The 576,716-nt window shown below is 41.9% G+C and overlaps 3 protein-coding genes and 1 long non-coding RNA gene across 17 annotated transcripts; 2 read left to right on the top strand and 2 right to left on the bottom strand.

Moving 5' to 3' along the window:
- The first annotated feature begins 17,559 nt into the window (after positions 1-17,559).
- Positions 17,560-90,190, top strand: FRMD1 (FERM domain containing 1). 2 transcript variants are annotated; one of them, XM_084622994.1, is made up of 14 exons: positions 17,560-17,579; positions 42,848-43,037; positions 51,196-51,286; positions 63,000-63,079; positions 65,227-65,303; positions 68,492-68,678; positions 71,231-71,386; positions 74,200-74,265; positions 74,456-74,524; positions 74,711-74,885; positions 82,432-82,767; positions 82,909-83,037; positions 83,827-83,906; positions 86,079-90,190. In XM_084622994.1, the coding sequence occupies exons 2-14, from the start codon at positions 42,942-42,944 to the stop codon at positions 86,364-86,366; spliced, it is 1,830 nt and encodes a 609-aa protein (XP_084479120.1). In that variant the 5' UTR covers positions 17,560-17,579; positions 42,848-42,941; the 3' UTR covers positions 86,367-90,190. The 2 variants fall into 2 exon arrangements, with proteins under 2 accessions (XP_084479120.1, XP_084479119.1); XM_084622993.1 differs by lacking the exon at positions 17,560-17,579 and adding an exon at positions 18,050-18,430.
- A 29,115-nt stretch (positions 90,191-119,305) lies between these two features.
- KIF25 (kinesin family member 25) lies at positions 119,306-191,334 on the bottom strand. Its single transcript, XM_084624840.1, has 15 exons — positions 190,407-191,334; positions 184,586-184,651; positions 175,110-175,232; positions 172,999-173,137; positions 167,373-167,476; positions 166,893-166,981; positions 165,031-165,073; positions 151,144-151,211; positions 144,083-144,157; positions 136,185-136,334; positions 134,837-135,013; positions 129,737-129,891; positions 127,411-127,608; positions 123,720-123,875; positions 119,306-120,912 (listed from the first exon to the last, which is right to left on the bottom strand). The coding sequence occupies exons 1-15, from the start codon at positions 190,479-190,481 to the stop codon at positions 120,755-120,757; spliced, it is 1,776 nt and encodes a 591-aa protein (XP_084480966.1). The 5' UTR covers positions 190,482-191,334; the 3' UTR covers positions 119,306-120,754.
- A 7,506-nt stretch (positions 191,335-198,840) lies between these two features.
- LOC311518782 lies at positions 198,841-223,421 on the top strand. Of its 2 annotated transcripts, XR_014711112.1 has the most exons (7): positions 198,841-201,227; positions 205,241-205,523; positions 205,651-205,733; positions 206,735-206,855; positions 207,593-207,663; positions 217,086-221,253; positions 222,423-223,421. It is a non-coding gene; the product is annotated as an uncharacterized lncRNA (long non-coding RNA). The 2 variants fall into 2 exon arrangements; XR_014711113.1 differs by lacking the exon at positions 222,423-223,421 and having other exon boundaries at positions 221,135-221,886.
- Positions 208,300-424,568, bottom strand: AFDN (afadin, adherens junction formation factor). 12 transcript variants are annotated; one of them, XM_084624826.1, is made up of 35 exons: positions 424,064-424,568; positions 356,385-356,580; positions 345,179-345,294; positions 341,747-341,910; positions 337,410-337,570; positions 336,421-336,578; positions 331,847-331,958; positions 330,934-331,101; positions 323,691-323,735; positions 314,615-314,709; positions 311,568-311,830; positions 306,061-306,130; positions 304,850-304,968; positions 290,131-290,192; positions 288,383-288,588; positions 284,891-284,911; positions 283,995-284,140; positions 280,676-280,770; positions 278,218-278,483; positions 277,555-277,698; positions 268,826-269,024; positions 267,812-267,915; positions 263,895-263,981; positions 239,538-239,603; positions 239,282-239,355; positions 238,562-238,680; positions 237,153-237,347; positions 236,763-236,854; positions 236,098-236,286; positions 232,564-233,595; positions 230,824-230,859; positions 225,039-225,173; positions 221,906-222,416; positions 212,575-212,659; positions 208,300-210,537 (listed from the first exon to the last, which is right to left on the bottom strand). In XM_084624826.1, exons 1-35 carry the CDS (start codon positions 424,169-424,171, stop codon positions 210,393-210,395), a joined length of 5,784 nt encoding a protein of 1,927 aa, XP_084480952.1. In that variant the 5' UTR covers positions 424,172-424,568; the 3' UTR covers positions 208,300-210,392. The 12 variants fall into 12 exon arrangements, with proteins under 12 accessions (XP_084480952.1, XP_084480957.1, XP_084480962.1 ...); XM_084624831.1 differs by having other exon boundaries at positions 222,131-222,416; positions 424,064-424,567; XM_084624836.1 differs by having other exon boundaries at positions 222,320-222,416; positions 424,064-424,567.
- Between the last annotated feature and the right edge of the window lie 152,148 nt (positions 424,569-576,716).

Here is a 576,716-nt window from a genome sequence, read left to right as displayed (position 1 = left end):
TGCTGCAGTAGCTGCCAGGTCACCTGCACTCTGACTAACTGGAAGATCAGGCATCTCCTCACCACTCACATGCTCACTGGGGCCAGAAGGCTCACAGTGAACATTTGTGTCCATGTATCTCAGGAGAGCTCCTTGCTGTTTAGATAGAAAAGCTTCCTTTGCTTTCTTTCTTCTTTGGAATGCTGCCCCAGAGGGGTGTTTTCTTCTTTCACTCATGACTGCTGTTCTGTGCTGGCTATAGTGGCTCTCAACACTCAATTGAAGGGGACAAATAAGCAGGCTGGTGGCAGGGCCTGGGTGAGGGAAGATATCAGCGTCTTAAGGGCCTAACTGGCTCCTACTACTTCAATTGGCTGCCTGTTCTCCTCAAGTGGGTTCAGGGAAGCAGCAGGAAATAGGAAGCTCCTTGAGAAGCTGGTGTTAATCAGTCCAGGCTCCTATGGGTGCTAGAGAGGTACATAAGAGACTCCTCCTACTCTCTCTCCCTGCAGCTCCTGCTGCTTTCTGTTATTCCCTCTCACCTTTTCTCCTGCCTGCCTGTTATGTCTCTTGTGCCCTCCTTTCTCCAGCACAGCACTCCACCATCTCTGTGCATCTCAAGCAGAGAGAATACATATGCACCAGCAGCAGACACAATTTCTACACTCTGGGTCCTAGTGGCTCCACCCCCCCGCCCAAAGTCTGGCACCTGCGGCAGCCGCCTCAGTTCGCCTCATGGTAAGGCCAGCCCTGGTCATTCCTGTGCCACTGAGTCATGCAGCTGACAAGTCCTGAAATCTCCTTTCATTGTGTAAGCAGAGTCAGGATGAGCTCCGCCCTGACATCTGGTGGTGAGGTGTGGCAAGTTGTGGAAAAGAACTTTAGGGGCTGATCTCATTTGCATAGGCACACCCACCCCGCCTAGAATGAGGCCATAACTGCCCAAATGGTCATTTTGGCTGTTGTGGGATCCCCAGTGTCTCTGTTATTGGGGTGGGAAGAATAAATTGTTATTACCCTGATTATGGGAACTGTGCTTGGAACTGTACTTGGCCTTTTGTTATGATGGAGGGACTCACCATCAACTAAGTAGCACTCGCTAGGCAAGGGACATGGGTTCCAAAACTCTGTGAATTGAGAGAGGCTTGAGACAGGTATTTGTACCTGGTGGTGTGGGTGCCTTTGTGAGGGCCTGAAACACCAATTGCACCTCTGTCTCTCTCCACTGTGGAATGTCAGAGCTAATTTTGGATCTATTAAGAGTCTTGCTACAGGTACTGTGCTGAATTCACTTTGGCCTTATGGTGCACCAGCACTAAGGCTCCCACTACTGAGAGCTGGAATCACTGAGCACTGTGTCAAGTAGTGGGGAGCCGGAAGAACTAGAGTGCAGTGGTGCTGTTCGTGGATAGGCTGGTGGAGTGTTCGTGAGACAGCGAGGCGAGCTGTGCAGAGCAGAGCTGTTCGTGAGATGGTGAGCTGTGCAGAGCGGAGCCGGTCGTGAGACAGCTGAGCAGAGCAGAGCCCTGTGGGGCAGTCAGCTTCAGGACATGTAAGGTGCCCCTTATCTCTTTCCCCACACACACAGGCACATTTTAGCCAGACTGGGGAGCAACACTCTGCAGATGAACTTTTGAACTCTGGGGCTGGACTTTTTGAACTTTGGGTGATTTGTGGATTGCTGGATTCAAGAGACGTTTGGGTTCTGGGACTCAAGAACCCGAGGGAAAGGATGTGGCCCAATTTGCTGGGGTGGGTCTTTGCTCATGGTTTAGTTAATGAACACTAGTTGTGGTGTTTCCCCAATTTAATGCTGATGTCGTTTACCTCATGTTATTAAAGATTCTCTGCTACACCGAGACTCTGTGCTTGCGAGAGGGGAAGTATTGCCTCTTTGAGGCGCCCGGGGGTGTATAAGATTTTCCCAGGTCACTGGGTGGGGGCTCGAGCCAGTTTTGCATTTGCTTTGATGAGAGGGAACCCCTGTGTACTGAACCCGGCCCTTGCTGCTATCAACTTGGCCTGGCAGAAGGGTTACAATTGCTTCACTGTGCTTTCAGCTCCACTCATTAGGTGGTCTGTTCTTATCCTTGAGGTAGTTTGATACAGTGCAAACTATGCTGTATATCTTGAGTCCTGACAAAGAAAGAATATGTATCAATTTGCCTGAGTGCACACAATAACAATACAATATCAATGTTGCCTTTTGTAAATTAATACTGATAAGTGTTGCTGACACAGGAGTTCAGCTAAGTGATCCTCCTGTCCATATGAGGATTTGTCCCATATTAATGGGAGCTCTTTAAATCCAAGGCATTTGGACTTGCTAGTGAGGTCCTTAAACCATGAGTTTTATTGATCATGATCATTCGCATGCTTTGACTAAACCCCCAAAGTTCTGTCCCAACATGCACTTGGCTCAATGTATATCCTGGGATGCATTCCCTAGGTGCAGTCTGCTCTTTAGTTGTCCCATACCTAATCAAAAATCTGGAAGGGTTATTCCCAGGACATCACATCAGTAACCCTTGTTCCCATCCAAAACACTGAACTCAATTTTTTTATTACAAGAACTCGTATAGGCCATGACCAATTACCTAAGTGTCCTGTGGTGACCCTGCAGCTAATGGCAGTGCTTGGGGCAGTAGTGAGCAGTGCTGTGTGATTACATTAGTGTGCCTTCATGATGCAGCCTCCAGATGATGCATGTGCCTCTGTGGAGAGCAGGGGTGCCTGGGGGGTGGGGGGGACCAGGGGGGCCATGGCACCATCACTTTTTACCAGCTGTAAGGGCGAGCCACGGGGAGAGAGGGTGGAGAGGAGCGAGTGGGGGTGGGACCTCAGGAGAAGGGGCGGGGTGGGGGGCAGAGCCATGGTTTGGGCACCGGTGGTCCCCCCACTTTTAGGAAGCTTCCGTCGCCCCTGTTGGAGAGTGATCTACACTAGAAGATCAACAGCATGTTGACATCAGCGAAGTGGAGTTTCCCTTCTCTGAGATCTAGTGCTGAATTTAAAATCCATGGGTTCAAGCTGCAGATTACTTCAGGAAACCTGTCACATAGGAGTTAGTTTGGAGGGGTAAATAGCAAACCATGGTCCTTCTTGCGGACTGGTCTTTATATACTGAAAACAGAAATTCAAATAATAATACAAATATTGTCCATATCTAAAAGTATCTTATGACTGTGAATCTCTGGTCTGGCTGTTCTATGGCTGGCACAAGGGCTGGCGGGTGGCAAAGGTGGCTTTAAATAAAAAAAAACAAAAACTTTTTTTTATCCTTCTAGCTTCATAATACAGAAAATCAGACAGCTGAAGCTTTGCACATTTATAGATGTTTACAACCTCTCATGCATATGCTAATTTGGAAATTAATCCAAAAAAGAATAACATATTTATTCTTGCATTCCTCATAAATGTTTCTATTTACAACACAAAAACTAATGGAGAAAATATTATTTGTGAAGACAAAACAATGAAATGTTCCATGCCAGAGTTCTGGTGTTTAAAGTGTTATGTATTATATCTCGTGGTCAACCCCTCTTCTCCGACATGATCATTTTGCCAGTGCCTGCAGCATATGGGGCCTGGCCAGTTGAGCACCAAGATTTGACAGGCTCTTTCAGCAGCTGGCCTACTTGCTAATATCAGCATGGGAGGAGCCCCTGCCCCAGGGCCTTCAAAAGCCCCTTGAAGTGGAGAGGCATGAGATCAGTCCCCTAGTGAAGTCCACTACTGCAGGGCTCCCCTTCTGTAGACCCCAGGTTGGTCCCAGGAGGTTGGAGGAGTTGACACTGAAAACTGTTCATTGTCTTCTGACGATATCTTCCCCATCATCTTTGTTGACATAAATAGAAAGTACTTACTTCTTTAGTGGATCAATTCCTAATCATGGGAAGTTCTGAACATCTGTAAATATCCAATGTTTCAACCTTCTGACTTTGAATCTGGAAGGATAAAAAAAAAATTAAACAGCATTTATTCAGTTGTTTAAAGGGGTCCTTTTAAATACACTTTTTAAGCAACTTTAACTGAACCAGACTGAGTAATGGATGTCAGGTCAACTTGATATATGATGACAAAAGGAGGATAAGCTTTCCATTCATGTTGATAGTGTGATTTATTTATTCCACACTGAAGAAAGTGAGAAACATTCTCAGCCGCTGCAGATTAGTTAGCCATGTGTGTTCCATTTTTATTGCCTAAAGTCTTTCCTCCCACCCACTTGAAGGGGTGATGTCCCTTCTCTGCTGAAAGGATAGAAATTGATCCTATGTAGAGTTTAGATTTCATAGCCATACATCTTATTTACAAGGTTTTGATCTCCAGTCCTTTTGCATTTATAAGACACCTCATCTGTTTCTTTTTACAACCATGCATAGATGTTTATAACTTGATGAAATGGACCTAAGATCAGAAATGCTTCAAGGAGGAACGTAACAATAGCAAAAATTAGCCAAGATGGTCAGGGCTGTAACCCCATGCTCTGGGTGTTCCTAGGCCTCTGATTGCCAGATGCTGGGACTAGATGACAGGGAGTGGATCACTTGATGATTATCCTGTTCTGTTTATTCCCTTTGAAACATCTGATATTGGCCACTGTTGGAAAACATTATACTGGGCTAGATGGACCATTGGTCTGATCCAGTATGGCCATTCTTATATTGTTATGTAGAAATCTCAACACACCCAGGCAGGCTCAACACATCCACTGCAGTTTTGGAGAAGTGTGGCCATATGTCTTGATATAAGTTCCCAATTCAGCTCTGATTGCCTTTACAAATAGGGCAGTTTCTCCTCTTTCAGAGTGATTGGCTGAAATATTCAATTCCAAGTAAACTGCTTGATTAAGGGTCCAAGGGTACATTTATACTGCAATAGACCCACAGCAGGCCACAGCTGGCCTGGATCAGCTGACTCAGGCTTGTAGGGCTTGGGCTGCAGGGCTAACAATTGCAGTGTAGATGTTCAGGCTCAGGCTAGTGCCTAGGCTCTGAAACCCCACAAGAAGGGTGGGCCTCAGGGTATGTCTACACAGCAAGTAAACACCCACAGCTGGCCCAAGACAGCTGACTCTGGCTCATGGAGCTCAGGCTGTGGGGGATGTAAAATTGCAGTGTAGACATTCCAAGCTCTGGAATCCTGCAAGGAGGGGAGGGTCCAGGAGCCCAGGCTCCAGCCCAAGCCCAAATGTCTACACTGCAATTTTTAGCCTCGCAACCCAAGCACCACGAGCCTGAGTCAGCTGATTTGGGCCAGCTGCGGCCATGTAGTTGGTATATTATTCCAGTATAGACATACTCTCAGATCCCAAGCTCCAACCCAAGCCTGAATGTCTACACTGCAATTTTTAGACCCGCAGCTCAAGCCCCACAAGCCCAAGTCAATTGACCTTAGCTCTGAGACTTGATGATGCAGTTTTTTATTACAGGGTAGCTGTACCCTAAAGGGCCAATAGACCCACAGAGCCAAAGCAAAAAACACACATTTGGAGGAGGAGCAGTCAATACAGGCAAAATAGGCTCTGACCTGAAAGGTGATGTTAGTTGATGGTTATGGGTGTGAGGAAGCAAGATAAAATAGAATTCTCTCCTGTGAAATCTGGAATCTGTACAATGAAAACTGCTGAAGGAGTGGGTGAGACCTGCCTTCCATACTTAGAGTGCTAGTCACCTTTGAACAGGGATTCTTCAGAAATGGGGGCTGTGCTTAATGGCCTCCTTTTCTCAGTTATTTCAAAATATGCTCTGTGGATGAAACTCAACCCCACCTACATACACACACAAAGCCAGAATAGTCAGACTTTATATGGGGGCTTGGAGATTGGTTTCACTCCTCCCAACCTGAGAGCAGGCTGCAAGGCTGCCAATGCACCCATAGTGTGGGGATTTTACGTCACTGGATCTATGTAATTTCAGATCCAGTAGCCCTTACCTGTGCCCCATGATCTCCTCTGCATTGAACAGGAGCTGCAGAGTCACAATTTCCCCCTGTGCCCTTTGTGCGTAACACAATGGTTTATGTGGTGCAGAGAGCCTTGCATGGGTCCTCCACACCTGGGTGGAAGAGGACCTCTATATACAGTTGAGAGTCAAAACATTTAGTGATGGAATATGTCTGTGCACTAAAGATACATTGTGCCACAGAGAGTGGATCTCTGTGAAACTCCTTTTTACTTCACACCGGTCCATACAAAACCTTTCCTTTGCTTTTGAGTAAAGTGCGTTTGAATTAGAAGCTCAAAACAAAGTTCAAAGCTGCCATATTTCACCCTCTTTTGCATTGAAACTGTGAAGCTGTAAGTTCAATTTGAGTTCAGTATGAAACTATAACCCGGCCCACAATCACTCAAAATTAGAGATAAGATCAAACTGCAAACTTGCATCAAGATCAAACTGCAAACTTCCATCAAGATCTGAATTTCCCCAAAGTTTGAGGGGATTTGGGTCTCGTACTCTTGCTTCAGGCTCATTTACTCAAAACTGAGACCAAATTTGTGCCAAATCAAGCTAGTCTTAGTGATTTTTCCAACCAATGTGTGTTGTTTCAAATTTGTAACAGAATCCCAGCTAGGTGAGTTTCACTTTTTGTACTGAAAGTTTTGTACTACTCAAACAGGGAGTACCTTGAGACTGTTTACACACCAACCACTTCAAACTCTTTGTCTGTCCCATAGTCTGCAAAAAATTGTCTACATTCTGATCTTAATAAGCCAGAACTTTATTTTATATATACAATTCTTCTTTACAAAATTCTGTTATTTATTGTAATGTTCTGTTCCCAGTTCATTTCCAAAAACATTATTGTTCTAATACGGTGTATGAGTGTTGCCAAAGTTAATTCACCAATCATGCACCCAAAGCAATCAAGGGAATAACATGGGTCCAGGACTGAGCCATCAGTATCTATGTATAAGCACAGGTTTAACATTTGTAATGGGGTAAGTGAGTTTCATACAATGAGCTAAAGTAATCACTTGCGTAATTCCATTTATTGTAATGGAGTTAGTCCAGGGATGAATTAGTTAGTCCAGGCCAACTAAATGTGCTCTTTTTTTAATCACATGCCCCTTTCTGATTTGGTGGGCAGGATGCCACATCTTGCAGGGCTGTTTGTTTAGTCTCTTCCCTCTCTCCCAACATTGCACAGTTTGTCCTCCTCACTTTTTCCCAAAAGTCTTTTCCTATTCCTGGTAGTTTTAAGAATGCTTTCTCCTCGAGGGCAACATTCTCAAAGGTGGGGACCTGAAGGTCTGATTCTACCTCTCCCTGGTAACCAAAGGAGACAGGGAAATGAAGGGGCATTTGTAAATGATGGCTTCTGTTGAGACAATTGTTTCCTGTCAGTTGCTTTTGTATCAGGGCTTTGGAGCTTGTGGAGCTGCTCTCAGTCACGTTTACCTCCTGATATACTCTGATTCCACTCCCCACCCCCACCCCAAACACCAGTTCTCCTCCTTTGTGTTAACATGCAAGGTTTTTCTCTAGGCAAGAGACCGTAGGCAAGGCTGCATCAGCCAAGATTGTATTCTCCCTCCCCCCACATTCCCTGGGGTGTAAATCAGAGAGAACACTTTGAAGAATCAAGGACAAGAGATAAAAATAAATGTTTTCTAAAGGGGAGGAATACAAATGCTGCACTTTTAACATTTAAAATATTGTAAAAGAATGTTTACAGGTTCTAATGCCTTGTTAATAAAACTCTTAGGCTTTTTAACTTCTGGAATCCTAGTCATTAGAAACTAACAGACTGAAATGTAGATGAATAATCAGTCTTGTGCTTGACACCAAAAACAGGTGAAACTTCAGAAGTAAGGACATGATCACTGAAGATCATTCCAAATACTTCACAACTGGTCAGATTTCAGCAGTCAAAAGCTGCCCCGTCACCATCGCCTGTTGTGTTTTTTCATAAAAGTTATTGAACTATATACGATAGTGTAGTGTACTGTATACTTTTGGTGTAAAAATACTCTGGTAAAGCAGAGAAAATTTTGATTTAACTAATTAGGAAAACAAGCCGACAGATAAGACTCCTACTCACAACAAAAAAACAACTAATTTGTACTAAACAAGGCAAAGCTAAGACTCACACCCCAACCATGATTTCTGTAGGCACTGATAGACTGTTGGCCATGTTGCTCTTTTAGCTGGCATTGCCTTGATAGGTTATTTTTTGTTTTGAAGGAGGGGCTGAGAGGGAAAGGAGGGACAGGAATCATACGGGGGAAGAGTTCTATTGGATAGTGTGGGGTAACGTAAAGTATATGTCCCCTATTCAGGGGAAAAATAATATTTTAATTATGTGAATGGATAGAACCCTGATACTGTACTATAATAATGGGCACCTTTTAACTCTGTGTAACCAGTTAATCGCTGTAGCATGGTTTCAAAATTGTGTTCTGAGGATGCAACCTGTGCTGCACAATTAAAACTACAGTGGTAGAGTAGACAGGGCTATTCATATGTTGGCTGTGTCTTTATTGCATTGGTCACGCACGAGTCATGACCTCAGTGCTATAATAGATATTTTAGAACCATTAAGTTATGCAATATAAATATAGATATTAGGTCAGTAGGGGGTAATGTCATTGCTGTTCCAAGAGAGAATGTTATCAAAGGCTTCTGTATCTAGAAAATGTTTAGTTAATGGATGTTTATGTGCCAGCCCACCTTTGTAAGCAAATATATATTGTATGCATACTAGTAGAGACAGTATAATGAAAATCCTTGTGGCCTGTAGCCATACCACCTTCAGCTGTGATCTTATCAGGTTGCATAAGGAAGACAGGTTTGGTCTTGGTTAGTGCTTAGTTAGGAAATCTCAAAAGGACAACGCAGGATTCAGCAAAAAATGGTGCTGAAATTCAGTAGGAGCCATTATTGAGCCACTGCCCCAGAAAGGGGTTAGGTTAGGAGACATTGGCACTGCTACTGAACGATTTTTTTGGTTTAGATGGAAACCTGAAGTCTATGATCACTTGTCAAGATTAAGGGTGTTAGCTCTCATGTCTTGACTAAATTGTATTTTTAGTAACCTTTTAATCTTCCCACATACATTCTCCGTTTATTTTCAAGCGTATGTGTCATTTTTCTTCACTGTTGTGTGGCGTTGCTACTTATTGGTAAACAGTTGTTGTGTTGCCGCCCAGAGGTGACTGCATTTCAGTGAGGAGTAAAATGGTTCCCACTTGTGAAGCACTTTTGGAGCCTTTGGGATTAAAGGCATTTTTATAAATACAAGATATTGTGTCAGTGAAAAACGATGGTCAGATGGCAAAATCCAAATACCAACATCGTTCTCTGTTTTTCATATCTGAAAATAGGGCAGAGCCTTGACATACTGTGAATTTTTACTATCTGAAGAACAGCAGCTTTTTACCTGTATCTGCTTCCCTACTCCAGCCCAAAAGACATCATAACCACATGTAGTTTGTGTGTCAAGTTTCTGCCTAGAACATATTTTTAAAAATTAGAGAAAAGATAAGGAACCAGTCTTCAATGCAGAATTAGGTTAAGATAGTGGCTATTGGTTCATGGCCAAGGCAGGACTGGGATATGGGTTTGGTTGCAGATACGAAGGGGCTGAAATCTGTTTGAGACAAGCTGTTCTCAGGAGACTTCAACCCAAAATGAAAATTTTATCTAGTGCAGAACTCAAGTATATTACCCACACACATACAAATTCAAAGAGGTTTAGATTTAAAGTTCTAATAAATGTAGATGGGCCAAATAAACTCAGTCTATCCAGTAATATTTAATTTACAGATTCGGGGCCCAATACAATTAAAAGCTGATGGACGAGGAGAATACATTATTTCTAGGAGTTGGTCTGCAATCCACTAAAAACAAAAATCACTCGTAATACACCATTTCAGATGTGCTCACGGACTGATTTCTCTAGGTGCATGTATAATCAGAATAAGAATGTAATTATAAAGTAAGAGATTATAACATGGCATGATCAAAACAGAAGTATTTGCTTTTTATGTAATGTAAGCCAACAGTGTTTGGAATAGCTCCAACACATTAAAGAACTGTGAGATTTTATATACATTACATATATGTAATGGGCAACCTTTATCATAAGCTATTGTTAGCTCACATCATACTCAGATTTTGTTAGTTTTGTTTATTAGGTATATGGTACTGTAGGAGAATATGAGACTTCACAGGTGAACAAAACACATTCTCTATCCCAAGAAGCTTAAAATCTACAAGACTAATTCTGTAAACCCTAAATCATCTGAATAGTTATTATTTATTATTTGTATTATTAAAGCATCTAGGAGCCCCTGTCATGGACCAGGACCCTATTGTACAACCATGAGAAGGCCCGCTGAAGCCAGGGGCTATTTTACATGAATAAGGGTTTGCAGGATCAAGACCTAACTTACACTGAGACCACTGCAAAACAATAAGACTTTGTCTAAGTCTATGGTAGGATTTGTGCAAAGAGCAGATCATTTGTGCAAAGAGCAGATCATGTAATATATTTCACATATAATACATACAATACGTATATATACACAAATACATATAAATAATGTACAATCATTACTGCTGTCATAGTTAACTTATGGTTGAAAGACCTCAATAATGATCTTTTTAGCATCAGATCACTCTGTGTTGCTCAGTCTAAATGATTTGCATACAGAATGCCTAATAACGCTGTACATAATCTTTCACGTTAGAAAGTCAGGTTTTTTAGAAAAAGTCCAGAAGTCTCAGCTCACTATACCAGCAGCCAATTCAACACTTTATTTAAGATTCATTCCATGCCCTCTTCTCTGTTAGTCTGTTAATATCCCAGAGATCAGCCCTTTCTTGAATGAATGGCTGACCTATTCTTCTTTGATTTGCCATTGATTCCCTTTCCTTACCTCCCAATGCTCTGCCTGTTGACTAAATGCTAGAAGTAAGAATGCCTCAGATTTCTGACTTCTGAGTCATCCTCTAATGACTTGAACAGCTTGAAGCCAGCTTCAGCTCTTGGAGATCCTTAGTGAAAACTCCCTTTGTTTCTAGACACAACAAATGGACCTTTTCTTCCCTACAATAGGCACTATTAATAAAATACATAATAAATAAATAATAGTAATAACAAATATTTCACATTCATACAGTGGGTGCCAGCCACTATGTTTTTCAAATTACCTCCACTGTAGGATGGGGCAAACCTCAACTCTCCCTTCAATGTTGTGGAATCTTTTTATATATAAACAGTACAAAAAATAGGACCTTGAGGCTCGTATGCACATGCAAACCTTTACTCTCACACAAAGTCCCACTGACTTCAGTGAAATTTTGCATGAGAGTTAAAGTTACAAGAGTAATGATCTATTTGCTGGATCGGGCCACAGGCTTTTAACAACTCCTCCAGAAATTCCCCCTTCCAGCCCCAGGAGAAACAGTTTAATTGAGCTTAATCTACTTTAATAACATGAAGGGCTGAGTCAACCCTTTCAAGATTTGAAGCTGTGGTTCCTCAAAGCTTAGGTATCTGAAGTATTTCAGTGTCTCCTTCAATAAAAACTAAGCTGAGTTGATCTCAGTTTTTACCCAGTTTGATATTTCTCAAGGTATTGTTGTTGTCTTTTCCAGGATTGACAAACACAATTTCTGTATAATAGAAGACATAAGTGCTGTAACCCAGAAACATTGCCATTATATTTCTAATGACAAAAAGATATTGGTCACAATGCACATGAGTCACTCTTTATATGCCACCACAATGCTTGTTTTCCATTTTGCAAAAGTGCACAGTAACACCGGATGCTGGTCTGTAATCTTGTAAACGGAGGTAATATGTATTTCCAAACAATCAAAAATGTAATAGTGCTAGAACTATCCTGAGCCGTTTGCTTATATTTCAAATGTCTAAACTAGCTGCCATGTAACAAGAACAAAGGGTGCTCTTGTGATTAAGGCACTGAACTGGGACTCAAGAGATCCATGACTCTTTCCACAGATTTCATGTGTGAACTTGGGTGAATCTCTTAATCTGCCTACACCTCAGTTTTCCATCTATAAAATGGAGATAATATTTCCTTTCTCCCTCATTTTGTCTGGCTTGTCAATTTAGATTGTAAGCTCTTCAGGGCAGGTACTGTCTCTCATTATGTTTGTATAGTGTCTAGCACAATGGGGGCCTCAAACTCAGTTGGGTCCTCTAGGTGTTATTTTAATAATCATTATTAATTATTATTAATTATAAAGCAATTCTAGAGTTGAGAACACCCTGCCAGCAGCCCCCTCTTTTATGCCAAGGAGTCTCCAGCTGCAGGATTATGTAAGAAATAAGGTGGTCTCTCAGGTAGCCAGAGCTCAAATCATTTATGAAATTATAAATCAAAAACAATGCCATACATTTTGCTTGAAAACTAACAGTAATCAATTAAGATGTTGGAGCACAAATAGACTGCTGCATTCTGCCCTAGCCAAAATTTCCCAAAATGGCCTGGTTGTATAGTGAATTGCAATATGTTAATATTCAAGGTTACAAAGATACAGAAAATGGTCAAGAAGTCCACATCCAAAACAAATGGTTTCACCTTTCTTGCTAAGTACAGATAATGAAAAATGGCTTTAGCAACAACTGCTACATGAGCATCTAGGACAGGGGTGGGCCACATTGGGGTGGGGAAATTGCTTGCAGGGCCATGAATGTAGGGCTTGGCCAGGGGGTTAGGGTGCAGGAGGGAGTGTGGGAGGAGGTGTGGTGTGCAGGAACGGGCTCAGGGGAAGGGGTTGGGGCAGAGGAGGGGTGTATGAGGGGGTTCAGGGAAGGGGGCTGGGATGCAGGAGGGGGTGCACAATGCAGCAGGGGGCTCAGGGCAGTGGTGCAGGGAGGGGTGCGGAGTGTGGGGGGGGCTCAGGGCAGGGGGTTGGGTTGCGAGGTGCGGCAGGGTGTAGGGGTGCAGGCAGGGGGCTCAGGGCAGGGAGGTGGGGTGTGGGGTGCAGGAGGGGTTCGGGGTGTGGGCTCTGGCCCGGCGCCACTAACCTGGAGTGGCTCTGGGGTGGTAGTGGCTCGCAGTGGGGCCATGGCAGGCTCCCTGCCAGCCCCGCACTGCTCTGGGAAATGGCCGGCACCACGTCTCTGCGGCCCTTGGGGGAGGGGGCTCAGAGGGCTCCGTGCACCTGTGAGTACCTCCCCCGAAGCTCTCATTGGCCGCAGTTCCCCGTTCCCAGCCAATGGGAGCTTCGGGGGAGGTACCCACAGGCAAGGGCAGTGCGCGGAGCCCTCTGCCCCCTCCCAGCCCCCAGGGTCCGCAGGGACGTGGTCCTGGGCGGTTTTGGGAGCAGCGCAGGGCCCGCGGTGCCACGGGGGTGGCAATCCCGCAGGCCAGATCCAAAGCCCTGAGTAACCGGATCCGGCCCACAGGCCGTAGTTTGCCCACCCCTGATCTAGGACCCTATGGCTCCTCCAAAACCCCTAGGTTACAAATCTGAGTCTTAAGAGGCAGGCATATCTGTAAAGAGGCTTGTAAAGTCACTGCCAATTCTTCCAGTTCTTTCCACTGACTTATGAATATTATTTGTTTTCTCCTGGCTGATGTTCGTTCAGCTGGATTTCAGCCAGAACCCAGTCTCATTCAGGCACCAGGTAAGGCACTCTACTGTACCAGCTGGATTGGATAAGATGGGGACATAAAGCTGGGTATCATCTACGTACTGAGGATACCACGGCTCATACTTCTTCAGTGACTCTCCTAACAGCCTCATAGATGTGTTGAACAGAAGGGGTTCTGTGTTGAACAGATGGAATTGCTGCATAAGAAAGCTCTCAGGATACCTGAACCACCGTCCATCACACCCCTTTGGGATATTTTAGACAAAAAGGTCTGAACCAGCACATCAAGGCAGCTCCACAAACCTCTTTTATCCAAGTCATATGATTAACAAGTTCAATGAAAACTGACAAACCTAAAAGAATCAGCATGGGGCTGGGGCATCTAACTTCCATCCACCACCAGGAGCAGATTTTCAGTTAATGCAAGCAGTGAAGTTTCCAATCATACCTGGGCACGAAACAAGATTGGCTAGAGTGAAGGAAATCTGAGGATTGCAGAATTGTCTCACCACAACCTACTTGGCCTTTTTCCCCAAAAAGGGGACATCCCAGACCAGTTGATACTTAGGGAGACCAAGCATGTCAAAAAATATCTTTTTTGAGCAGAAGTCTGTGTTTCCATCAAGGAAAGCGTCAGCCTGCCTTCCTGAATAGAGAGGCTGACCTTCTCCACCAAGATCTAATGCTTAGCACTTATAAAACACTGTATATATATTAAGTATGGTAATTATGTCTCACAATACCCTTCAGAGGTACTGTCATCCCCAGTTTCTCAGAGGAATAAAGTGAGGCAGAATAAAGATTAAGGAATTTGCCCAAAGAGAGTCTGTATCAGAACCAGAGGTTAGAATTCTGGAGGCTCTGCCTACTCCATTCTGTGCTCAACCCACTAGACTACACTCCTTTTTCAAGGTGTATGGGTATCTGATATGATTAACCAGTGATTTACTCATGAAATTCCAAGGCCGAGAGAGAGGAAGTCACACGAAATATCAAAATTTGAAATAATGTAAATAGTATATTGTAATTATTTACCAAATTAAAATGCAAACCACAGCAAAATATACAAAAAAGAGGGAAGGGGAACTATAAAATGGCTCAAAAAATAGCATCCTTCTTTTTCAACAGTGTTTTGTGGATAAACTGCTTCCTAAGTTGTAAGATCTTCATGGCAGCAACCATATCTTCTAGTGTCAATAAAGGGCCACACATATTTGGCACTGTATAAATAATATCTACTTATTTTACAGACTAAAATATTTTTTATTCCTATCAGTATTGCAGGACCAACCTTGCTACAGGAGTGTGACCTAGATTCCATTCTGTGTTACGTATCATCTACATAAACTTTCGTACTAGCAATAAAGAAAGAACACACAGAATGACTCTCAGAGGTCAGGCTTAGTTTGTTGGGCTGATAGTTTAAAAAAGAAATCTATTACTTGTAAACTGAAAATCTGGAGTGATTACTTTGGTCCGCAGTAGAAAAAAGGACCCCTTGTTGATCCTGGGTATAGCTGACCTGCTGCAGTACATGGTTTAGCTGCAAAAGTACAGAAAGGCCTTGTCCACATTGGGATTTGCCTTGATTGCAGCCAGCAGTGTAGCTGTGATAGTGCATACCTCAAGTATAAACAAGAAAAGATGTAATTTTGGCTGGAATTGGGGAAAATCCCCAGCGCAGACCATAGGTGCTGGAACTAGGGATGATGGCGGTGCTGCCGCACCCCCTGATTTGAAGTGGATTCTATTATATCCAGGGTTTACAGTTTGGTTCAATGGCTCTCAGCACCTTCACTATACAAATTGTTCCAGCACCCCTGGCGCAGACAAGACCAAAGACAAGCTGTATTCAACACCATTTTGGAACCCATGGTTAAAACCTGGACACACGCACACCTCCTCCTTCATGGTTCGTGCCCCCTCTGTTTATTTATTTATTTTATTACATCCTTCCTATGCCAGTGGTGGCACACAGGATGGAAACTGGTCTCTTCCATTCTTCTCTGTCATTTGCTACTGCTTCCATCTGCTCTACGGTGTTGAGATCCATTGTTCTATCCTCCCTGCTACGAAATCTTCTTAAGGTTTCTATTGGGCACCCTCATTTCCTCACACCAGTTGATTGCCACTAGACAGCTTCATGCAGGAGTCTGTGTGCTGGCATCCAGAATACATGCCCCAAACATGTCTAGTGCTTCCTTCTGATTCTGGTGGAAATGAGCTGTTGGTTGGTGATTTCTCAGATCTCTTCACTGGTGACTAAGTCTTTCCAACCAATGCTCAGAATGTTTCATAGGCATTTATTTCTGAAGCTGTGTAGTTTTCTAACTTTTTGGTAGATTTCCTTAGCTCACAGCTGTATATTAGCACCAAGATTACATTTGAAGTGAAAATTCTCAGTTTTGTTCTGGTGCTGTATATCTTTGATTTCTGTATGTTGTTTAGTAAATGCTGTGGATGCCTTTCCTGTTCTTGATGTCACATTCTTCTTGAGGTGTCCATTGGTCAGTATGGTGCTGCCCAGGTAGATGAACTCTTCTATTTTCTTGATATTTTTGCCTTTAAAGTTATGTTACTGCTTTATGTCTGGGTTTCATGGATGTATGTTTTAGAATAACTAATTCTGAGTCCTGCTTGGCCTGCTGTTTTCACTAGGTTGTCTGTCTGCTATTTTTTGGGGTGTTAGTAACACAATATCATCAGCAAAGTCTAGGTCTTCTAGGCATTTGCCACCTACCCTTGCTACACCACTATTTTTGTTGCTAATACACTTTTTTATTATCCAGTCTATGGCAATGCCAAACAACAATAGAAATAAAATGCAGCCTTGTTTCATGCCGGTGTTCACATAGAAGCACTCTGGTTGTTTCCCTTACAGAGTGCTTCATTCACATCTTTGTCATGGCTTTAATGATGTTAACAACTTTACCTGAGATTCTGTAGGACTGAAGAATATGCCACTATGTATGTCTGTGCAGGCTGTCAAATCCATTCAGAAAATCAATGTATTTGAAGATGAGAGGAGCTTGCCATCATGGGCACACGTGAACTGCTGGCTGGGGGAGACTAGCCCTCAGCCTCACCCCTTCCACCCCCCTACTAGAGCCCAGAGGCCCCCCCCCAGCTGCGGCCACTGGCCCAGTCCGGCCCCAGGATAACCCCCAAGCCCCAAAGGAGCGCCGGTAGGGCGGGCAGCATGCTGCCGCAACCCCCCCATGTACAACCCCAGCCTCCCTAGCTCCGGAGTGCAGGTGGCCCCAGCCCCGGAGCGCTAGGATGGTGAGGCCCCAGCCCCAGCCAGAGCACTGGTGGCTGGAGGCCTGGAGCTGCAGGCAGGGAGCAGTGGTAAGCAGGAGGCGGGGCCACGCCTGGCTGTTTGGGGAGGCACAGCCTCCCCCAGCCTATGCAACATGCTGCCCATGCTTGCTATTCCATACATTATGACGGTCCTTAGTGTGAATACCTGATCTACACAGGATTTCTCAGGTTTGAATCCATCCTGCTCTTCTGAGCTTTGCATCCTCTCCACCCACTGCTAAAATGCTGGAGATTTTTGAGACAAGCTTGAGAAATTCTCCAAAACCTAGAAGTTAGACAAATATTCCCCATCCCTCCACAACTGTCTCTTATCTTTGGCTCACACAGACTCACGCCTCTATTCTCACTGGGCCTTCTCTACACCACCCTGATCTGTACCCCCATTCCAGTTTGCACTCAGGGCTGAAAGTCAACCCCTGTCCCATAGACAGTCCATCTGGCTGTTTGTCCCACATAGGGTGATCAGATAGCAAGTGTGAAAAATCAGGACACTTTTTTTTTCCGAGGTGGGGGAGGAGGAAGGGGAGTGGTATAGTTGCATATGTAAGACAAATCCTCTAATATCAGAGGGTCCCAATAACATCAGGATGCCTTGTCACCCTAATGCCACACACGCTGAAGGAAGAGGGAGCTGCTGAGGCTGGGAAGAGGAGCCAGGTTTAATGGGCAGCGAGGAGGTGCTAATCGTGTGTGTGTGTGGAAGAGGGGTGAGTGGTTTAACTCGGGGCAGGGAGGCGGTTACTCTGCTAAGGGCTTGGCAGGAGGACAGAGGCTCGGTGCTGCTGGGGCAGAGACGGCGAAGACGGGCTGCTGCGGGCGATGCGGGGGTGCTGGGCACGGCACAGGTGGGCCCGGGGGGGTTACAGCGTGGCCACACTTCGCACGTGCAGCGCCCCCGGGCGCCCCGCCTCAGCGAGCGCAGCGGGACAGAATCCCCGCAGCTGCCCGGACCCACTCTCAGCGCCGCTAACCCCCCCCCAGCTCGCCTGCACCGCCCGGCGTTCCACGACGAGCCGCACCGGACAGACACCCCCGGCCGCCAACCGGGAGCGGGCACCGCCCACTCCCCACCCGCGCTGGCCATTCCTAGGGCAGCGGCCGGGGTGGGCGCGGCTGCAGCGTTCTCCCCGGGGCGGTGCGCGCTGCGGGCGCCGCCTCTCCACGTGCGCTGCCTTGAGAAGGCAACAAAGCGGCTCCCGCGGCGTGTTTACAGCCGCCAGCCGGGTCCGAGGGGGTAGCGCCTGGGGCTGCCTGGCCCCTCACTGTGCAGCCTGGGCAAGTAGCAGCAGCCGCCGCCGCCCGTGCCCCCGTCCTGGCTCCGCTGGGGCGTGTCTGTGGGAAGCCAGTGAATGTATCCGCGTTTCAGTCCCTCTCCCTGCTCTCGGGGGTGGTGAAGGGTACCTGGCCGCAGGGTGTGAGCGGGGAGTTGCGCTGAGGCAGAGCCTTGGGTGCTGCGTCCGAGAGAAGGAGCTCAGGTTCCTCCTGCGCTTGGCAAAATCCAACCCCTCTCGCCCTCCTAAAAAGAGGGAGGGGTATCGGTTGGCTGTTGGCTCCTGCGGTAAGTACTGAGGTGTACTGAGATCTATCGCAGAGCTACTGTTCTATCTAAAATGAAATATCAGGGTAGCCCTGTTAGTCTGTATCCACAAAAACGACAGGGAGTCCCGTGGCACCTTAAAGACTAACAGATTTATTTAGGCATAAGCTTTTATGGGTAAAACACTCACTCATGCCCCCAAAAATCTGTTAGTCTTTAAGGTACCAGCGGACTCCCTGTTGGCTTTTATCTAAAGCGAAGTTTCCAAAGCCGCTGTTTTTTGTTTTTTTTTTGCAACAGGTTTGTATAGACTTAAGCTCCGTTATGCTATTATTAGGGATGAAATTTACTAAACCCGGTTGTGGCACATCTATCCACTCTATTGTCTTTTGCTTTACCTACTTAAACGTTTAAGGTATTGCTAGTTTCCAGAGTCTTTAACAACAGAATTCTCCTATTGCAACAGGTGCTTAAATACAGAAATGAGGATCACTGATCAAAGCAACTCCATTTCTCCTGGTCTGCTTTTGGTTCTAAATTCAGGCTACTATGTTATTAACATAATGGGGGTTGACGTTTCCAAAGCTCGTTGGAACAGGTCCCCCTTCTTCCCCACCCCCTCCAGAACATGAATCTTTAATCACTTGAATATACTTAGATGTAGACTACTTTGTTATGGGAGTGGGGTAGTTCATTACTGTTATCGTTGTTTGTGTAAGTGCAATATTGCATCTTGTCTTAAATGTCAGGATTAAGATATTTAGTGATGTTTTCCATTATCTTCATTTAGGGTTTTTAAATCATTCTTTTGGGAATTTCACTTTGGTGAGTTGTCTTTTATAGGTTTGCTTTAAGGAGTAAAATCTTGGTTCAGCACTTTTCAATGTTGAGACTAGAATCTTTCATCTGTCTTTGTTCAGTACCCTAAATAGTCAGGTGCCTGACTCCTGTCTGCACTACAGCTTCTACCATTTTTACCATTGATGAAGCTGGACCACAGGCGAATCCAACTATGAAGTTTCCTAGTGAAGGCAAGGTCTAAGAGAATTAGATGTTGATACTTCTGTAGTGGTGGGAACATTTCTATGCCAATTCCTCCAACAGTTTTGCTAACTGGTCTGTTTCTAGAAAAAGAGAATCACCTCTGATTAAAACAAAGCCCAGCTGAAGTAAGGGTTTGAATCAATTATTGACTCCTGGTAAACTTAGGGTTTGTTACTGTTACACCTGTCTCCTACTAAAAACCAAGAAAATTTACACACACACCCCTTTCCTTTTCCTCTGTTCGGGAGCCTGTGATTTAGTACCGTATAATATAAGACAGGAGTCCAGACTACTTCAGTGTTCTTAGCTGATGCACTCCATTGCTTTTCTCCCTGAAAATGCTTCAGAGAGAGAGTGTGGTAAACAAAAAGAGCTTGGGAATTTTAGAAGGGGCAGTTAGTAGCTAATGTGAAAGTTGTTTTCACATAATTTTCTTAAAGAAATCTTAGGCAGTAAAGGAATATTGGGGGTTGGAAGTTGATCAGGTGGGAGTTTGTAACAAAGCAGAATTTCAAAGTAAATGATACTGCAAAATTTTTGTTGTGTCTCTGGCTACAAGTCAGATGTAAGGCAAACAGATGCAAATCTAAGATACGTTTGTGTATATAAATGTATTAAGTATTTCTTCTGAGGAGCTATAATTTTGCACAAATACAGATTAATAATGACACATTGTCATTGCTAAGATACCTTGGAGTACTACTTGCCTCTCTGATTTAAGGTTATATTTTCTGTGGAAATGATGTGGATTGCAAACCAGCAATGCTGACAGTGTTCAGTCCTGTCATGAGAAGGAGTTTTCACTTTGTGTGGTGTTGAAATTTTATTCTTAGTCTCTTGAAAAATCTTCAGTGCTGCCTACTGTGCTGGTATTTTCCCATCACTTATACACATTTTTTTCATCAAGTTCTTAACATCGGTATAATTCATAGATTCTCATTGTAGTTCCTCCGTAGCAGATCTCTCTGCATTTTGGTTATTAATCCTCTAGTTAAAATTATTAGTCTCTAGACTTTCAGAACATCTAATTGTTCTGGTACATGACTGAAATTAAAATGATTTTATTGCCACAAAAATGGCAAGACTTGGAAATAAATCTGTTGGAAGTAGTACAAGATGAGATTCTTGCATATTGATGCTAGTCTGCATGTTTTCACTATGTAAGCCTCTTTATGAGCATGAGGTATATTTTTGTGTTAATCCACACACATTTTGCAATAATTAATTCTTATGAATGGTTTACATTCATAACTAAAATCATCTTGGATATGGACTTTATATGACCAATAAAAACCAACTGATATCTTTCAGTTGTAAGCAGAGTATAGTCAGCAAAACTGTAGATCAATTAAATTCCACTGCCAAAAAGACTTAATTAATGCAAAGTTAAGGTTGCTTCTGGGGTTGCCTTGCGCCCTTCCAGAGTGCGAAGGGCACTAAACTCTGAAAGCCAGGAAATACAAAGGTAAGGTAATGCTTCACAGGCAACCTCGACTCTGGTTCCTTTGAACAATGTCTGGGAGTCTCTATGAAAGATCCCGGGCCAGTACCTTTATCAAGTTTCAGAGTAACAGCCGTGTTAGTCTGTATTCGCAAAAAGAAAAGGAGGACTTGTGGCACCTTAGAGACTAACCAATTTATTAGAGCATAAGCTTTCGTGAGCTACAGCTCACTTCCTCAGATGCATATCGTGGAAACTGCAGCAGGCTTTATATATACACAGAGAATATGAAACAATACCTCCTCCCACCCCACTGTCCTGCTGGTAATAGCTTATCTAAAGTGATCATCAGGTGGGCCATTTCCAGCACAAATCCAGGTTTTCTCACCCTCCCCCCCCCACACAAATTTGTGGGGGGGGGGAGGGTGAGAAAACCTGGATTTGTGCTGGAAATGGCCCACCTGATGATCACTTTAGATAAGCTATTACCAGCAGGACAGTGGGGTGGGAGGAGGTATTGTTTCATATTCTCTGTGTATATATAAAGCCTGCTGCAGTTTCCACGATATGCATCTGAGGAAGTGAGCTGTAGCTCACGAAAGCTTATGCTCTAATAAATTGGTTAGTCTCTAAGGTGCCACAAGTACTCCTTTTCTTTTTACCTTTATCAAGGGATCGATGGGAAAAACTCTTTAGAGTGCATAAATTGTTAAAACTCATTCATCTTTGCCTTAAGGAATGCTTCAGGGCCATCCTCTTAGCTCAGTAAACTTTGTGGTGCAGGGTGGTGTGTGCCAACATCCCTAGTATTCCTAGGAGCAATGGGGGAGCTCAGAAGATAGGGAGGATGTATGGCAGTATGTGAATGCCAGTACAGATAAGGCATTCTAGTGGGCACAGAGACTGTGCAAGGGATTGTTAGAATAGTTCGCCCCATCATTATGTTGCTTGTTCCTTTTGACATTGCTAGTGGATGTTGTGACCTGTGCAGGTGAGAGTAAGTGCCAATCCCTGGCATGGCAATCTTTGGCACACGGCCCGCCAGGGTAATCCCTGGTGGGCCGGGCTGGTTTGTTTACCTGCTGCGTCCACAGGTTCGGCTGATCGTGGCTCCCACTGGCCGCGGTTTGCCGCTCTAAGCCCTCAGCCTGCGCCACTTCCCGCAGCCCCCATTGGCCTGGAGCGGTGAACCGCGGCCAGTGGGATCGGTCGAATCCTCAGATGTGGTAGGTAAACAAACCAGCAGGCTTGCCATGGGACTTACCCTGGTGGGCTGCGTTCCAAAGGTTGCTGATCCCTGTGCTAAGCTAACCAGCTGCAAGTACTCCCTGAATCAATACTGTAAGACCTAGTTTCCTGAGAAGTGTGTGTGTGGGGGGTCTAATTAAGAGTAATGAAGTGGAGTTGTGGTGAGCACGAAAATTCATCTATGTTAAGTGTCCTTTGTCATCCCCTCAGGGCAGAGTTAAGGTAGTACCATGGGAGTGTAGTGTAGCAGGCATTACCTTAACTCTGTATTTCAGAGGTTTAAGTGTAGCCGCTCTGCACATTCTGGAACGGTACAGGGCAGTGGAAGATAACCTAACTCTGTGCTAACAACGTTTTTGGCGGTCAGTATCTTTTTTGTTCTTAAAGAAAGCAGGGTTAGTGAGGTGTGCTGGAATGAGGGGCATTGAAAGGGAGATGATTGTGAGGGCCATTTGGAGGGTTTGTGGCATCTGCCAGCATTTTTGTACCTACCAACTGAGGACTGGAGAATTATGGTAGCCCCAGAGAACTGCTGCCTTTGCTGGGGGAAGTAGATCTATGTCCCTCTTTCCTCAGAAAGGAGGGAGGATGGAGAAGGGGAATGCCATGAGTCTGTGTAGTGAAGTGACTCTTCTGAGTGTTTTTTTTTTTTTTTTCTTTTTCCCCTTCTTTGTATACCCCCTAAGGTATCAGACTTCACAGAAAAAAGAAAAGGAGTACTTGTACCACAAGTACTCCTTCTCTTTTTACGGATACAGACTAAAACGGCTGCTACTCTGAGACTTCTCAGAGAGTCAGACTTCCCCCCACAGATAGCCAGACTTCCCCGCTATCTTTTTGGGAAGTGTTTGCATCAGCATTCGTAGCCACTTCTCCTGCCCCTCAGCCATGCTGTTCTCTTCCTTCTCTGAACTTTGGGCTCCCCTAATGAGAGGTAACTACCTCTCTGCAGGGGTCCTCAGGCCGTGTGCTACATCACCTGTGCGCTTTTCTCTCCTCCAGTGGCCTCTGGTGGTGCAAGAGTCTCTACAGAATACGTTTCAAAAGGGCGAGGGTGCTTTAGCATGTAAGACTTTTACCAAAACAAATTGTGTATTTCCAACATCGATTGCATAGAATTTTAAAGAGCCACTTAGCTCCTGGAAAACTTTATACTGTCCAACCAAAATGTTTTTCAATGTCCTGTTTTTATTAGTAGAAATCTGGAATGACAACATGACAGCTCATCCGCACCTTGTAGTATATTGCTTTAAGTTATAATTTTCTGACACCTCCATTGGTTACTATAGAAATGTTCATAATGTCACAATACCATTATGACTTCAGGTGAGAACTAACAAATGGATTCCTAAAGAGCAAATAACTTGCCAACATCTCAGCTTAAAAAATTCAGAAAGAAACAGAAAATACATATGTATGCATAAGCACATATAGAAAAGTTTTATAGAACTCAATTTGTGGTAGCCTTTCTGGTCTATTATTGCGGAATAGTGTCTGCATCCTTTTGATAGCCTAGTTTGGAGAATTTTGTGGCAAATGAGTCTTTTATAAAAGTGGTAAGCTGAGTTTAAAAACTCATTAATAAATCTTAAAAGTGAAAGGATCAGCCATTTTTGCATGTGTGTGTTCCTCTGATTAATTTGAGTCTGTTCAGATACGATAGGAAGCTTGGTGGTGAGGTAGGGATGCTGTCTGTTGTTTTAGATCTATATTCCTGGCATGCATACGTTATCCCCAACAAAAAGAGTTAGTAAACAGTCTTTTTAGAGGATTCTGAACATCTTAAGAAACAAAGATGTATTGGATACTGCTCTCCATTTACTGTTACTAATTTGATCCACTAGCACCTCAGGTATAAGGGACATGAACTGGTGGCAAACTTTATATCTGTTCAGTGCACAACAAAGTAGTATTCCCACTGTTAGACTGATTCAAAATAATGTAAATGACTTGCATGCCTGATCTACTCCAAGGTTACGATTCTTCTGTTCCTACAGAAATTCCTTTTTAACTACACTGCTCCTTGATTATCTTAGCACTGTTTAGCTGCAGTCCCTTAATTCTTTCTGTGGTGGTGGTCAGCCTGCTATTTTAACCGGGACAGATTGAGGGGCACAGCCTATCCAAATAATCCTCTTCTAAGTGTGAGTCGCTCTTTAGCATTTTATTTTGCCATTCTTTTTCCTTGGAAAACAACATTGTTTTTCATATTTGTTTAAAATTCTTGGCTTCCTCTTTCCTTTCCCTGCAAGGTTTAACTTCATCATAGCCAGGAATTGTTTTCTGTACCGTAGTTTGGGTTCCTTGTTGTTTTTGTTTTTTAAATTTCCCTATTCCTTTAAAATTTGATTCCTAGCAGTACCTTGTGTGGCCCATGAAGCTGTATTTAATCTTAAAAGCACTGCTGTTTGTGTTAATTTTGTTGGGGTTTTGGCAGACTGGAGTTTTCGCTCTTCTATTGTACTAAACAGCAAGCTGTGTTCCAGAAATAATGGACACAAGATATCTGAAAGTCAACACATTTTACACAGATGAGGTGATGTTACTCTCTGCACTCACTGAAACTGACTGACTACATTTTAAAGTAAGCACTGCAGAAATTGCTTTCTTTAAAAAGGTTTCAGAGTAGCAGCCGTGTTAGTCTGTATTCGCAAAAAGAAAAGGAGGACTTGTGGCACCTTAGAGACTAACCAATTTATTAGAGCAGAAGCTCTAATAAATTTTTTTCTTTAAAAAGCAAATCTGTATCCAATATGGTGTAGACTCTGAATATTTGGATTTTGTGATTAAATTAACTATTGGGTAACATTTGAATTGGAGGGAAAGAGTGTGGATTTTCCTTCTGGTGGAGTTCATTCCATTTTTTGAGATGGTATTAGCATAACTATTCTTGTCTGGGATGGGTTATGAGGAGCAGGGTTTTTATTTATATATTTTTGTTTTTAGAAGTGCATCAGATTACACCAATTAGCATGTAATTATAAGAAACCTTCCTTAGGGAGGAGATTCTTAGATCTCTTACAAAGGGTTTATTTATTAACCACCTAACTCTCCAATATTTTGTGCACCATTCAGTGCAATCAGACTGACGCTCTTTGGCCATGTCTGCATTTCTTTCTGAAATTCTCCTGCTGTTACTGTAACATTTTGGGAGCACTAGAGCAGGCTGGCTGCTGATGTTCATGCCTTCTTACCACTGTGTTGTCTAGACCTGCTTTGAGGTCTAGACAATATAGTAATAGAAATGCATATGGATAGTCTACATGGTTCTATCACTATGTCTTCTAATCCTGCTCCGAGCAGATCTAGAGGTCATGGTGGTAAAAACATGTCTGTCTACATTAGCACTCCCATTGGTGGTAGCGCAGGTGAAGCAAAAGCAGAGTTAGATTTGCAGAGAGATGCAGATGCTGCTTTTGGGACCACTTTAAGACTGTGTCTTCACTAGGGAAAAGTGTTTAGAAAAGCGTTAGAAATATTTTGATTTGGTTTTACAAATGTTTCAATTCAGGTTGACAGAACATGAATCAAAATATTTCATCTGGGTCCTCTCCCCCCCCCCCCCCCAACCCCCTGCCACTAATCATCAAAACATTTCAGCAAAATCAAAATTTTCCCATGTTAATTGAAAATTTTCAGAAACTGCATTTTCTATAAAAACAAATTAACAAAACTACATTGGCAAAATATTCCTGACCAGCTGTGGCGCAAGGGTATAATTATAAATGTTACATTACCCTTCGGAAAAACCTCAGTATAATCCCAGCAGGCTTGACAAATGTAACAAGTACTTGGAGAACTTGCCCTGGAGTGATACCAATAGTAGATCCCATTCTTTACTTCTCTGAACCACTTGGAAAAAGTCTCCTAGCCCTAAGATGCTGGGAAGGAGGAGAGCCACATTTTCAGTCTTTCTGCCTTGTCATGGTGCCTTGGATGGGAAGAATTCCATTCTCAGCTTGCTATCTCATTTCTAGTAGCAAGGGGCAGTGCCACTAACTCTTTTCCTTCTGTCTTATTATGAAGATCAAGGGGTGTGTGTGTATAAAATAACTTTTTTCTCTGCCCCACTTTGCACTGCCAAAACACTCGCTCATTTCTCTCTGGGACTGAAACACATGAGCAGAGGAAGGGAGCACCAAACCTAGGAGTGTTCTCTGCTCTGCTTCATATTCGTGTATCAGGCAGTGTGTGCCGCTCTCTACTCCAAGGGGAATTCTGTGACAAAAAAATGTAAAATTCTGCACACAATATTTTAAAATTCTGCATATTTTGTCAAAATAACACAATATAATCACACCAGTTTCAATTATTATGGTAATTTATTTCAAAATACTGGTCAGCAAGTATGCCTGTAAAAATTACCCCCCCCCCAAAAATTTAGGTAATTGTTTTTTTTGACCAATAGATTTCTTACTAGTCATATTAATACAGAACTTTAAGTAATTCATTTAAAGTACAGTACAGAAATGTATTTGCCACACTTCAGAAGCAGTGCAAAGGCTTGTGGGGATAGGGAAGGAGCCTGGGAGTGAACATGGAGGGTTGTTGGGTGTGAAGTACGGAACAGGCTTTGTTTGGGGGAATGAGGGAAGGGATTGTTTGGGAGTTGAGGAGCCTCCCCCATGCAGACCCTGGCTGATCCCAAGCCTCTCCCATACAGTCAGCACATCTACCCCCATCCCCTTGTGGCCTTGCAGCACCCCTTTCATACAGCCACTGACTCAGCGCTGTCACCCCACTAGTTCCCAGTCTGTACCCCTCCCCCCCAGCAGCCAGTGTGCCCCATGGCTCCATCGGCAGGTTGTTGTGAGGAATGGCTGCTGGCTGTTCTGGTGCCACAGCGGCCCCAGGTGGGTGAAGGGCATAATTGCAGCACTTCTCAGGCAGAATGTATTTTCTGCAGGGGGAAAAAAAATTGTCAGACATGAATTCTGCACGTGTGCAGTAGCTCAGAATTCCCCCAGGAGTAACTCTTCTGTGATCAGTACTGGATTGCTGGTTCTGCTTATGCATTGCCATAGATGTGCTTACTCTGATGAATGAGGGCCAGTGATGGAAGGGCAATGCACATGCATTTCTGGGTAGAGCTGAACTCTCTATTAGTGAATATCTTTCCAAGCCCTGCACCTTAAACCACGAAGAATAAGAAAAGTCCTACTAAAAATTACACTGGTGGTACGATTGACAATAGGAGCATGGTGTTTGGATGAACTTTGTTCTGTTGTATGTTTGTGTAGTGCAGTTGTGATACAGAAGAGCCCAGATTCTGTTCTCTACCGCATGACCTGCTCTATCCCATATTTCCACAGTCCCATACTGTGCTCTGTACACATCTAAGCTAATCAATAATTCTAATGGCTACTAAATCTTAGACTCATATTCATGTGCTTGATTTATGCAGCCTGTACACATCCTATAAATCACGCAAGTTTTGTTAATCGATATTTACCGCAGAAACTGGAGGGACGAGCCTTGTAGAAATAAACAAATTAATTATAACGAAGAACTTCTTGTCAGTAGTTCAATTTCATTTGCAGAAGGAGCACTTACAGCTACTGTGTCAATGGGGAAGGTGAGATGGGTGATCCATTGCTCCTTAAGGGATTTGCATAGACAAGGCATTCTGGTGAGAATGGTGTGCTGAGGAAGAAATACATGCTGTTTCTGTAGGCTTCACTCTTTCAGGGGCTCTTACATTTATATATTACATATATCTAAGATTTATAGACAATTATGTTAAAAAAACCAAATTGCTTTGCAAAAGTATGTTAAGGTCTCAAAGTCAAGCCCTCAAAAGTGAGGAGGTGCTATAGTTAAGGATCCCTGTGCGATGTTAATTCAATCTCTTGTGCAACTGCATTATGATAAGCCTCTAATACAGAGGTGGGCAAACTATGGCCCACAGGCCACATCTGGCCCACCAGACCCTCTTGCCTGGCCCCTGAGCTGGCCCAGGAGGCTCGCCCCTGGCCCCTTCCCTGCTGTTCCCCCTCCCCCGCAGCCTCAGTGAGCCGCGCTGCCGGTGCAATGCTCTAGGCGGCTGGGCAGAGCCACCGGCGCTCTAGGCGGCTGGGCAGAGCCACCGGCGCTCTAGGCGGCTGGGCAGAGCCACCGGCGCTCTAGGCGGCGGGGTTGGATAGAGGGCAGGGGAGTTGGGGGTGGTGGGCGGGGGTGTGGATAGGAGTCGGGGCAGTCAGAGGGCAGGGAAAAGGAGGGGTTGGATGGGGCAGGAGTCCCGGGGGGCAGTCAGGAAGGAGCAGGACGGGAGGGTTGGATGGGGGGCGATCAAGGGACAGGGAAAAGGGGTGGTTGGATGGGGCAGGGGTCCTGGGGTGCAAGTCAGGAATGAGGTGGGGGGTTGGATGGGGAAGCAGGGGGCAGTCAAGGAGTGGGGCGGGGTGGTGGATGGGTCGGCAGGAGTCCCGTGGGGGCCATTAGGGGACGGGGGTGTTGGAGGGGTAGGAGTCCCGGGAGAGCCATTGGGGTAAGAAGTGGGGGGGGGGGAGCAGGGGATGTCGGATGGGAGGCAGGGGCCAGGCCAAGCCTGGCTCTTAGGGGAGGCTGTCTCCCCCCAAACTGGCCCTCCATATAACTTTGGAAATCCAATGTGGCCCTCAGGCCAAAAAGTTTGTCCACCCCGGTCTAATAACACTATCACCATCTAGTCTTTGCATAGGACCCCTCTCTCAGAGGGTGTCTTCACTGCAGACCTTAACTCTGGTGCCGATCACGAGGCTATCTTGCTTGGGTGTGTGCCGCCATGTTGCAAAGCACTATATGAGTTAGTCTCTTCACTGGTGCTGCACTCCCCGTGTGTGTCACTAGGATTTCTGAAGGCATATCCCATCATTCTTAGTGCTGCAGCAAGCTAAGCCATTCTAATTCTTTCCCAGTGAATTGTGGGAGAGCTTGTCTGTCCTTCTGGGCACCCATGCAGGGGGGAATTGTGGAAAGGCACTGGAGGACTATTGACATTCTATTGATTTAGGCTGCGTCCCCACTGAAAAGTGGGTAGGTTACCAGCCCAAGTGAAAACGTAACCTGGGTTCTAACCCTTACGCTCAGCTGTGCCAACTAACTTGGGTTGAAAGCACCACTTAACTTGGGTAAAAGGGACAAGAGGAGGGTTATTGGTCACACCTGAGTAAGAGCATGGGCTAGCTCTGCATATCAGTGTTTTCCTTTCTTCTCTCCAGCATTACCTTTGTCTCACCCAGGTTCAGGTTCAACCTGGGGCTTAGAGTTGGTAGATAGTGCTACTTGCACTAGAGGAGGAGGAGCTGGATATCATTTGAGTACTGTTCAGCAGTTGAGACCAGTGGCTCTCAATTTTCACACACTTCTTCCACCTCCCAGCACTGTAATATAGATGCTAAAAAGGATGAGGACTCCACCAGTCCCTTCCCCCCCATCTCATTGCATCTCATCTGAGAACTGTGGTGATCAGTGGAAACAATGAAGGGAGAGAGTATGTAGATGCTGTCATGTTGATGGTAGTGGCCAGCATGTCACCATAACATCTCACCAGATCTTACATTCCTTAAAGCTGCTATTTCTTCTTCTAATTACAGGGAATAACTGTGGTAAGTGTTGATTCTTCAGATGAAGGAGGTTCCTGTTTGCGTGGAGAAGGTAGAGTTTAAAAATCAAACTGGTCCCAATTTATCCAGAAATGTTTAGGTTCTTTAAATGTAAAGTGATCATTCCCTGTTCTTTTCCTCCACAAAGAAAATCATGCCATCTCACTCTGTTTCGGGGTTAAATGAAGTGTATCATTTTTGGGATTGATTACAATACTTCAGGGCATGATGTTTGCTGAAATGTATCCTGAGAGCCCATTTGAGGGTCAGCTGTGAAATTCTGAATAGGGCATGGGAAGAGCTTTTTGAATGGCTGCTGATCTTGTGTGCTTTTCCTCTGTAATGTGCTGAACAATCCCTTTCTGTCACCTTCTGTCATCCTAAAAGATGTGTTCCCAAAAATAATCTGTAGTGATAGATAATAAAACACCCTTCCTGGATAGGGATAATAGGCAATTCTGTGCTTCTATCCTGAAATGCATATGCCACTTCCTCAATTTGAGTGTTTTTTGTATTCTTTTTGGCCAGTGAAGTGTTACTCTCTGTCTCTCTCTCTGTTATTGTGGTAGTATGCAGAGACTCCAATCAGGATCAGGGCCATATTGTGTGGCACATTGTGCAAATATAAAATACTAAGAACTGTTCATTCCCTTTAACATACCTGTAACAAGCCTTGCGGCCCAGTCTACGCTTAACTTTTAAGTTGACATAGCCACATAGGTCGGGGTGTGACTTTCCCCTCTGGTGTTATCTGGGCCAGGGATCTGCTAGGTCACTCCAATCCTTGACTCTGGAAGCCAGCCTTGCTCTGCTGTGAGAATCCCCACTGCTGGGCTGTTCACGAACAGCCTCTGGCATGTAAGCCGCTCCTTGGACTGTGCGACCGAATAACACTATCCAGTATCTCCGGTCCCAGACACAACTCTAGGAACCTCCGTCTTGTAGTGTCCAGTTATGCCTGCTGGATGCTGCAAGCTTATATGAGTTTGTCAATTTAATAAAGAAATTGATATGTACCAGGTTTGTTATCCCAAAGGGAGCCTCTGACACACTTCAAACACACTGCTTCAGATAGAAAGAATAAACAAACCAATTTATTAACTATAAAGATAGTTTTTAAGTGATTATAAGTCAAAACGTAAGTCAGATTTGGTCAAATGAAATAAAAGTAAAATGCACTCTAAGCTGATCTTAACACTTTCAGTGCCCTTACAAACTTAGATGCTTCTCACCACAGGCTGCAAAAGTCTTTACCTTTTATCATGTTCTTTCTTCCCTCTTGGCTTTGCACCCCTCACTTCAGAGTCAGGTGAGCATTACCTCATCGCAGTCCCTAACTGACCGAACGAAGGGGGATGACTCACTGGAGAGTCCAACAGATCGTTTTGTTGCTGCCTAGGCCAGCGTCCTTTGTTCCTGTGAGGCTGGGCTGGGTTTGTCCCATACGCGCCCTGCTGAAGCGTGAACTGCCCCTCTGCTTCTGGAGAGTTTTTGCCTGGGCTTATTTTAAGTTACGAGGATACATTTTTGGCCTCATAATTATATACATGAAATTATAACCTATAACATTACTGCAACAACAATTACTATAACAACACTCAGTGCATCATGAGCCTTCTGAAGACCCCTGACATGACAAAGTTTGCATTGGCTATCACAGAGTCCTTTTTATAAGGATGAACATGGGGGTGTAGGGTGTTCCCACAAGGTGTAGAACAACACAGGGGATGAGAAAAATTCACTCTTCTGGCCAACGAACCGATACTGACCTAACCCCCAGTGTAGACACAACTGTGTTGATGGAAGAATGCTTCTGTCGACATAGCTATCATTGTCCAGTGAGGTGGTGGTCCTACAGCGATGCAGAAACCCCGTGTCAGCAAATGCTGTGTCTACACCTCAGGGCTATGCCAGCACACCTATGGTGATGTATCTGTGCCGGCATAGTCTCCTTAGTCTAGAGTAGACATACCCTTGCATGCACAATATGTGCTCTAAATTGTGCACATGCTTGCCAAAAACTGTTGGATTAGACTTACTTTCAGCAAGGCTAATTGCTGTGTGGTCCTAAAGTCTGTCATTCTGAACAGTTTTATTGCCAGTGTGGATGTAGGCTGTCTGAAATGGTTCAACAGTCCTCCCACTACTGTTCCACAGTTGGCTGAAGCCCTTTCAGAACTGTCCAAGTCCACTACTGCTGGGAACTGTGTAATAGGTATTTTGGAGGGAGTTGCTCCTGAACAGGTTTAGAACCAAGCTTCGCATGGAAGCAGAGGTGGACCGGTAACAGTTCTTGCCACAAATCAGCATTCCTAGTGCGGCTGTTGAGACCGCTGAGGCATCGGTACCAGAACCAGGTTAGTGTAGATACATCTGTGATTTGGTCCCTCTAGGCCAGGGTTGAAGCATATGAAGGGGCTATTGCCACCATTGTTCCCTCTAAACTGTGTGCGTGTGCCCCCACACACACATCCTTAACCTCGCGCACACAGCAAAACACTGTGCGCACAAAAATTTACACAGAAGCACAACAGTTTGCACAGAAGGAATTTTTTGCGCACATGGCCTGTCAAAAATTAGAGGGAACGTTGATTGCCACTGTTTGTACCTGTTCAGTAGACTAACAGAAGGCTGGCCTTCAGGCACTGAATTCATCTGGGGGAAAAATTAATATTGTAGACTTTTTTTCTGTGGAACTGAGGTGGCCTAATCTATACTGGGGCTTGTCTACAGGGCAAGTTAATGTGCAGCAAGCCAGGGTATGACTCTATAGTGCACCAGCTCACTTCACACTAACTCACCATTTGGACACTGCTACAGTGCACTGAAAGTCTCAGAGCACCGAAAGTCTGTGCTAAGCTCTACTTCGGGACTTTGAGTGAGCTGTTAGTGTCCACGTAGGACATAGCTGCACTGCAAACTAGCATGCTGTAGATTCATACCCTGGCTTGCCACATGGTAACTTACTGTGTAGACAAGCCCTTTGAAAATTATCAGCTAACTGCTCCCCAGTGTGCAGACAGTCTGACCAGTAAATCATTTATGACGGAGGTCTTGTGAATGAAGAAATGGCAAATAACTCTAAGGCCCCTGAATTGGGGGGTGATGAAAAACGGTCAAAGCTGTTTAGTAGCAGCTACTCATGATGAATCTAATCACTTCTGAGAGGAGACGGTTGCTCTAGCTTCAGTTGCTGTGCTGAACCTTGGTAATTGTTGCAGTCACCAACATGAATTTTGTTACTCAGTTCAGCTCCAGTGCTGGCTGTTGGAGCATAAAGTACAATCTGAGAACAGTTTTATGATGCTGCTCAAGATATTTAATCAAAGCAACCTGGAAAATTCAAAGGCCCAAAAAATGTATGTTTGTTTTTTTTTTCCAAAGTTTTGAGATGTGGGAGTTTGTATTTTTTTTTTTTTAAATGTGCCAAATAAAACCTATTCTGCCACTCTAAGCACTAAGATTCCTGGCTGAAACAGGGAGCCTACAAATTAGTGGTTTCTTTGTTTGTTATAGTTTAAATTGGACTTTGACAAAGCAATTACATCTTGAAATTCACTTCTCTGGAAGCTAAAACCTTAAGTCATTTTAAAAAAGCAAAGTACCCAAGAGACAGATGATTGACTTAAGCTATATTAATTCTTCTTCAATTCCTTTGCTGGGCTTTTAGGGTTTAATTGAGGTTAAGAGGTTGGAATCTGTGGTAAACAAAAGAATGGCATATGGACAGGCTGAAATTCTGTGTATTTAAGCAAGAGCATTCCTTTTGGCCATTTGTTTTCATTGGCGGCTCCAGGTTCACAGTATAAATGTGTAAACTTGCTACACTGGTAGGTTAATAATTGCTTGGGCTTTTATCACCTTCTGATATACTTCTTGAGAATAAAAGACTCACCCAGGAATGTGTTATCCGTTTCACCTGAAGGTAGTGGTTTGGAGTTTTTTAACCTCTTCACTGCTGCTGTAATTTGTGTTTATTTTAAAATCCACCTCTGCCCCCCCTCCACCACCATAAAAAAACCAAACTCCTAACCATTCTCTTAAATTCAGGTAGATCAGGGTTTCTCAGACTTCACTGCACCATGAGTGACCCCCTTCAAACAACAAAAATTACTACATGACCCCAGGAAGGGGGACTGAAGCCCAAGCCCCTCCGCCGCCAGCAGGGGAGCCAAAGCTCAAACCCTCCTGTGGGGAGAAGCTGAAGTTTGAGGGCTTCAGCCCTGGGGGGATAGGGGACTGTAGCCTGAGCCCTGCCTCCCAGGGCTGAAGCCTGAGCCCTCAGCTTCAGCCCTGGGTGGGGGGCCTTGGACTTTGGCTTCAGCCTGGGGCCCCAGCAAGTCTAAGGCCAGCCCTGGCGACCCCATTAAAATGCGGTCGCGACCCACAGTTTGAGAACTGCTGAGGTAGATAAAGCAAACGAGCATCTTGTTCCTAGTTTTGCCGACTAATATTTTACAGAAATTACAGTGTTAGAATGAGTGAGGTGGTGATATCTTTTATTGGACCAGCTTCTCTTAATGAGAAAGACAGGCTTACACACAAGTCTCTCTCTCTCGCTAACAGAAGTTAGTCCAATAGAAGAGACTACCTCATCCACCTTGTGTGTCCTATCCTAGGATTAACACAACTACAAGAACGCTGCAAACAACAAGAAGTTTTAAAAAGTTCAGTTTCTCTAGCTATTGTTGGTAGGTGAGCATAATGTGAATTTTCACAGGTATGTTTTACAGTAATCTCTTGCTCCCCTCTCTTGAGCTGCCTTGTAATTGTCTGAACCTATTCATTAAATTGGGCAGACTACAACTCTAATTTTAGATTAAGACTGTATAGTATCCTATGCAATGAATTTGATAGTTTAAACTAACGGCAACCCTATGTTACGAATCCTGAGTGTACTCTGAGTTCCTCATGCTATTTACAAACTTCCTGGAGCATATGATGTCAGCAGGTCGTGACACGTGACCTATAGGTCTGGAGTCACTTTGCAGACATCTGTTATCTTATGTGCAGTTGTTTACAGTTATTGCTTGGAAGCAAAGAGAAGACTATATTAAAAAGAAAGAAGTCATATACACACACACAAGAGAAGATAAATGAGGAATTGCTTACAAGAAAATGTATTCTAGGTGACTTTTACTTGACACCTTTCATAGAATCAAATCTGTTCTGTTTGTTGTATTCTAGATTTTTCTTTTTATCCTGAAAGTTTTACACAGCTGAAATTCTGATCTTAAAAAAACTGTCCCCTTCTACTTTATTAACCTAAACGCATTAAATTAGTTGTTGCTCTTTCTGAGGAGTTTACATTAAGGGGGAAGTGTACTATTTGAAAGGGGGTGACAGTTACTGAATTTTCCAAATGAAGTTAATGAATCCAGTTTGTGCAACCTGAATATGGAAAATGGAGCACCTGAATGCAGAATTGAAGGGCAGGGCAAAGGGAAGAATCTAGTTTTGAATTAAATTTTTCTTTTGGGGCTTCTTTTGCCCTTTTAGTTGTGAAATTAAAAATATCCATTTGATGAGACATGCAGTTCTTTTAAACTATTGTATTAAAGATATCCTTGTGCTTTCTGCAAGAGGAGTTAGTTTCTACCATGTCACTACTCCTTTTTTTACCCAATATTTGGATGGATTGATTTAAAGTACCAAAGCAACCTCAAATCATTCTTTTTTTTTTTTTTTTTTTTTTTTAAATCAAAGAAATGGTCCTTTCAGAATCACTAGTTTTAATGTTAATCTTTTATTTACTACGAGCAAGAATAACTTTTTTTAAAGGGAAACACAGCAATAACTTCAAGCAATAAGGTGATAAGTAGCTTAAATGTCACCTGTTCTGATGCTTAACTTCTACATTTCAGTAAAAATAGGGAAGTGTTGCATTTGTGATTCACAAGGTACAAACTTAATACTCAACAAAAACGGGTTAGCAGTGATTTTTAGGGTATTTAGTTCAATCACATTAGAACTATCTGTCTTAAACTTCTAGTAGAACCTCGCAGTGGATTAAATTGCTTACTGTAATTCTTTATCTTTGAGGCTATTCTCTTGCAGGAGTTTCGCTTTTGGGTCTTGCACTCAAGAGAACTTTGGAGCAAAATTCCCACTCTTATTTTTAAAGAATATACAATGTGTTTTCCCCATGGTGTGAATCTGTATTTCTAAAAGTATCCTGGGTTTTCTCTTTTTGGGATGCCAGGAATCACTAATCTGAGGCTCATCGTACTTCTAAACAAGCTCATGAAAGCACTGATAAGACCCTTGAGAGTGGAAGTCACTGTATTTCTTTAACTCTTTTTCAAATGCTTCATTCTAGATCACTTTTTCCCAGGACTTTGGGGGATTATTTCTGGCACACTGGGGGAGATAGCATGTGGCCCACTGTAGGTTTGGGTCATGATGAGTTAGAGGTTCTTTTCATGGCTCCTTTTCAGGGTCAGAAAAAGCAATGTCTGTGTTTTCAGCCAAAGAGTGGTGAGCTGGAGGTCTGCCACTACCCTGCTCCCAGATGTTGCTCATTGGTTTTTCCCCTTTCTTAGTTCCATTGTTCCCATCTCGGATGTTACCTTGAAGTCACTGTGGTCACACTCATAAAGGTAGCCTTCAGGGCCAAAATGAAGAGTCCACGGGAGCCCTCTGGGTGGGGCTTCCCTGTCTATTTTAGGATTTTCTATAGTGCAGACTGCTTTAGTATCTAAATACTTCCTAGGTAAATTAAGCTCCTTGGTGGACTTTTTCGTTCTTTTCCATGCCCTGGTAAAAAAAAGCTCTGCTTTTGGATAACTTCTTTCTTTCCTGTCCCTCTGCCATTGTTCCACTGATGGTAGGAAAGCGTTGTCCACATAGGAGGACTTACATCGTGCTCTGGATGAGTCTGACCTCCTCTGGAAGCTTATTCACCAACATTAAGCCCTCCTAAATGAGAAGCATTTATCTCTGGCTTCTGCATGGACTGACCCGGGCTCTGTGAGCAGCATTGTCACTGAGGAGCATAATTGTCTTGCTGGGTCATCAATAGAGACGTGGTTATTGCATCTTGCCTCTTGAGGGCTAGTGCCTTAGACTGGAAGCTGGTGGAGTGATCAGAGCACAGGGGTGATGTGCCATTGGCAGCCCGTTCTACTGAAGGCCATGGCTACCCACGTACTGGAGCCCTTGGCATTGCTTCCACCTTCAACCAACGTACAGTGAATTGCATAATCCAGTTTGGTGGTTGTAACGTTGACTGACCAGATACCAGGTCATGTCAGAGTGTATTCAGGCCAATTCACTTGTGTACTAGTACTGTATAGATCAAAGCGATTTTTGTTAAAGGTATAAGTGTATTTGGTGTTTAAACTTTATTAAAATGAATGGAACGTTTCTTGCATTGATTTCACTTGTATGTATCCTGTTATAAAGCAATAACAAACGTTTACATTGGAAATACCCCTGTGCCTAAATAACCATCAAAGAAGTCTATGGAATGCTAAGGAAGGTCTTTAACAGAAAGTGCTAATTTCAAAGCAAGTGGCCATTGTGTGTGATTACCGGAGGTCAATGACTCAAAATGCATTCCTCACTCACTGGACATCAAAGGAAAAGCCCACATGGGTAGAGACGCTGTCAGCCTGCTTTGTCAGCAGTGACTATAAATATATGGATTCTAGGAAAGATCCTTCATCTCTGGACTGTTTAGACTCTTACAGGGAAGTATACCAGATACAAAGTGAAGATCGCCAGAGACAAAGTGGGTACTCAGAAAGACTTTTGGGCAACTGGCAGTTTATTACATCACTGCCACCATTTGGAATTACAAAGCGTGACTCACCTGTTTAAAATACTTTACCAGCTTTAACCTCTCAGTAACTCTCATTTCCTTTTCTTAGGGCTTATCTACACTGGCACTTTAAAACGCTGCAGCTTTCTCGCTTAGGGGTGTGAAAAAAACACCCCTCTGAGCACTGCAAGTTTCAGCGCTTCTAGGTGCCAGTCTAGACAGCGCTGCTGGCTATTCCCGTCGTGGAGGTGGGTTGTGTGTGTGTTTGGTTTGTTTTTATTAGCGAGAGCCCTCCTGGCGCTATGCCACGACTACACAAGCCACGTTAAAGTCCTGCTGCGGCAACACTTTAACATTGACGGTGAAGATGTGCCCTTAGCTAATAATCCTGTAGTTAGTTTTACTATAGAATTGGCTGCCAGCATTGTCTTTGGAATAAGATCTGGAGTACCAATTGATCTGGGATAAGTGACAAGTCTCTTGTGACTGAGAGCAACCTGATGTGGTGTGACTTTTAGCTGAAGTGACCATTATCACTAAAAGAGAAGGAGGACTTCTCTCACCTTAGAGACTAACCAATTTATTTGAGCATGAGCTTTCGTGAGCTACAGCTCACTTCATCGGAATGCATCTAAGGTGAGACAAGTCCTTCTTTTCGTTTTGTAGATACAGACTAACACGGCTGCTACTCTAAAACCTGTCATTATCACAAGTTCTTTTTGTCTGGGTGGCAAGATAGACTGGAGAGCCCAAGGGACAGTCTCTGACTCCATGGTAAGACTGGTAATTCCGGAGTTCACATTTGTTACTGGCTTGGTGAAATCTGGTTATGGAACACACCATCAGCTTGGAGTGTCTGCCCTGTTTTATGACACTCTGCCCTTGTTATGAATTATAACATTCATAAACCAGTCGGAGAACACTTCAGTCTCTCTGGTCACGCAATCACAGACATGAAGGTCGCTATCTTAAAACAAAAAAACTACAAATCCAGACTCCAGCGAGAAACTGCTGAATTGGAATTCATTTGCAAATTGGATACTATTAATTTAGGCTTAAATAGAGACTTGGAGTGGCTAAGTCATTATGCAAGGTAGCCTGTTTCCTCTTGTTTTTTCCTACCCCCCCCCCCCCAGATGTTCTGGTTTAACTTGGATTTTAACTTGAAGAGTGGTCAGTTTGGATGAGCTATTACCAGCAGGAGAGTGAGTTTGTGTGTGTATGGGGGTGGGGGGGATGTGAGAACCTGGATTTATGCAGGAAATAGCCCAGCTTGATTGTCATGCACATTGTGTAAAGAGTTGTCACTTTGGATGGGCTATCACCAGCAGGAGAGTGAATTTGTGTGGGGGGGTGGAGGGTGAGAAAACCTGGATTTGTGCTGGAAATCACTTTAGATAAGCTATTACCAGCAGGACAGTGGGGTGGGAATAGGTATTGTTTCATATTCTCTGTGTATATATAAAGCCTGCTGCAGTTTCCACGATATGCATCTGAGGAAGTGAGCTGTAGCTCACGAAAGCTTATGCTCTAATAAATTGGTTAGTCTCTAAGGTGCCACAAGTCCTCCTTTTCTTTTTGCGAATACAGACTAACACGGCTGTTACTCTGAAACCTGCCCTGAGGTAGACACTCTCTCAGGCCTGAGCCACTCCAGACAGTGTGACAGAAGTGACAATGCATGGGTCGTTCTGACAAGTCCTCATCTTTCTGGGGGAAAAGGGACAAAGTTTCTGAACAAGTTGATGGGGAAATAAAGCTGGTTGGTTGCTTGGTTTTGTTTTCATCTGTGTGGCCTTCTAGGTTAATTGATGAGTTAAACAGGACTGAGGCTTCCCATTATTCATTCACAAACGGGGAAGGGAGCAGTTGCTTTCAATTTAAAAGCAGAAGACAGTGATCCAATTATTTCTCAATTATTTTTCTTATGACCAGCATCTCTTCAGTGTTGCGTGGCTTCAGTTTGGGCCCAGGTACTCTTCATCCAGGAGCTAATCTCCTTTAGGCACGTTGACAGGTTTCAGAGTAACAGCCTTGTTAGTCTGTATTCGCAAAAAGAAAAGGAGTACTTGTGGCACCTTAGAGACTAACCAATTTATTTGAGCATGAGCTTTTGTGAGCTACAGCTCACTTCATCGGATGCATACCGTGGAAACTGCAGCAGACTTTATATATATACAGAGAATATGAAACAATACCTCCTCCCACCCCACTGTCCTGCTGGTAATAGCTTATCTAAAGTGATCATCAGGTGGGCCATTTCCAGCACAAATCCAGGTTTTCTCACCCTCCACCCCACCACACAAATTCACTCTCCTGCTGGTGATAGCCCATCCAAAGTGACAACTCTTTACACAATGTGCATGATAATCAAGTTGGGCTATTTCCTGCACAAATCCAGGTTTTCTCACATCCCCCCACCCCCGTACACACACAAACTCACTCTCCTGCTGGTAATAGCTCATCCAAACTGACCACTCTCCAAGTTTAAATCCAAGTTAAACCAGAACATCGGGGGGGGGGTAGGAAAAAACAAGAGGAAACAGGCTACCTTGCATAATGACTTAGCCACTCCCAGTCTCTATTTAAGCCTAAATTAATAGTATCCAATTTGCAAATGAATTCCAATTCAGCAGTTTCTCGCTGGAGTCTGGATTTGAAGGTTTTTTTGTTTTAAGATAGCGACCTTCATGTCTGTGATTGCGTGACCAGAGAGATTGAAGTGTTCTCCGACTGGTTTATGAATGTTATAATTCTTGACATCTGATTTGTGTCCATTTATTCTTTTATGTAGAGACTGTCCAGTTTGACCAATGTACATGGCAGAGGGGCATTGCTGGCACATGATGGCATATATCACATTGGTGGATGTGCAGGTGAACGAGCCTCTGATAGTGTGGCTGATATTAGGCCCTGTGATGGTGTCCCCTGAATAGATATGTGGACACAGTTGGCAACGGGCTTTGTTGCAAGGATAAGTTCCTGGGTTAGTGGTTCTGTTGTGTGGTATGTGGTTGTTGGTGAGTATTTGCTTCAGGTTGCGGGGCTGTCTGTAGGCAAGGACTGGCCTGTCTCCCAAGATTTGTGAGAGTGCTGGGTCATCCTTTAGGATAGGTTGTAGATCCTTAATAATGCGTTGGAGGGGTTTTAGTTGGGGGCTGAAGGTGACGGCTAGTGGCGTTCTGTTATTTTCTTTGTTAGGCCTGTCCTGTAGTAGGTAACTTCTGGGAACTCTTCTGGCTCTATCAATCTGTTTCTTTACTTCTGCAGGTGGGTATTGTAGTTGTAAGAGAGCTTGACAGAGATCTTGTAGGTGTTTGTCTCTGTCTGAGGGGTTGGAGCAAATGCGGTTGTATCGCAGAGCTTGGCTGTAGACGATGGATCGTGTGGTGTGGTCAGGGTGAAAGCTGGAGGCATGCAGGTAGGAATAGCGGTCAGTAGGTTTCCGGTATAGGGTGGTGTTTATGTGACCATTGTTTATTAGCACTGTAGTGTCCAGGAAGTGGATCTCTTGTGTGGACTGGACCAGGCTGAGGTTGGTGGTGGGATGGAAATTGTTGAAATCATGGTGGAATTCCTCAAGGGCTTCTTTTCCATGGGTCCAGATGATGAAGATGTCATCAATATAGCGCAAGTAGAGTAGGGGCTTTAGGGGACGAGAGCTGAGGAAGCGTTGTTCTAAATCAGCCATAAAAATGTTGGCATACTGTGGGGCCATGCGGGTATCCATGGCAGTGCCGCTGATCTGAAGGTATACATTGTCCCCAAATGTGAAATAGTTATGGGTAAGGACAAAGTCACAAAGTTCAGCCACCAGGTTAGCCGTGACATTATCGGGGATAGTGTTCTTGACGGTGAGAGAACCTGGATTTGTGCTGGAAATGGCCCACCTGATGATCACTTTAGATAAGCTATTACCAGCAGGACAGTGGGGTGGGAGGGGGTATTGTTTCATATTCTCTGTGTATATATAAAGTCTGCTGCAGTTTCCACGGTATGCATCTGATGAAGTAAGCTGTAGCTCACGAAAGCTCATGCTCAAATAAATTGGTTAGTCTCTAAGGTGCCACAAGTACTCCTTTTCTTTAGGCACATTGACAGCCTTGTAATGGCGATGGTTGCATCTGTGGCAAAAGATCTAGAGCTGGGTGTCATCTGCATATTGTTGGTCTGCAGTTTGCCGGTGTAGGAGGCAGCAGTCCTAGTTTACTCTACTATTGTATGTGCTCCTGTAAGGGAGTTTAACTGGTGCTGTACAAAGTGGTAGGGCATTTGCCTTCCATCAACAGCTGCCATTTGCCCTGTGAGATGCTTCCTTGCACTGAAGAGAAATCCAGCCAGGAGCATAAATAAACAATAGCTAGCTGTTGGAGAGAATCTTTAGACTAAACAAAATCAAGTTGCAAGGAATGAAAATAGAGAGTGAACTCCTCCTGTACTGTCACCAAACTTGGGTGCCTGAATTGAGTATCTGTTTGCTTTTTATACATCCATGTGCCTGTAGTGAGTGACTGGCTCTGAAGCTCTGTGTGATATCTATATGTGAGACTCTGGACTGTTGCACTCTTTTTGTCTCATTTCTGTTGTTTACACCTACGCTATAAATCTGAGAGTGCTTAATTAAGGCACTTATGCTCAGCCATTAAACAGAAAGTTGTCTCAGTAGAACTGTCGTAAAGCAGCAGAGCTTGGCCTGTGTGGCTCCTTACTGGCCTCTAGATGCTTTTCTCCTTTAGGGCTTAAGTAAGGTCTTGTAAAAGTGTTCCAAGGAAAAAATGAAAATACAGACTAACTCCAGGCTCTTCTACACTGACAGACTAATGCTGAGAAGTTGGGTTAAATCTTTACTTGCACCGATGGTCATAAAGTTGCCTGTGGCATAGGTATTTGTTGCTAACTATTGCTTCATAATCTTGTCCCTGGCACTTTGGTATTCTAAGTATGTTTAATTGTTTTGTGGCTCTCTATAAATCTCTGATTCAAGTGATTTTGGCTGCTTAAAGGCTGAGTGCCCCTGTTGTATGCTATGCTGGTGCTAGAATTGTAGTTTATCTCTTAATGGGCAATGTGAAAATGAGTCAGGAAAAAGGAATGTGTGCCACCTGCCAGTCCCATATAAATTTCCTGAGATTAGTATTCCCAGAGTAGTGTGACCACACTGCTAATCAATAAGTGGGCTGACTAATGTCAGAATAACGTATGACTATCACTCTGTCAGTGCTGCCTTTTGATATATTTCTGTTTACCTTGCATGTTAGAAGGAAGCAAAAAACATTCTGTTTAAATACAGGCTGCCTGTTGCTCAGTGCTCCCAGCCTTGTTCCCATGAGCATGACACTAAAGCCTTATGTTTTTGGCAGGTGTGAGGAATGAAGGGAGCCTGGTTTCAGTCCTGAGAAGAGTGCCCGTATAGCCAGCTGGAACGGGTCTGGGAAGCTTGCCACAGGCTCGGCAATGAGCAGACCGCTATTGCAAAGCAGGATGCAGCAGGAATATCGGAATGTTTCTGTCCTTCTGCCCAACAGAGAGCAGCTCAGTGTGACCATCGGGGTGAGTTGTTTAAAAGTTTCATTCTGAGCGTTTAGTGCAAGTTTCATAGATGTTTGTGTTGTCTGCTCTGGCAGTTACAGTGATAAGACTGAGCTTAACTTTCATTGCACTTGTGAGAGTACCATATTAGTCCATTGATCAAAAAACTATTAGCTGATTTAACATAATTGGTGTGTTGCTTCGTAATTGGCTAGCCTAGCAAAAATTTACAGGATGGTCTGATTAATCTCCCCTATTGCATTTGATAATGAGGACCTAATTTTTAATTCCCTTTCACTCTCTCAAATTGTTTTGTAACAAACTGAAATGAAAATCCAGCTTCTCGGAAACCTGAAATGCCTGTACCTTTGGACTTCAGCGGGCAGTGCTAATGGACACCAGCTCACCCTGCAGTTTAGCTCTGATCTTTCTTTTGGAAGCCGTTCTGTAAATGGGAGTCTTGCAGATTTTTTTTTCTTTTCTTTTTATAGTTCTTTCTTTACTCCATTAAATAAGAGAATTGCATGTGTAGATGTCCAAGTACTCTGCAAAGTATTGTCATTTCCGTTTTTAGTGTAGGGAAATCTGAAGCACAAAGAGAAGTGAAGTGACTTAAGCAAAGTCTCGCTCACTGGAGCGATTCCCAAGTTGGAATGCTATCCATGATTAGATCACACAGCTGCCTTTGTAATATAGTTTATCAGGAATATGTGAGAAACTAAACCAGTGCCTGAAGCTTCTTAGTCTAGCTTGCCATCTAAATTATGAACTCCCCATTTTGGAGATGGGGGTCTGTCTGTGTAGAGTTTTTTTATTTTTTCCTAGACTTTTTTTGCAGGGGGAGGGGTGGAATGGAGACAAAATTAAAATCTTATTTTTAAATTCAAAATGCAGCTATAGAAAACAGGCACATCAATACAGAAATATGCAAAGATCTTTAAAGTCCATACAGGAATTTTCCTACTTGCCATACTTAAATCTAGTATCCCCTAAGAAGTCAGCCCCAGGGCCTAGGTAGATCAGGGGATTGGTAACAGACTCTGGAGCTTGTCACTTTCAATAGTTCAAAACCAGGCCAGATAAGGTGATTTTATTTAAGCTCTGGGTGGCTGGGTGGCCATACCAGTATAAATCTCTATCACCACTGACCCTAAATATCCCACTTGTTGGTAGCTTTTAGCAGAGTGGGCAGAGATCCAACAGGATTGGAGGCTGAACTACCCTCCCGCCTTTGAACATTGACTATACTAGAGGCGCTTCTCAGAAATTTGCTATTGTTCCCCCTCCAGCATTATCAATACCAGCAGCCTTAATATAGATGATCTGCTGGTGTTTTAAGCATCCTGTCATGTAACCCTGCCTAGAGCAGGAGTAACCGACAATGGGTATCTCCACATTCTAATTGCGGGGTGTGATTACGGTTTGTGTAGACATGCCTGAACTAGCTTTAATCTAGCTATCTTGAATACCAGAGCAGTGAAGCTGTGGCAGCTGTGACTTCAGTATGGGCTGTACAAGTCCACCTGGAACCCTGGATAATTTCTCAGGTGGGTAGCCTGCAGTGAAGCCCCTGCTAGATAGATTGGAGGTGACTTGGGTATGTGTATACAAGCTGCAATCACACCTCAAGATTGCAGGTTAGACATAACCAGTGGTGCTTAAATTGGTTGTGGTGTCTGGCTCCCATGTGTAAAACTATATAGCGTGAAGCGCTTCAGGCTCATACAATTTTAATAAGCGTAGATGAGGCCTTTAGAGTTGAGCTTTTTAGTGTAGGCAAGAATGGAAAGAATGTCAGACGTATCCTTCCGGCCATTTGTCTCATTTCCTGAAGCCTCTTTGAAGGCCCATGTTGTTGGGATAACTGTGTGCAGCCCCTTTGATACTTTATCTTGAAAGTGTCTAGCTCTACATATTTACCTTTAGAGATGTGCAGGGGTTCTGTAACTTTATATCCTCTGTCAATAGCCTTTTAATAAGTCTCTTGTTTATACCTGTTTTATTGGCTCCTTAATGGAAACTGTTTCCTTAAGGTAGTTGAATGTGTCTGCGTATGAAAGAATAGCTGGCTGAAGCAAAACATGAACTTTGAAAATACAAAGTTGGTAGTGAACACATACCTTTAAGAGTTCAGATTTAATTAGCACTACAACAGATAACATCTTCTACCTTCATTGCTATAATAAGGCTACAGCTCAGGACTTGCATAGCACGTCACATTTTTGATACACTGTGCAAACACTAAATCTTCACGAAAGCCCAGTGAGGTAGGTGCATGTCATTAGCTTTTCAATAGATTGAAGTGCAGATTCTCCACTTCATAAGCAAGGGATTTATGCATATAATTCCCATTACTTCTGTTAAGAGATGCCAATATATCCTGTCCATCAAGATGAGGATATACCTGTACATTTTATATGCTCATATTTTAAATCCATGGGGTAGGGTTTGTACTCATGCAAAAATAGTTGTCAATGTTTTTTAAAAAAAACAAAAAACAAACCCCATCACAGTGCTAAGGGAAAAAAGAATGTGGCTTTAAAAAAGAAAATCCCTTCCCTCTCTCAATCAAGTGTCTCCAAGTTCACATTGTTAGAATCTTCCTCTTCCTTCATTATATAAAAGATTTGACATTTGAGAGGATAGGTTGCAGGGATGCAGTATTTCCAAAATGCTAACTCCCGAAAGGCTGCTGAGAAATCTTTAAGGAACAAAACCATAGGGGAACTTGCTAAGCACTCTGTGTAAATTGAAGCAAAGTGGGAGTGATCTTTCCTGAGAGGGAGGAATGTTGTTTGGGCACAGAGGCAGAGAAGGAGCCTAGATGGGAAGACTTAGTCTGTGCCTTGAGGAGCTTGCTTAAACCGTAGACAAAACGGTACAACTTAAAATGCACTAGGTGACAGAAGAAGGTTTTAACACTGTCACTGGCTTTATTAAAAGCTCATATCTGTTGTCTTAGCTCAGCAGACTCAAGTTAACATGCTTCAGGGAAGCTTCGGGGCTTAACTTCTCCATTGCCTTCCCCCTTGTGAAGATACTGACCTCTGTAAAGTGCATATAAAACACCACCATTCTCATTTGGCAACATTTTACACCAACTTTTGATGAGCTGTAAAGGACTAACAAGGGGCAAAGCAGTGGAGAATTGAATCCTGCGCTTTCTGAGGCAAGGGAGAATGCATGCTACTCTAGGTGCTTGGATACCACAGCAAGCTAGGATAGTGAGCTCCAGGCATAAAGAATGGCTTGGAAGAACAATGCAAAGTGAGTTGTCGGGAAGAAGACATGTCAAGGGAGGGAGTATAGGAGATGAGAACAAAAACTTAAGCATTACCAAAACTAAGTGCATGGCCTTGAAGATGAGAAATATGAACTTGATACAGAAAGCGAGAGTCAATTGAGGGATTTGAAGAGATGAGTGATGTGGATGGGACAGCCTATGTTCATTTAAGTAAGTAATTTGATCAAGTTCCCTCTTCAAGTGTTCTAACACTTACCTTCACATGTTCAGTTTTCAAGAACTCAGTACGTTAACAGGTTTCAGAGTAGCAGCCGTGTTAGTCTGTATCCGGAAAAAGAAAAGGAGGACTTGTGGCACCTTAGAGACTAACCAATTTATTTGAGCATGAGCTTTCGTGAGCTACGGCTCCAATGAAATGAGCTGTAGCTCACGAAAGCTCATGCTCAAATAAATTGGTTAGTCTCTAAGGTGCCACAAGTCCTCCTTTTCTTTCAGTACGTTAACAGGCTTCTGTTTCTCTCTGTAGTGTTTTGAATATGAAAGTATGTAAATACGCTAATTATTTAAAATGTGTCTGTTATATTGATATAATGCATGCTGGTATGTGTATGTCTGTGAAATGTATTCTTCGTTACCAGTATGCCAGCAGCCTTCATTAGAACAGCCCTTCCCCAATGACTGGTCACAAGTAGTATGTGTGCGTGCTCTGTTTTGCAGGGGGTGGAGAGGATGCAGACCTCAGTACACTAGCTCTTTTCTCTTGATTGCACATGATAATGAGCTAAGCAAATACCATACCTAGGAGCGTTCTCTCAACTTCAGGCCTCAGTCACTAGTCCTAATAGGAATTGTACAGTTAACACCCCCACGCCCCTACCTGCCTGTCTGACATCAGAAGGCACCCCTCTAATGCAATTTTCATACCTCCTGGTAATGTGATAATGACTGACACCGTATCACTAGCCAGCCAGTGTTCTTTAGATAGAACTGGCTTCTGGAATGACCCCTGACCTCCTGCTGCCCAGGCTGGAAGACACTTCATATGCCCTAGAGCAGGGGTAGTCTTTTTTTTTTTTTTTTTTGGGTGTGGGGGAGAGTTCCAAATTCCTTGGTCAAGTTCTAGTCTAGTTCCAGACTCCAGAAAAACATTTTTTCACACTGCAAGTGCCCCTGTTCAACAAACATACAATGCTGTGTAATATATCCAGGGGATATTGCTTATATTTTTAGTGCATTAAATGAAAAATAATATCAAACCAGTTGAGGTTTGGGGTATTGTGAGGAATTTTTGTGTGTGTCAATCTTGAATGAATAAATTCAACCCAGCAGGTCATTGAATCTGCACATGGGGGACATACAGTTCTTTCTTGATAACATTAACACTGCTGGTCCCAACTGTTAATCCGTGCAATTCTATGCTATGCTCACAGGACAGGGTTTCAAAAGGAAGGAAGAAGGGGAGTGGGAAGAAATGCAGTTGAGGCAACAGTGAAGCTGGGCTTTCTGAAAGAAGGGGTGTTAGAGTAGACAATGGCCCTTACGCTACAAAGATGCACATGCATGATTAACTTTATGCACTCTGAGTAGCTTCACTGAAGGCAATGGGACTAGTCAGAGTGTATAAATTAAACATGTGCTTATGTCTTTGCAGGATTATGGCCAAAATTAAGTTAGCACCCAATTCTACAAACACTTACGTGCTTGACTTTACTACCATGAAGTCCCCTTGATTTCATGATTCTAAAATTAAGCATGTGCATAAGTATTTTCAGGATTGGGGCCCAAGGTACTAAGTGCTATATCTGGTAATAAGTGTATTCAGGATCAGGCCTTTATTTATTATACTTTGTGTTATATTATTATTTAATTATACTCATCAGTTCTTATTGTAATTTTATTCTATTACCACATTATCTTATTTGGATTTTTTTACTACTTGATAAAATAAAGAGTTGGTTCACAAAGATCAGTTGTCACCATTTCACTAGCTTTGAAATTGAACAATTTCTTGCTGTGTGTTTGATTTAACATCAAAACACAATATAGAAATGTTTTCATTTTATGAAAATCTGAGTTTTTCAGTAACCAAATGTGTGTCATAACCATTTCATTAATGATTATGATAATACAGAATTTTGGAAAAAAAAAAATTGCAAACAAAGTTGAGGAAAAATCAACTTTTTTTACTTCATCTTTCAGAGAAGCCAACTTTTCAATTAAAACCTTTGTTCAAAAATGTTTCTACGAGTTCAACGGTTTTCCGTTATTTGTTTTACTTTGTTCCCTGTTATATTTATATTTATCTGCTAGGCATCTATTAAACTGCATGCTGATCCCACCTGCAGGATCAAGAGCCAAATAATCTGAGTTTACTGCATCAAATCTGATATGCCACAGTTTATTCAGATGTGGTCACACTCCTGTCAAAACAGAAAGTTTCACAGCCCCCTAATCTGATCCTTCTCCCTTTAAAGTCAGTGAAAAAAACTCTCATGGACTTCACTGATGAAAGATGAAGCTCTCAGGGAGGGCAGATTTCTGTGCTACCAGTAATTGAATAGCTTTCAGTTTTAACTGTTGAGCCTCTGACTCATATCTCAGCTGGGAAAGGCAGTAGACTGGAGCTTCAGTTCTTTCTCTCTCTCATAGGGCTGGGTGGTAAAACAGACAGTGTGACTCTGATACTGAAAGAAAGTGAAAGTGACAAGACACTGAAACTCTCACTCTGTCCCCACAGGAACAGAACAGAATGTGGGACAGTGATCTCAGGTGAGGGGTAGGGAATAGGCCAATGATCAGAAGGAATGGGAGGGTGACTGAAATGACCAGGAAACGCAGCTGCTCGTTCCTGAGTCAGAGCAAGCCTCAGACATTCCCCATTGCAGGACTGAATCCAGTGGCGTAGCCAGGTGGAGAAAACGGGGAGCAAAGATGAAAGGCACCACCCACTTGTACTCACCCCGCAGCACTCCAGGTCTTCAGCGGCACTTTGGCGTTGGGTCCTTCACTCCGGTCTTCGGTGGCACTGAAGGACCCCATTCCGCTGCCGAAGACCGGAGCAAGTGAAAGACCCAACACTGAAGACCCGGAGTGCCGCCTGACCCGAGGCCAAAGACCGCCGGGTGAGTAAAAAATTAAAAAGGCGCCAAAAAATTAAAAAGGTGCCACTTGTGCTCGGTGGGGGAGCGGCCGCTGCCCCGCTCTCCCCCCAGCTGCGCTACTGACTGAATCATCTAGGCATATAACTCCCCAGTCTCCTGCCAGCTCCTTGCCTGCTCCACCCACAGAGACTCCTGCTGCCCCACTCACTGAGCCCAGACTTCAGCGTCTGATCATTCACCCTGCACTGCTGCCAGCTGGTGGAGTACAGAGCTGGTGGGGCTGCAGCTGCACAAGCAGCCACCTGGGGATGCACTGTGCCCCGCAGCTTGGCCCTGCGCTGGGGAGCAGGCACAGCTCCAGACGTGCAGCCCTGGCTCTACTTCCGCCCATTTGACCTTTACGGTCCATTCAGAAGCATTTAGCAGTCTGGATTTGGCCTGCACTCTGCCTATTGACTACCACTGTCCTACAGGGATATCTGGCTCTGAGGAACAGTGATAAATACGTTTGCAATAACAGGTTTTGAAAAAAATCTACTTGGAGTGCTAATTAGATGGCTGACCTTAGCTATTAACTTCTGCCAAATTTTTGTTTCTTGCCTTTATGAATGTGAAGATAACCTTCCACATGTGAACTGTACTATTTGCAGACAGGCAGCTCCAGTGTCTCTGCTGCTGCTCATAGGTTTGCCCAGCCACTGTACAGTGAAATTTAAAAAGATTCTTGATAACTTTACTGTTGCTGTTCAGATCTCCATGGGTGATAAAATGTGATTCTTGTCAGTTTCATGTCATGCAGTTACTGACTGGGAAATCTCTGACCAACAGCACATGCAGATGGGTGCTGGAGCTATTTGAGGAAGAGTACCCCAAGAAAAGCTGCAGGAGTAGTAAGAGTATGGGAATACCAGCTGTGAGTCCCCATGCATGGTGTGGGGTATTACCCTTGCCTTCACACTAATTGACCATGAAACTTTTTGTTGCCACTCTTCTTCCTTGCTCATATCTCCCTTTTATATCAACCTCTGGCTAGTAGGTGTCTGGTAAACTTTAAAGCTCTTTTTTTAAAAAAAAAAAGAAAAAGAAAATGAAGTCTGATCCCTGGTGGTTTATCTATAGAGCAACATTTCTGGAGGTGGCATTGTGTGTGGTGGGGAAGGGACATTAATTCTGCTCTTGATCAGAAGTAAGATGTGGTAAAGGGAACTAGCAAAGTAGCTTGATGGCATGGCATGGGATGAAGAAGTGGGCAAGAACCCCATGGTCAGTCCACATGAGACCACCTTGAAAATGAAGTGTTCGGTCTTTGTGATCAAAACCATCTTCTCTGCCTCTCGGAGTGTGCAGTGTGGGGGTTCTGGGTTTTTTGTTCTCCCCCCCCCCCCCTTCCTAGGTAAAGGTTAAATCTAATTCCTCAAACCCTCCAAAAGTTAATTTCTTTCTCCTTCTAAACAATGTCTTTGTTTTGTTGGCAATAAGTAAAATACCGCGAGAGTTTCAGTACATGGTCACATTTGCACAGCATAAATACTCTAGATGACAGAGTTCCAGTTTCCTTTTTTTAAAAAAGGATACCAATAGCCTGGCACCTAAGTTCCATCTTACTGGGATAAGAGCATATACAAAGGGGGTTGGGGAAGGAAGACAAGAATACACTACAAGAATACCTTACAGCAACCCGAAAACCCCAACAACCCTGGCCAGAGAACTGAATTATGTTCTGTGATTCTGATCTGGCTGCCCTTGTGCCTGTTGATCACCTATGACCATAAAGAATTGTTCAGTGCCAGTATGTGTGGGCTGCCTGTAATGCTGGGTTGATTGTTTCTTTCAGGTAAAAGCCACCGGACAGGAGCTCTTCCAGCAAGTTTGTGACTTAGTGAAGATTAAAGACCCTCACTTCTTTGGCCTCAGTATTGTTAAAAGTAAGTGAGCTCCATGCATGGAGACAAATGACTTGGCAAACATCCACAGACACATTTGTGTATCTACAGTGTGTGTGCATATACACACACTGGCCACGCCTGAGTGGGAATTTCATTGTAATAAGATCAGAAACTATGTAAATTATCCAAAGCCTTGTCAGAGTCCTTTGATCTTCAGTCCCTGAGCAGACATATTTGAGGGGGGCAGGGCAGGTATATTTAACCTTGTTCTACTGTTTTTCTATAGCTATGTTTGCTGACATTTTTCTCACTGATTGAATTTAAAGTGTCAGTTGTTGCACAGAAGATGAAATTTTAAATGACTTTGGGGCTAGAAGTATTGCATACCTTCCTAAGTAATAAATTTTTAAAGAATGTGGTTCTTGTTAAACTCAGTGATTTGGGGTTGGGGGCAGGGGTGAAATATGAGTTTAGTGAGCACTAATTGCACTTGGATGAAGTGATTTATCTGCAGAGACCTTTTGACTTATTGGCTGTTTTTTGCAGGAGATTGCAGACCTGAATCTGCCAGGTGCTCAGTGCTCTCAACTCAGGGCTTGTTTACACAAATAGTCTTTCTATGAGTGATGGTCTTGATTGTATTCCACAGTAGGTGGGTTTGGCATGTGCCCGGAGCCAGAGAATTTGGAAGTAGCTCTGTTGGCTCACCTCATGACTCTATCCAAGGTCATAAGAGGTGGAGTGGACCAACCCCCTCTTTGGTTCCTTCTCACAGCTGCATGGTCTGGATCAGAACCTCCAGTGTTCATAACTTCATCTTCGTCCTACAAAATAAGAATTGGATTTAGTTTTGTAAATAGTTTTAACAGTTTTTATGGGGTTTTTTTAAATAGTCTTAAGTGTGGTGTCTTGTAGATTTAGTCTCTTGGGAGAATCGCCTGTTTTCTGCCTGCGATCCTTCTGAGTCAGCATTGGCCACCAGCACTGCCTTGGGGAAGCCCACATCATGGCGAGGTGTGGTATCTGCTGATTGTTCCCCAGCTGTACCTGAGAAAGCCAGGAGGCCCCCATTGGACACAGGCCAGGGACCCCCCCCAACTCCACCCCTTGTACATCAGCCTGATTCAACAAGGAGGATGCTTCTTGCAGCGAATTCCAACTCTAGTGCAGGAAACTCTCTCTGAATCACTTCCCTCCACTGCCCTCCAGCAGGATCTTGTTGGGAATCTAGGAAGCACTCTAATAAGCATGAGACTAATTCTTCCTCTAAATTCACTTCAGAGAAGCCAGATTCAGCTCTAAGCAAGCCCATCAGCTCAGCCCACGAGGAGCTAGGACCTATTAAGTCCCAGAGGCACAATAAGAGAGCCCATAAGCATTGGGCTATATTGGTACCGGACCATGATCCATTGCTGTTGTCATCCTCTGTGCCTCCCAAACCCTGTGATCCATTGGCACTGATGAAGTCCAATCACTGTCAGTTTCAGGCACAGTCGTCTTCGCCGGCTCCAGCAGTTTAAAGAAGTACAACCGTTCTCTCACTGGGGAGATTTGAATCCCTTGCTGCTCCATAGAACACTTTCAGTCATCTGCATCTAGAATCCCCTCCTCCATCTTCAGAGAGATACCACCACCAAAGGAGTTGACCACTGAAAGGGAGTTTGTTGCCTGTCCCATTTGCAGAATATAGCTCCACTGCAAAAACATCAACAGTACCACCATTGCAATCCGAATTTGCCCTTTTTCACCTATCCTATGTATCCTCCACCACCCGAAAGACCAGCACTCATTTAGGATCAACCTCCACCTCATCTAAGTTGGAGCTGTGGTACCCCAGGCCATGGGGTCCCTGTGACCATCTGTGACCCCTCCTACTGGGGTACTTGGGACCAGTACCCCCCTGCAGAGTTGATTCGATCAGCTAAGGGGGTCATCCCTTGCCTCCCCTTTAAGGAGATGCTCAGATCTGCCCCCCAGATCCTACAGTGGAGGAGGATCATTACACACTGGATCCAGTGGTTCTGCCAGAACCAGTAAGACTGCCGTCTTCATCTCTGAACAAAGTGGGTGATTCCTATGTCTCCTTCCCCCCCCCAATGATTTCAGACTGTTCCAGGATCATCTTCGCAGAGTTGCTGGAGAACTTCGGATTCCTCTTGAAGAGGTCCGGGATTCCCATTCCAATTCCTAGACATCCTCCACTCATCCAGATCCAGCAGAATAGCTGTCCCCATTAATGAAGCCATACTGGAGTCAGCTAGGACAGTTTGGCACATCCCAGCCGCCTGCACTCTGACCCCCAAAAGGGCAGAGAAGCTTTATTATGTGCTGGCCAAAAGAGTAGGATTTTTGTTTTCTCACCCTGCTCCCAACTCACTGGTGGTCGAGGCTATTTCTGAAAGGGCTAAACAGTAACATCCCAGGTCTGCGCTTACCGATAGAGGTCAAATGCCTGTATCTGTTGGGGAGAGAGGTCGTTGTCTTATCATCTAGCCTCTAGTTTGGGATAGCCAATTACCAGGCACTAATGGCTAAATAAAATTTCTTGAATGACTCCATGTTTGCAGAGTTTACTGACCGCCTTTCCCAACAGGACAGAACCTGTTTCCAAGCTCTGAAAGACACAGGCAAAGTGATAGCTAAGACCACTCTCCAATCCACCGTCGATGCCACTGATACCTTCTCTAGAGCTATGGCTACCGCCATCGTCCTGTGCAGGGAGTCATGGCTCCGTGTGTCAAAGTTCCCTGGGGAGGTCCAGAATACCATCCAGGACCTCCCCTTTGATGAATTGCAGCTCTTCAGCCAGAAGACAAACCGGTTTCTCCATACCCTGGAGGATTCTAGGGCTACCCTCCACTCACTGGGCATATCACGAACAAGTCTGCCCCAAGAGGAAGTTTTGCTGCCCATCATTCAGACCTAGGCGTAGGGTCTCTGTTGGAAAAACTGCAGAGCCATATGAACTACCATGAAAGAGACAGTGTTCAAAAGACCCGCTTCCTCACACCCTCTGCAACAGGCTGTGCATCTCAGTCTCAGCCCCTGGCTCGACATTATTTTTGATGGGAACTAGAGTTGCAAAATACTAAGCCCAACACTTCCCGACTCCCACCCACCATTTGAGGGTTGTTTAGCACTTCTCCCCCAACCGCCCCACCCCAACACCGGAAGTGCAGTAACAATGGACAAGTGGGTGCTGAACATCCTCTATTCTGACTATAAGAGTTTGCAGCCTTACCTCCTCCCTCCTCTTTGAGGACCACTCTCAGGAGAATATACTCAAACCAGCAGTGGACTCCCTGTTGCAGCAAGGAGTGATCAAACATGTCCCTCCTCAATACCAAGGGAACAGGTTTTACTCAACTTACTTCCTGGTACTCAAAAAGAAGGATGTATGGGGACCAATCCTTGACCTCTGCCATCTCAACTGCTTCATTCCCAAACTCGGATTTTGCATGGTTATGTTGGCATTTATAATCTCATCTTTAGAAAAGGGCATGTGGTTTACAGCTCTTGACAGGAAAGATTCATCCCGCTCTCAGACACTTCCTCAGATTCATGGTGGACTCACTGTTTTCTCTACTTAGCATTCCCTCTCAGAATAGTGACCACCCCCAGAGTCTTTACCAAGATATTCTTGATAGTAGCAGCTCATGTCAGATGTTGTTGTCTCATTGTCTTCCCCTACCTCTATAAATGGCTCCTTGTTGCCAGGTTCCACCAAGTAGCTTATGCATCAGCTTCTGTGCTGCTGCACTGGGAGTCAGCATAAACGCTGCGGGGGGGGAAACTGTTCTCACCTCAACGCAGTCTCTGGACTTCATCGGGTCCACCTTGAACTCTGTCGTTGCAAAAGCATACCAGTTCCATTGTGCCTTCCCTCTGCGACCTCTCCTGCCACAAGTTCTGCACAAAATCTGGCAAGACAGAGTATGGGTCATCCTGATCGTGCCCTTCTGGCCCAGGCAGCTTTGGTTTCCCAGCCTCCTATGCCTGTCCTCCAGATTACCACTCATCCTCCCAAGGTTTCCCGAGCTCCTGACCCAGTGGAATGGTATGATCAAGCACCTTGATCCACTCCACCTCAGGGCTTGGTATTTGGGTGAGCAACATCCTTAGAATGATCATGCTCCATGGCCGTGCGAGACATCCTTTCTCGTAGTAGAAAGGACTCTATTAGAAGATATCTATCTAAATGGAGACGCTTTTCTTCTTGGGCACATCAAAAAGACGAAAGGAAACCAAGGGATTTCTATAGAAGCATGAACGATGCACACTACACAGATTACTTGGATTACAAATGCCCTTGACATATATGCTTTTTGTGAATACATGAACACACACTACTTCTTATAGTAAAGGGGGTGTGTCAGTCAGCAGCTCCATAAGGAGTTCTGAAATCTTTTTGAAAAGATTTCAGGTTAAAACCAGAAGCTTCATATCCCAGCGTGGGGAGAGTTAAAATAACAAGTTTAACATTTATGGCTTTCAGCTTTGTTGTGTACTAAACGTTGGGGTTTCTCTTTCTGGGTTTAACTGTCTCACTATCTAACAGACTGTAAGAAATGCAGCTCCTTGCACCAATTTCAGCCTTACTGCGGTCTTCAACTGCTGGAAGAGAAACTCCTCATCCTGAGTTCAGGTTTTGGAAGATTTTCATAATGTGGATAGGATTGTTCACCTCTTTTTGGTTTTGTGTGGTCTATATTTTTATTAGGTTCTCTTCTATTTAAAATAGAAAGCGACTCAATTCTCTTTGAAGAAATGAGCTTTGCAACAATTAGACTAATCTCTTTCCCTCCCACCCTTCGAAACAAAGCCCAGCAACGATGCAGACCACTAGGATGGCGCCTTAGAAAAAAAATGCGGCTAGGACACACTGTTCTGCCACGGATCATACAGTGTGTTGGGCCTTATTCCCTCTGGGGTCTCTTGAGTGCATCCTTCCTAAGTGACAGGCACTGAGCCTGCACTTCACTCCCGGGGCAGTCCTGTGACACTCTCAGATAGGGTCCCTGGACTTCAGCACCCTCGTGTCATGCTGCAACTCCTTCAGCAGGGCCAGTTTTGGCTTGGCACCTTGCAGGATCCTTCTCCTCGTAGGAGCTTGGTAACCAGAAAACATATTCAGTGACACAGTGCAGTCTTTTAAAAACTAAAGTATTATTTAACTGTCAACGGGAAAACAATACTCGGATATGGGCTCAAATAACTGAGGGCCTATACGAATGAATTTTACTTATCCTTTTTGCTTTGCCTTGCTTAGTTAAGCAGGCCTTCCTAATCCCAGGCTGCCTTTAGCCTTGGCAGAGAGAGCCTGTAGCTCCTACCTTTCACTCCCTGCCAGTGTCTCTCTGAGTCCCTTCTCCAGTTTGTCAGGGCTGCTTTTTTAACGGAATCAAGTCCTCTTTGTTTCAGCTTTCTTCCCTCAAGAATCCCTGCTTCCCTATCCCTGTTGGGGGTTGGTGGGGGGAGGATGTCTGCCTATGAGAGTACTTTTCACCTGTATGGTGAAGTATTGGGCAATTGAGTCAATTCACATCATTGTCTTCTGGTTGGAGAGCTTTGGGTAAGAGTTAACCATTTGAGTCCATGTAGCTCACAATACAAAGTAGGTAGGTAAGCTGAGTCACAAAGAATATTAATAAAAATACTGTAGAAATCCCCCAAGTTCTCCACATCGCCCTCCTTTGAAAAGGAGTCGCTCATCTGATGATTCGGGAAAGCTCCTTCACAGAACAATACATCTGCTATATTTCCATGAACTATTTCCATACCATCATGTTGGAGGGCTAGACTCCATTTTAGGAACTTAGTCTTGAGCCTTTTCACTTGGATGTAGCAGAGTTAGGTGTCAGTTTACGCAGTAAAGTGCTGCCCACAGAGATGGTTGCAACTTCCTGAACACCCACACGTTTGCAAGACATTCCTTTTCAATAGTCACATAGCTCTTTTCATGGGAAGCAGTGTTTTGCTCAGATATACAGTTCAGTGTGCGCCTCCCTTAGCATTGATCTGCACCAACACAGGCCCTGTCCTGTGTCTGAGGAATCTGTGAAGGATTTGTTAAAATTGGGCTTACCAGAACTGGATACCGGTTCAGGGCCTCCTTCAGTGCACAGAGAGCCTTTTTAAAATGCTGTTCAGTCCAGCTGATTCTGTCTGCTTTGCCCTTCTTATACAATGCAGGAATAGGAGCCATTAGGGAGCTAAAAGTGAGGTACAAATCTCTTGTAATACCCACCATCCCTATGAATGAGGGAGCCTGTATCTTGGTTTTTAGAATGCTCCAGTCCTTAAGAGCCACCACCTTTGCAGATTCTGGCTTTGTGTGACTGCTACCCATCTTGTGTCCTAGATAAACCACCTCAGCCACCCCACTTTATGCTTCTCCACCTTTACAGTCAGTCTCACCTGTCGAATGCAATTGAGCATCATCCTGACTTGGGGTATCTGTTCTGCCAGATCTGACTTTAAAAAGTACAAATGTCATCAATATATACCAGGGCAAAATCCTGCCATTTCCCTCCTTAATTGATCTGCCAGATGCTGAAAGGTGGCTGGGGCACCCTTTAGGCCCAAAGGTAAAATCTAGCCCTGTTGGGATGGTGAAAGCAGACTTAATTTTAGCCTTAATCCTAGTCCAAAGACACTTGCCAGTAACTGAGGTCCATCATTTTAAAGGTAATATGTGCCTCCCATCCCAGTTTGTCTAGAATCTTATCGGCCGTAAGCATGGAGCACATCAGACACTCTGTCATTCAGCTTTCTATAATCTACACAGAATCTGATCCACCTGTCCTTGGGTACCAGCACCATGGGTGAGGTCCATGGACCATTTGAACTGCTTAATCACCCCCAGTTCCAACATGTCTGACTTTCTTTTTCCATGTTCTGGGCTATTTTCCCAGCAACTCCAAAAGGGTACATCAAGTAGGAGCTTTTTCTCCAGCCAATTATCTGGCTAGCAAGACAGAGAGTACAGCAGTTAAAAAGTGATGTGGGAGAGGACTGGACCCTGCTTAAATTGCTTGCTGTGCATGGAACTTCGTGCTCCCATCAGTTCACATTTATCTCCATCTTAATCTCCGAATTGTCTGGCTGTGTGTCGTCCAAATATTAAAATACACTTAATGCAACCAGATTAATTAACAAGCCATTTATGGTTGCCAGTTCAGTCAAAGTTCTCACTTTTAGTACCGCTCTGATATTTTGCTCTCCTGACATGTTTGGAATTCTCCGGTGGCATCAGTACAAGAATTGCCCCTATAGGGACAGCAGAATATGAACACGGAGCACTTTATTACCATGCTGCTCTGTGAGGAGACCGTAGTAATAAAAGCAAAATTAAAATACACAGTCAGGAAATGTAGGAGTCTTGACTTTTACAATAACATTAACTCCATCGCATTTGAATACATGCAGTATTTTATATTCCAGTTTGCCTTGATAAATGTCTAATTGAATACATATTGGGTCATATGTGTAGCTGGTGTAAATTTGGCATAGCTCCTTTGACTTCTGTGGCGCTATACCAATTGATACAATCTGAGGATCTGGCCCATTTTTATGGTGATAAATCTTTAAATACACAGGATGTGCAATATGCCAAGTTAATGTTGTTGTAGAGCAACAACTTAAATGTTTGCATTTCCTGTTTCCCTTTTTTAAAAAAAATGACGTGAAATCTTTACATTCCAATTCATTTTTTCCTCACTTAATTTCATAGACTTTTTTTTAAAAGTTGGGGTTGGGAGAGGAAAGCTTAAACTGCACTGCTGCCAACTATCTGGGGCAACAGACGGTTTTCTTGGAAGTACTGCTCTGGTAAAGTGCAAACTACTAACTAGTGATTCTTCGCTTGTGCTTCATGCTACACTGCAAGCTAGAGATTAGATTCCCCTGTTGGGGCGGGTGGGGGCGTGGGCACGCACACACGCTCTGTGGGAACTCTCCACTTCAAGGTCGGTTTGTTCAGCCATGCCAGAGCACATGCTACTGTGGCTACGCTGCTCTTTATACTCACGCAAACTCATCAAGCTACCGCAAGTACGTTCACTTGAGCAGAGGAATCCTGCCTGTATCCTGCCTATCCCAAGAGGAGCTGGCGCATATGTGCATGCACATGCATCCTTGTGGGGGGCCAAATCCTGACTTGTGTGAATTGTCATTGCTCAGCGGAAGTCAGTGGCGCTATGACCGCTTTCTCAGTTGGTGCATCTAACCTGTGTGTGTAGTGAATTATATTAGATTTCACCTGAAATGGCGAGACTCTGAATTTCTAAGCAATTCTTTCCAGTTCTGCTCTTAAATGGGTAGAGTTCAGTGCCCACATCTCTAATGAACAGAGACTGCATCCAAACCAGAGGCGATTTAAACATCTGACAAAGATCTGAAAACTTCAACTAATCCAGTTTAAAAAAAAAAAAAAAGTATGGCTGGGGGGAACCTTTTTGTTTTTGTAGATTGAGGATTACGCTGCAGGTTGGCATTCCTACAGTATTAACTTAATTAAGCAGGAATGTGATGCTGCATTCCTGGACTGAGGGGAGGACTGCCACGATTCCAGGCTACACTGAGACAAGTGGGGGAGAAATAAGAAGGGGAAGGGGCGGGGAGGGGGAGGTCACTTGTTCAGGCTCTTTATGAAATTTTGAAGTTGGGCACATGTACTTAAAATATCACACATGCTGTTCAGAAAAACCTATTAATTATCATTTGAACATAGTTGTCTGTATTGCCCTAACCTGACCAATAAGATTAAATTGTGACCCAAGTTATAGGTACTCTGAAATTATGGCTTCTTGTGGGGTTTATCTCTGCTGCTGTTTTATGCCCTGTCCAGGCTACAAGTCTTAACAATGTCTGTAACGCTTTTCCATTATAGTTGACTCCAAACATGGTTGGTGTATAGATGTGATGTGGCTAAAACTCTTAGGAGCCATGGCCATCTAACAGTGTTTCAACCTTGCCGGAGGCCTAGGTCTTTCATGGTTGTGTTCCTGTAATCTGTTCAGCACACTTGGGGACAGGAAGGGGACACTAAATGTGGATGGGACAGTTCTAATCATCTTTGTGTAACTTAACTGCTTTGGCTGCTTCTCCTCTTCCCCAGCTCTGTGACAGATATAAAGCCCCACGTGCTCCTGGTGTTAAGCTGAATGCATGTCCTCCAGGCACTTCCCCCTCCCCTGCTGAGGCAGTGTGGGATACTTGCTCAGATTTTTCCCAGAATGCACTGATAAAAACATGATTGGGCAGCATGTCAGATGCACCCAACACAAGTGTGATGTCAAAAAAGCTGCCACATGGGCACAAACTGACCTATGGAACGTGTGAAGATGAATGTGTCCTACCCGGTTCCAAACCATGGTTAAAACCTGTAGTGTGGACAGGGCCTTTACCCACCCCTGAAATAGTTCTAGACACTGCTTAGGTCCACATCTAATGCAATGTGATATACTGTGATCAGAAATGTTTCTAACAACAGCAGTCTAAAATGAGGAGGGGTAGCCTGTAACAGAGGAGTCATCTGTAATTGCAGGCCCCATGTAGGATAGGATTGCATAGCCACACACATTGCTGCATCATTGTTGCTGCTTGAATTGGCCACATAATTGTGCTCGAGAATACAAATTTTTTGTCAAGTCTCTTGCCCAAGGGTTGCACAGAGACTCTTCAGAGTGAACTATTGGTACTTATGTGATGACAGCCTGAAACAGCCCCTAATAGGGGTGGACTGCCTCATGCATTTCCAAGGGCTGTTGACACTGAAGCCTGATTGGGAATACTTTTAAATGTCATTGTAAACTATTTCACTCCTGTCCTGGTCATCTTAGCACAAGCATCAGCTAAGGTGCTTCTTACATTGCTGTTAAACGCAGGGGTAGATATTGTGGTGGGAGTGCCAGCCATTTGTGTGGGAAAGAGGAATTAAACCACTTTTCCTTCATAAATTTAAAATCAATTTTGTGGCTGCTCTCGCCCAAAAAAGGGATGGAAAGATAAGATACAGCCTCCTAGTGTCAAAATAACAAAACTTCCGTATCTTGTGGCGTGCCAAACCCCCTAATTCTGTCTTCCCAAAACCTCTGGTCCCCCCACCACTGGCAACACCTGCAATGCTACTAAATGCATTTCTGCACAAAAAGCTGTGGCATGCTAAAAGTTTGGGGGCAGCATATAATGAATAGAATTTAATATGAACGTAAATAACGAACAGAAGTTTACTGACTGGGCTAGTTTGCTGGAGGTGAGGGTAAAAGGCAAGGAAACAGGACTCGTGGGGCAGGGGAGTGTTGCTAATTCAGAGGTTTCTGTGACATAATTTAGGGGTCACGTTCTCATAATTAGGGTCTCATGTGCCATCTACAGTCAAGACTCCCTGTCATAGTAATGTATGGAACAATGCTGGCCCAGCATGGAGGTTACTTTTTGCATTTAAAAATAAAACACCAAAAACTTGCTACGTCTGTGTTCTTAGCTTGAACTTGTTTGGAAAATAGCTGTGATGTAATCCAGAGCAACACTGAATAACTTTTGAACCCTCTTGTGATTTAGAATGCTTCAGTCCATAGGGTAGACAAGGAAAGGACTGTCAGTGTAATCTACTATTCTTTCCACACAGTCGCTGGTTATGCCAATTTGCATTTCCTGTTTTTCCCCTTCTTCAGTTCAGCTTTGAACATCATAAGTGAAAGCTTCAGAGTCTCTTCCACCCTCCATTTCAGGTCTTTCAGGAACAAGCTCTTTTGCTTGGTACTTATGTCATTTGTCAAAACGCTCCCCCACCCCGGAGCGAGACCAGGGAATAGTGACTAGTCACATGTGCTCAGCTGAAATTACCACTGTAGCTTGAACTACTCAAAGTCTTCTCTTGAAGACTTGAGAAGGGTCTAAAATGTTTTCACTAGCTGAATTTGTTTTTGATACTTTCGTACACAGTGTCACTTACAAAATAACCAGATTTTTGAAAGGCCCACAAAGTTATTTCAAGACAGTAGTTGTCCAGATGGCCTCCCTTCATCCCCCGCCACCTACTCTCTTAGCTGGAGAACATTCCAACAATTCATGGCAGGCCAAGTTCCTCCATTTCCAATCCAGTTGCTCTAACTGTGTAAGAAAATTTGGGCAAGAGGGGGAGATGAACCAAGCTTTCAGCAGAGTTTGGGCGTGTTGATACGTTATAGTGGGGAGGAGTCATCTCTTGTTTTTGTGTGAGGGGGCACAATCAGGTCAGAAATACCTGGAGGGAGGAGACTCTTTGTATCCATTTCATGGGTAGGGGATGGTATGTAACATACCAGCTCTGGTAAGAAGGGAGATTACTGAAGGTTTCCTTTAAAGCCAGTGTTGATCTGTTAATTTGATGGTAAGGTTAGCTCAGCAAGCTGGCATTTCTCCCTTCCATAGTGGGTTCACCTCAAGGAGCAAGTATTGGGCCTGATTGTGCAAGATGCTGAGAAACCTCCGCTACTACTCAGCACCTATAGGGGTCAGGCCTGTTTATGAGCTTCCTTCCAAGCCCATGTCCCCAGCAGCATACAGTTGGAGAGCAAAGCCCTGTTTCCCATCACCACCTCCCTCACTGGTGCCTATCTAGTCCTGCTCTGGGGTTACATTTACTATTATTCATGTGCACTGTTGGAAAACTATGAAAACTGTCTCCAAGTATTTGTCAGATGGGAATTTCCATTTCTGAAATAGCCACCATTTCCTACCAGTACCACCTTCTCTCTTTCTCTTTCAGACAATGAATATGTATTTATGGACCTGGAGCAGAAGCTTAGCAAATACTTCTCAAAGGAATGGAAGAAAGAGACTAGCAAAGTAGGTCAAACATGGTTTGCATTTCAGACCTTATTAACTTTGTGATGCTATGATTACACCATGAAAGAGAGGCCTCCAACTGATGACTGTGGAGCACTTGCTGGTGGTCTCTGGCGAGCTCGTTGGTCACATGGAACTGAGTCTCATAATTTCCAGATGCTAAGTTGGATTAAAAGAGGCTAAAACTAAATTAAGTACTTTACACTGCTATATAAGCAATTGCTGTAGTTGCCACAGGGGGGGTGTTCAGGTGCCCATAAAGGGGATGGGAGTCAATAAACCACTCTTTTGAGAGGTTTCAGAGTAGCCGCCATGTTAGTCTGTATCCATAAAAAGAAAAGGAGGACTTGTGGCACCTTAGAGACTAACCAATTCATTTGAGCATAAGCTTTCGTGAGCTACAGCTCACTTCATCAGATGCATCCAGTAATTGCTCCGTGGAAAGGTTTGAGAACCCCTGCTGTATAAAGCAGAGCAGCTTTTGGGTAAAATGGTTTTGCACGGCCACTTGTAATAACCTGTGTACCATAGTGCATTTGACTATGAAACACAATGGGAGCTGGAGTTGCGATTCAACAGAGGTGTGTGGAAGAACAGCAGTTGTAGGGAGGAAGCGTATTTGTATTAAGAGGAGTCTTGATTTCTTTACACTAGCTGAAATGTCAAGAAAAATCATGTGAAATGAATAAGGCATGTGTCTAGTTGTTTAGTACAAGCCATTCTAAAATAACACTGTCTTTTTTTTATTAGTAGTTGTCATCTTTTTACATCAAAACAAAATCTTAAGAGTTGAAAGTAACACAAATGTTTTCATTAAACGGCGTTGTTAGGTTCCAGACATGTTTGTACATAAGTATTGTCTGTTACCGCTCTCTAGGAAGATATTTTGTTCAACAGGTGATTTGCGGTTTCTTCCACCTTAAGAGAGAGCACTGATTCCAGCAGTATTCCCCATTTTAACACAGTATAGCATCTTCTAAAAGAGAATAAGCTTTTAAAATGCAACTAATGGAATTTGGTGCTGTGGAACCAGTCAGGGCAGCATGCCTGTGCAGGCATTCATGTGGCCCGCAGCACTGTTGTAACTGAGCGCCTTGCAGTTGTTGCACTCACAACACCTCTTCTGAGGTCGGAGAGTATTTAGATTCTCATCTGTCAAATGGGGATTAGGCCCAGAGAGGCTAAGTGACTTGCCCAAGGTCACACAGGAAATCTGTGGCTGATTATGGAATAGAATCCCGGTCTCCTGAGCCTCCCAGTCCAGTGCTGTGTTGGCTAGCTCCCTTCTCCTTATCCCTTCTTTGACAACAAAATGGCATCATTGTGCACTCTGCAAAATGATTGTGTTGTGACTGGATTTTTTTTTTAAATGAATTCTTTGGCAATGTAGTTGTTACTGTTTGGTACCATAGGTGTGCTTGACACATTATGTATATTAGGAGATGGATCTGTGACCCAGCACATGCTTGGACCTGCTTATGTAAGTGAAGTTGCATACTGACCAGACCTCAAAATAGACAAAGCAGAGAAGGGAAGGAATGCGAGACTTTAACTGTGTCTTAATTTTTATTGAAAAATAGATATTTGGTGCTCAGGGGACCTCCCCTGTAAGGGAGGTCACAGTTTAAACAAAAAATCTTGACAGTGTTCTTTTAAACATCTGTAGTTGTAGTCTGTGAAATTGACACAGTGTCTTGGTCTTCCTCGAGTTCATGGCTACATGAAGGTGTGAATAACCAAAGCAAAGGGTTCACCCTGCTAGCCCCAAGAAAAATGATCAGTAGCAGCCTGGAATGGCTCAGCCTTGGTCAGGAAGGGCTGAGCATATTGCAGAGGTAAAAGGTTGTCTTTTCCTGAGAGTGGGGCTGAGGGCTGGCGGCATAGGGTATAAGAAGGCAGGAGAGCTTGGATGCTTCATTTGTGTCTTGCCTTGGCCGAATGTTTCATAGTGTCTCATTGATAAGAGCTTCCAAGACAACTGCTGTACGGCTAAGTGTAGTGAATTAAAAAAAAAAGAAAATGCGGGGAGAGGGTCTGGAGTGGGGACCAATGGGCAAAACACAGAATAATGAGGAAGATCATGAGCCTCTGGGCTCACAGGAAAATTGTCTAATGCTTCCTTTTTTTCCCCTCCCTTTACCCTAAAGGGGACAGAGAAGTTTACCCCTCCTTTTGTTGCCTTCTTCAGAGTGCAGTACTACGTAGAAAATGGAAGAGTCATAAGGTAAATCTGTCTAGGGTAACAAGTTTATTTTTTAATAAAACTGCGTTAGATGGAAAAACAAAAATATATGTCCTTTGAAGAGCTCTTTCCTTCTCTCTGTGGGTGCTGTAGTCCTACAGGCATTCTCTGGAGATCAGTACTGATGTCTGTCAGTACATCCTTTTTATCCAAAGGAGTCGACTTCCATCCTGGTAGGATTCAAACTGAGATGCTTTTCAGCTATCTTTTTAAAGCACCATGCTCCAATAATTTAATGTTGTTGTTTTTTTTAATTGTTTTGCATCTAAACAACTCTAAGGCTGAAGTTAGAGAAGTTATTACGAAATTAACAGTGAGCACCCTCAAGTTTGTTGTTCTGCTGATATGTAATCTCCATTCTCACTCCCATGCTTTGATTTAACTGTTGCTCTTCTTCAAACTCCCCATCCGTTTGCCCACAACAACTATGGCAGCCTTGTTTTCATATCCTTTCCACACCCTGAACTTCAGTCTACAATATTTTGCCCCTTCCTCCTCCTTGTTCGGAAGGCTTAACTCTTTTATTTCTCTCTCTAGCTATGGATGTAGGTAATATTTATTAAAATGCAGCCAACAAACCTCTGATTGCACGTACAAGATTAAAAAGAAAATTTAGACCAACATTGGCAAAATGATGATAGAAATTGTTACTCTAGGATACAGTCTATTATTTTTCCTTCGATAATTTATTTTTGGTATTTATTGTATCTGAGCCATGCGCATGCTAGCTAATTTGGATGTGGTCACGGAATGACTTACGAGTTATAGAATTTTACATTTGAGTGGGTTCCATTCATGTGGAATATAGGATGCACGCAACTACCCTTCCCTCCCCATGAAGAACAAAGGATGATTCAGTTAAAAATGAACAACTGACAGTGTTTTTGCATCAGCACTGCTGGTGTGGTTCTGGCCTCAGGGCAAGCCAAGAGCTGGAAGCATTCAGGTTGATTAGTGTCAGCATAATCTGTGCTCTATTTAGGCATTTTGCTGTCCTCATCTGAGTAAGACTGTTTTATTTTCCTCTTTGGACTGAGGGGAGAAAGTTTCCCTCTGAGAGGAGGAAGTTTTTCTTACTGCTAAATGGAAACTTCCCAGTATTGTTCATCTTCCTCTGGGTATGTCTACGCTGCAATTAAAAACCTACAACTAGGCCATGCCAGCTGACTGTGGCTCGCAGGCTTTGGGCTAACGGACTATTTAATTGTGGTAAAGACAGTCGGGCTCGGGCTGGAGCCCAGGCTTTGGAACCCTGAAGGTGGGAGGGTCCCAGAATTCAGGCTGCAGCCTGAGCCCAAGAACATCTACGCTGCAAGTCAGCTGGAACAGGCTAGCTGCAGATTTTTAATTGCATTGTCGATGTACCCTTTGTATCTCTCCATTGGCATCCAAGCTTCTTTCCTCTGCAGTAGTAGTAAAGCAGAGAGAGGTGCACAGAGGCATATCCATGCAATCATGGGGTTTCTTTAAACACACACACTGAATCAGAGTCCTAGAAGGGAGGTCTTGGTTCTGTGACCGGCTATCCATCTATTTATCATATGCCCAATTTCCCTAAGAATAGCCCCATTTAGTACTTCTACAAGATAACAAAAGCAAATCCAAGGTTCCTGCCACTATTATCTACCTCCCAGGCAATTCACTGATACAGTAACTTTTCTCGCTTAACGTTGTATTATTTTCCTGAAAAATGCTACCTCAAACGAAATTATGTTAAGCAAATCCAATTTCCCCATAAGAATTAATGTAAATAGGGGGGTTAGGTTCCAAGGAAATTTTTTTCACCAGACAAAAGACTGTATTTTATTTTATATATATATATATATATATATATATATATATATATATACACACACACACATATATACACTGTATAAGTTTTTTAAACAATTTAATACTGTACACATCAAAGATGATTGTGCAGCTTGGTTGAGGTGGTGAAGTCAGAGGGTGGGATATTTAGCAGTAAGGCATTCCCTGGGAAATGATGAACTAGCATTCGACTGAGCCCTTAAGGGTTAACATGTTAATGTAGCCTCACATTCTACAAGGCAGCATGGAATAGAGGGAGGGGAGACAGCATGGCAGAGAGAGACTGTGTGTGTGTGTGTGTGTGAGAGACACACACGCATTGACCCCACTCTAAGTACATTGCCTTTAAGTAGATCAGCAAGTTGAGACAGTAGCTGCTGCCAGCAAGCTCCCTCCTTCCTGAGCCCTGTTGTGCCCACCCTCCCCTGCTCTGTGGGAATGGGTAAAAGAGCAGGGGGCAGGAGCGGGGGACCCGCTGACATTAGCAACCCTCTTCCCCACCACTCTCCCTTGCACAGCAAGCAGGAGGCTCCTGGGAGCAGCTCCAAGGCAGAGGGCAGGAGCAGCACATGGCAGTGGGGGAAGGGACAGTTGAGCTGCCCAGCAATGGCAATTGGTAGCCTGCTGGGCTGCTGCCACAGAGGGAACTTAGGGGAGCGGGGGGCTGCTGGCCCACCCTGGTTCCAAGCCCCCACCACTAGTTCCAACTCTGTTCCTTCTGCAAGCAGTGGACAAAGCAGGCAGCTGCCAAACAACGTTCTAAGGGAGCATGGTGCAACTTTGAATGAGCACGTTCTCTAATTGATCAGCAACGAAACGATGTTAACCGGGACAACTTTAAGTGAGAGTTACTGTATTGTAAAGCACTTTGAGAGCCTCAGCTGGAAGGTGCAATACAAAAGCAGTGCCAGTTCTAGAGAGGAAGGATGGACTTTTGGTTGAGACGCTGGACTGGGACTCAGAAGATCTGGGATCCTTTCCTGGCTCTGCCACAACTTCCTGTGTGACTGTTGGCACTTAATCGCTCTGTGCCCTAGTTCCACCTCTCCCAGAAAAAGTGATCATATGAGTTCCTTTCTTCAACCTTTGTCTATTTGGATTGTTTAGACTGTAAACTTTTGAGGACAGAGACTCTTATCTACTGTGTACAGTGCCTAGTGCAGTGGGGCCCTCATCTTGACTGGGCCTGTGATGCTACTATAATTCAGAGAGTAAATGGCTATGAAAAAAATGCAGTTTATACACATCAGTGATTCCGTGCGTGTCAGTTCTCGACAGCAAAGCAGCAAGCAACTGGCCTTACCTGAATGTGATCTCTTTGCTCTGGCTTAAATGCGGCTTTTTTCTGTCTCCTGCAGTGACCAGGCAGCCCGGCACCTGTACTACTGCCATCTCAAGGAGCAGTTGTTGAGGTCTCGGTGCCTCCACAAAGAAGAAATCTACTTCCTGCTGGCTGCGTACGGTTTACAGGCGGACTTCGGCAACTATATGGAGAATGTCCATGTTGGGAAATATTTTGAACCTCAAGCCTATTTCCCACAGTGGGTAAGTTTTCACCATGAGAATGAAGCAGAATCGTCTGCAGGGGCTCCCCAGGCTCTGTTGCTGTACGTGGAATGAATCCAACAGGGCTTTTTCTCCACTGAGGCTTCTGTTCTTCCCAGTCTGAATCCAACAGTTAAAGGGCAAATATTTTCAGAAATAAAATGCATTGAAATGCATTTGCTTTTGCATCCTAAGATTCTCTGGAAAAGCTCAAGGGGCTGAAGACGAGTAAAACTTATCTTCAGTACCTTGGCCCTATCACATTTACCTCTGGGGTGGACTGAGCTCAGTGCAGGGTGGCAGTACATGAGGGTCAACACCAGTTGGTCAAAACGGAGAGAAAAGGATACCTTGGTGACTTCTCATTCTGACTTGACTCAGCTGAGAATTTCATTATAATCCCTCTGGGTATGGTTTTTTGGCCACTAATTGGTCTTGAGTCACTTGTGTCTCATTGTCCAGTGCTTCTAGTATGTACTTTAAAGATTTCAGTTTCCACACTCCATTTTTACAGATTTTTGGGGATGGTTTGGTGTCCTTTTTTTAACCCTTTATGGTGACTAACTTTGCCTGAGGGCAATGACTGAACCAGTCACGTGTCTTCTGGCCATTCAGTATCTTTGGAAAGAGCGCACAAACATGCAATGTGCAGACTGCTTCCTGCACCATTTCCTACTATGCTGTTACGCATGCATGCAAAGTCAACCACCACAGTCAGTGAGAATGCAAGTAAATGACCGAGGTAGAGGATGATGCTCTGGACTAGGAGTCAGGAAGCCAGGGTTCTACTGGCTCTGCCTCCAACCCACTGTGTGTATCCTTGGGCAAGTCTCCTCACCTCTCTGCTTCAGTTTCCCCTCCAACCCAGCTGTTTCCAAGCATCGGGGAGAGGAAGGGTTCAATGGAGAAGAAACGAATGGCATCAGGAGGCAGGTGTGGCAGAGGCAGGGCAAGTCTGGACTTTTATACTCATGAGCCCCAAGCTACTTCTCCTCCCACTGTGCACAAATACTCCCTGATTCCTGGCAGAATTCTTCCCACTGGACTCTCCTCCACACCCTGGAAACTGCAGCTCCCAGATGATATACACCTGGAATTACGTAGTTTCCAAAGGGTTTAAAAAGGTGGGTCTGACAGAGACTGTTATAGGGCGGCTATCAATCTTTTTTTAATCTTGCAAACATTGCAAAGGCCAAGGCTGAGCACAGCCCTGCTACACTGAGCCACAGCCCCAAGCATCTAGATGATTTATTATTACAGATAGCAAAATCTGGCATCCAGGAGGATGCTTCTCCCCCTGTCCCCAGGGTACAGCAGGGAGACACTGCATGATCTACTTCTTTAGCAGCATCTGGTTCAGATCGGTGGCCGAGGGCTACTGTAACCCACATAATAATAAATACAAAGGGTGGAGCTGCAGGCTAGCAAGTGGGAAATCTGGCTTTGAACTCTGGACTTGGCTCCCAACTATAGCCTCGTGATGCTGTACAGCTGCTGGCTGATAAGATCAAGAGTGACATTGACAGAGCTCAGCCTTCTTGGTAGGATGATTATAGTCACATGAGGCCTGTGCACAGGGAGAAGCAGGGAGTTTGTATAAGAAGGCAAAAGAAGAGCTTAATATAACTATGGAAAAGACTGTGTTTTGGTCACTGTCCATATCCTTGCTTGGGCAGTTTGCTCCCTATTGAATATTCTCAGGTGCTTTGCACAGTCTAGTTTTAAATGTCCTGCATAATAGGACTTTGTGAAGAAGCAAGTTTAGCATAAATTTCCTTCTACCTCTGTTGCAACTGTTCCCAACCCAGCCTCTCCTATGTGGGGGAAGGCTTTAACATTACCCTAGAATACTGTATTATTCTACAGTAACACATGGCTGAGTGGTCTGAGCACAAGACCAGGAGCCAGAAACTCCTGAGCTGTAAACTTTGGCACTCATTGGCCCTGGGCAAATCACTTAACTTTGATGCGAATTTTCCTGTCTGTAAAATGGAAGGATAGTAATACTTGCCTACCTCCACAGAGGCAATGGGAGGTGTATTTAGTTGTTATTGATAAAGCATGTGAAGGTGAACACTGCTAAATAAGCACCATGTGTAATTATTATTGATGCATACATTAGCATTTCTGCAGTGTTTTGGGCCCTGGCTGCAGAATACAGCAGTATTTTAGGTAGTATTAGATAGCTGCCTGTAAGTGTTTAGCAAAACTGAAACCTGGAGAAGAATTGCCAGGACTAGAGAATACAGATATTAAATACCAAAAACGATGGTCTTCTTGCACTCAGGTGTTGCATGTTATGATTTTGCCACATACTTAAGGGGGACCTATTCAGAGACATTATTCTCTAGTATCTTTTGGGCAAATTTAAATGCTGACTCTTCAAGGAGAGCGAGAGAGAGAGTTCTGTGAACTTACGTTCCTGGTGGTGGTCAGGTTAACTGGGAAAGAGCTTTCGTTTCCACTCTTGTTTGGTCCTTGCTGTTGACCCAGCTGCCTTCTGTTGGGATCATTGGAAAAAGTGCTGACTGTCTCTCTTTCCTTTGTGGCAGATAATTGCAAAGAGGGGGAGTGACTATATCTTGAAGCATGCTCCAGAGATGCACCAAGAACAGCATGGTCTGACTGCTAAAGATGCAATCCTGAAGTTCATTAAGGAGTCCTGTTTACTGGAAGATGTGCCTGTCCATTATTACAGATTACAGAAGGTTAAACAAACAGCTGCTTATTTCATCCTTTTGTCAAAGATAAATGCGTTGTTGGGTTTCTTTTCACTTTATAAACATTGTGCCTCTAATGTTAAAAGCAGAGGCTTTGCCACATGTGGGAGAGAATTCATTTGTATCTGAGGCGGTTCCACTGATATGCTCAAATACAGTTACATGGCAGACTCATTTGGTGGAGAGGAGGGAATACCTTTTAAGTTCCCAGAATTTGATTCACAGCCCCCCAAGTAGGTTAGCCTCCCTTCTCTAGGAGTAGTTTGGAGTCTGCTCCCATTCCATTGCACCCTGTTCTGTGTAGAGCCATGGCAATTACTGCAGAGTATTTTTGGGTGCATCTGAGGGCTGGCTGAATGTGGGGTTGTGAGAGGGGAAAACCTTGAGAAGCCATATGTTATCAGATGAGGGAGATGGATTTTTGGGGGTTGTTGAAAGGATAATCTAAGGGTCTGTCCCATGGCATTCAAGTGCTGTGAAACAGTGAAAGAAACTTATTTGTATTATCGTAGCACCCAGTCATAGCCTGGGACCCCTTTGTGCTAGGGGCTTTACAAACACAGGACAAAGACAGTCCCTGCCCCCAAAGAGCTTACAGTCTAGCTCTGAGTGTGCCCAAATGACAGTTTTTGTACCTTTGTTCTTGGTGTGCATATTTTTCAGATTGGTTTGGTTTGATTTTTTTTTTTTAAATCTAATTATTTTATTTCCTTTTTGCCACCTACTCCCTCCCCTCCAGTCTCCCCAGTTGTTGTTTGCTCCCAGGCAGATGTTGTTACACAGTGGGGAGGTGAAGAGGTGCCTCTTGCATTTTGACTTGATAAGTGACCTAGTGTAGGCAGTGGAAGGGCAATATCCAGAGTCAGAGCGCACATTTACCCCTGGGTGAGTTTCCTTTCCCACTTAGGCAAGCCAGGTCCTAGGAGATGCACAGGGCTTTTCCTGAATGCACGTGGTCCACTTTGCCAGAGCTTACTGAATAATTTGAAGGCTTCCTGATCCAGTCTGTCTTTCTGTGCTGGTCACATTCAAGCAAGGTTCTGTCTAGGAGGCACCAAAAGCTTAAGAGGCCTGTTTCATTCCATTAAATCTCTGAGATGCTCCACTTACTGGGAAAACATCAAGAAGAAAGTTTCAAGTTCTCTAGAAGAAATAAGTTCAAATTTGGGATCAGTTTCTAATGGTGTTGATTTAACCTCTCATGAGCCACATCCACTCCTTCATCTTTTCCCTGCTTTGACTCAAATGCCATTAATGATTGTCATAAGACAGTCTGGCTTGCACTTGAAGGCTATAAGAAACGCACTGGCAGGACGTGATACCATTTATGTCCAGAGGCATGACAGGTGTGAAATCTGTTGTCTTTAATGCCTGAATTCCTGTCTATCTTGAATTGTAGCATAGTTAACTGTTTTACATACATTGCTATGGCCACAACGCATTGTCCTTCCCACTGCCACCTCCGCCACAGAGGCAAGAATACTGGCATGAGCAAGTTCCCTTCCCCTCCCCTCCCCATCCGGATGATGAAGCACCAGCCCATTTGGACAGTGTGTCAGAGGAGCCAGCTGCTGGTGGCTTGTGTGACAGTGCATTGTGTCAACTCATGGGAGACGTGCGCTTAAGAGCAGTCTCACATCTCCTGGTGTCTAAGCTGGCGAGGCTCACATCTGCATCCCCTCTCCAGGCCAATTTATGGATTAGATAAAGCTGACACCTTTCAAACCATTTTAAATTAGACTTCCACCTTCTGCCTCCCTCTTTTCCCACCCCATCCCCAGTAGAAGGGAAGTTAAGTATAGTTGCATGAGGCCTGTATCTTAACCAGTGCAGGATGGGAATAGTGGAAGTTTTAATGTTAAGGTCTGAGCTTTATTACTGTGGTTTGGAGTTATTCTGTTTTAGTTCCCAAGAAATTCCAACCCCTCCTCTGATAGGGGAGGTGTGTGCGACTCTCTCTCTATCTCTGGCATGTCTTAGGAGGTATATGTTGCTTAAGGAAATAAAAAGAATCCAGAACATGTTTACACGAACTAATCTCAAATAGAATAGAACTGCCAATGGTACAGCACATGTGTCCATCAAGTTGCAGCACCAGTACAACAGGATAAGGATCCTAATAATTCTTTAAAAGCCTTAAGTATAAAACTGTGCTACAGCATATACTGAGGTCAGAGAGAAAATGCTAAAAAGTTAGACCCAAAGCTGCGTTAACCAACAGCCAAGTCATTCCACCTATGAGGCTTTATTAACCCCCTGCTGCTGAACTGCACCTCCAGGTTGCAGCAGGGCCACTAGTGGGAACATTTCTGCCCTGGCAAGGAGGACCTGGGACAAGCGAACCTAATAAGTTTGTTTCAGTCTCTACTGTGCTGTGCAGATAAGGGAAGAGTGGGCGTGTTCCTGGGGATAGCAGTGGAAGCAGATTGAAGTAAGGGGCAATCGGCTACAAATAACCACTTTGTTAAATAAAGGACTGTGCTCTAAATTCAGTAAAGCCATTGGATTCCACTTCAGTGACTGCATGTTGTCTTAGGTGTTCAGTATATGGTGAAACTCTCAAGACCCCAGCATGAAAAGAACTACACAAGTGTGATGTTTAATTCAGTGCAAGTGTTTTTCAATGTGAAAATGGACACACAAAACCCAGCCAAACGGGAAGGGGGACATATGAAATTCTAATAACTTGTGCTGAATTGGGATAACCTTGCTGCGGCTCTGTTACAGTACCTACCAAAGTCAGGGAAGGTCTCTGTGTGTATGGGTTACCTTTTTGACCTCAGACCTTTATGTCCTTGTAGGATAAGAAGGAAGATCGCCCGACAGTTGTCCTGGGCCTCACCCTTAAAGGAATTCACATCTATCAGGTAACAGAATGAAATGAAAGCTATTGATGTACCATTAACTCCATCTAGCCCTCAGCACCCCCTTCTCCCTGTCTCCTTTATGTTCACCAGACTCCGTATTTCACATTCTTGATTGCGTGTGAATTCCTTGCAACCCCTCCCCCCTTATATATGCTAGCCCTTGTGTCATTGTGTGCTTGATATGTTGCAGGAGATGAACCATGTCAGCCAGCTGCTCTACGACTTCCCCTGGTCACATATTGGGAAACTTGCATTTCTGGTGAGTGTAGCGGAATACGGACCATCTGTCTGGAAGGCAGGCAGCCTGGAACCTGGCAAAGCTGTTGGCTTGCCTGCATTTCCGTGCCAAGCTTTACTAGTAAAAATAAAAATGTGTTGATCTTTGCCACTGACTGAAAACATGCCTCTCCTCATTGTTCTGGGATCACTCCTTCTGTTTGTTCAGGGGAAAAAATTTGAGATCCAGCCGGACGGTTTGCCCTCTGCCCGGAAGCTGGTGTACTATACAGGTTGCCCTTTCCGGTCACGGCACTTGCTGCAGCTCCTGAGCAACAGCCACCGACTCTTTCTGAACATCCAGCCAGTGCTGAAGCAGATCCAAAAGCTGGAGGAGGCTGAAGGTACGTGATGGGGAGCAGACCCCTTTGGGGAGGGGAAAAGAGCCAGGAAGGAAGGTAGGTAGGTTTGTTACTGTTACTTCATAGTGGCTTCTTATTTGATAGCCTTCCTGTCATGAAAGTGAAGATGGTGAGAGGAAGGAGACGGGATCAGGTTTGTTCCCATTGGATAGCATGAAATGGTTATGACTCCCACTGCAGGACTTGGGTTTTCTCTTACTAGAGACTGTGTTCAGGAAACAAAGGGAGATTTCCTCCTTTTCTGAAGTGAGTGGTGATTCTCGCTCGTTGGCTGCTCAACTCACATAAACTTGTCACCTTGAGATATTTTTGATATTTAGTAAGTTCTGAAAAAGATTTGAATTGTAGGATCTCCAGTTACTCAAGGTATGCTACAAATCATGGTCACGCTTCTGTATTAAAGGTACCATTTATGAAGGGTTGCTAAATGGTTAATCAATTGCTATAGATTGATAGAGTCCAGCCGTTCAGGAGGTTACTTCATAACCATCTGGAGCATGTTTGTAAAATGAGCAACAACATCTAATATATTTTTAAACATACCCTTAATATATAAATTGTGATTAAAATGGTACGAGCTGTCAATCCTGTGGCTTCCGGGTTTAAGATGATTCCAAGAAGGGTCCAGGAAGCAACTTCTTCCTGTGGTATAGTATTGCTCACTTGGGTTAATTATGGGGAATTTATATCTGTCTCTGAACCAGTGAGCATTGGCTATCCTGAGTCAGGATACAGGGCAAGATGACCCATTGGTCACTTCTCGTATGGTCCTTTTCAGTGTTCCGTTTTTTGTGTTAACTGTTAATCGCAATTACCGTGTGTAAAGGAGGTCACTGAGGAATATGGGTTCCAATCAATGGCATGTGACCGTCATCCGCTAAAGAATGCTGTTAGAACACTAACACAATGCATGTGGGCAGGGTAATGTACGACTGCCATTATGGAGGTTTTGCACCTTCCTCTGTGGTATCTGGTGCTGACCACTGTACCAGACAGGATATTGGGCATGATGGACCATTGGTCTCAACCCAGTCTGGCAAATCTTTTAATATTTGTGAAAACAAAATGCAGCAGGTTTGGAAATATATAAATGTCAGGAGTCAAAGTGGGCTCTATTTGACTCACTCACTCCCCCTCCGATTGTTCTTTCCCATTCGCTTCTGGCTTATTTAGGACTCGATTCTGTGAGGTGCTGAGCACCAACTCCCATTGACTTTAATGGGAGTTCAGTGCATACATAATTCCGTTTCTTGTACAGATTTCAAGTCCTATCCACACAAGAAAATTGACCCATTGCTGATAATGACTGTGAGCAGTAAGTTCCCCCAGGACTAGTGTTTTGGAAATAGCTTTATCCCCTCTCCTATTCTAGCATTTAAACACCTTTGAACACCAATAAAGGAGGACCCCTGCGGACAACTGTTTTCAGTGATGGGTCAGTTTCCTAGTGCAGATGGGCTCAATCTTGCCACCGCTGAATTAATTGGGAGTTTTGCTTTTAAAAAGCAAGGGAGCAGGATCGGTCCCTAAACTACTAAGTGCTTGGACATACAGAACCTACTTTCTCGGCCTGCCACACAAGCTACCTTGCTCATCAAAATACTTCACACATTGTCTTAATTTTAGTGAGACATTTTCAGCTCCACAGAACTTATAACTGGTTATTGTTTTTCATTTTAAGAATGATCATTGCAGGTTGCCTAGCTAACATAGCTCTCAACCAAAATGTGTCTGTTTTACTCCACACCTGGGGTGAATCTCTCCCTATCTGGCTGCTCTAATTCACCAGATCTTAGCTAAGATGTAAATTATGCATCTCAGAAATAGTGTTAATAGCCAGCTGGGTGTCCCCTAATCCATCAGAATACACAGTATATAAAAATGTGGTGGTACTGTTTTTGCTTCTGTTGGTTTTTAATACCTAATGTATGATTCTTCTTCCCTGCCTCATGTTCTTGGTGCTCTGCTGATTTACAATCATTTGGATTAATATTTGCTGTCTGTAAATAAGTTCAAATGTCCATTAAATGGGGACAATGATACTAACACACCCTTACAAGCCTAGGGGCTATGTAAGTGCTAAGTATTATGAATTTAAAACTATTAATTCTGAATGACTGAACACATGGTTAACTGGAGGGGATGACACTTCAGAATGTTAAATATGCAGTCACTGTTATACAACTTTACTTTTTTTAATAAAAAAAAAAACAGTCCTCAACTTAACTTTGCAAGCCCTCTCTCAGTGGAGCCACAAAATCTAAATCAAAGTTAATAGTCAGGACTTTCAAAAGGGACAAGTGGTGTGGTTTATATATATATATTTTTTTTTTGGATTCCCAGCTTGACACATTTACAGGGCCTGATTTTCAGAGTGGGGAATACTTTTCACTCTCTGAAAATCAGTTACCTTCAAGACTGCTTAAGTTGGGCACCCAAAATTCCTGTTCACTGAAGAAGAAGAAGAAGAAGAAAAATTAGCCAGAGTTTGTGCAGCTTCATTAGTTCCTTTTCCCAACAAAACCTGATAGACCCTTTAAGTTCCCAGCTGTTCCTGATGTCATGAGCAGCTCCTCTCTCCATGTTCAAAAAAAGCTATAGTGGCTCAAAGTCCAATATCTCTGCTTCAGTGGACTTAACCACTGAAATTCCTCTCAAATGTGGAAACCAGGATTGTTTGAAGGAGTGGGAGGTCTGTTACACCTCACTGTTGAGAAGCAGACTGAATGGCATTGGAGTAGGATGACAAGACTTTCTAAGGAGACAGTTGGGATCTGGGGTGGGAGAGGGACTTTTCTTCAAGTTCTTCCTTTTTTTTATGTTGGCTTGAGAAGGAAAGGTGAGGAGTGTATGGAAGAATGGCCGGGAACAGCTTGCATGGAAAAGAAGAACACCCCTTCCTGGTTTCCCTGTCTCTTTCAGTTTGGTATCTAAAGCAGTAGCCCTGGCAATAATTTCAGTTGCCTAAGGTTAACAGTATGTACAGCCACAGCATAATGACTCATTCAGCCAGCTAGGCTTGTATTTTAAAGTATTGCTGATCTCCTCCTCCTCCTCACGTAAATCCAGTATTGAAAAGTGATTCTGGGAAAAAATCCAAAGAATCCATTTGTCTTGGGATGGGGAGCACTTTGTGGATGCTCATGATCGCCCTTATTTATCTTGGCAGTTGAACTGCTTAACGCAAACTAGTGAGCATGAGGGTATAAAAATGGGGGAGAGGGGAAGGGTACAGTTGCCTGCTTTTAGTCCTTAGGAAAGCTGTGTGATATCCAGAGCTCTAGGCATTAGACAGAGCTCAACATAATGTGGAGAAGACTGAGGTCATGTCACTTAATGATAGGTGGAGCAGGGACATTGTGCATTGCTTGCAAGGAAAAGGCTGAAGTCCTTAAGAATCTGGATGTTAAAGCAATTCATTGTATAGGGTAGCTCCCTTCTCTTCCCACCTCCTAAAGGTTGTTAAAAAGGACTTCAGTAGGTTGAGTTCACTTCTGTTGCCCACCAGTAGAAGATGGGATGTAACCCAGGCATCCACCTGGTGATCTGGTTCAGTTTCACTTTTTTCCTCCTTGTTCCTTTTTCTGCCACAGCCTTGCCCTCTTACTGTTGAGTTTGCTTTCCTCTTTCTTCCACCACAGTTACACAATGGATGCAATTAAACACAGCACTAAGCACTAGTGACAAGTTTGAGGTGACCGGTATGCCTGAAGGGAGTGGGGGGTGCAGAAGAATGAGAGATGGGGGGGGGGGGCGGATAAACCAGCAAAAGGAATGTGATGGTAGCTTACATATGTGTGAGTGCATAAAGGGCTCAGCAGTGACTCACTAAAGAGACTGTCTAAAAAAAAAAAAAAACCTAAAGCTCTGTGGTATGTGGTTCCCAACCCCGCCAGACTTCACAAGTCCTCAGAGGAAGGTGGATTAGAGCTGGCTTTAGCATTCGCTGAGCCCCAAACAGGGGTTGGTGAAAATGGGCCACATGCTGCCTCCCTTTCCCATCCCACTGCCAGGTAGGTAAGTTGTTTCGCTGTCTGATCTTGCTTGCAGAAGTGGGGAGAGGGGGAAGAGAAAGTGATTATGCTGGCTCAGGGAGTGAAATCTGCATGGGGACTCCAAAAGCCAGTAAGTCGAGCAGTCATCATCAGTGCTTGGCCCAGGTTCCAAGCTGCACCCAATATCTACTGTTACTTAATCTCTCTGTGCCCCCATTCCCCACCTGTAAAATGCAGGGGATTGCACTTAAACATCCTCACAACACGCTGAGACGTATGATCTGAAGTGTGTGGATACTAGGGTTATGGGGGCTATATAAGTACAATAGGTAGAGGAATGGGAGGCACAGAGGAGATGGTTGAGACTCCCCGGCTTGGGACTGATTGCATATTTGCTCTGCCATAGTTTACAGCAGCCCTGAGGCTGCACTAAAATGTGCCTGCTGACCGTTGCCTTCAGAATAGGTGGAGCACAGTGTGAGTTCCTTGCCTCCTGCATGAGGGAGTCTTGCCTAGGCCTAGCTGGGTGTCCACTTCCAAACATGACCACCCTTTCAGGCACTGTGACAGTCTGGTCAGGCAGCAGTCCAGACCAGTTGGGTTGTCAGCATTTGCTCTGCAACTCTGTGCCTTTCAATGCCTTGCTACTGTAGCACCCAGCCTGGGATACTCAGTCAACAAGTAGTATACATGTCTCACACAGCCCTGGTCTGGCAGCTCTGACCCCAGCCTTGGTTACAGCCAACAAGGTGACCCCAACTCACTCCCAGCCCCAAACCCTGTGCTCTGCAATGTCCAGCCTTCTCCTGGACAGTTCAGAGAAATAATAAAAATTTGTTCTTGTAGAGACACAAAAATACATCACAGTTCATTGACTTAACTGGAGTAAATGCACCCTTTCATTTAAACACTGCACTGAGTTGGTTTATAGTAAATATAAAAGAAATTTATTAACAAGAGGATATAGGTTAAGAGATGCCAAGTAAAAGCAATAACGTTAAAAAGGGTCACAAGCAGATAAAATTGTAAAATATGCATCTAAAAGTCTAGAACTTAATTTCGCAAGGTACAAGCTTTGTTCAAGATCTTTTTTCTCACCTGTATTTATTTCCCAGAGACTTCAAGCACCCTTAGCTGAAGGACCCATCTTTCTCAGCTCACAAGAGTTCTGTTCCCTTGTCTGTCTTGTGATGTATGCCAAAGATTACTTACTTACATCTTCCAAAGTTCAATGAACTTTTTTCAAGAGGCAGGGTGACCTAATGCTGGTTTCCCCCCATCGCCCTGCTGACTTCTGTGTAAATGGAGCTCCCATTGTTTCTGGTCACACCATGCTTAATTTATGAAGGAGACAGGTAAATAGCTGCCTTCTCTCCTGTCTGGAAGGGAACCTGTTTCTCCCTATTAGTTTTAAAATCTGGGCCCACAATATCATTAAGAATCCACATTTACCCATATAGTATTGTTACATATATTGCACAATATTACTGTCACCAGTATGTCCTTAGCTTTCAGAAAAGACCTCACTCAATAATATTGTATACAGTCTGTTGATTCAACTGCTTATCGCTTGAGGTTCAGCCTCCTGTGTTCACAAATAGTAAACCTTTGAAATGGACTCTTTGAAAAGTAAAACCAAAACCTAGCTTCTCTCTCCTGCTGGGTGTAGATGCCATGCTCCCTTCCCCCCCATTTGTTAGAGAGAGGTTTGCCTCCCCCCTCCTTGTGAGCTTAACGGGTCTGTTTACACAATATGTGAGCATATTCTCCTTCTCTTTCACAGTACTTTGAAAGCAACCCCCAGGTGGGGAAAACACAGTTCCTTTGTCTAAGACAGACCTGTTTACCAACTGCCTGGCATACCTCGTTTAAACACTCTTTAGTAATCATTCCAGCGTATGTCCTAACTCTTCATAAACATTGCAGACATGCATCATGGAAGAATATTAATGATCAGTGAGTTATTAGTTCTCAAATGATACCTCACCCAGCATATTTTGCACAAAGCTTATTATGATAGCGTGTAGGATGTGACAGGATGCTTGGTGTCACAGCTACTCAAGCCCTCTCCTCTGGGCTGTGCCAGCTCTCTTTGCCTTGCAAGTTAATAATAGATGCACCCCAGTCCCCAAGCCCCTTTGAAGCATTCCCGTGTGAAACCCAGCCCCTGACACTGGTGAAAGGATTGAGATTTTACTAGAAACAAGAGTGTGATGAAAACAAATGGTAACTTACAATACAAAACACAATCATAAAATGTGAATGTGGATCTGCACTTAATAGTTACCTTTCTTATCTAATAAAGTACGTTTTCCTCCCCTAAAGTTTGTCTGTTGCAGAGTTGGCTGGCTTCACAGGAATCAGGATCCAGTATTTAATGAGAACACCCCTGTTCCTCAAGATGTCTCTTCAGTGCATGGATCCACAGTGTCTTTCCAAATTCTCTCTTATAAAGAAACAGGTTTTTGTCTTTACTCATAGGAAGGGTGGTCTCCTGTCTGTTTCAGTTGTTCGCAGTTGTCTCCATTGGCTTTCCACTGAAAGTCTTGGAGCAAGGCCAGTCAGTTCAACCTTGCATTGCATCACTGGGTAAACAGGGTGGGGTGACACCTCCCTCCTGCCTGAATGGGCCATCATGAGACATATCCCCTGGTGACTAACTTTTTACTCCCAGCCCATAAACTAGTCATGCAGTATAAATACATGATTCCTTCAATATTACCCATACAGATACCTTGCAATGAATATGAACCTTGATAGGTTACAAGTTTCTGTAGATACCTTAGATGTTACTCCTTATGGATAACTATCCTGCAAGTCGTGTTTGGTGTCCATGAGCTTGTCAGGTCTGAGGTGAGAGTTGTTTGTGAAGATCAGGGGACTCTTTGCCAAGGAGCCTCTGTGTCACATGCAATAGTGTTGCAGACCCACCATCTAATCTGTAGATTGATGTAGGAGCTGATGCACATGGGAGGATCTTTGGCTGAGGAGGATCTGTTTAACTTTTAGGCCTTCTGTTCTGCCAGAGTAGTGGAAAGGGGCTGAAGCAAAGAAGAAAATTTGGTCCTTGTTTGTGCTTAATACTGGCCCTGGGGATGGTCTGTTTGGTGTAGAGAGCCAAGCATCTCGCTATCGCTTGTTTGAATGACCCCAGGACCTGCTATAGAAATTTGTGGGGAGGGACCCAATTAAGATATGTTCCCAGTGGTGGCATAGCCTCATGTTCCCTTTCTTCCACTGCCTACCACTTATACACAATTCCCTTGTGCCCCTACAGTTGCGCCGAACCCACCCATTTCTTTCAGATTATGGGCCCTTCACTGATCAGCGTGCTGAGACGGCAACAGACCACAGTCCCACATTAAATTCAGGACAGTCTCCCTTCTTGAGGGTCCTACTCCTTACAATGGTTTTCTCTAGAGCAGGAATCATGGTGAAGAGAATCAATTAATTTTAGGACCTCGGTTTGGATTTAATTTCTTTTATCTCCAATTGGTTCCTTTTCCCCTCTGCGCCCCCCCCCCCCCCCGTAGAGAAGAAGCGTTATCGGGAATCCTACATCAGTGACACTCTGGAGATGGACCTTGACCCCTCGGATAAACACTCCCACAGCAGTGGAAGCAGTGGGGGCAGCCGGAGGAACAATAGACTATCTCGTCAATCAACTGGGAGCCACGGCAGCTCGCACACGTCTGGCATCGAGGCTGATTCGAGGCACAGGATGTCAGTGGAAATGTCAGTGGATGAGCCCTTTGGTATCGAACGGGTTCATCGGAAGGAGAAATCATGCAGCTCGACTGTTAGCTATGGCAGCTCTGGCATTGGCAGTGGTAGCAAAGGGAGAGCTGAAGATGACTCTCAGGATGACGGTAAGGAAGTTGGGGTGGGGGGGGCATGTGGTGTTTAACAACCTTGGTCCCATGCTGTTGTGCTAGAAAGGAGGAGGTAATGAAACTTCAAATGACTTGGTAGAGCAGAGACCTGACATTAACCGCTCTTCTCTCTTCCAGAGGTTGAGCTGGCAGTGGATGAGCCAGAGGAGGTGCCTGTGGATGAACCTGTAGAGAGAAACCAGTTGGAGGAGGCAGCTAAAGGAGAGTCTGTCAGTTCTCTTGCTTTAGATGCACTTTGCTGTCAAGGTGAGTTGGCTTTCTGTAGTCATTCCGTGTGCCTCTCGAGGTTGTGTGTAGTTTCATGGAGATGTGCGTGGCAAGCACAGAATTATCCAGAAGAGATTCCAAGGCAGGCATACTGGGAATTGACTTTCAGTGCTACAGTTCAGTTATCTCTTTGTGGCTTAAGACCAGACTGGAAGCCAGGTCCTATAGAGGTGAAATGCAGGTGTGCTATATTATACGGCAACATAGTCCCTGTCTTCCAGAATGGCCTCTGTTTTTCCCTTGCCCATCTCAGATTTTTTTTTTCAATTGATTCATGAACATCTCTTCTGTGTGACTTGAAAATGTATGTAAGCCTTTCCAGCAAAGGAATTAACTGATGTACATTATGAAAGGCAGACGTGTTCAATCACAAATTGTTGAGCTTGGTGAGGTTCTGTGGCCTGTTATGTTAGGCCTCCAGTGATCATAGTGGTCCCTTCTGACCCATGAATCTGTCACATTCCAAGCGTTAAAGCCGGGTGAGAATGATGTGAATATGAAACTAGGGAGTTGAAATAGCCCTGATAATGCTGTTTTTCTAATTCAGCCTTTTGGCCTCAGCCCTGAGATTGAAGGACCCATGAGTATTAGTGACTGAAACAACATCTGTGAGTGTCTTTCAAATGAGCTTGGGAGGTGCGTGGTATGGGACTAGCTGAACGTTGTAACTGTCTGAGGAGATATATTGTAAATTGCCTTTTCACATGAACTGCTGTAAATGTTTCAGTGCAAATCTATAATCTGAATTCCAATCTCTTCCTCTGGCAGCCCTTAAGCAGAAGCCTCTCCCTGTGGTACAAGTCACACTGCTAAAAATGAGAGGCCAAAGTGTGGATTCCCTTCATCAGGTGAGAGGAAACAGCAGGCTAGTGGATCTGACTGTGGATATTGGGCCAAATTCTGCTCTCCTTTACACAACTTCAAATCAAGTCGGAGGGGCTACTCTGGATTTACTCTGGCATAAGTGAGACCAGAAGTTGACCAGTAATTACTACTAGAGATGGGATGAGGAGGCAACATTTGGATCCAAATTTATAATGAGAAGGTTTGGAGTGAGCAAGACTGAAATCTTGCAAACTGTCCTTTAGATTTAGGCTTCCAAAAAGGAAACAGAAAATAAACCACTTTGACTTTTGAGTCCAAACCAGAGCCAAGACCGTTTGGGTGATTTTGGATTTGAGAGGCAAACTCAATTTCCTCTCTGCTCCTAAAGTTGGAAGAGGTTCAAAGCTGAGGGACTGGTTTTGCTCCATCTGTAATTATTACTGTTTGTTTCATTGTGCTGCTTGTTTGCTGAAGTTTTCTGTGTACGTTTCTTTTCCCTAAGTCTCTAAGAAAAAGAAACTATGTATGGCAAAAGAATGTACTGTGTCTTAAGCAATACTGGCTTGCCCTCTGAAAAACCTCTTACATTTAAAAACTTCTGTAAACCTTTTTATATTTCAAAGTGTGGCTATAGTAATAGAAAAAACTTTAATATGACTCTATCATGGGGATCCCCAGTTATTCCCTCCAAGTCCAAACCAAACTTGCTCAGCTAAGAAAATCTAACTCTTTTTCCCCCCCCCCTCCCTCCGCCCCCCCAAAATGCGAACACACACACGCTAATGCTCTCGCTCTCTAAAAAATCAATCTGGGTCTTTCTGCCTCTTTGGTCAACAGTGATAAATAATCTCCAATTGGAGTTTACCTGTTTTTTATTGATCCATTAGGCTAGACTAAAATCCATCTTATTCTTCCAAAACTGTTGGTTCTTCAGGGCAAACCATAGTAAAAACTTATTTCTGCTGTCGAGTTGAATAGAGGTGACTCGGACACACAGGGAGCAGACGAGTTCAGTAAGATGTGCTGTTTTTACATTAGTCTGTTTCTGACCACACACTTGCAGTGCTTTCCACTGGTGATATTCAGTCTATTTTGGCCCCAGATTCAGACACCTTAAGAGTTTTTTATAAGAATAGTTCTGATTTAAATATAGGTTTGATAACACATTTCAAGGGATCTTTTCTTTCTGATGGCTGCCTCTTTTGCCAGCATATATATGGAATAGTCAATTTGTGACTTTGGGTCTTTTTTCTTATATACAAGGCTGTGTAACTGAATAACTGTATTATCGGTAGGATTTTCGAAAGCACTCTGTGTTTGAATTCTTTTCTCTCTCAAGGCAGAGCTGGGGTGGTCAGCCTGGCATAGCAGAAGAGTTGAGCCAATGCTGAGTGCTTTTGAAATTGTGTGTGTGTGTGTGTGTGTGAGAGAGAGAGAGAAATTAAATAGAAATGTTTGTGTATATATATATTTATCGATACATGTGGACAAAGTTTTATGTCTGCATTGATAAGGTAAGTATATTTTGTTTGAATGCTATATTTCTAGAATTTAATCTTAAAACCAATTTAAGGAATAACTATCAAGAGCCAGGGCTGGTCAGTAATTCCTCAGTAAAGGCCAGGTCACTATTGCTCATGCTAAATGAATTTAGCCTTTTTAAATGCTCCTGCTGGTACACTGCTCCGATTTTTCCATTTCTGTGTAATGTGTGGATTAATTGTACTTGGCATTTGTGTTGGCATTAGGCACAAAGCTCATCAGTTTTCACAGTTGCTTTCTGAACCTTCCTTTTAGCTCATAAAATCTTAGTGGACCCAATCCCAATGTTTTCTAGTGCTTGTTTTTCATATGTAGCCAGAAGCTGACCTCCCCAGCTCTGCCAGGAAGTGTCACTTCAGCCACACTTAACTCCTGTCAGATGCTCCATTCGTTGTACTTGACACTGGGGACACAGTGTACAGAGATCAGAATCTGAATGAAATAGAAGGGCAGTTTAGTGAATTCACAATTTCATCATGGTTCACAGCTTCTGCATGTAGACAGTGCCCTTTAGAAAGCTGATGGGGAGGGGTGTGGTTTGAGGGAACAGGAACAGTTTAAGGATGAGCATTAGGAGCCAGCATCCTTAGGCTATGTAATGCTGTGTTTCAGCTCATAGTCATTTCCTCGTTTGTGTCTTACTGAACCGTCAGGTGAGACAGCCTAAAGACCGGAGCTGCTCAGACCAGCACAGCCAGAGTTTGGATGACATCCGTCTTTACAAGCATCGGCATCCACCACTAAGCTCCACGTTATCTTCGGACACCTCCCACAGCTACACGTTTGGTTGTGCACTGGAGGATAAGCTGGCCAACTACGGCTGCGTTTATTCAACAGCAGACTGCAAAACCAAGTCCGCCCTCTATGGAAAGAGATCCATGAACTGCCTGTCTCTGGATCTCTTGGGAGAAGACCAGCTGCCGGAGGAGTTTGTAGTGTAGCCAGGTCGGCAAGGTCCTAACCAAGGAGACGGCTCATTAGGGAAATAAAAGCTACTATATATACCTCATCAATGCACGATACATTGCTTTTGTTCTCGCAGGTGATTGGTAAATGACTTTTGTACCCTATTAAGGGATATATAAGTAGTGCCACAACCCAACAAACCTGACAAAAGTGCAAGTTTATTACAGGGGAGCACTTTAATTAAAAAGAAAAATACTGGCATTGGAATATCTGTCCTCCACCCAGCGCACTGTTAAAATGGACTGCCCCAATAGAACAGACAACTTTTTTGTTTAAAATACCAGTGGACAGTTGGCCCAAAACGTCTAATAAGCTAATAGCACAGAGAGCACATTGAATTGACTTCCCTGAAAAAAACTACGGATTCCACATAGTTTGTTTTTTTTTTAAGCCACCTACTTCCTGACCTTTTGTGCCCATAATGTTGCACTAATCAAGTGTGTTGGTCCCCTTAAATTCACTGTACTGAGGCACCGCTGTCAACTGTCTGTTTTCTCCTAGAACATATCTCAGCCCATCAACACCTGGGATGGACCTTCTGTAGCTCTGTAATATCTAGAACCCTGTCCTGCTCCCTTTGAAATCAGTGGAAGCTTCACTGTTGACTTCACTAGGAGCAGGATCTGCCCTATTGTGGGTTTGTTTCTAGATTCCCTCCCCAACCAAGACAAAAACATACCAGCAATTGTACCACTGTTTTTTTTAAACTGCATTTTAGAGCAGCGAAGCCACTGGCCACTAACTATTGCTACAAACCTCCAGTATTGATCCCTAGATACAGTCTTCCTCCTTGTTATTGTTGGAAAACAGGATGACTCCGCTGCTTCCGGCAGTTTGGATTTTGAGGAAGTCATGACGAAAGTGCTAATTGATTGGCTTTTCAGGAAAGAAGTGTGGCTGGAGAAGTTGTCCAGGTATGATCGCATCTACTTGAATCAGGGCACTTTTAAAAAAAAACTCCATTCCGTATAAATTCACCCTCTGAGTTTTGGAGGCCGAACATGGAGAAATAGATTTCAGAGGATGGCTAAAGTAGTTAATAGTGATTATGCCCACTTTTGATTTTGATTGGGGCATTCAACTGGTGAAGGGTGACTGTAAGGCACCTGATGATAGATGTTTGTGGTGATTTCTGTGTCCAGAGGTTATGATTTGGGGTTTTTTGAGTGCTATGGAGCTGTACCAGTGTTGTGTGAAAGGATACGTGCACTGGTACTATATGATAAAAAGGGCTCATATTAGGTCTGGAGATGAAATGCTTTCTGCCTTCATTCACAAAAGTGATGCTATGTTATTTTGCCCCCTTTTTTTCCCACCTGCAGTACTTAGGGGAAAAGGGAGTGACACAACCACCTATAACCCCATGGCCAGGCTGCAACCTGGCGAAATGGAGAAGAATGATGTAACGAATCAATGTTCCATACATCCCCTCAGCAAAGAATAATTATTTTAGAAAATAAAGCAAAATGTCATCTTGTTGACTTAAAAAATTTGAGTACAGTATCGATCTTGCTGCACTAAAGAGTTGAAAATAGTTGAATCCATGTAAGCTGCAGTCAAACAACAGTTAAAATTCACTGCAGTTTTGAAAGTCCGTTTGCTGGGCCTTTTAAGAGGAAAATACTCACTGTGATCCCAGCACAAATGGAAAACTGCATTATATTACCATCTTAGGCAGCAGTCAGTTGGATAGTTGCATTGCAAGTGAACTATTAAAATAACCAAGCCAGAAACTTCCTGATCTCAGTTATGGTACAAGATTTTCATGCAGATAGGTATATCTCACAACAGCAGATGCATCAAACATTGCTCTGTTGAAAATGCCAGTTGTCCTATTGCTTTAGATGACATTTAACTTACTATACATGAGGCAAGGGTTCTTGGTGTTGTCTTCATTTTTCAGTCATCCTTTGTTATCTTGAGAAGGAAGTGATCTTAAACTTAAGATGCACAAAACCAGCCATGTAGCATGCTCTCAATATGTCATTCTCTCTGACTCAACATATTTTGCTGTATTTATGGTCAGAAAATGTTTAGAAGGTATTTGAGCTGATGGCTGCTTGAGTGCATGAGTAAAAGTATATTGTACTTGCTGTGTGTATGAGAATCTTCACGGTTGACTGGTAACTCTGGAACTCCATATCTTGGGTCAGTCCGTGATGGAGCAAAACTCCCTGTGAAGTCATTGGGAGTCTTGTTGAATTCGATTCCCCCATTCTCAGCACTGTGTCCGTGGGCCAGATCCTGCATCCACTAATGTAATGTCATTGAATACATTCTCTTAGTCGAATAGATGCAATACTGACCCCAATATGTATTTTTTGATAGGCTAAGACACACTGTCGGTCACCTGTAACCATGTTTTATTCCACTGGTATTGCTATTATTACTTCACAATGCTTGAGAATGATTTGTATGATGCTGAATTCATCAGTTTACTTTGACTATCCCAGCAAAGCGCAAAACCCTTCTATATCATACTTCATTATTTTTACTTTGAGTCTAGACAGTGATAGAGCTTTTAACTCTTATTTATCAGCCAAATTCAGCCCCAGTCTGTTAGAGACCAAAAGTTGCAACCGTTAGAGGCCTATTGAACAGCATGTAAAATGAGTTGGGGAAAGTGGGTTCAGTCCAGGATCATGCAGACAAGTGACCTCATTCCATGGAGACTGAACTTACCTTTTCATTCGTCAATCTGGAGAGACCACCTCAGAGTTGAGAAATGCTGGTGGGGGTCTGGGGCTGCTTTTGCTGGCCATGCTGTGGGTCTGTTCTATCTACAGAGAGGACTTCAGCCTACAGTGCTGTCACTCTAATGCTAAATTCACTCACCCGTTCTAATGCAATTCCTCAAGGAATCCTTCTATTGTTAAGACTCTCACTTTCAATTATTTTCAATTCTGGGGAGGTGGAGGGTATAAATCCAGCAAGGTATTTTTCTCTGGAAGTTCTCTGTGGGGGAAAAATTGTATGTGCTGCACGCTCGCTCACTCTTTTTTCCATAATAAATTACCTTTAATGTTTGAATATTTGCTATATTCTAATCTAGTGGACTGTCTGAAGTGTTAGGCACTTTTTTTAAAGTGCCAGTCTGATCATTGTCACCAAACAGTGAAATTACATTTTTATCCCTGATTTTTGTGCACGTTAGAAACAAACAAAAAGACCCACAATTCCAGCAAGATTGTGTGAAAACGCTCTCTCCAATTTTTAAATTATTGCTGCCACTATTTTAAAGTGCTAAGTTTGTGTGTGTCTGATTTACAAATGAGGTGGAACACCAATGTCTAAAAGTTAAAGTAGTTCTTCCATGTGTATCCATTGAATACAATTGCTGGTTGTGTGTAAATATATGTATATATTAATTTATTTGGTGTGGAGAGAAAACTCTCCAAACTTTGGGCAGTCTTATCCTGTTGGTACTTGCGGCTCATATTGATACTAATGTATGCGTATGAAAGGCAGAATGAGAGTGACTCACTCTATATCTTACAAACACTGTGAATATATATTATGCAATCTCTTCTGTATTCATGTGACACTACTGTTTTGACTAGTAATGTACTTTGTTGTCTTTAAATCCAGAAGTTCTACTTTATTATTTGTTTTTGGATTAGTTGTGGTAGGGGGTAAAAATAAGCATTTTATCTATGATGTTATGAAACCAGCTGCCGATGTTTGTACAGCTGTAATATACTCATGGTATAAGTCACTCTATATTTTATGGCACAAGTTTCTCCTTTCCATGAAAGGAATCTTTGTTTTTAAAAATTTAAATATATATAAAAAATATATGTACACTTGTAATAAAGGATGGATAGAAAAACACTTGAATGGATTCACGGTGTAGGTGTAAATAACATTCTTTCCAGAGGCATTTGGGTTGAGGAAATGTTTTTTGACTTGCTGATGAGGATTTCCACACTGTATGTATTAAACCAGAGCCCACACAAGTTAAAACTCATTAACCAAATCATTAAAGCAACATTTTTTATCAGTGGGACTGGCAGGAAGAGAGTAAGTGTGGTTGGTGTGTGTGTGTGTGTGTGTGTGGTTTTTGTTTTGGTTTTTTTTGGTGTTTACAGTGGCAGTGTTTCCAGATCCATCCATGTCTTGTTTTCAGGACCCAGTCTAACTCTGATTAAAATCAGATGAGAATTGAATCAGAGCCTAAATGTACAAATTAGACTCTGCAAGAGTGAGGTGTTGGTTCTAGATGATTGTGGATAGGATAGTTGCTGCTCCAGGAATCAGAGCTTCTGGAAGATTCCCAGTGGTGTGAAGACTATCTCCCCATATTGATCACCTTTGGGTAAATCAGCTACCACCCACCAGAATCTAACTGAAGGTATTTCTAAAGAACCCTCTTTCCCATAGCATCTGGGTGCTGATGTAGTATCTGCCATGTGTAAGGAACCTGTCTCTTTCCACAGAGCATGAATTGCATTTAATTTTTTTATTACAAAATTTGCATGATCTCGGATGACAAAAATAAGTCATTTGAAGAGGTGCCAGTAGCTTAGTGGCTGCTCAAATTTCCTCCTCTTTGAGTGGTTTGCTGTATTAGGTTCTGTCAAGGTTCCTTCCCCACTCTGAACTCTAGGGTACAGATGTGGGGACCTGCATGAAAAACCCCCAAGCTTATTTTTACCAGCTTAGGTTAAAACTTCCCCAAGGTACAAACTATTTTACCTTTTGTCCCTGGACCTTATTGCTGCCACCACCAAGCATCTAACAAAAATAACCGGGAAAGAGCCCACTTGGAAACGTCTCATCCCCCCAAGCCCTACATCCCCTTTCCTGGGGAAGGCTTGATAAAAATCCTCACCAATTTGCATAGGTGAACACAGACCCAAACCCTTGGATCTAAGAACCTGATTGCTTTTTCATTGTTCTTAAAAAGAAGAATTTTAATTAAAGAAAAAGTAAAAGAATCACCTCTGTAAAATTAGGATGGTAAATACTTTACAGGGTAATCAGATTCAAAACATAGAGAATCCCTCTAGGAAAAACCTTAAGTTACAAAAAGACACAAACAGGAATATACATTCCATTCAGCACGGCTTATTTTATCAGCCATTTAAACAAAACAGAATCTAACGCATATCTAACTAGATTGCTTACTAACCCTTTACAGGAGTTCTGACCTGCATTCCTGCTCTGGTCCCAGCAAAAGACACACAGACAGAGAGAACCCTTTGTCCCCTCCCCACTCAGCCCCCCAGCTTTGACAGTATCTTGTCTCCTCATTGGTCATTTTGTCAGGTGCCAGTGAGGTTATCTTAGCTTCTTAACCCTTTACAGCTGAAAGGGTTTTTCCTCTGGCCAGGAGGGATTTAAAGGTGTTTACCCTTCCCTTTATATTTTATGACAGGTTCTCTGGCAAATTCATTTCCTGCTAACTTCAGCACACCCCATGGGTTATTAAGCTGCCATGTTTCTTTATATTTTTGGTTTCCCTCTGACCATTTCTTGTCATAGAGTAACATCCCTAATCTCATGACTGAGACTTTTTTAAAAGTCTCATCTTTCTGTAATATCTACTGTACTTATATCATTTCCTCCCCAGGTTTTTTCTTTTTTAACCCCCAGAAATATTTTATTTCCTTTCTTATTTTGGAAAAACTCAGTTTGGAACTGATTTTTTCCATATTGGTATTCTCTAATTCCACATTAAACTTCTCAAAAGGACTCTGCCATTCCAGTTTTCATCCATCTGCCAGACCATGGTGTTGTGTTTTGTCTGCTGTGGTGCATTGGCCAATAAAATGTTGTTGACCTTCCGCGCAGTGAACTTGTCAGTATTAGTTTGTTTGTCCACTTCTTTGAAGAGGTAGACTTTTCTGTGGGATTCATCACTGTAGGATCTGAGCATCTTGCAAACATTTAATAAATGTGTCCTCACAACATGTACAGTACTTCCCTGTGAAGTAGGGAAGTGCTGTAGTTACTAGTTGCTGAAAGCCTGTGATGTTGCATGGACAGAATTCATAGCTGTGGTTTTAGTGGTGTGGTTTTTCTTTTTGTATTGTTTTTTTTTTAAAGCCAAAAATGGCTGAGAAGCTGCATTATAACAGACTCTGAATCCCTGTGGTGATTGAACTCAGTGATACTCTCAACTAAAAAAAGCTTTCAACTATGCTTGTATCTGTTTCTATAGCTTCACAGTGACTCAACAGATATTCTAGGCTTCAGATGTTTGGGGTTCTTGTTGATTTGTGTGTGGCTTCTTGTGCTGGGAGAGCGGTGTGTGCTATGGGGAGGGGCTATGTGCGTTGGGGATTATGAGTATTATGATTACGTTGTGGGTGGTTTTGAAAAGCTCTGGTAGTTCAGCCAAGTAATCCACCATCTGTGCAGCCTCATTCATACAAACATCCCATGCAAATTAGCTGTAGAGGTAAGGGCGGTGATTGGTTGAGTTACTTCTGATATCACAGTGATCTAAGACTTTCTGCATGACATAGCTACGTACCTCATTGTCGCATAGGTGTAGGCTGAGAATTTATTGGGTGGTAACAGACTGTGAATCCCAGTGATGATTGAACCCGATGATATTCTGAACAAAGAGCTCTCTGCTATGCCTGGAGCAGTTTCCTCTGCTTCACACGGACTCAACAGGCATTCTAGACTTCAGAGTGACAATCCTGGAATCCTCCTTTTACACAGATACACCAAACCTCGCTCCAAGGTACTAAGAGCGCACAAAGTGTACCGTGACTTTGAGGCAAACACAGGAAGTACTTCAGAGGCTAGGCCCTAGCCTTAGTGCGTTTCACTCAGACCTGTGGGTAAGTGAAGGTGTATTTTAATAGGGCTGGCAGAAAAGGGAATGTTGCAAATATCTGAGGGTACAGTGGCAATTTAAGGTAAAACAATAGTCGTTCCTATGTCCTATCCTGGAGGAGGACAGCCCAATAGAGGGTAGGGACTCCTTATGTGTAGTTCTAATAGCAAATAGGAGCTTGCAGGTTTCCAGGCTAGGATCAGTAAGTTGTGTCTCCTTGGGGCCCCTCTGTGACAGCACTCTGCCCAGTCTCTTCTGCTTCCTCACACATCCTGCATAGATCTGAACCTGGTTGTGACATCCACCAGTCACAGTCTGTTCACATGCAGTTCCATGGCTCCTGCTTCAGACAGCTCGGTATGCAGTTCCCCAGCATTCGGCTTCCTTCCTAATCCCAGTTTGCCATGCACGGGGAGAGGGTGAGTGAACCAGGAGCACCCACCTCCTGCAGACACCCCATACCCTCTATCCCCCTAGATACACAGCACCGAGTCACTTCCATCCCCCGCCTCATGCAGGCTGCCACAATCCAGCCCCCTGCATCTCCTTGGACACCCAGCATCTACCAGTCCCTTGCCTCCCTCTAGACACCCAGCCCCCAGAGCTCCCTTCATCCCCCAGCTCCCTGCTTCTCCCAGACACCCAGCACCACTTTTCTGGCATTTACGGAGCTCTTGGCACCCATAATCCTGTCTTCTACATAGAACCTCTTGCCCAACCCTCAGCCATGCAGTACCCATAAACCTTCCACAAGCTCTCACCACCACTCCCAACACTTAACCTCCAACACTTAAACCCTGACTATATTTAAAAGGGGAAACATACAGCAAGGCATGTATTTCTGCTCCCTCAAGAGTCCTAGACCATTGTGATATCAGAGGTAATTCAACCAATCGTTACCCTTACTATACAGCTAATTTGCCTGCAACTTTTTCATTGTTGCAGAGGAGAGAAGAATGATTTAGAGCAGTGTCTCTCAACCTTCCCAGACTACTGTACCCCTTTCAGGAGTCCGATTAGTCTTGCATACCCCCAAGTTTTACCTCAGTTAAAAATTACTTGCTTACAAAACCAAACCGAAAAATACAAAGGTGTCACAGCAAGGTATTAACTGAAAAATTGCTGACTTTCTCATTTTTACCATGTAATAATATAAATCAATTTGAATATAAATATTGTGCTTACATTTCAGTGTCGAATATATAGAGAGCAGTATGAACAAGTCATTGTCTGTATGAAATTTTAGTTTGTACTGACTTCGCTAGTGCTTTTTGTGTAGCCTGTTGTAAAACTAGGCAAATATCTAAAGGAGTTGATGTACCCCCTGGAAGACCTCTGCGTACCCCCAACGGTAAGCCTATCCCTGGTTGAGAACCACTGATTTATAAAAATCCTACCTATGAGGGGAAATAACTGGTCGTGTTCAGCCTTGAGTAAAGACGACTTGAGGCGGGGGTTAACCTTATATGTCTTTAAATATGTTAAGGGCTGTTATAAAGAGGACTGTGATCAGTTGCACTCAATGTCCACTGGAGGTAGGACCGGAAGTAATGGGCTTAATCTGCAGCAAGGGAGATTTAGCGTAGATACTTGAAAGAACTTTCTAACTGCAAGGGTAGGTCAGCACTGGAATAGGCTTCCAAGGAAGGCTTTGGAATACTCATCACTGGAGGTTTGTAAGAACAGGTTGGACAAACCCCTGCCAGGGATGGTCAAGGTTTACTTGGTCCTGCCTCAGTCCAGGAAGCTGGGCTTTTGATGACTTCTCGAGGTCCCTTCCACTCCTACATTTCTGTGATTCTATCTGCAGTAGAACATTCACAATTGTCCTTGTCCACAAAAGGATCTATCTTTGCATCCATGAGGAGGAAAGGTAATTGGTAGTCTTGAAGCCTGTATTCACTTTAGTTAAAATCTTTAACATTAAATTTTAAAACTCCAATTAACTGCTTCTGTAGCTGTCCTAATGTTTATCATGTCTGTCAAATAGGAATCTTTTTAGATTTTATATTTTGGGATTTTATTTCAAATGGCATGCTACGATAACATTCCAAAGTCAGGCATTTAGAATGGACTCCACCTCCGTTTGAATAAACCCATTCTGAATAATTCAAGGTCACGCTAATGTAGTTCATGTTAACCATCTTTTAAAAATAGAATAAAAAGAAACAAGGAGAGGGGAAATCTTGTGTCCCTGTAAACAATTCTATAAAGCTTCATCAAATAACTAAACATTGCAATCAAATGCACTCTTGTTTTGTTCTGGGCTGCTTCCATTGAAGTCAGTGACTTCAGTAGCAGTGGAGTCAATAAAATCTAGAAAGTAGTGTGGAGTTGGGGCACTGTTGTGCCATGTGACTATGGTGACCAATAGAAAATGCTCTCCCAGTTGGCCACACTCTGATACAGTTCTCTGGAGTTTAGACCTTTTTTTGCACCATCTAGACATTTTTCAAGGTGAGTGGCGCTTGGCAGCATTGCACAAGAGGCCTTTGAGTGCAGAAGAAATTCCTTCACACCTCCAATTCCAAGGAAGCAACAGGTGAAGAAATATCCACCTCCATGAGGTAAGTCACATTCAGGGGAACATGAGACTTCTGGTATAAGGGTCTTGGTGCTCTGGTGTGATAAGCAGTACAGTTGAAAACAACATGGCAGTTTTCCCAGAGATATAACTGCAGACCCACACATCACTGAAGCTCCAGCTGGTCAATTTTTAATATGTATGTGTCAAAAAAAACATGGTTTTCATGAAAAAAATCTGTCATTGAAAATGTTTTTTTTCCATAAAACTGGGAACTGCAAACTTTTGAGTAAACACGTTCAGTTTTTGAAAACTGAATTGTTTAGTTACATTTTTCATCAAACAAGCAAACCCAAAATTCAGCTGGGAAACTGACACAGGTGAACTTAAAAATAACCCCCCCCCCCCCCCCCCGGCATTTTTTGACCAGCTTCAATGACAGCAGCAAGATTTTAATGCTCTGCAGGAACAAGGGGAGATCCTGAGGCTATAGCCCGGACTGATCTGTTGCCTCCTCACTGTGCTATCAAGAGTGTCCTGCAGGCCCACCCATCTACCATGCTGATCTTTGAAATGCAAATTAAGTCTGTAGTCAAGCTGTGTTTCCTCCTAGAATCCTGTAAACATAGTTAGGAACGCACATTGCCCATTTGAAGCACAAGAGGGCACTAGTGTACTACAGTGTGTCTAACCGAAATGAAAACAGCTCATGGCAAGAGCGTGCGGTTTAGTCACTTCGGTGAGACTTTTATTGCCATGACAAGTTTTTTATGCAGGTATTGCCAAAGTGTGAGAAAGACACGCCCTTCAGGTAGCTATTGAAGGTGGCTACAACCCACCCAGTATGGGGTTACACACTGTCACGGGTTTGAGCTCTGTGCTGGTTTAACATCACTGGCTGTTCCTTAATCTGGAGGCAGGTTGCTACAGAGCATGATGCTATCTTTGCCATCTCTCCCCTTACTTCCAAGGTCAGGCAGTTTTTCCTCTTTCTCTTTTTGATGAGATGCCTTTTTATGATTCCTGATGATTTGAGGAAATCTCTCTCGCTCAGTCGTCCTCTGTCACGGCTGCACGCTCCCTCCTCTCTGGGTTTAGACTGTTTTGTGTAACAAGTCTTGTTATTGCCATTAGAACAAAAGGGCATGGTCCACTATTGTTGTGACACTTCCGCAAAGTTACTTCACTGAAATGGACAGAGCTCCGACTAGCAAGGATTTTGCAGCCAGTGTTACTGGCTTGGATGGTTTTCCGGTTTTTTAGTTCATAAAGGCAGGTACGTTAACCCTTTCAGTGCCCTGACCTCTTCTCATTGCACTGTCATTAGAATTGTATCTGTTCTTGTTGCTGCACTTCTCTGTGTGGTATAAATACATGGTCAGGATGCATCAGGTCACAGTAATATAAGTTCTAAGTGGTGTTCACTTTTGCTGGATGACATTTGTAACTCAAATAGACATTTTCAGGAATAACCTAAAAGCTTTTAAATGTAGCCATCAGGAAAAGTCAGTGGGATTTTGTGCTAAAAGGATTTGATTTACATTCTGGACACAGGCTTAGAGTAGGGAGCATGAGGAAGTCGTCTGAATTTTTCTACAACCTAGTTTCCTCATCCCTCATTGGAAACGTTGTGGCTCTCTCTCTTTATCCTTGCCTAGGACATGAGCCAGTGGAACAGATTCTAGCACTATTGCTTCAGATACTCAAGGGTATTTGGTAACACTTGCTTTGCAGTATCTGTTTCACCTCCTATTCCTTGCTCCCTGAAACGTCCCTTCATGTTCAGTCTCAGGTTCTCAGGTGAAATCAGTTCAGTGGTGTCCACTGTGTGCTCTGAACAGTAGTTCACAGTATCACACCACACACACAGCCTTGGACAGAGTGTGTCTGTCTAGAGAAGCCAGACCGAAGCTGGAAGAAAGTCTGAATCATCCGTTTTGGAATGAGCGGTTCGCTCCAGGTCAGTGATTACTGTCAACTTAGTCCTTCTGCCTTCACTAAATATAAGCACTAGACTTTAGTTCCAACCACATCCACACCACTTGGCTGCTGGCCTGCCACAAGCAGGAATGGTTCACATTAAAGACAAGTTTACTTTGTGTTGTTTTCCTTGTCCGAATCCGTAGCAGCAACAATACGTGGCAGTTTGCCCCAGTGGAGGAGGAGGGTGTAATGAGTTTGTGGCCATGATATCCCTTCTTTAGTAATCTGATAAATACAGTGGATTCCATTCATTCATGGATCTACTTATATATTGGAACTCCACATTTACCCTCTGCAAAGACACTGATACCATAATATCTCAAACTGCAAGTACAGCAGTTATCCAGGGCAGTGAATACTGCCTCTTCAATTTATGTCTAATGGAGGAGTGGTTTTCAAGACAGAAAAACTTTTTAACATTTTGCCCTGGGTATGTGCAGTGCTCAGAGCTCTGTGAACCTTGCGTTGTACCCACTGCATTTGCGAGTAAAATAAACCAACAAAAAGGCAAACAAGATAATGATTAGTCATCATTAGAGAACTGGCACCCGCTCTCATGTTGTCTATCATCTCAGCCTTCCAAACTCTCAGCTCTCAAGCTATCATGAAAGTGACACATGTTTGGCTTTGTAGTTTAATAGCTGCGTCAATAGCAAAACCCTGGATCTGAACATACTTGCACCTTGAGGAGGGTACTCTTGGTAAACTTGATCCAGGTACAAATTCCACAGCTTGGGCTTCTCTTTGTTTACAGGGGGGTTCTTTAATTTTTTGTCTAACTCAAAAAGAACTGAATCTTTTCTTGTAACTTTGAAAGAAAATACAATTTTGGCCTGAAATTTTCTGGGCCAGCTTCTTAAAAACAGAGAGTAAAGGCTGACCTGCCAAAAATAAATAAATAAAAAGTCCTTGTACTTGTTCATCCATGTTGCCATGTGAAGGTTGGGTAAATGCATGTATAAGAGATAAGTTACAACAGTTGATCAGCTGTGCAGTTGTGCTAATGCAGCACACACATGAGTGTCTTTTCATATGCATTTTTGGCATGCTCAGCCAAACCTTTCCCCTCTGAAAATGTGGCCCACTGTGTCAACGGTCAGCCTTGAAGAAATTATCATCATGCTATTATAAATCCCTGAAAATGAGGATTTATAATAGAGCCATTATCAGGCACAACTATAGCGAACCTATCGACTTCTCAATCCAAATATATTCAAGCCAAGCCATTTTCTGGCCACTCCTACTTTACTAGAATTGCTGAAGTCCTGGTTTTGCAATTAGCTCTGCAGGCATGGATCAGTATGCTGGATCTCTGCGTGGGGGTTGGGGCTTTGCCCGAGCATATCTGATTGCAAGATCAGAGACAATACACTGGTTTCCTTTACCTGTGCAGATGAAGCACCTGTTGATTTCATTGGCAGTGGCTCCCATGTGTTTGGGGGCAGAATTTGACCCATAGTTTTCTGGACACCTTACAGAACAATTTTGTATATGTTTATTTCCAGGATGCCCGTTTATAATTAGACCTGTAATGGGCAGTAGAGCAAAGCACCTCATGCTTCTATTGTAAAGATAATAGGATTTTCATCCTAATGCTGCAATGTTCCCTAAATACTCTGCAACACCTGTTTATATATAATCTAACTATACCTTTTCATAGAGTCTTACAAGCATTATCCCCCATGCTGCACTCTGACCTCGAAAGCCTGTTTCTAGTTCTGGTTTAATCAGGGGCTTAGTCACAAAATTCCTCCCCCAACCCCCTTGTACACAGACAGGAAAGAATGAAAATTATCCTTGCTAGAACCTGGCTCCCAGCAGTGCTCCTGACCTGGAGTGCGTCTCTCTCCCATTGCATCTAGCAATGTATACTGCGATAGTAACATAGGCAGGCAGGGAGGGAGCTAGAGTACTTCTTAAATTACCAATCTCACTTGAGTCTGCCTCAAAATATATGGAAAAGCAGGAAATTTGTAGGATGGGAGGAGAATAGGAAGCTCATACAAGCTCACTCACTTCTTCCTCTGTCTCCTCCTTTAAGGCACCAGCTGTTTGTATTCTTGATCTTGATTTTTTGTGGCATAGTGGAAGGATTGTGCAGGGGTTAGGACACTGGCTTAAGAGATGGGAGACGGAGCTTCAGTTCCCATCCCTGTGTGACTTTGAGCAAGACACGATGTAGAATGGGACTAATAAGGCTTGCCTATATCACAGGGGTATTATGAGGGTAAATATATTAAAAGATTGTGAAGCACTTTGATATCTATTGTTGAAAAGTGCTATATAATAAACAGGCATTATTATTATTATTATTATTTATTATTAGCAAAATCAGGCCTTGCTCACTCATCAAGTGATCTCATGTCATCCCCAAGTCACTTCCACTCATAACAAGTACTTTCCAGATTTGATATCTACATAAGTTCATTATCATTTAAGTGGTTTCCTCTCCTCTATTATAACCACTATATACATATAAAGGGGTGGTAACATACACTAAAATATTCAGATCTGTTATGTCGATATCTTGTTTAATAATTTGCTTTTACTCTATCTGAAAAGAGGCCTAAGAGATCTGCGTGACGCAAGATTTTTCGGTTGTAAATTAATGTGGACTCCTCAACCTTTAACCCCTATAACAGCTTTCTAGATATTCCCCTATTTTGCCGAAACCACCTATTCCTGGAGGTCAGAGTAGATGATCACAGTGGTGGTCCCTTCAGACCTTGGAATCTATGGTATCTTGCTTTCTGCTTAAGTTTAGATGAAAAATCTCTAGATCCCACAAAAGAAAAGGAGTACTTGTGGCACCTTAGAGACTAACCAATTTATTTGAGCATGAGCTTTCGTGAGCTACGGCATCCGATGAAGTGAGCTGTAGCTCACGAAAGCTTATGCTCAAATAAATTGGTTAGTCTCTAAGGTGCCACAAGTACTCCTTTTTCTGTTTGCAAATACAGACTAACACGGCTGTTACTCTAGATCCCACAAGCGTTCCTCATTCCCTGCTTTCTGATACTGGCTTTGCCACAGTACCATGTAATCAATCAGAAGCAGTTTCAAATTTTAACTAAAAGGTTCTCTCCCTCTTGCCACTTACGAATTATCAGCTGGTCCTGAAGTTTTGTCAGTCTTCAGCCATTCTAACTTCTCTGGAGTAATTTTGACTGACTTTAGTATTTCTCTTCCCTTGGAAAATCTGTATCCCTTTCTAGGCCCTGCCCCCTGCTCCTCCTCATCCACTAAGAACGCACCCCCTAGCCTGGCAGGAAGCCAGAGCTGGGCTATGGTAAGAGCCGCCCAGGAAGCTTGGGTCACTGTGGGGAGCCTGGGACCTTCCACCTGCCCTGGGTGGTGCACCTTGGGGGGCAGGGACAATGGCCGGGGGCTCCTCTTGGGCATGCCAACCCCCTCCCTGGGCAAGTGGAGTGTCCAGGGCTCTGCACAGCAGCCATGGCTCTTACTTCTGTCCTGGCCAGGGGTGGGGCCACAGGGCCCCAATAAATTTTAATTCTCCCCCACTTCTACACAGGTTCCAGAGCTCCTGCAGGGGCCCCCAAATTGGCTGGGGCCCGTAACTGCATCTAGGGTTGCTGAATCTGCTTGTAAGCCACTGCATGGCACTACACATAACCCAAACTTTGTGGTGCAGGGTTCCCCTAGTCTGGAGGTGCTCCAGAATGCAGCATGCACCAAGATGTAGCTCAGAATCTCTATGACCATATGCTAACCTTCCTGGTAGAGATTAGCTGTGGAATGGGGGAAATCAGGGCACATGTATGGGAGCTTTTCTTCAGCAAGGCTAGGGAAAGGTGACTGGGTAGGGATAAAAGTAAATGAATGGATTGGGAAGGAGGAAGGAATGACTTTGCTTCCTCTCCTTTCCTGCCCCATTTCCCCCTGCCCCTCACAACATCCAGTTGTTTAAGCTGCCATGTCTAAATGATTTTAAAGTAAACCCACCTCAAATAATTTGTATCTGTCTGTGCTTTGGGGATTGAAAAGGGATGCACTCCAGAATGCTTTGCCCATAAGGCGATGATACTGTTTTACTATGAAAGCTTAAAGACTCTATATCCCATTGTGGGATGAGTGCTAGAAAGTTCTAGGGCATGTTTGGCTTAGCCACAGACTATCTTCCTCCTCACCCACACAGCTGGCAAGTGCAAAGTCCTGTTCAATTCTCAACTGGGGAAATCAGTCAGGAGCAGGAATTGGCTCTGGGAGGAGCTGACTATCAAAGATTGTGGATTAAAGGTTGAAGAGCTGAATCTGTGGATGGAAGAGTCTGTTGTCTTAACTCAGAGGTATAAGAGACAAAAGCCACAGCTGTTCGTTCGGGTAGACACAGGAGTAAAAGAGTATAAAGTGCAGGCTTCCAAAAGTACCACAGCTGCTCCTGGCAGCCTTATTTTTACACCAAAAATATTTAGTCCTCAATTTTATTTTTACTTTGCTAGCAATCTTTATTTTTCCTTCAGCTTGTAGCTGCTGTGTTTAATCTCCCGTGATGTGATAAGGTGCACGTAAGAAATCTAAGTCTAAAATAACTGCATTCAGAATATCACTAAACATCTTAGTGGTAACACCAGCAGAAACCCATGAGGGGGTTGTTACGTTACATCCTTCCTGGGCTAATACTGGCGCACAGGGTGGAAAAGCAGTCTCTCCCACTCCATGCCAGTCTCTTTCTCCACCCCCTTTCCCCCGGCAGCATCCAATCTCACCTACCTCGGATTTTGTGGCTGGCCTTCTAGAGCATCTGTCTTTCCCCAGTCATTGTATAAGGATCCTAGGTGCCTAACCCAGGCTTTGTGAATCAGTGATTTTCCAGGTATCTAAAAGTTAGTCATTGCAATGCTCTGCAGTGTAATGACTAAGGCCTGATGTCCCCTGGTGGGGCTGGGTCACTGTGGTAGAACAACTGGCTTTTCCATCTAGTTTATATGGGCAAAAAAAGTGCCCTACCCCTCCTCTTTGGCATAAAAGTCTTTCAGTAAAGCTGAGCAACGTGCTGCTGAAGTTCTGTAGCTGGACTACATCCACCATTGCTTGCCCGCCTTCCCCCATGTTCCCTGCAGCATTTTATTTTATTGCTGTAACGTAAGCCAGTTTTGTGCGGAGGCAACACTGGGCTCAAGGCTCATGTCATGAAGAACAACAGGCTCCGTGGCACTGCAGCTGGATGTGATTTTATTTAATGCATTTGCAGGACAACTCAGCCACAGGGGGTAAAACAGTTGTCTAATTTGCGTCAAAGCAAACCACTTCCAAACAAAATTACTGCTCAAAAATAAAGTGCTGGTCCTGGCCTATGAAGAGAGGATGCCAGGTTCCTTAGCCGCTAATTGCCCTGTTTCCTGCAGCTTAGAGCTCCTCTATACAGCTGCATGATGCTGGTATGGGCAGGATTAAACTTCAGGGCCTGATTGTCATAGCTACTGTGCACACCTAGTTCCCATTGACTCCTGGCTGCATTGTGGATATTCAGCGCTTTTCAAACTCACGAGCAGCTCCCTGACATTTCTCACCTTTGTGCCACCTTCCTCATTGATGCTGCCCGAGTCTTATGGAGCTGCAAAGCTTTTAGTGTAATTATTGTCATTATGATGGCATTGTTTACTGGGCGAACAGCCATAGTTCCTCCAGCTGTTGTGAATAAAGGAGGGGTTGACACAATCCCCCTTGAAGGTGGGTTCTATTGTAACGTAGCACAAATGGACATGCTGAACAGCCCAGAAATGCAAGACCTATGGGGGTAAAGGGGGGTGCAACTTCTAGGGGCCTGGGTTGCTGTCAGCTCATCTCTGCAGCTCCCCCTACCCCAAACCTGCCCCTGCCTCACCAACAGCTTTGTCCTTTCTTCTGCCCCCACCCTTGCACCCTATGACATCAGCTTTACATATCTAGGCCTGTAGACTAAGCAACAAAGTACAAAGCTGTTGGGTTGTGTGAGTATAGTGATAAAAGCCAGGACTACTTGAGATACTTGCCAACAACCAGCTCCTCAAACCCCTTCCCAGCAGGATAATCATATTTCAAGCTCCCAGAGGGGAGCATGTTGTGGCCTCTCTCAAGGGGTGGGGGGCAGTGTCACACACCCTGTCATGGTGGCAAGTGCAGGCCAAGGATGCAGCACCAGCACCTCCCTGGAGGGCTCTCCCCCTCCCCAGGGTGGGGAGCAGGGGGCCTGGCCCTGTCACTGCTCCCAGCAGGGCTCTGACACAGAGCAGCTGAGAGGTGCTTGGCAGTTCTGCTTAACAGCCAGACCAGGTGGGTGGGATCTAGCAGCTGCAGATGCAGGGAAGGGACCAATGGGGGTGTGCAAACAGCTTTTTATGGGCAGCAACATCAACGCTGCAGAAATCCTGGGCATTTCCTCTTATTTGTATGTAAGTGGCAACTATTTCAGTGTTTAAACTTTAAACTTCTAGAACCTGGCTGTTTGCAGAGGTTGCTGTCCCTTTGAGGTAGAGCAGATGTGGAACATTACAGAGGCAAGGCACACTGTGCCCTCTTACAAGTTCGCTTTTGGGCTTGTTGCCCCTTAGCTAAATTAATAAGCCATTCAGCCTGCAAGTGCATGGCTGCCAAGTGATGGACGTGATAGGACTAGTTGGGGGAAGGGAGAACTAAAGAATTATTCCAAAGAAGGGGTTAGCAGTGAACCAGGCCGGAGGGCTAGCAGCTGGGAATTTTGGGCTGCAGAGGAAACATTTGCTGGCAGCAGAGGAGGAAGGGAGCTGTGGCATGTTACCTGCCAGAGGTGTGCTGGGGGGGCTGAGAGAAGACACATATGCATTGCTCCTTTCACACAGTGTGGTCTCTTTCCTGGAGTTAAACAAAAGGGGTTATAGTTAGTTTTGAGAGAAATGGGGATGACTGATTAAAAAAAAAGGTGAATTTTTCTTTTAAAAATTCCACTTCCTAAATCCGTCTCATGTTCATGCAAGAATTAGTCTGGGTAGGACATATGTTCAGCATCAACTCTTCTCCACTAACACTTGCTTTAATCTCAGCTAGGCCTATACAATTCTCAAAAGCATCTAAGGGCCAGATTTTTAATGGTATTTAAGTGCCTAACTCCCATCAAAACCAGTGGGTGTTAGGGACAAATTTTTAAAGGTATTTAGGTGTCTAAGTGACAGAAGTGCCTAAGTCCCATGCACTTTCAATGGGACTTTGTCACTTAAGATAACATTTTCAAAAGCTTCTGTCTAATTAAGTTCTTTGGGGCAGGGACTGTCTTTTGGTCTTCTGTGACAGGTTGAGTACACTGTCAGAGCTATAAGCGAATCATTACCAGCTCTGTACAGGGCAAAGCACTCTGTCTGAGCATAAAACAGTTTTTTTTCTGCATGTGTTCTGCAGTTCCCTAAGGCTTCACCTCAGTGAGGCAGGCCCATGCAAAGCTGTATGTGCTATTTAAGCTCCATGTTAAGGATTTAGGAAGCACACAGATGCTTACATAGACCCCTGCACTGGGGTGATTTTACGCTACATGAGACTTGAGTAAGAAAAATGTTGAAAATAACTGGATCTCAAACCCAGATGAAACTTATCAGAGCACATGTGATGTACATCAAAAACAGCTAGCATATGCCAGCAAGCCATGTCCAAATAGTTAGGGCTAAGCAGTATCCAAGGTCCATCACTAAATCTGCAAAGGAGAAAAAAATTGTGAGCATCACAACTGCCATGCTACATGCTTGCATTTCTGGAGCAGGCTGTTTTCTTGAACCCTGAGTCTGGTTGCATAATCCCAAATGTCAACCCAAATGCATGTGGAGGGAGGCATGAAGAGGGATAAGATTTGCAATGTTGAATAGAAATATAAACCAAAGATCTTAGACAGAGAACTTTTTCAACTTCTTGTCTGGCACTGTTTCCCAGGGCTTTTTGTACTAGCAGTTATTTTAAACAAAAACAGGGAGAGAGAAGCAGGATCTGTGAAGATGAGAGAAGCTATCAGGTATTTTCACAATGTTTGCCTTTAAGTGAACTGTTTAGCAGTGACCTACCTCCCCCACCCCGGATAACAATTTTATGTACTTAGAGGGGAAGGGTGCAAATTATGGAAGATAATACCTGCTGCAAGTAGTAATGTTGAGAGAAGAAAGCCAACCCCTCTTAACTCACGTCTTTCCTGTGTTTGTAATGCCCAGGGTGAAAGGGAAAAGGATGAAAATGTAATTGCTAGCCTCAACTCTTTGGACAAAATATTCAATTTTGTGTACCTAAATAGTTGGTCTGATTTTCAAAGATGGTGAGCTCCTACAACTCTCACTGAAGTCATGAGGAACTACTGCTTCTCAGCATGTCTCAAATAGCCAGACTCTTATTTCGGCACCTCAGTTTGAACATGTTGGTCTTTTATACTGAGCTGTTATTTGTGAAGTACTCATTTGGTGGGCGTGGCTTTGTATGGCCTTCCAAAGAATGCTTAAAACACTAGTCACCAGTGACAAATGAATAATTTAATCTGATGTGTCAAAGCGACAATGCAGACGTTTAAAAAAGCTGATCAGTACTCAATTTGTGGACTCTCATATCCTCCAAATGCCTTGCCTGCTTAATCTCAAACATTGTGAGGGGGGAATATCTGTGCTCTCTAGCCTCAGGCAATAAGAGATGTCAGGCAGAGAGGAATTCTTTTGATTAAGTGTAGTAAAAACTCGGCTTTCAATTGAAACAAATTACCTTACCTGTAGAGATATTACTGCAACATCATCATTCTTGTTAGATCACACTGAGGGTATAGGGTTCTTTATGTTACCTATGTGGTTCTTTAAATAAGCCACAGCAGTAGGTGAATCGGTAGGCTATTAGTACACAAGCTGGGCCTAGGGTGAAACACAAGCTAAAGCTTTCAAATAACGATTAGCACCTCCATGGTTTACTGTACTAATGTAGACATGTGCATGAAAAAGGAGGCCTTACTTCTAAATTTCGTTGCTAATAACGAGTCTTGAGGTTTATTTTCTCTTAGATCTAGCTCAGGTACAAGGACCTTTGGCACCTTTGCCATATATTAAATATAGAACACAAAACTAAAGACAATAGCTTCCTCAACACCAAGACTGCTGGTGGAGGAATGGGACAGCAGCTTTGGATCCCAGCCTGAAATCGCCTCTCCCTCCCCGAGGCCCAGGATAGAGATGAACTTCGCAGCAAGTCCTGGCACAACATGGAGGGAATGAATTCCAAAGATCAGAACCTCTCACTAAAAACACTGCCAGCAGGTCCCTCTCCTTGGAAACCACCAGGGAGTTCTAGCTCATGTGCCTTCTTTGAGTGCTGCTGCAGCACAATCACCTAGGGAGAAAGGTGGTCGCTCCAACAGGCAGATTACTGGCCCTATAGTGTATATCTATGGTGCAACTGAAAGTGTGCCTCCCACTCAGGGTCGTCCCTAGCAATTCTGGGGCTCTACGTAGCGGGGGAGGGCTGGCTGGGGGGCCGGGGAGCACCACCCCCCCCAGCACTCACCAGCGGCGCAGCTCGGACCCGGTGGCTGCATTTCCCACCGCCAGTGAGTGCAGGCCCAGGGGAGTGGGGGTGGGGCTGGGGCAGAGCAGGGGCGGGAGCAGCTGGTGCCCCAAATTGCCTGGTGCCCTATGCAGCTGTGTACTTTGCGTATGGGTAAGGACGGCCCTGCCAGCTATCATAGAAATGCAGGACTGGAAGGGACCTAACAGACATGCACTAGCTCTGCTAATGCTACCATGCTGAAAAGAACAGTGTGGATGTTGCTACCGTGACGAAAATGGTATGGCTGTGGCTCAGGCTAGTTGCCTGAGTGGCAAGCCTGCCTGCTCCCCTACAGCTGAGCTTGGGTAGCTACCCTGAGCCCTTGCCCATGCCACAACATCCACACTGCTATTTTTAGTGTGCTAGCTCAAGTGACATTAACAAAAATCTGTCTACCAGAGCTAGGAGGCCCTCCCAGCTGCAACAGACATGCAACAGAGATTTCTAGGTCAAATCCAGCATGTTCACCACCACCCACTATGTGGCTGTTGCTGATCCCACCCCTCAGACATCACATATTCACAGCAAGAAACTCCACTTAACAAGTGAATTGCTGCGTTTTGCACTAGCTTCATTTTCTGAGTTGGTGTAATGCGTAGCCCCCTCGTGCACAGCCAATCTAATCTCAAAATGACAGCAGCTTGGACCATAGTAGCCTGCATTAGAGAGAAATGGTCACATGCTCTTGGTCAGAAATAAATGAATAAAAGCTGTTCAGGGTCTTTGCTTTTATATATCCGCTTAACAGCACTGCAGATCCGAAAGTCCCTTGAGATTGCCAATTCACATAACCCATGGCGGGCACACAGCCTCAATTAAAAGGTAGATACAGGCCTTGCCCTATCTTCCTGTTGTTTTCCCTATCCTAACAAGCATCACATCTGTCTTATCTGAATTGATCTTCAGCCATCTAGGCATCTTCCATGCCCTAATCTTTACTAAACACTGAGTGAGGCACCTGTCGGCACTGGTTGGCTCAGATGAAATGGAGATGAGGCCTGCATGTCATTATTATACTGAAAGTGGCATAGTCCCAGTCTCCACAGTAACCCTTTTAATGATCCTGTATACGTACTGAGTTGGAGGAAGGATGAAAGAGATGCATGCAGAACTACACATGCGAGAGATTTTGGATAGAAGATCAATTGCTCAAACTATCCCATAGGCCCTTCCAAGGAGAAGAACAAAGCCTTTGAGGGATGGCCCTATCTACTCCTGTTAACGTTCACAGGTAAACAGCTCCTCATAGTCAGTGGTACTGAGGCAGCTGCCAGATTGGTATCAGCAAGGATATGGTCTCTTCATCCAGCATATGAAGCAGATCATCTACCAAAGCAACCATATGCAATCTCTGCTGTACCTTGTGTTCTACCTGGAGTAACAAGGCTTAAGGAAATCTAAGTGAGCCTGGTACTCAGAGGTAACTTACCAAAACTTCCTCAATAATCTTAACCAAAAACAGAAGATTAGGTTCTGGATGATAGCTAAGCAGGTTGTCAGCAATAAGTGATGGATTTTTGAGGGGATGTTTACGTTGCAGCTGAGAGTAAGCCTCCCAGTACATGTAGACGGGCTCATGATAGTTTCACTTGAGCTAGCATGCTGAAAATAGCAGTGAGGATGTTGTGGCATCACTGTGAACACAGTGTAAAATCATTTGTGTGTCTGCTTCTTCCTGGGGAGCACACAGCTGATGCTGTCTTGCACCATACTTCAGACTCATCGTGAAAGCCATAATCAGAATGATGATTTTATCATGGGGTACTTATGTCATTAGTTGGTCAGATAAAAATATTGCAAGGTCCTTATTTTTCGGAAGCACAGTGAAATTCATCCAGTTACTTAGAAGCACATATCTGCTTTCTATCACTCTTTGGATGGTTCTTGTACCCTCCTGAGCATTTTTGCCTTGTACACCCTAAATAGGTTCCTTGTAGTTCCTGTCAAAACACACATCTAATCTGTGGAAGTCTGCTTCAGTCCTAAATTCTGTTTTTACAAATGTGTCTGCAAGGTCTCCAAATGTTTGGCTCCAAACATGTAAAAACAGAACTTAGGACTGAAGCAGACTATGTCTTGTACCAAAGCCTGTGCATCTATCAGTCAGCTTCTCCCACATGGAGAACTGTTGATGGGCAGTAGATATCAGCTGTCAATACATCACACAGTATTGCCTTTGTGCCAGTTCTTAGACTGCCATTTGTCTGTACTGATGCCAAAGGGACAGAAATTAACTCAAGTTTCAAAATCTGTTGCAAATTCACAGTCCTGCACAGGCTGAGATTAGTCACTAAAGAATACTTCTGTCTGCCTTCAAGGCTGAGGCCTTTCCTTTGACTTCTTTCTCACCTCAGATAGCGTGGAAAAAGTTGGAGCATTATTTTTTGGCAGTGGATCATGAACGTGTACACTTCCAGGATTCCCCTCTTGTGTCATCAGCCATTTCTCAACAACGCTGACCAATTGTACTTGTTTTAGTATTTTTGCGTTCAACAGTGCATCCTGTATGGCTTTAGTAGCCAGGTCTCTTGGTGCAATAGTTTGCAATGAAGTGGGTGGTTTCTGCCCAAGTAAAACCCTGAATCTTTGAAGTGTTCATAAGAGTGCATCCTCATCTTCATTGCCATGTTGCTTCCTTGCCTGTCTTGATTAATTGTGAACAAGTTGGTTATCCAAGCCAACATGGAACATGGCTCTGGTATCTGCTGTGATAAGAGCTCTCAGGCTATAAAACAAGGTCCTCTGAGGGCTGAGTGAGCCTTGATGATACCTACAATTCCACCTCCTTTCTTTCCTATGGAATTAAGCCACGCTTGGCTCTGATCAGGGTCTATTTGGTTGAACTTCTGACACGATATCTTGACGAAAAAGTTCCTTTGCTGGAACTGCTTAAGCACTTCATTTGGTAATTAATGCATTTCTGCAGTCTAGATGGCAGAACCCTACCTTGAATAGTCTGTGTGGTCAGATCTCATGAAGAATGGCAGCATACATTTGAAAATGAAGAGATGCAGGTCCCAATTTTCTTTTCTCTGGGAATGGTTGAATAAGAGCCGCTGGAGCACCATGTATTGCCACCAACACCTGAAGTTCACACGAACTTCTATTTTGCTGGTCACAAATGCGGAGGTGAGATTTGGCAATCTTTGTGAAGTACAAACTGACATGCTCTCACTATAAGGATGTGACTGATAGGCTCTGCTGATATGTTCTTTGCGCTCTTGATCATGTGCTTTCCTAAAGTCCAAGAGTTGTGGAAGAAGAAAGCCCCACAGTGCTTGAAATGTCAGTTTGTGGGCCTGCATCACCCTGGCATCTGATTTGCCGTTCGTAGCTTGTTCTGTTGAGTTTGGTCATAGAACTCCACTTTCAATCCAGGCAGCTGCTAGCCCTGAAGCCAGTGTGTGCTGGTCTATACATTTCTGAAAGTTCATTGAGATATGGAGGCCTTCTAATAATGGAATAAGCCACTCTCTGTATTTTTGTGTGGCCCATTTTAGTTCCATCAGTTTGAAGTACAGAGCTTTGTCAACAGTTAGAACCACATACTGCTGCCCAAGCACTAATGACACGTTTGCATCTCTGACAAAAAAGTACTTGGGGTGTCTAGCTCATGGGCAAGGGCTTGAATGATTGCAAATATCCAGTGGTAGTTATTACTTGGTTTGGCTGCCATGTGCAATTGGTTGAAATGTGTCCACTGATATCCCGGATTCTCATTTTGACAGTTAGTGATAAAGGCCGTATCAAGAGCTCCTGCCTGCACAGCAGCTTTGCAGTTTTCTTCAGAGTACCCCCTCTTTGCAGATCCTTGAATACTATTTTAGCTTTATTGGCTGGTATGATTGTGGCGATTGCATCCGGAACACTCAATGTGCTCCTGTTTGATTACTTTAAATCAGTCAACGTCAGATCAGGTTCTCTTTGCCAAACAGTGACTTGGGTTGCGTGGAATGTGTTTTTTCCATCCAGCGAATAATAATGTATGTCAATATTGTCAGCTGTATAGTGAACAAACTTCCTGGAAACAAGGTTGGGAAGAATAACAGCACTGTTTTCAGCATCCATAGTTTGTAGGGTTTTCTCTGCTAGGGCTGAATCCACATTTAGGATTCCTTCATAACAAATGCAGCGGCCAGCCTTATGGAAAAGTTGAATAAGTGTTTTTTGACCTTGTTTCCTAATGGAGGGCGCTCCAGAGACCAATATGCTTTGGTGTTCCTTTCTTCCCACCATTCACACCCATATATGTCTTGAATTACACTAAGCACCTTGAATTTCAAGCATTCACTCAAGAGATTGGCCTTCATACAGCACATGGAGGAACATGTACAGACTATCTGGAATGCAAGAAGCTGCATAATCCACACTGACATTGAAACCTTTGTGGTCATGGTGTGACAAAGTATATTCCTGGATTTTCAATGCAACATGTGCCAGAAATATGTCTTCCTGGGAATGGCAAATGAGGATGGCCATCTTGGCAAGAATCCATCATTTGTGAGACAGCTACATATATATACTTAGCTGGGACTAAGAGTATTTGTCTCTCAGCAGGAGACTGGTCAGGCAATTAAATGAACTGAAATAAATCCCCAGTATGATCTTGGAGTTTTTCCTTGAATGATGATCTACATCTGATGTAGGAATATGGAATTTCAATGCAACTTTCCTTTGCAAGATTGGAGTAGCAATGCCAAACCTCAAGATAGCTTCAAAACATGGTCTTGATTGGCTGCATACTGTCAGTAATTTTGGTGACTTCACTTTTTTTCAATCACAGACCTCATAAACAGGATGTAACAAGTCAGTTGGTACTTGACTTGAGCAGCTATGAGATCATTTACTCCAGCTAAATGAACACTCATTTTGTGATCAAATACAGCTGCCTTTTTAATCTGTCCACTCATCTTGAAATGTAGTTACAGAGATGAGTCTGGGTTTAGGGTGCATTTCTTGACAAAACATGCAGCATTTCCAGACACAAAGGTTTCACAGAGCTGGACTGTCTTGTATTATGGACACTGGTGTCTTTATTGGGATCACTACAGTTTGCCACCTATGAGACATCAGTTACAGATGCTCTTGCTTTCTGTAACATCTTGATTTTGCCTTTGTCAGTATATGGGGCATAGCAATTTCTGTGGATACTGTCTGTTCTGAATGAAAGATGGACTCAATTCTGCCAACGGGCGCCTGGTATTTATCATCTTGCTGTTTCTTTCTAATGGCTGTTGCATTCCTTATTCTGTGCAATCCTAGATCACCTGCTTCACGCACATCATCTTTACTTGATTCTTAGGAGTGGCTCTCTTGAGACTTACTACCAGTTCCATGATTTACCTACAGTAACCAATATGAGTGTCATAAACCACCCCCTCACAGAATTATAGGAGTGTAGAATGGGAATGGATCTCAGTAAGTCATCCAATCCAGTCCTCCACACTCAAGGCAGGACTAAGTAATAACAAGACCATTCCTCACAGGGGTTTATCTAACCTGTTCTTAAAAACCTTCACTGACGGAGATTCCACAACCTCCCTAGGCAATTTGTTCTAGTGCTTAACAGTCTTGAGAGTTAGGAAGTTTTCCCTAATGTCCAGCCTAAACCTAAACCTTGTTGCAATTTAAGCCCATTGCTTCTTGTCCGACCTTGAAGTTAATGAGAACAATTTTTCACCCTCCTCCTTGTAATAACCTTTGATGTACTTGAAAACCATTATCATGTCCTCCCTCAGACTTCTCTTCTCCAGACGAAACAAACCCAATTTTTTCAATCTTCCCTCATAGGTCATTTTCTAGACCTTTAATAATTTTTGTTGCTCTTCTCTAGACTTTCTCTAATTTGTCCACATCTTTCCTGAAATGTGGTGCCCAGAACTGGACACAATACTCCAGTGGAGGCCTTATTGTTGCTCTCACTATCTGTAAAAAAAATATACTACTGCCATCACCTTTATGTTAATTCTAGTCGAACTACAAAGCACTATGTACTATAAAACAAATACCAAGCATGCACGAAAATGACTTCACAGATTACAGGAAAAATAACTTGCATTATGATTAACTTATTTCTAATATTCTGATATATGGATGACTAAATGCTGTGAAAATGTTAATATTAAGATGGAATAGGTGTTAAAACCATGATGTCTTCTCATTTCTGTTCTTAATAAACTAAACAGGAATTATGCCAAACAGTTTGATATTGCTGGTAAGTTCATGCACATGCTGTTAGTATATCAAACATTTCTGGTGAATTTTGGTAGCCATATTAATTTGCAAGTTTGAGAGTCTAAACATCAAAATTCAGCTTGGTAAGAACCATTTTCAAAATCAGCAGGTTCAAATTATGTTAGAAAAAGTTGTTACCTACTTTTAACAAAAATACTTCTCGACCACTTATAAAGGATTGACTCTCAGATTTCCGTCTCGTCTATATAAGAAAATGATATCTAAGGCGGAGTATCCCAAAGTGTGGGCCACATGAAGGACTTGCCTCAAGAAAAAGTGGGGCAGAGCCAGACCATCTGATTGCTTAGAAACTGATTTACTTGTGTTAGTGCAAAATCCTTGTGCAGATACTTACTTGAGCTTAAGAAGGCCTTGTTTTGATTTAGTGTGTCATGTTTTTACTGACAAGCAAAACCAAAATAGGCCACTTTTTATCCAAAGTAAGAGTATTCACACAAAGGGTTTGCTCAAACTGCATATTTACCAGCCCTTAGTCTCTATTTGTTATGATTGCAAATAAAACCTTCAAACTATGACCAGAGCGTGATCAATACAGACATCCATGTCTAGTTGGCAGCCGGTATCAAGTGGAGTGCCCCAAGGGTCGGTCCTGGGGCCGGTTTTATTCAATATCTTCATAAATGATCTGGAGGATGGTGTGGATTGCACTCTCAGCAAATTTGCGGATGATACTAAACTGGGAGGAGTGGTAGATACGCTGGAGGGGAGGGATAGGATACAGAAGGACCTAGACCAATTGGAAGATTGGGCCAAAAGGAATCTGATGAGGTTCAATAAGGATAAGTGCAGGGTCCTGCACTTAGGACGGAAGAACCCAATGCACAGCTACAGACTAGGGACCGAATGGCTAGGCAGCAGTTCTGCAGAAAAGGACCTAGGGGTGACAGTGGACGAGAAGCTGGATATGAGTCAGCAGTGTGCCCTTGTTGCCAAGAAGGCCAATGGCATTTTGGGATGTATAAGTAGGGGCATAGCGAGCAGATCGAGGGACGTGATCGTTCCCCTCTATTCGACATTGGTGAGGCCTCATCTGGAGTACTGTGTCCAGTTTTGGGCCCCACACTTCAAGAAGGATGTGGATAAATTGGAGAGAGTCCAGCGAAGGGCAACAAAAATGATTAGGGGACTGGAACACATGACTTATGAGGAGAGGCTGAGGGAGCTGGGATTGTTTAGCCTGCAGAAGAGAAGAATGAGGGGGGATTTGATAGCTGCTTTCAACTACCTGAAAGGGGGTTCCAAAGAGGATGGCTCTAGACTGTTCTCAATGGTAGCAGATGACAGAACGAGGAGTAATGGTCTAAAGTTGCAGTGGGGGAGGTTTAGATTGGATATTAGGAAAAACTTTTTCACTAAGAGGGTGGTGAAACACTGGAATGCGTTACCTAGGGAGGTGGTAGAATCTCCTTCCTTAGAGGTTTTTAAGGTCAGGCTTGACAAAGCCCTGGCTGGGATGATTTAACTGGGAATTGGTCCTGCTTTGAGCAGGGGGTTGGACTAGATGACCTTCTGGGGTCCCTTCCAACCCTGATATTCTATGATTCTATGATCTCCTTGAATTTGCAGCAAGTCTGAATAAATAACTCGGAGCTGTGACCTACCCCATTCATCTCAAGAGAGTGCTAATTCAGATGCCAACGATGTTACTTTAACTGACAACTTTAACTATTTCATTGTTGATCAAAGCATGTAAGAAGGGAAAAAAAGTGTCATATCATGAAATGTGCACAATGGACCCTGAGTAACTTGGATGGCAGGGGGAGCATGATTGGTTGCATTTCCAGAAAAGGGGCTCAGATTTCAAAAGTCTGGGAAATACTGATATCAGGAATTTAAAATATTAGTGATTTGGTTATAGTCTAAACATCCTTCCCTAGCAGTTTAAATGTAATCATTACTGAAGTAATTTTTTCTTATTTTTATTTTCAGGTATTTTGGACTCTCTCACCTTCTCTCCCATTCCCTATGAGACCTACTGACTTATCCTTAATACTTCGCAGAGAATGACCGTCAAGGCCGATTCCCCACTCTGGCACTTTGAGTACAGAAGAGAGGGGCTTGCAAGGATTCTAAAAATTAATACTGGCCACTCCAGGCTTGTATTAAACTCCCACGGTTATAGCTTTTCTCTGACCTTGCATGGGTAGATGCTGCTACCACCCAAGTGCAAAAACCCCTTTGAGAGCCCAGAAAGGTGCACTTGGGAAATCCTTCCCATAGAGTACCCTCAAGCCCTTTCATATACACCCCCCCCTCCACCCCGGGAAGAGCTGAGAAAGAAAACAAAGAAAATCAGCTGTTGCTACCAGCTTATTAAACAACATATGCACACACCTCTTAGGACTCAAAATCCAATCCTGTTCTTAAAAAAGGTAAATTTTATTAAAAACAAAAAGAAAGAAAATACATTGAAAACTCAGGCGATTGCTAGACTAAAAAAAACCCATTTACAAAAATTCAGCATAAAGAATAACCTTCTTGAGGTCCAGCTTAAACGTTATAAGCAAAACAAAAGCATTTGGAGTTAGCACAGAGGAGTCCACAAGCCATAAAGAAATAAAAATAAATAAACCTAATCGTGCCTTCCTAAAGATTTCCTGATCTACTTACATATCTGGGGGTTTCAAATGAGTAGTTTCTAGGTATGACAAAGCCTTGGCTGGGATGATTTAGTTGGTGTTGGTCCTGCTTTGAGCAGGATGTTGGACTAGATGACCTCCTGAGGTCTCTTCTAATTTTATAGCTAAGTGGTTGGGTGGGTGTCCATAAAAGGGAGCTACCTTCCCTCCCCCCTTCATTTATCACAATGACCACTTTCCACTTCTAGTGTAAAGGCTAATTTTTTCTTGGTGGTGAATTCCCAACTGTGCACTACTTTGAGATATAATGGCCATAATCTTATCAAAAAGACCCTGCTAGACCACAAGGATGTGGCTTTGAAAAAAATCTGTGTGTATACACACACACACACCCATGAGGCAAAATACAAAATGGGCTACATGCAGAGCCGGGGCACAGGTCAGAGGCTATGCTACACGCACAGACTGCATTGGATATGCTTCTTCCTCATGCCTCTTCTCCCTCCCCATCTATCCTTGACTATCCTCTTCCTGCATTGAGCTCACCCACTGGTCTCATTTGTCTAGTAAATGGCCTGTATTTTTGACTGCCTGGGACTGTTATTACTTATACTCAACTGGGAAAAACGAAGCCATAGGGGATGCTTTCAGCATTCCAAGTGGCTTGGGCCAGGCCCAGTCTATCCCTCCATGAACAAAAGCTGCATTCTTTTCCGTTGGCTGAAAAGAGTTGCAAACTCGTTGCCCACTGGGGGAACAAAAAGCCTTTTCCAGTAACCAGCCCACGCCTCACAATCTGTAGCGGTTTGGAAAAGCACTTCAGTAAAATAGCTTCATTGATGAATATTTTCAAACAAATTAAACATTATTGTGAGCATTCCAGGACTAATTATGGGTTTCTAAGCCCTGGCTAAGATGAAGAACAGCCTTTCTTTGTGGTGTAGCTGCAGCCAAGGCATGAAGCTATGTGTGGACAATAAAATAAGTAAATATATACATATATACACATAAAACCAAATTTCAACAAAGGCTGAGGTTTAGTTTAAGAGTTGGCCAAAGAGGCATGATAGTTAAGTGTTCCTTTTTTTAAAATTCCAAGCTGATTTGCATAAGTGTAAACAATTACAGTTCCATTTAAGTCCCCAGGAGCTCAGAACCTCTGCAAAAAAATCAAACCACTTACTTAGGGGTAATATTTTCAGAAGCACATACCTGACCTAAATCCCATTTTCAAAAGTGATTTAGAGTCAATTTCCAAAGGTATTTAGGAACCCTAAGATGCAAGCAGGCACCTAGTGAGATTTCAAAAGCACCAAATCAGGTTAGATGTCTAATACACATTGATTAATTGAATTCTGGAATTTAGGTCCAGATCCGGGGAGTAGAGCATCTAAATACCTTTGAGGATCTGGGCGTGGGGCCAGATTTACAAAGGCATTTAAGCACCTAAAGAAGTAGACAGGTGCCTAGTACTACAACAACTTGAGATTTAGGTGTCTAACTCCCACTGTCTTTCTGCATCTTTCTGCACCTAAATACCATGATAAATCTGGCCCTTAGTGACTTGTCCACATTCATATAGCAAAATAAATTGCATTGCTGGGAAAGATGTAATGTATACTCCTTGTTATGGACTGCATTTTCTGATGCCTATGGTGCTGCGCATTTTAATGGCAATAAAATGACTGTCTCTAGAGCTGTGGTCTTCATGGCATGAACTATAGAACAAGGAGCACTTTAATCACAGAGCGAGTGAAGCAGCAATGCTAGAGCGTGCCCAAAAGGAACCGCTGAACTCTAAGCTGTATACATATTTTGGCTTTATTAAGGGTTTTACCTTATTTTAGGAGTCTCTTATCCAGACTGTACACTGGTTATGATTTTATAATTGTTACCCTTAATTTGCTTGGATTTTCATAATAAAACATCACTTCCTCTATGACACATTAGCCCTTAGGTTATTATTAGTGCTACCCTGACAGAGCATAGTTCCATCTAGATACTTCTGTGGTTCCATTACTGTATTATCTGGAAAAAGAAAAGGAGTACTTGTGGCACCTTAGAGACTAACAAATTTGTTAGTCTCTAAGGTGCCACAAGTACTCCTTTTCTTTTTGCGAATACAGGCTGCGAATACACGGCTGCTACTCTGAAACCTGTATTATCTGAACATCCAAGAAACACTAATAAACTTATTCTCGCCACACTCCTATGAGGGGTTTTCCATGGGTCCCATAACACAGTTTGAACACAAACTGATCTGGTCTACACAGGTACAACTAAACCATGTTACACCATAGTTAGGACACAACCATGTTATTACTCCACTGAGCCACACACCCAGTACATTAACCACGCAGCCATCTATCATCTCTGTGGTAACTGGGGGCTCTAGCACAGTGGTGATTTTAGAGTAGACAAGGCCTTATGGCTAGAAAAGAGGAATAAAAAGAAAAGCAGCTACCAGAAGAGTGAGAGAACTTAACTATTAAACGTAATAAGGGCACCTCTTTTAACTTACACCTTTTCCTGGTCCTCGGCATACACGTTACACCAATTTAGATCTCCCTGTTTCCTTAAGAGGATGTGAGGGAATCGTACAGTGTTACAGAGTCTAACTTACATTGCAGTATTAAAGCCATTTCAGTTCATGCTACAATTTAGAAGCAGTCTGTCTCCCCCACTCACATCCCTCTGTAAAAATAAAGGGACATCAAATACAACACTAAGATTGAGGAATCAAACCCTTATAAGCAGGAAATTCCAAAACCAAAGGTTTCTAGAGTAATGTTAACTTTGCTGCACTGCATATCCTGTACATGTTATGATATAGATCAAACAGAGTAATGCACTAAGGTAACAAGGAAAACAGGAATAGAAAATGCTACATATGTGCAATCTGGCAGAGTTAATGTTAATGTAGAAACTTAAACTTTTGATATTTGCTGACACTTGAAGACTTGACTTCTCAACCTTAACAATACATTATTGCTAGTTTTTGTATCATGTAGATTTTGTAAATAAATACCTAGCTTTGAAGAAAAGCCTCAGCAAGGAAATAATAGTTTAGGAGGTAAGGTTTCAGAGTAGCAGCTGTGTTAGTCTGTATTCGCAAAAAGAAAGGGAGTACTTGTGGCACCTTAGAGACTAACCAATTTATTTGACCATAAGCTTTTGTGAGCTACAGTGAATGCATCTGATGAAGTGAGCTGTAGCTCACGAAAGCTTATGCTCAAATAAATTGGTTAGTCTCTAAGGTGCCACAAGTACTCCTTTTCTTTTTGTCTGAAGGTAAAAGTACCTTAAGGCCAGATGTTCAAAGGTATTTAGGTATCTAAAGGTGCAGATAGGTGCCTAGTGGAATTTCAAAAGCACCTTGGTGCCTAACTCCCACATAATTTTATACTGTGCATTTCATTTTATATGCTAACATTACTCAGTCCAACCCTTTCTCCTCTGATTATTTTAGCAACCCTTGGACTTCATTATGTTCTCTATCCTGTCCACATGAAAATAAATTCCCACCCAGAAGATGACTAGCTTTTTCCTGTGTTATGGCTAAAATCAGGTAAAGTCAATCCAGGAATTTTAATCTGGCCGCATTATTAGGAAAATGAGTTTTCTCACATCACACAATTACAATGCTAATGTACTGAAGGTCAGAGGTAATACCAGAGCACCACGTGTAATGGAGCAGCAGGTATACATTCAAGAGTGAAATTCCAATAGTAGTATGCTATATAATCTCTCGATAAATATTTATGCTTGTGAAAGTTAAGAGACTCAGAGCACTATAAACTAAAGTCTTTCAGATAGGCAAATGCAATTTAAGCCTCCTCACAGAGACCCACCAATGACCTCTATCCCAGGCTAGAGGTAGTACGATCCCTAGAGACAAAAAGTCATAGTGAATCACTGGCCTCTGCTGAGCAGTCAAACAGCACATAACACACATTAATAAAACCCAACTACATACCTCACGATCTGTTTTGATCTGTAATGTTATTTGAAATTGCTTAAGACTCCTCCCTCAATGTCATTTCATTCACAAACCTCAACCCACCATCCTACACATTCAGCACAGGAAAGATGGCAAAAGCAGCTAGAAGAAGCCTGGTCTAGTAGTTAAAGCATGGTACTTTAAGTTAGGTTGTGTGGGTCCTGTTTTTTTCTTGAGGGAATAGGAATGGGTTAGGAATAACCCAATACTAGGGAGAGGAGACCAAGTCAGCAAGATACGTGCCTAATTTTAACCCAAACATCAAACCAAATATTCCCACCAAATTTCAGATATTGAAATGAAACAGAGTAATTAAAGACTTGTGTTTTTTACTGAACTAATAGGACAGAGATTCAGCCCTTCCAGTGCGAACTGTCCAGGATCCGTGCACTGTTGATTTCATTTACTTATTTCCCAATGCTAAACATTTGCTCTAAAACTCTGTCTTGCTGTTGCTCCCCTAAAAAGCATAATATATTTCTATGCCATGCCATCCATCATGCTTGGTAGCTGTTTTCAATACCTGTTATCGTCTCTGGAACAAGAACATTATCAGCAAGTTTATGGCTTTGCTAATACCATATTGAGGAGTGTTTATTTTAACTGGCAGTTTACATCTTAAAGCATGGCTTTATGACAACAAGATACATTTCATCTGAGGAACTCATTAATAATACTTTAATCCACAGGAGCCTTAGCTTTTATTTTGATTTGCTTGACACTGGCAGATTTCTTTTCTTGACTTGTCCTCTCTGAACTTGCCGAGCACGAGTTCCGAATCCCAAGGATTGCAGTGATTCCGCTAAGTACTTCTGGCAGGGGGAGATGCACAGCATCACCAGCAATTTAGCGTTGCCCCCTAAAAACAGTAAAAACACACACACACACAAACACACTTATTTTCAATAAGTTTTTAAATACTGACCTGCTGAACTGCACAGAAGCCAGAGTAGGCTGCTATCAATTCTATGAATCAGAGCACTATACAAACAGAGCTGTTGAAAGCATATGGGCACTATAGTAAAGCCATATGGGACTGTCTCATTTAGCTAGCTGATCATTTGCTGTTATTTTTCACCATTTGTAATATAGAACTTTCTGCCCCTTTCACTAACAAGTCTACGAATACATTTTGGGTATCAGTGCTCTGTTGTAGTTGTAATATCAGCATATCTAAAAGCTGAAGAGATCACTTGTATCTAAGTACTGCAAAAAAGGAAGCTTTAACTGTCAAGAGCTCATGGTGGAAGTTTAAGGACATTCCCAAAATTATGCATGGGAATAACTGACATGACTGGTTGTGTCACAGGATGGAAACTGTAGCTCAGAGTTTAGGTAACATGTCCAAAGTCCTACAACATGTCAGTATTACAACTTGCATTTTAACCCAGATCGCCTGACTCACCGGCCAATGCAAATCCCTTCACCACTCACTGTCTCACTTTCCAGAATTTGAAAACAGGCAAATTTTATCCCTCTCAAAAAAAAAAAAAAAAAAAAAAAAGTTACTGCAGATATATTGCTAAGCTTCAATATTTTGCCTTCAATATTTTCCCAAGGTTGTAATGCAGGAAGAGGTGAATTTAGAATTCTGTGGCAAAAAATCCTCTTGGAAAATCTGTGCTCGTTATTCTAGTCACCACACCTGAGATTCAATCGGGCAGCTCAAGAGCTAAAAGCATAAATTGGAACAGCTTGAGCTGAATCTCACTATCTAGGGGCCGTAAGAGAATCATATGCTCCGTGGATAGGACACAGAACGGGACCTGTAACACACACTCACCAGTGGCTTACACTGATTTTTTCTATCACTACCGTACACATGGATGAAATGTTAGAGTAGAGCAGCCCATCCGAATACCAAAAGAAGCTGCAACGCTTAAGTGGATGCTGAAGTGTCTCCATTTATTGTTTTGGTATTGTGCATTCTGGGCAACAAGAACAGCCATGAAATCTGCAAATTTCTGACACACATTATATCAACTAAACCCTGGAAGAGTTAAACTTAACTTTTACAACTTACTTGATATTAAACCTTAAATTAATGAATTAAACTTCACGACATCTTATGGAGGTAGGTCACCGTTATCAGTGTAAGCAGTGTCAGGATGAGCTCCACCCTGACATCTGGTGGTGAGGTGTGGCAAATTGTGGAAAAGAACTTCTGGGGCCGATCTCATTTGCATAGGCACACCCACCCCACCTAGAATGAGGCCATAGCTGCCCAAATGGTCACTCTGGCTGCTGTGGGATCCCCAGTGTCTCTGTTATTGGGGCAGGAAGAATAAATTGTTATTACCCTGATTATGGGAACTGTGCTTGGAACTGTACTTGGCCTTTTGTTATGATGGAGGGACTCACCATCAACTAAGTAGCACTCGCTAGGCAAGGGTCATGGGTTTTAAAACTCTGTGACTGGAGAGAGGCTGGGGACAAGTATTAATACTTAGTGGCAGGGGCCCCTTGGTGAGGGCCTTACATGCTAATTGCACTTCCGCCTCTCTCCACTGTGGAATATCAGAGCTAATTTTGATTTCATTAGGAGTCTAGTTACAGGCTGCTGAGCTCACTTTGGGCTAATGGTGCACCAGCACTGAGGCTCTCCTACTGCAAGCTGAATTCACCAAAGAGCTGAACTGACTAAGAGCTGAAATCACTGAGTGTTGTGTTAAGTACTGGGGGAGCCTGAAGATATATTGTGGAGCAGTTTGTGGGACGGCTGGAATGCCTTGTGGACATGCCGGTGGAGCAGTTCGTGGGACGGCGGGAGCTGCTTGTGGGACGCGGAGCGGAGCTGAGCGAAGGAGTTTGTGGGGCGGCTGGCGGAGCGAAGGCCTATGGAGCTGTGGGGCGGTCAGCTTCAGATCATGTAAGGTGCCTCTTACCCCTGTCCCATCTCTACCCAGGTTGGGAGGTAAAGCTCCGCAGATGAACTTTCGAACTCTGGGGCTGCCCTGACCAGGGACAGAGACTTTTGGGTCATTGGACTTTTGGGACTTTGGGTGATTTGGGGTTGCTGGACTCAAGAACCAAAGGGAAAGGGGCATGCCCCAGTTTGCTTGGGGTGGGTTTTTTGCTCATGGGTTGTGTTATGAATCCTGTTGGTGGTGTTTCCCCAACATAATGCCACATTGTTTCTCTCTGTTATTAAAAGGCTTTTTGCTACACTCAGACTATGTGCTTGCAAGAGGGGAAGTATTGCCTCTTGGAGGCGCCCAGCAGGGGTGGTATATATTTGTCCCAGGTCACTGGGTGGGGCCTCGAGCCGGTTTGCATTGTGTTATTGGAATGGATCCCCTAGATACTGAACCCGGCCCTTGTTGCTGCCAACTCTGACGGGCAGAAGGGTTACATCAGTTACCAATTTACTAATGAGAAAACCAAGACTCAGGAAAGTTAAATGTCTTAAGCAAATCAGTGAGATGAGACTCCAGAACAGAACCCCAGAGTTCTGATTCCTTGTGCTATAGCCTCCCACACAACATTGCTCCACACCATACCCTTACAACCTTTGTTCTACCACACTACACAACATCAATGGGAAAAGATCAACACACACACACAAAACAACAAAAATTAATTACTTTCCTAACAAAATGTGAAAAAAAGTTTGGAAGAAGAAATGTAACTCAATATTGTTACATAAAAGGCAAAAGAAATAATCACCTATGGAGTCCTGTAGTAGGTGGGTAAGTTTGCTGTTTCTATACGGAATGTGAGAGCGCTGCTCTGCTATTGCTCCAAGTACATCTGACAGAGCAGATAAGCTACGGTTAATGAACGAGGTCTCTCTCAGGGCTACTCCTGTCACTCCAGACATACCTAATGCAATACAAGGAAACAACAGTCAGAATAATCAAAGCTTCCTTGTCACCTTCAGGCATGTGCTAAGCTCGATGTACAAAAGCTCTATGCCTTGTATATCACTTGGACCTGAAGTGTAACTTTTTTGTTTTAATAACACATTTAAAGACAAGTGATAAACATGTTTTACTATCTCTCTTAGGTACTTACATGGCCCCCACTATTGTCGTATCTGAGCACCTCATAATCTTTGATGTATTTAACTAAACTGTCTTTTGCAAAAAATATCCAATATCCATGTTCACATATATATATTGTGACAGGGTCAGGCCAGACGGCTACCAGAGAGTGATAGAAGGCAGATATATTAGCCCCAGGTTAGGTAGGTCCCCTTTCCCTGGGTAAGGTAAGAGGGAAGGTTCCAGAACAATCAGGAACCTTCTGGAGACAATTAAGACTGACAGGGTAATTAGAACACCTACAGCCAATCAAGAAGCTGCTAGAATCAATTAAGGCAGGCTAATCAGGGCACCTGGGTTTAAAAAGGAGCTCACTTCAGCTTGTGATGTGTGTGAGAGGAGCTGGGAACAAGAGGCACTAGGAGCTGAGAGTGAGAACGCATACTGTTGGAGGACTGAGGAGTACAAGCATCATCAGACACCAGAAGGGAGGTTCTATGGTGAGGATAAAGAAGGTGTTGGGAGGAGGCCATGGGGAAGTAGCCCAGGGAGTTGTAGCTGTTGCACAGCTATTCCAGGAGGCACTCTAAACAGCTGCATACCACAGGACCCTGAGCTGGAACCCGGAGTAGAGGGCGGGCCCGGATTCCCCCTAAACCTCCCAACTCCTGGTCAGACACAGGAGGAGTTGACCTGGACTGTGGGTTCATGAAAATGGCCAAACTGAGGGCAGCTGTGAAGGTCCAAGGAGAGCAAATCCGCCAATAAGCGCAAGACCCACCAAGGTAGAGGAGGAACTTTGTCACACTATATATATATATTAAAAAGTCAGAATACATTATACTGTATATTTTTTCCTGACTTCACTCGCTCACATAAAATGTGAAAATACAAGTGAAAGCCACTCTTCCTGTTATGAATACCACATATCCCAAATACAGGAAGAAAAAGTACTGCTAATACCATTGACAGAATTATTATTAAGTCAAATCAATATAAATGGGGAAAAATACATTAATATATGAAGAAGTTACATAGTTTTAGCCATACAGGATTTGTTAGCGAGAATATTGCCTTATAAAGCACATTTTGCCTTGAAAAATTCAAAAATATTTTATTAATTTAAATAGATAAACAAACCACACACAGGACTCACATCACCCTCCACTGAAAGGCAGCCACCTCTGAGGTGAAATCCAGCAGCTGTTTAAGAATGCACAGTAGCATCGCATTGTTCAATAACACATAGCAATACTCTATTTTTATGAAAAGTACTACAGAATCTTGGATGATCACAGGTGGTCTGAGACCTTGCTTTTATTTCTCATCTATACTTCTCCAGTTGTACAATATCTTCTGTATCCACACTTGTCAGTACCAGGGCACTGAATCAAGTGCTAATTCAGAGAGAAGATTGGAAGACAATTCAGCAGGACAGTATCCCTTAAGTCATTGGGTATTGGTTCACAGTGATTCAGAAGGAAAAGTGCTATCTCTTATCATTTCCTACAGTAGGTAGCTGTCTAATGAACATTTCTCATGGGAGAACTGAACTGGCATTAAACTGATAGGATCACAGCTCAAGATGGTATACCAACAAGCAAAAAGACTGTATACTGGACATGAAGGTAGCTATTAATGTGCTTCTACAAGTATTTACAGTATGATCTTAGATAGTAGTTTTGCATAAGGGGCGAGGGTGTCCTTTTATCTCTAGCCCAATGTAAGAGTTGGAGCATAGTTGCACTGCCTCAATAGTAACCCAGGAAAGGTTGCCTCTAAAGCCTGGTCTACACACAAAGTTGCACCAGTTTAACTAAATCAATGTAACATCACAGCTTAGTTTAACCTGTTACTGTTGTGTGTAAACAAGTCCTAGGAGGGAGAATTCCTTCCCTACTTTTCCGTTGCTCCCCGTGGGTAATAATCTGCTACCAGCACTTACCAATAGCAGATTAGTACCCTCCCCAACCTTTTCCATGCCTGCAGCTGAGATATGGGGAAGTCATGTAGTGACATTGGGGATGGGGGAGAAGAGGATCTTATTCCCCTTATGCCTTTGTGCGTAGGCCAAGCCCAAGATCTGACTCAAAACGTTTACCTATGTTTTTACAGCAAAGGCCACTCCAGACAGATTTATAAGGAAATTTGACAAGAGTTTGCTAAGAACTAACAATCTGGCTCATAGACAACAATGTGAAAACAAACTACAATCACTCTAGATGTCCCTTAGGAGACTTATCAAGCTAAGGAGAAAAGGTGCATGTCTGCATCAGACTCATGTACAATAAACACTTTAAAAACTATTTCTCACTTAAACTTGTCCCAAACCTCAACTTTCAAAAGATAATGTGCTAAAATCTGCTCTGAATTATACCTACGTAAATCCAGAGTAATTTTGCTGTCTTCAGATTTTCACCAGCATAGTTAAGAATAGAATCTAGCCCACTGCATACTTTGGGCCAGATCCCCAGCTGGTGCAAATCAGCATTGCTCCATTAACTTCGGTGCTGAAGTACATCATTTTACACCTGTTGAGGATCTGGTGTGTTGACTACACAGAGCAGCAAATGCTTGCCCTTGTCAAACTGAGGGAACAGACACAAGGTTTCTAACACCCCAGCAAATTAAAAAAATATATATATTCCATTATGTTTTTTATAGAATGAAAGTTAACAGTCACCAGCAGAAAGAACTCTTGGCAGTAACCTAAAGAATTCTTTCATAACACTGATTCAGTTTTCAAAACATTATTTCTGGAATGGTACATTTAGTGGTGTGGCTTTTCTTGGTAAGAAAGCTTGTCCTTTAGGAAATAATCAAGTTTTTTAAATTATTATGTGCATGGAGGAGGAGGAAAGTGCTTTGAAGAAACAATGAAAACAATATTATCTTTTCAATACACCAACTTCCTTCCAGATTTTTTCCACAAGCAGAAAGAAAAACCCACACACAGTGGTATGCTCATGACAAAGATTTAGTATATTTAAATAATTTATGCACTTTGATCATTTCTATAAAAAAATAAGAACATGCTAATTTTTATACATATTTTTGGACTGTAAAAAACACAGCTTTTAAAAACAGTCTGAACAAATAGTGCATGCACACCCTGCATGTCACCATGGGCCTGACTGTCCACTGAGTTGCTTCAGCTTGATGCCACCTGATCTTAATGAAGCCCCAGTGACATTAACACAGTGGTGAATTAGGCCCAATAACTTCATTTAAGTTTGGATGCATGTGTCTAAATCATCTCTTATGAAGAAACACAAATACTCAGTTAATAAGTTAAATGCAATTATTATCTCCATGGGATGGAAGGTTCTATGCTCTCAATTCAAAATAGCCTTGTCATAAAAAGGTCTGCGTACCAACACATTCACTGCCCGCCAAATCCACCAGCTGTAGTTTAGTTTTGATGTGCTTCAGTTTCTCAACAGATTCAAACTGTGCTGGAGAAGAGGCTCTGGAAGGAAAGATGAGTTTATCATCTTTCATTTGTTGAGGAAAGGTGCAGAAAAGCTCTTTACTTAGTTTTTGACTAGGCTGTTCATCTGTCCATAGAGGAGCTGGATGATGGAAACAAACAAATGAGGAAAGTTTATTTTTAACATCACAAAATAGGAAGCAAAAAAATGCAACAGTGATGGGTTAACCCAGTATCTTCTTTTCTCCATCTCTGCCTAATGAGCCACAAGCTACTTTAACAGTACCCCTACTTGTTCAGGTAGGTCACCTATTAATTATTATTATTTGTATTATCATAGTGCCTAGCAGCCCTAGTCAAAAGAGTCCTATTGTGTCAGATGCTGTATAAACACAGAAAAAAAGATACTCCCTGCCCCAAAGAGGTTAGTAGTCCTGGCCTTGGTTCTGCAGCCACAGTGGAAGAACCCAGACCTTGCAAGTCATCCTGCTCCTTAGCTGTAGCATTCTGGGACCTGATCTGTGTTTGGGGGACAGACAGATTCTTTGGTACAGGTCCTCCAGTGCTAGTTTCACTTCTGACATCTTGGCTAAGTGAGCATCTCTCCCACAGGCAGTAGGAATCTGTACAAAAGTCTTTTCACTGGGCAGTTTAGCTTTGACTTTCTTCTCCAGTGTCTTGCTTTATTCTTTCCTCTCCTTCTAGTCTGGAGTGGAGTAGCAACCTACTCATGACAGCATATGTCAGACAGAGCAGCTGTGTTGGCTTACATAGAAAAGAATGCTTCAGATGAGAAAGCATGAAAGTAAAATTTCTCTCTCATCCTTACTATAGGGCAAGGAACCAAAACAACCCTCTCCACACACACACAACAGAAGTTATTGACACAAAATCCTAAAGCTCTGGCTTTAAGTCCCATTTCCAAAGCTTAACTACCACTCCTAAGCTTTCTGATTTTATCTACTACTTATTTCTTCAGTGCCTACCATTTGGCAATTTGTCACACCTAGGTCTTAAGCAAGGTGTGTCTCTTATTACAGAGGCAGACAACACTGTCACAATTCCACTTTGAGGTTCCATTTTGTAGTGCTTCTTTACCTACCGTAATGCTCATTCAGCTATCATAACTCTTATTCTGTGATCCTGAAACTTGAGAGTCCTCCATCCATCCAACATATGGCAGAAATTCCTATTTGGCCTTGCTGTGAGGCTTAAAGAAGGGTAGTGCAGTAATTGGCATAGCATATCAGCTAATGAATGACTGAAAGAAGCCTGGACTAAACAAGATGGCTGGTGAGTTAAAATGGCTGCATTTTGTAATGTCTGCCTGATTGACAAAGATCTGGAGCTGGATAGATCTAACATCTGGACTGGTAGAGCTGCAGCATCCTAAGTAGCTGTGTCTTTTGGCAGGGGCTGCAGGTAAACGAGGGCACCGTTTGTTCTGTTTTGCTAATATCCTCTGTTTAATTTCCGATAGAGATCTGGAGAAAAAAGTTTTAAATATTTTCCACTTCCTAAAACCATATTGTTGTTGCAGGGTATGAAGGAGACAGACCACATGCTACAAATGGAGAGTCTAATTACAACATGAGTAAAAGGAAGAAAAGGAAACAAAGTTAACCCCACAAGTTCCAAAACTGCTCCTAATGCAACAGACTGGCAAACCTATATGTGACACTGAAAAGCAAGAAGGGACAACTACAATATAAGAATACAGGTTTTGCCATACTTGATAAGATCATTGGTTTGTTTGCTCTGGCAGGGACCAACTGAAAACCTCCTTAACACACCTAGCTAGTTGTGTAATGTAGCATGTAAAGAGAAAATCCTTTCTGTCCCAGTAGTGATCATCACATGCCCTGAAGCATACACTTTGTTTTAATCCTGATTTTAGCATATATAACTAAATAATAATTCCTTGTAAAATTATCCAGCTACACTATTTGATTCTGTTAGCTAGTAAGAGAAAATTGTACTAATAATACACCATTGACTGTTTCACACTGCATGCCCATTAAGTACGACAGCAGTGTGTAAAAATCATCACACAATGTTAGAAGTGTTAAGAAAACATCTCAAACACAGCAACATTAAGAGGCGTTCAGTCAATGCAGCCTAAAAGGTTAAATAGAAAAGAACAGGGGGTTTAAAGATTGTAGCAAGAGACAGTCAGAAGAGAGAAAAGAGCAAAAAGAAAATCCCTCAACCCAGATACTGCATTTCTGACACAAATGGATCTAGATATATTTTAGCACTATCCTACTTACCAAAGCTGTCTGCAGAGACAGCCTTCATGGTTATGGTCAATGTCACTACCAGATGAGAGCGAGAGGAATGAGCATGCACCAGTGTTGGATGTTTGACCCTTAGCTGCAGACCTTTATCAACTAGCTGTAAGAATTCTAGAGCATTTTCAACAGTCCTGGCAAAACAAAATAGTGGTAGTTGATAGTAAAGGTGACATTAAAAATGTGGCAACTTGAACATGAATCTGATAATTTCCTCTTATGCCCCTCCCAGTTCCCAATCCTGTCTCCAAAATGCTCCCTTTGTTTCCTTTGCTACCTCTTAACTCCACAAGTTGCTGCCCTGCAGAATCTTTCAACTAGGGAATGTTCCATTTTAGCCCAAGATGAAGCTGTGCCTCATACTGAATATGCTGGCACGATGCACAGTTAACCCATGGAACTCATTGCCAGGGGACATTGTGAAGGCCAAAAGTATAAAACTGGGTTCAAAAAAAGAATTAGATAAGTTCAGGGAGGATCGGTCCATCAATAGCTATTAGTCAAGATGGTCAGGGATATAACCCCATGCACTACGTGTCCCTAAGCCTCTGACTGCCAGGAGCTGTTCACTCAAAATCTGCCCTGTTCTGTTCATTCTTTTCTGTAGCATCTGGTACCAGTCACGGTTGGAAGGCAGGACAGAGGGCTAGATGGACTATTGATCTGACCCAGTATGGCCATTCTTATGCTCTTAAGTAGCCTGGACACCTTATATCTAAAGTATACAGCCCCCACCAACATAGCACCTGAGCACCTCACAATATTTAATGCATGTGTGCTTACAACACCCCTGAGAGATAGGGAAATATTATCACCCCCATTTTACAGATAGGGAACTGAGACACAGAGAGGCAAAGTGACTTGCCCAGTCACACAGGAAGTCTGGGTCAGAGCAGGGAATTGCAGCTAATTCTTGGGAAAAGTTCAGTACTGTTGTTCATTGAACATGTCTCCTAGCTCAGGTATCCTCTTAACAGAAGGAAAAAGTCTAGGGATCACTAAGATTGACATAAAGAATGGAGACATGGATTTGAGAAACTCAGAAGGAGGATTCACCAGAGTGGGGGACACAAATGAGTTTCCATGTGGGCAATTTTTTAACTGGTGGTAGGTTTGCCAACTTGATTGACATGTGGAACCTGAAAAGAAGGAATAGAAAAAGATTTTCTCTAAGAGAAGTTTAAGTAAATGAACTATATCATATTGTAGATATGACACTTGCACATGGACAGGTTTTCAGGGACCAGTTGCTACGTAACGAAGCCATGTGGTAGTTAGGCTGAAAATTCAGCCCTGGATATTGTCTAATACCAACTTACACATTCAAGAAGGAAGAACATGAGGTTTGCCTGATTCAGTTGGATGTACATGTTAACAGGAAAACTTCCACTGTATTCTATTTAATGTATGGAGAAGCCAATGAGACCCAGTGGGCCAGTATATTTTAGATGAAATGTTATCACAAATGAGGATGTGTTTTTATTCAAAATGCCATGTGTTTACTTAGATTCCTGACAGCAGGGGTGGCCCTCCTCAACGGTTTCCTTGAGTTGTTTGGATTTGTTTTTCATTGTTAACCTTTTTTTGCATAATTATTAATATAGTCTGTTTACGAATTTGACTTTTTTGATGCTTTTATTGTAATCAAGATATAAATACTGAATACTTATTGATTGATTTAGATAAACATTTTCCAAAGGTGCTTATTCAAACCTCTACGCACCTTTGCCATGTATTGGAAATTAAAGAAATAAATATAGCAGTCACCCCAAGAACAAAGGAAACCCATTCCAGCCACAATTTCCAACCCTCATGGCACAAATCCCAGCCTGCAGTGCACCTTCCCCTCCCCAAAAGCCGGGGAAAAGAGATTGGTCAACAACTAGCCAGACAGAACTCCCTAGATCAAGTAGGCATAATGGCTATTTTTCAAGCATAAATTAAAGCAAGATTTTTGAGTCATTGGGACCCACAGTCAGAAGGTACCTGGACAGTGCAGTGAATTAGAGGCAGATAGATGGGCAATGGCAGAGGGCGCAACTGATAGTCCAATGTGCTGGGATGAGCTGTGTGGGCTGCCTCACTTGGGAGGAGGAAGTCTAAGAACTCAGAAGTGAGGAAGAAAGAGCCCATACAGTACTGGACTGGGAGCAAGAGTGTTTCCAGAGTGCTCCTAAAAGCACAGATGAATCTGAGCCCCAATTAGCCTTAATCCACTCCCTGCTTCTCTTTGCAGGAGTATAGAGTGCAGCTGAGGGTGCATTAATATGGGTAGAAATCAAATTTAACCCAAAGACTTTTGTATTCAGTTATCTGAAATTGAATTTTACTAGAATGAACCCTAAAAGTTTTGTGTTTAGCTGTAAATAAGTAAAAAGAAAAATAATAATTCCTAGATTACTATAGTGACTGTAATTCCATGGAGAGGAAAATCATAAATCCTAGATTCTGGAAAAAGCAATTTTACAGTTTCTCCGTGGGTTCCAATTTTGTATGAACAGTTCAATGGACAGAAAACATGTCAGTAGATACAAATAACTGCAGAGAAAGAATGATGTCTTTTCAACCCTCTCTCCAGAATACTGGCTGTATTTTATCAAGGTTTTCTGGCAATAATATAAAACCACATAAACAAATATCAAGTGGTTGCTTATGTTACTAAAACCCACAAGATAAAAATACTGCTGTCAATTATTTCCACTGAGAGTGCAGTTTGTTTTATTCCATGAAGGAAAAAGATACTTCTTGCTCTGACTTCCGATTCCTACTGAAGTAGCATAGAACAGCCTTTGACAGGCATTATGATTACAGATGTGTGAAAAAAAATCATGTTTCCACCAGCAACAGAACATTTTATAGTTTTGTCCTGAATTGTTCAGTATGCGGGACAGTTTTCAGAGAAGAAAATTAGTGTTTGCTCTCACAAACCTCTTATTGTTCTTGTCCTCAAAAAGACAACTACAGAATGATTTGCCCAAAGAACTTTTTCCTCAGTGTGTCACACTAGGTCCTTTGGGAATCCTCTAACACAGCGGTTCTCAAACTGTGCGTCATGACCCCATTTTAATGGTGTTTAATGCCAGGGCTGGCATTAGACTTGCTAGGACCTGAGGCCGAAGCTGAAGCCCAAACCGCATTGCCTGGGGCTGCAGCCAAAGCCCGAGGGCTTCAGCCCGCGGTGACGGGGCTCAGGTTACAGGCCTCTCGCCTAGGGCTGAATCCCTTTGGTTTTGGCCCCCCACGCCTAGGGCGGCAGAGCTTGGGCAGGCTCAGGCCCCACTCCTGAGATTGTGTAGTAATTTTTGTTGTCAGAAGGGGGTTGTGGTGCAATTAAGTTTGAGAACCCCTGCTTCTAACATTTTGTTGGGGTAGGAATGAAATGGCCAACACCTTCCTTCTACCTGCTATTGTCATCTTGCAGGTGCCACCATTGCAGCCTGTCCCCTCTAACTCTCCCCTATTTTTAATTGTGCTGTTTCAGCAGTCTGTGCAATAAGTTTGTTTAAGACAGGATAGTGGTCTTCACTTGTTAGGACATGATTTTTATCATCTACATTGTGTAGATAGGAGCCTTATGAAAAAAAAAGAAGGAAATATTATACATTGGCTGTGTGTACTGGGCATGTATATATAGTGGGCCTGATTCTCATTTACATCACTCTGGTAGTGTAGCTGCAGGTTATGCCCACTTTAAAGCCCTCCTGCACAGTCAGAACAGCTGTAAAGGAGACTCAAACCCACTATAAATATATGCTATAGAAAAAGGTTTATCTAAAAATATAAAGAACAGAAACTAGAAAGGATGGCTTAACAATCTACACCTTTGGTTTGAATGATATAGCCTCTCTGGGACCACAGGTTTAAATTCCAGCAGCGTCAACACTGCCTTAATCTTTCTAATGAGATAAGCAGAGTGCTAAAATATGTACTATGGGTAGGTATTTTGGGTGACCACATATAAAATGAAATCCTCTCTCTTCTGTGTGGATATTAAGGACTTATGACAGGGGTGCCAACCTGAACCTGAGAAGAAGCCAGAATTTACCAATGTACATTGCCAAAGAGCCACAGTAATACGTCAGCAGCTCCCCCCCAGCTCCCAGCACCTCCCACCTACCAGCAGTCCCACCAATCAGCACTTCCCCTTCCTCCCAATCAGCTGTTTTGTAGCATGCAGGAGGCTCTGGGTGGGAGGGGGAGGAGCGTGTGGGGGGGAGGGCACGGCAGACTCAGGGGAGGGTGCGGGAAGGGGTGCAGAGCCAGGGGTTGAGCAGTGAGCACCCCCTGGCACATTGGAAAGTTGGTGCCTGTAGCTCCAGCCCCGGAGTCGCTGTACTCCCTGTACAAGGAGCCGCATATTAACTTCTGAAGAGCTGCATGACTTTTATGACATTTTTCTTAAGAGTAGGGTTTGCTCTGGTGTATTTGAACGTAATTCCCTTCCTTGCCCTTATGGAAAAGTCTCACAGACTTTAACAGGAATTAAACCAACAGGGTTCTATAGAAGTTACTCCAAAATCCCACAGAATTTAATACAGAGTGCTATTCTTTCTATAAGTTTTTTCAATTATCCTATTTCATAAAATTCTAAACAATGGTCTAAAAAATCTACAAAAAGGTTATCATTTTCTATAAAGTTCTATCGGACTTTTTCACGGTGTTCCCATTTTTTGCAATGTGCTAAGAACTGCTTTGCCACTTGACTGCCATCCCTGCCTTACAGCTGACTGCATTTCAAACCTGCTGTACGTAGGGTACATACAATTGTTATAACACATCTTGGGAGGGAAGGTGGTATATAAATATAAAACAATATTTAACTGTTTTATTATTATTACTGCAGAATATTCAAATTGACACTGACGCCAACTGTGATCTAATTAACTGAATTCTTAGTGAAATATTAACAGTAAATGGAATCATCCAGTGCTTTTTTATGTTCTAGGGGAAGGAATGTATGCTTTGAAATACTCATCAGTGCCCACGATTATGTCTCCATGCCTTGTAGCTGACACATATTGTAACAACACGGTATCATGATCTTGCAATAATGGTTTACTTATTGTGCTGTGTACTCACTCATAGGTAAGTAATGGCACATCGCTCTTGCCTTCCTTGGTTGTGATAACGTCACGTTTAACACCGAATACTCTTCCACAGCTGTCTTTGGCCAGAAGATCAAAAATTTCATTATTATACACTTCTACAACAGAAACCTCAACCCAATGACTTCCTGGTGGCTTTTCTGAAATAAGCCTGAAAAGAATTACAGAAAAGAAAATGAAACACAGCTAAACTGGCTGAAATCAAATCCTAAGTAAACTATCCTTAAGAAACAGTTGCATCTCAGAACTAATTATAGTCTGATGAAAGTACTTATCAAACATCCAAAACCATGAGAGTATGTTGCCTTTTACGTTAATGTAAAGGTTGAAGAACAAGAGTGCATACACTTAAATTATAGAGTAAATATGTCACAAAGAGAAAATTACCTTATTTTGGCTGCATATACTATCTGTTCCTGGACTGTGGGCCTGATTCGAATGTCTTGTTACTATTGTGACCCCAATAACTCCTGGGATATGCCAAAGGATTTAAAACTCCAATTCCTAAGACCTAAAGAGCAGCATGTGTGTGTGAAGTATAGGGTTGTGAAAGCCCACTATTGTTGAGAGGATGGGGAAAAATGCACAAGACATTGGGGCTAAAATAAACCCAGAGAATTTATAAATTAAGCCCTTGTCTACACAGGACAATTTTCCCAGTTAAACACTCTAATATGAAAGTGGCCTTTTTTTGATGTAGTTTAGTTTAAACCCCTTCCCAAGCAACATAAGCTAAGCCAAGAAAAAAACACTCATGTATGAGAATATGAGTGTCCACACAGGGAATTATATCAGTATAACTATATTGGGTTTAATTCACCCCTTAGGTTATACTGAAGTAAGTTATCCCATATAGATAAGGCCTAAGTAGAAAAATATATATCCATGACCAAATGTTTTTCAAGTTCCAGAAAAAAACCTCACTCTCCTCCCTTATTTTAATGACTCCAATATGCAAACCAATAACTTATCCTCGTAAAATGTTAGAGGAGGTTTAAGAGTGTAGAATTAAAATTTAGACTCAAACTTAACTATGGATTTGCTACCAAAGCCACTATAATTAACTATCATCTTGAAAAGTTAAATCTGACTAGCAAGAATATCATGTGCTGAAGAACAGCTCTGTGTAAGATCAAAAGCTTGTCTTTTTTACCAACCGAAGTTGGCCCAATAAAAGATATTATCTCACCCACCTTGTCTCTCTAATATCCTGGGACAAACACAGCTACAACAATACTGCAAACATTTTTTCACCTTTGCATACAACTGTAATGTAAAAACTGGCACTCAAACTTTATTCTCATTCCCATGGTCAGCAATACCTGAACACTTCTTCTGTGGCTCTTGGAATAATTCCTAGCTCTGGTTCATCTTCTGTTGAAAGAGTGACATCATCCTCAGACTGTGGTCCCAACATTGTGTATGTCTTCCCACTCCCTGTTTGCCCATAAGCCATAATACACACATTGTATCTGAAAATCGAAAGGGCATTATTTTCTTATGCCATTTTTTTAACAAATGCATTTGGTATTTAAATGGTTAAACCAAAAAGTATTTGGAAAAATATGACTGATTACTTTAAAATATAATATAATAATAATAATACATATTTCCATGTGGCCTTTTTGTAGATCTCAAAACTTTTTGCTAACCTAACTTAAGTAACCCTCACAACATCCCTGAGGTGGATTTTTTTTTAAACAGATGGGAAAACTAAGGCATAAAAGAAATATAATTAATGTATGGTATACATACAAATTTGCAACAAAATAACGAAGGTGTAAATTAATACTAAATGCAATTCTGTTTGTGGACCTTTATTTCAGAATAAAAGTGGCTAAAATTGATTTAGTTAGAATAGTCCATTTGTTACATGCCCTGCCTAATGCCACTTTTTTTTTCTTCAAAACAAGAGTGCCCACATACAGATTTGGACTGAAATAACAAAACTGATTTTAATTCCCACCTTTTGTATTTATGTGTAGACCAGCCCTAAGTGAGTAGGCCATAAAATCATAGCACTAGAAAAGACCTCAATTGGTCATCTAGTCCGGTCCCCTGCACCCAAGGCGGGACTAAGTAATAACTAGGTAAAAAGAAAAGGAGTACTTGTGGCACCTTAGAGACTAACAAATTTATCTGAGCATAAGTTTTCGTGAGCTACAGCTCACTTAATAACTAGGTAGTAACTTAGTATTACCTTGTCAACAGAGCAAGTCAGTGGAAGAGCCAGGAATGGAAAGCCAGGGGTCCCAACTCCTAATGCTTCACTTCAGCCCACAGATAAAAGATAAGGAGCTTACTACCTGCTGTCTTGCACCATGGGTAGTCATTTATATCCTCACAAAGTGAGTGCAAAATGGCAGTTAACACGCTTCGTTAGTTTTAGTTTTGTTAGTAGTAAAAGCTAGGGCCTTGTCTCACTGCTAATAAAGGTGTGTTTTTCCTCAGAGTAACTAACGTTCATGAGCTATCCAGAGGTGAAAACACAATGGAGACAAGGTACTTGGTTTTACTGGGAGGTAAACTAGGTAACATGAACCACAGGCTGGGTATTGGGCTGACCTTGCCCAATTTACCTCATAGTAAAACTAAAGTGCCTTGTCTCCACTGTGCCTGGGGATAGCTCATTAGTTGCATAGAGATAAAAACAATGAAGACAAGGCCTAGGTCTGATAGGCAGAGTGTGAGGAAGCTTGTATTCCAACTAGGTGATAACTGAATCGTGAAGAGGATTAAAAAACATAGCTCTGTTAACCTGACATCTTTGTCTTGTATTAAACATGCTATTTCAGGCATGTGCCGGCAACAGAAAAGATGTGCTTTGGTGAGCTCCACTGACTCAGCTGTTATTTTTTAAAATTTGTTTATCTTTTCAGATCACAAAACTTGACATACTGATACTGACAGACACTGTAGAGAGCTATGTTCTCAGCTTACAAGTGACCTTGCTGTACCTAACAAAGTTTTTTAGAGTGGGGTTGGGAGGGTGAACACTGATAATAGAGCAGCTGACATGGGTAGGGAGCAGATCCTCAGCAGCAGTAAACAGTCATAGATCTGAGTCAATGGAACTATGACAGTTTACCCTGCTGAGGATCAGCCGCAGATGGGGAGCAAGTCTGCAAGATCGGAAAACAGTAATATCTAGAAATCTGGACTTTAGACTTGATGGACTAAAGGACTCAGACTACAATGGAAAACAAGGTAGAGAACATAACAAAAGTGGAAGGACTGGAAACTCAGGCTGCAAATCTTGAGGATGGGATTTCAAAAAACATTCATCGTTGGCCTAACTCTGTCTCTGAAGTCAATGGCAAAACTCCCACTAATTCGAGACAGGCCAATATGTTTTTGAAAATTCCACCCTGCACTGTCCGATCAAGACATAGGTTCTACAGGCCTGGTGACTGAACACAGAGTCTTAAAAATAAAATGGACATGCTTGGAAACAAAATTAGAGTCTTCAGTTTGTAGTTAACTGGGTTTCCTCAGGAAACAGAGGATGGAAGTCTGAAAGGTTTTGTTTGTTTGTTTGGTTTGGTTTTTTGAAGTATGGATATATAAAAGTTGCTAATTCCACATATTCCTGCTACCTCAGCTTCCCTCTTAGTCACTAGCCATTTACCCTTAAGAATTTCAGCATCATTGGCTAATGCCAGAACAATTCTAATACTTGTACAGATAATGGGATTAAATATAAGAGTTTGAAGACAAGTAGACTTGCATAACTTTGAGTATCAAGGATCTTGATTTGGGGTATAATTCAGTTATATGCCCTCTCTGCTAAAGCCAAAAAGAGCTTCACTGAGGTTTTTGCGACTAGTCACGGTGGTATTAAATCCAGATAGGCTAGATCTAGAACAAATTGTTGGTGTCTCAACAGAAGAACTAGAAGCAACTGACAGAATTAACACAGACTGAGTTTTATCTAGTTTACTTTGCTTATTTTTTGGTTATACCAGAGTGGCTATAAATGAACTATGATACCATTTTTATCCCCAAATTACTAATCTGCTAAAAATGTTGCTAAATCCTAATTTCTGTGCTTGAAGTTTTTCGCCCACATTTACTCACAAATCCGCACAGACACACCCCTGGAACCCTGACCTGGGGTATTTTATCTGCTACCCAAGATCCATAAACCTGGAAATCCTGGACGCCCCATCATCTCAGGCATTGGCACCCTGACAGCAGGATTGTCTGGCTACGTAGACTCCCTCCTCAGGCCCTACGCTACCAGCACTCCCAGCTATCTCCGAGACACCACTGACTTCCTGAGGAAACTACAATCCATCGGTGATCTTCCTGAAAACACCATCCTGGCCATTATGGATGTAGAAGCCCTCCACACCAACATTCCACACAAAGATGGACTACAAGCTGTCAGGAACAGTATACCGGATAATGTCACGGCAAATCTGGTGGCTGAACTTTGTGACTTTGTCCTCACCCATAACTATTTCACATTTGGGGACAATGTATACCTTCAAATCAGCGGCACTGCTATGGGTACCCGCATTGCCCCACAGTATGCCAACATTTTTATGGCTGACTTAGAACAATGCTTCCTCAGCTCTCATCTCCTAATGCCCCTACTCTACTTGTGCTATATTGATGACATCTTCATCATCTGGACTCATGGAAAAGAAGCCCTTGAGGAATTCCACCATGATTTCAACAATTTCCATCCCACCATCAACCTCAGCCTGGACCAGTCCACACAAGAGATCCACTTCCTGGACACTATGGTGCTAATAAGCGATGGTCACATAAACACCACCCTATATCGGAAACCTACTGACTGCTATTCCTACCTACATGCCTCCAGCTTTCATCCAGATCACACTACACCAGATCACACCATTGTCTACAGCCAAGCTCTACGATACAACCGCATTTGCTCCAACCCCTCAGAAAGAGACAAACACCTACAAGATCTCTATCAAGCATTCTTAAAACTACAGTACCCACCTGCTGAAGTGAAGAAACAGATTGACAGAGCCAGAAGAGTACCCAGAAGTCACCTACTACAGGACAGGCCCAACAAAGAAAATAACAGAACGCCACTAGCCATCACCTTCAGCCCCTAACTAAACCTCTCCAACGCATCATCAAGGATCTACAACCTATCCTGAAGGACAACCCAGCCCTCTCACAGATCTTGGGAGACAGGCCAGTCCTTGCTTACAGACAGCCCCCCAACCTGAAGCAAATACTCACCAGCAACCACACACCACACAACAGAACCACTAACCCAGGAACCTATCCTTGCAACAAAGCCCGTTGCCAACTGTGTCCACATATCTATTCAGGGGACACCATCACAGGGCCTAATCACATCAGCCACACTATCGGAGGCTCGTTCACCTGCACATCTACCAATGTGATATGTGCCAGCAATGCCCCGCTGCCATGTACATTGGTCAAACTGGACAGTCTCTGCATAAAAGAATAAATGGACACAAATCAGATGTCAAGAATTATAACATTCAAAAACCAGTTGGAGAACACTTCAATCTCTTTGGTCACTCGATTACAGACCTAAAAGTTGCAATTCTTCAACAAAAAAACTTCAAAAACAGACTCCAACGAGAGACTACTGAATTGGAATTAATTTGCAAACTGGATACAATTAACTTAGGCTTGAATAGAGACTGGGAGTGGATGGGTCATTACACAAGGTAAAACTATTTCCCCATGTTTATTTCACCCCCCCACCCCAGTTCCTCAGACATTCTTGTCAACTGCTGGAAATGGCCCACCTTGATTATCACTACAAAAGGTTTTTTCCCCCCGCTGTCCCGCTGGTAATAGCTCACCTTAAGTGATCACTCTCCTTACAGTGTGTATAGTAACACCCATTGTTTCATGTTCTCTATGTATATAAATCTCCCCACTGTATTTTCCACTGAATGCATCCGATGAAGTGAGCTGTAGCTCATGAAAGCTTATGCTCAAATAAATTGGTTAGTCTCTAAGGTGCCACAAGTACTCCTTTTCTTTTTGCGAATACAGACTAACACGGCTGCTACTCTGAAACCATTTACTCACATAGTTCTATTGTTCTTAAAAAGACTTTACTATTAAACTAAAATACCAATTATTAAGCTTAATAGCACTCAGCATCCAAAAAACCTCAAATGCTCACTCTGAGCTAGGACCGGAGGGGAACACAATCAAGGAAATCAAAGTAAGAGGAATTTCCTTTTTCTTTAAAAAATGAGCATAATTTACTCTTAAATCTTGTGAGAGAAGGTGATGTTATTTTAATCCCCTGCTGAGCTTGTATTGAGCACTCTAAACTTTGAAGTCTGTTTTTTTTTTTTCTGTTTTGTAAAGGAACAATCTTTTCTTCCTGTATGCTTAAACTGAAAAATAATACAATGTAATTTAAAAAATATGTTTAAACCCCACCACAAACTCCATTTTTTGTAAGTGGATATTTTGGAGCTCAGACTAGAAGCAGCCAGAAGGAGCAGATAACTTCAAGGATCAAAATAATTCTGTCTGTTTCACATTTATAATAGGAAGGCTGTTCAGAAACATGACTGATACAGGCAGCCTTTCCTTTTCTGATAGTCTGCTTCTGTTTAAATGGTGCATGCTGAAAGAAAGACAGACCTTTAAGTTTTCAATAACAGAACATTTCCTAAATGAATATGAAGCTCCTGGGTTTCAGGAGAGAGACTTTAGACAGGAGCATACTAAAAGGTGGATGCTCCTCTCAATATACATATGTAACCTGCATTGGGGTTAATTGGAAGTACTGCACATAGGTAGATAAGTAGGTAGGGACCTAAGGCACAATCCTGAGCTGAGACAAGCTCATGCTCTCTGCGGCTGGAAGGGTGGGGAGGGACAACAGTAACTCTAAGCTATCTCTAGGTCTTCCCCTGATCATAGAATCATAGAATATCAGGGTTGGAAGGGACCCCAGAAGGTCATCTAGTCCAACCCCCTGCTCAAAGCAGGACCAATTCCCAGTTAAATCATCCCAGCCAGGGCTTTGTCAAGCCTGACCTTAAAAACCTCTAAGGAAGGAGATTCTACCACCTCCCTAGGTAACACATTCCAGTGTTTCACCACCCTCTTAGTGAAAAAGTTTTTCCTAATATCCAATCTAAACCTCCCCCACTGCAACTTGAGACCATTACTCCTCGTTCTGTCATCTGCTACCATTGAGAACAGTCTAGAGCCATCCTCTTTGGAACCCCCTTTCAGGTAGTTGAAAGCAGCTATCAAATCCCCCCTCATTCTTCTCTTCTGCAGGCTAAACAATCCCAGCTCCCTCAGCCTCTCCTCATAACTCATGTGTTCCAGTCCCCTAATCATTTTTGTTGCCCTTCGCTGGACTCTCTCCAATTTATCCACAATCATGTGGTGTTCCTAGGTGAAAGTTATGGTTACTTTACTTCATAGTGGCTAGAACAATCCCTTACGGGCCATTTGGATCAGCAGAAATAATCACATTCAAGCTCTGTCCCCTCAGGCACTCTCTCTTGTCACCATCTGGACCTTCCATTCCCCCTGCACTGAGAGTGTGGGGGGGGCCCAAGAACTCCCACACACTTGGGGAATCCTCAGCAGCCTCTTCAGAGCAGCCTTAAGGGCACTTTGAGCTGCTAGGGCAGTTTAAGGGGCAGGGTACTTGGAGCCTTGGTCTGTGGAATGCCATGCTCAAGGGATAAGCATGCATTTCCTAAGGGTTGTCACTATTCAAAAAAAAAAAAAAAAAAAGGTTCCATGCACAGGTGCTGACCTTTACTTTTCCTCAGGGTGCTCCACCACCACTCCGCCCCAAGGCCCTGACCCTTCCCCCAAGGCCCCACCTTCGCTCTGCCTCTTCTCACCCCCGCTCTGCACCTCTCCCGAGACTCAACCCTCCCTCCACCCCTTTCCCCCAAAGCCCTGCCTTTGCTCCACTTCTTCCTGCCCCATCTCCACCTGCTCCCCGAGGCCCCCGCTTGCCCGCCACTCGCTGATCTCCACCCTCCCCCATACCCCTCCCCGAGCCACTAAACAGCTGTTTGGCAGCGCCACCTATCAGCTGTTTTGGTGGCACTGCCCAACAGCTGTGGCTGGTGGGTGCTGAGCACCCACTATTTTTTTTCCATGAGTGCTCCACCCCCAGAGCACACATGGAGTCGGTGCCTATGATTCCATGGTCATGTGGCTAGCCACATCACTCATATGACATCGTGGAAACAATGTCATAAAAGAAATCTGAATCAGATGTACAAAGAACATCCACAATTGAGTTGGATTAGGCAAGGAAGAAGAGAAAGAAAAAGAGAGGAAAGGAACTAATTAATGGATTTCTGTTTCAGTCCCACTGTTTACCGTTACAACCACTTCAAGGCCCCTTTTCTAGTGTACTGTTAATTAGCCTTAGTGGTTTTACTGCCCAGAAGTAATTAAAAATGTATATCAGTATTTATTTCTGGTAGTGTAATTTCCAAAACTGTTTTTAACTCCAGGGTCTCTATTTGATGCTGTCTCAACATCTACGACTGAGGATCATTAATTCTTAAGATGCTATTGAAGAAAGGTAGGTCACACTGCCTATTATTTTAAAAAATGTTTCAAAATTTAGCATTGCATAAATTTGTATCATGCAGAAAAAATAAAAACAAATGTACAATTAACTTAAAAAAGAAATTACACTTGTTTGAATTTGTTTTACCTCTGTTATAAGTAACACCTATATTTGCTATAACTGAAAGAGGCCAGAGAAAAATGTTACCCCTTTTTTTTTTTCAAATTTGTCCACGGTGTCTGATAAAATGTTCTAAATAGTCACTTCCATTATTTCCTGTCTGAGTGGGAGAATACCCTAATACTGAGTGACTGTCAGATTACAACATTGAAAATGACAGGTTTCAGAGTAGCAGCCGTGTTAGTCTGTATTCGCAAAAAGAAAAGGAGGACTTGTGGCACCTTAGAGACTAACCAATTTATTAGAGCATAAGCTTTCGTGAGCTTATGCATCTGAGGAAGTGAGCTGTAGCTCACGAAAGCTTATGCTCTAATAAATTGGTTAGTCTCTAAGGTGCCACAAGTCCTCCTTTTCTTTTTGCGAACATTGAAAATGTGATTGTAAACCCATAAAAACTGGCAAGAGAACTTGGGAAATAATTCAAAGTCATTTTTGAAAAACGGAATGGATTTCAAGTTGGTAGTGTCACTTTGCATTGTTTCCACCTACTTTTCAACTTACCCATCCAGCAGAGATGTAAGCAAAGGGGCCACATCTGCAAACACTGCGTCTTGAGACTCAGCAGCACTGTAAACTCTGAGGGGGAGGGAAAAGGAATGATTCATTGAACAAAAATGATCACTGTATTTCCAGTGTAATAACACAGACCAGAAAAATACACATCAGTTGCTGTGTGCCACTAACGCACAACTCAGGGTTTGCTGATGTGTTTCTATGACAACAATTACAGATTGTGTTTCAGAATACTTATTTACCTTTGAGACCGAAAGATCAGTAGAGGGAAACTACGCACTACTGTTCGGAAACTGCCTTTCCGAGCCAGGAAATGAAGAGGCAAGGAAAAAGAACTGAGCTACTACTTTGTTCAGGTAGCTGAGGCGGAGAATTTGGAGAGCACCTACAGATTATGTACAGAAGTCTCAGCTGCCTTTGATATACACTAGAAGAGAGATGCACACACTAAATGTCTTGGAGCAGGAGAGATGAAAGATCTAAAAAAGTAGTTTGCTTGTTCAGCGTGGTCCAGTGGTTAGAATAGGGGACTGGAAATCAGAATTCCTAGGTTCTACTTCTGTCTTTTGGAGGGGCTGTGGTCTTTATTACGATGTGATGGGGGGGGGGAATTCCTTGGGGATATGAATTCCTTGCACCCACATAGCTGCTTCAGGGAGACAGGAAGACTGGGAACAGAGTACCTAAAAGGAATTAATCTTGCCCAATCACCAGGCCCCTGAAGGGCCCCAGCATTCTCCTTGGACCACTCCTGTCTCCCAGCTGTATTGACCCACACTTTGTTTTCTTCCAATTGTCACTTGGCTGCTGGCGACCCTGATTCCTATGTTATGACATTAAGGAAGCATAGTACTCCCTTCTGTGATCCCCTAGGGCACCAGCTGTTCTCCCAGGGAATGGGGTTACTCAGCATGTGCTCCCCCTCATAGTGTCATAGAGTTTACGGCCAGAAGTGGGCCACTTTAGGTCAGCTAATCTGACTTCATGTATAGCATAGGCCACCAACGCCAAGCACCCACACACTAAAGCCAACAACCAAAATGACACCAAAGTATTACAGCCCACAGGGGAATACTAGACTATTATGTGCCACAGGAAGAGAATAAAAGGGACCGAGATGCACCAGTGCTTGAGGGCCCCACAATGGCAGGAAATGGTTAAGTAAGATATACCCAGATAATCCTGGCTAGTGATCCACACCCATATGTTGCAGAGGAAGGCCAAAACCCCCAAAGTCACTGCCCAAGCTGATCTAGGGAAAAATTCCTTCCCAACTCCACATATGGCAATCAGATAGACTCTGAGCATATGAGCAAGTACCAGCCAGCTATGCACTTGAAGAGAGAAAACGCTCCATGTTCCATCTCCAGCCATGGCCATCTCTGATGCTTCAGAGGAAGGAGATCAAAGAGCCTTCCAGAATACCCTTCCTGACCCCTGCGGCTGGCTGGCTGAAACCCTGAAGTATGAGTTTAAGGAGGCATGGCACATATGTGAAGGGTTTCACAGCTGCAGAGTCAGCACCACCAACATTTCGCCTTTTCATTATTAAGTATCTATTGACATAGCTCCTTGCACCACAGCATATTATCATCTCGCAAACATCATTGAATTTATCCTCATAACACCCGTGTGAGGCAGGGAAGTGCTAACAACTCCATTTTCCAGTTGGGGAACTGAGGCACAGAGAGACAATGTGATTTGCTCAAGCAGAGGTGATGTGTAGCGGGGGCATGTGGGATCAAGTGCCCTTCCCCAGACTGGCCTGCCAGAATCAGGGAGGGAGAGGGGCTCTGTCCTTCTCTCCCTGCACCTCACATACCCCCAGCACATTTGGCTACTCTCCCTGGCAGCCGGGAGGGGAGCGGGATGGAGCTGCTTGCTTTTGCTTGAGAGAGCCTGGCTGGGAGGCAGCAGTGGCCTGCTTACTGCCCAGGGTTGGCTGCAGGCGAGAGGGACCGAGCAAGCCAGAAACATGCTGGAGGGGAGAGGGGGCTTTGGCTTGCTCGGCCACTGTCCCTGGCAGCTGGGGCAACAGCAGACCGCCCCCAGCCCGGGCCCTGCTGTCAGGGACAGGTGCCAAATGACCGGAGCCCCACTTCCCCCTCTTCATACTTAGCCCCTGTCCCCGGCAGCCGAGCCTGGGCAGGTAACATGGGGTGGGGAGACCACGGTGGTCCCGGGCTGGGTGCAGGGTGGGGGGTTTACTGGGGAGAGAAGACATGTGAGGTGGTCATATGTCCTCTCCTTTAGATTGTGCCTCCCCCTTCTCCTCCAGTATGGAGAGGCACAAGTCGCCTATGTGCCCAAGGTCACACAGGAAGACTGTGGAAGAACAGGGAATGAAGCCAATATTCCTAAGTTTCAGTTCAGTGCCTCAACCACAAGACCACCCTTCTGATAAGCATTTTTCACTGCACAGAAACAAATGTTTTTCTTTTATGTTTAGAGTTGTGTGTTGCTTTTAAAAATAAGTTTTTGTGGAATGTAATAATTAAATTGAATTAGTTCTTCCACTCCTTAGCAAGTAGCAATGATAACATAACTCTTGGACAGAAATGATGATAATACCTTAACCAACTGTACACACTTTTCAAACTCAAGTAAAGACCCCAGCTAGTTTATATAGGTTACTTCTTAATCTACCCCCTACCACCTACAGCTTCAAAAACAAAGTACTAAATGCTCAGAATCCACACCTGAAAATAACAAATCAGAACCTCCTCCATTTCTTTCTTTTCTCTTAGCATCATGACTAAGTAACTCCCTAGAGATTACAACTTGAAACAAGTACAGTCTTGTTTATACAAGATGTACAAAGATAATATGAAAATCATTATCCACACTTAAGAATTTGACATATAAATGTAGGTAGATGTCTCTTTGAACAAACTTTATTTTCTGATGCCTCCCTACTTTTCCTTCCCTTCCTGCTCAACCTTATTCTGCAATGAATGATGTATCTTTTCAAGATGTTTTAACCCATTTGCTGATTAGAAGCAGGAATTTGGGTAGCAGCAAACAACATAAAATAGTCAATTTGCATGTGATCAAATATTCTGCTGTTTGTATATGCTACATTAAAAATGTAAATTAATGAATGTCACATTCTGCTCTTTACCATTTACCTATAAGGTTCTTCAGGTGTCTATTTGACCAAGATCCCGCCACTCTGATTCATTAAATGTACAAACACAGACTAAAGTGTTTGTGTTCACTGCAGATACACCTGTGTCTGGGGACCCAGTGACACAGGAACATAAAAACCGCCATGCTCAGTGAGACCCAAGTTCCATCTAGCCAAGTATCCAGCACCAGATATTTCCAAGAAAGGTGCAAGAAATACTGCAGTAGGCAGATGTGGGATAATATGTCTTCCATGAAGGTCTCATCGTAACCCTTAACAGTCAGAGATTGGTTTAGCCCCTGAAATACAAGGGTTAATAAATATCCTTTCCAAATTGTTCGTTAGCATTAACTAGTATAACTCTTGCTGTTCTTGCTACCCATAAAAACATCCAGTCTTCCTTTGAATCTCGATGAATTCTTGACCCAGATGGCATCCTGTGGCAATGAGTTCTACAGTCTAATTACATGTATGAAAAAGTATTTCCTGTTTAATAAGCAAATAGGCACTTGTCAAGCTTGATGGACAAATTCTGATTGTCTTGCTATTCCATTGACATGCTTTCAAAAAACAGAGACACCTACAAATATGCAGATATGGTAAAGCACTTATATTGAGAAAACAGTTACTGAATAACAAAACTACCTCCTGGTTATGTATGCATGCACATGCATACATTGCTGCATACTTTTCACGTCAGATCTTCAAGGTCAATCTGGTTGAACAAAAACATCCCCGAACTGTTTTTTCTCTGCTTCATTTATCACCCACACCATTTGAAATATTCATTAGCACTAAATCCCCGATCTTAAGGCAACGAGGCTCCATCTCAATTTGTCTTGAACTGATTTGATATTTCTCCCTAAAACATGTCAAAGCATCTCTCAGGAGATCCTCTGAGGACTGTTACGAAGGATTAACTGGGAAGGTGTTTATATGGGATGTGAATACTCAAATTGCCCTACATTGGTGCTGATGATATATAAAGCAGATAGAACAGAACTTAACTGACTCTTTGGTCAAGGCTAGAAACAGACGTGTTTTAATTAGTTATCTGGGACAATGGAATGTACAGCAAACCCAGGAAATCTGTTTGTACAAAATTACTTATTCTACTCGAAAGATGACAGATTCTTCCCAAAATGGATATTAATGCTAATTTCACCCTGAAAATTATTAGCTTCTTTTTTATTTTGCTAACTGATTCACTGATTAAATTATTAAAAGCATAAAATGCTGAAAGATGGAATTTTCTTCCTGAACTGAAATAAAATATTTTGACATTTATTAGTTCCATAAAAAGTTGCTAAAAAAATAAGCATTTTGAGTTCATAAGAACCATATGTTCTACTGTTTATAAAAATGAGCTGTGCTGGGACACTGAAAAAACATTCCCCCAAAACAGCATTCTTTGGGGGATTTACATTTTTTTTAAAATCCTTTTCCTGATTATCTGGGTGGTCACCACATGTCCAGAATCACAGCACCTCCAGAGTGTTTTGTAAAAGTACTACATACACGTTAATATATTGTGGCATATCTTTAACACCAAGACCTGATACTTATATTAAATGCCCAAAAACTTCATTAATAGAGTTCAGGTTGCCCAGTGATGCCTTGTGAGCTTCTACAATGTGGAGAGTGGCTAACTCAAACCTCTGAAAGCCAGGAAATGAAGAGTTACAGTACATGCCACCCCTGCAACGCAACCTTAACTCTGCCCCCTGAAGTTGGCAATAGCCAGGGAGAATGGTTCAGTAAGGTGTGGCGGTGCCATAAGAAGAAGACATGAGGATGTTCTAAGAGAATGTGTCATTATCTGTGTTGTGCACCACAGATTTGAATTCCAGCAGTGATCAGTAGGTTTCCAACTGCTATTCACTGTGTTAGGTACAGCTGTATTGAATGATGGAGGGAATAGTTGAAGCAGCCTAGCAGAACTATGCCTGTGATATGAGGAGAGTTGCATGTACACTTTGAAGGATCAAGCATACCATATTTCAGGACCAGTTCTGTAGGCTGTGTCAGTAGAGATGGCATAAGGATAGTCAAAAAAAAAGCATGCATGACAGTGGTCTCCAGGATTTAATAAGGGGTAAATGAAGGCAATGGGTCAGAAGGAATCCTTAGGGCAAGGGTGAAGGGCTGGTAACATTTCGCCAGTCAGAGGTGGTTTGTGTGGAGTAAGTTCAGTGTTCGAGTGCAGGCAAATCCTGTTTGCTACACCTGACCTAAACCCACGTTTCACCTTAGCAAAGAGATGGTGTTAGACTTTGTCCTATAGCGCTCAAGTGCTCTGCTCCCAGAGCGTTCAGCAGCATCTGTAAGGGCAGAGTGCTAATTTGTGTATTATTGGGGTGTTGGGGCATCACTCCAAGAGGGCAGAGATAAGGTTGTGTTGTGTGTGCAGTGAATACCTTAATTTTGTATTTCCTGGGTTTCACAGATTTAAGTTTGCATTACCTTAACTCCTCATTTCAGGGTTTCCAGAGGTTCAAGTTTAGCCATTCTCCACATTCTGGAGGGGCATGAGGCACCACTGCATAACCTTAACTCTGCATTAAGCATGTCATCTTGACCTACGCAACGACTGAGACATCATACTGCCTGGAAACACTCTTGCTTCAACAGAGGCCTAGTTTTGCGGCAGATGTACATTTTACTCTTTTAGGAACATCAGTTTGGCACACGCAGACCTGGAGTTCTAAACTATCTTTAAAATCTTTTTCACTATTGCTTCCCTAAAAGGGCAATGAGATAAATCCTACGCAACTGGGATCAATGCAGGGTGCATCAGAGCCATAGTTTGAGCCCCATGTGTGCACAAAATAATGTTACAAGAATAAGGTGATTTTATAAAATGCTGTTTTTTTAGGAGTGCGGGCACTATATCTGAGGAACACCTTACTCAAAAGACCTCAAATTTGGACTACCACCACCACCACCACCTAGCACTTCCATGAGAAATGGCAAGTTCCAAGACAATCCAAGTCAGCATGTGGATTTTTTGAGAGCTCGAAACAGTCCACCTTTAAAAAGAAAGTGATGCTTAATCTTAACTATAGCAGAGCTGGGGCTTCACTACAATTCCAAATTGTGGGTAGCAAGGATAGACTAATGGACTGAACACTGGACTAAGATTCAAAACACGCAGGGTTTTTTTTTCCATAGATACTAAGGTCAGAAGGGACCATTATGATCATCTAGTCTGACCTCCTGCACAACGCTGGCCACAGAATCTCACCCACCCACTCCTGCGAAAAACCTCACCTATGCCTGAGCTATTGAAGTCCTCAAATCGTGGTTCAAAGACTTCAAGGAGCAGAGAATCCTCCAGCAAGTGACCCGTGCCGCATGCTATAGAGGAAGGCGAAAAACCTCCAGGGCCTCTTCCAATCTGCCCTGGAGGAAAATTCCTTCCCGACCCCAAATATGGCGATCAGCTAAACCCTGAGCATATGGGCAAGATTCACCAGCCAGATACTACAGAAAATTCTTTCCTGGGTAAGTCACAGATGCTTGGCTCAGTCACAGATGTCCTCTGTGACCTTGGGCAAGTTACTTAATCTATCCTGTGGCTCAGTTCCTCATCTGTAAAATGGGGATTATAGTACTTTCCTATTTCAGAGTGATGTTGTGAAGATTAACAATTGCAGTGTGCTCAGATACCACTATGATGAGGGTCATATCAGTACCTAAGATAGATATTAAATTTGGAATATTAGCTCTCTTCTTCATTTGGAATTGTAGGATGAAAACACTATCTAATCTAATTTCTGCAGTGCTTTGTGTCATGGGAAGCACCTCATCACCAAATAAATGAGAAAAATGAGCATGTTATACTATCAACTCCTGCTAAGAAATCAATTTTTATATTTACAGAATCTCACAACAATCCAGAAAGCGTTTCAAGATCACCCACCTGTCAAACTGAAATGTCTTGTTGATCAAAGTATGACCAGGACGATTGCATTTTACAAGGACAGTTTCCTAACAGAAAAACAAAGTGGTTACAATTAGAACATATAGCATAAGTGAACATACAACAAGAAGCCCCTCTTCTGGCCAAGTTCGTCATCAGAAGCAAGCTCCCCACAGACCTGGATCCACCAACAGAAAATGGCACCAGACCTGCCAAAACAATGATGCAAAACCTGCAAACATATCTCCACTGCTACAATGATCAATACCCCTGACAATACACATTTCAAGACCCATGGGTCCTACGCATGTTTATCACAATGTGTGATAAGACAGGAGACATTCCAGAAGACTGGAAAAGGTCAAATATAGTGCCCATCTATAAAAAGGGAAATAAGGACAACCTGGGGAATTATAGACCAGACAGCTTAACTTCTGTACCTGGAAAGATAATGGAGCAAATAATTAAGCAATCAATTTGCAAACAGCTAGAAGATAATAAGGTGATAAGTAACAGTCAGCATGGATTTGTCAAGAACAAATCATGTCAAACCAACCTGATAACTTTCTATGACAGGGTAACAAGCCTTGTGGATGGGGGGAAGCGGTAGATGCGGGTACATCTTGACTTTAGTAAGGCTTTTGATACTGTCTCTATGACCTTCTCATAAACAAACTAGGGAAATACAACCTAGATGGAGCTACTATAAGGTGGGTGCATAACTCCTAGAAAATCGTTCCCAGAGAATAGTTATCAGTGATTCATAGTCAAAGCTGGAAGGGCGTAACGAGTGGGGTCCCGCAGGGATCGGTTCTGGATCCGGTTCTGTTCAATATCTTCATCAATGATTTAGATAATGGCATAGAGAGTACACTTATAAAGTTTGCAGATGATACCAAGCTGGGAGGGGTTGAAAGTGCTTTGGAGGATAGGATTAAAATTCAAAATGATCTGGACAAACTGGAGAAAGGATCTGAAGTAAATAGGATGAAATTCAGTAAGAACAAATGCAAAGTACTCCACTTAGGAAGAACAATAAGTTGCACACATATAAAATGGGAAATGACTGCCTAGGAAGGAGTACTGCGGAAAGGGATCTGGGGGTCATAGTGGATCACAAGCTAAATATGAGTCAACAGTGTCACGCTGTTGCAAAAAAAGCAAACATCATTCTGGGATGTATTAGCAGGAGTACTGTAAGCAAGAAACGAGAAGTAATTCTTTCGCTCTACTCCGCGCTGATTAGGCCTCAACTGGAGTATTGTGTCCAGTTCTGGGTGCCACATTTCAGGAAAGATGTAGACAAATTGGAGAAAGTCCAGAGAAGAGGAACAAAAATGGTTAAAGGTTTAGAAAACATGACATATGAGGGAAGATTGAAAACATTGGGTTTGTTTAGTCTGGAGAAGAGAAGACTGAGGGGGGACATGATAATTTTCAAGTACATAAAAGATTGTTACAAGGAGGAGGGAGAAAAACTGTTCTTCTTAACCTCTGAGGACAAGAAGCAGTGGGCTTAAGTTGCAGCAAGAAAGGTTTAGGCTGGACATTAGGAAAAACTTCCTAACTATCAGAGTGGTTAAGCACCAGAATAAATTGCCTAAGGAGGTGGTGGAATCTCCATCATTGGGGATTTTTAAGAGCAGGTTGGACAAACACCTGTCAGGGATGACCTAGATAATACTTAGTCCTGCCTTGAGTGCAGGGGACTGGACTAGATGACCTCTCGAGGTCCCTTCCAGTTCTATGATTCTATGTGATGTACCTCATCCAGTGCACCAAATGCCCCAACACCTACTATTTGGTGAAACCAGACAATCACTACACTCTTGAATGAACTCACACAGAAAGATGATAAAAAACAAAAACACCGCATCACCCATGGACAACACTCTTCACAAAATGATCATTCCATATCTGACCTCTCAGACTCTGTCCTCAAAGGAAATCTGCACAGCACCTTCAAAAGATGAGTGTGGGAGCTTAAATTCATACCTTTTCTAGACACTAAAAATCATATTTTTAAAGATACTGGATTTATGGCTCATTACAACAATCTGTAACCCCCAACCCCCCTTTTTTGTCCTGTTACTGCAAAGGTGACACTCTGAGTACCTTTCCCAGACCTGAAGAAGAGCTCTGTGTAAGCTCAAAAGCTTGTCTCTCTCACCAACAGAAGTTGGTCCAATAAAAGATAGCACCTCACCCACCTTGTCTCAAGAAATGTCTACTGTGTTTAAAGTTTCAACATACAGCATGAATTTAGGAATTATCATACTAGAAAAGACCACCTGGTCTCAGGCTTTGTTTTCATTAGGAACGTGTGTCGGTACTACGCCACTCAGGGTGTGGAAAATCCACACCCTGAACGATGTAGTTATACCAACCTAACCCCTGGTGTAGACAGTGCTATATTGATGGGAGGACTTCTCCTGTTGACATAGCTACCGCCTCACGGGAAGGTAAAGTACCTATGCCAACGAGAGAAGCTCTTGTCGGCATATGCTGTGTTTTCACTGAAGCACTGCAGCAGCGCAACTGCGCCACAGCATTGTAATTGGAGACCTGCCCTTATATCCTGTTTCCAGCATTCACCAATTCTTGATGTGTCAGAGAAAAATCACAAAATTTCCATAATGCAGCTAATTGCTTAGATTGTAAACTCTTACTTAGATTGTATACTCTCTTGGGCAAGAGCAATCTTTTTGTTCTGTGTTGAAAGTACAGCGCCTTGTACAATGGGGTACTGGTCCATGAGTGGGGTTCCTAGAGACTACCACCATACAAATAATAATAATAAAGAGCAATAATGTTCTTCATGACTGTTGCCAGCGATCAGTTTATATCCAGGGGTTGAGGCAGTCAGAAGATTTTAACTGTTCAAAAACTTACATAGGAAAATGTTTTCAGAACTTTTTTCCCCCTACAGTTCAACCAGCTCTATCTTAAATAATAAGAATCAATACCTTTTGTAGTTGCCCTCTTAACTATTTTAACTGCAGGTGGTACTGTCATTCATATAGAAGACCATATATGAAAAATGCCACTTCTGGGCCTGATTATTTACTCATATTTTTGTGCCCACAATTGAACTGCAGATGAAATTACATAGAAATATCATGGTAATCCACAGTGGAGAAACGGGACATAGTAAAATTGCTGGCGTTCAATGAGACTTGAGTAAAATACAATTTCTAAATGTATTATGTAGTAGTTTTTGCAAGTGTCAGTGGCTCTTTAAAGCCTAGGCAGAGTGCAAACACAGCACCTTGGCATAACTCAAATCCTGGAGTGCTTTTCTGCTCTCCTCAAATGTGTTTTTAACTGCAGACAAAAATAAAGTACAATCACAAAGATTTACAGTATTTCCCCCAACAGCTCAAGGGGTGGCACATAAAATATTTTTAATGACAACTCATCCGATGCCAAGGAGTTTCATAGCTACCTCAGATTTTATTATATTTTACTGGAGTGCAGAAGAAAAATCTATTATGTTTCCAATAACACAGAATCAGAAAACTAACTTGGAGGGGTAACATTAATACCTTTCAAATAACAACTCAAACCAGTGGCTGAGTGTGCTCCCAATACTCTGAATGATGGGCTATATCGTTGAACCAATGTCTCTACATAATAATATGCCCAGCACACAGGTGGCTAATAAATCAGGGAGAACAACACCGCAGATGCCTGAATTTCTTATGTTGAATTTACAAGTCCTGCTTCCTCAAGGAAGACAAGTATTGGTGTACCATTGCTGATTTACCTACACCAAACTCACCCTGTAGATTCAACTAACCTAGGATGGACAATATATTGGGCAAATTTAGAGGAGATATAAACGGTGGTGGAGATATAAATCAGTGGGAGCTGGTGTACCTGACAAATGTAGAGAGAAGAAAGGTGGAGTTGTTACAGAAAAATAAACCAACAAGTTGTGGAGCGAAAGTCAGGGGTGTGAGGTGGGGCAGTGGATTTATGAAAATATTTTCTGATTCAGAAATGGAAATCTATTTTCAGAACAGTTTCCTTCCAAAATAAGTAATGAAAGAGAAAAAAATCCCACTTGTTTAGCACAGGAAGGAAAAATGTGTTTGTGGGCAGAGGTTTTGATAGGGGAATGTATGGTAAGCTTCCTTCTTTAGGGGCTTAGTATGGCTTAAGACAGCTTCCATTACTGCTGGCCAACAGCAGCTCTGCAGGTTTCTCTAGATACACAACTATGGAGGTTACTCCCTATCCAGACGGAGCAATTTCCCTGTTAGTAGTGGCCACGAAATACCTACAGTTGTATTATACAGCCATCCAAGAGTGCTTCCTCTTCTAGTGGCAGTCACAGACTCCTCCCAGTCCAAATGCCATTATGGCAATTAGGCTCATGGAAATGATGTCAGGTTACACCCTAAATAAGGCTAAGATTTTGTCACGGTTATTTTTAGTAAAAGTCACGGACAGGTCACAGGCAACAAACAAAATTCACAAAGACCGTGACTTTTACTAAAAATAACTGTACAAGCCTCGGCAGAGGCGCACAGCCACAGCCCCCACCATGGGGCAGGGGCGCACGGCCCTGGCGGCAGACCCCACTGCGGGGCTATGTGGGGAGCATAGCCCCAGCTCCAGCTTCAGCTGCTGACAGCTGAAACAGTCACGGAGGTCCGGTAAAGTCACGGAATCCGTGACTGTCGTGAGCTCCATGACTAAATCGTAGCCTTAATCATAAATATTCTCAGTCTGCCCCTGACACACCAATGTGAGGAGCTCTGGCTAAGTGAAATTCAGAGAACCAAGGAAAGAAATTTAAATGACTTGTGAGGACCAAAGATGAAGTCTCTGGGTCTGACAGACCCATAACAGAGTTGTCACCTAGGAAGAGAAGGTTCCTATTGGGCTGAAAATTTACATTCACTCAGTACTATTCCCAAAAAACAATAGGAGTCCCTCTGCATCATCTTTGTTACTGGAAGAAAGGCTCTCTCTCACCAACCATCTCCTCTTGAACACCTCAAAAAAGAAGAAGTTTTAAAAGTGATTTAACAGAGAAAAATAGGCACCCAGTTCACTCCTGGGGGAATTCTGTGCCAAAAAAATTAAATTCTGCACCCAATACTTTAAAATTCTGCATATTTTATTTGCCAAAATAACACAATATAATGATGCCAGTTTCAATTATTTTGGTAATTTATTTCAAAAAAACTGTCAGCATGTATGTCTTTTCGAATTTTTTTTTTGACAAATAGATTCCTTACTAGGCATATTAATACAGAACTTTGAGTAATAATTCATTTAAACAACAATACAGAAGCACATTTCCCATAGCCCTAAGAATCAGTGCAAAGGCTTGGGGGAGTCAGGGGTAATGGAGGAGCTTCTTTTTCTTCAGTGCTTAGCCAGATAGTTGGCTGTAGCAAGTGTTCGCCATTTGGTCCGTTCCTCACAACCGCAAAGGCTTGATGGCCTCAGAGTCCAACATCGAAACAGACTTGATGAACCCATAATAGGGGGTCTACCTCTGGGCTGCCTCCACTCCTCGGTTGGTGGAATTTCATCCCAGATGTTACAAGCCACCTGGAGAAAGGCGTTCACTGGAACATCTTGTGGCATCCTTGTGACATGTCTGAAAAGTGTAAGGCGCCGCCTGCGGACAATGGCCCCAGTAGTCTGTAGACCCAAATGACCATAAACATTTGCATTACGGATGAAGTCATTCCACTTTATGGCCATTATACGACATTCACATTTTGTGTGGAAAGCCTCCAGCTTTGTCCAGTCTGTGCGGCGTAGTGTCCATGTTTTGCAGCCGTACAACAGCATGGGAAGGATACAGCCCCCCCCACCCCGTCTGACCTGTACCTATTCGTGGTGGGGGGGTGTAACATCTGAAGTAGGGGATTGTTCGTTGGAGCTATGCTATCAGCGATGAAAGCTTGTGCAAAATATTACCTTAGGCATTATGCGAGGTGGACAGATCCAATGTGAACCCTGAAAATGATGGCTAACACAGGCAGCGAAGATGCAGGGCAGCAGCTGCACCTAGCTACCCGAGGTGAGTCAGAAAGACTCAACAGCTTGGGTCACACAGCGTGGAGCTAGTACTGGTAGACCAGGAAAAGGGTCCCACGACTGCACTTCTGTCTCATCCTAATGGGACAAGGTATTTCCTGGGATAATCATTCACTCTTGTTTTTTTGACCATGAATAACCTAGTATTCAGCACCAGGGTTAAAGCCCCTGCCTTACTTTCAGCTGTAGATGCCTTGTTGATGTCATCTCCCCTTGGTGCAAACATGACGGGTTTGTGCCAAAGCCTTCTGGGGACACGCATCCTCTGACGTCAGCTGGCAAGTCTGCAGTACATTATGACAATGCATCCAAGTGTATCTCGGATCTCCAACAGTCCACCAAAATTGCAACTCAGAATGTTGCAACTCTTCACAGGCATGATCATCAGGTCGCTGTCTCATGCAAAATGGACCGTCTTGGTACATCAATCACAGGACTAACCGAAGCAAGGCCAATAGATCACGGACGTCATGAGGTGGAAGATTCTTTACTTCTGTATTCTGGCAGCCCCAACCATTTATATGGGGTAGCAAGGCCAAGTCTTTCCTGACAACCTAGATGCTTGGGTCTCCTTGTTTACTTACTGCATGTCTTAAACATCGGCACAGTTACCTCACTCATAGTAGTCTATGCGCCGACAGAGGAATCTGTTGACTCAGTTAAAGATCATTTCTACGATCAATTGGAACATCCAGTATGCACAGTCCCTCCACATGATAATCTCACGATCCTGGGAGACCTAAATGCAGTTACTGGCTCCCTGAGAACTGGGTTTAAGCAGGTCATTGGTTATTATGGTTCAGGAACACCCAGTGATAAGTCTCGCCACTAGCTTACATTTCTGTATCTCCCAGAATCTTTCCATTCTTGGGCCATGGTTCAAGCAGCGACGCATATGCCAGATGTCATGGATCTCTCATGATGGCGTCACTCAGAAGGAGTTGGACCACATCATTACATTAAATAGGCATCTCTTCGCCTCCTGTAGAGTATATCATGGGGCAAAATGCGCAGCGAACACAAATCACCATCTAATGGTCGTCCATATGGTGTTGATACTCCAACGAGCAGGTAAGCCCTCTGTGATGATGAAGAACTTTGACATCGACTCACTCCGTGTGCCAGGTTTAGCCAACAGTTTTTGTATCCACGTCAGCAACAGATTCTCTGCTCTAGCTAATCTGCCAGACAACATGGAGGTTGACTGGTCCCTGTTCACTTCTACCCTCAACCAATCTGCTGAGCAGACGATTGGCTATAGACATCCAGCATGCCGACCACGGTTATCAGAGGAGGCTTTCCAGATAATTAAATTGAAGGCCGTAGCCCACCAGCATGGTCATAAGCGCACTCATAATCAGCTGAAGCAAAAATTTAACACCCTGGCACTCTGCGATCGCAAGGCATATTATAACCAAGTGGCGGATGATGTCAAATTTGGCTTAGCCAGGGGCGACTTGAAGCCAGCATTCTGCGCCATTCGCAACCTCAGTGGTCAAGAGATAGTCACTACAAACGGCATCCTGAATGACAGCCAAGGCCATCCATGTAAATCGGATGATGACATTCTCTCGCGCTGGGTGGAACATTATCACAGTGTCCTGAACCATCCTCCAGCTGCTGCTTGTTCAGAGCTAGATGATCTGGCAGTCATTGCGGTTCCGGATCCAGATATTTGTATTGATGCACCAACACTGGATGAAGTGAAGTGTGCCACCTCTAAACTGAAAAACAGATGTGCAGCTGGTGCTAATGGCATTCCCTCAGAGCTGCTAAAATGTGCTATTGATCCTGTAGCAGAATCACTTCTGGCCATCTTTCGTCTGGTGTGGAGAACTGGAACCCTGCCAACTGCATGGAAGGACGGTATTGTGATCTCACTCTATAAGGGCAAGGGACCGCGCAGCGAATGTAAGAGCTATAGGCTGATCACCTTGCTCTCCGTTTCAGGGAAGGTGTTTGCGTATGTTTTGCTGGCATGCCTGGAGCCTTTGCTAAATCGGAAGCGTCGTCCCCAACAGTCAGGCTTTACGAGGAACAGGTCCGCATTAGACACCATTTTGGCCCTTCGCTTGTTGTCAGAGATACATTGCGAGTCCAGGAAGCCCCTGCACGTAGCGTATGTTGATCTTTAGGCTGCATTTGATTCAGTAGACCGTGTTGTGTTATGGAAGGCCTTAAAGGGGGTAGGTGTCCCTACCACTCTGCTGGACTTGATTAGAGAGCTGCATAATGGAACCACTGCCCGTGTTCGTCTGGGGAACCAGATGTCAGTGCCTTTTAAATAGGTATCTGGTGTTAGGCAGGGTTGTGTTCTGGCCCCTGCACTCTTTTGTCGGGCAATGGATTTCATAATGCAGCATTCCGTCAGGTCCATAGGCATTGAGATTGGTGATCTCTTGCTCACAGACCTTGACTAAACTGATGACATTGTTCTTTTAGTACAGAGCCCCGACAGGGTTCGTGAGGCACTCTAGCATATGGAGGAGGAGTCAGCAAAGATTGGTCTCCATGTTTCATGGTCAAAGACAAAACTGCAAAATCTAGGACCAGGTCCACCTGAAATTCCTCTCTCTTTGAACAACGAAACCATCAAATCAGTTTCCAGCTTTTGCTATCTTGGTTCTATACATACCAGCTCCTCCAATTCTTACATGGAGGTTCTCCATCGGATTGGCATCACAGCATCTGCCATGGGCCGTTTACAACGGCTATGGAATCAACATCATCTTAGTATGACAACCAAGTTCAGGATTTATTCGTGCTGTATCCTTCCCAATGGAGGAGCTGAGAGGAAGTAATTGCTGGGAAGGAGCCTGGGAGTGAACCTGAAGGGTTTTGGATGTGGGTGGGAGAAGTATGAAAGAGGTGTTTTTTTGGGGGGAGTGGGAAAGGGATTAGGAAGTTGTGGAGCCTTCCACCATGCAGACCCTGTCTGACCCCTAGCCTCTCCCATTCAGCCAGGAATGGCTGCCCCTGTCCCCCTGCACCTCCACTTCCCACTCAGCCAGGCATGGCTGCCCCTGTCATTGCGCAGTAATCCCCCAGGAGTACTAGTTGCTCTCTCCTCTCTGCAGACCCAATACACTAGTCACTCCCACAGGCAGAATATTCTCAGTGAGAGACAGGGACAAGTAGAGGATAAGAAGTTGCAGAGTGCATAAAGTAATGGCCTCATTTATAGAAACTCCCTTTCACCCAAGCTGCTATACAACTTCGGGGATGCTCATTGGTGTTGATCTGTCCCACAGTTAGGTCAACCTGGTGCACAGCCAATACCTACATCCTTCCAAAGCTCAAAAAGATGGATAACCTCTACTAAAGAGAGTCCACAATAAGCAACTGCCATCCCCACACCGCCAGCTTCAAGATAAGTCGTTGTTACTGTTCAGTTGAACAGTTAGGCTTACCACATGAAAACATAGAAGCAGCCTTGCCAACCAAATGTTGAATGAGAAAATCTGAAAACCCAGACATATGCTCTTTCAAATCTCACAAGCCAACAGATTTGAATTAAATAAGAAATTAAACAAGAAAATACCTTGGAGACAGTCACCCTGGAGCCCTGATGCAATAGCCAGATTCTCCATATGAAAATGATTTTATTTATAGATGTAATCTAAGGCTTTAAAATCTTGAATTAGCTCAGAAATTGAAAATAAATACTGTGCTGTACAGCCAATAAAAACCTAAACCCTTTTTAGATTTTGGGTTTGAAATAATGACTCTGAAGACAAGACATACAAGACTGTAAAAAAGATCACTTGCCTCTTTTCCAGATTTAATTATAAGAATCCCTAAATAAACAGGATGGAAGTTACTTGAATTTTACTCTTCTCTGAACAGACTCAATCCCTCTTACCTCCTTCCCAAATCCAAGGTCATTTTGGCCAGGTTTCAGCGCTGCCTATACTACAGTTTAATCTGCATTACGCAAAACCTTATTCAACACAGTTCTTGATAGGTAGGTAGAAAGAGTCCACCTACCGCTATAGATATATCTGTGTTGGGACAGGGTTGCAATGGAACTGTCCCCCTTTGTCATGGTTAAAACACAGCTCAGTCTTGCAGCGGAGACAGGACAGAATCATGACATATCTAAAGTTCTAGCACAGTTCAGGGACATGGTCAAAACATAGTTAGAGCCCATCTGTAAGACCAAACTATATTTTACTATGTAGGAGAACTGTCTTGTGACTTGGTCCCCCAACACACCTGTATTTGTACTGCAGATGGGCTCTAATGAGAAGAGCATAGACAAGTGCCTAACCATGCTATAAGCACAATTTTGTGAAATATTTTATAACATGATTAGGCCCTACCTACAATGGTCTAGGAAACACTGCTAGCCTCTTGCTAGCAAGATCCATTATTCAATATGGTTCTGGCTAATGTGCTTCTAGTGCCAGTTTGACAGGGCCTTGCAGAGAGGGAGGAGGAATATGCAATAAATAATCATATTTTGCACTATTAGAGTACCTCATCATTGTATCTACAATAAGTTTATGGTACACACAATAGCATTATAACATCCTTGTGTGATAGATACTACTATATCCCTTTAGCAGATGGGGAAACTGAGGCATCAATAACAGAGCAGAGAATAGAGCCCAGGAGTATTAACATTCAATATGATGCTCTAATCACCTGAGTATCCTCAGAACAACTGAGTTTGAAGTCTAGCTAGGACTTTTGTCCTTACCTGTAACCTGTACCTTCAGGATCGTCAGAGATGAGCAAAAAGTCCTGAAAGGCAGTCATAATTACAGCCTATCAATTTAAAAAAGAGAACTATTCAACTCAGTACCTATATCAGGAGCAAGGAGTGTCTCCCTTGTCTTGCCCAAACTCATTTAAGTTACAAATATCTGTCACGGGAATGGCTAAATCATTTCCAAAAACAAAAGGTATTCAGGCTGCAATGAAAGAGGCACCACCAACTCAAAAAAAAATCATGTCTGAAAAACTGCATAACTACTCTAGTTACACATAACGCCTCGATTACTAGAATTGAAAGAAGTTGATGAAATTTTTTTTTCTCAAGTTTGTTTACTTTGTGCAGTTGACAATTAATTGTGCATAGTCAATTATATTTCCCCCCTTATATTCATTGTCTCTTTAGCTGAAAAGTCCCCTATCAACATCAACAAGGAAGCAGAAAACCCAAATTTTCTTAAAAAAAAAAATATATATATATATAAAAATGTCAGGAGATGGTATTTTAAGGATGTGTGATCAGAACTGGAGTGTTTAAAATGAGTAAATTTTAAAATAAAAAAAAATTCAAGTTGACAAAGTCCTTTAGGAAGACAAAGCACAGCTTCTCAGAAATTTCATTTTAAAACCGGGCCCTTGCATATAACCTGTTCCTGTGATCTTTCATAAGGATTTTTAAGTATAAGAACAGTTTGGCCCATTGGAGTTTAGAAAGTCAGTGATCCACTATATGAACTAAAACCTAGGCCTTGATATAAGTAAATGGTTATAAATTAGCCTGTATATAATCCACCAATTATCTACATAGGTTTTCTTGACACATTAAAACCTGATAGTTCATAAATGGGCATTGCATTCTACAGTACAATCTGAAAGTCATGGCAGCAACAGTTCTATCTACACAATTATGTTCTTGGAACTATTTATTTCCTAACATTTATTCTTTCTAGCCAATTCTTCATATATATCATTAGCTTCCTAATTGTGTTAATCTAAGAGTTCATTCTAGGCCACTGGGGACCATCTAGTACAGCCATAGTTAGGAAGATTTAAATGCATGTGATACTTTGGAAACTTTTCAGTTGCATTCTAAGCACTACCCTAACAAAAGGAAATTTGGCTCCACACTTATATACCATATACATAACACAGAGCATCTGACTGAAAACTATAGCAGCTTAGAAAATTAAGGCTAAAACTTGAATTAACACTCCATCCTCAGCTCACAACTTTTAAATTTTATTTCTTGGTAAGGGCATCAATTAATACTGGAATGTCATCGATACCCATTCTCCTTACTCTCATGGATTTAAGACAGGCCCCATTAACATGCTTGAATATAATATTTTGTAGGTGATTGTGCTAACTCTTTGGATATCATATTTCCGTCCTGATCCACAAGCTATGTTGTAATAATAAAAATGAAAAGGGTCTGACATTTTAAAAAATAGTTACAATGAGCACAAGCAGCTCGACAGGACAGCAGGAAATCTGGAGCAGTCTGAATATTACAAACATAGACACGGCCTGATCCCCTCCATGGCTGCACCAGATGAACCCAGGCCTCAGACCATCAGCACCATAAAGTTCAGCAAAAGCCAGGATAGAGCAGCAGATGACAGAACAAGGAGCAATGGTCTCAAGTTGCAGTGCGGGAGGTCTAGGTTGGATATTAGGAAAAACTATTTCACTAGGAGGGTGGTGAAGCATTGGAATGGGTTACCTAGGGAGGCGATGGAATCTCCATCCTTAGAGGTTTTTAAGGCCCGGCTTGACAAAGCCCTGGCTGGAATGATTTAGTTGGGGTTGATCCGGCTTTGCGCAGGGGGTTGGACTAGATGATTGCCTGAGGTCTCTTCCAACCCTAATCTTCTATGATTCGATGAGATCCCCTGCTTATGAGCTAGTCACTGATTCAGAAAACCTATGATGATGCTTTTCCCAGAAGGATCAACATCTGTTAGCAGGGTGGGTTGTTTCAGGTAAACACTTCCAGCCTGTTATGGGAGTGCACTGCTGGTAGAGAACATGACTGACCTTTGGTTAACGAATGTTATATGTAGCAGTGTGACACCTGTGGTATTCTTAACAACATGTCTGAGAACATACTGCACAATAGAGCACACATCCTAGTTTCTCTAGAGGAGTTGTGGAGTTCTGCTGCTCACTGTCTGTTCCACTGTTCCATAAATATCTGCCTAGATCACTTTTACACTAAAGAAACCAGCATATGAATACGCTATTAAAGGGACAATGTCAGTTCCAGGATACGTTAACATGGGTCTTAACTGGAAGGAAGTGTCTTCTGGGACCCTAAACAGCTATTTAAATATGTCCATAACTCATCTGCCGATGTCTTAACAATGATCAGGATCTTCTGTTTATTTGGGACCCAAACAAAAACAATGGACCATATTCTACTCTCAGCTACACCCGTGTAAAGCGGGAATAACACCACTGACCCTTCTTCTGATTTCACTTACACCACCGTAAGTCAAACGTAATTCAACAAAGTCAATGGAGTTACATTGGCATGCGATCAGGATAAATGAGAGAAGAATTAGTTGCAATGGAGTTCCAGTTGTACTTCAGTGTAACTGAGAGCAGAATAAACCTCACTGTTTTGTGCTGTGCTGATAAATCATGTTGGGCTAAAATGCTTTGGGATAAAAAATGCTCACAGATCAAATTGGAGGGGAAAAAGTGGTGAAACTCTATTCAGGCTCTACCCACAAAGCCACAGGAGTGGGATGCTTCCTGATGGATGATCCATATTGATCAGTAGTGAAACAGTCATTTGTTAGGTTGGTAGACTGTATGAAATCTATATATAACTTTGAAATTGTTCCTCAAAGTGGGTCTCCTGGCTAGCAGGACACAGAACTAGTCACTAGAAATGGAATACTACAACAATTTACATTTTGTTTTCACTGCTCATTACTCAAACCAAATTATTTTGCATGTGAAGAAACAGCAGGTAGAAAAACAATGGACTGCCCCCTTCTCATTCAGAAGTGCATTAGACATTTCCACTTCTTTTGTCTCTTTTCTATTATCATTAAATTTGTTCCTGATTCTGAATATACTTTCATTATTAAATATACTCACATCATCAGTAGCATGTGCCACTTTTTCTGAAAGCTTTCTGTGCCTATTGGGGTTGGGGGAGAGAGAAACAAAATCATTTGTTCATTCATCTCAGAAAAATGTGAACTCTCAGAATGTCTGTGAACTATGTAATTATCTAAACAACGTCAAGAATGAAATCTGGAAAAGGAATCTCTTGGAATTTTCACTACTTTTGTAGAAATATCATAACCATAAAGTAACTACATACTTTTTTATTAACAAATATAGTATTACATTGCAATTAATCACAGTAAATGAGTTTATTTAAACAAGCAAATTTACAATAAACAAATTAAGAATAAAACTATATGCAAACCATTTTAATGATGCAGAAACTCTAATGGCAATATAAAAACAAGGGCTGTTTGGTAAGAGTTTGCTTAGCAGATTCGACATTAGTAAATTTAACTAAACACTTTCTTTTAAAGTATTTGATCTGATCCTCCAAACACTTGTTGACAAATGATTTTACATATATTGCTAGTCCAAAACTGACCGGGACTACTGATGTGTGTAAATTTACTCATGCTTGTAAGTGTTTGCAGGATTGGACCCTTAGTTTTCATACATTGTTTGAACACTGTTCCAGCACATTAAGACAAGTTAGGCTTAGTGATCATTTGTGTGGCATTATCTATTTTGTTCTGCAGTGTAATTCTGCAGCTAAATGTATTAATATTTCAGAGGGTACACAAACAGTGATCAGGTCCCTTACAGGTACAAAAAGCATACATTATACAAAATTTCCTCATCAGGCTCCTGGAAATTTCCTGAATAAGTTTTTTTTTTTAATACTTAAAATGACCATATTTTGAACAGAGTTGGCAAAAATAAATAGGCTTTTCAAATATATTCTAAGCTAACAGATAGATACAACAAGCAGAGAAGGTAAAATAAAGCTCCAAACTACCGGTAAACCCAAATGACTTTCCAAATTACTAGTTTTATTAACAGGAAAATTCAAAACAAGCAACTTTGCACCTACTAACAAACAACAGAGGTCTTTGCAGCTTTCAATAAGGGGAGGAGGAGAGGACACAAACTCATCTGAGCAACCATCCTGGCTGCTTCCCCTGTGCTTTTATAGCCCCTATTGCAGATCAGCCATGAAATAGGCAGTGGACCCAGGTTCTTTCTGTGACCTCTTACACGCTGGGCCTACGGGATCACCTTTATACCTTAGGGCTCATTCTCTCTCTCACCCTTCCTCCCAAATTAAAGGTTTTAAATTGTGGTTTCTTAGGACAGTCATTTCTTGATCTCGGAAGATCATAGTGTGGTTGGTGTTTAGCCACACACATAGCTCTTTTTTCTATGTCTTGCTTGCTATTTTAATTCCTCCCTTCTTTTCCTTTAGCCATCTAAGCAATTTCCTGCTTCTTACTTACTCAAACCTAATCCTGCCTTTCCTCTTCCACCCCAAAATACACTGGCAATTACAAGTGATTGCATAATGAGCTGGAGTTATAGGACCAAATTCCCCAGTAGTGTAAGAAGATGACTCTACTCCAGGGAAGTAAATGGAATTACTGCCAACATAAATAGGTGTGAGTCTGGCCCACAGTATCACAAGACAACACATGGATATTTTATTGAGCAACAGAAAAGCGTGAGATTTCCTTCTCTAATGTCACATTATCAATTTGATAGGAGAAGGAAGCCAATATTGACAGTACCTTTACAATATATATTTTATAGTAAGATTGCAGTCCTCCCAAAAAACCAAGAAAATATTTATTTTCACACACATCCCCGCACACACCCCACCCCCCCCCGGCACTGTTCTCTCTGTACTTGTTTTATGCATCAACTAAAAGAATAATATTTCAAAAGTAAGCTACCAATCTTGTGAGACTGAATGTCCAAAAGCAGTATCAAAAGGCAATAAGGGACGGATCCTGCAGTGCACTCTGATATTTCCCCTCAGTTCCTGGGATTATAATACAAAAATGTAATTAGTACAAACCATTACAAGAGGACATGCATGTAGGCCCTGGTCCTGCAAATACTCACATGTTTAACTTTTTAAGAACATGCATAAGAGTTTGCAAGGGAGGAGAACTGGGAGATTAAGTTATGCTCCAAGGATTCTCCTTTTTAGAGCAAAGGGCACAAGTACTGTATTTAAAAGACATTTCTGATTAGGAACAATATGGTATGACTTGCTGCAAAAAGCAGATGTGCCTCTGTAAAGAAGCATATGGTACATCGACAAAGGGTCAGATACATCAAGTAGGAGCATATTCATTAGCTATGATGTCTGGGAAGTTAGGCATATAATTGCAGGAGGTCTCAATGGTTCTCTCATTATAGATACTCACAATTAAACTGTTGTGAAGTATTTTTCTCTTTTGTTTTTCTTGCTGGTATCGCTCGTTAACTTCCTGTAAAGACTGCTTGAGATCAAAAGCTTTTGTCTGGAATGCTGGAAGAAGAAAGCCATTTTAAAAACGTAAACTCTTGGGATATACAAATAGGATTTTCAATAGCACCTAAGTGAACTAGGAGCACAGTTACTATGTGCACAAATACATAACCTTGAAAATGTTAAATTATTAGACGTACAAGGCATTCAAAGATCATTCACATCTGCCAGTTCAGTTAGGCCAGTGCTATTTGTCACTACGTGAGAGATCAATGTACAGAGGCCATTTTGGGACTCCAGCTGTTTAAGCTGGTAGACATCAGACACGCTGCAGTGATGACAGGCTTTTTCTTCCACTGAGCAAATGGGTGGTGATCTTTACCATTCTAATCACTTCTACTGCAGATTCATTAGGCATCAATAGTGGCATGTACTCCCCTCCTATGCAGAGGAAAAGCGCTGAGGCAGCTCCAACCGTGGGTGGTTTATTAAGGAGTTAAGGTGGAAATGGGGGAGTGTTCTAGCATGAACAGACAGGCTTTAACTTGCTCTTGGATACCCATGGAGTGGCGAATAGATAGGAGAGTACAAATCTTACGCAAGTTTTAATTATATGAAGTATTTTGAGAAAATACTTCACATGTGATGGAACAGGAGTCCGATTGTCCTGGGAAATGGAGTTTATACATATAATGAAGGCAGAAGAGTCATTACTTCATGTCTCTGCTTTTTCAGTTGAGCATAAATTTTCAATACAGTAAGCAGAAAGTTAGACATGCAACTCATTTAGTGTGCTGCTAAACCCTTGTAAACAGAGCTGAAAATGTTCCCTATAAAATGCCAGAGTACACTTCATTTCTAAGATTTCATAGAAAGCTTAATCTTTTGAAATCCCATGAAAGTCCTCCTCACACAAACTGAAGAGGGACGTATAGAGCAGAGTAAAAGCTCTCCAACCTCACAGATGATTTTGTTTCCACCTAATTACATTCACACTGAAAGGTCCATGTGGCAGATGAGAAAAACCTGTAAACTGTCAGAGAAAGCAACCTCCCAGGAACCCCAGCAAGAAATCGAAGTCCACAACATTAGCGAGCTGTCCAGTGACGTAGAAGTACTGTATCCCTCGAATGTGACTGTAGAGTTGGACTAGCAATAAGGCCACCAGGCAGTATTCACCTTTTTATGAAGAAGTTAATATTGAATTTTAAGATCTCAACATGGCAAGCATGTGACTTACACTCCCGGCTAGAAGCTAAAAATCTGAAAACTTTAAACAACCTTTGTCTTATACTGGAGTTTCCCCAGATATTATTTTTGCCATTCCTAATCTGTAAGCCTCACCCGTCAGCCTTGAGGTACTCTCCAGTGTGCAAATTACCATTACATGAAACTGTCAGCTGGAGGGGCAAGGCAAGACCCAAGAGCTATACGGAGAATGGTCCCTTTCTTGCATTCAGTAAATCTAGTAACAATGGCTTAGTCTGAGCAATCATTTGTGGGTTAATGTTGGGTTAAACCTAAATGATAGGGGGGGTTAAAATGTTCAGTGTTACCCTGGAAGCCTAAACAGAAACTTCTCTCTTTGGCCACATAAGACAGTAATATATATATTTTTAAAATATACACAGCAACACTCAGTTCTTGAATTTTCTTGGAGAACCAACAGAGGAGGAATTGTATTATGGAATTGTAACAGTGACCCCTGCTAGGCTGCAAGACATTTTCCATTACAGACCTGAACTTGACCACTTGGCACTGCTCCCTCACGTAAGATTTTCCAAGTGAAGCCCCTCATAGCTAAAGCATGATGTAAAAATCTCTTGATTGTTTTATACACTAACTCTCTTGAAGAACTAGCACTTAGGACTATTTTTTTAGCAAGCTGAAGAGTAAATGGTTTTAGTTATTGGAGGTGATCTTTGTGCAGTGAGCTTCTGCGAGAGGCCTGGTGAATATTACAAGCTCTGCTCCACTTAATCTGTGCTTTAGTTTAAAAAAAAAAAAATTCTAGCCCTTTTTGTTGTGAAAGTAATTGTGAAAACAGAAATCAATCATTAGCTCGTCACAATGGTCACTGGTTTGTCACAATGGTTTTTCGAAAAGACAGATGATTCCTTGGGATCTGCAGAAAACAAATAAAGGTCGACAACAAGCTATGTTTATCCAAGCACTGCACAACCCCCTACCTCAAGGTCTTGCACCTGACAGCTGTATTTTCATACATGCTTTCCCAACACTCACTCCCATAAAAAGAATAAACCATTATGCTGCTCATGTTTTGTGAGGTTTTATATGCACCAGAGATGGACCCTTTTAATGTAAGCGCCACAAAGCCCATTTTCTAACAGGCAATTAAACCTTTCTTGTGTGGAACTATTTGTTTATGTACCTAGCCATTTGTTACCATTATTTGTGTTCTCCTGGGATTCCTGCTTGTTTCCCCAGTGAGCCACTCTAGAAGTTACTTATTATTATTTATTATTCATATTATGGTAGTGCCTAGGAACTCATACTGACATCAGGACTCCACTGTGCTAGGCACTGTACAAACACAGAGTAAGAGACTGCCCCGGAAGGTTACTATCTAAGCAGACAAGACAGACACAGAGTGGGGAAAAGGGTATACTGTACAAGCAGAATGAACACAAGTGATGGTTTGCAAACATCATGTTAATGTCATAATTTTCCATCTTCTCTTCCCATACTGGGTCCAAATTTTAAAAATGAGGCCAATCAAACCCAATGGAAATGGTTCCCCTACCTTGTAGGTTAGAGAGCCATGATACAATATGCTTCACATCACTAGTCCTTTCAATGTTGTTCCAGTTGTCTTGCAAGAAAGGTTGCATAAGAGGACAAACATTAGTTATCTTTTCTAAATGATTAGCACCAGCCTGAGTAACTGGTTTTGTTGCACACTGTTTTAGTCTTAACCAGATGCTATCTATAAGTTGTCAGATGCTCTATCTGTCTGTAATACTGCTCTTTAGGATAGTGCATTTTTATACTATGCAGAGGTTTGGCTTGGTTTTTAATCTCCCCACAAAAATTGAGGGTGATTTGATACAAACTTTTAAAGTAGCAGGTTTTTTGTTTTGTTCTTCATTTCAGAAGGAACATTTTGAAGGCACAGAAAAGTCAGGGAAGAACATTCATTTGGGCCCAAATCCAGCCCCTCCCTTCCCCCGAGGTGCAGGGGACATCCCAGGCAGCAGAGCTGGTGAGGCTGGGCTATGCAAAAGTGGGCAAATGCAGGATTCCGGGGACCATGCAGAGAATGCACATCTCCTGCATGGTGCAGAGCTCAGCTCCCGGGGAAGGAGGCAGGACTTGGGCGGGCTAGGGGATGAGCTGCTCCACATAGCCTTCCATCTTCCCCACCACAGGAAGGAGGAGCCTGTGTAAGGAGACATGGAGGCTAATTCATAGACTGGGGCACTGTAGCTTCCATAAAACCTATCTATAGTTTATTAGGGGTGGTGGAATAATTCTTCCCCCAGTTATTCATTTGGATGGGCTATCACCAGCAGGAGAGTGAATTTGTGTGGGGGGGTGGAGGGTGAGAAAACCTGGATTTGTGCTGGAAATGGCCCACCTGATGATCACTTTAGATAAGCTATTACCAGCAGGACAGTGGGGTGGGAGTAGGTATTGTTTCATATTCTCTGTGTATATATAAAGCCTGCTGCAGTTTCCACGATATGCATCTGAGGAAGTGAGCTGTAGCTCACGAAAGCTTATGCTCTAATAAATTGGTTAGTCTCTAAGGTGCCACAAGTACTCCTTTTCTTTTTAGAATTTGTGTGCATTTGGTCAGTCATTTTGAGTCCTTCAAACCCAAATTTATCCTACGAGAATATTTTCTGTGCTAATGCTGGGCCTCGCCGTATATCTTTACTATTTACCATTATTAACATTTATGTAAGTGTTACACTTAAAAATATTTCCCATGAGTTAATAGCTCACCACCTCTTGACATCCTTGTAAATGTCACTGTTACATAAGGTCCAAGTCCTGCATTTTGATCCAGGTGGATGGAACTGCTACATTCACACACAGCTCCACTGAAATCAGTGGCTGCGCCCACACAGATTACAATGCAAGACTGTGGCCTAATTCAGAACATTAATATTTTATATTTCCAGGTACATGATATTATAAGTAATAAATTACTATAAGGAACTGAAAAATATAGGTTAAGAACACATAGAAATCACCCAAGCACCAATATGCTATTCCACAGCTGTGACATCACAGACTGATGCATTAAGGGATTTCAACAGCAAGACTAGAACAGACCAGAGGATTCTGTGGGACCTATAAAGAATATTTTAAAAACTAGCTTACAACACTGTATTTGTTTATGGGATAACTGCCCCCCACAGCCCGATAAATTGGAGCATTCAACTTAAAATCCTGGTTCTTTTTTACTTTGTTCTCTGCTACCGTATCAAAGGTGGTCTGTTTAATTGTTTTCTTCATCTTGGCAGTGGAACATTCTAAACCCATGCAGAGTACATAATCTTTGTTTAATCCACCTGTCTGACTAATCTGGCACACACTTGCCACTGTGCATTCTGCTTGATTCCATTACGTAAATAATCCACCGTTGAGACAAATAAGACCCAGACCTAACTGATTTTTGCAGTATAAAAATGGACAATTGTTTCTCATATGTTGCAATACCTGGGGATAGCATTGCGAGTTGCTGAGTGGCCCACAAATTTTGGTTTTTACTTTTTATTCCTGCATTTTGGATAAATTAAATCAGATGTTGACGGTTACATTTTCAAAACTCTGGTCCCCAAGCCTGCTATCAGATCCGCTAGCAAAGACCCTTATGCCTGTGTGGGGTCCCACTGAAGTCAATGAATTCTGAACATATGCAGGAGTCCAGACTGGAGGCTCCAATTGCAGAATCAATGCCTTAGTGCCTGAGTTACACATACACAGAGTGTTTGTGCAGACAAGTACATGCTTTGCATTTATACATGTTTTGCAAGTCAAACATAGGCACTGAGTTTTGAAAACGTAGTCTTTATAGTGTCATTTTACACAGTACCTTGTGTGTGTCTGTTTTTTAATTAAGAAGTATATTTTCTCCCTAAAACATACGAAAAATTTAAAAATCCAGTTTGCCCTATTTTCTGACATTATTCTGAGAAGGCTGAACTCTCCTGAGATTTTCCCTGGTACAGTCAAAAGTACAAAGTTCCAGCTCAGGAAACACATTTTTTATTTTACTATTCCATAACAATCAAGATAACAAGCCTGAAAATTTCACATTAAAATGTTAGAACGGGGCCAACTTGGCACTCGAGTAGAAGCTGCAATCAGCACCAAAAAAATCGATCCAAACTATTGTAAGGCATGCTGCCTTGTGAAAATATTTGATTACACAAATATTTTTGGTAGTACCTGCTTAAGGAAAGCCCACGATCTAGAAGCCTAAATGAAAAAAAAACCCCAAAAAACGACCCCAAATTTTAAGTGACACCCGTGTCAAAATCAAACAAAACACATGAAAGAAATGTAATGTTAATGTTACACGTCTGAAACATAAATGCGGTGAGTCTTACTTTGCAGAGCTTCATTCTGCAGCTGGATCTTTTGGACAGCAGTCAAAACTTGGTAAAGAGAATTCTTGTACTGATGTTGAAAGTCTCTTGAAAGCTCAAGAGCAAATGCATGGAGGTTCTTCAGGTCTCGCTTAAGTCTCTATGCAATAAGCAGAAAACATCATCTTAAAAAAGATGTAAAAATAGCAGTTGGATGGTAAAATATCCATAATGCAAATAACTATTGTCAGGTATCACAACCAAGAAGAACGTTTATATTTCACATAATGAATGGGTTTAATTTAAGGACTGATTTTGCAAGATGCTAAGTCATCTCATTTCCAACTGACTTCCGCAGGAAATTTCATAGCAAGTGCTCAGACCATCACTGCATTAAGCCCTAAATGTGGAAGAAAGTATCTTTTTTAATTTTGTTAACTAAAACCAAGACACTTTAACAGTGCGTAATGTACATGCTTATGAATCACATATACAAGTAATTTTAAATACACATACTTCATAGAATCATAGAATCATAGACTATCAGGGTTGGAAGGGACCTCAGGAGGTCATCTAGCCCAACCCCCTGCTCAAAGCAGGACCAATCCCCAATTTTTGCCCCAGATCCCTAAATGGCCCCCTCAAGGACTGAACTCACAACCCTGGGTTTAGCAGGCCAATGCTCAAACCACTGAGCTATCACACCCCCCCCAAAATAAAAATAAATAATTTTTATAATAAATTTATAATAATTTTATAATAAATAAAATTTATAATTTATAATAATTTTTATAATAAATACTTAAAATAAATAATTAGTTATTACTATATTCTTACTTTGCACATTTTACATACTTTGTTCAGTAGCTACATACCTAGCTCCTCAAATTTTTCTAGAATTTGCCACTTCTTCTGATATGAAAGAAGATGCATTTTACAAAAATCAGATTCCTTTATAGTGTGGGATATAATGTTTTTTATTATTAAAATACATTAACACCAAGAGCATCTTAGACTGACAGTCAAAAATTGAAATAAGTAAAAATAAATTAAATGCAAGAGAGAAGTGTGGTCTGACTGTAAGACTAGGAGCCAGGAAATCTCCTTCTAGGCTCTTCAACAAGGCACTTAGCCAATCTGTAAAATGGGATTAATAATGATTTACCTCGCAGAGGTGTGGTGATGGTTAACACTTTCTAAGGCCCTCTGAAGATGAGAAAGTGCTGAGTATTACTCTGTGGCGCTTTGATATTACTAGTACTACATAGTCAGCCTTTCACTGTGAATTAATTACTTGACTAATTTTTAATGGTAAGACTTTGTACTGAAGGTTAAAAAAATAAAATCTACTGCAGCTTTACCTCCGAAAAGCTACAGAACACAACAGGGTAAGAAAACCAGTGTTTTTCAGTGACAATTCTAGGAATACAGGTAATTTAGAATTGTATCTGGACAGCTTTTGCCTCTTGTAATGTATTTATCTCCTTGTTGATAGAAAGCCATCACAGTCCAAATGTGTTGCATCCCAATCAGCTCTGCCATTCTATCTAACCTAAAATTAAAAATAGTATTACAAGATTTTCTATGAAGCGTCATTCTAATGATTAGCACACTTCATTTATAAAACACCACAGTCCTCTTTTCTGTTATTTCTCTTTCAAAGACAGTTCAGATGCACTCCTTTTATACAAGCTTTTAGGCATCAACTTAGAGACTCATGTTCCTCTAAAAAAGCTGACATCTGCAAGTGTCCTTGAGAGAAACCCACAGCTTTACAGCCTGTTTGCAGTCAGTACCTTTTAACAGAGGTATAACACATTTTAATACAATTGGGTGGACAGCTCTAGTGTTTTCATTGCCTTGAAAATGTTTTAGGTACTGTAAAACAAACATACACTAACCAATAAAATATAAATAGACTGCTCATGGGTCTGTTCCCACAAGCCCTTCATGTGGGGAACTGCTGATGAAGTTGATAGGAGCGTCACATGCAGAGGTTTTTAGGATCAGGCTTATCTTTCAGAAATTATTAGCATACTGTCTTAGACTTAGAACGGACTGTTTCTTTTTTAACATATTTTTGACTGCTTCGGTGCACTGAGTATCTCTGCATTATTACTAAGATTCTTTACCTGTATTGCTCCATAAACCTGGATTATAATGGAGCTCGTGCTTCTACACAAGTTCTGTTGCTTGTCATGAACAAAGTTAAGCTGTGCCACTTCATTAGTGTCTCTTCCAATCAACCCTCGAAACTGTTAAAAAAAACAAACGGAGAATGTCACTTTGAAGATTCACAACTCTGTAAGTGTATGTTTTGGTCTAACATAGGAGATTTCAACATTAGCACCAGCCAGGGACTAGAACACAGGCACCCAAATGCCATCTCTTAATACAGTATATTTCATATTTGCAGTAGTGAAAGAAGATCAGTCTTTGAAAACCATATTTTAAAAAATAACCAAATAAGATTATTTTTTATCCATTATGGAAAAAAAAGACAATGCTTCATCAGCTTTATGTAAAAAAAAAAAAAAGTTAACACAAGTCACCAAATTTTATAATAGTTTTCCTTCAAACTATGAAAATGTAATATTAAAGACCTTAACCAAATAAAACTAAAACTAAAAAATGGGAGTGAAGGTTGTAATGCTCCTTTTCTAATCCCAAACAAGAGGGCTAATTATTGCAGGGTTTGTCAATTAGCAGATGACATTAAAAATCATACAATATGTTCTGAAATCCATAGGCACAATGGAATAGGTTAAAGAAGGTGTTTCAGCCTACTATCTGAATTGCCAGGCTTATGTCACTATAAACACCTTCCTACTATTATTTCAGTTGTGTTTTATATTGGATTATATTTCTCTTGGATTTTCATTTTTATTGAAAAAAGAAAAGGAGTACTTGTGGCACCTTAGAGACTAACCAATTTATTTGAGCATGAGCTTTCGTGAGCTACAGCTCACTTCATCGGATGCATACCGTGGAAACTGCAGCAGACTTTATATACACACAGAGAATATGAAACAATACCTCCTCCCACCCCACTGTCCTGCTGGTAATAGCTTATCTAAAGTGATCATCAGGTTGGGCCATTTCCAGCACAAATCCAGGTTTTCTTACCCTCCACCCCCCCGCCACAAATTCACTCTCCTGCTGGTGATAGCCCATCCAAATGGGCTATCACCATCCATCCATCCATCCATCCATCCAAATGGGCTATCACCAGCAGGAGAGTGAATTTGTGGGGGGGGGGTGGAGGGTGAGAAAACCTGGATTTGTGCTGGAAATGGCCCAACCTGATGATCACTTTAGATAAGCTATTACAAGCAGGACAGTGGGGTGGGAGGAGGTATTGTTTCATATTCTCTGTGTGTATATAAAGTCTGCTGCAGTTTCCACGGTATGCATCCGATGAAGTGAGCTGTAGCTCACGAAAGCTCATGCTCAAATAAATTGGTTAGTCTCTAAGGTGCCACAAGTACTCCTTTTCTTTTTGCGAATACAGACTAACACGGCTGTTACTCTGAAACCTATTTTTAGTGAAGCAATTTAATTAAGTACTGAGACCTTGATTTACCACTGTGATACTCCAGTTTTACACCACCAGAACTTCACTGAAATCAGTGGAGTGACATTCATGTAAACATCAAATAATACAATGGTACACTAGGCCCTCAGTTTAAAGTGGCCAAACCAATTTTTTTAGGATGTATAGAAAAATTAACATTGAAAATCTAAAGTGTAAACTTAATCCAAAAGCAATTTTTATGCCCAAATTATGGGAAACTAAGAAGAAAAAAATGGATTTTGTAACTGAACTGAAATGATAACCCTTTGTTATATTGAAGATCACTACAAAATGAAATCTATGCAGAGGAGAACTTGTGAAATTCTGCAGAGCAATATCCTGAATAATATAAAAAAACAAATCACTTTTCAGTCATCACACTTGTTTACAAGCATTCATGGCACCACTAAAGCTAGCTAATATGTCTTATTCCAATTCCCCCCCATAACCTTTTGACACCTTTCAATTCTTAACTAGTATTTGTACTCTTTTTTCTTATTTCTAGAGTACACTTCTATCTACCATGGAACTTGCTTTCCAGTTAATTCAATCTATAAATGAGTTGTGGCTGAAGTTCCCAGTAGTTTAAATTAAGATAGCAGGATAGAGTGCAATAATACGACTTCTAGTAAAAATAAAGAACTAAAACCAATGAGACAGTGGATTGATTTAATTCAGTTAATTTGCCATGACAGTTATGGTGGAACCAAAGATTCAATTACAGCTGACACATGGAAGACAACAAGAGCAACATGATACTCAGTGAACTTCTGTTGTCAAAACAAAACAAAAACATAAATAAGAATGATTTATGCTCTCCAAAAAAATCTTTTATCCAAGCAGGGTGAGGTTCTCAAAACTTTTTCATAGTATGGACCACATATTAATAGCAAAATTATCTTCTAGAGCAGAACTCCTCCTCCTATTCAGGATTGCAATAATGAAATAGGAGGATCCACACAAACACATAACATTCCTGGAGCAGCTACAACAATTGCTTACACGACAAAGGAAGGCAGGAAAATATGTAATTTTTAAAAAAATCTTATTTTGATGAAATTTAATAACTGGCAACAAGGAGAAGAAAAAGCACTAACAGCTCAAATCCTCAAAGGTATTAAGGTTCCTAACTCCAATGGGCATTCAGTGCCTAAATACCTTTAAGAATCTGGGCTCATGTGACTAACCAGCTTTCCACCCTCTGTAAGGGCTCCATGGACCACAGTTTGACAACTGCTGGAACAGAGGATCAACTAAATTTTCATATTTATTTAGTACTCTCAAATCACTGTAATCAATTACTCTTTTTACATGTAAACAATTGGGAGCAACAAGTACTATGGGAGGCAGAGAGAGATTCTCCTGCATTTTGAAGGGTTGACTGCTCTCTTGAGAGTTCTCAAAACTGCAGGTAAACATAAAACTCCAGCTCAGAAATACCCCAGGAGAAAATCTTCATTCCTCCATATCTCAGCACAAATCTTTCTACGTTGATATTTAAAAGGATACTCACAAAGGTATTTTTGATCTGAAAGTCATCCAGTTTTTAAGCATTAGCTAAAGTACTGCAGGTCAGAACTTTTTGAAAAAGGCTACCGGACACTAGAAATATAGTAGAATGAAAGCTGCATGATTGTCTATGGGATGCACAAAAGCCATTTTATAAATTCATATTTTTTATGATAGACTTGATTAGCCAGAAATTGTGACAGCTCCTATATACTGATCACATGGAATTTTTTCTTTTAGTCTATTTTATAAAAGGACTCCCAAGATTCAAATCTCTCAGGTGCCATTTTTGCAAAGACTTATGCATGCGTTTCACTTAATGCACATATATAGTCCTACTGAAGTAAATGGGACTACTCATGTACAAAATTAAGCACATGAATAAGTCTTTGCAAGATTTGGGGCTATGTTATTCAGAATGTTTGAGGTTATTAAAATTAAGAGCATTTCAAACATTTAATTTATTTTTTGCTGTATAATTCTGCTTGTTTTATTTTTTCTATTTTTCTCAGGATGGACAATAAAAATAGTTTGGTCAGTTTCACTTTTTCTTTATAGTCAGCTTCTATTCAATTTCACTTTCAGGTTTTACATTTATTAGAAATACTCTCATGACCTTTTCTATGCAAACAGTTTCCTCTTTTGATTTATCATTCCCCTGAAGTGTTTGCCACCCAGAATTTGTAGGATTGTGTTACCCAGGAGAAGCTGAAAGTAAAACTGACTACAAATAGAAGAGAAACTGACCAGTTTACTTGCATTGTCCAAAACCTGGCAGCAGTAGATTCATGCTTGCAGACCTAGGTGTCCTCATGGAAGTAACTGGAGGATCAGGGCCCTAGTAGGAGGCAAACAAAAGCAAACTGCATGAAGTAATAAAATAAAGTAATACGCAGTTTTTAAATTTTAAGTTTTAATAATTTAAGATATTATTAACAATACCGGTAAAGAACGAACTTTTTAAAATATTTTTTCTATCTGAGCATATCCCTTCATGTATATTTTCAAGCAAAAATAAGAAATATTTAGAAGAAATGTTTATTTCGTTTTGTTTTTTAGTGGAAGAGAACTACATTTTTTCTGCTATTCAAAAATGACCCCTCCAGTGCATGCTGGCAAAATAGTAAGGTTATTAAAAACACGATTGATTAGGAAAAAACACAGAGAACTAAACTGTGGCTTTTTCATAGGACTGGAAGGGACCCCGAAAGGTCTTCTAGTCCAGTCCCCTACACTCAAAGCAGGACTAAGTATTATCTAGCCCATCCCTGACAGGTGTTTGTCTAACCTGCTCTTAAAAATCTCCAATGATGGAGATTCCACAACCTCCCTAGGCAATTTATTCCAGTGCTTAACCACTAACAGTTAGGAAGTTTTTCCTAATGTCCAATCTAAACTGCCCTTGCTGCAATTTAAGCCCATTGCTTTGTGCTGTCCTCAGAGGTTAAAGAGAACAATTTTTCTCCCTCCTCCTTGTAATAACCTTTTATGTACTTGAAAACCATTATCATGTCCCCTCCCTCAGCCTTCTTTTCTCCAGACTAAATAAGCCCAATTTTTTCAGTCTTCCCTCATAAAGGTCTAAAAAACAGTACCTAATCATTTTTGTTTTTCTTCTCTGGACTTTCCCCAATTTGTCCACCTCTTTCCTGAAATATGGCATCCAGAACTGGAAACAATACTCCAGTTGAGGCCTAATCAGCGCAGAATAGAGGGGACGAATTACTTTTTGTGTCTTGCTTACAACACTCCCATTAATATATCCCAAAATGATGTTTGCTTTTTTTGTAGCAGTGTTACACTGTTGACTCATATTTAGCTTGTGATCCACTATGACCCCCCAGATCCCTTTCTGCAGTACTCCTTCCTAGGCAGTCATTTCCCATTTTGTATGTGTGCAACTGATTATTCCTTCCTAAGTGGAGTACTTTGCATTTGTCTTTATTGAATGTAATCCTATTTATTTCAGATCATTTCTCCAGTTTATCCAGATCATTTGCAACCCCTCCTAGCTTGGTATTGTCCGCAAACTTTATAAATGTACTCGCTGTGCCTTTATCTAAGTCATTGATGAAGATATTGAACAGAACTTGATCCAGAACTGATTTCTGAGGGACCTCACTTGAAGTGCTCTTCCAGCTTGACTGTGAACCACTGATAACTATTCTCTGGGAATGGTTTTCCAACCCTTTATGCACCCACCTTATAGTAGCTCCATCTAGGTTGCATTTCCCAAGTTTGTTTATGAGAAGGTGATAAGTCACAGTCTCAAAAGTCTTACTAAAGTCAAGATATACCATATCTGCGCTTTTCCCCTATCCACAAGGCTTGTTACCCTGTCAAAGAAAACTATTAGGTTGGCTTGACAGGATTTGTTCTTGACAAATCCATGCTGACTGCTACTTATCACCTTATTATCTTCTAGTTGTCTGCAAATTGATTGCTTAACTATTTGCTCTATTATCTTTCCTGGTACTGAAGTTAAGCTGACTGGTCTGTAATTCCCTAGGTTGTCCTTATTCCCCCTTTTATAGATTGGCTTGGTATTTGCCTTATTCCAGGCCTCTGGAATATCTCCTGTCTTCCATGACTTTTTGAAGATAATTTCTAATGGCTCAGATATCTCTTCAGTCAGCTCCTTGAGTATTCTATGATGTATTTCATCAAGCCCTGTTGACTTAAAAACATTTAACTTGTCTAAGTAATTTTTAATTTGTTCTTTCCCTATTTTAGCCTCTGATCGTACCTTCATTTTCACTGGCATTCACTATGTTAGACATCCAATTCCTACTAACCTTTCTGATAAAAACTGAAAATAATAATAATCATGTAGCACTTTTCCATTTTCGCATTTTTCATTATGGTTTCCTCCCCTCGTTGAGTAAGGGGCCTACCCTGTCCTTGGTCTTTCTCTTGCTTCTAATGTATTTGTAGAATGTTTTCTTATTACCCTTTATGTATCTAGCTACTTCAACCTCATTTTGTGCCTTGGCCTTTCTAATTTTGTCCCTAAATACTGGTGTTTGTTTATATTTACCCTTTGTAATTTGACCTAGTTTCCACTTTTTGTAGGATTCTTTTTTGAGTTTCAGATCATTGAAGATCTGGGTTAAGCCAGGGTGGTCTCTTGCCATATTTCCTATCTTTTGTACACAGTGGGATAATTTACTCTTGTGCCCTTAATAATGTCTCTTTGAAAAACTGCCAAATCTCTTGAAATGTTTTTCCCCTTAGACTTGATTCCCAAGGGATGTTACCTGCCAACTCCCTGAGTTTGCTAAAGTCTGCCTTCTTGAAATCCATTTTCTCTATTGTGTAGTTTTCCCTCCTACCATCCTCAGAATCATGAACTCTATCATTTCATGATCACTTTCACCGAAGTTGCCTTCCATTTTCAAATTCTCAACCAGCTCCACCCTACTTGTCAAAATCAAATCTAGCTTCTCCTCTGGTGGTTTTCTTCACCTTCTGAAATAAAAAACTGTCTCCAATACATTCCAAGAATTTATTGGACAATCTGTGCCCTGCTGTGTTATTTTCCCAACAGATGTTTGGGTAGTTTAAGTCCCCCTTCACCACCAAGTCCTAAGTAAGGGGCAGATAAAGGGCAGCATACTGTGTGATTTTTAGCCAATTTGGTTAAATCAATGTGCTATGAAGGTAGACACCCTTAAAGTGATTTAAATCTCGTTTGTATCAATTTATTTGTGGAGCAAAAGAAACCAATACAAACAGGTTTAAGGTGATATAAGTGTGTTCACTCACAAGGGTCCATGGTTTAACTAAACCTGCTTATTTAAACCCAGCACAAGAATGTGTGTAGACAGTCCTGTGGCTCAGAGAGCCACAACCTTCCTCCTGGTTATCCCACTGCTCCCAGGAGGGAGCAAACTTCACCAAATCTATATCCAGTATAGACGTTCCTCTGTGCTGGCTAGTACAGGGTGGGAGTGGAGGTGTCACTATACCCCCAACCCAACCACCTGAGCAAAAGAGGGTCAGTAACCACTTTGCAAAGCCCACTTCTCCTCCCATGTTGCTGCCTATGATGCAGACAGCTGGCACAAGGGAGCTTGCACCCCCTTATGCCTCTGGGCCAGTGCACTGGACAGGCCAACATTTAACTCAAAGGAGTGGCACTCATGGTTTCTTAAGAGTCCAGTCAAAGAGTAAAAGTGACATGGGGGTAGGGCTGGGGTTTCAGTAAAACAACGTTTTTCGTGGAAAGTATCCGCTTTCTGCAAAAAAATTCCTTTTTTCCTCAAAAGACCTTGGCCAAAAATGGGCATTGCTCTCTCATAATGCACCACAACCAGGGACTCCATGTTGCACAGCTTCCCCTCACCAAATAAGGGAGACTCTGATGCATCATGGGAGCTGTAGTCCAGCTGACGATCCTGGTCCACAGAGGACAATGGGCACAAAGAACAAGCTGCTACTCCCATTAAGCACTACAACTCCCATTTTTGGCAAAAATCTGATAGTTTTCAGCCAAAACCACTGAAAACTCAAAATTTCCCATGGAAAATTTCAATGAAAACCTCAAAAAAAAATCTTTCATTTTCCCTGAAAATTTCCATGAGGGTTTAAACATTTGCACCAGCTCTACTGGGGGCTTTCAGATTAGGGGAAGAAAAAGTAAAGTGGGGAAAAATGGGAATGCTATTCAAGGTTGTAAGACCGAATAGCGGTCCCTTCCCTAAACTTTACGAGGAGGAAAGGATCTGAAGTTTATCATGAAAATGCTGAAACCACCCGTGACCACAGATTACATTATATTTTTCTATACATAGCTTTGTACCTGCACTGCTGTTAAGAGAGTTAAGTAAAAAGATATTTTGATTGACACGAACCATTTGGCAATGATTCCTCCTGCTTGTGGTGCAATCAGGGTGCTCTCCATATACCTTTATCTGCTCCAGCCTTGCAATATATTTGGCAATTAACAAGAGAAACTCTGGAATGGATTTTTCTAGCAGCAATGACTAGATTTGTGACAGACTGCCTGCTTGATCAGCTCTACAGGCAGAATACTGAAAAACTCAGTCTTGTCTACATAATGTTTAGTTCACAGAAGAGGGGTATCAATTTTAGTCTTTGTTAGCATGTCCTGCACTAACTGACTTGCACAGACTCTGCTGGCACACACTAAAAGTTCCCCAGTGCACGTTAATATAGTACTGTTTGAAACAGGACTGCATTAATGCACACCAGTGAACTTCCAGTGTGAGCCAGCAAGGGCCACATGAGCCAGTTAATGCATGACACACGAGTGCAAACTAAAATATAAAATTCTTTGTGCAGACTAAACACCATGTAGACGAGTCCTCATACTGGCTTTGGCTCTGGAGGAGGGTATTTTGTTTACAAGACACATTCTGCCCTCTGATGCATCTTACTATCTAGAATAATCTCCATATTGTATGCTTGAGATCAAAAGGTCAGTTCAAATTCCTAAGAATATCTTCACTAAATGCTACCAAAAAAAAAATTGAAATATATTTTGATGAAATAAAATACAGTATTCTTTTGTGTACCCAGCAAAAGTCATCTCAGATGCACCATCTGGCTTGCAGTCAGAACTTCTTATTTTTTTAGTTAAATCCAATTTCATCCAGCAGAGTTAACCAAGACACGGTGAGGGCAAGTGGCTTTCCTGAGGTCACACAGCGATTTAATGACTCAGCCTGGATTAGAATTTCTCAACTGACGGTCACTATTACCTCTAATCCACACAGCCAGTCCTGGTCTTGCTCAAAAAACAACTTCTCAAATTTCTTTTAATCTCTGAAGACCCAGCTTTGAAGAGGCAAAATATTATTTATGAGGACTGTTCATTATTTCAGTAATTGCTCCAGAAATAGTTGTCCCTTCTGATCAGCAGTATGATGAAACAAAGTGGATTAGTTTAGCCATAGCTAGGCTTTTCCAACTGCTTATATGACATTTAGTTTTACTCCCTCCAACACAAGACACGTATGTACACAAATATCATGAAGACACTCAATAGAGCATCTTTGATAAGCCCATTAATTATAAAATGCAGGTTCCTGAAACCAATTTATGGCCAAATATTTGAAAAGAGTGGCCTCCTTTTTGTGGGTGTAAACTGCCCCCTCAAAATTTGCACCTACATTTTGCACATCCAGTTCAACTGCAAGCAGAAATCAGGTATTTCAGTGTGAAAGTGCTCAAATTTGGTGTGCATGTTTACTCCCTCAGTTCATTTTTGAAGGCATGAAATTACAGGCAAGTATTCTAGTATTTGCATGTCTGACTACTTGATTTGCACCTGCAATTAAAGAAAGTGTGAAAATTTTTCCAGCAAAAATTTGTGCTCATAAAAAGTGAGGCTGTGCCCCCATCCTTTGAAAGCTTACCCCACAGGAAGATGACACACTTTGAAAATGAGAAAAAGGATTCCAACTTCTTTTTTTAGGTGGTGGGTTTTAGCACAAACTCACAAACAACATGGATACATCTCCACTCACTTTACAAGAGATTAAACACGGACAATATAATTACCTCTGCAAGTTTCAGATGAAGAAGAGCATTTTCTGTTTCCAGCACAACTATTCTTTCTTCTTTAGCCTGAAAAAACAACTGATAAACTAGATTCTGCATCCTCACCCTCAGCAATAAAACTGAAATAATAATTTCTGAATGTAGTCAGACCAATAATCTTTTGACAATCATGCACTTATTATTCAGCAGCACAACTATTGCAGTGTAAGAAGTTGATGTGATATAATAAACTTTCATTAATATATTTTGCCTTAATATACATTTTTATAACCACTTAGGATAAATAATTCCCATTTATTAGATTGTCTAGTTACTGGTTCTCATCTTTTTTCAATATTGAGACCTACTTTCCCATACTCGTACTCCCTTCCAACCTAGCTGGTTCAGCAGCTTGGGAAAGTGTGGGTGTTTATGACACCATGACATGTTTGCAACTCTGCTGGGTGCAATGCCCCCTAGGTTGAAAATCCCTGAGCTACTGTGTCAGGCTGTCTGCAGATTCATGCAGGCATCACTGCATCAGTTAAAGCTCAGCTCTCCTTTTCAAGATAGTCTCTGCAATCATAAGGCTAGAAATATTTTTAAAAATAATGAAAAGGGTAAAAAAGGAGGGTCACTAGAGCCCGCTCATGACCCCTAGATTGAGAACCCTTAGTCTAGTCTTAGTCATTTTAAGTAGGGTGACCAGATGTCCCGTTTTTAGAGGGACAGTCCTGTTTTTTGGGACATTTTCTTATATAGGCGCCTATTACTCCCCACCTCCTATCCCGTTTTTTCACAGTTCATATCTGGTCACCCTAGTCTGAAGCAAAGTAAGCAGTCATGGGATAAGAGAGAAGGTTCTCTCATGGATTGGTAACTGGTCAAAAGATAGGAAACAAAGGTTAGGAATAAATAGTCAGTTTGCAGAATGGAGAGAGGTAAATAGTGGTGTCCCTGAGGGGTCTGTACTGGGCCCAGTCCTATTTAACATATTCATAAATGATCTGGAAAAAGGGGTAAACAGTGAGGTGGAAAAATTTGCAGATGAATCAAAAGTACTCAAGATAGTTAAGTCCCAGGAAGACTACAAAGAGCTACAAAAGGACCTCTCAAAACTGAGTGACTGGGCAACAAAATGGTAGATGAAATTCATTGTTGATAAATGCAAAGTAATGCACATTGGAAAACATAATCCCAACTATACATATAAAATGATGGGGTCTAAATTAGCTGTTACCACTCAAGAAAGAGATCTTGGAATCATTGTGGATAGTTCTCTGAAAAAACATCCACTCAATGTGCAGCAGCAGTCAAAAAAGTGAACAGGATGTTGGAAAAAGAAAAGGAGTACTTGTGGCACCTTAGAGACTAACCAATTTATTTGAGCATGAGCTTTCGTGAGCTACAGCTCACGTCATCAGATGCATACTGTGGAAACTGCAGAAGACATTATATACACAGAGACCATGAAACAATACCTCCTCCCACCCCACTCTCCTGCTGATAATAGCTTATCTAAAGTGATCATCAAGTTGGGCCATTTCCAGCACAAATCCAGGTTTTCTCACCCTCCGCCCCCCCCCCAAACTCACTCTCCTGCTGGCAATAGCCCATCCAAAGTGACCACTCTCTTTAAAATGTGTATGATAATCAAGGTGGGCCATTTCCAGCACAAATCCAGGTTTTCTCACCCCCCCACCCCCCTCCAAAAACCACACACACAAACTCACTCTCCTGCTGGTAATAGCTTATCCAAAGTGACCACTCTCCTCACAATGTGTATGAAATGTAAAATGTGTATGTAAGGATGTTGGAAATCATTAAGAAAGGGAATAAGACAGAAAGTATCATATTGCCTCTATATAAACCCACGGTACACACACATCTTGAATACTGCATGCAAATGTGGTCTCCCCATCCCAAAAAGGATATACTGGAATTGGAAAAGGTTCAGAAAGGGGCAACAAAAATGATTAGGGGTATGAAACGGCTGCCGTATGAGGAGAGTGGGACTTTCCAGCTTGGAAAAGAGATGACGGGGGGGGAGGGGGATATGATAAAGGTCTATAAAATCATGACTGGTGTGGAGAAAGTAAATAAGGAAGTTTTATTTACTCCTTCTCATAACACAAGAACTAGGGGCCACCATATGAAATTAATAGGCAGCAAGGTTAAAACAAACAAAAGGAAGCATTTTTTCACACAACGCACAGTCAACCTGGGGAACGCCTTGCCAGAGGATGTTGTCCCTCTGGGGCATCTGGCATTGGCCACTGTTGGAAGACAGGATACTGGGTGAGATGGACCTTTGGTCTGACCCAGTATGGCTGTTCTTATGTTCATTATTGTTTACAGTAAGAACAGCCATGCGCTCAATCTTGTATTTCAAGGATCTGTACAGATTATACTTTCCTGGTAGTGCAGAGAAGTAAGCATTGCAGACACAAAGAAAATTTCCCAATTTTGGAACCACAAGGGGTTTTTTTCTACACAGCCAAAATGGCTTGGGAAAGCAGATGATGTTGCTCTTTTCCGATTGCCAGAAGATGCCAAAAAGTCATAGTATCTGGGGAATCAGAAGTTTCTCAAGGTCTCAGCATGGATTCAATTTTATATTCTAATTTTTGGTAAATTGTGATCCTAGTACAGATGTGCAATGATATTTATCAATGCCAACATTTAAATTAGTTCACTACTACTCAAAGCATGTAGAAAGGGAAAAGGATGAGTATAAAGCATAATCTGCCAAGAGTGACAGCGCATTTTGGTGCCACAAATGGAACGTGCTTGGATGATGGTCACCATTTCCCCTCAAGTCCTCAAACCGATCCTCGAACACAAAAGGCTATGAGGCATCTGAGCCCCATCAAAGGGGAATTAATCCTACAATACTTAGTGCGGCATCTCAATCTGAGCATCTGAGGACACTCCAGAGCATCAGCAGCCTGATCTGTTCAGGTGATAAGTAAGAGGCCAGGTAGCATCTTCCACGACTCTAGTGGCTAGTGCTCTTCTCCCTGCTGGAGGCAACTACAGAGTCAGGCAGACATCACAGCACTGATCACATTCAGGTCATGTTTTCAAGTTTTTCTTAGCAACCAAGAGGGCTAGAAACACTTTCTTGTAATGGAAACTGAGGTTCTGATCTTATCACATGACTCTGGGAGCAGGCTGCCAGGCATATGTTTATAACTTAGTGCACTCCTGCCGATAGGTGTATCCCAGCACAAAGCAGCTGCAGCACCCAGGAGCACAGCAAAGCCCATGGGCGCATATTTGAACTTCTGCACAATCCTGCTGTGAGCAACATCTCGTCTTGGTGCCCTAAGCAGGTGGAACTTGAGGCAGGAACATGTAGCTCTTTCCCCCAACGTGGGCCCTGACCCCAGGACCATCCAGCTGAACCAGGCTGCCCATGGCCAGGCCCAGCAGGGGACATAGTACCAGGGGCTGGTGAGCAGCAGCACCGGGGAGGCCACAGAGAGGAAGATCTGCTCAAGAGCTACTCCCTTGACCCAGCTCCTTGTGGTGGGTGCATCGCTGGGTGGTATTGCAATGGCTTCCAGCTCCACAGGCCACCTGGGATATTAGCTGGCAGCTCCTCCATGAGGCTCCGAGCGCAGGCATTTGCCTGATGTGGTTCACAAACTCCCCTAACACTTGCCCCTTTTGCGGTGAGAGGGAGACCCTGGTGCACAGCTCCGTAGGATGTGTCAGGTTGAAGGACCCTGGTCATCTATCCCAGCAGAAGGAAGAAACTGAATGGGAGGTTGGGGCAGCCTGCAACTGTGAGGCCTATTTGCATTCCCTTGTTCGATCTGGTCTCCAGGAGGAGCTCCTCTGGGCTGTGCCACGGGCTCCCTAGGGCCTCGCGGGATGGTGGGGAAGATTGGGGCTCTCTGCTGCACACCCCCTCCGGACCCTTCCTTATTGCCCCATCACCTTCACTCCCCCGCCTGTTTTCTCCTTCTTCCTCCCCCATGACTAGGGCCCTACCAAATTCACTGCTATGAAAAATACGTCATGCTCCATGAAATCTGGTCTCCCTGTCACAGAGTCACTGGGGCAATGCTCTAGAACTACTCCGTATGAAGCCAGTCAGGACTCTGGGGGAGCATGCCTCCTCTCTCTGAGCATACTGTCGCCAGGGCAAGTAGCTTATATAGCTTTGACCTTCCTGGGTCTGACCTTGGAGCATTCAGCATCCCCTTTTCACACTGTGTGATTCCTGCAGCAAGTCCATCTGGGCGGGGCTCCTGGGGAAGCCAGAGGGCCCTGCACCCCAACTTTGCAGGCAGCTGTGACTGTCAGCCAGCATGTAGAACAGAAGGGTTTATTAGTTGACAGGAACACAGAGTAGAACAGAGCTTGTTAGCACAGAATTAATGACTTTCAACCAAGTCTATCTTGGGGAGTCCTGGGCCAGATGTCTTGGACTTCCCCTCTTCCAGTTTCCCCAAGCAGACAGCCATCTTCCAGCGACCCGACCTCAGACACCCCCGTTGCTCCTCCTCCTCCTTCTTTGTCTCGCTTCCCGGCCAAAGAGTTATCTGGTCGCATCCCCCTCCTGGGTCTCAGGTTATGAAGGGCACCGGCTGGTCATAGCATACATGCAGGCAGCTGGAGAAGCCTCACCTGCCCAGAGGTTTCAGCCAAAGTCACACACCCCACTCCCACCACCAAGGTATTGGTGCAGCACACAGGGAAACTGGGACACAGACAGTATTCAAGCAAAACAGTAAAACTAACATAGGCTCAACAGTAAGACTCACAGGTTCACATACAACATAACAAGGGAAAATCCCCACGTCGTCACACTCCCCCCATGAAATCTGTTTTTTTGTGTGCTTTTCCCCTATACTGTACTATACAGATTTCATGGGGGAGACCAGTGTTTCTCAATTTGGGGGTCCTGACCCAAAAGGGAGTTGCAGGTAGGTCACAAGGTTATTTTAGGGGAGGTTGTGGTTATTGCCACCCTTACTTCTGCGCTACCTTTGTAGCTGGGAACTGGAGAGCGGCAGCTGTTGGCTGGGTGCCCAGCTCTGAAGGTGGTGGCTAGGGTTGCCAACTCTGACTGAAGCTATTCCAAGAGATTTTTTTTCCCCAACATGACGTAATGTCATTTTCTTGAAATAGCCTATCAAAATCTCCTGGTTTGCTTTCAGTAGTCACCGGGAAACCAGTGCTGACTCCAGGAGACGCCAGGCCAATCCTGGAGGGTTGGTAACCCTAGCGATGCCCCGCCAGCAGCAGCGCAAAAGAAAGGGTGGCAACACCACACCCGGCCATGCTTACATCTGCGTTGCTGCCGGCGGTGGCTCTGCCTTCAGAGCTGGGATCCCGGCCGGCAGCCGCCCTGGTTCTGCAGCTGCCCGGCTCGGAAGGCAGCGCTGCCGACAGCAGCAGTGCAGAAATAAGGGTGGCAGTACCGCAACCCCACCCCTCAGTAACCTTGCTACCCCACCCCCCCACACACTCCTTTTTGGGTCAGGACACCTACGGCTACCCCACCATGAAATTTCAGGTTTAAATAGCTGAAATCATGACAGTTCCCATTTAAAAAAATCCTATGACCGTGAAATAGACCCCCAATGGACGGCGCATTGGGTAGGGCCCTCCCCATGACCTGGCCCAGCGGCGCCTCCCCTGCCCCAGCCCCTCAACCAGCCCCATGGGCGCCAGCCCAGGAGGAGGCAGCGGGTGGGGCGGGGCGAGAGTGATGACATCGCTGCCATGACGCACTAAGGACGGCCCAGCCCCCTGCAGGTGAGGGGGCAGGGCCACCGGCTCCTCCCCGAGCGTGGCCCCCCCCGCCCCGCCCGCGGAGCGCACTCACGCGCAGCTTCTGCTCCAGCTGCCGGATCCGCTGCTGGGCCACAAAGCTCGGGCTGATCCCGCCACCCGGCCGCATCCTCTCTCCCGTCCTGCCGCCGTCGCCCCGCGGTCCCGCGGCGCGCACCCAACAATCCCCACCACGCGCACGGAATCGCTTTGAATCGACCAATCAGACGCTGGCATGGGGCTTCGCTTCGGTTGCTGCGGAGACCGCGCTTGTCCTCCCTCCCACCGCAGGCGGTAATGACTCCCACTGGCTGGCGGGCGGCCAGGGAGCTTGTGACAATACCGGGGCGCTCTCCGAGCGCTCACTGACGGGCGTTAGGGAGCATCTGCCAAGGCCCTTGCTGGCGCAGCGGCGGAGAGCGCCACGCAGGGACTGGGAGGAGGGATCAGGACACTTGACACGGTCGGCCTCCGCTCAACCGAACCTGCTGCACGCGGCCTGCTCTCTGCCTCGTCATGAGTGACAGCCGCAGCCTGCCAATCCAGCCGCGGCGGGGGGAGGCGGGGCGCACGTGGGAGCAGAGTGGCGGGTGCCCCGCGCTGGAGCGGGGCTCGCTGAATGGCGGGAGCCGGGGGCGCCGCGCGCGGGAGACGTTTGCCCCTGCGCAGTCCCAGCTCCGCGTGGAGGTCGGGGTGGCCTAGTGCTGGGAGCCCCGGCTCCTGCCGGGACAGGAGAACGGCAGCTGGAAACGAGGGACGGTCCCTTGCCTTCCCTGGGGCCGAGAAAGGGGGGGTCCGCGTCCGGGCTGGGCCGCTGGGCTGCCTGTGAGGGGCGCGCTTCAGCCTGTTGAAAGTGGCGTGGGTCCGTGCGCCTGGAGGAAGGGCCCCCTGCATCCCTCGAGTTAGGGCTTGGAGAGGAGGGGGGCGGCGCCCTTGGCCCACAGGCTGCAGGAAGGGGACTGGGGCTCCTAGACCGTCGCTCCAGTCATGCACGTGACCACTGTGCTGTGGTCAGGGGAGAGGGTGCTGTGAAAAATCAGCACAGCTCCTCCCCCCCCCCCCCCCCCGCCCTGCCCTGGGCGTTTTCACTTTTTGGAGCTTGTGGCACACAAAGAGCACATCTGTGCCTCGGTATCCATGACCCCAGGGAAAGCTCTGGTCATGTCATGCTGAAAGATGTTAACGGATATTAAAAAATATACTTTCAGATTATGACCGCTCACTTTTCCTCAATATGTAAAATGAGGTACTGCATTGCGTGCTATAACTAATAGGTTCGTAAGCCATTCTCTCTCTCTCTCTCTCTCTCTTTTTTTTTTAAAAGACCTACAGCTTTCCAGTTTACCTATGAAATGCAGCAGAATCAGGGAAAACAGACTATATAAAGTTAAAAAAATTGGGACAAGTTTTAGCACAACAATCTTTAGTCCGACATATTAGTGAGACAAGGTACTATGTTTTACTGGACCAATTTCTGTTGGTGAGACCCAAGATTTCAAGCTTACATGGTTTTGAAGAAGAGCTCTGTGCAAGTTCGAAAGATTGTCTCTCATTAATAGAAGTTGATCCAATAAAAGATACTACCTCAGTATCCTGGGACCAACATGGCTATAACATCACTGCGTAATCTGGCATGTCAATTGTACAATCAAATCTAGGCACTTTGGTATGTGATAAACAATTTTTCAGTTGGCTAACAGCTTTCCTCAAGAAGTATCCCACAGTGCTTAATGTCTTGTACGTTATGGAGATAAGGGCACAGTTCCTTTGAAGCTAGAATTGTGTGCCAATTGATCAAATCCAAGAGGTGCCTGAGGTAAGACAAGTTCATTTGACATAACTCATGTGGCAACAGAAACCAGAGCCACAGCTAACATACATTTTATGTTCAATTAAAGACCAACACAGACTAAAGTGTTCATAAAAGAGCTCACTGATACCTTATCACTGATGGCAGTGAAATACTTCAGACTTGTCATCCTGGGAGACTTCAACATATGTGTTGACAAGCCCATAGGTACAGAACTCCAGGCTCATAAAGAAACTAGCTAAAGTCCAACTTCAAGCTCTTCTTAATGGAGCTAATATCGTAGAACTGGCACAATCTGGATTCACACCAAAACGTGGCACTGAAACCACTTCAGTGGCACTGATGGATGATCTCTTCCTGTCAGTGGATAGAAGGCAGACATCCATTCTCATTCTTCTGGACCTCTCTAGCATTTAACACTGTCGACCATATAGTACTGTTGTCTCATCTGAGGAAGGTAGCAGGCTCAGGGTAGTGCGCTTAAATGGTATGAATCCTTCCTGGAGGGACACACCCAAAAAGTAGTAGAAACTGCACCTCCGCCACTAAGCTTCTCACTTGTAGAATTCCACAAAGCTCAATTATCTCTCCAGTTCCATTCAATATCTACATGCAGCCACTGGGTGAACTGGTTAGATGACATGGACTTAAGTGCCAGCTGCTCTACCTATCCTTCACAATATACGACCGCACGACTCATAGTTGAACAAGCAGCTGATTGAAGCTGAGCCTGAACAAGACAGAGGTGATGCAGCTGGGCTGAGGAAAGCATTTTGAAAAGTTTCAGTCCAGTCCATAGTATGGGAGTGCTGCCTGGATTCCTCACTGATGCTAAGCTCTTACATAGCTGCATCCATGAGTAATGCTTTCTACCCTCTCCAGTTGGGAATGAGAGTCCATCCCTTCCTCAGGAATGATGACCTAGCCTTATTTATTCACATCTTTCTCACTTTCATCAGGACTACACCACTGTGATACACCTGACATGAAGCCCTCGCCCTTAAGATACTCCAACTAGTACAGACCACTGCAGCTTGTCTCCTAAGCAACATGGACTACTGTGAATATATCTGATCTGTACTTTGCTCTTTACATGGGCTTTCTAAAGAACATGGAGTCAACTTCAAGGTCTCAGTCATTTCCTTCAAGTTGCTCAATGGCCTGGGCCCAGGATACCTAGAAGATCCCCTATAACTCAGATAGAGACTGTGGTCATCAACTGTGCTCCTCTGGCACAATGGAACACTCTACACTATGGGTGAAGCTGATCTGGGCAGGAGGCAGCGCTTTCTCAGGGGCTGTTCCAAGAACATGGAATCAACTCTCACAGGAACAAAGGACCATCACACACCTCACTTACCTTCTGCTTCGAGTGCAACATGTACTTCTGTATGCCTAACAAATATATAGTAATTTGTGTGTGTTTATATATTGTGACAAAGTTCCTCCTCTACCTTGGTGGGTCTTGCGCTTATTGGTGGATTTGCTCACCTTGGAGCTTCAGGGCAGCCCTCAGTTTGGCCGTTTTCGTGAACCCACACTCCAGGTCAACTCCTCCTGTGTCTGACCAGGATTTGGAAGGTTTGTGGGGAACCCGGGCCCGCCCTCTACTCCGGGTTCCAGCCCAGGGCCCTGTGGAATGCAGCTGTCTAGAGTGCCTCCTGGAATAGCTGTGCGACAGCTACAATTCCCTGGGCTACTTCCCTATGGCCTCCTCCCAACCCCTTCGTTATCCTCACCATAGGACCTTCCTCCTGGTGTCTGATAATGCTTGTACTCCTCAGTCCTCCAATGGTATGTGTTTTCACTCTCAGCTCCTAGTACCTCCTGCTCCCAGCTCCTTACACGCGCACCACAAACTGAAGTGCCCTGATTAGCCTGCCTTAATTGATTCTAGCAGCTTCTTGATTGGCTGCAGGTGTTCTAATCACCCTGTCTGTCTTAATTGTCTCCAGAAGGTTCCTGGTTGTTCTGGAACCTTCCCTGTTACCTTACCCAGGGAAAAGGGACCTACTTAACCTGGGGCTAATATATCTGCCTTCTATTACTCTCCTGTAGCCATCTGGCCTGACCCTGTCACAATATTAAAACAAAATTCAAAAAAACCCCATTGCACTGCACACACTTCTTCCCCTGGAGAGAGGATGAGAGAACACACATGACAGATGTTAGTCATTTTGCTTAATGCACAGCTGGAAGGCATGTTGGGGATAAGCATAGCATAAGAACAGATACAGAACAGAATTAATAATTCTCCAAATCCTGATAGTACTCCATGAGGAAAGCTATACCTCATTCTCTTCCATGTGGGATTAGTTTGGTTTTCCCAGATACTTTTGGCAGTTCACATGGCTTTGGCACCTGCTCCTCTAATTACGTTATCTATTGTAATCCATGTAACTGTTTGCTCTTTCATGGAGTACTAAACTGCCTTATGAGAAACCTATTAGGAAACTCTGCATCCAAAAAATGTCTTTTTAGGGATCCAGAAACTAGGCTGAATACTTTATGTAGTTACTTCATATGAAATCTTTATGATGGGGAATATAAATGTGGCAGCTGTATAGAAGCAGGAAATAAGTGACATTTACTTGTATGCACTATGATTTTTCTGGCAAATGAAAGCCAGGATCATAATTATAGGCCAGTTGAATTTTTGTGAGGCAGTCCAACTCTGACAGACCAAATCAAACCTCTCTGCAGAGTTCAGTGAACAATAGTATGCCAAGATACCATTGTTTCCCTAAACATCACTTAAATATTGCAACACCATAAAAAGCCACTTTCAGACTTGGAAGTTCCTCAGGCATATATCCTGGCAGCAAGTTTTGTATTGGTAGGAAGATGAAAACTGACGAATGTGGTTCAAAAAGATTTCCTGACTGCTGTGTTACTGACGGCTTTCAAAAGATGTTGGCACTAAAAGAGGCAGACAAGTTTGTGCGCAAAAAGGAACATGCTATTGCAATTTACTGGCTTTTGGGAAAATGACAGGCTTCACAGAGGCTGGGATAATGTGCATTTGTGTGTGCCATTTTGAATGGGCAAAAGTTCATTGCATACCTTCTGGGCCAGTTTCCCCTATCAGAGTAAACAAACAGGATGCATTAACATGGCATTTTAAAGATTTGGGCATTGGCTTTTTAAAAGGCAGCATCTAGAGTGGCTGATCTTTACCACCTATATTCAAAGGTCCAGCTGCAGGACTCTTCATCTAAACTGCAGTTGTTAGCAGTACCGGGCTAGACTCACCCTTTTGTTTCCTTTAAATTATGCTGCAGGGGTCTTAGAACATCACCTTCCTCACTGAGTAATGAAAAAAGATTTAACCAGTATTAATATTTTTAAGCAAATAGTATTATAGTTTTGAACTCCTATACAGCTGCCACATTTGCATGCAATGCTGATGGTCCTGGACGCTGAGGTCTTGTTTCTTCCTGTAACACTTATCTAACATGCAGCTACAATCCAATGAGATATGATACTACCTTGCCAAAGTGACTCAGCTCTGATCCAGCACAACACCACACTTCCAAGCCCCTGTAATCTGGATAACTGGAACACCAACACCTTCAAAGGACCTTGAATCCTATTACCCACACTTTCCTCATACCTTACCATCACCGGGTTGAGGAGATGTCCCCTAAGAACACCAGGCACTAGGATAAAACTGAAAAACAGACACCTGAAGCCATTTTCTCAATTTGTAACATCATTAAACAGAGCATCAGAAGAAAACAGCCTGAAGCTCTTGTTGCTTAATGCAAGAGCAGCAGCCCATAAAACTAGCACCATCCATGTTCTCATTTTAGATGACACACCTGCCCTTGCTTACATCACTGAGACATCATTCAGTGCCACTGTGAAGCTTCCCAGGGGTACCCAGAGTTGTAAGGCATCTCCCCATCACCTGCCCTTAATGTGAGGGAATCTTGTCTATGCGTGCTGTAGATCAGATTCCTGAAACCACCAGCCTGTGGCAACACAAGCGCAGTCTTCCAGGCCACCGCTGGTCTCTGTACAAGTTAGAGGTAGGCACATCCAACCCCTGAGTACTTCAAGAATCCCTTTGGAGTGCTCAGTCCATTACATGTACCCACGAGGTCTGGGCAGGTTGGTACTCAGGGCAGCTAGTGCTTGCTACCACAACGGCACTACTACTATTAGCATTCTAGTTCAATAGCATCTAGTGCAAGTGTATCTATCAGTTCACGACCCTCCCCTTCGGGGGGATGGATGCAAGTGTTTGCCAGGTTGTCCTGACGTTAGTTTGGATAGTCCGAATAAAGGGTAGGGCCACCCTTGATGGAGCTTCCGCGGTCAGAATATCCACCACGGGGTCCTCCACCTCTACTGCCTCCTCTGCCTGCAGGTTCATATTCCGTACCACCCTGCACAGGAGGTTGTGGTGGGCATGGAGGTCTGTTGGAGGGGGACCCGAGACTGCAGTGCCTGCCACCGCCGAGGAGGAGGAGGAGGAGGAGGCCACGGCGGGAAGAGGATCATCTCGGGCCTCTTGCGGAGCTGGGGCCAGCTGTTCTGTGCCACCGACCTCAGGGCCCGGACCAGGAGTCAGTGTTGGAGGAGGTCCTGTAGTGGGGAGAGAAGTCACGACAGTCTCCGTGCCCCCCAGGGTGGGCTGACTGGCGGTAGCCTCTGGCACTTGCTGCTCAGATGGGGCTGATCAGGAAGCCCCGGATGGAGCACCCTGGGCCTTGTGGTATGCCCAGGGCGTCCAGAACGGCCATTGAGTTGGGCCCTTGAGCGGGTCCCTGCCCCTGCAGCTGCCAAGATCCAGCCCCTGACTCCAGGCAGCTATAGTCTGAATGGCGACGGTCCAAAAAACACGACCCTGCCTCTAATCCCGAAGAGCGAAAAGCGGAACATGAGGGCCATGGTGGTGCCGAACAGATCTGCACCAGGGAACGGTGCCGTGACAGTGGGAAGCGGTGCCAGGACCTGGACCAGTACTGAGACATGGAACGGCTCCTTGATCTGGATCTGGGCCGAGATGATGACCGGTGTCGAGATTGGCGTCGGGTCCGGGATCTGCTCCTCCACAATGACTGGCAGGCAGAGCAGTACCGGGACCGGCGACGGGAGTCAGAGCGGTGCTGCGAGTACGACCAGCACCGCGAAGGAGAGTGGTGCCGGGACTGCAAGCAGCAGTGGGACTGCAAGCGGGAGCGGGAATGGTGCTGAGAGCGGGATCGGTGCTGTGGCTCGACCCACGGTGCTGACGGGTGGATCAGGACCGGCTTGCCCCGGCGCCTTGGCATGTGGCTGAGGGGATGCTGATGCCGTCATGGCAATAAGATCCCTTGCAGCTGCAAAAGTATCCGGGGTACATGGCAACTGGACCTCAACCATGCTGCGTGTCTGGGAGTCCAGCGGTACTGGACTCAATGGCTCTCCCCTTGGGGCCAGAGTCAATGGTGCCGAGGCCGTAGGCTGTGCCCCTGGACTCTCTCCTCTGGGACACGTCTCCACGGGCGGTTCCAAGGAGGCTGGTCTCTGCGGAGGTGGACCACCCCTTTCTGGCTTCCGGTGCTGCTTCTGGCCGGGAGAATGGGAGCGGTGCCGAGCCAATGATGTCGGTTGTGGTGCTGGGGACCGCTGGTGCCGCGGATCTCGATCAGAATCCAACCACGGTGCCGGTCCCACTGCTGCCACCAGGGCGCTGCGCACTGAGACACTCGGTGCCGGATCTTGGTGCGCCACAGGAGGCTGAGGGCTAAGAGCTGCCTCCATGAGGAGCTGCTTTAAACGAAAGTCCTGCTCCTTTTTAGTCTGGGGACGAAACCCATTGCTGATCCTGCACTTCTCTGCTTGATGAGACTCCCCCAGACACTTCAGGCAAGAGTCCTGGGGGTCGCCTGTTGGCATGGGCTGGGGGTGAAGGAGCAGGCTGGGGGTTGGGGTACAGGGTCTGGCCAGGAGCTAGAATGAGGGAGGGGGCTCAGGGTTGGGGCAGGAGGTTGGGGTGTGGAGTGCTTACCTGGGCAGCTCCCATTTGGTGCGAGGGGTGCAGGTGGGAATGTGGGTATGTGTGTGCAGGAGCTCCTGTTTGGTGCTCAGGGTGGGGATGTGGATGTGAGGGGTGTAAGAGTTAGGGCATGTGGTGTGGGGGGTCTGGGTATCTGTGGGGGGTGCAGGAGTCAGGGTGGGGGGCTGGGTATGTGTGGGGGGTGCCAGAGTCAGGGCTGCGGTTGTGGGGGCGTGCAGGGGTCAGGGCACGGGGCTGCAGGGGTGAGGGCAGAGGGCTGGATATGTGAGGAGGGTTCAGGGGTCAGGGCAGAGGGCTGGGTGTGTGTGAAGGGGTTCAGGGTCAGGGCAGAGGGCTGGAGGTGTATGAGGGGAATGCAGGGGTCCGGGCAGAGGGCTGGAGGGTGTGGGCTGGGGTTGTGGAGGTGCTCCCAGCCCCCTGCCCTGAGCGCTCACGGCAGGGGGCTGGAGGGGATATGCCGATTCCACCCCCAAGGTCCCCGGAGTAGAGAGCGCGCTGCGGCTCCACTTTTCCCTCTCCCACTCCGTAGCAAGGGTCGTCTGCTGATCGGCCGCAGGGAGAGAGAGAAGGAGGGGCAGGAACCCTGCACACTGGGGGAAGAGGCGGGGGGGGGGGGGAAGCTTGCCTGCCCTGCAAGGAGAGAGCGGTGGGCAGAGAAGAGTGGGCCAGGCCAGGCAGGATTTTTACTTGCACGCTGCTGTCCCGGCAGACAGCAGCGTGCCATTAAAAATTGGCACGCGTGCCATAGGTTGCCAACCCCTGGTCCAGGCCAACCCAAGCATCAACTGCTGTGAAAAGCTGTTGGCACAATTCGCTGATAGATAAAAGAATACCTATGGGACTAACTAGGAAAGAAAGTCCTGGCTGACCAGGCTTTATCATCAACCTACCACCCCCTGACTGAGTTTGGCCACATCAGACATGCCAAAACTCTAAAAGCCCTGAAAAATATTAGAGCCACAACCTGTGAAGTGGATCCAAGCCCTCTTGGCTGGTAAAAGGTAGTGCAGAATGGAAATATTCAGTGCCTCCTTCAGAGAAGCACAACTACCAAACTCCTTAAAAATGCAATAGTTCACTCAAACCCCATGAAGTCAATTTGATCCCAAAGATCTCTCTAACCACCATTCTGTCTTCAGTCTCTTTTTCCAGGGCAAAATAACTGAGAAAGTGGGATCCACCAGGCTCCAACACCATGTGACATCAGCCAACATCCTGGATGCCTCACAGTTGGGTTTCAGACTAGGGCACAGCACAGAGACTGCTCTAGTGGCATTAAAAGACAATCTCCTCATGGCCATGGTCTCAAGTAAGGTCTCCATGCTCATGCTACTAAACCTCTCTGCGGCCTTTGTCACAATGGACAAGGTACTGTACTAACCTGCCTATATGACATAGCAGAAGTAGATGGTGACAGTGCTCCAATTGTTCCTCTCCAGGAGAACTCAGAATAGTGATGGGTAATTCAATTGCTCCACCTCTCCAAAGGCCATCATCTGCAGTGTCCCACAGGGATCCATACTATTTTCTCCTCTTCAATATCTACCTGAGATTACTTGGAGAGAGGGAGAGAGAGGTGTCATGGACTTAGCTGCCAGTGATATGCTGTTAATTCATTCATTCTCAGTGGATGCAACCATTGCCACTTTTAAAATGTCAGAAAGCCTACAGGAAATAAACTCTTGGATGAAGAAGGAGAGGTTTCTTACCTAATAGTAACTTCAGTTCTTCCGGATGTTTTGTCCCTATGAGTGCTCCAACATAGGATGCACGCATGTCTGTTGCGCTCTCAACCGGAGAATGCAAGGCTGTGTATGTGGATCCGCACCTGCACAGAGTAGCACTGTGGGGCCTCCAAGTGAGGTCATATTGGGAGGCATGGGCCTGCTGCCACTCAGTTCCTTTTCGACCGTGAAAGCAGAGCTTCCACAGCTAAGGGAAGGGGGAATGGGAGTTGGAGCACCCATAGGGACAAAACATCTAAAAGAACTCAAGTTACCATATGGCAAGCAACATCTCTGTCTTTGAGTATATGTCGCTATGTATGCTCCACCATAGGACACTCCTAAGCAGTAACTCAAGGAGAAGTTGAGTGCTGAGGAGGCAAGTCCAAGATAGTTTGGAGGACTGTGTCACCAAAGGTAGTATCATCCCTGGAAGCAGGTAAGATGGCATAATGTTTGGCAAAGTTATGAATAAAAGACAAAGTTACAGTCCTACAGATTTCTGTTATGGGGACATCCTTCAGTAGAGCTATATGAATGGACTGAGCTTGCATGGAATGTGCTATTTCTCTGTGAGAGGGATGCATCCCAGTGGATTCATAGCAGGTTAAGATGCAACCCAAAACCCACTTTTACAGCCTTTGAGTGGAAATAGGTTGACCCTCCATCCTCTCTGCAAATGATACAAATAGTCTAGGAGAGGCCTGGAAAGTCTTAGTCCTGTGAAGGTAGATAGTGAGGGACCTTATGAAGTCTAGAGTATGAAGGCTGGTCTGCTCGCTGGAGGTGTGAGCTTTTTGGTAGAACACTGGCAGTAGAATCTCTTGATTAATGTGGTATTTCGACTAGACCTTCGGGAGGAATTGAGGATGAAGTTGCATTGTAACCTTGTCTTTGTAAAAAGCTGGCATATGGCAAGTCAGCCATAAAAGCACAGGAGAGCTCTCCCATTCATCAAGCTGAAATGATGGCTATGAGGAACAAAGACTTGAGTGAGAGATGGAGGAGAGAACATGTAGCCATCTGTTCAAAGGGAGGTTGTCTCTGGGCATTGAGAATCAAATTTAGGTCCTGCTGCAGGGTCGGGTTCCATACAGGCTAAAATAAGTTGTGTATGCCCTTGAGGAATCTAGCTGTATAGGGTCGACAAAGACTGAGCAGCCTTCAGTAGTTGAGTGGAAGGCTGTGATAGCATCTGAATGTATTCTGATTGAGCTCATTGATAGACTTTGCATCTTTAAATCCAACAGGTAGCCCAGGATTTGAGAGTGGAACCTCTGAGACTTGAGAAAAATGAATTGAACACCAGGAGTGGAAGCGTTTCCACTTCTAAAGGTAAGTTTTGTGAGTAGTGGGTTTCCTGCTAGATAGGAGAACTGTCTGGGCCTTATCCAAATAGGTTAGCGCCATGCTCGAGAACCATCTAGGAACCATGTTTTCAAGTTTAAGGAGGAGCGGTTGGGATGGATCAGGGTCCCTGAGTTTTGTGAGAGGAAGTCAGAGAGATACAGAGGAGTTGAGGAGGTTCAAGGACCACACTTGTCTTGTCCACGATGATGTTATGAGAATAACCTAGCTCTTTCCTGACGCAGTTTGAATAAGGTCTTGAGAACTGGAGGTAGAGGCAGATAAACATACAGTGGAGTACAGGGCCACTGTATTATCACAGTATCTCTCCATGAGTTGTGGCCGTATCTTCCCCCTTAGAGCAGAAAAGGACATTTTGTTTTGGTTGGGGTAGCACAGAGGTCTGCTTCTGGGAGACCCCACGTTTGGCAGATGCTGTGGAAGACAATCGTTGAGCTCCCATTTGTGATCCTGAAGGAAGCGTCTACTCAGGAGTCTGCAGCTGTATTCGGGAGGCCTTGGAGACAGAGAACTGAGATTTTTATCGGATGGAAAATGCATTAGTTCCACAGCTTTAGCAATTCTGTGCATAACGACTGGGATCTTTCTCCACCCTGCCAGTTGATATAATACACTGCTGTCCTGTTGTCAGCATTACCCTGATGGAGTGGCCCTACATGGTGTGAAATAAGTGTTGACAAGCATATTGAACTGCCCTCAGCCTCAGAATTTTCTTGTGGAGCATGACCTCTTGTGTGGACCACTTGCCCTGGGCTGTGGCTCCTTGGAGGTGAGCCCTCCATCCCAGAAGAGAAGCATCTGTTGTAAGGATCTTTGAGGGTGGGGGATGTGAGACTGGGGTTTCCCCAGAGATTTTCAGTGGGTTCTTCCACTAACCGAGAGACTCTAGAACTTTCACAGGTACTGCAGAGATTGTCACTATTTGGGGTGTACACAGACCTTAGCTACATCTTAATCAAGTCATTATTACATTAAATACTGAATTTTGATCTGTGAACCACTGAGATAACTATTCTCCTCTGGGACAATGCAGATCTTAAAGCCCAAGATAAAGTATGTGAGAGCTGGGAACACAGCATTCTCTGTCAAGAGGATCTGGCTATGGAACAACCATATAGAGATCAGTCCAGTCTTGCTGTCTGGCCTTCCTCTGAGAGAGAGCCTTCCTACCATAAGGGACATTCAGTTCAAACACCCCTTTCATTCCCAAATCCCTTCCAACCCTTGCCCCCGAAAAAAAACAAAACTGAACCCTACCTCAAGAAGAGTTTTTACTGCCAAAAGGGAGACATTTCAGAGACTTCATGGGACTTTGCTCTTGCTATCCATTTTACATGGAAAGCATTCAGATACTTCACTGATGGGTGGCAGTATAAAATCCTACAATAACAGAAGTACTCAGGACAGGCCCATAAACTACTAATGCTCTTTACATTAACCCTAACACAGTGACCATTAGATTAATCAGCTCCCCATCACAGCATTATAATGTGTGGGTGTATATATTATTGCCTTCCTGCATGCAGTAACTAGAAACTAAAAGGATGGAAATGACTACTGACAGTCTGCCAAATGGTGACCCTGTCTCTGCCCCTGCAGTGCCAAACATATGAGACTGTCACCACTGGATGTCATTGGATTCTTTTTGTATTGCATACAAGATAGTAAATTGGCTGAGTGCACTAGATAGTAATCAGAGTCTGCAGTTTTGTACACACAATCATTGAAGCTTTACGAAACATCTGACCATTTGATCTCATTATTGCTTCCTAATAAAATGATGTTAGATAAATAAACTTCAGGGACATGGATCCATGTTTCATTTTGTTTAAATGACTCTCACTGTTTCAAACAGACATACTTTTATTTTCAACCAGGAGGTTGAACAGAACTGCCAATAAATGCCTGAACAAATCCTTCACAAGTTTTGACAGTACCTTTTAGCCTCTAAATGACCCAGCGCTCAGACACTTGCCAGTGCAACTCTCTATAACAGATGGTAGAGTTTTTTCTCTAAGCTGAGAGAAAACTGGGTTACTTACTGGTAGCTGGAGTTCTCCATGCAATCACATTCACTCATGCACAGTGCTCAGCCAGAGAGCCATTAAAATTTAAAATACGAAATACAGATTATGAGGATTCATAAATGCACTGAACAGCACATTTTCCATCACACCTGATAGAAGCTCCCACTGTGCCTTAGGTGCCAGGATCCTGATCTTTTGCCAAGCTATTCTTGTTGATGCCTTGAGCCGTATGAGATAAGTGTTAAATGCTTTCTCCTTCTGGTCCTGTAAAGCCCCTCTTCTAACATTGTCTGAGACATATTCAGTAAGAGGATTTTTTTTCCTAACTATGATCACAACTTCATACTGGAATAACCAGTTGTCATGCTGCAGCCATAGCATGGGAATTGTGGGCTGCAGATTAATTTAAAACTAGTGATGGGGAGATCAGAAATAAGTCAAGAATCCATTTCTGGGTTTAGTTCTTATTAAAAAAAAATGTTATCAAGAGATGAGGATACACCCATTCAGGTAATAAATCTCTCTTTCAAAGACCCAACTTTTTGTTAACTCTAGCCGGAGCTGAAGTCTCGGCTAAATTGAGGTCTGGCCCGGACTCACAAACCTAGGCTTTGGGAGACCAGCTTTATAGCCCCATTACTGTACCTCCCTTAGGGTACATCTACGCTGCAATCAGGAGGGGTGAATGCAGCCCATGTAGCCATTCCTGAGCTACCTTTGATTGAGCTAGCTCACTAAAAACAAGAGTCTAGCTGCCCGAGTACAGCTACACTGCGATTTTTAGTGAGTGAGCCAGAGGTACTGTCTTTCTAAGTTGCTGGGGGGTGATTGATCCCCGCTCCATCTCAGGCCCTGCCCCCACTTCAGCCTTGTCCCCCCCAACCGCTTCCCTGAGCACATCTCGCCCTCACTCCTCCCCCTCCCTCCCAGCACTTCCTGCACACTGCTGAACAGCTGATCTGCGGCAGGAGGGGGAGGAGCTGATGGGGGGAGCTGCCCACTAATTTTTTTTTTTATATTTTTTTTATATTTTTTTTGCATGGAGTCGGCGCCTAATGGAACTAGCCCAATCAAGGCTAGCTTGAGTATGTCTCCATGTGTTGCAATCACATTTCCTGAGTGCAATGTAGACATGCACTAAGCTTTAGCCACTTAGCCCACATGCACCCTTTCTGTCCATGCCTTCATCTCTCCCCCCCATTACCCTTTTTTTCCCTTTAGTATTAAAAAGTAGTTTCTACACCTTAGCTTCCCCTAGGCAGAAGGATGTAAGGGGCCAGCAACACCAGTCACCCAAAACAAGAGTTAGAACAGAGAAACCAGGCAATAACAAATGAGCGTGTACACAGCTGCCAAGTGTCATATATGTAGCAGCCCTGTCCGCATTTCCAGAACGCAGCTGGATTGTCATGCATCCCGCTGGCCTGCAGACAATAGCTGTAACAGCTCCTTCCCAGCCGCCAGAGGCCAATAGTCTAGTGGGATCTCTTCAGCTGACTTGGCAGGCTTTGGTTTCCCCGATATGGAGTTCGGCCATCAGTTGGTGCTCACATACTTCCTGGGCTATTTGAAGCTGCAATTGGGCCAGTATCCCTGCAGTTGTCTCCTTTGTGGCATCTGTGGAAGGAGGTGTGATGCTGCCAGACAAGCTCAAATCAAAGCCATAGGCCAATTCACTTGTGTGTGGATATCAAAGAAATATTAAGTGGGCTAGGAGGCATAGGACTATTAATCTGTGTGGGGATATCAAAAAATGTTAATGTCATTGTCTTCACTTACCTATAACCCGTTATTGTTGTAGATATTGTTGTTTACTATCACATTACATTCTGTATGTCCTGTACTTAATCCTAAATCAAAGGTGTATTACTTGATGCTTAAACTTCATGAAAACTAATGAAAGATTGTTTGGATTGCTGTAACTGAATGCATTATGTCTGTATCTGTAATTAGATTGCCTATCAAACAGGATTGGAGGCTTGGAACTGTAAATGAAGAAGCATGCTAACTTCAAAGCATGGGTCATTGTGCTCGACTGTGGGAAATCCACAGACCCAGGCTGCATTTAGTCAACAAAGGAAGAGCACCTGCTGAGGTGGAGACACTTGCCAGATTGCTTTCCGGAGAAAACAGCTGTAAAAATGAATCCAGGGGATGATCCTGTATCTCTGGACTGATGGATTCTGACAGGGTGGAAAACTGAGTGATTTGACAGAAATCCCTAGAGCTATTCTAGGTAACCCTGAGAGACTTATGGAAAACTAGCAGACTACTACATCTCTGCTATCATGTTGGATTTACAAACTTTGACTCACTTGTTAATGCATTTGATCTAACTTCTCAATAACATTTCTTTTTCTTAGCTAATAGACCTTTAGTTAGTTTATCAGAGAGATTGGCTGCCAGCATTGTCTGATGTGAGATCCAGAGTATCCGTTGTCCTGGGGTAAGTGACCAACCCTTTGGGATTGGGAGTAACCTAATGTGAAGTGATTTTTGGTTTTAATAACCTTTCTTCAGAAACTCTAGTTTGTCTGGTGGCAAGATGCGCTGGAAAGCCAAAAACCATTTGTGACTACAGGTCAGACTAATATAGTGACCCTTACTGGCTTGGTGAAATCTAATTATAGAATATGCCACCAGTTTGGGGTGTCTGCCCTGTTTTCTGACAGTCTGACCTGAGATTGGCTATGAACTACTCTAGACACTGTGACAGGAGGGTCCTTGGGCACCACTACCTTTTCTTCCCTAACACCTGGTCAACACGTAATGCAAACAAACTTTCAAGGTCTTTTTTTCACAAGACCATTATAGAACTGTGGTTCACTCGTGTCTATTCTTTAAAGCTATCAATATCTAGTTTAAACTTTTCACAGTGCTGGGGCTATGATCTATAAACTTAATTGACATATGGTATGTGAATCCTGTCAACTATGCCAGTGTCAAGCTGTCCTGCAGTGGCTCAAGAGCATGAGTACGAACCTCAGGGCAAACTGTAAGAAACGGCAAAAATCCCAAATTGATCCTTGCCCTCCTCCCCTAGTCCATCCCAAGGATCAATTCAGGGCTAGTCTAAAGCTCTCTTACAGAAAAGCACCATACACATACGTGGTATTTGATATGCAAACTACTGGAAAGGCTATGGTTCTTAGGAAATGCATGAACTAACCTCCCTCAATGCAGTTCTATAAAAAACAGGAAGCTGGGGTGGAAAGAAATAGTTTTATAAAATTACATGTTACAAGTGTCTTTTTTAAAGATACAGGCATTTAGGCATGACTAGGCAGAGACTCCCACTTACTGTACAAAAAGATTGCTCATTTTACCGTTTAGCTTGTTTCTCCCAGTCTTGTTTATCTGCTTAATCTGCCTGTTGCGTCATGTCTTGTCTAATGAAAGAAGCACCACGTTTTACTGCTATGATTATTAAATAAATGTGATTTATAGATTCCAAGGCCAGAAGGGACCATTGTGATCATCTAGTCTGACCTCTGGTATAACACAGACCATAGAACTTCCCCAAAACTTTTTCAGAGTCGCTGCTTCTCAAGAGAGAGTCCCCCATTTTGTAAGTATGGCCTACATCCTTTGTTCCTAGGTGTATACGTTTACATTTTGCCATATTAAAAACATATTGTTTGCTTGCACCCAGCTTACAAGTGACCCAGATAGCTCTGTATCAGTGACCTGACCTGTATGATTTCCAAATTACTCCGTTTGCATGTCATCTGCAAACTGACAAAGTGAGGGAAAAGGTCAAATTTGATAACTCCTGAAAGAGAGAGAAATAAAATTGTCTAAAGCCATGCATGGTGCTCCTGCAAGACAACATGCAACCTTCTTTGTAACACTTTTCGTTAGATCTTAAGGCCAGAAGGAACCATTGTTATCTAGTCTGACCTCCTGTATAAAACAGGCCAAAAAACCTCACCCAGTAACCTCTGCATCAGCCTCTACTTGAGCTACATCCTAGCTTTAAGAAAGATAGAAATCAAGACTGGATAAGTTTAAGTGAAAGAAAATCCAACCATTTCCTTCAGTAATTTATTCCAAGGGCAAATTACCCTCAGTGGTAAAAATTTGTGCCTTATTTCCTGTCCAAGTTTGTCTAGCTTCAATTTCCAACCTTTAGATCTCATTATTCCTTTGCTGCTAGATTAAAAAGTCATCTAATATCAGAAACCCCTTCCCCATGTAGGTACTTGTACACTGTGATCAAGTCATCTCTCATCTTGGATAAACTAATAAATTGAGCTTCATAACTCTCTCACTACTTGTTTTTATTCTTTCTGCTCTTTACTGAAGACTTTCCGAAGTGTGGATGCCAGAGTTGGACACAGTATTCCAGGAATGGCCTCCTAATGCCGTATACAGAGGTAATACCACCTTTCTACTCTATTTGATATTCCTCTGCTTATAGAATTGTGTGTCCTCAACACACTCCAAGGTCATGTTCAACTGGTTATCAACCATGACCCCTATGTTCTTTTCAATGTCATTGCATTGAAAGATAGTGTCTCCCATCTTATAACTGCATTCTACATTCTTTGTCCCTAGATGTACGACTTTCCATTTGGATGCATTAAAATATGTCATTCATCTACTAACCAATCTAAGTCAACCTGTAAAACTGGTAAAACATAGTTTACCACCCCTCCAATTTGTGTGTCAACTTTGTTTTTCCAGTAATGATTTTATATTTTTGGTCCAGATTATTGATTAAAATAGTGAATTACATTAGGCCAAGAACAGATCCTGTGGGATCTCACTAGAATCAATTTCACTGGATGATTCCCCATTAAAAATTACTTTTTGAGATCTATCAGTTAACCAGTGTTTAATGTGGGCTACACTGATTTTGTATATACTTTTTTTAAAGCAAGTTATGTATCTATTCTTTGAATACCTATAGGGTAACTGTATAGTAAAGAGTATTAGTAATTTACGGTATGAATGTGTTAATACAGCATTAAATAAAAACACAATTACAAAAAGTTCTATAAAACGTAATGTTAAATACAATACAAAGTTTATTAAAAATAGGTTGCAAGTGAAATACAGTAGAAATGGGAAACTACAGCAGTTTTCATGTTTTTCCATAATAATGCACAGACAAATATGAAAAGCACTTTTACACATATTCACACTTGACCCAAATGCCCAATAGCGGCCAAATCCACTCAACTGAAGGTTCTATGTATTTTTTTGCTAAGCCTTTTCAGATTCTAGCAGCAACAGTATTCCAGCCACAGCCTAAATTTTTTTTCTGAAGAAAAGAGTATTTTGTCACTGTAAGGCTGCTAGTGTTCTCAAGATAAATTGGGAGAGGCTTGCTTTTCCTGATTAACAGACACAGCAAGCATGCAAATCCTTCATTAACACTTTGAACCGGTTTAATCTCCTACTTCATATTTAACAGGTGAAACGGTAAAAGCACACTTTCAAATAAGAAACCTGAAATATGTAAAAAACAAATATTTACACTCCAATTTTCATTAACTTGCATTTATTTATCATACAACTCTTATTAAAAGTGATTTCTTTTCTAAGGCAGTGAAAGTCTACCCCTCTGTATTTGGAAGTGTGCATAATTCCCTAAATATATATTTATAAGAGAACAATATGATACAGAAAAATCATCTAAAGCCCAATTTAGGGCTTTGCAAATAGAAAATTTGTTTGGAATCACAATAATATATTTTGTCTTAATGTCACACAAAGAGAAACAAACTCTGATGAGGTCCTTATCCCCAACATCAGCCATATATGCATAGCTGAAGAAACAACAGTGGAAGGAACAAAAAGAATCCAACAATTCAAAATTAAATAAGGCTATCAATATGTAAAAATAGCTTGAACTGCTGAGAAGATTCTCTACAGTATATAACAATATAAGAGGATGCAAGTAAGACCAGATAGATGAAGGACAGCTTGACTAGCACTACTTTCTCAATATTAATAATGGTGGTGTGCTGTCAGGATAATAAGTCAACCCATCTCACTGACATTCATATTCACAGCCAGCAACATCGTATTTGATATTTCAAACATCAGTCTTACTGTATGCTATAACATTTTTCTTCTCCAACAGTAGTATGTAGCTCCGCTGCTATAACAAACTCCATCAATGATGCGCCGTGGCTAGTTGCTTATACTCCCTATTCTACCTCCTTGGAAAATGCATGCCTTAGTTCTGCTAGCTTTGGACCTGGAATCATTATTTCCATCTTGAACATTTAACATTTTGGTCCTAGCTATGATAGGGCCACTAACGTAGCCTATTATCTGTTGCTTGTTATATTCTGTTATTTCAATACAGTGTTAAACAAAACCCCAAGGTTTTTCATCTCCAGTTTTGTTCTTGTTTTTTTAAGAGGAGGTTTGTAAACCAGACACGTCATTTACAAGAGGGATGTATGCATGTATATGCTTTTCCATGGTTATGGATTAAACAGTTTCTGTTATGCATCCATTTTAGACCCAAACAAAACACCTATAGGATTAAAACTGTTTCACTCAAAGACTTTATCCAGGCAAACCCTTTTACTCTAATGCTAGGTAATGATAAGAGGTTTGTACTGATATGCTAATAGTCTATATGAACAGCATACAATGTGTCAAACTTGTATATATAAACGTAGACCTTTGTCAAACAGCCCAGAGATTGGCTTCTGTGTCAAACAACCTATAGATATCATCAGCTAGTGCACAGATTAATTTAGGCAGTTCAAACTATTCTCACTCGCTCTGCTCAGCAGCTAAAACAAAGTATGTCTGTAAAAGACCAGGAAACAGAACTTATCTTTGACAAGTGCTACTTGGTCTATTGCAGAAAAAATTAACCCCCAAAACAAAAGAAAAAAGTGACCTTCACGTGATTCATATAATTAAAATTTTACAGTGCTTTAATTGTATAAACCACAAGCTCTTGGTAAAGTAATCAGTATTCTTGCTATTGCAACATCTCTAAATCTCAATTAACAGTCTTAGATACAGAGGAATCAAACTCACTCTTTCACAGACAATACAGTCTCGTCTTGAACAGCCCCATCCCATACCCTTATTTTAGGGATCTTTCAGTAACATTTGATAAGGTGCTTTTATCTTATTTTGTGTTCAACTCATTTTCCAGTTCCATTAATTTCCTAGAAGCCTTTACTTTAGTCGATACATCCTGGCCCTGGGAAAAAAGTCGCTGGCGCTCCCTGAATGTCAAGTTCTCTGGTGCTCCAGGTAAATCTGTGTCTTGACTGGAAGAAACAAAAGGTTTGTTACAAAACCTAATTTTAAACATCCTTTTATATAAAAGCTTTGCATCCATATAATCTTATCTGGTGTCCTCTTGCCTTCTAACTGGAAGATCTAGATTCAAGTCCTGCAAGGCTATTTCTTAATGCTGACACTACAGGGCTGTCATTCAGAGGAGCCATTAAACAGAAGTCATGTATGACCATCTCTGGTAGCGGAACATGTGGATGAGACTACCTGGCACTTCTCAAAAAGGATTAAAGGGTGACTAAGGCCAGAAAAGGTTTGCTGATATAGCTATGCTGGCATGCCCTCCTTATATAAATCAAAAAAGTTGTTTTGCAAGTATAGTTCATACTGATTTTGAGAGTGAAATAAAACTGGATAAAAGTGCTTTGGCAACTTTGGTCAACCATGCAAAAAAAAAAAAAAAAAAAATCAACCGCCTAGCTCAGGGGTCTCCAAACTTTGTGAGATGAGGGCCATATTAGATTTTTGAAGGGACTTCGTGGGCTGAAGCGACTGTGAAAGAAATTAAATTATGCAAATATATACAAAATCATTAAAAAACAACACTACTCTGTGTCAGTGTTGTATTAAATTCTAAATCAGGTATAAAAGTTAATCGACGCAGGTACTGTAAGTTGGCTCCCCTTTTTGGGTCTGCTCTTCCCCGTGCCTGCTCCCTTCTCCCTGTGCCTGCTAGGTGTGCCTGCCCTGCTGAAGAAAATGACAAAGGACTGGAAGTTTGGCTGTACTTTGGTAAGAGAAGCTTTAAGTTCCCACTGTTGGTTGGGACTGTTTGGTTCTATTAGTGCTGTAGTTAAAATTTAACCATTATGAAATTGGAAATTTCCATCTTCTTTACTCATTTATTGGAGTTGTAATTAAGCATCTGGCTTGTATTTTTAATCTAAGGCAGGGGTCCGTGCCTGCTTGGCTGCAGCAGCAACTCTCCCCTGAGTTGGCTCCCCTTTTGGGGTGGGCACACTGGCTCCCGGGGGCACTCACCCCTCCGCACAGCTCAGCTACCCCCCTGTGCCCACGTGTGCAAACTGCTGCCAGCAGCCCCTCCCCTGCCTGCTCGGCGTGCCTACTCAGCTGTTCGCTTCTCCCCTGTTGGTTGGAGGGCCGGACAAATGGAAGCCCTGGGCCGAATCTGGCCTGTAGTTTGGAGACCGCTGGCCTAGCTGATATTGCTATACTGACAGAGTTTCTAGTGTAGAGTGGCCTAGGTACTTCTGCTGCCTCCTCCTTCATCCTTGCTGCTATCTACCTCTCTGGTTAACTATTTTTGCCACACCAAGAAAGAACTCAGTTCTCGGTGTCTCCTCCTCCCTCACCACCTGAGATGTCTGGAACTCTGGCCCTTACGCAGTCAGACTTGGCTCCACTTAAGGCTCATCAGAGTGGGTCTCTATTCTGTGAACCGTACAAAGTGCACAGTGGCCATCACACCACCATTTCACTTTACAAGGTGTGCAGGAACCAAGTTAAAGGCTCCTGTAGTATCCTTGCCTCAGCCAATGTGAACCTTCAATACACTATGCAGCTAAATTAGCCACACATGCATGTGCAATGCAGTCTTTGTTAGCTGTCCACTTCACAAGCTTAGTAAAAACTCCATATAAAGTGTACTGTGCTTGCCTCCTCGTGCGTGCAAATTTATGAGTCTGGTTGAGGTAGTCAAAAAAAGAATCTTGTGATGACTGCTCTGTTTACTCACACAATCACAACACTAATTGGCTTTAAAATACTACATGCATGAAAAAGCGTATAAAACCAAATTCTATTTTGTGATAATCCAAGATATCCCAGAACCAACTGTAAAATTGTTTTATGCTGTCATGCATATTCTCAGCGCTCTCTTTGAAAATATTTTCTAGGATTAAATAAGAGCTTTTGAATTTCATTACCGAGAAAGATTTACAGAGATACATGTATAAAATGGTATTATAAGAATTTAAAATATTCCAGAGACCAGCAGCTAGTTAGTCTGAATACAGATTAATATTTCATGAGTCTCGTCTTCATTTCACCTTTTAGATCTCTTCTCTCTTGGATCCCGATAAACTTCATGGGCTCCAACAATTGCTCCTGTAGATCCAGTGTAAGGATTTGGTCCTTATGCAAAATAATATAAAAGTTACAGTTGACGGATGGCAGTTATAATACAAAACAAGTTTCAATTTATATTTAAAAAGGTGCAGTGCTCTTTGCAAAAGTAAAACTCTCAAACTATGGTTTCTAAACTTTGTAAAAGGAATAAAAGTACCGTTTCGGAGCTTTGCCTGAATGCCAGAATAATGATTTCAGTCAATAGTCAGCCTCTTCCTAAAACTGCAACTTTGCTTGATAAATAATAAAACTGGGGGGTAAGAAAGCAAATTATATTTGGAACAAACTGTGACCGGTATCAAATCATGATAAAGTTATTTATCTTGTGGCTATTTCTTATAATGCAGAAATGAAATAAAATATTAACTGTCTAGAAGGATGTACTTATGTGCAGCTACAATTTTTCTGTGGAATTCTGTCACAAGGTTCTATTGAAGTAAGAACAGCAACTCCAGCTAAGTTAACTAGGATAAATACTACTAGCATTAGTAAGTGCCAGTATGACAATTCCAATTTTCCTAAGTTATTTTATCTTTATTTAGCCAGGTTGTGAAAATAGTTGGAAACTCTGTAACCTGCAATGTTTAGAGGATGACTATTCATGTCTCATTTCTGTAGTTATCTGTCTTGTTTCATTCAGCTTACAGCACTGCACCTTTAGTTTTAAATTCATATAAAAGATACACAGTTCTACATAATATATTAATCCTCTCCAAAGGCCACAAGACTAAACACAGGTTTCCAATCAAAAAAGTTTTGTTATCATAGTCAGCTTTTAAGTATGTTTCTTAAATCACCGGTATTGTTAGGACAGTCAAATTAACTGTCATAATTCTCAAATTTGTTTTCAAATATTTTTGGTTTCTTGACACAGTATATGTCATGTCTTGTGAGCCTTTCTCCAAACAGAAGGAAATGTTTGCTTCTTCCACTGGTGTATTTTGAACCGCAGATAATTAAAAGGTTAAATGTCAGTAAAAGAACAGAACTCATTTGGATATTCATATATTGTACTCATTTAATAATTTAATACTGTACATTACAATAGTGATCTAAGAAGGGATAGCTCAAATCATATTTAAAACACTTGTAATACTTTAGTATGAAGAATTATCTTTTGTTCAGACCTAAGTCCCATATATCTGACCACCACCTCCCCTCCAACTTGGGGAACATCTAGGTCTGAAGTCTGGTTCTCACGCCCATATCTAATTTTGTTAAAATTGGTCAGATTTGATGCCCCAATTTGATGGAACCAATGTTTTAAGTCAGTCCCTTAAGTAATCCAGTGGCAGAAGCTGGGAGAGTACAGTTTGCAGAAGCGTGGTTTACCAGCGTTAGCATTTATAGCAGAAAAGAGCTGTAAAGAACAGTAATGTGACTGCTAGTGAGATGGACAGATGGTAAGCTGCACAACAAAGTCTGCATTTTGTGCAAACGGCTTTGTACTTTACACAGGCAGTCTTCACAGAAGCTTGAGCAATCAAGGTGGAGTGTTTAACCTGTTCCTATAGGCTATTTTAAAAGTGTGAAATAAAGTAATCAGAATGAGTTGTATGGCTTATGTATTAAGGTCATTAAAGGTGGAGCATCATACTACAATGTTCCTCAATTGTTACCAAACCCATATAAATGGATCTGACTCGGAAATGGTCCTGATTGTTTACTGAAAAAAAAAAACATTGCTGGATGTCTCACTTGAGATTCCACTTTTTGCGCTCACTCTCTTTTTTGATATATGAAAGTCAGCAGAATGCAGGGTTGGAAAATTTAATGAAAAGGCAAAGGGTTTATTGGTTAGTGGATAGGTGGGAGTAGATGGAGAGTGAATAGTGGTTCCAGAATTACTCAACTTAAACACATATACAGCCTTCAAAGTACTAAATCAAAAAGAGAAGTAACAGCATTTTTAAGCAGCTATATTATGATGGAAGCATGTTTTACACTTAATCTCAAAATGGCTGTAGTTGAGAATTTCAAGCGTAGAGAAAAAGGAAAATACTTTGAAAGGATAAAAATAAAGTACTTATTTAGTAATTTTAAGAGGCTTTAGGGCTGGGTCTGTTCCAGCATACTATTTAGAATAAACAAATGGCTAATCATCATTGATTGCATTTCTGATATTTAAAGAGAATGTTTATTACAAGCATATTTTCTTTTAAATATAATTCAACTTAAGAGCCACAACTAGTCAGCAGTTCGAGTACAAATACTTTTGATGTGGAACTATGTTTTGAAAAGAATGGATACTTGTCCTACAGTAAATGTGATTCTTTGAGGTGATGTAGTTAGTGTGGATCCCACTATAGGTGCACATGCACCTCATGCATACAAGATTGGATTTTTTGAATAGCTGTGTCTGGGCCATGCAGGCACCCTGTGCCTCCTTGTGTTCCCCTGCCAGTGCATACAGGGCAGAGCAGTTACGTGTCTCCCTCAGTTCCTTTGCAACTCACAGCCCACGTCAGAGGGCTCAATGTGGGGATGGAGGGCAGATCCCTGGGATCCACACCAACTGTAATCTCATCTCAAAGAACCATGGTAAATGTAGGATAAATAACCCTTTTGCTGCTTTGAATATATGTCAGTGTGGATCTCATAGTAGGTGACTGGCAAGAAGTATCCCCTCTCAGAATGGTGGGAATGAGGTCTGCCAGCTGTATCAATCGAACAGTGACTGCTGTACTGCGCATTCAAACTTCACAGCTGAGCATAGCCTTTGACAAAAGTCAGTGTGTTATTCCACAGTGCTGCCTTACATATTTCTGAGATTGGTACATCACTGAAGCAGGCAGAGAATGTTGTTTGTGCTCTGGTGCAGTGAGTCTTGATGTCTGGTGGGAAATGTATACCAGCCAGCCAGTTGGTAACACAATAAAATGCATTGTGTAATCCATTTCAGTATCCTTTACGATGAGATAGCTTTAGCTGGGCATTCTAAAAGGTCAAACTAGAAATAGCCAGGATGATAGCCTGAATGGCTTAGTCTTGTCAATGTCATCAAGTACTGGGTAAGTCGAGCGAGTGTAATTTCTTTTTTTCCATAGTACAGAGTGTGGCTTGGGAAGACAATGGGCAGCATGGCTGATTCCTTCAGACTAAATTTCAAGACCACTTTAGGAATGAACTTGGGGTGGGGTCTCAACCATGTCCCTATGGAAAATCATATTGGGACATCTGGCCATAAGAGCTTGAACTTCACTCATTCTTCTGGCTGTGGTCATAGTCATTAGGAATACTGTCTGGTGAGAGATGATGCAAGAAGCATTCAGAGAGGTTCAGAGAAGTACAGTAAGGTCTTAGGCAGGGGTAGGTTCTCTCCCCAGTGGGTAAATATGTAATAGCCCTTTGAAAAACTTCAATACTATTGGATGAAGACAGACCTAACACATGAATGAACAGGTGGATGGTATGCTGAAGTTGCCACGAGGTGGATCTTAGATGAGTTGAATGTAAGGCCAGCTGGCTTTAAATGCAATAGGCAGTCAAGCATCCTAGGTTCAGGGGCCTGGACAGGGTTCAGACCACACTGAGCTACCCATATCAAGAGCCTCCTCCATTTAGAAGAATATGTTTTCCTGGTACATGGCTTCCTACTCTGTATCAAGATCTCCTATTCTTGTAGAGAACAGTATCTGTCTGTTGTATTCAGCCAGCCGACAGCCACACTGTCGATCAGGTACAGTGACTTTGGATCCAGATGGAGCATTTTACTATGGTGCTGGGGCATCAGATCCAGGATAGGTGGTTGAATAGACATCTGTAATAGGTGTTAGACAAAAATGCTTTGGACAACATGGAGCTACGAGAACCATCATGGCCATGTCCCTTTTGTTCTTGGAAATCACCTTGGGAATCGTTGGAAAGGCATAGAAGCAGGCCTGTTCACCTGCAGGAGGAAGGCATCCAGCAATGATCCTGGACTCAGTCCTCCTCTGAAGCAGAAGTTCTGACACTTGGCATTGTCCCTGGTGGCCAACAAGTTTATTATGGGGGACTCTCCAGGATAGAATATCACTCTTATGATGAATCTGTGCAGGGACCATTCATGATTGGTCACAGATTGCCTGCTAGACTGTCGCTGACTCCTGGAAGGAGTCTATTCTGATGGCGCCATGTCCAGAATTTGATGACCTTCATGCTAAGGGGTAACGAGCAAGTTCTCCATTGTTTATGTAGTGCATGGCTGTCATGTTGTGTGTGAAAAATCTGTACTACTGAGTATGAGGACAGGCACGAATGCCATACAGGCTAGTTTGATGGCTATAAGCTCCAGCACATTCACAGATAATCTCATATTGCCTAAAGATCAGGTTCCTTTAATTTGTAGTTTGCCCAAATGAGTCCCCCAATCTGTTCCTGATGCATCCATGATTGGTGTCTGTGTCAGGGACGGATACTGAGACACGTATCCATTTCCATGTCTTTACAGGTTCCAACCATCAAACCAATTCTGCAGTGATATGATGGCACAGAGACCTTCCTTCCATCTGATGGCTCATCAGGGAGTATGCTGACATGAGCCAAAGCTGAAATCAAATGATGTTATTTACGTGCATGCCAATTTGTGGCCTAACACTGCATGACATGTTTGTACTGTCAGCTATATTTGATGTTAGCTGAAGTATGAGTGCTTGTAATGACTAGGACCTGTCTTTAGGCAGGTATGTTCTTTCTGCTCTAAGTCAGTCACATCATTCACTAGGAGGCCTACCTGTGTGAATGCGGATAGTGCATTCCAGGCTTGCTGGTGCCTTCCACTGAGATCTGCCTCTGATCAGCCAGTCATCCAGCCTTACCTTCACAAAGGAGCCACTACCACTGCTAAGCATTTTACAGCACCGAGTATACCTGTGGAGAGTCCAAATAGCAGATCCTTGTACTGGTAGCGATTTGGTCAGACTGTAAATCTCAAGTACTTCCTGTGGGCTGGGATGGAAGTATATATCTTGAGTACTGTGTCCAGTTTTGGGCCCCACACCACAAGAAGGATGTGGAAAAATTGGAAAGAGTCCAGCGGAGGGCAACAAAAATGATTAGGGGGCTGGAGCACATGACTTATGAGGAGAGGCTGAGGGAACTGGGATTGTTTAGTCTGCAGAAGAGAAGAATGTGGTGTGTGTGGGGGAGGGTTGATAGCTGCTTTCAACTACCTGAAAGGGGGTTCCAAAGAGGATGGAGCTAGACTGTTCTCAGTGGTACCAGATGACAGAACAAGGAGTAATGGTCTCAAGTTGCAGTAGAGGAGGTTTAGGTTGGATGTTAGGAAAAACTTTTTCACTAGGAGGGCGGTGAAGCACTGGAATAGGTTACCTAGGGAGGTGGTGTAATCTCCTTCCTTAGAGGTTTTCAAGGTCGGGCTTGACAAAGCCCTGGCTGGGATGATTTAGTTGGGGATTGGTCCTGCTCTGAGTAGGGGGTTGGACTAGATGACCTCCTGAGGTCCCTTCCAATCCTGATATTCTGTGATTCTATGATCTTGCTGCTGAAAGCAAGGAAGCAGTCTTGAGCCTGAAAAGATGGGATGTTGGAGGCAAGGCTTATCATCCTGAACCTGAGGTGGTGTACATATTTGTTCAGTCTCCTCAAGTGTAGGATGAAAACACCCCTTCTTCAGGATAAGGAAATAACAGTAATAGAAAGACTCTTGCCCTGTAATCATGAGGATCATCATCTGTGGCTCCCAGATGAAACCAGGCAACTTTTTGAAACAGGCTCTTGTAAGAAGAGTCACTGAAGATGGACAGGAAAGGAGGGTTGATGGGGGATCGGTGTGGGAGTGAATGAGATAGCTGTGGGCAATTGCCAACACCCATTTGATGGAGATATTGGACCAAGCCCAATGGAATGGAGCCAGGCTTCTCCCAAAGACTGCTGATGGCCACTTCCAAGAGTATCACCATCATTTTCAGGGTGGGTACTCTGGTTGCCTAACCTGAAAATAGGGATGAGCCCACTGTCTCTGCTAAGGCTGATATTTGTATGGCATCCTTAAGATGTTGGTGTATACATTTCCAGTGACCTTGAGGAGGACCATGAGTCTTTTAAAAAGTGAACCACTTCATCTGTTCTTTTGCTGAAGAGCTTCCTTCCCACAAACAGGAGGTCTTTATGGTCTCTTAGCCCTCTCTTTAATATTTCAGATGCTAACAGCCAAGAGGCCTGCCTCATGGGTCACAAGCTTGGTTATCAACATCGCAGATGGGTCAGAGGTGTTCCTGGATAGCTGTCGGATTGTTCTGGCAACACTTAAAATGATTTAATTCCTCAGTGTCCCAAGATACTTTTGACAGGAAGAGAGTCATGTTTTCCCAGATCAGGAAGTGAAACTGGCAAACGCCACTTGGGAGTTTGCCACATCGAGTTGCAGAGAGGTGGATGAGTAGGCTTTGCATTTGAACAGGTCTACCTTTTTGGTATTTTTCTCTTTGTGTGTGCCCTTCATCAATTTAGCTATTTCAGCTTACTGCAACTACCAACAATACTGGATTTGGGTGGGAGTGACAGTAGCCAAAGCTTTTTGGGGGAACCTGATAACACTTCTCCACCCACTTAGATGTGGGCTGAATGGTAGCTGGGGTTTGTCAGAGCTCCTTAGATGGTTCTAGTATGCCCTCACTGATGAGGAGTGCAATCCTAGGTGATGCAGTCAAAATGTAGACTTTATGGGATTTATCTCGTATGACTGTTTCAGTATCTATGATCTCAGTGATAGAAAATAAGAAATCCTCCAAGGCTTTAAAATAGCCAATTGCTGGAGCAGAGGCTGGTGTACCAGTCTCACTGAGCAACAAATGATGATTCTTTCAATGGAGAATGGGAATGCTACTGTTCTTCTGCCGCTCACACCACTGGGTGCGGACACTGCTTTCTGTTGTTGGTGGCCTGGGTAGTGATGTCACTTGGCAGCTTAATCTCCTCCTTTTTCTGGACATACAGGAGGGGGATCTGCTGTAGGACACCTCAGAGGATGGTCCCTAATATGGCCCATATTAGCCAGGAAAGCATGTTATATCAGTACTGACCTGGTTGTGACTGATTGGCTCAATGCCACTATCATCTCTTTCATGGTGATGCTTTGTGACAAAGCTCTCCAGTATAGGCTTCTAGGGTTGCTCTGAAAAAGCAGCGGAGAGGCATTACTGTTCAATACCAGGAAAAAGCATAATCAGACACTAGTGAAGAAGAAGAATACTCTTCAAATGGTGGTGCTTTGGGTGCCATTCTGTTTTACCAACGATGTCGATGGAAGGATCTTGATGCTTTGAGAGCATCTCTCTGGCCCCTAACTGACACCAATGCTTTCATTGGTGCTAATGCCAGCTTCCTGTGCATCACTCCTGCCTTAGCAGAGGTCTTACACATTCTGTCCTTGGAAGAATGGTGGTTCTCCTCCTTACACAATGGTCTCTCTCAAAGTCTGAAGTCATATATGGATTCTGCCTTTTGATCTTGTCCTCGTGCTGGGGTATCAGTCTCAATTCTGAATCTGCCGGTCCAATGATGGGTTTGTTGGAACTAGTCTTGATGTAGCAGCAAACCAAAGGCCCCAGTGTCAAAACAGTCTGTGTGATGTGGCTAGAGCTGATTTTGATGACGTCTTTTCCGGTTTTCCTTTCATGGCTGGTCCCTAGGCTGTACTGTCTGCTTGAGGGAGTAGTAGTTGACAATGACCCTTTTCGTACCTTGGAAGCGGTAGTCTCCTTCAGGTGTGACAAGACTCATCAACTGCTCAAGTAGGTGTAGTTTTAGCCACATGTCCCTTGACATGCGGAGTCCTTGTGGGTACGTGCACACTGAATACTTATGGCTATCCTTCAGACAAACCAGACATTGACCATGCCCGTAGACCAGGGGGATGAGTCTGTTGCAGGCTGGGCAGGGTTTAAACCCTGAAGATTTAGAGTCCGCCGTGATGGTTGATGTGAGACACATCGCCCCACCATACAGGAGGGTATGGAGGTTTTGGGGTTTTTTTGGATCATCCAAGTCCAAGAAAATAGAGAATAAGAAGGATGAAAATAGATTTTCTTTACCAAAACTAGCTGAGAAAAAGGACAAATATAATTAGTAGAGGGTCAGACACTCACTAGATTCCATCTTGCTGCCATGGGTGGTAAGAGGGAACTGAGGGAGGGTTGTGGCCACTCTTACTTCCACGCCCTCACATAGGAGGGCAAAGAGGCACAGGACACATGTGCAGCCCCAATGGACACAATTTTAAAAAATCCTGCGCATGATGCACACGCACAATGAGATCCATACTGACACATACCCAAACACTCAAGTGTTATGAACTTTCTCCTACTTAGCCATGGTATCCAAAAATCTAGCACTGAACTTCAGTCTGTGATAGTGTCCAGGTTCTGGGTACAGTCAGAAGAAAAACTGTAGTGCTCTGCAGGCAATGGATGGTGCTAAAATTAATGCAACTAAATTGTTAATAAAGCTCTAATTACCAGTGTAGCTGTGTGTTTGCAGTGTAAAGGGAAAGAAAAGACGACAACAAAGGAACATCAAAGACAGGCTGGGAAGAGGGAAGGAGCAGGAAGAAAAGCACTTTAATGATGGAAAAATAGGTTCTTGCCCCCAGGCATAAGGTAAACTACACTATAACGCAGAAATATAATGACTACTATGTGCTGCCTAGAAAATTGTTTTCATTAGGTCAATAAGCCCCAAATATCACCTTAATTTTGACTATATAAGATTTAAAACTGCACAAGGGTCCTTTTAAAGCCATTTGCACACCATATTTAAATCAGTAAGAGTCCCCCATGTGCCAAGTAGTGAAAGCAGAAAAGCCCCCCACCCCAATTAATCAATCAGAAAACGTATTATATATTTGCATGGAAAACACATGTATAGAAGCATCAAGGGCACAGCCAATGAAATAAAATAAGAAACAATTACTGAGACGGTGCAGAATGAAAGCCAAAACCAACAGTACTTGGAACTGGTTGAGCAACAGTCAAACTGATTGTTTTTCCTTCATTGTGTGACAGATGGAATTTTGAGAGAGTTTGGAAAGGAACAAGGATATTCAAAAGATTAAAACGTTTACAAATAGGAGCATTCTCATTGATATCAGGATTAAGGTTAGATCACCACGCTGAGAAGAGTGACCAAGTCGGGGGGGAAAAACAATAAAAAAAAAATCACAGAATAAGTGATTATATCTACAGCACCACAGAGGGAAATGTGCAGATAGATTTGTAGAGAAAGATTCTGATTTCATTTTTTCGTTTCTACCTTTTGAGCTGCTGGGATGGAAGAAACTTGGTTTGTTTGATGGGGAAAGGGGATGACTTGGTTTGGAAGCAGTACTGTTGGCATTGACGGAGGGTGGCTGGAATGAGGTGGAAAGAAAGATGCCATCTGAGACTGGGCGCGGCTGGCGGAAGGGCTGCTGTGGCGGAAGGGTGGCAGGAGGAAGGTCACCATAAGATTTTCTTGTGCTGGAGTACTTATCCTGACCTGCTAGAGTGGAATCCTCCTCCTCATCATCATTGTATGCAACAAACTTGGCAGTATAAACTGTGTCAGGGGAGAGGACCTGTGTTTTGAGGTAAGAGGTGTTTCGCTGAGGTGGGGGAGGAGGAGCATTAGATGAAGGGGGTGGGGGTGGGAGCTCATATTCCCGTGGAAGCGGAGGTCTGTACAGACCAGGCTCGTCAGGTTCCAGTAATCTTCGTCCTGCCTCATCATGCTGTCTGCGCCTTTCAGCTTCCAAACGGTTGTAATACTCCTCCTCCTGTCGCCTCTGTAGGCCCGTGGGAAAGAAAAGTGCAGTGATCAGAACAAGAGAAACATTTAAATATAGGATGGATTCAAGTTTTCCTCCACAAGAGCACTGAACAGATCCCTCATCTCCCTTCCCCAGCAATGAGTAAGGAAGCCACTCCAAATCATTATACGAAGAGTATGTTTACTAATGTGAAAATGAGAATTGTCCTGTAACACAGTATTAATTCTGAGTTATTTCTGGAGTTGCTGCATGCTCTATGCTGACAACATATTTGTGTTAACAGAAATAAAGCTGTATTGACTAAAGGAATTCCCTGCACTCATCTTTTATAAAGTTAGAGTTGATAAAGTAAGGATTTAGCAAAGCTGCGAAGTATTTAAGAAAGAATGAAAACAAATATAATGGGTCATCTTAGAAAGGAACTTTGGAAGAGAGTACAACTCTGCCTTATCCCTCCTGAATAGGTCATCAACAGAGCTTTAGAGCTCACTGATTCTACAAGCCTAAGTTATAGATATTACAAAAATAACTTCATGCAAGGACAAGTTGCGACTTGTGCAATTTAATTTTTTAAAAAAATGCTTTAATAAATCTCTTGAAGTGTCTTCGACAAATTCATGAAGAAAATGCTACACCCATGATGTTTCTATAGGGCCATAATAAAAATAATCTGCACTGAACTCTTGGGTGAACTTGACAAATAGATATGCATAATAAAGATACAGTACGTATTATTTGAACTCTACCATCTCAGAAGCTACCATGTGACTACCATATGTGAACAAAGTTTCCTATATTTTTCCAGTTAAAGGGGTTTTTATTGTTCTGTGAAATAAAAACAAAATTTTCATCAACACCTGTCAGAACTCCATTGTGAGCTAATAGATACTGATCTATTTTGGACTTTCACTATAAACTGTGACGGTCAAATTCTCTCATTTCTTGATTCACTAACTACTGAATATTTGTATTTTGCAATCACACAGGTAAAACATGATTTCTTGTTAAATTAAGAAATTTATAGTGTATAGTACAGCTTCTTGAAAAAACTTCTTGTAATTTGTGGCAGGGTGCCTAGAGTTTTGGATACGCATTTTTATAATCAAAATCAGTAAATAAATATATACCCTTCTTAAACAGCCCGAGAATCTTCTTAACTAAAGAAGTCAGAGCCGGTTACCCTTCTATTGGTTACGTATTTAATACTATTTTCCCTTTTGAAGGCTCTAGGGTATTTAGGTGGCACTAAATTTGTAACTATGTCTGTGACTTTTATGTAACTGTCTCTGGGATAGATCAGATTTGCCAGTCATAAAAGCCTTTCAGCTGTAGGTGACCCAAATATCATTAGGATGTACCACATCACCAAAGTTAGAGATGGAGGATATCTATTTATTACTGATCAATCTTATCCACCCTCCACCTCTAACTTTCCTATGATACAACCTCCAGTACTTTGCTGAGTCCAGTTGTGTGTGTGTGATCCTAGTGGTGGGGTTACCACCACTTCCCCGCAAAACTATTCTGTTTTAGATTTTCTTTTGCTCATTTTCAGTGGTGTAGGAATAATGGTCTGACAAACAGGTCTTCAACCTTTTACATATTTTCCCTACTTGATCTTCCAAGCAGGAGCTCCGCCTATCACTAGAACATCCTTCTCCATTCTGAAGTCACAGTTTCACTAAAATCCAAGTTTTCATTCTGAAGAAACCAGATTGTCACTGCTCAAGTGAAATCTTACAGCGGGTGGGATGGTTCTACATTTACCACACAGAGTCAAATAAAAAGATTGAGATCTTAAGAAATTTATCATAAAAATTTTAGAACACCATGTATGAGTTTTTAAGGGACACAAAAGTCTGGAATTTTGGAGTGTACCTAACTGTATAGTGATCCAATTTCCTGCTAGATCATATTCAGGTCTAATAGCTTCCTGCATAAAAGAACCAACTCTGAGTAATTTTTTCCCCAGATTCAAACTAATGTAACAAAAACACGGTGGAGCATTCTCTCCACTTCTCCATCTCTGAATTCCATACAATATATTTTTCTTTTTGTATAAAAAATAGGTCTTTCTAAAACCTACTACATCAAACTTAGCAATTTTTTGTTTCTGCTTTTAAGAACACTGAATGTTAGTGAATTACAATAAAGTACCCAAAGACAATATGAAGCTCTTCTATTGAGTCACCATAGTCTCAGGTGCTAAAACCCTGTGTTAAGTTCCAGGATGATTACTGCTGGGGCAGGCTGGCAGGTCAGTCAGCTCCAACGCAGACAAAAGCAGCGTGGGAATGTCTCTTTCAGGCAGAAGAAAACAGAAAGCCAAGGTAGAGAGTGCTCTGAAGGTAAACTCTAGCAGTGACAACTAAGCTCAGGGAGGACACTTAGCCTGAGATTTCTGTTGTGTTATTGTTTGTGAGTTACCAATAAATGCAAAAGCCATGAATGACATGAGTCTGGACATTTACCTAGGGTCTGTCTCTTCTATTTTGGATGGTAGAGGGTCTGAGCCCATGAATATTACCATCATGTTAATATATTCACCTCCCCCCTACAGCAAAACCAAATTGTTAATAGTCAGGCTAAGTAGGTGAAGCCCACAAAGAATTCTTGCTGCACTCAGAGGACCATAACCTTTTCTTCAGCCTCCCTCTTGGTCCGCTCCTCCTCCTGGCGCCGGCGCTCTTCTTCTTGCCTGGCTCTATCTTCGGCTTCTCGCTTACGCATCTCTTCTAACTGTTGCTGCCGTCTACGCTCTTCATCCTGTAACTAACAAAGACTTGTCTTTAATTGTTTATGAAATCACCTCCCCCTGGATAAGTCAGAGAGCACATACCCGGAGCATTCATTTTAAAAAGTGACCAGTTTAATGCAAAACACTACACTACAGCAGACCAGTAAAGTTTTCCCTGTCCAACTATAATTTATTACATTATATTTTCCCTGAAAGTCCCTAAAAACCATACAGAACTTCTAATAATTGTTGCACATAAAGGATGAGAAATGTATAGGAGGAAATGTACTGCTTTCTTTTCACTGCTGAATTTTACAACAGCTGTACACAACCAGAGAGACTTTTGGGGACACAGACTGTTCAGTTCCACCTACATTTTGCCATTATGGGAAATTCTACATATAGTTAACTAAAGTGAATCAGCAGAACTCTATTAAACTACCTCTATTAAAAAACTACCTTGCTAGTATGATTGTACATATGCGTACTGGACCCCTACAGAGGTACAGTTTGACTTACAGTCCAGACCACTTTAGTAACAAGAGTTTCACAGGTGAACTGAAATTAGACATTTGGAATCAACATTCCACAGCTCCAACAGCTACCAGCGTGTTTATTTTAGATTGGGATTAAAGCATTGAAAAAGCATGACGTTTTAGTCAAGGAGTCAATCCATTTAAAGTAAGAGGCTCATGTGGCAAGTCTACAAATACCCTCAAAAGATAATAAAAGTCTCCCAGTGTTTCTACAACAGATGCACACTAGGAAAACAGACAACAAAGCAAAGTCTTTGGCTACTTGAATCTAACATTGCTAATACATAAACCTCAGATAAATGTAGATACAATTGTCTATCAGACATTATAACAACAATACACTGATCAGACAAATTAGGACCACTACAAATATATTTTTGCATGGTTCACTGAAGCGGTTCAGGAACTGCTGCCTATGGTGGAGAGAGTAGTCATTGGAATAACAATGTATCTCTAAAGTACAGAATTTATCTGCCATCTAAGTTGAGTCATGGTTCTTATTGCTATGAGCTTATATTTTTACATTAAACTTTTCACAGTAAGATTTATTAAACTGATTTTACTTCTGTGTTTCCTAAAGTTGTCATAATGTTTACATGTGGTTTTCTGCTAAATATATTCAGTCTACTCTTGTTCACAGTCAAGCAGTTCATGTACATACATGGTATGTCTACGCTCCAATTAGACACCCGTGGCTGGCCTGTGCCAGCTAACTCGGGCTCATGGGCTGTTTAAATGCAGCGTAGATGCTGGGAATCCAGCTCCAGCCCAAGCTCTAGGACTCTCCCACCTTTCAGGGTCCTAGAGCCTGCGCAGCAGCCCGAGTGTCTGTCTACCCCGACAGAATACAGCAACAGTGGAAAGAGACCATGATATTTCTGCAGCGAATCTTCATGTAAGAGATCTAAATTCTCTCCCTATTTCCCGTCGATTTGAGCATGTAACTCCCATTAACACCAACAGAAGGGAGGGTATGCATTTGAAGACAAAAGACCCTTTAAACTTTCATTTTGATATCCAGTGTGTCAAATATTGAGTGAAGGCTTCCTAATGTTGCAATGGAATTTTTTAAACTGAATCTAAATGAGTCTATTGTTCCATTAAATGATTGCCATCAGATTTATAAATACACAATTTCTTGTTAAAATATTTAACCTAAAAATTGAAATACCTAGGCAAAATTCTTTAAAAACAGACCTTTTTAAAAATATTCAGTTTCTTTTTTATCTGACTGCCAGTTCAGGAAGGATTAGTTTCTTTGCTAACGCCCTGAACACTGGATTTACTTACATGTATCTGGTGGTGTCTGATTGTAGGTTACATCCTCTGTAGAGCACTCTCATCTCATATACCCTTACATGTATAACTAAGTCAGCTGATTATCAAGCATGCATTTCAAAGCTGAGAATTCCTCTGATTAGATAATCAAAGTTACAAACATCAGAGTGTGCTAATCTTTCAAGACCAGTTCATGGTCGTCAAAGTGATCGATTTATTTATTTTTTTAAATAAAAATGATTTAGTATTCATATTGGCATGTATCCGGTGAATATTTTTCAGAGGATGTTACCTTTGAACTCCAGTTACAGGAAAGTAAGTTGCTTTTATAGTTTTTGACACTACACAAAGGTAGAGGGAAGGCTCAAATACACGGGAAAGCAACTAAACAAGTTTTACAAAATATCTGTTATACAAGAATGGATCTGTTAATAAAAAAACTTATCACAATTAAAAAGCCTATTGGAATAAAGATCTCTTCTTCCCTTCCCCCTTTTACAACAATTCACCAATTTAGCATAAGAATTAATCTTATGGTACCAAATAATGATATGGAAGGGCACGAGATAAGAAAAATTCAGAAAAAAATCTCAAGAAAAATACTTTTCCACTCAAAGAAAAAATTGGCAAAAATAAGTCTTAATGAGAGAATAAAGGAGAACTTTTTGACTTTGTCCCAAACACTTAAAGAGAAATATTATTTGTATTTCTAGAGCACCAAAATAGGAAGAAAAAACCCCATGTGCCAATTTTGGAGCTGATGTCAATGTGTTGACCACAGTAATTTTGGAAGGACAGCTGTATCAGGTAGGAATGTGCTAGCCAGATCAGAGGCTATTCTAGACCTAAATCCTAGGAAACAGGCCAAGAGTGATAAATAAGGCTGAAGTGGGAGAGGATCGAGTGATCACTACAAGAGGACACCTCATTTCTGTATGACCTAGATAACTAGCTTCTATTTAGCAGTAGTCACACACCAAGAAAGGACTGTTGAGATGGCAAGGCACTACATACTGCTTGAAGCAATTAGCTTTTGTGACTGTGTGCACTGGTATACTATACTAACCCTACAAGTGGTGAGTAAAGCACATTTGATTCCTCAATTTTCAGAACAGTGAGAGGAAAATTTACCCACAAGTCCCATTTACATTAACAGGATTCTTGCAATTAAGATTCCCATGCACTAGTTTGAATATTTAGAGTCGTCTTGTCTAATACTATTTTTTTTAATTTAAAGTTTACACATCTGTCTGGTCTGACACTCAGTTAAAGGGTCACCTGTCAGTATAACTTCTCAAGACGTGCGGTACAGCTCAAGACCCACAGTACTGCTTATGTGAAGAGAGACATGTTACATGTAATGTGAAAACAAGTTCATTTGCTCCATATTCAGTACCTTCCCTTAAATATTTTTTGTTTAAATAGTAAAAAATAGAAAAGAGGAGCAGTATACACAGACATCCAAGAATAACTAATAGATCACTAGGTACAGAAGCATGAACTGTCCCTTCTCCTCTATCCTAGGTAGGTTGGTTTACCATATAAAATGTCAAGAGTTCATCAGGTCCCATAATCCTTGGTTTCCTGTGTGGCCAACCTGGACTTCCAACACAGTCTAGCTCAGGACAACAGCCAAACAGCTTCTTCCAAGTTGCTCCCTCTAACAGCAGACTATATCGTGACTCCGCTAATTCTTCTCACATGGTACTGCTGTGACATGCTAAGTGTGTAGTAGCCCAGACTGCACAAGTACCAATTATGCTCTCCAGTTCTCTCAGGGCAGCATGATGTGCCTCTGCCCAAAACTTAATGCACAGCTTCAATAAACTAAATACCTAATCTTAATTAGATAGCCTATTTCCCTCACATGACAGCCCAAGGGGGTAAAAAAGGAAATCAGTGCTAGAGTATTAGGAGCTGTTGAGCTTAATTCATGGGAATGGCTTCTGTGCACTGGACTTCAAACTGTACAAAATAAAGATGGGGTTTGTTAGGAACTTTTAAAAATAAAGTTATAAAATATTTTAAATTTATCTTTATATGGAGGCTTAATACAGGGGTGGGTCAGTTAGAATCAATAATGGCCCCACAGAATTTAAAAGGAAAAACATCACGAAACTGACATTTTATGCTTTGAAGATTTCATTAACCACTTTAGGGCCTTTTTGAACATATAGGTTACACTGTTCATTCTACAGGTCTAAATATACAATGAATGTCCTTCAACTTCATTTTCCCGTAGAAAGCAGACAATCTTGGGTACATAAAATGATGTGACAGAGATGCAATAAAAATGTAAGGAGTATTATCACTAAAGTTCAATATTGCCCTCCCCAACCATTCAAAAAAATCAGACAAGATTAAAAAAAACTCATGAGATTGGCTTAGAAATTATGAAATTTTTAAAATAATACATTTGGGGCTCTTTTTATTTGTCTTCTGCTTTTTTGTCTTTAGGATTCACATTTTCAAACTTTTCTCCAGAACACTGTAAAAATGAAAGCTGAGATTCTCAACACAATGACAGCAGGAATTGGAACTTTAAGAAAAACACCAAATATTCCAAGACGTGATAAAAACCTTGAGAGATGGCAACACCAAAAGCTGGAATATCCATAGCTTTTCTGAATGTACTTGTCTCATTCAGAAAACAACTGAGAAAGCTCACCTGTCTTGTTGCTGCCAGAGGACTTTGAGATTGGTTATAACAATAGTAATCTGGCGCAGAGATACTACAGTAGTAAGTGTTTTAAATACATGTTATAAATTAGCTGAAGCATATATTTTATAAATTTGTCTTATAAAGCAGTATTTGCATTTCAATAGCAAAATTGGGCAACATTTCGAACAGTCACTTTTTCATTTTTTGAATGGTACAAATAATTTGTATCTATGGGACCTGTACCAAGCATTGGTTCAGATACATGAATTGCGTTCAGATTATACAGTAAATAACGTTAAAGGTGAGAGTTTCTTTTCTAGAGGGCTACAGGAAACATTTCAATTATCTGCTCATTCTCAATGCTGGCAATAGGTACCCCTTTATGTACTGGTTTAGCAATTACTGCCCTAAAACAATCACTTAAACAAGAGATTTTCCATCTCAATTTTAAATGTAAATGAATGGTATCAATCCAAATGAAATGGCAGTTTAGGAAAAGAAAGTAAGAGATAAGTTTTCTGATTATGTTTGTGACTTAGTTGGACATACTAGTTCAGGAGCTGTTGCCCTGAGTTAGTGCTTCATTCTATTACAGAAAAATATAAGAAAGTAAGAGAACATATTGTTTACTGCCAATCAGTGGAGAAGCTAAACTGGTACACAAAGCCATCATGGGGGAGGATAGGGAACATGACTTTTTAAAGTAATAGGCCATGTACATTTTTGATGTCACTGGATTTAAAAATCTTGTGTATTTAAGCTGCTAAAACAAGTTCATATAAATGTCTGAAGAATGGCAGGACAAGTTTTCTTTGGCTTAGGACTTAAAATGAAACAAGTGAAACTGAGAAAATCTCACCCCACAATTTGTTGCTTCCAACTGCTTCGTAAGATGTTATAAATATATAGTTACATAGAAATATCAAATACAGAGATTCATATTAGATCACAGCTGCAAACAATTCAAAGCCACAGGCAGAACACAACATTTAAAGAAGAGAAGTAGGAGGAGAGGAGTAAGAAGAAAAGATTTAGAAACATTCAAAATGCATGCTTACAGTTAACTTACTGTATCACATCTTGATTCAGAACACCCCAGAAATGGCAAAGACAACATCCATTGCATTTTGGATCATTATTTATAAAGAAAACGAAACAAAAATATCGAGACGGGGAAGAGGTATTGAAGAGAAAGTAACAAGAACATACCAAATCTAGAACAGAGATTGCTGGCACAGCAGTCTGCTGCAGATAATAAGAAAAGGGGAAAAAAAAAGATGCACAGTGAAAATAAAGGTAAGTTTAGATTTGCACTATGCCAAAAGCATTTCCCTTTGATTTGATACTTCAGCTGTTTTAGAAAGGTATTAAAAAAAAGGAACTGAAGAATTTTGGACACTAGATTGCTGAACGGTCTGAACAGTGAAAACCCCAGTGTCCTAATGTGATAACATTTCAGATTAGCTATTCAGACACTCAAAAAAACAAAGCTAATGATGATCCTAGAGATACTATTCTTATTTGCATCTCTGGCATTATAGATAATGACATACAACAGAAGTGCAGACATTATCTTTAAAAAAGAGCAAGCAAGCTAATTTTAGTCCCTGAAGGAAACTTTTTACATGGTATAATTCAGGGTAGTACTGTGTAAAGCCACTAATGTTCTAAAATGTTGGAAAACCTCACTGACAGCTAATATTTAAAATTCATCCTTTTGGAGAAGAATGATATAATGTTATGCAATACAGTTGGTTACTCAACCCATTAATGATGTGGTTTTTTAAGTCAAGCAATAATAAAAATGTTAACAAAGACTTTTTTGTGCAAATGGCAGTTTTATATGGAATTTAATGCCCATAGGTAACTGCTTATGTGTTACAATCACAAAGTTAGCAACACTGGCCAAGGATATATTTAGCCTTTCCTTTCATCAGTTTGTAAGTGTGGGGTATCTATTGCTTCAAAACAGTAATAAAGTTAGCCACAGGGTAAAAGGAAAGAAGCAGACTATGGCAAAGGCACAAAGATTAAGTTTAGGAATTAGTGCCAGTGGAGCTAATACAAAGCCAAAAGCTGCCAGAAAGAATCCGGAAGAAAAATACTTCTCTTAATCTGACAGTTATTCTACAATGTCAAACAAATGTGCACAAATGTTTCTTAGTGCTTGGCATTTGCTTACTATGGAACTGATTAGATCAACTCTTAGAAGGACAAGTAGCAGTAAAGATGCTCAACAAACTAAGGAACTAGCTTATAAATCCTTCAAAACAAAACTGTCAACTTGCAAATTCAGTATTCCTGGGGCTATGATTTATAAGAAAAAAAATAGTTTCTATATGGAAACAGTTTCTCAGTGAAGACAGAAAGGGCAGAATAACTTTAACAGACGGCATACAGTTGTATTACCTTCTTGCATGTAACAGCTGTAAATATCAATGGCTTTCACCAGTAAAGAAGCCAAATAAGAGCTATCAGAGAGTTAGAATAAAATAAAGATGCTAAAGAAACACCACCCTTTTTTGTCCCCTCCCCAAAGACCTTCGTTTTTATCCTCTATAAATAAAACTTCCAGTGCATACACCTGGCATCAACTTGTGTACGTTACTTTGAGGGAATTACAGTCAATGACTACCCTTCCCCTGTCTACATAGGGGATGCCATTTCTCTGAAGGAAAAGTTTTACAGCCAGGGAAAAAGATTTTGCTCTTATCTTTGCAGTCAGTTGCTTTGTACTTTTATAATACACCACTTAACTGGCCAAACTAAGGTAGTTTACAACATTTTTCTTTAGCATTTTCTATATAATGAAAGACAGGGACATTAAGACAGTCCAGTCCTCCTTTATCCTGTGACAATTTCACATTTTGTTTAACCAGTCTATTAAAGAACACAAGTTTAAATAAATGTTTACTATACTTGTGCCTAGAAAGGATTACCCCCTTTTACCCTGGCTCTTTTTTCAGCCTCCAGCCGTTGCATAATTAGTATGGTATCCACATCATCATCTTCTTCCTCCTCATCATCCTCATCCTTTTGCTTTGACTCTTGGAGTCGTTTCTGGAACTGCCACTCGAGCATAAGTTTGCGCAGGCGGTCATTCTCTTCTGCTGTACGATCGGGCTTGTTTTGAAGTTCCTGAATCTCTTTACTCAGCATGTCCACAATGTGCATCTGCTGTTGCTTCTCTAGCTTCTCCTTAGCATCCCGTTTCCAGGGATCAGGAGACAAGCTATCACTGGAGGACAGTTCTTCTTTGCTGATGGTGATGTACTGCAGATCTCTTCGTTCAATGGTTCGGGGTTGCTGTTGGGGCTGTAGCTCTCGAATGACAGTGTCCTGGGACCTCTGCAATGTTGAAGGCTTTTCTGGTTTCACCTGCTGCACAGAAACAGGAGGAACCATAGGCTGAGCAGGAATTAGTGGCTGAGTACGCATCTGGCCCAATTTTCTTTCCTGCTCACGACGCTTCCTCTCTCGCTCTTCCTCCAGACGCGCTTTTTCCTTTTCATACCACCGCTGATGCTCCTCTCTCTTTTTACGTTCCGCAGCAGCTACCTGTGAAGATACTTGCATTCCTAGCTGGTTTGGAGGGGGAGGTGGAGGCAGAGGCAAAGGCAAATCCATTTGCAGTCCATCGAAATCAGCTGCATAGTGCACTGGTGGAGGAGGGGGAGGGGGAGGAAGGTCTGTTCTGATGGGCTGGGAAACTGCCACTGGTGTTGGCTGGTTGATGACTGGAGTTTTCCATCGGCCGGGTCCACTTTTGGTTAAACAAGAACCAGGGGAAATAGATTTGGAGGAGTGATTCAGATGCTCTTGGCTGGATGTGCTGGAATCCACAGATGAATTCATCCATGGATCACTGTCTGACTTTCGATCAATGTACTCTACATCCTTTCTTATAACCATTTCCAGACGATTCCTTTCTGGTTGAAAAATTTTATCATCTCGAAGTTCTTCCTGGGAATGAGCTGCACGCTAGAAGAAATAAAATGAAGTATGCGTATCAGTTAATCTGTATTTAATAAAATTTATATCCAATAAAAAAAACCTAATGGATGACAAAAAATGCATTTCTACAACACAAAAAGCCTTCTTATCAATACATTTACATCTTTTTGGTAAAGTAGAGAACTTTTCATAACTAGCAAGTTTCTCAAGATTTTAATGTCCGCAACACCACAAAATCACTGAGCCTTTTAAACCATGCAAGCCCAGGAAGACTTTGTAAGCTCTGAGGCAGAGCTGTCAAGCTGCACTGAGGGAATGATGAAAACAAAGCAGAGCTCATGCCAACAATCTCCCCCATCTCACTCAAGATCTCAGGGCTATCTTTAACAGCTCTTACCCATTTACAAACACACAGGCAGCCTGCAACAGTAACTCAAGTGCAATAAGTCTCCAGTTCAGTTTACTGCTGGGCAGACAAACATTTTTCTTTCATGAACACAGGCACACAGAGTGCTGAGAGAAGGGTGGGAATCATCCACTCACCCAACTGGGGGCATTCTCCCCTCTCTTGCCACTGTGGGAATTATTTGCGGTAGAGGATGTGGGTGCTTAGATGCCCCACCTTACTCAACTACCACCCAGGGATATTAAGCATTTATTCATTTACACACTTACAGCATTTTAAAAGATATCAAGCACTAACTACTATTACTGCATAGAAAGTGGGAATGCAATTGGATATTCAGACATGATTAGGCTGATGAAATCTATTGAAAGATTTTATTTTTTTCTTGAAGCAAATATTCATATTTTTGAGGATTAGAAAATTTTCAGTATTGACAAAGAACGTACAGACTTTCCACAAGTGACAGTGGAGGAGACTAACAATGCAAACTTCTCCATGCTTCCCCACCAATGACCTTAACTATGAACTAGAAAGAATGTCTTGTTTGGGATGAAAGGGTGTATTTTTTATGCTCTATTAGTTCTGTAGCTCTGAACACACAGCTACTTGTGTCAGAAGCACTGGGAAGATGCACCTAGCCAAATAGTTTGCTAATGACTTATGCATTTAGATGATAAAACAGGCTTTAAGTCAGCCATTAGTTACTACAACTTTCATGACCATGGCTCCAAATATAATTTAGATGAAACTGCTCTTTAAAAGTGAATAACTAGTTAATTTGACAACAAAAAATAACCAGAAACGATCATCCAGTGAAATGATTTTACAATAATGAAATGATTCTGAAACTGAGAAAAATGACGCTTTTTAAAACAAAAATAAAACCCCATTAAAAACGCTTGTGGATTTCATTAAAAAGTAATCGATGCTGTGAGATTTTTAAAGCTGATTTTATTTTAACAATGAAATTGAAAAGCGTTGATTGATATATGTGTTGTGAAAACCTAACATATACTTTTCAAGTACTTGTGAAAAACAAACTCCCAGCCATTTGCTTTAGTAAAATGCATTTTTCCTGGCGGAATCAAGGTTTCATGCTGCAACTCAGGGTCTATACCTATCAGCAGCTCTCTCAATGTGGGGTATTTAAGTGCTGATGTTTAGCTAAAATATTTTTATAGCAATTAGCTATAATATGATGTGTTAATTTCCATCTTAAACCCTCACGAAAGTTAAATGAACACTGGGTTTGTGTTCTAAATTCTTAACAGATGTGAAAACTGGAAGTGTATTATAGGCACCAACTGCATATCAGCACAATCATACTAAGGTTTTACCTATAATCTTTTCTCAAGCGATTATTGCATAGACTTCAGTGGCACTATTGGCATGAGTGAGGATTACTCTTACAAGTAAGGTTTCCAGAGTCAGTTTCCTACTCTTCTTGTAGGATTGCTACCTCAAGAATCAAGAAAGAAGAGCTTTTCAAAAACTACATGAGGTTTTAGCACCCAATTCTAAACCTTTTCTGTGCTTATGATGAATGCTGAGGGACTCTGTATGGTGGTTTTACAGAGGCAGATGGTGGGTGAGCACTACTAGAGTGGGAGATGGGAGATTCTGGTTCAATTCCCTGGTCCACCGCAGATTTCCTCTGAGGCTCTGGGCAAGTCTATCCGTGCCTCAGTTTTCCCATCAACATAATAGAGAATTATAGTTATCTCCATCTCATAGGAGTATTGTGACTATACATTAAATATTTTGAGAATGTCAGACTCTGTGGTAAATGGTTTCCATAATAGTACAACTGATACACTGTTTTTATAACCAGAGGGACAATTTATAAGTGACGGAAGTAAATACATTTCACTATAGATCTTGGGTTAGTTTTCACCTACAGATATTTCTGAAAAAAATATTTTAAAAAAAAAAAAGCCCCAACAACAAAACTACACGCAGGCACTGGGGTCTGTCTGTTTAAAACTTCTTGTGGAACTGGGACCTTAGTTTGCTTTTAAAAAAAAATTAAATGTTTTGAAAGAGAAAAGCTAATATTTTGTATTACTTTGTCTTCAGCAATCAGAAGGGAAAAGTTTTTAAATACTTGACAGATTATTTCTAACCTGCATTGCAGCACTAATTGAGTCATTACTCTCTGCCTGGATCTGTGGTTTGTCTTCATAACTTGGCCACTGATTCTGAGCAGGACCCATTCGATCCTGGGATTTTGAAGCTGGGAATGTGAAATATTCTCTGGTATAGGTTTGTGTTGGTATAGGATAAGCTTCAGGTCTTGGTGGCAGTGTCTGCTCCTGTAAAAGACAGAGAGGACAGGTTAAAACTGATCTATCATACAGATTTCTGCAGATTTGATTTTATTTTAACTTCTCATTTCTTTTTTAACAAGTATATTTTTAGGCATTGTTCTTAATCCCAGAATCATATTTATTTGGTTGAAGCTAAGATTTTCTAAGAACAATCAAAACTAAACTAGTAATTATGACTCAGGGTTTGACTGCTCTGGAACTATATACACAATGCTTATTGCATAAATTTACTTATAATAATAAAAAACGTGAATAGCAATGCAATAACCACAATTTTGTGACAATTTATGTTGCTGACTGAACATCAAATAAGGCAACAGTGAAAAAGAATGAATACAAATCATTGAACAGTGGCATTCTATTAAAAACCGTCAATAAAAACCTCAGCTTAACCCAAGCACACTACTTCTACTGAAATGTAAGTGACGTTAATAGCCAATCCTTTTCTTGCCACTTCTGACCTCCGTACAAAGATTTCCAGTAGAAACTGAAGTTATCTTGGTGGTAGTTCCAGCAGCATAAGCATTTTTTCCTCCAGGGCTTGGTGGCTGATCTATTAGAGAGTTGAAGTAAGCATTGTTAAACAACAGTAACGGGAATTTGTCATATGTAATAGAACAAACCAATTAAACTTCATAATGTGGCAATAATAAAGCATTAATTAAATTAGTTGTAATTGCTCTTCAATGAATGACTTTCCCCAAATTTTGCTGCAGTTATTACTGTGTCAGTATTTCAAATATAGTCTATATTTTAATCAAGTCATCTTCCTATTTTTAGATTTCAAAGACTAGTAATAATTTGCATGAAAAAAATATTCTTAAAAAGAACAGAAGTGAAGTTTAGCTTACTTGCTACATTGGGACTGGAGCGATGATCAGCTCGATTCTTCATTAGTCTGTCATCCCCTGACAGCTTCTTTGGTTCATTATACTCTGTCCAAGGCAGCTGAGGGCTCTCAGGTGATCCATTTTGAGCAGAATTATTATACAGCTCAAAACCTTCACTCTTTGGTCGGGGTTTACCTGAGCCACGGCGGTCTGAAACTGCAACAGATTAAGACCTTTAAATGTTTGTTCTTATCCACTTGAACTGTTTCCTATTTTATTCTTGTTTAAAAAACATTACTTTCATTTTAGCTATAAAAGTTTTCTAGTATAACATGCTGGATTTTAAATGTTAGAATTCTTCAGATACACAATCCCATTCTGTTATACTGACAGTTCAAGATTCCTTTGATTTACAGGCTTCAAAAAGGTTTTTGAAACAAAGACACCACAATATTTGGCAAAGCCAGATGCACTTTTACTGAAAGAAGTCTCTTGATTAATCTGAAAGGCTTATCGTGTCTAGGGTCGTGATGTACACTGCGGTAATGAGGGTTTATTCTTTTAACTCTTTCCTTCCTATATTGCAGCATTCTTTAATAATCTTTAGAAAGCTCTCATATTATAACTTAATCAAAATTCATATAAAGTTGCCACATGGTCATTAAAATACCACCTCTGAAAGAAATTTTTGATTTATACTGGGGGGAAAAGCAATTTGGAAAAAATACCAAAGAACACTAGCTTTCAAAGGATCAGATATAGAAAATTAACAACTGTCATTTCAACACGATTCTCAGTGAAAATCAATGACCATACATGGCCCAATGGCTTCTGTTTTGTTTTAAAATTATTTTACTGGTAATCACAAGTATCACAGCATCTTTGCAATCAGTGTTCTTTTGGAGACGGAGAAAGAGTGAATTGAATTCTTGGTCCCTTTGTGAATTTTGTGTATTCCATTTATTTAGATTGTAAATTCCTCTTGCACTTAAATAAATTATATAGTATTTCTACTTAAGTGTTGATAAAACATTTACTGATGATTAGAACTGTGTATGTAATATAACTTTAAACAATGGTTACAGCTGAGCTTACTCCTAGGTAAGAGAAGTTACATTGCCATTCCATGGATTTTACATCTGTTAAAACATAAAATTTTGGGTATAAAACGCTAAACCACTGCTATCAACAGGGACATATGTATATATGTTTTCTCCACCTTTTCACGTAACTCCCAGAAGCACATGCAAAAATCTTGATGAGATGAAATATGCAACTCATGTAAATTACAGGAGTAAAATGCTACATCTTCTAACTGTTCATATTTCATTATGGATTGTTCAGGGATTATTTCTCCCTTTCACCAATGTTGGGGAAAAGGGCCTAAATTTGCAGCACCGTCTTATGAAAATGTTAATCATTTATTTTACCTCTTTGCATCATTGGGGAAGGCTGATTAAGCAGTGTTGCCAGACCATGGTAAATTGCTCCTTGTTTTGCTACTTCTAGGGTCACTACAGAACCTGTTCTCGTCATGAGCTCTGCTGCCCTGTTACAGAAGTCAAACAGAAGAGAACTAAGCATAATATTATTTAATTGGTGTTCTCTATACAATTCTTTTTATGTCACTGTTGCTAAACCAAGCATTCAACAATATTTTCTGTTTCACCACAGCACTTGTTTTCTTTTCAGCTTCACACTTAAGTCACTTATCCTCTTTGGACAATCAGAAAATAGCATCTAGAGGATTTATGAATATAAAATGGGGAATGTATGCAGGCAATTGTTATTCCTAATTTCCACAGTTCAATGACAAATGTCAAAGTGTTCAAGACAAAAGCTAGGATCAGTTTGCTTAAAAGATTTTATACTATGAATGAGAGCATACACTTTAAGAATTTAATATAATGATGTTTCTATATGGATACCTGTATCACAACTATAGTAATATTTGTTCTGAACATACTAAAATAATGGAGTGATAAGTTTTTGTTCCTGAGGCTATATGGAACCAATATAAACCAAGACAGAAATATCCTTAAGTCCAATATTTGTTTCACAAAACTAACCTTTGTTCACTGCACTCTCTCTCTATTTTTACAAAGAGTATTCGCTTCCTCAACTCACATCATCTGAAAGCAATACTGTACCTTTCTTGGGACAGACCCACTAAACTTCGACCATCCACGCTGAGCAACTGATCGCCTGCAGCTAGCCGACCATCCTAATTACGCATTCAAGAAAGGAAAACACTTTATATATATATAATCCTTACATGGGCTTAATCAAAATAAATGTAAATATATTTTATTAGTCCAGTTAAGAGAATTACAAATGTTTTTATTGATGCAATCTCTAAATTTATCTGATATTTTAACAACTTTAATATTTACAAACATTACTAACCACATCTGCAGCTCCTCCTTTTACAACAGACTTGACATAGATTCCAAGTTTATCTTGACCTGCACCCTGCAGATAAAAAGACGTTTATGAGGTCATATTTAAATCTTCTCTTTTGTAAGAAAGTGCTCTATGAATCTGAATCTGTCTGTTACATTAATATATCAACTCTGACGTCTCATTTTAAAACTTCCCCAACTTACAAAACCAGTGATATGGAAAAAGTTCACATCTTCATGACATCAAAGAAAGAAAAGGGCGTTAATATTAGGCCTCTTGAAACTGTAGCAACTAGAGTACAGGCAAAGGTTATTTGGTTCCATGACAATCAAAAGACTAGGAATAATCCAACAAGAAAACAGATTTATTAAACCTGTGCTTAACAGTTAACTTGTAATCCTTTTTTAATGAAAGGATTTGTAGTTTTATAGGTATATTTATTAATCCAGCACAAGGACCTGGATGTATCCTCAACTTCCCATGGTATACTAAAGCATTACACTGCTACCCTGGCCATCTGGCTGGTGAAACAGGGCAGTTTGGAGGTGACTTATTTAACCTTGAGATGACAAAGGAAAGGGAGAAAAAGTGCATTGTAAGTTCTTTGGGGCAGTCTGTCTTTCACTACATTTCTGTAAAGCATCTAGCACAATGGGGCATCTAGGTGCTTATGTAACACAAATAATAAATAATGGATACCGGAGAAAGGAGATGCAATCAAAAAATTCACTTTCATAGTTGACAGGTCCAAAATTTAAATCTACTGTAAAAGATTACCAAGGGAAGTTGTGGAATCCCCATCTTTGGAGGTTTTAAAGAACAGGTTGGACAACCACCTGTCAGGGATGGTCTTGTTATATTTGGTCTTGCCTCAGTGCAGGGGGCTGGATTAAATTACCTCTTAAGGTCTCTTCCAGCCCAAAATGGCTATGATTCTATAACGGAAAGCGTCAGGAAACCTTAATAATAAATGGTGAATACTTATAACAATCCATAAACTTCAACTAAAAATATTACACTGATTTAGTATTGCTGAAAGTTGACCTGAGTGCCCTTGTGAATGAAGTCTTCTCTTTACCTATAGGGCTGCAGCAAGGTAAATTTCTTCTCCTCCCCACCATGCCTCAACCCTGATTACCGGTGTGGGTGGATGGGGAAGGGAAGGGGCTTGTTCTAGAGGCAACAGAAGTCGTGCGGATGCAGATCTTAGTGGAGAATGTGACATGGGAGCTGGAACTGAAACCCCAAACACATCTCATGTAGGGGCCAAACATCCATTAAATGAGAACATTTTTAACCCTTACTGAGCTGATCTGGATTAATACTGATAACCTAAACATACAAGGTCTGAAGCTCATTTCTCAACACTCTAAGGAACCTAACCCCACTGACTGTGTAACACTAGCACTTATAGAAAATGAGACCTGCTTGGAATTTACATAGGGTGGATCTTCTACTCTTTGCACACAAGGGTAATTCTTCACTGCTGTGAGACTCCTGAAAACTGAGTCTACAACCAAGTGCCACACCCTATCCTTAAAGAAATAGCTCCCATTAAGCAAAATATAAGCATTAAAATACACCTCCACAACAAATTAGCAGAGCATTCAATTTTCTAAAGTGTTCTTCAGTATAAAATAATTTAATCAATTAGTCCCAGGTCCTTACACTAACATATATATAGTACTCCCCAGTATGGGTTGTAAGCAGGGATTGAACCCACAACCTTCAGATCCACAGCACAGACCATTTCAAGTACAACAGTAAATAATGGATTAAGCAGGTTACCCTTTGTGTGGACCAAGCCATACCAGAAAATATGGCACACACTTTGCAAGTGGGTTACACAACTATTTGGGAAATATCTCTCGAATATTGTGTATCAAGATCCCTGGAAAGTCTATTCCTGGCTATGGGAGCAGAGCATGGTCTACTAGTCCAAGATAACAGTCAAGTATAATGATGCCCCTGTTTCAGTCACATGCAGGGAATAATCTTGGGTTCTCTGGATGTTAATGCTTGAGTCATCACTTTGAAGGGCAGGTCCATTAGCACAAAGGCAGTAGCAGACTCAACCCCTATATAGAGGGGACTTAGGGGACACTAGAGGAGAACAAAACCATACTGCATTAGCATGGGTTACACAAACACAATTTGGCACATTCCTTCTGAAAGACGGTGGCAGAATGGATGAGATGCAGGCCTGCCATATTAGAAAGTAGGGTTCTAAGGGTTCTGAGGCAACCTGTCAGTTATTTTACCTATCAAACAGACGAATGAATAATAGTTGCCTCCCGTAAGATAGAGATATAAGGCCTTAGTTAATAAGGGCTGTGAAGAGGATAGAAACATTCGAAGTCAGAAGAGTTCATGTAGTTAACTTTTGTAAAATATCTAATCCTCAATGGGCCAACACAATACTTTAAGTCTTTCTGAAGGGCAATAGATTTTAATACTTAAAGTTGATCGAAAGGTATTGCAATGATTTTCCAAAACCATACTTAACCAAATTAAGGGACCCAAAAAGAAAGCCTCAGACTTTCCTGTAAAATTTCACCAGAATCAAATAATCCAGACAATAACCAATCCAAACTGATTTATAGATGTTTTGAAAATTGTTAGTACTAAGAGTGTGCATTTACAAGGATTCCTTATACAGTAGGACCTCAGAGTTATGAATACCTCAGGAATAGAGGTTGTTTGTAACTCTGAACAAAACCTTATGGTTGTTCTTTCAAAAGTTTACAGCTGAACACTGACTTAATACACCTTTGAAATTTTACTATGCAGAAGAAAAAAGCTGCTTTTAACCATTTTAATTTCAATGAAACAAGCACAGAAACCATTTCCTAACCTTGTTAAATCATTTTTTTTTGTTTAAACTTCCCCCTTTTTTTTAGTAGTTTACATTTAACACTGCACTGTACTGTATTTGCTTTTTTTATTTGTCTCTGCTGCTGCTGATTGTGTACTTCTGGTTCCAAATTAGGTGTGTGGTTGACTCGTCAGTTTGTAACTATGGTGTTTGTGACTCTGAGGTTCCACTGTAGATTACATCTGATATGTAGCTTGGTGCAGCCTCATATATTAGATGGGGATTTTGACTGAGTTCTCAGAATGGCAACTACCATTCCCAACCACGCCGGAAGCAGCATTAGCGAAAATTAAGACTCACTGAGAGCTACCTAGTGTCTTTGAGCTATCTGCAGAACTCTCTCTGATTTCAGTAAGACCTCACTGATGTTATATTAATACTCAGTGCCCTGGATATTCTATAGCTGCAGCATTTAACACAGAATCTACTCCTTACCCCAGAACTGCATTCCAGCATCCAAGCTTTCATGGATCTGCAGATAGGCTTGTTAGTATATAAGGAATAGTATTAATAAAAGTATTGGGAAATTATGTTTACTGAATGTATTATAAGGGAGAATGTAATTCTGTTCACCTGTGTCAAGTATCCCACAACACCTTGCATTAGCGGAAGTAAGTTTTGGCTTAAGTAAATAGGAAAACCATCAGGATCAGGACATTGAGTGTTTTGCCATAACAGCAGGACAGGAGTTACTCTCACAGGCTAATACTGGAATGTCCTAAAGGAAAAGGACAAGATATATGAATGTTCTACCTTGGTATAAACCTCAAAGGTGCCTTCATGCCCTTGGTACCTGGAATGCATGTGTTATGAATGAAGAGATAAGGGATTTCATAATGAAAACAAATGTGGTCAAGCAAGTATCAAGTCTGAAACAAGAGAGGAGAGGCACGAACAAATCCATTTAGCTCCATGGGTAGTTCATTTTGAGACAATTTCAATGTCAACATCAGCTACTGCAAAAGGTGATCATTTTAACAAAACTACCAGACATGTTTCATATCCTCAATTCTAAACTGCCTCCTATGCCTTTTCAGGTGTCAGAATCACCAAGTGTTCCCTCTACCCATTCACTCAAACCTCTAACTTCCCAAAACACTTCCAGAATGCAGTTAAGCACTGTCAATACAAAATACTAACTGAAAACTGGGTAAAGTGCACTGAATTCAGTATCAAAGCAACCAAAGAATACTCTTAATATTTAATGAAATAAAAGCCTCAGTATTTTAAAACTGAAAAGAAGCTGCCCCAGAATTTCCTGCCTACTGCACTAAAGTGCCACAGAAACAGGGCTGGAGGAAGAGGTTGAAGCAAAATCTATGTCCTGCTTGCTGAGATGTACACAGGAGCTTGAAAACTGTACTTTTATGACACCTTTCATCCAGGCTCTTGATGTTAATGAAAGCTGAGCACATGTAGCTCAAGGGCAACACATGAAGGTTGAAGAAAGGATCTCTTTAAAGAGTCTCTGGATGACTTTCTGTGGGTTAAAATATAATGATATAGATAAGTGACCAAGTTTTCCTCAAAAGCATGTAAGACATGCTATAATTTTCCATGTGACTCCAGATAAATCAATTTGTGCCTTAGTTACACAGCTAGAAAATGGATATAAATATCCATCTCACAGGTGTGAAGCTGAAATTGTGTTTGTGAAGTGTTTTGGCAGTGTGAAAGAAAAGGTGTTTGTATGGGACCTATATCTATATGAAGTAATTCTTGCCATTTTACAGTAAATTATCTCGTGGTTTCACATTCAGATATGTTTTAAATAGTACAAAATACAGAGCCAAATAGCATATCAATTTATATTACTGAGCTTAGGAAATTCGATAAGCATATTAAGCAAACAGCAAAAAACCAAACTTCTTGATATTGCTTTTTATAGTGTATTGATCTGGGTTTTGGTTTTGCTAATCCCAAACTTGCCTCAATTTGCAGAAGGTTGCAGAATTTCCTTTACAGACTGTGAACAACCTCTGGGATTTAGAAGGAAAATGTAATAGATTTTCAAATCCTATTTGGGAGGTACAGTAGTGCTAAAATGGGGGAGTGGGTGAGGGAGCACTCCAAAACCCAAAAGTAGAGAATAATTTGCTACCCTGAAGAGGCTTTGGATTGAAGAATTGTTTCATATAGGTCTTATCAGGTAGCTGAGAGCAACTTGTTTAAAAGAATCTAATGAGAAGGCCTCTATATATTACAAATTGATAAGCAGGGGAAGAAAAAGGTTATTTGTAAAGGAACAGAAATGAAAGCAACACTAACTCATTACCCAAGTTAAATGAGCTACTAGCTTACATTTCAGATATTAGGTCATCTTTCTTATGCTAAATAGGACATATACATTCTAGAAAACATTGCCTCATGGTGGTATATGCACAAGCCTTAAGTACCTGAAACTTTAAGGGTGTCCATCTATCAACAAGAGCTGCTGGGATGAAAGACTTAAAATCCTTTACAAGACCTAAATTAACCACCACACAACCACCCACAGAAATTTATTTGAGACTTTCAGGCATTCTGGGATTTAGCAAGTCGGGCCTGTGATCTTTAAATACCACTCCTAAGCTTTCAAAGAAAAAAAACTCCATCTCTTGCCAACCCAACCAGGAGGACATGTTTGGATGGAGAGATAAAGCAACAGAAAAATTCACATAAAATGACAAGACCGATAATTAAACTGAAAGAGAAAGAAAAGCACCATCACAGAAGAGGAAAACTGTACATTTTACTCCAACACACAAACAAGTTCACTATGCTACATCCACCAGCAAATGAACTCGAAGTTCAGCAAACGGGAAACTTCAGAGCTAGAGCCCAATCTATAAACTTTTCCGCATTCTGACACATTTTAAAAATGCTTAAAATGTTTTTACTTCATTTTATAGATGTAAAAGACAGCATTACTTTTTTGCCTTTTTAATCCCTAGAAAAGACTAATTAAAATAAAGAGAAACCCCCTCCACACACATTTCATAATAATTACAATGGAATTTGACAGATTAAACTGGTAGTCTGAATATTCACATTAACCACCTAAAAATTGAGATTATTAAGTACATTTTTATACATAAAATAATGCAGTGCTTTACAACAGCAATTTTTATTGCTTGGAGAATAGCAGCAAAATTTTACTGGCAAGTCCACACTAGGAAACTTAAAGTTATAGGAAAAATGCTATTTTCTTGCCTGTAAGGACTTTTTTACAAATTCTCCTGTTTGGAACTCACATTAAAGCTATACCCCCATCCCCTCCTACACATTATCCACCTGACAGACGAAGAAAATTCTGTAGCTGAATTCATAATAAAGAGTTGCAACACTGATTACCCTATTCAGGGACTTTTCAGAAAATACACGAGATGAGAAAAAAATTAAAATAGATTTTTTTAAAACAAAAAGATACCAGACTTTGAGAAACCCATACAAACTATTTGAGATAGTGCAAATAATAAAGAATGAAAGGGAATTAATATATACCCTGGCTTTTAAGGTTTCTTTTTTCCCCCCTTCCGCCTCCAGCTACATATTGGAGGAACAACAACAAAGAAGAATAAAAGTGACGGTGCATACACAACTGTTTCAAAGGTGTACTTTCATGTATTCTCTCAATCTGACATTAAATCACTAGCTAGTTATGTCTCTAAGATACTGACACCTTCTCTGTGTTTAAGATAAGGAAAGCAAAACATCTGACTGTTTTAAATTGATGTTTTTCTGTATAAAAACATACTTCAATAAGCTATCATCGATTTGGTAGCATCTCTGTTTTTTCCAGATTTCCTGCATTTACTAGTACACATGCTTAACTTTACACATGTGAGCAGCTCCACTGACTTTAATTTTGCAGTTCTGACTTACAAAAGTCTGAGCAAGTATTTTCTCTCATTTTGATCTCAGCATGTTCATACCCTCATCCCTGAAATGTGGGCGTGAACAAACCCACAATCAGAACTCCATTGAAATCACTGGGTTTCACCTGGAATCAAGTCATGAAATTAAGAACGAAACTCACATGAAATGGCTGAACTATGAGTTATGCATCACTAATTCAAAACCACGCATTGATTCATGCTTGCCCAAATGCATCACAAACCTTAAATGAGCCTTTTGATAAAGCTATACTGAGTTACAATGTTTTTTACATAACACAAAACCAGGTAAGCCAGAAACAGAAAGACTAAGTCGAAACCTTTAAAAAGTCTCTTCCCGCTAAAATAATAAACTTTGCACATGCTATTCAGATTTATCTGTCCTATAAAGGTTTGTCATTGTGCCTTCATTTTAGTCAACCTGCTCTCTGACATTGGCACTAGCAACTACTGCTTGCATTTTCACTGCCAGTAGCCAACTACCTCTCAGATGATCTACATAATAGACTGATCCTATTTTGTAAAGTCACTCCATAACAGCAGCAGTCATGAGGGCAATTAAGAAAACTATGCATTTTACCTAGTGTACAACATTTAAGACTGATTACAACTAAAAACTGTCAGTTATCTAACATTCCAGTTTTGGAATCTAGTGACAGTTCTCCTATTTGAAATTAATGACAGCTTTGAAGTTTGGAATGGGTAATAAGTGGCAAACATCACATTACCGAATTATTGTAAGCACTGTTCTAAAAAACAAACATTAAACAGTACACAAGTTTGTTTCAACCAGACAAAGAAAATCTACATGTAATGAGACATTTTATTTGTGTTGCTGACTTTTGATTAGGTTTACAAATTATATATTTATGAAGCATTTAATAGTTCCTGAATAAAACAGTGACACTGTTCAATATACAAGACTGTATGTAAAATAGGTATGGTAATTAAACTAGGTAACATTATCAGTCTGATAATGAAACAGAATTTGACCTATGCACTGCAGCATAAATGAAGCTAAGTGTTTTATTGTGTGTTGGTTATTATACCAAGTCTCTCAACTTTGAGCACCAAGTGTCAAAGTTGAAGCAAAAACTTGCACAGCATTAAGATGTTCATCTTTCCTACAGTGCACACTGATTACAATTTTAGTCTGCATTCCTAGATAACCTGCATAAATACTGACTTTATGGATAAAAAGTTTCATGTACAAAAGAACGTAGCTTACATTATAAAAATGCTTTACAGAGTATATACAGAAATCACTTCACCCACTATTGAAATACAGGAGCCATCTAACAGCACCAGCAACACTATAGCGGGCAAGACATCTTATACTTCTCCCTGTATCACTGTGGTATCTGAATGGCCTGGTCATCTTACGTGAAGAACTTCTCCAGCTGAAAATAAAGGTGAACTTTTTTTTTTTTGTTTGCAGTCCATGATTTTTAGTGTTTAGCAGAGTTATGAATTTAAGATACCAGCTAATTTACGCTCACAAAGTGATCACCCTATGTCTGACCTATAGGTCCTCATCCTCAAAGAAAATCTGCACAACACTTTCAAAAGATGAGCCTGGGAGCTTAAATTCGTAACTCTGTTAGACACTAAAAATCATGGACTGAACAGAGAGACTGGATTTATGGCTTATTACAACAAACTGTAACCCACTAACCCCCCTCTTTTTGGCCTATGACTGCAGAAGTGTTAAAAGGCCACTCTATCTTGAATGGTCTCTTAGAAAAGGGGTTCCCAAACCGTGGGCTGTGGCCCAAAGGTGGGCCACAACACAGTCCTGGGTGATCTGCCATCCTGGGTGGAGTTTCAGAAGGTGGGAGGGAACAGGGTGAGCTGCAATGCCAGGCACTCTGTGCGTCCAGATCAGTTTCCCCACGTGGGTTGTGTATCAGCCCTTCAGTCTCAGGCAGGTGTGGTTCTTGGTGCCCACAATCCACTGGGTGCCGGTGGCCACAGTAACCGTATAGGGCAGCTTGGCCCAGCCTGACCTTGCGCGCGCACACAGCCACAAGGCGCGAAGCTGCCACCGCTGTGTCAACTAGAAACTGAGCATATGGACAGACCCTGCAGCAGCACCACCTCCTTACACACAGCCCCTCCCTGCACCCTAAGCTATACGCCTCCCAGCACACAGCCCCTAACTACCCCCTTCCTGCACACAGCCCCTAGCTACCCCCTGCCTGTACCCTGAGCTGGCTGAAAGGCTGAAAATTGAAGTTAAGATCAGGTTGAGCCTCACTAACATATGCAATGGCACAGACTAGCCACCAAACATGTGGTGAGCATTTCTCTGGGTCCATATCATTTCACTGGGTCCGGTGTTGTCAGCAGATAGACTAGATGACTTAACAGAGTTTCCCCAACTTTAATTTCGGTATTTTTATGGTTAGAACTAAACATTATGAAAAATACTTTGGAAGAATTTTTCCAGATGTCAGAAGAAATGTACAGAAAGGTAGCATTAGACAGTCTCAAACATGTGAACTTAGGCACCTGTATAATATATTTGCATATGCAGGTACTGTAGCTAAACCTGTATTTCTGCAGATAATTAATGGCAATGCCTCATTGCTACAAGTTTTAGACAACTATTGTTTGCCTATACCTGTTCAGCTTCACACACCTTGCTTTCTATTCAGTTAAAAATGACAATAAAACTGGTAAAGCTAAGAATTATGCTTGATTACAGGGCGCAAAACATTAATACAAACATGAATTATGTTACTACAGTATGTTAACTGTATTAACATCTACTTTAGGTTATAGGAAATATATTCAAATTTTATAAGTGACTTGAGTGAGGACTTGAAGATTTCTGCTTTAACTCCATGGTAGCTTTCAGTGGTTTGAGAATTCACATGCTTAGTACTCTGGGGAAACAGCTTTAAAATAAAAGATATCTAAATTTTCCAATTATTATGTAACAAACATCTGAAGTTGTATTGAGCCATTCTCCAATCGTTCCCTGAGTATTATTCCCACTGAAATGGTTGAAAAGATCAGGCTTACGTATCAAGCCAGAAGTCTAGAATGCAAAAACCTGTTAATCAGAAGTCAGATTGGGCACCCTGCCTTTTTGTTAATGACAATCATGAACGTTATCTACAGGAAATACATATTTCAGAAAACGAAAGAAAGAGCTAGGCTCCAAAAGAAGATAAGAAAATAACACCGCAAATACTTTAAAAAGTGAGTAGAATAATTGGTATGCACTCTGCACACGATTCAGCCATGGGAATAAAATTATATTTGTTCTCGTCATGGAGAACTTTTTTTACAAAAAGTACACCTATTTGAGAAGGAAGGAGGGAATGATACAGAAAGGAACATAGATATAAGAGCGTAACACATTGGCTAAATCCATTTTTTTTATACTGAAAAACCATGCTATTTGAAATGGATTTCTGAAAGGATTAATCACAAAACTTTTACTTGGAGTAAGCCTGGTCCTAAAATAAGTGATCTGAAGAATAGCTTAAAACAAGCCTTATTTTATTACATTTAATTGAGATTAATCTGAAATATTGTTAGATGATCTACTCAACTGAATTGATAATTAAAAGCTCACTTCCTTTCATGAGGCTTCATAAATAAGGATAATAATATAGAAGAGAAGAAAAAACAAAACAAAAATCTTTGTATGTGTATCTTTGGATTAGAAAGTTTTTGTTTTTTGGGGGGTTTTTTTTTGCATTATAGTAACTGAGCATATTTTCAGGGATACAAAATAATCTGTGTAACTAGAACATTTAACAAACCAATATAACTTCCGCTCCATGATAAAAGAGTCCAGGCTTGATAGCTATATTTTTACTCCACTCTTCCCACTGCCCCCCGAAACAGTAGTATTCACTGGTGTCATCAAGATTAATTCTCATTTTCTAGTCTCTGTAAGCTTATACAGAAGATCAGAAGTTTTATAAACATCCTTAAAGGCAGGTCTATGCAATAGGATCAGTCTCAGCTTGACTTGTCTGGCAAGCAGTAAATCTACAAGTATTTAAATAAGCTACATTTATAAGCATTCTAAGAGTACACCAGTTTACTAAACTACTCCAGCTGGTTTACATATGCAACTCACTATGAAGTATAAAGGAAAGGCTTCTGAAAAACCAAACACCCACATTCCCCAAAAGTTATATGATTTCACAGGTCAGCCTTAGTCAAGAAAGAGCATGTAAATCTGCTTATCTACGTACAGAACATGTTGTGACCCTGACATTTTTTAATTTGCCATCAGTTCAGGAGAATGGGGGAAACCAACTCAGTAACTACTGATTATACATTTACAATGAGGACAAAAACATCTCCTCCATTTGAAGGTCAAAAACTCTTTGGCAGAGGAAGTTCAGTCCCCCCAGTCCAATTTCAACTTTGGAAATCTATCATCATTAGACAAAATACTCTAAACCACACTCCATATAATCTCCAAACATAAATGAGGTGAACCAGCTTGCTGTATGCAGAACGGCTTCCTTTAATTGTGGTTACAGCTGCTTTGTTTCATGTGGTGCTCTTCAAAAAAAAACAAAAAAAAAAAACCAACCCAACATACTGATTTTTTAAACTGACTCATGCTCCACATATGCAAACTCTTCCCCCCCCCCTTGAAAAAAACCAGAAACATTTTAGGAATTGGAGAAAGTACAGTTGTAAGCAAAAAACCCTCCTCCAGTAAAACTGAGAGGTATTCAAACACTGCCACCAAACAACGTCACCAGCTGGAAGAGACACACAATGCACCTGAATGACAATGACCATACTTTTGTTAAAATACTAAGTAATGTGGGGTTGGAAGACAAATTCAAAACACCTTAAGAGCTAGAAAAATGCCACAGTTCATACATGCGTAATTTCTTAAAGTTCAAAAGCATCCAATGAATCTGCTGAGTCATATTCAGTGTTTACAATCCCAAAGAGAAGTGAATAAAAACCAGGGCTAAATCAGTGCAAGTTCTGTCACTGACTTTAATGAAACCATGATTTCACACTAGGTATTTGTTAATTTGTTATTAAAAAAATGTCCAGTGAAAACACTACAGGCTCAAGCACAAAACAGTAAGTTAACTGGACTTCACCTACAGTTTCATAAGACTTGCTTCTCAAAGTAGATAGAAAGGAAAAGAAGAACCTTTACATCTCTAAAAAAATTATGCTTTTCTTCTATTAAAAACAGTATCAAACGTATCTTATTTTCCTTCATTCTTAGCTTCCTTTTTACCTGGTTTTGGTTTCCATCTGATTTAACTGCCTTGCTATTAATTCGAATATGTTCGGTAGATGTTATTGACAGGTGATATCTACTGATCTAGACAAAAGTACATTGATTTGGGTGCCAAATCATCTTTGTCTCAGCACTAAATCGCACCCATCTAAAAATCAATCTCTTCCAAATCTCTTTATTGATGAAAAATACCACTATTTCTCCCTAATTGCTAAGGAATCTGGATTTCAGAAATTGAAATTGAGTATGCAATGGGCTTTTTACCTCCTTGAATTTTACTCCTACTTTAAAAGACATGGGAGAAAAAAGAAAATGAGGAGGAGGAAAATACTTCAGTCGACTAAATCTTTTCTAAACCTTCATGAAAAACCCTCTTTAACATGGCAGTCCCCACAAGGTTCAGATATGTTATTCAGTATTCTCCAGCTTTTGCAACAGAAATCTAAAATTTAGATCTGCATGGAACCCTTCACTTACCTCAAATTATGAGCTTTCAAAATATCAATTATTCGTTGACACTCTGAGCTTAAAGTTTACTAACTGAGGACTTTACTTTTAACACACACTTTCAAGTACTATTCAGATCTGTAAAGCACCGAGATATTTGGAGTCAAGCCATTTACCAGAAATGATACTACTTCTGATTCAGTGACACTATTCCCTTGTGTGTCAGTACTGAACTGAACTAATGGTTCGTGGTGCTGCCTTGTGGGTAAGACATTAATTGGGCAGGACCTCTGTTGTACAATCCAAATATTCCAGTGCTGTTTTTTCAAGAGATGGGTTTTAGCCGCTGGTGTTGAAACTGAACATGAGATAATTACATCCTACCTATCTCAATTCAAGTGGACAGTTTCAGATGGACGGAGTTTAAAATCACATGTAATGTTGCTGGGTCCTGCTAAACAGCTAACAATTTCCAGACCAGTTGAGACTACTTTTCAGTGGTGACAGAAGCTATTTCTTTATGAATAATTTTTGTAGATCTTATGTAATATACTTTGAGATCCTCGAGAATGAGAAAAATCACAATCAGGATGCTACAGTATTACTATTAGCAGTGTTATTCCAGTGGCATTGGTCCCATTCGAGATACAATGGACCAACTTCCGTTGGGGACAGAGACAAGCTTTTGATCTTACACAGAGCTCTTCTTCAGATCTGGGAAACTCAGTGTCACAGCTAAATACATGAATGAAACAGATAAGCAGTTAACACACGTTGCAAGGTGAAGGTGGGCAGTTAACACCTTTACTGTCATAGGATAAAGGAGTGTTAGAGACTGTTGTAATGAGCCATAAATCCAGTATCTTTATTAAGTCAATGATTTTTGGTGTCTAACAGAGTTATGAATTTAGGTTCTCAGGCTCATCTTTTGAAGGTGTTGTGCCGGTTTCCTTTGACGACAAGGACTGAGAGATCAGATATAGAGTGATCATTTTGTGAAAAGTGTTCGCCCACAGGTGACATGGTGTTTCTGTTTTTTGTAATTTTTCTGTGTACGTTCATTTGAGAATATAGTAATTGTCTGGATTCACGCACGTTGTTGTTGGGGCATTTAGTGCATTGGATGAGGTACACTACAAGTTGCAATAGGCATGTGTAGGACCCCATGGATCTTGATAGCTCCAATAAAGTTGTCCAAAAGAAGCTGGTCCAATTAAACCCACCTTCTCTGTATTGTTTACTGTGCGTAGCCAAAAGGCCTTAAGCTGATCACGCATGGTAGATGGAATACCAGTTAAACCTTCTACACTTACTATGCCCCCTTCCCCTCTAGCTTAATCAACAGGAAAAACCATTGAATATTGTTTCTATTGCACAATAAATTGAGCAGGTTCCCCACACACCTATCCTTCTGTACTTACAACAGATGTAATCTGTTTGTGACTGTCTTAATGAAAAAATAGAACACCCTAAATAGACTGGTTTCAGAGTAACAGCCGTGTTAGTCTGTATTCGCAAAAAGAAAAGGAGTACTTGTGGCACCTTAGAGACTAACCAATTTATTTGAGCATGAGCTTTCGTGAGCTACAGCTCACTTCATCGAAAGCTCATGCTCAAATAAATTGGTTAGTCTTTAAGGTGCCACAAGTACTCCTTTTCTTTTTCCTAAATAGACTGTGATCCTTGGACTCTTCCTTTGTGGTTTTCCTCCTTCCAACATGCTGCCGTCTTTGGAGTGGGGAGGGAAAGGAAGCAATCATAATGAAATAAAATATTTTGTGTATGTTAGGAAGCGCCTGAATACTTAGCTATTATGGCACAGCTAGAATTAGCATATCCACCCGGTTTTGCAAGGAGCTTAGCTCTAGGGAGAAGTGCTTTCCCAGCAGACGACATTAAAACAAACATCTGGGTGACCCATTTGCAATATATAGTCGAAACTTGCATTGAGTGAAATCTTACTTGTCCACCTGAATCAGATCTGTGGCTAGGGGTACCAGGGGTCTGATTTTCAGTGGAAACACCCGGTCAAAAAGGGCCCCTGGCAGCTCTGGTCAGCACTGCTGACCGGGCAATGCAGCACTAAGGCAGGCTAGTCCCTCCCTACCTGTCCTGGCTGGCACCGCACCTCAGAAGTGGCCAGCAGGTCTGGCTTCTAGGCAGGGGGCAGGGCCACAGGGCTCTGTGTGCTGCCCCCACGCTGAGCACCGGCTCCGCACTCCCATTGGCCGGGGGGGCGGTGCCTGCAGGTGAGAGCAGCCCATGGAACCTCCTGTCCTCCCCCCTCCCCACCTAGGACCCAGATCTGCTGGCTACTTCCAGGGTGCACACGGCATGGTGCCAAGACGAGCAGGCAGCCTGCCTTAGTTCCCCATACTGTGCTGCTGACCAGGAGCCACCCAAGGTAAGCCGACACCCCAATCGTGAGCCCCAACCCTATGCCCCAGCCCTAAGCCCCCTCTCGCACCCTGAAACCCTCATTTCTGGCCTCACCCTGGAGCCCGCACCCCCAGCCCCAGATGAGTGAAAGTGAGTGAGGGTGGGGGACAGAAAGCCACCGAAGGAGAGGGAATGTAGTGAGCAGGGACGGGACCTCAGAGAAGGGGCGGGGCAGGGCCAGAGTGTTTGGTTTTGAGCAACTAGAAAGTTGGCAACCCTATCTGTGGCTTCAGATAAAGGAGAGAGAGAGTGAGCACGCGCGCGTGCAGCCAGGGTGCCATAAGCTTATAAGACAAAGAAACAGGAAGAAGAAGAAGCTACCTATCATGGAACTTCCCTCAGTACCAGAAGCTACAAAAAACACTGAAAATGATGAGTTGGCAGGAAGCAAGTCACTTACCACCATGTTAATTGCTTATTTGTATGTCCCATGGCATGAGCTAAACCGGCAGCTTCCATAATTGCTTACTTCTAGGAGACAGAGGCATGAAAAAACAAAAACCCTGTGGTGATAATGCTAATGAAATGCTCTCAGTTCTAAGAGGTTATTAAGAAGCACAGGTAGTTGAGATGCCTGATCTGAAACAATATTAGGCACCAGAAAAACCCCTCTTTGCTCAATAACATCAAATAATGCACAAGTTGTCCTTTAGGCATGTAAACTAACGTTCAGACTGATCAAGTATAAGTCCATTCACGTCCACAGAATGCCAAAACACTAGAATTCTACCAGAAGAGAAGCTTGTATGTCAACAATGAAATAATGAACTGTACAAAAGTATACCAATGCTTTGTTGTTTGCTAACTCATGGTAAACATACTCATACATATTTGTCAGCATATACTGGTGAAGTTCAGATCCTAAAAGTACTATTGGTGACAGAAGAATCCGATTTTAAAGTTTTTTTTTAGTAAGTCAGTTAATTCTGGATTGCCTAACAAAAGTTCTCTATGCCACACGTAAAATATCAGAAAGAAATTCCTGATTTGCATAGATATCCCACAATATATTCAAAATTCCTGATATTAAAATCAATCCCATTTCAGCCCCTTTTTACACCACCAACTTATACCGATGTAAATTGGGCTAAAGAACCAGTAACTGTTAGTACAACTGATCATTCATACAATTAATACATTTTAGACTAAAAAATAACTTATCCCACATTCTAATTAATTCATCCTTAAAAAAACCCAAAGTTACATAACAATCAAAAGAATCTTTTAGAAAGGCAATGCCTTTTTCTAGTGTCGAATGGCAAAATCTGTCATGTTCAGATTTTGAAATGTTTGTAATTTTTTCAAAAAGCCTGTATCTCATCAGCTGATTACTTTATTTCAGTAAATTCAATGGAAATACTTTACCCAATTACCATATTTTTACAGAAAAATACACTTATTTGTGTTTTGAAAGAAATGTTTTTCCTGGGTCAATTTTGTTGACTAACTTTTTCCCTTGTGGTTGTAACAAATGACTAATTTTAATAAATGGAAGAGAAAGGTCCCATATCCTTCAAAGTACAAAAACATAATACGTTTAAGTCAGTCTTCACACACTGGTTGTGTTCATTAATCAGCAGCTTCTTGTAAACCATTTCTGTTCTACTGTGCTCACAGAAGACGGTGAAACCCTACCTTGTTTTGTACAGTATCAATCTACATTTCTCCACTCTGTAAATATACCTTAAATTCAATAAATAGTTTGAGTCACTGGAGCACATTTTCTAGGTCTGTTATTCTATTCACAGACCAGGTCCACAAAATATTAAAATCTCTTACAAGTACTGTTTAGGATGTCAATTTTAATTATTCTTACAACACTTTATAAATGGTAAACAGGGACATTTAGAGGAATCTGGATTAAAGCCAATTAATATGACAAGCAGGCATATCATAAGTCATGCTATTCATGCTCTTTTAAAGTAAAATAGTAGCAGTCAGTGGTGTTACTTAAACAGTAAAAAGCTAAAAACTGTCACTACCACAAGTCTTTCTTTTGAGAAGTGCTTAAAAAGAAAGGACTTAGAATTAAAGTATAGGTTTTTTTTCCCCCTTCTAATGTTTGAAAAGTTAGCCACTACCCCAACTGTGTAACTGCATGCTACATTAAATAGCTGCTACCAGAACAAATACCTACAGACAGGTTTAAACAAGCAAGAGTACAGGAAAAAGTTCAGGTATAACATTTAAAACTTTACAGCAAAACAGTTCCAAATAGAACCCTGAACAAACTTACCATGGATTCTGTTCTTCCAACAACAGAAAACCACATTTTGATCTCTGGGACTATAGATCCTTAAAAAAAACCCAGCAACAAACAATTCTCCACTTCTCTCTTAGCCCTCAACAGAAACCAACACGACAGTCTGCTAGATTTTCCAAGACACCCATCAAGATAATTCTGAGCTGGATGCTATGACACTGTATGGCATTTATCAACACTAGCTATAACCAATACAATATTCAGACTCTTACGTAATCACTTATGCAGCTCTGACTTTCATTTACTTTAGGAGCTTTATTAAACTTTGAAAACTGCTAGAAAAACAAAAAGGGACCTCTTGTTCAAAAGACAAAAAACCTCCAAATTAAACAGGAAGTAATGTGCTGGCCCACAGATGGGTAAGAAGTCACATGCTAACCCCCCCCAACCTCCCCAAAGTGATATATTTTTAAAGTAAACTGCACGCACATACTGCTTCCAAATCATCTGGATTTCATAAAATGTAACCGCAATGTGGTTGAGAGTCAAGCAGCTTTTAACATCACAACATCTTTCAGGGTTAGAGCAACCAAAATCTGCACACAACCGCAAAAATCAGTACTGCCACTGATGCCCAACCACTCCCATCTCCGTAAAACTCAGTGCCCCTGTGATGCTATTTGAGGCACAATTACAAAAGGCTTTAGTACAGAAAAACATGCAACATTACAATAGTGGTGGAGCAGCAGTTGGACTTTCTGGATAACAACGCTGGACAACCTGTATAATTTAATCTTTTTAAACAGAATACAACTATTCATAGTTTTAAAAGATGTTGCAAGGTATTTTTTTCTAACTCTTAAAATCATTTTAATAACCTCTTATAAGCTCAAAACAGGTGTTTCATTACTAACATTTGTTTTCATTCATTGCACATGCACACTTGTTTGTTACATGGGTTCTCAAAAGCTGTGTTGACAAACATACCACTCCTTTATAATGTAAAATTACATAAATTGAAGGGTGGGACCAATTTTGAATCACATTTATAACTATTTTTGTGTGTATTACAAACTGAACTCCACCATAAGGACAAGGGGAAGGGGGGAAGAAATACAGAGTGAAAAGGATTTCATTTTCTTCACCAATCTGAGAATCTTCCCACTTCCCTCTCTTCTCCAAAAATGCCTGTGACTTTGCATTACAGTCATCATCTGACTGGCAAATGTTGACCAGACAGGAGTCCCTTCGGAGCTGATCAGTTTCACTTAATAACTGAGAGAGATCAGTGTTGAGATGGCACAACACTCCATTCCTCCTTTATGAATCATAGAATATCAGGGTTGGAAGGGACCTCAGGATGTCATCTAGTCCAACCCCCTGCTCAAAGCAGGACCAACTCCAACTAAATCATTCCAGCCAGGGCTTTGTCAAGCCGGGCCATAAAAACCTCTTAAAAAAAGGATGGAGATTCCACCACGTCCCTAGGTAACCCATTCCAGTGCTTCACCACCCTCCTAGTGAAATAGGAAAAACTATTATCCAACCTACACCTCCCAAACTGCAACTTGAGACCATTGCTCCTTGTTCTGTCATCTGCCACCACTGAGAACAGCCTAGCTCCATCCTCTTTGGAATCCCCCTTCAGGTAATTGAAGGTTGCTATCAGATCCCCCCTCACTCTTCTCGTCTGCAAACTTCTTCTCAAAGAAGCATGGGCTGGATGAATGGACTCTAAGGTGGATAGAAAGCTGGCTAGATCAAGCTCAGCGGGTAGTGATCAATGGCTCCATGTCTAGTTGGCAGCTGGTATCAAGCGGAGTGCCCCAAGAGTCAGTCCTGGAGCCAGTTTTGTTTAATATCTTCAATAATGATCTGGAGGATGGTGGGGATTGCACCCTCAGCAAGTTTGCAGATGACACTAAACTGGGAGGAGAGGTAGATACACTGGAGGGTAGGGATAGGATACAGAGGGACCTAGACAAATTAGAGGATTGGGCCAAAAGAAATCTGATGAGGTTCAACAAGGACAAGTGCAGAGTCCTGCACTTAGGATGGAAGAATCCCATGTACTGCTACAGACTCGGGACCAAGTGGCTAGGCAGCAGTTCCGCAGAAAAGGACCTACGGGTTACAGTGGACGAGAAGCTGGATATAAGTCAACAGTGCCCCCTTGCTGCCAAGAAGGCTAACAGCATTTTGGGCTGTATAAGTAGGAGCATTGCTAGCAGATCGAGGGACGTGATCATTCCCCTCTATTTGACACTGGTGAGGCCTCATCTGTAGTACTGTGTCCAGTTTTGCGCCCCACACTACAAGAAGGATGTGGAAAAGTTGGAAAGAGTCCAACGGAGAGCAACAAAAATAATTAGGGGGCTGGAGCACATGATTTATGAGGAGAGGCTGAGGGAACTGGGATTATTTAGTCTGCAGAAGAGAAGAATGAGGGCGGATTTGATAGCTGCTTTCAACTACCTGAAAGGGGGTTCCAAAGAGGATGGATCTAGATTGTTCTCAATGGTACCAGATGACAGAACAAGAAGTAATGGTCTCAAGTTGCAGTGGGGGAGGTTTAGGTTGGATATTAGGAAAATCTTTTTCACTAGGAAGGTGGTGAATCGCTGGAATGGGTTACCTAGGGAGGTGGTGGAATCTCCTTCCTAAGAGGTTTTTAAGGTGAGGCTTGACAAAGCCCTGGCTGGGATGATTTAGTTGGGGAGCTTTGAGCAGGGAGCTGACCTAGATGATGTCCTGAGGTCCCTTCCAACCCTGATATTCTCTGATTCTAAATCGTGCGCCCCAGCCCCCTAATAATTTTCGTTGCCCTCCCCAATTTGTCTACATCATTTCTGCAGTGGGGGGCCCAAAACTGGACGTGACACTCCAGATGTGGCCTCTCTACTGCTGAATAAATTGGAATAATCACTTCCCTCAATCTGCTGGCAATGCTCCTACTAATGCAGCCCAACATGCCGTTAGCCTTCTTGGCAACAAGGGCACACTGTTGATTCATATCCAGCTTCTTGTCCACTGTAATCCCAGGTCCTTTTCTGCAGAACTGCCGCTGAGCCAGTCGATCCCTAGCCTGTAACAGAACATGGGATTCTTCCGTCTTAAGTGCAGAACTCCGCACTTGACCTTAGAATCATAGAATATCAGGGTTGGAAGGGACCTCAGGAGGTCATCTAGTCCAACCCCCTGCTCAAAGCAGGACCGATCCCCAATTAAATCATCCCAGCCAGGGCTTTGTCAAGCCTGACCTTAAAAACTTTTAAGGAAGGAGATTCCACCACCTCCCTAGGTAACGCATTCCAGTGTTTCACCACCCTCCTAGTGAAAAAGTTTTTCCTAATTTCCAACCTAAATCTCCCCCACTGCAACTTGAGACCATTACTCCTTGTTCTGTCATCTGCTACCACTGAGAACAGTCTAGAGCCATCCTCTTTGGAACCCCCTTTCAGGTAGTTGAAAGCAGCTATCAAATCCCCCCTCATTCTTCTTTTCCGTAGACTAAACATCCCCAGTTCCCTCAGCCTCTCCTCATAACTCATGTGTTCCAGTCCCTAATCATTTTTGTTGCCCTCCGTTGGGCTCTTTCCAATTTTTCCACATCCTTCTTGTAGTGTGGGGCCCAAAACTGGACACAGTACTCCAGATGAGGCCTCACCAGTGTCGAATAGAGGGGAATGATCACGTCCCTCAATCTGCTGGCAATGCCCCTACTTATACATCCCAAAATGCCATTGGCCTTCTTGGCAACAACAGCACACTGTTGACTCATATCCAGCTTCTCGTCCACTGTAACCCCTAGGTCCTTTTCTGCAGAACTGCTGCCAAGCCATTTGGTCCCTAGTCTGTAGCAGTGCATAGGATTCTTCCGTCCTAAGTGCAGGACTCTGCACTTGTCCTTGTTGAACTTCATCAGATTTCTTTTGGCCCAATCCTCCAATTTCTCTAGGTCCCTCTGTATCCTATCCCTACCCTCCAACGTATTTACCTCTCCTCCCAGTTTAGTGTCATCTGCAAACTTGCTGAGGGTGCAATCCACACCATCCTCCCGATCATTTATGAAGATATTGAAGAAAACCGGCCCCAGGACCGACCTCTGGGGCACGCCGCTTGGTACCAGCTGCCAACTAGACATGGAGCCATTGATCACTACCCGTTGAGCCTGACAATCTAGCCAGCTTTCTATCCACCCTATAGTCCATTCATCCAGCCCATACTACTTTAACTTGCTGGCAAGAATACCGTGGGAACCCATATCAAAAACTTGCTAAAGTCAAAGAATATCGCATCTACCACTTTTTCCATATCCAGAGCCAGTTATCTCATCATAGAAGGCAATCAGGTTGGTCAGGCATGACTTGCCCTTGGTGAATCCATGTTGACTGTTCCTGATCACCTTCCTCTCCTCCAACTGCTTCAAAATGGATTCCTTGAGGACCTGCTCCATGATTTTTCCAGTGACTGTGGTGAAGCTGAGCAGACTGTAGTTCCCTGGATTCTCCTCCTTCCGTTTTTTAAAGATAGGCAATATATTTGCCTTTTTCCAATCGTCCAGGTTTATTGGAAATTAAATGAAATGAGTACAGTTCTTTTGTCACTGAAGTCAGAGACAGATCTATATTCATAATTTAAACTTTAGCACTGGAAGTATAAAAGTATCTCCAGCCGAGTAAACTGATACTTGTATTATTTGTAACACTGCCATCTACTGAGCAATCATTGTAATTTTCAGGTTTTATTGCCTTTTTTGAAGCACTCCTGTCATCTAAGGGCCCAAGAGTTCCACCTGCAGCACAGAGAGAGGCCTTCATTTCTTACAATAAAATATAATTTTACATTATTATTTGAAAGTCAATGCTTTTCCAATTTTGAAGAGAAATATTGCAAAAACAATTTGCAAAATGTTAACAATGGTGTGCGAGTGCAACCGACAAATTAATTCCACTCTGACACATGCGGTCTAAGTCTTTTTGGATAGTCCATACTTTTAAGAACTTCATTTCACAGCATAATGATTTTTTAGACCTGGCAAATTTCAACAAATATAATATCTCTCTCCCTCCTCGTTTTCTGCAGGGGAAAAAACAACGAACAAAAACAAAAGAAAACTGCATTCTCCCCTCATTCCAGAATTTCAATTTCTGTACCAATGCAAAATATATGACTGAAATCCACTGGAAAAACCAAGAGTCAATAGATAAGGAAAGTAACAAAAAATGAGAAAGTATATTCACTGTTACAGCTTCTCAAATACCATTTACATAATTTCAATTGCTCTTTTCTACACAACTTTGGAAATTGCACTGCCGGTACACTTTTTTGCACCTTTTATTACTTTTATGATAATACAGAAAAACTGAAAAAACAGCTCTCTCTAATAAGCAATTCTCTGTTCTAAGCAACCACTTGAAAAATATCTCCATTCTATTTCTAGGACCATTTGATTCAGCTTTCAACGAAAGACCATCTCTTTTATGCAACCAATATTCTACTGGTTTCTTAAGTAGTCACATAACAGATTTCACTATTTACTTTGCTATTTCAAATACGCATTAGCTGGGCAAAAAAGATTTTCTACATAGCCATAGATTAACATCAGGATAAGGAAACAGAACATCTGCTTCTTACTAGTTTTTCACACAGGTGAGAATAATTTTTTTAACCTCAACTTTTTAAAACTTATTTCGACACCACGCAGTAGCCCAGTTGTGTACTGCTGCTATAAATTAGGAGTATGCTGTCAGTGAAAACTGTGTACCCAACAGGGAAGTCAGTTCCAATGGAAACAGCAATTCTCCCCATCTCATATCCCTGCTCCTCCTTACATGAGAAAGTTTTTTCACGCTAAATTAGGACTTCTCATCAATTTAATAAACCAGTTCCACTTCCATATCGAGCAAACACTAAACTGAAATTCAGTTGGCAGTCAGAAGTCTGATGTGCAGATAAATTGGGGTACTCTCAATACTCATGTACTATTAGTCTTTCAAACTACTACTGCACTAACATGTCAATAGCACAAAATTAAAATTTTTAGTCTCTAATTTCTCAGATTTTGATATTATTTTCTTGTAGTCCAAGATGCTAATTAGGTGTATACTCCTTAACCCCCCCAACCCCCGATGGCAGGAACAGAACATTAAAAATAAATACAAAATAATCAAAACTCCACCACCCCTCAAGCAGAAACACATTCTGAAATATGCAAAATTTCAGCTAAAAGAAAAATCTTTACAAGTACTCAGTCATGTCTGACAGCTTAAAAGCCATCAGATAATAGCATCTTTAGGATGTAAACTCGTTGGGACAGTAACTTAAGTGTTTTGACATAGGTCATCTACTACACAGCAAAAAGACATTGTCTCTTCATGTGTTTGTTCATGGCCTACTCATGATTGGGGCTTTTGGGCACCACAGTTATATAAATTATTAATAAATAAATCACACTAAAAGCTGAAAATCAAGAGAATGTTGTGTCTGCTACATAAAGCCCATATAATAGACAGACCTAGCCAATAGGTAGAGCCCTCCATCTGGTGGCTGGAGTAATATGTGCATTCTTTATGTTACCACAGGCAAGACGGATCTATAGCCAGTACCCCTTATAAGGCAAACTTTCAAAAGGGAGCCTCCTCTTGGCCCAGCTACTCTGCATATAGTATTTTATAGATCAATAAGATGAAACAAATATTAAAATCACATAGGCACCTAATTTCAGTTCACTACACAGTAGATAGAAACTTCCATTTACATACTAGAATAATTTTTTAACAACTCATTTTTAAATTTTAATGCATATAAAAATATAACACTTCCATAAAAACTGGCATTTATTACTCCTTATCATAAAGAGTTTCTACTACTTTTTTTTAGCAGTGAATCAGTTTTCATTATCTTTTCACACTCAGATCAAAACCTAAATATCCAAATACAAAGGGTTGATAGCATCAATATTTAACTTAAAAAAATGCAAGTATGAATGTAATATATTAACAATTAGTGTGATATGGTCAATATTAAGAGTGCCAAATTACAAAATTAAATCCAAAAATTCATTATAGGACACAATTTCAATATTAAAATTTTCTGATTTAAATTGTTGTTTCTCTTACTTTGTTCAGATTCTGTGTATTTTATAGACCAGCATTTCATAGCCAGGAACCTAGCAGGCTAAATATGGTATGCAACATAGACTTTCCCAGGACATGTTTAAGGAAATGTTAAAGTAAAAAGTGTTGCTTGATGATTTTACTGCAATATGTTTTCATACCTTAGCAGCCACAATGCTTAGGCCCATTCCATTTTGTTTCTTTAATGTTACTGTGATGATTTCAGGTTCTTTCCTCAAAGGCTGAGCCTATCAAATAGGGGGGAGGGAGGGAAACAAACATGTAAGTTTGCATTAACAGCAAAACTGAGTATGAAGATTTCTGCATAAAATAGTCTAAATCAATAAAATAAACAATAATGAACGATTGGATGGAATACCTGTTGACATACAAAAGCTCATTTTACAAATCATTTTCACTTTAACACCTGTGACTCTTGATTAGTATTAGTTTAGAGAGAGGTTATCAGCATTACATCTGTGCTCAGATCACTGCCAAAGGAAAGGCCAAAGTCTACCTAAAAATTTACTGAGGTCTAAGAGATCTACAATTCTAAAATCATTTAACAAAAATAAAAGCTGAAAACTAGTTAAATCATTTTATGATAACTGTGCTCTTTGAACCTTGTTTCAGTTTTTTTAAACCCAACCTCTAGAAAACAAAATTAATGTGCAAAAATACTGGGGCAATAAATATTTTAAGAGCAGATTAAAACCTTTTAATACTTCACAAAAAAGCAAGCAAGACATTTAAGTTTGAAAAAAATCACCAGTGAATATTTGCAGTAGGTAATTTTCATGGTATTCTCTTATGGTGCCAATACCCTGTTAGGTAATGTAGGTGACACTACAATCTTAAGTATATGAAGCCCATTGTAGTGTCCAAATGAAGCAAAACTCTCTCACTGCGAGTTTCATAAGACAAAAGTTACACAATTTAAAAAAATGAAACACCATTGTGGCAAAGTTAAAATTTTTTTTTAAAAGCAAGGAAATGCTCAGCGAAGTCTACCCCAGCACTCTTGTGCCAAAGACTGTGGCAAAACAGGAGCCTGCTCCCATTTTATTTAATAGGAGTTTTTCCATTGATTTAAATTGGAACACAATCAGGTTTCAAGTCCATTAAAAACCCACTGGAGAAATGACAGATTTCTCCAAAAACACTACGTAGAGGAAAAAGTCACAAGACCCAGGGAACATATAGCTTTGTCACTGCTTCCATCTTTCAGCTCCTTTGCAAAGGGTTAGAAACTAAGTCAATGTAAAGCAAATCTTCAGAAGTATTTATTTTAAAAATTTTACAGACTACCCACCAGGAGTAAAACTCAATTTTAACTCTCAAAAAAATCGGTGGCTCAAAAAGAAGTCGTCATCACCTGGCTCTAGAACCAAATTATCCACTTCATTATGGATTTCACAAAGTAAAATTATTTTTAAAAAAGCAACTTAAAAATGGCACTTTCTTACTCATGAGATCTACTGTATGTAATTCAGGGTGATATTAGCTTACATTAGTGACAAATGGACAATGTGTTACTTGATTACTTCCTTTTTGTGACTGGTCTCTAACTAGTCCAAGACTTCTGGAATATTGACCCTCCGTTTCCAAATACTGGAGGCAGTTCAGGTTTGTTCACTTCTTAACTGTAATGTCTTATACTATATTCCACTATTTACTGGAAGACATTTTTAATTTTTGGCTTGGCTAGACAGGTTGTCCCAAAGAGCATGAATACGATAAGACTTGGATGAGCCTGCATTTATGGCATTATTTAATGAGGAGGCCTGAGGTGTCATGGTCAGAGATCTAATCCCGAGGAGCTGAAACACTTTGTTTCCTTTGGCTGTTATTCCTTTTTGTCCACACTCCTGTATAGTCTGAGATGGTGGAATGCCTGCATGAGGCCAGAAGAGCCATTTATCTTGTAGGAGCATCCAATGTGTTTTACGATTTATCACTGAGTAGCCAATCAATCAGATTCAAAGTATTAGAAACTGGAATACATAAGCAAACTCTATCCCATCTATTCAGATGATGGAGAGTAGACCCTTGCAATAGCTCCATTAGCGTTAACTGTGTCATGAAGAGATCTACCATCTAATAACTGGTACAGACAAATCCCCAGACAAGTCATCTAATCTATTATCATTATTTGTGAACACTCCTGGAGGGGTAAGTGAGACCAAAGTGTAACATTTTGTATTAACGACAACAACTGCTATGGATGAACTGAAGACTTGGCTGATGAAAGTGTCATATTGTAAGTCTCTGACAGGTCCACTGATATGAGGTAGTTTCCTGGAGAGATTACAGAGACAGAGGAAGACAGTCTCCATCCTGACTTTTGTTTTCTTCATCAACTCCTTTAGCCTTTTGAGTGTACACAGCCGAGACTCCTCCAGAGCTTTTTCTTACTATGAGGAATATGGAGTAGAACCTTGTTACCTTTTCTTAAGGGACAAGTTCTACTGCCCTTAGCTCTAGGGCATACAAGATTTCCTTCAGGATGAGTTGATACTTTTTATCACTGCTTGAGGTGAGGAGATGAAAAAACGGTGTGGAAGAATCTGAAGCCCAAGAGAATACCTCAGCTCCACTACCTCTTGTACCCACTTTTCTGATGCCTATTAGCACCAGATGTCTTAAATGAGACATGCCCTCAAGTCTATTTTAGGACCAAGGCAGGATGGGTCTCAGTAACAGTGACTGTCTGAATTGGAAGGAGATTTTTTTCTTTACTAACAACTTAAATTTGGCATGGTTCTAAGGGGCTATGCTTCTTTATGCTATTGCAACCAGGATATTGTGGTTTAAAAAAAAAAAAAATTCCCAGCGAGGCTCCTAAAGGCAGTTTGAAAATCCTGTCTAATGATGATTTCTACCATCCTGTCTGTAGGGTCTTCTGAGAAAGAATCCCTCTTAGCAGGAATTGCCATTTCCTTTGCCAGGAATGCCACCGTTGCATCAGCTTTAGAAAGGATGAAGAAAAAACCTTTGGGTTTAGGATTTCTTGAGTCCCCATCTCTCAATTTGGCAGACACTTTATCATTCCATCCTAATGATTTCTTCGAAGCAGCTGAGTAGGGGGATGGCACGTTCTGCTTTAATTCTGGTTTTCTTGATTTCATCATATTATATTTTTGGTAAACTAATGCAATTATAACAATATCAAAATATTTAGGCTATGACACAAACCTCTCACTGAAGTAGTACTGGTCTTTTACAAAAAAGTAAAATAAGTGTTTTTCAGACTGAGTCTTGTTGCCCAAGAGTGCTCCAACAAGCAAAACAAAAATGAAAATGGAAAAAAACCAAAACCCAAGAATACATTTCCCTGAAGATCTGGCAAAAACAGATGTGCTAGATTATTGAATATTCAATATTAATATTTAGTTGCTGGCTGCTGGTTTACACAGCCCAAAGCAGAAAAGAATACCCAAGTAAACAAACAGGTTGCCCTGTACACACAAATTTAAAATATACTTTCAAAATGAATCGTTTAATAGTATTTTTGAGGGAAATTCCTTTGCCTTCTGCTCCCCATTGAAAAATTGTTTACTTTATGATAGGCATGCTATGACAAAGATAGGGAAACGTTGATATAAGCTGATCTTGAAACATTTCTACAAATTGTTATTTTTCTTTGCTAAGCGTATGTCTTCACTACCTGCCGAATCGGCAGGTAGCGATCAATCTATCGGGGATCGATTTATTGCGCCTTGTCTAGACATGATAAATCAATCCCCGAATCGAACCCTGTACTCCATCTCGGCAGGAGGAGTAAGCAGAGTCGACGGGGGAGCTGCCGCAGTCGACTCACCGCCGTGAGGACGGCCAGGTAAGTCGAACTAATATACACAACGTCAGCTATGCTATTCGCGTAGCTGAAGTCGAAGTATCTTCGTTTGAAACCCCCTCACCCCCACAGTGTAGCCCAGGCCTAAGAAGCCAAATAATAAACAGCAATTAAATCTATTCTTTGGAATAAGGATAAAAACTGAGTACGCACAAAATATAGTTCACTGCAGGTTAATATTTATAGACTCTTGCTCTGAATTACCCCAAAATGAATACCTACTAGCTCAGCATTCTCGCGTAACAGGTGACTTTCATAGTCTGCACCTTCAAAATACATTGTCCAAGTGCCTGGTGAACGTGGGTGAGGTGTCAGCCTGCAAAACCCTAGAGGGGAAAAAAGCACAAGTGAACGTGTGCCACTCAAAGAATTAGTTGGTGAAACACAGCTAAAAGTAACAGTTTTGCTGGTGCATTAATACCATACAGCAATATTTATCCTTATCTGTTTAAAAGTTTTGAATTGTGTATGCTGAACAAAAGATTACAGGCATGTAAGAATTACACACTGTCACAAGCACATGATTAACACCACAACCTTACAGTTCTTAAAAGCATCTTCCACCTGAAGAACCCAATGCACTTACTAAATATTAAGGGGTCATTTATGATTTCTTTGAACTTAAGCTGTTCTACAGACAGAGGACTGGCTGTAAAACCAAAGCAGCAGTTCTTGGTAGTATTGTGCCTTTGAAAAGACTTGGTAGAACACAAAGGAGACACACTGCCCTTTCTCCCTCCTCTTCCAGTTTATGCACTTTCTCCCAATTTTCTTTCATGCCATGTATCTCCTGTCTTTCCTGTTATTTTTCATTTCTGCAGGATCCAAAGTGGTAGCACTTTACAAAAGGAAGGACCACACAGGGAACATTTCTCTCTTTCTACAGGTCCATGTATAAAGACCTTGATGTAGGTGGTTACTAAACACACGCTGTCAACACACAGAAGGTCACTTCAATTATTTAGAAGTCTGAAATAAACATGCACTATGCCAAGGGGATTCACAATGTCATACGAAAGTAAAATGCAGAAAAGTATATACAAGTTTTACATACCATGTGAGTGAGGTAAATTTAAATAGTTTAATGAAAGTGTAAAGCAAAGGATAATGAAATGAGGATTGAACACTATTGTGATTGAGAAAAAAATAATAAATACCTCTAAACATACCTCAAGTTCTACATTTACTATACTAGAGAAAAATGACAATATACAGTTTAATAGTAGCAGGACTGACCTCTCTGGCATAGTGGATCTAAAAATTCTTGTAAACCACTTGGAACATTTCTGACAACATCACATGAATAGCCATCTTCTGGCAAAAGAAAAGGCAGCTGCAGGTCAGGATCCTCTTCTAGCTGGACTTCTCTGCCATCACTACGAGCTAGTTCATCAGCTGTATTTTCTGCAACAGCCACTACATTCTCTATCAACTCCTGGACATAAGACAAAAGGACACTGCTATGTTTAAAGGGCTAAATTAATTCCACTATTAAAAAATATATATATTAAGAAAACTATGATTGCACCATTAAGCAGCCAAAATTCAGGAAATTACAAAGCTAAAATTGCACATAAAACCTCAACTGTACCCCGATACATGTGCCTATATATTACAATACAAGCTTTATCAAATCCAGTATCATGCAACTTCATTCTCCAACCCTGTGTAGCATCTTCTAATAGCTTCTCTTTTTTAACTTAAGTCAATACACCAATGAACATATATTAGACATTTTTACATGAGGTCTGCATTTGAGAATTAGGATGTGATCATGTAATTAAAAACTATACTGTAATGCATATGCACAGTCAAGTGCACATGGCAACCTAAATTTTGACATTTCTTGTCTTGGGGGTAAAAAAGTGTAATATAATTTTTGTACAATATTTTGACCCTTTTTGTACAAAATAAAGATGGGGAAATGCATTAAAAGGGGCTACTTATTCCAGAATATGAAAGCTCTAGTAGCTCACAAAAAAACTGATAATATATAATTCCATAATCTGGGACGAGTTAGCTATTTGCTACCAGAATACCCTGTCCCACACTTCTTAGAAGGTTCACTGGAGGGGGAGCCCTTATCCTGTACCACAGTAAATAAATCCAAAGAGGTCCATACCATAAAAACTTTTGGAATAATCAATAATCAGAGTGATGCTCCCACTTGCACATACTATATAGTGCAAAGCAGCCCTTCATATCTTGCAAAGTTTCATGTACAACTTCAGAACACTTTTCACTGTGCAGCTAAATTAGCAACATATGTATACACAGTGAGGTCTTTCCTTAATTGAGCTTTTTATGAGCTTAGCAAAAGACATTCAAAAGTTAACAATTGTCACAGTGTTCACTTTTCATCGGAACATTCAAAGGGAAGACCATCTTCATGCCACGATTCTCTCTCTGGTTGCTTCCACTCCAGAGCGGTTCAAACACCACCACATTTTAAAAAAATAAATAAGACATTTTGTCTCTTCTTATATGCAATCTTCTAAAAATGTCACAGCAGGTCAGAGAAACCTTGGAAATTTTTAACCTGAAATGTGAATGTTTTGAATGTACAAGACACTCCTCAGATACAGTGTTTAAGAAGCAGTTATTAAAGACCCCACCATGCTACCCATTCCTCAGTTCCTCTCCAAATCAGAAGAAATTACTTTTAACACTCCAAAGTAGAGCTGGGGGGGGGGATGTTAAATTAGGATATACAAAAGCAAAACACTTGTTACTGGCAAGTAATTTTTTTCTTATGACTGCCTCTGCAGATCCCCACTGCAGTGGATCAACTTAATAGCAGTAATAATCCTGAGAGTAGCTGAAAAGTGAGTGACTCCTTAATAAGCATGGATGACCAGGTATCATCAGTACATAAAAATGCCCTCTCTCTTCCAGCTCCCTTTCCACAATGATCCATGCATTTGTCACCTCCAGGCTGAATTACTGTAACTCACTGTATCTGAAGGTGAAAGTCAAGATAGAGTACAGGTTTCAGCTGGTACAGAATGTGCTTGCCTGCCTTCTCCATGGTTTAGGTCGCCATGAGCACATCAGGTACGCGACTCCTTATACTTCAGGGGTTCTCAAACTTCATTGCACTGTGACCCCCTTTTGACAACAAAATTTACTACACAACACCAAGAGGGGGGACCAAAGCCTGAGCCCCGCCGCCCCGAGCCAGGGGGAGGGAGGGAGAGGGGAATCCGAACCCTGCCGCCCTGGGTGGGGGGCCAAAGCCGAAGGGTTTCAAACCAAGGAAGGGGGCCTGTAACCTGAACCCCGCCACCCAGAGCTGAAGCCATTCAAGCTTTGGTTTTGGCCCTGAGCAGTGGGGCTCAGGCTTCGGTCCCAGGCCCCAGCAAGTTTAACACCAGCCCTGGCAACCCCATTAAAGTAGGGTTGCAACCCACTTTGGGGTCCCAACCCACTGTTTGAGAACCCATTATACTGGCTTCTAGTCAGCTTTCAATGCCAGTTTAAGGCTTTGGTCCTAATCTTCAAAGCAACTAATGGATCAAGCCCTGGTTCTAAATTGTAGACCAAATTTTGATCTATGAACCATTTTGACAGCTGTGCTTCTCTGGGACAATACAGCTCACATGAGAATCTTCTTCAGTTATCCCTCGGTGCAAGGATGAGGTCTCCCAAGAGGGTTCATTGGTGAGTTTTTAAGTGGCTGAAGAGCCCAATTCTTGCCCTGCAGAGTTTCCCACAGCAGGTGAGGGCTGATAGAGTACCTGGGTTTTCCTGATGCTGAGAGAGAGAGAGAGAGATTCAGGCTGTGATAGGCATCTGCAAAAAGATTTAGGGTGCTTTGCAGGTCAGCCTCTGTGTGTGCAAGAATGAGAGTCATCTGCATACTGAAGGTCAGTGATGCCAATTCTCATTATCTTAGATTTTCTTTGGAGACATCGAAGATTGACAGGTTTCAGAGTAACAGCCGTGTTAGTCTGTATTCGCAAAAAGAAAAGGAGTACTTGTGGCACCTTAGAGACTAACCAATTTATTTGAGCATAAGCTTTCGTGAGCTACAGCTCACTTCATCGGATGCATACTGTGGAAAATACAGAAGATGTAAGGAGAGTGATCACTTTAGATAAGCTATTACCAACAGGAGAGTGGGTTTGTGGGGGGTGGGGAGAAAACCTGGATTTGTGCTGGAAATGGTGCAACTTGATCATCATACACATTGTAAGGAGAGTGTTCACTTTAGATAAGCTATTACCAGCAGGAGAGTAGGGTGGGGGGAGAGAAAACCTTTTGTAGTGATAAACACCCATTTTTTCATGGTTTGTGTGTATAAAAACATCTTCTGTATTTTCCACAGTATGCATCCGATGAAGTGAGCTGTAGCTCACGAAAGCTTATGCTCAAATAAATTGGTTAGTCTCTAAGATGCCACAAGTACTCCCTTTCTTTTATTGAAGATTGAGGAGTTCGCCATCCATACGATACTCAATCCTGATTCCGTCAGGAAGGCAGTCACGAAAGAGAATCAGGATCATGGCAAGGTGAATGGAGAAGAGTGTTGGAGCAATGATACAGCCTTACTTGACACCGGTGCTAACGCTGAATGGTTCGGTCTCTGAGCCATTGCACAAAACGGTGGCTGCCATCCCATCATGGAGTAGCCTGATGATGGAAATGAATTTCTGTGGACAGCCAAACCTACCCAGCACCCTCCATAAAGCATCATGATTGATAGCCAAATCGGCCTTGGTTAGGTCGATGAATGCCATGAACCGTTCCTGGTGTTGCTCTCTGCACTTCTCTTGAATCTATCATGCCACGAAGATCATGTCAGTTGTGCCTTGGGATGGCCTGAAGCCACACTGTGATTCAGGAAGGAATTCCCCAGCAAGGGAGAGGAGGCGGTTTAGTAGAATCCAGGCAAGAATCTTCCTTGCGATGGAGAGGAGAGCAATACCTCTGTAGTTCCCACACAAAGATTTGTCCCCTTTCTTGAATGCTGAAACAACACTGGTGTTCTTAAAGTCAGGTGGAATTTCTTCACAGGTCCAGATTTTGTCAAGGAGTTGGCAAAGTTTGTGCTTGAGCATTGTTCCACCAGCTTTAAAAAACTCCGCTGGGATCCGTCTGGCCCTGGTGCCTTTTGATTTTTTGTCTTCGTGACGGCATGCCGGACTTCCTCAGAAGATGGGGGATCAGCAAGGTGTTCCATTGCTGAGCACTGTGGAATAAATTCCGTGGTGTCTTCAGAAACTGTGGATTCACGGTTTAGTAGGCTCTCAAAGTGCTCCTTCCAGTGTTGTCTAATGGCTGCATTGTCCTTAAGGAGGGCGGAGCCTTCCTGAGAGCGTAAGGGGGGTGGCCCATATATAGCTTTTGTTGCTTGAAAGAAGCTTCTCATGTCATCGTGGTCTACGAAACCCTGAATGTCAGAGGCCTTCTCTTGCCACCACTGGTTTTTGATGTCATGTAGCCTCCTTTGGACTTTGGCTTTAAGCAGGTGATAGGCCTCATGTTTTTGTTTATTAGAGGAATCATTTTGCCATTACAACATGCATTTGTTTTCTTCTCAGTTAATGCTAGGATTTCCTCATTGTTTTTGTCAAACCAGTCTTGGTGCCGACGAGTCGAACACCCTGTTTCAGCACATGCATTGTGAACGGTGTTTTTAAGTTGATCCCAATGTTCTTGAATGTCAGTGATATTGTTAGGCAGGTGAGAGTCTCTCAGACAGATGTTGCTGGAATGTCTTGCAGCTGGCTTGGTCTTGAAGTGCTTTGACATTGTACTGCTTTCGCTTAGTCTTTGGGTGTTTGTGGTGTGGTGGAGCGAGCTGCAGGTACATGACTGATCTTACTAATCTATGGTCTGTCCAATAGTGATCGGTACCTCTCATAGCCCGTGTTATACAGACATCAGTAAGGTGCCAGTGTTTGGACCAAGGATGCTTCCACGTGGTCTTAAATTTGTTACTCTGCCTAAAGATGGTATTTGTGATGAGCAGGTCATGCTCCACACATTTGCTGAGGAGGAGAATACCATTGGGGTTTACATTTCCCACACCTTCTTTACCTATTGTGCCTCTCCAGAGTTGGGAATCCCATCCAACTCTGGCATTGAAATCTTCCCGCAGGATGACTTTGTCTGCCATAGGTGTGGCTGGGAGGACTATATCAAGAGTTCTATAAAACTGCTCCTTACTGTCTTCCTCATCATCGAGTGTGGGGCCTATGCGTTTATGACAGTAGCGTACTGGTTGTTGCTAAGCTTGAGCCGAAGAGTCACAAGACATTTGTTGATCCCCACGGGAAGCTCCAAAAGCTGTCTGGCGATCTTATTTTTATGGCAAAGCCAATCTCATGAATGCGTCTCTCTTCAGGTGGCTTTCCTTTCCAAAAGGAGATGTAGCCACCTCCATCCTCTTTTAATTGGTCCTCATCAGCCCGGTGGGTCTCACTAAGAGCTACAATGTCAATGTAGAGTCTTGTCAGTTCTCTGGCAATTATGGTAGTTGTTCTTTCTGGGCATTCACTGCACTGAGAGTCCATAAGGGTGCGGACATTCCAGGTGGCAAAATTAATTGTCATACCTCATTTCAGCAGCGGAGTTGAGTGATTCCACTGTATATGGCCATCCAGTCGGATGAGTGAGACACAGCCTATGTTTGGGGCACCTTTTCTAGCCCCCTCCCCATTTGGGGTGAGCAGAGGGGATCCTGAAAAGGCCTGCTCAGTCACAGCTGCTGCTGCTGAAATGCACTTCCATCTCAACCAAGCATAAAGCGATCATCAAATGGCTGCCTCCTGTCTGCAGATTTGTGACTAAAGACTCCCAGAGATCACTGCTCCTGTCTTCCCTGCCACTTAGAAAATAAGGATAAAGGATTCTCAACTGAGGGGATCCAGATATGGAAGAAATTTCCAGAGGAGATCAGGCAAATCCAGAATCTGCCTGTCTTTAAGTAATACTACAAAACCTCTTTGCCACCAGAATGACACTAAAAACAATGAAACACTCCCCACGCAAAAAAGCCCATCAACCAATATAAAATGTTGAGCCAAATCACCCTGAAAAAAATCAAAACCAGAACCCTACCTTAAGCATATTTTCACCCCAAAAAGGGGAAAATGCCAGAAACTTCATGAAGTCCATTAGAGACTTTGCTATTGCTATCCATTTTACATGGAAGGCACTCAGATACGACAATGATGGGCAACAGTATAAAACTATATGTAAGATAGACGTTACCATTAGACACGGGAGACTAAACTACTGCTGTCTCAAAATAATGCTTGGTCTACTCTAAAAGTTAAATTTATTTGAGCATAAGCTTTCGTGAGTTACAGCTCACTTCATCAGATGCATTCAGTGGAAAAATACAGTGGAGAGATTTATATACACAGAGAACATGAAACAATGGGTGTTACCATACACACTGTAACCAGAGTGATCACTTAAGGTGAGCTATTACCAGCAGGAGAGCGGGGGGCAGGGGGGGGGGAGACAGACCTTTTGTAGTGATAATCAAGGTGGGCTATTTCCAGCAGTTGACAAGAACGTCTGAGGAACAGTGGGGGGTGGGGGGGAGAATAAACATGGGGAAATAGTTTTACTTTATGTAATGACCCATCCACTCCCAGTCTCTATTCAAGCCTAAGTTAATTGTATCCAGTTTGCAAATTAATTCCAATTCAGCAGTCTCTCGTTGAAGTCTGTTTTTGAAGTTTTTTTGTTGAAGAAGTGCAACTTTTAGGTCTGTAATCAAGTGACCAGAGAGATTGAAGTGTTCTCCAACTGGTTTTTGAATGTTATAATTCTTGACATCTGATTTGTGTCCATTTATTCTTTTAGAGACTGTCTAGTTTGACCAATGTACATGGCAGAAGGGCACTGCTGGCACATGATGGCATATATCACATTGGTAGATGTGCAGGTGAACGAGCCTCCGATAGCGTGGCTGATGTGATTAGGCCCTCTTAATTGTTCTCATAATTGTGAATCCAGATCAGATGCTTAGGGCTTGTCTAAAGTGGCACTGCTCTAGCTCTTCAGTGTAGATGCTGCCTACACGGACAGGAGGGTGTCTCCCATTGGCATAGGTAATCTGCCTCCCGGAGAGGTTTTCTTTTTGCGAATACAGACTAACACGGCTGCTACTCTGAAATCTAAAACGTTAGGTTGACCCAACTAGGTTGCTCAGGGGTGTGAAAAATGCATACTCCCCCAAGCGAGATAGTTAAACTGACCTAATTCCAGGTGCACTTAGCACTCGGTTCACAGAATTCTTCTTTCAACCTAGATACCACCTCTCAGGGAAGCAGATTACCTATGCCAATGGGAGACACCCTCCTGTCGGTGCAGGCAGCATCTACACAGAAGAGCTACAGCAGTGCTGCTGTAGACAAGCCCTAAGCATCTGATCTGGATTCACAATTAAGAGAACAGAGCTTCATGAAAGCATAAACTGAAATCTAGGCAACAGCTTTTGCAAATTTCAAGCAGGCCACAAGAGCTTTAGAGAGTGAGGAGGGTTCAGGACCAAGGACTGATCTGCATCACTCAATAACTCACAGTGCAGAGCCTTGAAAGACCTCAAAGTAGGAACCAACACCTATTTGGGACCCAAAACACAAGAAACTAACACACAGTCTTGGATCTGAAAAAATTGTAACTCCTTCAGGTCTCTCAAGTATCCAATGAGGGTGAGTTCAGAGCAACTTGGATCCTCTTCTGTTAGAATCTAGGGCCTCTTCTCAGACTTTATGGACATGTCCAGGTGTACTGAGTCTTTTCTAGTATATAGTGAATTCTGGTATCCTGGATACCACTATAAAGTAACCACCAGCAAAGGCTGCTTAAAAAAAAAAAAGAAGCCAACAGTGTTATTAATGCAAAGATAATAATTTAATCAATTTTTTCCAGGTCTCTAACAGCAAATGAATGATTAAAAAATGATGGGTTAATCTTGCTTGTAAAATGACAGTTTAAATTAAGCTATGTTCTGCAGTAAAGAAGAGGATGGAAAATTGTGTTTATTTTCTAATTTAGGCCATATTCACAGATTTTCAATTGGTAGACATATAAAATTATGCTGCAGAGTCAGCTCTACCTTGGTTACGAAGACTTTACAAATGGTTCAGTGCAGGAACACTACTAAACAAAAGGCACTTGAATATGCATACTAACGTATTTGTTGCTGCTATTAAAATAAAATGTTTAGAACACTAAAAACATTGCTTAAACTTTTACCTTTTTAATATGAAAAACCTTCTTAGGAGAAAAAGCTATTCTGTGACTTATGGCTTATTCTAACACCTCTAAGATGTTTACTCTGCGGGTGGGAGGTGTAATTCCCAGCACTGGCAGACAGACTTGAGCTAGCTCAGCTCAAGTTAGCACACTAAAAATAGCAATGTGAATGTTATGCCACGCATGGGCAGCAGGTTGGGCAACTGCTATTTTTAGCTATTTCACAGCTACTTTTAGCATGCTAGTTCAAGCAGAGCTAGCTCCAGGCTGTCTACCAGTGCTGGAAATCAAACCTCACAGCTGCAGTGTAGACATACACTTAGTGGGCTTCTGCACACACAAAAATCCCTTGGCTTTTGCACACGCACAAAATCCACAGACTTGTCATTAGGCAAGATTTATAATATTAGACATTTTTCCAGTAATTGTTTTGCCTTAACCTTAGAACTGGTTCAGCATGCAAAAGACTGTATGTATCCATTTGTTCATCTGAAGATGTTTCCAACATCCTGTTCTGAAGGAATATGACTTGGATGAAGAATTTTCACCTACTCTTTAGAGAAAGCAAAATATTTGATCCTTTCATTTATTTTCTACAGTAAAGATTTTAACACTATTTCTTACTACTACACTTATAAAAGTGATAGTCAATCAATACATTTACTATTTTACAGGCAAGTGGTGATTAAACTCTATAGCCACACTATTTTCCCCAGAAATGTTGAACAATGCATTAAATGACTTACTGTTGGGATAAATGGTTCATCTGGAGCACAGTGATAATTCTGCAGTAATGCCTGTAGCTGTAGAGAATTCAACTTAAAGCAGGTACTGTTAATATTTGGAATGTCATCATGTGAGTATTTATCCATGGTAAGTAGTGTAGTTGCCTTAAAAAAAAAAAAAACCACACCGGAGACTTAATTATAATTTAAGAATGGAATATAACCAGAGCCCTTATTTATTTCACAGTTTCTTTTTGTCTACAGGGTAGGCAGAGCAGAGGACACCATGCAGCAAGAAGCCAGAATTGCTGCAAAAGTGATGTAAACTTCATTTTCGAAATCCCTCTTCTCTTCTGCAACACAAATACTCTGCCTCTAAGTTCAGGAACCAAGGGAACCCTAAACTAGGTAACAGATTAATTTTCCAGCTGCTATAACCATGCAAACTAATCAAACTCAGTGTATCAGGAAGAAACTGATTTGATTCTCTTGGGGAAAAAACACATCCAGATATTCAGTTCATTTTCAGTGAATGATTGCACTAATATACAGAGAGGCTTTTACAACTCTACACACTGAACCAGGGTTCTAGGATACATTTACACAAATGCATCATGTTGTATTTTTGAAAAAACACCCCATGAGGAGGACGTTTCACTGAGAACCAAGACCACCACCACTCACCTGCACTATCCTGCTTAGGTGGCAATCAGCAGCCAGCTCTAGGCCCTGTTTTTCTGCCCAGGCCTCGATATGGCCCAACTGTTGACGGATGATGGCTCCCCAGTAATGCGAACACAAGCCAGAATCTGGGTCAGTAACCAATCTATTAAAAAGCCACATGTTGATAAAGTGAAAGAGCTGGGAGAAGAGCTGTATAGTCAGTGCAGCATTCACTCTACATCGTCGCAACAGGGACATAGCTCCAGTTAGTGTATGCAAGACATCATCTACAGAGACAGAGAAGCATGTATTAGTACACATTAGTATTTACGGTTTAAAAAAAAAAAAAAGTAGGTTCAGGCATCCAAATTGAATCCGATCACATTAGGTAACTACTGCATGAATTATGAAAGACAAATTAGAACACTGTTCCAGAATGGCTCCTGCACACTTGGTATTTGTTTATTCCATACTAAATTTCAAGAACGTATGAATTAACAAAAATCTATTTTAAAAATAGAAAGCTAAGTGATTAAAGTTGAATCTTCATAGCATTTTATTAAACTAAGCAATTACAGAAACCAACTAATTATACCGTTTAGATTCCAACACAAAATAAATACAGTAAAAAATTCTTATAAGTTATAGTTCCTACACATACAACGCATTTAAGCTATTCCATACTAGTGATAAATAGCATGCTTTTTGGCAGAAGACAAATAACTATTGTTTTTTCCACTTTTAACGGAATATAGCCAAGGATTATATTGTAAGTCCAAATTAATATATGGCACATAAAGTAGTTAAAATTACATACAATGTCCTCTTGCTCACAAATGCCTAGGGTGTTTATTATTTTAGTTCCATCTTTCTACCACTACATTATAAATAGACACTTTGAGTTAAAGCTAGGAGGAGGAGTGCAAACTGCTAACTAAAACAGTGCTAGAGATTTCCTGTTAAGAAAGTTTAATAGTCTGTAGGGCACATTTAGTTTTTCAGATGAAGAAACACTATCACTAATGCCCAAAGATGGTGGGATTTGTTTGGGGGCTGGTGAGTTGTGTTCTTTTTTTAAACACACATATGGAATTACGAGAACTTGAAGTTCTTATTAAATAAATAAATCAGCCATGTTATTTTCACGGTTGCTCAAAAGTTTGAAAGTCGTGTGATTGACAAAAATCATCCCCTGAATGTTTCAGTGCTAAAACCTATAAAGTTACTTGAAAATACTTAGTATTTAAACATAGTAAATACCAGGATAAATTTTAATGTGAAAAATGTAATAGTCTCACATCTGACTGTATAGTGCAGACTCACATCATCATCTACTAAGCTTTATATAATTCAGATTTCAGAAAGATGCAAACATACCCTTTCCCTCCACAGTGCAGGTCACCATGTGATGGCACATTTACATTTTCAGTCAGATCAGAATATTGTACCTTTTCTTTGTATACAACATTATAATTGTGTTGACTAAACATTTTTCCTGAGATTTTAAGTTATTTGCCAGCTAAAGATTATAAGCAAAGATGAAAATGAAGGTTGAATAGTTTTTAAATTGTAAAGAAGGGCTTTCACACTAGATTTAATATGCACTAAACAAAGCCTTTCCCTAGTTTCTCATTTTTTCTTCACATTTCCTAGTTTGTAATTGTTTTTTAAATAAAAGCTTTTTCTTGCATAGTCTTTCTTCCTACCCCTACTTGATCCCACAGTTAAAACATAATGAAATTTCTTGTTGTTTCCATACAACCATTTGTAATGTCAAATGAAAACGTACGACTATCTAGGTTGTTATGTGGCATCCATTACCATAGCAACTGACTGTACTTCAGGATCATGTAAAAGAGGAAGCTGGACAATGACACAAACCCTTATTCAAGCCAAACATCTGAGACAACAGTAAAGGAAATACAGAAACTGATAGGGGAAAAACTGCTTTTTAATCAATATTTTTCTTTTTTTTTTTTATAAAGAATTTCTCAACACAGAAAAATGTTTTAATTTCAGAATAACTTTCAATCTTCTTACCCAAAAAATCTAAACTTTATATTTTATTTTAGAAGAATGTAAATGTTTTTTCTTCAAACCTGAGTAGATTATTTAATAATTGTCAGTGGAAGACATACCAGTAAATGCTAATTATCTGAAATTCTACACATGGATACACTCCTCACTTTCCAAAAGCTAATTTCTTTATCTACAACACTGATTAACCAAACATTTCAAGTGTTCTTCCCGAGACATTAGATAATGTGAGTTTACCTTTATTTTAAAGATTATTTTTCATGTAAATTCCATCCCAAAGAGTCTAATCTATTATCCGCATATAGTGGATTTACAAACAACTAAGGTGTTAGTGAGAACATGTAAATTTCACATCAGTGGTAAAATAGACTGACTCAATCTATTAACAGTGGCTATAAACTACTGGTTTAATAGCAAGACAAAATGACCAAGCAAGTCTAACCTATTTTAGGCCTTTGAAGATTATTTTCGTCTGGATCATCAAGGAATGCTGGCATGTAATTGTTAAGCTCTGACTGAAGACAGTGAACTAAATATCTGAAAAAGAACACAATTTTGATTATCCAATATAAGAAATTTTGCTTGACTTACATAGAATCTGTTATCTGAAATATATACTGGACCCCCATATAAATTATTTAAATCTGGAGCTATTAGTAGTAATAAATGCTGACATTGTTAGGAAACGGGTGCCAATTTGGTTCATATATTGTGGAGTTGTCCCAACATAATGCAATTCTGGAAGGAGCGTAAAATTAACATTTTTATGTCATCTGACATTTGTACTTAAAGGAGTACACATTTTTCTGGGGTTAGTAGGTAGAATAATCAAGATACCTTATGGTAAGCAGCAATAGCTGTACAGAACCCTGATAGTCAGTAAAAAACTTCTTCTTCAGTGGAAATAAAAATCCAGTCCAATGACTGAGGAATGGTATACTGATATGGCTTCACTGCTAGCGATCATAAAGGATCTTCTTTAATAAAAATTGTATAGATTAGTTCACTGATATATGGGCAGATTTTATAGAAACAGCAGAATGAACTGTAGATTAGTTTCTGACTCCTTCCCGTGCCTTCGCCCCGCTTCCTTCCGTTCTTCAGTTTCTTTCTATCGCCTTCTCATATTTTTATTCCCTTTTGTCTCTATATTTAATCTTGTATGTAAAAGTTAATACGACTAAAAGTTTTATCCTCTGTATGGTCATTTCTGCTACCTTTTTTAAAATGTTAAATAAAAATTAAACATGTTTGTAGGCATATACACATTAATTATGCATTTTATTTTGCATACTTCCAAAGTGAAAAAGTATAAGCAACTTGCTGTAAAAATTATAAAATGCCTAACTCAATCTTATGCTTATGACTATATCTGAACCAAAATAATGCTCCTCGAAATGATCCAGTATGACCAAAAGCTAATACAAATTTTCTAGAAACATGCAACTAATAATTCAGCAAGCATTAAGACTCTTAGAGAAGATTCTTTGGACATCTGAGACTGAAACTTTCAAATACTCAACTATGTGAATGTCATAAATGAATTTAATTAACGGGAGTTTTTGTCAGGCTAAAACTGACCCATAATTTAAGTTTTGTGAGAATAACCTTACATAAAAATTTAGACCAAAATTTAAAAAAAAAATTCCAGTGGAAGTATTGCAAAAGAATATCTCTAAGTATTTGCAATCCAAACATTCTAGCACTGAGCTAGCATATGAGAACCTGATATTGTGTAGCTTTTTATATTGTTTATTCTTTGCATTTCACTCAGCTTAGAAAAACCGAGAGAAAAGTACATTTGATTTTGAAAATTCTTTCAGTTTTATATTGACTTTTTTTCCTAAATATTGTTTTTCAGCCAGATAGTTTTTCATTCATAACATCATTTTTGTGTATTGCAGAATGCTAAAACTGAAACGCAACTAGCTGATTGGAATCAAGCTGTAATATTTTCCTCAACTCTTTATGTAATGATATTTTATGTCTTCCTTAAATAAAGTACGATATCCCTAACTTCTTGTTCCATCTTAAAACATTTCTAATCATGGAAAGTACCTATTTTTAAAAATTTTGTTGCAAAATAATTTCAACAATTTCTGGTACACTTTTTGATACTACCACTGAATTAACTTTTTTTTAAGAGCAGACAATTTTTTATGTTGCTAATATTTCATACAGTTGTGTAGTGGTAAAAACGTGGATAAACTAAACTCCATATTCCCCATATGAGAAGTGGGTAAATTCTGTTCATCTCCATTTACTCTTGACTACACTACTGTATTCATGTGTCATAAGTGAAAGAAAATATTCAAGTTACATGAAGTTGGTGCTGGTCTCCTGGAAGCTTAGAGGTTACAATGGGAGGATAAAATATATCCAAAAAGATGGTGACTGCGTGTGAATAACTATTATAGTTAGAACCAATTAAGGAAAAAAAAAAATATATGGTCATTCTTTCTCAGTCATAAAAAAATGTATAATATGCAAGCTAATGTATGATGAAGACAGAAAGTGACTTTGAAGGTCTGTACACAAGCATTTCAAGCCAGTAATGCAAAACACTGATCTAGGAGAAATTTGCAGTAATGCAAAACGCTGATCTAGGAGAAATTCTAGCTTGACTGAACAATCACTAAGCAGCTTATGTTTAATATCAACCTATACCGTTGATTGTTGTAAGTTGTTATTCCAAGCATAATTCTTTACTTGTAGTAATTGATATCTGAAAAGAATATTCTGCATGGGTCCATTTTCATAGGTCTGATGTCTTTGCTCACAAATCAGAGAATATACTAAGCAATGGCAAAGTTTAGAACCATACAGATACGGTCACGTTCTGCAACTGAATAAATATATATATACACACATTCTCTAGCCCCAGGCCATCCCCCCCTTCTTCCCGCTTTTTAAATTAAATAATGTGGTACATCACCACCTGATCTGCCAGACATGCCTTCATAACCCTAAAGCCAATCTTAAGAAACAGAAACCCTTCCTTCCAAACTAAAAACTCTGAATATTTAACGCTGTTGTAAAATCTGTCTTACTATTTGGCGGTGAAACTTGAAAATTCATTCAGACCTTATCTATATTCCCAGGTTATTTGAGCAACTATCTTCGACATCAAATCACCAGAAATGGGGTGGGAATCACAAATGAAGAGCTTTAGAGGACGATCAAACAAAAACACATAGTACAGGAAATATGGAACAAAACAGCTCCAGCCATTATTGTGGGCTAATACAATGCGTAGCTGCTGCAGATAACTACTGATTAATCCACAACCAACCTATCTGGGGACTAAGCTACATGACTGCAGATGTTGATCAAAATGTCAAAAACAAGTATGTAGTTAATAGCAACTTTGATTGGTATTTCAACATTTTCATGATCAGATGTGTAGAAATCTGGCTGGCTACCGTACACGATTATAAAACGGTATGTATGTTGATTTAAACAAAGAGTTAGCACCTAACCACTCAGGACAGGGTCTCTGTAGAATCTGCTTAGCAAGGAACGAGAAAGTGATGCAATTTACCTTCTCACTACAGTCCAAATGATCCATCTCTATTAAATAACTAAAAATGGAATGCTTGTCCACTCCCCATGCATTTCTTTAACTGGTTTCAATACAACTAAAGAATCATGACATCTAGAACTTAGAAAAAAGTGTACAGTACTTTTCAAAAGTATAGAAATAAAGCCTAATAATTCCACACGGCAAATATACAAAAGAAACAAAATTCTGATGCCCTTACTTGAAAGCCATTTGAACCAAATGTGCCAAAACATCTTGCGCATCTAAAGTAATTCGGCTAAGGTCGCGGTCTTGCTTAATGAAGTTGAGCAATTCAGATGCATTTGCCATCCAAAATGCAAGTGCCCCAGCAATATTCTTCTGCTTCTGTAAGTAAAAAGAGAAGTAGCAAACAATATAGGGTAGGTCCTTTCTGATCAGAAATTATTAGACAAAGAGCTCCAAAGATAGACCAGTACATTTCCCATTTCAAACATACCTCAGATACCAGATATTTGCAAAATATTTTTCTATATATAACAAATGATAATACTGCAATTATTCCAACAAATAAGTTACATTTTAAATATATCCAGTATGTTCAAAATTCTGTCCAGTTGCCATTAGTGAAATCAATGGAATAATGGCATTAACATCTAGTTACGTAATGCTAAAAGATTAGCCATATGCATTATCTGGTAATCTGCGTGTGCGTAAGCACATATTAGCTGTTACCCACTGCCACCCTGATACTGCTAGTCACTGGCTTTGACACCAGGCAACTTAGTATCGAGTACTGATCTATCTCACCATCTCCCGACCACAAATGCCAGGCTAGGCAACCTCAGATGAGATCCAAAGAATAGGAACCACAGACAAAAAAAAAAGAAATAAAGGGAAGAAAAAGAACTTTGGTCATTTCATATCCACACTGAAGTGCGTTAAGCAGAAATTATGGAATGCCGATAAAGGTTGCACAGTCAAAAAAGAATTTTAGTACTGCATGTTCCAGTTGCTGAATGAGTGTTATGAACTGTTCAGTCCAGCTGTTTGAGTATTGTATTTTGACATGGAAGCAGCATGAGAAACTGAGCTAAGCCAACATAGCTAGGATCAGTTCCCAGCAGTATATCCTACCTGATCAACCTGGTCTACCTCCTGGAGAAAAACGGACGAAGGAAATCAAACAGAATAGAAGAAAGAAACTTGTGAACAATCATGGTAGTTTTAGAAATCAGACACTAAATATGAAGGTATAACACTTATGTTCACAGATACACCTAAATATATTTCATCAGTGGCTGTTACACAACTGAGACCACTTATATTTTAGGTAGACCCAGTAATATGACAGCAAAGAACCAAAGTGCCAATTAGTTCAAGGAATGCCCTTGAACCACAGGCTGTTTCGGAGTCAGTGCAGCACAGATTTCCTGTAGAGCATCCGCCAAGTCTCTCTGTAGCAGCATGAATGCTAATTCCAGAGAGCTACTTGCCCACACTACTGAAATGAAGACAATGTACAAACACAAACAGGGACAAAAGGAAAATTAAAAAATAAAATGCAAGGTGGGGAACAGATTAATACATGGTTTTCACTTTAAAACAATGGTTTGTTTTTTTTAACACAATGAAAAATATTGAGTCAAACAAAATACTGCACTGAACTTCTAAAGTTCTGCAACATGCAACCTACACTAACTATACTTTGCCTTCTGCTATTCTAACAGATTTTACTTCGTTATTCAACTTTTTCAGACCCTTCCATAAAATTACTCCCTATCACATGAAATCTTAATATTTTCTGCTGTTTATCGTTCCTACCATCAAAGATTCTGAAAATACTTCACAAAATTTTAAGAGAGTAGCTTTTGGAAATTACACTAGAAGTCTCTTTATAGTTCTGATAGGCAAAAATCAGAATTTTGACCAGTATCTCCTCTTCCCAGTCCCTGGCACAGATATTTGTGTGCTTTCCTTCTCTAGCTCCTCAATTTGGCTACAGTGATCTCATCCTATCTACTTCTCTTGCCCCACTCACTGTACAAATACTGTCTAGAGTGCCTCTCCTCCAACTGCATCCTGTATATCCCTCCAAACCAGCTTCCACCAATGGCTCTCAAAGTCTCCAATGAACTCTTCCTGGTCAAAGCTCAGAATTAGCAAACTCTGTCTTTATCCTCCTTAACCATGCTCCTCCTGAAATCTTGTCCCCCACTTGGCTACCATGACTGTCCTTTCCTGGTTCTTCTCCTACTTCTGTTATCACTGGTTCAGAAGATTATCCTCATCCTCCCTCTTCAGTGGGGGAGGGTGGTGTGAAGAAGAGGGGTGGTTTACACAGGGCTGAGTCCTTGATTCTCTCTTCTCCCTTCAGGCCTTGTCTTAGAGGGAGCTCATTCATAATTTCAACTATCATCTCTATGCTGATGTGCCTCAGATCTACCTCTCCACTCCTGACTTGCCTCCTTCCACCAAAACTAAGTGTCACCTTCTCTCTGACTCCTCATGGATGTCTAGCCATCAACTTAAACTCAACATGGCCAAAACAGAGCTCTTCATCTTTGCCTCTCAAACCCTCCCACTGCCACTCTTTTCTCAGTCACTGTGGAAAACAGTAACATTTTCCCTGTCATTCATGCCCAAACCTGGAGATCATCTTTGACTCAGGCCTCTCCGTAGATGTTCACATCCAGACCATATCTAAAGCCTGCCACTTCATCCTGGATAACATGCATAAGATCAAGCCTTTCCTCTCCATTCATACAGCTAAGTCTCTTATCTTATCTAAGGATCTCCTTATTTCTATCGTGTCTGCTGCAACATTCTCCTCTATGGCCAAGATGAATTCCACCTTTGTCCACCTACACCCATTCAAAACTCTTCTGAAAAGATCATTTTCCTAGCTCACCACTTCAATCATCATCACTCTTTGAATCCCTCAACTTGCTACCCCTACATCATCACATCAAACTCAAACTAATTGTCTTCACTTTTAGGGCTTCTCAGGGTCTATGAATGCCCCATTTATTATCCCTTATTGTTTTGAGACATCAGCCTCTGTTCTCATTCTTCAAATATTAAGTCCTGATTTCCCTTTTATAAAAATTCTTACAAACACTACTGCACTTTCTCCAATGCCACCTTATGCATGGGAGGAGCATTTTGTAAATATCTGCAAAGCCACCTCGTTGTTCTCCTCCCTTCTTAAAACTCTTCTTCACTGTAATGCCTATGAAAAGTTTAGCAGTTGGTTTGCTGTGACCAGTTTTTCATGCTGACCAGCACAGTTTCATTATGCTCCATCTATTTGTTTTATGCATCTGTTGTTTACAGTTGTACACTTAAGATTGCAAGCTCTTTTGGAGCAGGGATTATGTCTCTTTGTTATATGTTTGTACAATGCCTAGCACAATGGGGCCCTGAGCCTCTAGGCACCAATGAAATATGTAAATCATAATACACAAATTTAAGTATATAACAATAATTGATTTATTGATAATTTTTAAGAAAACACTTATGTAGTCTTGTGTTTTATGTATTATAAAGAATAGGGATTTTAATTCTCCCGATGAGAAAAATCTGCAACTGATGAGTTAGTGCTATTAGTATAACACACAATATTATAACTACTTTCTCAGGGTATTACAGTAAAAATTAAATACAGTAAAAATATAATAACAGTGAAGAGACAGTACAAGATATTCCTTTTTAGATTTCAAAGTCAGGACTGTGGATCTGATCCTGCATTCCTTGTAAAAGCAAAAATGCCATAGGCTTCAATGGGATTTTTATATGTGCAAGGAATGCAGGATCAGGTTTCATATTATATACTAAAACTTTTATCCTGATATCTTAAATTTCTCTTTGTGCAAGACGTGCTAGTATCAAATCGATATATTTGAGAAAAAAATTAAAAATACTAAATGCTGTAATATCTTTGTGTGTACATAAGAGGAACAGGACCAAAGTTCAATAATTACATTCCTTTTTTAAGCTAAGTATTTTCTGTACAACACATGATCAATTTTCTATACAACATGATCAATGTAAATGCCTGTATTTATAAAGCATTACTAAAAAAGCAATTACAAGTCACATTAGAAGTGGTTTCAGAGTAACAGCCCATGTTAGTCTGTATTCGCAAAACGAAAAGGAGTACTTGTGACACCTTAGAGACTAACCAATTTATTTGAGCATGAGCTTTCGTGAGCTACAGCTCACTTCATCGGATGCAGTGGTGGATTAGAAGTGGTTGAGGATCAAAAATACTTAATGGAAAGACTGATTTTAGAACTGTTTGGGGTGTGGTTGGTTTTTTGTTTGGTTGTTTTTTTGCTATAGGGAATGGGGCAACAATGTGGAGGTGGAAAAAAAATCACCTTTACTCTCATCATATAGGTCTTCATCAAAGCCACAAATTTATCCTGAGGGAATGTAGTTTACTATCTCACAAGAGAAAAAATCTTTACTAGAGAAATAAATACATTACAGGCTCATACTCAGCAACCTTTTGAGTGAAACGCTAGAGTGGGGGGAAAAAAAGACTTTTCTGAAGAAATTTAAGTTATAGTCTGCAATGTATATATTTTAAATTCCTTTGACATGTCTCTGCAGATCAAAACTCACCTGTATAACTCCTTCCATCATGCTCACCATCTTGTTGACTATTGCAATGACTTTGTGAGTACGCTCAGTAGGACTGATGTCAGGTCTGTACTGGTTTGACAATACATACCGACACGTCATGTACAAAACATAAGTAGGTGATAATTTAAAATGAACTGTCGAGCTGTTGGTATAATTAATAATGGCAGATAAGAAGGCATCTTCAGCTGTGGAAATAGACAAAAAAAAGTCACCCAAGGATTGGAAAAAGAAAATAAAATTTCATAATTCAATGAAACATGAGCTCTTATTTGTCTAAACTATGCACTGCAACTACTGAAGTAGGACAATAAAGAACCCACATATAAGCTAGGTAGGAAACTTTATGTAGGAGGAAATAGCTCTACGTTATTTCCCATTTATGTACAGTAGAACCTCAGAGTTATGAGCACCAGAGTTACGAACTGACTAGTCAACCACACACCTCATTTGGAACGGGAAGCATGCAATCAGGCAGAGACCAAAAAAAAATTACAGTACAGTACTCTGTTAAATGTAAACTACTAAAAAAAAATGGAAAGTTTAAAAAAAGATATGACAAGATAAGGAAACTGTCCGTGCTTGTTTCATTTAAATTAAAATGGTTAAAAGCAGCATTTTTCTTCTGCATTGTAAAGTTTCAAACCTGCATTAAGTCAATATTCAGTAGTAAACTTTTGAAAGGACCACCAAAACATTTTGTTCAGAATTACAGACATTTCAGAAAAATGAGGAGTCCAGTGGCACCTTAAAGACTAACAGATTTATTTGGGAATAAGCTTTTGTGGGTAAATAACCCCACTTCTTCAGATGCACAAACAAAAACGTGGGGTTTTTTTACCCACAAAAGCTTATGTCCAAATAAATCTGTTAGTCTTTAAGGTGCCACCGGACTCCTCGTTGTTTTTGTGGATACAGACTAACACGGCTACCCCTCTGATACTAGACATTTCAGAGTTACAAACAATCTCCACTCCGAAAGTGTTCGCAACTCTGAGATTCTACTGCATCAAGTCAACTACTCCAGGGACAATACTATTCTTTAATAAAATAAAATTTCCCTTTTCACTGTGCCACTCCAAAAGCTCTCTTACAGTGCATTTCAGTCAGAACAATTTCTCTATTTGCTCATCAAACGTCCTATCTACAGCGTTCTAATAATGTGAGGTTTCAGACAATCACCTGACCTGAAATTTTCTTATACAACTGGTGGAAGTTTTTAAAAATCCACAATAATGTGGCACAGCCAAGAGTCTACAATATTTTTGACAGTAAAAAACCTATAGTCATCTAAGCTAACATTTTATTTGATACCCTTTATGGAATATTAACTCAACTGGCCTTTTGACCAAGATCTAGTTTATTATTAACTTACAAACTAGTATATGTGGAATTTTTTATAAGAGGGGGATGGTTTCAATCTGATATCTCTTTTCTATTAACTCTGGCTCTAATTTAATTTATTTTAGAGACAGGGAATTCCAATGTGGTTGCAATAAACTACACAGGGACCCATCTAGAACTTGAATAATTTTTCTCCCCTCCCCACGAAGCCAACCATATTGGTAAAATAAATACCTCTTTTTAAGTGATTTCCAAACTTTACTTATAAGCTTCCTTTTGAATTTTCAAAGTGATTGACTTTAACAGAAAAAAGTTCACTTTTTTACCTTACTGTTATATTTAATATTTTATTTTAAATGGTAGTTAAAGCTTCATTAAATACTCACAACTTTCCTTGAATTCGATGCTTGCAGGTAATATCAGTTCTGGCCCAACCATATCCTGAGGTCTAAAGGAAGAGGGTACATATTAAAAAAAAAACAAAAATAAAAAAACACCAATTCACATAGATAAAGTTAATTCAACTGTCAAATGATGTGTTCTTCTCCAAGGGCTTTGTTTCTGAACCTCTATACAACATTTTCCAAAAAAGCATATACTGCAAATATACTTTCCTTTTATTCAACTGCTTGCCCCCAACCCTCCTTTTAAATCCACATGCTGTGCTTGCTTGCAAGACAACAAATCACAAGAAACCTGAATTGTGGAGTATATTATTAATGAATGTCCTCATTTTCACTATATGCTATAATGATCAAGTCAGTCTGCCACCTGCCATTGACATGACTCAAATATCACTATTAAAAAACCAACTCAGGGATACATGGGGAAAAAGTTAATCAAACTCAGCCTAAAGAGCTAGCCTAGTGACAAAGATTTACTAAACGAGCTGTTATGAAGCAACTACACCAGCTATTTTAGAAACAGCTTGGGACTCTATTTCCCATTTCTAAGAGTGATGAATCAAGTTCCCCTTAACCTTCACCTAACTTAAATTATAGTGCTATCCTGCAAAGTGACTCTAAAGTCGGCATTATGGGGGTCAGTGTTTACTGCCTTAATGATTTCTTTATCACAGATTCTATGTCAAGTTTGCAATTCAACTGGCTTTTTTAACTGTCAACCTTACAAATTTTATCCAGGGTCTGAAAGTCAAGCTAGGTACTTTTCTTCTTATGAATCATATTAAAATGTTCTCTCATGCTTTCAGTGACAACTGTGTTACACCTTTGTCTCTGATGGTTCACATAGGTTTAACTGTTTGGAACTCAGTAAATGCTTCTGTTAATGATACATAAGACAGAAGACAACCCAGCTCACTTGCTCAGACCAGTGCTGGCTCTGCAGAGCTAACAGGAGTAAAGAATTACTAAAGCAAACACATAGGATTTTGCATGTATACGGAAAACAAGTCCATTGAATAAGAGTCCATTTTTACATAGCCACTTTTCAAAGCAGAACCAATTTTATTATTGACTTTAAGAGACAGCATCAACGCAGGTCTAAAATTAGATAGACTAGCTATAGCTTGCTTTGAGAACATGAACAATCCTTACACCTTTACACATTAAAATATTGTTCCAGCTCACCCAAAACTAAGGCAGAGAATTAATGCAGTCTATTAAGTGTTTTATTATGAGGTTGCTCAGCAAAGTCATTTCAGCTTTAAGGTGGTTATAGGACAAGATTAGGATATATTTACAGGCAGTATGTACAGAAATATTGAAGTACCATTAAATTTTGAACCGTCACCATTAACCATGCCACCTACATAAAGGATATTTAATGGTGTTTAAGATTCCCCCTCCCCTCCACATTATTCACAATGTCTAAAATGTTTGATTAATTTCCCCCCATTCACATCATGAAATATATAGCTATGTCTTAACAATAATTGAAGTAGAGAGCTTTAGGAAATACTCAAAGTTCAAGAAAGAAAAAAAGCTGGCCACCAAGGAGCTGGGGAGAAAGGAAATCAGAGAAAGAGGCCTGGAAGTTTATAACCATCAGAGGCAATAGGTCACGGCAACATTCTACACAGCTGGAGATAGACAATGATGGATGGGCTGTGGCCACCAGAGTGAAGAGGACAAGGAGGAATTCCACACAGCTAGAAGTTTCCTTTTGATGCTAGAAACATGGAAACTGTGGAAGATACCTCACAAGATCCAGCTGGTCCAAGGGAATGGAGAGGTGTACAAGACACACCTGTGTATTGCAGCTTGGCCTGACCTGTAAGAAAATCAAGCTTGTCGACAAAGTGCTCTCCAATCATCCACAGAAGACATATGATCCTTATTGTGGATTCAATACTCAGAAGAATCTACAGAACATTCTGCAAAGGGCAGACAGGACAGTGTGCTGCCTTCCTAGAGCCAAGACACGAGACATCACTAAGACTGGATGGGGTTCTGAAGTCAATGGATGTTCATATTGGCCCTAATGAGATCTCTCAGATAATGAATGACCCCAGGGAACTTGGAAACATGCTGAAGAAGAATGTCCAACAATCTTCACTGAGATCCTTCCTGTCCCTCAAGTGAAGGAATACAGAAGACAAATGATTCTGAAAGTGAACCACTGGCTAGGTAAGTGGGACAGGGTGGAGGGTTTTGGTGTAACATTGGTTCACCTTCTGTGGGGAGACAGGGCTGTATAGTTTGGATGGATCCCTTACAGAATGGGCTCCACTTCAGCGTAAAGGGAACCAATCTCCTCGGGGATAGGCTGGCTACAGTAGTTAGGAGGACATAAAACTTTTTTAAAAAGAGGAGGGTAAAATAAAGAGGGAAGAAATGAGCACTCTTTTAGCACAAAAAAGAGATGTTGAGAACAAAATGAATCAAGAAACCAAAGGACATGGAGAAAAAATTTTTGAACTGTCTACACGTCAAGGCTAGGAGTCTGGGTAACAAACAAGAACTGGAATTGCTCATTTTGAGCATAAATTCATTTTCTAGTTGGTATTACTGAAACCTGGTGGGATGATTTGCATGACGAACATTATAATCAATGGGCCTAACCTATTTATGAAGGATCAAATGGGCAAAGGGGAGAGGGAGTGGCACTGGCACTGTGTCAAAAATATCATAACTTGGAAGAAAATGATCTTGAATGCTTATGGATCAATGTCCTAACAGACAAAGCACAAGATGGGGTACTAAATGGCATTTGCATCTGCAACAGACCACCAAATTACACTAGAGAACAGGATGATTGGCTCTTTACACACCTATCTATAATGTATAGGGAAAAAAGCTGCGGAATCATGGAGAACTTAATTTAATTTGAGTGACATACACTGGAGATCTTATGTTGCCAGTACTAAAACATCCTTAGAATTTCTAAATAATACAGAAGGCAATTTCCTAATTCTGAAAGTGTTGCTACCAACATGGGGGAATTCTACATTAGACCTCATTTTGACAGATAAAGAGGAACTGATTACAGAACAAACAATTAACAGTACCACACATTTGTCCCTTTTAAAGCACCATTTTCATAAAGCCGAAAACAATTTTGAGCCAAATCAGCTGGGAGGAAGAATTTATTCAGAAAAATGTGAATGATAATTGGGAACTGTTTAAGAGCACTTTACTAGACATCCAAAAAGCCACAATCAAGGAAGAAGGTTGTATTGGTTAAAAACAAAAAACCCAAAATTATTTTAGAGGTGAAGTGAAGGCAGCTACATTTAAATATATATATATATATATATATATATATATATATATAATATATTATATATAAATATATATATATATAATATATATATATTATATATAAATGGAAGAAAAGGGGAAAGTGATAGTAATGAATATATATCAGAAGCTAGGAATTGTAGAAACCTGATAAGGGAAGCAAAGAGACACAATAAATCAATAGCAAGCAAAGTTAAGGAGTCTTTTTTAAGTATATTAGGACCAAAAAGACTCCTAACAATAGTATTGGTCCCTTACTAGTTCAAAATTGTAGACTTAATAATATTGCAGGAAAGGCAGAAGTGTTGAATAAATATTTCTCTTCTGTAATTGTGGGAAAAGCAGATGATGTAGTCATATCATATGGTAATGCTCTTTCCAGTCTACGAGTATCTCTGGAGGATGTTAAACAGGAGCTACTACAGAAAGACAGTTTTAAGATCAGCTGGCCAGAAAACTTGCATCCAAGAGTTTTAAAAGAACTGGCTGAGAAGCTTCCTGGACTATCAGTAGTGATTTTCAGAAAGTCTTGGAACATCAAATGGATGTGTTTCTAGTGGGGTACCACAGGGATCAGTTCTTGGCCATACACTAACTGTTTTATTAATGACCTGAAAGAAAACAATATCATAATGATAAGATTTGCAGATGACTCAAAAACTGGACAAATGGTTAATAATTAAGACAACAGATCACCAAAAAAAGCGCTATCTGGATCATGGGGTAAACGGGGTGCATGCAAATAATACGCGTTTTAATGTGGCAAAATGTAAATTTATACATTCAGGAACAAAGAAAGTAGGTCATACTTACAGAATGGGGGACTTTATCCTGAAAAGCAGTGACCCTGAAAAAGATTTGAGGGTCATTGTGGATAACCAGCAGAACATGAGCTCCCAATGCAATGTTCTGGTCAAAAGGGCTAATGCAATCCTTGGATGCATAAATAAGGGAATCTTGAGTAGGGAGTACAGAGATTACTTTACTACTGTATTTGGCACTGATGTTGACCGCTACTGGAATACTGCATCTAGTTCTTACGTCCACAGTTCAAGAAGGATGTTGGTAAGTAGGGGAAAGTTTAGAGAAGAGCCACAAGAATGACTAAAGGAGCAGAAAACCTGCCTTAGGGTATGTCTACACTACGAAATTAGGTCGAATTTATAGAAGTCGTTTTTTAGAAATCAGTTTTATATATTCGAGTGTGTGTCCCCCCACAGAAAATGCTCTAAGTGCATAAAGTGCATTAACTCGGTGGAGTGCTTCCACAGTACCGAGGCTAGAGTCGACTTCCAGAGTGTTGCACTGTGGGTAGCTATCCCACAGTTCCCGCAGTCTCTGCTGCCCATTGGAATTCTGGGTTGAGATCCCAACGCCTGATGGGGCTAAAACATTGTCGCGGGTGGTTCTGGGTACATACCGTCAGGCCCCCGTTCCCTCCCTCCCTCCCTCCGTGAAAGCAAGGGCAGACAATCATTTTGCACCTTTTTTCCTGGGTTACCTGTGCAGACGCCATACCACGGCAAGCATGGAGCCCGCTCAGGTAACCGTCACCGTATGTCTCCTGGGTGCTGGCAGACGTGGTACTGCATTGCTACACAGCAGCATCAACCCGTTGCCTTGTGGCAGCAGACAGTACAGTACGACTGGTAGCCATCATCGTCTTGTCCGACGTGCTCCTGGCCACGTCGGCCAGGAGCACCTGGGCAGACATGGGCGCAGGGACTAAATTTGGACCGACTTGACCAGGTCATTCTCTTTAGTCCTGCAGTCAGTCCTATTGAACCATCTTATGGTTAGCAGGCAGGCGATACGGATTGCTAGCAGTCCTACTGCACCATCTTCTGCCGAGCAGCCATGAGATGTGGATGGCTTGCAGTCCCCACCGTCTGCTGTCAGCCAAAGATGTAAAAGATAGATGGAGTGGATCAAAACAAGAAATAGACCAGATTTGTTTTGTACTCATTTGCTCCCCCCCCCCGTCTAGGGGACTCATTCCTCTAGGTCACACTGCAGTCACTCACAGAGAAGGTGCAGCGAGGTATCAATCAGAGGCCAGACCAACCTGCTTGTTCCAATAAGAACAATTACTTAGGTGCACCATTTCTTATTGGAACCCTCCGTGAACTCCTGCCTGAAATACTCATTGATGTAAAGCCACCCCCTTTGTTGATTTTAATTCCCTGTAAGCCAACCCTGTAAGCCATGTCGTCAGTCGCCCCTCCCTCCGTCAGAGCAACGGCAGACAATCGTTCCGCGCCTTTTTTCTGTGCGGACGCCATACCAAGGCAAGCATGGAGGCAGCTCAGCTCACTTTGGCAACTAGGAGCACATTAAACACCACACGCATTATCCAGCAGTATATGCAGCACCAGAACCTGGCAAAGCGATACCGGGCGAGGAGGCGATTTCAGCGCAGTCACGTGAGTGATCAGGACATGGACACAGATTTCTCTGAAAGCATGGGCCCTGCCAATGCATGCATCATGGTGCTAATGGGGCAGGTTCATGCTGTGGAACACCGATTCTGGGCTCGGGAAACAAGCACAGACTGGTGGGACCGCATAGTGTTGCGGGTCTGGGACGATTCCCAGTGGCATGCGTAAGGGCACTTTCATGGAACTTTGTGACTTGCTTTCCCCTGCCCTGAAGCGCATGAATACCAAGATGAGAGCAGCCCTCACAGTTGAGAAGCGAGTGGCAATAGCTCTGTGGAAGTTTGCAACGCCAGAAAGCTACCGGTCAGTTGGGAATCAATTTGGAGTGGGCAAATCTACTGCTGGGGCTGCTGTGATGCAAGTAGCCCACGCAATCAAAGATCTGCTGATATCAAGGGTAGTGACCCTGGGAAATGTGCAGGTCATAGTGGATGGCTTTGCTGCAATGGGATTCCCTAACTGTGGTGGGGCCATAGACGGAACCCATATCCCTATCTTGGCACCGGAGCACCAAGCCGGCAAGTACATAAACCGCAAGGGGTACTTTGCAATAGTACTGCAAGCTCTGGTGGATCACAAGGGACGTTTCACCAACATCAACGTGGGATGGCCGGGAAAGGTACATGATGCTCACATCTTCAGGAACTCTGGTCTGTTTCAAAAGCTGCAGGAAGGGACTTTATTCCCAGGCCAGAAAATAACTGTTGGGGATGTTGAAATGCCTATAGTTATCCTTGGGGACCCAGCCTACCCCTTAATGCTATGGCTCATGAAGCGGTACATAGGCAGCCTGGACAGTAGTCAGGAGCTGTTCAATTACAGGCTGAGCAAGTGCAGAATGGTGGTAGAATGTGCATTGGGACGTTTAAAGGCGCGCTGGCGCAGTTTACTAACTCGCTTAGACCTCAGCGAAACCAATATTCCCACTGTTATCACTGCTTGCTGTGCGCTCCACAATATCTGTGAGAGTAAGGGAGAGACGTTTATGACGGGGTAGGAGGTTAAGGCAAATCGCCTCGCTGCTGGTTACACGCAGCCAGACACCAGGGCGGTTAGAAGAGCACAGGAGGGCGTGGTACGCATCAGAGAAGCTTTGAAAACCAGTTTCATGACTGGCCAGGCTATGGTGTGAAAGTTCTGTTTGTTTCTCCTTGATGAAACCCCCCACCCCTTCGTTCACTCTACTTCCCTGTAAGCTAACCACCTTCCCCTCCTCCCTTCAATCACCGCTTGCAGAGGCAATAAAGTCATTGTTGCTTCACATTCATGCATTCTTTATTCATTCATCACACAAATAGGGGGATGACTACCAAGGTAGCCCAGGAGAGGTGGTGGAGGAGGGAAGGAAAATGCCACACAGCACTTTAAAAGTTTACAAATTTAAAATTTATTGAATGACAGCCTTCTGTTTTTTGGGCAATCCTCTGTGGTGGAGTGGCTGGTTGGCCGGAGGCCCCCTCATCGCGTTCTTGGGTGTCTGGGTGTGGAGGCTATGGAACTTGGGGAGGAGGGCAGTTGGTTACAGAGGGGCTGTAGTGGCAGTCTGTGCTCCAGCTGCCCTTGCTGCAGCTCAACCATACACTGGAGCATACTGGTTTGATCCTGCAGCAGCCTCAGCATTGAATCCTGCCTCCTCTCATCACGCTGCCGCCACATTTGAGCTTCAGCCCTCTCTTCAGCCCGCCACTTACTCCCTTCAGCCCACCACCTCTCCTCCCGGTCATTTTGTGCTTTCCTGCACTCTGACATTATTTGCCTCCACGCATTCGTCTGTGCTCTGTCAGTGTGGGAGGACAGCATGAGCTCAGAGAACAATTCATCACGAGTGCATTTTTTTTCTTCTTTCTAATCTTCACTAGCCTCTGGGAAGGAGAAGATCCTGTGATCATTGAAACACATGCAGCTGGTGGAGAAAAAAAAGGGACAGCGGTATTTAAAAAGACACATTTTATAAAACAGTGGCTACACTCTTTCAGGGTAAACCCTGCTGTTAACATTACATACATAGCACATGTGCTTTCGTTACAAGGTCACATTTTGCCTTCCCCCACCACGTGGCTACCCCCTCAAACCTTCCCCCTCCCCCTGGCTAACAGCGGGGAACATTTCTGTTCAGCCACAGGCAAACAGCCCAGCAGGAACGGGCACCTCTGAGTGTCCCCTGAAGAAAAGCACCCTATTTCAACCAGGTGATCATGAATGATATCTCACTCTCCTGAGGATAACACAGAGAGATAAAGAACGGTTGTTGTTTGAACGCCAGCAAACATACACTGCAATGCTTTGTTCTACAATGATTCCCGAGTACGTGTTACTGGCCTGAAGTGGTAAAGTGTCCTACCATGGAGGATGCAATAAGGCTGCCCTCCCCAGAAACCTTTTGCAAAGGGTTTGGGAGTACATCCAGGAGAGCCGCGATTGCCAGGGCAAATTAATCCTTTCACATGCTTGCTTTTAAACCAGGTATAGTATTTTAAAAGGTACACTCACCGGAGGTCCCTTCTCCACCTGCCGGGTCCAGGAGGCAGCCTTGGGTGGGTTCAGGGGGTACTGGCTCCAGGTCCAGGATGAGAAACAGTTCCTGGCTGTTGGGAAAACCAGTTTCTCCGCTTGCTTGCTGTGAGTTATCTACAACCTCATCATCATCTTCATCCCCAAAACCTGCTTCCGTATTGCCTCCATCTCCATTGAAGGAGTCAAACATCACGGCTGGGGTAGTGGTGGCTGAACCCCCTAAAATGGCATGCAGCTCATCATAGAAACGGCATGTTTGGGGCTCTGACCCGGAGCGGCCGTTCGCCTCTCTGGTTTTCTGGTAGGCTTGCCTCAGCTCCTTAAGTTTCACGCAGCACTGCTTCGGGTCCCTGTTATGGCCTCTGTCCTTCATGCCCTGGGAGATTTTCACAAAGGTTTTGGCATTTCGAAAACTGGAACGGAGTTCTGATAGCACGGATTCCTCTCCCCATACAGCAATCAGATCCCGTACCTCCTGTTCAGTCCATGCTGGAGCTCTTTTGCGATTCTGGGACTCCATCATGGTCACCTCTGCTGATGAGCTCTGCATGGTCACCTGCAGCTTGCCACGCTGGCCAAACAGGAAATGAGATTCAAAAGTTCGCGGTTCTTTTCCTGTCTACCTGGCCAGTGCATCTGAGTTGAGAGTGCTGTCCAGAGCGGTCACAATGGAGCACTCTGGGATCACCCCCGGTATTGTAGGCCAATACCGTCTAAATTGTGTCCACAGTACCCCAAATTCGACCCGGCAAGGCCGATTTAAGCGCTAATCCACTTGTCAGGTGTGGAGTAAGGAAATCGATTTTAAGAGCCCTTTAAGTCGAAATAAAGGGCTTCATCGTGTGGATGGGTGCATGTTTACATCAATTTAACGCTGCTAAATTCGACCTAAAGTCCTAGTGTAGACCAGGGCTTACAGTGATTGAGCTCCTTGAGTCTATCTACGTAGCTTAATATTTGATAATCAGTTCTTCAATCTAGCAGAGAAAGATATAATATAATCGAATGGCTGGAAGTTTAAGCTAGACAATTTCAGACGAAGTAAGATGTAAATTTTTTAACACTGAAAATAATTAATCACTGGAACAACTTACCAACGGTTGTGGTAGATTCTGCATCACTGACAATTTCTAACTCAAGATTGGATGTTTTGCTAAACATGTTTTTCTAGGAATTATTTTGGGGAAGTACTATTATTGCCTGTGTTATACATGAGGTCAGACTAGATCACAATGGTCCCTTCTGGCCTTGAAATCTATGAAAGACAGTATTTGACTGAGATGAACAATTTTCTATTACATACTTGTTTTCTGTGAAGTGATAATACTAGTACATTACATATAGAACTGCACCACTTCGACTCATAAGCCATATTGTCTCCCTCGTTGAGAAATTAACCACTAACAGTGTCTTTACCCTACAAGTACTTATTAACTAAAATGTAAAAAACAGGAGAAAATATCTGCCCATTTCTCAGGCTTCAAAAATAGCTTATGACTCGATCTTAAATTGCTAAAAGATGGAACTAAAAAAAAAAGACACTGTGTAGACCAACCACCTCTCCAGTTACCCAGAATAGCCCTAGGATAAGGCTCTGCAGCAGAGTGGAAGAAGAGCTGGTAGTGGAATACAGATAGGGACCACAAATCTCTAAGAACCTCCAGTTACGGTGTCAGGGTTCCCTCCCCATTCTGAACTCTAGGGTACAGATGTGGGGACCTGCATGAAAGACCCCCTACGCTTATTTTTACCAGCTTAGGTTAAAAACTCCCGAAGGCATAAATTCTCCCTTATACTTTGGATTAGGTAAATGCTGCCACCACCAAGTGATTCAAACAAACATTTAGGGAGGGCCACTTGTAACCCTATCTCCCTCCAATATCCCCCAAGCCCTACACTCCCTTTCCGGGGGTGGCTTGAGAATAAACAAGGTGAACACAGACCAACCTTGGGTTTTTAGGGACATGAAAAACCCCAATCGGATTCTTAAAAAACAGAATTTCATTAGAACCACGAAGAAAAGATAAAAGAACAACTCTGTAAGATTAGAATGGAAGATAATCTCACAGGCAGTCAGATTTAAAACAGAGAATCCCTCTAGGCAAAACCTTAAGTTACAAAAAGACACAAAAACAGGGATACACACTCCCTCCAGCACAGTGAATTTCACAAGCCAAAACAAAAGAAAATCTAACACATTTTCTAGCTAGATTACTTACTAACTCTATAGGAGTTAGATTGCTTGCTTTCTTGATCTGTTCCTGGCAGAAGCATCACACAGACAGACAAAGCCTCCCCACCCCCAGATTTGAAAGTATCTTGTCCCCTGATTGGTCATTTGGGTCAGGTGCAAACCAGGTTATTTGAGCTTCTTAACTCTTTACAGGTAAGAGGATTTTACAGTACTGTATCAGAACTTCTTAACCTTTTCCCTTTATATTTATGACCTTTGGTATCAGAGAACAGCGAACCAACAGCATATCACCACCACAGACTCAATAGTACTGGTGACTGAGTCCGTGTAGATAGCAGTGTTCTCCAGGGCAGTGTGCCTGGCTCCTGATACTGGAAAATGGACCAGGCTTCTATCCATTGGTGACACTGATGGTACCAACTTCAGGTGGGCCATGGTCTTCAGTACTGACAACTCTACTCATTGGCATCAACAGTATAGGAGGCATTCACTGCCTTCTTTTCCTCACCAGTACCAAGGATGATCCCTGAGCCCCTTCAGTTAGTCCCAGTATGGAGGGGGACTTTTGCCCTTCAGTTCTGAGAAACTGGTGTTATGCTCCTTGTAAGCTCCTGACACTTGGGTACCAGGACACAGAGTCTCACCTGACTTAGGCCTCGTCTACACTGCCACTTAAAATCGACCTAAGTTACATCACTGAGGGAGCATGAAAATAATCACCTCCCTGAGCAACCTAGCTTAAATCAACCTAATGCAGTGTCTACACTGCGCTATATCGGCAGGAGACGCTCTCCCGACAACTTACATTCTGTTTCTCGGAGGGTGGAGTACTGAAGTCAATGGGAGAGTGCTCTCCCATCAATTTATCAAATTTTCAGCGGACCTGCTAAATCAATGCCACTGCATCCATCGCAGCGGTGCCGATTTAGTGGGCCAACATAGACAAGCCCTTAGAGCTTGTCAGAGAGGAGGTGCTCTTTTTGGACGAGGGCTTGGAAGAGGATTTCTCACTGTTTTTTGTGAACATGTTATGAGGGGGTAGGAGCAAACTTTCTTTGGAACAGTCTTTAGCCCTGGTCTGATTATCCCCAAAGCTGGAGAATACTGTGCTCGGAGGCATGCTTCTTGGTACCTCTGCCCAACACACTGGGGGTGGAGGGTTATCTGACAGGCCAGGAACAGACTTCAGTCTCACTACACATTCCATCAGGAATCTTCTATGCCTGGCTTGTCCATAACAACTCAATGGGTTTAACTAGGAAAGGACTGGCAGATAGGATATGAGCTTTCCTGGAAAAACAGAGGCATGTATCATGCTTATTGCTAACCAGAAAAGCTCAGTTGCAGGCCACTCAGATTTTGAGTCCTGGAATCCTGGGCATACTAGTCACTCCATACAGGGGGGATGTCCAGATGGGGGGACCCCCCCGCAAGACTACTAAACTACTCTAACTGTAAACTAGGTAAAAACAGGTTTCATTAGCTATTTACAACTACGCTTTTTGAAGAATGCTAACTAACACTGCGGACATTGCAGAAGTGGTCTCAGACCATGGGTGGTAGAAAGGAACTGGAGAGAGTGTCACTCCACGCTAGCCCTCAGTTTGGTGCAAAGGAGAAGGTTACCGGCATGGACCAGTAGATACTGCTAGCAAAGGTCTTCCAGTCTTAGGTGCATGCAGTGCATGTGCACCTCAAATACAATACATACAGTCTGTCCCTAAGGGGGTGTGGTGCATGGAACAAATCAGCCTCCCGGCTAGTCTCCTCGCCATCCGCCTGCCCACTCGCTGCTCGCCTCCTCGCTAGCCTGCCCGCTGCTCACCTCCCTGCTAGTCTCCTCGCCGGCTCGCACACCTCCTCACCCGTCTGCCGTTTTCCTCCCCGCTAGTCTTCTCGCCAGCCAGCGCTCCCCCTTCCCTATCCGCCCGCCCACTGCTCTCCTCTTTGCTGTCCGCCTGCCCCCTCAACCCCAGCCTCCTCACCTGCCTCCCTGCTCGTCTCCTCGCAATCCGTCCGCCCACCTGCCTCCTCACCCTTGGCCCACCTGCCTCCCTGTTCGCCTCCTCACCCCGCTTGCCTGCCCCACCTCCCCACCCACCTCCTCATCTGAATATCGGGACAAATGGTGTCCCAATCGTACATCGGTCGGGATGCGGGACAAAGGGCTAAATAACAGGACAGTCATGATTTTATCGAAGCGTGGGGCCCCCCCAAAGGGGAGGGCTCGGGGCGGTTGCCCCAATTCGCCCTACCCAAGAGACAGCTCTGCATATAGGGATCATCACTCAAAGAACTTAAACTTAAGAACAGGATTTATGAAGACTCACAGAAATAAACATCATATTTTGATTGTTTTACCAAGTTGTGATAAATGTTTTACAAATTAGGGAAGACTGAAATGACTAGAGGCTGAAATTGTCTGTCAACAAATCCTGCCAACTGCATTGCTACAAAGACTAAAAGAGGCTTATAGTTGTGTCTGAACGTGGGGCACATCAACCCACAGTTGACAAATGTGGAAGCCCGACCAATAGATGTTAAGAAATGCTGTACCTATTTAAATATTCCATTAGATGGGTTTAAATTATAAATTGTTGGGCAAAAGTCAACATGGTTTCTGTAAAGGGAAATCACGTCTTAGTAATCTATTAGAGTTCTTTGAAGGGGTCAACAAACATGTGGACAAGGGGGATCCAGTGGACATAGTGTACTTAGATTTCTAGAAAGCCTTTGACAAGGTCCCTCACCAAAGGCTCTTACATAAATTAAGTTGTCATGGGATAAGAGGGAAGGTCCTTTCATGGATTGAGAACTGGTTAAAAGACAGGGAACAAAGGGTAGGAATAAATGGTAAATTTTCAGAATGGAGAGGGGTAACTACTGGTGTTCCCCAAGGGTCAGTCCTAGAATCAATCCTGTTCAATTTATTCATAAATGATCTGGAGAAAGGGGTAAACATTGAGGTGGCAAAGTTTGCAGATGGATACTAAACTGCTCAAGATAGTTAAGACCAAAGCAGCCTGTGAAAAACTTCAAAAAGATTTCACAAAACTAAGTGACTGGGCAACAAAATGACAAATGACATTTAATGTGGATAAATGTCAAGTAATGCACACTGGAAAAAATAACCTCAACTATACATACAATATGATGGAGGCTAATTTAGCTACAACTAATCAGAAAAGAGATCTTGGAGTCAGCATGGACAGTACTTTGAAGACGTCCACACAGTGTGCAGCGGCAGTCAAAAAAGCAAACAGGATGTTACGAATCATTAAAAAAAGGGATAGAGAATAAGACCAAGAATATTTTATTGCCCTGACATAAATTCATGGTACGCCCACATCTTGAATACTGTGTACAGATGTGGTCTCCTCATATCAAAAGAAGATATACTGGCATTAGAAAAAAGTTCAGAGAAGGGCAACTAAAATGGTTTGGAACAGATCCCATTTGAGGAGAGATTAAAGAGGCTAGGACTTTTCAGCTTGGAAAAGAGGAGACTAAGGGGAGATATGATAGAGGTATATACAATCATGAGTGGTGTGGAGAAAGTGAATAAGGAAAAGTTATTTACTTGTTCCCATAATATAAGAACTAGGGGCCACCAAATTAAATTAATGGGCAGCAGGTTTAAAACAAATAAAAGGACGTTCTTCTTCACACAGCGCACAGTCAACCTGTGGAACTCCTTGCCTGAGGAGCTTGTGAAGCCTAGGACTATAACAGGGTTTAAAAGAGAACTAGATAAATTCATGGAGGTTAAGTCCATTAATGGCTATTAGCCAGGATGGGTAAGGAATGGTGTCCCTAGCCTCTGTTTGTCAGAGGGTGGAGCTGGATGGCAGGAGAGAGATCACTTGATCATTACCTGTTAGGTTCACTCCCTCTGGGGCACCTAGCAATGGCCACTGTCAGCAGACAGGATACTGGGCTGGATGGACCTTTGGTCTGACCCAATATGGCCATTCTTATGTTCTTATCAAAAAAATCAACACCGGGTCTAACAAATTCAGAAAATAGCAATTTGTCTGAAAAAAACAGATATAAATTACAGAAAAAATCAAAACTAACATAAAAATAAGATATTTTAATATTCTCTTAATTTCATCCTTTATTTTGGAAAGGATTAAAACACTTCTTTTCCCCAGGCAGACTCCTACCATTTCAATACATCTTGATGACACCTGGCATCACGTTTCCAGGAAAAAGTCTGTTTTATTGACAATATTAGAAATGATAATGTATTTCCTACCTGCCATCATGCCTGCGATAATCTTGCTGCTGTTCCACTCTAATCATTGGCTTCACCATTCCTCGTTCAGCTGTGCTGGATGCTGATGAAGTTCTGTCACCATCCAGTCTGTTGGTGCTCTAACTCAAACAGAAAGACAAATCTTTATCATGCATGCATTAGATCAGCCAAGACTTATGTTCATCACTGTGGAAAAAAATGTCAAGGCTGCCAGAAAGGCACAGGGAACAGAGAAGACTACAGAACAGAAGAAGACAGCAATGCAGCATGTTTTCTCACCACAATGAAATTTTCATACTAGCTATTCAAAACATCACAACAGCCAACTATTAATGTATTTTTGGCAATGTACTGGCAGGAATGTTAAAACCAATGAAGTTAACATTAACAGAAAGCCAATAACAGTGCTGATGATGCAAAGATTCTACAGATTCTTGCTTAAAACAGCTTTAATATAGAATAATTCCAAAACTAGGAATAAAGGGCTGCCTTTCTCCAAAATGTTAGTTACGGAGGTTAAATAAAACCTCAGTAATAGAATAAAAAAACAAAGACGTTTTTAAACACCGATTAAAAATCTTTTCCCCTTTCAATTGCTCAGTGTTTATACTGCTGACGTATGCTGCTATTTCACTAGTTTTCCAATATTCAGTCCCTCCCCGAAGCTAGACAGAACCTGAATTTCTAATGTTTTAAAAAAAAAAAAAGGGGGGGGGGAGGAAGGAACACTCCTATTTTTGTAAAAAAAATCTTGCTTTTCTTTATACACCAAAGAAGCATAAAAGGGCACACAAATCCATTTTTTCCTCTTTATAGGTCAGCTATCGTCAGCATCATGGGCTTCAGTTTTACAAGTGGTTTTACAATGCATTCTTCCCCCACTTCATTTGCTCACGCACTTTTGACTGTGTAACCTGTCCTCCATCCAGTAAACCATTTCTTCCAGAACTTATGCTACTACTCCAAATCTCTGACATGTTTCAAAATATTTTTAAAAATTGCAGTTCTTTTCCTAAAAAAAGTTCTTCTCTCCCTAAACAGAAAGTATGCTAGATGCTATACAGACATAAAAAGACAGTCACTCATCCAAAAAGCTTACCTAGTGCCACTTGAGAACCACACAATATTTCATAATTGGTGAGATTTATGAACTGAGAATATAAAACTATAAATTTATATCATTTTTGCCCAGTCTAGTCACAGTTTAATACCTTGCTCGCTGGTAATGCTGTTCCACTGTGAACATCTCCCTCCAGATCAAATGTTGTTTCCTGAACAACCCTAAGAAGATTAAGACCAAAAAAACCTCTAGTAACTTTCAAGAATTACAAATAAGCAGTATAAAAAACAATGACACAGGATAGTTACGCAAATACACTGCAAACCAAACAGCTCTGCCATACTGTCTTATTTATTAATATTTGTATTTAAAATATTGTATTTATAGGAACTATACATAGGCTTGACAGAATTCAATTTCTTTTTTATGATTTTGATGTTTCAATATCAATGTTTACTTTTAAGCATTTGTTCTGTTTTTATTTATTTAAATTTTCTTTTTTTTTCCTTCAATTTTTATCTATTTAAATATTCACAGTGGCAGGAAACTACGGGGTGGTAAGACAAGAAAATGTATTGATTGTAGATGTTGAGATTCAGGAAGTGAAAGCTTTATAACCATTGAAACACAAATTGTATATTTTGATATGTGATGTTGACAAAAAGTAAATATCCTTAAACAGAATTCTAATAAATTCTTAAGCAGCACTTTTCTTACTTTGCCTATCTATAAATTACAATGATTGAAATATTTTGTCCCTTGGTTTGCGTGTGTACAGTGAAACTGACATAGTAGTAAGAGAGCTCTGAGCTCCGGGATGGGTCTCCAACTGGCCTTCCATTTGGGTAATAGGAAATAACAAGAGTAGGACCCCTGGCCTTGTAAATGTTGAGGTACTGGTTCTATGGCTCATATCGCATGAGGCGATCTATCTCCTGCTGGAGTAAACTCATAAGAAGGGTCCCTGAAAAGGGATGATGGGAAAGGGTGTTCTGGAGGGGGCAGGGAGGTGAAGTGGATGGAATATCCGCATCTGATGATCTCTAGGACCCATCTGTCTGAGGTTATATGCTCCCAGGCACTACGGAACGCTGCCAAACAGTGGCCAAATGGGTGCATGGTCACAGACAGTAGTGGGGAGTGGTCTCGCAGAGCCTTGACTTGCCCGTAAAAAGTGGTGTTTAGGGGCAGGCAGTTGGGTCAAGGAGTGGGAGCCTGATGGCTTTTACTTTGAGAACTTTCCCTTTTTCCACTGGGGCTCATAGTTCCGTTGTGAGGGGAATCGGGATGAATAAGGCCTCTGTTGGTATTGAGAGCTAAAATGTCTTTTGCCCTTATGTGAAGATTCCCAGTGACCTGAGAGTGGCCATGGAATCCTTCAGAGAGAGAGAGGCATCAGTCTTCTTGGCGAAGAGCTTCATCCTTAAAGGGGAGGTCCTCCACCGTGGTCCACACCTCCTTTAGGAATCCCAAGAGGTGGAGCCACGACTCCCATCTCATTAACACAGCCGTAGAGATGGTACTGGCAGCCGTGTCAACAGCATCAAGGGCCAACTGCAAAGATGTTTTGGCTACCAGTTGTCCCTCCTGGATGATGGCCTTGAAGGAATCCCGGGAGCTCTCTGGCAGTTTATCAATAAAGTTGTGTAATTTATCGTAATTCATGTAGTCACACTTTGCTGTGAGTGCCTCGCAGTTGGCAATTCAGAACTGTAAGTTGGCTGAGGAATACGCCTTACAGTCTCTGTCATAGGGTGTTGTCTTAAGAGTGGTTCTGTCAGACATGAGAGTTCACAGCATCCACTATGATGGAATTTGATGGTGGGTGGTGAATAGGAACTTTGATTCCTTTGTGGGGACATCATATTTTTGTCCACCTGCTTGCATGTTGGAGTCACTGAGGCCGGGGTTTGCCACACTGTCTTAGCTGGGTGTAGGATGGCCTTGTTGATTGGCAATGCGATTTTGGAAGTAGATGAAGAATGAAGGATGTCAATAAGCTGGTGATGCGTATCTTTAACCAACTCCAATGGCATGTAAAGTGCGTCCGCCACTCTCTTTGCCAGCTCTTGGAACAAGCAGAAGTCATCTGCCATGGAAAGTGGTGATGGCATGATCACTTTGCCCAGCGAAGAAGAGGATATGGCGTTGGGTGTGATCTCCTCCTGTGTGTCCACCTCCTGCTCCTCCACTTCTTGGGATTCTGAGGCATACGATGGTGTAGCTGAGGGGGAGTGCCTGGGAGGCTTTCGGATGATGCTCGGTGACCTTGAAGCAAGCTGTTGGTGAGTCACCAGAGGTCCCTGTATGGCCACTGCAGTAGCATAGGGCCTGGTGGAGTTGCTCAAGGGTGACTATACCAAGATGATGGTGGTGCCATCAGGTAGTACATTCCTGGACCCTGTTGATATTGTGTCCCATATAGAGCTTTGGAGGAGTATAAAGAAACCCCAGCTGGCTCACTGCCCAATCCCTCACTTGACATCAGAGGGCCATGGCATAACTGTGGGGGAAATAATCTTTGACTGGCCATGGCTCAGTTCTGGTACCAAGGGACTGAGTGTCAGGAGCTTCCAACATAGCCAGGTCACCAGCCTGATGGAATTCTGCCAGTACGGAGTGTCCTGACACTGGTGGTGGTGCCAGGGACATTGGGACCTCATCTATACCAATCTCTCCAATGCCGAATGGGTCAATGCTGCTGGTGGTACGGACGACAGCTCGCATACCAGAAGCATCTTAGGGAGTCTGCCCTGGTGTCTTTGTACCACAGAATCGGTGCCCAAGCCCAAAGGGTCTGCAAGCCTATCAACAGTACTGGACACCAACTGTGCTATGAGGTGTGGGTGCTGGATGATTTTGGTGCCGGTGGTGCTGAGGATACCAACCAAGTGAGATGGTAATCGCTTTTGGTTATTCCTGGGCTCGCTGAGGGGACTTCCCACTCTCTTTTTCGACTTGTGAGTGGAGTACCCAGACAGTTTCTTCAACTCACTATCTTTCCAAGGCAAAGGTTGAGGGGAAGAGTCATGCTCACTGGAGGGCTGGGGTCAGAAAGCTGCCTCCATAAAGATGATTTTTTGGTGGAGCTCCGTGTCCTTGCAGGATGTCGGTCAGAGCTGCTGACAGAGGGTACACTTTAGAGGCTGTGGCCCTCACTGAGGCAGCGAATGCACTGGGAGTGCTTGTCTGTGACTGGGATCACCTCGCTGCAAGCGCAACACTCCTTGAAGCCTGGAGAGTCTGATGTACCCTTGACTGCTTTACAATTTGCTATGTTTTAGGAGAGCAGCCTGCAGTGAGCTTCTTTAGTCTTCTGCACGTAGACTAATTTGGACAAATGAACTGGAACACACACGTCGATTTTTAGTGAAGTGCAATCCTTTTTGCCTACTAATTGATAAAAAAGGCTTAAACTGGAAACCTTTACATGATACAAATTTCATTACACTCACCACAGGATAGGAAACAAATACGTTTTCCTGGGTTTTGAGAACACAATTATAAAACATTAATTCTTCAATGAAAATATTATCCATGAACTATCAAAGATCTGATTACTACCTAGAGATGGGACCCTACATCTCTAGGTAGTATCACCTTATACTCCCTGGCAACAAACTTCTCTAGCACGAAAAACTCAAACGCATAATTAGACACCCCTACAACCAATGGGAGTCCGCAGGGTGACAAAATTAGGGAGTTTGAAGCCAAATCCCAGCACAGGGAAGAAGCCAATGAAAATATAACGTTGTGTGTGTTTTGGGTACCCCCACTGCACATAAAGGTTTCTGTTGCAGCAGTACTCCAACACCCACTCTATGAAGATAGACACTGGAAATTAATTATAACAATGGATATTTCTGGACCTGAGCACAGCCACCCAAGTCACAAAAAGAGGTGTTACTTTCTAATTACTGCAGTAATCCTGTAGAGAAAAAAGCTGCATATCAACTATAAAATTATCAACTTTACAGAATTTTGGTCTGTTCTGAATTGAGAAAATATGCATGGCAACAGATCTCAGAGAGAACTCAATAAGTGAGTATAGCCTTTTTGCAAAAGAATCTGAGTTTCAAATACTACAGTAGACTGTTTAATGTGCTCACTCCTCAGATCATAATTTAAAATGGTTGTAAAACAGTAGTTTTTGCCAGTGGTTTATTTAGGTGAAGAACATAAAATAGGTTTAACTTATGAAGTTAAACAAAGTCTACAGGTTTTACAAAGGACACTTTTTTCTTTGCTCTCAGTTAGGATTACATTTCTGAATGCTTGCCAAGGAGAGGAACACCCTCTCCACATTCAGTGAGCTGCTCCATCTTTGGACTGTGAATATTTTTTAAACCAATTCAAAAGTATGGTACTGTTCAAGAGTTGATATATTGGTGTATTGTATTTTGTGACCTTGAAAGGAATGTAACATCTATAAACTACACTTCAAATGTTGACTGGACTTCCTCTGATATTGGGGGGGGGAGAGAAGGGGGGGGTTGAAGGGGAATCACAAAAAAGGATAGAAACCTGTTGACTGACTGATTCTGGACCAATGTCTTTGAAGGAATAACTCTTCGCCCATAATGAAGATCACAGAAAAGCAGCTTTCACAAAATTCTTTTTAACTTCTTATACTGAATGCCCACATGTACTTCCAGTTTTAAACATAAATCCAGAATAGGAAGAGGAGTGTGGTAAAAAGTACAGATTTTTAAAATTAACTGGCAACACTGAATGACAGCATAATATGCCTCTTCTCACCCAGTTTTTCAAAATGGATAATTTCTAACATAATCAGCTTTTGTGCCTCAATGTCTTCCACCCAGACATCCTACTCTAGTAGTTTCCTTTGGACCAGTCAGAGACGTGAGCAGATCATCAATATTTTACATCTTCCAAGTAGTTCCGTATGATTTTAACTCTTGGGGCTCTCTGCATATTTACATCCCCAATGAACATGAAGCCCTAAGGCCAGGCAATATCTAATCTATGTTTTTATACTGCACCCATCAAAATAATATGAACACAAATGATAGGAGAAACTTTGGATTGATGGACTCTAGGCACAGAAAAAAGAGGAGCAACTGTTACACATCTGGAAGACAAGGCCACAAGGTAAAATATTGGGCTCCCTATTCTGACATCTCAAATGGAGTTTTGCCATCATCCATTTCTGAGGGGGAATCCAGATATTTTTTGAAACTCTTGTTACATTGTATCTGGATTGTAGGTGGCAAACAGAAGAGATGCACCCAGAGTACATCTTTTCCTGTTTTGTTTATTCACATCTGCTCTAATGAAACTTCCGAAGTTACTGTCTAAGGAAAAAGAAAAGCACCAGACTCACTATGTAAAGTTAGTAAATTCCTTATGTTCCTAGTGTTTGACTGAGCTGCCGTGAAATGTGTTAGGATTCTAATAATTTTGCTTTTTTCCCCCCATTTTTGTGATTCCGTGTCATGAGAAAAATACACTTCTATATTTAATAACGAAACATATGCAAGTCCTAAAAACTTCACAAGGTGGAGCTAAAGTATTATAATAGTTATTTCTACTATAAATTTAACTTAGAACAATTAAGAGTAGCCACACTCAGCCTGATGGTCTTACACTCAAGACTCTATATTATTTTAACTCAAAAAAATATGATTATGTACTCACCCAGTTTTGTGCCTTGGACCTTTGATCATGAGACCTGCATCTAGAGTTCTTTTAGGAATAATGTGGTCCTGACTGGGATCCACAAATTTAAATACATGAGATGATCCAAACTGAACCTTCATGCCACTCTGCAGCATGGTGGTCTCTGAAATACGCTGACCTTCCACATAAGTTTCAGCATCAATATTTCTTGGTGTAACAGTAACAACTCCATCCATATTGGTGAGGTCACAGTGATGAGACTGAATTCCTGGACCAAACAACTGGAAATACAAATATTAAATAGTTCTAAAATGACCTAACTCAGAATCACTGCAGAAACAAAGCATAACTGTGTATCGCAATTCACCCTAATTGCAATATATTGATATAGTTTTACTCCTGCCTCTGAACTTTCATTAGAAATTTACCAATTAAAGCATCAGTAATTTAATCTTAGTTTAAGCTTTGCTCCAAAGGAAGACAACCATAACATGTTTTTGCAGCACATTTTAAGCTAAATATTTCTGCTCAAAATATACTTTACACATTATTAATATACTGTTTTGTTATAAATATGCTGCCCATAATTGTATTACAAGATTCAAAGGGATTTAGGAACCTAAGTCTGAGTTTTAGGTACCACTGTGATCCACACAAAACTGCCTAACCCCATAGGTTCCTTCGGTGCCTACATTTTTGCTGTAGAAGTTCCTTAAGTGCCTAAGATTCTGCCTCTGAGCGTGCACACAGCTGCCTGATACTTCAATCCCAGCACAATTCTCAAACTAGAGTGTAGCGTCCCGAAGGGGTTAAAGCAACCCTGGAGAGGGCTGCAGCTGGGGAAAAAAAAGAGTTAAAACAGCCAAGCTAGGCTGATTGGAGTAGCAGCCACAGCTGTGCCCAGCTTAATTAGGAGCTAAAGTCATCCCACTTTAGCCCTGGAGTGGGAAGGGCTAGCTGCCTGGGAACAGGGTACCTGAGCACAGCAGCACTGGGGAAGGGCAAAGGGAGCTGGGGACCTCCAGCCTGATAAACCCCCAGGTTGAAGGCCTTGGTGAAGGCCTACAGAGGCACTGGGGCTGCAGAGGGGCAGCCTGAGGATAAGCAAAGGCAGCAGATCCTACCCCCTTGCCTGTGATGAGTGGCCATTACACTGCAGTGTGCCCCAATGAATGAGTAGCTGATGAGTGGCAGTAGCCACTGAGGCAAGGTGGGTCTAGAGGGTTGGGGGTTCCCTGGGAGGGGAGACCCAGAGTGGGGGTCCTGCTGGGACAGAACCAAGGGAAAAAGGCACCAGGGTCCGGGAGGGACACGTGGCCAGTGAGAAACCGGCCTGCAGAGGGCGCTCCAGTGCTGGAAGAGCTAATTCCCTGGAGAGCCAGCAGGAGACGCCGCACTGGTGAGTCTCGCCCCGCTACATAGGGGAAGATAGGCACTGATCCACATACCTTGCCTGTGCGGTCTGATCTGATAGACATGCTCAAAGCTTGCCTAACTCCATATTTTGGGGGGGGGGGGGGGGGTAGAGAGGAGAGGCGTCTCTTATAACCCTTAGCCCAGTGGTTAGGGTAATCACCTGGGATTGGAAAACTCCAGTTCAATTCCATCTTCTTTCTGATAAGAGGAGATTTGAACAGGAGTCTACCAACTCTGTGGTGAATGACCTAGTCACTGGACTAGAGTGATTCTCGTAGTTTCCGGCCCAAATAATATTTTATTAAATTGAATTGGCTTCAACAAGAGACACAGATGGCCCATGTCAGATTATCCCATAGACCAGTGATTAGGGCACTCACCTGAGATATGGGAGATCCTTGTTAAAATACCTTCTCATCGGGCAGCAGGGAGAATTGAGAGAGGCCTCCCACATCCTAGTGAGTGCCCTAACTACTGGGATAAGGGAGGTCTCTCCACCACAGGCATCTGTGTGGCGTTAGACAGGCACCTAAGCCTTTCTTGCAAGAAACTGCTTGGATCTCTAACCCGCCTGACTCCTGGTGAGGGGTTCCCAGCTGCAGATCACTAACAGAGATAGGCACTTCCCCGCACCCTGGATCCAAGAAAGGGGCGGGGCTTAAGTAGCTCCCCAACTAGCAGGTTGATTTTTGTGGATCCCATCCTCCCATCTTCCCATTCATTTTATAGGGATCTTAGGCACCTAAAACTCAGGGTATGTGAATTCCAGTAATTTTCAAGAGGTCTAAAAGATAGATATTGCAACACGTGAGTCCTTTCGTGGATAAAAAGACTTGAACCTGCAAATACATACTAGTAAAGTGGATGATGATGGAGGATGGTTCAGTGGTTGGGGTGGTAGCCTGGGACATGAGAGACTCCTCTGCCACAATCATCATGTGTGACTTAGGGCATGTTACAGTCTCTCTGTGCCTCAGTTCCCCGTACTTCCCTAGATTACAAAGTTGTTGTGAGGATAAATACATTAAAGACTGTGAGGCAATTCTGATGCCAAAGTAGTTGCAGCCAAATAGGTACCTGTGGTAAGATTAGGAATTTTTCCTCAATGGACTACAGGCAGTCCTCAACTTTACGACGTTTGACTTGCCACGCTTCTCAATTGACACCAATTTGACTTACAATTGGTTTCAACTTTATGATGCTTGGTCACGCAATGGAGTGGATTGCGGTTCCAAATTATGACATATTGTGTCGTAAGTCCAAGGACAGCCTGTATTCATTTTTGTGTTTAAAGGATCAAGCCTTCAGTTTCTTCTTTAAGCAAAACAGAAAAAAAAAAAAATCAAAGCATTCTGATCAACAGAAAATCCTTTGTGTTTGCATTTAGATTTATCTGCCCTTCTGACTTGTAAGGGTAAGTCAGTTCAGCCAGATGTGGTGAGGATGAAGTAAACTGGTAGGTACAGAGTGGCTTTTTTAAAATGCATTCTGCATTAATGCTTACTAACAGGAAAGCGTGAGGCCCATGCTGAGGGGGTTAAATAATTAAATCGTTATGGTCCTCAGTGAACTGAGTTCGCTCCCAGGATTACACATGTGACTGGTTGAAGTTCAGATCAGCTCTTTCACTTGAGGCTGTTTTTCCTCACCTGGATAGAATTGTCATCAAATTTTTCTGTTCCAACTTCAGTGACACTTAATTGTAGACGATAGAGTTTTGGCTTATCTCTGGAGTCAGAACCATCTGTAGAGTAAGCGTAAAGCACTTGATTTGCAAATGTGGCTTGATTATTTCTAATTCATATTGGAAAACTCAAAACATCTAATTCTGAATGTTAACCAAAAATTAATCTAATTTGTGTCCTTAAACTTTATTAGAAACAGTTACTAAAGTTTATGTGAAGAAAGATAATATGGATGGTAAATATTAAACAGGAAAGCCCATGCAACAGAAAATTGCTTTAACAACTTTAGAAAGGATAATCTTTTTCTTAGAGCTTTCTACTGTACATATTCTTTTATATTTCCACTTGTGCTTAAATGGTAGCTTACAGTATAGAAGAAGCTTGTGGAAAATAAGTTCTGATATATACAAACAGAGAAAGAAAAAATAAGGATTTCAAAAATATTTGTATGAAATGTGTAGATGTCAGCACCACAGATATAGGTCTAAGCCTTGTCTCTATCACAGCACCTCTAATGAAATGCACATTGCCATCAATACCTCAATCACTGTGTCAGGTAGCTTGTGAGACCAACTTTTTTCCCCTTTACCAGATGCTGAAACAAGTCAAAGAGCAAAAAAAACTGTTCTGTGTAAAAACTGTTACCCTACTAAACATATGCCTATGTGTCAGCTTCTTCCTCATGGATGAGAAATGACAATTAAGATACATTGTAAAAGGACTATGACTGCAGTAATGTTCCTCCTGAGCTTATCTTCAGTCCCAGCAACCTACATTTTGATCTTGCAGAAAATGAAACCAGGGATAAAAGAGCAACCGGAGACCCTAAGAATATTATTCTCTTTAAAATGTATATACTAACCCCTACTTCTCCCTTTCCCACCAAAGAAAACCAAATGTGTGCATGTGCGCAAACACATGCACCTTTTACTGCGACGTACCGAAGAGGAGAGAACTTAGCTGCCATCTCCTCTCGCCATGTACCATTGATTTGCATGCATATACACAAATTCGTTTTACAGGTAGGTATTACAGCTTTCAATGCTAATGGAAACTTATGCATCTTACTTTCCCCCCTCAAGAACGAGTGCAGAAGTTCAAAATCTCTATATCTGATATCTAGAATGGGACACACAGCTGGCCACAAGATGAAAAATATTGTTGCCTACAAATAGCATTCCAATTATTTTTAGTTTCAGTCTGCACACAAAAGCACTAGAGAACATTATTCAAATTACAGCACATGTATAAATGCTCTTCAATGGGGGAGTGGTAATCTTGTCAGTTAAAATGGAAACCAATACATATGGGATCTTCATGGGGACAAAAGCCATTGGAAATCTCTCAATTATTGTATTGCAACTCAGTCTGGGGAGCAATTGTATGTCTAGAGTATATGTCATTTAAACAGCCCCACTACACATCTTTTATAGCAACAAAGATGTATGCTTGCTTCAGCATCTAAAAACAAGAGGTAAGTATAGTGTCTATCCACATTCTTTCACACCCATGATTAATTTGACATTTTATCAGTCAGAAATTGAAAGTTTATTCAGAGTCCAGAACTAAGTTCTATAGTTCTAAGTTCTCAAGATTCCTGAAAGCCCCTTAAAAATCACTCCTAATTCCGGAGCTTCTGTTAACCTACATTTTCAGGTCTCTGTCTAGGAACACAGGAACTGCCAGACTAGATCAACCCACAATCCATTTAGCCCAGTGTTCAGTCTTCAACAGCAACCAGTACTTGATGCTTCAGAGAAAGTTGCAAGAAGCCGCAATGTAGGCAGATTTGGGATGATTACCCTCTCATCCCCAATCTCTAACAGATATTGGTCTAAGCCGTGAATCACGAAATCATATATTCATTCCATTTTTTTGTTCATATTAATTAACAAAACTTCAGATATTCTTATTATCCATGACTGTCTAATCCCTTTTTGCTCTATTCTTGGTTTCAAAAGACATTTTGTGGCAATAAATTCCATAGTCTAATTATGCTTTGTGTAGAGACAGTATTTCCTTTTATCAGTTTTGAATCTGCTACCTTTAAATTTAATTGACCATCCCCTTGATCTTGCATCCTGAAATACAGAGAGCAGAAGCACCTGATCTACCTTCTCTTTACCACTCAGTGTATATATTTTTATGACACCCCTCTAGTCACCTCTTTAAGGTAAACGATCTAATTTCTTTTCAAGTTTCTCTTGGTATGCAAGTTCTTCCTTACCAGCAGACCACTGAATACATGACTGTTTTAGAAGCCCATATCCTTAAAGGGCACTTCACTTGCACATTCATCTTCTTAGGTTGATCTCCTCATCCAAGGTGCTTTACTTCCACTATGCTGCTGTCTGCACTGCCCGCAAAGTTCACAAACATTCATATCTTTGAAATACTATATGCCAGTGCTTTATTGTAACAGGATACTAATGAATTACACTTAACTGCCAGCATATAGAAGACAGCACAGCAGCTGATGAGAGCCACATACAGACCAAAAAAAGGAAGACACAGGAGAAGGGATAAGTGATAATGTAGAAGAAGAGAGAAAAAATAATGTTAAGGTGGATGAAAGAATCAGCAGAAGAAACAAGACAATGTGCTAAAAATGAGAGAACATTCATTTACCTCTTATATTCCTTCAAATGTGGCCTGCACAACTGGCAAAAAGCTAACCATATGTTTGATATTAGGAATTCATAATTCAAGTCACTGCATCCTACTGAAATTTACTATGTTAACTTTGGTAAATACAGTAGTTCTGAAGGGTGCACATTTTGTTTATTTAAATGAGTAAAAAAGTTACACAACAGCAAATCTACAGAAATCTATGATGTTTCAAGGAAAACTCCAGACATTTATAGTATCTGAGAGAGCTATTAAACAATCCTTTACACACACACACAAATGTGGAAGCAACATCCATGTGATAAATGGCACACATGATGATTTATCATATACACCTTTGATCATCTCACCTGCACACTGCCCATTAATACTTTTCCCGAGGATTTATTTATACATTACAAAATTCAAAACAACAAAGTTTTGTTTTTAAACTTACAAGTGTTTCCACCTCCTCCTCCGAAATACAGAATTCCCAACACCACAGATCCAAATGACACCTGACTGAGGCCCTGAAGATGCAAGTTTCAGGCCTGTACTAGTGGCAACTATTCTACACCTAAAAATACCACAGTTTTAAAAACCAATAACTCAGTATTCTGCAGTGCTAGTTTACTTAAAGGTTTTTACAGCTTCCTCTGAGCCGTCTACTGTTGGACTCAGGATGAAATCCTGGCCCCAGTGAAGTCAATGAAAGTTTGCTATTGATTTCATCTGCGGCCAGAATTTCAGTCATGCTAACAAAGACACCTATGTTTTCATGCAGAGAGATATGAAAAAGGATCCCAAATAATAAAACTCGAAAATATTTCTTCTGTTATGTATGCCACAGAGAAAATACCTCTAGGCATAAACATAGGCACTTGCTTGGGATGATCTACATCTCTCATTCATGACTTTATCCCTTGTGAATAGTGAATCCATATCACACACTCTTACTAGAGAAACCTTATATCACACCGTCAGGTATTTCTTACATAGACATACACACCATAAAATATAATTAAACACACAAGACAAGGTACGGAGTCACAAAGTTTTTGTTTATCTAAATTACAGAAATCTTCATTACTCATTGAGTGTCCAAGCCAATAAACTTTTTATATCACTATGCATATGCCACATACGTTATAGTTTCTTAAAAAAAATAACTGATACAATTTTTTTTTAAATCCATCCACTAATAAAGTCAGGTGTCTTAGTTATCATGAGAACAACTTTACAGACTGCTAGGGAGAGAAAACGAGAATTAATAAAACTTTAAAAACCTCTGAAAAGTACTTTTCCATTCATCATAATTCCACAACGTTAAGGTCTAACTCAGGATTTTTAACAGACTGAAGCAAACACAGCATTTCTCATTGGAAAGCTTGTAACAGTCCCATTCCAATGGTGCTAATTATTACAATGGGTTAGGTCTTGTTTACATATATAAAATACAATCCCGGCCCCCAAAAACTTACATTTTAAGAAAAGTTGTTCCTTTCCCTAATAGGCCAAAAGTATCAAACTTTAAACCTGTCACTTGTCCAGAATGGAAATATGGTTCATCCTGGAACTCAGACCATGCAGTTTTTTTGGGGGGAAGGTGCGGGGCATGAGTGGGAGGGATGTATGTGTGTCAAAGGGGAATTATACATTTGAGACTGAAAGGAAATATTTATTTGGCAGGATACTCATTTTAAAACTATCTTTTTATTTTTTAAGCTCAACTTTGAAATGTTGTAAAATTCCTAGGGAGATGTGTGCATTATTGGGCACATTGCATGTAAAGTAGTAGAAGGTGCACAATGAAGTAAGTGTATAACACTGATCTGTGTTTTATTTTATACACATACAGATACGTGATGGTGTAGTTTAAAATTTTTACTGGTGTAGACATAAGGTAGTAAAGATGCCTGCACCCTATCTGCACTACATCTGCCACAATTAGTAGCAACAGCAGAGATGCACGTGTGCAGAAAAATTCTTACAGATTCTCACTGTAGACGCAGTTGGTTAAAGCTAACTTGGCATATACAGACATCATAAACCAACATGGAAGTATAAACCTTAAAAAGGGAGATCAAATTAGCTTTTGTATATTTTAAACTTGGTTATTTATGCGGCTCAGACCTTTCTAGACTACTGTGTAGGGATTGAACTGTATCTTTTCTAATTTGGCATTTTACACGTTTCAAATGCCTTGATAAGATATTTTCTCTACGACTTCCTTAATAGTATTAATTTCTTCAAAGATTCATATTTGCATGCACACATTTTTACAAAGTGCCCACAAGCATCTGGAAAGCAAATATTATTTGAAGTAATAAAAATCTGCAAAGGTGATCTTGCCATCTAATACTATTCAGGGAATAGTCATTTATGAACATTTGTGATTTACCAACATACCGCCTAACAAGATAAAGGTGTAATTAGAGCTGATTGGAAATTTTCTGATGAACTAGTTTTGCTGGAAATACTGATTTGTTGAACCTGAAAGTTTCACAAAACATTTCCGATTGAACTAATTTTGTCCAGGATCCGGGGAGCATATTTAGTTTCAGAAACACCACGTTTCAGTGGTTTCTAATTTTTTTTTTTTTTTAAGTCCCTGGTTCATGGGAAATCTTGAAAAAACTGGGTTTCTTCTGACATGATCAAATTCCCCCCAAATTCCCAGTTTTGACCAGCTCCAGTTGTAAAAACCATGTACTGCACAGTTTAAAAAACCCACAACAATGCCCAACACAGATACTTTGTTATTAAAATACAGCAACAAGTAAGTTTATAACATATAAAGCACTATTAACTTTCCTACTGCTTTGTCACTGATCTTTTAGTTTAAAAATACAAAAGGAAAGATGGAACTTCATACAATATTTGTTTTGCAAAACTAGTTTAGATCTAAATTTTCATATATTTGTTTAATCACTCTACAAAAAAAATCAGTGCAATGTACCACTGATATATAGCCACTTTCATAACTGTACCAATTCAAAGATATTACACAGTGAATTTATAAATTTGAGAAAGGCGGACTCTTGAAACAAAGTACACTACCATTCAGTATTACATACTCTCGATATATACATCATTATTTAGCTAACTAGAGTGGCACCAGTTTAACTAAAGGTATAATTTTAAACTGATTTAGTTAAACCAGTGCAGAAAGCAATGTTGGAGAGAGACATCTGTTTAAACCGGGCAGGTTAACTTTATTGATTCATATATTCCAAGACCAAAAGTGGCCATTGTGATCATCTAGTCTGACCTCCTGTATAAACCACAAGCCAGACAACTTCCCCAAAATAATTTCTAGAGCAGATCTTTTAGAAAAACATCCAAACATGATTTAAAAAGCTTCAGTGACAGAGAATCCACCATGACCCTTGCTAAGTTGTTCCACTGGTTAATTACTCTCACTGTTAAAAATTTACACCTTATTTCCAGTCTGAATTTGCCTAGCTTCAACTTCCAGCCATTGGATTGTGTTATACCTTTTTCTGTAAGACAGAAGAGCCAACTATCAATATTTTCTACCCATGTAGATGCTTGGAGACTGCAGTCAAGTCACCCTTAACCTTCATTTTGTTAAACTAACTAGATTGAGCTTCTAGAGTCTATCACTACAAGGTAGGTTTTCTAATTCTTTAATCATTCTCATGGCTCTACTCTGAGCTCCCCTCTACTCATCAACATCCTTCTTGAATTGTGGACACCAAAACTGGACATAGTATTCCAATACCAGCTGCACCAGTGCCAAATATAGAGGTAAAATAACCTCTTTACACCTACTCAAGATTCCTGTTTATGTATTCCAGGACTGCATTCGTCCTTTGGGTCACAGCATCACACCAGGAGCTCATGTTCAGCTGATTATCACTACAACTCCCAAATCTTTTTCAGAGTCACTGCTTTTCCTATTCTGGAAGTATGGTCTACATTTTTTTGTTCCTATATATACATATTTACATTTTGCCATATTAAAACACATATTGTTTACTTGCTCCCAGTTTACCAAACACTCCAGATCATTCTGTATCAGTGACCTGTCCTCTTCATTATTTACCCCACTCCAATTTGTGTCTCATCTGCAAATCTTACCAGTGATGATTTTACGTTTTCTTCCATTATTACTTATTACTCAAACTGTTAAATAGTATAGGGCCAAGAGCCAATCCCTGTGGGACCCCCACCCTTGATATTCCTGTTTGATGTTCCAATACTGCATTGAAAATCACCATTAATGGTCCAACCAGCTCTTTTAAAATACTCTTTGATGCAAGTTATATACCCTGTTCATTTAAAAAAATGTCTAACTTTAGAAACTTCTGTTTAACATCCTCTTGAGATACTAGTGGACTGGAAAGAGTTTTATATGTGACTACATCATCTGTTTTTTCCCCAAATATATAACAGAAATATTTATTGAACATGTTTGCCTTTGCTGCATTATTATTGATAATTCTACTATTTCCATCCAGTAAGGGACCAATACAATTGTTAGGATTCTTTTTGTTTCTAATATACTGGTGTTGCCTGGATGCTGCAGTTGGCAGTGCAGTCCATTCCTCTGTAATGTTCCTCTGCAATGTTTTTGTTTCTAATATACTGGTGTTGCCTGCATGACCTGTGCCCATCAATCCAACAGAATGTGAGGAATGCATCTGGCAGCAAAATGCCCATCTATCAGGCAGTAGTTGCAATTGTGGCATGAATCTAGTCAGTATAGAGTCTGCCAGGCCCTTGTAGATGGCTAAGATTGTGACAATAGTACACACCTAGTGAGGAGGTAACTTCTACTGTAAAACAGAAGACTTTGAAAATTGTAAAACAGCTTAATGAAGATGGGCCTAGCAGATTCTACTATACGAAGAGATCCAACAAAGGAAAGGAGTCTTCCGCTATCTTAAATATAGGAATTGGTTAAAATTACATTAAGAAATATATTTTAAAGAACTGCTTGAGTGGAAAAACTGCAATTGTAATACAAGTTATTCCTCCATGATGAAATCTACTCTCTATAATCAACCAAGATTTCATGAGGCTTTTCAACTCTATGGGACAATGCTCTTTGTGAAACTGGAGTAAGTTCCATAAAACAATGGAACCAGATGCCAAATGTCTGCAGAGGGGATTATTATTTCCCCAAGCAAAGATACTACACTTATATACTGCAATAGCACTGCTGATAAAAAAAACACTACTGTCTTTAAAGTACTCTATGGAACAAAGACAAAAGAAGAGAACTGCTAAATAAACTGGGAAATGGTGTATTGGTAAAGGTTATACCATAGTAGCTTCTCAAGTAGTAAGCAAGCACTACTTGAGAAGCTTGTTTTGTACTCTTCTCCTGTTTGACAAAATAGGCTGTGACTGCATATTATGTTACATTATCAGGAGAATCAAAGAACACTGCAATGATTTATACAGCAGGTTATGAGCAGAGCTTTAAAACTGGGAGACTTGTAACTGAGTGCAGCCCTGCTGTGGTTCCTCATCTCATTCCCCATGGAATTTTACATTAAGTAATTATTAAATTAGAATTTTTTTTTCAAATATCTTTTGGCAGCAACCAAAAAGGCTGTATGTTTAGATATGTTTCCCTTAGCTCAGAATGGGGCAACTCTGTCCTGGCAAGCAGTGACTCTGAAAAAGATTTGGTGGTAATCAGCTGAACAAAAGACTGGATGCTTTTCTAAAAAGATAAGCTCTAGGAATTATTTTGGGGAAGTTTTATGGCTTGTTTACTAACAGGAAATCAGAACAGGTCCTTTCTGGCCTTGGAATCTATGTGTTGGAGTCCGGCTGATCAATGCTCTGCTTAATAGATGTATCACACAGAGCAGGGAGTAGCGTATCCAGCTTATATGAGAAATACCAAAGATTGCCACTGGGACTCTATAGGGAAGACAGAAGAGAGAGTTCTTCCAGTGGTCCGAGCATCTGCCTAAGAAGCAAAGATTACTGAATACTTCATCCCCGACTCAGAGAGCCAAGAGAGAGCATTGAGAAGAAAAAATCCTTTCCCTCTACAGTGAGGGAGAAGGAGGTTTAAAAAAAAAAAATCACTCCCCTGGTGTTCTGCAACAAGGTGGATAAAGGAGCATTTTCCTTCACAGTAGAGTGCTGCCCTTTAACCACAGGGAAAGGCCTTATGAAATTCAGTTGTGAGTCTTAGCTGGAAGGTTTAGCTCTTGGGTTAATAGTATCTGATTAATTCAAGACCTATTTGACACCTCTTCACCAGTAATTAGACTATTCAAAATTAATCTGATATATCCAGGAAAATAAGTGTTTCATATAATAAACTGCCCATTTCAAAAACAAGAATGGTCTTTCATTCGTTGGGAAAAAATGTTGGGGTTGGTTTTTTTTGCCAGCACTGTTTTTAGTGACTAAGAAGAAAGAACAGTATTAAATATAGCATTACCTTCATAAGTGTGATAGTTGTAGTAGGCAAAGTGATTCCTTCTCCCTGGGGTTAGAAACACATGCACAGGACCCAGGTGAAGGCAGCACCAGCAGGACAGAAACCATGCAGAACATGCGGAAGGAGGCAGGAAAAGAAAAGACAGGAAAGGGTGAAACTGTAGCCAGACAATGCTTATTCAATTTTAAAAGGATGCAGTGCATTTAACTCTTTCAACTTGAAAACCTACAAGGACTTTAATCCTGCAGAGTAAGTGCATGGATTAATTTCTATTATTGTTTAAGAAGCCAACAACTAGCTGTTAGAAGGAAGCACCAACAACAGATCAGTGTCCAAGCAATGTGCAAAGGCTGTAGTTAGTTAACTGTATACAGAGTTGCCACCTGTCTCATTTTAAGATTCTTTTTCTTTTGATTATTGGATGTCTTGTTCTACTGGCCAGATGCACAGTATTTTAATACTAAAACAACTAAGCTCCATAAGCAGAAAATTTAGACCAGAACCAAAAAAAGATGGTTTTTATAAGACTCTTAATTTCTTATGAAATTCAAAGACAAATCTCATTAACTTTAGTCCTCAAAAAAATTCTGGCATGTGCCACATGTTCTGCTGACCTCACCAGCAATTATCTGAATTTTTACTGATTTAAGTAAAATCATAATTTAAAATAGGATCACAGGGATACTACAGCCAAAAGGCTAACTGATTCAAAAATCACTTAGTACAAAAAGTTTCCCATCCTTGTCTCATGAAAGTTAACAGACCGCCTCAACTTTCAAATTCCAGAACAAATATACCAACTGAAAGAACCAGGTCAAATACAAACACTACAGCCAAATTACATAACCAATAAAACAGAACTACAAATAACTAATACTAACAAAAAAAATTGTTTTAAAATCTATGTTTAATCCCTACAATGCTAAAACACTAAAGATACACTGGAAAAATAAAGTACACATTTAATAAAACAAAAAACCCTGATATGCTATGAAAAAGTTACTCCCCAGTGCAGTAACTGTACTTCTTCGAGATGTGTGCCCCAGGGGCGCTCCACTTCAGGTGCACATGTGCTGCATGCACCTTTGATCAGAGATCTTCATTAGCAATGTCCACTCAGCATGCCCACGTGCTGTGTTGATATCCTCATGCCCCACACAGAGGCTATAACAGGCTGCACAGGCAAACTGCCCTTAGTTCCTTCTCTCCATCGCTGAGGGCAGATCTACACTGGGAGTACTACATTGGCGCAACTGCTGTAGCGGGTCTGGTGAAGACACTTTATCCCAACAGGAGAGAACTCTCCAATCAGCACAATTATTCCACCTCCACGAGAGGGAGAAGCTATGTCAGCTGGAAAGTGTCTCCTGCCGACAAAGCAGAAGCGTGGACAATGCTTATGTCGCTATAACTTGTGTCATGCAGTGGGTGTCTTTTTCGCACCTGAGCAACATAAATTAGGTCAACTTAAGTGGCAGTGTGGACCTGCCCTGAGAACTTCAGAGTTGCGTCCATTACAGAGAAAAGGACTGCCACATCAGATCTAGAGGCATCAACTAAAGCATAATGTCTGGAGAAGGTACGTACTGAAGACCATGGAGCAGCTTTGCAGATCTCAGCAACTGCGACATTTTTAAGCAGAGAGTCACAGATGTAGATTGTGACCTCATCCAGTGAGCCGACACGCCAGCAGGAGCTAGAATGCTGGCAACACTGTAACAAGTTATATAATACACCCTGAAATCTATTTTGTTAGCCTCTGGGTAGAAAGAGCAGAGTTCTTGGATCTGTCTGAAAACAAAACAAAAAGTCTTGGGGATTTATGAAATGGTTTAGTCCTATGTAGGTAGAAGGATAAACACCCTTCTGACATCTAGCATAGAGAACACAGTCTCCACACTGGACTCAGACAGTTTCAGAAAGATAACTGGCAGGTAAATGACACTTTAGAAGGAACCTGGGATGCAAACATAAGGAAACCTTATCCCCATAGAAAACTGTGAAAGGAAGGTCTGCTATTAAGCCCCTAGTCTCTCCATCTCTATGGCTGAGATAATAGCCACTAGGAAGGCTGTTTTCATAGACAAATTCAATAAGGAGCAGGTCACCATCAGTTCAAAGGATGCTTCAGGAGACCAAGAACCATATTAAGATCCCAAAAAAGGGCAGGAACTTTTATAGGTGAAAAGAGATTTCCCAGGCCTTTCATGAACCTTGCGGTTCCAGGTTGACCAAATAGGGAGAACCCCTCAACAGTGGTCTGAAAGGCTGTTAGGGCCACCACTTAAGAGAACTAAGTGACAGTACTGTTTTCATTAGATGCAACAGGTATTCCAGAACGAGTGGAAGAGGGGCAGAAGTCAGGACAGTGTCCTAGAGTTCACACCAGTGAACAAAACTTCTCCATTTCTGAAGATAAGTATATCTGGAATAATTCTTCCTACTATATAATGATATGTGCTATACCTCTGAAGAACAGGGTAACTCTAGCCCTGCGACCCATCAAGGAGCTAAACCTTGAGGCAGAGAATGTTCAGACTGGGATGCAGCAGTGGACTGGTGTCCTGGAAGAGGAGTTGAGAAGTGACTGGAATATTTATAGAGCCCTGCAAATCTGCGGATATCCATTTTATATCCACGGACCACAGTTGCAGATCAGATGTGGATACAAATTTTGTGTCCACGCACAGCTCTAGACCACGGGTTCTCAACTTTTTTCTTTCTGAAGCCCCCCCCCCCCATCATGCTATAAAAAACTTCACAGCCCAGCTGTGCCACAACAATTGTTTTTCTGCATATAAAAGCCATGGCTGGTGTTAAGGGGTAAGCAAGCAGGGCAATTGCCTGGGGCCCCATTCCACAGAGAGCACCACAAAGCTTAAGTTGGTCAGGCTTATGCTTCGGCTTCAGTCCCGGATTGTGGGGCTCAGGGCCCCAGGCTGTAATCCTGTGTGGCGGGGCTTGGGCTTTCTGCCCTGGGTCGTAGCAAGTCTAAAGGCAGCCAGGCTTGGCGGACCCTGATCCAGACCCCTGGTTGAGAACCACTGCTCTAGAGATTTATTGGTGGACCTCATCAGATTTCTTTTGGCCCAATCCTCCAATTTGTCTAGGTCACTCAGGACCCTATCCCTATCCTCCAGCATTATCTACCTCTCCCCGCAGTTCAGTGTCATCTGCGAACTTGCTGAGGGTGCAATTATTCCCATCGTTCAGATCATTAATGAAGATGTTGAACAAAACCAGCCCCAGGACCGACCTCTGGGGCACTCCACTTGATACCGGCTGCCAATTAGACATCAAGCTGTTGATCACTACCCGTTGAGCCCGACAATCTAGCCAGCTTTCTATCCACCTTATAGTCCATTCATCTAATCCATACTTCTTTAACTTGCTGGCAAGAATACTGTGGGAGACCGTATCAAAAGCTTTGCTAAAGGTCAAGATATATCACGTCCACTGCTTTCCTCTCATCCACAGAGCCAGTTATCTCAACATAGAAGGCAATCAGGTTGGTCAGGCATGACTTGCTCTTGGTGAATGAATACATGTTGACTGTTCCTGACCACCTTCCTCTCCTTTAAGTGCTTCCAAATGGATTCCTTGAGGACCTGCTCCATGATTTTGCTAGGGACTGAAGTGAGGCTGACAGGTCTTTAGTTCCTGGGGTTCTCTTTCTTCCCTTTTTAAAATATGGGCACTATATTTGCCCTTTTCCAATCATCCAGGACCTCCCCCGATCGCCACGAATTTTCAAAAATAATAGCCAGTGGCTCTGCCCTTGGATGCTGTAGGTTGTCTGTGCTTTGCTGTATTGCTCTCCCAGCAGATGTCAGGGTGATTGAAATCCCCCATTAGAACCAGGGCTGTGATCTGGAAACTTCAATTAGCTGTCCAAAAAAAGCCTTGAGGCCTCATCCTTCTGATCCGGTGGTTTATAGCACATGCCCACTACGACATCACCCTTGTTGCTTTCACCTCTAAATTTAACCCAAAGACTCAACAGGCTTGTCTCCAGTTTCATACTGGAGCTCGGAGCAATCATACCACTCTCTTACATACAATGCAACTCTTCCAGCTTCCCTCCCATACCTGTTCTTCCTGAACAGTTTATAACCATCCATGACAGTGCTCCAGTCGTGTGAACTGCCCCACCAAGTTTCTGTTATTCCAATCACATCATAGTTCCTTGATTGCACCAGGACTTCAAATTCTTCTTGCTTGTTTCCCAGGCTTCTTGCATTCGTGTACATGCACCTAAGATAACTAGCTGATTGCCCTACTTCCTCAGCATGAATCAGGAAGCTTCCCATCTTGTACCCTCTTCCTTGTGTTTCCTCCTGATATCCCACTTCCCCACTTACCTCTGGGCTTAGGTCACCACCCCAGCAAACCTAGTTTAAACCCTCCTCACTAGGTTAGCAAGTCTGCCTGCGAAGATGCTCTTCCCTCTCTTCGTTAGGTGGATCCCATCTCTTCCTAACAATCCTTCTTCCTGGAACAAAATCCCATAGTCGAAGAATCCAAAGCCCTCTCTCTGACACCACCTACACCACCACACATTCACCTCCACAATTCGATGGTCCCTACCTGGGCCTTTTCCTTCATCAGGGAGGATGGATGAGAAAACGACATGCACCTCAAACTCCTTTATCCTTCTTCCCAGAGCCATGTAGTCTGCAGCGATCCACTCAAGGTCATTTTTGGCAGTGTCATTGGTGCCCACGTGGAGAAGTAGGAAGGGGTAGAGGTCCAAGATCTTGATCAGTCTTGGCAAACACTCCTTCACATCCTGGATTCTAGCTCCAGGCAAGCAGCACACTTCTTGAGTCTCCGGGTCTGGTCGGCAGATGGATGACTCCATCCCCCTTAGGAAAGAGTCCCCAACCACCACCACCCGTCTCCTCCTGTAGGAAGGGTGGTCATGGGGACTCTGGTTCTACAGTCACTGGTAAGTGCTTTGCATATCTAAAATCTTGTGGCACCAAATGATGATGTGATACTGAGTATTGTTGCGACACTGAGGGGTACTGCGGTACCAACAGATGTTGCAGCATTGACAAATCAGTATGGTTGTCCTTGCCGGCCCATACTGGATTGCTTAGGGGGCTTCACAGATGGCACCAATTTGGCTGGAGGCTTAAAGATGGTACCAAAGAACTCAATAGGGGTGTTGGGAGAGGAGTTAAGTCCAATAGCATCCATCTGCAGTACATAGTTCCAGGCCCTTCCCATGCCATCATGCCTCTTAAGAGTTGCAAGGCTTTTCTGCTTCACCAGTACCACAGGAGCTTTTTGCCACAGTACCAACCCTCAAGGACGTTATTTGAGGCTACTGACCAGGTCAGGGAACAAGGTCTTTCTGAGGAGGGTTCCTTGGGAAGAAAATTAAAGCTCCTCTTCTTAGGATGTTTAGAGGAGAACTCTGAGATTTCCCCTTCTGGGAGAGCGATGTGCCAGGTGGGGCTAGAGGCCCCTGGGGAGTGATGTACAGAAGGAGGTTTCCTGATCCAGCTCTGAAGCAGGGCAAAAGGAACACTCCATCATCAGTAGTCCAAGCCCTAGAATTGAAGACTAAACAGAAGTTATGCTTCTGGGGAACATGCAATTCTCCCAAGCAGCAGATGCACTTTAAGCATCTGTTGCTGATCAGGATAGCCTCTCTAAATAAGAAGAAACATTTAAACCCTTGTGAGCCGGGCATGCCCCCAACAGGGAGGATTTCCTGGGACAAAAAGAAAAACTTTTTTTTTTGTTTTAAACAAAAGAAATTACAAACTACTACTACAAACTAAGAACCAACTAGCTAGCTAAGTTGAGATAAAAAAGCACGGCAATAGCCAAGGCAAACTACCAAGTGGACCAGCAAAGGCAGTTGACAAGGAACCAGAAGGCAGTTCACCAGGGCAGCCTGATATAGCTTTGGTGCTGGGCACAAAGATATCAATGGCCCGCACATGTGCAGGTTGAACGGACACTGTAATGAAAATCTCCGATCAAAGGTGCGTGGAATGCACAAAACATCTGACATGGAGCACCCATAAGGACACCACTCAAAGAAGAAACAGCAGATACCAGCACTTCACGATGTTTCTCATAAAATTATTTGTTGACCATGGAGCAGCCTGAACAGTGGCAACAGAATCTGCACAATAAAACCTCATTTTTGCTAATCATTTGGAGACCCAATGTAGATTGTTTTTGTATATTAGAAAACAAAACAAATGATTTTTAAGAAAAATCAGAGAAATACACTCAAGTATTATAAATGTAGTTATTTTAACAAGTATACTTGTATGCATAATATTTCACAGTACATAGTAATGATTTAATAAGTGTGCTGCAGTATATGTCAAAGAAATTAGGTAATTCAAATTTTAGCAACAGACTTTTTGAAAGAAGTTGTGTTACGGTAGAACCAATTACATGATTACTACTTCTACCAATCTGCTGAAGCGTAAAATAGGTACACAATCTATACACTTGTAAAGCATAAAAGGAATAAATTTCTATGAAAGCCTCAATTTATTCTGCTTAAGGTGGCAACCCTATGTACAACTACCTTTTCATATTAAGTTGTATACTGAAAGACATCTACAGAGGTGGTGTTAAAAGGTGATAAAAATGTATAAGAATCTAAATACAGTGATGCATCTGTCAAGTTTGGCATCCAAAAATCCAAACAAAACTCCAGTTTATGCTTTCTTTTTTAATACTGAACAGTTTATAGGTACATTTTAAATCTTTGGGAAGCATTAAAATTTTCTTCTGATTTCTCAAGTATGGTTTAATAGCACTGTTTCTTCCCTTTCATAAATTCCCACTATAAATACACACTAAGTCCAACAACATTTTTCACCATTATAATACATTCTCAATTTATCTTTACAAACTCAGAGTTAAACTCTTATTAACGACCAAGCAGTCAAATGTTCTTACACTGTCAGTTTATTAAAATGTGATCTGCCTTCAGTGAACAACTTATTTTATTTTAGATGAATCTTCTAAAATATGGAAAGTTAAAGAACACCAAACAAAGGTTCTTTTGCAACACTTTAAAGCTAATTTTTGCAGCTAGCTAGTAAAAGCTCAGAGACAATCTGCTACTGAAGTGATATCCATTAAGAGTTTTAACCACTGTACTCTAAAAGTACTAAATCTGAAAGCTCAATATAACAAATCTATAATTCAATCTGAAGCATGATCAGTTACAAAAACTCCATCAGTTATCAATCAGAACTCTTACCTGGGCTTAATTCCACCAGGTAGGGTAGTTTCTCAGGAGGAAGGCAAGAGCCATAGCCAGACCCGTCAACTCTTTCCTTCCCCTTTAATGGCTTTCCATCAATTTGTTTCTTGGTTTTCTTTGGGATATAGTCAGAAGGCCGTCTTTTCAACTGAAAGACTAGTATTCCTAAAACAACACAACATTATATGGGTCATAGAATCATAGAACATCAGGGTTGGAAGGGATCTCAGGAGGTCATCTAGTCCAACCCCCTGCTCAAAGCAGGACCAATCCCCAATTTTTGCCCCACATCCCTAAATGGCCCCCTCAAGGATTGAACTCACAACCCTGGGTTTAACGGGCCAATGCTCAAATCACTGAGCTATCCCTCCCCCCCTTTAAAGAAGCTTATAGCAGAGAACATAACTCAGGCTTTGTAAGTCCCAGGCTAACATCCTAACCACTTGACCATCCTCCCATTCCATCCCAGGTCCACTGAGTCCTACTACCAATGCATAAACAAATATAACATCCATAAAGCAGTAAATGTTCTTCATATTGCTTATAACATAGCATATTCAATATGTTCCTTATGTTTTTATTAAGTTAAATTATTTAAGGTTCATGACACCATAGAGTTTTGTGTGTGTCATTTATTTTAACCCACTGGTCAATTTTAAGGACTTTAGTAAATGTTGCCATTTTATTGTACATTTTGAGAATGTATTTAACTGTAAAGAATGAGAAAATATTACTGTCAGCCTTGAAGTTCACCCTGGAAAATTCTGGACATGGACTATTTTAAAAAAAGAACATAAGTACAATACAACTGAACACTGCAAAATATAATTCAAATGAACCTCCTACTTTACACAGTTTCACATTGATGGCTTGTATTGTCTTACACTTCTGTATAATATTTTAAATGTACCTTTATCGCTAGACCATTCCCTGAATATTTGAAGTGGGCACTCATCATCATCAAGGATAATTTCTTTAGCACCTTTATCATCAGAGTGTTGAGCACCAGGAGGAAGCATAACCTATAAAGAAAAGTTAATTTTTCAGTGGAAACTCATAATTATCAGATCTGTACAGAGGACCTAGCAATGGATTTTCCTCACTACAGCTTCTATTTTAAGATAGTGAATTATGCAACTAGAAATATAAAAAACCTTAGCAAACAACCAATTAACTAGGGTCAATCACTTCATGGCGCCAAGGAAAAACAAATTTCATTCACAATACACTGCCATCCTCTGATAAAGCAATTAATTTTGTCTTCACAGTTTGTAAATCAGAATCAAACACATGCTTATTATCCCCTCCCACACACACGTCTCACTTTGTAATTCCCCTACATACACGCACCATATAATTCTTTTGACCAACACAATTAATGTACTGGACTAGATCTTTAGCCCCCTTAATGCTACTTTGTGCCACTCTGGCAATGCAAAGCAATCTTAAAATTGGCTTGATAGTCTGGTGGACAATTACCTTTGTCAGAATCTTCAGAAAACACTGCAAGTCTCTAACAAACCACTACTTATCTATCATGTGTTGTGATTTTTTTTCAGAGGTTTATAACTTGGTCAAATTTGAGTGGATTTTCAGGGGGGCAGCAAGAGGTACATCACTGATACCACGGTATCCCCTGTGGCGAGCCCCCACCCCAAAGCGAAGCGGCATTACAGCATTTCAATGGAACAGATGTAAGAATTTTTTTTACATGAACAAAATAATTTTTTCCCTAACCTCATTCTCTGAAATGTCTGAATCGTTTTAGCTGAAACATCCCCAAAAAAATTCAGCCTAAAGCAAATAACCAGCATGGAAAATTTCAACCTGAAGAGTCAAAATTTGATGAAGTTGTAAGCTACTGAAAACAGAATCTTATAATAGGATGTGTTAGGCAACTTAAGCTGCAGGAAAAGCTACTAGCTATACCTCTAATACAGTGGTACCCAAACTTTTCCTGTCACCCCCCCCCCCTTACCAGAAATGGAATCTGTACACACACCCTTCCATTAATGCACAGTAGGTTCAGCAGAAGAGCTTGGGCTGAAGGTGGAGCGGGGAAGGAGAGGGGGCTAGAGGCGGAGGGGGTGGTGCTCCCTCCCCGTCCCCTGTGGGGGGCTGACCCAGGTACTGCCATGCATCCATCCAAATATTCCTCCACACACCCCTAGGGGGCACATGCCACAGTTTTGGGATCACTGCTCTAGTATACATTGCAAAAAACAACAAACAATGCTATATTGGAGTTTCCACAGGCTGTTCTTTTGCCCTGCCACTTTCGTCTGTCAACAAACCACTGTTTGCCATGTTACTACTGGTCTAGTGAAAATAAATTACAACTTTATAATCCTATATCCTTGTGAAAATCAGCTCAGTGCTAATAAGATTTTTTCATATCACTTTGATAAAATTAAAGATCACTGACTGCTACCCAAAAAGAGCCACTAACATTTATGTTAGTTAACATGCCGGGGAACAAAATTGTTTCATGTCATCTACAAAAAGCAGAATATTTTCAAAGAAAAATTACATTAACATGTGTGTGCTTTCATTTTATACGTTACAGGCAAAAAAACGTTAATTCATCTGAGGATAAGGAATAAAAGAAATAAAGCATCCTAAATTAAGTGTCTGATCCCAGTACCTCCTAAAATAGAACCTTGTATACCACACAATATTTTCTAAGTTTTAGGTCACATTCAAGGGAATGTACACAGGTAGCTTAAACAAAACTAATTAATTTGACATCTTGAGGTGTGCGCTATGAACCTCATGATATGCAATGAACCTCAAAATTAACATGCTGAAAGACAAAGAAAAAGGAGTATCGGAACAAAAAACTTACATTCACTTAATGTTTTGTTAGAATGGCACCATTCTTGTACCGTGTAAAGTTGCAGTATAAAGATAGGCTATATAACAAAATGTGATAAGAAAAACGATAAATACAGACCCAAGGAGCCATGTCCAACAAAAAGTCAGCACTGGCAAAATATGGATGATGTTCTGAAGTTTCACTTGAAAGACCAAGTGAATTGAACTTTATTATGGATATTTTATGAAGCATTATACAAGGTCTTTTCTTAGTAAAACAATTTAAAATCCAATCAGATAGCTAAGTAAATGTCACCCACTTAAATCTTCCCCAAAGATATCTCAACTACTACCAACAAAAAGACAAAGAACCGTATTTTCAAAATGCTAACCACTAGGAGAGCAAAACTTTTCAAAAAGCGATGTTACTTTTGTTTAATGCAGCTTTTCAAAGACGGCTTTAAATGAAGAACATAACATGTACAAGGTAAATCTCAATATAGCACAATCTTTTACAACACTGGAGGAAGAGGAGAAATTGTTCACTGGATGCTGCCAGATAGCTGTGATTCACTAAAACATCCTGTAAACAGTACTAAAGAAGTTACAATGAAACCAAAACTATTTAATCTATTTAGCACATTATTCACATTTCCCAGTGAAGAAAATAATGATGTATGTAAGCTAAGCTGAATCAAGGAGATTTTAAAAAAAGAATTCAAGCAATTCTTTACAGGAAAGTTCAGTTTCATAAAACATTTAGCTAGAATTAGGTTTTCAAGTTATTTTAGTCTAATAGTAAATCACTTCCATATTTAAGTCCACATACTGTAGGCTCAGAAGTGTAGCAAATTCAGATCAGTTAGTGAAGAGTACAAGATATTATCCAACTACATTGACTCTGAAGAGCCAGAAAAGCAAGTCTGCCACATTTATAAGGATACAGCACAAAACAAATCTATAATTATCTATGGAAATCACCAGTCACCTCCTTAAAAACACATGAAAGCATACTAGATATACAAAGAAGAGCCAAGTTTCTGGGGAAAGTTTTCACTTTCCAAATTAATGCTTTTCCACAAGGCTACAAACTTAAAGCAGCAATTTGTTTCTTTGGTAAGACCAGCAAAATCTTTGCTAAAATTCATGCAAAAAAGTCCTTAGACTACATGTTCTCTATTTTAATCGTACATAAGGCTTGAAAAATTTATCATCATATGGAATATTTCTTTGGTATACATACAAGATTTAACACACTTCTGCAAAATATAAACTTTTTTTTTCTCCTTAAAACATTAAAATACACTCCACAGCGAACCAAAGAGAAACTGATTCAGTACTATCTTCCTAAACTGCAGGCTTAGGCTGCAGTATCTCTGCAGCTATTCACAGTTCTCTCAAACATCAGAAAAATCAAATAAAAATCTCTAGTCAGCTTCTCTGATGCTATTTAGTCCCATGTGGGAAAACATGAAGCTGTAACGAATCAGTTTCAAGCTGATAATGCCACTGAGAGCTATGAGCATGGCAGTGTTAAACAAAAAACTAAACAAAACAAAAACCAAAAAAAAACCAACCAACCCCTAAAGCAGAGCCTGGAGAAGATTAGAGTGACAGGTACTGCTCCCCACTCACAACTAGGAGACTAAAAGATGAGCAGAGCAGATCCCCTGTCCTCCACTTCCCACCAAAAACTATGAGTCTTGGGGAAGGCAAGAAGAAAGGAGAAAAGCCTTTTCTCCCTTCTAGCAACTAGAGGAGTAATAGCTTCAAATTTAAATCAGTCAGTCAGGTACTAGCCCAGAGGCTGATACACAGGATGGAGCTCACAATCAAAGCCCAGAGGTAGCAACTTATTTCAAATCCCACAACCTCTCCTCACCCCAGCAGCTGGAATGGGCAGATGGAGCTGTATTTTTAATCAGCGTGTTGCCTGTAGACCTCCCTGCTGAAGCTACACCACTCAGCTAATAGGTAAATTAAAGACAAATTCTATATAAAGTTTGATTTTTTTATTCAAATTAATTAAAAGAAACCTATGTCTCATTTTCATATCATTCAATGAGCTGAGGTTGTTGGATTTTTTTAATTAGACATCCTTAAAATATATATTCAACTTCGAAAAGTTAAACACCAAACTGAAATTCAATTTTAGCTTCAGTAACAGCTTTCTTATTATACATTATTGAACAGCATCTGAAAATATCCCAAAGTGTAAACTTTAGCAGACTTGGGCCTGATCCTCCTAACACTTGTGAATTGAGTATTCCATTTAGTTCAGTGGAATCAACCATTCACAAAGTTTCTCACAAGTTTAAGTGTTGGCAGGACTGAGGCCTTAATTTATAAACTTTCCTAAAATTTATTTGATATAGTAGCATAAGACCGCAGTATCAATTTAAGTATAAAAATATATTTCCATCAGTTACACATTGCTATGCAACAAAACAGCAATAAAAATGTTGTAAGGTTTTAAAGATTTGTTTAAATTAAAATGAAATTGAATTGCTTAAGAACTACTAACATATCTAAGTGACAAGATACAAGTTCTAAGATTAAAATATCAACAAACTTTGATAAACTATGCTGATTTTTTAAAAGTTGCTTTAAGAAAAAAAAACCCTCAAACATAAGCATCAGGAGTATTTTGATGTTAAGAGCTTTACTTACCCGAGCAATACAGTAATCCTTGGGATTTTCCTTTTCCAGACCGTACTTCTCCAGTGCTTCAATAACTGCAAAGTCTGCAGTATCTGTAGTGGACAGCAGGATGGTCTTGTATGGTATATTTGGTTTTAAACTGTCTGCATAAATCCTCAGGGTCCCACCTTAAAAAATATATTTAATTACTATTTTATCTGAGGAAAGGGATATGCAACCACAGACTTAAGCATCCTAAACGTTTGAACAGACTTCTTTGGTATACCTTAACACCAAAACTCTACAAATTCCTCCTTTCATAGATTCCATCTCTTGCCCATCCCTACATACAAATGCTGTACCCATCCAAACAACAAAAGCTATCTTTTAGCACATTATACAAAAGGATTCTCATTTGTTACTCTAAATATTTAATTTCGTGTATCTGAGAAAGACTGTGCTTATAAAACACCAGTATACAGCTTCTTCAATATTTCCCTGAGAGATCCATTTCTCCTTCCTTTTAAAGAAAATGCCTGGGATAAGAATAAGCATGCAATCGCTATCAAAAACAAACTGTTTCCCAGAATCCTTTTCTGAAATGTAAACAACGTGAATGGGAAACCACACATTCCAGCAATACATCTTACAACCTTTCTAACAGTTAAATCCAGGTACACTGAGCAGAGTTGTGATAAACAGGGCACTGAAGAGCTTAAATTATCTTAATTTACCTGAATCCCCTAATACTGTCACACACATTGGTACACTGAAGTCCAGGAATTTTACAGGACTAATTTTTACTTAATAGTTTGGCCGTAATTTTTTTTTTCAAACTCTAGCCAGTTTTTTTTTAAGATGTTACTAGCAACGAGATCAAAGTAAACGATCAGTTACCAAATACAGAAACTGGCTTTAGTATGAGTAAAGAATTGTTGGCCATGAGAAAAAGGGCTAACCTTCCTTGAAGTAGAATATCATTAAATTAAAACATACAAGAAGCAAATCTGAACCACTACCTGAATCTGGCCGGCCATCGGAGCTGCGGAACTCCTGCATTCTCTTCTCTAGTTTCTGTTGTCGCCGCCGTTTCATGACTACCTCAGGATTGGATATTGTGCGAGTGAAGCTGGTCTCCGGCATATCTTTGTACACCTCTGCTGCAAGACGAGAATTCTCACTGTCAAATTAATTTAAAGAAAAAGAAAAAAGGAAATATATTGTTCAATACTTTGAAACATCTAAACACATCCTAATTACTACATGAACTATTAAACAATTAGATCTGCACCGTGACAGTCAGAGTACATCACTATACAAAGATAATGTTTTCACTTACCATACCTCTGTTAGAATATTATTCACATGCCTGCGCTCATGTACAATAAATAGTAACCAAGAGTCTTGTATATTAGTACTAGTCACAAAGGCAAGAGAATCAAGGTCTTTTTCTAGAAAAAAAATTTAAATTATGAAATGCTAGTCAGATTTTCACATTTAATTTTATTCTGGTCTGCGGGTGTTTTAGCTCATCTGGAAGCAACTAGAGTTGGTATGTGTTTGCTACTCAACATTCATTTTATTTCATTCAACTTGAATCACAAAACCAAGTTCAAGCAAAATTACGTTAGAGAAGGCTAAGCAAAATTACGTTAGGGAAGGCTAAAAGGGTTATTTTGAATGTGAAGGCAAAACGACAGAAAAAACATGCAGAGAGAACTGTGGACAAAATAAAACACCTGTATTCTACTAATAATTCAAATGAACAATTAAATCCACTGACATGTCAACCAATAATTTCTTTATATTAATGTAAAAACATTGAAATTGTGCTGAAAAGAAATTGAGTTATTAACTTAAAACTCTGATAGTAATACAGAAGAATACTGTATTGTGGAGCTAAGTTTCCTCTCTACATAATATGCTTAACACATTAAAGGATGTTGATAAATTGGAGATGATTCAGAGAAGAGCCATGACAATGACTAAAGGATTAGAAAACACGCCTTATAGTGACTGACCTCCTTGAGTCTATGTATTTAGACTAACACAGAGAAGGTTAAGGGGTGGACTTGATCACACTCTAGATGTATCTACATGGGGAACAAATATTTAATAATTGGGTCTTTGTTCTAGCAGAGAAAGGCATAACACAATATAATGGCTGGAAGTTGAAGCTAGATGCATTTAGACTGGAAATAAGGTGTAAATTTTAAGTGAGAGTAATTAATCATTGGAACAATTTACCAAAGGTTGTGGTGGATTCTCCATCACTGGCAATTTTTACATAAAGACTGAATGTTTTTATAAAAGATATCCTCCAGGAATTATTTTGGGGAAGTTCTATGGCCATACAGGAGGTCAGACTATGATTACAATGGTCCCTTCTGGTCTTAAAAAGGTATGAAAACCTCAAAAAGCAAGGCTTTAAAGACTGCCAACAGTAATATATTTTCTCACCCTGAGACATAACTCATCACTACCACAAGCACTATGCACCACAGAGAATGCACCACTAAAACTTGTCTCTGAAAAAAATGCCGGCATTCCATCACCTCCTCCCCAAATCCCACCCACACATCCTGCCTACCCTGCACACAGATCAGGCTCTTCCCTCTAATCCCATTGTCCCTTGTGCACAATTCCATGAACTTATATATACACACACTCAGGAATATGTCAAAGATCTTGATTGCCATGAAACTATTCAACTGATTCACAAGAAAAGCGTATCTTCTGTGTTGAAGAGCCTGGTTGCCACAAAATGCATGAAGATTCTGGTGTTCTAAAAAGTAGCCACAATTTTGTCAAAGATCTCTGATACTAGCCAAACTCATTCCCCATACACAATGTCAGCCCAGAGCTTTATCTCAGAGATCATGTAGTTATTCCTGAAGTTCATAAATTGCATGTAGAAGTTTTCATACCAGATTAAGGTCCATCTAGTCCAGTATCCTGTTTCTGTCAGTGGTCATACCAGATGCTTCAGAATCAAGTGCAAGAAACATCATGATGAATAATTATGAAATAATCTGTCTACAGGTGAAGTTTCTTGCTAACATCAGACACTAAGTGGCTGGCTTACACCCTGAAGCATGAGAGTTTAGATCTCCCTTTTTATCCTATTCTGATGTGGATGTTAATATCATCCATATAAGTATCCAATCCTTTTTTTAATCCTCAAGCTCTTTGCTTCAGTGATACGTTATGGCAGTGAATTACAAAGCAGTTATCCAGAGTGTAAAACATTTTCTTTTAGCAGTTTTAAATTTGCCTCTCCATGATACTGATTGTCCACTGGCCCTTGTATCACGGGAAAGGGTAAATCGGTGTGCCTAATTCACCATCTATACCAGTCATTATTCTGTGTACCTAGTTCATGTTTCTTGGTATTTGACTCCTCTTTAAACAAGTCTTTTCAATCACTCCTCATATGGCAGTTTCACCAGGCATCTATTTCCCCATTCCTTCTCAAACTCTTATTTCTGCTCTATCTTTTTTGTAATAAGATAACCAAAATTGAACATGGTGTTCTGGGTGAAGATGTACTACTATACATACAAAGGAATAATATTCCAGCATTATTTTCTATTCCATTCCTTACACATTCTAATATTTTGCTTCTTCACCAAAAAGTGAGCACTGAGCAAATGTTTTCTTTGAAATGTCCACAATGAGGCTTACGTGAATATACAAGGTTTATTAAATTTCTGCAGCAAATAAAGCTGCAAAGCAGGAGCAGGGAGAAAACTGGTGCTTTTAAGTCCCACTGTGAGGTACTTCAGGCTCCTACTGACTGGGGAGAGCTGGGGGAAGGAAAGTACTGTTATGAAGTGAATGACCCCAAATTTTCTATTTAGATCAAAATGTTTGTGCCCAACAAAATATTGGAGGTTCAAAACCTGGGAAAAAGTAAAGAAGAAGAAAAAATTCTGCAGGACACAAGGCAACAAAACTCTGAGGCAACAAAAGAAGAAATTGCTGCTGTCCTCCGAAGATGATGTGGACTGGGGCTCCAAAAGGAAATACAAGCAATGGGTTTGCAGTTGTAGCAGGTAACAATGGCAAAGGAACTTTCATAGCTCCCTCTGGACAAGATAAAATGGGTAGCAAGTAAATAGTTGTGGATTAGAAACATGAGAAATGTTATGGTACACATTTTAAAGAACAGGATTTCAGAACAACAGGTGCGTGAAATTTGACTGAATTAACATTACTAAGAGAACCTTTACTTTTTCATTTCATAGTCTGAAAATTCAAAAGTGTATGCTAATATAACAGTGTATGATTTTGTATTTTAATTTTCCTGTAAAACCTTGATTTATTGGGTTTACAAGTTTTCAGTCTGCAAAGCTGAAGGCAAACATTTTAAAAAATGGGTGCCTAAACTTAGACACCTAAATCTATATTTAAGCACCTAAACAAGTGGATTGATTTTCAAAGTAATCACTTTCTGCTACTTCAATAGGACATGACGGATGGTCAGCACTTTTGAAAATCAGGCATCTTATTTACATGCCTGAATGAGACTTTAGAACCCTAACTTTTGGCATTCATTTCTAAAAGTTTTAGTCTTAAGTTTATCACATTGACATACACTACAACACTTAGTTTCTTGGTTATCACAGCCAACATTTTATTTTGTATGTGAGCTCTACAGGGACCTGCCTACATTGCCTTTTGCTCTCCGGTTTTCCCAACAAATCAAGTTCCATACAAGGATGAATAGTGTATGCTCCCTGCACTGTTCCACTGAACTAGGCAGCAATATATGGGGAGTTAGAGATGGAGTTTGCAACGAAAGAACTGCAGGAGCCAGAATCGTAGGCTGGTGAGGTAAGCAGCCTGCAGAAGGGGTGAACACCCAAAGACCAGGGAGTTAAGGAGATGAGCCACTGAAGCGTGCTACAAGCTCTTCCGTTTCCTAACAGAAGCACGTGTGGAGGGGAGAAGGTTCTGAGCTTGATCGCCTGGGCAAGATCCCAAGAGTCAAGGCCCAGAGAGTGGATCCAGGCTACCTGGAGGGCAAAAGGAGAAACTCATCTTTGAAATTAATCATTTTTTAAAAAGTTTCAGAAAAGTATTTTCACCTATGAACAACAGTTGTGGATTTTCGTATGGGAAGAGAGTCAGGATCACAACAAACAATTTTGCTGTGAAATTTACAGGTTGTTGCATACTTTAGGAGTTGCTGCCATAAAATTTGGTCCTACTGTCACAGCCAAATGCTATTTATTTTAAATTATTCCCTCTCCACCCCCAATGTTAAGTGGTTACTTATGATTTAATTTTTTGAGAGAGGTAATAATACAACTAATTTATAACAATTAACTCATCAAAATTAAAATAAACTTACAGATCATCTCCATGAAAAGGCCTATCATCTCTATCTGATGCTTGTCGCAATGCCTCTTTCTCTCGCCTCTTCTTTTCTTTCTTTTCTTTCTTTGATAGAGTCCGTTTGAAGTTCTGGATCACTCCCTCTTTTTCTTGTTTTTCAGGCCCATTGCTCTGAGCCTTCTGAAATGAATCAAGTCAAACTGCTTTGGTCACTTGGTCTACTGCAAAGTTGCTGATGATCTCTAATTACATCACAAAGTAGATTTAGTAGTTTACGTTTGTAAAGCATAACCTAAAACACTTAGTAACGCCATACTGGAAATAGATACAGGAAAAGCAACAACCCCTGCATTACGGGAGGTGGGAAAGGGAAAAAGAGAGAAGGGGAAGGAACCATTAGCAATCAAGCATTTGATTTTTAAGTTATAAACGACTAAAAACATATTCTTCAAAGACTGTCTGAAATGATTACAAACCTTGTAGCCGGTGCAGCCACCTCCCCAACTAACTTACAGTACTTACTGGCATCTTAATTTTACTCTCTTTTATACTTTAAAAGAAATATAAAGTTGGATGCACACTGATTTTTTTCCCCTTTTATAATATATCCTCCTGTCTTTTTATTTAGAAGGATCTGAAAAAGTTCTTCTCTTCTTTCAAGACACGGCATAGGCTCAATGGCTCTTTGCAGCAGAGGTTATATTTCTTGCAGCTTCTTTTCCTGATAAGATTGTACCCAAGTGCATTTTTGGGGGGAGAAACATAGCATTAACAAGTAATACTAAAACAATATGTCAGAAGCAATCAGTAATAAAAGGCTCCCAGAATGCCTCTGACAAGGAGATCCTTGCAGGCCACTGTGAGTGGCAAGCTCACTAAATTGCTTGGGAACCTTTTGTAAACCTCTTCAATTTTTGATATTTCTAGAAAGGAGATCTGGTGAGGCCAAAACACCTACACAGGGAGGTACTGATTTTCCTCATGGTTGGGCATCAGTATGAATACTAGCTCTCTCCTCTCAGCGTGGGAGGGGATTGATTAAAAGATATGACAACCCTGCCCAGGTGGTAAGTCAAGTGGAGCCAAGCTTGTAGGCACCGCAAGTGGAGTCTGGTGAAAGATGTCAGATAAGTGCATGTAGCCTAACAGGGAGAGGCACTGACACACCATAGATTGAGGTTTGCGGATGATGCAAGAGATCAGGTTACTCGTTGCCTAAAATCTGTCTGCAGAAACTAAAGCTCTCACAGATATTAAGTTCAGCCGTGCTTCTATAAAATTGTCTGTCCTTGTGCAGGACAAAATGGATTTGTCTTCGTTTATGCAAACATCTAAGGTGGCAAGGAGGCCCCAAAATAACTCTGTTGCTGATATAATCTCTTGGCAGGATTGGCCTACCAGAAGCCAGTCATCTAGGTATGGAAATACCATATACCCCTAATGTCTCATCTGGGCCACTCGCACCGCAAAAATATTAGTGAACACCCTGGGTACCATCATGAGTTCAAAGGGAAGGACGTGGAATCGGGAGCACTGCTGACCAACCATGAAACACAGGAACTTCCTGTGTGATGGGTGAATGCCCGTGTGACAATATACATCCTTCACATCAAGAGCTGCATACCATGCTCCTTCCTGAAGGGAGGTGATTATAGATGCCACTGTTACCATCCTGATTTCAGCTTTCGGATAAAGTTGTTGAGCTGCCAAAGGTTCAGGATCTGTCTCCGTGCTCCGTCCTTTTTGAAAATTAGGAAATATGGGGAGTAGAGCCCTCTCCCCTGCGACTGAGGAGGGATGCTCTCTATTCCTCCCCGGAATAAAAAGGATTCTGCTTCCTGTTGAAGAATCAGTTGGTGACAAGGGTCCCAGAAGGGGGGTTTGTGAAGACGGAAGAAGAGATACTCTATGGAGTACCCGTGATGGATAATCTGCAGAACTCAACTGCCTATGGTGATCTTGTTCCAACTGTCGGCAAAGAAAGTAAGATGGCCCCCAAAGATGACAGGAGAAGATGTAGGTGGCATCAGTGGTGATACATGGATCTCAACATGCATGTCAAAACCATCCTCTAGCCTGAAGTTGAGAGGATATGGAGGCTGTAGCAGTGGATGGAGCTGAGAAATGAGACCTCTAATCTTCTGTCACTTAAAAGAGGTTCAGGTGGATGCTGGTAGAATGAGGTATGTGAATGGGGTAGTCATAGCCATAGGCTGGCACCCACCAGCAGCCAGCTCCCCGACTTTTCGCCAGCACCTCCCACCCACCAACGACCCTACTGCTCAACTCCTACGCCTCCCGCCTGCCATGATCAGCTGTTTCACAGCGTGCAGAGGTACTAGGAGAGAAGGGGAGGACCAGGGATGGGGCATGCTCAGGGGAGGGGGCGGGACAGGGTGGGGACTTGGGGGAAGGAGTCGAGTGGGGACAGGGCCTGGGGTAGAGTGGGGATTTGAGCACCTCCAAGGCCTGGAGGAAGCCAGTGCCTGTGATCATAGCTGAAAGTGCTGCCTCTGGTGTTTCCTACTTGGGGCTGGAGTATAAATCCCCAGGGATTACAAGGTGGATCTTGAGTCCATGCGAGAATGGAGAGACTTGTCTGTCTTTTCATTAAAAAGGTCGGACTTATTGAAAGGGGGAGCGGGTGTCTTGGATAGTATTTTGGACCTCAGACTCAGACTTTAAGGCAGGGGTCTCAAACTCAATTTACCTTAGGGCCAGTGCCAGTCCTCAAATCCTCCCAGTGGGCCAATAATGTCACTCATGCTGCCCAGAATCCACCCCCAAAACTGCACCCCCCCCCGCATCTGCCTAAGGTTCTGGGAGGGAGTTTGGGTCCGGGGAGGTGGTCTGGGGTAGGGGATTGGGGTGCAGGCTCTGGGATGGAGTTTGGATGCTGGGTGCACGCTCTGGGCTGCGGCGGGGTGCAGTTTCAGGCTCTGGGAGGGAGTTTGTGTGCGGGGGGGTGTGGGAAGAGGGTGCAGGCTCTGGGAGGGCGTTTAGGGCAGGACGGGGGTACAAGGATATTAAAGCAGTTCTACACAGTCTACACTGTCTGCCAGTGGATTTTCTGGTAATATTTAAGTGGTTGTTTTGGCCTTTAAAGTCCTAAGTTTGAGAGAGTAACTAACTCTCGTCATGCCATACTTCCACAGTTGGAAGTAGCAAAAACGCTCAAACTGGGATCCCAATGGTGTAAACCAGAAGGGGCTACTGGCAAGGAATTCTTTGTTAGATCTTCACAGCTTTAGAATTCAGTCTCTCTGTACTGTTAGCAGGTTAATGTAAGTTATATTGAAGCACTTAAGATATTTTTAACTTATGATATGAACAGGTACACTTTTATTTAATCTAAATAAATATTTATTGAATTTGAACAAGTCACAAAATCACAACAGTGCTTTCCTAAGAACTAAAACCATCACCACCACCTTGCATATTACCTTACCTTTGGAGGAAGTGTATCATTTTCATTCTTAAGAACAAACCTCCCCTCTCGGTCATCTTTGTTCCAATTTAATTGTACAACAAGAGGCTTCTCATCTATATCTAATCTTCTTTCTTCTTCAAAATATGAAAGAGAAAATTGATAACTAATGGTTATTCAGCATCTCAAGATTCAACACAATTATGGTATGTTACTTTCGCTTAGTCAGAGTTGACAAATTGAGGATTAAACTGATTCTCTCTTTAAAGAAAGGTTTGCTGTGCAGGCAGGTCTCCTTATGCTTTTCTGCAGCTACGGAGGCAGAATTCAAACTACTGGGCTTCTCAATGCAAGGAGCTATGCCTTTTCCAGTGACTAACAGGTTAATTTTTTACTCCTGTAGCTGCACAAACTGAAGATCCATTGTAAGTAGATCTGTGGATCTTGTAGGACGGAGACAGTGAAATTTGGGAAGCACAAACTCCCCATGTGTAACTACAAGTGGAGCACATAGCAATATCTACAGATAAGAATGCCTAAAGCAGTGATTCTCAACCAGGAATCCAAGGCCGTGAGCAGGTTTCAGGGGGGCCGCCTAGCAGGGCCAGTGTTAGACTCGCTGGGGCCCAGAGTAGAAAGTTGAAGCCCCATTGCATGGAGTTGAAGCCTAGGACTTGAGGGCTGAAGCTGAAGCCTGAGCAATATAGTTTTGCAGGGGCCCCATACCATGAGGTGCTGGCGCTTGCTATCCCCTAACGCCAGCCCAGGCTTTTATATGCAGAAAACCAGTTATTGTGGCACAGGTGGGCCGTGGAGTTTAGCATGTTGAGGGGGCCTCAGAAAGAAAACGGTTGAGAACCCTTGGCCTAAAGCACTGTCATTTTAAAAGACCTTTTAACTTTTTCAAACATTCACCTTTTAGACTGAAATTTACCCAATCTGCACAAACACAAATATGTTTAGGAAGGTTGAACAAAAATAAACCAAGCCATTCTAGAGTATGAAAAAAGTGAAAAAACCCACTATGCACATATATAAGGGGGCAGAGCTCAAACTGCACATGAAAGCTTAACTTAAAAAAGTTTGAGAACCACTGGTCTAAACTTATGATTTCTTAGAACATAAAATAAAAAATAAAATATGCTGAATCCACAAGCTTCTATACAAAACGGAGTTAAAAGTTGCTTTTCTATAGAAAGACAAAATTGGGGGGAGGCCGGAGGGAGAAGAGAAGTGTGGGGAGGAAACATCTAACTTTTGAGGTCAAATTTTATCAATATGCCACAATAGGTCATGTACTGTATTAACAGGGTGACCATCTGTCCCATTTTTAAAGGGACAGTCCCATTTTTTGGGACTTTTTCTTATATAGGAGCCTATTCTCCCCCACGCTGGTCCCGTTTTTTCACAGTTGGTATCTGGTAACCCTATGTATTAAGGGCTTGACCATGTAGGGGATCCAGGAGCTGTGCAACAGACCGGCAAAGTCACCACAGGTTTTGGGACCCAGCCTCTGACTCCAAGACACACCATCATGTATCTCATCAAGATCATCCATTGAGCCCGAGTGGTCTCATACTCCTATTTTATATTTTCTCCCTAGCTAGGCTCTGATTGGCTTAGTTTCAAACTGAGTATTATTTATGACTCTACCCATCTTCAAAACCCACTTTCCAGCTTATAGAAAAACAGCGATCTGCCCAGTGACTACCAGCCCTGGCTTCTGGATGGTTTGGGGCACTTGAAAGGAGCCTTGCTCCGTCTCCTTGCATGTGTTCACCAATACAGATATAAACAACACAGAAATTCATTAATTTCTCAACTGCCTTCTGCTCTGTTTTATTTATACTGCAGTGAAATTACAAGAGCAGAAATCTTGGATTGTTGTTCTTTTATTTTTCTGGGGTAGGGTAGGGGTTATGTAACAAGGGACAAAGAGCAGAATGTGCAGCTAGACAGGAGGAACACTGGTGTCAAGGCAGGACACTGTGGGAAGAAGGTACAACATTCGTCAGCATGCAGCCTCTAGTGTTGATTTCAACACCTGGGACTTAGAAGGAAAAAACTGCCATGGCTGCAGGTCATAATAAAGACCCTATTTGGGAATCTTTTAAAGGAATTCCTATACCTCTGGGTAAGAAAGGAACACATGCCAAATGTAAACAATGCAACAAAGAGATACAAGGCCTGGCTGTCAGAATGAAACATTTTAGAAATGCTCCTCAGAAGGCAATACTTTGAAGATGATTATGAGGACATGTCTGAACAATTTGGATCAACTTGTTAGTAAATGTATTTTTGCACCATTCTTATGTACCGCCTTCCATGTCTTACTATCTTAGTAAATGATAAACTTAAATTATTGTATGCGGTGTTGTAGCTGTGTTGATCCAAGGATATTAGAAAGACAAGGTGGGTGACGTAATATCTTTTATTGGACCAACTTCAGGTGTAGCTAGAAAGCTTCTCTCTCTCACTAGAAATTGGTTTAAAAAGATATTGATTGCCTCATCCACCTTGCCTCTCTAACTTATTGTCATAAATTTGTGTTTTGGGTGGATTACTTGCTTATGAATTTCAAAATGTTTGTGTTCAAAATATTAGTTTATTAGGCACGTTAGTTTGTGGTGGAACCGTTTGTCAATTACATTTTTACTGTTACTTCTGAAATGGATTTTTATTGATCAGTATAATCAAACATTCTAGGTAAAGATTTTCTGTTTAAAAAGTAAAGTTTTATTAGGGATTTATGAATTTTAACATTTGGAAAAAGTGGTTTTTTTCCAAGCTGTTTGGTATGTTGCTAGAAATAAAAGTTTTTAACAGATTTAGATAATTCATATGATTTATTATTTTTCCTATAAAACTGGGTTTAGAAAAATTACCATTACATAATGGTACAAATCCCCTTTTTTTAAAAAAGCAGTGCACTGAGTAATAGTGAGTGAATGTGATGTTACTTTGTTTCAAGGTCGAGCTTAGACATAAGGGGTTACAAACATGCATGATCTGCAACGTCTACAACTTCAGAGACACAGAAGTGCTGCAACTAAACATACATCAGTAAATTACCTTATAAAAAAAAACCACCACACTTTCTTCATCATCCAGTAAAAATCAGGACCAGCAAATTCCAGCAATACTGCTTGGTTCATTTGTGCAACAAATTCTCCTCTTCAACTTGTTCAGAACAAACATTTCATTGATGTGGTTCAATTATTATGACCAGACTACACTCCAACCAGCAAAGCAAACATTGCTGGAAGGTTGCTGGATACAGCATATGAGAAGGAAATTGAACAGTGTGCAGAAAACATTGATGGTAAATTTGTTGATCTAAGTCTTGATGGATAAAGCAATATACAAAAAGATTCAATACATGCTTGTGCGACAAGAAGATGAGGTTGTCTATCTTACAGAAACATCCGATACATCAGGAAATGCCCATACAGAAGAATGCTTAAAAGAAATAGCAGTAAAAGCTATAACAAATTGTGAACAAAAATTCAAGTATATAGCTTTGTCAGACAATGCTGCAGATGTAGCAAAGATGAGGAGAAATCTAGAAGAAGAAATTAAGGGAACCTGAAACTTAAAACATATGGATGCCATGCTCACTTGATGCATCTTTTAGCCAAAGACTTAACTACAGCTCTAGGAATAAAAGAAAATGTTGCTGAAATTGTAAAACACTTCTGTAACAGCCACTTCGCTTCAGGCTTCACTGAAGAGAGCAAGAGGATTCAATCTAATTCTCCCCAAGATGTATGCTGGAATTCAGTGGTCGACTGTGTTGAGCTATTTATTAAGAACTGACCTATTCTCATTACAATTTGTGAAGAAAATCGTGACAAAAACAGATGGAACTATCACACGCAAAGCAGTCAACTTTGATGCTAAATATGAGAAGGTCACTCGCCTTCTGAAGTAACTCAGGTTCTTTGAGATGCGTCCCTCTGTGGGTGCTCCACTTCAGGTTTCGGTGCGTCCCAGCACCGTCAATTGGAGATTTTTGGTATCAGTCTCTGGTCAGTGTGTGCGCGCGCAGTAGCAGCCTCGTGGTGCCACTGGTGCCTCATCTAACATGCGTACGGCCCAACCCCTTCAGTTCCTTCTCTACTCTGGAGTGTTTAACTCGTACTCCAAAGTAGATGGGAGGAGGGCGAGTAGTGGAGCACCCACAGGGGGACACATCTCGAAGAACCTCAGTTACTGCATAAGGTGAGTAACCCTCTCCTCTTCTTCAAGTGCTGTCCCTGTGGGTGCTCCACTTCAGGTGAATGTAGAGCAGTGCCCTTATGAGGACAGAAGTGTCTTCAGAGTTGTCTGAGCTTGAATTGAGAGTAATTGCAGAGTGGCTCTTGAATGTGTGTTCAGAGGCCCAGGTCACCACCCTGCAGATGTCTAGAATGGGTACATTGTGTAGGAATGCTATGGAAGTAGCTAAAAGTCTTGTCAAGTGGGTTCTGATGCCCAAAAGGTCTTCAGTGTTGTGTAGAGAATAGCACATATGGATACAGCTGGATATCCATTTAGATAATCTTTACGTAGATATGACAGAGCCCTTTCATCATTCTGTTGTTGACACAAAAAGTCTAGGTGATTTTCAGAAGGGCTTTATTATGTTCAGATAAAAGGCTATGGCATGGCAAACATCTAATGTGTGTGGGATCGCCTCTTGAACATTAGTGTGTGGTTCTGGATGAAATGTAGGTAAGTGAATTGGTTGGTTGAGGTGTAACGAAGACAATATTTTGGGCATAAATTCAGGATGTGTTTAAGTTATCCTTGAAGAAAATAGTGTATGGGGAGTGAGCCATGAGAGGCCCTATCTCACCGACTCTGCACGCGGATGTAATGGCGACCAGGAATGCCACTTTCATAGATAAATGAAGTAATAAGCATGTGGCTAAGGGTTCGAATAGGACTCTGGTGAGACTTCTGAGCACCTGATTTAAGTCCCATGCTGGCGTGGGTTCTCAGATGTCCAGGTACATGTTCTCTATTCCAGTGAGAAATCGCTTAGTAACTGGGTGAACGAATATTGAAGTACCATATACCTGCTGATGGAAAGCCGTGATGGCAGCAAGGTGAACTTTAAGTGAGCTTGTAGCAAGCCCTGAGTTTTTTAGGGATAATAAATATTCCAGAATTAGTGGCAACGGTGCCTGGCTTGCAGATATTTGTTTGTTCTGGCACTATATGAAGAGTCTTTTCCATTTTTGGAGGTAAGTAGGCTATGCGTGTTGGGTTTCCTGCTGTTTAACACCACTTGTTTTACTTATTCTGAGCAGGTTAGTTCGTCGTGGTGGAGCCATGAAGAAACCACACCTTCAGGTGAAATTTCTCCTGGTCTGGATGGAAGACTTGATCATTGTCCTGAGAAAGAAGATTCCGTAGGCGAGGGAGAATGAACAGATTGCCATGCATGTTAGGTAAGGGAACCATGTCTGTTCAGGCCATGTCAGGACTATGAGTATTATGTTGGCCTTGTCAGTTTGTATTTTGTGTATTGCTCTGGAGATTAACTGTATTGGTGGGAATGCATATAGAAGAGGAGCGTTCCATCTGATAAGAAAAGCGTCCCCTAGGGATCATGACCCTAGTCCTGCTCGTGAGCAAAATCTTTGGGCATTTCTTGTTTAGTAATGTCACAAACAGGTCTATGTGTGGGGATTCCCACTTGTGGAATATGTGTTGTGTTATTCCATTGTTCAGTTCCCATTCATGCTCTTGGGAAAACTGTCTGCTTAATGTATTCGCTATCTTTCTGTCGACCCAGGAGGTATGCTGCTGTAATAGCTATGTTGTGTGTTATGCACCAATTTCATAGTTTTAAAGCCGCTGTGCACAGGGAGTGGGAACATGCTCCACCCTGTCAGTTTATATAGAACTGACATTCAATGTTGTCTGTCAAGACCCTTATTGTTTGCTTCGTATAATAGGGAGGAAAAGTAGGCACAAGTTGTGGATTGCATATAATTCGAGCGGGTTCATGTGGAAATGTGTTTCCGTGGGGGACCACTTGCCTTGGATTGTATGTATGTTCAGGTGAGCTCCCCATCTGATCAGCGAGGCATCTGTTGTGATTTATATGGATGGTGGAACCTGTTTAAATGGGATACCTGAGCAAACATTTATTGGATTTGTCCACCTTTGTAGTGATTACAGCACTTCTGGGGATGGTGTGAGTCTTTTGTTTAAACTGTGCTTTTGTGGTATATATACACACCAAGCTCACCCATCCTTGTAGGCAGTGCATGGGTAGTCTTGCGTGTTATACAACAAAAGTGGTGGCTGCCATATGTCCCAAGAGTCGTCAGCAGGTGTGTGCAGACACCCATGGGCTGTCTAAGATCACTGATATGAGGGAGGTCATTGCTGTGATTCAGGGTATCGGCAATGATGCTCTGGCCTCCACTGAGTTCAGGTGTGCTCCTATGAAGTCCACTTGTTGTTCTGGAGTTAGGGTAGATTTTTGCTCATTGATTTGTAGTCCTAGGGAGTGAAAAAGAAATATGGCTTGTCTAGTGATGTGTAACATTTCTGTCTGGGTAGAGCCTTTTAGCAGGCAGTCATCAGGTACAGTAAGATCAATATTCCCTGTTCACACAAATGTGCCACTACCACCACTAGGGTTCTTACAAAAACTCATGGAGCCATAGATAGTTTAAATGGCAATACCCTGTACTGGAAGTGAATTGTCAGAGCAATGTGGATGGTAACGTGAAAATATGCATCCTATCGGTCGAGGGCTGAGAACCAGCCCCTCTTTTCCAGCGCAGTTCAGTGTGATCAAGTTCAATGTGAATTCTGAATCTGTGGGTACAAACAAATTTGTTGAGTTTTCTGAGATCTAGAACGGTCTCCAACCTCCATTTTTCGTCTGAGTCAGGAAATAATGTGAATAAAATGCCTTCTCTCTGAGTTCTGTTGGAACTTGTTCCCCAGCCCCTAATTGTAGAAGGTGATATACTTCTTGTCTCAGAAGGTGCTTGTGGGAGGGGGAGTGGGTTGGTGGGATGGAGGTAAAGGGGACGGTATAACCTATTCAAATGATTTCTAAAACCCATTGGCCTGTGGTGACAGAAGCCCATGTATGATATAATGGTTGTAGCCAATGACCAAAGGTTTGCGATAATCTGCTTATTGGCGCTGGTGGTGGGGGAGGCCGGGCAGACCCTCAAACAATGTTTCAAAATCAGGTCTTCTTTGGTGGTGTTTGGGACATCATAGCCTGAGGCTGGGTAGGGCAACGTCTCTGTGGTCTGTGCCTTTGTCTTTGGTTGTCATATGGTCTCTACTGGTGCTGTGACACATTGTCTCTGCTATGATTGTAAGGCTGGTATCTGCATCTCCTCTTAGGGGGCGTGTAGATCCCAAGGGTCCTCAGTGTCGCTCTAGAGTCCTTCATGGAATGGAGGACCTCATCCATCTTACTGGAGAAGACATTGTCCCTGTTGAAGGGGAGGTTCTCTACTTTGTTCTGAAGTTCCTTTAGGATATCCAATGAGCGTAACCAGGATGCTCTGTGCATAGCAATGGCTGTCACTGATATGCATGCCACTATGTCTGCCATGTCAAGGGATGCATGGTGCACTGTTCTAGCAATATGTTGGCCCTCACTGATGATGGCTTGGAATTGGTCTCTTTTTCCCTCCGGAATTTCCCGGATGATATCGTTCATTTTGGTATAACTGTCATGATTGTATTAGCAAGTAATGCCATGTCACTGAAGAGTAAGCTTTTCGCCCCAAGAGGTCTAATCTCTTCCAATCCTTGTCTTGGGGAGTGGGTCTGCATGGAGGTTGTTTGCCCCATTGGTTGACCACCTCCACCACTAAGGAGTTAGGGTTGTGGGTATGAGAAAAGGAAGTCCATACCTTTATTTGGCACATAGTGTTACCTGCCAAACACTTACTGGTTGGAGGAATGGTGGCAGATGTTTGCCACACCGTTTCTACAGGTTCCATCAAACCATCATTTATGGGCAATGCTATTTTTGTCATGCAAGGTGTGTGTAAGATCTTGAGGAGCTGGTGTGTCTCCAATTGACGGCTCCGGGATGCACTGACACCTGAAGTAGAGCATCCACAGAGACAGCACTTGAAGGAGAAACTAAAAGCTGTTTCCACAGCCTGGAACAAGTTGCAGAAAAATTGCTGCTGTATTGCTTTTAATGTTCTTTCTACATTTCATCATCAAGGAACACTGAAGAAATACCCAACAATAAAGTTAAATTGCATGCAGTAAAGAAGTGGCTGGATCAAGCACTTACTCCACTGCATTTTCTTGGCATCATTCTCAACCCAAAGTACCGGTATAGATGCCTAATTGCTGAAGATGTTGCTGCTATGACATGGGCATCTAATAATCACGCAGTCATGCCAACCATAATAAATTTCAGGGCTGGAAATGAACCATTCAAGCACGACATATTTGCTGATGGTGGTATAAAGAAAAAGACAACCCACTGAACTGACAGACGTCATGAGGTAAGCACCTGGAACTGGAGTTTGTTGGAAGTGCTAAGCCAGCTTTTGACATCAGTAGCCTCCCTCTTCCACAGGCCCAGAAAGAATATTTTCTTCATTTGGACGATTTCTCAACTTTGAATTAATTAAATTGGGAGTTGAAAAAGCAGGAAAACTTGTCCCTCTTCCAGTCTCTGAATAAAAACAGGGAAGGAAGGGATGAGATCTACTAGTTTTAGAAGACTGAAGGACAGCCTAAGTAACTTAAGAGACAGTTCTCATTTTCAAGAGACGTCGACAAGTAGGAAAGCTCTAGTCACTTATACTTCAGCATATTTGAAAATATTCCCAGGTTGACCTGAAATAATCAGTTTAATTCAATGACTACAGTTAATCCCCCTGTTCCTTTAATAAATCATTTAGTTGTAAATGTGAAACATGTTTTGATAAGAGATGTTTACCTATCCAAAACATTTAAAGCTGCTGTTTAATAAAAACAAATTTTATATGCTGTTGTGTTTAATTAAATCCCAGTTACCATCCTAATGCAGCTTGACATAAATCATGAGCAAAAAGTTAATTCTCTAGTAAATAAGCAATATATCTATGATGTTACACCCTCTAGTCTTCATAGAAATATTGTTATAATATGAATACAACATAACTAAGATATACTTTATGCAAGATGGCTCATGTACAATATCATTGGAAAAACTAAGATTTACTGAATGTGATTATCCAATTTGTATGCCTGTATCATTTCTGTATCAGAAGTTAGGAATATTGACTACGTAACAATTACAACTGTGCGTACACTTGGGAAAATGCCCACCAGACAATAAACAATCGTCCTGAATGAGCCATTTAAGAAGGATAATAGAACTCTGAAGATACTAATTTCCCACCTTCCTGAAGAGTTCCCTGGGATGCTGCATTGACTCTACAGGGTCAGATGATAATGTCACCTGATGCAAAATATCACCTTGGACACTGCCGGTACTTTTCCTCTGTAGGGGGACAGGTATCAAACGAAGTTTTCCTGTCTTAGGTAAATCCTTTTTAAGCTGGGGAGGGGGTTAATCTGGACTCTCCTCCATTGCCTACCCAAGAAGAAAGACTGCTGAAAGTACCTGAAGTAACAAAGAAACTAACCTGAGGGGAAAGGCAGGGGTGAGTACAGACTGAGATGGGGTCCAGTTTGTAAGAAGAAATAACTAGAACTCTACGCTACAGAAACTGCAACTTGCCTAAAACAACATTTAGGGTGAGAAATTACTTCTTGAAACCAGTCTCTTCAAGATCTTAAGCTTAGGATGCGTGTTTTGCTTTATTTGCTCAGTAATCTGCTTTGTTCTGTTTGCTATCCCTTATAATCACTTAAAATCTGCCTTTTATAGTTAATAAATTTGTTTTATTATTAAACCCAGTTTGTGCAATTTCTAACTGGGGGGCGGGCAAGAAGTTTTGCAACTCTCTCCGATTTGAGGAAGAGGGTGAATTTTCATGAGCTTGCACTGTGCAGATCTTTCTATACAGTGCAAGACGGTACTATTTTGGGTTTATTCCCCAAAGGGGGAGGTGTGCATGTGAGTGCTGGGTGAATCCTCTCACACAGAGCTGACTTCAGTCTGTGTCTGCTGCTGGGTATGGACCTACCTGCGTGTGTGTGTGCGCGCGCGCACACACACTGCAAGAGGTCAGAGTGCCTACTTCAGCAAAACAGGGAAAGGGAATCCAGGCTGATGGAGCAGGAAGGGCTCAGTGAAACCACAGTACATCAGGTGGCATCCCAGAAGGGGGTGGGGGTCTAACCCATAATATCATTCACCATCTTCTAACATACTAAAATGTACAGTTAATATGAAGCTGAAAGTGTTAAGCTATGTAACTACTTAAATAATGTATACAACTATAGTGTTCCCTCCTAGATGGCAAAAAGGTGTGCCAAATCTAATGTAAAGGCCCTATTTAATTGTAAATCAAGATATTTTAATGTTTATATCAATCAATGAGCATGCACCTTTCTTTAGAAAATAATGAAGTACAAATGAAACAGCTGATCAAAATTGACTTAAAAAGAGGCTTTCTACTTGATTTAAATTGCCTTGATTTAAATCAATCCATCTAGTTTTAGAAGAAACTTTTCCTATTTAAAAATCTTTTCTTTCTTCTATTGCTATTTCTCTATTGAAAGAGACAAAAGGAGAATCTCAGTGTGCAACGCGAAGAGGAAAACTTACGATACACCAAATGCTATCAAATGCACCAACCAACATTTTCCCCTCTAATGTCTTTCAGGTACTGTAAACTGTGATGCTACTTGTAAAAGCAGGTAAAAACAACCCTTTCTGAGAGAAATGTGTTTAACATGACAGTGTCCTTTCACTAGATTGTGTTCCTTTAACTACAGCTGTGCATTTCACCTACATTAACTTGGTCGTTTCTGAATGAAGGCCTTTTAGTTAGAAATGAGTATTCCCACACCATGTCATCACCCATCTAAAGGATAACAAGTATAATATTTTCAAAAAAGGTCACACCATCATCACAATTTACACAAATTGTGTCTACGTTACACCCCATTATATTTTGAAATACTACCACCACCAGATGAGAACCCTTTGCAGTTATATATTTAAGTGCCAAAGAAACCGAAGTACATTTGTTATAGTAAGTAGTAGGAAACATTTATCATCTTTCTATATCCTTTTAAGAAAAAATACAGGATTGAGACCCAGACAGCATATACTAACCTCCACTGACATGCACTTCATAAAGTGAGTATTTAGGAGATGACAACATTCGCATGTCTGGTCGGAATTTCTCTGCAAGTGTTTCTATTACATCTTGCGTTGTGGCAGTGCTAGAAACACGAATACATTTTGTTGCAAAGTTTCCAGCTGCTTTGTCTTGAAAATAAAATCTCATGACTCCATGAAACTCCAAATCCTGTAATGAAATAAGAAGTGAATGTAATTCTGATTGAAACGCTTTTTCTTTTCCCCTTGGGAATGGAGGAAATTATTCCAACCATACACCTTTGATTTATGTCTGTATAATTTAATAAATTTTCCTGAAGTATTCTAAGCACACTGCATTTCAATAAGTAGAGGAAAGGAAAGTTGGAAAAGCCTGGGATATTCTAGAAATGCAGGTGTTTATTTTTTAAATACTCCATACTGTTACGGATGGTTTTATGAGCTAAGCCTTTAATATTAAACACACAGACACCCAAGAATCATCAGTTTTCGCTGCAGAGGAATGAACTCAGCCCTTCATCCTTCCAGAGCAGGCTAAGTAAAATAGACAGTTTACTCAAACATGTGTGCTCTTTTAAATGAGACAAACACCAAAATCCTGTCTGTTTTGCATGGACATTAAAATCCTAATGATTTTTATAACAGAGTTTGTTCCCAGGTGTCCTTGGCAAAAAAAATTCTGGGAGGCTGTTGTCTAAAGTTTTGAGCCAAGAGCCAGTTTATACCCTGAATATTAATTTAATATAACAACTATTGACTGCACCTTTAGCTCCCAGAGACTTAACAGTAGGTGACCACCAAGACAAACCTAAATGGAGCATCAAACCTATGTAATGAACTGATAGGAGCCTCCACTGACACCATGGCAGAAATAGAACCTTCATAATCTTGGTGATATTTTCTCTGAATCACAGATTACTGAAATACTCATGAAAATTATATTTTTATTCTAAGAGGTTAGTGGCAGAGAACGTGTTATGCTCTAGGCCTGTGAAAGACAAAACTTGACACAACAAGATATATATGTGACCAGAGAATGCCAATTTTACTGTGACCACTGTTCTTCCTATAGCATACTTCCTCTTGCTCTTCTCCCTCCCCCACCTTAACAGATTAAGCTTTTTAGGGTAGGGACATGGCTTTATCTATCTGTAAAGAACCATGCATACCTAATGCACTACAGAGATATAAAGAAAAGGAGTACCTTGTGGCACCTTAAAGACTAACGAATTTGAGCATAAGCTTTCATGAGCTACAGCTCACTTCATCGGATGCAACAGAGGTATAATGTCAAAAACATTACAATTGCCTTATACATAAAGGTTACTTCTGTATTTGCAATGCACCCTGGGTTAGGTATTCTATGTAAGCAAACAGAATATTATGGTAATGTTATCGAACGCAAAACTTTAAAGGTTTTTTTGAAGCTTTTAAAGCACCATATTAATTATAGCATAAAAAGACAGTTTTAAAAGGAGAAAAATGGCAGCCCATAATAAAGGAGGGAGGCAGATGAAAACTTAAGGGCCACCATCAGCCTGTCCATGTGAATACACTGGTTTGATAAATTCCCTCTTGAAATATACTTTTGGTCTGGAGTAAGGGAAGAGGAAAAGATAACTAAGTGAATATAGTTGCCACAAAAGATGGTTTTGTTTTTAAATCAGGAATTTTTTCTTATCCATTTACCTGAGAAAAGCACAGACTCCCATGGTGTTAATTGCTGCACAGCCTTTCAGTCTGTGAACTAAGGGGTCCTCTCCTATTCAGATTTATCATTCCTGTTCAAATTTAATCTCTTCTCCTACATTCTGGCAACTTCAATCTTCTATGCAATATAAAAGCATAGGGAACTTTTCATTTTCAGAATTTGTCACATAAAAATGAATAAACATGCACAGATGTCTAATATGAGTTTTAGTCTTGCATTGTGTTTTTATTTCCTTCTATTCAAATTCATGTACTTAAATTTTAGATTTTGCACTGCCGTGTAAAAGTGACAGTCAATTTCATGTGAAAAAACTGCAAAGCACTCAGACCAATTGCAGTTCTCCAGAAAAATGACCAGTATGTGGATGTAGGTGCAAACTACAAACATTTTTTTATTTTCCTTTTTTTTTGTAAAGGGAGGGGTGTAGTATGCCACATTTCCCAGACAGATTTCACTTGGCTATTATTTGTTGCTTTATTTCAGAATTCTTATAAATGTGGGCATTATTCTTTTCATCAAGTTGACATTGACCATTATGCTGCATTTCTAAATATAAATGCACCATTCTTTAGTAGGAAATGGGGACAACTGAAATAGATTATAATTTGGGACTTAAATTCACTGATCCCAAATTAACATTCAGAAAAGCACTCTTGGCATCAATACATAGACCCTGTTTCCAAGAGACAGATAAGGACATACATCAGCAAGAATCTGAATGTACGACGACATTCAGCTGGAAATTTATTTTTTAGTTTTGGATATTATAGAAGACAGTATTAAATCACTAAATGCAATAGATAGCAAAGGGGACACAAAAGTTAAATAGTTCATGCTTAGCTGTTTATGGGTCATTACATTCAATTTTCCCCAACCATTACTCTTTAAAAAATTATATGGATTACAAATTGAGAGCTAAATTACTAACTGTCTAATATGGGTTTTATTTGGGGAAGGGGTGCGTGAAAGATGCGGGAATGGATGAAGTGCCATGGAAGCTTCTGTCCTTAAAGCCATCTTCTACTACTAAAGCATCTGAGGAGAACCCAAGATTCTTTCATTGTAGCAGTAGGGGTAGCCAGGAAGAGTCAGTCCATTACCACTCTGGAGGACGAGGAGGAGAGCCTCTCTCAAATTACCTGCAAACTGGTGTGTATGAGGGAAGCGATGGTTGGAAGGGAAGAAGAAGAATTTCTATTCTATTATACAAGTGGCAAAGTACATGCGTTTGGCTGAAGCAGTAGTCTTCAGAGCTCCAGCTGCCACCACTTCAACAAGTGCAGCATTCAGGAATGCGGGTGTTCATATGTAGCAGCATCTCTTTCCAGAACAGTTTTGGATATTCATGATTTTTGCCATTTAATTCTTGGTTGCATCTAGCAGCTGCACAGATTTTTGTGGGAATACAAATCAGACTTTTTTTAAAGCTTCTGGGATTTTTTTTTAAATGGTGTTTACTTCATTTGTAAAGAAACAATTAAATACACTTGAGCAGAAAGTCACAGTTTAAACAAAACCTAACAGATCTTTAGGAAGTTACAAGGTACTGAAGTTGCCAGAAGTTAACAAAAAGAATAAAACAGAATGAAAACAACTCTCTAAATGTCCTGTCTTTCCCCACAGCTAATTCTGAAACTAATCTTTAACTGCTTATACTTGTTTCACAATGGTGGGGAAAATATTCAAGGCATTACTTAATATTTGATTTTAAAAATTAATCTGGTTCAGACACTATCTTTTCTAATCTGCTTCTACTAACGAAGAATTCAGTCAGTCAATAATATGCCCTTTGCCACTTGTATAACAGAATGCAAGTTCTCTCTGTAGTTGAACAAGTATTTGTGATAAATGTAAGGGTGCTTGGTAAGGACTACTGACCTGTATTCCAAGACATGGTTTTTGTATTGACTTTCTGGATTGCTAGGCCCAGATTCTTAGAGGTATTTAGACGGTGTGCTCAGTGTTATAATGCCTAACTGATTTAGAAGCCTAAATCTGTATTTTCAAAAAGGGATTTAGGAACTTACAACCTAAATACCTTTAAAAATCTGGGCCTTAAGACTATATGGCTTTGTCTTAACTGAAAAAGTTGTGTTTTTACCATAGGATAGCTAAGGGCTTGTCCACACTGGTGCTTTACAGCTCTGCAACTTTCTCACTCAGGGGTGTGAAAAATCACTCCCCTCAGTGCAGCAAGTTTCAGTGCTGTAAAGCGCCAGTGCAGCAGACAGTGCACCAATGCTAGAAGACGCACTCCCAGCACTGGGAGCTACGCCCCTCGTGGAGGTGGGTTTTTTCGAGCACTGGTAACGCCCTCTCCCAGTGCTCTGCTACGATGACACAAGGCACGTTAAAGCGCTGCCAGTGTAGACCAGCCCTAACACAAATTAGCTGTTTTGCTGTAAAATCCTATTGGAGGTGAGAAAATGTAGTTTTACTGTAAGATAAACTAGGTGAGATCAACCATTAGCGGGGGAAGGGGATACAGTGTTAAACTTGCCTGGCTAGGTTGTGGTAAGTTGTCTTATCTCACTATAAAAGCCTAGTGAACTGTTTGTTTGTTAGTTAGTTACCTCACTGTAAAAAAGACACTTTTTTAAAACAAGGACAAAAGCCTTCCAGATGAGAACAGTTTCAAGCACCTCTCTCAGGTAAATACAGTCACAAGACTAGTGATTACAAGCCGTTAAGACTGACTGGATCTAAAAACTACCCAAATAATGGATAAATGATCATGGGGTGGAGAAAGAATGAGTCAGACTTCACATTTGAATCCTGTAACCAAGACACGACTAAGCAAAAAACTGGCTCTGGTCTACACAACAGAGTTAACTCTGTAAGCGTCTATTGGTTAATCTACACTGGCTCGGGTGCACTGCCTACAGTAGTGCTTTATAGCGCTGAAACATGCTGCGCTCGGGGGGGGGGGGGGGGAGGGGGAGGAGGAGGAAAGAGTTTCTTGAGTCAGAGATGGCAAAAATAGGCTTCCAGACCACTGCAGAACTACAGAACTGTATCATGTGCATGGGGGTGGTGGGGCAGAAAGAGTCCCAGAGATAGGACAGACTCTTCTGCCAGACATCAGAAATGGTAACATACAAAAGCCAGTAGGAGAACACTTCAATCTTCCTGGACATTCAACAACAGATTTAAAAGTAGCCAGCCTTCAACAAAAAAACTTCAAGAACAGACTTCAAAAGAGATACTGCAGAGCTACAATTCATTTGCAAACTTAACACCATCAATTTGGGCTTGAATAGGGACTGGGAGTGGCTGGCTCACTACAAAAGCCATTTTCCCTCTCTTGGTATTGACACTTCCTCATCAATTATTAGGAGTGGACAACATCCACCCTGACTAAATTGGCCTTCAACATTGGTTCTCCACTTGTAAGGTAACTCCCTTCTCTTCATGTGTCAATATATATATTTATGCCTGTGTCTGTAATACTCACGCCATGCATCTGAAAAAGTGGGTTATTTACCCACGAAAGCTTATGCTCAGATAAATCTGTTAGTCTTTAAGGTGCCATCGGACACCTCGTCACATTTATTGGAAGCAGAAGAATCAATTAATCTTACACAGGTCAAAAAGCAAAGATGGTAAAAACTCTGAATCACTCCCAAATAATGCTGAATTGAAAGTAAAAGAGGTGAAAATCTCCAAATACTATTAGTAATCTCCTGAACGCTCATGCATTCCACAATTCAAACCTTTAAAAATACTACTTTTATGGAAGAAACTGAGCACTTCATTTTAATATATAAAACATTTACTTTTAATAAATTCAAAACGCTTTACACATTTTTTCCAGTGGCATAGTATGCACGTATAACATTAGTTTACAACTTTTCTTCCAGAAGAATTAGAGAAAGTTTCTCTATCTGAAGCCATTCATTCATTTAGCTGATGTATTGTATACTATCAACAAAGTTCGTTAAACTTCTCCGGTAGCAATGTTTAGATGGAGAAATTAATAGAAATGGTGTATCAAAAGTGTGTACCAGGTATGTATATGAAATTAAAAAAATAAATTTCGCCAATGGACAAAGTAAAGTTATGTTGTTAAGTGTATACTAAGTAATCTATGGCCTCTTCAACAGATACTCTTGGATACTGAGTTATGCCTTCAACACAAATGCAACTGATTTTCACAAAAATTTCACTTTGTGATTAACTGTACTGAAGATTAGTCTATTTGTACCATCTAAAGAGTTTAAATTGGCTTGCTTTAAACCACCCACACCCACACAATGGATAAAAGAGTTTTGCTTTCCCAATAAAGCCAAAGTCTAATTTTAAGTATGATATACATTAAGTACTAATAACCTTCCTTTACAAAGCAGAAAAAAAATAGCAATTTGCACAAAATGTTTTACTAACCTCTTCCAAAAAAGGTTCAAAATTCACACCATAATTTTAGTAAAACAACAAAGACATGGATAATGTGAACATAAATGTTGGGATTTTGCTGCTTCAAGTAAAAATATATCCCATGTCCTCTACAATGAGCACAGAAAATCATAGGTAATATTTATCTGCTAAGTTTCTTCCTGTATAATAAAGTGACTGACTGATTAATATTGCCACAGCCAGTCAGATCTGCCCCTCACATCCAAAACAATATATTTCATAGTTTCAGTTATGACTTGTTTACTGCAAAATAAAACAGCAGTAAATACTATGTGCCACAGGAGAGAATAATTTTTAAAATATCAGTTTCTTCATATAGACAAAAGCCGTCAACAGGTGTCAACAAAAAGGTCACGCACAAGCTAGCTACGCTACAACAGAAAAGATTTCAAAACACAATGAAGCTTCATGAAAGGCTTTTAAAATATTCCGTTTAGAAACAATTCTGGGTGTCTCTAATTGTGTTACTATGGGTATTTGCATGAAAACAGCATCTCACCTTTGTGCTTTAGGTTATGTCTACACTTGCAGAGTTTTTGCACTGTAAATTTCACCGGTGATAGGGAACTGGTGAAAGCGCTGGTTTGTGTACTCACTTAATTCCTCAGGCGTCAGAGTGTTTACATTAGCAGCAGCGGGTTCTAGGGCAGCAAGTGTAAAAAAAACAAAAAACCCACCCCCCACGAGGGGAGTAGCTCCCAGTGCGGGTGGACTGTCTACAGCACTGAAACTTGCAGCACTGGGGACGGTTTCCCACCCCGAGTGAGAAAGTTGCACTGCTGTAAAGTGGCAGTGTACACAAGTCCTTACTTTCAGCAGAAAGGTGAGCTGTGCTCTTGGGGACAGCTAATGGCAACATAGATATCGGTCTTTAAAAGAGATGCTACCCCAAAAAACTGCAAGAGAATATAGGTCAAGTATGAAATCTAGGAATAAAGGTTTGTTAAATATGCAGTGTAAATATACTGTTAAGCCAAGGGATGATTTTGAGATATTTCATAGCTAACTGAATTTGTCTATGTTCAATATATTTCCCTGCTTGAAAAGCCCTGTTGGGAAAAAGGTCTTTGATGGTCTTCCAATTCCCTTTGCTCCTTTGGAGCAGGAAAATATAGGCAAATAGCCAGAAGAAAAGAGATTCCAGGAGCGACTGGTGCTAATAAACTTCCGCACTCTGAAGTAGGTGGTGAAAGGAGTCTAACAGTGAAACAGTGGTCTGAGCAGTGGCGGGAACCTGGACTTCCCAAAAAATGGAATAAAAAGGCTTCAGCAGTCAGACTGATTATACTCAGTAGTGCATGTCTGTATCTCTGGATGCTCATGTATGAGAAAGTAGAGCACTCCATTCCAGCAACTGATGGGACAAGGATGTTATCTCTTAACAGCTAGAACATGATAGTGAATAAGGAGACTGGAACAAACACAGAATTCCAAGGAGCCAATGGTAATAATGGGGAATGAATAGGCCTATTTTAAAATATTTTTTCATACTTCTTAATTACAAAGCAATAACGGTATCATTAAATGATATCTGAACTAGATATTAATACATACAAGATCAAACTTTGGACAAAATTTTATTCCTTTAAAGCACAGCATATATGTATGGGTTTCCCTTTGGGACACTGCCACCACAATCCTGCTGGAACACCCCTGAGGGAACACACTTTTGGCATCAGCCCTGGCTAGCAGAGTTGTTTTTTGTTTGGTTTATTTTTGCTTCCTAAGTGACTAAGTATTTCCTAGCTCCAATTGTCATAGTAAACATTTTTTCTTCCCAGTATCTAACAGGTAATCATGCAAGTATTACTGCAATGACAGCATTAATCTCAACTCTCTCCGTTCCCTTAATTCTGGCTCTGCAGAGATCTAAACAGGACAGGACTGAAATCCAAACTTCTAATCTATGACCGTTATTGAGACAAATATATTTTCCAAATATTCTGCAAACTTAATATAAATATAATAAACTTTTAAAAAGGAAAGGAGTACTTGTGACACCTTAGAGACTAACCAATTTATTTGAGCATGAGCTTTCGCAAGCTACAGCTCACTTCACTGTAGCTCACGAAAGCTCATGCTCAAATAAATTGGTTAGTCTCTAAGGTGTCACAAGTACTCCTTTTCTTTTTGCGAAGACAGACTAACACGGCTGTTACTCTGAAACCTGTCAAACTTTTAAACTGGCAATTAGTCTTAATTAATTTAAAATTAATACAAATTAATTTCAGGACACACCACACATACAAAGTCTGGCATAACAATAGAACTCCTACTGGAGAAATTGCTGGGAAAACTCATGGGATGCCTGCACTAGATCTGACCTGTCGAAAAATGCTTGATACATTACAACGGAATTAGTCCCTCCCTCTTTCCATAATCACAAATATGCACTGATTCAGTCATCCTTAGGACTACCACTGACAATACAACAGAAAAGGCAGTGATCCTTACAAGATTTTAAAACTCAGGATGTTTAGTCATCATATGAGTAAGCATTTATGTTTGAATGATGCATAAATCAAAAATATTTTTAGCATGCAATTCCAACAGCTACATCAGTTCATAGACAGGCTAGATTTCAGTGTACACCATCTCTACAGTCAAGTATTTAAAAATCCTAACTGAACTTGAAAAAAAGATTGATGATACTATTAGTGGCAATTGCATTAAACTCCCTTCTATCTAAAACAATGATTTTTGCCTACCTGTAGCATTCAGCCAGCTTTTAAAAAGCTGTGCGGCTTTATTATCAAGATAGAGAACTTTGGAACAGCCAGAAGTCTCAAAATGTGACTTTAAAAGATCTTACATAGATATTTCTGAATTCACTCACAGGGTTCAAAATACTCAGATTTATTTTCATGCAGCTAAGGTGGACTGATTTTAAAATGAAGTAAATCATTTATTTTAACCATACTTTTAAAGGAAAATAACTGGATTTAAAATAGAACTGTAGTCATTTCTTTTTTCTCCCAGTTTTCTAAAGTATATTCTCTTTGGTTAGTAGTAAGGTCAAAACATTTTGGTCATCTATTTGATGTATTAAAATTATGAGTTGCCTCTCTAACCGTTCTTTTTGAAAGGAGACATGGTTAGCTTCCTCCCGCTGGCTGGTACGTAGTAAAACTGCAGAAATAGCTTCAGCTACATTTTTAAAGTTGACATAAAAATAAGTGGCCATCTCCACAAAGCTGATTTGCTCCAAAACTGCTATTTATAATTTACATCACATTAATCACTCCTAGCATACAAGGGAAACATAGGATGTACTAGATTTTATCAATACAAAAATATACTGCAGTCATTACCAAAATGAGAGCAGTAACACTATCACAGATTTTCCCCAGGGTCTATTGCACTGTATTTATAGGGAGACATTATGGTCACCAAACACACACCAAAACAGAATTTGACTTGCTCCCACGTAATCACACACATTGTGCAACACCAGCAGAATTAAGCAGCAACTTACTTTATTTATTTTATTGTTGTGGTGGGGGAAGTGAAACAATTAGATATGACCCAAAATATACAGGAAGCGCATCTAAGTAAGAAGGTGGTATTTTTTAAATAAATAGTCACTTTTCTGAAGAGTTACAATTTTCAGGAACCATTTCTGCCAGTTAGACCCACAGAGGCAGAATCCAGCTCCACTGAAGACAGTGAGTTTCTGCATGGACACAATGGTTTACCTATATAAAGATTCAATTGTGGGACTGGCACTTAAAACCTTGTCTACTCAAAGTTAGATCAGTTTAATTCAAGGTGTGTTCTTAATTCAGTTTTCTTATAACAGAGTTCTTGGACAAGGGTGTATGAATATTGATGTGTTTTGAACATAATTAGAGTCATGGAGGATAAAAAAAGTAATAAACCAATTTAAGTGGAACAAAAGGAAAAGAACAGCTATACTAAAAACTGATTTGATTTCCCCATTAATGCACAAACACTAAAAGCAGCTTTTTATTCATGCAGTTACATAGGTGTTGTTACTAACAGAAGTTACATACAATGTTGATGTGAATTACACACATTAAATCTTCTAGCTGTTTACGCCTTTTCATGTGTTAATATTTACAATGGATTAAAACAAATGTCATCTCAAAGGTACACCTTGTTTGTCTTCCTTCTCCCTCTGGAGTACTGTTTAGTTGCTCTATAGGAAAGCTTGCAACATTTAGCACAATAGAATGTAAGTTATTGTAATTAAACATCATGACTACTCTGTCAAGCCATCAACAGTGAAGTTAAACATTCAGTTTCACCTTGGTTTAAAAGTAGTATCAAAGAATAAAGTTTTATTGGAGGTTCTTATTTCCAGGTTCATAATAGAACTGCCTAAACTAGGTAAATTCGACAAAGATTTCATACGATTGCTAACACTATTCAGCTTCTCAATCATTAGCAATGTTGGGCAGTTTTCCCATGTACCTCACATTATATTAAGAATTTATTTCATGGTAATAGTTTGGCAGAAATAGCTATATGCAAAAGACAACAATCATTTTATTCAGTAACTAACCCTATAGTTATGAAAATAATTTTCTAAAAGAACTTCAACCAAAAACTTTAAGTGTTATATGAGCTACAGCTGACCATAAATATCTTCAAACAGAAAATTTCACCACCCCAGAAGCAATCCAGAATACAAGATACAATGCCTACTAAAGGTAGAAAGTACTATATGGGCTCTCTTCCATTATTCTCACAGGATTACACGTCTTTTTTTGACAATCTTCATAAAGAAGAGTATTTTCTATTTCACTTTCTTTAAAATCCACTTTATAAAATTATTTTCCTGATTAAAATTCTTCCTTAAGATTTCAGAAAGCATTTAATCTTGTTTTTAAATTATTTATTCAAGAGAATTACAGACAAAATCCTTTAGACAAATTTAGGGGCACTATGGCATGTGTTTAGGGGCAAAGTTTTCGCTTTGCATTTTTTGGTGATGTAGCCCATTTAGAAATCAGTCCACAACTGTCCGTTTTAACATCCTTGAAGAAGGAAGGGATTATATAACAAACAATATTTGATAAAGTTTGAACATCCAAGGTACTGTATCTTAACTTAGTTGAGGTAAGCCTGTTTTTATCAAAGAAGGTTTAACACACAAGGACGCATCAATAAAGGAGTACTAAACATATAAAGACTGACTGCCACCTAAGGGTTGTTCTTGTTAATCTGCAGTTTCAACTGTAAACGACAGTACTCTCAATAGCAGCAAATCAAAAAATAATACAGCTTCAACATTATATTTGTAACTGGAAAAGTAGCCTACTATAGCCAAATGCACCATGATTAAATCTCAGAGTACATAGCAAAGGAAACTGATTACAGCAGACAAAAGGTGTAAAATATTGTTTAGAAATCTAGATATAATTCAATTTTTATTTTGAAATAGTTCTTATTCTGTTCATGATATGACCAACCTACAAATATTATATCTATCAAATTATTACAGCGGACACATATCTAGTTATATTTTGATTGAAAAACAAAAATAAAAATACAATGCACTGTATGCTATATATCCTTTAACGAGAAGGAAGCTAGTTAGAGTTTGAAGACTAGAGTTAAGAAATCAAAACCCCTGGAGTAAGCATGGAGGCTAAATATACTATATCAGAGTTACAAACAAAATTTGGTGCCTAGATGCCAGTGTAACTACACAATATAACTTGTGCAGATAGAACAGACAAAAAAAGGAAGCAGAAAAGACAAGGAAAATATACAGTTAAACAGGAAAATAAAGTTTATTCAAACCAATAAGGTATTCCCTCAAACCATGGAAAAGATGCCAACAGAAAGCAACATACCACGATAGGACAAAATGCAAGGTGGAAATTAAAAGGGCACCTGAAGAGAAAACCAAGAAATTCTTTAACTTCAGAGGCAGAAAGCCTACTAAACAGGTCGCGGTCGTCTGCTCTCCTGGTCTACCAGGGAATAAAAAGAACATTACAAAAAAGAGGATACAATCATTACAGAGAAAAGTTAAACTACTACTTCTTTGCATCAGTTTTCATCACAGAGGATGATGGAAACATAGCCAGTACAGATGCTACACTTTGCGGACAGACAGAAGATATTGTCTCAAAGCTTGAGGTGTCAGAAAAGTGGTACTGAAACAACTCAGGGTAAGTCTCAAGCCAGATCATATCAGGGAAAATCGGCAGAGAAAGTAATAATTAGTTTAAGTACTGAAACTTTGTCTTCTCTTTGGTACTATTGCCTATCGTTCACCTTAAGAGCTGTAATGCTAGTACGCCAAGTTGTTTTTTTTTTTAAACGAGCAGTACAATTACAGCAAGTTAAAATTACATTCTATAAGCATTTGATTACCTATCCCAATAGTAAATCCGAAGGTGAAAATAAATCTCTCAACAACCTGCTCAATGTTTCTGATCCATTTTAATGTCCAACACCCCTTTGAAAAAAAGCTATCAACTGCTGTCCATTTCACATCTTTTGAATATGGAGCTTTCATCACCACAAAGCTTTCAGTTGATTTACAATACCTGTGTGACAAAAATTAGATTTCTACCTTTTGATGTACTGAGTGTATTCCTGAAGGAGTAATTATAGTATTGTAGTAATGTTTATATTTTTGTTGGCAATTCATTTTAAGGTTCTATTTCAGTTGCTTATATCTTTTTTTCAACCACCACCACATTACGTACTGAACAAGCATTTCTAAAGTTTAATTTAAGGAGTGAGAAATTTTCAGAGTGTTAATTTTTTTTAAATGGTGTTGGAGTTTGATTAAATCTAGCTCAGTGACTTAAGTTATCCAATGCAATGCCAGAGATGATAGGCTCATAGACTTTAAAGTCAGAAGGGACCATTATGATCGTCTAGTCTGACCCCCTGCACAATGCAGGCCACGGAATCTCACCCACCAACTCCTGTAACAGACCCCTAACTTATGGCTGAGCTACTGAAGTCCTCAAATCGTGGTTTATAGTCTTCAAGGTTCAGAGACTCCTCCAGCAAGTGACCCGGGCCCCACGCTGCAGAGGAAGGCGAAAAACCCCCGGGGCCTCTGCCAGTCTGCCCTGGGGGAAAATTCCTTCCCGACCCCAAATATGGCAATCAGCTAAACCCTGAGCATGTGGGCAAGACTCACCAGCCAGACACCGAGGAAAGAATTATCTGTAGTAACTCAGATCTCTCCTCATCTAACATCCCATCACAGGCCATTGGGCATATCTACCGCTAGTAGTCAAAGATCAATTAATTGCCAAAATTAGGCTATCCCATCATACCATCCCCTCCATAAACTTATCAAGCTTTGTCTTGAAGCCACATAACAGCTTGGTTTCCCAGTGTTATGGTTTCTATACAGCAACCTTAATTCCAATCCCTTGCATGTATGCACATTATAATAGGACAGGGACTCCATTTATTTCTATTTAGTTGCATCTTATTATATAATTAAACAGCCAAACAAATGGCTGCACAATTGCCTCTAAACTGTGCCACCGTACTGAACCACCTAAAGACGTTTCCATGGTAGATTGAATCAAGTCCTAGCACTGACTGACGGTTTTGACTGACAAAATGTTGAGCAGAAACTTTAACCCACTGCAGAAGTGGCAGACCTGGATATGAAAAAAGAGTGTTCTAGAAGATCATTCCCCAGCCAAAAGAAATAATATCTATTTATGAATTATACAAGAGACAATCAGTTAACCTTAAAATCTCAGTATTTTGTTCCTAGACAAGTATACTTTTCCTCATAATTCCTCTAACTTTCACATACTGTCAAAGAAATAAGTTACCGAATACAGATTTTTTTTTTAAATTTACAGAAAGTCAACAGGTTGGTTAAAGCTATTTTCCACAATGATTAAGTTCTGAGTTTTTAATGGTTAATTTAACTTATCTCAAATCTAGAAGTGATGACAGGGAATTAGTGTCTTCAGGAACAGTGTTTTTTTTTCAATTAATCATCATTAAACTGGATTGGATGAAGGCAGGTAATGAAGTCACCACCTCAGCAAGTGATGAATCCACTAAAAGTTATACTCAACTGTTCTGAGAGTGAGAATTTGATGTATACAGCCTCATTATTAAGTTATTTTTATGTTACCTGCTCACTGTAGTAACTTAATTTTAATATGCTGTGTGTACTAACACCAAATCCAATGAACCAACGCTAATGCTTAAAATATCCATGCTGTTTCCAAAATCTGGTAACTAATTGTATCAATATATAGTGATATGGAGACAGCAGGCATATTTACTTTATTTTATAAGTTTTAAGAGGATGAAATTAAGACCCAAATTCTGCTTTGTTGCATCTATGAACCTCGCAAACTGGTGATGTTCACATATACTGGACAGCAATTTCTGTAATTTCATGACTGACCCTGAAAGGTCTTGGCAAGCAGTATATGACACAGGTTTAGAAGGCAATGCTTTGTTTGTAAGAACGTACCTACAGAAGTACACCAAATCTCTATCTTCTCTAACAACTAGTACAAGTGATGCATACAAAACCAATTGATGCAAGAGTCAGGCACACAGTTACTAAAATCACAAAGGAATAACATTCCAATAAGTCTGCATTACAGGGTATCTGGCCAAGAAGAAATGGGGCTCATCACTAATCTAATGTGCCCTCCAATCATTACTCCAAGTCATTTTTAGCTGTAAAAACAAAGATAACCAAGCAGCTAGATGACATTTTAAATAATCCATAATTCTCATCGGTGATCCACACTACTATAAAACCAATTCCAGTTGCACACAGATTTGCAGACCTATTACTGATTGGAGTATTAGATCGTGATTCTAGTCTCACAACTCAGACAGCTGTTAAAATTCATGTTTAAGAGTTTTGGCTCTATAGAAAATGATTAGTGTTGCCTTGCAAACAAAAAACTTCACATGCTTTTAAAATTTATTACTTTACTCATGAATACGCACAACACAAAAGGGATTATTTCAGTATCCACTGGCCATGTCCATGCCATAAAAGGTCAAATTGAGGCTCTCAGGATGTTTAAAGCCGCTACAAATCCTGTAGGAGAATGCAATGCCACACTTCCTCATACAGACTCTCTCAGCCAACCAGCCTGGAGCTTTCAAGCCAAGTCTCTCAAGTGCTCCATATTGCATGGTACACTCCACATTTTGGGTCCCTTTTCTCATCACCATCTGTTTAGCTGCTCTGAGTCAAAGACTGTACAGCAGAAAAGCTGATTAAAAGTTGGTTCAGCTCTCTCTCTTCCCCTCACCTACCTCTTCTCTAGGATTCCAGCCCAAAACCATAAAGAGAGAAGTTAGAAAGATAGGAGTCTCAAGGGGGAAGAATTATGGCCCTATGTATGCTAAGACACCTGGGGAGGGGAGCATCTACAAGCTGTCTTCAAGCTGCATAGCTCCACTATGTACAAGATACACATAACCCAGCCCTATCAAATCTTACCTCCCCAAGCAGCTCAGAGACACCTCCCACAATCTGGAAAATTATTCCTTCCCCAAATCCTCCCACCGCTGTATAGCTTAAATGGAGAATTCCTCACCCCGCCCCAAGTACCCCTTCTCCACCTGGGCAATGACCCCTGGAAGCTGTTTATATACAGTACTTACACATTGTTCTTGTCAATTATGCAGCAACACACAGCAAAGCATACGTGTCCCACCATTTAGTCATTTGTCACTGATTTCAATGGTTTACTTCACAGATTGGATCCCTAACTGTTAAACCTGCCAAACACCACCTCATGAGAGCAGCAGGAGCTGGTGTAGAAGGTGGCACTGGAGAGAGAACACTTAAAGTGAACAGAACAAGAGGTCCATCCTATACGCCATCTGCATTTCCTTCCCCCACCACTACTACATATCTGATGGTTTTGACAAACATTTCCTATTTTGGGAACCATATTTAAAACAGTGTGTGCCAGGTTTGGACAAGATACTTTACTTAACTTTATGGCAGAAATCAAATCAATCACAATCAATGCTGATACTTCTTATTTTGTTTGTATACTGGCCTAGGAGCAAGATTTTACTTAACCCATTTTTAACCTCAATTACCTGAAATTATCTCCTAAACCAATTCCCAAATGTGTTTGGGAGGAAAGCAGACAAACATAAGCAAAGTATTCATCTTCACTAGAAGTGGCCAATTATTTCTCATTATCCTCAACTTGTTACTTTTTCTATCTAGAACCTCCATTCTTCTTCCCTTAATTCCATCCAAAAGCTTTTTACACATTTCTGGTCTATGTGCTTGATGTTTCCTGCAAACAGTTACATTCTTCACCTTTTCTCATTCAGCTCTTGATAAAGTTTATCACTAGAGCTACAATTTTGTCACAAAAAGAAAAGGAGTACTAGTGGCACCTTAGAGACTAACCAATTTATTTGAGCATGAGCTTTCGTGAGCTACAGCTCACTTCATCGGATGCAAGCTTATGCTCAAATACATTGGTTAGTCTCTAAGGTGCCACTAGTACTCCTTTTCTTTTTGCGAATACAGACTAATACGGCTGCTACTCTGAAACCTGATTTTGTCACAGAATTTTTTAATAAATTTCATGGCAGAGGTATGGGAAAAAGATTAAGCCAGTGTGTCCCAGTGTGTGGGGGAGTGGGGGGTTGGAGAGCAAGCCCACCCCACAGTGCTGGCTCCTGTCACTCCCATAGGCTCCTGGCAGGTTTCCCCTGCCCTTGCATCCCCCTTCCCTGCTGGGAGCGGGAGATGGGGGAGAGCAGGGTCCAGCTGCCCTGCTCTCCAAGGGAGCAGCTGGGCTCTCCCTGTCAGGCTTTGTCCACAGTTACACAACTCCAGTGAAATTGACGAGAGAGATAACAGAGGTAAGTAACAGTATCTACACAGACACTACAGCACCCTGACTACAGACATAAGCCCTGTGCCTCTCATGTAGATGGAGTTATTACGCCGCTGTTGTAGTGCACTTACATCAGCAGGACAAGGCTGTAGTGTAGACACTGACATAATTAGGTCAACAAGTTTTCCCAGAAAAGTGCAAGCATAGACAAAGCCTAACTTAAGGTAGAAAGAAAGCAGACTACTTTAAAGCAGATACAATAACTCAAAAGCAAGGAAATTCAGAAAATTAGGTTTACACTTGCAAAAAACACATACTGAAAAGTATGGAAGTACAAAACTAGAGTATCTTAACTTTGCCACCAGATATGCACCACCCTGGGTGTTCTTCATGGGAGGGAGGGAAGGGGAGCACAACAGGTCTATGACAAGTATAACCTGTTAAATCCCAAATACTTAAGCCAAGTCTACACTTAAAACCTGTATCAGCATAGCTATGTCAGGGGTGTGAAAAACTACCCCCCAGTGACATAACTATGCTTACAAAAATCCCAGTGTAGACTCAGTGCTTCTGTTGGCACAGTTAATATCATTTGGGCTTATGCCACCATAAACTCTGAAGATACTACCTAGACCAGTGGTCCCCAAACTGTGAAGCGCACCCCCCCCAGGTGGAGGAATATCTGGGGGGCACAGGCCAGGCCAGCCCCCACAAGAGGGCGGGCGGGGAGGGAGTACCACTCCGTCCTGCTCTGTCCCCAGCTCTGCTCCGGTTCCACCCCCAGCTGCAGTCCCAGTCGCCAGCCCCTGGCCACAGCTGCAACTCTGCTCCGAGCCCAAGGGGGACGCAGATACATTCTATTACATAGAGGAAAAGTTTGGGGACCACTGCCTTACACACCCACACACACACCACCCACCCAAAGGTTTCCAACAAAACTGCAAAATATTTTAAACTCTTTATATCTCAGGGCTTGTCATATACAGTGCACCTGTCAAGGTTCCTCCCCCACTCTGAACTCTAGGGTACAGATGTGGGGACCTGCATGAAAAACCTCCTAAGCTTATCTTTACCAGCTTAGGTCAAAACTTCCCCAAGGTACAAAATATTCCCCCCCGTTGTCCTTGGACTGGCCGCTACCACCACCAAACTAATACTGGTTACTGGGGAAGAGCTGTTTGGACGCGTCCTTCCCCCCAAAATACTTCCCAAAACCTTGCACCCCACTTCCTGGACAAAGTTTGGTAAAAAGCCTCACCAATTTGCCTAGGTGACTACAGACCCAGACCCTTGGATCTTAAGAACAATGAACAATCCTCCCAACACTTGCACCCCCCTTTCCCTGGGAAATGTTGGATAAAAAGCCTCACCAATTTGCATAGGTGACCACAAACCCAAACCCTTGGATCTGAGAACAATGAAAAAGCATTCAGTGTTTTACAAGAAGACTTTTAATAAAAAATAGAAGTAAATAGAAATAAAGAAATCCCCCCTGTAAAATCAGGATGGTAGATATCTTACAGGGTAATTAGATTCAAAAACATAGAGAACCCCTCTAGGCAAAACCTTAAGTTACAAAAAAGATACACAGACAGAAATAGTTATTCTATTCAGCACAATTCTTTTCTCAGCCATTTAAAGAAATCATAATCTAACACGTACCTAGCTAAATTACTTACTAAAAGTTCTAAGGCTCCATTCCTGGTCTATCCCTGGCAGAAACCAGCATACAGACAGACACAGACCCTTTGTTTCTCTCCCTCCTCCCAGCTTTTGAAAGTATCTTGTCTCCTCATTGGTCATTTTGGTCAGGTGCCAGCGAGGTTACCTTTAGCTTCTTAACCCTTTACAGGTGAGAGGAGCTTTCCCCTGGCCAGGAGGGATTTCAAAGGGGTTTACCCTTCCCTTTATATTTATGACAGCACCTATGCCACTATAGCACTTTAGTGAAGACACTCCTACACCGACAGGAGAAGTTCTCCAGTCAGCATAGACAAACCATCTCCCCCCAAGAGACTGTAGCTACACCGACAAAAAGTTCTCCTGTCAACACAGCACTGTCTACATGGGGAGTTCGGTCGGTTTAAACTATGTAACGCAAGGGTGTTGATTTTTCTCACCCCTGAGCGATGTAGTTATACCTATATAGGTCTGTAGTGTAAACTTGGCATCAGTGTTTTGCCTGCAGCTCCAGCTATCAAACTACGTTCAGTGAGGTTTACCATGCATTATACAGGTAACCGAACTATAAAAGCGTGGAGACTTTTACATGTCTGCAACTACAAGTAACTCTGTGGATAGTAAAGGGTTAAAATGGTTGTAAAACTTCCAGCCCTTGATATGAGGGGAACATATGAGGAAGGTGACTCGGTCTCTAGTATATCAGAAGCACAATACTACTTTGTGCTTATACAGTTAATTCCATCCAATGATCTCAGAGTTTGCAACTATTAATGCAGTAAAGATGTCCCCTGCAATTCATTACCTCATTTTTTCAGATGAGAAAATAGTTATAAGATGTTACATGACTTGCCCAAGGTCACACAGTCTGTCAGAGTTAGAAACAGAACCAAGATACCCTGGGGAAAACAAAAATCCATCCCTTAGCCATTTTTCAGCCTCCCAAAAATGAGAGGGTGGTTATTTCACTGTATTAGGGCTACATGGCTCTTATTATGAATGCCAAAAATATATAGTGCACAGGCACACTGGTGGAGGATAAGCAGAGATACAAGAGCAGAATTAAGGTTATTCAGGGTACCTTAAATCCACATTTTCATACTTTCCAGAAATTGTTCTGTTTTTAAGCATAACTAATTTTGAATTTCCTCACTTTCAGACTTTTTAAAACTATTGTATATTATTAAAAGTTATCAATATGCATACTGTGTCACAGTGTTCAGTGTCAGAATTTCCTTTGATCTTTTCTTATTTTTTTTAATCTGAGTTTTAAAGAATATCTTTGTACTTGATGGACATTATGGGCCCTCAAACCTTTGCTATCTTTCTAAAAAGACTCTTAACATGGTTCAAACATAGTAGATTGGGGAGGGCACAACTAACGAATTAAAACAATTACATTGGGGGCGGGGAATGAATAGCGTTAAGAGAACATCTCACACCACATAACCAGATTTCAGGCACTGTTCACAGCATGCAGCAATCCTACAGCTTCATTCATCATACAGCAGCTGCTATTACCAGTGTAGCTAGTTGTGCTTTACAACTAATTTCCAAAATAAGTCAGATTAACTTAATTTTCCACCAACACACTTACAAGTGATCAATACTTCATTCCTCAATATTTCAATTACACTTTAATACATGAAATAAGTTGAATGTCACAGGTTTGACAAACATTCAGAAAGAAGGAAGCAATCTATATAGAAGTCCAGTCTGTTGTTTTGACCTTCAGGAGGAGTCCACGCAGAATCCTGCTGAATCGGAATTAATTTGCAAACTGGATACAATAAACTTAGGCTTGAATAGAGACTGGGAGTGGATGTGTCATTACACAAAGTAAAATTATTTGCCCATGTTTATTTCCCCCACCGCTCCTCGGATGCGTCTGTTAACTGCTGGAAATGGCCCACTTTGATTATCGCTACAAAAGGTTCTCCCACCCCCGCTCTCCTGCTAGTAATAGCTCATCTTAAGTGATCACTCTCCTTACAGTGTGTATGACAACACCCATTTTTTCATGTTCTGTATGTATATAAATCTCCTTACTGTATTTTCCACTGAATGCATCCGATGAAGTGAGCTGTAGCTCACGAAAGCTCATGCTCAAATAAATTGGTTAGTCTCTAATGTGCCACTAGTCCTCCTGTTCTTTTTGCGGATACAAAACAACAGGGCTGCTACTCTGAAATGGGCCATTACACATATTGAATCTATTTCCCTAAGTTAAGTATCCTCACACCTTCTCGTCAACTGTCTAAATGCACCATCTTGATTATCACTACAAAAGTTTTTTTCTCCTGCTGACAATAGCTCATCTTAACTAATTAGCCACTCACAGTTTGTATGGTAACTTCCAACGTGTGTGTGTGTGTGTGTGTGTGTGTGTGTTCCATTCTATGCATCCAATGAAGTGAGCTGTCGCTCACGAAAGCTTATGCTCTAATAAAGTTGTTAGTCTCTAAGGTGCCACTAGTACTCCTGTTCTTTTTGCGGATACAGACTAACACGGCTGCTACTCTGAAACCATTCAGAAAACAGTAATACTTTAATTCTGCACCATAAACCGTATATACTCGATCATAAGCCGGTTAGTTTATAAGCCGACCCTCCCAAGATGGATACGTAAAAATGGAAAATTTTTATGACCCATTCATAAACTGATCCTATAATTCAGGGGTCAGCAAACTTTGGCTCCCGGGCCATCAGGATAAGCTGCTGGCGGGCCGAGATGGTTTGTTTACCTCGAGCGTCCGCAGGCACAGAGGTAAACCTAAGTAAACGAAGTGTCCCCGCGTGCCAGCTGCTTACCCTGACGGGCCAAGACAGCAACTGCTGGGGAAATTTGGGGAGGGGGGTTGGGGGTAAGCTGGGGGTCCCACATGACCCCACCTCTAGCCCAGGACCCCCGTACTCTCCCCATCCCATCCCTTCCCACCTTATCTGGGGAGGGCCAGGGGAGGATGTCTCTGGCCTGGCTGGAGCTGCTCCGGTAGGCCACACTGGGTGGTGCAGCCACAGCGCGTTCCGGTGGGCTGGACTGGGTGGCACAGCCGCAGCGTGTTCCAGTGGGCTGGGGAGCACAGCCACAGCCTGCCTGGGGGGCAGGCCCAAGCAGCACAGCTGCAGCTGCTTCTGAGGCTGGGGGGAGAGCAGCATGGCCAGAAGCGGAGAGACTCTGGCCCCGCCTCTTCCCTTCTGGCTCTGCTGGCTGTGCTGCCTCTCTCCTTGCTCCCTCTGTTCGGGGAGGGGCTGCGTCCCACCTCTCCCCCTCTATACCCATTCAGAAGCCGACCCCCCTTCTCTGGTGCTTCCCTTTTTTACTTAAAATATTCGGCTATTGAACAAGTATATGGTAGTTTAGTTTCTTTATAATCAACACTACATATTTTTACAGTATTAGCTTCAGGACTATTAGATTACATGCAACAGTACTGTAAGAAGACAGCACAGATGTGATGTCAAATGAAAACCGTGCCACTTATTCATGAGGACCTCTGGTTACAATCACACTTATTCTTTTCCACTGAGACACTCAGGAAAAAGAGTGATTGATCAGAGCTTTAAGTCTACAGTAGTATATTAATTTTATTGTGAATTACAAATATCTATTTGTGACAGGTTGGACTCTTCATTACAGTACATTAAAATGTTCAGCAAGACATTCTGCAAGTATTAATGACCTGCAGGGAAGCTCATACCTGACACTAGGCTGTAAGCGATCTGTCAGCCAGACCTAATTAGTCAGGAGTTCCAGAGAGGAATGCTGACAAGCCTAATAAGAAACCAGCACCTGACTTTCCTGGGGTAGACAGAACACACAGCAGCAGGGAGAGAGCTCAAAAAGGTCTGAAGGCTTGAAAACACCAGATATACTGACAGGTTTCAGAGTAGCAGCCGTGTTAGTCTGTATTCGCAAAAAGAAAAGGAGGACTTGTGGCACCTTAGAGACTAACCAATTTATTAGAGCATAAGCTTTCGTGAGCTACAGCTGCATCTGAGGAAGTGAGCTGTAGCTCACGAAAGCTTATGCTCTAATAAATTGGTTAGTCTCTAAGGTGCCACAAGTCCTCCTTTTCTTTTTGCAGATATACTGACTCACTCACTCCTTTAGAGTGTGGACCTCTAAGAAAGATTAATCCCTTCATTATACTTTATCACAAATTCCATACTTTTGCATACCAAAGTGTATTTTAAGTGAATACATTTGTTCCTGAATTGAAGTGTAAACTATATCTTGACCTTTTTTCTTTTGTGGCTTTAGCTCTAAGCAGTCCTAGCCTCTTCTGTTTGAGGCTTGAGTCACAGGTTACCTCTTTCCACCTGATGACTAGCTATAAGATGGACCAGGATTCCCCAGGATTCTAAAGGTTCTTTAGAACCCCCCAGGATTCTGTAGGTTCTTTTGAGAACAAGTTGCCACTGCTCTGTTCACACTGTTAAAGTGTAACATAAGCTTTCACAATTTAATGCGGACGGTCAAGATCTTGCCAAAAACTAATAAGGCTCTGATAGATTAAATAATAAGACTTAATGAAACTGGCTAATACTGATTTAACTATCTGAAGAGGCATTTATGTACAATACTTCATTCAAACTGCACAACTTGTGTGCTAGCAGGTCAGAATGTGGTTTACAATTAGACATCAGATTCCCATACTTCTGATGAAACAATTATACCACACTGTGGCTCAAATTCAGCTCAGAACTAGTTTTAAAAAAAAAAAAAGCCAAGTAAAAGCTATACCATTGATAGCTACATGTGTCATTGGTAGTACAGTGGGCTCCCCAAAGTAACAGCACTCCAATATTTTGACTACACAATCCCTGGGGCACAAATTGTGTTGGAAACAGTTCTGAAAAATGCTTTAGATCACTACTGTTGTCTTTCTTCCACATTTAAAATCTGTCATCTTTTGTATCTCCTTTTGATTTTGTGGGTCTCCTCTCAATGTTCAAGATAACCACAAAACAAAAATAGTATAATTTCAATTCTGCATACAAACATGCACCCTGAGACCTGCACCAGTAAGTGAAATTCATTAAGACTGAGTTGTTAGTTTATCTCACTCAAACAGGTTCAGGCATTGTTTCTATGCAGATATGATACCCTGAACATGAAACACAAAGCAAGCAGCAGCAACTCCGACAGGCATGCCACCTCCTCTTTCAGACATCAAACTGAAGAAATGAAAAAGGAGTTCACCCATTCCAGGTACTACTGAGATGGGGAACCAGGTTTATTTTCTCCTGAACACAATATGCACTGGAACATAGCTGGAAGCTCTGATCACTATATGAATATATAGAATGTAGAGAAAGAGAGATATTTCCTCCACTACAATTTCTGAAAATTAGGGACATACCTAGCAAGCACACTTTTAGACTGTTTTTTTAAAACAGTGACCCGATACCATTAATTAACATCAAATAGAGGAATTTAACATACTAATCCTACTTAAAATAAGTCAGGTTACACCCCATCCTGCACAAAATAGTAAACTAATGTCATTTGCTATCAAATTATTTTTTGGTTGCTGATATCAATACTAGAGTACCTTAGGGTAGAGTTAGCCTGAAAAATCTTTAATACAGTAGCTATAATACTTTAGCAAATTTTATCTGCTAATAGTCTCCCCCTCCATAAATCCAGCTTAATCCTGTTGTATAATAGTTGGCAGCAATTTCTTCATTAATTCTACATCAACTTGGTTAATATCGTACAGCTTCAGTTAATTATATTTACCCCAAGAAGGACTCCTGTTTTTTACATTTCAAAAACTGTTTTGAACAGTGACTACAAAGGCTTTATTACTGATTCTAAATTCCCAATCAACACTCCTCTGAAGCACTGGACATTTTATTCTTATTCAAACATGCTAAAACCAAATAAATTCCTCAATTTCAACATGGAAACTAATCTCAAGGAAACAAAATTATGCTATATAATCTTACACCTCATTTAAAAAGATCTCCCTTTACGTTACCAATTAACTTTTTTATTTTTTATTTAAAAAAATATTAAGTTGGTTCTGCTTCTTGTGCCAGATTCCCCAGATACTTAACTGTATAATCTTCAACATATTAGGATACCAGCATTGCATATTTGATCTGGCATTCTCTATTTCATGGCCATAAATGAATTATTTTTTACCTTGCAGATTGCACCAGAAATGTTTTGTCCTAAAAACTATCCACTGGTTGCTGATTACAATGACAGGTTTCAGAGTAACAGCCGTGTTAGTCTGTATTCGCAAAAAGAAAAGGAGTATTTGTGGCACCTTAGAGACTAACCAATTTATTTGAGCATAAGCTTTCGTGAGCTACAGCTCACTTCATCGGATGCATACTGTGGAAACTGCAGAAGACATTATATACACAGAGACCATGAAACAATATCTCCTCCCATCCCACTCTCCTGCTGGTAATAGCTTATATAAAGTGATCACTCTCCTTACAATGTGTATGATAATCAAGTTGGGCCATTTCCAGCCCACTAGCCATCACCTTCAGCCCCCAACTAAAACCCCTCCAACGCATTATTAAGGATCTACAACCTATCCTGAAGGATGACCCAACACTCTCACAAAATCTTGGGAGACAGGCCAGTCCTTGCCTACAGACAGCCCCCCAACCTGAAGCAAATACTCACCAGCAACCACATATCACACAACAGAACCACTAACCCAGGAACCTATCCTTGCAACAAAGCCCGTTGCCAACTGTGCCCACATATCTATTCAGGGGACACCATCACAGGGCCTAATAACATCAGCCACACTATCAGAGGCTCGTTCACCTGCACATCCACCAATGTGATATATGCCATCATGTGCCAGCAATGCCCCTCTGCCATGTACATTGGTCAAACTGGACAGTCTCTACGTAAAAGAATAAATGGACACAAATCAGATGTCAAGAATTATAACATTCATAAACCAGTCGGTGAACACTTCAATCTCTGTGGTCACGCGACTACAGACATGAAGGTCGCTATCTTACAACAAAAAAACTTCAAATCCAGACTCAATGATGATACAGATACACCAGCTGAGGATGTGGCCCTTTGGGTGATCTTGTACATCGCAGAGGCTGATCAATATTTGGCCAATTTTCAAAAGGAACTGTCTTAACCTGGATGTGAGATATCCTCCTTCCCACTGTCTAAAACAAGTAGCATTTTCCAGTTTATGAAAGACTATCAAACTTCAGACTGATACTTACTCCACCAGTAGAAACTACGTATATAACGTTACAGAAGTCAAAGTATACAATTTGAAACTTGCAATAAAAGAGATCTTTTATCTTTCATTTTTATTTATGGATTTTTACAATCCTGCTTCTTTTAAAAATAATATGCTACTAAATTTGCCTATTTATGTGAAAAGAATGGGAAACAAATAGCGTATTTGTGTGAACATAATAGTAGTATATGTTTAATTGCCAAAGAGAACAAAAAGGTGTAATACTGACATTACAGGAAATAAGTTTATCCTTGCATTAGTTAAAATTTTAGCTTCAACTACAAGGTAAAAATTTTTTAAATTGTGTGTAACAAGGTAGTTACAACAGAAGAATATTAGAAAATGTTTTCTATCATAAGAAGCCCTTAATCTCTTAAGACCCACAGAAATCAAAGCTGCTATTAATATCTACCCTTACTACATCACACTCAAATACATTTTTCAAGGCTTATATATAAAAAGGTTTTATTGACATGAGTTCAAGTAACAGTCATACCACACATTGTGAAGTAATTACTTCATGGTACCAACAAAACTTTGTAAGATGTCACATCATAAATTTTATTTTATGCAATATCTTACAGAATTTGTTTTTACTATTTGGATATATTACATCTACACATGCAATGCCAGTATATGTTGGTACTAAGTCCAACAGAAAAGAAAAAAAAGAGGAACATTAATTAATAAGTCATTGAATACTCCAAGTGATTTGAGGAAAGCAGGCTTGATGGGGAATTATAATGTGTATCCTGCTGCAAATAATTTGGACTACAACCTAATTACATTTATAGTCAATCTGTTAGCCCCGTTTCTAGACATCAAACCATCAGAAAGCTTTCACAAATCAACAAGGAAACTTAGGGCTTGTCTACACTTACATTTTATCACGCTCTAACCTGCTGGCTCAGGGGTGTGAAAAATCACCCCCCTGAGCACAGCAAGTCAGAACACTTTAAAGCGCTCGTGTAAACAGGCTCAGAGTGCTGGGAGCGCAGTCCCCTCCTGGAGGTGGATTACCAGGAGTGCTGGGAGAGCTCTCTCCCAGCGCTCGTGCACGACCACACTCGCACTTCAAAGCGAGCACTCCCGTGGCAGCGCTTTGAAGTTTCCAGTGTAGCCATGTCCTTAGAGCTCCCCATAACTACACTAATCAAAACCTTTTATTTTTATTTTAAATCAATAGTTCAGCCATGACCTTACATTTTCTCTTACCCTTAGTGAAGCTACTGTTTAAAAGACTATTTTCCAAACTCAAGGCAACATTGCAGATTTAGTGACTCAGTAATGGCCACTTCTATTCCCTAAAGAGGAAACAGCAGTTGACCATTTGATTACATAGAAAACTCTCCATTTCCTGTACTGTTCTCTCCATAACTTGTACAAATAATCTAGAAAATGACATCATGTGGTGTGCATACACAAATCATTTTTAGTGACTAACTTGTCAAATGATATTTCATCAGAAATTATAACAGCCTTTTGGCCTAAGCTTTTCAAACCCTGGAGTTCAAATATTTGCACAGCAAATGTTTCAATGAATAGTGGCCTGAGGTTTATTACTTGCAGATCTGGCACTTGGAAAATATTCTTACTGAAAGCCTGGTCAGGTTAAAATCCTCTCAAAATTTCTTTGAAAGACTGAAATGACTTGATTATAAGATAGGAGGAAGAAAACAGCCATGCAATACACTGGTTTTTAAATAAAGAATTTCTATTTTCAAAATGTAAGATGGGGGCTCTCTTCCTTTCCATTTATATGTTAATCTGCACTTTATATTTTGTTTAGTCTTATGCCAGTTGTCTTCCTAGTTGTGTCACTGGATAGGAAGAGAACATAGGTTCGATATTCGTCCATAAATATGTTGGGGAGTTGTAAAGATGATCCCAGAAATTAACTAACTCGTTAACAATATTAATCAGAAAATCTTTAAAACAGTTACAAAACTGGGTGCTTAAAGTTAGGCACCTAAGCAAGTGGCCTGATTCAGTATTTGATATTTTTATTAATTTTTTTTTTAAATGACCATTAACAGGGTGAGCAGGCAAATCCACCTGAGCCAAAAAGTACCACTTCATGGCTGCTTGCTTGCTTGTCACATCACAAAAAAAAAAAAAAAAAATCCTGCTACTGTTGGCACCCTAATGCTCAAGTAAGATATCAAAGACTGAATGAATACATGGAGAAACTGAACTAATCTAAATCCTAGAGCAAGGCCTGCCAATGTCAGGGAGCAGGGCACACTGATGGTGTTGTATATGGAAGCTTGCACTTCCTCTGCTGTACCTGATCTGTAAATGGATGGAGGCCTTCACTCTCCGCTAATAATTCAGCACTTTTCAGAAACAAATTAAATGAAAAACAAAAAACAGCCTGTGAAACCATGAGATTTTAATCAGCATAACTGACAAAAATAGAAGCTCTTAAAATTTTAGCTATAATCTACATGTCGATTAATACACTAGCTCAGTACAAAGGCAAATACTTATTCTTCCAAAATACTGGAAGAAAAAACAGGTCAGTCATCAGTAAGTACACAGACTATACTGGAAAATCTTAGTAAGAAAAAACATCAAACAAAGCTGAAGAGCTATATTTAACATCTAAAAGTCCAGTAGTTATTCTTAGTAATCTTTGACAGAAATAAGAAAATTGGTTTATTACCCCCAAAGGATAGAATACATATACTATAATATAATCTGGTATGGTCTGATCACTAATCATAGGAAATTACTATGATGCCTTTTTCACCTGACTCAACTAATACTGTCAAATGCTCCCCAAATATTTGGTAAAAACCAAGGTGTAGATGAAGGTTGGCTGGCTAGAAATCAGTCTAGTTAAGACAAAAAAAGATGCTGAGAAGATGGGGAAAGCAACCAGAAAATGAGGAAATTATTTATCTTTGTAACTGGAGGTTCTTCAAGATGAGTGATCCCTCTCTGTATTCCACTGTAGGTGTGCATGAGCTTCATATGCCCAGAGCTAAAGAATCTTGAAAGCAGTGTCTGTTAGTCCACACACGCGTCCTCATTCTCCTTATACATCCAACAAAGAAAAAAGGGTGGGACAGATTGACCGCCTCTCCAGTTCCTTTTCTATTGCAAATCCAAGGATGATCTGAAGCAGAGAAGAGGAGGGAGATAGTGGAATATAGATAAGGACCACACATCTTGAAGAACCTCCAGTTACAAAGGTAAGCAACTTTCTCTTCTTTAGTGCTGATCCCTGTGTGTAGTCTGCTGTGGGTGTCTGACAAGAAGTACTCCAGTAGGAAGAGGGTGTGAACATGCAGATGTGTGCGGTTTTGGAAACCAAACAGTGGGGCATCCACCTCTTGCAAGCACCCTCTGGCCAAGCGTGTGTCTGCACCTCTCAGTCTTTAAGCAGCCTAGGGTGACCAGATGAAATGGACAAAATATCGGGACACATGAGGGAAGCACAAAAAAAAAAAAGCGGCCAGAGCGGAGTTGCCGCTGTGCGGGGAAGAAAAAAAAAAAAACAAACACACACACGCCGGAGCGGTCAAAGCCACAATATCGGGACAAATGGCGTCCCGACCATGCATCGGTCAGGACACGGGACAAAGAACTAAAAATCGGGACAGTACATCTGGTCACCATAAAGCAGTCTCAGTATTTACACAGTCCCAGCCATGGTATCGAGCCATACCCTCAGGGCTTCCTCTCCAGAGGCAATGGTTTCACCCTCTCTTGGCCTATCTGGCCCCAGCTGGGCCACTAGAAGTTCAAGTCCCGTGTCAAAGTCCAATACTCAGGCCTTCCCCCCCAGTGGCTAATGTGGGGCACCTGGGCCCAACCACTTCTCCGGGTCCCAGCCCAGGTACATGCTGCCATGTCCCTTTAACGCTACTGTTTTCAATTCCCTGCGCCACTTCCCCGTGGTCCCACGTTTCACCAATGCTTCATCTTTAGCTCAGTGACCTTCTGTGTTCAGGCCCAGCAGCCAGACAGGAGTTTTCTCACTGCCCCAGTTTCTGCCAACACTGAGCAGTCCGTGGTGCAACAGTTCACTTTGACCAGCCAGGAGCACCATCTGCACATCTCTAGTTCCAGCAAGGAACTGAGTGTCTCTAGCTCTGCAGCTCCTTTTATATGGCTTTCCTGAACCCTGATTGGCAGCTTCCCCTGCAGCCACTCAAGGCTGCTTGGAAGATTCCACTACTGCTCCTTTCCTAGGATGGGTGTGGCAGGACCCTGAGGCCTCCCGCAGGGCAGCCTCTAGGCCTAGTCCACCCTGTCACAGGAAAGAAATGAAAGTGAAATTGTGAAACTACTTTGGGGGTGAATTTAGGATGTAATTGCAATGAGACCTCATCTCTAAGGACTATAGCTTAAGATGGATCCTCCATCAGAGCTTTAAGATCAGATATCACCTCAGCCAGGAGCATGTCTACCAGGAATGCAACCTTCTTGGATAGGAGAGGCATGGAACAAAGCCAATGGTTCAAAGGTAGGCTTAGTGAGCACCGAAAGAACAAGGTTTAGGTCCCACTGAGGAGTAGATTTTCTCACTGGCTGAAAGGTTCTGATTAGACCTTTCCAGAGTCTGTCCCAGGAATTGCCACCAGGGATCTGATTGCTGATGCACCAATTCTATAGACTGACCACTTCTGCACACAGAGGGATGGATCTCACTCCTCCTTGTTTGCGAGGTAAAAGGCAGACATATTGTATGACACGATGAGGACAGGATGACCTTGAAGAAATGGAAGAGAGACTCTGCAAGCATCTCAAAGTGCCCACAGTTCCAAAATATTGATGTGCATCCTGTACTCTCAAAATGTCCAAGTGCCCTGCACTGTGCAGCTGTCCATGTGAGCTCCTCAACCTAAAAGGGAGACGTCTGTAATCATCATCATCCTTTCTGTTTAGAGGGAAAGAAAGGATATATCTATGCATGCCTGGTGGCGATTCTCCACCAAAGTAGAGATAACACTTTGATGGGAACAGATACTACGGTGTTCATGGACTGTTGATTTGGTAAGCCCTCACTCGCTGTGACTGATTTTTAGGCATGTGCCAATGTCGTCTAAGGTCTGGGCTGGAGCAAGAACAGATTTGTCCAAGTTTATGCTGACACGTAGGGAAGACAGGAGGTGTCTTGGCAAGGAAAAGCCAGTCTTTGAGATAGGAGAAGACAGTGAAGCAATGACATCTTACTCAGGCTGCTACTATCGAAAAGATCTTGATAAAGATCCTGGGGACAGTAGGAAGGCCTATATTGAAAATGGTTGGGGCCCACCTTGAATCTGAGAAAACATCTGTGGGCAGGGTGAATGTCCACATGAAAATACACATCTTTCATGCTGAGAGCTTAAACCACACAGGATTCTAGATGCCTGTGTGACCATGTGAAAACTGAATTTGTGAATAAAGCGATTAAGAGGGCAGAGATTGAGGAAGGGTCTCTAGCTGCCCTTCATAGGTATAAGGATGTATGTTAAGTAAAAGCCCTTTCTTTGGTGCTGAAGAGGTACCCAGCTCTATTGCTCCTTGCTGTAGGAGGATCTCTATTTCTTGTTTGAGAACCTCCTCATGAGAATAGCCCCTGAAAGGAGGTGGGGACTGGGATCTCAGAGTGGACAGGGAAATAAATTTGATCATAGACAGACTGGATGATGTTTAGTACACAGTTGTGAAAAAAAGAGTGTTAGAACACCTCCAAAAGGGTGAGAGAGTCTGTAGGTAATTATATTACTGGTTTGCAGCTCTTGAGCTCACATCAAAAATATCATTTACACAGGGGCTGGGGTTGGGATGATGATACAGAAGGTGCAGGGAAATGGGACTTCTGAATCCTATGCCTCTTACAGAGTGGCTCACAAGGTCTTTGGTTCAACAATTCTACCACCAGTCAAGACATGTATGATTGCCCGTGGAATACAGGGCAGGTGTATATATGCCCAGAGAGTGGAGGGTTGGCCTGGGTCTTAGAAAGTGTAAAAGACTCGTCAGTCTTGATTAAACAGGAGTTTCATTAAAGGGCAGGGCAGGTTCTCCACAGTGCTCTGGACCTCCCTAGTAAAATGGAAAGTGAGAAGCCATGACATTTCTCAGCACATTACAATGGCAGTAGCCACTGCCCTCGAAGATGCATCTGCTGCATCAACCACTGATTGATGAGCAGTTCTGGCAATCATCTTGCCTTCTTCTCTGAGAGCCTGAAATCAAGTTCTGTCCTGATGAGGAAGCTTGTCAATAAAATCCAAGAATTTGGATAGCTATTCCCGAGAATTTAGAATAGCTCAGATAGTCATACTTAGTCATCAGTGGTTGGTAATTGGTTACTCCGAACTTGAGGCTAGCAAAAGTAAAGATCTTCCTTCCCAACAAAACTGAACCATTTGCCTTTTTATCAACTGGAGTCGATCTAGTGTTCTGCTGTCTAGACCTCTCCATGACAGCGTGGACAACCAAAGAGTTAGGAGCAGGATGGCAAAAGATAAATTCCGCCCCTTTCACTGGGACAAAATACCATTTTTCTGCTATCTTAGGGGCAAGGACACAAGTGGCTGGGTCATAAAAGACCATTCTACCTGGTTCCTTCAAGACATTTTTAAAAAAAAAAAAGCACAAAACATTTAAAATGGGGGGTTTACAATTGATACGTATTTTCATTTGCCACATTTTCCCCAGTGTCCCCTCACCATTCATTCAAATTTTTCCTGGAATGCTCCTGTTACTTCTGCTCACAGCACTTAGCTGATGGCTCGTAGACAACAGAGTGTAACTCATGAAATATCAGCTTCACTGTGCTTTTCTCCAGGGATATAGGAAAATATGAAAGAGCAGCAGTGCAAGCTTGATCCTGAAGAAGAGGAAGGGAAGTTATTGTACATGATAAACACAAAAGAGACAAGCTGGGAAAGCAGGAACAAAGGGATAATGAAGTGGGGATAAGGAAAGAGGAAGAATACAGAAAAGGATGTGTTAACGCACACTAGGCTGGCCACAGCATCAACTGAGTACCAAACTTGCGCTTTCACTTCATATAGTAGGGAGCTCTTGAATTGTTACTAAGACGGCATATTAATACACAGAAGAGAAAGAGGTCTCACATTCTATAGGGACCTCAGACCAACGGAAAGAGCAAGACCAATCAACCAAGGACCACCCTTCCTGAATCAGAGAGAAGATGGCTACTAGGTATTGCTTTTAAGGAAAGAAAAGAATGGGGAGAGACCAGCAGAAATAAATGAGGGAGGGGTATGAGCTAAATAGCTTTATCTTAGAGGAAGAAATGCATTTGAGGTTAATTTACCAAACCCACACTTTGAAATACTTGTCAATCAACTCACTCTTAAAGACACCCCTTAAACTGCTAAACCTCCACCACCTGAAAGTATAACCACCATCTTATTGTATGACAACGATTTAAGCATTTGAAAGTACCAAAGGATGGAGCAGCTAATATGCCGTATTTAACATTTTAAACAATAAAACACATTCAGGAGCAACTGAGACAACAACTGGTCTATAAAACCATTTCTGAAATGTATATTTCATGTCTCAGGTTATATATTTTAGAGGCGACAGGAAAACAATGACTACACTATTTAACAGACAGTTGAAGTTGACATGTCTTCAGCACATGCTTTCAGCCTCTCTGGACTGCTGTATTTTGCAGGAAAATCAATATCAATCCATGAATCAGACACCATGCTAATTAACATATTTGCTGTAACCAAATCTGCAAACTACTGTACACCAAAGGTGAAGGCAGATGAAAATAATTTACAGGGAAGAGGAAAATCAAGTAAATGGAACCCTCTTGTACAGATTAGAACTATTCACCTTTGCATAGAATACTATGGCTATAACCTTTTAAAAATTTCAAAACCCAAATGATATTTATTATGTGTCTACCTGATAATCTAAGACACATTCTATCTTGGACAGTAATTCCCAAACTGTGGTTCACTGGTGGTATACAGACTACATAGAATCATAGAATATCAGGGTTGGAAGGGACCTCAGGTGGTCATCTAGTCCAACACCCTGCTCAAAAGCAGGACCCATACCCAATTAAATCATCCCAGCCAGGACTTTGTCAAGCCTGACCTTAAAAACTTCTAAGGAAGGAGATTCCACCACCTCCCTAGGCAACGCATTCCAGTGTTTCACCACCCTCCTAGTGAAAAAGTTTTTCCTTATATCCAACCTAAACCTCCCCCACTGCAACTTGAGACCATTACTCCTTGTCCTGTCCTCTTCCACCACTGAGAATAGTCTAGAACCATCCTCTCTGGAACTACCTCTCAGGTAATTGAAAGCAGCTATCAAATCCCCCCTCATTCTTCTCTTCTGCAGACTAAACAATCTCAGTTCCCTCAGCCTCTCCTCATAACTCATGTGTTCCAGACCCCTAATCATTTTTGTTGCCCTTCGCTGGACTCTCTCCAATTTATCCACATCCTTCTTGTAGTGTGGGGCCCAAAACTGGACACAGTACTCCAGATGAGGCCTCACCAATGTCGAATAGAGGGGGACGATCACGTCCCTCGATCTGCTCACTATGCCCCTACTTATACATCCCAAAATGCCATTGGCCTTCTTGGCAACAAGGGCACACTGCTGGCTCATATTCAGCTTCTCGTCCACTGTCACCCCTAGGTCCTTTTCCGCAGAACTGCTGCCTAGCCATTCGGTCCCTAGTCTGTAGCTGTGCATTGGGTTCTTCCGTCCTAAGTGCAGGACCCTGCACTTATCCTTATTGAATCTCATCATATTTCTTTTGGCCCAATCCTCCAATTTGTCTAGGTCCCTCTGTATCCTATCCCTGCCCTCCAGCGTATCTACCACTCCTCCCAGTTTAGTATCATCCGCAAATTTGCTGAGAATGCAATCCACACCATCCTCCAGATCATTTATGAAGATATTGAACAAAACCGACCCCAGGACCAACCCCTGGGGCACTCCACTTGATACCGACTGCCAAAGAGACATGGAGCCATTGATCACTACCCGTTGAGCCCGACAATCTAGCCAACTTTCTACCCACCTTATAGTGCATTCATCCAGCCCATACTTCCTTAACTTGCTGACAAGAATACTGTGGGAGACCGTGTCAAAAGCTTTGCTAAAGTCAAGATACAATACATCCACTGCTTTCCCTTCATCCACAGAACCAGTAATCTCATCATAGAAGGCGATTACATTAGTCAGGCATGACCTTCCCTTGGTGAATCCATGCTGACTGTTCCTGATCACTTTCCTCTCATGTAAGTGCTTCAGGATTGATTCTTTGAGGACCTGCTCCATGATTTTTCCGGGGACTGAAGTGAGGCTTACTGGCCTGTAGTTCCCAGGATCCTCCTTCTTCCCTTTTTTAAAGATTGGCACTACATTTGCCTTTTTCCAGTCATCCGGGACTTCCCCCGTTCGCCACGAGTTTTCAAAGATAATGGCCAATGGCTCTGCAATCACAGCCGCCAGTTCCTTTAGCACTCTCGGATGCAACTCATCCGGCCCCATGGACTTGTGCATGTCCAGCTTTTCTAAATTGTCCCTAACCACCTCTTTCTCCACAGAGGGCTGGCCATCTATTCCCCATGTTGTGATGCCTAGCACAGCAGTCTGGGAGCTGACCTTGTTCGTGAAGACAGAGGCAAAAAAAGCATTGAGTACATTAGCTTTTTCCACATCCTCCGTCACTAGGTTGCCTCCCTCATTCATTAAGGGGCCCACACTTTCCTTGGCTTTCTTCTTGTTGCCAACATACCTGAAGAAACCCTTCTTGTTACTCTTAACATCTCTTGCTAGCTGCAGCTCCAGGTGCGATTTGGCCCTCCTAATTTCATTCCTACATGCCCGAGCAATATTTTTATACTCTTCCCTGGTCATATGTCCAACCTTCCACTTCTTGTAAGCTTCTTTTTTATGCTTAAGATCTGCTAGGATTTCACCGTTAAGCCAAGCCGGTCGCCTGCCATACTTACTATTCTTTCGACACATCGGGATGGTTTGTCCCTGTAACCTCAACAGGGATTCCTTGAAATACAGCCAGCTCTCCTGGACTCCTTTCCCCTTCATGTTAGTCCCCCAGGGGATCCTACCCATCCGTTCCCTGAGGGAGTCGAAGTCTGCTTTCCTGAAGTCCAGGGTCCGTATCCTGCTGCTTACCTTTCTTCCTTGTGTCAGGATCCTGAACTCAACCAACTCATGGTCACTGCCTCCCAGATTCCCATCCACTTTTGCTTCCCCTACTAATTCTTCCCGGTTTGTGAGCAGCAGGTCAAGAAAAGCTCCCCCCCTAGTTGGCTCCTCTAGCACTTGCACCAGGAAATTGTCCCCTACGTTTCCAAAAACTTCCTGGATTGTCTATGCACCGCTGTACTGCTCTCCCAGCAGATATCAGGAAAATTAAAGTCACCCATGAGAACCAGGGCATGCGATCTAGTAGCTTCTGCGAGCTGCCAGAAGAAAGCCTCATCCACCTCATCTCCCTGGTCCGGTGGTCTATAGCAGACTCCCACCACTACATCACTCCTGTTGCTCACACTTCTAAACTTAATCCAGACACACTCAGGTTTTTCTGCAGTATCGTACCGGAGCTCTGAGCAGTCATACTGCTCTCTTACATACAGTGCTACTCCCCCACCTTTTCTGCCCTGCCTGTCCTTCCTGAACAGTTTATAACCATCCATGACAGTACTCCAGTCATGGATGGTTATAAACTGTTCACTGACATCCGCTTTTCCACTGACATCCGCTTTGTCAATGAATAGCACCATTCATAAGCACTGAATTAGACACTGTACTGAGCAACACCAAACCTGGACAATGGTGGGATATGACAGTATTTCACCAGAGTTCCTTAAACACCTTGGAACCAACACCCGTCAATGGTTATCCAAATTCCTGATGTGGATTGTTAATGGGGTAACCTGCTAACGGTCTGGAGGCTGTCAAAACTGATCACCCATCTAAAACTCAGAAAGGACCCACACAATGTGGCAAACTACCAACCAATCTCTCTGCTGTCATCTTCAAAGTCCTGGAGCAGCTTGTCCTCCAGGGTATACCCCCGGAGGTGGAGACAACTCCCAGCGTTGACCAAGGTGGCTTGCAGAAGAGTTGAAGCACATGCAACCAAGCCCTAGCCCTTGCTACATATATAGAAAATGGGTTTCAAGAGAACTTGAAGACAGGAACTGTTTTCTTGGACCTGACCGTGGCCTATGATATAGTAGGGCTCACTGGTCTTCTGGTTAAACTTTCAAGAGCTCTCCCAGTATGGATGGTGGACATGGCTGAACTACTACTTTGTGACTGGAGTTTTGTGATACATATGGGAGACTAACTGTCCTTTCCATGCACCTGTTCCAACAGTTTACCTTTGGGCTCCGTGCTTCTGCCCACCACCATCTTCAATCCCTACATAAACTACCTGCCACTGACGCAATCCTGGAAGTTTATCTAAGCAGATGACATCTGCTGTGGAATCCATTTGCACTCTTTCATCAAATTGGAGAATGTCTTGACGCCAACCTGGCCAAGATGCCAGCTTACTGTAGCAGTTGGCACCTCCAACCAAGTGTGATCAAGACTGTTTCAAGCATCTTCCACCTCCACAATGCAAGTGCTAAATGGGAGTTAGATGTTTTCCTCTACAGAAAACGACTGAAACATGAAGCAAAACTGCTCTATCTTGAGGTCACACTGGACCACTGCTGCAAAAGTCAGGACCGGGAATAATCTAATCAGCAAATTAGCCAGTTCGACATGGGGGGGAAGAAGTAGACACTTCGCAAATTGGCTCTAGTCCCATGGGGAATACGGTGCCCTGGGTGTTGTCATTCACCTCACACTCCTTTGGTCAACATTGACTTGATATGCTAGTATGCATGAAAGTGAATGAGAGAGGAAGTGGTCCATGAGACTCCACACTACAAAACCGTTGGGTAACTAGAAGATGGTATCTGAGCACTACAGCTACTATCATAAAAGATTTCACATCAGTTTCTTCATATATTCTTTTTAAAAACTACAGAGAAAAAGTAACGTTACCTTCCTAAGTAATGTAATTTAAAGAAACACTGGCAACTGCAGAACTAGTGAAACTGTGACTTCACAAGAAATAAAGCTGAACAACTGAAAGGTGAAGGAATTTTTAGTCATGACTCATACTTTTCAAATGTTGATTTCAAGGGGTGTGACTCATTTTAGCCCCAAACTTGTGTTACTTCTCATAACATAAGAACTAGGGGTCACCAAATGAAATTAATAGGCAGCAGGTTTAAAACAAACAAAAGGAAGTATTTTTTCCACACAATGCAGTCAGTCAGTCTGTGGAACTCTTTGCCTGAGGATGTCGTGAAGGCCATAATAGGGTTCAAAAAGAACTAGATAAATTCATGGAGAATAGGCCCATCAATGGCTATTAGCCAGGATGTGCAGAGATGGTGTCCCTAGCCTCTGTTTGCCAGAAGCTGGGAATGGGTGACAGGGGATGGATCACTTGATGATTACCTGTTCTGTTCATTCCCTCTGGGGCACCTGGCCACCATCGGAAGACAGGATACTGGGCTAGATGGACCTCTGGTCTGACCCAGTATGGCCATTATGTTCAAAAATTATCTATGGTCTACAAAAATTTAGTTTCCTCTCACTTTTGTTATTGAACATTATTTACACCAGAAACAAAGATCTTATGAAACTCAGGTTAATGAAAGTGTTGCCTACGCTAACGGAATGCAATACCACGTCATTTTAAATTTGCTATAATTTCTTGTGTCCATCACTTTGGGTCTACCACATACAGCAGACCATTTTGATCCTTGACAGATTGAGGGATATGATCAGACTAAGTTTTTTTTTTTTGTTTTTGCCAAACTAACTAAAAGACCCATGTCCTCTCAATTTGATCAGATTTCAGCCTCTTGTGATGTCATAATTCCATTAGCTCCCCAGTCAACCAGGGTAGACAAGATTAAGTCTTGAGCATGGGGCTGGACTAGATGACCTCCTGAGGTCCCTTCCAACCCTGATATTCTATGAGTCTATGAAGTCACTAAAGGAAAAAACAAGCAGGAAAAAAACAAACAAACAACCTATCACCAAAAAACTTTGAATGCATTATTTATCGCAACAGGCACATGCTCAATCTTCCCTTACAGGTCACCTGTAAGGACACAGGTCCCCATTCTACTTGAGTAGCCCCCTACCAATTATGTCATTGAGGCTCCCCACAAATGCAAGGACCTGTGCACATGGAACTGCTTGCAGATACTTTCATATAATGATCCTCATACAAGACTTCCCCAAGTCATCTTCTGTATGCATTGCCAATGTTCTATCAAACTCTGCTTTTCACATTTAAGATGACATCTGTTTTATCTACCTTTTACACTTTTCTGACAGTGAAATGGAAGGTTCCAAGTTTGTTCCATCAACAAAATGTGCGCTCAGAGAATCCAAGATAGATTCTAACACAGAAACAGAATCCAGCCTAAACATATTTTCATTTTAATGAGACAAAGAAACTAAGCAATTTTATAAACAACACATTTATGGAATGTACTTTAGCTTTAACACAAATGTTTAAGAATAAAGTCAAAAATGCATAAAAGACTCAGTGTTAGAAGTTACGTTTTTTTGCAATTTTAATGTACTCCGAGAACATTCCTCTTTTGACAGATGTCAGCGATATTAATGATAAGCTGAAGAAAAGAGGTTCATGAATGTTCCCTCTGCATACCTCTCACAAACTTACATATAGCCCTCAAATCGTTTTGTACTGGGATATCCTTAATTCTAAAGAAAAAGCATTTACTCTAATAACTTTAAAAGTTGTGAACTTTAAAACTAACATGAAAATCTCATAAAACATATCTGTAATTGGTAAAACACAGGTCAATTACATGATTTATCATGTAGCACAGGTTATTGAAACAGCAGCCAAATTAATCAGGAGCCACCAAAAGAAAATGTTTGCCAGTGCCCATTGTCTATTAAATCCTGAACTCAGCAGATGGCTTAACTCTTCCCCAGTGATTTTGCTCTCAGCTGCACTAGTAACATCTTTGGTTTGCTCAGCTCCATGGGATCTGAAAACCATTTCATATGTCACCACAATACTACAATCAATCTGCTTTTAAAGTTTTATCATATGTAAACACAGAAGAAAATATTTAATAAACAAATTGTTTTAGCCAAGGTTTTATTAAATAACCCTCTGTTCCTATCAAAAGTACTGTACTTCCATTTCAATAGCATGGAGACAAAGGACAAATTACAATCCAAAACCCCAATCCTGCAAACACTTAGGGTACGTCTTCACTAGCAATGTTAAAGCGCTGACCAGCTCTCCCAGTGCTGTAAAAAACCCACCCCTGCAAGGGAAGTAGCTGCCAGCACTGGGGCTGTGCACGGTCTACACTGCCACTTTACAGCGCTGAAACTTACAGCGCTTGGGTGGGTGTTTTTTCACACTCCTGAGCGAGAAAGCTGCAGCGCTGTAAAGTGATAGTCTAGACAAAGCCTTAGGCACATAACTAACTATGCAGGTGAGTGTTCCCACTGAGGAAAACAGGACTGCTCAAGTCAGGAAAACTTACACAAGTGTATACAGAAGCAGGGCCCAAGTTACCGGATACACCCTGCAATAAAATAACTTCACTTTACTCAATGAAGATACCATGCAAATACTTACAGTATCTTCTCAAGTGTCATGAAGTAATTTGGAATTTAATTTGTGTCACTGTCCAAGGAATCCTACCAGCAAACCAAGGTTACTTTAGCAGAAAAGGGGGTCTCAGGTTTAAACCAGTAAAGGTCTATTTTCCCATCAACAGAGTGAAGCATTTTAAACAAGCACTAAAACAAACTGCAAAGGAAAAACAGTGAGTTTGTGCTTTGTTTTGCTTCTTGATAACACAGAAAGATGGCCATAACCCATCCATCCATCTCTCCCCCCCATCCCCCGCAGGAATTCCTAGGCTGATCACCTGTCTCTCCTTGATGGGCTCTCACCAAGAGACTTTATATTGTTGATCAGGAGCCTTCTCAGCCCTCATTTTAAGGATGAAAGTGTTGGTTCTTTAACAAAATATTTTCTTCTGTTTGTTAAACCTGAACAGCAATCACTTCACCAATCAATTCGTGTTTCACTTGCTTGGTAGCTACAATATTACCTTACCAGTTGTCCAGAGAGTCTTCCAAGAAAGAGACGGTAGACTTGGTCTGAATTTGTAATACAAACAAGCTTATTTCTGACTGACTTTTGAAGACTTTTTTGTATATCAAAGCAGCAACTGCTACAGCTCTGAGGGACTGTTGGGGTATCTTCAATTAGCACTACAGCAACACTGGGGGTAGATCTTTGCTAATACTGGATACGACCAAGAAAAGTATGCTTTCTTGAAGGTTAATTTCTCTAGGTCATTTAAGTTCAAATATACACTCTGAACTGTTTGAACTGATTGCCTGCTTATCAAACTATTATAGTTTGGTTTTAGTATTTCTTTTGTAAAGCATTTTAAGTAGAGCTGCCAACCGATTACAAAATTAATAGTGATTGACGTTTTAATCACACTGTTAAATAGAATGCCATTTATTTCAATATTTTTGGATGTTTTCTACATTTTTAAATATTTGATTTCAATTACAACAGAATATAAAGTGTACAGTGCTCACTTTATAGTACTTTTGTTTACAAATATTTGCACTGTACAAAGATAATGAATTAGATTTTTTTCAATTCACCTCATACAAGTATTGTAGTGCAATCTTTTTACCACGAAAGTGCAACTTACAAATACTATTTTTGTTATATAGCTACACTCAAAAACAAAACAATGTACAACTTTAGAGCCTAGAAGTCCTCTCAGTCCTACTACTTGTTCAGCCAATCACTAAAAACAAGTTTGTTTACATTTACTGGAAATAATGCTGCCAAATTCTTATTTATGTCACTTGAAAGCGAGAACAGGCATTTGCAAGGCACTGCTGTAGCTGGCATTGCAAGGTATTTACATGCCAGATATGCTAAACAGTTGTATGCTCCTTCATGCTTTGGCCACCATTCCAGGGGACATGCTTCCATGCTGATGATGCGCATTAAAAAAATGTGCTAATTAAATATGTGACTGAACTCTTTGGTGGGGCGGGCGGGGAGAACTAAATGCCTCCTGCTCTGTGGTTTTACTCACATTCTGCCATATATTTTGTGTTATGGCATTCTTGGATAACGACCCAGAACATGCTGTTCAAATTTAAGAATACTCACAGAAGATGTGACAAAAACACAAAGAAGATCCCAATGTTAGATTTCTAAAGATAGCTACAGCACTCAGCCAAAGGTTTAAGAATCTGAAGTGCCTTCCAGACTCTGAGAGAGACAAGGTGTGGAACATGCTGTCAGATGTCTTAAAAGGGCAACACTCCAATGCAGAAACTACAGACTCCGAACCATCAAATGAGAAAATCAATCTTCTGTTGGTGGCAGCATCTGACTCAGATGATGAAAATGAACATGTGTCAGTCCACACTGCTTTGGATCTTTATCGAGCAGAATCCATCATCAGCATGGAAGCATGTCCTCTGGAATGGTGGCCAAAGCATGAAGTGGCATAGGAATGTTTAGCATATCTGGCACGTACATACCTTGCAACACCAGCTACAAAAGTGACATGCAAATGGCTGTTCTCACTTTCAAGGTGACACTGTCAATAAGAAGCAGGCGGCATTATCTCCCATAAATGTAAACAAACTTTTTTGTCTTAACAATTGGTTTTTGAGTGCAGTTATGTAACGAACAAAAAACAAAACAAAAAACCTACATTTCTAAGTTGCACTTTCACAATAAAGAGATTGCACTACAGTACTTGTATGAGATGAACTGAAAAATACTATTCCTTTTGTTTAGCTCTTTACAGTGCAAATATTTGTAATAAAAAATACTATAAAGTGAGCATTGTACACCTTGTATTCTATGTTGTAACTGAAATCAATATATTTGAAAATGTAGAAAAATACTCAAAATATTTATAATAAATTTCAATTGGTATTCTATTGTTTAACAGTGCGATTAAAACTGCAATTGATCACGATTAATTTTTTAATCAAGTTAATTTGTTTTTAGCTAATCACTTGAGTTAACAGCGATTACTCGACAGCCCTAATTTCAAGGTATTTAAGAAGGCTTAGTATTGCATATTATCAATCAATGCCACCCATGTTAAATTTTAATAGTGACATTTTTAGAATTTAATAAATTAAGACACTTGAAAGCAGAACATTGTTCTTTCGTGGGTCAGAAAGAGAATCTTCTTTAAGTGAAAACATGAGATAAATTGTTAAATCATTCTACATATGAAGGGCCCATGTCTGCTTTTTGTCCTACATAACTATCACATACAACAAAAAGATCAATATTCTCAACTAAATGATAAATATGAACAGAAATTGTTTAGTTAAAGTTTTGTTTTCAGAGACCTACAGTAATTAAAAGGGATAATTATAAAACATACATCTATAAGCGGTAGTGAGGTCTAGGGGTGTAAAATGTTAACCGTCTAACCAGTAAGCATTAGTCTTACCAGTTAACTCGCCTTAACCATTAACCCCTACGCCGATTGCGCCACGCCTGGCAGGATCAGCCCTCAGTCGCTTAATCAGTTAACATATTTAAACAGTTAATTTTAGAACATATTTACATCCCTCGTGGGGTCTAGAATACAACTGAATGGAGAGTCAGGCGAACTGGGTTCTAATTCTATCTCTGCGCTATCCATGAGATTTGGACAAGTTACTTCACCTCTTTATATCTCTGTTCCCCACCCGACCCATTGTACATTTTTCAGGGCTCTCACCTAACACAATGGAACTTTCACCTCAGTGAAATACATACATAATACAAAACACCATACTTACACAGACAATTAAAGAGTAGAAGGGGAAGATGAACGCGAGTACGAGAAAGCAATTCATTTAATCAAAGTTCAAGAAATGCAGACTAAATATCTACATACAATTTAACAGAGGTAGAAGCAAGATCACTGATGATAGCACATGTAAAGCAACCATAATCAAACTGATTATTTCTAATGATTCATTATAAGCCCTGCTAATAATAGCACTTCTGAAAAATGGACTCTTTACTACACAACAATTTAGATCTACCTGTAAAAATAGCATCAAATATTCTTAAGACTGTGTCAAAGGAAAGCTGCTGGCTAATGAATGAAAGATCCTAATCAACACAAGCCATCATTCAAGCAGCAATTATACCTACATTTAATAGAATGGCATTTCCAAACCCTGATAAGCAGAAAACAAAATGAAATATATCATCTGCATATGTAAGAAAAAGTAAAGTTCAGGAGCATTCAATTTAACAATTTCCATGATCTTTATGTATTTGCAAGTGGTATTTGGGCCACAAAAGAGCTTTGACTTAGATCACTCCGCAGGAAGTAATATTTGATTAAATAACTCAGAACATTAAGTAGACAAATTAGTAGCCATTTCAACTGCTCTGAGTGAGAATAGCTTCATTGAACCGCCAAAGGGAATACCCAGGTTGGCCAAAACAAGAACACTCAAAGGCAAGGCAGTCAAGCAATTATTAGGGCTCCAATGGGGAAATTTAAGACTCTGAAGACTAGATTCATCGATTCCAAGGCCAGAAGGGACTACTGTGATCATCTAGTCTGACCTACTGTTATTGCACAGGCCAGACACCTTTCCAAAATAATTTCTAGAACATATTTTAGAAAAACATCCAATCTAGATTTAAAAATTAGCAGTTATGAAGAATCCACTACGACCGTCAGTAAATTGTTCCAATAGTTAATTACCTTTAATGTTAATAATGTAAGTCTTATTTACAGTCTGAGTTTCTCTAGCATCAACTTTCAGCCACTGGATTCTGTTATACCTTTCTCTGCTAGATTGAAGAACCTATTATCAAATATTTGTTCCCTATGTAGGCACTTTTGGACTGTAACCAAGTTACCTTTTAACCTTCTCTTTGTTGAGCTAAATAGATTGAGCTCCTGGAGTTTATCACAATAAGACATGTTTTCTAATCCTTTAATCGTTCTCAGGGCTCTTCTCTAAACCCTCTCCAACTTATCAACATTCTTCTTGAATTGTGGACACCATAATTGGACACAGTATTCCAGTAGCAGTCACACTAGTGCCAAATACAGGGGTAAAATAACCTCACTACTCCTATACAAGAATCCCATTTATGCATCCAGGGATCACATTAGCACCCTTGTCCACAGTGTCACACTGGAGCTCATGTTCAGCAGATTATCCACCATGATTCCCAAATCTTTTTCAAAGTTACTGCTTCCCAGGAAAGAATCCCTCCATCCTGAACTAAGGGACACATCCCAAAACATAAGGGCATTTTGGTTGTTGTCAAGATTTTTTTTTTAAGTTAATAATTACTTGATGTACAATTCCATGAGGAAGACTGTATGGATCCTATCCACCTCTCTGCAGTGTTGTTTTTAATGAAAAATTACAAATCAAAAACTATAAAAGCTGACCAGTCTCAGACTTAAGGTATTTAACCCTTAAACAAATTTAAGAATTATCAAGATGTTTAATTGCTAAGTACAAGGATGAAAAGCAATAATTCACCTCCTTGTAAGAACTGTCCCCCTGAAATGCAAAGATAATAACCTGTCTTACATACAACAGCATCATTTAATAAACATATTTAAGGATGCTAGGGTCACAGTTCTGTAATCTATACATTGAGCATGTTGTATAAAAGACCTAAATACTGCAAGAAATATTTACCTTTTTGGGAAATATTTCATTGAAATCAACAAACAAAAATGTAAAAAACATTACTAACACCTAAATCAAACTATAGCTTTTAATTTAACCAACTGCAAGCTACTAAAATAAGTTTATTACTTTGTCTAAGAAACATGGAGTGATAATTTTGTCCCTTAACCAAAATTAATATCTACTGTAATTGAAGACAGACATATTGGGAATCCTAGCAATGACATTAAATATCTTTATTTTACCAATGTATTTGTATAGAATGCTTGACCTAAAGTTTATGCCTTCTCATCTTTAATATCACCAGTGTTTTAGAATGACCCATATTTTTCACTCTGCAATCAATGTATCTTGCATATTTAGTTCAATCCCCTCCTACTTTTAAAATTGAGATAGTCATTAGGCAATGTAAGGAAAGCAGGAGACTGGAATGTTATTTAGTATAGCCATATATAAACAAAAATGTAAGCTCAGTGTTTGAAAAATCCATTTGCCTACAACAAATAGAAAGCATTCCCTGGAAAATGCTATTGACCTCTACAGAGTCTAAATTTGCTTACAGCTATTTTTTAAAACAAATTATATTTCTCTCGCAGTGAGATTATGAAGCTATTTGGTGTTTGGAAGGTTAAATGTGAACCAATGCAGTGTAGTCTAAGTCAGGGGTTCTTAACCTTTTTCTTTCTCAGTCCCCCCCTCTCCAACGTGCTATAAAAGCTCCAGGTCCTAGTGCGGAAGCTCAGGGCTTCTGCCCCACAAGGTGCCAGGGCTTGTGCCCTGCGAGTGGCAGGACTTGGGGCTTCAGCTGCAGCGGCAGGGCCTCAGGGCACCAAGCTTCAACTGCGGGGCACCAGGGCTCAGGGCTTTCTGCCGTGGACCCCAGCCAGTCTAATACGGGCCAGCAAAGCAGAGCCACCTAAAATCAGCTCAGAGTCCCCCAGGTTGAAAGCCACTGTTCTAAGTCACCAGGCAGACAGTTCCAATATCTTTGTTGCTGCTCATTGTTTTCCCACGCTGCAAAAAAGTAAATGTTGACAAGATTCTGGTCAGTTTTTACTGCTAATATTCAGAACCCTTGGGAGGCCACAACTCTGACAAGAATCACCTCAATGTGATTTATGCTACTTAAGAAAGCTATTAACACCAACAAAGGCAGGCAACAAAGCTATCCACTAAGGAATAAATTCAAAAAGGCAGGATGGGAGAAGCTTTAGAGCAGTGATACTCAGACTGAGGCTCGCAAGCGCTCTTTAATGTGTCTTTTATGGCTCTTTGCAGTACATGATATTAAAACACTGTGATTTAATTATTAACCAAAGTTATTAACCAATCAGGATGCTTTTACTACATTAACCAATTGTAGCTAATGAAATAATACTTGGTCAGTCTTTCTGCTGTGAGAATAATTTTATATATATAAAAAGAAAGAATGAATTCAAGCTAATCTAGCTCTTTTGGGTAATGTTGATCGCTGATTTGGCTCCTGAACCACTGAGGTCTGAGTATCACTGCTTTAGCATGTCAGAGAGATACCACGTTACAGCAATCAAAGCTAAGAAAGGGCAGAAACTCTTTGCCCACTCGCATTGTGGTCCAAAAGCTCTGGGAGTAGGGGCAGAAGAGTGAAAATGCTCCTCCTTCCTTCTAGCAGCCAAAGGGCTTTGGTGGAGCTACCTATTAATCAAAGACTAATATGAAACATGAAACTCCTGAGGACACCCAGAGACAGCACCTTCATATAAAACCAAGAACCTTTGACAGCACCCGAGGGAGAGGAGGGAGGGGCCTCATTTTTCATATCTTTGTAGGTTTAGACATTTAGCTGCCACATGTGTGGTAACATTTCTAAGGTCTATATGAGGTGATGGTTGCAAACAGAGAGAATTATGGTGCAAGAGAAATGTGTTATTGATAAAGGATACTCTGGGTGAAGTAGGAGGGTAAATATGAGACTAAATACAGGGAAGTAAGGGGCAGAGGAAAAAAAGAGGAAAGAAACACAATAGAATATCAAAACAGTTACAACATGATCTATTGGGGGTGGGGGGGGGGGAAGAGAAGCCAGGAAATGTAAAAAGATACAAGAGCAAGAGACCCATAGAGCTTATAAACTCTCCCCACTATCCTATGACACCATTCTGCACTGGGAAGAAAACATAATCCCAAAACAGGAAAGGGAAGAGAGTAGGACTGGATTTGGGGACCCTCTCTCATCAGCCAAGGGACCCAGTGGGTAGCTTAGGTGGTAACATCCATTTTGCCACAATTTGGCAGTGCCCAGTGCAGAGGGCTTGGCTCCCTAACAAACCAGAACAGGAAGTGGATTAGGAAAAGGCATCTCCCAAACAAAGTGGGGAGTGAAGCTGGGGTTCCTAACATCTGCTACAGCAAGGACATAACCCCCTCTTCCACAGCACAGTAATCCCTGAACACAGGGAGAGTAGTGGAGTCCCAACAACGACGTGGGGATCTGGTGGACTGGATTACAAAGGAAGGATGACCTGCACTGGACATGTTATTGCTCCATAGTTCCCAGATGTGTTACTTAATGCAGGTGTGGCCTAATTAAATCACATTCCTGCTGTCTTATCTTTTTCTCCCATGCAGTGTCCTGGACAAGTATTTCTTCAAACTGCAGCATGTGCGCATTTGTAGGATATAGCAATGCAGGCTGAGGAGTGCCAGCAACTATTTTTCACCCTGCCTAATTTTACACAAGGATATTTACCAACAGAACCAAACCAGTACAAATACACTGATACAACTCACATGTGGATACAACAATTCCAGTGTAAGGGTGTCCACATAGGGAGATATACCAGTATACAGTTTGCACAATCAAAGAGCTCATCAGGAAACGAGGAAGTGGCACATTTATTTAAATTAAGACAAACACTTAGTTTCCCCCAAAAACTGAGTTTTACTAAGTTTTTAAAACCTCATATATTCATATTCAGACTGCTGCAGCACATTTTACTTCAGTACTTATTACAGTACTCATTACTTTTCTGTTTTAAATCTACATATTAATACTGTACTGCTTTTCACATCAATTAACACACATTTAAATTATAAATACTTACTTCTGTAAATTACTTCCTAGTCAGTTATATTAGCTTATACAGTTTTTTGTAAGATGCTGTTTATTTTACCTACAATGTATCTAAATAAACTACACTTATGACACGTCTACTGCTATCATAAACTTTTGTTCTGCCACCCATCATCACGATATCTGAACACAACTCAGTCTCACCTTAAAAACCCAAGCTTGAAGAGGTTCATGTATGTTTAACCTTTATTTATAACCTTAATTATGCTCTCATTCTAGGACTACATGTACCTTTGATTAGTTTACACTGAGAAACCAGTTTTTCAGAATACAAATGTAGTATTTCATATGGAGAATACTGTTGAATTTGCTATCCTAAAAATTGCAATAATTTCACCAAAGAATTACCAATTAACAAGTAAGAGCTAGGATTCCCTCCAATGTTATATGCCAATAGGCAGGGCCATGCTATGACAATATCAGACTGAATGGGTTACATGTCCAATAAAAACAGTTTTACATATTTAGAAAAAAAAAATCTATCTATAGAAGAATCAATAATATGTTGTAATAGCAACACTAATACATTTCTAAATCTGTTTAAAAATGTTGTTTTGACGACAAGCAATCCTCTTTCTCTGGAGGCCACCTTTGGTCAAAGCCCTTTATATTCAGACTACAGACAGACAATAACCAGAACACAGAGGAACAAACCAGACTTCCTTTCTTACTGTGAATCCTGATGCGTTCTAGGAGACAAGAGATGAAAAGAAAAACACTGCATTTTTCCTGCTAAAAAGCTAAAAGATAATGACAGTTGCAACCTAAACTTCAACATCTTCAAAAAAAAAAAAACACTTAATGGAGGTGTGTCAATTTCTCTACAAAAGGATGACTAGCTTTTCAGCTGCTTCTTCCTGGCTCCAGTGAACCGATTACACCTACTAGTACTCCAAGCAAGAGCATAAGACTACTTTATTCCTATTATGTTTTTTTGTAGAATGCATGTGTGATGCTAACGGCCCCCCAACAACAGCTGGCAAACTGTTATCCTGATATATACCCAAAATGTGGCAAGTAATATATAATTGGAAAGCTAATAACTCACTGATCATTAGTATTCTTGCCTGACATATGTATGGTAAATGCACAAATGAGTTTACAGATATGTGCTGAAAGTATGTTCTTAAGATGTATTTGGCAAGCAGTGCCTAAACCGTACCTGCTCCAAACCAAAGAATGTCATTCCACCTACTTGAATGTATCTCCAATGAAAATTAAGCAAGGTATGATCAAAGACAAAGAAAAGCATATTTATAAGCAAAAAGAAAAGGAGTACTTGTGGCACCTTAGAGACTAACCAATTTATTTGAGCATGAGCTTTCGTGAGCTACAGCTCACTTCATCGGATGCATGCCGTGGAAACTGCAGCAGACTTTATTTATACACAGAGAATATGAAAAAATACCTCCTCCCACCCCACTGTCCTGCTGGTAATAGCTTATCTAAAGTGATCATCAGGTGGGCCATTTCCAGCACAAATCCAGGTTCTCTCACCCTCCACCCCCCCCCCCCACACAAATTAAATGAGCCATCAGGAGATCAAGTGGGAAAAGATGACCACTTAATCTCAATGAGGGTTGGAGACTGCACCCCCACAGGCAGCCTTCCGGCCTCTTGAAGCAGGATCAATTAACTTTGGGAGAAGATAAGAAGAGAAAAAGCCATTTTGGCATCCCTCACCTAAACTGAGGAAGAAACTCAGTTTTGCGAAGGGCCCTGGTCAGATAGTCTGGTCACCCATGCTGGAAGAGAGACTTGGTGAGAAATATTTCTTTGAAAAAAAGAGAATCTAGTTTGTTAAATCTGGTTTTAATCTTAGAAGTGTATTTTTACTTTTGTTTGTGTGTAACCCTTTCTGCCTTTATTCCTTATACTTGCTATCACTTTAACCTATGTCTTTTTGTTTAAATAAACTTGTTTTACTTTTACTATAAACCAACTCAGTGTTTTGATTACAACAGAGTGTTTGTCAACCCCAGTTAAGATAATCAGCTGCTGGGTACCATCTCTTTAAAGGGAGCAGTGAACTAAACTTCTTGACGTGTTCTGTGAGAAGGCTGGACCCTACCAGGCAGAAAGTTTTTGGGAAATCTGGGACTGGGAGCATGTTGGGGTCACCCTGTGAGGAATAACCAAAACCAGGGTGAGGTTATTGTGCTGTAAGCATGCTGCTGGGGCCAGGGGTCTGAACCAAGGCTTCAAGCACAAATACACGCAGGGCTACAGGGCAGGCAGTAACACCACCTTACCGGTTTGGGCTGAACCCCAAAACGTCACGGCATGTCAATCCTTACCTGTCTGAAAATGACAGACTAGAGCAGTGGTTCTCAAAGCCGGTCCACCGCTTGTTCACGGAAAGCCCCTGGAGGGCCGGACCAGTTTGTTTACCTGCCACGTCCTCAGGTTTGGCAGATCGCAGCTCGCCGCTCCAGGCCGATGGGGGCTGCAGGAAGGGTGGCCAGCAAGTCCCTTGGCCCACACCGCTTCCCGCAGCCCCCATTGGCTTAAATTAAAATGCCAATTAAACACCACAATTTGACTAATTTTTCAGGTTATAAGTACGAAAAGTACTCCTCCCAAGAAGAGACAGCCCTCCATACATATTTATCTTGCTACAGAATGCATTTCTCATGAAAAGTTATATCTTTTAAATATGGATAAAATAGACGAGATGGAAGAATTAAAAAGTAAGTATAACTGGAATGTGAAAAAATCTTATTTACTACATTCCTGCCTTTCACATTTCTCTCATAGAATGCAGCACTAGGAAATATGTATTGTTCAGACACTTATTAACTGAGCCAACATTAATACGATGGGCTTGATAGAATAGTTACTAATATATCAAGAAGTATCTCTTTCACCTGTGCTCTTTACTAAATTTGGCTTTTTACTAGATTAAATGTACATTCAAGTAGTTTATACAAAAAATGTTTGGAAAGATTTACAATGTTTTATACTGGAAAGATTATATTTTCTTCCATTTCAATGTGAATACTCCTAATTGAATATTCCACTCCAGGTCTGGACCTAAACAGCATTGCTGTAATGCTTGTGAACCACAAAGCAGAAGTGACTAGTCATTAAAATGTGCATTTTGAGTACATGCAAGTAAATAGACTATATGGCATTAAGAAAACAGATTTTTCAAAATGTTAATCTAAGTTATTGGTAAGAGTATAATTTTTAGATTGTGTCCTTTTGTACAAAATGTAGACTACAAGATCTCTGGGGCAGGAAATGTCTTCTTTCTTACTTTTTTGTACAGCTATTAGGACAACGGGGCCCTGCTCCTTGACCAGGGCTCCCAGGCAATACCATAGTAAACGTAATAAAAAATAATAAGTCACTGTTTGAAAGTCTAAAAAACACCAATAAGATTACATTTAGCAGTATGAAAAGATCTCCGTGTGGACTTAAACACATAAGGCAGCTTGTCAGGCTAGCGAGGGGCCAGATGCATTAAAAATGCAGGTAGGGGGTCCATTACAATTAAGTAGTTAAACTCTGTCTAGCTTGCTAGGACAACCAAGGACAACTTATTTTGGCAACATATACTTGCCTAACCTACAAATGAATCATTTGCTACTTCATTTGTTTTACTATGAAGGTGCTGTCACCTTTGGGCAGATGTGTTTTCACCCACACACTGAAAGACAGAACATAACCAGGGCAAACATAACCAAAAAAAAAAAAATTCACCAAGAAATTCTAATGAAAGATCTGTCAGTAACTTACTACTTAACTCTGGTTACAAAATGTTAAACACAAAAGTAAAAACAACAAGACATATAAGTGAAGAAAACAACTTGGGTCCTAATCTTGCAAATATGTAGACCTTGTCTACATGGGGGAAATGACCAAAATATCTATTGCAAAATAAACTTTCTCAGTAGCTATTCCTGAATAGCTCCCCATAAAGGCACTCTATTCCAGAATAAGAGCAAATTTTATTCTGGAATAATTATTCTGCTTCCAAGTAAAATCAAATCCTCTGGTTTTGAACTTGCATGAAGAAGTAATAAAACAATTAGTACAGTAAATATCGTATTATTTGATCATAAAATTTTCAATTTTTGGAATTTTTTTTTTTTAGTTTTACTACATCCTCAAATTTTCTATGTAAACAAGATGTTGATATTAACACCACATAACTGCATTTTATAAGTTGTCAGAAGAAATCATGAGGTTTTAATCTGCTGAGTAAGAGACAGTTGATTTTTACCACCCAGGGATTCTGACATCAGAAAAATGGAATACATATTTGCTTTCCCTTTATTTTTTGGGCAAATAAACATGAAAATTTGTGAAGCCTGAACTAATATTTCCCCATCTCAATCTTTTCTGACAGCAACCAGCTACTCAACTACCACTCCTGCCCCAAACATCCAGCACTGTATCCAACAATGGGGTCCTGATCCATGACTGGGGCTCCTAGGCACTACAATAAAATAAATAATTAACAATAATAATTTTACATAAACACTATCTGGGTGATTTTGTTAAAATGTATGACAGTGAAATGATTAATGCTGACAGTTAAATGGAAATTAGGCTTCAGAGTGAACACTAAATTAGGCAGATAATACAGCTCACAGCTATTGTTCCCAGCTTTCTGTAGATTCAGAAGAAAAAAAACTATCACATCACATTACTAAGGCACATTCTAAACAGAAGGGCTAGACATTTACATTTTTTTAAATGAAAGCTTTGATTCTGCAAACAGCAGAATCTGTGGCAGCAGAATCACATAAGCCTAGGTATAATGGACTAGAACATAGACAAACGTCATTCTTGAAGGAAAAGCATCTGGTTGCTAATCAATACCAAATGAGCTCTCCGAGCCATCCCAAATATATGCATTTTAGTACATTTAACACTTCATCTTGAGAATAAAACAAACTGACAACAATCCAGTCCTAATATACTGGACCGCACTAAGAAGCGGCTAGACTATTTGGCAAGAACTAAGTAGCCATGAGTAGTAAGCTCTGCTCCAGAAAGGTTCATGACTCGAACAGATGTCTACATGAGAAGAGTATATAATGTTCTTAATCACACAGTAACATGCTCTCATCAAGGTTCTCTTTTTTTCTTTTCTTTTTTTTATGAACAACATTCACCCCAAAATAAAAACAAGTCAAGACATTAATTGTTTAAAACTTCTAAGAGAAACTCTGGGAACATTTTGACGTTACTTTCCTGACACAGCTTATTTCCAGTTATCCTACATAAAATGGTATATGTTGAGGCTTTTAAGTCCTCAGCCTTAGGCTAAACACTTTTGTTACACAGTTTGGTCCTTTACAGACAGGTATGCTGAAGGTTGTAGTTTCCAGAGAAAACATGTGACCACAGAAAGGCTTCTTGGGAAAGAGGATAATAAAAGATCTCTCTTCTGGTCCATATAGACAGAACTGGGGAAAGCCGTAGCTTGTTTGGTGGGGCTTCTCCAGTGAGATGACGACAAAAGTCTGGGTAGGACCTGAGGTGTGGTTCCTGGCTGAGAAGGAACAAGGGTAAGGAACTGGGCTAAATATGCTCTGAGGAAGAGCTGGGCAGAAGGCCTAAGCAGCAGTAAAGCAAGCATGCCAGGGAAAAAAGTAGTCCGGGAGGTGTGGAGGGGAGAAGTGAAATAGGAACATAAGGTTGGCACAATTAGCTTCTTCATGGTTGTGGGCCCCCAGGTTGGAGTCCCTTGTAGAGGAAGGGCCTGGTGCCCCTATGGCACCACAGTGCCACTAGAGGCAGCATTAGGAGACTCCCTCCACAAAGAGGCAAAGGAGTATCGACCTCCTAATGCAAGGGAAAAGGAGAAGGAAAAGGTCACAGACTGACAAGAGGGCTGGGGCCCAAAAATAGTAAGAGACTTTTTGGAAAAAAGCCTTTGCTTTGGGATTTTAATTTAACCTGGAAGAGGGAGGGATTTTAATTTAACCAGGGGGGCAGACTACCATACCAGTGAAGAAAAACTGAGGTCTGGCTGCAACTCAATGACTGAGGTTACAGTAAGCAACTCTGTTAAATCATATGGTGAAGACATTCTCCCACTGAGAGAATATATGTTGTCTCCTGGATGCTGAATAAATCTTCAAGAATTGCATAAGGCAACATACAGTCTCATTAAAAAAATAAAATAAAACCGATCAGCCACAAATACATCTCTGTTCCCATCCCAGAGTTTCCAATCTAACTATGACAATGAAGTTCCAAAAGAGTAGACAAGGAGAGAGCAGACAACAAGATTACACAGTTCCTGAAAGTGTATGCATAGCATTTTTTTTAAAAACATTAAATAAGAGTCTTAGTCAGTTCGTTTCTTGTTGGCATTGTGGCAAATATGGGGTTTAAGGTGGGATTTAAACAATTAAAGAATGACTGCAGTTCAGGAAGGTAATTCCTGACCTAGGGAGCAGCACAGGGAAAGGTACAAACAGCTGCAAGAATCAAAACAAATGCTATATTGACACAGCAATGGCTAGAATATAGCCATGGGTAGAGGAGATTAGGCAATAAGAGACTAGGTCAGGTAAATAAAATACAGTAGAACCTCAGAGTTACGAGCATCTTGGGAATGGATGTTGTTCGTAACTCTGAACGAAACATTATGATTGTTCTTTCAAAAGTTTACAACTGAACACTACTTAATACAGCTTGAAAACTTTACTATGCAGAGAAAAAAACACTGCTGTTTGCCTGTTTCATTTAAATTAAAACAGCTTAGAGTTTCCTTACCTTGTCAAATCTTTATTTTTAACTTTCGCTTTTTTTTTTTTAAATAGTTTACGTTTAACACAGTACTGTACTTGCTCTCCCCTCCCCCCCCCCCCGCCCCCATCTCTAGTGCTGCCTGATTGCATACTTCTGGTTCCAAATGAGATGTGTGGTTTATCAGTCAGTTCATAACTCTGGTGTTTATAACTCTGAGGTTCTACTGTGGTGGCAAGTATTTTGCTGGCTTCCAATGGGAAAACAAGAAGCTTGGATTTAATGCAGTGGAACAGAAAGAGCCAGCAACATGATTCAGAGAGGATAACAGGGGTGTGGTAACATGGACAAGTAAGTTGACTGTAGCACTACCACAAGATTATATTTTAAAAGACAAATTCCCTAAGGAGGCAGAGTTAAGGTTGAATACTCAGCCTTACCTCTGCATTTCTTGACTTTGGGGTATTTGATTTTTCAACCTTAAATTTTGCGTTAGTGTTTGTTTGCCTGGAATTATCCATATTTTGGGCACAGAACTATGACTACTGCATATCTGAGGAGTGGGTGACACTACATGTTGAAAAGCAGGAGTGACACTGATAGTCATAACAGTTTCATATTTGCCATTATGAGCAGAAGCAGTGAAATTTCACTCTCCAGCTACTTGGGAATTCTTGAACCTTTTTATGTCTTGCAATCTCTTCTTGTCTTCACTTAATGTGGTTAAGCATCCTTTTAACACTTTATATAGCTGACTATCAGCAATATCTTTAACCTTTTTAATGCAAAATGGATATTGAGGAAAAAGTGGTATCTGCGCGACCATATTAACAACGGAGCAACAATTTCAACAGTCAATAGACTCTACTAATTCATTTACAAGTTAACAGTAAAATCTCTCATATTGCCTGTATTTTTAGCTCACTGAAATGAACTTTACGTAACTGTATTATGCATAAAAACTCTGCCATATATTAGGCACAAGTATATTTTGCTTAAAAATATTTCCAGAGACTTCCATTGAAGTTTAAAATACCTCTGGTTTTTTTGAAAACTTAACTGCCCTCCTACATACCTGAAATCTAACTTCACTAACAGCATGGCATATCATTAAATTACTACTTCATCCTGTGGCTTCCTACTCCACCTTCAGCAACGTAACACACTTGCCAATCTGGAATTTATTTCTCACACACCTCTCTGGGTTTTGTGAGTCACCACCTTACTTCCCCTAGTTAATAAAGCATCTGTTCAAATAAAAAACATTCTGACAACGTTAAATGCAACAGTGTTTTCCTTCACAGACATATACTCGCTGTTTACGCTACTAAAATTAAAACAAGCCAAGATGAAATCATAGAATATCAGGGTTGGAAGGGACCTCAGGAGGTCATCTAGTCCAACCACCTGCAGGACCAACCCCCAATTTTTGCCCCAGGTCCCTAAATGGCCCCCTCAAGGATTGAACTCACAACCCTGGGTTTAGCAGGGCAATGCTCAAACCACTGAACTATCCCTCCCATTAGAACAGAAGCTACCCTCTCCATCTAGCACACGGACTAGCCAGCATGGTCAGTTTATTCAATTCTTAAAATTATTTTAAGTTGCATATGATCTTCATAACCCATGTGGATGGGCACATTTCTTTTTGATTAGGAGGGACATAAAAATTGTTATTCTGGTATCTTTGCATTACTGGGGCACCATTATATATAAATTTAAAAGTGTATTCCATTTCCTTTATTTTGTTAAACCTGCTATAAATAGAAGACATCAAGAAGTCTCACGTTTTATTGTCAGAAAAAGCACATTTTCCTAAACCTAACACCCTAATATTTCAAAAGGACTCATTTTTCTGAACTGAGTCAGCAGCACTTTAGTCAATTACAAATTCACCTGTCAGGAGGGAATTCTTTAAAAAAGTATTCGTCTGAACTTTACAGAATTAGTTAGCCACTAACCCAAGTAGTAATTTACATAAGAAATATTCAGAGAGCAACATAGTGCATCTTCCAACAACGAAAAACCTTCAGGCCACTGCTATGTTGTCTTTGCTATGCTTTATATAGCAGTCAAGAACTTACACTTATTATGATTCTCAAGGCAGCTTACAATAATGTTCAGTTTGCAAAGACTGCACATTCACTTTACTCAGTTAAGGAGAAGCTTTTGTAAGTAAAGCATCCCTTAATGTAATCAAGCAGATTTTCATCACCTGCTTTTCCATAAATTAGCTTTTCAACCCAGCTTTCATGGAAAATTGTGAATCAATGGTGAGCCAAATGAGTAATTCCATAGTACAAGCTTAAATGTAACTGAACTATAAATCATTAAACAATAACTTTAAAAGGTATCACCGCTTTTATCTTTTGTAAAAAACGATAAAAGGTGTCAGACTGAAATCACTGTAAAGTCTTCTATTCACTAAAAGAATAGGTACAGCATAGGTAACTGCATGTCAAGATTTTCCACTTCACCAAAAACAGAATGAACATAGAAAATGAATTCTCTTTGCAGGGAATCCCAGAAGATTGGGTTTTAGTGAAATTGGCAATCTTAAAGTAAACACAGCCTTAAGCTTTTTCAGACCCATAATTTCTAGCTAGTGAAGCTCCTTAAGTGGTAGAAGGGGTGAAAGCTGTAGTGTACACAAAGCACAAACAAGATACAAGTGTTTTTGACACCATGTTGTCTCACCTTGTTCTGCACAGGCTTTATATATACACAGAGAATATGAAACAATACCTATTCCCACCCCACTGTCCTGCTGGTAATAGCTTATCTAAAGTGATTTCCAGCACAAATCCAGGTTTTCTCACCCTCCACCCCCCCACACAAATTCACTCTCCTGCTGGTGATAGCCCATCCAAAGTGACAACTCTTTACACAATGTGCATGACAATCAAGCTGGGCTATTTCCTGCATAAATCCAGGTTCTCACATCCCCCCCACCCCCATACACACACAAACTCACTCTCCTGCTGGTAATAGCTCATCCAAACTGACCACTCTTCAAGTTAAAATCCAAGTTAAACCAGAACATCTGGGGGGGGGGGGGGGGGTAGGAAAAAACAAGAGGAAACAGGCTACCTTGCATAATGACTTAGCCACTCCAAGTCTCTATTTAAGCCTAAATTAATAGTATCCAATTTGCAAATGAATTCCAATTCAGCAGTTTCTCGCTGGAGTCTGGATTTGAAGTTTTTTTGTTTTAAGATAGCGACCTTCATGTCTGTGATCGCGTGACCAGAGAGATTGAAGTGTTCTCCGACTGGTTTATGAATGTTACAATTCTTGACATCTGATTTGTGTCCATTTATTCTTTTACGTAGAGACTGTCCAGTTTGACCAATGTACATGGCAGAGGGGCATTGCTGGCACATGATGGCATATATCACATTGGTGGATGTGCAGGTGAACGAGCCTCTGATAGTGTGGCTGATGTTATTAGGCCCTGTGATGGTGTCCCCTGAATAGATATGTGGGCACAGTTGGCAACGGGCTTTGTTGCAAGGATAAGTTCCTGGGTTAGTGGTTCTGTTGTGTGGTATGTGGCTGTTGGTGAGTATTTGCTTCAGGTTGCGGGGCTGTCTGTAGGCAAGGACTGGCCTGTCTCCCAAGATTTGTGAGAGTGTTGGGTCATCCTTTAGGATAGGTTGTAGATCCTTAATAATGCGTTGGAGGGGTTTTAGTTGGGGGCTGAAGGTGACGGCTAGTGGCGTTCTGTTATTTTCTTTGTTAGGCCTGTCCTGTAGTAGGTAACTTCTGGGAACTCTTCTGGCTCTATCAATCTGTTTCTTTACTTCTGCAGGTGGGTATTGTAGTTGTAAGAAAGCTTGACAGAGATCTTGTAGGTGTTTGTCTCTGTCTGAGGGGTTGGAGCAAATGCGGTTGTATCGTAGAGCTTGGCTGTAGACGATGGATCGTGTGGTGTGGTCAGGGTGAAAGCTGGAGGCATGCAGGTAGGAATAGCGGTCAGTAGGTTTCCGGTATAGGGTGGTGTTTATGTGACCATTGTTTATTAGCACTGTAGTGTCCAGGAAGTGGATCTCTTGTGTGGACTGGACCAGGCTGAGGTTGGTGGTGGGATGGAAATTGTTGAAATCATGGTGGAATTCCTCAAGGGCTTCTTTTCCATGGGTCCAGATGATGAAGATGTCATCAATATAGCGCAAGTAGAGTAGGGGCTTTAGGGGACGAGAGCTGAGGAAGCGTTGTTCTAAATCAGCCATAAAAATGTTGGCATACTGTGGGGCCATGCGGGTACCCATAGCAGTGCCGCTGATCTGAAGGTATACATTGTCCCCAAATGTGAAGTAGTTATGGGTAAGGACAAAGTCACAAAGTTCAGCCACCAGGTTAGCCGTGACATTATCGGGGATAGTGTTCTTGACGGCTTGTAGTCCATCTTTGTGTGGAATGTTGGTGTAGAGGGCTTCTACATCCATAGTGGCCAGGATGGTGTTATCAGGAAGATCACCGATGGATTGTAGTTTCCTCAGGAAGTCAGTGGTGTCTCGAAGGTAGCTGGGAGTGCTGGTAGCGTAGGGCCTGAGGAGGGAGTCTACATAGCCAGACAATCCTGCTGTCAGGGTGCCAATGCCTGAGATGATGGGGCGCCCAGGATTTCCAGGTTTATGGATCTTGGGTAGTAGATAGAATATCCCAGGTCGGGGTTCCAGGGGTGTGTCTGTGCGGATTTGATCTTGTGCTTTTTCAGGAAGTTTCTTGAGCAAATGCTGTAGTTGCTTTTGGTAACTCTCAGTGGGATCAGAGGGTAATGGCTTGTAGAAACTCGTGTTGGAGAGCTGCCGAGCAGCCTCTTGTTCATATTCCGACCTATTCATGACGACAACAGCACCTCCTTTGTCAGCCTTTTTGATTATGATGTCAGAGTTGTTTCTGAGGCTGTGGATGGCATTGCGTTCCGCATGGCTGAGGTTATGGGGCAAGTGATGCTGCTTTTCCACAATTTCAGCCCGTGCACGTCGGCGGAAGCACTCTATGTAGAAGTCCAGTCTGCTGTTTCGACCTTCAGGAGGAGTCCACCTAGAATCCCTCTTTCTGTAGTGTTGGTAGGGAGACCTCTGTGGATTAGTATGCTGTTCAGAGGTATTTTGGAAATATTCCTTGAGTCGGAGACGTCGAAAATAGGATTCTAGGTCACCACAGAACTGTATCATGTTCGTGGGGGTGGAGGGGCAGAAGGAGAGGCCCCGAGATAGAACAGCTGCTTCTGCTGGGCTGAGAGTATAGTTGGATAGGTTAACAATATTGCTAGGTGGGTTGAGGGAACCATTGCTGTGGCCCCTTGTAGCATGTAGTAGTTTAGAAAGTTTCAAGTCCTCCTTTTCTTTTTGCGAATACAGACTAACACGGCTGCTACTCTGAAACCTGTTAAAAATGCACAATTCTTGCCTATACTTCAGTTTCCATCAGTGCTACCATTAATGGAGCTGCATGCATTGGGAATTACGTATCTGAAAAAATTTAAGTAGGCCTTTAGAACATCAACTCATGTTCATATAAGCTCTATCAGACATCCCACAAATGACAATGACTTTTAACCTCTATCAGTCACCCAGGATCAGATCTGAATCCATCACTTAAAGGTGAAAAATTACATCTCATTTCCAACCCCATCCCATCTAATCAACATCTCACCATTTTTCCTAAACATATACACACACAAATATATAGCTCTATACACACAATTTAAAAGCCAGTTCTGTCAATTTAGAGATGTACTGCCAAGACCAATTTTCTGTTTGCACTTACACGGTCTCCGAATGAGCAAAAAAAATCAAGTAAACAACAAATCCCCTCAATGTTGAGATCTGAACCAGTCAGAGTTAGCCTAACATATGCTGCTGTTGAACCTACAAAGGCAGATTTGATATCTGCGGGCAAAAGTCTCTAATATTTGACTTAAATGAAACTAGACAATTTTTTCAGAAGTCTGCTTTTTAAAACAATAATTGTTAAATATGAAATGACCATCTATTTGACTTCAGAAGCTAGATTTAACATAAAACAAATACAAGATTAACCGAAGTTGTGCATAAGCTTAGAGATACACATGAAAATTACAATATATGTTAATGAAGAAAATGTCATTAGATTAAAATATTTTTTCTGGAAATTCTAAATAAAATAAATTTTGGTTCATGACCCCCATCCTACTCAGCAGCCCTCGGGCAAGCTTAAAACTGCTCTAAAATGTTTCTCCAAAAATAAATCTAACTCAATATGTAACTTAGCTATGTAGGATAAGAAAGTTGAATTATCAGTATTATGAAAACCACAATCCTTTTAGCCTTTTTCACTTTGACTTGAGAGTAAGATGCGTAGTAAAGTTAAAGGTGTATTATCATCAAGACAACAACGTCTAGTTTTTACACGCACAATTTTTCATCGGCAGATCTCAATGCACTTTACAAAAAAGGAGGTACGCTATACAGCTGAGCGAATAACTGATTTTTCAGTTTGCTGGCAGTTCTGGGGGAAAAAAAAAAAAAGGTTCACGTCAAGCTGAACCAAAACTGAAAATTCAAAGTGTCATTGAATCAAAAAAGCCAAGAAAAAATTCATTTTGGTTAAATGGAATATTTCTTTTGACCCTGGCTAGATTGACTAAATAGCCAGAGGAGGACAATGACGAGATGGTGGTAGTGACGCCTCTCTTAGCCCAGTGGTTACAGCACTCACCCAGGATGTGTGAGACGCAGTCCAGTTCCCCACTCTGGCTGATGTGAAGGAGGAATTTGAACTAGGGTCTCCCACCTCTCAGTGGAGTACCCTAACCACTGGGTAAGGCCCTACCAAATTCATGGTCCATTTTGGTCAATTTCACTGTCACAGCATTTTAAAAATTGTAAATTTCATGATTTCAGCTATTTAAATCTGAAATTTTACAGTATTGTAATTTTAGGAGTCCTGACCCAAAAAGGAGTTGGGGTGGGGGGGGTTGCAAGGTTATTGTAGAGGAGGTTGCGGTACGGCTACCCTTATTTCTGTGCTGCTGCTGGTGGCGGCGCTGCCTTCAGAGCTGTGCAGCTGGAGAGTGGTGGCTGCTGGCTGGGAGCCCAGCTCTGAAGACAGCAGTGCAGAAGTAAGGGTGGCACAGTATGGTATTGCCACCCTTAATTCTGCATGGGTGCTGCCTTCAGAGCTGGGCATCCAGCCAACAGCCATCACTCTCCAGTTGCCCAGCTCTGAAGGCAGCGCAGAAGTATGGGTGGCATTACTGTGACCCCCAACTCCCTTTTGGGTCAGGACCCCCAACTTGAGAAATGCTGGTCTCCCCTCTGAAATATGTATAGTATAGGGTTAAAGCACACAAAAGACCAGATTTCACAGTCCATAATGCATTTTTCATGGTCGTGAATTTGGTAGGGCCCTAACTATGGGATATTCTAGGAAAGTCTCAATTTTTCCTGATGAAGCGGTTCCTCTTCATATAAATAGTAAGTCATTGACCAGGGGGATCTGAACTTGCGACTCCTACCTCCCAAGTGAGTGCCCTAACCACTCGACCATGGAGTCATTTTAATTCTCTCTTTGGTCCAATGAACATGTTTCCCTTCAAAAACTTAACAGCATGTTGTAAACAAAGTAAATATTTTCACTGCAAAAACTTAGCAGTGAAAAATTCTTATAGCAAACTGAATTTAAGTAATGGCACCCCCCACCTACACACAGCTAAAAAAAAAATTTGCTACTGAATAATATTATCTGGTTTATGGCACCCAAAGTACCAAATCAAGCTCAAAGCACCACTGTTCTGGGTGATACCCAAGCACTTAATGTGACACGTTGCAAAAAGCTCAAATTCTAAACAGATAAGACAGAAACCCAGCAACAGACTAACAAATAAGCAAAATTTTAAGAGTACAAGAATTTGTTAGTTCTATTTTCTTTTTGGAGAGGAGTTGATTTGTTTTGGACTCTTGATTTTTTGTTGATTTCCTCAAACCACAATAAACACATTACTTGGTTCAGATATCCCAACCAACTTGCTGTGCCTTAGATGACCTAGCATTCTTTAAAATATTGTTGAATAGTAAACTATATATTTAAAAACAATTTTTATTAGTTCTAGTTTAATACTAATTCAAGCAAGTCTCTCAATACTTCATAAACCACAGCAAAGCAAAATTTCTTAGAACTATGAAATTACAGAATTCCACTATTTCCATCGATCTTGACAACATAAGAATTCAATTTATGCTAGTTGCTCTGATATTAAATTAAGTCATAACCCGCAGTATTTTATATTCATTTGTAAACTTCTTGGGTCAGGAACCTAATCTTATTTGATACCTGTAAGTGTCACATGCTGTACATCCGGGGCACTAATAAGTAACATGGACTACTAAAAGATTTCTGAAATACACATTGTTAAAAAAAAAAAATGTAAATACCTACAATGCTATTAGGTGTAAATGTTACCTTCTTTCAATAAGTCCACACAGTATTTCTGTGAAAACATTTGTATTTAAAGAGGCTTGTTCACAGTGTAACAAAATATAACCCCCTAACTGTGCCATATTCACTTTACTTGGCAAAAAATCTTGAAAGTTGTGAAGTATTTTGATTGTATTTCACATAGTGAAAGTTCATCTATAGAACCTGAAGCCCTTTAGCAAAATGTCACTTTAAAAAATCCACACAGCATGTATATGAAACAGAAGCCAAGAGAAGTTAAATAATTTTCTCAGATCAAACAGCAAGCCAGGGAGAACTGGGAATAGAACCCAAATTCCATACCCTACCCAATGGATCACACTGTCCAAAACCCTGTGGATAACTTGTTTTATTTTTACAGTTAGGATTTTCAAAGAAGCCAAAAGGGAGTGAAAACTTTCAATGGAATTTGGACATCTAATCCCCTTAGGACTGATCCACACAAACTTGCACTGAAATAACAAACATTCCAAAATAAGAGTGTCCACATAGACTTGCACTGAAACACCATCAGGTGTGAACTAAAACTGATTATTTCTCATCCATGCAGGAGCCTGTACTATCTTCAGGCTCATCTGAAAATCCCAGCCTACATGTCTGTAAAATACAATCAAATAAATGGGACTACTCACAGTAGTAAAATTAAGCATGTACATTTGCAGGATCTGGGCCTAAACTGCAAATCTATTTGTCCAAGGTGAGTAAAATATAATTTCTCATTCTCATCATGATAAAGGGCAATCAAGTAGCTTATGTGCAAAGACTGGTAAATCTCAATGGTAAATGTAGAAAGCCAACCTAAAGAAATGATTTTTTCAAGCTGGCTGTCACTAGCACAACAACACTGCACAAACATAATTTGCCCTAAATGGGAAGAAAGAGATGACATAGGAAACACTGGGGAAGATAACAGGGAATAGGTATCAGAGTAACAGCCGTGTTAGTCTGTATTCGCAAAAAAAAAAAAAGGAGTACTTGTGGCACTTTAGAGACTAACCAATTTATTTGAGCACGAGCTTTCGTGAGCTACAGCATCCGATGAAGTGAGCTGTAGCTCACGAAAGCTCATGCTCAAATAAATTGGTTAGTCTCTAAAGTGCCACAAGTAGTCCTTTTCTTTTTAGGGAATAGGTAAAAATTCAACTACTGATATTTTGTGTCAACCTATAGGTTACTCCTGGGGGAATGCTATGCCAAAAAATTAAAAATTCTGCATATCTTATTTGTCAAAACAACAATATAATCTCCCCAGTTTCAATTATTTTGGTAATTTGTTTCAAAATATTTGTCAGCATGTATGTATGTAACAATTCACACAACAACAACAAAAAAGATTGCCCCAGTAGTAGAGAGTTAAAGAAACCCCTATGACAACCCAGTTTCTGTTATGCTTTTGTCGGACACCTCAGTCTGGGTGTGTCACATGTGCCAGCTAGGCACACCTTGGGGGAAAACTCTACCTCTTGCGCCTTTTAGTCTATTCTCCTTTTTTCACCCTGCCCCTGGAAGTGTAACCATATTTCAAGCTCTGCTGGGGGTACTGCGGGGAAGGGGGAGGCTGTGTGGGGCCCCTCCAGCCCAGACTCCTGCTCTCCCTTCCCCCAGAGCCCTGCCAGAGGCTCCACTCCACGCAGCTTCATTACTGTCCCACCAGGCAGACGCGACCCATACCTGCTGACAGTGGGGGGGGAGGGCGCCACAATTTAAAGGTTCAGCCGCTACTGTCCCACCAGGCAGACGCGACCCATACCTGCTGATAGTGGGGGGGGAGGGCGCCACAATTTAAAGGTTCAGCCGCCTACAGAGCAGCTCAAGTCATGCCCCCCACACTTACCCTCAGTTTCCCCTCCCAGAAAGTAGAAGCCCTTCCCTGCAGCTCCCAGCTATTGCTCCTGCCTCTCTCCATGGGCACCACTTGCCAGCTCCAGCACCGCACCAAGCGGGACTGGCAAACTCAGGAACTGCAACCTCTCTGGGCTCCTATGCAGGCACACTGCGAGCTGGGGAGCCGGGCTCTGCCAGGTCGACCATCCCCTAGTGGAGACCAGCAGCTCCACAGTGCCAGTTGTCTGGGAAAAAAAATGAAATTCTGTGCAGAACGTTAATTCTGCACAAATTCTGCATTGCGCGGTGCGCAGAATTTCCCCAGGAGTAAACAGTCCCACACTGGAAGAGTACTTTGCTCCCAAAACAAGCTATGAAAACTGCATTAGTAGTAGCCCCTACATTTTTAATTGCCTACCAGATATCAATGTGTTTTGTAATACTTAGTGAATAAAAAACAAGGAGTTGGGATTATGATAAATGCAGCAAGATACCTCAAATTACATAGAACCCTCATCTTGGTGATAAGTTCACAGCAGTGCATAGAACAGACCACGTCCAATTAAATATATTACTTTTTTCAAGCTCTAATAATTTAAAGATATTAGATTACTTTTAGCTTTTTCATGGTTCCCTACCTCTGTATTAGTCTGTACTTGGAACTCAAAATGGGACTGCAATTTAAAGGCAGCAAGATTCTTTCTGGGACCTTTGTTAATAAACAACCCCAAACAGGCCCCGGCCAAAAGCTAGTGTTAATTTCCTTCTTTTCCCTAGGAACATGCACATGATCAGTCTCCACCCTATGAGCAGGGACCTCACTGTCAGACAAATAGGACTATAACCTATCTACCCAAACCCTCCCCCACACTCTTTCAAACCAGACACACAACACTGACCAGCTGAAGTGAACATGACAAGAGATAGCAGTGGGGTGTGGCTTGAATGTTACTTTTTAAAAAACAACCCCAGCTTCATTCCAGTCATTAAAAAAACGCCCATTTCATTAGGAAGAAATCACCCACTGTGTTTTTCCGGTACAACATGTGAACTCTTAGGATTAGGAATCTGCCTGGTATTTACTTTAAACTGAACGTTGGCAACCTCAAAGTTTTCAAACACATTGAGCCAAAAAGGCTCAGTCGTCACGCCCTTTGAAAGCTACACAGGAGATTTCACCAACAGCTCACCGTGAGCTGTGAAGTAAAGGAAGCTGCGTTTTAAAGGGGGCATTTTCCGCACAAAGCGAAAAATTTAAAACACCCCCAGCGTTTCCCTCGCCGGCCGCTGCCCTCCCATCTCTAAGCGTTACAAACCAGCCCTCCTGTTTGCATCACCCTGAAGCCCCTGGCAGCACCTCTCCCAGAGGGTCCCTCCCTGTCCCCACTTAGCCTGCGGGGTGGGGGGGGGGGTCCTGTGATCTTTCCCATCTCTCCTCGGTCGCAAACCTGCCCCTCACCCGACACTCTGGGGGCATTTTGAGAGCGAAAAATCACTCCCGCCTCGTGCCCCCGGGGCACCAGCCCCACCTCGGCCAGGGGAAGAGTCACCTTCGGGCAGGGGGAGGGGAGGGTCGATGTTCATTTCCCCGCTCCCCTCCTGCCCAACCCCAGCACTACCGGCAGCGCCCCGCGGCTCTGGGCAGCGCCCGGGCTGGCGGCCCCGCGTCCCCCGCCCGCCAGTCTCGGGGCGGGGCCGGGGTATCGGGGAGGGGCGCGCCAGGCTGACCCGGTAGCTGCGGGGGGCGGGGCGGGCGCGGCCTGTGCCGGGCGCGGCGACTCACCTCGAGGGGGCGGGGGCGGGGGGTCCCAACGGCCGGGCCATGGGGTCCGGTCTCGGCGGAGGGGACTGGGCCGGGCGCAGGTGCGGGGCGTGGAGGGGGCCGCGGGGGGGCAGGTGGCGGGGGCAGGTGGCCGGGGGGGGGGTCTCACCTCGGTGGGGGGGCTGATCTCGAACAGGTCCAGCCGGTTCGCGTTCCAGTGGTTGATGATATCGGCGAGTTTGCGCCGCTCCTCCTCCCGGCTGCCGCCGCCCGACATCCTCCGCCGCTGCCGCCGGGGCGCTCGGTGCCGGGGCCTCTCCGCCGGGCCGGGCCGGGCCGGGCTGGGGGGGTCTCCTGGTCGGGGGCGGGCGCTCCTCGCTATTTGATTGTTTTTATCCCAGTCCCCGGGCGCGCCCGGCGCTTTCCCTCCGTCTCGGTGATAGCGCGGGGAGGAGGGGGGGGGGACCCGGGGCGGCGCCTCCTGCTCGGCAGCGTCTTCCCGGAGCCGAGCGCAGCCGCTTCCCCTGCCCCGGTGTCTCCCTCACACAGAGACACACACACACACACACACCGTCCCGTGCGCGCCGCCGCCGCCGCCTCTGCGCGCACTCTCCTCCCACGCCGCTCACCTCCCCGCGCCCGGCTGCGCCGCCCCGCGCCTGGCGACTGCGGCGGGAGCGCGCCTCGGCTGGTTCGGCCCCGCTGCAGCCAGGGCAGCCGGCGCGCGGGGCTGGGAGGCGCGGGGGGGGGGGCTGGAGCGATGCGCTCTCCCGGGCCGGGATCCCGCGCCGCTGGCGCGCGCCGGCCGGAGTAGGGGGCGCTCCTGATAATAGGGGCCCGCTCCTGGTGCGCGACCCGAACGACAGGGGCGGAGCAGGGATCCGCCCCCCGCTCCCAACAGTTCTCAGGGCAGGATCGGGGCCCTGTGTTTAACTCCCAGCAATAAAGGGCGGACCCACCGCAACCTTTTCCCTGCGCCGATCACTGAGAGGATTGGTTGCACACACTGGTTGTATCCTTATCAGAAGCAATAACAGTTTTGCTCTTTGTATTTCCTGGCTCTATTGGCAATCTCACGCTTTGAACAAACAAAAAACCCAGCAACTGGAGCACATGGCTGGGAAAAAAGGTGGAGATTCCTGGGCTCTCTTTGATGCTCTGCCACTTGCTCCCCATGTGGCCCGGAGCATGTCACTTCACCTCTCCATCAATCCACCTTTCTCCCCTGTAAATTTAGGAGAATGATACTTTGCTGGCCGGTGTGGCAATGTTTAATAACATTTCTCCAGCCTTGATAGCCTGGCATGAAAGCAGCCGTATAAGAGCAAAGTGTTGATATAAATTTGCACAGCCTGTGAGAAATCTGAGATGATATTAAAATGTCAGGTTTTTATTTTTTTAAAAAATATATAGGTTTTTTTTTTGCAAAATCTGTTGGATATATATGTTCAATAGGTACTTGTGTTAGATTTCAAAAGCCAGCAAGTTTTCTTTCATGGTGAAGTTACAAGGCTTTAACCAGTTGCAATCCATACTATACTGTGTTCCTAGTACTGCAACGTTTTTATTTATTTTGCATTGGAAAATGTAAACAAAACCAAACCCTACCTTGAATGTCCACTCTTGGCCCTATTATCAAAACATTTTTTCGGTTTTGTTCAATATCTGAAATAACAAAATAATATCGTGTCTGTTGTGATAGAGCTGTGAAATGTACTTGGCAGAGTATTTTAAGTCCCTCCTTAGCTTAGCAGTTCAGATTCATTGTTTTTATTGATGAGGTTTTCATTGGCTGGGCTATTTTAAAATGGAGATTCTAGTACTCAGAAGCCTTGTCCACAAAGAGAATTATATAATTGTGATTTTAATGAGTGGGGGATGGTACCAATGTAAGTACAAGCAATGGTGGGTAGTCTATGGTACCACTGTTTTTACAGATGCAGGTCATTTACAGTTTTGCCCTACCTCTATACTTGTGCTGTGTCATACCTTTGTTGCACAGCCCTGTGGGAACTTGTGCCCAGGACAGTGCCCTGAAGCAATGACTTCTGGGAGATTTTAGAAGGCTTTCTGAAAGCTCTGGTGAACTATAAAAGAAGAAATTAAGCTCCAGTCCACTATGAAATTCTCATAAATCTGCTAATACCAGCAACCATTCTCAGTCCTTTAGCAAAATGGAAAATTTAGCTCTCAGCAAGAAAAGCTTCTTTAAAAAAAAAAAAAAAAAAAGGCAGCCCGGCTGTACTAGATAACAGAGGATGTTCTGGCAGTGCCTGCAGAGAGCTAGAGACCATATAAACTTCATGCTATAGTAGTTGTGCCTCCACCGCTGCCTGAGCAGACAGCTGTATGCTTTGCTTGCAGCTTACATTTGCTGAGTGGAGTGTTGCTTTTGTGTCTGCACCCCTTCCACAGACTCATGAAACCAAGTTGTTCTCAAGACCTGCAATGAGTAATAGTGGCTGTTTAACTTCGGGATTAGGAAGGAGGCTGTTCTGTGCCTGGTGCAAATTGATCCCAATATTGCTGTGCCAGATCATAAGGATAATATTAATAATAAATGGAATTATTTAACAGAGTTTCAGAGCGATTATCAAAAGTCATCTTCCTTTAAGGCATCACCTCATGTTATTAGGGACTATTAACAAAACAATTTTCTGGAATCTTTCTGTTTTGAGATTTATTTTTTCCTTTATCACTTATATTGTGCCATAAATGGACATGATGCTTCATACAAAAATGAGACGACCAGGTCCCTGCTGGAAGGGAATACAGCTTATTGCCCAATTCTGCTAAAATTACTCCCACAGAATAGCTCCACTTAAGTCAATGGGACAATTGGATTTGACTCTAAATTAGACAAATCATCAAACAGCTGATAACAAAGAATGGCACAAGGCTGGCAGAAACAACAGAAGAAAAGGGAAAAGGAAAACTGCTCTAAGGAGAGTATTTTTTTTACAAGATGTAAAATTGCTTTTTCCAATTTTGTTTTCCCTTACATGAACAATGTAATGCTTGATTTACTTTACAAAAATAACCATAGACGATTAGGTAATTAAACTATCATAAAAAGCCATTGTTGTGATTATTTATACAGTGCCCAATGTGTGACAGGGACTTTACTGAACAAATAAGACACATGCCCTTCCCTATGGAGCTTACAATCTAATTTTAGTCCTGACAAGACTGAGCACAATAAAACAGAAGGTGGGGGTTGAGGGAAAGACTAGGAATGATGATGGTTAAAATAGTAAAGTATGTGGCTATGGTTCTGTTATATTAGATTATTGTCTTCTTTCTCCCTCAAATTTGTTTGTAGGACTCACAGAAGAAATAAGTCTTGTGGAGTGATTTGAACGAAGAGAGGACGGGCAACCTGGCACATTGGGGTGGAGTGGTCATTTTACACAAAGAAGCAGCATGGAAGAAAGATATGGTGCAGGTCTCAAGGCTGGGGAAGCAAAAGAGTTCCTAGGGGGATATATAAAAACCATGAGGTTTAAGATGTAGACCAAGGCAGACTTATGAAGGGTCTGAAGGTGGTGAGCCCGAGAAATTTAAACTTAATATGGTGGATAATGGAGATATTTGAGGGGGGAGTGCCATGGTCTGATTTTAGCAGGTGCATTTCAGATCAATTGGCAGGGAATTAATGTGCATATTAGGGAGGCCATGGTGGAAATGGTTTCAGAAGCAAGATGGAAGATTACCAGTGTGTAGAGAAGTGTCTCAGCTGTTGAGAGGGAAAGAAAGGATCAGATTTTTGAAATACTGAAGGGGGGAAAGTAGCAAGACTTGGTAACAGTCCTGATGTGCAGTAAGGAGGGAGAAGTTAAAGATTACCCTTAGGCTGAGTGAGTAAGAAAATATTTGTGTTAGCCTCAATAATGGAGAAGGGCAAAGGCAGAGGGGCTTGGGGAGAAAAAATAAGCAGCTCAGTTTTGGCAGCATACATGGAGCTAATGCCATTAAATATGCAGGGTTGAACATAAATGCAATTACAGTAGTCTGTACAGGGGACAGAGTAAAGCGGATCTTAAGAGATCTTCCCTGTTTGGTGATCACAATCATATGAGGGGAAGGGAGACTGCAACAGGCACCACCTTGAGAGTGTACAGATGGTAGGCTAACTAGTGGTTTAAAGAGAGCTGCCTACTGGCCAAGATCTCAGAAATCAGCTCCAGCTGGACAGTGTTCCTCCTGTGTGGGTGGAGTAACTGCATCTCTGCTCCTGTCCCTTGCTGCTCACTCACTGCTACTTCCAAGTTTTTGGGGGCCAGTTAAGGACTGGGTGAGAGTAAGGCACTGTTTGGAGGGCTGCCCTCTTTTTGAGATTCTGGCTGCTACTCACCAGCTGCCATAGTGCCAGTGGTCAGAATTCAGTATATACATTTAAGAAATGTACCTAGCAGAGAACCTCAGACACTAGTGCCATACCATATCAATCAGTACACTGTTGGAGGTTATGAAGAAATTCAGGGTGAAACTATGACTTAACCCTACTTGAAGCCACCCACTTTTGTGTTTATGATGTAATTTATATAATGAAATGCAACTCCATTAAAGCAACATAAATACTGCAAACTTAGGGCATCAAGCAGCAGGTTTGTGTGGGGTTTTTAATTATATTTTCTTATTTTAAAATGGTTTACTCTACCCTGTTGCTTTGTGAAAGACCCATATAAACAACAGAGGAAATTAGGTGACTATATGAAGAGGGAAAAGAGAAACAGAATCTATACACAGTACCGTCCAACACACAATGTAAACGAACTGGGGAAGAAACCCACCAGAAATATGTAACCTCTAATCTCTGTGTTATGTTCGGTGGTACTTGTAACAACAGTAGGTAAAAATATTTAGACAGAGATTTTATTTTTAAATTGACAGTGACACATCAGTCAATAAGGTCAAATTAAATTATTAGTTGCAGCAATGTATGATTGTTCCAGGTTGCCCTACTTCCTGTCAGCTCTTGAATTACTTGACTAAAATATAACACTGTTTAAAGCACGCACTGTGTCTAACATGCTGTTACTAAAATACTAAAAGCATTTTATATTCCTCACACAGTGATTACATGTGAAGTTCTAAAGAGCCGCAGCTTTTGAGTTCTTTGTGCAAGAGGAAATCTTACATATCTTTTTAATGGAGAAAAAATGTGTGTGTCAGGTTGGGGGGTGCGGAATATGGGCAGGAAGCAGGGGTGTTCCTTCAACAGCTAACCCGAAAGTGACTGAAGGGATTTTTTTCAAAAATAACTTACCACTGGCCTAAGAATGGGGACGAGACTTGAACTCCTTACTCCAGCAAAATACCCAGGGAAGTCAATGATACTTTTGCTCAACTAAGGCCTGCAGGATCAGGTCCTGAGCATAGTTTTAGCTTCAAAAGCGAATGTTTCAGAAAGTTGTTATATGTGAAATCATGGCTGTAAACTGGTGGAGTGAATCAGCTGGTTCAGCAAGAAAAGAACTGTCCTTCAATTGGCAAATTTTCCTTAATAATCCCTTAATAATTCTTGAGGTCTTAGAATGTTTTAGTTACAAGAGTAACAAAGGGTTGTTTTCATACCAAGAAAAGAACAAGGACAACCAACTCCAGGGAACCCCCACCCATGTAACAACTTGGTATCAAGTCTTACCTTCTTAAAGGCTTCCCCAACCTTCTGACAAAGTATGTAGCTTTTCTTTTAGCATATCCTAATACAATTTCTCACAGAACATGACTGGGGTTTCAGGCCAACGGTTTTACCTGACCACATGGCCTACATCTATGTAAGAGCTAAGCAGAGAATTCCTAGCTTGCCACTTCAATTACAGAAGACTCTCTCCCCCTTCAACTCTCTCCACTCACTCCCCCTTGGCTCCACTGTATCAAACACAAACTTTAAAGAAACATCACAGATTAGTCCCATCCTTGTGATTATCTCTGAAATGCTTTTGACTGGTTGCCCCCTCACTCTGCATTGTTAATTATCCCAGCCTTTAATACAAGTTAGTCCAGTTTTATCTTCAAACATCTTCACATTTCTTCCCATGCCATGCCTTAATCATGGTAGGAGCTCTTTGTAAAAATCCACAAAGCTACTATATTGTCATCCTCCAAACTCATCTCTGTCAGGATGCATACAAACCACTTGACAAAAGGCTAGGTAGCTGGTGTTCCATGACCATGGCTTATTATGCTAATCATGAGCATTCCACTGTTACCTTGTCTTTCCGCGATCTGCACACACACTGTCTGTTGTTGTGTCTCAACATACACTCAGATTGCATATTCTTTGGGGCAGGGACCATCTTTTCATTATATGTGTGTGCTACACCAAGCAAAATGGAGCTCAAATGACTGATTTGGCCTCTTAGGCATTGCCACATACAAATAAATAATAATAATAATTAATAATGCTTTCTGGTAATCAGGTGCGGCCACCAGATCCTGTTATAATGATAGTCACTTATATCATTAACTATAGTATTCTCTACTGTAAATGTTACAATATATGCCACAACATCCATTAGAAAAATCAAAATATCTCCTGGAAGTACAGGAAAGCTTACACCAGGGCTCCTAGATCTTTTTGTTAATAGCCATCACAGTCTGTCATGTACAATATATAGATTCATAGGTAATTTTTAAAATGGGTAGTATTGTACTTACTTGATATCTCTGAAGGATACATTATGTACTCTACTCTACCAGCGCCTTCAAAATCATCAACACCTATCCTGTAAACATGCATTTACACATTTTTTAAATGTATCATTTGACTTAGATGCTATTGCAGTTCACGTTGTAAAAATGTATGTAGTCACTTAAAAAATTACACACACACACAGGGTTAGGATCTGATCCAGTTCAAACAATCCACAGTCTTCAAAGCTACACAAGCCATAGGAGGCTGTTCAGCCTGGTTCTGCAGCAGGCTGAGCTATTCAGAGGAAAGGCCAAGCTGTTGTGAAAGTCAAAAATAAAAACCACTGCTTTCTAGACAAAAGCTGTGGAGTTATCCAGGCCTCTGGGTGAAGGATCTCCTGAACTACACTCCTCCCAGTTCTCAGGACAGGAAGGCCAATACTTTCAAACTTGGGCCCAGGTCCTCAAAGATATTTGAGTGCCTAACTCACATTGTTTTCCATGGGAGTTAGGTGCTGAAATACCTTTCAGAGTCTGAGCCATAAATCCATATTTAGGTACCTGTGCTAATGGCCTGCTTTTCAGAGGTACTGGAACACCTGCAGTTCTTCAAGTCACCTTTGAATCTTCAGTATGGATTTAGATGTCTTACTATAGACCCCTGAATTTGAAAAATTTGGCCTATGTCTCCAAGCAGCTCAAAGCCCTGAGAGTTCAGTGCATAGCACTGTGGAAACTCTCCACTCCATGACTGTATGGTTTATAGAGAGACAAGATAGGTGAGGTAATATCTTTTATCGGACCAACTTCTGTTGATGAGAGAGACAAACTTTCGAGCTTACACAGAGCCTTTCTCCAGACCTGAAGAAGAGCTCATCTCTCTCTCACCATAGAAGTTTGTCCAATAAAAGATATTACCTCACCCATCTTGTCTCTCCGATATTCTGAAACCAACACTGCTACAACAACACTGCATACAATGTATGGCTTATGGCAAATGGACAAAGATTGTTTATTTTTTAAAATTACTGGGATCTAGAGCCACCCTCTTGAAATCAATAGCCAGGAAGTGCTGGGAGATTTCTGTCCTTGACTCCCAGAGCGGATTGCATTCTCCACACAAAATCTGGAGAGTGTTGAGGGCTGCAATACCCTTTGTTCTTTTAAAATCCCAGATGCAGTTAGCCTGTGTGGTTTCAGAGTAACAGCCGTGTTAGTCTGTATTCACAAAAAGAAAAGGAGTACTTGTGGCACCTTAGAGACTAACCAATTTATTTGAGCATAAGCTTTCGTGAGCTACAGCTCACTTCATCGGATGCATACTGTGGAAAGTGTAGAAGATCTTATTATATACACACAAAGCATGAAAAAATACCTCCTCCCACCCCACTCTCCTGCTGGTAATAGCTTGTCTAAAGTGATCACTCTCCTTACAATGTGTATGATAATCAAGTTGGGCCATTTCCAGCACAAATCCAGGTTTTCTCACCACCACCCCCCCACACACAAACTCACTCTCCTGATGGTAATAGCTTATCCAAAGTGACCACACTCCTTACATTGTGTATGATAATCAAGGTGGGCCATTTCCAGCACAAATCCAGGGTTTAACAAGAACGTCTGGGGGGAGGTAGGAAAAAACAAGGGGAAATAGGCTACCTTGCATAATGACCCAGCCACTCCCAGTCTCTATTCAAGCCTAAGTTAATTGTATCCAATTTGCAAATGAATTCCAATTCAGCAGTTTCTCGCTGGAGTCTGGATTTGAAGTTTTTTTGTTGTAAAATAGCGACTTTCATGTCTGTAATCACGTGATCAGAGAGATTGAAGTGTTCTCCGACTGGTTTATGAATGTTATAATTCTTGACATCTGATTTGTGTCCATTTACTCTTTTACGTAGAGACTGTCCAGTTTGACCAATGTAAATGGCAGAGGGGCATTGCTGGCACATGATGGCATATATCACATTGGTGGATGTGCAGGTGAACGAGCCTCTGATAGTGTGGCTGATGTTATTAGGCCCTGTGATGGTGTCCCCTGAATAGATATGTGGGCACAGTTGGCAACAGGCTTTGTTGCAAGGATAGGTTCCTGGGTTAGTGGTTCTGTTGTGTGATATGTGGTTGCTGGTGAGTATTTGCTTCAGGTTGGGGGGCTGTCTGTAGGCAAGGACTGGCCTGTCTCCCAAGATTTGTGAGAGTGTTGGGTCATCCTTCAGGATAGGTTGTAGATCCTTGATAACGCGTTGGAGGGGTTTAAGTTGGGGGCTGAAGGTGATGGCTAGTGGCGTTCTGTTATTTTCTTTGTTAGGCCTGTCCTGTAGTAGGTGACTTCGGGGAACTCTTCTGGCTCTATCAATCTGTTTCTTCACTTCCGCAGGTGGGTATTGTAGTTGTAAGCATGCTTCATAGAGATCTTGTAGGTGTCTGTCTCTGTCTGAGGGGTTGGAGCAAATGCAGTTGTATCGCAGAGCTTGTCTGTAGACGATGGATCGTGTGGTGTGGTCAGGGTGAAAGCTGGAGGCATGTAGGTACGAATAGCAGTCAGTAGGTTTCCGATATAGGGTGGTGTTTATGTGACCATCGCTTATTAGCACCATAGTGTCCAGGAAGTGGATCTCTTGTGTGGACTGGACCAGGCTGAGGTTGATGGTGGGATGGAAATTGTTGAAATCATGGTGGAATTCCTCAAGGGCTTCTTTTCCATGGGTCCAGATGATGAAGATGTCATCAATATAGTGCAAGTAGAGTAGGGGCATTAGGGGACGAGAGCTGAGGAAGCGTTTTTCTAAATCAGCCATAAAAATGCTGGCATAGTGTGGGGCCATGCGGGTACCCATAGCAGTGCCGCTGATCTGAAGGTATACATTGTCCCCAAATGTAAAATAGTTATGGGTAAGGACAAAGTCACAAAGTTCAGCCACCAGGTTAGCCGTGACATTATCGGGGATAGTGTTCTTGATGTCTTGTAGTTCATCTTTGTGTGGAATGTTGGTGTAGAGGGCTTCTACATCCATAGTGGCCAGGATGTGGTTCACTTCCCATTCTTTGGCTGATCACCAGAATAGATCTTTCACCTAGGGAGAGCACAGTACCTTCAGGTTGCAGCCCCTTTAAATTTTATAGCCAGATGACTGATAGTCAGAAGGCTAAGTAAGAACACAACCCCAAGTTAAAACATCATACGATTCCCTGTCTCAGGCGTTATTATCCCTTGGAAGAGAGTGGATTAGAAAATTGAATCCAGAGATTGATAGGTTTTAAGGCCAGAAGTGATCATTTAATTCTCTAGTCTCACCTCTTGTGTAACACAGGCTATAGAATTTAATCCAGCTACTTCTGTATGGAGCCCAATAACTTATGTTTGACGAAAGCATATCTTCCAGAAAGATATGAGGCCAATGTCTACACTAGCATGTTTACAGCAGCACAGCTGTACCGATGCAGCTGCGCCACTGTAAGATTGTACGTGTAGCCACTCTGTGCTGACGGGAGAGAGCTCTCCCGTTGACAAGTGGTGGCAGCTATGTTGGTGGGAGAGCGTCTCCAGCCGACATAGCACTGTCCACATCAGTGCTTCTGTTGGTGTAACTTATGTCGCTCAGAGGTGGTTTTTTCACACCCCGAGCAACATAAGTTATACTGACAAAAGTACTAGTGTAGACATAGCCTCAGACTTGACTTGAAGACCTCAAGAGATAGACAATGGACTACTTCCCTTAGTAGTTTGTTCCACTAATTAACCGACTTGTTACAAATTTGTCCCTTCTTTTTCATTTGAATTTGTCTGATTTGAACTTCCAGCCATTTGGTCTTGTTATGCCTTTCTCTGCGAGATTAAAAAGGCCATATAATTTACTCCATTGACTGTAGCTCTCCTCTTGAACCATTACAACGCATGTTATTGTTTCCATCCAGAGTACAGTGCACTTACAAGATTAATACAGAAATATATATTATTAAAATGTTACTGCATGTGCTCAGTAGCTGACTTTTAAATATAGTATTAAATATAAAGCATCTTTTAAAAATAATTTAAAATATTTAAAGGGTTCTATCTGCAGTACTGTAATTAATTTGATTCTAAAATCAGAGTTGATTTGAAATTGTGGAAGTGCGACAAGCCTCTGAAACTAACAAACTTCTCTTTTGTACATAATTATATAAAATAAATACATAAAGTCAAAATAAAATGGATCAAACATATTTTAAAATGTCACCCTTTTAGGCTGATGGCTGATGGCTGATGTAATGGCAAATTACATTGTGAGATAGACTTTTTACAAATGAGTTCTAAAACTTGAGTGACATTTATAATGGAAATGTGAAGAGATCCTTAATGAAAGCCATGCTGTTTGTTGCTGCTATAGTCACTTTCAATGGATCACTGACTTCAGTGACCATACAGACTGTGCATGTATGATAACTCTTGTTTTGTCAGGGATTATAGGATGCTCTATTACCTGTTAAACACAGTAGACGAATTACTGTAGATCTGAGAGTACTGTCATTGTTTAAAAATTACTGCAATCCACAGTATTGCACAGCTGCCAAGTTTTAGGCCTCCAATCTCATAAAAAGCTACATCCCATGTACACTAAGGGGGGAATTCAGAGATATGAAAATGTAAATACTTTCTGAAGGCACAAGATCTTCTGAATCCCTAGTTCTTTCAATGTATCCTTGGAAAGCAGATATACAAAGCCAGAAGTCTTAGCTTTTCAGTTTTCACAACATGCTACACCAGTTTTGAAATGAATTTTAGGAAAATAAAAGCTTAATACAGTCATGTAAAAAGAAAGTGTTTGGCTCCAAGGCCTCAGCTAGACTCCAGAAGAGAAAAATAAGATCTTCATTAATTATTATTCCCTTTAAAAAATTAAAATTTTCCTTTTAGTAGCATATTGGAAAAATTTACACTCTAACCAGGCTTTCTGAGATGTTTGTACAGTAGTTTGTTGGATTAATTGAATATGCGATTTAAGAGGCTGGGTCACCACTTTCTTATTACACTTCTTACTTCACACAGCGCACAATCAACCTGTGGAATTCATCACAAGGGGATATTGTGAAGGCCAAGAGTATAACTGGGTTCAAAAAGGAATTAGATAAGTTCATGGAGGATTGGTCCATCAATGGCTATTAGCCAAGATGGTCAGAGAAGCAGCTCCTTGTGCTGGGTGTCTCTAGCCTCTGACTGCCAGAAGTTGGGACTAGATGACAGGAGATGGATCACTCAATGACTGCCTGTTCTGTTCATTCCCTCTGAAGCATCTGGCACTGGTCACTGTCAGAAGACAGGATAGTGGGCTAGATGGACCTTTGGTCTGACCCAGTATGGTTGCTTTTATGTTCCTATTTATTTTATGGGTCCCGACAAAGAGAATGCACTTTCTTACAAAGCTCTGAAGGAAAAAAAAAAAAAAAGGATGCGAATTCAATACAAATTGAGCTGTCCTTTAGCCTGGAACAAAGCAGCCTGTTATTTTGTTAACTAATTCAATAAAAATAATTACTTTATCAATACATAATAGTACCCTGAATCTATCATCAGATAAGCATAGCTATAGTCCTATAGATAAGCACTGGAAGAAGTCATTAGCAACAGAGTAATAATTTTAACAATTTTCTGTTTCTCTCCCATGAGGAATTTCATACATTACCAGCATCTTTTAAAAATTAATTTTAGCAACCAAATGTAAAATATGATAGATAGATAGATAGATAGATAGATTCATTAGCCTAATTTAGCCTCAGCTTGTTGTAACACCAGGAAATAAGTATCTGAGTAGGTATAGATTTATGTTTTTTAGTCCAGATCCTCAGCTGCTGTAAATCAGTACAACTTTCAATGACTCAGCTCTGAATTAATTCATGCACAAAAATAAAAGGCAAACAGACTTCAGTGGAGCTACACGGATTTGGTCTGAAGATCTGATGTGACTCTTTAGTAGCTAAAGTGAAAAACCAGTGAGAAATTATTGCTACTCCTGTAACATACGAATTTTAATATACAAATTTAATGTGTGTATTTATATTTATACACATATATATACACATATACATTATATATACACACACACACACGTAAACTGAAAATATATATATATACACACATATACATTTCTAATATCTAATATGACTGAGGAAAGCTGAAGGACCACAGATCCACCCACTACACACACTGCAATGTGCTACTGCAGGTAAAGCAGTGGGTAGTTTCTTGTAAGGCACCCACCTTACCTCCCTATTCTTATTGAGACCCCTAGTATAGCCAGCTGTGGAAGCTCACATGTATAGTACTCTAGGTTCATTCAATAGCCCACCAGTTCAAGCTTATAGTCTTTGCTACTATGGCAATGTCACTTGGCTCAGTCTTGAGGGGTACCAGTGGAGCACGTGGCCTCCTAGTGAGTGGAAGAATGGTGAGAGGGATTGGAGCTGCTGGAAAGAATGGAAAGAAGACTCAGAAGAGAAATGCAAAAAAGTAAAACAATAAAGAAAAAGGCTAAAGAGAGGACAGGAAAGAATGAAGAAAATGGACAAAAGGAGAAGCAACTGGAAAGAAAAACAGAAAGGCAATGGGCAAAAATAGAAGAGCTGGTAATAACTGTGTCAGGACATGGTACAAGAAGACAATGGTGGGTTCCCATCTGCCAAGCTATCTTAGGTGGAGGGTCAAACAAAAACATCTGGGAAGGGAACCATTATTTTGAAGACTTCTTCAGGTTGTATCCTTTAGCTGTGCTCCTCTAACAACTTGTCTGGGTCCCCCAAGCCTGTAGATTCTTCTTTTCTCACTTTTGGCAGACTATGAGCATATTTCTGTTTGCTCTTCTGTTCTCACTATGTATAAGGGAAGAAACTTGCCCTCTGATCTGCCAGTGCTTTAGGATCCCCATAAGGGTACTTGTGGCAGCCCAGCCCTGTCAGCGGCTTAGGTTATCTCTGCTACTTACACTGTACATATAATTAGTTGGAGTTTATCTTTTCATTCTTTATTTTTAAAAAAGCCACAGGCATTATGTTTTGTGTTTTGTTTAAGCACCCTAGGGCGACACTTCTTACTAGAATTGATTTTATTTTCATCTGCTTGTTCTAACTCCAAACATAAGTCTCTCTATAAAGAAGTGGTGTAAAACAAGCTAATCAGATTCATGCAAACAACAGCACATTCTGTTACAACAGGCACCTGAAATTGGTGACATCCCAATGAAGCCAGTACCCAACTAGAATGTCATGACAGGAGAAGCTTCTACCGTCCCTGTTACAACTATTCCCAGTCATTACCGGCAGAACCAGCTATTGAACCTAGATCTTCTGAGTGAGAGGAACAGTTTATATGGGACTATATATCTTGTGTAACATTTTAAAAATTATTATTTAAATGGATTTAATCTTGATGGACTTGTAATGTTTTCTCTATCAACATAAAGATTCCAGAAGATAAACAGTTTGAGTTATAGCCCAGTTCCAAAGCAGAAAAATTACTGTAAATCCTTTGTCTGAGAAGAAAATGGAGGTGATGAAACTGATAACTGATCATAACTGTTCAAATCTATTTTTAATTTCATGGAAGAATGCTGCTAGGATTCTTTTGCAATCAGTTCTTATTATACGATTTTTATGTTTAACTTTCTGTCAAACTTGTGACACAATGTCATCTCACCTGGATCAGACCATGCCAACATCCTCAAAACTAGTCTCTTGTGTACAGATTTTTGATAGTTTTTGGGGAGGAGACAGGTCACAAATGTCGGTCCCTCTGGTATGCAAAAATACCAATTATTTTTTAAATTGCTGATGTAAGTGGTTTTTTCCCCCAAACTTGATGTTAGCTAAGGATGACCTAATTTGAACCTGATTGGACCAAGTTGCAGGACTCCAAAATAGGCCTTGCATCTGATTTGTCCAGGGCCTTGAAGGGAGGATCTGCAAGGTGGAATAAGATAACTATAAAACAAACTATAAGAATCAAGGGTAAGGCTGAGAAACCTCTCTTTTCAGGTGAGCAAGCTGCCTCTGGGAAGAATGATAGTCTACAATACCCAAGACCCCTTTGAGGAGAGGAAATTAAAACCTCATCAAATAGGCTATGACAACCTTTGACCAGTCTCTCCCTGTGCCCACATTGTCCGGACATTTGTAAGAGAAGAAGTGTTGGCAAAACCCTGTTATATGAAGTATCGTATTTTCCTTTTTCTATTTTTATTAGCGGGGAGATGTCCCAGCCTTTTTATAGTTGTTAATATTAAGGTGTGAAGGTATCATGTGCATGCATGTGTCTATGTGTACCTATAAAGTTCACACGGGAAGGCACCAGAAAGGAAAATTCCCCAGATTTAAACAGCCCTAAATAGTATCTGATAAAATCATTCATCAGAGTGTGTTTTGTGTTTTATGTTTAGAAGTCCTGATACCCTTGAAATTGTCTTCCAATTTCTGGTAAATAAGAGTTGTCAAACTTTGGCTTATCAAGAGTGTTTTATTAAAATCTGTATTAAAGTATCTTAATTGGGGGTAGGGGAGGAAAGGGTTAGGACCAGATAGATTTTTTCAAAGGTATGAAGTATCCCTTGGGACTTAGGTATGTAACCTGCTGAGGAGCTTTTGAAAATCCTACTAGGTGACTCTCTGCATGTTTGGGTTCCTAAATACCTTTGAAAATCTGGTCCATAGCCACCACTTAAGAATAGAATTGTAAGAAGGATGCTTTATAATTGGCTCTGAGGTTGTGATTTAAATGTTAGGCAGTTTGATTTCAGTAAAAGATACGCAACTACTGAAATTAAAGATTCTACTTATTATGATTAAATTAGTTGGCATTTATAACCAAAAAGGACAGCTACCTTCTGAGACTCTTAAAATGTATAAGGATGATTATATTGGGTGTTAGTTTGATGATTTAACTAATTTGATGATGTAATTCCAAACCAATATCAAGACCAACTTGTTTTATTTTATCTTGATCTGATTTTGAGTTGATAGATGTAATGCTTTATTGCCACTTTCGTTTAATATTATTAATAGCTTAGCTTTGGTGACACATTTTATTTATTTTAATCTTTTAAATATTTTAATGTGCTTAATAAAACTGAGTCATATTTCCTGCAACATGGGTCCAGAATATCAGAAACGGAGGTGAGGACTGTCAGGCCTAGAGGTTGGAGCAGTGGTAGTCAGTCCTAGGTGTCAGAGCAAAGGGTCATAGCTAAAATCAGGGGTCAAGAGCATGTTTGGAACAAGGCAAGAGTAGGGCTGGGAGCTAGAGCAGGACTAGGGACAAGACTGGAAGAAGACCATGGCTAAAGCAGGCTGAGGCCTATGGAGTCTGTCACCACTATCTGGCAGAGGAGAGTTCTAGGTCATAAAATGACATTGAGCAGACTCAGCTGCTGTTTCGCCTGAGAGGTTTATATGCCTGCTCTGAGTCACTCGACTAGCTGCTGGCTTGTGGACTGGCTGGAGCCTAACACAGGAATAACTCATCACTGTATGTGGCTTAATTAGGCTCTAGATCAGGGATGACTCATCACCTCAGACAGAAGTTTCCAAAGGCGATGTGTGGAGGGGATCTGTAGGGGGGGAGTCCATGTCGCCTACCAGATTTGTTCCTCGACTTGTATTGAGCATGCTGACATGGATTAAGCATGCTCAGTAACACTGCTGAAGCTGGCTGCCCTCACATTGCTGCTCCCCCAACTATTGGCAGGCATGGGTCATCTCTGCACAGAACTTTTGAGGACCTGAGTGGATATCAGCTGATCAACATGAAAGCTTTTCCAGCTCCCCTTAATTAGTCTTTGGTTCTCACACCTGGTCCCCAGTCCTGTTTATTATGGCTTTTCTCTGTACTGTTGCACCAGTTTAAAGTGTTGTGATTTTGAAACATATTTAAAGCAGTGTAAAAGGCTATGTGGACACACTTACTTTGGTTCAAACACAGGTTATTTTGATTTAAGTTAATTAGGAACAGGTTTAAGTTAAACAAAAATAAATCACTCTTAGATCAAAGTAAGGATCTCCACACAGAGGTTTGCACTAATTGAATTAGACTGGTACAAAAGTGTGTGTAGACAAGTCCTTAGCCACAGACCATCTATGCCCTCACAACAACATAGGCTTGAAAAATCATATTTGCCCCCTTGGGCAGGACAAGTAGTTTTCTTGGATGTGTGAGTTACTTAGAGTAAAATGTCATCAGTTTTTCCATTGTCAACAGTCATTGTGACAAAGGGCAGGTGAGTCAATTTTGGGCATGGGCTAGTACAATTTTTATGAAAATATTGCAAAGCTGCAGTAGCACATCTGAACACAATCTTAAGAAAAATTACAAGACCTTGTTTAGATTGTAAGCTCTATGATTCAGGGCATCAACCTCCCTGGCATTTCATAGGGGGTTGAGCACTAAGCCGATATTTAACAAATAATAAATATATGGACTTTGGACATTCTTGAATTGTTTTATGTTCCAAGTCCAAACTGACAGTGTAGAACAGATATGACCTTGCTTCCACATGTGGCAGGCTATTTTAAAAGGAACGGCACCAATTTTCCAGGAGGTTTCTCCTTTAAATATTGTTTATGCACAGTTCTAAAATTATATCATTTATTACACAGCTATTAACAAGGCAAAGTCATGCAAGGAATATGACAAAGAATCAGAAATATAGAAATGAATACATGTGATATCTAGTTATTGTGGGTTTGTTTGAATAAAGGGGCATCATCTGAAAATAACATTTTGTATCTTCTGTTGTTACAAGTCACCCCAAGATCATTATGGCAGAAAGAAACTACTTTTCTATATTCTCAGTTTGTTTACATTGTTCCTTTAACAAAACTGTTGTGTTGATGCTCCAGCATGGCAACTTCATTTCTGTAGAGGGCTCTGGAGAAAGCTCATGTACATGTTCTTGTCTCCAAGTTTCACCAGAGGGTGTTTACCAGTAACAGTTGCTGCAAAGCGGAAACTGAAGGCAGATGTGCATAGAGCAGAAGAAGAGGGAGGTGAGGCGGTGGGCCCAAGGCCATTTGGTGTCACTGTTCTTGTGTCCACCCAGAAGACCCTTCTAAACATCACCAGTGGAGCAGAAAAACAGATATATTTTAAATATATGTATATATTTGTTACAGTTATATAACTGCACCTGTATTCCCCCCTATGATCCAGGAAGGACACCCACTTTCAGACCTCCGGCTCCTCAGCTGTTACCGCTGTTGGGTGGAGACATGCATCTCTCTCCCTGCTGCCTGGGCTGCACTCCTCCCTGCCTTCGCTGTGAATTCCCCAGCAAAGTCAGACTTCCTAAGCTGACCTGCTTTACTTTTCCCCTCAGAGATAGCACACAGTGTAATTGCCACAGTTAAGTTACCACATTGTTGTTTCTCAGTAAGCACATTAATTCTTAAGGTAAAAACATTACAGAGAAAACATACTAAAAACAATAAAGGAAGCTATGTGCATGCTAATAAGCTTACCAGAGATAGTTTTCTAGTGTAGTGTAACAGTCTCAATGCAAGCACTGATATTGAGAAACAGTATATGAATTTTGGCCTCTGGGGATTTTAAGAAAGTGGAATTCTGTACTTACACCAAGGGCCCACTTGGGCAACCCTTCTTCACATTAATGATCATGATCTCATGAAATCAGTTGAACTACTCCTGTACATAAGTGCTTCCCAATGTAAGAGTAGCACAATCAGGCCCTGGAAATTTTCATGCTCTTTGAACTGTAATTGTATCCAGTTTCCTTGTACCAGAATGCTGTAATTTAAAAAGTTAGCACTTTTCTGAAGGATATATTGAGAAATATTCCTTTGCTATTATATTTCTTAGTTGCTGGCTTCCGGGTGAAGAAAGTGGGTGCAGTTTTTGTTTTGTTTTGTTTTCCTTTAGAATATCGCATGTGAACACCCTGATATGACTGAGAGGCTTCAACATTTTGTAGAAATGTTGCCTGCATTTTAGTGATGTGACAGACATATCACACACCTACTTTTTGGCTTGTGTATGCCATTTAAGATTGCTTATGTAAAGGATTGACAGCTCAAAATGATACTTCCCAATTTGACTTTAGTTTAGTCTTAAATAGTTCAAGTACTAAATAACTGCAAAATGCATATGGTACAAAAAAAAGCAAAACAAATACCTTGAAAAAGTGTTAAAAGGTATTGGAACAAGAACAAATCACTGTTACATCACTTTTACCAAATATACAAGTGAAAACCACAGCAGGAAACCATCAAAACCAACTGTGTTGAATCTTCCTCTCTACAGTGGTTAGTTCTCACAACATGTAGCTGGTGTAGAATCTTTTTCATTTGATTACTTATTTGGAAAGACCTATCAAATTAGTCTCTAAGGTGCCACTAGTACTCCTTTTCTTTTTGCGAACTACACCAACTGTTCACAGCAGTTGTGCAGATGTGGCAGAGTGGCTTCACTTGGGCTCCATAGCTTACTGTACTTCACTATCCTCCTACAGCTCCCAGGCCTCTCCAGTAGAGCTGGTTGGGAATTTTTTGACCAATTTTTTTGGAGGAAAATGCCGCTTTATCAACACCCTATCCAACATATACTTTTGGATAAAAATTTCATCAGGAAGGTTTCTCATCTCCAAGATGGAATATCTGGTCAGAGAGAGTGCCTAGAATACGCTACTGTGACGTGGGAACTTGAACCTGGGTCTCCTACAACCCTTGTGAATGCCCTAACCATGGAGCTATTGGCTATTCTGAGATGGGTCTGTGTCTCCGACTCTATTTCTGCCTCAGAAAAGTCTCATTTTTGTTCCACTTCAGAGCAAAAAGAAATAGAAATCTTGTTTTCTGGCCAGTTCTACTCCCTGGCACCTGACCTGTAGTCTCCAGCAGTATATCCAGGATGTGGATTTCCTTTTGTATCTCTAGCTGACTCATTTGTCATTTTTTGAAGAGACATAAGTTGACCAGCAAAGGAACTACACTGTTCATGTTTTTTTCTGACACATGGTATCGAGAGGAACAGCTCTAGAGGAAAAAGCTAAACATACAATTGAAACATCATCCTACAGCTCACAATCTATATTCACATGAGATACTGGTGACTAAAGGAAAGTTCTGACCTATCCATCTTATCTGTCTCATTTAGGATTTAAATGGGGCCTATCAACTTGCTATCTAATCCCATATGTGCCATATTAAAGATTCTGTAAAATAAATGTCTGATGTGTTGTAGTTTCCTCTGATTTCAGAGGGATGAGAAAAGATGGAGGTTTGTTGCATTATCTGTATAAATGCATCCATATCTCAAGATCTGTTTGTCTCAGATGAGAGCATAAGAACAGCACAGTTGGCTAAAACTCCCTGCTTTTGATTAAAACACATCTTTCTGGAGATGTGCCATAACACTCATCAAGGGCATACAGATGTGATGAAGCTCACACTTGCAGAACTGAACTCTTTAAAGGATGAGAAACTCAGTTATCCTATCAGAAAGCTTGTTCAGGCATAAATTGGTTTGATGCTTGTAGATTGCGTATGGCATAGGTGTACGGAATGGAGCTAAATTGTAGCGGCTGAATTAAATTAGGAGAGCCACATTACAATATATAGAATTAAAAACCCTGTATTATTTGCCATTACATGCCTGAAAAAAAAAATCACACTTGTAGTTAAGTTATGATATTTTCTAAATAGTACTGGCACAGGATTAACAGTTAGTGCAAAACTTTTACATAGAACTAGTATGTATACATGAGGAATTCAAGGAAGGGAGGGCTGCTTTGCTGTCTATTGTGGGCATTTTAAACTAATGTCCTGCTCTGTTTATATGCCCAGATGCTCAGATGCCACAGTGCTAGATGCATAATAAAATAATTAAATAACCACGATCAGTGACCTGCATCATGACAAAAATATCTGATTTTTTTATAGCTACAAAGACCTCCTTGTATTAACAAAATGCTGATATATAGTTACTTGGCAGTGACAGATTTTTCTTTTTACCAGTCTCATAGCCTCACATAACTAATTCCAAAGTATCAGTCTTTCTGTGCTCTATACTAGGAGTGTCCTAATTTTGTCCAGCTGACAAGAGCATTGACAATTTCCAAAAATCTGAGGTCTGCATCTAACTTGTGTAACATGGATCAGACTGAAGACATCCTCATTTTACATTTGCATTTATTTATAAGGCATTTTAGAGCACCCACCATTACAGAATCCGAGCACCTCACAAACACATTATTTAAACCTCAGAGCTCCCCTGCCAGGCGTGGAAGCATTGATGATCCCAAATTTACAGATGGAAAAACTGAAGCACATAGATACTAAGCGACTTACCCAAGATCACACTGGATGTTCGTGGTATTGCTGGGAATAGATGTCATCTCTTGACGGCCCTGCCTGTGCTTTAACCACAAGTCCATTCTTCCTTGTGTGCAGCTAGCTTCTGATGCACACCTCAATATGGTGAAGGACCTTACCTCATGCATTGTCCCATTTACTCCACTGCAACTGCTCACGTCGTGATGTGTTTCTAAATGAGTGAGGATATCAGAATCTAGCCCTTCATAAGTAAAATCTGAGACCATGGAGACTTCAGGTCCTGCATGAAATCTTCCACTCTGATCCAAGCACAGACCTTTCAGATCAAGATGGAGCATTGCATGTTACATGATGTACTAGCATCAGGGCCAGCTCTAGGCACCAGCAAAACAAGCAGGTGCTCGGGGTGGCACATTTCTAGGGGTGGCATTCTGGCGCCTAGAAATGTGCCCCCCCACCGCCCCAGCTTGCCTCCGCTCCGCCTTTGCCTGCTCCCCTGAGTGCGCCGCCACTGCTCCGCTTCTCCTCCCTCCCTCTCTCCTTCCCTCCCAGGTTTGCCGCGCGCCAAACAGCTGTTTCACACAGCAAGCCTGGGAGGGAGGGAGGAGAAGCTGAGCGGCACTGTGCTTGGGGGAGGCGGCGGTGGTGGAGCAGAGGCGAGCTGGGGTGGGGAGTGGTTCCTCTATTCCACCCCTTGCTGCTCACCTCCACTCCGCCTGCTCCCCTGAACGCGCTGCCTCTCCCTCGCCTGGGGTGGGGGAGTGGAGTGGCGGCATGTTCAGGGAAGCAGGCGGAGCGGAGGTGAGCTAGGGTGGGGGGGTTGTGGGGGGGGAGCCGCAGGAAGCAATGGGGGGGGAAATGTGGCACGCCAGGGGGAGGAGGTGGAGGCGAGGCCGGGGATTTGGGGAAGGGGTTGTGAAGGGGTGGAGTTGGGGGCGGGGAGGCATGAAAAATAGGGGGGGCAGCCAAAAAATTGTTTGCTTGGTGCAGCAAAAATCCTAGAGCCGGCCCTGACTAGCATTGCCACTCATTTGAATTTCTCCAAAGTGGCACGCTTATGAATTGAGATACCAACACTGAGCCTGCACATCATGGTACAATGTGATGGTCTTTATCAGTGCAACACCCCACTGTGTTACATTAAAATGTGACCACATTGCATCAACTGTATGATGACATTGCATCAAAATGTTATCACGACACATTGCCTTATGAGTGATGATATTTCACAGGCCCCACAAAGAAGGAGGATAGCTCAGTGGTTTGAGCATTGGCCTACTAAACCAAGCGGTGTGAGTTCAACCCTTGAGGGGGCAATTTAGGGATCGGGGCAAAAATTGGGGATTGGTCCTGTTTTGAGCAGGGGGTTGGACTAGATGACCTCCTGAGGTCCCTTCCAACCCTGATATTCTATGATTCTAAGAGGCTGTGGGACCTGCTAATGTCCCATCATCTAGGCTTATATAGTGTGGGATTGCCCCAGCCAAATCAGGATAATCCCAGATATCAAAAGGAGTAGTGAACATAAGGCCTCAAAAGTACAAGTCTATTCTAAATCAGGGTTATAAATGCAAAAAACAAGATTTTTCTATTTTTTTATGCACTAATCCTAAGAAATTTGATAAAGATTGAACAAGATATAATCCCCCCACAACCCACAAAAACTCCACCCATTCTCCACGTTGTCCCTTTTCCTTAAAAAGGGAAGTTATTGTAGCAGTTAGAAATGGAGAAGTCCTATTCCTTTATCTAGTCCATCCCTTGTGAGTGCAGGAATCATTCCATTTCAAGCATCTTACCTTAACAAGATGATTTAGGTTTAATACTCAAGCAAGTGATGACATATAAGCATTATGCTTTCCTACACAAATTGTTTGCTCTTGTTTGTTTTACAAAGTTAAAGTAGTTCACTGTCCTTCAGTAGTAATAAAAAAATACTACTACCACCACCACCAAGCTCTTGCATAGCATTTCTCGGATCTCAAGTTATCTTTACCAGTATCGTGGTCTGCTCCTTTTTGTCCATGCTAACTATCATTCTCTCACAAACAATGATCTGATATTTCGCTATGGCAATTTTTCAGTGTGGAAGCAATGTTCACTCTCAAAGGTTTGGACTGGAGAGAAATTGGAGCTACAGCTAGACACAGAGTGTGAGTTGAGGGGATATCATGAATGAATCAACCCCTCTTTCTCATTTTGGCCAAGAGTAACCAGGGTTCACTCAAAGCCTCAGAAGGTATTTAGGTGCCTCACTACCTTTGAGGATCTGGGCCCAGTGTCTTTCATAATTCACTACCCCGTGCTTTGAGATCTAAAGGCTACTTGGTACGGGCACTATAGTACTCAGACTTGGGGCTTTCGCATCACCGGTGTAACATGGAGCAAGACATTACAGATCTCCTTTTTTCACACATGCAAGATAGCATATTCTGGTGACTGACTGACTCCCATGATAATGAGTATACTCAGAAAGAACAGCAAGACCTAAAAAGATGCTATGAGCAATAGATCTGCAATTACATTTCTGAAAACATGCATTGCTATTTTAGGACCATCCACACCATTACAAAACTTGTAGCCTAATAAAAGCACCTTAAGTTTAGCAGGGATTCATGGGTAGATGACCTACCTGATTCCTCCATCTGGGCTGTTCTATTCACTGGCATGACTGTGGCAGACATGACCCATTTAGATGGGGACACTATTGAAAGGCAAAGGGGGAGTGTTCAGAGTATCTTTCTCTGTCTGCTATCTTTGCTCTTTATTCCTTCTTTTCTGACAGTGAAATGATTGCACGACAGAGAAAGCGTTATTGCAGCGACAGTCATTGCTTGCAAATACACTGTATTCTCATCACTGTGAACACCTTATAAAGCTGAGACCACTTGGGATGTGGGAGACAACCTCCCTGCAGCTAAAGCATCCCTACATAGAAATATGCAACTTTCTGGGTTGTGTTACTGCAGTGACAGTCATTGCCTGCAAATACACTGTATTCTGTATTATAAAGCTGAGACCACTTGGGATGTGGGAGACAACCTCTCTGCAGCTACGCATCCCTACATAGAAATATGCAACTTTCTGGGTTAAGCTGTGCTGTGCTCTCTTAAGAATCATGCACAGGCTCTGACTCATGATAGCTGTAGCCTGCTGTGTGTTGATATACCCATAGACTAACTAAAGGTACAGAAAACTCTTTTCGCTGTCTGTGCTTTTGCTTAGACTGGGCTAATTTTCAGGCAGAACAAATTGGTACAATCTTTTATTGGCCTGAGCAGATGTGAAGGGTGTGTGTGTGTGTCACATGCTGGTGCTGACTGCTCTGGATTGTGCTCTTCCAGCTGGGAGCCCCCTGTGTGCATCAAATGTTTGACCCGTCCCTTAAGTTCTGATGGATTTGTTCCTGTGTGGTTTCATGTGTCGCATGAGGTCACCTGATAGAAGGGTGTTTTCACCCAAATCCACTGCTGGCAGCATTTCCATGGTACTTATCTTTTGACATCTGGCTGAAGGATAGTTTTCCTGCAGAAAAGAAGGTTTCGACAAGATTTTACAGTCTGCCTATTTAAAACTACGAGGGTTATGCGCTTAGAGACAAGTTTGAAAGATTGCAGGAACAAACTATACAGAAGGGTCTCTGCTGCTAGGTTATGTTTTTGGGATTAGGTGAGGAAATGCACTTCAGATTCTTCTTAGGTGCTCTGCTACTCACAACATACAATTCATAGATTTTAAGGCCAGAAGAGACCATTATGTTCATCAGAATCACAGTCCCTGCATTGAACTACTGGGATTCCTCACCACTCAAACAAGCTGATTAGGTACTGAAAATGCTTCAGTTACAAACCACTAACATTGTAGTTTTATAATAAATTCTCCTTATAGACTTTGGAACTGTAGTCAAATCTCTTTCCTTCCTCCCCTCCTCCTCTTCACCGGCAGACACTACAGAGAACATCAGCAGCAGCCCTATAGAAATGACAAATGATTATATCTTGTTCAATCATTTATCAAATTGCTTATGATTTTCCAGATGCCATACATTCCACTTGTGAGTGCAGCTGAGGCAGAAGGGGAGGAGGGGAAGGGAGATAAGAGGATATAAGGAAGAAAGGAAGGAAGGTAGCAATGAGAGGGGAGGTGGTGTGTGAAACAATCAGGGTGAAGAGCAATAGATGCACAACATGGAAGAAAGGGCAGAGACTGACAGAGGGAGAGACTAGGGGACAAGGTGGAGAGGCAGCAGACATGTTGGGAAAAGAAAATTAAACAGGCACATGAGTTAGAACTGGTAAACAGCAATGAATAGCAACAGTAGATAAATGGCAATTAATAGTAGTCAGCTAACGGCATAGGACAATAAGCAAATGATGATGAACTAGCAATCAATTAAAGGCGGTAAATAGGCCATCTATTTAAGGCAGTGAGAGCAAGCACTCAGTCAATCAATAGCAATGCAGAGCGGGGAACAATTAATAGTGAGCAAGTAACTACAACCCATGGCCTCTTGAAGAATCACAGTGTGTGTTTGGAAGATATGTATGCCTGTGGAGAGAATGTCTGTGCACTTTTCTGTGGGCTTCTGCACAGCAAAGAGGTGTAAAATTGTAATTATAGATAGGAACCCAATAGCAGCTCTGCATCAGACCTCAGATACCATTGAATTTATGCTGCACTGGTATGAGAAACACAATTGGCAAATAATGGAGTTTTGCCCCTCCAGAAGATGTTGGCAAGTGTGAAGTTGGAACATCCAGCAACCTGGACAATCTCAGTAGCAGCTGGTGCTCAAAATAAGTAGTAGGGCCTTGGCTGGCATTTAGATAACCTTTCCTTCTCTAACTATATATTTCTAATCCCCCACTCTCCCATATGTATGCAAAAATCATGTGTGATCTCCCTTCAGAAAAGTCAATTAAACCATTGGGGGCCCTTTCCTCCTTGCCAAAAAATAAATGTTACCACCACAATCGCTCCTCTGCTGTAATTCCCACCATTGCTCTTCCTGAAAGTGAGCAGACAGACCCCCTCCCCTCTATGCCAGGGAGACAGACCGTCTCCCCTCTATGTCATCCCTTCCTTTCATTCTCCCATTTCCAGGCTGCAGTCCCCCTCTTCTCTGGTCACAGACCCTCCTCCTACCTGCTGCCTCCTTACAATTGCAAGCAGCCAGCTCCTCACTCCCTGCCTCAGCACTCCCGAGTCCCTCCTCCTATGCTTGAGGTGAGGCTGGAACTCTGCCTGTGCTTAGTCACGGGGGCTGCTATGATTCTGTCCCACAGGGAACTGAAAAAGCAGCCCATGAGCAGGCTCCAACATCAGCATTGCTCTGTCTTTTTCCAGAGAGGGAAGAGCTTTTGTTGTCTAGGAACCAGCAGCCTGACCTGCCTCTCCCTCCTGAGATTGCACTCATAGTGTTGTACCAAAGGCTTCCAACTCCTCCACCTCTCTCTCCATTGTGCTGCTGGAGAGAAGGGAGAAAAGAAAGCATTTGCCACAAAGGGTTGTTTGTTTAAAGAAAGGAGGGGGAGATTTAATCAACTGGACATAGCTCTATTAGTATCTCAACACCAGACACCACTGGACAACCTGTTTATGTTTTCTGAATGAGTTTGGCTCTGATGAGGCAAAAATCATAGATATTCCCTACTGTATCAAACAAGGTTTCATTTACAATTTCTAGCACCTTCGAAGTTAGGTATAATCATGTATGGGTGTGATTATCATTGGTGAAAATAATTTCTGGTATGTCCAGTTCATTGCCATCCAAACCCTCAGATCTGTACATGCCTTAAATACGTAACTAAAACAATATCACAAGTAATTGGGCAACATGCCCTAATACACATTGTAGCCCAGTGGGCTACCTTGCATAAGAACGTAAGAATGGCCATATTATGTCAGACCAAAGGTCCATCCAGCCCAATATCCTGTCTGATGACAGTGGCCAATGCCAGGTGCCCCAGAGGGAGTGAACCTAACAGGTAATGATCAAGTGATCTCTCTCCTGCCATCCAGCGTCACCCTCTGACAAACAGAGTCTAGGGACACCATTCCTTACCCATCCTGATTAATAGCCATTAATGGACTTAACTTCCATGAATTTATCTAGTTCTCTTTTAAACCCTGTTATAATCCTAGCCTTCACAACCTCCTCTGGCCCCTAGTTCTTATATTATGGGACCAAGTAAATAACTTTTCCTTATTCACTTTCTCCACACCACTCATGATTTTATATACCTCTATCACATCCCCCTAGTCTCCTCTTTTCCAAGCTGAAAAGTCCTAGCCTCTTTAGTCTCTCCTCATATGGGACCCATTCCAAACTCCTAATCCTTTTAGTTGCCCTTCTCTGAACCTTTTCTAATGCCAGTATATCTTTTTTGAGATGAGGAGACCACATCTGTACACAGTATTCAAGATGTGGGCGTACCATGGATTTATATAAGGGCAATAAGATATTCTCCATCTTATTCTCAATCCCTTTTTTAATGATTCGTAACATCCTGTTTGCTTTTTTGACTGCCACTGCACACTGTGTGGACATCTTCAGAGAACTATCCACGATGATGCCAAGATCTCTTTCCTGATTAGTTGTATCTAAATTAGCCCCCATCATATTGTATGTATAGTTGGGGTTATTTTTTCCAGTGTGCATTACTTTACATTTATCCACATTAAATTTCATTTGCCATTTTGTTGCCCAATCACTTAGTTTTGTGAGATCTTTCTGAAGTTCTTCACAGTCTGCTTTGGTCTTAACTATCTTGAGCATTTTAGAATCATCTGCAAACTTTGCCTCCTCGCTGTTTATCCCTTTCTCCAGATCATTTATGAATAAGTTGAATAGGATTGGTCCTAGGACTGACCCTTGGGGAACACCACTAGTTACCCCTCTCCATTCTGAAAATTTACCATTTATTTATTTATTCTGAAAATGTACTGTTTATTCCTACCCTTTGTTCCCTGTCTTTTAACCAGCTCTCAATCCATGAAAGGATCTTCCCTCTTATTATATTCACTGCTTTGCATTATATTCTGCTTTTATTATATTCAGCAGTAATGCAAGGAACCTACAGGCCTGTATGCTGTAAGACATTAGCTTCAGCAAGTTAGCATAAGGCTTGAGGCCTATGAACGTTGAACAGATAAACGTCCCAACAGAAAACTCCCAGTATTGGGGAGCTGAAAATAGAGTGTTTAATGGGAATTTCTGACCACAGGAACATGACCCAACCACAAGAATGTCATGGCAAGAAGTTGACATATATGATAATAAGTTGAAGATCATTGCTGTACTAACCTATAGGAGAAGGACACGCCAACATTAGTAAGGGGAGGATATACAAATAAGGAAAAGGGGAAAAATCCCCTACTGAATATGCATGAAACATAGTGGCATCAGCGTAACATATTATAAAAGTTGCAGCCCAGCCTATGGGCAGTCGGAGAAGGAGATGTAGTCCTTGGGAGGTGCCAGAATGATGGCCACTGCTGATGAGGGGGAAGGTGATGAAGATGATGTCTAACAGTTCAGTTTGTTCTACAAGGCATGGTGTGAGTATATGGATGTGCAGATGTACATTCTGTAGTATCTCTATCTACCTTACTGAGTTGGGGTGTTTGTGACTGCTAAATGTATTAATAAACTATTTATAAATAGTTCATGTAGTGTGAATGTTGCAATTATGCACATAGGGGTTCCCAGCTATATAAAACTTTGAATAATACTGGGTCTGATACCGGGGAAAAAGCCTGTCAAACCTCAAAGTGACAACTGGGGATTTTTAAGTAATCAATACATGGGCGGTGCATGAAGCCCCCTTTCAGGGAGGCTAACCCCTGGTCTCACCCCTTCTGCCCAAGTCCCCTCCCTTCCCCCGCCCCTTCTGCCTCTCTCCCTGTGGGAGCTCTGAGCCCCATACTGTGGCCTGAGGAGCCCTGCCCCAGCCGATCCAGCTCCCAGAGTGCTGGGCCTCACCCCCACCCCCTTTCAGGGGAGATGCTGAGCAAGGGCAGGAAGAGGAACAGAATATAGGAGGGGTTCTTGGGGCAGAGAGTGGGCAGGATCACAACTGGCTACTTGGGGAGGCTTAGCCTCCCCTGGCCTGTGATATCTGCCGCCCATGAATCCATATAATTAATACATAATCTATAGATTGGGCTACAACTTCCACAATGGAGAAGAACACAAAAAAAAAAAACCCTACATCCCTTTCCTGAAGCATAAACACACAAAAATCAAAATATTAAAACAAAATAAACTCAGAATTCAAGTGGAAACAATTTCAGTCTTTCCCTGCTAAATAGCAGAGATGTACATTATTAGCTATAAAGAAGAGAGAGAACCAGGGCCTGGTCCTTTTGGTGCTGAGCACTTTCAAATCCTAGTGAAATCCAGAGGAGAGAGATCACTAATCACCTCAGGAGGTCTTCAACACGTCACAGGATCAGGACCTACGAGAGCAGTGGATCCACAGTGGAAGAGGCCACATTTCCTCCCTTCTCCCTTATACCTTTCAAGATTGTATCTTGGGGCAGTTCTACTAATCTCAGTGGCCACAGTCCTTACTTGAGCTTCCCCTATATTATGTAGGGCTTTAAATAGTGATAAAAAACTGAAGTGTGCTTGCTGTCTTACAGCCACCCAGTGAAGTCTGAGAGAGATAGCATCATGACTGTTGCAAGCCAACCACCTTGAGAAGCTTTTCCGCCATGTTCTGCAGCAGCTGCTTTCTGAGGTGCAGCTTTCAAGGGTGGGTCAAAATAAAGGTCAATTACAATAGTTTAGCCTCTTTGCCACAAAAACCTCAGCAGTCAAGCAGTTTTGTCAATACCCTCAAAACCAACGAGCACCACCTCATGAATGTGCAGGATAGGCAGTGGGTCTCTGTCATCAGTGCAATACATATAACACTGTGTAAAATTGACCCTTTAATTCACTTACCACATCACGTGGATGTGTCTGCACATGTCATTGAAATAGAACCCTTTCAAAGCAGTAAATGCCTCAATGGCACAGGACTGCAGCTGTTATTTTCAGTGGAATTTCGCATATCCATGTGACATTGCCCTATGAATTGCTCAGATGGCTCATCACACTGAAGGTTGTCTTTCTGGACAGTCTTTCCCAAGCATCTTGTATCCCTTCATTGTTCCCCAGGAAAAACAAAAAGGAACATCACTGGTAAGGCCTATGGCACAGAATAGTGCTGGAGTGTCCGAAGATGGTGGCTCATGTGACTTTTCCTTGTCCAGGTAGCATTTGTACAATTTTCCAGTTTACGCATCAGAAGTGTGATGGCGTAGAAAGATGTGACTGAATGGGGTCCAGAGCTAGTACTTGGCATGTTTTTGTAAGCCATGAGTCTTTCCGACACATTTTTGGAATCAGTGCAATGGACTTGCATATGTCACCTAACATTCTTTTTGAAGCATGGCAAGAATCCAGCGCAGAGACAGCTAAAGATGTAAAGTGAGGGGAGCTTTGTAATGCACGCTATTCTTCATTCCAGAAAGATATGCATGTGTGCATCAGACACTTAGCAAGCCCTAAGAGTCAAATCTATGAATTCAAAAACTCTGTATTTTAGATTTTTTTTGTTCATGGTAGTGTGTTTGACTTAATTTAATTTGCCTGTGGCCAATTTGAGAAGAGCCCTATTATCCCCCACATCAAGAAAATGGGGTCCCAAATCTTTAGGAGAGCCAAAATTCAGAAACAATATTGAAGAATGTGCTGGTTCAGATCCTTAGTTGATATAAATGGGCACAGAGCAGCTATGGGGCAGATCCTCAGTCAGTGTAAACTGTCATAGCTCCATTGACATCAGTGAAGCTACAACAATTTTCATCATCTAAGGATCCAAATTTGTGTATACTTAACAGCAGTAGATGCCATGGCTTTGCAGATTTTTTTCCACAATTTTAATCTGGTCATATTGTTTACTCTTGAATTAGTCCCTCAAAACATTGGTAGAGACGATGATAAAAATGAAAGAACTCTGCTTTCTCTATCAGAATCTTGGCACAAATCGCAGCAGAGAGCATCACTCTCCTTTTTGGCAAGGAGATCTCTTTTCTATCCCAATAAAAAGAGCCTCTAGAGAGCAAATAAGATGAACAACTTTGCTCAAGTAGTTTATTATAACACATGCCGCCCCAGATGGCCATTGCACAATGTGAACTTCTGCCCCCTTTCATGTGCTGGAGTTGATATTTTGGCAAGTCCAGAAAGTCTCTAAAAACAATTATGTGTTTAGTTTTCTGGTCAAAGAGGGGAAACCACTCCAGACAAGTAATTAAGATGCTGCAATAAGACTATTGTAGAATTAAAGTTTGAATGAATATACAAAGGTTTCAAGGAACATACTAAACATTGAATGGAAATACAAATAAGCAGCATTTATAAATAGTACACAGTTATTCATTTGTTATTGGTTTCTCTCCAATTATTATTGTAAAAAAAAAAAAGACATTCCATAACGATGTTTTCCTTGAGCCTATTTAATTACATCCAATAGTGGCTTTATGCATTTAGAAAATTAAGCTATTTCACTAATGTAACATAAGCCTCTTTGTATAAGGTCTCATTTTCATTTAATAAATTCTGTTGAGTTATTAGTCTAGTTTCTGATAAACCAATAATTTGTCCTATTTCTCCCTCTTCCTAGTGACAGGGAGCAACGTAAATTCTGAGTGAAATCCTGCTCCTCCTGCTGTGATTACAGAAGAGTCAAAATTTATTAGATGGGGGAAAACATATAAGGAGACGCCACACGAGAGATTTTGACAGCCCCGACATGCCATTACACTGCTCCTTGGTCTCCTCCTCTTGAGAGCCTTTTTTTAATTTTGTCCTCTTATCAAAATATTTTGGAGGAATGATAATCTATTTAAGGACTTCTAATGCACCCATCACAATATAATTTAAGTATCCTTATAATACTTTGCACTTCTTTAGCACTTTCCACTCAGTGATGTCAAAGCACTTTGCAAACATTAATTTCAGCGTCACACCACTCCTGTGAAGTAGATCAGTACCAACATCCCAATTTTATAGTGGAGGAAGTTAAGGTGCAGAAAGATTAATAGTGGGATTTTACAAAGCACTCAAAATTGGCCTAATTCTTCTCCTATTGGAGTCACTGGTAAAACTCCCCTTGACTTGAATGGGAACAGGGTTATGCTTACAGTGAGCACTTTGTAAAAATCCCACTTTAAGTGACTTACTCAAGGTCACACAGGATGTCAGTAGCAGACTCCAGACTAGAAATTAGAACTTCAAACTCACACCTGTTCCTTACCTGTAGTACATTCTTCCTTTGGCAAATAACGTAGAATTATATAGTGTCAAATGAAAAACTGTGGCCAAGATTTTAAAAAACACCTGGTCATTCTGTGCAATTTGTGTGTGCTCTGCTTGAGACAAGGGGTCTCATTTTCAGAAGTAGGGGAGTATCCACTTTCGGGGGGGTGGGGGTGGGGAGAAGAACCCCAAACACAAATCAAGCTGGTCTTTAAGGTGTCTCCAACTGAGCACCCAAATAGTGAGGCACTCAAAATCACTAGTCACTTTTGAAAATCTTGGTCTACTCTTTTAAATTGCAAGATTTCAGCTGTTTGTTGGCCTTTAGCCCCTTCTCCCTTCCCCCCGCCAAAAAAGGAGAGAGAGAAAAAGAAAGAAAATTCTATTCATTTTAAGAAGCTTATGATGTCATATGTGAAATGTCAGATAGACTAAGTTTAGACAAAATCCCTAAAAAGATGACCTACTTGAGGGTGTTTTATAGACTATGCAATCTCTGTAGATAGAGTTAACAAGACATTTTATGGAGCTGGATTTTAAATGCATCAGATTTTGTGCAAGACAGACTTATTATTGGATCCAATTTTTATTATCTAATCTAATGTTTGAGTGTTAAAGAGACAATATATTCATTCACAGTAAGCTCTGCCTTCAGATCTGGTGCTTTCATGTTTAATGCATTTTTATCTCAATTGTTCTTTTTAGTTTCCACAGATGTCAAGATATAATTTTCTTATAATTGTATTTCTTTCCATAGGCTTATAACTCCCACCTGCTTAAGTTTTCCACTGAATGCATCCAATGAAGTGAGCTGTAGCTCTCGAAAGCTTATGCTCAAATAAATTTGTTAGTCTCTAAGGTGCCACAAGTTCTCCTTTTCTTTTTGCGAATACAGACTAACACGGCTGCTACTCTGAAACCTGTCACCTGCTTAAGTGTTTGCTTCCATTACAGTCAATGGGAAGTTTGCCATAGACTCCAATGGAAGCAGAAGTGGACCCTAAAACTAAGATAAAAATTACTGTGCAACATGATTCATATGTGTAATTTGAGTGAAAAAGTCAACACAGTGGACAAAATAGAAGTAGTTTTAGAAATATTTAAGCATCCATCTGTCTTAAAAGGCTTTAAAAATGAAAATGTAAATAAAAAAAGGAGGGGGGCTAGACAATAAGTAAACAGAATGGGGAACAATTCACTCATTAGAACTTAAAAGTGCTGCATATTTAATGAGATATATATTTATAAAGACTCATTTACGAATTGAATATCTTGATATTCAAAATGCAAGCATTTCACTAGCCACTTGCTACATAGTTAAGCCAATGTGACAAAGTTCCTGCTCTACCTTGGTGGGTCTTGCACTTATTGGCGGATTTGCTCACCTTGGAGGTTCACGGCAGCCCTCAGCTTGGCCGTTTTTCTGAACCCACAGTCCAGGTCGACTCCTCCTGTGTCTGACTAGGAGTTGGGATGTTTGGGGGGAACCCGGGCCCGCCCTCTACTCCGGGTTCCAGCCCAGGGCCCTGTGGAATGCAGCTGTCGAGTGCCTCCTGGAACAGCTGTGCGACAGCTACAACTCCCTGGGCTACTTCCCCAGGGCCTCCTCCCAACACCTTCTTTACCCTCACCATAGGGCCTTCCTCCTGGTGTCTGATAATGCTTGTACACCTCAGTCCTCCAACAGTCCGCGTTCTCACTCTCAGCTCCTAGCGCCTCTTGCTCCCAACTCCTCACACGCACACCACAAACTGAAGTGAGCTCCTTTTTAAAACCCAGGTGCTCTGATTAGCCTGCCTTAATTGATTCTACCAGCTTCTTGATTGACTGCAGGTGTTCTAATCAGCCTGTCTTAATTGTCTCCAGAAGGTTCCTGATTGTTCTGGAACCTTTCCTGTTACCTTACCCAGGGAAAAGGGACCTACTTAGCCTGGGGCTAATATATCTGCCTTCTATTACTCTCCTATAGCCATCTGGCCCGACCCTGTCACAGTCAAGTTATAGCAATTATACTAAGATCTTTTGATAGAGACTTGACAAAGTGAGGCAAAGACTAGTATTTCTGAACCACAAATAGGCACAAACAGAATGCTCGGCTAAGCTTCCTATGGACTGAAAGTTGATGAGGCAACTAGAAGCATATTTATTATAACACCACAGTTATCCAGGCTTCATGATCAAGTTTAGATCAGCTAGTCAGTTGTTTTTCTTGGGTCTTCATGTAATCCTAAGTTTTGACTTTCTGTGGTCCAAACTATGATTGTTTTACTGAGCTAGTGAGAACCTCCTTATTGTTTATGATTATCTGTATTCCCGTAAGAAATCCTCAACACTATGTTATTTTTGTAGACATAAGTCAGGAAGAGAGGTCAGATTCCCCATCTTCCCCCTCTTAAAATTGTAGTGTAATTTGTGAAGAAAGATCATTTTGACCTTACCTGAATTGGAATTTTACTAACACCTCATTTGGCAAGAGAAGGAGAAGTATGCACTGGACATATTTAGACTTACGCTGCTTTGAATACGTTGCTGGATTTCAGCCTTTGTCTTTTATAATTATGTTCTCAGCACTGTAGTATGAAACAGCAGATATATAAAGATGCAGTTCTGAGCAGAAATATAATAGTTTTATCCTCATTATTAAATATTCAGAGGAAAAAACATACTTGTTTTCTCTATTACACTGCACAATACTCTTGATATACAATGATTATTTGAACTTTAATATTCTTATACTTTTCTGCACTACATCAGTGGGTTTGTAGAGTCTCATTTATAGAGCCACATTTAATGTTTACCCTCGTGAAATATGTATCTGCCAGATACACACACACACCCAACATGGTAGGGGTTACTGTTCCCTTCATCAGAAAAATTAATGAACTTGAAATGGTTGAAGAGACAGATGTTTATTCTTTTACAATCCACAAAAGGTTAGAGTTTCTATTTTTCTGAGAATGTTACTGGTAGGTATCTTTCCATATGAAATATGATTATTAAATAAGGACTTGAAAAGACTTGACAGTCATTTGGGGTTGCACACATGTTTAGCACAGATTTTTCTAAACTGGCTGCAGAGGTGGCTATATTTGTTGGCAGAAAGGCAGTTTTCCAAAGTTATTCCTTGAGTCAGGGGGCTTGTAAAATGAAACCCTCTCCTCTACTTTATCAGTGCACATCCAACCCTGGTCAATACAGGCTGAACTCTTTGAGGCGCAGCCAAGGAAAAAAAAGTTACTCCAGTCTGCACTTGCTGCAATATTTATAAATAATAGTCAGGAGTCAGCCCTCAGGACATTTTGCATTTTTTAATTCTCTGGTTCTCTATTTCAGTGCCTATGAACAGGCACATGACAAGTGTTTCAGAACCTGGGGGCAGAACTGTCTTGTGAGATTTGTCACCAATGCATTTTTGCATGCAGGAAGAACCAAAGGGCACTAAAAAAACAAAAAAACCCACGTCTTTCTAGGGGACATTTTTAAAAGTAACTTCTAAATAGGCCATGCATGGTGACATTAAAGGCATGCACAAAGTCATTATACTTGGAAAGATTAATCCCCTTTTTAAAATTAATATTTTTTTTTAAAAGATAGTTTCAATTTTGGCAAAATGTTACAAAATGATGACTTTAGAATTAAAATTTGCACAGTTGGACAGGGCAAGAGGGCAATGTCATTAGCAAAACAAAGTAAAACTAACTGCAGGTATTGAAATGCTTTACTGTTTGCTTCTAAACATGCAATAAGAAAAATGATCTGAGCATTATAGGGCAGCATAGCTACTCCATAGTTAAAGCTAAAGTATTAACTGATTTTCTAAACTGCAACTCCCCCACCCCCCCAAAGAAACTGATCCCACTGAAAATCTCACATGCCACATTCATTCATGGGTGCAGTCTTTCTGGAAGATTTCAGGGGGTGGAGGGTGGGAGGGGTGAGCAAATCAAAAAAGAAGTTTTAAATGTATGGCATTTATTTCAAAATGTCTACTGACTTAAAAAAAAGCTAACTTTTTTTTAGCACATAGTATCTAAGTAGTTTGGCCCACAGACTTCACATTTATTTGTCTGAGGAGGGTCTTTTAGTTGTTTTTTGGGGTGGGGAAGAGAAATAGAGGGGAAATTACGCAGAAGTCTCTGCAATACCTTTGTGCAGGAGATGGAACTTTTTATGGAGTTGGTCCGAGACTGTGGAATGAACTCCCCTAGCAACTAAGACTCACAAAACCTCACCACCTTCCATTCCAAAGTATAAGATGCATTTCTTTGACCTTGCCTTATCCAATAAAAACGTATATTTTAAAACAACTTAAAACCTTACCAAAACAATAAACACTCCACAGCACTCACTTCTCCCCATGGTGGGAGGATCATAGAATCATAGCAATGTAGGGCCAAGTAAACCCAGACCATCCGTGCCAGCTGTTTGTCTAACCTATACTTAAAAGCCTCCAATGAGAGGGATTACACAACCTCCTTTAGAAGCCTATTCCAGAGTTTAACTACCCTTATAGTTAGAATTTTTTTTGCCGGATATCTAACTTAAGTCTCCTTTGCAGCAGTTAATCCCATAACTTCTTGTCCTACCTCTAGTGGACATGGAGAACAATGGATCACAGTCCTCTTTGTAACAGCTCTTAACATGGAGGGAACAAACACCACATGACAGATGTGTAGTCATGTTGCTTAATGCACGACTGGAAGTTGCTCAGCTACTACAGTGATGAGTGTGATACAAGAACCCATAGACTCTATAGCACCAACAGCTTTATACCAAACTCTGCGCTAAAGTAGGCAGAGAAGGAGTTAGTTAAGGGCTCATTAGAGCAAGGCTATACATTGAAGGTACAAGAAAGCTAGAGGACAGGCCCTGACGAGAAGTATACATAACCAAGAATATTTATTCATTTGAAATTCCCAGAATGGTTACAGTAGTTTTCCCAAAAGACAAATGCTTGCCCTTACTGCTCATTGCCTGGAATCTGGATGTCCTGAGGAGTTTCGTCTGATGACTAGCAAAGCAGTCTGGCCCTTTCCAGGTGGTCTGCAAGCAAATTTGACTCCAGTCACTTCCCTGTTTTCCCTTTTAATCTTTGAGTTCCTTTACTGATTTGAGTTCTTAGTTGAAACTTACCATTTTCAGCACTTCAGATCTTTTCTCTGAGAAGTCATTGTGATTTCTGAACACTTCATTAGCTTATGAAGGACTGGGTTTCACTCCTCCGTGCCAGATCACCAGCCTTCTTCTTCCATTCATCTCTGAATCAGAAATAATTGCCGTGTAGATTTAGTATAGTACAGGTGAGCTATTCAGTTCGTGCAAATACAACACTTCGTGCATTTCCTCTTTAATTAAAACTATGTGAGACTCATTCTTGGTGCTTCAGTTGTTTTTGAAATACTTTTGGAGTCTTTCACTGCATCTGCCAGCTGCAGCAAGACACCAGCACAGGACCATGATTTCCAAGGAGTTAAACACCTAGGTGCATTTGAAAAATCCTACTATGTGCCTAATACAAAATGTGGCTTAGAGAATCCTTCCCAGGGGCCCTATTCTGTTCCCCACCACTAGAGTGAAAGGCAACAAATGCCAGGGGAGAAGAGGAGGGCTATATCCTGGAATTTAGAAGGGTGGGAGCAGTAGCATTTCAGCTGCCTCCCCACTTTCCCTGATCCCACAGAAGCCCTGATCCCATAGCACATGTATGCTGTGAGGACGGGGCTCCATGGATTGAGAGGAACTATTGCTGGGTGGGGAGGAGGATAGGAGCCAGGAGGCTGGCTGCTCCCCGTGGCATCAATTCCCCATCAGAACTGGGGATTTTTCAGTGTAGAGTAATGCTGACCACATAGGGGTGCTTGGCAATATTTTTCAGGAGGGAACTTGTGGGCACAGTTGGGCCAGTGGCAAGGAGAAACCCAGTGATTGGTGCGATGGCACTGGACCTAAGTGTAAAAGCCCCAGACTTTGGTGGACGTCTGAAGAGCCTCTTCATTTCCTTCTGGACTTTGGGACATCTGCAAATTTGGGGAGCAAAGCCAAAGGTCTGCTTCATGGAGAGCAAATGCTGCCCACTCTCCCTGTCCCCAATGAGATAAGCACATGGAAACTCCACAAATAGAAATTCAGTAAATTTCCTGGCCTTTACTAGTGTTTTCCCACTCAGGGTACACTCTTGCCCTAAGCCATTGTAAATGATCCTTCTGCTCCATAGCACTAATCTTAAAGCTGCTCAAAAATCTTCGTTTCTTGGCAAGGGACACTTGCATGGCAGCTGAGTCAGCTTCCAATAATCAACACAGAAGCGTAACTATGTTGGAGCAGCTGAGGGTCTAACTCACAAATCGTGTTGGCATCTCATCTTCTTGTCCACTTTCTTCACTGATGTAATGTGGGAGAAATGGTACAAAATCTTTCACTGATATGTGGATGGATGATCTGATGAGTTATTTCTGAAATGCACGCAAAATCCAAGGGGGGTTAAGAGAGCTTTATTATTCCTACTAATCAGTTGTAGCAACTTCTCTCTTATACTCCAAGTACCAATATTAAATTTAACCCCCTGCTCTTTATCATTTAGGTTAATATGCCATTTCATAATTAACCTCTTCATTACTACTTTCTGCTTTAGTTTTGGTTTTACTGATCACCACTTGCACGTAGAAATTTACCTATATGTACCACTAAGCCTCTGGATTTCACTCCACGAGTATTTAGTTAAGTGACTCAAAAAAAGCACTTTTGACTGCTGATGTTGTTTATGCCTCTCTAATTGAAGCTTTTGGTCCCATGTGATCAGACAAGAAACTCATCTTTTTTAAGCGAGAGCCACTTGACTGCAGGTAAGGTATGTTACAGCTTGTAGAATGTCAGCTGGAGCTAATAAGAAGCTGACTGGCCTGCCTTAGTATTAAAATGTCTCACAGAATTCACTCTATCCTTGCAAAATGGAGATTTTGCTTTTCTGCATATGTTTGACTTAGGAGGCTCATAGTTTCATGTGCCTGTAGTGACTGGCTATGAAGATCACACAGCAGACCTAGATTTATCTTTATAAGAGAAATCCGCTGCATCTGATACAGTGTGAATAATTGCTGGAGTACAAAGTGAAGGGAAGGAAAATAAATTCTGCAGTAGAAGGAGGTTGTTAAACTAGTAGAAAAATGTACGTAGGTTCAATTATTTCAATATTAGCTAACAAAAATTATCTTGAGTGACAGTTAAGATTATGGCAGGATACACTTCATCCACCCAAAACTTTTAAAGAATGGAAACAAGGGCAAAAACTTGTGTCTTCCTTTCCACTCTCACATTGCCGTTGATGATACACTCCAACACTCCATAAGGTTTTCCCTTCCATCTTCAGATATCAAAAAGGAATATGCACCCAAAACTTCACCAAACCTGCACTCTAACACAAAACCATAGTGGTGACCTCATGTGCTTTTATATCAACAGATCAGCACATCTGACTGTCACACATTCCATGCGTTTGGGAAGTTATTCCGCCAGAACACTGCTAACGTTTTGAGTATAGCTTTTCCTTAACTCTAAGTTGGGATCCACAGGTTTAGTCATTAACAAAGGTAGTGAATTGCACGGGAACTTAAACAGCTGTCAGAAGAGAGGAGATCTGAACTCCTGGTCACCTCTTGTGTAGCCCAGGTAGCTTTTCCTAGACTACAGAGGTACTTGGTGAAAGTCTCACACACACTTTTTCCCGCCCCGTAATGAGTGGTGGCATTCATGCTGCAGCCCATTTGTTTTCAAATTAAAATTCAGCTGGTTCAGCTTGGTGCACATATTTTCCATTGTGTCTCAAATGTTATAAAATGCTGTACAGATAAACATTATCTCTGTATAAATGACGTTCTAGGATGTAGCAACAATCTGGCCAAAGGACATATCCCAGAGTGTTTTACATTTCTTGCAGAAAGGGTTCAAAGAAAACTGAGACAATAAATCAGCGAAGTAAATCTCATGCTTCTGGGGGGATCTGACTCACGATTCTTGATCTCTTGTGGTCGGAACTACTATAACTGCATCTACCTTAGGGCTTTTGCTGGCATAGCTATGTTGATTTGGGATGGTGTGTGTGGTTTTTTTTAAAAAAATATATAAAAACACAATCATTACTGACATTGTGATGGTAGGAAACAGGTCACAGACATTCTTAACAGATTTCCACGGGCAGAAGCAGGGCTCTCCATCATTTTGGACAGATGACTTGTGATTGTCAAAAAGTCCACAAAGTGTGTTTGGAATAGTGGAAGGAGGAGTTGGACTAGTCAAAGAATAATCCTCAGTACTCCTGTATTTTAATCAAGTCCCACAACCCTCTCCAATCTTGCCAGCAATTTTGGGCAACATCAACATATAGCAGTTACGTCCGCTGCCAAAATACACCTTGCAGAGGTCGTCTCTGTGTGTACTACAGCCTGGCAGAGCTACAGGGGGAAAGGCATGTTTATCAGCACAGTCCAATGGACTGAGCATGGCTGGAAACCAGGAGCTCCAGAGTTCTGATTTGCTATGTGGCTTTGGCAAACTACTGAATCTGTGTCTCTATTTTAACATCAGTAAAGTCAGAGTAATAATAATGATAATATCTACTTACCTCACAATAAGAAAAGGAGTACTTGTGGTACCTTAGAGACTAACAAATTTATTTGAGCATAAGCTTTCGTGAGCTACAGCATGAAATGAGCTGTAGCTCACGAAAGCTTATGCTCAAATAAATTTGTTAATCTCTAAGGTGCCACAAGTCCTCCTTTTCTTTTTGCGAATACAGACTCACACAGCCACTACTCTATTACCTCACAAGGGTGCTCAAAGGACAATTAGTTAATGGCTGTAAATAATGGCTTTGAATATACGACGTGCCTTTTGTTTCCGTTACTACTACAGGGACCTCAGGAGCAGACCCAGCAGCATCAGAGAAGCGAGAGGATATTTCAACAAGGCTGACAGGATGGTGGGGTTCACTGATAGCAGGAGACAACTCCAAGGACTTACTTACACTTGAAAGCTACATCAAGTTACTTATGCTTTTAATACTTATAGGAATGTATGTCTTTCTCTGTGTTTATACTTTTCAAGTCCTGATAGACCATTTTCATACGCTCCTTTGCTCATTGCTAATCCAAGTTATATAACTGATTTCAACCTTCTCATACATTAATCCCTCTACCCTACTAAGAATTTTTGTTATGCATCTTTGAATACCTTCCAATTCAGCCATGTTTTTCTGGTCATGAGGTACACAGAACTGAACGTAACTCAAGCGCACTATAGCTATAGAGAGAAGCTATAGCTCCTGATTACATGATGTAACTTCAAAACTCCCATTGACTTCAGTGGGACCAGGATATCACCCATGGAGGCCAAAGTTACATTGGTAATTTTTGTCACCATATTACATTAGAAACTTATAACTAATTTACTGTTCACTATCACCTCTAGGTCTCTTAAGACAACTCTGCAATTATTTAACCACATACATAATTTTAGACACATAAGTAGCCTCACTGATTTCAGTTGACTTATACACATATTTAAATACCTTGCTGGACAGGAACCTTAATGTGCTGTAGGAAAGAACATTCAAACCTAAAACCATTTAACTGAATGAGTAGTTAATCTGTTCATCCAGGGTGAAAGTAGCACAAGTGTCTACCTATTTGCCTGGTGGGAGCTCATATTTGTCAGTCAGTAGTTAGCACCAACCAAGTTCTCATTGACTAAAAAAAATAATGGTTCAAATGAAAATTTAAAGTTGCTAGTTGATGTTTATTAGGCTTGACTACAATAGTATCTTCAGAAGAAATGCCTGGAATACTGGTTTGGGTGGAGTAGTAGTACATATTAAATCTTATCTAACCTATTCATCACCTACTAATTTAACAGTAATTAACTAGTATCTCACACCAATGAGCCCAAGCTAAAGAACTGGCTAAGCAAGTCTCAACACTTTGAATGAATGATAAGGAATTCAGAATCATGAGGTGTGCCACAAAGTTGGCTCTCCTTTCTCAGTGACATGAGGCATGAACTCCCCAAGAAGAAAGCCAAAGTTCTAATTCCTCTCCTGTTCATGGGTATAGACAAAATCCAGCTAAAAGCCCTTTATTTTCCAGAGGCTAGGAAAGGTGCAAAGGACATATATCATATTGGTAGATGTGCAGTTGAAGGAGCAGGTGAAGATATCATTAACTTGGGTTTGAATAGAGCCTGGAAGCGGCTGGGTCATTACACATATTGAATCTATTTCCCAAAGTTAAGTATCCTCACACCTTCTTGTCAACTGTCTAAATGGACCATCTTGATTATCACTACAAAAGCTTTTTTCTCTTGGTGATAATAGCTCATCTTAACTAATTACAGGTTTCAGAGTAACAGCCCTGTTAGTCTGTATTCGCAAAAAGAAAAGGAGTACTTGTGGCACCTTAGAGACTAACCAATTTATTTGAGCATGAGCTTTCGTGAGCTACAGCTCACTTCATCGGATGCATACCGTGAAAACTGCAGCAGACTTTATATACACACAGAGAATATGAAACAATACCTCCTCCCACCCCACTGTCCTGCTGGTAATAGCTTATCTAAAGTGATCATCAAGTTGGGCCATTTCCAGCGCAAATCCAGGTTTTCTCACCCTCCACCCCCCCCCACAAATTCACTCTCCTGCTGGTGATAGCCCATCCAAAGTGACAACTCTCTACACAATGTGCATGATAATCAAGTTGGGCCATTTTCTGCACAAATCCAGGTTCTCTCACCCCCTCACCTCCCTCCCAAAAACCACACACACAAACTCACTCTCCTGCTGGTAATAGCTCATCCAAACTGACCACTCTCCAAGTTTAAATCCAAGTTAAACCAGAACATCTGGGGGGGGGGGAGGAAAAAACAAGGGAAAATAGGCTACCTTGCATAATGACTTAGCCACTCCCAGTCTCTATTTAAGCCTAAATTAATAGTATCCAATTTGCAAATGAATACCAATTCAGCAGTTTCTCGCTGGAGTCTGGATTTGAAGTTTTTTTGTTTTAAGATAGCGACCTTCATGTCTGTGATTGTGTGACCAGAGAGATTGAAGTGTTCTCCGACTGGTTTATGAATGTTATAATTCTTGACATCTGATTTGTGTCCATTTATTCTTTTACGTAGAGACTGTCCAGTTTGACCAATGTAAATGGCAGAGGGGCATTGCTGGCACATGATGGCATATATCACATTGGTGGATGTGCAGGTGAACGAGCCTCTGATAGTGTGGCTGATGTTATTAGGCCCTGTGATGGTGTCCCCTGAATAGATATGTGGGCACAGTTGGCAACGGGCTTTGTTGCAAGGATAAGTTCCTGGGTTAGTGGTTCTGTTGTGTGGTATGTGGTTGTTGGTGAGTATTTGCTTCAGGTTGCGGGGCTGTCTGTAGGCAAGGACTGGCCTGTCTCCCAAGATTTGTGAGAGTGTTGGGTCATCCTTTAGGATAGGTTGTAGATCCTTAATAATGCGTTGGAGGGGTTTTAGTTGGGGGCTGAAGGTGACGGCTAGTGGCGTTCTGTTATTTTCTTTGTTAGGCCTGTCCTGTAGTAGGTAACTTCTGGGAACTCTTCTGGCTCTATCAATCTGTTTCTTTACTTCCGCAGGTGGGTATTGTAGTTGTAAGAAAGCTTGACAGAGATCTTGTAGGTGTTTGTCTCTGTCTGAGGGGTTGGAGCGTGTGTAAGTGTGTATGGGGGTGGGGGGGTGAGAAAACCTGGATTTGTGCTGGAAATGGCCCACCTTGATTATCAAAAAGAAAAGGAAAGGAGGACTTGTGGCACCTTAGAGACTAACCAATTTATTAGAGCATAAGCTTTCGTGAGCTACAGCTCACTTCCTCAGATGCATATCGTGGAAACTGCAGCAGGCTTTATATATACACAGAGAATATGAAACAATACCTATTCCCACCCCACTGTCCTGCTGGTAATAGCTTATCTAAAGTGATTTCCAGCACAAATCCAGGTTTTCTCACCCTCCACCCCCCCACACAAATTCACTCTCCTGCTGGTCACCAAAGCTTCTGCTTTCCCCATCAAAGTCCTCGCTCCAAGACCCTACAGGTTCCTTCGGTCATCTCTCTCCTCCCATTCTCACATTGTTCTCATGCCCTGCAAATACTCTTCTCTCCAATTTGTGACTCGACTTGCTGCCCCATGGTATCAGATCTTTTTGTGTACTTCTTGATTCCACCACAGGAGGTGATCCACTCCACTTTAAGACGTGATTGTCTTCTGCTTTACGTCTGACCTTCAGCAAGGAGGAAGCTGTTACTCCTCCACATTTAAGCTAGTTCTTCATGGAGTCTATAAGTCTCTGCAGTGTTGCCAAATCTTTTGATTTTATCCTGAGCCTTGTAATGTTTGGTATTTTCCTTAAAACCACAGATCTTTCAGTTATATGATCACATGAGAATCTTAGCATTCATTTCAATGAGGAAAAACCCCCCTAAGTTTTTAGCCTTCTTGGTTGCAGTTAAAGCCTGAAAAGGAGAACCCTACAGGCTCAAAACCAAAGGCCAATAAAAAGACCATACATGTATTATTATTTTTTTTAAAATCTAATGATTTTGGGGGATCTGACACATGATTTTTTGAATGCTTGGGCTGGGCAACCCTAGGTAGTCCTAGAGTGGGATTATTGAGTGAAGAGACCCTGGCACACTGACTTGCTGCTTCAGGCTTCTCATCCTCAGGTCTCCATTTATAAGTGAGTAGGTGCAAGGGGGTGATTTTACCTCTATATACAACTTTGGTTAGATCAGTTCTGGAATAGTGTCTCCAGTGCTGGCATCCACATTTTAACAAGGATCTTGAAAAATTGGTGAGGATGCAGAAAAAAGTCACAAAAATTGTTATGAGTGCTGGAAAAAATGCCTTGCAGTGAAAGATGCAAGGAGCTCAGTCTGTTTAGTTTATCAGAATGAAGATTGGGAGATGACTCAATTACTGTGTAGATGAATCTTCATGCGGAGAAAATACCAAGTACTGAAGAGCTTTTTAACCTAGCAGAGAAAGGCATAACAAGAACCAATAGCTGAAAGTGAAAACCAGACAAATTCAAATTAGAAATAAGGCACACATGTTTAGGTGAGGTTGATTATCCATTAAAACAAACTACCAGGGGAAGTGGTGAATTCATAGAATCATAGAATCATAGAATATCAGGGTTGGAAGGGACCCCAGAAGGTCATCTAGTCCAACCCCCTGCTCAAAGCAGGACCAATTCCCAGTTAAATAATCCCAGCCAGGGCTTTGTCAAGCCTGACCTTAAAAACCTCTAAGGAAGGAGATTCTACCACCTCCCTAGGTAACGCATTCCAGTGTTTCACCACCCTCTTAGTGAAAAAGTTTTTCCTAATATCCAATCTAAACCTCCCCCACTGCAACTTGAGACCATTACTCCTCGTTCTGTCATCTGCTACCATTGAGAACAGTCTAGAGCCATCCTCTTTGGAACCCCCTTTCAGGTAGTTGAAAGCAGCTATCAAATCCCCCCTCATTCTTCTCTTCTGCAGGCTAAACAATCCCAGCTCCCTCAGCCTCTCCTCATAACTCATGTGTTCCAGTCCCCTAATCATTTTTGTTGCCCTTCGCTGGACTCTCTCCAATTTATCCACATCCTTCTTGAAGTGTGGGGCCCAAAACTGGACACAGTACTCCAGATGAGGCCTCACCAATGTCGAATAGAGGGGAACGATCACGTCCCTCGATCTGCTCGCTATGCCCCTACTTATACATCCCAAAATGCCATTGGCCTTCTTGGCAACAAGGGCACACTGCTGACTCATATCCAGCTTCTCGTCCACTGTCACCCCTAGGTCCTTTTCCGCAGAACTGCTGCCTAGCCATTCGGTCCCTAGTCTGTAGCGGTGCATTGGATTCTTCCATCCTAAGTGCAGGACCCTGCACTTATCCTTATTGAACCTCATCAGATTTCTTTTGGCCCAATCCTCCAATTTGTCTAGGTCCTTCTGTATCCTATCCCTCCCCTCCAGCATATCTACCACTCCTCCCAGTTTAGTATCATCCGCAAATTTGCTGAGACTGCAATCCACACCATCCTCCAGATCATTTATGAAGATATTGAACAAAACCGGCCCCAGGACCGACCCTTGGGGCACTCCACTTGATACCGGCTGCCAACTAGACATGGAGCCATTGATCACTACCCGTTGAGCCCGACAATCTAGCCAGCTTTCTACCCACCTTATAGTGCATTCATCCAGCCCATACTTCCTTAACCATAACTTCCTTAACATTAATTCTCCGTCTCTTGATGTCTTCAAATCAAGACTGGATACTTTTCTGGAAGATATGCTTTTGCCAAGCATAAATTATTGGGCTCTGTACAGGGGTAACTGGGTGAAATTTGATGGCTTGTGATATACTGGAGGTCAGACTAGCTAAATTCTTCTGGCCTTAAATCTGTGAAAATGAAAATAAACCCAAGAAGTGTATTCTAATTTCCCTTTGCCTCAAGAGTACATCTTCAATAGCCTTATCTTCTAAGCACATCCAGAACTGTCTAAAAAACATTCCAGTTCTCCACTTACATCTCCTGGCTCACGGAGAGCTCCCCGCTGTGCAGAAATTTCATTGAGGTATCCGGCACCAGTACTACACCACCAGGATTGTCACAAGGCACAAAAGACCAGTCCACCCCTCCCCTTAAACAAATACTGACTGACGATGAAGCAGAGAGGCCTCTCTGTAACAACAGATTAGAAACGTTCTTAATTTACAAGCTTTGTCTATTCAAGAACCCTATCAACACATTTTACAAGCAAGACAGAGCTGCGGAAAGTGTTCTGGGCATGTCTGTGAAATCTGATTGGTTTTCGGTCATGAAACTGTCATTTTCAATTACTGTCCTACTTCTGAATTAGATACTGAGAAACGTTGTTGTTATTCTATGGCAATATACAAGTTGGGGGAAAATACTACCCTCAGTTAAAACTGTTCAACTCCACTGAAGTCAATGGGATTGAATGGATTGTTGAGGGCAGAATTAGGTCAGGTTGTATAATCTTTCAGGGTATGTCTATGCTGCAATTAAAAACCTGCCAATGGCCCGTGTCAGGAGCTCAGGCTAAGGGGCTGTTTAATTGCGGTGTAGATGTTTGGGCTTGGATTAAGCCTGATCTCTGGGACCGTCTCTCTTGGGCAGTCCCAGAGGTTGGGCTACAGCCTGAGCCCAAACGTCTACACTGCAATTTAACAGCCGCTGAGCCTGAGCCCTGCAAGCCCGAGTCAGCTGACATTGGCCAGCTGCAGGTGTCTAATGCAGCGTAGACATATCCTCCAGGTCTTGATGTTTTTCCTAAATATTATTTTTTTAAGCATATGATTAAGTTCATAGGAAAGTTTTCCTGAAAATGTAAATTCCCATGAGGCAACATATATGAATCATTCAGAAGTGGACAAAGATATGCTGTAGTAAACAATTCAGGGGCAGATGGGATGTATTAGATGATCAAATATGTCTTTCCCATTTTTAATGTCTATGATTCCCATAGAATAGAAAAAATCATGTTGTACCTACACAAGGAGATCTTTCCTTATTTGATTTGTATTACAAGTATCACCTGGCAGCTTGATTATAGCTTTGCATCTCATCTGACTAAATGTATGCTGATCCCTCCCTGATAATGGTCTCCCTGCCAAGGATTAGTATAAAAATGCACATCCCTCCCAAAGCTTTATCACATCTTCACTGCAAAGCCAGAATGAGCTCTTTTCTCTTATGACAGAATAGTTTCTCTCTCATTCCTTAATCTGTCAGCATTCTGTATAGAAGAGATGATGGGATTTGAAATTCATCCTCCAGGCTGGGCCAGCTGAATAAAAAGTAAATCTGAACAGGACATATTTATATCCCACCCCCTTTCTCTGCCCTGAACTTTGTAAAGGTAGGAGACACGTCTTTCCTTTAACACTTGATCCCTGAGTGATAATTTATTCTATACCACTAAAATATACAATAATAAAGTGTACATTTAGAATGGTGCTTTCTCTTTGAGTTTTGTCTAATGTATACCGTAAAAAGCAAGTACTTCCTAAACAAAAGTGAGTTCATAATCTGTGGGATAATAAATATTGTTACTGCAGTGGCATAGCCTACAGAACAGTGAAATGACTTTGATGTGCTGCCAGAATACTTTATGTAAATATGCTAGAGTCTATTCCATCTTTCCCCTACCCCCCACTATGCCCATCTTTTTATTTGTTAGGGACATTAGAAGAAAATATTTATTTTCCCTGGTAAATGCTGTCTGCTCATTTTTGTTATGATTCAGTACTGTGTAGATATGGCTGGCTGGATCAGAATAAAAATATAAAATATGGAATATAAACATAAATGTAAAACATAGAATTCATGTGCTTATAAGGATCATAAAACAAGTAATAGAACCTATATGTTTGATCCTTACTTTCAGTTACTACAGTTAGTGCACTCTGGCTGCTACTTACTGAGCCATTCAATTTGGCCTTGTTGTTACCTTGTGCTCCACCGATCTGTTTATTTTATCCAGCTGTTGTCTCTTCTCTTGTACTTAGGTCCTGATCCTGCAACCACTTATGCATGTGCTTGACTTTACTATTCTGAGCAGTCTCCTTGAAATTCATGAGACTAACCATCGTAGCAGATTTGGTGCCTTAGACAAATAAGGGCCATCTTTTTGTTCTGTGTGTACAGTACCTAGTAGAGTACAACCCTGGTCCCTGACTGGGGAATCTAGGAGATACCACAGTACAAATAAATAAATCAATAGTAAAATTAATTTGGGTGGATTTCTACCTGATCCTTTTTCCAGTTTACTGCAATAACTGAATCCTATTACGGATAGATGGGACAAGATTAATAGCAGATAAACAAGAACACTGGTTTATTTTATATCAACAGAGTGATTTTTCTATTCAGTTAATACATGAACACTTTGCCCTCTCTGTTCAGCAGTTTTTCTTTTTGTCTTGTTGGTAATTTCATATCTTTTGCTTTTAGAGGATAGAAATTAAAATGGGAATCGCCTGTTTTTGTTTCAAATAATAACACCACACATTGGAGCCCAGCTCAGATTAAAAAATCCTTTTCAAAACAGGGTGTCCTAGAGAGTTTAGTGTGGATGGGCTGCTATCATGCAGTGTCTAAATGGAGCTGGTGCCCACCCAATGACACCTTTGTGAGATGTGAGAAAGCTGTTTGCAGAGAGTGAGAAACTGTGGCTAAAAATAGCAAAGCTTCACCATCAAATGGGGATAAGAAGAACTTACATGTTAACTTCATTCTGTATGGGACTTAGAAGTTGACAGAGAGATAGAAAAAGATAGCAACCTCTAACACCTACTGAGTGACCCAATGTGGGGAAGGAAGTAAAGTATAGGGAGACAACGGTTTTCCAGTTGGACCAAGCCTCCCCAAGGTTTATCACAGTGTATACCACTTCTTAAAAGAGAAGTCTTTTCCTGGATAACCTCCCAGACTTTTCTCATCACTAGCCTCTTCAGGATGCCACCCTATCCCTGTGGGCACTTATAGAACTTGGGGCCTGATTCAAAGCCCACTGAAGAAAATGGGAGTCTTTCCTTTTACTTCAAGGGTTTTGCACCAGGCTATTGATGGTTTTGTACCTACAGTTATTCCTGTCACTAACTCTCAAACTAGTTTCCTTCCCCAAATTCTAATTCTGATGGCTTCTTTTCTCCCACTCACTTCCATCAGTCTTCTTCAGTCACCACTGCATCTTCATTGACCCTGGACAACAGAAGAAATAACAGTAAAGGAAAAGGTGCAGCCAGCACCACGGCTGGGATTCACAAAGGGTCTTGGGCGTCTAGAAATCATGAGGACCACTCTGTGATCCACAAAGCCTGAGTTAGGTGCTTAGGTTCCATATACAATGATTGGGGAGAGATAGGCACCTGAGAATGGGATCCACAAAGCCAGCACACTAGGCAGGGCACCAGCTAAGCAACCCAATGAGAGGTACTGGTGAGAGGGACATGTCCTAAGCCCAGCCCTTCTCATGGAGTTCTGGGCTGCAGGGGGGCACCTCTTTCTGATGACTTAGGTGCCCAGTCATTTTTCGTGAGACTGAGTTAGGCAGGCATCTACCTCCACACAAAGTGGCCCAGGGGTTGGTGAGGAGCTGGGGAGGTCCGAGGGGGGAGGGAGAGCTCCCTTATAACCCTCAGTCCAAAGATCAGGGTACTCATCCAGAATGTGGGAGTCCCCTGGTGGGAGTGGGAGTCACCCTCTACCTGATGCGGGGAAGGGATTAGACCAGGGTTCTGGCAGCTCACAAGTGAATGCTCTAAGCCCTCCATTATGGGACAGTCCAATATGGGTCGCTCTCAGTCTCTCCTGGTGAAATTGTTCAGCTTTAATTAAATAATTAGATATTATTTGGGTCACGGAAAGAGTGAGACTCACTTGATAATTAGGGCACCCACTTGAAAGCTGCCAGATCCCTGTTCAAATCCCTTGTCATCAGGCATCTCTACATCCTCTACTAAGTTATCAGGGAGGTTAGTGTTGGCTTCCCCCACAGTAGGTTTTGTGTAGAGCTAGGCAGCCTCTGAGCATGCCTACAGGATCAGGCCCAATAGGCAGGCTGACCCCAATCTTGCCTTGGTTCATGGATCACACTGAGGCTTAGGCAGGAGATAGGTGTCCAGAGACAGAAACATAGGCACTTAGGGAACTTTTAACCTGGAAACTTAGGTACTGAGTGAGGTTAGGGCACCTACAAGGAAAGGTGGCAGCTGAGTGGGGGTTTTGTGGATCGCAATGGTGCCCAAAATGGAATTTAGGTGCCTAAATCTGGAGTTAGATGCCTAAGTCCCTTTATGGATTTGAGCCTACATGACTAGCACTATAAAGAAATAGGATAGTACTCCTTTAAATAATTTGTAAGACCTCTAGTGGTGCCCACTGTGTTCTGTATTTTAGAAACCAGCCAATGTTAACAACCAGCAAGTGCTCCCCTATCTACAGTATGAAAACCTGGGACACAGATAGTGCAGGTGTTCATAGAACCATAGAATATCAGGGTTGGAAGGGACCTCAGGAGGTCATCTAGTCCAACCCCCTGCTCAGAGCAGGACCAATCCCCAATTTGTGCCCCAGATCCCTAAATGGCCCCCTCAAGGATTGAACTCACAACCCTGGGTTTAGCAGGCCAATGTTCACTGAGCTATCCCTCCCCCAATGCGATAATTGATCTTTAAAATATTCTGTCAATTTCTATTCCAACCAGAGTTAGTTAAAGAATAATCAGCAAATAAAAATGTTTGGCTTCTTGAAACATTTGCAAACCAACCCCTTTATTCCCAGATTTAGTCAATGTTCCAAAACATTCCAAGAAATCACAAGTGACAAAATGGCAATCTATGGGTGAAGTATCTGATATTGCTTTTTGGTGTTCCATCTTCCAACTTCAAAACGGATCATACATTACTCTAGCAGGAAGAGCACACGCACTCTACTTTGAATACTGGCATTCATGATCAGATACCCATCACTGATGCTGAAGATGTATCTTAGGAACTGAATACATGCATTCAGTGTTGACTCCGTGTATTCAATGGAAACATGAAGACCAGTTTCAAAGTGTCATCAATCACTGCACAGCAGTAAGAAATGAACAATGTGCTAGCATCTGAATTTTTTTACCCAGCATTCAGCCATCTCTACTTCTGACAATGTACCATATACAATGAGTTGGAGTATTCAGAAATATGCTTTAGCATTAAGTCCCCCAAAATTGAATGGGGGAGGAGGAGGATTTGATTGCTGAAGAGCTACTCTTTCATGAGTACTGGATAAAGGACATTCATCTTCCTAGACTATCTCCTAATTTCTGCTTCTTTGGTACTGAAATTTCTCTTTCAGTAATACTCCCCATAACTTTATAAACTACGCAGTGAGAGGTGGCCTTTCCATAGACTGTAAGCTCCTTGGGGTAGGATCTCTCTTTTTGTCGTGTGTTTTTACACTGCCTAGCACAGTGGGGTCCTGGTCCATGGCTAGGGCTTCTAAGTGCTACGGTAATATAAATAAATTATAATTTTTAGTGTCACTTTAGCAGTTCCACACTTAGGGCCTGATCCTGCAAACACTTCCACAAGTTTTTTAGTTTTACACGCATGCAATGCTCCACTGAAGTCAAAAAGTCACCAGGGTGCAATGTAAACACACACCTAAGTCTTTGCAGGACTAGTGCCTTACTACTTTTTCAAGCAAAGCAATATGTTTAAATTTCAGATATTCTTTTTCATGCTGATTCGTGCAGATTTGTCAGAAACCAATGAGCTTTTGCTGACCAATGGTCAGCAGATTTTATGATTTGTTTGCGGATTGTGGGTCACTCAAGTGGATTTGCTCTTTTCTTTCAGGAAGATCCCGGAGGGTGGTAGAGGTTTGCCCTTATATGTCTACATGGGAATAACCCCTCCCACCCCTCCCCGGCTGGACTGGGTCGGCTGACTCGGGCTCAGGAGGCTTGGGCTTCGGGGCTGAAAAATTGCTTTGTAGCCCTGTGTAGACAGGTGCTTGGTTCTGTTACACTAGGTACTGCAAGATTTCCTTCTGTTACTGCCCCTGCTCATCATATGTGTAACCCTTCAGCCGGTGGAGCCGGCAGCAACATGGGCTGGGTTCAGTATCTAGGGGTTCCTTTTCAACAATACAACCCAAAACCGGCTCGAGCCTCCACCCAGTGACCTGGGACAATTACACACCACCCTCTGGGCGCCGCTCAGAGGCAAGACTTCTGATCTCGCAAGCACAGAGTCTGAGTGTAGCAAAAAGAATAATAGGGAAATAATGCGGCATTAATTTGGGAATACACCGTAAACAGGGTTCATAAACATAAACCATGAGAAAAAGACCCACCCCCAAGTAAGTTGGGGACTATCCTTTTCCCCTCAGCGTTTTAAGTCCAGCAACTCAAAAATCCCTTTCACATGCTGTCCCTCCTCTGCACCCCACTCACAGTTGCTGTCTTTGGCCAGTGCAGCCCCACAGTTCAGAGGTTCATCAGCAGAGTTCACCTCCCACCTGAGGTGGAAGGGGTGGTGGTAAGGAGGCACCTTACAAGCTCCGCTGCTTGGGCACTTGCTCGTTGCCCCAAAGGCCGATTGCCACGCCTCTCTGCAGGGCTCTGCTCTGGCCCTCTCTGCCAGCCACCCGTGCCTCTCCACCAGCTGGCCACTCGCCAAGATGTCTTCAGATGTCTTAACACAGCTCTCAATGATTTCAGCTGTTAGTGGGGAGCCCCACTGCTGGTGCACACTGCCTCTTGCAATGGACACTGTCCCAAAGTACATCTAATACCTAGGTATCACTGATTTCAGCTCTGCAGCATGTAACAGGATTGTCAATTGAGTCTAAATTAGCTCTTTTATTATACCATGGAGAAAAGATCAAATGGTGTCAAAGACCCCGAAACAGGGCCCACACCACCAGGTACAAGTACCTGTCTCCATCCTCTCTCAACTCACTGGGCTTTGGAACCCATGTCCCCTCCCTAGCGAGTGCCATTCAGTTGAGGGGTGCGGGGGTTGGGGGGGGGGGAGGGGACCCATACTGGTAAGAGCTCCATTTTACTTTCACCCCTGGGTTTCATTCACCTTTTCTCAAAGAGAGCTTCCCAGCTATTCCTGGATTCTAAGAGGACATCAGTGCCTTTTTTCATCTGTGTCTTGTAACCTTAAAACACAGAGGGAAGCGGTGGGAGCATTTGAAACCTAGATCTAAATGTTGTTACTCAAGCCTGTCACTATTTTGTTCCTTTCACTCTATTGGAATGGCAAAGTTAGACTGATCAATAGAGCTTCCCCCATCTTTTTTTAAAAAGAAAACAAAAATTAAACCCCTAAAACAACTGTCTTGGGCAAGACACTTAAACCTCGATTTCCCAGTATGCAAAGTGAGTCTATTACTAATTAACTTCATAGGGCTGCTGTGAGATTTAATTATTGCCTGTAAAGTGTTTTGAGATCTTAGGGTGAAATGTGCGATAAGAGTGCAAAATATGACAATAAATATGAATAATACCCATGATCCTTGGCCCTCTGCTGAGCTCCTTTAAGAAAGGTTAACATAACAGATAATCTAACTTGGGCATCCTAAAATCATCAGACTATCACTAGGCTTTTGTTGTTTCGCTTTTCCCATCCTGCACCTGGATGTATTCTGTTCAGAACATGAACTATATGAGACAGGGACCTTGTCTTCATTGTGTCTGTCAAATGCTTGCCACACTGTTCAATAATAATAATAATAATAATTAATAAATCCCTACATTTGGGGCCCAATACTACTGGACAGTATATGTGACAGGGTGCAGGTGCCCTATATGGTTCCCAAAGGGAACAAGGGCTCAACTCCAGATCAGCTTTCCCTCCCACCTAGCACAGATGGGGGATGGAGGAGGGAAACTATAGAGTGGCTGCTTGGGAGACAGCTTGGGGAGACTGACTTTGGGATGTGAGTACTGAGCTCTCCTCACATCTGGGATGAGACTGACCCCCACACTAGGTAGCTCTCTGACACCCTTCCACTTATATTAACTTAATATACATTCTAATTATAAATACAACCTTTAAGGAAAACAATTTACTAACATTTCCCCACAGTGACACTCTTAGGTTATAGCCCTTCCCCTGAGCAAATGTGCAAACAGAGGGAGGGGACCTTAGCTCAGGAAAGGGGTGAGCCTGTTGTTTCCTTGGACCCCGCACCTTGTCACAATATCCCTCCATCAATTTTATTTAGGACTCAACAAATGCAGAGCCATTTACTGCCTACTGAATATTCTGTGCAGTGTTCTGGTCTTGCTGAGTTGTAAGTGGAAGTGAGCCAAAAAGAGAAGAAGCAATTAACAGCCAGCTCTGACCACTGGATCAAAATGCAATGCAAAATGAAAACAATCCTCTGAGAGTCCTCTGCATTAGAACCCTTCCATCCCAGGGAGCATGAATACCTTCTCCATGCCTGAGGGGAGACACCATGACAATGATGGAGAAACTGCAGCTTATGTCAGTTCTGAAGAATCTTCCTTTCCAATTATCTTGATTCATTATTCATACATTATATAATCTATGTACAATTAATACTGTACTGTGCATTAAGACTATTTCAGAGGGTCAGCATGCACAGGAATACTAGAGTAGAATTGATATGAGTTAATGGCTCTATCTGATAGAGAGGTGGCCCAAACGGGAATGGCTGAGCCCAGTCATCCTCAAACATTGGGGAACTTTGGATCCAGATTTGGACCTGAACTTTGCCGTGTAGGCTTGTCTCTCTAAGATGGATCTCAACTACAGTACCAGATTCAAATCTCCTTGAAGCTTGAGATCTGGAACAGAACTTTGTAGCTTGGGTTTTCTCCGGAAAAAAATCAGGAAGGACTATTTCAAAAACTTGGAATCTGAGAGTAAAGGCGGGGAGGATTCAGACCCTAGTGCAGTCAAAAAGGTATGAAAGTGCCTGAACGCTGCATGGTCCCCTTTAAATCTCAAACTTCAGAATGTCTACCTAGGAACCAAGGAATTGTTTAGGGATTTAATATGAGGTCAGACTAGATGATCATGATGATCCCTTCTGGCCTTAAAGTCTATGAGTCTATAGTAGCACAGCGCGGCCCATTGGCCAGATTATCCGATGTGTTGCAGTTGTTTCATGCTGAGCTACTAGTGCAAAACAATCATGGCCCCAGCAGAACCAGCCACTAAGGGTCCTCCCCTGAGCTGGGGAATCATTCAGCAACACAGAGCAGACTGTACCTTCACCTCCTTCATAACCTCCAGTGGTCTTGAGTCGGGGAAAGAGGGCTTAGCGTACTATTCCCGGCTGCTGCCATGGCCCCATTGGGTGTGTTGGCACTGCAGCAGGCTTAAAATAAAGCAGCCCTGAATGTACTCTGCTTTACACCAGCAAGCAGCCCAATTGTCTTGTAGGAGTGGGAAGAAAGGGACAGGGAGACAGGATGCAAAAGCATCTTAAAGCCACCTTTCAATCTTGCCCTCCCCTGAACTGTTCTGAATGCAGCTTAGCCACAGCCCAGAATCAGGGCCAGAGTGTGGCTGAATCCCTGTGTGCTCTGCATGGCGGCAATCTTCCCTGCAGTTCATTAACAGGCTCTTTCATGGGGAGAGCTTCAAAGGTAAGTGCCTCTATTTATTCAAACCCTCCCCTCCCCTCATCGCCTCCAAAAGACAGGCTCAGCCAGAACTGATTTTTTTAAATAACGGAGAAGCTGCTTTTACATGTTCACCTTCCTCCATCAGCCTCCAGCCCTGGAAGCCAAGCTAGGAAGATTTTTACATAGTAAAATGAAGTCAATAAATGACTTATATTTCACCCCGAAACATCACCACATAAAGGAAAAAGGAAAAATTCTCCTCTCACTTACGTAACCGAGAGAAAAGCTTGGCTCTTTACCACCTGATGGCTGGTCAGTGGGTTATAAGAAATGAGCTGTTGTGCTCAGCCTGGTTTCTAGTATACACCACAAAGGCCGCCATCACCCATCCTTCTTGGCAGTGTCAGCAGGGAAGCTAAGGATTGACTACACTAGGAGACCAGCTGCTCTTCCACTCAGAGAGATGGGCTTTCTAAATCGGGGTTTGGATGTATTGGCAGGGCAGTGTGGGGGAAGCTTGTCCTGCCACTGCTTTGCTGCTCCTCTTTTGTCATCTCTAAGGTTGCTAATCTGGCACCTATCAGTGAAAATACTTTTTAAAAGGTAACCTGGCTGGCTACAATGCTTAATGGGTAATAATCAATTATGCTTCAATCTGGGGAAATCAGCAATGCCAAATGTCCATTTGATCAGGTATTGTAAGATTGACATGTCAGACATTGTCCTGGACAAGCCAGGATTTTGTGCCCTGAATAGCTGGGGATAGTTATTCACCTAAAACTCCAAGGATGTCTCCTAGTTTTCAGTGTCTTAGGTGATTGCCCATTCTATGGTCCCTGGCCCTGCAATGATGTGTTTGTACACGAGTATAATTTTAGGCCACACATTTAGATCTGGATTGTGGCTAGTTCTGTGTGAATGGACAAAGTGGGAAGGGAGGCCAGGAATCTCTCACCTGCACAAAAGGCAGCCACAATCTTAGTCCTTGCCTTCCTGATGCCTAAGGAGCAGCAGTCTCTAGTGCTCACAGAAGCAATAAGCTGTTTCCAAGTGGACAACAGTGGGTCCAGAGCTCATCCACCCCCTCAACACCTAGCAGCACAGCAGGGCCAGTATAGGGAAGATCATAAATGCCACCTTTTTAAAGGAGGACACAGCTCCCATTCTGGCATGTGCTCCTGAGTCTGCCCAAATGCCCTGATTACTATCTCCACATTTCCCCCACCAATGCAAGCTCTGCCTGTCAATGCCAGAGTAGGACCATTAAGAAGGAATTTTTCCCCAGGTAACCAAAAGGACAAAACAAAACTCAATTAAAGAGCTATGCAGGGTATTAAGTAATTAAAAGCTTGCAAGCTGGTACACAGCTAATCATAGAAATAAATAGTTACCTAGTAGCTTTATTATATTAAAACTAAAGGTCTACACACTACATAACAGAATAACAGTTCAGTGACCTGAAACCACTGAGAAGCCATAAATTATATTCTGAAACACAGGAAAAAGCCCGCATAGCTGTTGTGGTACATACTTAGGAGAAGGCAGACTGAGTTCTGGGCTATATCTGTCAGGGGGCAGATGACATCCTGACATCCTCTTTAAATTACATGACATGTGTGCCCCCAGGTACTGTGTCTATGGTTTGCATATGTATAGCTTGCCTTGCCTATGCTAGCCAGTTGTGGGGGGTGGGGTGATTTACTCTGGCGGTCAATCATATAACAACCAGTCTGTGTTCTAAAAAGGTAACAAGCCCTGGAGCAAGCAATTTACCCCAGGAGCTAGACTATTAGAAACTGGCTGAATTCCACTCTCCAAGCCGAGGAAACCCTCCCCCGCCTATTGCTAAATCAGTAATTTAATTTAAATTATTCTACACTGGTACTGTCCTGAGGAAAAATCAGCATGCATCTCCTGGTCTTGGAATAGGATTGTCCCACAGAACAAGTTACACCTGTTCTCCTTTCCTGTACAGAAAAGGAGAGAGCAGAGAAGAGCTGTCACGGCTGAAACTAAACATTTTTCTAACACTATCATGGTGATTGAATGCCATATGCTTCCATTCCCTCAGTCCATAGCCACAACTCCCACCGACATGGATGAGAGTTCTACCATGGAGCCGGTCTGATGGCAGTCTATGGCCCACTGTGTTAATGTCCTGCTATGAACTGAATCAAAGGTGCATTTTATTACTCCAAAAGACAGAATTCCAAGCACAGTGCATATCTGTGGACTCAAGCAGCACTTATGAGCACAAGGCGGAGATGTGAGTGTAACTCTGACAAGAATAGGCACAAGAATTATGTAACTGTATAGACAATCAGGCAAAGTAATCTGGAAAATTCCTCATGGAGCACAGAACAAATACTGATCTTTTGGATTCAAAACAAATCACGAAGACTCAGGAAATAGGTAATACCCTGTGTTTTGCAGATGCATTTTGACTCTAATTCTGTAGAAGCTTTATAGTGCTGGCAGAACCAGCTGTCATACAAGCAGAGGAGAGATCTACATTCAAGAAGTGAAAATAACTCTTTCCTCACTATCTAAAAACAAAACTGAGACAATTACTGTAGCTGTGGGACTGTTTTTAAATTTTAGCTAAATCTTTGGCCTTCAGACTAGAACAGATGTTCATATTTTGTCAGATGAACATTATTTAAGTGGGGCTAGTTGGCAACAATTGTAGAAAGGTTTTGTAACCAATGCTATGTTATATACACTGCTATACATCATTAAATAAAGCACATTTCACTTACTAAATGACCAGACTATATAAACAAATTTTGTAAGTGCTAAGAATTATGATAATTTATATTGTTATTATTCTATTATAAAATGGTGGTAACTGCTTGCAACTTTTCTAGCTTCCTCAATGACAAAGTAAGGTGCCCTGTAAGTGTCAGACTCATCCCAAACCAGTTCCGCTCTCTATTTGCCTCCTTTGTCCAATAATATCATGAGGTAAGGAGAACAGGAGAAGAGAACAAAGTCAATCAGGACTGTGATGCTGAAAGAATAACATTCTCACAGTGCAGGAAGTCAGGCTTGTGTTTGTGAGTCAATTTCAGAATTCTTCCCTGCAGATCAAGACATTCCTTCCTCTCCCTTATTCTTCAGGTTGTTGATTTCATTATTCTGAATTCCTTGCATTGCTCAGTGTTCTTATGAATGAGGATCGCCATTCCCATCTGTTGATATCTGCAGGTCATTAGCTTTCTTCTTAGCCTCCTGTAGTTTTGAGCCAACCCTTCCTCTTTCAATCCGTGAAAGTCAGGATAGCGTATCTATTATTCAATATGCCAGAAATATTTGTAGCTTGTTTTCTGTGACTCAGGTAATGTGTGGCACCTCTTGCAGTTTCCTTGTCTGTATTGTGGGATATCAATGCACTGGTTGTCCTGGGGAGAAAATGGCAATCTAAACCAAAAAACACAGAGACGCAGTCACACAAAGATGTTTAACTCTGCATCTGTGATGAGAGTTGACTGAAGCTAGTGAAATATACTGCTTCGGTATTTTAGTTTCAGGAAAGTTGCTCTAGTAGGACCTGATCCAAAGCCATTGAAATCAATGGAAAGGCTTCCACTGACATCAGTGAGGTTGGAACAGGTCTTTAGAAGGAATTGTTTCTGCTTTAAAATAAAGGTTCTGTGACTGTAGAGCCCAGGGAAAGTGCCCATGAGACTGAAGTCCTCTGTGTCCACAGAACTGCATGGGCAGTGTCAGCACAAGCGTCTTACCCTGCCCTGTCAATGTATCTCAACCCTGACCTGAAGGAACTAGCTCAAGAGTTCTGAGAATAATTCCGTCTCTGCTCTCATTCAGGCCCCCCCGTTTAGTAAATCATGTACTTAAAAGTTTTGCTGAATTGGATCCCAGCTCTTCTTTTCTCTGCCATGACTCTACAGGGGCACTAATTATTGCACACTTTGGCAGTGGACCAGAGTCAGCAAGCTCTCTCCACAAAGGCCACAGAAGAATTCAACAACATACCACAACAACATTTTTTGGTCACTATTGGTAAATCAATCATAGGTACTTGTATGGCTCCCATCACCATAGTACCTGAGTGCCTCACTATCTTTAATGTATTTATCCTCACAAACACCCATGTTAGGCAGAGTGGGGGACTGAGGCACAGCGACACCACATGTATGTCTACACAGCAACTAAACACCTGTGGCTGGCCCATATCAGCTGACTCGGGCTTGCAGGGCTGTTTCATTGCTGTGTAGACTTTTGGGGTCCGGGTGGCACCCACACTTTAGGATCCTGGGGAGTGAGAGGTCCCTCAGAGCTCAGGCTCAGCTCAAACCTGGAAGTCTACACAGCAGTGAAACAGACCCACACCCTGAGCCCTGTGAACCCAAGCTGGCTGGAGCAGGTCAGGTGCCATTTTTCTTCACTGCATAGACATACTCTAAGCAACTCACCAGGGTCACACAGGATGCCTGTGGGCAAGCAGGACTAGAACCCAGGTGTCCTAGGGGCCAGGTTAGGGCCCTGACCAGTGGACCATCCTTCTTCTGGGCTGGCTTTAAATAGGTGATATAGAGGTCATTATTGTTATGAAGAATTATGACTTCTAATTTTGTTGCAGGATTTGTATATTATAAATGCATTTAATTTTTTTCTGCCACTGTTCTAGAGGTTTGCGCTTAGAAGAGGGGAGGTTTGCAGGTTCAAACACATAATTATGTGCCTCCGATTATACTGTTTCAAATATAAAATATGGTAAGAGCGTAGTACGCTAGAGATACAGTTAGTAATCAAACCCTACACGCTTGTACATTTCCGTGATTTGGAAAAGTAGAGTGTTTGGTTGCATCTGTATATAAGTCAGTACGTAAGCACTTAATTTTTTCCTGAAACAGGAAGGTGCATGTTGTGTCCTAGGAGCCTGGGAGTCTTTAATTAGCTTATTGACACTGAGGATTAATGTAAAGAATTATTGCACAATGTTTGTTTTAGTTAGAGGCACAGATTAATTGCTGAAGGCCAGATGGGAACCTTCGGGGTAAATAACTGGTGTTGCCAGAGATGTGCTGGGACTGTGTGTGTGCATAGCTGTGGCATCCAGGATAGCCAGCTAGCAAGGAGAGTGCTAGAGCTCTGAGGCTTTCTGCCTACCCAGGGCAGATGAAGGCAGGATAGCTATGGGGCATAGGGGGGTGGAATAGTCCAAGCAGGGCTTCTAGCACCCCCTGCAGACAGGTGCACTGTGAGCTCCTCCTTTGCCTGTGGCTCAATTTGGATAGTGATTGCCCCTCTGGGCCTATGGATGCAGCAGCATCACCTCCAGCCGTTAGGTATGTTTACACTGCAAAATAAATCAATAAAAAAGAAGCCCCACAGCAGTGAGTCTCAGAGCCCTGATCTACAGACTTGGGCTCGTGCTACGGTGCTTAAAATAGCAGCGTAGACGTTCTTGCTTGGGCTTGAGCTTAGGCTCTGGGACCCACCTCTCTTGCCAGGCTTCAGAGCCTAAGCGCCAGTAGCTATTTTTGGTGCCATAACATGAACTTGAGCCTGTAGACCTGGCTCTGAGACTTGCTGCTGTGGTTTTTTTGGTTTTGCTGTGTACACGTGCTCTTTGTGGCTCAGGGAACATTGTTCCTGACACGGGTGGTTAGGCTCCCTGCACAGTCCTCCTTTCCCCCCCTAGTCAGTGCACCTATGCAAGCGAGGAAGAAGACAGAGCAGGATTTTGACAAATTCACTGCTTTGCGAGAAGCAGGTTTTTAAATGATATGGTGATATGCACCAAACACCTGAAGTTAGAGTCTTGGCCTGCAAATGGGAATGGATTAATAATTAGCACACTCAGAAAGGTGGGCATGACTGTCGGCAATGAGGGCATAGTTTTGTGTGCTATTGGATTAAAGGTAGGATAGTTGAGCTGGTTTGCATAAAACAACACTGCAGACCTTTGCTCAAAACAAAACTTTTTTGTGGTTCAAACATGGAAATAGGTCTTCTCAAGGAATTATTGCAGGAAATTACTTTTTCCTCTGCTAACACTCCTGTTCCCTCCAAAAAATGGCTTGTGGAGTAAATATTTAAATAATTCGATGGTTGCTGAGTGTAATCATGAGAACTGTAAAAAACCCTTTTCTCCTGACATAACATTTAAGGTAGGGAGTTGAGAAAGGTATAGGCAGAATGGTCCATATGGGAATATGAGGAACTGAGATGTCTGAGGGAATTGTCACTTTCAAGCCAAACTGGCATTGATATCATTTCAGGGTTTTTTCCCTCCTTCCCCTGTCACAATAGAGCGTGATCCAGTTCTCTCAGAACTCAACAGGAGTACTGCCAGTGACTTCAGTGGGAGTTGGATCAGGCTTTTAGCTGGCTTACAACAGGAAGTGGCAGTGAGTATAAAGTTATATGTGGACAGAAATGAAACGCAAATTGCAGATCAGATTTAGTTTTTTTGGTTTTTGGTTTTTTTTCCCCCAGGTAAAAAAGTTTTATTGACACTGTAACAGGGTGAGCCATACTTTAAAATCCCAAGTAAAAACAGGAAGTAAACAGTGAACATTTATGTCCATGTATGTAAAAGTGACTACAGTGTAGTAAGCTGTGGTTACATATAAACCAACCTGTGGTTTTCACATGTGGCTATTGTTCTCTTTGTTGTCTGGAGTGGAGTAGCAGGGGTAAGGATGTATACTATACTGCCACCAGGTGTGTTGGGGAGCGTAGACAGATAGTTCTCCAAAGTTTGGAAAGGATGCTGAGGCCGATGTCTTTGGGCATGTAGATCAGTAATGCTGTGACTGCAACATTTGAGATTGTTGCCTGAGCAAATCCATGATGTCTTGGTGCATTTCCCAAAGCATCTCTCAGTTCTTTTGCCTCTTCTGCAGCAATCACTCTCTCCATGGTCATATTGAGATGCCCCCTCCAACACCTTTGTTTCTGGTCTGAGGCCGTTCAGGATTGGAGGATTTCACAGAACATCTCCTCCCTAGATTTTAGCTCTGATGTAACTCACTGCAATTTATGTTACCATTCTAGGCAGGGATGCTTTTTACAAGAGAAAGGCTCCCATAATTTAATATGGATCTGGACACTACTGCTCATCTTTTATTGACAACTTAGAAATAAATCTGCTGCAGAAAATTCTACCTTCCAAACAACCCAGTTTAGCTGAACACTTTAATCCTGACCTTTAAAACTGAATGGGGAAAATGAGGGACAATAAAGACTAGTTTATAGGAATATAATTTTGTAGCAAGCAAAAAGCTTGCAGATGTTTTCCATAGGTAATTTCAGTATTCCTGCATTTATATTGATTTACCATCATAAACACCATCTTTGCTTTAGGCCAAGAAGTGCCATATAGTTTCTCTATTATGGTGGCACCTTACTGCTTGATTTAAAAATGCATTTAATCACCACAGTGAAAATAACAAATGATATGCTTCAATTTACTGGCATTTCATAAATCAGTGTTAAGATGTGATGGTTTGAATCTGAGGCACTGGAACAGCAACAATAATAGGCAGTACACTCAGAATCCACTCCCAGTCTCTGCTTGGGTGGTTTTTAGGGGTGGCTGACTCCTAGGCAGAAGTGGGATGTTATGGATCCTTTGCATGGCTGTAATTCCATGTATCTGAGGATATCAAAGAGCTTTAAATCATCATAATATCCCTGTGACATAGATTCAGTAGAACCTCAGAGTGACAAACACCTTGGGCAGGGAGGTTGTTCACAACTCTGAAATGTTCGAAACTCTGAACAAAATGTTACAGTGGTTCTTTCAAAAGTTTACAACTGAACATTGACTTAATACAGCTTTGAAACTTAACTATGCAGAAGAAAAATGCTGCTTTTCCTTTATTATTTTAGTTGTTGATGTTTAACACAGTACTGTACTGTATTTGCTCTTTTTTTTTTTTTTGGTCTCTGCTGCTGCCCGATTATGTGCTTCTGTTTCCAAATGAGGTGTGTGGGTGACTGGTCAGTTCGTAACTTGGGTGTTTGTAACTCTGAGGTTCTACTGTAAGTATTATCCCCATATTATAGATGGGAAACTGAGGCCCAGGGAGTCGTGACTTGTCCAATGTGACACGGAGCATCTGTATCTCAGCAACGAAGAGATCCATCTCTCCTTACTTCCAGACTCATGACTGAATGACAAACAGTCACGAAACAGCTCACGAAAGCTTATGCTCTAATAAATTTGTTCGTCTCTAAGGTGCCACAAGTCCTCCTTTTCTTTTTACGGATACAGGCTAACATGGCTGCTACTCTGAAAAAAGATCATTCATCTATCCTTTTACTAGCCTAAATCTGCATTCATTTGGTAGGGTTTAAGGTATGCAGTTTTCTTGCTTAACTAGGCTGAAAACCCCACATTGAAAACCAATATAGACAAGTGAGATTTTCAACTGAGTTAAACTAGCTCACCAGAACTAACTCAGGTGAAAAACATATCTTTTTTCTCATCTAAATAAGGGCATGGTTGCAAAGCAACTCTTCAAAATGTGACCCAGACATGACCAATGCAGTCATATCTGCCTGAGTCTGTTTGTAAGCTATATGAAAAAACTCTTGAGTGATGTGTGAATGACCCCTTCATCTCAGTCGTTGTGAATGCAGATGCCCCAATTATGGCAATTTAAGTGTCAAGATTGTTAACTATTACATTGCTGATCAAAGCACGTAAGAAAGGAAATGGCAGCTTGTATTATGAAGAGATACACAATCTACTGTGTCTGGTGTTTCCATCACAAGTGGGGGGCACTTGGGAAAGAACTACTAATTATTTTTTTCACCAATAAAGGAATCAAGCTCCAGTGAGGAGGATCCATGCTCAAGGAGTCCAGTGGGACATCTGAGCCCTACACCAGTGGGGAGCTGACCCTGAGGAGCTTAGCAGAATCCATAGGAGGATTTAAAACCCACAGAGGGGTGCCAAACAAGAGCATAGAACCTAGCAGATCATATTGTGAATATCTGCATGACCTACTGTCAGTGGCATCTTATTTTGGTGTCTCGAGTAGGTAGAGCTTATTTGGGGGTGGTGGTGGGGGGAGATAGCTTGGTGGAATACCACTATTTTCCCCCTTCCATATCCACCCTGGCTTGAAAATAATCCTTGCAGTCAAAATGCTGTACAAATGCAAGGTTTCAGTTACTAGAAAATTGCTGAAGAGGATTGGGGAATGAGGAAATAGAGGTGGTAGATCAAGGTGGAAGGGAATAGAAGTTAAACTTTTGAATTTCCACAGAGTTGAGACACTTTGTTTTCAGTACACTCCTCTGATTTGTCCTGTACTCTTAAGTATATTACAACAGGCAGCAGAGAAATATATAATACACTCAGTGTGTTATTATATGCATCTGTTTGCTGTGAATTGGTCTTTACTTTTATCACTGTAAGAGAATTTGTTATAGAGGACAATGATTAGCACCAAAATTGGGAAGTAAGAGAAGCAAAGACTGTTAAATATAAATTAACCTGTGGGGAAACATTTATATCCTGGTTCATGCATAATATTATCATGTATCAGGAGGTATAGCTGTCATCACCAAAGCCAACACTAAAAATCATTTCAGAACAAAATACGTTGTTAACTTTTGTGATATGAAAAAGGCCTTAGAGACAAATAGACCAATGAAACAAAATGGCCTGAAGCAGCCATAAGCCAGCATATAGCAGAGCTAGCTTGTGATTACATGAGCGTATCTGATGGAGCTTACCAGTTCTCAAGTGCAATTTTCTTTTGAGAAACAGGATCCCTTAGGAAGGTAGACGAGCTATTCATTAGTATGCAGGAATTATTCAGCTAAATTTAGACTTAAATTTAGCCAACGGCTATTTCAGGCAATTTGTGACTGCTATGGGTAATGTTTTTTAAACTCATTGACCTACTGCTTATGTTAATAGCTCACAAACAGAACAATGAGATGGTAAATGAAAAATTTCACTGAGCACCTGGATACATGTAAGTTTGTCTTGTCCTACTGCTTTTTATATGTGACACTTGACAAAGAATCCTCAATAGTGTGGCCTTCTTTAGAATGAAGAGTGAAGAGGCAGTGCTCGTCAAGGGCGAAACATGAATTATTTCATGGGGCCATGTGGTCCCATGGCTCGTGTGCCACAGAGTGACAAAGACTCCAGTTCTGTGAGATGCTGAGCACGGAAGTCAGCAGAAGCTCATCACCTTGTGAGGGTGGGTCCAGAAAGCTAGAACAACTAGCCTCAAAAGCCAAAGCACTGGCCAATATCTTGTACTTGGTGTGATACCATTCCACATTAGAACAGAAAGATGGTGTGAGGTAGAAAATTGCCCAGGTCAGCCAACCAAATATGTGGGGGGTGCAATCTGTTGAAAGTTGGGAGGAATCAGGGAGAAAAAATTACCATTTATGGCACCCTGCATGACAACAAGATCGAACTTGCTACCAAAAAGACATGGCAAGTTACTCATGGCATGAGTAGCCAGACACACTTTGAATAATAAGGGATATAAACATCAGCTGATTTCTGAGACTTATTTGGGGCCAAATGCAGAGAGCATGTGTACAATGATATAAATTACAACCCTTTTCACTAGCTTAGAGTGCCACAGAGCTGCTTACAGTCACTTTCCCAATGTGCAAGGGAGTCTAAGTGGGTATAATTTACATGGTGAGAAGTCAGAAAAAGCTGTAAGATAAAGCAGCGTAGGAGCTATGCAGAATTATTGCCAGTGATAGGGCTAAAAGACAGATGGCCTGCAGTGGGCACTGGAGACTAAACCCCATGAAACATTGCTCCCTGACATAAGGAGACACACTGCTGGGGAGTGTGCATCATTCCACATGGTTCCAGAGTGGGCTTGACCGTGACCCCCTCTGGGAAGGAGACAGTCTGAGATTTTTTTAAAAAAATTAATATTATTAGAGGTTCAGTTGGCTAAATGGAGGAAGCAGTTCACACACCGGCAGCGTGACAGCAGGAGACAGACTCACACATTGTTACTATGGCTTGTGCAAGGGCAACAGAATCAGCAGGAGGCCCAACAGTTACAGCAAGAGTGTTTTCTCCAAAGCCGTGAGAAATGGAGCCCCAGCAGATGGGTGGCTCTGAGGGAAGAGAGCCCCAGTAGGCTGGTACTAGTTCTGTCAAAACTAGGCCCCGGAGATAATCCGGAGGTGTTTTTAGACACGCTTGAACAGGTGGCAGTGCTGGCAGGTGGGGCTGAGGTGTCTTGGACAGCCTGGGTGGCCACATTTCTCTGAAGAGAGGCTCAAGCTGCGTACCATGCCCTTTCATGTGAACAAGCAAAGCCTCATATTGTTGTAACGGAGGCTATCTTAGACTGTTTAGGTCTAGTTTTGGAAACCTACAGACACCATTTTAGAGTAGAATCTCTCCCTCTAGGAGGGCAGCTCAGGTGGTGGCTCAATCCCTACGGGACTTGGAAACACAGCGGTTGCCTCCCAAAATGGATAAAATATTGGATTTGGATGTTTCAAAACAGTTTCTAAGGGTCTTGCCTCCTGGAACCCAAAGTTGTATCAAAAGGTTTCAGCCACTCCCCACCGAAGAAACTGTAGAGAAGACAGAAGCTTATCTAGAAACATATGGCATCGAACTGCCCAAGTGAGGGCCTAAATTAAGCATATTGTACTGAGGGAAATGGGTTGTCGGAGAACCCCAAATGCCAGAGGTCAAAGGTGACATACGAGGAGAGAAATTTTGAGATGCTTCTAAATTGCAAGGACAAGAGGACCTATCAACATCTCAGCAGTTCCCACAAATCTGCAAAGTACCACTGGGGGCAACAAGAAGACTATATGGTCTGTTTTCACTGTGGTCAGCCTGTCCACATAAAAAGAGACACCCCTTATGCAGTGCAACTATCCAGGGTGCTATTAGAGCCAAGTCTGTGGCCTACAAATCTCCCTTAATAGGGGTTGAACCCTACCATATATAGTACTTGTTTGACTAGGGGACTCGGTAGTAAAGGTCAACTCCTGCTGCAAGCAGATGTTAGTCTGGGGGAACAGTCTCCAATTAAAAAAGGTGGACAGACTCCTGCCAATACATAATTCTTGTGTGCATGGTGAGACATGTGTACCCAATGACAGAAGTAGACATTAATGTATGAGGTCAGCAGGGTTGGCAGAAGGTTGAGGTGGTAAGGAAACTCCCCTGGCCCAAAACTGTGGGCAGAGACTGGTGGAGTTTCCTGACCCTGATGCAACACAGGGTACCCACTGAGCTGATAGGCTTGGGACTGGTTAGCTTTGCTGAACAGGTGGAAAGATCAGACAGACTTTGCAGGCGATGTTGAAAGGCCCAACCAGAGGCTTTAAGGTGCCTTTAAAGCCTGGAGGTGCAATTATATAAGAGATGAGGTGAGAGGAGGAGGAAGTGAAGGCCCTTTGGCAGAAGATTATGATGGAAGCAGAGAAATGGGAACAGGAATTAGTCCAGACAAAAATAGAATTGGAACAGGAAAAGTATTTTTGCCAACTGCTCAGACAGGAACTGGCCACATGCCGGGCAGAAAACCTGGAGTCCAGACCCTGTTAGTTAGCTACAAACACCCATTGGGACTGAAGAGGAAAGAAATTGGACAGATCTTTGGGAAAAGGATATCCTCTGTGAAAGGACAGAAAAGGCTGCACTAACCAGCACAGTAACTCCTGAAGAGTACCCCATTGGGCACTTTCTGGAGAACGGTGAATGAGTGATGGGGTGAAACCCCCCATCACGGGCAAGAAAGGGTTAAAAGGCCCAATTAGTCTCATGCAAGTCACCTGGGTGGTAATTAGATAGTTACCTGTCAGCCAGAGAAGGTGGGACTAAGGAAGGAGCAGGTGATAATTCGACAGACACCTGGGCCTGATAAGTAGGCTGAGAGTTCAGTCAGGAGTGAGAAGCCGCAGGCAGGCTGGCTGGCTGGCTGGCCGGCCGGCGGGAGGGAGGGAGGGAGGGGCCAAAGAGCCAGAGACTGATGCAGGCCAGAGGCCTCAGGAAGACTTAGGTTGGATGGGCCGGCGTTTGATACCAGAGCCAGGGAAAGGCAGTGGAACTCCAGGAAAGGGTTGAGCACGGTGCCCCGAGGACGAGTGGATTCTTTGGGCTATGGACTGCATATGGACATTTCTTAACCCAGTAGGGGTTTGGACTAGCTGCTTCTCAGCCAGAGGGATGGGTGGGGTTCAAAGACTGGTGGCCTGCAGAGGGCACCAGAGACCAAAATCACTGCAACATTGCACCCTGACACAAAGGGGCTGCACTGGTGGTGAGTGCGCATCATTACACGGTCTGACTATAGACATGCTTACCTGCTGTTTGATCTTTGGAAAGTGTCAGAGAGTCCAGTAGAGAGCTGCTAGAACAGAGAAATAAAAGCCTCGGGCAAGAAGAACAGGTAAAAGAAGAAAGGGACCTGAGTCTCTTTTCCCACTTCCTTTGATGTCCTGACATACGACACGCTGTTACACGCATCTTTACCCAGAGTACAATTATTTTACACAAAATGTGTCCACAGTGACAGTGATCAAGCAGACCCCACCGTCAAAGAGATGTGCAGAAGGAAAATACTAGGAGAGAGTTAAAAGCTCCACAGGTGCAAAAGGCCCTAAATGCAGAGGAACAGGCTCTATTCCACTGTATGAGAGATGCTGTGAAGTTCCCATGCGGGGCGTCTTTGCTCCCATGTTCCACGGCAACACAGGTTTGAAGCTGCAGTGGAATGCATTAGGGAGGGGGAGGGAAATGGACAGTGAAACTGCAGATTCAGAGACCTAAATCCCTTGTGTAGGGTGTATACAAGGGAACCTACTGCTACCACAGTCCAGTAGTTTATTGCTATTTCCATGGAAATATTTCCATTACACAGAGCAAGAAACGGAGGGGCAAGGAGATTAAGCCCACATTTTCAAAAGTGGTCATTAATTTTGGATTTCTCAGTTTGTAGATGCTACTTAGGTGCTCAAGTTCACACAAGTATCCAGATTTTTATTGCCTTGCAGCCTAAGGAGCCATTCACACCTGTACAAAAGGCTACCAAGTTGGAATGGCAGCAGGTCACACACACTTTGCAAAGGTGAAAGTAATTCCACAAGTTGCAAGGCAGTGCGGAACCTGGCCCATGATGTCAGCGGCAGACCCAGGAATACAGTTCACATTGCCTGCCTCTTTGTCCTGTGTGTAACCACAAGACCATCCTTCATCCCAGGGGATGTGTAGTAGTGGCAGAAGTGCAATAGCTATGTGCCAAAGATGTGAAGAGGATTCATTCCCTTTCCACTTCTATTTAGACCTCCTCCATTTACTTGGATTTTGCCTTCTGGAGGTGAGGAGTAAGGAGGATTTGACCCAGAGTGTGTATTATTGCAGAAAAGAAATAGTAAGCACAAAAGAGATTGGGCAAACAACTAAGGTAACCCCAATTGCATTACCTGCCTAGCATACGTGAGAAGAAAGAGTATTTTTCAATCAACTGCATGTTTACAGAAAAAACAGTCATATGACTTTCCATCTAGCCTTCAGGATAGCAGTGGAACTGGCTTGGATTGACCTACAAATATTGTTAAATAAATGTCACATAAAGCTACATGGTGCAGCAGTTCAGTAAAATTGGGCAAAAGTGCATGGACCTCCTACATTAAATTCTAAGGGTGGAACAGAAAAGCTGACATTCTGTCAGGAATAGCAGAGATAAATATTTGTTTTCAAAATAAACAGGTAACTCCCTCTTAAGCCTCAGAAGCCAACATCACTTCCCTTCCTGCAAAGAGTGATGGAGTAAGGAATTATTCTTAGTAACATAACACAGTGTAAAATAACCACTAGCTCACTGCAAATCTTGGGGAAAAGTGCCTTAATATTTTATTTAACAAATCTTTGCAAAATTCATCAACACTATGCTGTGAATGCATTAGCAAATTATTTCACCAACTTTAGAAGTTGGGAAAATTGGGGTGGGTAGCAAGGGAAAGTATTTGTCAAATTGTCTATGCAAAAATATCCTTACTGAGGCAAAACGCCATTATTTTCAATGGAAGTTTTCCCTGTAGACCACAGGATTAGATTGCAAGAGCTTAGTTTATTTATAATAGTGGTTTATTTATATAGGGAGGGAAGGATGATTGTGTGGTTAGAGCACAGCATCGGGAGCCAAACCTAGTTCGGGTTCTACCATGTGCTTCTTGTGTGACTCTGGGCAATCATAGAATCATAGAATATCAGGGTTGGAAGGGACCCCAGAAGGTCATCTAGTCCAACCCCCTGCTCAAAGCAGGACCAATTCCCAGTTAAATCATCCCAGCCAGGGCTTTGTCAAGCCTGACCTTAAAAACCTCTAAGGAAGGAGATTCTACCACCTCCCTAGGTAACGCATTCCAGTGTTTCACCACCCTCTTAGTGAAAAAGTTTTTCCTAATATCCAATCTAAACCTCCCCCACTGCAACTTGAGACCATTACTCCTCGTTCTGTCATCTGCTACCATTGAGAACAGTCTAGAGCCATCCTCTTTGGAACCCCCTTTCAGGTAGTTGAAAGCAGCTATCAAATCCCCCCTCATTCTTCTCTTCTGCAGACTAAACAATCCCAGCTCCCTCAGCCTCTCCTCATAACTCATGTGTTCCAGTCCCCTAATCATTTTTGTTGCCCTTCGCTGGACTCTCTCCAATTTATCCACATCCTTCTTGAAGTGTGGGGCCCAAAACTGGACACAGTACTCCAGATGAGGCCTCACCAATGTCGAATAGAGGGGAACGATCACGTCCCTCGATCTGCTCGCTATGCCCCTACTTATACATCCCAAAATGCCATTGGCCTTCTTGGCAACAAGGGCACACTGCTGACTCATATCCAGCTTCTCGTCCACTGTCACCCCTAGGTCCTTTTCCGCAGAACTGCTGCCTAGCCATTCGGTCCCTAGTCTGTAGCTGTGCATTGGGTTCTTCCGTCCTAAGTGCAGGACCCTGCACTTATCCTTATTGAACCTCATCAGATTTCTTTTGGCCCAATCCTCCAATTTGTGTAGGTCTTTCTGTATCCTATCCCTGCCCTCCAGCGTATCTACCACTCCTCCCAGTTTAGTATCATCCGCAAATTTGCTGAGAGTGCAATCCACACCATCCTCCAGATCATTTATGAAGATATTGAACAAAACCGGCCCCAGGACCGACCCTTGGGGTACTCCACTTGATACCGGCTGCCAACTAGATATGGAGCCATTGATCACTACCCGTTGAGCCCGACAATCTAGCCAGCTTTCTACCCACCTTGTAGTGCATTCATCCAGCCCATACTTCCTTAACTTGCTGACAAGAATACTGTGGGAGACCGTGTCAAAAGCTTTGCTAAAGTCAAGAAACAATACATCCACTGCTTTCCCTTCATCCACAGAACCAGTAATCTCATCATAAAAGGCGATTAGATTAGTCAGGCATGACCTTCCCTTGGTGAATCCATGCTGGCTGTTCCTGATCACTTTCCTCTCATGCAAGTGCTTCAGGATTGATTCTTTGAGGACCTGCTCCATGATTTTTCCAGGGACTGAGGTGAGGCTGACTGGCCTGTAGTTCCCAGGATCCTCCTTCTTCCCTTTTTTAAAGATTGGCACTACATTAGCCTTTTTCCAGTCATCTGGGACTTCCCCGGTTCGCCACGAGTTTTCAAAGATAATGGCCAATGGCTCTGCAATCACAGCCGCCAATTCCATCAGCACTCTCGGATGCAACTCGTCCGGCCCCATGGACTTGTGCACGTCCAGCTTTTCTAAATAGTCCCTAACCACCTCTAGTCACATGAAGGCTAAATTTAAGGCACAGGCAGGGCAGGGAGGAGGTGCACCACTCCAATGAGAGTTTATGGAGGGATGCACAATTGGGGCACTCTCTCCCTTGTGCATACACACCCCTGGATTCTTTATATCTAGCTAGGTACTGATATAGCCTTCATCACATAGTACCTCAAAATCATTAATGAAATTTAACATCATACAGGGAAGTGCTATCCCACTTTTACAAGGGGGAAACTGAGGCACAGAGCATTTAATGCTATGTCTACACTTATGGTGGCATGTTGAGTACATGAACTACATGCGTAGCTACATGCTACTGTGAAAGGCAATGCTTGTCACTGTGGTGTGTAGCTATACATGGCAGTGAAGGCTCCGGCAGTGGGGAGCTGCTGAAGCCTTTTCCCTCTGCCTCCTCCTTGCCAGAACCTTTCCCCACTGCTGGAGCCTTTCACTGCTGTGGGAAAAGGTTCTGGCAGCAGGGAGGCAGAAGGAAACTCCACTGCTAAAAACAGCAGTATAGAAGTAGGAGGCACTGCTTAGGTGTGTAGAGAGCCCTGTAGGGTATATGCCTTGGGGGTTTGGGCTTGGGGGGCATGCTACTCAATTTGACAAAGCCATGCCTCACCATCTACATGGCTATTTATACCAGTGTTAACTGGATGCGCAGCATCTGTACTCTACATGTAGTGCAAATTAGACCTATCCTAGGTGATTCACCCAGGATTACATAGGCTGAGCCTTGAATTGAACCTAGGTCTCCCAAGTGCCATAACAGTGTACTATCCACTAGGCCATCTTTCTTGCCCCCTTCTTACCATATGACTCAGTCTTCTTCATCTGTAGGTGGATGATACTTTACTTGAGTGCAGCAGGGACTTGAGGTCCCAGTTCAGAAGCTCACACTCAAGTGACAGGTTTCAGAGTAACAGCCGTGTTAGTCTGTATTCGCAAAAAGAAAAGGAGGACTTGTGGCACCTTAGAGACTAACCAATTTATTTGAGCATGAGCTTTCGTGAGCTACAGCTCACTTCATCGGATGCATACCGTGGAAACTGCAGCAGACATTATATACACACAGAGATCATGAAACAATACCTCCTCCCACCCCACTGTCCTGCTGGTAATAGCTTATCTAAACTGATCATCAAGTTGGGCCATTTCCAGCACAAATCCAGGTTTTCTCACCCTCCACCCCCCCACACACAAACTCACTCTCCTGCTGGTAATAGCCCATCCAAAGTGACCACTCTCCCTACAATGTGCATGATAATCAAGGTGGGCCATTTCCAGCACAAAAAAGAAAGCCTGGATTTGTGCTGGAAATGGCCCACCTTGATTATCATGCACATTGTAGGGAGAGTGGTCACTTTGGATGAGCTATTACCAGCAGGAGAGTGAGTTTGTGTGTGTGGTTTTTGGAGGTGGGTGAGGGGGTGAGAGAACCTGGATTTGTGCAGGAAATGGCCCACCTTGAGTATCATGCACATTGTGAAGAGAGTTGTCACTTTGGATGGGCTATTACCAGCAGGAGAGTGAGTTTGTGTGTGTGGGGGGGGGGGGCGGTGAGAAAACCTGGATTTGTGCTGGAAATGGCCCAACTTGATGATCACTTTAGATAAGCTATTACCAGCAGGACAGTGGGGTGGGAGGAGGTATTGTTTCATGATCTCTGTGTGTATATAATGTCTGCTGCAGTTTCCACGGTATGCATCCATGGAAGTGAGCTGTAGCTCACGAAAGCTCATGCTCAAATAAATTGGTTAGTCTCTAAGGTGCCACAAGTACTCCTTTTCTTTTTACACTCAAGTGAGTAGCCCCATTCACCTCCTGGGCACGGCCTTAACTCCTGAAGATCAGGTTGAGAGGGTCCCTTGCATAGCTGCAGTAAGGCAGAGGGGTATACAAGAAGTCTCTGCCACCCAGAACCTGCCTGAGGGCTGCTCACATTAGTTGTCCCTTTGAGCAGGGACTTCATGTCCTTTCCTCCCCATTGAGCCAATTGCACAAAAACAAGGCGCAGGGAGGGACAAGGAAGAGATGGGACGATGGCTTCCACAGCAACCTGTGGAGTGGGACCAGTGCGCTGTGGGGGGCGGGGGGAAGCTATCTGCGCCTTTGTCCTAATGGCTGGCACAGAGATCCCATCCCCCAGGCACACCATGCAACACAGGGACAGATTGTATTTCCTGAGGATGCTGGCAGAGGTGGTGGATTGTGATTTTGGGAGGCAACCCTGAGCTGCTCTGGAAAGTGATGTGTAGAGGGAGAGCTGGTGTATAGCTGATTGCTGTGTATATCAGAAGGGAAGGAGGTCTGAAGGAAATTGATTGGTGGGGCGGAAGCCTCATTGGCTCAAGTGGATTGAGACGGGATGTGTGGGAGCATCTTGGTGAGAGCAGGGAGGAAGTAACACATCCCTGGGAAGTTCCCACACGTGGGAACATAGGAATTGCCAGATAGGATGATACCACCTAGTCCAGTCTTCGACAGTGACCAATTTCAGAGGAAGATGCAAGAAACCATATAGTGGATAATTTGGGGAAAGTTTCTCACTAGCCTCCCCCATTAGCGATTGGCTTCAGTTTTGTAAGACTGGCTCTGCACAAGAAAATCTCTTCTCTTGAGATTTTTGGCTGGATTTCCAGAGTAAGTAGGCCCAGCTGAGATTCAAATTAGCATCTGAACTGCATCAACCAGCCATTTAGATTTGCCCATCACCAGCCTTAAATTGGGAGACCACATTCAATAACAGCAGTAGAAATTATGAAGTCACCTTGCCCGAGGGTGGCACAGGTTTCCTTCCCCTTGTCCCTGCGCCGGCCAAAGAAAGGTTCTCAGAGGCCTCTTGCAGGTACTTCACCTGTGTTCTTTCATTTACAGGGGCTGTATAGTCCCAATCCCCCCAACACCTGTCCCCGCTCCGACACCTCACTGGGTCCTCTGGCCTTTGAGGCTTGTGTCAGCCAGCAGGGGACAGAACCGCAACCCTCCTATCTTCCTGCCTGGCTCGTGCCCTTCCTGAGCACTTCCCAGGGTTTATATGCCTTCCCAGTCAGCTCAGCAGATCCCACTGAGCCTGCCCTCATTAGGGCCTGCAGCTGGGCTCCCTGCTAAGGGCCCTGGCCCATACCCCTGCCACCCTACAGGGGAGCAGGAGGGAAGCCGGCTCTTTAGGAGGGTACCAAAGGTTGCATACCTCTGCCCTGCGACACACCTGTATACACAAAATAAATAATTAAATAATAAATACACAGGATCTTGGCACAAAAACTCAGCTAGGACATATCTTGGCACTGACTAACTGGGAGTACCAATCATCTCTTGATTTATTTCAGCCCAGATTCTCTACATGTCATTCCAAAGACAGAGTGGTACATGGACACTTTTTTATCTTTGCAGTTAATCTGATCCTGGAGGGTCCCGATTGGACAGATCTACAGGGATTTTAAGGGCACAATTGCTTAAGTTCCTTGTACTTGCCAATTCTGTTGTGTTTTGAAAGTCCATTAAATGCAGTGGAATGGACTTAAGGAAAGACATGAAAAATGATAAGGCTGGTATCACAAACCTGCTCTAAATGTTGTTGTAAAGTGCAGGTCATCTGTAATTTCAACAGTTTCACTACCAATACCTCGCATAGTGACAGGTTTCAGAGTAGCAGCCGAGTTAGTCTGTATCCGCAAAAAGAACAGGAGGACTTGTGGCACCTTAGAGACTAACCAATTTATTTGAGCATAAGGTGCCACAAGTACTCCTGTTCTTACTACCAATACCTTTGATCTATTCTTTCTATTATTAAATAGCAAAATTATAATAATTAATAATACCCTGTGCTTCCATTGTGTCTTCAGCCAAAGATCTCAAAACATTTAAAAAGATTAGCCGATTAGTCCTCAAACAGCCACATCTAACAATTGGAGAAACTGAGTCACGGAGAGGTTAGGTGACCTGCCTCACAGAGCTAGGAATAGGCATTCTGGGTTCTGTCTCCTGGTTCCCCACTCTCACCACTAGTCACATTTGTAAAACAGTTTTGTTTTAGTAGCTAACAAGTTACCTGAACATTTGGTTTCCTGACCCTCCTATAGGCTACGCAGGCAACACAGTCACCGGAAAGTCAATTGTATAAGGCAAGGTTGGTCATTGAATGTGAGCAAAGTGCTTTAACCATAGCAAATATGTTACCTATAACATTGTGCACCCTTCTAATAAATCTGATATGAATGTGTCAGTGTTTGAGGACTGCTGTATATAATGAGCCACATCACACAGCCACATAAGAGCTCAAACTTATTTTTAAATGCAGCATCATGCACTGTGAGTGACTACCACATACACTGACATATAAACTGACCCTCACATAAGACCATTGATAAAGAAACTAACAAAAGATGGGTGAGCTGTGTATAAATTGACCCACATCCTCTGTAAGCTTTCCTTTGCGTAGCACTCTTTTCACATCACGTCTCTCTAGGGCTGCCACAACCTTTTTATTCAGCTTCCCAAGTCTTTCCCCGTTTCAACTTGGATATTGACCTTTATCTTCTCTGGATTTCAGAGCTGCCCTTGACCTTCCAGACCTCCTTTCCAGCCTCCCAAGAATTTCCCCCACCCTCTCCCTCACTTCTGTCTCTTTCGCTATCTGTGGCTGTGTTAAGAGTTACTGTCACTGACTCGCTAAAGCAGCTGGATGCCGTGTTGTTGTTGCCGTGTCGGCCTCAGGATATTAGAGAGACAAGGTGGGTGAGATCATATCTTTTACTGGTGTTTTATTTTATTCAGACCAGAAGTTAGTCCAATAAAAGATATTACCTCACCTACCTTGTCCCACTAAAGTAGTGACACTGAGCTTCAAGGAGCCAGAGAGCCAATTCATCATCAAATAGAGTCTCTGGTGAATCAGAAAATCATCATACTGAGACTAGAGTTGGGTGAAACATTCAGTAGTAACTTTTTTTTTCTTTTTTTTTTGCAAAAAATACAGTCAGGAACACATAAAAGTTTCATAAACTTGTTTCAGTTTTGCTGAATTGGTCATGTAAAAACATTTGTTTTTGAAAATGTTCAGAAGTTTTCCTTTGACTTTTTTGAAATATAACATTTCGATTTTTCAGTTCGTTATAACTTTGTTTAGAAATTTCCTTCAATTTCCTTAAAAAAACCAAACAAACTCTAAACACTCAAAATCAAAATGAAACATTTTGTTCAACTCAAAACTTTTTTTTTTTTAAACTTTTTGGTTCCCTGAAAATGTAAATAAATAAATAAACAACAATAAAATTGGGATCAATCCGAAATTAGTTGTTTTTTAAAATTATTTTTCACAACTGCCAGTGTATCAAAAAAAGTTATTCACACAGCCCTGGTAGTGACATCCTTGTGCCATGTTTGTCATGGCTGTGTACTGATAATGCATCATCTCAACCCAATGCTGTCAAATAGCAACCTAACATACTGATGATCAGCCCATCACGTGAGGACACTGACTTCTGTCTCCATTTTACTCTCATCTTTTTTTTTTTTTTTTTTCAATTCTTCTTCCTGCCTGGGAAGCTGGGGAAGGATTCTGGTGATTCCAGCCAATTTCCTTACTGCCTCACGGGTGTGGAAGAATGGGAGGGGTGCCTCTGGGCTCCGTATTTGGATTGCTCAAGCCTAGGACTAGCCCTGATACCCTAATGCTGTCGACCTTGCTCAGGTAACACTCCTCACTGAAATCAAGCAGAGTGTTGCATGAGTACAGAGTGCAGGATCAGACTCTGAATTCTCTCTTTTTAATCTTGTCAGTTACTTTGCTGCTGTGACATGTCTAAATGCGTTTTCTCGATTCCAAATTCTCCTCGCTCCTTGAATTTCCATCAGGTTAAGGCTGATTTGTGATGCTTTCATGTACTGGAGTTTGGTTTAGACCAAGCAAGCTCTAACCTTTCATGTAGATATGTCCAAGTAATTTACTTCTGTATTGCCTTGGCCCTACAATTCTCAAGGTATTTTATGTTTCCGTGTGGTGAAGGCTCTCTCCTTCCCGCTGTACTTCAAACAGTGTGAAAAAGAAATTGAATGGTACAAATGTATATCATGTTGGAAAAAGAGCATTAAGCAGAAGAAATGTTTTCTCCTTGCTCCTTAGAAAGCTTCAAATCCAAAACAGCTTTGGAAAAGATGGCACAAAAGTGTCATTTAAAAATTAAATGTGTCTTTGAGTGGTCCTGCTTAGTTAAAAGGCTACAAAATAGGAAAAGGTAAGTGAAGATTAACGCTTTGTGGCTTGATATTTAGAAGTGCTGAGCACCCACAAATCCCATTAACTTCAATGGAAGAAGCAGATAGTTAGCTCCTTTAAAAACATCAGGCCATTGGTATCCAGAGGCTCCAGATTGTAGGGGCAGAAGCCTCTGAAGCTGAGACTGCTGCAGTGATGGGCTGGTGATAAAGTATGCCCAGCAGGGGCTGCACACTCCACAGAACACCCCTGGACTCAGAACTATGCAGAGGAGACACCCCCCCACACACACTGGGGGCACTTTGACCAGGTGGTTCCTCCCCTCCAGGGGTATATCTACACGGCATTGTAAACCTGGGTCTGTGGTATTGTGGACTCGGTGTTTCCAATCCAGTGTTTGAACATCTACACTGCATTGTAAACCTGGGCTTACAGTCGCTGTCCCAGATCTCACAGCCATTGTAATGTGTCCATACTGCACTACAGAGACCTGACTTGGATTTGCCACTTGAGCGGTATCCCCAAAGCAAAATGACAGGGCTTGGACCTGAGTCACTGTGGGGAACATAGCCCACCTCCCTAGGAGGGTCGTAGGAGCTGAGTCCTGAGAGGTTGCTGACGCAAGTCAGACTGATCTATGTGTGTGGATGAAAGTGGGACGTGGGTTCAAATCTGAGGCAGAGCCCAGGCTTATTGTGCAGTGTAGACATACCCTATATGGGAGAAAACTGCAGAGGAACCAGCCAGGAACTCTAGCTGGCAGGGGCAGAAGCAGCCAAAAACAAAGACCTTTGGAGAAGTTTGTTGACTGGACTCTCTGGCCTTGTGCTGACTGGATGTTTGCTCCAACCATCCCTACTCCCCACCTCCAGGGTTTTTTCTACATGGGGATACTCCAGAAAGTGAAATTGAATTAACTGCAGGGGTGAATTAAAAGTGAATTAGTTAAACTGCATTAAGCCTGTGTGGATACTCTCATTCAGGATTACAGTGGCCTTAATTCAGGTTATTTTAGGGTATGTCTACACTACGAAATTAGGTCGAATTTATAGAAGTCGGTTTTTTAGAAATCGGTTTTATATATTCGAGTGAGTGTGTCCCCACAGAAAATGCTCTAAGTGCATTAACTCAGTGGAGTGCTTCCACAGTACTGAGGCAAGCGTCGACTTCCGGAGTGTTGCACTGTGGGTAGCTATCGCACAGTTCCCGCAGTCTCCACTGCACGTTGGAATTCTGGGTTGAGATCCCAATGCCTGATGGGGCTAAAACATTGTCGTGGGTGGTTCTGGGTACATATCGTCAGGCCCCCGTTCCCTCCCTCCCTCCCTCCGTGAAAGAAAGGGCAGACAATCGTTTTGCGCCTTTTTTCTTGAGTTATCTGTGCAGATGCCATACCACGGCAAGCATGGAGCCTGCTCAGGTAACCGTCACCGTATGTCTCCTGGGTGCTGGCAGATGCGGTACGGCATTGCCACACAGCAGCAGCAACCCCTTGCCTTATGGCAGCAGACGGTACAATAGGACTGGTAGCCGTCATCATCATGTCCGAGGTGCTCCTGGTTGCCTCTGTGAGGTCAATCAGGAGCGCCTGGGCAGACATAGGCGCAGGGACTAAATTTGGAGTGACTTGGAGATTTGGAGATCAGGTCATTTGGAGATCAGGTCATTCTCTTTAGTCCTGCAGTCAGTCCTATTGAACCATCTTATGGTGAGCAGGCAGGCGATATGGATTGCTAGCAGTCCTCTTGTACCATCTTCTGCCGGGCAGGCCAGAGATAAGGATGGCTAGCAGTCCTATTGTACCATCTTCTGCCGAGCAGCCATGAGATGTGGATGGCATGCAGTCCTTCTGCACCGTCTGCTGCCAGTCAAAGATGTAAAAGATAGATGGAGTGTATCAAAACAAGAAATAGACCAGATTTGTTTTGTACTCATTTGCAAACCCCGCCCCCCATCTATGGGACTCATTCCTCTAGATCACACTGCAGTCACTCACAGAGAAGGTGCAGCGGGGTAAATCTAGCCATGTATCAATCAGAGGCCAGACCAACCTGCTTGTTCCAATAAGAACAATTAGGTAGGTGCATCATTTCTTATTGGAACCCTCCATGAAGTCCTGCCTGAAATACTCCTTGATGTAAAGCCACCCCCTTTGTTGTTTTTAACTCCCTGTAAGCCAACCCTGTAAGCCATGTCGTCAGTTGCCCCTCCCTGCGTCAGAGCAACAGCAGACAATCGTGCATCTGAGTTGAGAGTGCTGTCCAGAGCAGTAACAATGGAGCACTCTGGGATAGCTCCCGGAGGCCAATACCCTTGAATTGTGTCCACAGTACCCCAAATTCGACCCGGCATGGCCAATTTAAGCGCTAATCCACTTGTCAGGGGTAGAGTAAGGAAATCGATTTTAAGAGCCCTTTAATTCGAAATAAAGGGCTTTATCGTGTGGACGGGTGCAGGTTTACATCGACTTAACGCTGCTAAATTCGACCTAAAGTCCTAGTGTAGACCAGGGCTTAATTCAAACTGTGGAAGTCTCTTCACCCCACACCGATCTGTCTTACCCTCTTCTCCCCAGCACTGTCCTCCTCACCCCCACTCTTCGTCCTGTACCTTTCCATTTAGCGGATCTCCTCCTAAGTAAACCCAACTGCCTTCCCCCCCCCAAAACTGTGGAACTAACGTAACATTTGCCACCATCATATTACTCACTCTGCTTGTGTATTAGACCCTCTTCCCTCACCGTATGTCTGTCTGGTCTGTTTAGATTGTAAGCTCATTGAGGCAGGGACTGTCAGGTACTCTGTGTTTGTAGAGTGCTTCGCACAATAGGGCCCCATTCTTGATTGGTCTTTAGGCACAACTGTAAATAAACATGTTAAATAATATTACATTTAAAAAATAATTTAGTATTTATAAATTCAAGGTCAAAGATTGCTTTGGATGTGTGGATACATCTTCCCCTGGGTCCAATGGGCTGACGCTATGACCTTAACCCATAATGAGTAGTCCAGTTAAAATCAGTGCAGGGTCAGGCCCTTTGCAGTCACCTTTCATATGAGCTCAGTCCCTACAACATGAAGGGCTTTTTTCCTCTCTGGAAGGCAGGGGGTGGAACCACAGTAACCAGTCGAGATGCTCAGAGGAAGTATTCTGTACATACAGGCAGAGTGTTGGGGAGGAGCAGCTGCACAGAGTGTCTTCCTGGCACAGGTCGATGAAATATGTAATGTGTGCTCCTCGCAGTTTCTGCTGCCAAAAGCTAGCAGGTGTGCTAGAGCGTACCTGGCCACGCCCCCCCATGTGATTACAACCGCATAGACCTTGGAGTGCAGCCTAGAGTTTTAGCTTCTGCTTCCCATACTTAGACGGCACAGCTGTTAGCATCTGGGTGGGATGGAACTCCCTAAACCCACTTTCAGCATCGTGCACCCACAGGATTTAGTTCTAAATTTCAGAGAAGTCATGGATGGTTCACACTCGCAATCAAGATCAGTATCCAAGGGGCCAGATTCTGCTCTCGCTTGCATTGGCATAAATCAGGTATAGCTTCACGGAAGTGGCGTTGACATGGGTGCAAAATCAGCGTGAGAAAAATCAGACCCAGAATTGAAGATGCATTATTTGCTGTAATTCAGTATCTACCACTCCCTGCCTGCAATGATCACAGAACAAACGAGCGAACCTGGCTCTTAAGAACACACATGGATTTCCAGGATTTTCTTTCAGACAGAACAGCAGGTTTCATTCTGTAGAGCCACAGACATGCTACTATAGTCGGCTTTGTGCAATGCAGGGTTTTCAGCATTTTGTGGTTAACCACAAGTGACATTTAAGATTGAGAATCCTCTTTAAATTCCTGCATTGGTCTCTCTCTTTATGTCACTGTACCTGACAATTAGGTATGCCAGGGCGAAAAAAGCTGAGTTCCTCCCCTTCCACTGTGGAGTAGGATTTGAGGCCAAATTCACCCCCACTGGCAAAGGGAGGTGCAAATCATAGCTCCCAGAGGCAGCCTCGCCCCTTTTGCCCTAGGAGGGATTCAACCTTTGGGTGGAACAACAAGCAGCAACAAACTGCCACCTTCTTTTCAAACAGAGGGATTCAAACCGTAGGACTATTTACAAGCCAATGGGGAAGCGGTGTAATTTAGCTGACCAGTACGATGCACCAGTCCCCCATTAATATTTGTGAGGAAGGGCCATCTGGTTGCACACTGTAGCCAGGAGAAAGAAGAAAATACTTAGAAGATATTTTTAAAAATCTGTTTAAATTTTTGAGGTTGTCTTAAGATTTCTGAGCACGACAGGATTGACTGGACCTTTCTGGTTTTGTCTCTCTGTGACCTTGGGTGCCTTTAAAGCTTGACACCCTCCATTTGGTCCATCAGTTGCAGTTCCAATTCATTTCCAATATTTGCAGCAACGGCACTGAGTCCCATAACTGTATTTTTATAGCCATATAAGAATAGTTCTGTTTATAAGGAATGACATGGAGTTTCTCCAAGATACACCTTTACTGATACCTTCAGATTTTCTGGCCCATTGCCCAGCATCTCATGTAGTCATTTCCTTTAGCACAAGGCAAGTATAAACACCACCAATTCAGGATGACAGCATTTTTACCCTCATTTTGCATTGGTGTAAGAGACTGTCCAAGATACAGGGCAATGGAGAATGAGGCTCCCAGTATGCTCGTCACTAGAGCAGACATGCCTGCCAAAGCTTCCACGTGTCATGTGACCCTTACACTGCTTGAGACCTAGTTGTTTAACACTATCTCCGAACAATTAAGAAAGACAAACACGCACTCCAAAAGAAATATTTGTTTTGGACATTTGATAAGAAGAGATCATGTATATTATATCAAGTGCTGGTAGCAGCTGGTATTTCTGGTTGAGTATCATGTGTGGGCTCCACTCTGGTGCCTGCTGAATCTGCCACCCCAGCAGTTCTTGTCACCTAGGTACACTGTGCAGAAATTTTGTTTCGCGGTGAATCAAACACAATTATCATACCCCGCCTTTGCTGTTTTCGAACCAGTTAAGGACTCGATCACAGTTCAAAGAGCCAGAGCCCTGCTGCTGTGGGGAAAGAGATGAACTGCCCAAGCAGCAAAGGGCAGAGGCAGGATGTCTGTCAGGGGCAGAGGAAGGCACAATGCTTTTATGGATTCTGGAGGGCGTGACCTCAGGGACTGCTACTGACACAAGTGTGCCCTATGGCATATACACAGGGACCTGGGCTTTTCCTTCAGCTTTCTCTGCAATACTGAACAAGGTTCAATTTCTTGCAATTGCAGATAGGAACAGACACGGGTGGACCTTGGTCTTTTCTCTACATCAGACATTCCTTTTTCCTGTATTATTGGTATCTTCCCCCTACCCATTGCTATAGGTCCAGTAGTGGATTAATGCCCAATGGTGTGTCACTAAGATGTGAGTTCTGCCACTTTAGGGGCAACTAGATCATTTCCTGTTGAGAGCACACTGCACCTCTGGTGCATGCACACATATGGAGTAGCAGCGACAGGGGAAGGTCTCAGTGGCAGCAGAGGGATATGGAGAAGGAAGAGGAGGAAAACTATTCTACACCTGTGGGAAACTATGAGGCGGGGGGGTGTGTGGAATTCCAGAGCCTGCATTCCATATGGCTGTCTCTTCTTCAGATGGCCATCTCCATTTCTGCCCTGCCCTGTGCGTGGTTACCTTTCAGATTAAGTCCTGGTGTCCATCTCTCATCTAACGTGGCAGAGTAAGAATGCTGTGCGAGAGAGCTCTGAGTTAGAGTTGGAGGAGAGAAGTAGAATTGGAGAGGAGAAGGCAAGAGATCTAGGAGGGTGGAGTAGTGGGTAGGAATAACTGGAAGGAGAGAAAAGTTTGTTGAGGAGACCCAGCCAAGAGGGACCCCAAAGTACTTGTGCCTCTGGGCCCCATTTAGACACCATTGCACAGAGACTTGAACAGAAAGGGAAGGGAGGCTTGTGACTGTAGCTACTACTAGGATCCCTACTTCCCCAGCTTTTGAGCCATCAACCAAAACCCAATAAGAGAAGCACAATGCTGACTTATACCTGCTGCTAACATATCCAGTCACCAGGGAACTATTCAGAAAAAGAACACATCTTGCACATGACGTACAGCCCGGTATTAGTGGCAACCTGAGTCAGGTGCTGCTATTGTTGCTGTTTGATGAGTCAATGCGCAATGTGTGCTTGTTACTTTGGCTTTTGTTAATCTACATAATGAGACCTATTAAGTCATCAAGCCCTTCTCCCTGCAGAATAGTTCCCCAAACTATATCTGCTAGTTTTAAGAGTCCTATGCAATGTGTGTGTGGAGGGGTGTCTACCACAGTCCTTGGGAGCCACTCCTCACTCTAATACATTATGCCTCACTATCAAGAAGCTTTGGGATGATAATCAACCCAAGTGTTCCTTTTTCCTAAATTCAGCCTGTTATTCTTTATTCCACTTCATTGTCCCACCTTGCTTTTCCACTCTACCACCACCCCACCTCACTACTTCTTGGGGCTCCTTTTCCCCACAGGATACAAGTACAGTTCCATTGCCTTCCACAGGAGTTATTCATATCCTGAAATTTGAGAATCAGGCCTGTGGCAGAGCATGGGATCTCTTACTACACTGCCTTCCCCTTGCGTTCACAGACAGTCAACTCAATGTACAAACCAAACACAGTAGCTGTTAGTTTCTTCCTCAGAGCTCATTGCCCTGGTTTCTGCTCAGCACATACATACATATGTCCTTTCCTCTGCCGAGGGGCACACAACTTCCTTTTAAGATGTTGAGCCTAATTATGCTCAGCTACACATAATTAGGTCCCAGATGGTAGTGCCTGCCTGAGCTGACTCTGAACCTTGCCTGAGAAAGACTCCCCCGACCCACACCAAAAAAAAAAAGAAAGTCAATGTGGCTCCACAGGACCTGACCTAAAGGGCATCACTTAAGTGGGGAGGGGTGCAGTGGGGCAGCAGTGTCCCCACCAAGGGGCATCAAAGGATCTGTGTGCCCTGTCATTAGGCCTTTGGTGTTATACACCTTCCAATATGTTTTCTTTTATATTCTACCCACACCTCCCTCAGTCTTCTTGCCAAATTAGAGAGATTTAGCTCTTCTAACCCTGTCCTCATAAACTTCCTCCCAGGCCCTGCTCAGTTTTATTGCTTTTCTCTGAATTCCCTTCAGTCTGTCAAACTCTTTCCGCTAATGGGATACCCAGAACTCATCGTGGTAGGGCAGTGTGTCCCTCTGCAGTGTCCCCACTCTTCATCAGCTGACAGCCTTATTCCCCCGAGAAGGTAGAAGTGTCACATTTTCATTCCATTGTTCATTTCAGAAAGCCAGCTGAACAGAACTGATGGCTACCTGCACCTTTTGAAGGCTCCCCGAGGAGTTGGAAGATACATGCCACCCAAGGGATTGCAACTTCAGGCTTCCCTTCCCTGCCTCACTGAACCAACTTAAATAGCTGTATGTCAGGAAGGTAATGGAAGCGTGAAATTTCACATCTTTATTTAAGATGCCTCTTTTTTCCAGCTGCATGACATTAGCAAGCATAAGAACATTGCACATGAGCAGAAAAGAAAGTGGAATTCACTGGGGGCATATGCCCATGACTGTAGACCAGAGTGTACTTCTTAATGAAAGTTTTAGGCCGGCTTTGCTGTTTTAAGGTGCCAAATCCTGCAGAACTTTCTCAATTCTTGGCTCTTGCTCAGGCAAAACTCCCAGTGAAGCCATTAGGGAAATTTGCCTGAATAAAAATGGAGCTCTTAAAGATCTGGCCCACGACAATTCAAAGGTTCATTCTGGAATTAAGCCTGGCACAATAAAAAGAATTTGAAGAGAACACTACTTGAGAATAAACTAACTTGAACTACTGCAAGCGGTCCCTTTGGATCCTTCTGTAATATTTTTTTCTTTTCTATACATACAGTGCCTATGAAACAACCTGGAGGCTGAACTCCATTTAACCAAAGTATAGTGATGATAATACTAAGTGAAGCCACTCTAGCCTTCCCACTGCTCAGACTGCCTGGCTGATGTCCTGCAGCCCTTACTTTGAGGACCCACCCCTGTGTGAGAAGGCAGCTCAATCCCTATGCCCATTTAGTTGGCGTCTCTGCCGTGGCTGCCAGCAAGGGTGTGATTTAGTGCTAATTTCAGTATTCATTAGCAGAACTGCTCTCCACTAGCAGCTGTACATTGCACGTTGCCTTCTCTGTATTTCTAATGCTTTCTAGGTGTCAGCTTGGAAACGACCAACTGCAACCAAAGGTTGCAGGATTGAGACCTGTGATACCAAGCAGCCACCGCAGAGGTGACAGGGCCAACATCGGATGGAATTGAGCTGGTGACCTAGAGGTAAAAGATGATCCCATCTGAGCCATTAATTCAGTTGACCTCACTCCTTATATCGAACTGGGCACATTACACACATAACTTCGCTTATTTCAGTTCATTCAGTCCTTAAACATTTTGAGAGTGACCCTAAAAATATGAATTTGCTTTGTGGGATGTGGTGCTATGATGTATTAAGAGGAGTGTCATATGTAAGTCATGGGAGGTAATTGCCCCGTTCCACTCGGCACTGGTGAGGCCTCAGCTGGAGTGGTGTGTCCCGTTCTGGGTGCCACACTTTAGGAAAGATGTGGACAAATTGGAGAGAGCCCAGAGGAAAGCAAGAAAAATGATAAAAGGTTTAGAAAACCTGACCTATGAGGAAAGGTTAAAAAACTGAGCCTGTTTAGTCTTGAGAAAAGAAGACTGAAGGGAGACCTGATAAGAGTCTTTAAATATGTTAACGGCTGTAGTAAGAAAGATGGTGATCAATTGTTCTCCATGTCCACTGAAGGCAATCTGCAGCAAGGGAAATTTAGGTTAGATATTAGGAAAAACTTTCTAACTGTATGGGAAGTTAAAATCTGGAGTAGGCTTTCAAAGGAGATTGTGGAATCCCCATCACTGGAAGTTTTTAAGAACAGGTTGGACAAGCACCTGTCAGAGATGGTATACGTTTACTTGGTCCTGCCACAGCACAGAGGGACTGGACTTGATGACTTCTCAAGGTCCTTCCAATCATATGTTTCTATGACTCTATGTTTTATAAATATCCTGGCTTGGACATTGTTTGTGTGGAATATCCTAAGAAATTAGTTAGCTACTCGTAATTATGACATGCTATATACATTTATAAATGTTATTAATCTCATTAGCAAACTTTGAAGTATGCTCAAAATACATAGGAGCAGAGTTAAAATGAGGCAGATGCAACTTCAAATGCTTCATTGCCATACTTAATAGCTGGAGTCCATTAAAAGTGTATTAGTAAAAATATTGGAAATCCATGAAAATATGCTTTACTCTGTTTTGTTGAAAAGCAAAGGACCAAAACGATTGTAAACTACATTTACTATACTTAGGTCTACCTGAGTTTCTCAATCTACTAAATAAACAAAGGGGCCAGATTCATCCTTGATGTAATGGAATGACACCAGAGCGAGTCTGACCTTAGGAGACTGAATTTTTAAATCTACAATTGAACTCAAATTTTCATCCATTCTATAGACCTGTTGCAAGTCTGCCTAATCTGTGTACTGGCCACTAAAGTGAGTGGCAAAAAAATTCAGCATGAATCTAATTTGGGAGGCAATGACAATCTGTTTAGTTACATTCCTTTAGAGGGAAGTAAATTTCATGGCCCATCCCCAGAAGATGCCATATGTAAGTAACTAAATATACCATTGGCTGGGTCTTCAGCTACACAACCAGTTCTTTGATACCTTCTCCTTCCTTTTTCCTTCACCCAGCCCCCCAAAATGCCAAAGTTAGAGATGGGCCCAAGCAAAACCCAAGTTTGGGTCCAGATATAGAATTGAATTTCCTCAATGATCTGCTTGTTTTTAGGATTTTGATTGGGCCTAATTCTATCTGAAACCTTTTACTTAACATGAAGCGTGTTGCATTGGATTTACCTTTCTTTAAAGAATATGCATTTTCGTACCTAAACAGATTGAAATGAGTGTCCCTCGAATGAATAGAGAACCCATTGCATTATCCTGAAAGCCTCTGCGCTGTGTAATCTTAGTTCTAAATATAAGCTAAAATCTCAAAAATGCAATGCTCCTGCATTGTCAGCAGAGAATGGAGTGGCAGAGCAGATGCTTCTCATTATACTCCTTGGGCTTGATTGTCCCCATGTGTGCGCTAAAGTGTACATGTGTAAAACACATGAAGAAAGGTAGACTTGAAAGGAGCGATGCACTGAGTATGGTGTTGTACCTCAAAAATGTATAATAAAGGTGGTGAAATAATTATGCAATGCAGAGTGTAGATTTGCAGGTAGACCATATATGGTCAACGGGCAGGCCCTAAAGCAGGCTGGACTACACGCAGATAGAAGGAGATGTGGAAAACAAACAAAAGTGGGCCCAGTCTTACAACCCTTACTCTCATGAGAAATTTTATTATTATTATTAGAATCTTCCAGGTGAGTAAGGGCTATTCGGGTGTTTAAGGGTTGCAGGATCAGGCCATATGGCACCAAGCAGTCATGGCAGAGACAAGTAGCACCACACAGTGGTCAGCAGGGAGAAGTGGAAAAGCAGAACCTGAACCATAGCATGGAAAGTGAAAGCAAGGAAGGAGAAATAGCAATGCCAAATAACAGAAGGGAAATGTTTGTAAGCTTTGACGAATGCAACAAAGATGAGAGTCTGGCCAAAGTGCATCCTAGCTCCTTCATGGAATAGACTCTCTGTAATGGCCACTTTTAGACCTGACAACTCCTTCACCTCCACTGACAGGAGCAATGATGCCACTGCGTCTACCACACCTGTCCCAAGTAATGTTAGATAACATATAAAAATACCTGTGACTGGTCTAAATTAGCATTCCCAACCTTGCTACCTGTGGTGGAACTGCACTGCTGCGAATGCAAAGCTGAGAGAATTCTCCAGGGCCTGCACCCATGATGTGAAAGTTTTGCAATTAAAATACTCGCATTTCATATGTTTGTGACAGTGATGAAGATGGTTCTGTTGGCACAGAGTCATTTTCAGTTCTCTCAGGTGATCTACATGGAAAATGACAAGCTCACTATGCATATATCAGCTATATCCAGGTTAAGAATCCGTGGAACCATTTTTACACATAGCCTAGATCAGTGGTTCTCAAACTTGGTCCGCCGCTTGTTCAGGGAAAGCCCCTGGCGGGCCGGACCAGTTTGTTTACCTGCCGCGTCCGCTGGTTCGCCCAATCGCGTCTCCCACTGGCTGCGGTTCGCCACTCCAGGCCAATGGGGGCTGCAGGAAGCAGCGCGTGCAAAGCGGTGGACCGGCTTTGAGAACCACTGGCCTAGATGACCTCCTGCATCCACAATTTCTGGAAGTACTAATACCTCCATACTTTTGGTATGGAATTCACTTGGACTCCTGGCATGCTAGTTGTCTCAGTTCTCCCAAACCCCTTATTTCTTGATAGCACGCCTTACTTGTTTTCCAGTAAGAGGGCTGAGGCACTGCTAATAGCAATGGTTTAAGTGCTAGCATAGAGAGGGCTCAAGTGTTTTTATCCACTGTATCATCAGAGTCTGATTTTCCTTACATGAGCCTTCTCTACACTAGCACTCACATGGTACCTTTGCTGGAAATCGGGAATAACATCTTCTTAGCTAGGTAAGGCTCGTGTGTGCAGCTGCTGTGCACAGCGGGGAGGCTCGCCCTGTGCCCAAGACTGAGAGGCAACATGGGCACCTCTTTTGATCACTTTGCACAGCATGGCCAGTAAGCTGATGCTTTCTCTTCTTACTGTGAACTGCAGAGCACAGGGGATATGCTGCCTTCCACAGAAAGTGCTGGCTAACTCCACCCACACAGAGCTCTTTGTTTCAGAAGAAAGCAAGAGTATAAGGGTATGTTTACACTGGCAAGTTTCTGCATCACAAGTTATACCACTTCTATTAAAAAGCTGGAATTAAACTGCTGTTGTGTGTCCACACGGTGCTCCTTGTGACACTGGAGTGCATCCACATTAGCGGCTCTTGCAATGGCAAAGACAGCAGGGCATTGTGGTAGCTATCCCACCCTGCAACTGGCCGCAGGGTGCTTTGGGAAGGGTTTGCAGTGCCTCATGGGGCGGGCACAGCATTACATGATGCAGGTTTCCCAGTCCCATTGTTCCATGGAAATCTACTACATTGCCAGCTGCTTTTCAACTGAAGTGTGTATGTGGGGGGAGTGTGTGTGAGTGTATGGAGGGGGTGGGGGGACAGTGTGTCAGCATGCTGCCTTGTAAGTTCAGACAGTGGCAGGAAGCAACCAGTCCTGAGGCAGAGGGAGGGGGGAACCCCGACATCAACCCCAACCTCCCTCCCTGGGCTCTCTGCACAGCGACCTCTCTCTCTCACACACACACAGACATCTGCCTCTGTGTTCAAAAGCACAAGCATTCCACATGAATGGTTTGCTTTGTGTCCCGGAGCAGATCAGCACAGCACGCAAGGGCTGTCAGAAACAGTGCTTTGAAAGGGGTGGGGTGCATGTCCCCAGGGCAGCCGAGTTCAAAACAATGAGCAGAGAGGTCACTTGAGGCATTGTGGGACAGCCCCAGAGGCCAATTACAGCGCAGAAAGAAATGAAGTGTCTACACTGGCAATAGAGAGCTGTAGACTCTGCGCACATACCTTTACGACTCTTGTTGAGGTGGGGTTTTTTGCAGCGCTGCAACTGAGGAGTTTCTGCGCACAAAGTGAGTTGGCAGTGCGTACACGTCTGCAGTTCGAGCGCAAAAAGCTGCTTTACGGCACAGAAACTTGCCAGTGTAGACAAACCCTAATCCGTGTCCCTCCCTACACCTAGTTCTGCCTGTTCAGTGAAGGCAGAAATGCCCTTTCACAGACTATACTTTGTAGTCTTCTATCTGACCCACTGCCTGCGGGGAGTAGGCCTTCTTTACATATGCCCAATATTTGACTTGAAGATCGTACCTCCCTGCAACTCAATTTGTGCATTTGTAAAATGGCTATAATATTAATACCAACCTACCCGGCAGGGGTGCTGCGGAGGCTTATTAGTTACATATTTGTAAAGTAAATTGAGAGCCTCAGATGAAAGGTGCCAAATGTAAATATAAAGTATTATAATGATGGTGATTAGGCATCAAGAGTTGAAATTCCAACAGGGATGGCTGTAATTTTGAGGAGGAATTTTTAGGGGACCTTTATCTTCTGAAGCAAGGGGAAATTATGCCTGACTCCTCCCACTCAGAAAGACCATTGTGAAGAAAGACATTTGTGCATGATTTGCAGGACCTCTGTGCTACTGTGCCAACACATGGCAGTTTTCAGTAACAAGGAATTTAGTCACAGAATACCTTTACAGGGAAGCAAACCTCCAGAGCACCTGCAAATGTGCTGTGTGGAGCATGGTTTTCATTATCTCCATAAATAACAGCTACAATGTAAGATGAAGGCCAAATGTGAGAGACTTCTCAGTGAAAATGTCAGCTCTGAGTATGAGACACACATTGTTCTTTAGCCTGCCTCCCCCCACCCCATGCTGTTCACAGGCATGGGGGGACACTGAAAAATTAACAGTTTTTAACTAGATTTTAACTAGTTTTTAACTAGATTGCTCAGCTGGCTGGTAATGGTCCATTGTGCCTTTCACTTCTTGTTTGCTGACTTGATTGCAGCTTAGAATGGTGGTGACCAAACGCTGTGGCCATCTGTTGTTCGTTAGGAGGTCTTGGTGAAAGAAGTCTAGTGCTGTCACCCTTCTTACCCGTGGACAAGTACCCACCTTGTGACAGGGAGGTCATAGGGTTCAGTAGCTAGAGCATGTGAATGGGGGACCAGGGAGCTGGGGTTGCAAGCCCAGCCTTCATGCTAACTGGCTCTGTGATCTTGGACAAGTCACTTAGGTTTTCTGTGCTTGAATCTCCCCATCTGCTCCATGGGGCGAGTAATACTCATCGCATCTACCTCACAGGAGTTTAAACCAATAGGAGTAGATTGCAGCATTAAGCTCTAGCCCCTCTTTGGAGGAGGGGTGGAACCATGCCAGTAGGAGATCCAAGAACAATGTCTGCTAGAACTCAGGGGGACATCTGTGCCTTGATAGCTCTGTTGGCTGCTATGGAGGGTCAGTGGGGTCAGGGTCCCACCCCTTCATTCCTTCTCCCGATAGCCTTTTCAGACAGCAGCACCATACCTACATCAGTCAGTCTGAAAAGATGGGGAGGGACTGGCAGCATCTACTTGTGACTTTTCCTCCTTTCCCACCCACACAGGGACAGGTAAAATCTAGCCTTTAATGTTGCCCTGAAGCATTTGAGACCCTTGGATAGAAGGTGCTGTACTTTTGGTAGCCTCAGCACAGAGACCATTACTCCTTGTTCTGTCATCTGCTACCACTGAGAACAGTCTAGATCCATCCCCTTTGGAACCCCCTTTCAGGCAGTTGAAAGCAGCTATCAAATCCCCCCGCATTCTTCTCTTCCGCAGACTAAACAATCCCAGTTCCCTCAGCCTCTCCTCATAAGTCATGTGTTCCCGTCCCCTAATCATTTTTCTTACCCTCCTCTGGACGTTTTCCAATTTTTCTATATCCTTCTTGTAGTGTTGGGCCCAAAACTGGACACAGTACTCCAGATGAGGCCCCACCAATGTCGAATAGAGGGGAACGATCATGTTCCTCGATCTGCTGGCAATGCCCCTACTTAAACATTCCAAAATGCCATTGGCCTTCTTGGCAACAACGGCACACTGTTGACTCATATCCAGCTTCTCGTCCACTGTAACCTCTAGGTCCTTTTCTGCAGAACTGCTGCCGAGCCATTCGGTCCCTAGTCTGTAGCGGTGCATGGGATTTTTCCGTCCTAAGTGCAGGACTCTGCACTTGTCCTTGTTGAACCTCATCAGATTTCTTTTGGTCCAATCCTCTAATTTGTCTAGGGCCCTCTGTATCCTATCCCTACCCTCCAGCGTATCTGCCTCTCCTCCCAGTTTAGTGTCATCTGCAAACTTGCTGAGGGTGGAATCCACACCATCCTCCAGATCATTTATGAAGATATTAAACAAAACCGGCCCCAGGACCGACCCTTGGGGCACTCCACTTGATACCGGCTGCCAACTAGACATGGAGCCATTGATCACTATCCGTTGAGCCCATATATGCCATCATGTGCCAGCAATGCCCCTCTGCCATGTACATTGGCCAAACCAGACAGTCTCTATGCAAAAGAATAAATGGACACAAATCTGACATCAGGAATCATAACATTCAAAAAACAGTAGGTGAACACTTCAACCTCTCTGGCCACTCAGTAAAAGATTTAAGGGTGGCAATTTTGCAACAGAAAAGCTTCAAAAACAGACTCCAGCGAGAAACTGCTGAGCTTGAATTAATATGCAAACTAGATACCATTAACTTGGGTTTGAATAGAGACTGGGATGCCTGGGTCATTACACATATTGAATCTATTTCCTTACGTTAAGTATGCTCACACCTTCTTGTCAACTGTCTAAATGGGCCATCTTCATTATCACTACAAAAGTTTTTTTCTCCTGCTGATAATAGCTCATCTTAATTAATTAGCCTCTTACAGTTGGTATGGCAAATTCCACCTTCTCTGTATGTATATATCTTCTTACTATATGTTCCATTCTATGCATCCGATGAAGTGGGCTGTAGCCCACGAAAGCTTATGCTCTAATAAATTTGTTAGTCTCTAAGGTGCCACAAGTCCTCCTGTTCTTTTTGCGGATACAGACTAACTCGGCTGCTACTCTGAAACCTAATAAAAGATAACAACTCACCCACCTTGTCTCTCTAAGTAATTCAGTCTCAGTCAATCTGTAGGGAATACAGTTCAGGAGCACCTGCTGTGGGTTTTCCCTTACTGGGCAATTGCATTCTGCCAACACCGTTTCAGGAGTTAATCTGAAAATTACACGATATTAATGAGCTCAGGTTGAGTAAATTTAATTAAATGACAAGAACCACATGGAAGGGTGTGCCTTAGTTTCAGTCAAAGGTGGAACATTATTAAGTACCATTTACATCAAGGGAAACACCCACTTTTGAAATCACTGATGCCAGTAACACATGCTTTGTATTTAACTCACTCAGTAAAATAGGAAGCCCGTCTATAGAACACAGAGTTTCTAATTTGCTTTCTGCCAGGGTGATGATTAATGTAGTTTCAACACACCCCATCAGCCAATTATGACAGATAGTAACCCCTGTAATAGGAATCTCTGGCTACATTCTTGTTACTTGGATTTACTGTTCAGACCAGTTAGGCTATAAATTACTTTCTCCCTCGGAAAAGAATGAACATCTAAGGCTAATAAGTAGCGACTCAAGCTTTAAATTTTCATATATGTCCAGCTAAATTACCAGGGCACTCTGTACCTTCTCTTAACCTTACACAGCCACTTGATCATCTGTGCAATTAAAAGTAACTGCTTTGATCTATAGACCTCTCTTCTCTTGGACAACTCTCAATAGTTGGGGGAAAATCTTAAAGTGGAAATTCAAGCATTCAGATAAAATCAGGGGAGATGCTTTAGACTCAATATCTACCCTTATAAAATAAAAAGTACTAGAAAAATCTAGAGTAATGGCTCCAAACCACTACTGATAAAGTGTTTGGGCTATTAGTAGAGAATACAATAGTTGTGTATTTTTTTTTATTAGACAAGATGAGACTTATTATTTTAGCTTCTGGTAAGACTATCAGTGGAAGATTATAATGAAGTAGTTGGGCTTTTTGTTTTGTTTTTAATACACCCCAGAAAACCACTGAGGCGGTGGGACTCAGAGCCCAGGCTCTAACCCAAACAGGAACATCTACACTGCTGTTTTTAGTCCTGTAGCGCAAGCCCAAGTGAGTTAACTCAGACTCTGAGATCTGCTGCCACAGGGTTTTTTTCTCTCTCTCTCAGTATAGAGGTACCCTTAGTGTCAGATGACCTGAGGGAATTCTAAGTACAGTAACTCCTCGCTTAACGTTGTAGTTATATTCCTGAAAAATGTGACTTTAAGTGAAACGATGTTAAGCGAATCCAATTTCCCCATAAGAATTAATGTAAATGGGGGGGTTAGGTTCCAGGGCAATTTTTTTTGCTGGACAAAAGACTATATATATATACACACACACATATATACACAGTATAAGTTTTTTAAACAATTTAATACTGTACACAGCAATGATGACTGTGAAGCTTGGTTGAGGTGATGGAGTCAGAGAGTAGAAGGGGATGGGATATTTCCCAGGGAATGCCTTACTGCTCAGTGATGAACTAGCACTGGTTGAGCCCTCAAGGGTTAACACATTGTTGTTAATGTAGCCTCACACTCTACAAAGCAGCACAAATGGAGGGAGGGGAGACAGCATGGCAGACAGAGACAGAGACACACACCCTGTGTGTGTGAGAGAGGTGCGCATTGGCCCTTTAAGTAGGCTAACCCCACTCTAAGTACACTGCCTTTTAAAGTAGATCAGCAAGTTGAGACAGCAGATGCTGCCAGCAAGCTCCCTCCATCCTGAGCCCTGTCGTGTGTCCCCCGCTGCTCTATGAAGATGGGGTAAGCAGGGGGCAGGAGCAGCGGGACACCCTGACATTAGCGCCCCCGCTCACCCCGCACAGCAAGCAGGAGGCTCGGGGAGCAGCTCCAAGGGAGAGGGCAGGAGCAGCACATGGCAGTGGGGGGAGGGACAGCTGAACTGCCAGCAATTGATAGCCTGCTGGGCCGCTGCCCCACAGGGAACTTAGGGGAGTGGGGAGCTGATAGGGGGGCTGCTGGTCCACCCTGGTTCCAAGTCCTCACCAGCTAGCTGCAATGGGCTACTCTTTCTTAAAGCAGTGGACAAAGCTGGCGTCTGACAAACAACGTTATAAGGGAGCATTGCGCAACTATAAATGAGCATGTTCCCTAACTGATCAGCAACAAAACAACGTTAACTGTGACGACTTTAAGTGAGGAGTTACTGTTCCCATGAGAGCATGGACAGCTCAGAGAATCATCTTCATGTTTTCTCAACTTGCCCATTGCTGCTTAGGCTTTGGATCTAGATTAACAAATATGCTCATTGAAAAGACTAAAATGGACTTTTCCCTTTGGATCCAGTATATTTAGAGTGACGTGCCTCACAAAAACATCTGAGCTATGTGCTTACAAAGGATTGCCAGATTGGACCGGAATAATAGTCCATCTAATCCAAACTCCTGTCTCCCAGCTGTTTCAGTGGGAAATGCAAGAATCTCTGCAGTTGGCATGTATGGAATCATTATTCCTACAAGTGGACAGTATGCAAAGGTATTTAATGAAATCATTTTTCATTGCAGCAAAGCACGGCCCTATGGCTTATGCAGGATGGAGTCCCCTCCTGTTATACTGCACTGTTACAATCTCTTGTAATGGCAGAGTAAAAAAATATATTGTGTGCTCCCTAACTGCAGTAAAAGGAGTTTTAAAAAAGCCAGAAAAAAAACGTGACAGTTCCAAGGCTACACTCTTCATTATAACAATCCCAGACGGGGTGAATTCCTATATGAAACGCTTAGTTGCCTGGTGGTAGTACCTGTCATTGTTTCCTTTGCCCTGGTGCACGTCAAAGATGTCTGGTGCACATCAAAGGAAGTGACACCCATATGATACACTTGACAATCCATTAAAATGCCATGTAATTCCACATCAAAGGACTTTTAGGGAAGTAGCGTTATCAGAAGCAAGAAGATCCATAAGGCACTGGAGAAAGGAAAGACTATATTATAAATAGGAAGGAATGTTTTTTCTTCCTGCATTCATCTTTTTTGTTACCTTAGAGAACATCCAGAGATATTTAAGAAGATATCAGACCCGTACTTGGCTTGAAATTTGATTAATATAACATCTAAATATTTATTATATATGTTATCAATGTTATTTATTATAAATGCTTATAGTTCCACAGAGGGTTTTTATTTGATTCATCTTTGTATCAATATTGTTTTATATTTATATGTACATGTCTTTGAGAAGGTACAGTTTCATATGCTAACAAGTCTATATCTATTATTGTCCAAACATCTAGTTGTGGCCCATGTTTACACAATGGGCGGAGGCTTAAAACATGCAGTGACACATGTGAGAGCAGTGACATTTTTGAAAATAGTACGCACTTCGTAGGAATCTGTTCACCAGGTACGAAGCACCCCTTGTGTAGCTGCCTCATCCTCTTCTAAAGGACTTCCAAATAATTGTGAGCCCGGTCATCAGGTTTGGTGCTGAAGAGGTTAGATATGTAATTACCTGTTGAAGGCTAGCCTATTTATTTAAACAAGTTTCAAAAGCCTCTTGAATTTGAAAGAAGTGCAGTTTCATATTTTCTCCAGCAACAATGGCACTCAGGAGGAGTGCTGATAAATTAATTTGCTTAAGAGGTAGCTAACTGTTTAAACAATGCCCCATAAAGCCTGTTTGCTGCTCTATAAACTTCTTGAAAAAGAAAACCCAGCTTGATGTTTACCTTTGACCTTCACACAGTGAGCCCTTTGTAAGCAGTTTTTTAGCGCAAACCAAGGCCCAATCCATCTTCTGTCAGCAAAGGATACAGTGAAGAACTGACTACTTCATTCCTTAAGCACCCCAAACTCCCAATGATTGCGGTGGGAATATTCAGAATGCAGGACAGGGCCCTAAGCAAGCTTGTTTTACTTTTCTTCATTCACAATCCAGACCCGTTTGTTCATTTCTACACAAACAGCAGGAAAATAGCAACAGATCTCCCTGTGTGGGTCAGCTTTAGTCAATCAAATAACAGCTCCCCAGCACACCTGTCACATACACAGGGCATTTGTTATTCCAGTTAATCCACAAAGTCCCACCAAACATTTTGTTTCATTGCATGTGTGGTAGGATGGATGGGACAGTCTAAAATTGCTTCTGAAGCTCCTAGGCTCTGAATGGTCCCTAGCAATAAGGAAATGTATAATAATTACTACTATTGCATGCGTATGAATCACATTTGATACTCTAATTAGAGTCTGTGTAATGAAACCTGCCATCAGGCAAAATTCACCAAGCAGGTAACATACAAAAGCCAGTAGGAGAACACTTCAATCTCCCTGGACATTCAATAACAGATTTAAAAGTAGCCAGCCTTCAACAAAAAAACTTCAAGAACAGACTTCAAAGAGAAACTGCAGAGCTACAATTCATTTGCAAACTTAATACCATCAATTTGGGCTTGATTAGGGACTGGGAGTGGCTGGCTCACTACAAAGGCAATTTCCCCTCTCTTAGGATTGACACTTCCTCATCAATTATTAGGAGTGGACAACATCCACCCTGATTGAATTGGCCTTCAACATTGGTTCTCCACTTGTAAGGTAATTCCCTTCTCTTCATGTGCCAATATATATATTTATGCCTGTGTATCTGTAATTTTCACTCCATGCATCTGAAGAAGTGGGGTTTTTACCCCACTTATGCCCGAAAGCTTATGCCCGAATAAATCTATTACTCTTTAAGGTGCCACCAGACTCATCATTGTTTTTCAGTTTGGGTTTTGCAGTTTCTCTGGTCCTGGGACTGAAAGCTAGATTCGTGGGGTACGAACTCACAAGAACTGAAACCTGGATTAAAAAACCCCGTTGTTTGGTACATTTCTGAAACTGAACTCTTCATCTTGAGGGCATTAAAGAAATCAACATCTCGTTCTCCAGGAGCAAAAAAATCCATAGAACTACCCCTATCAATAACACCAGATTTATCAATCATTTCATATGTTAATAAAAAGACAATTTTAAAAATAAAGATTCAGAGCATTTTGTTTTTAAACATATTAGGCCTTCATCCTGAAGGGTTATGCATATTCACCCTGAGAGTAGCTCCATTGATTTCAATGGGGCTACTCCATATAAAAGACATAAGTTTTTGCAGGATCGGGGCCCTAGAGAGATGGGCAGCTCTGAAAGCAGGGTGGCAACAGGGTGCTAAATCTTCTGAGAAAAGTGATATTGACAAAGTTTCTCCCCCACCCCCAAGTATTAAACAGTAACTATCAAAAATAACTTTTCTATCTATGTGTTTGTGTGAAAGGGGTCACCAACACAAAAAGTCTGGGAACCACTGGGCTAAACCAAATGTAATCTCGGCAATTTGGCAATTCTTGGATGTGATCCTTGGTACTCAGTGGAAAGTATTTTCCCACTAGCACAGGCTTGCCAGTTTTAATGTAAGGCATTGTCTCTTTGATCTCTAACTCCACCTGGGCTTAACTGGATCAAGAACATACAATTGCACACGCTTTTAGGGGTCCTGTTTGACCCTGGATTAAAATGGACTATTATTAAAGTGTTCTGGGATCCACTTGGGCTGTAGTCACATTGAGGCAGCTCAACTTATTGAAAACCTTTTCATGTCCTTCCCTTGTGTAGGAAGATACCCATCGCTGCATCCAACTGACTTTAAATAAGTTACAGCCATAGCAGCTGGATGTGGAATTTAGGAATGAGAAAGAGCAGCCATGTGTGAAAGTCTGAGACAAGTGTTGGAAAAAAATTATACCACTCCTATTCCATGGGGGAAAAAAAAGCTATAAAATAGCTTTTTTCGTGACTTGGAAAATGTTTAGAGTAGTATGTATTTTTTCTGGGGAAGCAGCATGGATCTAGACCCTTTGCATAAGCTCTGGACATTTTGTAGAGCAGATTTCCTAACGCTCTCAAAACTGCAGTGCTGGACTGTAACCCATTCTCACAGAACATGTTTCATTTGGTCACACTGCAGTTACATCAAGAGCCTCATTATCAGCCAGTACTTGTACCTCATCTTACATTCTTGCTGTACCTTACCAAGGGCCAAATCCTGAGATCGTTATGCAGACAAAACTCCCCCTGAAGTGAGATTAACTCCAAAAGCTCTGCAGATGAATATAATCATTGGCTCCAATTCAGCCTTTGTATAAGGTGAATTCTGGTGGCATAAACTCAGTTGAAGGTCCCCAGTGGCAGAAAGACTGCTGAAGGGCATTTCTAGCCACTTTCCAACATTGCAACTTTCTTCCTAACTAGTATGGGCACTGCAGGAGGACAGCATAGTGTTTAAAGTGGGCAATGTTTGGCAGGGAACCTGTAGCCAAATTGTGCAGGAGATGTGGTCTAGGCCTTACAATAAAGGACTGCAAGTCAGGATTCAAATTTCATTCCTCACTCTGCCACCAGCTCTCTCCATGGCCTTAACTTCTGTGAGCTTCAGTTTTAAATCTGTAAAATGGGGACATTAATACGGAGGAGGCTTATTTAATTAATGTTTGCAAAATACTCTACAATAACAGTCAGTGCAGACATGCAAATTATTATATTTGGTGTTGATATTTTGCATTTCAAAGGCTTACAGTATTCTGAGCTATTGCTACATTTTAATCTTTACAACATTTTAATTTTAAAAATCAGACCTATTGGTTGAATAAAATAAACCCTTCAGAGGAGGCCTGAGCTTGTGAGTGTAAGCAGGGGAATAGTCCTGCTATTGTGCGGAACTTTCCTGGCTTCTGCACTACCCCAGTGAAGTGGGCCAGCGAAAGGATCTGAGTCCTAGCTCCCACTTCCTTTACCCAGTGGCCTCACTGCCCTTGAGGGCTTCCCTTCCACTCTCCTGTCTGGCAGAGTCCTCGTAACCCCAACAAGGCTGGGGCCAGGATTCCTGGGGGGCTCGACTCCCAACCCTGCTGTGGTCACCTAGGACAGGGGCTAGGGTGTCCCCACTCCGGGGTACTCTCTCTGCACTGGGCTCTTCTCTGACCCACTGACCATTACATGAAAGTTAAAGCAAATGCAAGTTATTTAATCAACAATTAATTTTAAAAGGAATAAGGAAAAATGGGAAAGGTTAAAGGAAACACATCAACCCGCTCTGTGGCAGGGAACATCACAAACAGGGTCTCTGGAATGTCAGGGGAGTTCACAGTCCTTGTAAGTCCCAGGCCTTCTTCTCAGGCCCTGGCTGTGCTGTAGGGAAGCTGTGGGTTGGACACTTGCTCCGGCGGTGGCCACACGCTCTCAGGCTCTAAGTGGTAGGACCCTTCTTCCCAGTGTCGCCCCCGCCCTGTCGGGGTTGTGATCCAAGCCTGGCCTGCAGAGCCCCTTGGCTGAGGCGTCTCCCTGTGCTGGGCCTGCTGCCCGAGGTCCCCCTCGGTCTCCCTAGCTGCTCACCGCACCCAGCTCCGGACTGCTCCAGCCCCAGCTCGACCACTCTGTCTCTGCACTGCTGCTGCTGCTCTGCCTCCAGCTCCATGGGCTGCTTCTTTGGCCCCTCTGGCTCTGGTTGCTGCAGCTCTGCTCCCAGGACGGGTCTGCTCTGCAGGCTGCTTCTGTGACTCTGCTCCCAGCACTGACCTGCTTCCTGGGCTGTTTTTCTGGCCCCTCTGGCTCTGGTTGCTGCAGCTTTTTTCCCAGGGCAAGTCTGCTCTCTCTGGGCTGTTCCTCTGGATCTGGCACAGCTCTGCTCCCCAGCTTAGCTTGCACCCCTGCTTTCTCTTTAGCTCGGCCCCACTCTGTCTGGCCCAGGCAATTCCAGCTCACACAGAGGACAGGACCTCCCCGGCCTCCTGACTCCCTGATTAGCCTGCCCGCCCTGTCATTCAGGCTGACCTGAAGCATTGGCCTCTCCCCATTGTTCCTGGGGACTGTCAGTCTCAGGGTGTTGATTCCCCATCGATCCTTCCCCCTTTGTAGTACTGGGAGCTAGCAACTAAAACACCCCCACTGAATGTTAGTAAGGGGGCAACAGTCCCCTTACATGAGCATGCAGAAATGATAGTTGGCATTTGAACTTGTTTGTCTATGTTTGGGGATTTCTTTTCTTTTCTTTTTTAAATGGGATGAGAAAACAAGGTTTAAGATTCCACCTCACATATTTTCAGATTCTAGGGAGATTTTGCTCCAAACAGTAATTGTTTGGCTTGCTGCTACATGGGTCAGGTGTGAGGTGACCCTGTTAGTCTGGATTCCTGCTGTGCAAACTTTAAACCCCATTGGTAGGAATGTTTAGCTTTGCTACAGAGATGTCTTGTATTTGAGTATAAATCGCTGTATGAAATGACAAAATATAAGACACTAAAAAAACCTGCATGCTGCTATTTGCTAATTTGCTATTTTAATTTTATGTTGGTTGGGTTTATTTTCTTCACTGGTCATCTCCTGCTCTCTCCTTCTCTTCCTGCATTCCCCTTCTCATTCTGCTTAGGACTTTTTATCTCACATTCCTAATTTGATAAGATCCTTAGGCCTTATCTAATTCCCACTTATGTGAATGGAAAGACTCCCATGGAATCAGAGGAGTTCAGATCATGCTCTTTTTCCTCTCCTTCCCACTAATCACAACTACATGGGGTGTTGTTTCTCATTCCTTAACTATGCAATAGACCTTGCAATCCGGACCTGGAAACTGTTCTCAACGACCAGGTCCGTGGCGGCCACCGTGGGAGCAGATCTCCTCACGGAGCCCCTGCTACACAACCTCCAGCTCCGTGTGCAGGTGGCGGAGTCCCGCTCGGTGTGCCAGAGTTTGGTCCTGGAGGAAGTCACGAGAGTTGGAGACCTCCTGGACTACGACCGGGGAAACTGGCTGGATCCCCTGACGTTCGCCCGGCGCATGGGGCTCTCCAGACCTCGTACCCCCCGACGCGTACTTCAGGAGGTGAAGGCCGCCTTGACGCCCGCTGCTTGGGCTTATCTCAATCGAGCCCTGCGTGAGGGCGCACCCTGCCCACTCTCTACCCCAGGCCCGCCGGACCTTTCAATTGGGCCCCTACCCCGTAGGTCCCAACAAACCCCTCACCCTTTCACTGCAAACCGGCTGCATGAACTGCAGCCGGTCAGCTTCCAAATTGCGCCACGGAAATATTTATACACACTCACGCTTCACACCCTTCACGCCCACACCCAGGTGTCCCGCCCCGATACAAAGTGGCAGGACCTCCTGCCACCTTTGGAGGGTGAGCAACCTCGGTGGGCCAGCCTGTATTCCACCTTGGTCCCGAGGCCCGTCGGGGACATTAGTTGGCGGCTCCTTCATGGAGCTGTGAGCACAGGCGTGTTTTTGACACGGTTCACCCCCATCCCGGATACTTGCCCTTTTTGCAATGTGAGGGAAACCCTGGCATATGTATATTTAGAGTGTGCCAGATTGCAGCCCCTTTTTCGGCTCCTCACGAATATTTTATTACGCTTTTGGCTCCACTTTTCCCCTCACCTTTTTATTTACACACTCCCCATCCATGGCCCCACAAAATCGCGAGATCTCCTGGTTAACCTCCTCCTAGCCCTAGCTAAAACAGCCATTTATAAAACCAGAGAGGGGAGGTTGGCTAATGAAGCGTCCTGTGATTGTAGGGCCGTTTTCTGATCCTCAGTACATTCACGTATCCAGGCGGAGTTTCTCTGGGCGGCGTCCACCGACTCCCTTGACGCCTTCGAGGAGCGGTGGGCGCTGTCCGAGGTTCTCTGCTTGGTGACCCCGTCCGGTTCCCTCCGTCTGACCCTTTGATTGAGGGGAAGAGCGAGAGACCCCAGCCCCAGCTGTTGCCGCTGTGGATACCATCATCATTGTCACCTAGGAGGGGTCCTATAACACGTGGGTGTAATCCCCCCCACCCCAAACTGCCCACCCCGCAGCCGTGCCCATCTTGTCGGGCACTCTCAGGAGAGGAATAATCGGTGACACTGGGCGTGGCACTAGGTAACTCGAGGGGGTGGAAGACCACGAGTGTCGAGGAAGCCCCCCCCGCTCTAGGCCACCAGGTAACTCAGGAGGGTGGAAGACCACGAGTGTCGAGGAAGCTCCCCTGCTCTGGGCCCAGGCTAGCCTGAACACTTCTCCCTCCTGAAGGTTGCTGTGTCATACCTTCTGTTTGCTTTTGTTTTGTTGCATAGTTTTGCTTTATCCCCTTTGGTGATTCTTTGTAAGTGTTACACAAATAAAATTCTTTTCTGCTTCAAAAAAAAAAAAATAGACCTTGCAAAAAAGTCCTGGATTGTGAATGGAGGAACAAGTCACATGACAGTACAGGTAATTACCACTACTGAATAGAGAGGAACCTCTTTTCAAGTAGATGACCTCATCACAATTGAACAGAACAACAGAGCACTACTCCAGATGCAGGGGAAGGGTGTTGCCTAGTGATATTTAAAGCCCATTATAATAATCTACTGTGGCAAACATATAACACATACATTCATTCTAAACATACATTTTGTCTGTGGTGAAAATAAACTTTTAGAGATTGGAGCCCATTTAGATCCAGTTTCCAGGGCAAGAAGAAGGAAGTTTCTTTAATAACTAGTTGGGTTTAATTAGGAAAATACTTTCTCATGCAATATTCCCGCTGTGCAATACCTGAGTTTTGCTTGAGAAAGGATTGAGTAATACCTGAACCAAGGACTTCCAGATTTGGGGTCCAACTACCTCAGGACATCTACAAATGTAACAGGCACCTTTAAACCTGGGTTGGGAAATGTTGCAGAGTGTGATCCCAGAACATGCCACCCTGTGTTATAACACTGCAATCACCTCGCCTCAGTTCCCCCCTTGGTTCTCCAGTTAACTCACACATAGCCAGGAGTTTTTGTAAACATAACATTCTTCCTCTGAGGGTCTGATTGATCAGTTTCTCACAAAAGAAACACGCAGTTCCTTTGGCCCTTCCAGGCTCAGTCCCTTCCTTCCTCAGAGCTTCCTCTCTTGGCTTTTCAGTTCCTCTCAGCAGGGGAGCTCTGCCAGTCCAACTCCAGCCCTGGGCCTCTCTGGAGAGACTTTCCCCTAAATCTCTTCTTTGTCCCTGGTCCATAGCCTCAAACTCACTCTGCCACTGGGGCAAGGTCTCCCCAACCCTCCTTCTTTACGCTGTGATTGAATGCTGGCTGGCTTCTCCAATCCACCATCATTCTCCTCACATTCTGTCACACCAATTCAATTTACTCATGACATGCTGAGATTGAATTTGTACTACATTTACCTTCTTAGCACCCTCCCTTTATGTTGCTAGTTTAAGGACACGTGACTCAGGCACCTCCTTCGGCTTGGTCAAGTGATCCTTTCCTGAACTACCTGTTCTTAAAGGGCCATGCTTTGGACAGGGTTACCTAGCTCTGAGCCCCCTGCTCTTAAAAGGGATAGGTCACCTCTTACAAGGAAGTTCAGTAGGATGTAATTGAGCTGTTGTTTTTAAGAGGGAGAGTAAGATAAATAATGTCACTCTTTCTCCACACGTCTAGGCAATATCCAAACCCTGCTGCTTCTTCCTTCTCAACATTTCCAAGATCCATCATTTTCTTTCCATCTGCACTGCCAGACTTCTTGTTCCAGGTCCTCATTTTATCCCACCTTAATTACTGCAACATCCTTCTCTCTGGTCCCCCAAACACACTCTGTCCCACTTCAATCCATATACAATGCAGCCACTAAATGCATCTTCCTTGCCAGCCTATGTTATCATGCAACTTTCCTCTCAAATCCTTCCACTGGCTCCTCATTCAATGTCATATCAAATTTAAGCTTCTTGTCACCACTACAGCTGGTCAACATTTCTCAAAGTTCACAATTTTGACGATACTTCCCTGGATGGAAAAAACGGTTGAAATTTTTGCAGAGGTTATGTCCCATTTTTCAACTGGCTGTAGTCACCCCTTTCAAAGCTCTTTGTAAATCTGCCCATCTCTGCTTATCCTCCATTGGAAAGCATTGTGTTGCTCACTAGTGCTCCCATCTTTTTCTGCCCATTTGTCAGTCTCTCACACAATCTCTTTTATGCCTACATCCAGATAGCGTCCCATGTACAACCTCCTTGCACTCGCCTGCAAAGCTCCTACCCTGTCCACATTTAAGTCTCTCTTAGAGACTCACTTCTGCCATGTCACAGTGAATCATGCTGACTTGTATAGAAGACAGATTGGTCCAGTCTGTATCCTGATTTATCCCCATTCAAACTTACTCAAGTCAAAAGCAGGCCGTGGCTTATGATAACAGGTATTATCGTTTATTAATGTCATTTATTTGCTGCATGCTAACATTGTCCTTAGTACTGCCTATAACAAGGAGGAAGATACCATCCCTGTTTCGAAAAGATCATCATTTACATAGGGTCTGATTTTCGGAGAACCCACAACTTCAGTTGAAGTCAATGGGAGGTGCAGGTGCTCAGCACTTCTGAAAATCTGGCTTAGAAGGTATTGAGTTATATCTCGAGATATACATCACATATTGTAATATGTAACATACATGTTCTATGGGGAACTCACAGGTCAGAAATGTAGAGAGAAAGCAGTGTGGAGGTATTTGTTCTTAGGTAGTTACCAGCCTCAGTGGCAAGGGCTAGGCTGGAGTTGATTGCCAGGAGACACATTTTCTCTTGCACCCTTCTTTATTCCAAATGAATAAATGCATTGAGGGTATCTGCTGCTGCATCACAGTAGGGCATTTATGTTTTGCTAATTAATACTTTCCTCCTGGGAGTGCCATAAGAAAATCCTGAAGTAGACTTTGGTTCCCATTATAAATGGCTTATGGAAACATCCCAGGCTCACTGGGTAGTAATACCAGGGCTACCACTTTGTCATGGGACATCCTGTGTTTGTAGCTGTTAAAATTACTAGTGGATAGATCAATTTCTTTTTCTTGGCACCGTTGTAGCTGATGGATGGGTAAGTGTTTGCAGGAGTCATGAGCTGGTGAAGGGTATGGTTCACTGACTGCCTAAGTCACTTTGAAGCTCTGGCACATCTCCAGATGTCACACACTTCAGTTACAATAATTAGATCACTGTGACAGTTCAGTGCAAGAGGTTGAGTCTGTGCAGTCTGTCTCTGTTCTGGAAATTCATCCTTTTGAAAGCTGCTTCCTTCAGTAACACACTTCTTTGCCTCTCAGCATTGCTGCTGTTGCCTTCAGCTTACCTCCTGGGAGGGTGGGGCTGAGGAGGTCAAGTTTGTGCAGGGCCGTTGCACTCAGGAAATGTCTCCGTTCTTCCACTGAGAAAATCTGCATTTCTTTGAAGATAATGGAACTCTCTGAAGTGTTTTTTTTTAACCTTGAGGAAAAGGGAGATGTATTTTTCATATTAATATCAATGAAATAATTAAAATGCATGAAACCATTAGGATTCCTATCCAGCTTTAGCCTGTGTCTTCATCACTCATCTGCTTGCAAATTTCCTTCCAGGCATCCAACAGTTGCATAGCCCACATTATGAGTAAAAAGCCCTTTAAGACAAATCTAAGGCTTGTATTGCTTGTGTTCAGCAGAAACGTTGCACAAGCATTCTTTTAAACTTTTTCAGCAGGAAGCATATCCATTGCTTAGCCAGTTCCACAGGGAAGAGGGGTAGTGAATAATTCATTAAAATACTCCTTTCCCTTCCACTGACACAATCATTCACAAGAGACAAAATCTTCCCTTACCTGACTGCGCAAGTTTCCTTTTGTCTTGAAAAGTTTAAATCAGCTCTGATCAGAAAGGGCTGTATCTAAGCTTATGGAAGAGACATTCAGGATGGACAGACATACTGATGACTGGCAAGCTTGTCTTTAACACCCGCTGCTGATGTGTGATCATTCTACTCAAGTGTTAGGAAAACTGGCACTTTGCCCACTCAGAGCTGGGTATGCGACCCCCTACCAGGACAAATGTTTAATAATAATGCAAGCACCATCTGTTCCATAGAAAGACCCTTGTCTGTGGCAGCATTGAGACACTGATGTTCTTAACATGTGATTACACATGTTGACATTTATGCAAGAAAATAAATGGCATTGCCTATTGTAAACAGAGGGGGAAATGAAGAAAACTGGATTGCAAGTGCTCACTGAGAAGAAATAGTGTTTAGAGCACCTTAGAGACTAACCAATTTATTTGAGCATAAGCTTTCGTGAGCTACAGCTCACTTCATCGGATGATTCAGTGGAAAATACAGTGAGGAGATTTATATACACCACAGAACAAGAAAAAATGGGTGTTATCATACACACTGTAAGGAGAGTGATCACTTAAGATGAGCTATTACCAGCGGGGGGGGGGGGGGCGGAACCCTTTGTAGTGATAATCAAGGTGGGCCATTTCCAGCAGTTAACAAGAACGTCTGAGGAAGGGGGGGGGGGGAGAGGGATAAACAAGGGGAAATAGTTTTACTTTATCTCTGTCAAGCTTTCTTACAACTACAATACCCACCTGCAGAAGTAAAGAAACAGATTGATAGAGCCAGAAGAGTTCCCAGAAGTTACCTACTACAGGACAGGCCTAACAAAGAAAATAACAGAACGCCACTAGCCGTCACCTTCAGCCCCCAACTAAAACCCCTCCAACGCATTATTAAGGATCTACAACCTATCCTAAAGGATGACCCAGCACTCTCACAAATCTTGGGAGACAGGCCAGTCCTTGCCTACAGACAGCCCCGCAACCTGAAGCAAATACTCACCAACAACCACATACCACACAACAGAACCACTAACCCAGGAACTTATCCTTGCAACAAAGCCCGTTGCCAACTGTGTCCACATATCTATTCAGGGGACACCATCACAGGGCCTAATAACATCAGCCACACTATCAGAGGCTCGTTCACCTGCACATCCACCAATGTGATATATGCCATCATGTGCCAGCAATGCCCCTCTGCCATGTACATTGGTCAAACTGGACAGTCTCTACGTAAAAGAATAAATGGACACAAATCAGATGTCAAGAATTATAACATTCATAAACCAGTCGGAGAACACTTCAATCTCTCTGGTCACGCAATCACAGACATGAAGGTCGCTATCTTAAAACAAAAAAACATCAAATCCAGACTCCAGCGAGAAACTGCTGAATTGGAATTCATTTGCAAATTGGATACTATTAATTTAGGCTTAAATAGAGACTGGGAGTGGCTAAGTCATTATGCAAGGTAGCCTGTGTCCTCTTGTTTTTTCCTACCCCCCCCCCTCCAGATGTTCTGGTTTAACTTGGATTTAAACTTGGAGAGTGGTCAGTTTGGATGAGCTATTACCAGCAGGAGAGTGAGTTTGTGTGTGTATGGGGGTGGGGGGGATGTGAGAAAACCTGGATTTGTGCAGGAAATAGCCCAACTTGATTGTCATGCACATTGTGTAAAGAGTTGTCACTTTGGATGGGCTATCACCAGCAGGAGAGTGAATTTGTGTGGTGGGGTGGAGGGTGAGAAAACCTGGATTTGTGCTGGAAATGGCCCACCTGATGATCACTTTAGATAAGCTATTACCAGCAGGACAGTGGGGTGGGAGGAGGTATTGTTTCATATTCTCTGTGTATATATAAAGTCTGCTGCAGTTTCCACAGTATGCATCCGATGAAGTGAGCTGTATCTCACGAAAGCTTATGCTCAAATAAATTGGTTAGTCTCTAAGGTGCCACAAGTACTCCTTTTCTTTTTACTTTATGTAATGACTCAACCACTCCCAGTCTCTATTCAAGCCTAAGTTAATTGTATCCAATTTGCAAATGAATTCCAATTCAGCAGTGTCTCCTTGGAGTCTGTTTCTGAAGTCTTTTTGTTGAAGAATAGCCACTTTTAGGTCTGTAATTGAGTGACCAGAGAGATTGAAGTGTTCTCCGATTGGTTTATGAATGTTATAATTCTTGACATCTGATTTGTGTCCATTTATTCTTTTACGTAGAGACTGTCCAGTTTGATCAATGTACATGGCAGCGGGGCATTGCTGGCATATATCACATTGGTAGATGTGCAGGTGAACAAGCCTCTGATAGTGTGGCTGATGTGATTAGGCCCTATGATGGTGTCCCCTGAATAGATATGTGGACACAGTTGGCAACAGGCTTTGTTGCAAGGATAGGTTCCTGGGTTAGTGGTTCTGTTGTGTGGTGTGCTGGAGTCTGTTTTTGAAGTCTTTTTGTTCTATTGTTGTGTTCAACACGGCAGAGGTTATGGGGCAAGTGATGCTGCTTTTCCACAATTTCAGCCCGTGCACGTTGACGGAAGCAATCCATATAGAAGTCCAGTCTGTTTTTTCGACCTTCAGGAGGAGTCCACGCAGAATCCTGCTGAATTGGAATTAATTTGCAAACTGGATACAATTAGCTTAGGCTTGAATAGAGACTGGGAGTGGATGGGTCATTATACAAAGTAAAACTATTTCCCCATGTTTATCCCCGCCCCACCCCACTGTTCCTCAGACATTCTTGTTAACTGCTGGAAATGGCCCACCTTGATTATCACTACAAAAGGTTTTCTTTCCTCCCTTACCCTCCCCCGGCCCCGCTCTCCTGCTGGTAATAGCTCATCTTAAGTGATCACTCTCCTTACAGTGTGTATGATAACACCCATTTTTTCATGTTCTGTGTGTATATAAGTCTCCTCACTGTATTTTCCACTGAATGCATCCGATGAAGTGAGCTGTAGCTCACAAAAGCTTATGCTCAAATAAATTGGTTAGTCTCTGAGGTGCCACAAGTCCTCCTTTTCTTTTTGCGAATACAGACTAACACAGCTGCTACTCTGAAACCTGTTTAGAGCAGAGGACTAACAGTCAGGATTCCTGGATTCTGTTCCCCACTCTGCCAGTAACTTGCTGTGTAACCTTGGGCAAATCCTATGCCTCAGTTTACCAGTTAACCTCTCTGTGCATCAGTTTACTTATCTATAAAATATCACCTACCTACCTCACAAGGTATTGTGGGAATTAACTTCTCCAAATCACTTTGAGAGCCTGGGGTGAAAAGGTGCGTTATAACCGTATATTTTGCCATGGCAAACCTTTTAAGAAAATGTGGAGTGACTGCATGTATGTGGATAGATGCACAACCAGAATACACTTAAAACCGCCTGTCCCACCACAGAGGGGTACCTGCACTAGGCCAAACACAGTGGAGCCTAGGTGAGAGCACCCAAAGGTCAGCCTGTTTACTTACCCTAAAAAATGAGCAAACAGCTATCCTGACTGACTTCTTTCCCACACAACGCATTTGAAATCCTTCCAGGACCAGCACAGAAGAATTTGAGACTTCATCTGTTTTGGGCCTGAGCCTACTTCTATTGAAGTGAATGCCAAAACTCCCATTGACTTCAATGGACACAAGTCCAGGTCCTTTGCTCATTTCTGCATTTGAGAGTGTCCATTCATTCATTGTCAACCATGATTTGACTGTGTGGGCTAGTATAGATAAGTGACAAAAACAGAGAAAATGAGACATTCTTGCTCATCACAATTGTCAGTGACTCAGTGGATAGATAGAACAATGAACACGTTCTAAGCACGGTTGAGATCCTCGGGACATCAAGTTGTTGCGTTCTAGGCATAATTTCAGTTCTACTCCAAGGAAGTCAACCAGGAAACCATAGTTCACAGATGGGTGTAGAAGGGTCTGGGCCTTCATGCTTTGTGATGCAATGAACTTCAGGCAAGGTAATTAGGGTTTCTGTAGGAAAACTGATTTGTGTTTGCAGTTGAGCTGCAGAAGCCAACAGAAAATGGAAACTTTGCAGCTGGAGCCATATAATTTTGACTTGTGGATTTATTACTCCAAGAAAAGCAGTGGAGTCACACCAAGGATTCTTCTGGCCAATGGGCAAATTGTTCTTTCAGTTACACAAGTGCAACTCCAAGTGGTGTAACAGAACAGAATTTGGTCCAGATTGACTTCACATGGGTGTAAATGAGACAGATTTTGGCTCAGTATCATAGAATCATAGAATCATAGAATATCAGGGTTGGAAGGGACCCCTGAAGGTCATCTAGTCCAACCCCCTGCTCGAAGCAGGACCAATTCCCAGTTAAATCATCCCAGCCAGGGCTTTGTCAAGCCTGACCTTAAAAACCTCTAAGGAAGGAGATTCTACCACCTCCCTAGGTAACGCATTCCAGTGTTTCACCACCCTCTTAGTGAAAAAGTTTTTTCTAATATCCAATCTAAACCTCCCCCACTGCAACTTGAGACCATTACTCCTCGTTCTGTCATCTGCTACCATTGAGAACAGTCTAGAGCCATCCTCTTTGGAACCCCCTTTCAGGTAGTTGAAAGCAGCTATCAAATCCCCCCTCATTCTTCTCTTCTGCAGGCTAAACAATCCCAGCTCCCTCAGCCTCTCCTCATAAGTCATGTGTTCCCGTCCCCTAATCATTTTTGTTGCCCTTCGCTGGACTCTCTCCAATTTATCCACATCCTTCTTGTAGTGTGGGGCCCAAAACTGGACACAGTACTCCAGATGAGGCCTCACCAATGTCGAATAGAGGGGAACGATCACGTCCCTCGATCTGCTCGCTATGCCCCTACTTATACATCCCAAAATGCCATTGGCCTTCTTGGCAACAAGGGCACACTGCTGACTCATATCCAGCTTCTCGTCCACTGTCACCCCTAGGTCCTTTTCCGCAGAACTGCTGCCTAGCCATTCGGTCCCTAGTCTGTAGCGGTGCATTGGATTCTTCCATCCTAAGTGCAGGACCCTGCACTTATCCTTATTGAACCTCATCAGATTTCTTTTGGCCCAATCCTCCAATTTGTCTAGGTCCTTCTGTATCCTATCCCTCCCCTCCAGCATATCTACCACTCCTCCCAGTTTAGTATCATCCGCAAATTTGCTGAGACTGCAATCCACACCATCCTCCAGATCATTTATGAAGATATTGAACAAAACCGGCCCCAGGACCGACCCTTGGGGCACTCCACTTGATACCGGCTGCCAACTAGACATGGAGCCATTGATCACTACCCGTTGAGCCCGACAATCTAGCCAGCTTTCTACCCACCTTATAGTGCATTCATCCAGCCCATACTTCCTTAACTTGCTGACAAGAATACTGTGGGAGACCGTGTCAAAAGCTTTGCTAAAGTCAAGAAACAATACATCCACTGCTTTCCCTTCATCCACAGAACCAGTAATCTCATCATAGAAGGCGATTAGATTAGTCAGGCATGACCTTCCCTTGATGAATCCATGCTGGCTGTTCCTGATCACTTTCCTCTCATGCAAGTGCTTCAGGATTGATTCTTTGAGGACCTGCTCCATGATTTTTCCAGGGACTGAGGTGAGGCTGACTGGCCTGTAGTTCCCTGGATCCTCCTTCTTCCCTTTTTTAAAGATTGGCACTACATTAGCCTTTTGGTAGTGTAGTAGTGCCCTTATATTTCCTTCCCCTGGGAATAAAACAGCAAAAGCCCCATGAAGATGGGCCATGAGGCCATGCAGAGGAAAAATGCTACACAGCTATGTGGAATATTCCCCTTCTCTAGATAGCTGCTAACTTTCCCTCTTACGGACATTCCATGCCACTTGGAAATAATTGGAGTGGCCACGGAGCAGTGGAAAGGAGTGATGGAAAAGCTCTTTCTCCTTTGTGGGGATGCCTACAAAAAACTTGGTAATGGTTATGCAGCAGCTGTGTTGAGACCACTCCCTATCTTGCTGACCGGTATTGTCTCATTGTTCCCTTGTGCTTCGCTGTCTGTCTGTATCTCCTTGTGTCTCTTGTCTTTTACTTACATGGCAAGCTTTTTGGGCAGGGACCATCTTTATGTTCTGTTTGCACAGCACCTAGCACAGTGAGGTCCTGGTTCATGACTGGGGCTCCTAAGCACTATAGTAATACAAATAAATATTGTAAGCGAGACCAGATGGATGAGATATCTTTTAATGGACCAATTTCTCTTGGTGGAAGAGACAAGCTTTGGACCTGCACAAAGCTCTTCTGCAGGTCATCTCATCCACCTTGTCTTTCAAATATCCTGGGACCAACACAACTACGACTACACTGTAAACAATATCCTGAGCAGCGTTCTCCCCACTGTATGGGGCCAAAGTTCTGTATAAAAATAGAGAATTAACTATTGCTGCAATCCCATGCTCATAGTTAAGAACCTTGTACCTCTGCTCAATAGTTAACGTAAGTCCTTGATAGCCAGAATATAGCCGAGGGACCAAATGTGGCTCATTTGGTTCTACAGTGTGGCTTGTGGCTTGGTCGGGATAGAGCATTGCATGTTGGGACCTAATGTTTCTCTGGATCACGTCTCCACAGCAAAGACTAAGTCAACTGCAATCTGCTCCATTTTATGCAAACCAGGTGCAACCCTGAGGCTCTTGGTGAGTTGCCAATAAGGCCCTTGGCTGGACAAAGTTTGGGCATCCCTGACTGAGTGTTAATTGACTGCTGTTTGTGACTGGCTTGCTGCCAGCGTCGAAATGACTGTGGCGTCTTTGAAGCTGAAATACTGTTTTTATAAAATAATCATCTCAGTTCTTTCTAGTGCCTTACAACAGTTACATCTGTGCTGCTCTGTCTGCTGCATCTGCACATGAAGATGACCTTCTACAAAGCTTAATGCAGTATTATAAATACAGTATATGTGACATTCAGGCTGCCTGTTCCAATCTCGAGGTGGGAGGCAGTGCTAAATAGCAGCTATTTCAGCAGCAACACTAACTTATGGCTTAACCCACTCATTTTCATAGACATATGCATTAAGTTGCTCTTGCACTTCTGGAACAGGCCATATAAACCTGCACACCCCTACACGCTTCATCGTTGCATCTTGTGTAGATAATAATACTTCCATCCGAGGATGTCTACGAGCTTTGTAGACATTCAGTCTCGCCACAGTCCTGTAAGGCAGATGTGTTATCACGTCCATTTTACAGATGAGGAAATGGAAGCAGTAAGTGAGGCCAACATTTTCAGTCCTTAGTGCCTACAGCTAGGTATGGAAATCTGTACTCAAGTGACTAATCATAGGAACCTATGTTTAATAATTTTGGCTTAAATGACCCTGTAACCCAAGGTCACACAGGAAAACTGGGGCACAGCTGGGCATAGAACTCAGACCTACTGATGCTAAGCCCTACGCCTTCACCCCAAGACCATCCTTCCATATTTGAGAATGGCTTCAGGGAGGAAGCATGTCTGGTAGCTAGAGCACAAGGCTTAGGGCTTGTCTGTATGGTGGTGTAGTGGGCGGCAAGCTGGGGTGTGAATTACAGAGCACTATGGAGCTTTTAGTCTGTGGTAGTAGGGTCCCTGCCGCCACTTAGTGTGCGGCAGACTAGAGTGCTGTTGATTTACACCCCAGCTGGCCATGCAATAAATCGCTGTGTAGATGTGTAGAGTCAGGAGGTAGGGGCCCCCGATTCTCCTGCCACAAGAGGCAAAGAACTAGCTTTGCTTTCGATAGGAGTTATTTGTGTAACCCTCCTGCCAAGTGTCATTAGCCAGGTTCAGATGATGTCTAGAGGTTCTGTTTAAAATATATACAAAGATTGGCTCATGCCACTGCTTAAAACCTTAGCCATTCCCAGGTTTTAGAAACTTGAGATGTAACCGCACTTATCACCTTTCTAGGTGTCTCTTCCCCCTTCCCTAGCACTCTGGCGTCCTTGGGAATAGGAAACCACAAACACTTTTTGTTGTTTGGGAAAGAACACAATCATATATTTCCTTAAAAATCATATTAGCAAAACCCAGACAATATATCAGGTGTATGACTGACTTCCTGGTCTTAGTTATTAATTGCCCATTTTTTGTCTTTACCCCAGATTTGTTACACATGACATAAATCCCATTCACCTCTTGCTCATGAATTCATTAGACTCAGGAGTTGTCACCATAGTATCGGAGCACTGCATAATGTCCTTGTGAAGCAGGGAAGTACTTTTACTTGCATTTGATGGATGGGGAATGGCGGAACAGGGGGCCTAATGACTTGACCAAGGACACATAGGAAATCTGTAAGAGAACAGTGAATTGAACCAGATCTGTAAATGCCTAGGCAACTGTTCTAACCACCAGACCATCCCAACCAACCCCAGCTGGGTCTGGGCTCGGGGAAATGAGCTCCAATAAAACTACCACTGCACAGTATGGGTCCTATCAAATCAGCTTTGCTGCTACCAGGCGGAGCAAATTCAGCTCCACCAGATCAGCTGCTACCAGGTCTTTTCCTGCAAAACCAGCTCTGCTGCTTCCAAATCCAGTCCCGTGAAATAAACTCCATGCAGAGTCCAGGATTTTTTTTTGCTGGGAATTTGGAGCAAAACAAAACCCCTTGCAGAATTTCTACTCGCAGACAGAATCGCCTGATCATCTTGTTGAATTTTGGCTCACTACCCACTCAGAGTTCACTCTCTGTCATCTCAGGGTGACCTATCTCCTTTGGGCTAGACCTTCATAATTTCTCCCCTTTTCAAAAATATATTTCAAGGCACCAATTAATGCCAGTCCCATAAGCAAAACACAAACGCCAAACAGGTCAACATAAAAGTACACTGGGACAAAATTACAAACAATGTAAATCAAGCCTGCCAAAGTTATTATTATTAGTGGTAAATTGAGGTCCCGTTGCACTGGGTGCTATACAAACACAGAAAAGAGGCAATTCTTGCCCTGGAGTGCCAGCTTTCCTTCTTTTTTTCTGTAGGCAGCTGCTTTCCCAGTAAGACTCTATTTGGGTCAAAATGTTACCTAGCTGCTTAAATAATAAAATATAGCTTTGTCTTTTAAATTACAAATGCCACCTGGATTAAAAATTGCTTTGTTCTTCTAGAAGAAAAGATCATACTTGCATTTTCTGTCTTACATGTAAAAGACATGGGGTGAAATCATGGCCTGGTAGTTTGGCTATTGACTGCACTGTGGCCAGGATTTCACCCAGGATTTTAATAATCATTGTATATTATGAGTTGAATGACCTTTGTTTTGTGGTTAGTGTTTTTAGGGAAGGGTCTTGTGATGCAGTGTGTTATCCTTTGATGGACTTCAGCTCTTCCAAGCTTCATGGTTTGTAGGAATACATGAATGCACTGCCATCCTAAGCAAGGCAGATCTGCTCCACTTCAGCTGATGACATTCCAGAACAAGGAGGGTCTTCTGGTAAAGACACCGGATTGGGACTTCAGAAATGTGAGTGCAATTCGTGGTTTGATCATATGCTTCCTGTGTGACCTCTGGCAAATCATTTAACGTCTGTGCATTAGTTCATCTGTAAAATGCGGGAAACCACGCTTCCTTTTCTATTTTTTATCTATTAGATGGACCAGTTTTAGGGGCAGGAACAGTCTCTGACTATATGAATGTCAAGTACTTAGCATAATGGGAAGTCCAATTTTGGGAGGGGGGACTAGATGTTACGGCACTGTAAATATTTACAAAGAATAATTTTTAAAATAAAGGTGTTACACCTTTTATTTCTATGTATATTTAGAGAGCAACAATAAAACAGTACCAAGCTAAAACTATACCAACGATACAGTTGGTGATTTTGCAAGAACTACAGTTAAGGTAGCCCAGGCTTTTCCATGATAATCCCCCCCCAGCCCCTTTGCAGTTGCTCATAACTTTGTGACCTTTTCACATTTTCAGCTGAAACTGTCCAAAGCTAGTCTTTGTCCACGTGTGAATATATTTTTGGAAATTTGCGCAAGATTAATTCAGCCATTTCTGAAAACGAGGAGAGTTTTACAAACAACTTACATTCCTTATTCTTATCTCATACCAAAAACTACATAAGCCTCATGGGACTACCTTAACAAAGGTGGATGGGTGTTACGAAGACAAAATCATCATTCTAGGCTGGAGCAGTGGTTCATTAAAGCCATTGTCCTGCTGCATGGATAATGCAGAAATGTTTCAGTGTACAGAACAAGCATCTCGACAGTCGTTATTTAAGAACACGGAGTGAACTTCCACAGCAATATAGTTAGCAACATCTCCCAACACCTTCCATGGCTCTGCTAAACGCAATTTTATCCAAATGGCTCTACGATTCAGACATCACATCTTATACCAACATATATTGTTCCGTGACTCATGCTGCCCTTAATGGGAACATATGCTACAATTTTCAGAGTAGCAGCCGTGTTAGTCTGTATTTGCAAAAAGAAAAGGAGGACTAGTGGCACCTTAGAGACTAACCAATTTATTTGAGCATAAGCTTTCATGAGCTCCAGCTCACTTCATGGGATGCATTCAGTGCTACAATGCTTCAGAATGAGCCAGCAACCACTTAAAAGGAAGATTTATATCTTTTGCCTTGAAGGAGATTTAACACCTTGAGTGCTTGAGATAGGTTACTGCTCCTGCACTATTGCCCAAAATTACCAAGACACTCTGGTTTTCAGTGTCACTTAATGCAATTGTACAGTGTGTAAAGCCAGCCACCATTTATCAAAGGGTTTTGATATTTAATAATTGTCATAGTTTGCTGTATACAGGTGCAGTATGTGCAATATGGCTGTTTGGTGGCATTGTCGTGACTAGTGCAGGTTGGGGAGTTTTCAACAAAATGGTTCTCGACAGAAAATGGGATTTTTGGGGAGGTCAAGGCTAGTTGTCAGGGAGATTGCACTAGAGAGCTGGAATAGGCTGAGATCAGGAGACTGGACAGAGTTCTTTGGAGGATAAGAAGAGGTGATGGGGATTGGAGGAGAAGGAGGATGGAGCAGAAGATAGTGAGAAAGGGGTAGATAAAAATCAATGAAAATCTCATCCCCATTCCTAGATAATTTCAGTTTTTATGCAACTTTACTACATTTTAAGTTGGCCCCTATGGTTACATGAATATAAAGGTCTGAACTAAATAATAGACACTTTTCAATTTATCCAAAAGCATTAACACAGAAAGGCCAGAAATTAAATATAAAGACCAGATATAAAACCAGTGGTGGTCTAGCTATTCATATGTTGCCTTTTCTTATCTGGAGTTACATTCTGTCATGTTTAGTTTCTCCATGTCTTGTAATACTATGTACAATGCCTCTAGGGACCAATACCTAATAACTTAGGATGTGATCCTCAGTATAATTATCTTTTTACCATGATCATAAAAATCTATAGTCTGATAAAACATTAGGCTAATAATTTGAAAAATTATGAAACATTATTAGGTTATAAAATGTAACAATTTTACTGTAAGGTAGTTGTAATTATACGTTACACAAAATTAAATGATAAAACATATGTAATATACATTCAAATCCTTTCTTTAAAATCACTTTTCCCACCAGGTTTGCTACCTCTTACCCTCTATTGAAACACTACTCACCTCTTCACAAATTCCACCTCACCCCTTCCACAAACATATCTCACTAAAAATCAACAGTGCAGCCAGTCTTTATGTCTCTCTCACTGCACCCCTCAGGGCAATGAGAACCTCATTTTTGGCTACTGTTGTTTTACCCACACCTTTTTTATTTGTTGTCCATTCACTATGACTTTGATCTACAATGATACTGTAAACTCTTCAACTTCGAGAGCTTGGGCTAAATTCTGCTGTCACACCTGTGCAATTCTACCAACTGGGATTGAGGTTGCAAAGGCATAACAGGGAGCAGAATTTGTCCTCTTATCCCCCTGCCACTCATACCTGTATGATCAAGGGCCAATCCTGTAAAATCCTGAATGCCTCCTGAGAGGTGCTGAGTGCCTTCAACTAACTTCAATAGGAGTTGCAGGGACTTGTCACCTCTCAGGAGGTGCTTAGTACCATCTAGCATCAAGCCTGTATAGATCACAAGAACACAGCTGTGTCTCTTACTGAAAAGCATACCCCAAAGAGATAGCATGAGGATTATTTTGGGGGGCCTGGGATGTGGGACGTGGCTTCAGTTTAATTTGTGTGGCATTTCACTGAGGGCCAAGATTATTTAGCAAGCTTGTCATATGTCTGAGCAAGATTAAGGCAGTCAGTCAGGGATAGCTAATGTGTAGCAGTCATTTGACTTTTGTAAAAAGAAAAGGAGGACTTGTGGCACCTTAGAGACTAACAAATTTATTTTGTGAGCTACAGCTCACTTCATCGGATGCATGTGTAATGTCATTGCTTATGTTGCTCAGAGCTTGTGCAATCCTTTAGAATGTACACACAGAGAGACTTTAACTGCTGTCGAGCTTTTTGCTATATTTAGAAACAAAATGTTACAATTCTTCTCTTAAGAAGAAATATTTGCCTGGATGGGTAAAATGCCATTATTATGCATTATTTAGAATACTGACAGTCTGGAGTCTCATGCAGAGAGCGCCTCCCGCAAAATAAACCAATACTGTCAAGGGAGTATTTGCAGATTGCCATTTCCCCTTGCGCTATCGCTTTGGATAGGAGCTGCCTGCAGCCTGGGGCTACTGGTTCTGTCTTCTGACTCAGTGTGCTGGGAATACCCTCTGCATCTGCCAGGCTTACTTGGCCTGCAGAACTCTCCGACCTGTCAAAAAGATAAGGCAGAGAAAACTGCTGTTTTCAATGGCTTATTTATTGTAACAACAGGAATGGCAGAGCCAACAATTGTTGGCTACAGCTGTGGAGGGAGATGAGAAAAACCACTGAAGAGGCAGAGTATATGGGGCAAAAGCACCAGAGGAGTCCGAACAAAGGGCCTACCTACACTGCAAGTATATAGTTGTGGCAGGGGACTTGGTTAAAACATTGCGGCCTAAGGACCAGTTATGACACGGCTCCATTCATGACCAAGGCTTTAGCAGTTAAGGTAGCATCAAAATAAAATCATGTTATGAAGTCACAATAATAGTCCTTCCCAGTCTGCCTTTCCCCCTTTTGGGGATATAAGCATTTGCCATATACGGGATCTTTTTCAGGGTCAGTGTCTAATATCTTAGGGCCATGTCTTGCAAGATGCTGAGTGCCCTCAATTCACGTTAAGTCTAAAACACTCCTTTCTTTGCAGGGTCTCGTTATTAACAGTTCCATCAATGTTATGGTATCTTTGTATTCATTCTCTACTGGGATCAGGCACATTCTGATGTTGTGGCCTCTTTGTCTTGTATTCTAAAAGCCCTGGGCATCTGTCACTTGCTGCCTTATACTGAATCAAAATTTTAAAGCCTTTCTTGTTTCTCGGGAACGTGATCAAACCTCTTTGCTGCCTGGATTTTCAAATGAATCTTCTTCCCATTTTCTCGAGCTGACCTGCCATGTTTTTACCTTGGCCTCATCAGCCAGCCTTGCAAATTTATCTAGTTGTGAATGCAGAGGTTCCAGCAGATCTCGGAGAGCTGACTCTTCTGCAGGGTCATCTGAGGAAGGGTATGCTGGGTGCATGAAATGATGTCCTCTATGCCGCTTGTACTCCTGACGCTTGCAGCCCTGAAGCGCAATTTCTCTCTTTATTTTTGCTCTCACTGGGCATTTTAAGTGTCTTATCCCTTCAGGTTTCTGAGGCCCTTGAAGAGAAATTCACTAACTTTCTTTACTTTTAGAAGCATTCCGTTGTCTTTGATGCTGCACCCGCTCAGGAGCTTGCATCAGGCAGATAGGGCCATTGCTAATGACCTCTGATGCTCCCTAAAGCATGAACTATTTTTAAGGTATCATCTCTTTATATTGCCTCACTGTTTTTTAACCCTGCTTTCTCCCCATAGAACATCTGTAGGATCAGATCTCTCTGCTCACATTAAAGCTACTGTTCAGCTGTAAAAAAATAATGGAGGTGATTCCATGTGGCTCCTTTTGGAGGCACAGGCCAGAACTCACAGCCCATAGGGATGGAAGATAAAGGGGGCTTCCCACATTTCCCATGTCCAGGCTGCTGCAGGGCCTGAAATGCTGCACAGCACAACATTAGATGCTCAGCACTTCACAGGACCTGGCCCTTAATGATCTCTTGAGTTACACAACTGGGCACAAGCAATAGCAGAATGACATGTTATCTTTACCAGAATGGCCTTATTTATTTGTTACCTCGCTGCTTAATCTCTGATGCAGGAATCTCTTACTCTGAACTAGAACTGCTAGGTTAACCAGGTTTCAGAGTAGCAGCCGTGTTAGTCTGTATCTGCAAAAAGAACAGGAGGACTTGTGGCACCTTAGAGACTAACAAATTTATTTGAGCATAAGCTTTCGTGAGCTACAGCTCACTTCATCAGATGCATTTGACGAAGTGAGCTGTAGCTCACGAAAGCTTATGCTCAAATAAATTTGTTAGTCTCTAAGGTGCCACAAATACTCCTTTTCTTTCTAGGTTAACCAGGAATTCCCCTTTCTCTAAATAGTAACCAGGGCCTCCTTTTCCAAGGTGCAACTGTCCCCACGGTAGGTTAAAAAAAAATCATTGTCACTGAACAATTTAATAACATTTGCATTTAAAAGTCTTTATTTGAAACTCATATTTAATTAAAAAGCGGCCAGTAACATTTTAAATAATATTGTCATTTTAGGCAGTAAAGGATCCTTGCCTCAAAGCCAATATCACATTTACATTCCTAACTTCTGCTCGCACGCTATACTGTAGCAGGACGATGCATTGCCCCTAGACTCAAACTAACGTCCCTGAGAAGTCGCTCTACACGTGACCAGGGCACTTATCTGCACCACTGAGGTGTCTGGTCTTTCTTTCACGCTTCTCGTCAGTTGCTCTTTGGAATTATTTCTTATTCCAGAATCTTCTCTCCCTCTCACTCTGCTTCAAGTTACTTTGCATACATACCCCTTTTCTGCTGCTTAATTCTGCCTGCTCCTTGTTACTCTCCACTTCCTGGGAATGTCAGTGCTCCCACCCCTCTTTCTTCCCTTGGCTCTTTCGTCCCAGCAGCTTTAACCAGCAGAAAGGGACCGAACGAAGGTGATAGGAAGGAAAGGTGTGGTATACCAGGATCTCTGTGGGTGTGGAGAATAAGCTGACAGCACCAGGGGATAAGCACAAGGAGTACGACAGAAAGGTGGAAGCTATGTTCCAAAAGCAAGAAAACCTGACATTTCTTTTCAACTCTGTGCCAGGTGGGGAAGATGTATAAATGTCACCCATGCCGCTCATCAGCTGGAGCACCAAGAGCAGAGCAAACAGAACTTCCATTCCTCCCACTAAGCGTACAAGCAGCCTACAAATGTCACCCCTGGCTGTCCATTCTAGTTTGTGGACAAGCGTCCTGTGGTCTGTTTTGAACCTGGATCTCCCTCCTGGCGCGTTGGGGAAGGAGGTTGCACAGTTCCCAGGCCAGTGACTGGACTTTCCCTTCTTGTGAGCAAGCAGTTGGGGAAGAGACAGTATTATTACTGCAAATTAATAATTTGACAGTTGAATGGAAATCTGTTGAGCTGGCCAGTGTGTGGGCATGCAGGAGTGTGCAAATGGCCAGACCATTGCCTGCTGTGCATTGGAATCAGGACTGCAGATCCTGTCTCACAGGCCGTACACTGGGCATAGCTAATGACTCAGCTCTGTTGGTCACCTATCCTTTAGCTCAAGTGGTAATATAAAGAAGATCTGAGTTCTGTCTTTTCTATCACTGTGAAATTCTGATAATAGGTGGCCATGGGCCTGTTATATTATCTTAACCCAGCATATCACCATGAAATAAAACATATTCATAATGAAGCCAGTATGCTTGATGCAAGGAACCTGTCTGTCCTTGTGTTTCAGTAGCAGTCACTGAACTTTTCAAAGACCTTGGGTAAAAGAATTAATGAGGAGGGAGGCAGAAATCTTTGAAATTGAGCATCAGTAATGGGGAGACAGAGAATGAATAGCTTGGCAGTTAATGGCATGTCCTGGAGCAAGGGGGGAAGGAACTGGAGTTTAAAATCCCTTTCTCATTTAAAGCAAGAGAACTAGGAAAAAGTAGAAAACAGCTGAGAAAAAGTCAAAAGATTTTACAAGGATTGGGAGCTATGACTTCTGGCCATGGAGTCCTATGTCCATAAGCCTGAAATATGAGAGATGCTTTTCCTTATTGTTGCCTCAGCTTGAATAGCTAAAATATATTATGGTAGCACCTCTGAATCCTAATCAGGGATCAGGGCTCCTTGGAGTTAGGGACAATTCTATTCTGTTCTGTATAGGTTTTTATACCGTGCTCATCACCATAGTATCTGAGTGCATTCCAGTCATACATTAAATAACATGACTACACATCTGTCACGTGCTGTTTGTTCTCTCCCCCTCCTCAAAGGGAGAAGCATGCGCAGCAAAGTACCTTGGTTTGGTAGGGTGTGTCTTTTTTTTTTAATACAATACAAACATACTTCTCAAATAACAAAGAAGAGAGTCCCTGACCCAGAGAACTCATAATCTCAATATCAGACAGTATGCAACAGGTGGATGAAAGAGAGAAATAGGTGTGGGTTGGGAGACTGAAGTAACAATAAAGCGGAGTTTAGCAGAAAAGCAGAAGTCTCAGCTACCACTGTTGTGGGTTGTGGCTCCTTGTTACTCCTTGTTACTTTTCATTATCTCATAACTTCCGTGTGTCACAGTGAAGGGGATGTGTGAGCCTCTTGGATCAGATCATTCCTCCAAATGAATGAAACTCAGAACTCTATTGCATTGTTCACTGTGATGACAATCTCTGTTTGTTCCCTGAGATATGCAATTTGCACTGGTGTTACTGAGAGCAGAATTTGACCACTTTATATTACAGATATCGCATAAAAGCATTTCCCTCTTCCCTTTTCTAGAAAATAGGATGACCCCTTTCCAGGTGGTAGCTATGGCTGGAAACTGCAGTGAAAGGAATATCCAGGTGACAGTCATTGTATTAAGAGATTTTTTTTCACTATTTCAGAGAGACTGTAGGTGTAATTAGAAATCTTTTTGCTATTTACTCTAAGGGTAGTATGGTTCTATTTAATTAAAGTGCTGTTTGCATATTTGACTCCCATTATGAGCCATAACCATCCTCTGCAAAGAGATCAGAAGTCCAGTGAAGTGCATGGGAAAGTTTCTCCTAAGTGTCCCATACAGCCGGGGTAGTCAATAGGGAGACCGTGGTCCAAATCCGGACCGCCGGATGCTTTTGAAGAGACCCCAGATTCTTTTTATTTAATTATTATAATAATAATAATTTTCTTTTGTTACTATTTTCTCTGGAGTCTGGACCTTGGCTATACCTTGACCAAGAAATTTGTACCTTGACAAAATATAATTGATTACCCCAGACCTACAGGATGAAACCCATCACAATGAAAGCAGGAACTTTTTTTTCCTCTGAGCTATGCTGGATGATACAGCCTACCTGAGCTTCACTTGAATTCCCAAACTCCCAACCCAAAAGATGTGTGCATGGAGGGAGCTGTGCAAGGGACAGCTGTAGTCTAGTGGAGGGAGCATGGGGATGGCAATCAGGACACCTGCCTTCTATTCCTGACAGACTGAGCGTGAGCAACTCATCTAACCTCTCTGTGCCTCAGTTAACACCTCTGTAAAATAGAGATAATACTTCCCTCATGTTTGGTGAGAGTTTAGGATGCAAAATAGCTATATAACTTCAACGACTGGGCCCAGTCACACTCATGAGACTCATAGACTTTAAGGTCAGAAGGGACCATTATGATAGTCTAGTCTGACCTCCTGCACAACGCAGGCCACAGAATCTCACCCACCCACTCCTGTAATAAACCTCTCACCTATGTCTGAGCTATTGAAGTCCTCAAATCGTGGTTTAAAGACTTCAAGGAGCAGAGAATCCTCCAGCAAGTGACCCGTGCCCCACGCTGCAGAGGAAGGCGAAAAACCCCCAGGGCCTCTGCCAATCTGCCCTGGAGGAAAATTCCTTCCCGACCCCAAATATGGTGATCAGGTAAACCCTGAGCATGTGGGCAAGACTCACTAGCCAGGCGCCCAGGAAAGAATTCTCTGTAGTAACTCAGATCCCACCCCATCTAACATCCCATTATAGGCCATTGGGCATATTTACCGCTAATAGTCAAAGATCAATTTATTGCCAAAATTTAGGCTATCCCATCATACCATCCCCTCCATAAACTTATCATGCTTAGTCTTTCATCCAGATATGTCTTTTGCCCCCACTGCTCCCCTTGGAAGGCTGTTCCAGAACTTCACTCCTCTGATGGTTAGAAACCTTCATCTAATTTCAAGTCTAAACTTCCTGATGGCTAGTTTATATCCATTTGTTCTTGTGTACTGAGCTTAAATAATTCCTCTCCCTCGCTGGTATTTATCCCTCTGATATATTTATAGAGAGCAATCATATCTCCCCTCAGCCTTCTTTTGGTTAGGCTAAACAAGCCAAGCTCTTTGAGTCTCCTTTCATAAGACAGGTTTTCCATTCCTTGGATCATCCTAGTAGCCCTTCTCTGTACCTGTTCCAGTTTGAATTCATCCTTCTTAAACATGGGAGACCAGAACAGCACACAGTATTCCAGATGAAGTCTAACCAGTGCCTTGTATAATGGTACTAACGCCTCCTTATCTCTACTGGAAATACCTCGCCTGATGCATCCCAAGACTGCATTAGCTTTTTTCACGGCCATATCACATTGGTGGCTCATAGTCATCCTGTGGTCAACCAATACTCTGGGGTCCTTCTCCTCCTTTGTTACTTCCAACTGATGAGTCCTCAGCTTATAACAAAAAATCTTGTTATTAATCCCTAAATGCATGACCTCGCACTTTTCATGATTAAATTTCATCCTATTACTATTACTCCAGTTTACAAGGTCATCCAGATCTTCCTGTATGATATCCCGGTTCTTCTCTGTATTGGCAATACCTTCCAGCTTTGTGTCATCTGCAAACTTTATTAACACACTCCCACTTTTTGTGCCAAGGTCAGTAATAAAAAGATTAAATAAGATTGGTCCCAAAACCGATCCGAGGCATTCCACTAGTAACCTCCGTCCAGCCTGACAGTTCACCTTTCAGTATGGCCCGTTGTAGTCTCCTCTTTAACGAGTTCCTTATCCACCTTTCAATTTTCATATTGATCCCCATCTTTTCCAATTTAACTAATAATTTCCCAGGTGGAACCGTATCAAATGCCTTACTGAAATCGAGGTAAATTAGATCCACTGCGTTTCCTTTGTCTAAAATATCTGTTACCTTCTCAAAGAAGGAGATCAGGTTGGTTTGACATAATCTACCTTTTGTAAAACCATGTTGTATTTTGTCCCAATTACTATTGACTTCAATGTCCTTAACTACTTTCTCCTTCAAAATTTTTTCCAAGACCTTGCATACTACAGATGTCAAACTAACAGGCCTGTAGTTACCTGGATCACTTTTTTCCCTTTCTTAAAGATAGGAAATATGTTAGCAATTCTCCAGTCATATGGTACAACCCCTGAGTTTACAGATTCATTAAAAATTCTTGCTAATGGGCTTGCAATTTCATGTGCCAGTTCCTTTAATATTCTTTGATGAAGATTATCTGGGCCCCCCGATTTAGTCCCATTAAGCTGTTCGAGTTTGGCTTCTACCTTGGATGTGGTAATATCTACCTCCATATCCTCATTCACATTTGTCATCCTGCCATTATCCCTAAGCTCCTCATTAGCCTCATTAAAGACTGAGGCAAAGTATTTGTTTAGATATTGGGCCATGCCTAGATTATCCTTAACTTCCACTCCACCCTCAGTGTTTAGCGGTCCCACTTTTTTCTTTGTTTTCTTCCTATTTATATGGCTACAGAACCTTTTACTATTGGTTTTAATTCTCTTTGCAAGGTCCAGCTCTACATGACTTTTGGCCTTTCTCACTTTATCCCTACATGTTCTGACCTCAATAAGGTAGCTTTCCTTGCTGACCCCCCCCCATCGACCACTCCTTGTAGGCTTTCTGCTTTTTCTTAATCACCTCTCTGAGATGCTTACTCATGCAGCTTGGTCTACAATTCCTGCCTACGAATTTTTTCCCCTTTCTTGGGATGCAGGTTTCTGATAATTTTTGCAGCTTTGACTTGAAGTAATTCCGGGCCTCCTCCGCCTTTAGATCCACAAGTTCTTCAGTCCAATCCAGTTCCCTAACTAATTTCCTTAATTTTTTAAAGGTAGCCCTTTTGAAATCATAAACCCTAGTCACAGATCTATTTTTGTTTATCCTTCCATTTAGTTTGAACTGAATTAGCTCATGATCACTTGAACCAAGGTTGTCCCCTACAACCATTTCTTCTATGGGGTCCTATGGAGGTTTAGGTTGGATATTAGGAAAAACTTTTTCACTAGGAGGGTGGTGAAACACTGGAATGCGTTGCCTAGGGAGGTGGTGGAATCTCCTTCCTTAGAAGTTTTTAAGGTCAGGCTTGACAAAGCCCTGGCTGGGATGATTTAATTGGGGATTGGTCCTGCTTTTGAGCAGGGGGTTGGACTAGATGACCTCCTGAGGTCCCTTCCAACCCTGATATTCTATGATTCTATGATTCCTCACTACTCACCAAAACCAAATCTAAAATGGCATTCCCTCTTGTTGGTTCAGCAACTACTTGGTGAAGGAATCCATCAGCTATCACATCCAGGAAAATCTGACCCCTATTATTATACTAGCACTTGTCCTCTAGGCTATATCTGGGAAGTTATACACAAGTGCTGAGCACCCTTAGTTCCACTGGAATGAGTAGGACTTGAGAGTGCTCCGAGCTTGGTCCTATTGCAATAGTGTAAGATGGCAGTCTATGAGGGTTGGAAAAGAAACTGCATTAGGTTCTCTTTCACCTTCCTTTGAAGTTGTGATTGCTGCAGAAGGGCAGAGCTACTGGACTAGGTTGTCCAAGGGCTTGATATGGTATGGCAGCTTGTATGTAATTACATTGTTCTATTCAGCAGGATGCATTATTCTCTATTTATCGCCTGTTGTTCACATTCTTTGAAGAAAACCAAATATTTAGTTCTTTTGAGCAATTCTTATTCTGACTGGAGTTTCACACAATGGAAGAATCAGTTACCGGTTTAACATCTGGATATTTTGAATGTATGCATGTCTACAGCTTCCTTCAGTAGGGCAGAAAAAAAGACAGTGAGTGTGTGTGTGTGTGTGTGTGTGTGTGTGTATACTATAATAGCAATATGTCATACTGGTGCTGCTGTCCTTAATTTCATCCCAGTTTAACCTGGCAATAGAAACAATGGCTTTTTAGAGGAACACCGCTTCATGGGTATCACAAAGGGCTGCAATATCATATAGATGTTAACTGTGTGAGTGTTGCAATACCATATAGTTAAGTTTGTGTGTGGGCGTATGCATGTGTGTGTGTGTGGGCGTGGGGGAGAGAGAGAAATGGGAGCCAGGCAGATCATATAGTATAATAGTAATACTTAGCATTTGTATAGCACTTTTCATCCATAGATGAAGTGCTTTACGGACGCTGGTACGTATTATTAGCCCAGTATGACAAAGCATAGATGTTAAAGCAAAATCTGTCTAGCAGACAGATAGTATAGCACAGTATAATGTAGATGGTAAACCAATGACCCAGAATCTAGACAGCTAAAATCTTAATCCCCTTTAAATAGTTTCACAGACATCTTTTCATCGCAAACATTTGATCCAATGAGATGCTGTGTAGTGTTGTGCTGTATTTATAGACCAACATGACAAAGGTTTGCAATGTTTTTGCTTAAATAATGCCGTTTTCTCCTGTTAATTTGTCAACACGCTGCGGTCTTTGAAAAAAAGAACATCAGATCTGTATCAGAACAGTCAGATAATAAACAAAGGGCTATGTACAGAAAGTTCGAGTCAGCAGATACCCTGATTAGTAAGAGTACTTTCACTCTGAATAAGCCAAGAATAATGGTCAGCCATAAAGAAGAGTTTTTTTCTCCCCCCATGTCCAAACCTTGGGGAGGTTATGGTAGGAGAGCAATGAGAAGTCAAATGGTCTGTTCTGTGAGCTCTCTCTGGAGTATTGTCTGTAGTTCTTTTTGCTCTTAACAAACTGGTCTGACCAGTGATTAATATTAAAGGCCTGATTTTTCAGAGGCGCTGTGCACCCTCAGCTCCCATGATAATACTTCCTTGGGGAATGCCGGTGCTGAACATCTCTGAAAGTCAGGCCAAAAAGCCCTAGGGATCAGTGCGTTGGAGTTAGGATCGGGGATCTGCGGCCGCAAATGGTTGAAATAAACATCCTTTTTCATTCCAACAGGCAACTCTGTTGGCTGGTGTTAAGAAATTATAAATCATTTATCTTAAGGAGCCTTGTCAATGTAAGAACTGAAACAGTGGCCACATCCATACTAGAAACACTTTACGGGTATGCTATATCAGCAAAGCTGCACTTTGTACCAGTACAGTAAAGTCTCCCCTTCCCCTGAGAGAAATAAGCTATACCTGTAAATGCGCAGTTTTGTCTGTATAGCTGTGTCTGCACTAGGGACTTCTGCTGGCACAGCTGTGTTGATCAGGGATGACATCTCTTCATACCCCTAACCAACACAGCTCTGTTGACTGAAGTCTGTAGTGTAGACCTGGCATGTGACTGCTCATCATTGATGTGCGTGATTATAGATTTTGTATTGGCTGGGTTGTATTGAAGTACTGTGATGCTGAAGTAAGACTATGTTGGATAGCCCTCTGTGACAATGGCAAATATCAGATGGGAATCTCACGAGACCACCCCAGTGAACAAAACGTAACAAACAAATGTACCTAGGAAGTTCAATATTTCTCATAGCAAGGGTACAGTATGCAACACTGGATAGAGGCATGAGTTTAATTTTTACTGTAATACCGCCTCAAATGTGATCACAGAGTTCAGTTAAACTTGTTAACTGTCCCTAGAGTCTCACTGATATACAATAGAACTTAGTTTGTGTGAGGAAACATAAAACACACATTCTCAATGTCTGGGAGAAATATGAGCAAAAATAACACTGAAATAGGCTTATGGGAGATAGTGGACAGCAAATGAGACATGAGTGTACCATGCCATATAGCTGCAGAAAGGGTCATTTTAACCTACATAAGCAAAAGCCTTACTTCTGTGAAAAAGGAGGAAGCAGCCCCTCTCTCTACAGCTCTGGTGCAGCTGCTCCTGGAATAAGTTGCATTCAGTTCTGGGCACCATGTGGCAACTAGAGAAAGTTCAGACAAGAACAACAGACAGGTCAGGGGCTAGAGTGGTTAACTGTGCCCCTGATTCAGTCAGGTGCTTAAGTTTGTGCCTAATTTTAAGCATAGGAGTAGTCCCTTTGATTTTAATTGGGCTACACATGCCCCAAGTCAGGCACTTGCTTAAGTACCTTGCTGAATCAGTGACTTAATAAGGGAGAATAAAAGAGCTAAGTACATACACTAAGTGGGGGACGTAAATATTTTAAGAGTGTGAACACTGATTTAGAAGAGATATTTAGTGTGATACCTGAGGTTTAAGTTGGAGCAAAGAGAAGGAGAAAGAAAGGGAAAATGTAGGCAGTGTAGCAAGAACTCCCTGACTTTTGATTCTTTGGCTAAGAATGAGCAGGGTCTTTAGATGTCTCCATTTTCCGTTGCCCACAAAAAGCATCCGAAACAGGCATAATTTTCAGCAGGCAGGCAATGAGCACTTTCTGAATGTCAGGCTCTTTTAAGGTTGAACATCCAAGTTGTGATGGTGCCCCCCATAAGGCTTTATGGAAATATGCTTATGAATATATATGACATAACTGGAATATATTCTATGCTACATATGCCATGTGAGATATCTATGTTAAGGTTATGATCTACTGAATCTAGCAATCCTATTTGTATGCATGTATCATTTTTGTATTCAAAGTTATGAATATTGGCTGTGTACTGGCTTGATTTCTAATAACCTTAGTAGAGCATTTGGTCAGTTCCTGGAGAAAGGAATTCGCAAAGTTTAGTACCCAATGCAGAAGCACTTAAGGAACAATGCATCTTGGAATGCTCCAATCCACATAAGAAGTCCTCCTAGAGACATTCAAGATACCATGTGGGCAATAGCTTCTGCCTGTAAAAACTGTGAGTCATGTACGGACATGTGACTTGCCCAGGTGACTCCAGAACTCCATCTTGGAGCTTTGCAGGGTTGAGAGGAGGGGGTCTCCACCCACAAGAGAAAGTCTATTTAAGCCTGTGGGAGACCCCTCCATTTTGTCTTCAGTTGACTAAGGAGACAGCCTCTCCACCCCCAAGGATACCTGAAAGAAACTGGAACAAAAGACAGTAACTACAGGGGTGTGAGTGATTGCTGGACCAGGACTAGAAGGAGATTAGTCTGTAAAAGAAAGCTTACTGGAACTGGTGAGGTTTTGTCTGTATTTAGTTTTATTAGACATAGACTTGCTGGTTTTATTTTATTTTGCTTGGTAATTCACTTTGTTCTGTCTGTTACTACTTGGAACCACTTAAAATCCTACTTTCTGTATTTAATAAAATCACTTTTTACTTATTAATTAACCCAGCCTACGTATTAATACCTGACCGGGGGGGGTAGGGGAGGGGCAAACAGCTGTGCGTATCTCTCTATCAGTGTTATAGGGGGTGAACAATTTATGAGTTTACCCTGTATAAGCTTTATACAGGATAAAATGGATTTATTTAGGGTTTGGACCCCATTGGGAGTTGGGCATCTGAGTGTTAAAGACAGGAACACTTCTATAAGCTGCTTTCAGTTAAGGCTACAGCTGTTAGGGGATATGGTTCAGACATTGGGTCTGAGTTTGCAGCAGGCTAGCGGGCCTGGCTCAAACCAGGCAGGGTGCTGGAGTCCTAAGCTGATTGGGCAGGAAAGCAGGGGTAGAAGTAGACTTGGCACATCAGGTGGCAGCTCCCAGGGGGCTTCTGTCACACAAGTCACTAGTGGTTAGTCTCTAAGGTGCCACAAGTCCTCCTTTTCTTTTTGCGAATACAGACTAACACGGCTGTTACTCTGAAACTAGTGACTTTTAGAAATCTTGGCCCTTAACTATGCACTGGTAATGTTGTATTAAGACACTATTTATGTGTTTATTTTCCGTTTTTATAGAAGATTTTATTTCTTTAGGAAAAAGGGGGGATATTGAAAAAAGAAAGTCCTCAATTCTATCTAAAAGAGGCAATCAGTCAACAGAGGCCAACTGGTGGCCATCTTTGTCATAAACACTTATAGACAGCTTAAAAGGGACCAAATCCTGTAGTCGTTGCACAGGCAATATTCCCACTGAGTGAAATTCTGCCCCCACTGAAGTCAATGGGAGTTTTGCCTGAGGAAGGACTGCAGAATTTGGCCCAGGAGAAAGACTTTTCAACTTAAAGAAACTTCTCACTAAATGTTTAACTGGTTTAGTCAATCTATAGCTTTTATTACTTATTAGTGGGCTTACTGCAATCAGTCAGCGGGGGAAATGGTGATCTCCGCTTCGGAACCCAGCTCTCTGTGGTTGAACTCTCTATTGGAACACATGCAAATGAGAAAGGTGACTGTCCTGGAAGCTCTGCGGTGTCAGGAAAGCCTTACTTGTGGCTTGCGGAACAAAACCAAACCACAGCCCAATCCTCAAGAAACTGTGAGTATGCTCATATACAACCCCAATTCTCTTGTCGCTGCTGCTGCTACACACATTATATTTGGCAGGCCCTTACTGAAAGGCTTGAAAGATGCACTTCTGCCATCCTAGCACTGATATGTGGACTGAAGGAAGGCATTTGGTCTGAGTGTGGGCTTACTAAGGAGTGACATTATCTTAAACACCAACCACTAATTATTTTTTATTTTTATTTATTCATTTTTTTTAAAAAAGCATACATCCAGGTTAGTCTCTGAAGGACACTTGGAGTACTTGCTGTCCTTCCCGGGCAGCCAGCCATTAGAAATAAACCAGGGAGACATTTAAGAGCAGCAGAATGGTACTCTTTGCACCCTCAAAGAATGCCGATAACCAGAGTTCGTGTAACAGAAGAGGTGCCTTGAAAATGGATTATTTAGCTTCAGAGTCAGGGATTAATGTGTCTCCAAAACACTGTCCGTTCCCTGCTTCCTTTCAAAACTCCCCTTCCCTCAATCCCCTATGGGTTAGTCTCCTTTCGCCAACTGCAACATCCTCACTCTCCAACAATCAGAAAGAACTGCTGACATTCTGGCAAGCCGTACACAAACTGTATTGTTTGCTAAACTCCCTTCATCCTATTCTCACTCTCCCATGTCACAGTCAGGGCCAGCCTCAGAAACCAGCCCGGGGCTGTTGGGTTATAGAATAAGTCCTCCGGGAAGTGTAGAGATGCCACACTTCCTGTACACTCTTCACGCAGTCTTTGGTTTCCCTGGGACACTTCTGCTGGGGCAGAAATAAATGAGCTCAAGATAGAGCAGTTGTAGGCTGCAGCTACATAAAGTAGTAGGAAGTTTATCTCATTTCTGTACATTGTTCCTGTTCATAATAAAGGCTTTATCCTGATGCCACTCTGCTTGTCATTAAGCTTCTACAGTTGTGGTCTGGTGCTTTTGACGTTCTGCCTCCACTGGAGCAGCCAGACTAAAGGAGGAAAACATCTCACCTCCAAACATGACAGCAGGGTGAGAGGTGGAAGAGACTGGTGGTCACTATCAGTAGCTAATGTTTGTACTAGGGGTGGGTGAACCTCATGGAGTTTTGCTAACCTCATGGCCTCTTCACAAAACTAGCTTGAGTCACGAACCTTTTTTCCTCTTTTAATGTAAACCCACATTCCTCCTCCTCCTCCCCCTCCCATCGGCAAGGGGGTTAAGTCAATTAAATATGCTTCTTCTTAAAAGGAAGACAGTGCCAGGTATTAGGGACAGAACATACCCCCTACAGTTAGGCAGGCACATGCTACGTATTTCATCTGATTTTTTTTCACCCATCTTTTCAGCTCCATTTTCCCAGTCCCCCTGTATTTATTTTTCTCACAGCTCCATTTTTCATGCAATTTCTTCATGGGAGTTCCTCTCTTTTCTTGCAGTCTCGCCTACGTGCAGTGTGTTCAGGTCTAATCTTTGAACTCAAAATGTTCGAGTGGGTTTGAACCTAGGCCAAGTGGGTTGCCGCTCTCTTTGGATATGTGCAGCCTTATATAAACACTAAGTGTTATTAGATTCCTCTCTGGCAGACTGGGGGGCAGGGTTTCCCTGAAATGGTGCAACCCTAGTTGATTGTTTGACTGCCCGTAATCCTGCATGCCTCTGTTCTGTTCATGACTCCGCTGTGCTGTGTGTCCTCCTGTTTCTACTGAAGCATCACAAGTCTTTTCTTTGTGTTAGACTTGGAGCAGAAACACCCAAAGGAAGGACAGGATTTGGACCAAGTCCAAAGGGTCCCTATCATCTCAAAATTGTCAGGGTAGTTTTTCAGTGAGTACCAGCTAAAACTAAATCACATAAGCACCTAAGAACGAAGTTTATGCTCAGAGGCAGTAGACCCATAGCTCCCACGGAGGCCAATGTCTCTTTGAGGTTAGATTGTGGCCCTCAAATTTATGTTAATTTTTTCCAATGCCTTTCTGGTTTTGGCTATGAGAGTATTTGTAAGGTACTTTAAGGAATTTGGAGCTTATTTAAAAGGTTAAAACCTAGCTGAAAAACATTTTATAGAGTTCTGAATTTCTGGATAGTGGAATTTACTGTACATGAGATTTGAAATAATGAGCTGAGCATATTTAAGTGATGAATAATAAATAAATAAATTTGGAATCTATGGGTCAGATCCTCATCTGGTGTGAATCAGACATGCCAACCCCACAAAAAAAAACAAACACAGAAATTGGGCTTGTTTTGGGCTTAATTGGTGTGTGAGTTGCTTGTTGGCTAGTTTTTGGCTTGTAGCTTGGTTTTTCTTCTTTTTGATCAGCTCCTGGCAAGCGAGGGCAGGGGGGAGGCAGGCAAGTGGCAAGCAGGGGCAAGGTGGAGAGAGAGTTGGGGTGCACGGCGGGCCCACCACAGTCCCAGACTGCACGCTGGGGGGATCTAGTCACATAGAGTTTTGGGGTTCTTAGGGATTGGCTTGTTTTGAAATGGGATTAGCTTGATTTTTGGCTTATTGTGAAAGTTGGGGTGCTTATTTACCGCATGCAAGTTGACAAACATGGTGTGAATCAGCGTAGCTCTAAGGGAATCAAGAAAGCTATGCCAAGTTACAACAGTCCTATAATGACAGGTTTCAGAGTAGCAGCCGTGTTAGTCTGTATTTGCAAAAAGAAAACGAGTACTTGTGGCACCTGAGAGACAAGTGAGCTGTAGCTCATAAAAGCTTATGCTCAAATAAATTTGTTAGTCTCTAAGGTGCCAGAAGTACTCCTTTTCTTTTTGTGAACAGTCCTATAGTTTTCTAACCTGAGGGCGTGTCTAAAAAGACTTTTTTTTTTTTTTTTTAATACTCCATTTCAGCATCCAGGTTTAGAAGATTTATTTTTCACTTATCTCATCCCATCAGCCAAGGTTCATTTATAAATACAGCCCCAAGTCTGGTGAGCTGTTTAGATTAATTAATGTACCTGGCTGTTTGTATTTCAGTGCTGATTTGCCATAAAAAGAGTTCCAAGAAAAATGTGTTCAATTACATGAAGAAAATGCAGTGTTTTTATTGGCTTATTACATTAGATTCTGTACACTAGGGATATTTTATTCGGTTCTCCGATCACAGCACATTTCCTGGTCTCATCATTCCACAAAAAAAATATATTTTACTACAGCAGTTTTCTACATCTTGATCTGCCCCAACTCTCTCCATTTCTTGTTGGGATTTTGTACTAGGCACAGATGGGCCTGATTCTTGTTTACACTAAGGCCTCTTTACACTCTCAGAACAGTATAAAGGGGCCTTAGTGTAATGAGAATCAGGCTCAAATGTGTGGCAAAGGGATAACTGAAGGTTCAGGGATTTAGAACGGAAGAGCGACAGAGATTTGGGCTCCAGTGGTGTCAATGAAAGTTGTGTCACTGACTTCAATGGGAGAGTGACTGAGCCCAGAGCTTTTTACCTCTGAGGGTTGTCCACACTGGAGCTGGAAGGTGTGAGTACCAACCCCAGGAGACATCCCTGAACTAGCTCTGATTGAGCTAGATCACTACAAATAGAAATGTAGCTGTGGCAGCACAAGGGGCAAGAGGAATTAGCTGCCCCAAGTACGATCCCTCCGAGACAGTAGGTGCTTATTTGGGGCAGCTAGCCCCTCCCACTCCTGGCACTGCCGCTGCAGCACTGTTTTGGAGCACTAGCTTGAGCAGAACTAATGCAGGTATAGAATGCAATTACAACCTCCAGCTGCAGTACAGACATACCCTAAGTCACTGGTTTGAATCTGGCCTGGTTGGTAGTGGCCCGAAATTGTTACTAGATGACAGCCCTTTGGGAATCTAGGTAAAATTGAGTTGGATGACTCTGGAGTTGGTCCAGTTTCTAGCGGAGAGGGGTCACAGAACGGTTATTATAATTGGCGACTGGTATTCTTGTTGGCATGAGCAGCAGAAATGCCAAGGTCTCCACTGATGGGAAAGACCTCCAAGGGTAAATAAATAAATGTATTTATAAGTAAGTAAATGAGACCAATGAAGTTGTATAGAAATTGAATAGGAATTTATAGCAATCAGTCTAAGAACCATTGTAGAATTTAATAGAGAATTATAACTTTTCTATAGGGTTTTGAACCATCCTATAGAAGAGAGAGGTCTCCATTAAATTCTATAGGATGGCTCAGAAACCTAATAGCAAGTGTGTCATTTTCTCCTGAATTTTATAGGACTTTTCGAAAGGGGCTGAATGAACATGGAGACTGAAGTGCCCTCTAATTCCTGAGGGTGTCTGAGTTACAATGCCATTAGGAGGCTTTCACCACTGCTGTTGCAGTTGTACCTGTTCTGTGGATAAAAAAGAGAAGTTCTCTCTGGGCACCATTTGCAAGTTTTACCTACACTCGGGAAATCTGTATGAAAAGCAGTTGCATATCTGGCCCATTAGTTCAGCAATAATACAGGCTTGAGGTTTGAGTCAGATGTTTAGTCCCTTGTTCCAAGCAGGTTTGGGAGCATTATGCTCTCAGGCAGGTCTGGCTCCAGTCTAGCTCCTCTAGGTCTAAGAGCACCTCCTCTTCCAGGTCTGGCTCCACTTCACTTCTTGGAGAAAGCCTATTCAGTGCCTTTCCTCCCCAGAGGAAATATGGCTCTTTTCTTAGGAGAGCCACTTACTAGAGCTGGGCAGGAAACTGTTTTCCCCTCCTGTAAGAATTTTTGAGATTTCAAAAATCTCTTCCCCCCTCCCCCACATCAGGAAGAAAAGTTGAAATCACAAAACATTTTCCAAATCAACCCCCCACCCCAAAATTAGCATTGGGTCAATCTAAATATTTCACTTTGGTAATTCTGAAATGACTTTTCAATTTTTTTTTAATATAGTTTACTATCAATTAACTACAGTTTCTAAACAAAGATATTTTAACCTGAAAAAATGCTAACTTTTTGTTTTGAAAGTGTAAAAATGGGATGTTTTGATTGATGGTTTTTTCCCCAAAGACTTTTCAAAATGGAAATTGTCTGCAACTGACCCTTTCCTGTGAACAGTTTCAATAATAAGAACATTTATAAATCACACACAGACAAACCTGGTTTTGTTGAAAACCAGAATATAGACAATTCTAAAGGAAGTGTGTCTGGCGTTCATCTCAGCAGCCCGTTAAGTTGTCTGGGGAATGTGCAATAATGCTAATACCGACGTATCTGGTCAACACACAATCATAAATCACATGGCAACAAAGACCGTGCTAAGGACTTGAACATTTAAACAAAGTCAGGCAAAGGGGTTTAAAGCTTCTTATAAAACAAACAAGCATTTGATTGCCATGCCACCCACTGAGAGAGTCATGTGACAGCCAAAGGTAGGGCTGTTTGCAGCCCTTCCCTCAGATTAAGAAAACAGCTGCACTGGTTTGTGCTCTCCCCTTTAGGATGAACTACTCCCTCAGGCCTTGCTTGCAGTTTTGCAAGAGCTTGGGATACAGGCTGTTGGGACCATAGTGGTAATGTGGAGCAGGCAGCCTGGATATACAAACACAGGCCTACCCCTTCTTTCCCATACAAACTGATGTGGGTTAACCAATGTGCACTTAGTACACTTGCACAGGGCTCCTATTGCAGGGGGCCCCCCCGACCACCAGATCTGTGGGTGGCTTTGCAAAGGGCCAAACCTGAGTAGTGCTGTGACCCCGTGCGCTCCAGGTCACAGTGCTACTCGCTCACATTTGGCCTGCGTCGTGTGAGTACAGGACAGGTGATGGGAGCAATTGGAGCGGCTGGGCAGCCAGGACCAGGGGGAGCCCTCCTAGCCCAGGATGGGAATGGAGCACTGAGCCTGGCAGGGTGGAGGGTGGAGTGAGCAAGTTGCTGGTGAGAGGCCAGGAAGGTTCCTGGGGGCACTGGGTGAAGGACTGGGGGTGAGTGGGGCATTGGAGGGCTCCAGGATAAGGGGTTGTGGGGGATTAGAGGGAGGTGGAGGGAGTTGTAGGGAGAATGGGAGATGTTGGAGGTGATGAGTTTGGGGGCGGGCCAGGATGTTGGGGGCTGTGGCTGGTGTTGGGGGCTGTGGTGAGCGGAAGGTATGTCAGGACTCCTAGGATGCATGTGGGGGCTGATGGAGGGTTGTTGGGGTATATGTGGAGTGGGAGGACCATTCAGGGGACGGGTCTGCGTGTAGGGTGGGCAGAGAGGGGTACTCAGGGCTCTATGGATGAGGTGGGAGTGCTTTGCTGAGCAGCCCCTGTCCATGCCATGCTGGGCTGGCAGCAGCTGGGGCAGAGCTAGAGCAGGGTTGCAGCGTGGCTCAGGTTTGGCCTGGCCACCCCTCTATCATATTGGGGGTGAGGTTGGGGGGGTAAGGACAGCTGGGCCAAATGTGTGTGATGGTGGTGGGTGCAATTTCCATAGTGCCCAGGGCCCCAAAATTCTTTAACCCTGCCCTGCATACAAAGCTTTTACAGTCCATTGACAGCTGTAGATTTGCTCTTGATTTACACCAGTGGGAGAGGAGAATCAAGCCCATATTCTCCAGAATGGAGCATTTGAGGGGGGGGGGGTAACGCTAATCCCTGCTCTCTTTGTCTGAAATGTCAGTTGAGTCATGTAACACAGAGCTCTGTTAAAGGGTAGGAGTGTTGGCAATTAAGGGATATTTCTTAGAAGCAGTTTTGAGGGGTTTGCCTGTGAGGATGATGGACGCCGCGGAGGGCTTGAAGACAAAACTTATGCAAGTTAAAAGCAAACTGTTTGTGAGGACCATCCCGTTCCCCACACTGCAGTGACTGACGCACACACAGTCCCAGGGTCGCACAGTCGCTGAACAAAGAATGGACCCATTATGGCAAAGAAGCACATGAGCATTAGTCATTCATTACTCCTCACAGGTGTTGCAGCAGCACAATCAAGCAGGGGAAGGGAAAGAATGTGAGGGGGAGGGAGAAGAGGGATAGAGTCATTCCTGCTGCTCTGTCAGCGCCAGCCTCAGAACCCCCTTAGTTTCCTTCTGCCACTCTCATCTTTGGCCCTAACGATCCCTTACCTTGCCCAATGTGTAGTTATTAACCCCTTGTGCAAACTGAGTGTAAAATGCTACTCTTCTTCTTTTTTGGTAGCACACTCCCAGGGGCAGGTTGCACAGGTGTATGCATCCGCACAAGGTACACCGCTCTTTGTGCTGCCTTTCACATTACCCCTGGTGCTTGGAACGAGCACGTAAACCCCACTGCACCAGGCCCTCAGCCACATCTTACTCAAATCCCTCCTAAAGACTCACTTCTTCATAAGACCAGCAAAACATAGCCTACGCCACTCCAATGTCCTCCCTACTCACAATGTTACATAACTGAGGTAACTCACAAGGTTACATAAATGAGGGCGGGATGATGATGGGAGAAAGAAAATCACATTTCAAACCAACATTGTTATTTATTATTGTTAATTATTTGTGTTACCATAGCTCCTCGGAGTCTCAGTCCTGGACCAGGACCCCACATAGTGCTAGATGCTGTACAAAACAGAACAAAAAGACTGTCCCTGCCCCAAAGCACTTACAATCTAACGTGGGGCTCTTATCATCTAGTGCTCATCTGGTCCTTTCTGGGTCTGCCTTTTACATTGTCAGTTCCTTGTGCTGCAGACTGCCTTTTGGTATGTGTTGTACAGCACTAAACATGCTATTGATGTGTAACAAAGAAATAATACCTTTTAACAATAAATACATTCAATTATTACATTCTAAAATAGTGCCGAAGTCTGATAGGGACTAGTTGCCTGATGTGTTTTATGGTTGCCTCCCATAGCATAATCTCAAAAGACAATCCAAATAAATACAGATCAAACCTAAGGATACATTGCTGCCCCCAGAAATGCACATATCATTCATACCGAAGTTCTGCAGTGATAGTGCATGGCTTTTTTTCAGCAAACTCGGCAAGAAGCCATCTTCCATACTGACATGCCAGGACTTCATGGAAAGGCAGGTGAATGAGGCTAACAATGAGGTTTTCTGACTATGTGAAGCTATTTATTCTGTACAGGTTCAGACGTTGACCTGAAATATGAGATATTCTTGACCACTTTGGACCACATTATACCCTGTAGTTCTGTGGGAGGAGGTTACAAGGATCCAGCAGGTCCCAACTCAGGCTACAGGGGCAGGGAAGGGAGACTACTACCCCTGCAACATTATTCTCTCCCTCTGGTAACCCCACAGAAGCCCCTCTGCACAGACTCGTGATCCATACATGGGAGGAATGCGAGGAAGACTGGAGAGGGCTTTAGTCTCTTGCCATGTCCTCCCTTTCCCCCAAACCTATGGATCTTTTGTAGTTAAGTTAAATGAATACAGACAAGATCAGCATTATCATTCCCCTTCCACAGACTAGACTTCACCCTTTTAAGGAGGATTCTTAGGTCAGCAGATGGTGCGGGTGACATGAATTCTAAGGGGAGCTGGTACGGACCAGGGCCAATGCAAAGGTACAAAGGGCGTCCATGCAGATTACTCTGTGTTCATGGTTACCACAAGATCTACTAGTTTATGGGCTAGGTTGGAACCCCTGGTCAGGTCCATAGGGGGCAGGAGGGAATCGTATCCTACGTTATCCAACAAAAATATTCCAGATTCTCGGAGTTCCCTCGACCCTATGTGAGAGAAATCTAGCACTTAGTAAAACTTCATCTTCCTCTTGAAATCCTTCTGCAATGAGTACTACAACTCTGTTTTTTTAATTCAATGGACAACATTATTAATAATAATTCATTCATCTCCAATGGATTTCAACCCAGCCTTCATATTCTGTTGTTAGTTGAAAAAAGAATGGCATATACTAGTGTCAGTCATGTTACTTTTTCAGATCAATTGTGTCTGACACCTGGAACGATCGCAGACATTGCCTCAATGTGAGAGCCTTTCAGATGAGATCTTAAATACTTTGGCATTGTTTATATTGTACGGATATTAGTGCTCTTTTGGCTCTTGTACCTTTTGGCCAAAATCTCCTTTCTGTTGTGCAGCATGTTATGTATTTGCTGGTTGCTGCTCTTCACCCAAGAGCAGGCTGCATGTCACTGATACTGTCTAATGTGAAGTACTTAGGGATTCTATGGGATGAACGGTACTATATAACTGTGTCATTAAACATACACCTAGTATAAATGTTTTCGATTGCATGCTTCTTAGGGTAAGGACAATCATTTACTTACTATGTGTTTGTATAGTGCCTAGCACAATGGGACCCTGATGTAGTCTGTGCCTCAAGGCATTACCATAAAACAAATAAATAAAATAATACTACAAAGACAGGCTTTATAACATTAATGTTGCTTTACATGACATTAGCTCTAAAACGTGTTACCACATATATTCACATAGGGCCTGGGCAACTAGGTTAGCCTCTGAAACCAGGCTATTGTACTGGAGGGGAGAAAACCCCACTTTAGCCCACTATGACATCTCTCCCTTAGCTTATGCAATGAAGCCTATAACGGCATTTAATCTGAGGATTGTTTGTGATGCAAGAAACCTGTTCTTTTTCCAAACTGATCACGATACATTGATGAGCATCTTAGCACTTCTTTCTGAATGAAGTGGCAGTGCCAGGAATTACATCACAGCAGCAATCAGAGTAACACAGCTGTTATGTCTGGAACTTCTGGGCCCAATTCCCTACACCTTTATAGTGTACTTGAATTCTATGGAGTTGCTCCTGATTTACACCACAGTCTGTACACGAGAACAGAATTAGGCTCACTGAGACTGGGGAGAGTGGTGAGGAGGGTGATTCTTCTAGGACCTACAAACAAACCCAATTTTGTGATGGCCCTTCTTATTTTCAATGGATTTTGGAAGCCTCATGAGTGTGTTGTGTATACCCAAACTACCTGTGCTTGCAGTTGGCCCCTGGGCTCATTCTGTCATTCCCCATCATGATAAAAGTTCCTCCCTGTTTAAGTTATTTAATATTTTCATCAGCCCTTAATGAAACATTTTCTCCTTTCTCCAGAACATTAAGTGGGGCTCAGCTGTTAGAATCGGGCAGCTGTATTTCCTCCAACAGGCAGTGTTCTGGGAGGGCGGATGCAGGGAGAGAAAGCTAGCCTTAGGTGGACTACACTTGGTCCCCCTCTTCCCTTTAAATTTCAATATTTCTTTAGAAATTTGAAACAGGTGGATGCTGGTGTTGTTCTGAGCCATGTTAGAGTAAATGGCACAGCATTAATGTACATGGCCTGTTACACTCTGAAACCGGAATACTAAAAGAGAACATCCTCAAATGATGTTGTGGGAGAAAGCTGACATTAGAGCAAGTTACTGATCTTTTCGAAGGAAAGCTTCAAACTGTGGTGACTCTTTGAAAAAAAGAGAAGAGAAATGCTAGACTGTTACAAGTGACCCACTTAAAAAATCTGACATAGATTTTCTGCATTTGCAAGATACACTTCCAGCCCTGCGCTGTTCACACAGGACCACGGAAAGTAGTCACAACAGAGAACATCAGCCACAGCTGTTCAGATTGCTGCTTGAATACTGCCAAGCTTCAGCCAATTTGCCTGTAATTCTATTCAGATGTTCAGAATCTGCCTCACTGCTTTTCAAAGAAAGATTTTTTTAATCACATGCTGCCATGCACTGGGTTATCACTCATCACATCGTATGAGCAACGACTGCACTGTATTAGAGAGTGATGGTTACAGACATTAATGGGGGCATTAACAAGATCATTAATGCATGCTAGCTTTGACACTTCTTTCCCTTCCCCCACCCTGCACGTACACATCCAGTCAATAGCTTACAGTGACATGGCCCAAAGTGAAATCACATGAGAAAGAGTAAACAGTCAGGGTGTCTCCCCACCATAGATAATGTTGCAAAATCTCTTGCTGTATTGATGACAGACATCATATCCTCTTTATACACTGGGGAGAACGATATTCAATTACTCGCATATGGTAATAAGCATTCTTTTAGTGTGTCAGTTCTTTCCTTATAAGGCAGTACCTGCATGATGCATGGAAGGATATGAGACAATATCATACAGTACTATTCTGTTACACAGGACTGTCATGTCTTCAGTCCCAGAACACATACCCCTTAGTTTCTATACTGAGGAGGCTCTCGCTTAAGGAATTTCCTTAAAGCCATTGGGCCAGTTTCATCCTTGGAGTAACTCTGTTGCACTCAGTGGAGTTGTGCCAGGGGTGAATCTGGCCTGTTTTCTGCACAGGTTTCAGAGTAGCAGCTGTGTTAGTTGGTATCTGCAAAAAGAACAGGAGGACTTGTGGCACCTTAGGGACTAACAAATTTGAGCATAAGCTTTCGTGGGCTATGCTCAAATAAATGTGTTAGTTTCTAAGGTGCCACAAATACTCCTGTTCTTTTTGTTTTCTGCACAGTTACACTGTCATGGTGTACTCAGCAGGAGACTGGAGTTCAGTTTATTTTAATAGATACTGCATGACAGAACTTGCCATCCCATGTCTATAGTGATAAAATGCATAATATAATATCTCATAAGATAATTAATTTCCTCTATTGTATCTTTATGACTGTCCATAAGGCTCTACATCAACAGCATACATAATGTAATGAAGCAACTAGCACAATAGGCGGTCTGCTGCAGAACTAAAATACATTCAGAACTAGGCTGAGCAGAGGTACCCAGCTTCTACCAATGCTGGTAGGGATGGTCTGGGTCAGTGTGCCCTGAATTTTTGATCTAATATTCCGATAGCAGTTTAAACCTGTACCAGGAGTGGAAGCGGTGGAGACACCTCTTACTCCCTCATTATAGTGAAAGCTGCCCGACATTCTCCTTGTTCTGCAACAGCAGTGAGCTGGCACATGGGGGATTTTAGCAGCACTGCTCACTGACTGCAACAAAACAAGGAGGCAAAGTCCACATTCTTTCTTCTTCAAATATTACTGTGCTGGTGCCAAAAGAGTTTCACCTATTTTAACAAAAATGGAGCCTAAAAAAAAGGAAGGGGATAGCCAAATGAAAGAAACAACAACATTTCCCTTCCCAGAAAACTCTGCTGCCCATGGATAAAGGGCCAGAGCATTTTGAAATGGGCAAAACTGTCATTCAACATATCTGTGAAGATGTTTGTCTCAACATTGCTTTGCTCTCTGATATTCCTTCCTTAGCTGATGAAATGCTAAGTGTTATACCATGGCGATATTTGTTGCATTAAAATAGTTATATCAGTCAGTGTCTCAAAACAGGCAAGACTGGAAACTGGTGCAAAACTCTTTAATGAAGGGATTCTTAGCTGCACGCATGTCCTCTGATTTACTGATGAATGAGGGGTCTCCCTCTTCTTCCTCAACTGACATACCAGAATAATGGTACAGTATGGTGCAACTGGAAGTCTCCACTCAGGAGAACTGCAGAATCAGATTGCCACCATGGAAGGTCAACATTTCAGTCCAGTGGCACAGGTGCATGGGAGAAATAGACAAAAAAATTCCCCACAGCTGTGCTAAGTTAATAGATTTTAAGGTTAGGAAGGCCCGTTAGATCATTAAGTCTAACCTCTGTTATAACACAGGCTGTCAAATTTCACCCCATCACTCCTGTATTCAGCCCAATAACTCGTGTTTGGCTAACGCATATCTTCCAGAAAGGCATCCAGTCTTGATGCGAAAACTTCAAGAGACCAAGAATCCATCCCTTTCCAAGGTAGTTTATTCTAATGGTTAACCTCCCTCACTGTGCCTTATTTCTCATTTGAATTAGTCTGGCTTTAATTTCCAGACATTGGTTCTTGTTCTGCTTTTCCCTGCTAGGTTAATGAGCCCTTTAGTACCCTATATTTTCTCCTTGTGAAGGTATTAAATGTTGTAATCAAGTCACCTCTGTCTTCTTTTTGATAAGTGGAAAACATTCAACTCCTGGAGTCTCTCACTGCAAGGCGTTTTCTCCAACCCCTGAACTATTCGTGTGGCTTTTTTCAGCACCCTCTCAAATTTTTCAACCCTTTTAAAAATGTGGATGCCAGAACTGGCCAGAGTATTCCAGTATTGATCTCACTGATGTTGTGTACAGAAGTAAAATCACCTCCCTTCTCCAAATCCTATCCATACTTCCAAGTATCGCACAAGCCCCTTTTGCCACAGCATCGCAGCGGGAGCTCATGATCAGCCCTTTGTCCACTAGGATTCCTAAATCCTTTGCAGAGTCACGGCAATGCAGGATACAATCGCCTGGCTGGATACAATTGCCTGGCTACAGCTTGGACACATGATTCTTCTCCCTTCTGATCATCAGGATCTACGATATTAACATAAAATAGTGTAAAGTACTAACCCCAGCCTGCTAGGTGCCATGTGCTAATTGTTCTGGGCCTCTCCAGAGAAGCCAGGTTGAATCTTATGTGTAGTTTCTCATCCTTGGGCTGGCACAGGCTAGGAGAGCTGAAGCGATCACATTAAGACCTCTAGGGATTAAATGGAAAAAGTGCCTCATGCTGCTCCCTAATTTTTTACCTATTTGCCCATTAGAAAGTGTGCTCTGCTGGGGGTGCCTTTCCGCAACTAATTTCCATGCTGACAGCACATTGGACTACTCCGCCCATTCCAAGAAATAAATTAACCACAGAAATAATAATAAATGAGGCCCCTCCAGAATAGTCAGTCAACCCCTCCACTCCTTATCCCCCCAGCAACAAGTATCTGGGAAACGAACTGGGTTTTGCAGCGTACCTGATGGATGAGAAAACTGAGGCTAATTTGGACAAATGGGGAAAGCAATTTTCAAAGCAAAGGATAAAATTAGATAAAATGATTATTTTGCCATTGAAAATATGTCAAAAAGTTAATTTCTTCTGAGTCAGATTCTGCTTTCTGGTACACCAGAGTGACCTTGGACTAACTCCATTGGGGGTCACTCCAGACTGACACTGGTGGAAACTAGAGCAGAATTTGGCCCTTTGACTTTGGAATTATTATTTGAATGACTGTAGACCCTAAGGCCTCATGAAGGACTGAAATCTCATTGTACTAGGCTCTCTTGTTGGTGCGCATGTTAGCAGGGGCGGCAGGTTTGTATAATTTTTGGTGGTGCCCAGAACAGGTGAAAGTCCCATCCCCCGCCCCGCCCCACATCTGCCTTGTAAGCCAATATATATATTTTTTAAATAATGTAAAAATGGACTGGAAACGGTAAGCGTTTAACATTTTCCCTATATTGCACAATGTGGGTGTGTGTGTGGGGGGGGAATGAAGGCTCTGGGGTGGGTCTGGGGATGAGGGGTTTGGGGTGTAGGAGGGGGTCAGGGCTAGGGCAGAGGGTTGGGGTGTGCGGGCTCTGGGGTGGGGCTGAGGATGAGGGATTTGGGGTGTGGAGTGTGGAAGGGGGTCAGGGCTAGCACAGAGGGTTGGGGTGTGGGAGGGTGCAGGCTGTGGGCTCTGGGGTGGGCAGGGAGGGGGATGAGGAGTTTGGGGTACAGGCAGGCTGCCATGGGGGAGTGGCCCCCTCCCCCAGCAGCACACTCCTATGGCACCATCACTGCACGTGTTCCTATAGGCCGGGCCCTTCTCAGGTCCAAGAAGCCCCCTTGTCTCCCCGGTGGTGGGTGCCGGGGTGGGGGGGCGCTACCATCATGTGTGCACCTCCTCCCCTCCTCCCTTCTCCGGCAGCGGCTGTGCTGCTGCCTCAGCCTGCTGCCAGCCCCACTCCCTTTTGAAGCCAGCAGCGGCCATCAATGGAGCTCAGCGCAGAGTACACCACTGCCCAGGGCGCAGACAGGGACCCTCTGGGGGAGGTGTGCAGGGTGGCAGGCAGGCCGAGGGAGAGACCTGGCCCTGAACATTGGTGGAGCTGGGCCCCTGGGCCCTGAATTTGCTGGAGCATGGGCACCACGGGCCCATATAACTTGCTGCCCCTGCATGATAGAACCCCCTATTATTAAGGTTGCCTGAAATTTCTCATTATAAGACCCTGTTTTTCAGTTACTTATAAAACTTAGCCAATCTATAGGCATTTGGGCTATCATTTCCCATACTGGCGGTCTGTCTCAAGTTGCATTAATTATTATATTATTTTAATTTCAATGAAAACAGTTCAGCTGTTTCCAAGAGACTAAGGAAAACACAATCAAATATTACTTTTTCCACAGGACCCCTGCCTCATTCAGTGCACAGCATCTGGGGTTGTATCAGAGTTATATCGAAAAGGAGGCTGCTTTCTAGAGGACCCCTGCTTTCTATAGGACCCTCCAACTCATCGGTTGCAGTAGTGGGAAGGTGTGTAGTGAATGAGGCAGGGACTGCAGGAAGAGACAGGGTGGTCTTGTTGCTAAGGCAGTTGAAAGTTGCCCTAGAAACTGGATTCTATCCCTGCCTCTCCCACAGAGTTTGTCTGTGATGCTGGGCAAGTCACTTAAACCAAACTGGTCTCTAGTTGCATGTTCCTTATTTTCTAGGTGCCTGTTTTGAGACCCTGGGGTCTGATTTGTAGAAGTGCTGAGCACTCACAGCTGCAACTGAAGTCAATGGAGAGCTGTGCTTTGAACATATGAAGTCCTATCTAATGTTAAGTACACCAAAAAATCAGGTCCTAAGCATGTCGGCCATCCAAAATTAGTGGTTCTTTTGACCTGAAATCTTTGTGCCTCAGCTCCCCGCCTGTAAAATGGGTATAATACTACCTCATCTCACAAGGGTACCGTGAAAAGCGCATGAGAAAGTGAATAGTTCTGTCATCTAGGCAGGGTTTGAATAGTATGCAGTAAATAAGGTCTAGGGTCACACACTGAACAATGAGGAGAAAAGAAAGTATTGAACAGCTGCTCAGTAAGTGAGTGTCATCCATTCTGTGCACTGAATGAGGCCAGGGTCCTGTAGAAAAAACAATATGTGACCATGTATTTAAAGTCTGTATTATAATGCATAAGCAGAAGGGTGCTGAATTAAGGTTGCCTTAATTCTGACATTTCCTAATTTTGGAGTGCTTGACTTTGCAACCTTAAAAATCTTCTTTTCATGTAGTTATTTTTGTGTGTAATATAAATATATAATAAGTGACAGTCTCTGCCTCAAAAAGATTAGAGTCAGGAGGGACGCATTGTCCCTAGGAAAGAGGTTATTCTCAAGCCAAAAAAAATAAAGTGGCAAACTTGAGCTAATCAAATCAAATCAAATCAGATCTCCCTCTAATTTTCAGTCCTTTCCTCTTGTTAGAAATATTTTACATACCTCTACTTCTGATTGAACCAATACCAAAGCTAGTGCAAATTTCTTGGCACAGCCTGTTTTTGCAAGAGTTTCAGACCAAAGTAATTTGGATACATTTTGGATAAGCAGGCAAATTTGCGTGGGTGCTTATCTAAACCAAATTGCTAATCTTTTAGAAATTCACTCATTCCTATTAATCCTGTATCCTGGTCATAGAATTTCTGGTAACTTTTGAGATAGCAGTGCCATATTTTGGTTATAACTAGAAGACTATTTCTGCATGACCTGCAACTAACAGGTTAATTGAGGATTTTGAACATCTAAATCATCTGAAATATTTATCTCCTCTAACTCCTTGGTGTTTAATTACTTTACAGATACCAGATCCTGATTTGTACAAAATGAATTACAGTAGAAGACCATCCTTTACAAAAAATGTACTGATAGAAACTAAGGATTGTTGCTTATGCAGAATCGGGGCCACAGAGCAGGCCATTGTAGGCCACAGTGACTACAGTTATGGGACCGACCCTAATTTGGGGGATTGTAAAGGAGAATCTCAGCTTTTATTTGTTAAAACACCGAGGGCCAGATTTGCAGCTGGTGTTTATCAGAGTAGCTCCATTGTCTTCAATGGAGTTATGGCAATTCACACCAGCTGAAGATCTGGTCCTAGGTGTCTATATCATTTCCTTTCAGAGATAGGCTTGAAAATGTAAATGGATGCCCATTGGTGCAAACTGATCCCTAGTTTGTCATTCTTCTCTGGACCCTCTCTAATTTATAGCATCCTTCTTGAACTGTGGATACCAGAACTAGATACAATATTTCAGCCGTGGTCACACCAGTGCCAAATACAGAGGTAAAAGTACCTCTTCACCCCTACTTGAGATTACCCTTGCATCCCAGGATCATATTGTATCTTTTGGCTACAGCATCACACTGGAAAGTCATGTTCAGTTAATTATCCACCATGACCCCCAAAAGTTTTTCAGAGTCACTGCTTCCCAAAATAAAGTTCCCCATTCTGTAAGTACAGGCTACATTCTTTGTTCCAAGATGTAAACATTTACATTTAGCCATATTAAAACATATTATTTGCTTGTGCCCAACCTACCAAGTGATCCAGATTGCTCTGAATCAGTGACCTGTCCTCTTCAATATTTGCCACTCCCTCAATTTTTATGTAAACTGCAAGCTTTATCAGGGACAATTTTATGTTCTCATTGATAAAAACATTAAATACCATGGGGCCAAGAACTGATCCCTGTGGGACCCCAATAGAAATACACCCTCTTGATGATGATTCCCCATTTACAATTACGTTTTGAGACCTATCAGCTAGCCAGTTTTTAATCAATTTAATGTGTGCAATGTTAATTTTGTATCTTTCTAGTTTTTTAATCAAAATGTTATGTGGTACCAACAGAAGTGTAAGTATATTATGTCAACTCTATTACCTTTATTAACCAAATTTATAATCTCACAAAAATATCAAGTTAGTTTGACAAAACGAAAGCTAACGTAATCAAATGCATTTATATATTGGCTTCCATAGGAAGATCAATCTCTAATGTAATTTACAAAGAGATGGAGAGAGAGTGAGTACTGTAAGGTTGGGATGACAAAACACTAACGTTCAGAAATTCACCGTCAAGAGGGAAACATGCCAGATGTCCTACAGTATTTAGCGTTAACAGGGTGTCATCTTAATTACTCTTTAAGGCACCTTCTCATGCTTCAGTACTACAAGATATGTTGTCTTTCCTCTTTCAGCTGCCTCTCCCTGAATCCATTCCTTTGGGTCTCAACCTGAAATCATTGTATAATAGCTTTGTGTGTGTGAATAGTTTGTGGACAGGCTGAGCTTTTCAGTCTTTGCAGGCCAATGGAGTTAGAGATTCACTGCTGGTTCCTAGCATAGATAAAGGGCAAGTTGTGCCTATACAGCTTCTAAATTGTCTCATTCCAAAGTTCTTCAAGGTACAGAAATTAATTACTAAGAATAGTGTTTTAATTACACACTCATACTATTTGCAA

Source organism: Lepidochelys olivacea (genome assembly GCF_965140295.1).
Source record: "Lepidochelys olivacea isolate rLepOli2 genome assembly, chromosome: 3".
Taxonomy (NCBI): domain Eukaryota; kingdom Metazoa; phylum Chordata; order Testudines; family Cheloniidae; genus Lepidochelys; species Lepidochelys olivacea.
This window is presented reverse-complemented; position numbering and strand designations above follow the sequence as displayed.

Excerpts from the sequence above, each read along its gene's own strand:
- FRMD1 (XM_084622994.1), top strand. The coding sequence starts at position 42,942 with ATGAGCAGACCGCTATTGCAAAGCAGGATGCAGCAGGAATATCGGAAT. Across the intron at positions 74,266-74,455 it reads AAGGAATTCACATCTATCAG|GAGATGAACCATGTCAGCCA; the intron begins GTAACAGAATGA and ends GATATGTTGCAG. Across the intron at positions 83,038-83,826 it reads AGATGCACTTTGCTGTCAAG|CCCTTAAGCAGAAGCCTCTC; the intron begins GTGAGTTGGCTT and ends TTCCTCTGGCAG.
- KIF25 (XM_084624840.1), bottom strand. The coding sequence starts at position 190,481 with ATGCGGCCGGGTGGCGGGATCAGCCCGAGCTTTGTGGCCCAGCAGCGG. Across the intron at positions 167,477-172,998 it reads GCAGAATGAAGCTCTGCAAA|CATTCCAGACAAAAGCTTTT; the intron begins GTAAGACTCACC and ends TTCTTCTTCCAG. Across the intron at positions 127,609-129,736 it reads TGTCTCTGCAGACAGCTTTG|CTCCTCTATGGACAGATGAA; the intron begins GTAAGTAGGATA and ends TCCATCATCCAG.
- AFDN (XM_084624826.1), bottom strand. The coding sequence starts at position 424,171 with ATGTCGGGCGGCGGCAGCCGGGAGGAGGAGCGGCGCAAACTCGCCGAT. Across the intron at positions 239,604-263,894 it reads TAAGCATTGTGGCTGCTAAG|GGTGCAGGTCAAGATAAACT; the intron begins GTATGAAAACAT and ends TTTTATCTGCAG. Across the intron at positions 225,174-230,823 it reads CAATCTCTGTTCTAGATTTG|TTACAGGATGAAGAGCGTAG; the intron begins GTATGTTCTTGT and ends AGTCTTTGTTAG.